This window comes from Macaca thibetana, chromosome 16 (assembly GCF_024542745.1).
Source record: "Macaca thibetana thibetana isolate TM-01 chromosome 16, ASM2454274v1, whole genome shotgun sequence".
NCBI lineage: Eukaryota > Metazoa > Chordata > Mammalia > Primates > Cercopithecidae > Macaca > Macaca thibetana.
In genome coordinates this window covers 37,393,150-37,919,535 of record NC_065593.1, presented here as the reverse complement: position 1 = coordinate 37,919,535, position 526,386 = coordinate 37,393,150, and the positions used below count along the sequence as shown (strand labels likewise).

The 526,386-nt window shown below is 46.6% G+C and overlaps 2 protein-coding genes and 1 non-coding gene across 12 annotated transcripts; 1 reads left to right on the top strand and 2 right to left on the bottom strand.

Annotated features, from left to right (window-relative positions):
• Positions 1-64,440: 64,440 nt before the first annotated feature.
• On the top strand, positions 64,441-496,677 carry MSI2 (musashi RNA binding protein 2). 10 transcript variants are annotated; one of them, XM_050764740.1, is made up of 15 exons: positions 64,547-64,722; positions 65,017-65,057; positions 65,381-65,462; positions 66,176-66,260; positions 70,363-70,404; positions 211,307-211,399; positions 338,613-338,661; positions 406,779-406,861; positions 426,191-426,305; positions 437,421-437,495; positions 462,621-462,644; positions 464,072-464,134; positions 486,890-487,098; positions 488,965-489,037; positions 491,558-496,677. In XM_050764740.1, exons 1-14 carry the CDS (start codon positions 64,661-64,663, stop codon positions 489,004-489,006), a joined length of 1,065 nt encoding a protein of 354 aa, XP_050620697.1. In that variant the 5' UTR covers positions 64,547-64,660; the 3' UTR covers positions 489,007-489,037; positions 491,558-496,677. The 10 variants fall into 10 exon arrangements, with proteins under 10 accessions (XP_050620706.1, XP_050620697.1, XP_050620703.1 ...); XM_050764746.1 differs by lacking the exon at positions 488,965-489,037 and adding an exon at positions 467,672-467,721 and having other exon boundaries at positions 486,944-487,098; XM_050764745.1 differs by lacking the exon at positions 491,558-496,677 and adding an exon at positions 467,672-467,721 and having other exon boundaries at positions 486,944-487,098.
• LOC126939423 (uncharacterized) lies at positions 410,823-411,967 on the bottom strand. Its single transcript, XM_050764789.1, has one exon. The coding sequence runs from the start codon at positions 411,812-411,814 to the stop codon at positions 411,320-411,322; it is 495 nt and encodes a 164-aa protein (XP_050620746.1). The 5' UTR covers positions 411,815-411,967; the 3' UTR covers positions 410,823-411,319.
• Positions 496,678-497,528: 851 nt separating the features above from the next.
• LOC126940018 (U7 small nuclear RNA) lies at positions 497,529-497,593 on the bottom strand. The gene has a single exon (XR_007720545.1). It is a non-coding gene; the product is annotated as a U7 small nuclear RNA (small nuclear RNA).
• Positions 497,594-526,386: the final 28,793 nt, after the last annotated feature.

Here is a 526,386-nt window from a genome sequence, read left to right as displayed (position 1 = left end):
AGCCCCCAAGCTTCTCATGCATTAAAAAAAATAAAAATAAAAAGGAGCCAGACATGGTGGTGTGTGCCTGTATTCCCAGCTTCTTGGGAGGCTGAGTTGGAAGAATGGCTTGAGCCTGGAAGTTCAAAGCTTCAGTGAGCAGAGATTGCACCACTGCACTCCAGACTGGGTGACTAAAGTGAGTGAGACCCCTGTCTCTAAAAAATAATAATAATGGCCGGGTACCATGGCTCATGCTTGTAATCCCAACACTTTGGGAGGCTTAGGCAGGATTGCTTTAACCTAGGAGTTTGAGACCAGCCTGGGCAACATAGTGAGACAAAAATGTCTCTATAAAAAATGAGGTGGGAGGATCACTTGAACCCAGGAGGTCGAGGCTACAAACAGCTGTGATCTTGCCACTGTACTCCCACCTGGGTAACAGAGACCCTGCTTCAAAATAATAATAAGGGAAGAAAAACATAACTGTCAATGTCCAACTCCCACTGCCAAACTGGACCTAAAAATGAATGTTCAGTGTAAGTATTCCATACCGTCTGAACCCGAGGCCTGAATAATCAGTTTCCTGAATTGGGGGAGGTTATCTTCAGTTTCACTTTTGTGCGGTAATTCTAGGCTTCTGGCGGGATTCAAATCTCAGGGGTGTGTACTTAGCAGAACAGCGTCCCCATTATCTGGGAGTCTGGGATTCGATGCCTCTGCTTCACACTCTGCTCTGAGTTTGGCAGAATGGTCACCTTTCTCAGGAAACTCAGGCAGTCCCCAGCCGTCTCCCTGGGAGGGAGCAAAACTATTCAAGGGCCCCTTTCACGAGGAGAAGAAAAAAAAAAATCATTCAAAAACCTCACACCAGCATAAACCAAAGTATTCAGGGCCTCTTACAGATTTTTAAACAAGGCTTTATGGGGAAAAAGAGGAGTTGGGAAGAAGAAGAGAAAAGAAAGAACTCTTGGAATTAGATTGAACCAATCTGGACATGAACAAGAAAATGGTACACATACCAGTTGATGGTGGGGGTTGGGAGGGCAGTGAAAATCACTGGCAATTCCACAGACTCAACTTTCCATTTTTATCTTGACATTTTTCCCACCTGAGCTTTTATGCAAGTAGGGTTTTGGATCTCCAGGCTATAATTTATGTAATATTTAATGATGAAAAAAATGGATTTGGACCAAAGCACTCCACTTCTCAAAAAGCTGACTGATCACCTCCTGCCCCTCTCAGAAGTTGACTTTGAAGGAGGCCTTGTGTCGCTTTCGGATCAAGCCTCTTCCCAAGCCTTATGCCTGTTCTGAGCTGTACAAGTTAGGGACCACCATCCCTCAACCTGGGAAAAGACCTGGCTCAAAGAACAGAGAGAAATACTTGGTGCATGGAATTGGTAAAATAAGAGTGTGCCGAGGATGGGCTGTGGAAGCCCTAGAGGTGCTGGGTATATTGGAGCCTTTGGTTTGCTGTCTGAACTGTGGACAAGGGAGTATTACCACCATGCCCATGAGAAAGATGGATGCCTTAAGCTGGTGGGGTATCATATCTTAGTTTGGATTTGGAGCAAGTTTTCTCAGATGGCTTGAAAAGTCTGATGCTAAGAGGTATCTAGAGTCTTTTTTTTTTTTTGAGACAGGGTCTTGCTCTGTTGCCGAGGCTGGAGTGCACTGGCATGATCTTGGTTTACTGCAACCTCTGCTTCCTGGGCTCAAGCCATCCTCCCACTTCCGCCTCCCAAGTAGCTGGGACTACAGGCGTGCACCACCACACCTGGCTAATTTTTGTATTTTTTGTAGACACAGGGTTTTGCCATGTTGTCCAGGCTGATCTCAAACTCCTGAGCTCAAACAATCTGCCCACCTCAGCCTCCCAAAGTGCTGGGATTACAGGCATGAGCCACCGTGTCCAGCCTATCCAGAGTCTTGACAACAAGATAGATCACAGAGTTCTAGAGGAGTGAGGTTGTTGCCACCTGGACAGCACACGACCCTGAACTCAAGGATTTATCACTTCATGTTCAACCTTTGATCCTAACAAGGCACCCGTGAACGGATTTAATAGAATGGTGTTCACTGGCAGTGAGAAGTTGATCCAGGTGGGGCCCGGTGGCTCACACCTATAATCCCAGTACTTTGGGAGGCCGAGGTGGGTGGGTCGCTTGAGGTCAGGAGTTCGAGACAAGCCTGGCCAACATGGTGAAACCCTGTCTCTACTAAAATACAAAAAAATTGCTGGGCATGGTGGTGCATGCTGGTGATGCCAGCTACTTGGGAGGCTGAGGCATGAGAATCGCTTGAACCCAGGAGTTGGAGGTTGCAGTGAGCCGAGATTGCACCACTGCACTCCAGCTTGGGTGGCAGAGTGAGACCCTGTCTCAAAAAAAAAAAAAGGTAAGAAGTGATTCAGGTTGGAAGCATGGATTTCCAAAGAACTTGCGGACTTCATAAAGGCATAAGAAATCCCAAGATCATCTGCAGGACTTTTAGGATGACTCGTTACCACATGCTGTCCTGAAATGAAGATGTTGTACTCGGCTCCCTGGTATTGAAGGCACTTTCTCTCAAAGCGAGAATGGATTGAGTAGGGGTCCGAGTCACCTCTGTAACTAAGGATGTATCAGTTAGTTATTACTGTGTAACAACACACCCCCAAACTTCATGGCTTATTAAAGCAAACAAATCTTATTCCTCACAGGTCATTTATGGAACAATTGTGGTTTCTTCTGGGCTAGACTAGGCTGTTTATGACGTGGCTGGCTCATTCCTCTCTTGCCAGCTGGCAGGTTAGCTGGGTACTGGCTGGTCTTGGATGGCTTCACTCATATGTTTGGTGATTGGTTGACTTTTGGCTGCAGCAATGGCAGTGACTGAGTCATGAATCTCTCTGTATCCAGTGGGCTAGCCAAGGCTTGTTCCCTTGGTGGTGGCAGGGTTCCCACAGAATGAGTAGAAGTGTGAAACCTGGCCTCAGAACTGGCTCAGTGTCACTTTTACCTCCATTCCATCAGCCAAAGCAATCCATAAGGTCAGCATGAATTCAAGGACAGGGGAAATAAACTCCATCTCTTGATGGGAGGAGCTGCAAAATCACATCATCAATGGTGTGGGTAAAGGCAGGTTTGAAGCACTGGAGCCATATTTGTAGAGAGCCTACACAAATGGGTTGGCTGTATTTTTGAGATGGCTGACCCGGGCCAGGGGTACAATGTGTGACATGGAACTGAGGCCATCTCTGTATGAAACGAGTGTACCATAGAGGTATCAGACACATAGCCCTAACCTCAATGGGCCTGTGTTCCTAAGCCAGCAACTGTAGGGCCAAAGGGTTTCCCATTTCAAAATATTACCTAGGATTTCTTCTCTCAGTACTCTTGTGAGTGTTTCCTGCATTTTGCAGTAAAGGGAACCACAAAATAAGGGCTTGGGGCTATTTTTTTTTTTAAACAGATATTTCTTTTTGAAACAAGGTTTAAGCCAATCAATCATTCTTCTTTGGAAACAACTGATTACAGTATTTCTACTGTATAGTTTCATTGATTCCTGCTGACTTCCTAAGGTACTACGCACATGGAGGAGGTAGAAGGAGTAAGCCAAGCTTTGTAGTTTAAAGACTATAAATCAAATTTTGTAAATCTAGGGCACAAATGTGACCTACTAAGGACAGTAGTGAACCATGGTGCCCCATCCAGTTATTGAGAGCAAGACTCTCAAGCATTCAACTTGGCTGTATGAGTTGGTCTTGAATCATGTCCTTGAATATCTCTAGAGTCACCTACACAGACCCATGATGCTGCCATCTCTGGGAGAAAAGAAGCAGCATTTGTGAGGTGGCCTGATTCCCTGATCATCCCACCCCACCCCATGGTGATACAATAAAAAAATGAAAAGTTGCTTCTTAGGCTGGGCACGGTGGCTTGCGCCTGTAATCCTAGCATTTTAGGAGGCCGAGGCAGGTGGATCGCTTGAGCTCAGGAGTTCGAGACTAGCCTGGGCAACATGGCGAAACTCCATCTCTACAAAAAATACAAAAATTAGCCAGGTGTGGTGGTGTGCACCTGTACCTCCAGCTACTTGGGGGTCTGAGGCAGGAGGGTAGATTGAACCTGGGAGGTCGAGGTTGCGGTAAGTTATCGTACCACTGCACTCTAGCCTGGATGACAAAGTGAGAACTTGTCTTTAAAAAAAAGTTTCTTACTGAAGAGTTAATGTGGCAAATACTGCTGGTTACTTACCCAATAGCTCTTCCTTACTGCCACCACACACTTTGCTTTCTTCCAGGCTAACAGAATCCTAATTTGGTTTCAGTACAGGTAGCAATGCGTTTTGGCAAGTTAGGACCCTCCATTGCCCCAGAGAATGAACTGTAACTGGTCCAAGGTAACCACTGTACTCCCTTTTTCCTGTGGTAATGATTGGTCTCAGGGTGGACATGTGACGTTATTCTGGCCAATAGTACAAAGAGGGAGTCTTCCAGGGGCTTCTGGGAAAGATTTCTCCTTGATAAAAAAAGAGAGGTGAGCTAAGAGAAGTCTTCATCCCTTCCTTCCTGCTTTCAGACTTTATTTTAGATGAAGAAAAGTGATGTTTGGAGATGTCGCAGCCATCTTGTCACCACAAAGGAAGGGCTAAGAGAATCTCTCAGAAACGGACCCAAGCCCTGACATTGTGTTGCTAGCTACCCTGGAACCAGGGATGGAGTGTAACCAGAAATATGATCCAGCAGCCATGGTTGTTTAAGGCTAGGCTTTGTTCTGACTGGTGAGGCATTGGTTCTTATTTGTCAATGTCTGGACCAGATTGGTTGTTAAGTATTTTGAACACCCCTTGGTTGGAATCAATGCCTCTGGATTTATTGGTATGTAATGAAAATAAACACTTTTTATAAAAACCACTTAATTGGATATTGGATATTCAGTTACTTGCAGCCAAAAGCTTTCTAACTATGTAGTTCGGGTTCACAGAACCCAGTCACATCTGAACTGCATCTGTGGGGACTTCACTTGCACAGCTTTGGGGGACTTCAACCCTGTTAGCATCTGTCTTATTCCTTCCTCACCACCACTCCCACCCCCTACCCATTGTTAGGTAGCAATAATGTCTTTCTGTGTTTATTTTATATATCGGGTGGTGGTGGGAGGGTAAAGGCAAACTATCTAATATCTGTGGCCTGGAAAAGGAAGCTATTGTAGCTCTATCAGTATACTGTATCTGCTCTTCTTGGAAGAGTCGAGATAGAAATTTATCCTCTCTGGCAGAATGTAGGAGATTTAACTAACTTCTACCTAATCTGTCCATTTGCTCTTTTGCTTTACCATTTGATTAGCCATATTGATAATGTCTTTTTTAGGAATGAGGCTTGGGGAGCCATCAGTTACCCAGTCAACCAATCAATCTTGTTGATGCATGCCATCAGTAACAAGAGGAGACTTCAGGGAGAGGGTCTGTGGGCACACTCGCTGCTTTACATTGTAATTTTTTTTTCTGTGTCCATCTTCCCTGTTAGACTATAAGCAACTTAATGGCAAGAACGATATCTTCAATCTCTATATTCCTAGGTTTAGCATAGTATCTGGCCCATACAGTGTGATTAATAGATGATTTGTTGAAAGAAGAAAAATAATGAATCACATATGAAATTATTTTAAAATGCATATTCTACCAAGACAAGATTATTTTTATGGACACAGAAACACCTTCCTATGTGGCCAGCTAAAAAAAGTTCTAATTAGGGATATTGGAATATCTTATCCCATTTTAAAACCAACACATTCAGAAATACAGTCAAAGGGAATCAGCCCATCTTTCCACATGTTTTTTGTGGCACCGTTTGTGCCTAGAAAGCCTTTTTTTAATGGGAAAGATGATGTTTCTTAAAGCAACTCTCCTACTAAATATGGTGATGAGAAATGGAAATATCATTCTCAGGGTTAAAAAAGATTTTTCATGACTTCACTAAGTAGTGTGTTTGAACTAACTTTAAAAGCTGACTTCGAGAAACTAGATAAAATATATTTCTATCTCTGCTAACCATCTTTCAACATGTCAGCTCATCTGAGGCCTCCCCGAGATCCGTGAGAGACAGCATGTAAACTGTTCTTTAGATGGGCATCTAAAAACTCATCAAATAGCAAGGTATGAAAAACAAAATCACCTCCAAAACTTTCAAATTGCATTGATCTGTGGCATAAAACCCTCACCACAGGAAGAGAAATGATGGATTTGAGACCCGCAGGAGGATTCGTTTAAAGTGCTTTGTGTTGTGTGTATGTGTGTGTTTTATTTTAATTTATGTATGGAATTGCCCGGGAGTAGTAAATAGACTTTATTTGCTATATTTCGAGGAAGATAAAATTATCAGGACTGTCTATGTATTTCAAAGCCAAGAAAAACAAAAACAGCTTTGAAGCGTCTCCTGGATTTTTTTGTCCTAATCTTCTAAGAGATGGTCTTGATAATGTTTATTCTTTTCTTCTTTCTAAACCGATTGAAAGTACCATTTTTCTCAGTTAAAATAGCAATCTGATTCTTAACTAGGTCAGGCAAAGCACCCATTGAGCACCACAGATTATTTAAATGATTGCAAAAGGGCAGTAGGCATTTCTGAATAGCATTGCCACACTTCTTTCCAAATCTCTCTCCTCTCCTTCTCTCTAAGCCTGTGTGGCTCCCACCGGGAACACACCCTGGTCTTTGAAGGGTGGGTTTTCCATTTGAATTCATACCCACCATCTGGACAAGTTTTTCTGCTGCGTTTCCCCTATAACCCAAAGAGAGAAGCCATTTTCCATCTGCTTGGAGATAATGTGTAGAGTTTTTGTTTCCACTGGTGGGCACGGGGAAGGAGATACGCATACTGTATTATACGCAGCCAGTGATGATGGAGAGGCAGGGCTTTGTTTTAAATTTTACATACTCAGAAACATCCATTTCTGACAAAATCCCAGCTTGTGAATCCCCCATAGCCTGGAGGAGCAATTGGCAAACTTTTTCTGTAAAGGGCCAGATAGTAAATATCTTAGGCTGTGTAGGACATTTGGTCTCTGTTGAAACTGCTCAACTCTGCACAAAAGTGGCCGTAAACAATATGGATTTGAATAGGCATGACTGTGTTCAGTAAAGCTACGTACAGAACCAGACGGTGGGCCTTGGTCCCTGGCTCAGAGCATCTCTCTGTGCTTCACGTTGGAGGCTCACATCTTGGTTTTCTGCAAGATGGCATTCTACCTGCCCTCGTGAGGGGGTGGTGAGCACAGCAATGGCTCAGATCCACTTAGGCAAGATCATACCGCCATCCTGCCTGTGTCCCAGGACACGCCTTTGTACAATGGAGACCTGGTGAGCATTATAGGGTGTAAACCCTCAAATATATGAGCTTGCCAGCTGCCCTTGTTAAGGCCCTGAGTGTCCCATCTCAGTCATGGTGATCATCTTCTCTCTCATCAAATATTTCATTCTTTGGCCTCTTCTCCATACTCTCAACTAGGGCTAGCTTTCTGAAGTACTGTTTGGTCATGGAGCTCTTGTTTGAACAATGGTTGATGAAGAAAGTCCATCATGTCTAATCACGGCATTCAAGGCTCCTTATAAGCTGGCACCAGGGCTGACTTATCTATTAGGCACAGTAGGTATAGCAGTTGGGGTCCATGATGCTTTTAGGCCCTCAAGCATGTTTTGACTTTAATTTCCTTTAAAGTAGAAGAAAAATGAGTACAATAATAGTAATAATGAGCATATAATAATGAATCCAGGCTGGGTTATATTCTCTCTCTTTTTTTTTTTTTTTTTTTTTTTTGAGTCTGAGTCTCACTCTGTCACCCAGGCTGGAGTGCAGTGGCCCAGTCTCAGCTCACTACAACCTCTGCCACCCAGGTTCAAGTGATTCTCCTGCCTCAGCCTCCCAAGTAGCTGGGATTATAGGCGCCCACCACGGCCAGCTAATTTTTGTATTTTTAGTAAAGGCGGGGTTTCACCATGTTGGCCAGGCTGGTCTTGAACTCGTTACCTCAGGAGATCCGGCTGCCTTAGCCTCCCAAAATGCTGGGATTATAGGCGTAAGCCACCACACCTGGCCTATATTCTTTTTGTAATTAAAAAATTCTTTTTCAGAGACAGAGTCTTGCTCTATCACCCAGGCTGGAGGGCAATGGCATGATCATAACTCATTGCAGCCTTGGATTCCTGGGCTCAAATGATCCTCTTGCTGCAGCCTCCTGAGTAGCTGGGACCACAGGCATGCATCACTATGTCTGGATAATTTTTAAAATGTTTTGTAGAGACAGGATCTTGTGACTGGATGCGGTGGCTCATGCCTGGAATCTCAGCACTTTGGGAGGCCGAGGCGGGCAGATCAATTGAGGTCAAGAATTCGAGACCGGCCTGGCCAACGTGACGAAACCCTATCTTTACTAAAAACACAAAAAATTAGCCGGGCATGGTGGTACAAGCCTGTAATCCCAGCTATTCAGGAGGCTGAGGCAGGAGAATGGGTTGAACCCAGGAGGCGGAGGTTACGGTGAGCTGAGATTGTGCCACTGTACTCCAGCCTGGGTGACAGACTGGGATTCCATCTCAAAAGAAAAAAAAAAGAGAGAGAGAGAGACAGAATCTCACTAGTTCAAGACCTTGCTTAGGCTGGTCTTGAACTCCTGGCTTCAAACAATCCTCTCGCGTTGGCCTCCCAAAGTGCTGACATTACAGGCATGAGCCACCATGCCCAGCCTATATTCATCTTTATACCAATGTAGTTGTAAATATAACTTTTTTTTTTTTTTAAATAGAAGAAGGGGCCCACAAAAGCAAAAGGACTTGAAGTCCTTTCTAAAGATTGCCACACAAAATACGGAAGGCCCAGTTACATTTGCATTTCAGATCAACAGTGAATATCTTTGTATAAATATTTTGCAAATATTGCATGGGGCATATTTGTGCTAAGAAAACAATTGTTGTTTATCTGAAATTCAAATTAACTGGGCATCTTGTATTTTTTATTTGCTAAATCTGGCAGGCCTGCAGGAAAGTCATAATGTGGCCCTGGCTGGCATGAAGTGCAGTTGCAGCCTTCTCTCTTGTGTTCTTGAAGGTAAGTGTTTAGGTCAGGCTCCCTGGAAACAGACCCTAACATGAGGATTTATGTACAAGTAATTTCTTCTAAAGAAGTGCTTTCAAGGGAGACAAGTGGGAGAGTGAGGGAATAGTCAGCGCAGGACAGGCAAGGAGGCCAAGCAAGGGTGAGTCTCAGGCCAGTCCCTATAGAAGGTAGCTTCAGTCTGACCCCATCTGAGTCACTTTAGAAATGTCCTAAAGGATATCTGGGGTCAGGCGCGGTAGCTCACACCTGTAATCCCAGCACTTTGGGAGGTCAAGGCGGGCAGATCGTGAGGTCAAGAGATCGAGACCATCCTGGCCAACATAGTGAAATCCCATCTCTACTGAAAATACAAAAATTAGCTGGGCGTGGTGGCGTGTGCCTGTAGTCCCAGCTACTCAGGAGGCTGAGGCAGGAGAATCGCTTGAATCCAGCAGGTGAGCTTGCAGTGAGCCGAGACTGTGCCATTGCACTCCAGCCTAGCAACAGAGCAAGACTCCATCTCAAAAAAAAAAAAAAAAAGCTATCTGGCCAGAGGATTGACGTTGTCATCTACACTAGACTGGAAACATGGCTGGTCCAAGTTCAAAGCTTAAAGAGAATAATCACCCTGCCCCTGTTGCTAGCTTTCATCTGGTTTTACTTCCTAACCTGTGCATAAGCAGTGCAAAGGAGAATGATGAAATCAAGCATATATAATGGCATGAAAGAAGGCAGCTCCCTCATGCTGGTCTGTACCTCACATTGGGGCGTCAGTACCTCACAGAGGAGGCCTGTACTTACAGGGGAGGCCTGTACTTACAGGGGAGGCTTGTACTTACAGGGGAGGCCTGGGCCTCACAGAGAAGCCTGGACCTCACAGAGGCCGGCCTGAAGTTGGCAGTCCCAGCAGCTTACACAAGGGAAGGGATTTGTTACTTCAGAGGAGCAGCCTCGCTGTATTTTATACCTTTTTGCTGTTGTCCAGGAGAGGCCCATACCTCGCAGAGGCATTATGTCAGAGCCCAAGGATCTGCCTTATCGTGAAAATAATTTCTTACCTCCGCCCCTCAGTGTTTTAACCCTTACTGCACCATCAAGGTTATCCCACAGCTCTGTAGGCTGAACGCAGCCCTGCCGTGTCACCAGCACAGGCAAGAGAGGGCATTGTGATGAGCCATGAGAGATAGGGATTTGACATTCTGCCTGCCCTCTCCACTGGGGAGCTTTCTCCTACCTCCAAGCCCAAGAGGAACACATACCCTTCGGGGTACCTTGGCACACCTCTGTCACTGATGACCCCTGCCATAAACATTCACATGCACATCTGCTCCCTGGGTGCCTGTAACCTCTGCGCTGGCAGGGATTGTGTTTTATTCATGTGGTTTTCCCACAGCACCTAGCCCATAGTAGCCCCTCAAATGTTGGCTATATGAACACACGAATGAATGAATGAAAGAATGAATGAATGAATGAATATAGGAATTTCATCTGCAGCTTTGCACAAGCAAGCACTTGCACCACAACTGGCCGGCGCTGAGTTACTGTAGGTGAGGTGTGTGTATGCAACTAGGGGCACCAAAAAATTAGTAGGAAACTGAAAAAACAGAGTCTTGTATCCAATGGCATCAAGCTTCATCCTGGTAGAGCAAGATGGGTATCAGCAGTCCCATCCACTGGAGGTGTTGTCTTCTGTGTGCCTGGGCCGCAGGCTGAGGCCTTTCCCTAACCTGCACTGGAGCGTCCCGTTTGATTGATGGCTTTATTTTTACCTCCATTTCCAGGAATGGGAGCCTGGTCCTAGTCCACCTCCATTTCCTGTTTAGGGCCTAGCCTTTGCCCAACTCCTCACCAACCCCTTTCTTTTGGAGGCTTCCTGTGTCTTCCCTGCATCCCCAGCTCTAAAACATCCGGACCTGATGGGCAATAGCCTGGTGTGAAGAGCATCAGGAAATCTCATGGCCAGATTGGACCCCCGTGGCCTTAGATGCCAGCCTCAATCAGATCTACATTCAAGGTGTCTCCTGCCTCTCCTTCCCCAAAGCCTACTGGGCAGCCTACTCCCACAGCCAGAGGTGGGTGGGGGAGGCGAGGGCCCCGATGCAGGAGTGGACATTTCCGGGTTTGGATCTTGACTCTGACACTGACCAGCCGAGTGGTCTTGGGGAAGTTATTTCATCTCAGGTTCCTCATCAGTCAACTAATAATACGATCTCATCGGAAAGAGAGAATTAAGTGAGATCACTTAGCAGATACACAAAACCATATCAATTCTTTTCCCTTGTGCTCTTGGGCCCCTACCTCTTCCTAAATTTCTCCTTCTCCACTTATCTTTGAAATGCAGGGTTCAAAGTGCCTTGCAGTCTGAGAAAGAGCCAGAGAGGCACTCTCCTTGAGTCCTACTCTGCAACCACGCCTTTCCGAGCGGCCGCTCTCTTGTATGCTGGGGAAGGGAGGATGACGTTAACCAAAAGGACCGGGCAGCAGACATGAGGAGCAACAAAGCACAAGACAAGCACACAGGGCACAGGTTGCTGAAAAGGGCACAGACGGCACAGCACATTCTGCCCAAGCTGGAGAGACAAACATGATTAGAAAGAGGCAGAATGGAATACACTCCTGACGTCAGTGGGCAAGAGGGGACGAAGCAATAAAGGGAAAATGCTGTAAAGGAAAACTGGAATTTCATTTTCACGGTTGGTTCTCAATTACTCAGACTCGGTGGGAGGTTATACTTGTACCAAATGTAGCACCCAGAGTACATGGCCGCTCCTCTCTTCCTGGAAGCAGAGTAATGGTTGCCATTCACTTTCTGATCCATTCAGTAAGTTCCTGGTGGGATCCTTCAGAAAGAGAGGTGCCCTGTGAAAGGGTGACATCCATTATGCTGCTACAGTCTCCTGCCCTTTCCACTTGCTTCCATTTCTGTCTCCTTCTCTTCCTGCCGTTTACCACAGCCAAGACATAGAATGACTAAGAAATTCAGTGATGGCTGTCCTCAATTTCCAGTTTAATTCAGATTATTTTCTGTGAGAAAAAAAAGTCCTAAGGTTGATCTTTCTTTTCTTTTTTTTTTTTTTTTAGAGACAGAATTTCACTTTGTCACCCAGGCTGGAGTGTGCTGGGGCAATCTCGGCTTGCTGCAACCTTTGCCTCCTGGGTTCAAGTGATTCTCCTGCCTCAGCCTCCCGAGTAGCTGGGATTACAGCTGCCCACCACCACACCTGGCTAATTTTTGTATTTTCGGTAGAGACAGGTTTTCGCCATGTTGGCTAGGCTGGTCTCGAACTCCTGACCTCAAGCGGTCTGCCTATCTTAGCCTCTCAAAGTTCTGGGATTACAGGCGTGAGCCACTGCGTCCGGCCCCAAGGTTGATTCTTTCAAGAAGAATCATTTAGTTACTTTTCGTGTTATTTATTCCCCCAGTATCACCTATAATATGTTCATCACAAGAGGGGATGCAGGAGGAGTTAAGATGAGCTACTCAGTCCACATCGTCCGGTAAGAGAGTCAGGGATGTAGACAAATGATTCTAGGACAAGATATGCTAAAACTGCCACAAAGGGCTGTTCAAAGTGCTATGGGAACACCAAGAAATGAGTGACTGACAGTCTCAAAAGAGAAATTGCTTGAGCTGTCTTAAAGGATGAACCCCTTTGCTCAGATTTACAGATGGTCAGAAAACATTTCAAATGGAGAGAGCAATTCAACGAAGGCTCAGATGGGTGGACTGGCCTAACTTATGGGAGAATTTGGTTTGGCTGGAATACAGGGTATTTGGGGGAAGTAGCAAAAGCTGGAGCTAGATAGCTTAGCTGAAGCCTAATTACTACATTCACAAATATTTACTGAGCGCCTGCTATGCACCAGGAGCCATTCTATGTGCTTGGGACAGAACAGTCCTCGAGAGCATTGTGGGCCCTGCTGTCTCAGGGCACACTCACCATGAGGCCTGCATAGGGAGAGGAGCCATCGGTTGTCAAATCAGGAAGTGCCTTTCTTTTTTTTGTTTGTTTTTTTGAGACGGAGTCTCACTCTTCGCCCAGGCTGGAGTGCAGTGGCGCCATCTCAGCTCACTGCAAGCTCCACCTCCCGGGTTCATGCCATCCTCCTGCCTCAGCCTCCCGAGTAGCTGGGACTACAGGCACCCACCACCACACCTGGCTAATTTTTTGTATTTTTAGTGGAGATGGGGTTTCACCGTGTTAGCCAGGATGGTCTTGATCTCCTGACCTCGTGATCCGCCTGCCTTGGCCTCCCAAAGTGCTGGGATTACAGGCGTGAGCCACCGCACCTGGCCAGGAAGTGCCTTTCAATGCTGTGCAAGGGAATGTGATCTTTCCGCAGTAGGAGCTCAGGGACCATTGAAAGATTTTAAATAAGGGAATGTAATGCTCATTTTGACCCTATAGAGAATTCATGGAAGATGGAGAGAAGATAAGTAAAACTGGGGACAGGGGACCAGTTAGGAGGCTACTGTTATAATCTAAGTGGCATATGACAAAAAACTGAGCTAGTCAGGAGAGGTGTTTCAGGAAGTGACCTGGATAGACAACCATGATATGATAGCAACATGACAGCTGCTCTTAAGCAAAGACCTCTCTTTTTAAATTATTATAGTAAAGCACACATGACATAAAATTTACCATTTAACCACTTTTCAGTGTATAATTCAGTGACATTTGGTACATTCACAGAGTTGTACAACTATCACCACTATCTTGTTCCAGAATATTTTCATCACCCTGAAAGGAAACTCCATACTTTCGAAGCAGTCACTCCCCATTCCCCTCTCCCGCACCTCCTGACAATCATCCATCTGCTTTCTGTCTCTATAGATTTGCCTACCCTGAATATTTCATATAATTAGAATTGTGGCCTTTTGTGTCTAGATTCTTTCACTTAGCATAATGTTTGCAAGATTCATCCATGTCATAGCACAGAGTAATTACTGCATTCCTTTTTATGACTGAATAATATTCCATTGTATGGATATACCATATTTCATTTATCTGTTCTTCAGCTGATGAACATTCAGATTGTTTCTACCTTTTGACTATTGTGAATAGTATGTGCTACTGTGAACCTTCATGTACAAGTTTTTGCCTAAATACCTGTTTCCAATTCTTTGGGGTATATGCCCAGAAGTGAAATTGCTGAGACCCCTCTTTTTAATTTAAACCTTTTAGTTCCCAGGAAAATTCATTTTTTTGAAAACTTACAAAAGCTTTGTTTGCTTGCTGGGGGATTATGAATGATAGGGAAGATATTTCTTTCAGTTTGTGATTTCACTGGGATCAGTTTCAACCCTAAGCTTTTGCTCAGGGCCTGCCTTACTCTGATCTGTAAGAAGTGATCTCCAGCTGGGGCCTGAGTTTGTTGAAGTGGCCACAGAAGCAAATTGTCATGGACTCCTTGATCTAGAGACATATGGTCAAATTTCTTGACCAAAATAGACTCCATATTGTCTGTCCTGATTTCCTGTCTGGGTTGTTCAAGGAAAGCCTGAGGGCACCAGTGTTGATAATTAGAGACTCTTGGCTTCTGACCTCAGCACCTGCTTCAGGATTTAGGATGATTATCATTCCATGGCCATTTGAAGGACAAATGCAACACTGTTTCTTTCATTAGCCATAGTATGGTCTTCTAGAATGACTAAATGAAGTTTAGAGATACCTTAGCCATTTTGGTTTTACATGTGAGTTGGGTGCATGATAAATGCTGTCTGAATTTTTCTAGCTGTACTGATATGGCCTAGTGGAAATAACATCTTCTCTGGTCCTGACCAAGCTCAGTTTGAATTATGTCACTTTGTAACTATATGACCTTGGGCAAGTTATTTAAATCTCTGAGCTTAACATCCCTCATTTGTAAAATAAAAGCAATAATACCATCTGTAGATGGATGCCTTGGTTTTGGCTGAGGACCCAAAATACTGAGAAAAAAAAATAAGTGGCAAGCTTTCCCCTTTTGCAAAAAATAAGATACTAGAACACATTTGCAAGACTACGGAGCCATCCTGGAACCAGTTCTCTGACCCCTAGCTCTGTCCACCTCAAAGGTATGACCCAGGCTGAAATCATAAAGTCCAGAAGTTGAAATTAGATTTCTTGGAAAGAGTTGTCAGAGAGATAGGAGTTTTATTCTTTCCTTTGGAGAGAGCTAAGACATGTTTTTCTTTCACTACAAGCTTAGTGAGAAAGCTCCATAGAAACCCTAATTCCTAAAATCAGAAATAAGATGAGGATGTTTGCTTCACTATTCCTAACATTTTATTGAAGGTTGCAGCCAGTGCAATAAGGCAAGAAAAAAGAAGTAAAAGGCATACGCATTGTAAAAGAAGAAATACAACTATTTCTATTCAAAGATGACATAATTTTCTACACAGAAAATCTCAGAGAATCTGCAAAGAAACTACAAGGGCCAATAAATGAGATTAGTAAGATTACAACATACCAGGTCAAAAACCAAAAATCAATTGTATTTTTATACACTAACAATTAACAACAGGGAATTAATTTTTTAAAGTATTTTTTAACAATAGCATCCAAAGACATGAAATATTTAGTTATAAACCTAAAACAATATGTATAAGATCTAGATGTTAAAAGCTATAAAACACTGATGAAATAAAAAAGAAAAGCTAAGTAAGTAGATGGTTGGACTGGAAGACTCAGAATTGTCAAGATGGCAATTCTTCTCAGACTGATCTGTTGATTCATTGCAATTCCAATTCAGCAGGATTTTTTTTTTTTTGTAGAATAGACAAGTTGATTCTAAAATTTATATGGAAAGGCAAAGGAATACTTTTGAAAAAGGTCAAAATTTGAGGACTCATACTATCTGATTTCAAGGCTTACTCTAGAGCTAGAGTAACCAAGGCAGTATGATATTGTCAAAAGAAAATACACAGATCAAAGAAATCAAATAGAAGTCCAGAAACAGACCCATACATACATATCAATTGATTGTTGACAAAGATACAGACAAGCCAACGGAGAAAGGATAGTTTTACAACAAATGGTGCTAAAACAATTGGACATCTATAGGCAAAAGTGAACCTTGTTCTATTCGTTGCACCATGAAAAAAAATTAACTCAAAATGGGTTATAAACTTTAATGTGAAGTCCAATACTATAAAAGCTCTAGAAGAAAATGTCGGAGAAAATCATTGTGATCTTGGGTTAGGCAAAGATTCTGTAGTTACAAAACTAAAAGCATGATTCCTAAAAGAAAAAAATGCTATATTAGAGTACATCAAAGTTGAAAACTTCTGCTCTTCAAAAGGCACTGTTAAGAGAATGAAAAGACAAACTACAGACTGGGAGAAGATATTTGCAGCACACTTATCTGATCCGTACTATGTAAAAAACTCTAAAAATTTAATTAAAAACATAATTTAAAAGTAGGCAAAGATTTGAACTGGTGCTTCATCAAAAGTAATATATGGATGGCAAATAAATAGATAAAGAGATGCTCAGTGTCATTAGTTATTAAGGAAATGCACATTAAAACTATAAGATACTGCTCTACATTTATTAAATTGGCTAAAATAAAAAATTGGCAATACTAAGTGCTGACAAAGATGTGGGACAGCTGGAACTTTCACATAGTGCTGGTGGATGCAGAATGGTACAGCTACAGCTGTCGTGGAAAACAGTTTGGCAGTTTCTTATAATATTATCCAACAATCCTTTTTTTTTTTTGAGACAGAGCCTCACTCTGTCATCCAGGCTGGAGTGCAGTGGCATGAGCTTGACTCACTGCAACCTCCACCTCCCAGGTTCAAGCGATTCTCAAGCCTCAGCCTCCCAAGTAGCTGGGCCTACAGGCATGCGCCACCATGCCTGGCTAATTTTTGCATTTTTAGTAGAGACGGAGTTTCACCATGCTGGCCAGGCTGGTGTCAAACTCTTAGACTCAAGTGACCTGCCGTCCTCAGCCTCCCAAAGTGCTGGGATTACAGGTGTAAGTCACTGCACCTGGCCATTATTCAGCAATTCTAACATCCCATTCCTAGGTATTTACCCAAGTGAAATGAAAACTTGTGTACACAAAAACCTATAAAATGATTGTTTATAGTGGCTTTATTCATAATTGCCAAAAACTAGAAACAACCCGAAATCCCATCAATTAATGAATGGATAAGTAAACTATGGTACATCCATACAAGGCAGTACACCTCAGCAATAAAAATGAACAAATGACTAATCCTCACAACATGGATGAATTGCAAAAGCGTTACGTTAAGTGAAAGAACTCAATCTCAAAGGCCGCATGTTGAATGAATCCATTTATATGATATTCTGGAAAAGGCTAACCTTTAGGGGCAAATAAGAGGACAGTGGCTGACAGGGCCTGGGGTGAGGGAAGCAGTTGATTATAAAGAGATGCAAGGAAATACCAAACAAGGATGAAACTATTCTGTATCTTGATGGCGGGGGTGGTTATATTACTGTATTTAATTTGTCAAAGCTCATAGAACTCTATACTAATAAGGTGAATTTTACTGTATGTGAAATGTGCATCAATTAAAATAAGCATAGTTGAGTGTAAAAGAAAAAAGGGGTGGGTGTTGGAGGGTCGACAATGAAAAGGCCAAACATTGGGCATTATTATAGATTTATTTGGAGAGAATTGTGGTGTAATGTGAGTCCCATTCTCCTTTTGGGGAAAGGAGGGCATGTTTTTTCCTTACCTCAAGCCTAATGAGAAAAGAACTGAATAGATCACCCACTAAGAGAGTTCAATATGTGCCCTATGTGATGGGGAGAACAGAGGGGTTGGAACCTTAGCTCAGGCTTGGAAGAGAAGGAAAAGTCTTTAGTGGAGGAGAGGGTGGCTGCAGCCCCCTGTGGCAGAAGAAATCACTGTGTTTGAGCCATCACTGCACCACTACAAAGGTCAAAAGTATGCTCTTTCAAATAACTCAGGAAGGGTGGGGTTGTTTTAAAAGAACCCTGCCCACTGAACTTCTTGCATGGAACAAGGAGACTTCAGCAGAAAAATGTGGAGGGCATACTGTTAAGGGGGAGGGAAATCATAGCAGTTAGCCTAGGAGACCTCCTTCCTGGGTCAAAGGATGCAGTCGTAGGGCCCAGGAGGGGAACTTCCAGGATCCCATGCTAGCCCTGAGAGAAGAGTCAGCTCTAGGCATCTGACACAGCCAGTACCATTGCCAGCCCAGACTCTTCCTGCACTGCCCTCACCCCCCATAATCCTGGGGTAGCCAAAGAGGGCCAGGCAGGGAGAGTGGAGGTCCCAGAAGGCACCCTCAAGGGTAAGCCATCAGGCAAAACTTCTATGGATTTCTGGAAGCTCCAGTCCAGGGAATCAGTTTCCAAAACTCACTAAAAGGAAGATGAAATATAATGAAAGTCATTATTTTTTTCCTTTAGATAAACATGAATTATTCACCAAAGATCTAAATTCTGATTTATTATAGCTTCAAATTTATCAAGGAGAAAAAGTGGTTTTTTCCTTCTTTTTTTTTTTCCCCTTTTTGTCTCCGTCTCTGGAGGGGAAGTATGACCTCACCGTGCTTAGCAGTACAAACACTAAGTGTGATGGTCACCTTTAATCGTGGAAGAGGGTGAACCGCCTATGGGCCAGGGTGCTAAACAGTGTGGTTATTTACATAGTTCTGGAGTTGGTCGTGAATGCTAATGCTCTCATGCCTCTGCTGCCTGAATGTGGGAATTGTCCTCTCCAATGGAGAGAAAAATATATGACCTTTTGTGATGATCTTAATGTCAGCTGTTACATTCCTTTCAAAGGGTGTTAGTGGTCTAATTAACTTACCTGCTGATTCTGAAATCTGACCTTCACAAGACAGTGAGGTGGTAAAATTCTCTCTGAACCTGGTTGGGGAGGGGTAAGGATGAGATCGTCCCGTGGCCAAGGAGTTAAACCCAAGGACAGGTTTGATTGAGCACATGGATTGGTTGAGGTCCTGTGTATGTTATTCCTTTTGCTCCAAGAGCTGCATTACCCTCTGATGACAATTGGCTCTTGGAGGTGACTGGGGCACCATGAGCCCAGCCGAAGCAGGTGACTCCAACCCTCAGAGAGAGAGGGCCCTCAAGTGTCTGAGCTCACTCCACTACAAAGACTGCAACAGTGCTTTGTTAACCTGGGGAGTGATGTCAGATTTAATTTTGCTGTCAAAGGCTTCGTGAACCTCAGATGAAATGTATTCCAGAACCTAAATAATTCTTGCTGTTGTTATTGTTGTCCCTGAGATCAGGTCTTTTGTGATCATCTTTCATGACACTTGGTACAGCCATCCAACCCCCCCAGTGAAGGATGACTGGCTTGGTCAGTGTCGGCATGAAGGTAATCCATGACTCTCTCTCTCTCTCAGTGTAAATATATCTTCCCTGAGATTTGGCTTCAGACCTAGGATGAGAAAGGGAAGAAAGTGGAGAACATCTCACTTTACACATATGCTGAGTGCATTTAAGTGCACCCTAAATACCTACATCTATTTTATTATTTTAATTTAACTTAATTTATTATTATTATTTTTAGAAATGAGATCTTGCTCTGTCATGTAGGCTGGAGTACAGTGGTCCTATCCTAGCCCATTGCAGCCTCAAACTCCTGGGCTCAAGTGATCCTCCTGCCTCAGCCTCCTGAGTAACCGGAGCAACAGTTGTGCACCACCATGCCTGGTTGATTTTTTTTTTTTTTTGGTAGAGATGGGGTCTTGCTATGTTGCCCAGGCTGGTCTTGAATTCCTGGGCTTAAGTGATCCTCCTACCTTGGCCTCCCAAAGTGCTGGAATTACAGGTGTGAGCCACTATGCTCAGTCCCTCCACATTTACTTCAGCCCTCATCACTCAACTGGTACAATAATTACCGGGTTAGGGACCTGTATCCCTGTGTTAGCTAGGACTCCTTTTTGCAAGTGTGAGAAGCCATGTTGAGGCTTATGTAACTGAAAAGACCAGACAGTGAGAAAGCTTCAGGTATGGCTAGATCCAAGGGTTCAAATCATGGCATCAGGACTCAGTCTCCAACTTTCCTCATTCTGCTTCTCGTTGGCGTCATTCTCTACAACAGATGACCCTCCCAAATCTCCAGGATTACTTTATCTCTATAGCCAACAGTTCCAGTTTGACTGCGAAGACAGCTCATTTCCCCCAAAAGTAACAAAAAAGAACAACAACAAAAAAACAAAAACAATGAAAAAAAGCAAACCTCCAGACTTAAATCCTATTGGTCTCTTACAGGTCACATGCTCATGTCTGAGCCAATCAGTGCATTCAGGAGCTTGAGTGGCAAGGTCTGGGTCAACCTCTGAGTCCTCTGACCAGGCCTGGGTAGTCGGTTTCAACTGAACTGCGGGGACCAAATGCGAGAAGGGTGGTTCCCTGAAGGAAAATCCAGGTGTTGTCATCCAAAAGGAAGGGAGTGGATGTTGGGCAGAAAACCACAACTGTTAAGAGCAAATCTTGGCACTGCTTTTCTGAGCTCTTTAAGCTTGGGCAAGTTACTAAATGTTGCTGTGCTCAATTTCCTTTATTTTTATTTTTTGAGACAGGGTCTCACTCTGTTGCCAGGGCTGGAGTGCAGTGGCGCAATCACAGCTCACTGCAGCATCAACCTCCTGGGTTCAGGTGATCCTCCCACCTCAGCCTCCTGAGTAGTTGGGATTACGGACGTGTGCTACCACACTGGGCTAATTTTTTGGGTTTTTTTTGTAGAGACATGGTCTCACTACATTGTCCAGGCTCGTCTCGAACTTTTGAGCTTAACTTATCTGCCTGTCTCGGCCTTTCAAAGTGCTGGGATTATGGGTGTGAGCCACCAGGCTTGGCCAATTTCCTCGTTTTTAAAATTAGGGAAATAGTAGTTCATAAGATTGAAAGAGGGCCGGGCGCGGTGGCTCAAGCCTGTAATCCCAGCACTTTGGGAGGCCGAGACGGGCGGATCACGAGGTCAGGAGATCGAGACCATCCTGGCTAACACGGTGAAACCCCGTCTCTACTAAAAAATACAAAAAACTAGCCGGGCGAGGTGGCGGGCGCCTGTAGTCCCAGCTACTCGGGAGGCTGAGGCAGGAGAATGGTCTAAACCCGGGAGGCGGAGCTTGCAGTGAGCTGAGATCCGGCCACTGCACCCCAGCCTGGGCGACAGAGCAAGACTCTGTCTCAAAAAAAAAAAAAAAAAAAAAGATTGAAAGAGGTGATCGATGTAAAGTGCTTAATGCAAACAGTAAACACTCAGTTAAATGTCATATGTTACAATAATAATAATATTAGCTATTATGTTTATTATGAAAGCTCCCTGATATATAATACATTAATCTAATATATTAAAGAAATCTCTGTGTTTCTGGTGTCTAGTTTAATGCCCAACACATAGGAAATATGCAACGAATGGCTGTGGAGTGGATGAATAAGGACACTCAAAACCTTGAAATCATCATGTTATCCCTGACTATGAAGAAACAGTATAGAGAATTTAGGTTAATTTTATTTAATTATTTTGAAATATGTCAGACATACAGATGAATGAATAAAACATGTAACTACATCCTAAAGAATAATGAGGTGACACCCGAGTAACTACCAACCAGAGATTTGCAGAGGGGTCTTCACAAATCATTGAAAAATTAACCAATAGAAACAGATGTGTAAATAACAAATGATTGAATTAGCAGACGAGGACATTAAACAGTGATTATACCTAGACCCCCTTATCCATAGGGGATAAGTTCCAAGACCCCCAGTGGATGCCTGAAACCACAGATAGTACCGAGCAAAGGCAGACAATTTTTTATTTTATTTTTGAGAGCGTGTGTGTTCTTTGCTGTGTATACTACACCTGGCTATATCATATGCCCTGCAGTATTGTCACATGGCAACAGAGCTAATCTGTCCTTCCATGTTTTATGCCCTGTGCTTCCTTTGCACTTTTATGAATGTAGGTTCTATTGCCCATCTTCTCCCAGAAAAGCCAGGTTTCATTGCAATTAAAGACTTGCTTTGGAGGGTATCCTTTCTCCTTAATTAACTTCTTCAACTTTGCCAGAAATGTGGCAGCAACTTCTTCATCGGCAGATGCAGCCTCTCTCGTAGTATTTTTATTTTTTAGTCCAAAACTATTCCTGGATCTATTTAACCATCCCTCATTTGCAGTAAATGACTTGGTGTCACTCATTTCAGGGGATCCCTTGCTGCAGTCTTTGTATGAACGCAATACTTTCTGCTGCAACATGTTGCCATCAATCAGGACACGTTTCTGTTCATGTCTTCCACCCACAAATTTAATTCCTTTTTCATCTTAACTAAGCATTTACCAGGCACTGTGGCCTTAACTTTTGTAGTTTGAGGTGCAACAGCAAAACTAGCATGAATCTCTTTTTCCTTCTTCACAATTTCACAGATAGAAGATTCATTCTTACCATAGGTCTTAGCAACCTCAGCATAAAATTTTTTTCTTTCCTTATTAAGTCAAGAACTTTCGCGTTTTTCCCTCAAAGGAAGCACTTTATGCTTCTCTTTGGCATATTTGAATTGCTAGCAGCACTACTCTTGCACTTTGGGGCCATTACAAAGTAAAATAAAAGTTCCTTGAACACAAGAACTGCCGTACCTATACCTGACAGTCGATCTGATAACCGAGCAGGCTACTAAGTGACTAGCAGGGTGGGTAGTCTAGATGGCATGGATACACTGGACAAAGCAATGATTCATGTTCTGGCCGGGACAGAGCAGGGTGGCGTGAGATTTTATCACACTACTCAGAACAGCATGTACCTTAAAACTTATGAATTGTTTATTTCTGGGATTTTCCATTTAATATTTTCAGACTGCAAGTGATCACGGGTAACTGAAGCCATGGAAAGTGAAACTGTGGATGAGGGAGGACTACTGTAGAAATTTGTTCCAGACATTAAAAAACGTGGAGGAGAACATGAGCATAATGGGGAGAGAATGGAAGGCATAAAAGAAAAACAACAAAAAACTACAGCTTGGGTGACAGAGCAAGACCCTATCTCTAAAAAAGTACAAATAAATAAAAATAAATTTAAAGCAACCAAATGGAACTTTAAAAAATATAAATTAAAATGCCTGAAATGAAAAAGATATTGAATGGCTGGTCTGGCATGCAAGGAGCTTAGAAGTCAGCACTCCATCCTAGACAGCAAGTAAAAGCTTTATAAATTGAAAAATCAAGTCTTCTAAATCTGTAAAATAAGTGAGGTCCTAAGGCAAACTGCTATCCCCAAAATTAGAGAGACAGACAAACAGATACAGGGAATCACAACCCTGGTACCAGAGCAGAAAGCACTAGGGTAGGAAAAACTAAATTGTAATTGACAAATTCCTGGAGGGTCAGTATGGACAGGTCTGAAAGTGAAAAACTGCAGGGGACCCGGTGATAGAGGAACCCTCATGCTTTTCTAGTTTTACTTGCAGGAGCACTACCCGGACCTCAAAGTCAATGTCGGACAAAAACTGCCTCAAGCTTCTGGCAGAAGGAGGAGAAAGAACCCATTTTAAAATGTGCCAGAGCGTTGTGTGTGTGTGTGTGGTTCCTTTCAGATCCAGAACTACAGAACGTTCTGTTTTTCCTAACAAGGACTACCCTCAGAAGTAACTATTTTACCAGATCCTAACCTGCTGGGGTGTATCAGAGCCGAACCTACCCAGAGAAAGGAAAATACCCAACTCCAGTTCCCTTTAGCCTTCCACATGGCAGAAGGGAAATACCCAGTTCCAGCCACATCTAGCCATCCTGTCTTACATGAGGAGTGGGAGTTGGAGACATCTGAGAAACAATGATGAAATTCACAGTCCAGGGGCAAAGGCTCACCAAAAGACAAAGACCTAACTGTAACATTATAGAAGTCTTCCCCTCCCTCTGCCATACCTTACTTCTATATTACTTTTAAAATATTTTATTTTTTTATTTTAGATGGGGTCTTGCTCTGTCACCCAGGCTGAAGTACAGTGATGTAATCATAGCTCACTGTAATCTTGAACTCCTGGGCTCAAAGAATCCTCCTGCCTCAGTCCCAAGTAGCAGGACTACAGGTGCATGCCACCATGCATGGCTAATTTTAATTTTTTTTTTTTGTAGAAACAGAGTTTTGCTATGTTGTCCAGCCAAGTCTCCAACTCCTGGCCTCAAGCAATCCTCCCACCTCAGCCTCCCAAAGCACTGAGATTAAAAGATGTGAGCCATCATGCTTGGCTCACCTCTATATTACTAAAGGTCTATTTAGTGCAGTTCCTTTTACCCAGTACATCATGTCCACCTTCCAACAGAAAATTAGGAGGCACACTATACTGGGCACAGTGGTTCATGCCTGTAATGCCAGCACTTTGGGAGGCCCAGGTGGGTGGATCACTTGATGTGAGGAGTTCGAGGCCAGCCTGGCCAACATAGTGGAACCCTGTCTCTATTAAAAATACAAAAATTAGCTGGGTGTGGTGGTGCACACCTGTAGTCCCAGCTACTTGGGAGGCTGAGGTGAAAAGATCGCTTGAACCTAGGAGTCAGAGGTTGCAGTGAGCCAAGATTGTGCCACTGCACTCCAGCCTGGGTGACAGAGTGAAAACTGCCTCAAAAAAAAAAAAAAAAAAAAAAAAATACAAGGCATACTAAAAGACACACACACAAACAAACAAAAATCCCCATCATTTGAAGAGACTACACAAGCATCAGAACCAGGATCAGATATGGCAGGAACATTGAAATTATCACACAAGTAATTTTTTAAAATGATGATGAACATGCTGAGGGCTTTAATGGAAAAATAGACAATATTAAAGAACAAATGGATAATGTAAGCAGAGAGATGAACAGTCTAAGAATTAAGAAAAGGTGCTAGAGATCAAAAACACTGTAACAGAAATGAAGGACGGTTTTGATGGACTCATTACGGCTAAAGACATGGCTAAAGAATGATTCTCTGAGCTTGAGGATATGACAATAGAAACTTCCAAAAGTGAAAAAAGAGAAAAAAAGACAAAACCGCAACAGCATATCCGTGATGAGCTGTGGGACCACTAAAAAAAGGAATAACAGATATAATGGGAATTTTTGTCTTCCACACCTTCCCTGCCTTTTGTGGTATTGAGCATCTTATATGATTCTAATTTTACTTTTTTTTTATTAACTTTTCTTCAGTAGTTGCTCTAGAGTTTGCAATATATATTTACAACTAAGCCAATTTATTTATTTATTTATTTGCAGACAGAGTCTCCCTCTGTCATCCAGGTTGAGGTGCAGTGGCGTGATCTCGGCTCACTGCAACCTCCACCTCCCAGGTTCAAGTGATTCTCCTGCCTCAGCCTCCTGAGTAGTTGGTACTACAGGCATGCATGACCACAAATTTTTGTATTTTTAATAGAGATGGAGTTTCAGCATGTTGGCCAGGGTGGTCTTGAACTCCTGACCTGAAGTGATCTGCCCATCTTGGCCTCCCAAAGTGCTGGGATTACAGGCAAGCCACTGTGCCTGGCCTCAAATCTCTTTTATTACCATTATACTGCTTCATGAGTAGTATATATATATCTTATAACAGGAAAATATTCCTAATTCCTCCCTATAATCCTTTGTGTCCTTGCTGTCATTCATTTCACTTATACGTAAGTGTATATATACAAAGCAATACATTGTGGCTATTATTATTTTGAACAAACTATTATCTGTTAGATCAATTAATAATAGGAAAAATAAAACTTTTCATTGTTCTCCTCATTTATTCCTTCTTTGATACTCTTCACTTATATAGATTCAAGTTTCTGACCTACATCATTTTTCTTTTCTGTAAGAACCTCTTTTAACATTTCTTTAAGGCAAGTCTACTGCCAACAGATTTCCTCAACTTTTGTTTGCCTGAGAACATCCATATTCCTGGATTCTGTGCCCATGGATTCAACCAACTGTGAGTCGAAAATACTTGAAAAAAAAAATGGATGGTTGTGTCTGTAGTGAACATGTACAAACTTTTTTCTTGCTACTATTTTCTAAACAATACAGTATAACAACTATTCACTTAGTATTTACATTGTATTAGGTATTATAAGTAATCTAGAGGTAATTTAAAGTATAGTGGAGGATATGTGTAGGTTTACACAAATATACAGTAGAGGATATTGTGTAGGTTGTACAAATACTATACGCTATTATATAAGGGGCTTGGGCATCCTTGGACATTGGTATCTCTGGGGGTCCTGGACCAAATCCTCCATGGATACTGAGGGGCAACTGAACTTGGGTATAAATTCAACAAAATATGTGTAACATTATTAAAACTACAAAACTCTAGGCTGGTCCGATGGTAGTGGGTTATCCGAACTTATTAACACTAGTGTCACTAAAGTTGGTATTTTCCATGTTTATGAATAGGAAACTTCACTATTATCAAGATGTTAATTCTTCCCAACTTGATCTATAGATTCAATGCAATCCCAGTGAAAATTCCAGCATGTTATTTGTGGATATAAACCAATTGACTCTCAAGTTTATAGAGAGAGGCAAAGGATCTAGAACAGTCAACTCAATATTGAAAAAGAACAGTTGGAAGACTAACACTACCCAGCTTCAAGATTTACTATGTACTGTATTGTTTGCTTACCATGGAGCTACAGTGATCAAGACAGTGTGGTATTGGTGAAAAAGTAAACAAGTGGGTCAATGGAACAGAATAGACACCCCAGAAATAGACACAGTCAACTTATCTTTGTTAAAGTAGCAAAGGCAATGCAATGGAACAAGGATTGTCTTTTCTGCAAATGGTGCTGGAACAACTGGACATCTACATGCAAAAAATGAATCTGGATTGACTTTATATTCTCCATAAAAGTTAACTCAAAATGGATCATAGACCTAAATGTAAAATGCAAAACTGTAAAATTCCTAGAATATAGCATAGGAGAAAACATAGATGACCTTGGGTATGTCAATGATTTTTTAGGTACAACACAAATGGTGCAATTCGTAAAAGGCATAATTGATAAGCTGGATATAATTAAAATGAAAAACTTCTGCTCTCCCAAAGACAATGTCAAGAGAATAAGAAGCCTGGCACAGTGGCTCATGCCTGTGATCCCAGCACTTTGGGAGGTCACAGCAGGAATACTGCTCGAGCTCAGGAGTTTGAGACCAGCTTGGACAATATAGTAAGACCCTGTCTCTACAAACATTTTTTTTAAAAAATTAGGGGTGGTGGCACATCCCTGTAGTCCCAGGTACTTGGAAAGCTGAGATGGGAGGATCACTTGAGCCAGGAGTTCGAGACACAGTGACCTATGATCATGCCACTACACTCCTGCCTGAGTGACACAGTGAGACCATGTCTCTAAAACGAAAAAGAAAATGAACAACCCCAAATTAAAAATGGGCAAAAGACCATAACAGACATTTCACTGAAAAATATATAAAGATGGCAAGTAGGCATATGAAAAGAAGTTTAACATCATATGTCATTAGGGAATTGAAAGTTGCAACAACAGTGAGGTACTACTACACACCCATTAGAATGGCTCACATCCAAAAGCTGACAACACCAAATGCTGACTGAGGAGGATATAGATCAATAGGAACTCTCATTCATTGTCGGTAGGAATGCAAAATGATACAGTCACTTTACATGATGGTTTGACAGTTTTTTACAAAACTAAATAAACTCTTACCATGTGATCCAGCAATCATACTCCTTGGTGTTTACTCAAATGAGTTGAAAACTTATTTTCATACAGAAGCCTGTATGTGGATGTTTATAGCAGCTTTATTCATAATTGCCAAAATTTGGAAGCAACTAAGATGTCCTTCAGTAGATGGATACATAAATATACATAAATAAACTGTGGCACATTTAGACAATGGAATATTATTATTATTTGAGACAGGGTCTCATTCTGTTGCCCAGGCTGGAGTGCGGTGGCCCAATCACAGCTCACTGCAGCCTCAACCTCCCGGCCTCAGGTGATCCTCTCACTTCAGCCTCTCGAGTAGCTGGGACTACAGTTATGTACCACAATGCCCAGCTAATTTTTAAAAATTTTTGTAGAGATGGGGTTTCACTATGTTGTCCAAGCTGACCTCAAACTCCTTGGCTCAAGCAATCTGCCCACCTCGGCCTCCCCAAGTGCTGGGATTACAGGCATGAGCCACCATGGCTGACCAACAATGGATTATTTAGCAACAAAAAGAAATAAACTATTAAGGTATGAAAACACATAGAAGAAGTTAAATGCATATTGCTAAGTAAAAGAAGCCCATCTGAGAAGTATACATACTACTGATTTCATCTATGTGTCATTCTGGAAAAGGCAAAATTATAAACACGATAAAAAGATCAGTGGTTGCCAGTTGGAGGAGAGAGGGAGGGAGGGATGAACAGGCAGAGCACAGAGGATTTTTAGGGCAGTGAAACTATTCTATATGATACAGGTTGAGCATTCAAGTCCAAAAATATAAAGTCTGAAATGCTCCCAAATCCAAAACTTTTAAACATCATGTTGGGATGCTCAACTGGTACATCTATAATGCAAATATTCCAAAATCAGAAAAAAATATGAAATCCAAAACACTTCTGTTCCCAAGCATTTTGGATAAGGAATATTTAACCTGTACTACAATGGTGGATGCATGTCATCATACATTTGTCAAAACCCATAGAATGTGCAATGCTAAGAGTAAACTTTAATGTAATCTGTGGACTTTGGGTGATAATGATGTGTCAATATAGGTTTATTGACATAAGCACAAATGCACCTCTGTGGCATGGGATGCTGATAGTGGGGGGAGGGGGTTGTTCATGTGTGAAGACAGGAGAACATGGGAACTCTCTGTGCTTTCCCCTCAGTTTTGGTGTGATCCTTTAGGTTTGTGAACTTTTCTACAAAATAAAGTTTATTAATTAAAAAATATATTGAATGGAATTTGTAACAGATTCAGCACTGCAGCAAAAAAGGTCTGTAAACTTGAAAACACAGCAATGGAAAGTATTCCAAATGAAATGTGCAGAGAAAAACGTGGAAAAATTTAAACAAGTTATTAGAGACCTATGGAACAATATCAAGAAGTCTAATGTACATGCAATTGGAGTTCCTGAAGGAGAAGACAGATGGGAAAAGTATCTGAATAAATGATTAATGAATTTCTTTCCTAGTTTGAGGAAAACTATAAATCTATGGATCTAATAAGCTCAACAAACTCCAAACTGAATAAACAACCAAATTATGGCATACCGTACCGTAATTATGGAAAGCAGTGATAAAGAGAAAAATCTTAAAAGCAGCTGGTGGAGTGAGAGAAGATGCTTTACGTGCAGAGGAACAAAGATAAGAATGACAGAAGTCTTCTCTTCTAAAAGTATGCGTGCCAAAAGTAAATAGAACAACATCTTTAAATTACTGATAGAAACAAAACAAAACAAAACTGTTAACCCTAAATTCTATAGCCAGCAAAAATGTATTTCAAAAATAGAGAACAAATAAAGACTTTCTCTGGAGATAACAAAGCTAACAGAATTCATCACAAGCAAACCTGCACTATAAGAAATATTAAAAGAGGTTCTTAAGGCAGAAGAAAATGATACTAGATGAAAATTAGTATCCGTCAGGTGCAGTGGTTCACACTTGTAATCCCAGCACTTTGGAAGGCCAAGGCAGGAGGATTGCTTGAGCCCAGGAGTTTGAGACCAGCCTGGGCAATATAGTGAGACCCCATCTTTATTTTAAAAATAAATAAATAAGAAAATTAGAATCTATACAAAGGAATAAAAAGTGTCACAAGTGGTAAAGGTATAGGAAAATATAACAGATTTTTTCCTCACTTTTAAATCTCTTGAAAAGATAACCAATAGCTTAAAGCAAAAACAAAAAGTATTGTGGGATTTATAGCATATGTACAGGTCTGACAAAAATAGCACAGATGGGAAAAGAGATATGAAAGTATACTGTTGTAAGGTTCATATGCTAAATGTGAAGTAAATACAGACTGTATTACATTAAAAATGTATAGTAGGAACTTCAGAGCAGCCACTAAAAGTAAACACACAAATAGCTCTGGGTAAGACAATAGTGGAGATTAAAATGGAATCATAAAAAATACTCAAGCAATGCAAAAAGAAGACAGGAAAAGAGGATCAAAAGAACAAAGAAGAGATGGAACAAATAGAAGACAAATGGTAAGATGAGCACAATGTAATTTTATATATTTAATTTTCTTTAATATTTATTGATAATGTTTTACAATTTCTGTGTAGAACCTTTGCACATCTAGTGAAGATTTGTTCCTAGAATTGTTATGCCTTCTGATGCTATTGTAAATGATATTTAAAAAATTTTATTTCAACATGCTGACAGCCAGATTATAAAATTTAATTGGTTTTAGTCATATTTATATTGTGTCTAGAAACTTTGTACATTTACTTATTAATTCTAATAGTGTGTGCATATTCCTTTGGATTTTCTGTGTATCAACTGTGTTGTCTACAAATATTGGTAGTTTCTTCCTTTACAACTTTTATATCATTCATTTCTTTTTCTTACCTCATTGCATTGGTTAGGACCTCTAGTATAGTGCTTTTTGCAGATAACTTTTATCATATAAAGGAAGTTTCCTTCTATTCAAAGTTTTCTTTTCTTAAACCAAGAATGGATGTTGAGTTTTATCAAATGCTTTTCTGCATTTGTAGATAATGATCATATGATTTTTCTCCTTTATTATGTGAAAGTGGAAATTTCTCATTGATTTTAAATGTTAAACTAATCTTGCTTTCTCATGATGTACAATAGTCCCCACTTATCTGTGGGGAATATGTTGCAAGACCCCACCCCAATGGATATCTGAAACTGCAGATAGTATCAAACCCTATGTATACTATGTATTTTCCTATGACTGCATACCCATGAGAAAGTTTAATTTATAAATCAGGCACAGTGACAGATTAACAACAATAACTAATAAAATAGGACAATTATAACAATATACTAGAATAAAAGTTATGTAAATATCTTATTGTATTGTACTCACCCTTCTTGTAATAAGTGAGATGAGACGATGCCTACATAATGAGATGAAGTGACGGAGTAGGGTGGTGCAAGATTTCATCATGCTATTCAGAACAACATGCAATTTAAAACATGAATTGTTGGCTGGGCATAGTGGCTCACGCCTGTAATCCCAGTACTTTGGAAGGCTGAGGCAGGAGGACCACCTGAGGTCAGGAGTTAGAGACCAGGCTGGTCAACATGGTGAAACCTTGTCTCTACTAAAAATATAAAAAATAACCAGGCATGGTGGCACGTGCCTGTAATCCCAGCTACTGGGGAGGCTGAGGCAGGAGAATCGCTTGAACCCTGGAGGCAGAGGTTGCAGTGAGCCCAGATCATGCCATTGCACTCCAGCTTACGCAACAGAGCGAGACTCCGTCTCAAAACAAACAAACAAACAAACAAAAAACATGAATTGTTGGCCGGGCGCGGTGGCTCAAGCCTGTAATCCCAGCACTTTGGGAGGCCGAGACGGGCGGATCACGAGATCAGGAGATCAAGAGATCAAGACCATCTTGGCTCACACGGTGAAACCCCGTCTCTACTAAAAAATACAAAAAACTAGTGGGGCGAGGTGGCGGGCGCCTGTGGTCCCAGCTACTCGGGAGGCTGAGGCAGGAGAATGGCGTGAACCCGGGAGGCGGAGCTTGCAGTGAGCTGAGATCTGGCCACTGCACTCCAGCCTGGGCCACAGAGCGAGACTCCGTCTCAAAAAAAAAAAAAAAAAAAAACCAAACCATGAATTGTTTATTGCTGGAAATAAACAGTTTATTTCCATTTCATATTTTTGGACCACAGTTTACTGCAGGAAGGTCACTAAAACCATGGAAAGTGAAACCACAGATAAGGGAGGAATGCTACAGGAAACATTATCTTTTTCATACATTACTGAATAAGATTGCCAATATTTTGTTTATGGTTTTTGAACCCATGTTCATGGGTGAGGTTTACCTGAAATTTTCCTTTTCTTGTTTTTTGAGACAGGGTCTCACTTTGTTGCCCAGGCTGGGGTGCAGTGGTGCGATCTTGGCTCACTGCAACCTCCGCCTCTTGGGCTCAAGTGATCCTCCTGCTTCAGCCTCCCAAGTAGCTGAGACTATAGGCATGCACCACCATGCCTGGCTCATTTTTGTATTTATTTTTAGAGCGGGGATTTCACCCCGTTGCCCAAGCTGGTCTCAAACTCCTGGGCTCTAGCAATCTACCCACCTCAACCTTCCAAACTGCCTGTAGCATGAGCCACTGTGCCTGGCCGAAATTTTTCTTTTTTGTACTGTCAGATTTGGCACCAAGTTAATGCTAAGTTAATAAAATGAGTTGAGGGAATGAGGCCTTTTTTTTTTTTTTTACATGCTTTGAAATCGCTTGTATACAATTAGAATTATTTATTATTTGAGTGTCTGGAACTTGCTGGTGTTGCCAGCAGGGCCTGGAGTTTAATATGTGGGAAGGTTTTAATTTACACATTCAATTTCTTTCATGATTATAGGATCGTTTGGGGTTTCTCTTTTAGTCAGTTAGATTTTTCTGAGAGGGGGTCTGTTTCTTAGAAGATTTCAAATTTAGTGACACAAAAATGTTCAACAATGTCCTCTTGTTATTTTGTTTCAATATCTGAAGCCTTTATATTTATATCAGTATTTCGTTCTTGATATTGTTTATTTATGCTTTCTTTCTTTATTTCTTGGTCAGTCTTACCAGAGGTTTGTCATTTTTATTAGTGTTTTCAGAGGAACGTTTGGCTTTGCTAATCTTCTCCATTGTGTTTATTTTCCATTTCATTAATTTCTATGCTTCTCTTTATTTCTTTTCCTACCTTTCTTGAGTTCATTTTGCTGATGTGTTTCTAACTTCATAAAATGGATGTTTAGTTCATTAGTATTTAATTTTTTTCTTTTCTTTTTCTTTCTCTCTTTTTTTTTTTTTTTTTTTTTTTTTGAGACAGAGTTTTGCTCTTGTTGCCCACGCAGGAGTGCCGTGGCGGGATCTCAGCTCACCGCAACCTCCGCCCCAGGTTCAAGTGATTCTCCTGCCTCAGCCTCCCGAGTAGCTGGGATTCCAGGCAGGCACCACCATGCCCAGCTAGTTTCATATTTTTAGTAGAGACGGGGTTTCTCCATGTTGGTCAGACTGGTCTTGAACTCCTGACCTCAGGTGATCCGCCTGCCTCAGCCTCCCAAAGTGCTGGGACTACAGCTGTGAGCCACGGCACCAAGGCTTCTTTTCTTTTCTTTCTTTCTTTTTTTTTTTTTTTTAAACATAGCCTTTTGGGCCATCAATTTTCCTCAGAATTGTTTAATCTATCCCAAAAGTTTTGCTATGTATTTTCATTACAGTTCCATACTCAATATATTCTAATTTCTGCTGTTTTCTTCTTTGAGCCCCTGGTTATTTAAACATGGGTTTCTTGATTTATAAGTATATGTGGATTTTCTATTAACTATCTGTTACTGATTTCTCCCTTAACTTCATTGTTGTCAGACAATGTATTCTGTATGATTTCAATACTTAAAAAATATAATGAGATTTGCCTTATGACCTGGTATATCGGCAACTTTTGTAAATATTCCATGTGTGCTTGAAAAGCATGTTTCTGCAGTTGTTGGGTATGGTGTTCTAAATATGTCTGTGATGGCAACGAAAACGCACCACTCAGCTCTTCTGCTAAATATGCGTAGAGTGGTCATGAACGTGTTGCAACTCAGCTCTCCTGCTACGGGGTGCACAGTTGACTGGCAGCCCTAACCACTATTCCTTTGGATCCAACAATGCATTTGTGCTGAGACCACTCTTCCTCTGAGCTGCTTCCGGCTTGTGGAGCTGAGCTTGTCATGGTTACTAGTGCAGGCCCATTCCTGCGGGATTTGAGACTTTTTAAATGGGCAACTTTGGTTCAAAGGCATCCCATCAGCCTGGCCATGCGGTTTATAGAATTGCGCTGTAGTCTGAGACTCTACCTACTCAAGCGTTCTTCCTTTTCCCGCTCCTTTCAGATTGGTATTGCGGGCAGAAGGCTCTCTCTGCCTGCTCCTGCTTCCTTTCCTTTATCCTTCACGGGCAGTTTCCCCAAGACACCTCTAGCATGTCTAATCTCATCTTGGCACCTGTTTCCTGAATTGATATAATGTCCCTTTGGTCAGTTGTACTGCATGTGTTGTTCAAATCTTCTGTATCCTTACTGATGTTTTTTCCTGTTTGTTCTGTTTGTTCTACCAGTTACTGGAAGAGGTGTGTTAAAAATGCCCCACCATGGTTCCTGATTTGTTTATTTCTCTTGGTAATCTCTTGGTAATTACCAATTTTTGATATATATATGTGTGTGTGTGTGTGTGTATATAAGTATATATATAAATATATATGTATATAATTCAGACCTTATCCCCCATGCAGAATTTTTGCCTAATACAATTTCGAAAGTTATTGAGTATGTAAATTTAAAAGTCTTTGCATTGAACTGAATTGTTTAACGTCTTGAAGTGACATCTGTCTCTAGTAATGCTTTTTGCTTTAAGTCTGCTTTGCTCATTAACACAGCTAATCCCAGTACACATTTTCTTAGTAGTCTTTTTCCACCCTTTTGCTTTTAGACTCTCCATATACTCTTGTTTATGTTTCCTATGAATAGCATATAATTTGATTTTGAAAAAATTCTTCTGAGAAGTTTTGTATTTTAGATGAAACATCTAATTCATTTATATTTGTCATTGTTTTTCATATTTGTGGGTCTATAGCTATTATACCTTTTGTTTTACTACTATTTTCCCACAAGTTCCATTGTTTCTCTACTTGCTTACCCTCTTTTAGATGATTTGTTGTTTTTTCCATTTCTACTTTTTCCCTCCACCGATTTGAGAACTGTTTCTATTCTGTAAATGGAATCTCCAGAAATAGCAGCAAATAACTTAGCAAAATCAAAGTTACTTAGCAATTCTACTCTTTCGGAAAAATAGGAAATCTTACAACTTCCACTTATGCCTTCCTGATATATATGCTGTTACTGTTGTGCATTTAATTCTGTCACCTTTTCTTTCAAAACCCCACAAGTCTATTACTATTGCTTTAAATGTTCAATATTTCACCTATTTTTTCACTTTTTTGTGTTTTACTTCCTCTCGTTCTCTACATCTTCCATCTGAACTAATTTTTCTTCTGCCAGAATTGAAGGTTTGTTAGTACCAACGTGTCTCAGTTTTTGTTTGCTTGAAAATGACTTTTCCTCCTTAATTGTGAATATAGAGTTGAAAATGAACAATCATCTTCTCTCAGCACATTGAAGATATCATACATTGTCTTTTGATTTCAATTGCTGCTAATGAGTAGTAAATTGTCTGCAACTCTTTTAAAAATAATCTGTCTTTTCTCTTTCACTGTTATTAAGATATTCTCTTTGTCTTTGGTGCTCTGCAACTTCACTATGATAGAGATAAGTGCTAGCTAGCTAAATAGTTAGATATTTATATTTTCCCATGTTATGATTCTTGTAAATCTGTCCCGAGTTCTTTTTTTCTAGAAGTTCTTTAGATTCTTTTTCAAAATCACTTAATCATTTTCTTAGTTTCTTTTTCTTGCATACATTTTCAGGCATGAGTTTTATTTTTATTAAGTGTATCAAACATGGTTATTTAAAAGTATTTGTCTTATTATTTCAAGATCTGAAGTTTTTGCAGGATTGTTCTAGCTACCTGCTGCTTCTTGTACTTAGTTCTTAAATGCCCTATTTTATTGTGTAGTTACTTTCTCTCTCTCTCTCTCTCTCTGTCATTTAACTTTAAACTGATCGTTTTCCTTGACATTTTATGTGTGGGAATACTTTGAAGTCTGGGATAAATTTGGCTTCCTCTATAAAGGATTCACTTTCGCTTCTGCCAGGTTCTGGAGGCATTACTATTTCTGGGATCACTCCAGTTACATTCTCCACTTAGTCTATCCAGACCACCCAGAGTGTGGGTTTTTTGCTATAAACTGTGTCGTGGACAGCTTGTGGTTTGAATGTTTAGTGATGATTCTTGGCACATGTGTCTACATGACACACACATACACATACACACATGTCTTACTCTCTTCAGTGCAAGTGTGAGGCAGATCTCCACTGCAGTCTTCAGGAGAACGTGGGAAATGTTTCTTTTTTGTTTGTTTGTTTGTTTGAGACAGAGTTTTGCTCTTGTTGCCCAGGCTGGAGTGCAATGGCACGATCTCGGCTCACTGCAACCTCCGCCTCCCGGGTTCAAGCGATTCTCCTGCTTCAGCCTCCTGAGTAGCTGGGATTACAGGTGCACACCACCATGCCCGGCTAAGTTTTGAGTTACATGTGTAATTTTGTTACATGCATAGATCACATAGCGGCAAAGTCAGGGTTCTTAGGTATTCATCACTCAAATACATTGTACCAATTAAGTAGTCTGTCATCATTCACTTCCCCCTATCCTCTCACCCTTTCTTTCTTTTTTTCTTTTTTTGAGACCGAGTTTTGCTCTTGTTGTCCAGGCTGGAGTGCAGTGGCGCGATCTTGGCTCATTGCAACCTCCACCTCCCAGGTTCAAGCAATTCTCGTGCTTCAGCTTCCCAAGTAGCTGGGATTACAGGCACCCGCCACCACACCCAGCTAATTTTTGTATTTTTAGTAGAGACGGGGTTTCACCATGTTGGCCAGGCTGGTCTCGAACTCCTGACCTCAGCTGATCCACCCGCCTCGGCCTCCTGAAGTGCTGGGATTACAGGTGTGAGCCACCGTGCCCGGCCTGAATGTAGGAAATGTTTTTAAATTTCCCTTTACACCAAGGGGATAGCCTTTGGAAGCATCCCAGCTTTATGGTGGAAGATCACTTATTAAACTCCTCATCTTGGTCAGATGGTGGGCTTTGTCTCCTTTTTCACAGTCTTGTGAGGCCATGAATACCAAAGCTCGAAGTCAGCAGGCTTAGCAAATGCCTTTGGAACACAGTGCTATACCCACATCCCTCAACTACTCCACTAAATCCCTGGACTAAGAATTGTTCATTTTTCTGCTTATTCACTCATGCTCTTAAATTATTTTTAATCCAGAATTTTTAGTTATTTTCAATAAGTATATTGATTCACTTCCCATGTTTCCAGAAATGGAAATCAGTTTTATGAAAAAAAAAAAAAAAAAAAAACCAGGTGCGGTGGCTCAGGCCTGTAATCCCAGCACTTTGGGAGGCCGAGGCAGGCAGATCACGGGGTCAGGAGATCGAGACCATCCTGGCTAACACGGTGAAACCCCGTATCTACTAAAAATACAAAAAATTAGCCAGGCGTGGTGGCGGGCACCTGTAGTCCCAGCTACTCAGGAGGCTGAGGCAGGAGGATGGCGTGAACCCTGTAGGCGGAGCTTGCAGTGAGCCAAGATCGTGCCACTGCACTCCAGCCCTGGGAACAAAGAGAGACTCTGTCTCAAAAAAAAGACTCATGTTTTATAATTCAACAGTCTTCATTTAAATAATACCAATATACAGTGTCCACTGAAAATCCACTGTGATGTTAACAGATTAATCATACTGCGTGTTTGCAAAGCTCTTTTAACTTTTCAAATTGCTTTCACATGTATCTGTGGTTCTCAAGGGGGGTGGGACTGCCCTTCAGGGGAGTTTTGAAAATTTGAAGGAGTTGTTTAGATTGTCATTATGGATGGGAGCCATTACCAGCATTTAGTGGGGAGCCAAAGACGCTAGACTCCTACAGTGCCTAGGGCAGTCCTGCCCAAAGAATAATTGTGCCAAGTCTCATATGACTTTTCAGTATCCCTCAGTCATTCAGAGACTGAATATTATACCTTGTCCTGTGTCATAGCATAGGGGCTTAGTTTAATTCTTCTTTTTAAATTTTATTTTATGTTTATTTATTTATTTTGAGATGGAGTTTCGCTCTTGTTGCCCAGGCTGGAGTGCAATGGAGCGATCTCGACTCACCGCAACCTCTGCCTCCTTGGTTCAAGCAATTCTCCTACCTCAGCCTCCCGAGTAGCTAGGATTACAGGCATGCGCCACCACACCTGGCTAATTTTTTATATTTTTAGTAGACATGGGGTTTCTCCATGTTGGTCAGGCTGGTCTTGAACTCCTGACCTCAGGTGAGCTGCCTGCCTCGGCCTCCCAAAGTGCTGGGATTACAGGCATAAGCCACTACGCTAGTTATAATGAACTATATAGTTTTATTTTGTGGAGACAGGGTGTCTCTGTGTCACCAAGACAGAGTGCAGCGGCGTGATCACAGCTCACTGCAGCCTCAAACTCCTCGACTCATGAGATCCTCTCACCTCAGCCTCCAAGTAGCTAGGACTATAGGCCTGTGCCACCAGGACCAGCTAATTAAAATATATACACACATATATATATATATATATATATATAGTAGAGATGGGGGTCTTGCTATGTTGCCCAGACTGGTCTTGAACTCCTGGGCTCAAGTGATTCTCCTACCTCAGCTCCCCAAAGTGCTGGGATTACAAGTGTGAGCCACTGCACCTGGTCATGCTTCTCTTCTTCATAAAGACCAGTTTGTTTGTGAGATCTTCTTCTTCCTCAATTTTTCCACTTTGATAATTTTTAATTTGTCTTGGCATGTTATTCTTACTTCAATTAAGATTATATATCTCTTGTTTCTTATCATATGCAAAAAAGCCTGGTTTGTTTTCATTTATCCTAACAGGGTCATTGTGGTGAACACCTGTACCTCTGCTCCTTGATTTCCTTAAGTTCTAAATCCAAGATGATATGTTCATTATAACTAGTTGCTATCATTTCATTCCTTCAGTGTGTCTTCTAATGGAATCATGCCAAGGCAGTTACGGGTTGAAACACAAATTTGTATGTATCTATCTACCCTTCATACTATACCTTGGACATCATTTTTGGAGGAATTATGTTTGTAGGTATATTGTCTCTGAATTTAATTTCAGGATAGTGAAAGAGGCATTTACAAAGTATTTGTTTAGAAATTAGGTCTGGCTGGGTGCCGTGGCTCATGCCTGTAATCCTACCACTTTGGGAGGCCAAGGCGAGTGGATCACTTGAGGTCAGGAGTTTGAGACCAGCCTGGCTAACATGGTGAAACCTTGTTTCTACTAAAAATACAAAAATTAGCCAGGTGTCGTGGCAGGCACGTGTAATCCCATCTACTTGGGAGGCTGAGGTGGGAGGCTGAGGTGGGAGGCTCACTTGAGCCTGGGAGATAGATGTTGCAGTGAGCTGAGATGATGCCACTGCAGTCCAGCCTGGACAACAGAGCAAGACTCCATCTAAAAAAAAAAATTAGGTCTGATAGGATCTAATAGGGTTAAGAACACAGACATATATGTTTCCTTTCATTCTTCTAAAAACTCTGTTGGGTAGATACTTTTATTTATTTTTTGATAGGAGAGGAGACTTAGGCTTAGAAAGGCAAAATAACTTGTCCAAGGGCTCTGAGATCTTTAATTAGGCTTGATTACAAAGTGGCTGACACCCTGTATCCCACCACTGATGTCTCGCAAAATGTCCATTTATTCTGTCAATGAGTATGCACGGTGCAGCTGTGAGCAGTGACAGTGCTGGGTGCTGTGTAGAAGGTAGAAATATGTAAATCACAGTCCCCACCCTCCAGGAGAGGAGAGAAGATTTGCTAGAAGACCAGAGGCCAAGTACAAGCCAGCAGCATCATTGTCATCAGAGTAGCACAAAAGCAGGAGGCTTTGATAATTTTTCTGAAGCAGCTCTTCTGCTGAAGAGACCTAGAAAGGAAGAGTACATGGAAGAAGTACATTGGCTAGAGGCTTTGGGATGGGTGGAAATTGGACAGGGTGAGGAGAGGCAGGGTGGGCTGAGGAGGAGGGAACTGGGCATAACTCATTTTGCTTAAGCAAAGGCAGACCAGTTTGCCTGGAGCACCCAGGCTAGACTGTGACATAATCAAATTCCTGAGAACAGAATGACTGTAAGACAAGCATCCAAGTTGATATCACAGGTCACCAGATATACATCAAAGAGAGGATGGGGAAGCAGGCAGGTTAGCACAGTGACATCCTAGATGGCAAATAATTTTGTACTTTTATGAAAAACTAAGACTTAAGGATGTTCTTTGCCACATTGTTTATGCTAGGGAAGCATTAGAATCCACAGAAATATCCAGAAATAAGAAAACGAGTGCACAGTTTTGCTACATTCAGCTATTTAGCATACTATTTATTGAGCCTGGTTTCATTAACAAGTCAAGGTTATACACAAAGAAAGTGAGGAGTGGGAGAGGTTGGGTAGGGGCTGGAACAAGATACTGTTGCAACCTCAAAGGGACATCAGAGACACAGCCCATTGCAAAGCATGGTTCTTGATTGGATCTTGGTTTGAATAAACCATCTATAAAAAAAATTGTGGAAAACAAGTGAAAATTTCTATATGGAGCAAGTATTAGACGATATTAAGAAATTATTGTGGGCTAGGTGTGGTGGCTCACGCCTGTAATCCCAGCACCTTGGGAAGCTGAGGTGGGCAGATCACTTGAGGTCAGTTCAAGACCAGCCTGGACAACATGGCAAAACCCTGTCTCTATTAAAAATACAAAAATTAGCATGCGTGGTGGCACGTGCTTGTAGTCCCAGCTACTTGGGAGGCTGAGACACAAGAATCGCTTGAACCTGGGAGATGGAGTTTGCAGTGAGCCAAGGTCGAGCCACTGCATTCCAGCCAGGATGACAGAGCGAGACTCCATCTCAGAAAAAAAAAGAAGAAGAAGAAGAAGAAAGGAAATTTGAAGTTATGTAGGAAAACATCCCTTTTTGGGATGTATATGGATGCGTTTAGAACTGAAATGTCATGATGTCTGCAATTTACTTAAAAATACTTCAGCAACAAAGTAGATGAAGTCAACACATCAAATGTTAACAGCTGTTATCTAGGAGATGGGTATGGAGGTGTTCATTACCCTACTTTTTCTACTTTTCTATCTATGGTTAAAAATTTCCATAATAAAAAGTACAAAGCAAAAGAGAAAAAGAAGAAAATAATGTTTATAAATAATTTTAGTGATATAGAAAAATACTATGATATAATGTTAGGTAAAAGAAAAGTAAGCATCAAAATTTATATATATAAAATTTTGGTTCTTATATAAAATGTTGTATATACAGTATATATATATTTTGTATATACAGTAGTATATAATATAGTCTTAACATTGCTTTAAAAATGAATACGTGCAAGTTATGAAACACTCATCAAGGGCCAGGTCCTGGGGATGATGTTGGTATTAGACTGTTCTCTCACTGCTATATAAAACTACTTGAGATTGGGTAACTTATAAAGAAAAGAGGTGTAATTGGCTCATAGTTCCACAGGCTGTACAGGATGCATGGCAGGGGAGGCCTCAGGAAACTTACAATCATGGCGGAAGGTGAAGAGGAAGGAGGCACATCTTACATGGCTGGAGCAGAAGGGAGAGTGGAGGGGGACGTTCTACACACTTTCAAACAATCAGATTTTGTGAGAACTCACTTACTATAATGCAAACAGCAAGGGGGAGATTCCGTCCCCATGATCCAATCACCTCCCACTAGGTCCCTCCTCCAACACTGGGGATTACAATTCCACATGAGGTTTGGGTAGGGACACACAGCCAAACCATATCAGTGTTTAATCCACATTGTAAATAATTTCCCCTGACCCCATCAGCTGGTCAACAATCGAGCCAAGACTTGAACCCAGACTCAGCCCATTCCAAAACCCGTGCTTTTTCCCTATACCAGGAGTTGGCAGGCTCTCTTGGTAAGGGGCCAGATAGTAAATATTTTTTGGCTTTGAGGACCATATGGTCTCTATTACAACTACTCAATGATCCTATTGTAGCAGGAGAACAACCATAGATAATGCATAGCTGAATGTGTGTGGCTGACTTCCAATAAAACTTTATTTACAAAAACAGGTGATGGGCCAGATTTAGCCTGGGGCTATAATTTGCCCACTCCTGCCCTATGAACATGATGCCGCCTTTCAAAGCATTCAGTACACACATACATACAGACACAACCAGAGACCAGGAAAAAAAAATCATGCTTACTCATAATTCTTTCGGTCATACTTTTCTGTATTTCCCAAATTTTCTAACGTGTTCTGTTACTTGTATGTATTACTCTTATATATGTGTATTTATTTTTACAACTTCTTTGATTTATTTTCTGGGAGGAGAAATTTTCTATAACGCATTTACATAGTCCCAAATTGAAAGGACACAAAGGCTGATTTGTGAAAAGTCTCCTTCCCACCTATGTACTAAGCCACCACTGTCCCTTCCCCACAGGCAACCAATGCTTTTCCACCTTTGTATTCTTCCAGAGGTATGTTACCCACATGCAGCCAAGTTAGCAAGGCCACAACTGTGTTGCACAACTCCAAGAGACATGGTTTATATTGACCTCCTGGAATGCCACTGACATGGAATACAATGAAATTGTGCCCCCTGGAGTTGTGTAATACAGCAGTCTCACCAAAGATGTGTGTGTGTGTGTGTGTGTGTGTGTGTGTATCTATACACTTATAAATATATGTAGAGATATATATATGCATTTTTTCTACTGCCCCCTTTTTTTCAACCAAAATTAGCCTATTATATACCATGCTCTGCATCTGATGTTTTTTCACTTAGTAATATATTTTCATCCTCATTTGATACAAGTTTATAAACTGTCCTCATTTTTTTTGATGATGATGATGATGATAACGGTCTTGGTGTGGGCATCACAAAGGAATAGTAAGTGACCATTGCCACTTGCATTCCAGGGATTGTTCTAAGCATTTGCATGTAGGGCATTCATTCCTCCAGCACTCACAGCGACCCCATGAGATAGGCACAGAGAGATGAATGTACTGACCCACAGTCACAGCTGGTATGTGCTCACCTCTGAGATTAAAAAAGAACTCTTCCCTGGTTCCTTCTAGTACTTGGATGGGTTGTGCCATATATTTAAATCTTTTCTCCATTTGGAATTCTTCCTGCAGTTAACTATGACTGCAGCCTTGTTTTTCCTTGATGGCTCCTGTTATTCCCAGCACCATTTCCCCACTGTATCCAGATGCCACCTTTCCCACACGTGAAAGTCTTGAAGGATTTGGGCCTATTGCTAGACTTTCTTTCTGTTTCATTGTTTTGTCCGTGTCATGAAGTGCCAGTGCCATACTCTTAATTCCTGAGGTTTTAGAATCTGTGTTAGTATCTGGTAGAGTTTTATCTCTTCATTACTTCCCTTTTCCAGAAATATCCTGGATAGTCTTGGCTTGTTTATTTTTCCACATTGTTTTTATTGTGTCAAAATATACATTCCATAAAATTTACCATTTTAACCACGTTAAAGTGTACAATTTGGTGATATTAACTACATTCACACTGTTGCATTACCATCACCGCTATGCATTTCCAGGGCATTTAAATCTATTTTCAGGCTGGGCATAGTGGTTCATGCCTGTAATCCCAGCACTTTGGGAGGCCAAGGCAGAGGGATCACTTGAGGTCAGGAGTTCGAGACTAGCCTGACCAACTTGGTGAAACCCCATCTCTACTAAAAATACAAAAATTAGCCGAGTGTGGTGGTGGGTGCCTGTAATCCCAGCTACCTGGGAGGCTGAAGTAGGAGAATCACTTGAACCTGGGAGGCAGAGGTTGCAGTGAGCTGAGATCGCACCATTGCACTCCAGCCTGGGCGACAGAGCAAGACTCCATCTCAAAAAATAAAATAAAATAAATCTATTTCCAGAACTTTTTAAAAATCATCACTTCTCAGGCTTTTGGCTAAGATCTAGTGCAGAACTTTATCATTCCAAACTGAAATTCTATACCCATTAAACACTAACTCCCATTCTCCCCTTCCCCAAGTCCCTGGCAGACACCGTTCTGTCTGTAGGAATTTGACTACTCTGGGTGTAGCTCATATAAGTGGAATCGTATAATATTTATCTTCTGGTATCTGGCTTATTTCACTTAGCATAGTGTCTTCAAGGCCCATCCACATCATAGCATGCATGTATCACTCCTTTATTCCTTTTTATGGCTTAATATGCCATTTATATATGTACCACTTATATATATTTGTTTTGTTTATCAGTTCATCTGTTGATGGACACTTGGATCTTGTGTTGTTTCCACCATTTGGCTATTGTGAATAATGCTGCTGTGAACACTGGTGTACTCCAGATTAATTTCAGAGTCAGTTCGTCCAGGACCAAGCAAAACATTCTTCTATTACTTTTATAATTACTCTCTCTCTTCCCCAGTTTCCCTTCATGCCTCCCAATGGTCATTCATTATCTTGTTCAATCCCGACATGCCCCAGATACCTTTCTGGACGTATCGTCCATCACTGCGGTGCCGCCTGTGGTTCTGCCTGCCCTTGCCTGCCTTCCCCTTCCTGGCAAAGCTGTGCAGCTGCTCTCCAGGCATTTACTTGGAAAACCACTTTCCTTTGCTAGCCAGCTTCATTGGTCCTGAGGGACTTTACCGGAACTTCTGGTAATAAATTGCTCTCCTTGCACCTACCTGCAGACTGTACCTGCCTCCAGCCTAATAGGGCTCTCCAGGCTCCGAAACATGCCCTGGCTTGCCTGTCCCGGAAGGCCCTCCTTGCCAGCCACCTCCAGCACTGGTCCCTCTGGGGAGTCTTTGTGCCTCTCTTGTCATAACTTCAGGCTTCTGGCCCCCTTTCCCCTGCCACTTTGCCCCTCCATCCTGTTTCAGAGACACCTTTGCTCTTTCCTGATCTGTCTGTGGCTATCCTCAGCCTGGGCACAGGTGGCACACCTCTCACTTCTCCACCACCCTCTGCACCTAGCACACTGTTTTCCATATAATGGGTGCTGGTTTGAATTGGGTTAAATCAAGATCATCTCCCTCTGCAGGCTTAGGAGCAAGTAAAGCAAGCAAAGCCCTCCTAGGCACAGGACAATCTTGCTGCCACTCCCACCATCCTGGTAGCTCATGGTGGACCTCAGGGAATTGTAACTAACACCATCCTGCTGGTGACCTGAGACATCCAGGCACAGCCTGCTTCCCTGAAGGTCCAGCTTTATATTCTGATCCTGGTTACCTGCAAGGTCGCCTGTGTTTTCCTGGTTCCCTGTGCCAGAGACGCCACTTCCCAGTCCAACTCTGTGATGAGTTCTGACGGCAGGTGGGGAGTGGGTTACAAATGGGATCTAATTCATGCCTGGCTCACTGTGTGGTCAGCTCTTCACCCTTCAGTTGCAGCTCTCTTGCCAAAAAGGTCTCTGCGGCCTGATTTTTTGTGAACATGTGCACATTTGTGTGTTTCGTTGCATTTCATGTTCATCTTAATTGTTTTTTTCTCTTTATTTCTAGGCGTTTAAAATTCACTTATTCAACAAATGTTTTCTGGGCACTTGCTTTGTGCTAGGCTTGTGCCGCAAATAAGATGACAGGCAAAGTCTCTTCTCTCTTGGCTAGGGGGCGAGAAGCAGGCAATTAGCAAGGAAACAGAAATTAGCACAATAATTTCAGAATGAGAAGTGCTAGGAAGAAGAAAAAATAGAATAATATGACAGAAAATGATTTGGGAATAGGTGGAAAATATTTTAGATTTTGGTATTAAACTTCTCTTCTCCCTAGACTTTACGGACAGTTGTTAAAGAGAGAGGGAAACTTTCCTACATCAATGAGTCCACCTTGTAATTTAAATAATTGCATCTTTAATAGGTCTCTTTACTTAGTTGGTATTTGAATGTTGAGCTTTTTAAAAATAAGCCATTTTTTGGAAGAGAATTATAGAAATGTAAAGTTTATTCATTCAACGAATACTTGTTGATCTCCTACCACGTGTTGGCATTGTTCTAGGTGCTGGAGGTACGGTAAAGGGTGAAACAGATGAGGCCTTGTTCCATGGAGTTTCCAGACAATTCTCTAGAAAGAAATAAGCAAAATAACTTCACATGGTGTTGGATCCTATGCAGGAAATAAAGAAAACAATGGGTAGGGAGGCGGCCGGGCGCGGTGGCTCAAGCCTGTAATCCCAGCACTTTGGGAGGCCGAGACGGGCGGATCACGAGGTCAGGAGATCGAGACCATCCTTGCTAACACGGTGAAACCCCGTCTCTACTAAAAAATACAAAAAACTAGCCGGGCGAGGTGGCGGGCGCCTGTAGTCCCAGCTACTCGGGAGGCTGAGGCAGGAGAATGGCGTAAACCCGGGAGGCGGAGCTTGCAGTGAGCCGAGATCGCGCCACTGCACTCCAGCCTGGGTGACAGAGCCAGACTCCGTCTCAAAAAAAAAAAAAAAAAAAAAAAAAAAAAAAGAAAACAATGGGTAGGGAGGCAACTTTGGAGAGACTGGTCAGAGAAAGCCTTGTGAGGAGGTGGTATTTGAACTAAGAGTTGAAGGAGGATAAAGATACGGAGAAAAGGGAACTCATACATTGTTGGTGGGAATGTAACTTAGTACAGCCTCTATAGAAAACGGTATGGAGATTTCTCAAAGAACTAAAAATAGAACTACCGTTTGATCCAGCAATCCCACTACTGGTAACCTTTAACAGTATATACCCAAAGGAAAATAAATTGGTATATCAAAAAGATACCTGTACTTGTATGTTTACCATAGCACTATCTACAATAGCAAAGATATGGAATCAACCTAAGTGTCCATCAACAGAGAATTGGATAAAGAAAATGTGGTGGCTGGGCGCGGTGGCTCACGCTTGTAATCCCAGCACTTTGGGAGGCTGAGACGGGTGGATCACGAGGTCAGGAGATCGAGACCATCCTGACTAACACGGTGAAACCCTGTCTCCACTAAAAATACAAAAAAAAAATTAGCCGGGTGTGGTGGCGGGCACCTGTAGTCCCAGATACTTGGGAGGCTGAGGCAAGGAGAATGGCGTGAACTCGGGAGGCGGAGCTTGCAGTGAGCTGAGATCCGGCCACTGCACTCTAGCCTGGGTGACAGAGCGAGACTCCATCTCAAAAAAAAAAAAAAAAAAAAAAAAAAGAAAATGTGGTACATGTGCACAATAAAGTACTACTCAGTCATTAAAAAAATCAAACAGCAGCAACATGGATGGAATTGCTGGAAGACATTATCCCAGGTGAAACAAGCTGGAGACAGAAAGACAAACACTGCATGTTTTCACTTATAAGTGGGAGCTAAATCATGTGTACACATGGATGTAGGATGTGGAATAACAGACAATGGAGACTTGAAAGAGTGAGGGGGCCGGGCGCAGTGGCTCACGCCTGTAATCCCAGCACTTTGGGAGGCCGAGGTGGGTGGATCACCTGAAGTCAGGAGTTTGAGACCAGCCTGGCCAACATGGTGAAACCCCATCTCTACTAAAAATACAAAAATTAGCCAGGCATGGTGATGTGCACCTATAATCCCAGCTACTCAGGAGGCTGAAGCAGGAGAATTGCTTGAACCCGGGAGGTGGAGGTTGGAGTGAGCCAAGATCGCGCCACTGCACTCCAGCCTGGGCAACAAGAGCAAAACTCGGTCTCAAAAAAAGAAAAAAGAAAAAAGGGTGAGAGGATGCGGGAAGTGAATGATGAGAGACTACTTAAATGGTACAATGGAGGCCGGGCGTGGTGGCTCAAGCCTGTAATCCCAGCACTTTGGGAGGCCGAGACGGGCGGATCACAAGGTCAGGAGATCGAGACCATCCTGGCTAACATGGTGAAACCCCGTCTCTACTAAAAATACAAAAAACTAGCCGGGCGAGGTGGCGGGCGCCTGTAGTCCCAGCTACTCGGGAGGCTGAGGCAGGAGAATGGTGTAAACCCGGGAGGCGGAGCTTGCAGTGAGCTGAGATCCGGCCACTGCACTCCAGCCTGGGCGACAGAGCGAGACTCCGTCTCAAAAAAAAAAAAAAAAAAAAAAAAAAAAAAAAAAAATGGTACAATGTATTTGAGTGATAAATACCCTAAAAACCCTGACTTTGCCACCATGTGATCTATGCATGTAACAAAATTACACACGTAACTCATAAATTTATATAAATAAACTAAAAAAATTTTTTAAGTTAGCAAACAACTTTTTTAAAAGAAGAATAAGCAGATACCCCACATAGTGAGTGGAGAAAGAACATCCCAGGCAAAAGCGACAAAGAGCATATGCAAAGGGCTTGAAGAAGGAAACAGCTTGTTTTGTTTAAGAAATGATAGAGGGCTAGGCGTGGTGGCTCACACCTATAATCCTAGCACTTTGGGAGGCCGAGGCAGGTGGATCGCTTGAGCCTAAGAGTTTGGGACCAGCCCGAGCAACATGGCGAAACCACCAAAATTAGCCAGGTTTGGTGGCATGCACCTGTAGTCCCAGCTACTTAGGAGGCTGAGGTGGGAGGATCACCTGAGCCCAGGAGGTCAAGGCTGTGGTGTGCCGTGATCATGCTACTGCACTCCAGCCTGGATGACAGAGTGAGAACCTGCCTCAAAATAAATAAATAAATAAATAAATAAACAAACAAACAGATAAATAAAAATATAAATATAAATGAAAGAGATGATAGAGGATGGTGGTGTAACGTGAGGTTGGAAAAGCAGACCTAGAACATACTACGGAAGGTCTTTTAGGTGACAGCAAGGGGGTTCGATGTAGTGGGAAGCTGTTGGAGGGATCTGACCTGCATCTCATAAAGACCTCTTTGGCTACTGTGAGGGAAACAGACATTTTGGGGAGGTTCCAGAAGTCAAGGCAGAGGAAGAGCTAGTCTATAAGGTGGACCCCCTTTGTGAAAAATCACCTATGAAAGAAGCCAACATACAAAACATCCACTGGAAGTGATCAAGACTTCTGGGAGCAGCCGGGAGGTGGGATCTCAAGTCCAGATGTTGAATGAGTTGGGAGATTATATGGGACAGATCCAGAAGCTGATGAGGGGCCCAGGATGCAGATGAGGGAGACGGGATGAGCAGGCAAATGCCATTTCTTTTCATTCTGCCTATTTTGCTTGAGTCACCAGTTTGGTAAGGGGAGAGTTTCAACCATCTGCAAGTAATCCAAATGCTTTTACTAACCTGCCTACCCGTCCACACCCCCACCAAAAAAAATAAAAAAATTAAAAAAAAAATAAGAAGCCAACCCCAGAGCTTGTACGCCTGCATTCTCCACAATCATTTCTCTGTGTTACAGCTCTTGTCATCTTACATTATACATGAATAACTAATCAACCAAACACAAACCCACTGATGAAAAAAAAACGCATGTTGGATCTAGAATGTGAGCAGGGTAAAGAGTAATATTAATTTCACTGGCAAATAACAAAATGGGAGCAAACATGAAGGATGTTAAGACAAGACATGTTTTTGAATGCTTCTGGGAATGGAAACTCTCCAAGAATCAAGGGAAAGGGGAAGAAGGTTGGTCATATTTGGAGTGCACTAATACCAATTCTCTTTTCTTCTGGTATGCACATGTGACTACCTGCAACATCATCCTGGGCCAGGCCAACCAGTCATTTAAACCACCATGCTGTCTGCCTCACCTAGTCGAACCGTTCGTATAATAATCTTCCACTATTCCTCAATGGACATACAGGTGTTAGTCTTAATGCACCAATATTGTGGTAGGCTGGAACAAAACCTTTTGCTCTTTGAATGTCCACAGTGAGTAACACCATGCTAGGTATGTAGTAGGTGCTCAATAAATATATCTTTCATACACTTCCTAAATGAAGTCTATCTCTTCCTTCATCATTTTCCTGAAAGATCTTTCTTGACCACTAAGGATGAACTCCTCATCTCCATATCCAGTGAGTGGTTTAGAAAGGTTTTAGTCTTCCTCCTCCTTGACTTCATAATGGCATCTGACACTGTTGTGACACTTCAGTTGTCTTCTGTGGCTCTGAACTTTTCTGGTTCTAATCTTTTCTCCCTGATGGCCTCTCTACCCTGACCTCCAATGATTTCTTTTCCTGTTTCTGCACTTGAAAGTCCATACTCCACAAGGACTCTGCTTTTCTGTCTTGTCACTCTTTCTTTATGAGAAATTAATTATATCTCATTTCAAATCAATGCATGTATCATCCTCTGTCACATTACATGCAAAGTATCTGCTTATGGACCTGTCTGTCCAACTAAACTTCAAGCTCCTCAAAAACAGATCCCTCACTGTGTTCGTGTCTGTGCCTCCAGTACCTGGCACAGAGCTGGGCACTCAGTGAATGCTCCGTACACACGGACCCAACTGATCCATTCTTAAATTATGCTTGGAGTTGGCAGATTGGGCAGAAATTATTACCCCTATTATATATAGAGAGGACCCCAGTGCTCAAGGAGGTTAAGTAAACATTAGAAACATGATTCCTGCGAGTGGCTACGGAGACTCCGTGTAATAATCATTCTGGTATTGCCAATTGCAAAAGGACTGTAAAGCTAATAGAGATGCTGTCTAAATACCGACATCCAATCCTTTCATGCTCTTCTGAGCAGGCTTGAATTTTCCAGTGCCTCTCTTAAAATACAGCCCGCAGGACTGAGCATAAAACTGCATGTGGCCTAACCTGCCAGCACGCGCTGGGAGTATTGCTTCCCTCCTTCCACACTCTGCTGTGCTATTAATAGAGCCTCAGATTGCATTAGGGTTCTCAACAGCCTCCTCGCACTGTAGGTTCACATCAAGCCGGTGATCAGCTAACCCCCCGGGTCTTTCTCATGCAATGCCTTCTGTCAGGCCAGGCCTCCCCAGCAGCCACTTGGGCAATGAATGTTTTTGAATGCTCATGATTATTTGTGACTTAGACTAGAAGGGACAACACCACATCATGCCCTCCTTTCTCATGTGGCATTTTGCTGAGTGGGTGATGGGGTCTTGGGGGTCCTGTTCAGAACCCAGAGGTGTGGCCAGCCACTGGGGGCCACCAGCATCATCAAACCCACAAAAGTAAGAGGATGATGGCAAAATTAATTTTCTGGCTCACTTCAAATTATTCTTAGGTTCATCCCTACTCCTCTTGGATTAGGGTCCTTTCTTGGTCTTGTTCTAATGCTGGGTGTTTGTATGCACAGCCTCTTTTCCCTCCCACCCATGGACATGGCCACATTTTGATTTCTCATGTCCTTTCCAAATAGTAGTAGTATTTTTAGCATGAATATCTTGCTCAGAAATTGACTGTACAGTCTATCCCCTATTGTCTTCACATCTAATACTTTTCTTTTTTCCCTCTGCCTCTCTATGCATCAATACCACCTTTGGCTAAATAGATTTGATTTTGAACTATTTGAATTCTCCCTTCATAGATGACAGCCCTTTTTCCCTCTCCTTCCTTCCCTTCAATTAGTTTTTTCAGCTACTTGGAATTAGCTGATGGGTAATTGTAGAAATTGCAACGTGGGCTACTGTGGTGGGTCTCAGTGTCAACTCCAGGGCACTTCTGAATCTGGAGGGCTCTGGTTTCAGAATCTGATAGCCCGGCCCTGAACTCTGGCATGTGGGGCTGTGACATGAGACACAGCTTCTCTTTGCTCGGCCAGTAGAGGGAACTGAAATGTGGGGCGCAAGGCGGCGTTTCCTCCGTTCGCCAGACGAGGGCGCTCATACCCATAGTCCTCCAAAGTTGGCATTTCTCACCCCAAAACAGATCTTGTCGGGTTGGCCTCCTTGTAACCCAAACATATGATGGGATGACATTACAGCTGTGCTACTGATTGCTGCTTTGACCGCCTCCTATGCTGCGTAAATGGCCAAAAGCAAAGAATTATTAAAAAGCAGGTCCAATGTTGCCCAAGCTCATGTGTGGTTTGTGGGTCTATGTGTTTGCTGCTGGCAAATTCGCGAGCAGATGGGACTCCGAGGCAAGGCGTGGAAGTGATGATGGAAATGTTGGAAATTCACAGACATAACTTGTAGAGTGTGTGAAGCCTGGTGCACGGACCCTGCGTATCTGCAGCTGCGATACTCAGATTTCGGTTTGGCAAGGCAGGTCACGGTGGAGATGGGGCAAACTGCAAGGGTGGTGGAAAGGAGGCAGGGAAGGTGACGGTGGCCCTCTGTCAACTGTTTCCAGGTGGAGTTGAAAGGTGTAATCATTTTCTTCTGGGGGCCTCCGCACCTTTCATCAAGGCGAAGTTGGTGACTGGTTTAAAAAGAAGATTAAAAAAATTAACCTCGAGAGGCCAAAGGAGAAAATGGTTTCCAGGTGGAAAGGGATTGACAGAATGGTGCTCTTGTGCTGTGACTCTGAACTCCGAACTCCGTGGAGCATTCCAGTGGGACACTGTATTCCCACCCCTCCAGGCAGCACTGGGAGGCAGACAAGTCTAGGAGGCAGAGGGCTCCCTAACTGCCAAGCAGTGAAGATGTTTAATAAAATATTTACCTACACGTTTAAGAATAATGATGACAGCATGACAAACAGTGGTGAAACAGCTTTAGGGGACATGGAAGCGCAGCCCTGGGATATTTTTAATGAGAATGGTGACTTCCTATTTAATTCCCGAGGCTTGTCTCTTGTGCCTACCATACCCACGCTGACATCACAAGATACCGCCCATGACTGGGGAGGGGGTTCATCAGACTGGCCTAGGGTGTCCCCTGCAGGAAGCTGCCACATGGAGAGGCTACAGCCAGCCTCACTCCCAACCCCAAGCAACTGCCCACCTCTTGCAACTCCTGAAGATTACAGCTTTCTGATCCCTGCCCCCACCACACCCAGAAGGGTCCTCTGTTGTGGTCATTCAATAAATGATATTTCTTAATTAGGAATCTAGCTCTTTCTTATTCAACTAGACTAACAGGCACCCTATGCCCTGCTTGGGTGTGATAATTTTGAGTTGGAGACAAGGAAAAAGGAGTGGATGAAAGGGAGTAAAAGTCTTCAACCATAATACTAGATTTCAGCTATGCCCAATGTGAAAATGGAAAGGGAAAATGGAAAAATAAAATTGGCTAAACATGCTTTAGGTTTGCCTTTCCCTCCATTTGGGAGCTTTTTGCATTTTGCTCTCCGATTTGGGGAAAAAAATGAAAGAAAACAAATTTCTCTATCATTTAAATAGATCTTTATGTCTCTAAATATAATACATCAAACAATGTTAGGAGTAAATAAATTATACATAAAGATACTTGTTTGTTAGATCATTAAAGGCTGTTTGAAACATAGAATTTCTGCTGATGAGGTGCCTCACACCTGTAACTCCAGCACTTTGGGAGGCCGAGGCAGGTGGATTACCTGAGGTCAGGAGTTTGAGACCCGCCCGACCAATATGACGAAACCCTATCTCAACTAAAAATACAAAAAATTAGGTGGGCTGTGGTGGCAGATGCCTGTAATCCCAGCTACTCAGGAGGCTGAGGCAGGAAAATTGCTTGAACCTGGCATGTGTAGGTTGCAGGGAGCTGAGATTGAGCCACTGCACTGCAGCCTGGGCGACAGAGGGAGACCCTGTCTCAAAAACAACAACAAAAAAGAAAAATATAATTTCACTTTCTGTCAGCCTCACATCCTCTATGTTTTTTTGGGTTTATTTTTCCAGATATTTTATACCTCCAGTTATGACTCTGTTAGAAAGATACCGTCTTGGGGCCAGGCATGATGGCTCACTGCTGTAATCTCAGCACTTTAGAAGGCTGAGGCAGGTAGATCACCTGAGGTCAGGAGTTCAAGACCAGCCTGGCCAACATGATGAAACCCTGTCTTTACTAAAAATACAAAAATTAGCCGGGCATGGTGGCAGGTGCCTGTAATCTCAGTTACTTGAGAGGCTGAGGCAGGAAAATTGCTTGAACCCAGGAGGCAGAGGTTGCAGTGAGCCGAGATCGTACTGTTGCACTCCAGCTGGGAGACAGACTCTGTCTCAAAAAAATAAATAAAGATACCATCTCGGCTTTCCCGTATTATACAGATCCAGAAGAAAGACCAACTTAGGATCTCAATGCACATGATTATTTCATATTTTTTGGAAGAAAATAAACTAGTGTTGAATTTAAGAACATGCTCAGAAGTCATGATTTTTGAGGAAGGAGGCTATTTATTTAAATCGATATAAAGGACCATTAGTTTTAGACCTATAATTTATACTTGGTGAAATTTTCATGAAAAAAAAAAAAAAACACTCATTTCCCTAAATATTTTCTAGTAAAAACATGACTTGCTTTTTCGGTGCAAAGTCTGCCACACTGTTTTTAAAAGTGAGGCTTATGAGACCGTGGGAGAGAGATAAGTGAACAGCCTCTTTAATAAGAGAGGCGTCCAGCATGGTGGTGAAATGCAATACCAAAAAGTAAACAAAGAGCCTCATGTGAAAAAGACCAAGTTGAAATGAATCTTGCTTTTCCTATTTGAAAAACATGCTCATGGTTGTTAGTAACTGAGTCAAGACATTTAAATCATATATATACTTTTATATTTTGACAGTGACCTTTTATAAGTATACAGTGGGGATAAGAAGATGAGCAAAGCCTTGCTGCAGAAAAAGCATTTCAGTTAATTGAACATGAAATGTGTTACCATCTGATAACATTAATAATATGTGATCGCTACTTTGTATCTAATATGCAGTTCATTTGGTTGGAATCGAAAGCATTCTATAAATGTTAGCATATGAATCCTGTTGCAAACCTATAAACTAAGCAGCTCTATTTTGGTGCATTTTGAAGTATCTCTGTGTTAGTTATCTATGCTGTGTAACAAATTATCCCCAAACTTAGCAGCTTCAAACAACAAATATTTATTATTGCAACATCAATCAGGAATGGCTTAGCTGGGAGATTCTAGTTCAAAGGCTCTCATTAAGTTGTAGTCAAGGCATTGGCCAGATTAACAATCATTTGAAGACTTGATGAGGGCTGGCAGATCCACTCGTAAGGTGTCTAATTCACAATCCCAGCAAGTTAGTTTGAGATATTGACAGTAAACCTCAATTCTTTTCTACACTGGCCTCTCCACAGGGCTGCCTGAGCATCCTCATGACATGGCAGCTGGCTTCCCCCAGAGCCAATGATCCATGAGACAAAGCAAGATGGAAGCTACAATATCTTTGTATGATCTAGCCTTAAAATTCACCCACCATCACTTCCTTCACATTCTGTTCCTTAGAAGCCGGTTACTAAGTACAGCCCACACTCGAGGGGAGGGCAATTCGACTCCATCTCTTGGAGGAGTCTTAAATAATTTGTGAACGTATTTTAAAGGCACCATGATCCTCTATTTACATAAAGACAGTTGAAAATGACTGTGGTTTACCTGCTAAAGGTCAACGAACTCCTGGTGAGACCCCACCTGGAAGGCAGCAGGCTTTTTTAATTTATTGTAAAGCAAAACAGAAAACCCACATTCTTGAAATAACTGCACACGAATCCCAAATCTGCCTCTTTAAAAGGTCCAAGACCTTCTAAACATGGCAGGACACTTTCTGTTTAGAAATGGATGAGATGGACACTAGACTGGAAGGGTCAGCCTTTGATTAAGAGTCAGCTTTCCTCTTAATCAGCTCTGGGACCCGGAGAACAAAGACACTTTTCTGAGGGATGGTTTCCTCCTTTGTAAAATAAGATGGGCTAGCCGAATGGTTTCCAAAGTTGGTGGCCTTTAAGGTCCTCTGGGGAATTAAAGGCTCACTGATCTTGTGTTAAATTCACAATGTCCAGGAATCTGTACCACTTAAAAGCACTTGGGGACTCTGGTGGCCTGTTTTGCAGACAGTAGGAACAGCTGGGCTACATGATTTCTCATGCTTCCACTCTTAACATTATTTTATTTATTTTTGAGACGGAGTCTCTCTTTGTCACCCAGGCTGGAGTGCAGTGGCATGATTTTGGCAACCTCCGCCTCCTGAGTTCAAGCGATTCTCCTGCTTCAGCCTCCTAAGTAGCTGGGATTACAGGCTTCTGCCACCATGACTGGCTAATTTTTTTTTGTATTTTAGTAGAGACGGGGTTTTACCATGTTGGCCAGGTTGATCTCGAGCTCCTGACCTCATGTGATCTGCTTACCTCAGCCTCCCAAAGTGTTGGGATTACAGGCGTAAGCCACCATGCCCGGCCAACATTATTTTAACTCTCCCCATCAGACTGGGTATGCTCATGTACATTGTTGGTTCTCCATCTTCGCTACAATCATAAGCAGAATTTTAAAAAATTATGATGCCTAGGGCCCTCGCTAGCAAAACAAGTCATTCTGGGGTGGAACTCAGGTACCATCATGAGTTGTTGGCTTGTTTTCATCAGGACATTTAAAACTAATCATGTTCAGCCTTGTTAGCACATTAGAATCACTTGGGGAGCTTTAAAAAAGCCTACTGCCCAGCCTGTCCCTCAGGCCAATTAAATCACAATCTCATGGGTAAAACCAAGAATCAGTATTTTTTAAAGTTCTCCAGGTGATTACAACATACAGCCAAACTGACCTATGTTTGCCACGTTTGAGATAATTCTAATGCTAATTCACCTGTAAGGGATTATTCCAAAAAAAACCCAACATTTACATGCCACAGTGCTCTCAGAAAAAAAAATGCATTTAAAGTGGAAGATATTACAATTTTGAAATGAAATATATTAAAAATTAAATGGAACTAAGTTCGATTTCTGGCAATATGGCAGACTAAGTAACTTGAAAATCCTCCCATCATAAACCACCTATAAATACTGGTCAGGATGTAATAAACACCCATTTAAATGAGCTCTTGGGACAGTAAGCAAAGGCTCTCAGAGTCAGGAAGAAGAGGGAGATTATAGCATGGTATGCAAGTAAGCTGAGGTTGAGCTGGTCTCAGGCAGGTTTGCTGGTGTTGGGAGCCTGAGGTTTGAGCATCAAAATGGAAGGAGATTATGCTTAAGGTCCATTAAAAGTGGGAAAATGGAACTCAGAATCCCCATAAAGTTGGAACCCCATAAAGCTAGAACCTCCCGAATCACTAGAGAAATAATCAGTGGAAAAATAATCTCCCCAATGTCACAAGGAGACAAGAAAATGTGCCTGTCTTGGCATGGGTTGAGGGTGGGGAAAAAAGGGCTTTACTGAGAATTTGGGATTATAATGTGGTATGGTCCAGGAACCCCAAAGCTGAGAATGAATACAGAAATACAGACCCAATGCCAAACTATACAATGTATGTGGATATAATCCTCCACAAGCAAGATGTAGCAGACACAAAGGTCCCAAGAACCTCAGGTAACAAAACTATCAGGCAGACTATAAACTAAGTAAGTTTAAAATTATTAAAGACACAAAGGAACCTTTGACACCATGAGAAAGTAACATAACACTCTAAAAAAGGTAGATTTAAAAATATAACTAAACAGGATTTCTAGAAATGACAAATGTAGTAACCAAAATGAAAAGCTCAGTGATGAGTTAAACAGCAGATTAGACAGAGTTGAAGAAAGAACAGCAGATGGATCTGAGAAAACTGCCCAGGAAGCAGCAAAGACAAAGTGAAGAAAGGTCTGACAGATTCAGAGTATGCTGGATAGAAGGAGAAGATGCATTATACATTTCATATAAGTACCAAAAGACAAGGAGAGGGATATTTCATTGACAGAATCCCAAAATTATGCATATACAATGAGTATTGAATCAGATAAAGAACAAGAAATTCATACTTGAATATGGCAGAGTAAAAATGCAGGAAGCCAAAGACAAGGAAAAAGTCTTAAAACCAGAGAGAAAAGACACATTACCTACAAAGGAATGACAATTAGACTCATAGCAAATGTTTCAGAAATTAGGAAGACATTAAGAATAGGAAGATATTTAAAAAAAGTGCTGGGGTAAAATAACTGCCAATCTTGAATATTACACCCAGAGAAATCATCATTCGAGAGTGAGAGTGAAATATGGTATGTTTGTGTTAGTGGAGAGAGCATATCACTCACACAATCCCCTGAAAAAAAACTAAAGGTTATGTTTCAGGAGAAAGGGTCTATATCGAGAAGGAAATTGGTAAATACGGGCAAATCTAAGCGATGAATTGACTGTATATAAAATTATAATAGAGGTTAAAATTAGGGGTATAAAAACTAGGTGGATCTAAAATAACAAGCAACAATAAAACATAATGAGAGGATGTAACTGAAGTTGAATCATTCTTAGCTTATTGAATAGTTCTAGGGTACTTGATTTACTTTAGATCACATGTACAGGTTAAAATTATAATCACTGAAAGAGTAGAAATAGAATTTACAACTTCCGGCCAGATGCAGTGGCTCACGCCTGTAATCCCAGAACTTTGGGAGGCCAAGGCAGGCAGATCAATTGAGGTCAGGAGTTCGAGACCAGCTGGCCAACATGGTGAAACCCCGTCTCTACTAAAAATACAAAAATTAGCTGTGGTGGTGGGTGCCTGTAATACCAGCTACTCGGAGGCTGAGGCAGGAGGATCGCTTGAATCCAAGAGGCAGCGGTTGTAGTGAGCTGATTGTATCACTGCACTCCAGCATGGCTGATGGAGCGAGACTCCATCTCAAAAAAAAAAAAAAAAAAAAGGCCTCAGCCTCCCAAAGTGCTGGGATTACAGGTATGAGCCACCATGCCTGGCCAATAGGATCTCTTATACATTGCTAGTAGGAGTACAAATTGGAACACCACTTTGGAAAGCAGCTTAGTATTACCTTGTAAAATTTTACATTCACATATGTTACAACCCAGCCATTACTCCAAAGAGAAATTTCTGATCTATGTGCATCAGAAGGTAAGAATGTTCATAATAACACTGTTTATAATAGCAAAAAAAAAAAAAAAAAAAAAATCCTGAAAACAACCCAAAGTCTTGTTTGTGAGAGAATGGAGAAACTAAACTATGGCACAGTCACATAATGGAATATTATACAACTGGGAGAAAGAATGAACTACAACCAGTTACAAAAATCTAACTGAGTTCCCCCTGCCCCCCAGGGACCTGGCTAGAGGATCTAATTGATTCTCAATAATTTCATATTGAGTAAATTATCAAGCCTCAGAAATTTTTCATAAAGTTTCAAAACAAAAAGTAAAACAAAACAGAATATTAGCCATTGATATGCATAAAACTTTTTAAAAAGCAAAATCATAACAAATACAAGATTCCGATTGATGGTTACTTTAGAGGAACAAAATAGGGAGGAGCATATAAGGAGATGTTACATAAGTCATTGTTTCTGTTTTAGTTCTCTGGTTGAATAGCAGGTTTATAGGTATTCATGATATCAGTGGATAAAATAAAATAGGACCAGGAGTATACACAATGATGCTAGTGTGCTATACTAGAGATTGTGATTAATATATTTTTGTGCCCCTAAATTGTGATATTTCGTGATTTTTAAAAATATCAGCAATCACAATTAATGTAAATGGACTAAACTTACTAATTGGCACAATAAATAATGAACCAGAGCTAGCTATACGCTATTTACAGGAGACCAAACAAAAAATTTGGGACATGGAAAGGTTGAAAGTAAAAGGTAAGAGGGAAAGCGAAAGATCTATTAGTCAAGGGCTAATCAAAAGAGTAGTTACATTTATTACAGACAAAATAGACTTTAAAGCAAAAGGCATTAGGGATAAGTATCTTCTGTGCCAATATTAAAGGAATAATTCACTAGGAAAATAGCAAATCTAAGCTTGTGTGCACCTCATAACAAGGCCTTAAAATACACAAAGCAAAAAGTATGAGAAGTAGAAAATGCATAGTTATAGTGGGAAATTTCAACAGTTCTTTTTGATGTACCTGACAACGTACTTTTAAAATACAGCAAAAGTTGAGAGAATTACAGGAGAAACTGGCAAATCTAGTCATATAGAAATTTTAATGTACTTCTATAAAAAGCAATAGGTCAAGCAGACAAAATATTAGTAAGGCTACAGGAAATCTAGATAATATAATTAATAAGTCTGATCTAATAGACCCATATAAAATGCTATACTTAAAAATATACATTCTTTTCAAAACTACATGAAATATAAAAATTGACTGCACCAAACAAGTTTCAATAAATAACAAAGAATCTGCTTCATATAGATCCTGTTCTTTGACCTTAATTCAGTTAATTTAGATGTTAGTAACTAAAGAATAACCTCAAATATCCCTCAAATACAGCTGTATTAATTCACTGGTCAAAGAAGACATCGTATCTGAAATCTAATTTTTTTTTTTTTTAAACAGGATCTCGCTCTGTCACCCAGGCTGGAGTAGTGACGTGATCATGGCTCACTACAGTCTCAACTTCCCAGGCTCAAGTGATCCTCCCACCTCAGCCTCCTGAGTAGCTGGGCCTATAGGTGCATGTTAGCACACCTGCCTAGTTTCTAGAAAAGTTTTCTTTTGCAGAGATGGGGCCTCACTATGTTGCCCAGGCTGGTCTCAAACTCCTGGGCTCAAGGGATCCTCCCACCTTAGCCTCCCAAAGTGCTGGGATTACAGGCGTGAGTCATTGTGTCCAGCCTAAAATCTAAACTTTTTTTTTTACCTCAATGATAATAAAAAGTCTGTATATCTTGTGGAGTATAGCTTGAGTGGTACTTAAGTGAAATCTGTAGTCTTAAATGTTAAAATCAGAAAACAGATGGCTAAAAATTAATTACCCAAGGCACCAATTCAAAAAGAAAAAAAAGAGCAACAGAGTAAATCCAAAAAGAGCAGAAGCAGAAGGGAATACTATGTGATATATATTAATATTACATTATATATTATATTCTACTATATAATAGTATATCTTTTCTATTGTGCCATATATAAGAATATAATGTCTAATAATGTATACGGACAAAACTTACTGGAACAGAAAAAGAAACAATATTTAAACTAAAGTCTGGTTCTCTGAAAACACTAATAGAAAGTAGAAAGAAAACACTAGTAAAAAACAACAACAACAAAATCTCTGGCACAGCTGATCCAGATAAGAAAAAATACATATAAAATGATATTTGGAATGAAAAAAAATAAACATTATGGATAGATACAGCAGAGATTAAAATACATTAAGAGATAACTATGAACAGCATTTTGTCAACACATTTGAAAACCTAGATGGTATGGATAATTTCTTTGAAAAATATAGTGTATAAAAATAGATTCAAGAAGAAAACAGAAAACCTGAAGAGATCTACAAGCGTTCAAGAAATGGAATCAGTAGTTAAAAATCAACCCACGAAATGTCTATCCCAGACCCAGACAATTTACCCGCAAGTTCTACCAAACATTCAAGGAACACATAACTCCAATCTTACACACACTGTTCCAGTAAATGAAAAAAGAAGGAACATTTACCAGTTCATTTTATGAGACCAGTATAACCAGACAAAAGCAGTATGAAAAGGGAAAACTGCAACCAATTTGACTTATGAACATGAATACAAAAAGAATCCTAGAATGAAATTAAATGTTGACCATCATTCATTCATCCATCCACTCACTCATTCAGTCAATCATTATTTATTGAGCATTAACCGTGCGCCAGCAGGCACTGTGCTGGTACATGGAGAGCAGAAAGGGACAGGAGCTTCTGGCTTAGAGGAGATGGGCAATAAAGCAAATGATCATACAGGGTAAGGTACACAGAGGACGCTCTGGTAAGGTAATTGCATATCTAAGGGCATTGGACCCTGTCAGAGAGGTCTGGGAAAGATTTCCAGGCACATAAGTGGAGTAAGGGTGGATGTGGGAAGACTGTTTTGTGAGCTGTTGCAGGGCCTCGGGTGGGAGATCTGGGATGCAGTAGCAAGAAAGATGGATTTGAACTTGGGCTTGCTTCAGAAAGGCTAAGTGGAGATGTTGAATACAAAACTGACCAGAGCCTGGAGCTCTTCAGGAAGGGTGAGGCTGGAAATTTCAATTTGAGTGGCATCAACATGTGTTTAAACCCATCCTGGAAGATTGAGTTTGAAGAAGGAAGTGTCCAACATTGTCTTGGGCTGTTGAGACTTTCAGAGGGTTGAGGACTGATATTATGCTGCTTGTATTCTCCTGAGGCAGGGGCTACATTGAGTGAGCTGGAGAAAAAAATGCATAAAATAATAATAATAATAATAAGCTATTACAAATAATGTAGTGCATAGGGGCAGCCAAGAGGGAATTTTTTTGGACAATGCAACTGTTCTGCATCTTGATTATGGTGGTGGTTACATGACTCTATGCATAAGTCAACACTCATAGAATTACAGACCAAAAAGAGTAAAGGTTACCATATATAAATTAAAAATAAATGAGTAAAAATGTAGTAATGGAAACTTAAAATCCAGTTCTTTCTAAGCCACCGACTTTGTGACTGCAGCTCTAGACCCTCTCTGGATTTTAAATCAGTTCTGTAAGTGTCAGCTTGTGGAAGTCTATACCACAGAAGAAGGGCCCCCAACTCTCGCCTTGTGAGGGACGGAATAAACATGCAGGCAGCAGAGGCCACACCGCATTGGACTGATGATCAGAGGGTGGGGGTGGGGTGTAGGCTGGTGAGTTTGGCACCTCTGAGACCCTGATGTATAATGAGGGTATTAGACTAGGAAAGTCCTTTCTACCTAGGATGGCCTGTGGTTCTACTGTAAAAATCCCAACACAATACAATGAGCTCTGTTGTCTGCATACTGTTGAGAATAATCAATCATAATAAACAATCATCATAACAACTGGCCGTTCAACACATGAGACCCCAGATGATTTGGGAAGGAGCTTGGAGTGACAGGAAATGTTCGGGTTTGTGGTTTAAAGCCTTAGAGCACCTTCTCAATATGATTATATTGAGTAGTGATTGATAATAAACACGAATCAGGTTTACAGTGAAAAAGGAACTTTTACAACATTGGTTCACTTCAGCCTCTCACCTTCACCCCATCAATCCTGTCAAGGAGGAATTACTGCAATTCAGGGAACGGGGAGATTGAGGGTCTGGTCACTCAAGGATATGGCTGGTGTTGAGATTTTCCAAATATTCCATTTTTCCAAAACCCACAGTGGATTTGGTACAGTTTTGGTGTTGAGTGTCTTCCTTTGTCTCTTAATCCTATGAAAATTAATGGAAAAGTGTTAATTGGGTATCAATTCATACTTAACATTAATCTCAGTATTTGATGAACCACAACTTTATGTTGCCCCTCACACCATATTAACTCAGTTTACTGCAATAATTTAAAACAATACAGATTTAAAACAATATGGATAATTGTATCCGTATTGTTTCCAATGCCCCATAAATTGAAACCAGCCCGAATTTGGCCAGCCTAGAATCTGCCGGAGAAACGTGCGATGCCTTTGGAAGGCTACAGACACCGTCTTTTTGGAGTTTTCAGTGCATGAAGGTATGAAACCAGCATTTATTAAGCACCCACTGTATGCCAGAACCCGTGCTGTACAATACTGCTGCTCCTAAGGTGGGAGTGATTCTGAAGCCTTCTGCCACCAGCTACCTCTGCAGGTCGTGAGGGGTCTTGGGCTATTTCAGTCTCATGCACTTTATTATCCTGGCATACAAAGGCTGGGTAATTTGAGAAATAAAATATATAACGAACGGATTAAACAGGGGTTTCCTGAAATAACCACCCTTCCCAGCCATCCCAGAGGCACTCCAAAAGCACTTCTCGTTATATACAAACATTTGCTTTGAACCTCAATCATGTGACCTTGACTCCTATAACCTATCTTATTATATTTTTAAAACACTGTATGATTAACGCGGAAACCCTTTTTTTCGGCACTTTCTCGCCACTGGAATCGCGTCAGTTTCTCAAAGTTCCAAAATAACCTTTCCCGGGCACGGATTGGTACCTCTACTGGGGAAGGGCGGGGAACCGCGCAAGACGTGCCGGTGTGGAGCGAGAGCCAGAGAGAACTTCCAGCGCAAAAGGAAAATAAAACTTGTGGCTGGTGTTTGTGCAGGAGGGTCTCCGTTATCCTGAAGCCCCCCGATCCTGGGGGGTCTCGGGGGCCGCCAGAGAAGCGCCGGGGTGTGGGTTTGCTCCCGACGTCCTTGACCTAAATTTCTGAGCCGTGGCTGGAAACAGGGCACAGCGCAGGGCGGGCGGCTGGTGCCATCTCCGGATCTCGGCGGCAGGGGCCGGCAAACTTGAATGGAGAGGGCGAACTAGAGAGGGTGGGGGGCGGCGTCTTCTCCCCGGTCCGGGTGAGGAGCCGCAGCAAGCTCCCCGCGCCTCCCCTCCCCCGATCCACCCGCCCCCCGCAGCCCATGTGATCCAGGGAAGTCGGGGTGCGCTCCCCCTCGCCCTGCGCCCTGCCGGCCCGGAGGCGGGGTCCCCTCGGCCCGCGGGGTTCGCGCGCCACCCGTGTGGGTCCGGCCGTGGGGGGCCGAGTGTGCGCGCGCGGGCAGGCGGGGGCCGCACGGGGGTGCGTGACGTCACCGGCATTGGTTACACGACGTTCTAGAACTCCGCCCCACGTGCGCCGGGGAGGAGGGGGAGGAGGAGGAGATGGGGGTGGGGAGGAGGAGGGGGAGAGGTGGTGATGGGCCGGGGGGGCGGGGACGGGGGGTGTGCGAGGCAGCGGGGCTGAGCTAAGCCGAGCCCACGTGTGACGGCTCTCGCCGCTGCCCCGGCTCCGCCGCTCGCAGAGAGATTCGGAGGAGCCCGGGCGGGGGGGAGGAGGAGGGGGAGGAGGGAGCGGAGATCTCGGGGCTCGGAGCCGGCCGCCGCTCCGCTCCGATCGCTGTGGGGCTCGGTTTTTTGGGGGTGGGGGGGCGGGGGGGCTCAGATATGGAGGCAAATGGGAGCCAAGGCACCTCGGGCAGCGCCAACGACTCCCAGCACGACCCCGGGTAAGTTTCCAGCCGCTGCCCACCGCGCCGCCTCGGGCTCGCTCTCCTTGCAGCGGCGGGGACGGCGGTGCGCGGAGCCGGGCATCTCCCGCGCCCCCCCCGCCCCTCCCGCGCGCCCCCCCCGTGGAAGTTACACACCTTTGGATTGCATTTCGCCGTCACCTTCTCCCCCACCCCACCTCCCGGCTCTCGCTCGCTCGCTCCCCCCCGCTTTCCTTTTAGCTTTTGTAAGTTACACGTCAAAATGGCCGATCTGACATCGGTGCTCACTTCTGTTATGTTTTCTCCCTCTAGTAAAATGTTTATCGGTGGACTGAGCTGGCAGACCTCACCAGGTAAGGGAGGGAGGGGGGGACGCCTGGGTCCCCCCCTTCTTGGCTTCTTTATTGCTCTTTGTTATCCCGGTGTAGGAGCCCCCCCCCCGCCATTGGCTCCCCACTTCTCCTGTGCAAGGTTATTTTTTTAAATAGCAAATCCTTTCTGAGCCCTCTATGCGACCTCTGTTGCCGAATTTCCCCCGCGTGTGCAAAAAATGCAAAAACAAAACAGAATAACAACAGAAAACTACTTTTGGATTTTGTCCTTGATGAAAATTTGCATTGCTTTTTTTTTTCCACACCTTCTCTCCCCCCCCATCTCTCCCTTTCTCTCTCTACAGATAGCCTTAGAGACTATTTTAGCAAATTTGGAGAAATTAGAGAATGTATGGTCATGAGAGATCCCACTACGAAACGCTCCAGGTAAACCATTCCCTTCTGGATTTTGTCTTTATTTTAGAACAAAGTTGAAGTTTTATTTTTGGAGGTGTCTTCGGAAGTAGCTAAGCGGATTAGAATGGGGCTGAGGCGCGTGGCTGATCTCGAACGGGGCTCTATACCACCCCCACCGCCCCCCAGTAACCCCAGAGGTTATTGTTAATTGGAGCTGAACTCTGGATACAGAGATACCCATCTCTCTGCTTTAAGTCATTTTCCCGTCGCTTCTTTTTCTCTGTTTAAAATGACATTCAGCTTCATTTACTTTCGCATAGTTTTTTTTTGGTCTTAATGTATGTTTCCCCCACACTCCCAGCTCCCCAAACTCTTAAGATCCCTCTTAGAAAGATGGTGGTGAATCTCTTCTAAGTGCCGGGCTTTCTTCGGAATAAAACAAAGCGTTAAGAAAGGGAAGGGGAGGAGGAGAGGAAACTGAGGTGGCCAAAGAGTGGAGGCACCAGCATTTTCCAAGTTACCTCCACCCTCCCTGCCCCCGTTCCACTTCCCCCATTAACCTTGATGTTTTTTCTGGCGAGGTGGAGGGCTGTAGGCAGGTGGGGAATTGGAGGAGGGGAGTGGGAGTGGGGGTGCGTGGAGGGCAACTTTTGCTCCTCATTCAGCCTTAGGTCTCACTCCTTGTTGCTTTCAATGGTGTCACATTTTCTTGTTTGTTTTTCTCCCTCTTTGTCTCCTTTCAGAGGCTTCGGTTTCGTCACGTTCGCAGACCCAGCAAGTGTAGATAAAGTATTAGGTCAGCCCCACCATGAGTTAGATTCCAAGACGGTAGGTTGCTTTTTGTTGTTGTTGTTCGCCCCTTTTCAGGAACGGTCTGGGCATTGACAGCCTCATTTAAAGGGACAGCGCCTTCTTTTGCTTCTGTACTAGAGCTGGGTAGTTTAAACTGAGCTAGCGAGTTGATTCAAAAGTTTGCTGCCGTGGCTGACTTTGGGGTTTTCTTTTTAGAGCCTGTCCCATTGCAGCTTCAGATGCTGCCAAGGTTAGGCCTGGGGAGGAGAGGGTTCGGCTCCGGCAGAGTCTGCCTGCCCGGCCTGGGGACTGTGCAGAGAAACTCCACCAGAGAGCAAATGCAACTTTTCTTTGTCAGCCAAGCACAGCACGCGTTCCCAACTGTGGCTCTGGGGATCAGCTTTGAGAAGGCACAGCCTGCTTTGTGGCCAGGGGGGACAGCAGTGGGAAGGAAGGGAGAGGGCGCTAAATACAGGTCCAGGCAACAGGTTCCTCCTGGGGCACTTGGGATTTGGAATGTGGTTTGGGAAGGGAAGGGGAGGCCGGCAGAGCTGAGCTGGGCATCCACTGGGGTGACTCCAGATGGCGTGAGATCTAAGGCTGATAAGGCCTGGGGGTTTCAAAGTGATTTTTTTTTTCCTTCCTTTTCTTTCTCAGATCCTTTCATTTGAGTGTGGGTACTTTTATACATTACAAGTTTTAAAAATCCAGAGTAGAAGGGGGAAAAGTCTCCAGGCAGAGGTCAGAAGGGGAAGGGAAGAGTGTCTGCATATAACAATACATTTAACGGGAGGGGGAGTGTGCAGTGTTTTATTTAGCCCCTGTATGGGCTTCCTGCCTCTCCTCCCTTCCCTTTATGCCTACAAGAGTTTCCCCACGGTTTTTATTAATATATATCTGCCCCAAACGGAGGCCTTAAGATGACACTGGGCTGTAGTGCTGGGTTGCATGGAACTTCACTCCTCTGTGATGGGGTAGTGGGACAAGGCCAGCGATGGGGCTCTACTTCCATCCGCCTCTTACGAAAGTGAGCAAATCATTCCCTACCTCTGGGTCTCAATTTCCTCTTCTGTAAAATAAGTGGACCGAGGTGATCTTTTCAAGTCCCTTTTGGCTTTAACATTGAATGGAAGAGAAGGAAAGAAAATAAAGAAACCTGGCAACCTTCGGTGCACTTGAATTGATTTTGCAAATTCACCCTCTTTCTCTGATCAAAGAGATCAGGTGTGCGTGCCTTCTCCTAAGAAAGAAACCCACCTACACTCTTAGTTGCTTTATTAATTGTCCTGGACTTGTCATAGCTTGCATGCAGCCCAGCCTTTTGTACTTTTAGATAATTTAATTTCAGAAATCATTTATAGGACGATAACGGATGTCTGAAGAATTTTTCTCTCCTTGATTTCTTGGTTAGCCATTTCAAAAAGCTAGTGAAATTAAAGAGGAAAATCTTTTCAAGGCAAATTTGGGAATTTATCATCCACCCCCTCTTGCTACCTGGGTGGGAGAAACAGTATTTAGTTTCTGTGGTGGCTGGCGGGTCATATTCCTCTGTATCAGGTGCAAAGCCTGCAGTTTCCCTCTCTGATTGTTTGTAGACTTGTTTTGGTCACTATTATTTAGTGTAACCTAGCTTTTGACTTTGTTTCAACGTTCAGTGCAGGAGGCAGAAGCGGTTGGTTTATTGACATGGAAACGAGGATCTTGTTTACTGTTACCTTAAAAGCTTTGTTTAGGTAACGGCCATTCACATCCAAAATAGTACCCTAGTCTTTTCCTAGAGGACTTGTAGCTACAGTAAGTAGAGCTGTACCTAACTAACTAATGTTTTCATTTTTGGTAGTTTTCTTTTTTGTTTGTTTTTTACAAAATAGTTGACAGGGATGTGCAAAAGGTTGGGATTTGCCATGCCTAACTTGACCCTTCCTCTCCTTCAGAGATCTCAGCGTGTAAACTTTGCACACTGAGGAACTTCGATCATGATACAATGCTCTGATACCGCCACACACCATCCAGGAGTTCTGAATTGGCTGTTTAGTTTTGCGATTTAATTTTTTTTTAGTACTTCACTTTCTTCATTGCACCTTACGTCTTCCAGCTCCTGGCACCTCCCTCAACATACCCCACACCTGTTACCTCATAAACAAGGTGATTTCTGATTGCAATTGTGTGCCGGTCAACTAAAAAAACACTTTCTGGGGAGTATTTATAAAAAGACACCTCTGTCTTACGTTCGGTCAACAGAATGGAAAATCCACACCTGTTGTATTTCTCTTGTAGACAAGCGCTAGTCAGTGCTGGACACACCTGTAGATGCAGTAATGTTAATCCTTATGAAAGGGTAGTTTTCTAGATCAGAGATTTTTGTCTATTTTAGTTTTTGAAAAGTAATCTCTCATTTCTCAGGTGATGTTTAAAGGTAGGGAACCCAATGCAGACTTTTATTAGGTCGTTAAGCCACTGTAATAACAGCAGGAAATCCTCATATGTCTTTCTGGCTGGGACGCTAGGGGATGTAAGTCAGGGAACAAATGAACTATCCTCGGTGCTTCCCACTCCTCACCCCCACCTCCCTACTTTCCTCCAAAGCATTACTCTTTCCCCCTGCCCCCATGGCAGAAGTAAAAACAAAGCTCAGATTTACTTTTAAAAGGAAAACATTTTAAAATGAAAGCCAAAGCCTAGAAATAAATAACCGGTATCAGTGTTTATTCTATCTGTGTTAAATTTTTACCCAAAGATTTGTGCCATTTGGAAATTGAATGAAAACCGACAACGGCAATATTTTCACATTTCTTACCTCCTCTTTTTATCTGTGCAGTCACTTTTTTCCTCCCTCACATCAGCCTGTTAGATTCACATGCTTCTGGGAGAACTGTTCTGAGTTCAGAACAGCTAGGCCCTGATTGAGCATCATGCGTTTTGCAAGTGTCCGATTTGGACTGGAGGCTGTTTTTCCATTTGGATTGAGGTTGGGGTAGGGGAATCCCCTACTTGTTGCGCTAGATTCTGACTACTTCTTTTATTCAGTAACTTTTTTTTTCGTGCTCTCCCTATGATGAGATTTCTTTTCTAATTTGGGTTTAGGTTGCTGATAGATTTTTACTCCCTGTTGTTTTTAAAATCCAGGTGGCTTTAGCTCACATGCTTCACTTTCTTTCCTTAAAAAAATATTATTTTTTATCTTTTGAGGTATAACTACAGAACAGATGATCTTTTTGATTAATCCTGGGTAACTTTACTTTTGCTAAAATGAATTAATTAACTCAAGCAGAGCATTGTGTTGGATGTCTATGGGGAGTTTTTGGATGTTGTTGATTTTAAAAAATTTTGGAATCTCCTTCCCCTCCTGTGTTGTTTAGTTATCATCAGGGACAAGAAATACCATCCAATTACCTACTGCTAGAGAATACTTAGATTTCATTTTCAGGTTATGATTTTTTTCCCAATGATAATGATGCTCCCATCTTTTCTCCCAGCCACGCATAGCAAATTAGATGCAGATACCATTTAATATTCAGTGTCTGGAAGAAGAAGCCCTTGCCTAAATAAGAATACATGAGATCTAGTTTATTAAGAGTATCACACACTGAAATGCATGGTGGGTCATTTCAGAAAGGCTAGCTAGCTATGTTAGTTATGTGATCTATTGGAGGGATGGTTAAGTTGAGATCAAAGTTTAGGAAACTTTTTTTTTTTTTTTTTTTTTTGAGACGGAGTCTCGCTCTGTCGCCCAGGCTGGAGTGTAGTGGCCGGATCTCAGCTCACTGCAAGCTCTGCCTCCCGGGTTCATGCCATTCTCCTGCCTCAGCCTCCTGAGTAGCTGGGACTACAGGCGCCCGCCACCTCGCCCGGCTAGTTTTTTTGTATTTTTAGTAGAGACGGGGTTTCACCGTGTTAGCCAGGATGGTCGCGATCTCCTGACCTTGTGATCCACCCGTCTCGGCCTCCCAAAGTGCTGGGATTACAGGCCTGAGCCACCGCGCCCGGCCTAGGAAACTTTTGAGATGCCTGAGAAGTTACTAAAAGCTGAATTATAAGCCTGAGAAATGAGTGATGAATAATTAGGTGATTAATCATATATTTTTTCCTTTTCTTAAAGTACTTTATTGACTCCTGCTTTTCTATTTTTTTTTCCCAGATTGACCCCAAAGTTGCATTTCCTCGTCGAGCGCAACCGAAGGTAAGTAGGAGAATCAACAGTAGGATTTTAGCACTCAGAGATGTTTGCCAAGAATTTCAAGTTTCAAACAGCATTGGCAATGAACTGTTGAAGCCTGGTATTCACTGTTCCTTCGGGGTATCAGGACAGGCTGGGCAAGTAGTCCTGTGGAGATAACCATGCGTCTCTAAGTTAGCCATCCCAGGGTGTCTTCGAAACATCCACCTGGGGGCAGGGACAAGTCTGATGCTTAGTGGGAGGACGTGGTTCCATCCACTGCAGTATTTTTTGCAAGTATTCTATTTACTTTCTAAGCATTTCCAAGATCATATCAGGAAAAGTCAAACATTTCCTTGTGACTCTTTTGGAGGGTACAACTCGGAGTTTATGGAGAGGAGTAGAGTTTAACTAAATAGCTGATCCTTTCTTGGATAAAACAACTTCTTAGGCCCATAAAGCCTTAAATCTGAGAGAGGAAGCAGTGGATATCTTGGTTTGTAGGTTGGTTGGATAAGTCAGGGCATACTTGAAACCAACAGTGCTTCTTATTTGTGCAAGTGCTGGTGCCTGGGTGGAGAAGTCCTAAAAATGTTGTAACCTTGTAGGAGTGGCACTACAAGACTTGCTTAAAGAATCGAGATAGGGCTTCACTTTTTTAGAAGTGTGTCGTTAACATAGTTTTCTCTGAGCTTGCCAGGTGTGGCTATGAGAACACAGCTGCATGAAGCCTACGATTAAATTGGAAGGGCTTATGGCTTACATGTTACGTTTACACTTTTTAGTTACTTTTTTTCTTCCCTATGTAGCACTGGAAGAAATGTTTTTATGTATCTTCTGGATTTGTCATTCTTTTAGGGAAAGGGGAAAAGTTGAAGCTTCAGATTGTAAGTCGGAAAGGGTTGTGACTTTAGCAAATTCAGTTTATTTCTGTACGCATGGTCTCCCAGAAGTGGAACCTTTTAATTGTGTAAAGAGAGGAATGGTTTTGCACATTAATACAGGAAAAGTTGGTGATTGTGATGGTACTTTCAGGTCTGGAGCCTACCACTTGATTGATTGATTCCTTCCTTTCTTCCCTCCTTCCTTCCCTCTCTCCCTCCTTGTTCTCTTTCTTCTCCCTTTTTTAAAGATGGGAACACAACTTTTTAAGTAAATGCAATGAAATGTTTTCTTAAGGCGTTTATTTCTAATGCTTAAGGAAATGATAGGAGTTAATGAACTAAAGAGATTAGGTTATTTCTGTACTTAGCACAAACTTTGGAATTGTCCTTATTGTTTTAGTTACTTCCCAAACTGTCTGTGATCCTTCACATTTCAGAGAGCTTCCCAGAGTTAGCAGTATTTCCTGGGTTTGGAAGAATTGCTGTTTCTTCCATAAGTGTGAATCTTCAAATTTCCAGGTTAGTCATTTGATCACTCAGAGCTTGGATCAGATTACCCAAGAGGGAAGCTGGAAAAATCCCTTACTTGGTAAAACCATGGGTTTGACCTGTTTTTCTCTCCCCCTTGTTGTCCCCCTTCCTTAACTTTGTTTTTAAACGAGAAAAGCAATATTTCACTTTAATACACTCTGCAGTGATGCATTCAACTTGAAAACGAGACAGAATACTTCTCAAACTTGTCAAAGTGTGCATTCCTTTCCCAGCCCTCAGCTCCACATCTGGAATGTTTGTAGGTGAATTGACACGAAACCGTTTGGGGAGAACATCTTTCCATGAATTCTAGGGATTTAATAATAACACCTTACTGTGTATGACATACTTCACTTTACAGAGGACTTTGCTGTTCATTATCTCCATCTCCATTCCATCTCCTGGGGCATTCGGCTGTTGTCCCTGACCTTCTCTCAGTCTCAGTGTGCTCATCTGTAAAATAGGAGTGATGACAGTAGCTCTCCCAGAAGGCTTTTGTGTAGAGTAAAAGAGCGTGGTCTGCGACAAAGGTCTTTGTCATTGTCATTATTTTTCTTGTCGGTTTTCTCATCATTGTTCTGGTGGTTGTTTGCAAGCGGGACAGCCCGGGTTCAGATGCTGATGGTGCCACTCTTTAGCTGTGTGAATTTGAACGATCGTTTAACTTCCTTGAACCTTTGTTTTTCCATCTCATAGAGTTTTTCTGCAGATTACATAAATTAATAAAGGTAAAGGGACTGGAAAAAAAAAAAGATGTGTTGCATGGTAATGCCATAGAAGCGTTAACCTGCTATTTTATGTATGTATGTATGTATGTATGTATGTATGTATGTATTTATTTATTTTGAGATGGGATCTCACTGTGTTGCCCAGGCTAGTCTTGAACTCCTGGGCCAAGCTATCCTCCCACCTCTGCCTCCCAGAGTGCTGGGATTATAGGCGGGAGCCACCGTGCCTGGCCAACCTGCTACTTTTTACTGCTGTTTTTATTAAGTTCTCACATCAATCCTGTGAGAGGTTGAGTAATCATAATGATACTAATTGAATTTATATGCCAGGCACTATTGCAGAGATTTTGTTAACCCATTTAATCCTCACGCAGCCCTATGAGGAGAGTACCAGTATGAGCTCATTTTATAAATGAGGAAACTGAGGCATGGATGGATGTCCAGGAGCCATACCCAGGCAACCTGGCTGTAGAACTGGGCCCTTCACCAATGTGCCATGCTATGGGGGTACCTCAGGGGATGGCCCCTCTGTTATGTGACGGGAGATGGGCTCCGAGAGGTCAGCAGGCTGTGCTGAGGGAACCATTGCCAGAGGCCCAGGACTTTGAAGTTTTGCGTTCCTGGGCCTAGGTGATTTGCCTTGTCCCATCATGTTATACCAGTGTGTGACACTGTCTTATATCTTTCCATCCGACCCCTCAGGCCATCTTTTCAGATGGTTCTGGAGTTACTCAACCCCAGTGAGGCAACAGAGTAAATGCCAAGGTTGTACGGTGGTTGAGAATTGGGACAGGGTGGGGAGAAGGTGTCTTCCCTGTCTACATTTATTTTCCAATAGAATTTGAGCCTGGTCTCTGGGATTTCAGACTGGAGTTAGTGTTGGGGGCCAAAACCCGGCTGGCAGGAGCGTAGAACTTTAAGTTGAGCCTGATTTATTTATCGTTTATCTCCCTTCAATAAAACTTCTGTGTTTTTGTGTTCAGGTCACAGTGGCAGAGGGAACCCTGCCCCTCCTCGTGGGCTGGGCGAGGAGCTTGTAAATGATATGTCAGTGTGTGTTTCAGTTAAAATGAGTTTCTCTGCTTTCTGGCTGTCCCTCCTTGCTAACGCGCGCCAGAGAAATATTCCGTGGAGGTGTTAAAACAAGACTAGTGGAAAGAAACGGTAACTTAAAATGAAAGAAAATCCATGGCAGTGAAGAACAGATTTCATCTTAGTACTGTCATAATATTCTGTAATGTATCATATAAATAAAAATCTGTTTAGACCATAGTTTTCATGAGTCACCAAAGGAAGGTTTTGAATCCTGCAGTTTATGTGTCCCCCTTTGCGGTGTAAATGTTCACATCTCAAGTGAAGTAGGGTGGGGAGACTCTTTGGAGACTAGAGGCTGTTAATTAATGAAGTATATTTTGATCAGGGCAAGAAGACTGGTTCATTCTATATCTTCCTATTTCTCCGGATGATTATTTCATTTTGTAAAATATGTAAGAGTTCCCCCCCTTATCTTTTTAAAAATTAAAATGGTCGTGCTCCTCTAAAAAGATGACTCAATTTGAAGCCTTCGGATGGTGAGGATGATGAGGATCCATCATTCCCTGTTCTTTCTTTGCTCCCTTTGGACCGGAGTGTTGGCTGTCTGGAAGAGTTTTGCTTGAGCTCGTGGGTTCTTTTCTTGTGTGTGGAGGAACCAAGAGACTCCTTAGCGTCTTTCAGCAAGAGCGAGGTCTGGGTGTACTCACCATCTGTCTTAATTATCCTTGTGTATAAGAAAACATTCCCACCTTTTCCCAATTGCCATTTCCTTCCTTAACTTTTAGAGACCAGAACCTCATCTGTTGATGCAGGGAGATCTCACTTCTTTAACTTATTTCTAGTTGCCTTCAGTCACAGCGGGGTGGCCAGGGGCGAGTCATTTAAGCATCCCCAAGGCTCAGTTTCCTCCTCTGTAAAAGAGGGAGAATTATAGTACTCATTGCATGCTGTTGTTTGGAGGATAAATGCAAAATTCTTCACTGGGAGTCTGGCATAAAATAGCATCCCGCAAATGCCTGTTGATCTTATTATTATAGGATTATTATTTTTTTATTATTATTTTTAAGATAGAGTCTCACTTGGTCACCCAGGCTGGAGTGCAGTGGTGAGATCTTGGCTCACTGCAACCTCCACCTCCTGGGTTCAAGCAATTCTCCTGCCTCAGCCTCCCAAGTAGCTGGGATTATAGGTACCTGCCATCATGCTTGGCTAATTTTTGTATTTTTGTAGAAATGGGGTTTCATGATGTTGACCAGGCTGGTCTTGAACTCCTGACCTCAGGTAATCCACCCGCCTCTGCCTCCCAAAGTGCTGGGATTACAGGCGTGAGCCACTGCGTCCGGCCGGAGAATTATTTTAATAGAATAAAAAAAAGTACAATGGTGAAATGACTGAAGGAAAATCTTAATTGGAATGTAAGCTCTCTGAGGGCAGGGAACTGTTTAGTAACTAAATGAATGAACTGAATCCAGCCTGCCTTTTTCCCTGTGGAGGCAGCTGCTGCCCAGTAAAGGTACGTTGGTTGCTTCAGGTCCACAGTTAGATTGTAGCAGGGCTGAGCTAGCAGCTGGGTTTTCCTGTTCCCCTCTTCTCCTCTGACGTGGCTTCAGGGCCCTGGAAGGTTCTCTGCTAAGCACGCATCCAGATGGGTGCAATGGCAGCCCAAACGTGTACACGCACACCTCCTGTTCTGGGGGAGTGGTTTCTTGGCAGCTTCTCAAGGGCGAAGGGTGAGTTTTCGGCATCTGGCCTTCCCTTGCTGCTGTGGGTCGGGTCATTCTAGCATCTTGCCATCTTGGATGTTCTGCAGCTGTCATCTCGGCAGCCACCGTGAACCGGCCTGCCAGTGAGTTTTCTCGTTCCCAGCGAGGATGTGGTGGTGTGTCTGCAGCCCTTTTCCACAACAGCGAGGACCTGGGAGGATTAGTGGCTTAGCTTCTTTCTTGTCGGTGAGCACTGCTCCTTCCTGTGTTCCAAGTCAGTAGCAGGTGTCAGCCCAAGGAGGAGGGGCACCTTGTCCTACAAATGTCCTTTCCCTGGATTTTGCTGTTCCTCACATGCTTTCATTTCATTGTTAAGGTCAGTCTCCTAAGACTACGAAGCTTCTGTGTTCTGTGTCAGATGATTTTTGGCAGACAGGTGAGCCTCCTCTGCTGCCTGGGAAGGGAGGAGAAGGCAGTCTCGGAGGAACCAGCTGACCATCTCAGGTGCCCCTTGGGACGGCGTCCATTCTTCGTGTCCTATTTTGTATTTTTAAACCCGAACAATCTTCGGCCGAAAGCCCCGAGAAGACACAGGGGAGATGTAGTTCATCATCTCTGTCTTCCCGTTTGATCTAATGTGTTCATTTAACAAGAGCTGGGTTAATCCTTGTTAATTGCCAACTCTGTGCGTGCACCCACTTTTGGAGGGATTCAGGATATACTCAGTGCTTCCCGATGCGCACGGAACACAGTCTCAACGTCTTAGCTTGGTACTTAAGGTCCTTCAAAATCTGTACTGGGGTCTTTTCCACCTTCTCTCTCAATTCTTCTAGTTTTTGCTGCCTTGAAACTGAATGCTCACCCTTCTCTGAGAAACCCGTCCTTTTGCAGATTTCCCTCTCTGCACTGCCCTTCCCTTCTCTGTACACAGCAGACCCCTCTTTGAAAGCCCAACTTCATCATTATCTTTTCCGTGAAGCTGTCCCTGCCCCTTTGTGGAAACAGTCGTATTTCTTTGGATTTCCACAGCACTTACCTTTTCTTTGGTTAAGCCCCTTCCAACAATAATAAATTAGCAAAAACTTATGGAGCACATACATCTGTTGCATGTTGTGCTAGGCATTCACTCATTCACTCATTCATTTATTCACCAAACAAGCACCGACTGTATGCCAGATACTGTGCAAAGTTCTGGGGATAGTGTGGAGAATACGACAAAGTTCCTGCCTTCACCAAACTTTTGCTCTAGTGGGGCAAATAGGCAGTGAGCAAACAGATAAGTACATAATGTGCTGTCAGGTGTGATGACCAAAGCCAGGAAAGAGTGATGGCGGGAGTGGGGTGGGCCATTTATTTCGTACAGTCAGTTGCCACTTTCAGTAGTTCAGAAATTATTTACCAAGTTTCTGCTCAGCATCAGGGACTGTGTTACGCACTTTGTTCTGAGTTTTACGGTATTTAGGTTCATGCCTTATCTCCTCCATTGGACACAAGCATATTTTACTACTACTACTACTACTACTAAAAAAAAAAAGAAAAAACCCCAGCCAGGTGCAGTGGCTCACGCCTGTAATCCCAACACTTTGGGAGGCTGAGATGGGTGGATCATGAGGTCAGGAGTTCAAGACCAGCCTGGCCAAGATGGTGAAACCCCGTCTCTACTAAAAATACAAAAATTAGCCAGGCATGGTGGCAGGCACCTGTAATCCCAGCAATCTCGGGAGGCTAAGGCAGAGAATTGCTTGAATCTGGGAGGCGGAGGTTGCAGTGAGCCAAGATCGCGGCACTGTACTCCAGCTTGGGTGACAGAACGAGACTCCGTCTCAAACAAACAAACAAACAAAATACCCCGTCCTTAGCCCTTGCTTTGTGCTTTTGTACATCATGGATTTCCATTTAGGTAAAGGGAATGAAAAATGACAGAAGAAACACAGTTCTCATCTTTAAGGACATTAGCTCCAGGTTGGGAAGCGGGGGTGACCTGTGATACTGGAAAGGATGGGATAAGCCCAATAGAATAGATAGGAACAGCATTTTGAGGAAGGGCGATCTAAGCTTCTAGGAAGAGGTGGTCTTTGCCCCAGATCTTGAAGATCAGGTAGGAAGGAATAATGGCAGGAACACTGTTCTTCCTTCCTGCTAGGAACTGGGAAGACCAGGGTATGCAGCGGTGTGGCAAAGGGTGTGTACTGCAGAGTGATCTGGCATGAGGCTTGCAAAGTAGGTTGGAGCCAGTTTGTAGAAGGCCTCAAGGACCCGACAAAGCAAATGGAGAGGTGCTGGGGAACCTGTTGTGTGTCTCTGCGGGTGTAGGGGGGTGCTCCATGGGATGTTCTGAGCTCATTCGGACCCGTATAGAAGCTGGGGTCACTGATAGGACCATGGCTGATGCAGTTGCCTGGAGAACTTCTACCCTGGGCTTGTGGCTTAAGTTTAATTCAGACTGTGTTCTCTCTGGTCAGAGTCTTCTTCTTCAGGAGTAACGCTCTTGGCAGATGCCATCTCTACCTTTGGGGGTGTGTGGCTGCTTACAAAGAGCTCTCTCATTCTCTTGTTTCTACCTTCTATCCTCTCTTCTTTTCCTCATTAACAAGGGACCATGATATAGATACAATTCCAAAGTTCTGTACTTTGTCCTTGTTTAAGCTGTGACCATGACCTCACCATGTGTAGACAGTGAGATACCATTTCTCGATGTGAACATCACAGATTGCCTGTATAACACCAGTGTGTGTGTCCTGTGGCTCAGAGCAGTCTGACCTGTGACTTCATAGATGGTATCTGCTTGGGGTCGCCTTTGGCTGAGTGGCTGGTTGGTGAAGAATATGCATCTTTGAAATCATGATCTCTGCTTTCCGTGTGGTATGAGGTGCTCAGGTGTGGTCTTGGGGCTGAGCACCCTGTGGTGCGTTGTAGCAGCAACCTCACTTGGTCGGTACAGCTGGGACAGATGTCCCCCTGGGTCCAGAGTAGAATAAGATATCCTCAATTCTCCCTTCTTTTGAAGATAAAGCACCAGGCTTCCAACAATCTGGAATGTTAGCCTTAGGGTGGATGCCTGGCTGCTATCCTGCTTTATCTTAGCTGTGAGATTTTGAATAGTTAAAAAGAAAAATCCTAATTCAGAATAATGACTGTCATTTGTTGTGAGTTCATATATTATAGACATAGTACTGAGACTATATACTTAATCTTCTTTAATCCTTACAACAATCCTTTGAAATAGTTGGTATTATCTCCGTTTGACAGGTGGGTAAACTGGGGCCTGAGAGGGCAAACAGCTTTCTAGAACCACAGAACTAGCGAGGGTCAGGGTTGGCCTTTGGACCAAAGTCTCTCTGAATCCCAAGGCTTTGTTCTCCTCTCTGCTAAGCCTTGCTGCATCTAACATGAGTGGGCAGAGTTGAGGTTGCCACTTTGCCTGATGGCTGTAAAATGCTCAGGCTGAGGAATAGAATTTGTGATATTCTAGCCGGAAAGCTTCAGGTTAATTTTTGTTACCTGTTTTCTGAGAGCCTGTTTAGCATAGGTAAGTGCCACTTACCAGCGATGGCATTTTACACAAGTCACTTAGTGGTTTTGCACCTCCACTTTCACCTGTTAAATGGGATCGCAACCGTCCCTCCATTGTAGAATTGCTAAGGGTAAGATGAACTGAGCTAATGCATATGCATGGCCTAGGGTGATAGCTGCACTTTGCGGGTGTAGTATAAGCATTCATCATCTGTTACTGTCCCCGAAAGACAGCCTTGCCTCCATCATCAGAGGACCTTATAACTGAGCAGCTTGTGGGTTGAAGGGCACTGTTGCTCCTTTCTAGGGTGAGGGATAGAACAGTACACTGAGATTGGAAAATTCTGTGTCAGTGGGAAAATTCTGTGTCAGTGGCTTGGCCTGCTCGTGGGGTCCTGGTTCTTGAGGCGAGATAGCATGCAGCCTTTATCTTGGGGATGCTTGATGGGCATTAGAAATTCATTTCCTTTTCCGTATCTGATGCCTGTGTTTTTGCTGCCTCTGAGAGTAAAGTCCCGGAGAGCAGCTAGGGAACAGCTGAGACACTGCTGTGTGAGAGGTCTGCCCATGAGTCTTCACTCTCCCTGTACTGGTCTTTATCTGCCCGGGGGTAGCTCTACCAATGACTGATCTGAAAGCATCACATTCATTTATTTGTCACTGGCTGTGACAGGCAAGTTAATGCTAATGGATTCTTTTTTTAGCCTGTTGTCTGGGATGAGTTTCTCTCAAACGTCCTGAAATCTAAGGCGTTAGGAGAATGTGTAACTTTTATGGCAGGGGAGGATTTATAAGATAAATAGGGTTTTGTGTGCAAGGACCTTAAATTTAGGTTAGGGGTATGAGCAGCCAAGGAGCGGGGGTGTTGGGCAAGCACAGTCTTCTTTTTGAGAAATCCATTCAAGAGCTCTAAATTGCTGTTTCTGTTTCAATTATGTGACAATTTCAAGGGTTTAGAAAAATCTAATAAAATGGTCTTGATGATGCATTCTGGGGAGAGAGTGCTTCAGAAGATCTAGGAGAATAAATTCCTTGGGGGTCAAGAGATTCTCGTTCCTGCCACCTTGGGCCTTCCTTCGTCTGGGTTTTTACATTTTTATTGTTTTGAAGGGCAGAAAACGGTGTAGGAATGTATTCAGGGCTTCATCCATACCCTCCACCGAAATGAATTATTCTCTTTGGGCAATTGCAAAATAGACGGGCCACTGCAATTTTTTTTTTTTTTTAAGCTGACATATTGTAAACGACTTTCAGAGCATGATTTGTGTGTGTAGTGATGTTGAATAAAGCACCAAAGAAAAGAAACTGGAGGAGGGGAAAGAGTGAGGAGGGAGGCCCTATAAAAGTTTTTTCTTTTCTGCCATCAAAGCTTTTGATAGTTTCCTAAAGCACAGAAGTTTACAATGGAAGCGGGCTTTTGGGCCGCCTAGGGGAACAGAGTGCAGAAAGACCTAGTGTAGCAAAATGTGATGCTGAGTGACATTAATGAGGTGACCGCTCTGGTGGGAGGGAGGCGAGGAACCAGCCAAGTAGCAGTTCCCATGACTTGCTCTCAGCTGAGTGTTCCCTCTGCATGCTTGCGTGGGTGCCTGTGTGTGTGTGTGCATGCACAAGTTGTGTCTCCTAAGTCTTCAGATGGAATTTTTAACACCAAAATTTGGTGTTAACTATGTTACTGTGTTTGGTTTACTGTGCTGTTCTCCACCCTAAGGAGGCCCTGAATGTTGAGTTTTGTCCTTTATTCCCACCTGCTGAAAAGTAAAGTTTTCAACTTAGAGGCATTTTGTTTTTACTTTCTGGATACCTGCTGGAGCCCGACTGGGCGGCGTGTCAGGCCAACATCACAGAGCTGGGCACTGTTGGAACACCAAACCAAGAGTGTGAAAAGTCAATATTCTCATTTCTGAAATGAATTCCAGGGAGAGGGGAAAAGAAAACCTGTTGGTGTATAGATCCCGCCCCTCCAAAGGCCCTAGATCGATAACAGTTCATATTGGTGGCATAGATGAAACATGGCAACAACTGCTTCTTAAATATTTTAGTGTCTTGGAAAGTAATCCGTATTTCCATGTTGCTCTTGTGCAAGAATTTCCAGTTACTCAAGAAAAGCTGCAACATTGCGGGTAGAAGAAGGTGAAAAACCTGAGTCTTGCTGATTTCCTGGATAGGAGTTTGAGAGTACCTGATTCAGTTGTGAACTGGTTTCGGAGAGGAAGCTAGTATTTTCATCCCATTCCTCGCCATGGCATTAGAGTGACCATTCTAAACAGTACTGGTCAAGTGTTTTGAAAAACTGCTGCGACATCTTAAGAAAAATAACCAGATGGGGCCTGGGGTATAGTGGAGTGGGTGGAAACACAGTGTGTATTTACTGATACACTCTATTTTTTAAATCCCTTTCAACTCAGTTCCCTCTGGGACATCTCTCAAATGTGTCCTTTTTGTAGCTAGAGGCAAACAAACAAGCAAAAAATGTTTCAACTTTCAGATATACTACTTAATAAAAACTAACTAGTGGATTCACCCTGTCTTCTACCTGGGGAAAAAGGATCCAATTAGGATGCTCGCACCTAGGAGAGAACTGGCCTGTGAATCTCCACGAGATTGCTACATGTATATGTTTCCTCTTCTGTTTTCCAAAGCAGATAATTGGTTTTAGTAAGAACTTCTGACTTGATTAGGGGGCCCTTAGGAAATTAAAGTGTGTTTGAATTTCACAAGTATAATTTTAATTATACAAATTTTGCATTTTTCACTAGGGAGCCAGGTTCAGAACTTGTTTTCCTGTACTAATAGGGGTAGTAAAGCTGATTATGGCAGAATGCCTTACTTAAATTGCTTTGAAAATAAAAATCCTTGGATTTGATCATTGTTTTTCCCTGCAGTACACGATGTTCAGGTTAATGTCCACACGCGTCCCATATTCTTGTTAAAAATGAATTTTTTTTTTCCACTGGATTCACACAACTGCAGAACAGACTGACATAGTGGGGGTGTGAGTGGGGGGGACCTCATTATGAATTTTCCTGCTGCACTTGCTGAAAGAATTCAATTAAAGTTCTTTTGAGCACAAGTCCTGCCTGGGCAGCGTGCGTTTGGCAGGCCGTCGCCTTAGCATGTTGTGATTGCCTTTATCGCCACATCATCCTGTTTGCTCAAAGCCTGTGCATTCGCGGCATGAGCCCTCCAAGCGGCCCCTCTGCAGCATGACCCCAGTGGATTAGAGTAGAAGGTGCCGTGGAAACAGTCACCTGGGTCCTTCTCCAAGGTAAAGAGATGGTGGAGGGGGGATGATCAGACCCCCTGGGCATCTCAAGAGAGGGACTGATTGTGTTCATGGGAAATGACTGTTTTTTTTTCAGGGCTATCCAGACAAAACTCCCAGGTGTCGCGGGGGAAGTGCTCTGAGAGTTTGAACTCAAGCATCCTCAAACGTCTACCCCTGTGTGGGGCTCTAAAAAGCTTTCCAGAGACCTGCTCCTGGGGCCTTCGGGGCCTTATCTCCGATATTGACAGGAGAGATTCAATAGAAGAATTTGTTCACAATAGAGAAATCATGAAACTAGCTTGTGAATGATTTGATGCCACAAAGGCTGGGGCCTCAGAATACGGGAAAACAAAGCTGCAAATAGAGGCTGGATCCCACCCACCCCCATCACCCTTTGTGTAACATTTACACATTGAGGTAAAATGTTTTTTTTTTTTTTTTTTTTTTTTTGGCGGAGTCTTCACTCTGTCGCCCAGGCTGGAGTGCAGTGGCACCATCTTGGCTCACTGCAAGCTCCGCCTCCCAGGTTCGCACCATTCTCCTGCCTCAGCCTCCCGAGTAGCTGGGACTACAGGCGCCCGCCACCGCGTCCGGCTAATTTTTTGTATTTTAGTAGAGACGGGGTTTCACCGTGTTAGCCAGGATGGTCTCGATCTCCTGACCTCGTGATCCGCCCGCCTCGGCCTCCCAAAGTGCAGGGATTACAGGCGTGAGCCACCGCGCCCGGCCAGTAAAATGTTATTTTTACCGTCGTCATTTTTATTACTTTCTCTCCAGGTGTTCTAGCTGAGCATTTAAGAGCATGGAATCTGGAACCAGACTTTGAATCCTTGCTCTGCCACTGCAGCTGTGTGACCTTGAGCAAGCTATCTAAATATTCTGTGCCTTTGTTTTGTCATCTGTACAATGGAGATGATGATGGTATCACCTTCATGGGGTTGTCATAAGGATTATGGGACTTAACATAATAAAGGGCTTAGAATGGTGTCTGCAACAAAGGAAGTGTATGGGTGTGTGAGTTGTAGGGTTGTTAGAAAGGATCAAATCCTGTGGCAGGATTGGGTAAGTGCTCCGTGCCAGCCTTACGTAGTAGTTGAACTCTAAGTACTGCTGTCTTCTGCCTTACATATTTTTCCTTAAGTAGTGTTTGAGAAATACAAAAGAAGACACACACACGTGGTTGTGTGTTTAAGCATATGAATATATATGACTCGGGTAGAACTGCAGTGTAATTTGGATTCAGACAAATTCATGTGCCGTAACAAAGTGTGTGGTTTGTTGGCAGCACAGGCTTTGGACTCAGAGGGACTCAGTTTGAAACTTGATAACTGCCACTAACTCTGTGACTTTACGAAGGTGTCCCAGCCTTTCTGGGCTTCAATTCTGCACTTAAATAAAGGGGAATAATAGAGTTGTGGGGATTAAATGAGCCAGTGTAAATAAGGCACCTGGCGTATGGTGGTACTGAGAAAATGGGAATTCTTTTCTCTATAACCAGCAAAAGAAAAATTTTAAAGCCATCTCGAACATGGGAAAGATACAAAGTGTTCTGTTCTTGCTGGTGATGAGAGTATCTGAAGTTAGTTGATAAGTCCTTAGAGGTCTGAGTAGAGAAAAGCAGGCCATAAAAGAGGGTGTTGTTATCCTTAATCCACACGCCAAAGGGCTGTTTTAGCAGCTTCATTTCACAAAACCTGCATTTTCAAGGGCAGGGAAATCATTTCAGTTAGGAACCTCAGATGGTGTCCCCAGCCTTTGAAGATGCCTTTGTTCCTTTGACACTTGGTGGGAACTGGGAGCACAGGGCTGGATGGTCTAAGAGAGGGAGTAACTTCAGAGACATGAAAGAGCCCAAGCTGGGAGGGAGTGAGGGAGAACCTTGGGATTGGGGGCAAGGGTTACTTTTTCATAGAACCTTTTGCTTGGGGATACGGAATAGTAGATTTTGATCTACAAACCCATGAGTGCTGTCCTGTGAGTGGGAAGAAGATTGGTAGCGCTCAGGAAATGAACACAGTTCCCAGTCATTGGCCTGGGAGATGCTGACACTCAGACCTATTGTCGGGGCTGGGAAAGCCCCCACATGCCTTGGGGCATCCCCTGTGTGTGGGTCCCCTTCGCTTCATGTCCACTGGGTGGAGTTTACCAAGTATTGCTGGGAACGGGGAACAAGATCATGATTATAAGTGGATCCTGGGCAGGCGATGGGGTGCGTGTGAACGTTGGTGTGTAGAGGGTGGAAAGGGAAGGAGAGAAGGGGTGGCCGGGAGGAGGGAAATAGCAGTAGATTACATTGACTAATTATAGGGAAAAAGCCATATTTGCTGCTCCATTAAGTGATCACTAGGCTATGAAGCAGTTTATTGTAATTAATGCAGAAACAGCAAGTAAGTGTTGAGTTTGGAGTGGAGGGTCTCCAGGAGCCCCTCCCTCCTTCAGTTCTCTGTGCTCACTGTCTCCCTCCCCTCCCTCAAGTTCGTTATCCTTGGAGAGAAAGAGTCTTGGGGGAGCATCTTTTTGGGAAAGGCTGTATAGCACAGTCTTGGACCAGTTTTCTACTGGTTTATTTTGACAAAGAAAGATCTTTTACCTGACCTCCTTCAGAAGATTCTGTAGGGGTTTTTACGTTTTCTAAGGCTGAAGGAGGAGGGACAAACCCATGTCATCATTGCTATTCTTGCCACAATCATTTTAATTTCGGCACATGAAAGTGGCAGGTTATACATCCAAGTCCATCGAGTTATGGGCCGTGCGGAGTTGTGATTGCTTTCCTTGATGATTTCTTGTTCAAATCAGCAGTGCTCTTAATTTTCCAGATGAAGTAAAAAGAAAATTGGAGACTCCCCTCCCGCCTGGCGTCTCTTCATCCAAGGTTTTCTGAGCATGACTCTGATTTGGAGGGTTAATATTAATTAGGAGCCAGTTTAGACCTCAGTTGCTTGATGAGGTAGCTTCAACTGTTGTCACGAATGTGACTCCTTTTTACATGCGCCTGCTTTTGGTGAAAGTTTCTGGGTTTAAAAGCCAAAGGAAGAAATATGCAGAGAAAGATAGAGGAAGGGCCAATTACTAAAGAAGTGCAAAGCATTCTCCTAGAACTTGAGGGAGGAACAAGACCAGAGAGACTGGGTGGGTGTGGGTTCTGAGCTGCTACCTTTCCCAGTGTGCTGCCTCTGCTGTTGCCTCAGTTTCCTTTTTTGTAAGTGAAGGTCATCTCTAGCTTCCTAAAAGGGCCATGACTCATTTCCTTGGTTTCCAAATTGGGTGACGCTGGAATTTCTCTGAGGCAAGTCCCTGGTGAGTGCCAGGTAACGGAGGCGCCTCATTTTTGTGCTGAGGTTCAAGGTTTCCTGGCTCCCAAGTTTTCCCAGAGCTGACTCGGTCTCCTGGGGGACAGTGGCAGAAAGGATGAGACCAGAGAGAGTGAGTGAGCCCCACTGCACAGTCAGGGGAAAGGAGACCTGGAGAGGAAGGGACCTGCTCTCCTTGGGTTATATCGTGTTAGGGACCTTTCTTCCATGGACTGGGGGTTTGGGTTGGTTTTCTTTTCTTTTCTCTTTTTTTTTGAGATGAAATTCTACTCTGTTGCCCAGGCTGGAGTGCAGTAGTGCGATCTGGACTCACTGCAGCCTCCGCCTCCCGGGTTCAAGTGATTCTCTTGCCTCAGCCTCCCAAATAGCTGGGATTACAGGCACCCGCCACCATGCCCAGCTAATTTTTTTTTGTATTTTTAATAGAGGCGGAGTTTCGCCACCTTTGGCCAGGCTGGTCTCGAACTTCTGACCTCAAGTGATCCACCTGCCTCAGCCTCCCAAAGTGCTGGGATTACAGGCATGAGCGACCACGCCAGGGCTGGTTTTCTTTTTGACAGGGTGGTTTGGGTCATGAGGGAGTACGGCAGACTATGGGTGTGAATGTTCCAGTCCTAGTGGGAGAGACTTGACTTCTGTCTCTTGGTGTCTTAGCCCAATGCTGATGTGCTGAACATGACCTCAGGCACTTTGCCTTGCAGCTTCGTGTTTCGATTTCCCCATCTGTAGACGGGAAGAATGAAGGCATGTGGTGGGAAGCAGGGCTGATTAGGGCTTAAGAGAAGAGGCTTAGGAGGCAGACAGTCGTACGGTTACTTTCTGGCCTAATAGTTTCCTAGCTGCTTGACCTTGGGGAGTTCACTCAACTTTGTTAGTCCTTAATTTCCTGATATGTAAAATGGGATAATACAATACGAGCATCTACCTGACAGGATTGTTGTAATGTTTACAGGAGACAGTGTTCATAAAGTACAGTGCCTGGGAGGTGGCTAGCACCTTATTCCTGGGGGCTACTTTTACTGTTAACAGCTCCATAGTGATTTGACCAAAGGTTTCTGGGAGTTGAGCCAAGACGCAGACTAGAAGGGACCACATTGAGAAAACATTTGAGGCTGGGTGCAGTGGCTCACGCCTGCACTCTGGGAGGTGGAGGTGGGAGGACTGATTGAGGCCAGGAGTTGGAGACCAGCCTGGGCAACACAGTGAGACCCCTTCCTACAAAAATACGAAAATTAGCCAGGTGAGGTGGTACATGCCTGTAGTCCCAGCTACTCAGGAGGTTGAAGTGGGAGGATTTCTCCAGCCCAGGAGGTTGAGGCTGCAGTGAGCTATGATCACGCCACTGTACTCCAGCCTGGGCAACAGAGCAAGACCCTGTCTCTTAAAAAGAGAGACAAGGAAAGAAAACATTTGAACTCCACAGATTGACATTCTGATTTGAACAGTTTCCCATAGAGGGAGAATTGCAGCGAAAGAGGCAAGGCCTGCCCAAAATGCATGGTCTGGAACTTAGGTGATGAAGTACCCTGCACCACCCAGCTTCGAGGAGATGGGGACTGGGGTTTCCCCTTGCTTGACATCTTAACCACTTCACTGCGGGAGAAGGGGAGGAGGGACAAGAGGAGGACCAATCCCCAAGGGACACGGAGACCCACATTAGGTTTTGGAACCCATGCCTGGTACTATCTGAATTTGAAAGCTTTGCTCGACTGAGGCAGAGCTGATCAAAGGCCATTTGCTGTTTTAGAGTGTTCCTACATGCATCTGGCAGACAGAGTTCCGTCTTTTTATTGCTTCCATTCCCACTAAGACCTCCATCCTCCCACTGCCCCCCGCCCCTTGGTGAGCTTGGTGCGATGGTTTTTTTTTTTTCATTTTAAGTTCCGGGATACATATGCAGGATGTGCACGTTTGTTACAAGGTAAATATGTGCCATGGCAGTTTGCTGCACCTATCAACCCATCACCGAGGTATTAAGCCCTACATGCATTAGCTGTTTATCATGATGCTCTCCCTCCCGATGAGATGGTTTTAAGTCGGCACCAGCACCTGTTTCTCATGCCTTGTGTATGCAGCAGGAACTGTGAACTGGGGGCAGGTCCACGCCCGTTGGCCCCTGCAGACGTCGAGCTGTGGACACCAGTGCTTGCGTGGAGAGCCGGTGTCTGTTGGCTGTATCTCAGCTTTCTTTTCAGGGTGGACCTGATACAGGTGTTCTAGGTGGGAAAAGCCATAGCACTTGTTGTGAACTATTATTGTTAGTCTCTGGAAGGGAAGGTGGAAAGGGGAATCTACACCAGTGAGCACAACACAGGCCGCGTACGGACAAACATGAGGTTGCTCGGCTTGCTCTTAGACCCGGAGGAGACAGAATCAGATACTAACCTATCCTCTGACTGCTCGCAGGCTAGCAGGGAGGCGGGTGTATAAACCAGGATGTGAGCTAGAGGGGACTATGGCCGTGAACAGGAGGGGCACAGAGAACAAAGCAAGCAGGGCAGGCTTCATGGAGGAGGCCTCATGAGCTGAACCTTGAGAGAGAGGAGATCCTCCAAGTTGAGGGAACTGTGGGAGCAGTTAGACAGCTTGGCTTTTCGGGGGTGTAGCACATTGTTCCTTATGGGCTGGGGTATCATGTGCAGAGGAGGGCAGAGCGAAGATTGATTTGCTCATTATGCAACGAACGTCTGGAGCTCCAGTCCTGAACCAGGCTCAAAGCTGGGGAATAGCAACTCAGTCTCTGCCCTTGTGGAGTTTGTGACTGGCAGGGACATGTTCATTAAACAACTTATTGCATGATTCACTACTTTTCTTTTTCTTTCTTTTTTTTTTTTTTTGAGACAAGATCTTGCTCTGTCTCCCAGGCTGGAGTGCAGTGGCACAATCAAAGCTGACTGCAGCCTTGAATTCCTGGGCTCAAGCAGTGCTCCTGCCTCAGCCTCCCAAGTAGCTAGGACCGCAGGCACACATCACTGTGCCTGGCTAGTTTTTAAAATTTTTTGTAGAGGTAGGTCTCTCACTTTGTTGCTCAGGCTGGTTGAACTCCCCTGAGCTCAAGTGATCCTCTTGCCTTGGCCTCCCAAAGTATTGGAACTACAGGCATGAGCCACAGTGCCTGGCCTGATTCATGATTGAAGTACCATTACCATAAATGCTATACATCCATGCATTGGATGTTAAAAGGATCATAACAGAAAAACGAGGTGTCCTTTGGGTTTTGGGAAGGCTTCCTGGAGAAATAACATTGAGGCTGAGCTTGACGTAGGGAGGGAATTACCAGGGTGCATTTCATGTGCTGAGGGAAGAGAGGGTGGCTGGAATGCAGAGAGTGAGGAGGACGGGGGAGAGGCGAGGCCACACTTGTGTTGGTGGGGATAAAAATTCTTATCCTAGGAGGGGTGGGGAACCCATCCATTTAAGAGTTTAAGGGATGGGATGGGAAATGGTCAGGTTTGCATTTTGAAAATATCTCTCTGACAGTCTACACGAAAAGTGGCTTGTGGGTACCCCAGGGGGCTATGGGTAAGTAAGTTGTTGCAGTGATCAGTAAGTATGTATCAGTAAGTAAGTAAGTAAGTAAGTAAGTAAGTAAGTAAGTAAGTAAGTAAGTTGTTGCAGTGATCAGTAAGTAAGTTGTTGCAGTGATCCACTTGAGGAAGGATGGCTGCTCAGCTGAGTTCTTGGAGGTAGTGATGGAGACCAGCAGATGGATTTGAGATGCATCTGAGAATCGGAGCAGCAGCTTGGTGGTTTGGTTAGCTGAGGAGTAGGAAGTGTTAAAAGTGACAGGCAAATTTGACTTCTCATTGATGTGGGCAGAGCCCCCAACCCCCACCTCCTTGCGATTGAGAGTGTTGGCCCATGCAGGAGACAGGCAGGGCAGGTGTGCCTGGCTCAGGGGGTTGAGTGTAACCCCTTGGCTGGTGATCGACATACTCTTAATGACAGATCCCTATTGGTAAACTTGTTTTTGAGCTTGCATTGTATACATATTTATTTATAAATGACATACATATACTTCTGTACTAAAATAGCATGCTCCTAATAAGGCAAATAATTAAAAATAAAATAGGATGAGAAAAAAAGGTAAGCACACATAAAAATTTTAATCTTTTTCTTCCAAACTCTACTTTGGGGACCACTACTTTTGGCCGTGGGGAGCCCTTAATGAGTTTTAGGGTAGAGGTGGCCAGGTCACATGGTGTTGAGGAAAGAGCACTCTGCAATCCAGGGGCTCTCCCGTGAGCTCTGCCCAGGCCAGGGGCCCAGGGAAGGAGGTGCTCTTGCAGTCTTGTCATGTGTGGCCTGGCGAGTCGGACATGAAATTGTGGCATAATTGCTGTCCCCCCAGAAGTGATGTTGGTAATGTCATGCCAGGTGTGTGAGGGCTTATTGGTGTTTGATGTTTGCTAGTCTGTGTGTGCTCAACCTATGGGAATATGGCAAGGCCCGCTCCCCTGTGGTCCAGCAGGTTCCTGTCTAGAAGGCTGAAGGCCGTACTTAGCCAGGGAGAGCTTGATCTTCTAAAGAGAGCATCACGTGAGGGATATAGTGTCAGTTCTCGCAGCTCTACTACCTGCAGCGCCATCAACAGCCAGTTCTGAGCTCATGTGGGCCACTCTTCCCCTTTTTTCTGGTGGATTGATAATAATACTTCCCTACTGAACTCCAAAGACTGAAAATGATGCAAAGTGAATTGTTTCTATCTTTGCAATCCAAACGTTCCTCTTCGTTTACTTTCCAAATCCCTTCCAGCAAATTGGTATTGCCACTCTCCCTCCGTCCCTAGGTTCTCAGAGGCTAATTCCGTTCCAGCTCGCTCCATTTAGCTCTTTCTTCGAGCTGAACCCAAGCTAGGATCTTGCCTTCCAGAGAATGCTTTAAAAAGCCTTGTTTCCCAATATACTGTGTTTCAGTTTTCCACGAGTGCATCCGTGCTCGGGAGAGGTGTACGAGCTGCCTTTACATGTGAGAGGTGAACAAATCAAAGGTGAGCCCGTTCTGCCTCAGTGAGGCCTTTTGTGTAAAAAGGGCCTTCTGGAGTAAAGCAATCAGGTTGACTGACAACTGCCGAGGCTACCAGTGACAGTCCTGCTCCGTGGGATAACTTGGAGAAAAATCAGGGCCAAAAGCAGACAAAAGGATGTCCAGAAACTGGAGGTGGGGAAGCCTGAGTGAGATCAAACAATCTGAAAATGTGTCTTCCATCCATTTAGGGCTTTACGTGCAGCGAGGTTGGAGTGGCCGGCTGAGGATGTCAACATTTTAAATTTGTCCCTGCTTTGACTTCCCTAGCTTTATCTCCCTTCAGATCAAAGCGGGGAGACTAGGAGTTGTCACTACTGGATTTGGTTTCAGACTATGTTGGTGTATCCTTGCTTTATGACCTTGGGGTTTCCCGTCTTTGCTTGGGGTGACGGGTTCATTTCAAACAAGAAGTGAGATGTGTGTTGCGGTCTTTTATTCAGAGTGAGGAGCTCTTAGAAGCACCCACAGAGGCTTTGAAAGGACTGGGAAGCAGCTTGGAGGGTCAGTTGTGTATTTTCCAAGGATTCCTGAATATCAGGAATCCAGAAGTTTCTATTTGTTAGCCTTGCTGCTCCTCCAAGGAGCCATCCTGAAGGCAGTTTAGTCCTGCACCAGGAGACAAGGCACAGGCCTGAAGAATTCCTGCCCCCTGCTGTATAATAAATCTGATACTAAAATTAGTGCTGGCCTCCTGAGCCATATTTCTTGCTGAGATGATAAAGAAGTGTGTGTGTGGCAGGCTCGTCTTTCAGGATTGGAGGATGTTGCTTTATGTCAGATAAGTGTCCAGGTCTTGAGATCATTTTTTTTATGGCAGCCTCTCCCCCATTTCCCTGCTTCCTCTCCCTCTTCTTCTGTTTTGTTAGGGGTAGGAGTAGGTAGGGGTGAATAGGGGAGAAATATTTTAGCTTGTCTTCTGGTTTTGTGTAAGTCTCTGTCACCGTAGGTAGATGTTCCTTGAGAATCTTTTTGAAGGTTTTGTAATTGAGTCTTTTACCTCTGTGGCAAGATATATTCACTTTCTCTAAAGTGTTTACTTTATGCTTGGGCGGGGGGTGGGTGGGTGGGGGGCAGACTTTTTTTTTTTTTTTTTCAGGGAACTCAGTCTCTAGAAGAGACTTGCCGCCAGGGCAGTTGAATGGCCAGCTTACGACTTTAATAGTTGAGGCGGCATCTGGGCCCCTTGCTGAATGGCAGTCCTCTGGCAGGGCGATTTTGCTTTTAAAACAACCATGTTCACCTTTAACTGCAAACGGCTGTGACGAGAGTTGTATTTAATTTTAAATTGCCCATGTCCAGTAACCCTCTGTACCTCTTTAAATAATAAAATGTTTTTAATCTTCCTGCAGCTGTGTTCTCTGTGTGGGGGCTTGCTGTTTTTGGAAGAGGAGGGGGCTTCTGTGCCTCCTCTCCACTCCCTTTCTTTTCCCTTTCAAACTCACCGGGACTTCTAGAAAATGCCATTTCGCTAAGAGTGGAATCCGGCCTGTAAAGTCTCCGGAGTGAGTGCTGGGAAGTTTATAAGCAGAGGCCGCGCGGGGTCAGTCAGGAATGTCAGCCCCTGGGGCTGAAGTGCTTCCTTTGTGGGCCGAACCCAGAAGTCCCTTTGTATTGCTGACCCATTAAAGAGTCCATAACTTTTTCTCCCCATTCCCCGCCTCCAACTTCAGGGGGGCTTGATTTGTCTGTTATAATCGGAAACAGATTTTGGGCTCCTGATCCATTATAGACGTGTTTGAGATGGATGCCAAACCTGAACCTGAAGCCACTTAAAGAGCATGTGAACATGTGTTTAGATGTAAAGGAAAGAAAGGAAGAGAGAGGATGAGGAAAGAAATAGCCTCTTCCAAATCCCCCAAGCTAGAAACAATCCTGAAATGATAACACACAAGAAAAACAAAACAAAACAAACAAACAAACAAACAAAAAACTCCATTTAGACCGTAAGAAAGCATGGGAGGAGAAAATTTGGCTCCAGAGTCAGCCAAGTTGGTGCTTAGTCTGGGATGAACAGCCCGGTGAAGGTTAAAGGAGGCAGGAGACCACACATGCCTGCGCACTCCGGGAAGCATGGTTCAGGTGGGGCCTCCCGAGTCCAGGGGAATGTGTGTCCCAGGCTTGGAGCAGAGGGTGGCAGGTGGGTGGGGCCACATGGGAAGCACTCATGTTGTGCCCAGCAGGTCCATGTTTCTATCCCGGAGACCCTTGGGTTAGGAAATATTGATTGCTCTGTATTTATAAACAATCTTTAAGGGGATCTAGTACCAACACAAATAGTCAACCTCAGGCTAATCAAGTGGCCTCCTCTCAACAGGGGAGAGAAGCCCATTGCTCTGATTTTCTGGATCAACACGGCTCCAGATTTATTTTCCTTTTTAATTCTCAAAAGGGGCCTGCTGAGTTGAGCATTGCCCAAGTATTGGTTTCTTTTCATCCCTGTGGAATTTTTTTCCCTTCTTTAATGAAAGAGTCAGGTGAATTGGCTGTGCTGGGCCCTCCACCCGGTCGTGGTTGTCCTGGTGACGCCTGGCTGCAGGGTTTCGAAAGTGGCCCCTCATTTCAGCTGTCCTTGAGGCTCAGTCCTGTGTTCCCCCTGCTGCCGCCACCCACCCAGCACCCGCCACCCGGAAACGTTTGTAGTGCAGCTGCTGGTCCAGAACTCGAACTGATGTGTCTCTCACTCCAAACAAAAAATAAACCTGTGTGCTTTATGGATGTGTTTTAGAGGTGCGCCTGTGTGTTTTTTTCTTGACAAGCTCATTCCCTACAGCTGTGCAGTCACAGCCCACTTTGAAATCTGCAGCATGTGTATATTTTTAAGTGAATAAGTACGAAGAGATGGGAAGATGTGGTTTGACTGTAATCCCACGTAAAACACTCTGACCCCAATTTTTAAAAAATTATTTCATTAAAATATTGTAGGAGACTTACTGAGAAGAAGAAAGTTTCTAAGTTGGTGGGATTCTTGTGTCTCTTAGTGTAGGGTTGACTTTTTTTTTTGTCACCATGGAGATGAGAAGCATGGGGCTTCATGGCGTCATCTGCCCCCACTGGGGGAGGGCTTGTTGGCACAGGTCACCTCTAGATCAACGTCAGTCTCATCTGCTGGAGATGGGAGAAGTTCAGGTTGGCCAGGGATTTACCCTGTGCCCTCCTCAACTAGAGTTAAAATGACCTTTTTGTACCTTGGGAAGACAACCTTGGTAACAATTTATGGAGCTTAGCAGTGATCAGTGTTTGGATTTTCTCTTTCTTCAACCCCTCCCCTTTCTGGAAGACTTGTAGGAGGAAAGGGGAGGTTTTTCTGTGTATAGATTGGTGTCGGTTTCTTAGAAGTTTCTTCTTTTCACGTTAAAAAAAATTGTTTGCATCCCTCCTCTTAGATAAGGATCCATCAACATCCTTGTTAGAGCCCAGTGCCGAGGGGACCCTGGGGCACGTACTGTTTTCAAGGTTAGAGAGCAACAAACTTTCAGAGTAGCCAGAGTTGCAGGGGAGGAGGGTTCTTTGGGTTCAAGGTTACCCGTTTTTCCTCTGCTAGGAAGAAAGCCTTTTTGTTTTCTTTTGCCGACTTCTTCCAATAGCTTAGAGCAAATAGATTAGCAACCCAGCAGAAACCAAACCAAGGAACAAATAAAGGGGAAGTTCGCAGAGGGCCCTTGGCTGGGGGCTGGGGGCTGGCTGCTGCCGAGGAGGCCAACTTGCGGTTTTCCATTTTCACGTTGAACCGCGTTGTCTCAGCATTCGCTGGTATTCACAAAATCAGAAAGAAAGGAAGGTGGTGGTGGGAGGGGACACTTTTCAGGAGCGGTCGGGGTGTGGGGAAAGTATGCCCAGCTGCGTGTTATTAGCAGCCTTCAAATAAAGTTTGTGGAAGGTTCTGGCCCCCACAGCCATGCCTGGGAAGCTTCTGTGTTCTTAGTAGGTGTTTTGAATTCTGTGAGATGGAACCGAACATTTAAAAACAGTTACAGGAACATCTCCCCAAGTAGGTCTTCCTGAGAATTTCTGTGTACATGGAACTCTGTTTTCCTAGCAAGCATCATTGTATTTTTAGAAATGTTTTCTTTTCTCCTTGCCCGTCAGTTAGCCAAGCCTCCTACCACTCACTTTCTGTTGTGTAGTTGTGATTTTATGAACAGGTGTTTGGATGATGAGGGGTTATATTAAAAAAATACTAAAGAATACGTCTTATCACGTGAATCAGTATCTTTTTATTCAACGTGGATGGAGTGGGAGTGGAGACCAATCTGTTTTGTATTCCTACAATCTGACGAGGGTAAGAAAAAGTTCATGTTGTTCATATTAGCTAGCCAGCCTCTTTCTCTCTTTCCCTCCCTCCCTTCTTTCTTCTTTATTTTTTCTTTCTTTCCTTTCTTTTGCCTAATACCTAATTCCTTATCTCATTTCTGGGATTTTGAGAGAATAATTTTCACGTGGGGCGACAGAACTAGTGGTTGTAGTTTCGCTTGTTTTTTTTGACATTAAGGAAGCAACTTAACAAATAGTCTTTTTTTTTTCCTCAGACTGAGCACACATTTTAAGTGTTTTAGGGGGAAGCTCTGAAGGTGGTTTGTGGTGATATTTTTTAAAAATGTTTTGAAAGCTTTAGTCTCTCTTGGAAGCTGTGTGTCCCTGCATTTTCCTCGACGGTCGCTAATAAGAACTGCTGGTCGAAATCAGTGTCTCTGAGAGTCATTGATTCACTAATTGCTCATCATGGAGTCCTGGCTTCCCCCTCCTGCTGAGAGCACTTTTGTTTTCTGCTATTCTGCAAGGAATTGGACAGATTTCTGGAGTGTTTAAGAGGTAACCAATAAAAGAGTTTGGCGTGCCCCTGTTGGTAATTGTGCTTCTCGGAGGTGACCATGTCATTGGTATCCGGGCTCCGTAAACAAGGGGCTGCCTTACCAGTGACCTTTCCCGCCTAAAACCGAAGGCCCCAAGGTCGCTTGTCTGATGGAGAATGTATTTCCCGGTTCACTGTGAGCCTCCACTTAATTTGTTCCTTTCCTAAGGCAAAATGACCTTCCGGTAAACCTACACCCCCTTACCCCCCCCCCTTATTATTATTTATTTATTTTTCTGGTGAACAAACGGAATTAGGAAAGGTGTGTTCTTTCAGGAGAGAGCGGGCAGCGTGGGAGGAGACGGCAGTCTGGCTCGTTAAAATGCCGAGGTAGGTTTAAGCTGTTTGCCAAGTGTGGGTCCTGCAGGTCAGCGTGTGATGGCCAGAAACAAAGCAAGGCCTAGAGAGAGGCTGGCCTGGAGGCAACTGGCTCGCACCGCAGAGAGTTTTGAAGCCACATTTCTTCATTGGAAATTTAAAAAGAAAGAAAAAAAGCAACCCCTTTTGCTCCGTATTCATCATCTCTATAGTACCCCACAAATAAGTGGTCTCAAAAGCTTTTTTTTTTTTTTTTTAATTTGCTGAACCTTTCTAATAGGACCCTTTCTGAGGGCCCCATGAGCCCAAGAATGCCTCCTTGCAATGTTAGTGTGGGAAATTAGTGCAGGCCCAAGGAAAGGAAGTGTGAAACTGCTTCCCTCAGTGAACACGCAGCCTGGCGAGGCTGCCCTGTGTGTCTTGGAAGCCCCGCTGGGCCTGAGTTTGGGTGCCATATGATTTGCTGGCCCAGCACCCCTTCCATGGGTCCCTTTCGGCCAGCGTCGAGGAAGGGGTACAGTGGGGGACAGAATAGTGTGTGTTAGGGGCCATCTGCGGACGCAGGACTGCCGCGTCTTACCATCCTAACTTGTTGCTCAGTCCTGGAGTCTTGAATGTTGACTCTCCTGGGCTTGGTTGGCCGCTGCTGCTTTCCTGTGGTTGTTGGTTTGTGTTAGGTGTTTGGTCCTCTGGTTTGCTTTGGGTGTTGGGACTTTAGCTCAGATAAGAGGCCTGTGGTGCTTCTCTGCCTTTCGGCTCCTACGTGGGGCATTGGAAAGCCCTTTCCCTGCCTGGTTGAAACCTTCGCAACTGCACACCTGGCCCACCTGGCAGTCAAATGGATTCCATTGCAGCCCCCGCCTAGAGGGGAGCAGGATGTCTGTTTCGGCCAGTTATGAATGAAATCAGAATTCCTGTGCTGGCAATGCCATTGTGCATAAGGAGTGCAAGGAACGCACTGGGCCATCTTCCCGGAGAGACCCTATGGATGAAACAGGTGTGGTCAGATGATCCCCTGGAGACAGCAGTAGTGGAGAGTGTGGGAGAGCAGGCCGGGGCAGCACCAGGAGGAGCAGGAGGAGCTCCAGGAGGATTCTTGGCCTCCTCCTCCTTTATTCCTCCATCCCTCTGTCTGGGGTGGGATGTTTGGGAGAAGAGAGGTAATGTGGTAGATAGGCTTGTTCTTTGGAGACAGTTCTGGGATTGAATCCTGGCTATGTGACCTGGCCAAGTGACATAACCTCTCTGAGCCTCATGTGTGTCACCTATAAAATGAGGATAATAAAACTTGTGTGGCAGCTCTGAGAACAGATAGAACTTTCTGTAGAGCACGTAGCACAATTCCTGGCATCTATTAGGTGCTTAGTCAGTGTTGATTATGCAGCCAGCCCGGACCCAGCTGTTGTCGCTGGGACAGGGAGGAGGTAGTGCAGTTACCAAACCCTACACCATTGATTTTGCTGCTTTGGACTGAGAGGCCCCAGTGTGCTGTTTAGCCTTCTAGGCCTGAAAGGTTAGTTGTACCCTCCTGACTTTCTCTGCAGAATCTTCCCCCTAACCTCCCTGGTGTTTGCTGAACTGAGAGTTAGCCTCACAGAGTCCCCGCTTCTCCTGGGTCGGCTTCCTTTTCTCTGGCCTCTACCAGAGCAGCGTGCACCGGTGACTGAGGGAGGTTGGCTGTAATCAGCACAGACCCTTGGCTCTCAGCTGAGGGTGGATCCCGGTGTCTAGATGATAGATGGTGCGGTTTGGTTTCTAATTCCTGCTTGATTTAGAGAGGTGCTGGGAGTGGGTGGTGATAGAGGGAACGGAGGCCGTGGGAAGGCTGCGAGTGTGAGCGTTTGATTACCTTCAGTGCTCTAGGCCAGGGGTTCACAACCTTGGCACTGCTGACATTTTGGGCCAGATTATTCTTTGTTGCAGGGGTGGAGTTTGGGGAAGAGGGGGTGCATTGGAGTGCACTGTATCTGTGGTAGGATGTTTAGCAGCATCCCTGGCCTCTACCCACTAGATGCCAGTAGCAATCCCTCCCTGGTTGTGACAGCTAGCAGTTGCCATATGTCTCCTGGGGACACAGTCACCCTGAGATGAGAATCATTGGTCTAGCACTCTAGGTCCCTTCTCTATAAGAAGGGGGAATATTTGTATGTGTTCTGAGGTTCTGTTCTGCATGGATTGGAACGTGGACAATGAAATAGTCATGAAACTCAAGAGCAGGAAAGTGCCTGGAGAGATTACCTGGTCCAGGCCCCAGCCTCCCACAGGTGGCTAGCCACATGCCCTCGGTTTGATTTCCACGGCCCCTGCTGGTCTTCCCTTTTGGTTATGTGAAAGGGCAGGGAGAAGGGACGTTTCCACCCAGGCCAGCGTCTCTATGAAGCTTTTCAGAGTGGGAACTTCTTTTAGCAGAATGACTCTGCACTCCTGGGTTCTTGGCAGTCCTGCGTTTGGGCCTCTAGGAGTTTGGTTGCAAGCTCATGAGTTTGATCTGCTTTCTCATCCCTGGCACACACAAATTTGTCATTCAGAGGAACTGGCTTTTCTGCATGCACTGAATGGACTTTTATTTGAAATGAATTCATTTTAAAAAAAAAGAAAAAAAAGTTTTGCTTGCCAGGACTCTGCCATCCTCTCTTTTCCCTTTTATTTCTCTCTGTCGTCTGTAAGATGAGCCTGGAAGGAGCCGTCTGGTGGGATTGGTTGGCCAGGAATTTTTCTAGGCCCTGATTAAAGGTAAATTATCAGATGAAAGTTGGAGGTTGCTGCTGTGCTTGTAAAAAAGTCAGTTGTGTGCCATAAAATCCATCACAGCTCCCTTGGTGAGAAGGAGGAGGCCGTGAAACACTCAGTGATGCTCGTTCGGCTCCCAGGGATTTGGCTCCCCTCTGCTGCAGGAGTGCTGCCCGGCAGCCCGGTGCGCCCTGCTTTTGTGAGAAGCTCGCTGAATCGGATCGGTGGGAAGCTCAGAGACAGAACTGTGTGTTGCCGGCAAGTTGCCACGAAGTAGTTTTAGATGATGGACTTAGTAGAACCAGATAGCTTTATAGAGTAGAAGTGGAGCCTCTGACGTCTTGGTGACTTTTGCTTCTCTTTTGCTTAGAACCAAAGAAGGTGGTTGTCCAGCTGGAGAGGGTGTGGGTGTCGGGAGTCTGGCCTTGGAGAGGCGGTATAGCCCGTGATTGACAGCATGGATGCAGGGACCAGACTGCCCAGCCAGTTACAGAGATGGGACTGTGGGCTAGTTATTTAATCTCTCTGTGCCTCAGTTTTCTCACCTGTAACTTGGGGATGAGAGTAATAGTACCTACTCTGGGATCATCTTGAGGAATTTGTGCAAGAAAAGGGCTGAGCCTAGAGCCTGGCCAGGGATAAGGAAGTCATTCTTAATTATATTATCATTGGTTATACTACACTTTTTAATTTAGTTTTTCTTTTTAGAGGCAGAGTCTCCCTCTGTCACCCAGGCTGGAGTGCAGTGGTGTGATTATAACTCACTGTACCCTCCAACTCCTGGGCTCAAGCAGTCCTCCCACCTCATCCTCCCAAGTAGTGGCACTGCAGGCACACACCACCATGCCCATCTAATTGGTAAAATTTTTTGTAGAGATGGAGTCTTGCTATGTTGCCCAGGCGGGGGTCTCCAACTCCTAGCCCCAAGTGATCCTCCTGCCTTGGCCGCTCCAAATGTTGGGATTAAAAGTGTGAACTACTGTCCCTGGCCTGGTTATATTATTCTATAATGGATGGTTAGCCTGGCTCCAGAGGCTTTAGGAAAGTGCTTCTTAGACTTTACTATGCAGAAAAATCAGGTGGATCCATTCCTGGGCTTGTTGAAATCGGAGTCTCAGTCGTGGGGCCCAGGACTCAGTGTTTAATATCTCAGGTGGTGATATTGCAGGGAGCCCGCATATAACCTGGTGATTCCTTCAATGGCAGTGTTGGTCAGACTCTTAAAGAATGAAGAGCCCCCGTGTCATCACAAGCAGAAATGTCTTCCACCTTGGATTATCTGGGAAACAGTTCTGCCCACGCTGGGGGGGCCTGATTTGGGCCCCGCATCAGTGTCCTGGGTGTAAACCTCTGCGAGATGCCCCTGGGTGTCAGGTCCTGGCTGCACCCCATCGTTAGGACTGGGGGCAGCAGCAGATGAGGGAAGAATTGTCTCCTCTGGCTCATGGAGTGTTCCCGTTTTTCAGCTCAGCCAGCATCCCATACTCAATTCTGCCGGCGAGAGCTGTGGCCTGTTTTGCAGGTTGTGTCGTTTCAGTGGGTAACTGGTATGTGTGTGCATGCGTACAAAAGAAAACATCAAAATGTTTGGGGAGTGTTTTAGGAAAATAGCAAGGAGCAGATTGCCAAGATTCGCTTATATGTTTCTTTTTCTTTCCTTTTCGCTGTGTACATGTGTGATCAGCATCCCGGAGCGTTCTGAAATACAGCTTTGGCTTTTCTTACCCCAACTGTTCTTCCTTACAGCAGAGAGGATACAATTCACTACCAATAATACCGAGCAATAAATAACCCAGAGAAGATGAATAGCCTTGTGTGGTGGTAAATTAAAGTTGATTTATTGCACATAATATATACAGGTGCTCCTAATGTAATTAAGCAGCGAGGCTTTTAATGTTGCAGAATCTGAAAGAAGACCCGAGAAAATTGGGTCTTAATAAGGCTTATTGAAATAACAGCTAAACATGCTGCTTAGTACCATTAGGGGATGCTGAAAGATGGATCGACTCTGCTGCTTTTTCTTACGTGTGGAGATGACACACCTGACCTGTTGTCAGCAGGTTCCGCACTTGAATTGTTTTCTCTACAGTAGGACTGGATTGTGTTGAGCTGTCAATATATACCCTGGCCTTGTCCTGCTTGTGACCAGAAGTTTAAGTGGCTGGCTATTGAATAGGTTTTTTTTTTTTAGTGAAGGATGGGGGAGCCGGAACTGAAGACCCCACTGTCTATGGCCATACCACCCTCAATGTACCTGATCTTGTGTGAGGACCCCACCCTCATCCTCCCCGGGTCATTCTAACTAACCAGCCCGGGCAGGAGAGGATTTGTTCATGGAGTGAACTCACTGATTGAGCCTTTACCATGGGCAGAGTGCTGTGCTGGAGATGGGGAGTCAGGGATGGAAACAAAAGCTAGACAGTCCCCCTCCTCAGGAGGGCAAGATCTGCGTGAAAATGCAGGATCGTAGAGGAGGGGACGCATTCACCGAGAAGGTCCAGTGGATTGGGGGCTAGGGAGACCCTCAGACAGCTGCCTGGGGGAAGGGGTCTAGAGGATGGAAGGGGAGGCTGGACAGGTGGTTTAGGGGCAAGAGCAGGAAAAGTTTTGCATTCCGCTCAAGAGATAAAGACTGCCTGAAGGCAGTCTGAAATCCTGGCGGCTTAGGAGCCAGGGCAGAATCACATTTATATTTTAGGGAGAAAACTCTTGGCAGTGTTGTAGGTCATGGACTGGGGGAGACCAGGTAGCAAACAGAACAGGGCCTGGACCAGAGCAGGGGCAGAGTGAGTGTGAAAGGAGGAGGGGTGAGAGGCAAACTCTCCCATGTGCCTTAGACCTGGTGGTTCCAGTGGGGTTGCGGTGGTGGTGGAGTACCTGGAGGAAGGGGAGATTTGTGAGCAGCCAGTACTTCCATCAGAACCCCTCGGGGGTGCTTGTTAGAAATGGAGGTTGGTGGGGGGTCCCTCACCTGTGGATCTCCAGTTGCTAGGGTGCCTGGACATCTGTGACTGAGACCAGTCCCCAGAGGATGCTGAGGCCTGGGAACTTTGGTCTCACCTGGAGAGGCGGCTCCAAGGTGCCCTTGGAGTCATTTCACAAAGTGTTAGGAGGGAAAGGAGCCTATCTGGGGCCAGGACAGATAGAAGAGTTCGACAGCCTTTCTGTGAGTTGCTTTAGGGGCCTAAGACTTTGGTTGCTGAAGGAGGTACAAACGTACAGCGGCCCTCCGACAACCTCCCTCTCACAGGTATGCCCCACTTTAAGGAAAGCCGCTAGATGAAAGCCCTGACTCCTGCAGTAAGATATGTCAGGGAGACAGAGCTCCTCCCGGTATCAAAGGTTTCAGAAAAAGACCCCGTGTAAGTAGTAAGCTGACCTTCTGAACCAATCAGTAAGATAGTGGTTTCTTTCTTTCATAGAGGTCATCTGTTGTAAATCTGAGAACTTTTGAAGAATTTACTGCATTGGCTCATTAAGGTTAAAAAAAAAAAAAAAAAAGTCAATCGACTTGGTCAGCATTACCCAGTACCCATGGTTTTCAGAGCCACTCCTGGGTGAACTGAGAATGGTGTTTACTCCAGAGCCTGGGGCCACAGGGGAGGCTGGGGAGAGACTCAGGGCCCCTACTGTTGGAACAGCCTTCACATGACTTGTCCTGCTTCCGGCTTGGAGTATGAAACCACCAAGAGGTATGTGCAGCTTGCATTCCAGCATGGGGGGCGGGGAAGCTCCTGCACCCATGGGGCTGTCAGGTTGAGGCATGCCCTGAACTCCTGGGCACTGCGATCCTGATGTGGAGAACTTCCTACCACCTCCGCATCCTCCTCACACTGCAACAGCACTTGGCTGTACCTTGCCATTACTTGATTATTTACAGAATTAGAAAAGGCTCAAGTATCTGATCATAATTTTTTCCTGGATATATAGCACATCCTCTGAATATATAATCAGTGCTTTTTTAAAAAATTTTTTTATTTTTTATTTTTTTTAATTTTGAGATGGAGTTTCACTCTTTTTGCCCGGGCTGGAGTGCAATGGCACAATCTCGGCTCACCACAATCTCCGCCTCCCGGGTTCAAGCGATTCTTCTGCCTCAGCTTCCCGAGTAGCTGGGATTACAGGCGTGCGCCACCACACCCAGCTAATTTTGTATTTATAGTAGAGATGGGGTTTCTCCATGTTGGTCAGGCTGGTCTCGAACTCCTGACCTCAGGTGATCTGCCCGCCTCAACCTCCCAAAATGCTGGAATTACAGGCATGAGCCACTGTGCCCAGCCTGTATTTTTTTTTTTTTTTTTTTTAAGGAATATGGGATGTTAGATGTTGTAGACAGGCAATACATGTTTACTTTTTCTGAGGCTTCTTCAGGGAAACTGAAAAAAGTTCCTGTGTCACCACCGAGTATGTGTGCGCGTCTCTGTGGTGCTGTCTCTCCAGGGTAGTGTGGGATTTAGAGGAGAGGAGCTGGAGGGGACCCTGCAGATGTCCCTGTGTTCCAGAGACCGACTTGTTTATTTCTGACAGAATGAATCTTGGACACGGGAGGATCTGGCTCTGACCAGCCACAAAATGGATATTTGTTTGACCTTCTTATTCCAGTGAGTGGGAAGAGATCCGGTGCCTCCTTTATCATAAATCTTGCCTTGTTGTTTGCTCCGGTATAGCACTTCATCTGGGTGCTGTTTGAGCATCTGGCTTTCATTTTTAAGTGCTGGCAGGTGCAGGGACAGGCATATCTCAGGGGGCCGTGGCAGATGAACGAGATGTGGCAAAAGCTGGCGTGGCACTGATGGGGGTGAGTTTCATGGGAGAAGAAGGAGTTGAGCTTGTTCTTAGGCAACTCTTTGCCCTCCTGCTAATGTTTCCAAGTATACCATGGAAGGATCAACTCCAAGGGGCTAACTGAAGCTGGGGAAGGTGAAGAAGTGAGTCTTAGTTGTCTAGAACTTGATTGGTAACATCTCAGGGTACTGCCAGCTGCTGGACCGATGTGGTTCTCCTCCTTTCCTGCCTCTCACCCCTTCAAGACGAGTTGTCTTGTCTCTGAGCCATCCTACAACAGCCACAAGTCAGTCGATCCTGTCTTTGTGCTCCCAAAGGACTTGGCGACTTGGCTAACAAGGAGACATTTGTTAGTTCATTTCCTCATCCATTATTCATGCAGCGAGAGGTAATTAGCATTTAGTAATGTGGTTTCTAGGGTAGTTGAGTTGGGTTCATTCATTGAGCAAACATTTGTTGATCCCCTGCTCTGGGTTGGGTGCAGGCCAGGGGGCTAGGGTTACGGAGATGAGGAAAGGGCCTCGTTTGCCTTTGAGTGTGCGTCTGTTTGGGGAGGCAGGTGATCAGCAGGCGAAGGATGCTAAAGGTGTTACAGGACCACCAAGCAGGGAGTCGTTTCTAGGGAGAGCCAGGGAAGGCTTCGTAGAGGAAGTGGCATTTGGCTTGGGCTTTGAAGAGTGAACAGGAAAGAACTGGAATGGGGAGAATGTGCCCACCCTCCAGGGCAAACTGGGTCCTGGCGTTTGGCTTCCGACGATGGATGGTCATGTGTCTTTCTGCGCGGCGCTCCCCACTTCTTTCCCCAAGCCTCTATCACGCAGGAGAATTAATACGCCTCCTGCCCAGCATCTGGTGGCCCTGCTGCCCTGCTTGCTTGGGGAGACGGCTGACAGTTGGCAAGGAGGGGAGCTAGAAGGGTGCTGGTGAGTCATCAGGCTCCCCATGGCTAAAAAGAGAGCATGCTTCAAAGCCCAGAGCATATCAAAGATGGGTTGTGTCACACCCACTGAGCGTTTTACACAAATAAGAACCCAGTTTCTGACTCTGCAGCAAAAAGTTGGTCAGTTTTGGGGGGATTGTTATTATAATTTTTTATACAAGTGGGGTAGGTTGAGAAATATTATTCATGGAAATAGGCTAAGTTGAAATAGGCTCTATCTGTTAAGGAATAGACTTAATACTAATAGGCATTACGGTGGTGGGTGTGCCGTGTATCTCTCTTCTTTAAACTCCGTTTTTCTTTGTTCTAGCCAATGTTTTATTGCTGATATGAATCACTGAGGGGCTTGGAGGGAGAAAGGAAAGGGTTTCTGTATAAACAGCTGTCTTGCTGATTCAATCTACAAAGTGGATTTTATAGCTAAAGTATTTGTTCTTGCTTTAAAATGCCAAAACAGCACCGTCATTTCCTCAGCGAAAAGAAGGGTCTTTGAGAATATGGTGCTTTCTGCTCCCATCACAAATCTTTGCTTGGGGGAGAGGAGGAAGGAATTCCATAGAACTTTTCTTTGAACCGGTCTTTCTAAAAGAATCTCATGCTCAGAGGAGAAGAATTTTCTTTACAAAGTTTGAGTTACCAGTTCATGCAGCCTTCCTTTTTTTTTTTTGCCTTACTACATGTGCTGGTTTAAAAAATAATAATCCTCTCTGGTCATCACAGCTGACTACCTGCTTAATGTTTGCATGTAGGTATTTCATTTTCTTTTTTTATGCAAGATTTTATCGTTGCATGATCTGAGATAGTTGGTTGCCCTGAGATTATTAATAAATTGAGATAGTTAATGGTGTGTGACTCAGAACATACATTTAAAAACAAGTTGAAATAGAAATAGGTCTTTTACAAAATTAATTTTTTGTTAGGCTCCTCTCTTGAGCCTTTTTGTTTGAAGCCGGCTGGCTTTGTAGTGTTCATATATGGCCGATTGCAATTAACATAAATTACTTTTAAATACCAGTTAGTTGCTGTGGAGAGAGGCCAGGGTGGTGGCTGCTTATGGAGGGTTAAGAGGCTTGGTCATTGTCTGGGTTTTTATCTCACTGTAGATCAGATTCTGTTCCCTTGGGAGGCCAGAAGATCATGTCAAATATTGCTTTCTTTGATGATAGGGAGAAGGATTAAGTCTTTGCCCGTAGTACCAGTACTTACCAAGGAAGAATAAATAATCATAAAATGTTTGCATATTTAAAAACAAATGATATTAAAATGCAATATATATCTTGGATTGGATCCTGGAACAGAAAAAAGACATCAGTAAAAAAATTGATGAAATCCAAATAAAACGTGTAGTTTAGTTAATAGTATTGAATATTGAATCAGTGTTAATTTCTTAGTTTGATCAATGCATCATGGTTATGTAAGAGATGAACATTAGGGAAAGCTGAATGAAGGGTATGGGGGACTCTAAGCTATTTTTGCATTTCTTCTGTCATTCAAAAATTATTTTGAAATATTAAGGGTTTTTTGTTGTTGTTGTTTTTTGAGACGGAGTCTCACTTTGTCGCCCAGGCGCAATCTCAGCTCACTGTAAGCTCCACCTCCTGAGTTCACGCCATTCTTCTGCCTCAGCTGGGACTACAGGCACGTGCCACCACGCCTGGATAATTTTTGTATTTTTAGTAGAGATGGCGTTCGTTTCACCATCTTGACCAGACTGGTCTTGAACTCCTGACCTCGTGATCCACCTGCCGTGGCCTCCCAGAGTGCTGGGATTACAGGCATGAGCCACCACACCAGGCCCAGTTTTTTTTTTTTTTTTTTTTTTTTTTAAAGTATATTTGTAATATTGTTTTTGGCTTGGTTGAGATTATACAGGCACACCTTGGAGATATTGCAGGTTCAGTTCCAGACCATTGCAATAAAGTGAATATTGCAATAAAGCTAGTTAGATGATTTTTTGTGTCTTAGTGCATATAAATATTATGTTTACACTATACTGTAGTCAATATTAAGTGTGCAATACATTATGCCTAAAAAACAATGTGCATGCCTCAATTAAAAAATAGATTTGCTAAAACAAAATGCTGACGAAAATCTGAGCCTTTTGCAAGTCATAATCTTTTTGCTGGTGGAGGGTCTTGCCTCGATTTTGATGGCTGCTGACTGATGAGTGTGGTGGTTGCAGAAGGTTGGGGTGGTTGTGGCAATTTCTTTAAAATAAGACAACGATGAAGTTTGCTACATCAATTGACTCTTCCTTTCACAAAATATTACTCTGTAGCATGCGATGCTGTTTGATAGCATTTTACCCACGGTAGAACTTCTTTCAAGATTGAAGTCAGTCCTCTCAAACCCTGCAGCTGCTTTTTCACCTAATTTTAGGTAATATTCTTAATCCTTTGTTATCTTCCCAACAACATGCACATCTTCACCAGGAGTAGATTCTGTCTCAAGAAATGACTTTCTTTGCTCATCCATAAGAAGCAACTCTTCATCATTCAAGTTTTATTATGAGATTGCCGCAATTCAGTCACATCTTAGGCTTTACTTCTAGTTCCCTTGCTCTTTCCACCACATCTGCAGTTATTTCCTGCACTGAAATCTTGAACCCTTCAAAATCATGCATGAGGATTGGAATCAACTTCTTGTAAACTTCTGTTAATGCTGATTTTTTTTTCTTTTTTTTTTTTTTTTCTTTTACTTTTCTCCATAAGTCACAATTTTTTTAATGGCATCTAGAGTGGTGAATCCTTTCCAGAAGGGCTTCCATTTAGTTTGTCCAGATTTATCAGAGGAATCACTCACTATCTGTGACAGGTATAGCCTTAAAAAATGTGTTTCTTAAATTAATTGAAATTACTGCTGATCCATTGTTGCAGAATGGTTGATGGTTAGAAGGCATGAAAACATTAATCTTGTGTATCTACGTCAGAGCTGTTGGGTGACCAGGTATGTTGTCAGCGAGCTGTAATGTTTGAAAGGAATCTTTTTTTCTCAGCAGTAGGTCTAAACAGTGGGCTTAAAATATTCAGTAAACCGTGCTATAAAGAGATGTGCTATCTGCCTGGGGTGGTGGCTTGCACCTGTAATCCCAGCACTTTGGGAGGCCAAGGTGGGAGTTTGAGACCAGCCTGGCCAACATGGTGAAACCACTGGTATGGTGGCACATACCTGTAATCCCAGCTACTCGGGAATCTGAGGCAGGAGAATTGCCTGAGCCTGGGAGGTGGAGGCTGCAGTGAGCTGAGATGCACCACTGCATTCTGGCCTGGGTGACAGAGCAAGACTCTGTCTCAAAAAAAAAAAAAAGAAAAAGAAAAAGAAAAAAGGGATGTGCTATCATCCAGGCTTCATTGTTCAAATTTATAGAGCACAGGCAGAGTAGACTTAGCATAATTCTTAAGGACCCTAGGAATTTCAGAGTGGTAAATGAGGATGGACTTCAACTTAAAGTCATCAGCTGCATTAGCCCCTGACAAGACAGTCAGCGTGTCCTTTAAAGCTTTGAAGCCAGCCACTGGCTTCTCTTCTCTAGCTATCAAAGTCCTAGATGCCATTTTCTTCCAATAAAAGACTTTTGTGTACATGAGAATTGAATGTAGCCACCGTCATCAGTGATCTCGGCTAGATCTTCTGGATAACTTGCTGTGTAGCTTCTACATCAGCACTTGCTGTATTACTTTGCACTTTTATGTCAAACAAATGGCTTCTTTCCTTAAATCTCATGAACCAACTTCTGCTGCTTCCAGTTTTTCTTCTGCACCTCTCAGCCTTCATAGAATTGAAGAGAGCTCGGCTAGGGTCTTGCTCTGGGTTAGGCTTTGGCTTAAGGGAATGTTGTGGTTGGTTTGATCTTCTATCCAGATGACTAAAACTTTCTCCATATCAGCAATAAGGCTGTCTTGGTTTTTTATCGTTCATGTGTTCACTGGAGTAGCACTTTTAATTTCCTTCAAGAACTTTTCCTTTGCATTAACATCTTGGCTGTATGGTGTAAGAGGCCTGGCTTTTAGCCCGTCTCAGCTTTTGAAATGCCTTCCTCACTAAGCTTAAGCCTTCCCAGCTTTTGATTTAAAGTGAGAGACACGTAACTCCTCCTTTCACTTGAACACATAGAGGCCATTGTAGGGTTATTAATTGGGCTAATTTCAATATTGTGTCTACAGGCCTGAGGGGAGGGGAAGAGGTGAGGGGGAAGGGCCGGTCAGTGGAGCAGTCAGAACACACACAACATTTATTGATTAAGTTTGCCATCTTATATGGGTACAGTTTGTGGGACCCCAAAACAGTTACGTCAGAGATCATAGATCACCATTACAGATATAATAATAATGATGAAAAAGTTTGAAATACTTGGAAATGTGACACAGAAACATGAAGTTAGCACACGTGGTTGGAAAAATGATGCTGATAGATTTACTCAACTCTACAATTAGTAAAGAACACAATATTAGCACAGCACAGTAAAGCAAGGCACAATGAAATGAGTGTGCCTGCCTTTGGTTTGTTTATGGGCATTCATAGTGGTGTACCTCTAGGGAGGGCAGATTATTTCATTGATACCTTGGGGACTGGGAAACTAAGGCCTGTGGGGATGCAGGGAGACTCTGGTTCCTGGCTTGTCGCTTCCTTCACTCTGTTCATCCCTGCCCTTCTCCACACAGCACCATGGCCCCACGCACAGCTTTCCCACCCATATACCCTTCTGAAACCGGTATCCAGCTGATCTCTCCTAACTCCATTGGCACTCCTTGTCTGAGATGGGCAGATGACCTTTGGTGACGTGCTGTCATTCTTCTCTAAGGACCAGGCAGTGGGATTTTTTTAATGCTGTCTTGTTCACTCTCATTCAGGTGTCTTAACTTTTACCTTAGCAGCCAGATTGGAAGCTTCCTGAGGGTCAGAATTTTCATCTTGCTTGCTTGCTTTTAAAATCCATTTTAAAAATGTTCCCAATTACATAAATGACGCATGTGTTTAATAAATAAATATTAGAGAATTTATAGCATCAAAAGTAAAGGTTTCCCTAGGACTGCCTCCTTGCTACCACCATTAATGAATTAGAGTATATTTCTCTATATTTTTTCTGTTTATACTACAAACATGATTTACAAATGTGAGATCCTATTAAACATACCATTTTGTACTTTCCACTGGGAATGCCTCATTGTCAAAGGAAATGCTGAGTGCCACCTTTAAGATGATGTATTTGTGGGTGTATTAGTCCGTTTTCACGCTGCTGATAAAGACATACTTGAGACTGGGTGAGTTATAAAGAAAAAGAGGTTTAATGGACTCAGTTCCACGTGGCTGGGGGAGCCTCACAATCATGGTGGAAGGCAAAAGGCACGTCTTACATGGTGGCAGACAAGAGAGAATGCAAGTCAAGCAAAAGGGGTTTCCCCTTATAAAACCATCAGATCTCGTGAGACTTACTCACTACCACAAGAACAGTACGGGGGAAACTGCCCCTGCGATTCAATTATTTTCCACTGGGTCCCTCCCACAACATGTGGGAATTATGAGAGCTACAATTCAAGATGAGATTTGGGTGGGGACACAGCCAAACCATATCAGTGAGGCAGGGGACAGAGCGTATCTCTCACTTGTTGGGTTCTAGGAAGTCTCTGTAAGCTCCTGTTTCTTCTCTGGGAGAGGCGAGGCTGTGAGGCGTTCTCAGTCACGGAGACCTTCCTTATGTAATGAAACATCCTGGAAGCCTTATCGGTGTTGTTACAACCCCAATTAGTGATGTGGTGTGGATACAGAGATTTTTCTAGAATAAATCTTGCTTTGTGGTATGGATGGATTCATTTCCCTTTGATTTTGTGTCTCCTTGATAGAAGTTTGACTTGACTCGAGGGAAAAAGGTGGTAATAAGTACTGAGAGCCCTTAACAAGTAGATTTCTTTAGAGAGGATGCGAGGTCCCAGAAGGACAGTGATGGTGCTGAGAGGAGAGGAGTATAACCTGAGTTTTGCTGAGTTTTCCTTCCTCACATATAAAGTATTGCATACATACAGAAACACGTGAGATCTCTGTGTAAATAGGAGTACTCACATAGTCACCATCTGGCTTAGAAGGAGAATATTACCAATACCTTTGATACCCCTGGGTGTTTCTTCCCAGTTTTACCTGCCTGCCTTCTTACCACGTTTGGGTTTGCCTGCTTTTCACCCTTGTATTAGAATACTTTTTTCCATTCATGTGATGTTTGTGGCATTCATTCATGTTGATGCAGGCAACTGCAGCTCATTTGTTTTCATTGCTGTAGTATGTTCATTGAATGAATGGGCCATCCCTTGTCTTTTCTCCTTTTAAGGGACATTTGAATTGCTGAGTTTAATTTTTGGCTAGCTCACACAGTGCTGCAGCGAGTATTCTTTTTTTTTTTTTTTTCACTGTGAATATTCTTGTATATATCTTCTGGTGTTTATACATGAGTTTACCAGAATATGTATCTAGGAGTGGAATTGTTGAGTCGCAGGGTATCTACAACTTCAGGTTGACTAGAAGGTGCGTTGCGAAGATCCCCTTCTTTCTGCACTTGCACCTTTTGTGATATGTTGTAGTTTCCATTGCTCTGCATCTTCATAGACAGTTGGTATTATCAGACTTAAAACATTTTTGCCAATCTTGTGGAATCTCGTTGTGGTTTTAACTAGCATTTCCCTAATCACTAATGAGGTTGAACTTCATGCTTATTATTGATGGACTGCTGATTGATGCATGATAGTTTTACATACTTTTGGGGTACATATGATATTTTGATATATGTGTACAGTCTGTAATGATCAAATCAGGGTCATCGAGACATCTGTCACCTCAAACATTTTTCTTTGTGTTGAGGACATTTCAATTCTTCTAGCTATTTTGAAATACCTTTATTTATTTGTTTTTGAGATGGGGTCTTGCTTTGTTGCCCGGGCTGGACTCGAATTCGTGGACTCAGTAGGGCCTCCCACTTTAGCCTTCCGAGTAGCTGGGATAACAGGTGTGTGCCACAGGTGTGCCCGGCCTAGCTATTTTGAAATGTACAATAAATTAGTATTAACTGTAGTCACTTGACTATCCTATCGAACACTAAGACCTATTCCTTCTTCCCAAGTGTATTTTTGTTCTTGCTAATTTTTTAGGGAAAGGAATCCAGGCACACTTAAACACATTTATTAAGTGACACAAATGGCTGCTTTGGTAGGACATGTTCTCCCCAGTGCTGTTTTCTTGTCTAGGGATGGAATCAGACAAATCTTTTCACTTGTTGTGAGAATTTTGGGAGTGTCTATTAGCTTGCAGCACTTTTCTTGGATTCTGTGTATGACATTTTGAGAACCCAGCTGATGCCTGGTTCTGTTGAAACCCCTGAATGACAGCAAGTGGGCCACATCCTCTTTTGAGGGGAGCATTTTGTTACTTTTCATGTAAATAGGCAAATAAATGGGACTTCCGGCAGGATTACTGGGTGTTTGGTGGCAGCAGATCCTGGGCAAGGGAGTGGCTTTGGGGAGGAGTTGGGGAACAGCCCCAGGCAAACATCAACACCCAAGGTAGGAACCCCAAGGTAGAAACTGGCCAAGTGAGGAGGAGAGAGGGAAATAGCAAGACACTTTTCGTTGGGAGGGATGAGGGAAAAGGGACCACCAGACTCCAGCTGGTGATCAGAGGCCAGAGCGGGGTTGGGCAGGACTGCTGGAGCACAGGAGTCCCTGTCGGGTGTTCACAGGGAAGTCCCCAAATCTCAATGAGGGACCCATTGGCCAGGGAGGGCTCTGCTGTGGCTGTAGCTTTGGTGGGGGCGGTCTGTTTTACTACATGTTCAGCTGAGTGCTTTCATGTGAAAATAGACCTTTGATGTTCTGGAAAATCTGCTTTAACACTTGGGGGAGAGAAGCTGCCTATGGAAGGGAAAAAAAAAGTTCTGTTAAGAAAGAATGGAATTGCACAGCTCGACATATGCTGGGTCGGTTGTTCTAGTAACCCCACAAGAAGAATCGCAGGACCAAACACAGGCTTTCATTCCCAAGTGAGAAAGCATGTTTAGAAATGCAGTGTGAAGGGGGAAAAATATCAGAGGCTAACATTGTGTTTCTGTTGTGAATACGACTATATAAATACTACCTGTGCTTCTGGACAAGGTCCAGGAGGGGACAGGGAAAAATAATAGTTTATTTCATTTGTGTGGTGGGATAGTGGGTGTTTTTAAAAATTCTTGTATTATTATTATTGTACGAGAAAAAATCTACTCAAATAAGCCTGGCCTCAGCGGTCTGTTATTTTGTTACATCACTCGGAATACCTGTCAACACATTTATTTATTGAGTTCCTAATATGGTGGGCCCTTTGAGGAAGAAGACACTAGTCCCTGCCTCCAAGAAACTTACAAACTGTTATGGGATGCTAGACAGTAAATACCCAGGTTGTAAATAATAATTCAGTAGAGTAATGGGCCGTCATACAAGGTGTCATGCGGTTAATTGTCAAAGGAAGTAGATAACAGTACAGGCTTTTCTTGGGGTCTTTCAGGAGGACTTCTCAGAAGAGGTGGTCCTGAGAGAGTCCCTCAAGCATGGGAGGACCTGAATTACTAGAGCTGGGAGGGAAGAGAGTCTTGGAAGGAAGGAGCAGGGAGGGAGAGCTTTATCCAAAGGGGAAGGCCCAGAAAAATAGCTGGGAGCCATATTAAGAGCACATTGACGGCTGTGCACGGTGGTTTACGCCTGTAATCCCAGCACTTCGGGAGACCGAGGCGGGTGGATCATGAAGTCAGGAGATTGAGCCTATCTTGGCCAACATAGTAAAATCCCATCTTTACTAAAAATACAAAAAATTAGCTGGGTGTGGTGGCACGTGCCTGTAGTCCCAGTTACTTGGGAGGTTGAGGCAGGAGAATCGAACCCAGGAGGCGGAGGTTGCAGTGAGCCGAGATTGCGCCACTGCTTTCCAGCCTGGGTGACAAAGTGAGACTCTGTCCCTGCCCCGCCCCCAAAAAAAGAAACCCATTGACTATCAGGATAACGAGTAATTTTTTATTTTTTATTTTTTATTTTTCCCAGGCTGTCTCCCAGGCTGGAGTGCAGTCGTGTGAGCTTGGCTCACTGCAACCTCCACCTCCTGGGTTCAAGCGATTTTCCTGCCTCAGCCTCCTGAGTAGCTGGGATTATAGGCACCCACCAGCATGCCCAGCTAATTTTTGTATTTTGAGTAGAGACAGGGTTTCACTATGTTGGGCCAGGCTGGTCTCGAACTCCTGACCTCAGGTGATCCTCCTGCCTCGGCCTCCCAAAGTGCTGGGATTACAGGTGTGAGCCACTACACCCAGCCAGGAGAAGCTATTAAGAGTTCACCCAGGATTCCTGCCTGAGATTCACTATTTGTCAGTAATCTTAAGCTGTTTTTGGGTAGGTCCTCTTTCAGCATAGGGTGAAACCTGTGGACCCTCTCCTACGAAAAATCCCCTTAGAACCACAAGAGGGGTTTTTCATAAGGAAGACTCCCCACAGCCCATCCTTGGGGTCCTAATTCGGTGCAGCAAATATGTATCCAGCATCTACTGAGTGCCAGGTGTTTTGTGGGTTACGGGGATGCAGTAAAAATAAGACAAACCAGGTCTTCACCCTCAGAGAGCTTATAGTCTAAATGGAAGGCCAGACGCTGAAGAGGCGATTACAGGCAGGGGAGTGTTATTAGGAGGTAGACCAGATGCTTGGAAAGAGTGATAGGCGGCCCTAGCCTTTGGGAAAGGCCCCCTCAGTTGGGATTCAGAGCGAGGACATTTAGGGGTACAGAATCCCACAGTGTGAGCTGCAGAAGGGCCCAAGCATCTGTCTGGCAGCACCTTCTCATTGCCCAGAGGAGGACCCTTACTGACGGGCATGGGTGAACCGTTCAGCTGGGGTCTTGGGGAAAGCCAGGCATCTCTGGAGCCTCCGATGTTGAGGATAGGGTAAGAGCAGCATTGTTCTCCGGGGCCCTTTTTCCTTAGTAACACACACTCACCTGGACCCAGTTGTGCATTCTTGCAAACAAACAGCTTTCAAGAAGAGTTAATAAGTTAATCTTCTGGGAAAAAGAATCTGCCGCGCGCCAGCAAGGCCTCTAGCAGCTGGGGCCAGAAACTTGGGCAATGTAGTCAAAACACACGCTGATCACTGTGCGTTACTGCTGAGGAGGTCTTAGGCAGCCAGTTTCGCACGTTTGGTATCGGGCGGTTCAGGCAGGGTGAAGGAAGGTAAAGTGTGTTAAATTGAGCTCTCACAACAACCCTGGAGGGCGTAGTCCCATTTTACAGGTGAGGAGCCTGACACACAGAATAAAACCCACTTGATTCAGGTCAGCTACGAGTCCCTGGAGGCTAGGGTTGCTTATTCTGTTCCTTCTCTACCATTGGTTTGGCTTTCCCTTCATCCTTTTCTTCCACTTCATAAGAATAGGTAGCGTGATCCACAAGGTAGTGTGAAAAGCTCTATGTAAACATCACTTCTTACTAGAAAAGCATTTCCAACCATCTGCTCGATCTATATTTAAAGAGGGTGCAATGCCCATACTTATTAAGGTCTAACTGTATTAAGGTCTGGATATACTGATTCATTCAACACATATTTATTGAATGTCTGTTATGTGCCCCAGGACATGTCAGTGAATAAACCTGACAAGGATCCCGGACCTGGTGGGGCTTCCGTCTGCTCGCCCATACAGAGTAGAGAGAAGCCGGGCCTTTGCTTGCTCCGGGCGTTGGGGAAGCAACCAGGAGCCTCTGGGGATGCTGGATCAGGTCCCACTGGCTCCTCTGGCTGATGAGGAAGAGCTTCTTTGGCTGCCTCTTGTGTTTCCTTCTTCTTGTGCCTTACCACCTGCAGGCCTTCTGGGGCTTGGAGTTCACTGCCGCCTATAGAGAAGAACCCTTCCTTCCTACTAATGAGAGAGAGAGAAAGAGCTTCCCACTGAGATCTGCTTGTTAAAAAGTTAGACTCATCTGCAATTTCACCAAACAGATGACCTTACAGTGATTAAGTAACAAAACGAAGTCCTGTCCTCCTCTTTATGTTGGCATCCTTTGTAGACACCTCCCCCCGACATTGTCCTTCTTCTCCCCAGTGTAGATTCTGGAGTTCCCATCAAGGTTCTGCAGCTTGCTCAAATTGAGGATGAGGCTGGAAGATTCAACGGTGTGACCCTGATATTTGTCCTAAATGGAGGGGCAGGAAAGAGATTCTGTTACCCCTCCTGTTCCCAGGAACTGGGGGGTGTACCTGGTGACAGTTCGATGTGTATACATGTCATCGCTGTTCACATGCTCTGCTGCCAATTTTATTTTATTTTATCTATTTATCTATCTATCTATTATTTATTTTTGAGGTGGAGTTTCGCTCTTGTCACCCAGGCTGGAGTGCAATGGCATGATCTGGGCTCACTGCAACCTGCTGCCAATTTTAATAGTCCTTAGTGTATACAATGTGTCTTCCCTCATGAAAATGTGGTGTGAGGATACCCATATCATATTCAAAAGCAAAGTAATTATTTGGTTTTCAGAAAGATTCACTGGAGCTCCTTTAACTAGGAGGCCCCCAGTATGTTTACATGAGGACTTGGTGTTTGATACATTTGCGCAGTTTTTTGAGGAACATTTTGAACTTCCAATGCCTGCTTATTCCTTGGGCCGTCCAACATTTCCTAAATCCTTAGGAGTTTTTCCTCTGTTTCCTAACACTCTATACAACCCCTTGTGATTAATGTTATATGTCCACTTGGCTAGGCCTATGGTGCCCAATTGTTTGGTGAAACCTTAGTCTACGTATTGCTGTGAAAGTATTTGTGGATGTGATTAACATTGCTAATCAGTTGACTTTAAGTAAAGCAGATTACTCGCCATGATGTGGGCAGGACTCGCCCAATCTGTTGAAGGCCTTAAGAACAAAGACGGAGGTTTTCTCAGGAAGAAGCCATTCTGCCTCTGGACTGCAACATGGAAACCCTCCCTGAATTTCCAGCCTGTTGGCCTGCCCTAGGATTTTTTTTTTTTTTTTTTTTTTTTGAGATGGAGTCTCTCTCTGTCGCCCAGGGTGGAGTGCAGGGGTGCGATCTCAGCTTTCTGCAACCTCTGCCTCCCGGGTTCAAGCGATTCTCTTGCCTCAGTCTCCTAAGTAGCCGGGATTATAGGCACACACCACCACATCCGGCTCATTTTGTACTTTTTAGTAGAGACAGGGTTGCACCACATTGGCCAGGCTGGTCTTGAACTCCTGACCTCAGGTGATCTACTTGCCTTGGCCTCCCATTCACTGGCCTTGGCCTCCTTGGGATTACAAGCATGAGCCACTGCGCTTGGCCTGCCCTAGAATTTTCAGGCTTGCCAACCCTCCACAATCACAAGCCGGTTTCTTAAGATAAATGTCTGTCCCTCTTTCCCTCTTTCCTGTTGATTTGACGTCTCCGGAGAGCCCTGACTAATACATTCCCTATCATAGCAGTAGCTTGTTTATGTTTTTTTTCTCTGCCTTGGACCATAACCTCTAGGAGAATTGGAACAGTGTCTTGTTCTCTGCTCCATTCCAAGTGCCTTCCATAGAGCCTGACACACAGACCATGTCCAGTCAATGCATGAAGAATGAATGAAGGCATCTGTATTCACTGAGAGGCGGTGGATTTTTGACCCTTTGTGGTCAGACAGACCTGAGTTGGAGTCCTGGCCCCACCATTGATTACCTGTTGGATCACAAGTTCCTCATTTGTCACAGAGGAAGAATAATATCTGCCTCCCAATTGGTTGTAAGGATTAAATGAGACGATGTGTCTGGCATGTAGTAAGTCATGCGAGGTAAATCAAACAATGTTACCTACTCCTGCTACCACCACCGCCACCGTTTTCCAAGGTTGTTTTGAGGATTAAAGGAGATAATGGATAGAACATTCCTAGCACATAATAGGGGATCATAAATGCTAGTTCTCTTCTAAGTACCAAGCTTTCTCATGTGTATGTTTTTGTTAAGTGTATAATGTCTATTTAAATCCCATGAAGCAGTTTTAATTGCCCCATGTTAATGCTGAGAAACGAAAACGTAGAACTTAAGTGGCTTACCCAATATTCAATAAGCAGAATATTTTATTGTGTGCCTACTTAATGGTTGGGATTTCCTCTTTGGCATGTGATGTTTGACCCTGCTATTCCCCTGACCTTATCATTTCATTACCATCAGCTTTTGCTTGATGTGGATAGGCATATACTTCCCTACCACAGGTGACCCCTCGGTTCCTTAGCAGGCTCCCCTTTGCCTCCTTGGTGTGGTCCCAGGGACCCAGCCTGCTCTCTCTTCCTCTGGCACTGCCACTCCATCCCTGGGAGTCTTGTCTGAGACTGGCTCCTGAGAAAGTCCAATCCTCCTAGTTTCCACTTCCACGTTGTTCTTGAGGAGAAGCTGTTTTTCCTGGTGAGTTTTATTGTTCATCATCGGAGGCAGAAATTTCAGTGATGCCACAGGCTAGGGTACAGTTGGGCTATTTCGTTTGTCCGTGGTACCATCGAGGAAACTGAGTTCACTTACTTGTGCCAGGCCACAGAGCTGTCACCTGGCAGGCTTCCTGGGTTGAGGGCAGCCTGTATTTTCATCAGCTTGAGAGGATATCACCTCCTCAGCTATTAGCCCGTGTGATCCTACAGGCTACAACTGAGTCTTCTTTGTAGTATCAACCCACGTTTTCTGTGGACTGGAGAAACCCTTTGGAAAGAAATGTTAATACTCTTTAATAAGTGAAAATGCACTGTAGAAGAATCTTTGAACATAAGCAGTTCTATAGATCATCTATTCTACTGGGCTTAATCATCATCATAGGGGATTTTTGCCTCCAGTTTGGGGCTAAGGAACTTGTAAGCATTTCTGTCTTACCCATGAACTGGAAACTGTTCAGAGCAAGCTTCTCTTATACTTGGATCATGCCCCTGGTGCCAGCTTTATTCTGAAATTGCTTTGGGCTTTCTGACAGCTCATATTCCCCCTCTGCCACCAGTCAGCTTCCAGGACGGGCTTGCAGAGTAAGTGGCTTTAATCCTCTGTTGGCCACTTGTTATCTATCCCTACCATGGGGAAACGCGTGTAATAAAACATGAATATATGGGGGGGGAATTTGTATGTGTTAAACATATTGTGTAGGTGTATAATGGTGAAAGAAAGGTGCATGCAATAAATATTAGGAAATGTTTGCACAAATGAGCAAGGATTTAGTCTTTGTGACTTGATCGTCCTTGAGGGGAATTCCTTCTCAGCAAAGCAGGTGTTGGCGCCAGATGGTCACGTGTCAGTTTCCTGAGATCGTGCTGGGGAAGGAGCCGCTGGGGAAGAGGAGGCAGAGAGGGCCCTACTTGGGGAGTCTCAATGGATGACACAGCCAGAGGGGAGGAGAGAGGGAGGCACGACTTGGTGGCAGAAGGGTTCTTGAGGCCCGAGTGGAGTGCTATTAGTAATCAATAGATTCAGAAGCAGCCTGGGCCTGCCACAAGAAGCTGGCAGTGTTGGTCTCTGTCTGCTGGGCCTCAGCTTCTCTCCTGGCAGACGGTGATGACGGGGGTGCAGGGGCTGGGGAGTATGAAGGGTTTGAGCTTTGATGAGTCAAGTGAACTTAGCATTTGTGTGTCAGTTCAGACCCGGCTAGCCTGGAAGTCTAGGTGGGAGAGGGCAAGTCAGGCCCTTCCTGGTACCATATTCTCCCTCTTTCTGGCCCCGCAGGCCTGCCTGGACCTGCATTCTGCTTCTGCCTCCTGGACTGGAAATCACTGTGCTGCCTCCTGAGGAGCTGCTGCTGGGTTGGACCTTGGGGCAGCTAGCACATTGCCTGTCTTCCCGAAGGCATCAGTGCACAGGGCACCTGGGAATGACAGTGGGCCTGAAAGCAGAGCTCAGTGGAGAAGCTGGACCTCTGAAGAATGTGTCATTTTTTTTTTTTCCCGAGTCGAAGTCTCGCTTTGTCGCCCAGGCTGGAGTGTAAGGGCGCAAACTCGGCTCACTGCAACCTCCGCCTCTCGGGTTCAAGTGATTCTCCTGCCTCAGCCTGCCGAGTAGCTGGGACTACAGGCGTGCACCACTATGCCTAGCCTAATTTTTGTATTTTTAATAGAGATGGGGTTTCACCATGTTGGCCAGGCTGGTCTTGAACTCCTGACTTCAAGTGATCCACCCGCCTCGGCCTCGCAAAGTTCTGGGCATCAGCCACTGTGCTTGGCCGACTGTGTCATTTTGTACTTGCAGCACAGGAAGGAACTTGTCTTTTCCTCGCGAAGGTTTAGAGGCACTTTGGTTCTTCTTTGGGCCTCAGTTTACCTGCCAGTCCACGGGGATATTAATGAGTGCCTCACTTGACTCTTTCTCCCACATGGTGCTGTGCAGATAGAGGTTGGTCCCAGACAGGCCTGAGAGCCTTCACAGATGGTGTGGCAGCACCGCAGAGAGACTTGGCATCAGACAGACCCACCTTCAAATCCTTTTCTGCCCCTTACTATCTGGGGACCCTTGGCATATTGCCTGTTCTTTCTTGACCTCAGTTTTCTTCTCAATTTAAAAGGAAGAACACCATTTTTTGAATGGAATGGTTATACTCATTTGACAGCGTTGTTTTGAGGATCTGATGGCTTTCTCTGCAACATGTGTCAAATTCCTGTAGTGCCCAGGACACAGTAAATGCTTAACATGTGGTGGCTCTTACTACTATTATTAGTGTTGTTTGTAGAAAGTTGGGCTTTCAGGTCCATCCCACTGGTGGTTTGTGCCTGGGAGTTTTTGGCACTCAGTGAAACTGCAGGAGACCTTTAGCTGTTGAGACCAGTCGTGGGTGTGTGTGACACATAGGGTCTATGGTGACTTCTCAGCAGATGACAAAGGGGTGCTGGGTCTTTCTTGGACAGCTCAAGGATGGAGGTGCTTCTTTGCCAGAAGCAGGGTTCCCTGGATTTTGAAATCTCATTTTGCAAAGGATTAAAGATAAAAGAGAGAAACCACAGCAGTTCTACATGCGGTAAAAGACTTCTCACTGTTCAAGGAAGTTCCTGGAGAGGTGCCCGAAAGAAACCCTGTATGCTGGGAGTTGGTGCTGTAACCCCTTTGGCTCAGGGGAAGTGGGAAGGCTGAAAGGACAGAATGAAAGCCATAGTATTGGCTATATGTATATGTTTTTAAACAGGCCCTGGTGCTGTTGCCCAGGCTGGAGTACAGTGTATGCACATTGCTCATCGCAGCCTCCTATTCTTAGGCTTAAGTGATCCTTCCCACCTTAGCTGCTGAAGACGCTGAGACTACAGGCATGGGCTACTATGCCCGGTAGTTTAAAAAATTTTTTTGTAGAGATGGGGTCTTGTTGTATTGCCCAGGCTGGTCTCAAACTCAGGGCCTCAGGAGATACTCCCACCTTAGCCTCCCAAGTAGCTGGGACTAACGTGACCATACTTGACGAATTTTGTTGGTTTTGTAGAGATTGTGGGGATGGGGGGTGGTTCTCATTATTTTGCCCAGGCTAGTCTGGAACTCCTGGGATCAAGTGATCTTCTCACCTTGGACTCCCAAAGCGCTGGAATTACGGGTGTGAGCTACGGCATCCAACCAGGTATTGCCTTTTGATAACCTGCTTTCTCAGGAGGCAAGCCCTCAAGCCTGGAAGGGTGATTGTTGTGTTCAGGTCGGAGACAGAGTGCAGTCCCAGCAGCTGCTGCAGTATTGGGCATGCAGGGAGAGGCCCTTGGCCTTGCTGTCAGAGAGTTATGGAGAGTGTGATGTTGAGAGAACTACATTATTGTATAGTTTCTTTTTGAGAGAACTACATTATTGTATAGTTTCTTGATGCCTGAAGGCAACTTTGCAGGAAGGAAAGGCCTTAAATCTTAAGACTGTGTTGGGTTGTGTAGCAATTCCTGTCTACCTTCTATACTTCCTTCCCAATTTTTCTTTTTCACAACTGCCAAGTGGAGGAAAGCTGGTGTGGTGGTGTTTGAGAGGCTCCTGGTGGCTGCTGACCTCTGGCTTCAAGGCTGCAGGCTCCCTGGGGCCCAGGTTGGGATGCCTCCCCTGGGGAGGGGCCTGATGAGAGAGAAAACGCCGTGCTGCAGTTTCAAGGCTGACCAGCCTCGTAACCTTCAAAAGAGCAAACCCTGCAGTATTCCGGAGTATACATTGACCCCGAAGAGAAAGTGACCCTTTCATATTTCAGATCCTGTGTGAAAAGGAAAAGAAAATTCTATGAAGATGCCTGGGCTGTTTTTTTTTTTTGTTTTTTTTTTTTTTTTAATAGGCTTGGAAACCACCATAACTTTTAACTTGACTCCCTCCTGTCTGCTCTTTGCATGTGAAGGATTTCAGGATTTTGTATGTGTATGAATTAATGGGTCTGTTTTGGATCTTTCTTCCTTAGAACATAGATGTCCAGGGCACCATTATAGTTCCAAGGGGGGTTAAGATTTCCCCTTTGCAAAGGTTGACATTGGATTTTTTTTTTTTTTTTTTTTTTTTTTTTGGAGACAGAGTCTTGCTCTGTCCCCAGGCTGGAGTGCAGTGGTGCTATCACGGCTCACTGCAACCTCAGCCTTCTATGTTCAAGCGATTCTTCTGCCTCAGCCTCCCAAGTAGCTGGGACTATAGGCGTGTGCCACCACGCCTGGCTAATTTTTGTATTTTTAGTAGAGACGAAACATGGTTTTACCATGTTGGCCAGGCTGGTCTCGATCTCTTGACCTCGTGATCCACCCACCTCAGCCTCCCAAAGTTGCTGGGATTACAGGCATGAGCCACTGCACCCAGCCGGCATTCGTTTTCTGATGTCTCATACAGACTGTCTCTGCTCGCCTTAGGACTGCAGCGAAGTTTAAACCCAGTGTGTTTGTGCAAATGCCTGTCCCTGTAGTATGCATTCAGAATGTGTTGGTCTGACTCTGTTTAGTCTCCTTTTCTAGCATAAAACACGTCCGCACCCGGAAGATGGTAAAGCAACGGTCCAAATCTGCTTTCACTCCCTGCCCAGCGTTTAGTCACCGCTGCCTTTTGACAAAAGAATTACTTTCTCTTCCTGGTTTTGAATTGAAGACCTTTTGTGTATTTACTGCAAATATGATAAATGCTAGTCTGTAGAAACCAGCTGCCTCTGAGGGCTGGGGGCAGCATTTCTAACACCTGGCAGTTTGCATTTCAATATGGTGGCTTAAAGAAAACTCACACACACCAGAAAAACAAAACCCAGCTCAAAACAATGATTATTCTTGGCTGCCTAATGGGAAACAAGAGTAGGGGAGGCTCAGTGGGCCCTGGCGCAGGCAGGGGAACTTGCTGAGAAGTTACTGCTTGCAAGGTGAGGTCCGCTTTCAGTTCAGTCCGGTTCATGTTTATCAGTGCCTTCTGTGTGCGCCATGTAGGGTGCTAGGCACAGAGACACAGGTGAGACACAAGCAGTTGGTTGTCAGATAAGCAGGTCAGGGAACCTGGAGGTTCCCTGGAGGCTCCAAGGATGACCAAAGAGGCGGGCCTGCTCGGTGGGTCCGGGCAGCGTCCCAGAGGAGGCTGTACCTAGGATTGGGTCTTGCAAAATGATGTATTTGTTTGCTAGGGCCACTGTAACAAAGTACCAGGGACTAGGCAGCTTCTACAGCAGAATTTGTTTGCTTCACGGTTCTGGAGGCTGGGAAATTCAAGATGGAGGTTTTGATAGGGTTGGCTCGTTCTGAGGGCTGGGAGGGAAGGATCATTGCAGGTCTCCCTCTGTGGCTTCTAGATGGCTGTTTTCTCCCAGTGCCTCATATGCCATCCCTTTGTATGTGTGCACATGTACAAATTGTGCACATGTCCAGATTTCCTCAAGGACACTGGTCCTATTGGATTAGGGCCCACCCTAATGATCCTATTTTAATTTAATTACCTCTGTCAAGACTGTATCTCTAAATATAGTCACATTTTGAAGTACCAGGGCTTAGGACTTCGACATGATTTTTTGCAGGGGACACAGTTTGGCCCATAATAGATGGTAGGAGTTTTTCAAGGAGATGGAGTAATTGTGGGAAGGGGTTTCCCACCAAAAGGAAAGGTAGGGGTACAGCCTCCGGGCAAAGTAGAGTATCATGTATTGGGGAGCTGCATGTACTGTGGGGTGTATGAGTGGGCAGTGGCAAGAGATGGAAAAGGGAAAATATAGGGTGAGATCATATGTGACCACCTGCTCAGTCAGGCACCTGCTTTTTTTTTTTTTTTTTTTTTTTTTCTTTTTGAGATGGAACCTTGCTCTGTTGCCAGGCTGGAGTGCAGTGGCGCAATCTGGGCTCACTGCAACCTCCCACTCCCTGGTTCAAGCGATTCTCCTGCCTCAGCCTCCCGAGTAGCTGGGATTACAGGCACACGCCACCACACCCAGCTAATTTTTGTATTTTTAGTAGAGACAGGGTTCTACTATGTTGGCTAGGATGGTCTCGAACTCCTGACTTTGTGATCTGCCCGCCTCGGCCTCTGAAAGTGCTGGGATTACAGGCGTGAGCTCCTGCGCCCAGCTGCGCCTGCATTTTTAGAAGATGCCCCACGTAGATCATGTGCATGGTGAAGTTTGAGATAATGAGTCCAGAGCTGTGGTTCTCAGGCTTGGCTTCAGGTTAGAATCATCAAGGGGAGGGATGCTGATATCTCTGAAACTCTGATGTACTTGGTTGGGGGTGTGGATTGGGCTTTAGGAGCTTTTAAAAGCTCACCGGGTGATTTTTCTGTGCAGCCAGGATTCAGAACTGCTGTTTGGGCAGTGGGGAGCCAGGAAGAGTTTAAAGCAGGGGTGCGCTGTGGGGTGGAAAGTATAGAAGCTGTTTTCTGCCCTCTCTTGACCAAGAGCAGGAGCTCATGGTCTTTGGGATCAAAGACAGCCCTGCCGGATACCAATGGCTTGTCCTTGTGTCCTTTGCCTGGGGTAGGTCAGGGGAGTAAAGGACAAACCCAGGCCCAGCTAACCTGCCTGTCATTGGGGGTGAGGGGCTCTGATTTCAGTGTGTCTCTGTCGACTCAAGGACCACGGATGTGGGGCATTTGACTCCATTGCTGGCAGCGTTTCTTGGGGGCTTGGGGATTGGTGGAGGGGAGGCTGTGTTTGGGGAGGCACGGCAGATATGCGGGAGGAAGAGAGGCGTTCCCAGCCAGGTTTTCTGGAAATGGTACATTCTTATTTCCCATAGCACCAAAGGTTCTTGAAGGCTGGGCCCACTCCTCAGAAAGGATGCTTTTTGTGGCTGTTGCATGCACCAGATAAGCTCTCTAAAGCCCACTGGTGATAAAGGTGATCTAGAGAAAACAAACATCAGTGAAAAAGCAAACAAACCTGAACACCCAAACAGCGTTTATCCCAGTTTAGCGGCGAGACTTGGATTAGGCAGGTCACATGGCCCACAACTTTCCTTCAATCCTTGGGAGACTTCTTCCGTGGAAATCTTTTTCGGCAGCTTTGCAATTTTGATTTTCAGTTAATTAGATTTGTGCTGTTTGGGAGACTTGGTTAATGCATTTCACCCCACAGAGCTAATTTGCCTCTGTCTAAATTAGGTCTTTGCTGTGGCGGAGGGTGTACACGGGCTGCGTGAATATAGACTCACGCGGGGTTTTGAGAGACCGTTACACAGTAAACAGGAGAGGGCTTTGAAATCACGTTTGTCATCATCATCATTATTATGGAATATCTGAGGTCCCACCGAGAGAACAGAGGTGTTCTTCAGAGAAAGGGCATCATGTGAGTATACCTGGTCTTGTTATATGTCTCTTGAAATACAACCAAGTGCCCTCCTGTACTGTTAGCCCAGGGCCATAGCATGAAGGAGAAGGGAAGTCTATTTGGAGGGTACAAAGTAGTAGACACTGCTAAGTAATACATTTACAATCTCTGAGATTTTTAGGGCTGAGAGGGACCTTAGGAGCTATCTTAGCCAGTCCCTCACTTTACAAGCCCGGGAATCTGAGGCCTAGGGTTATTGCTACTGTTTTTTTTTTTTTTTTTTTTTTTTTTGGAGGCAAGGTCATCTGTAGTCTCTGTCATCCAGGCTGGAGTATAGTGGTATGATCATGGCTCACTGTACCCTTGACCTCTCGGGCTGAAGCAATCCTCCTGCCTCAGCCTCCGAAGTAGCTGGGACCACAGGTGCATGCCTCCACACCTGGGTAATTTTTTAATATTTCTGTGTAGACAGGGTCTTACTATGTTGTCCAGGCTGGTCTCAGACTCCTGGCCTCAAGTGATCTTCCTGCCTTGTCCTCCCAAAGTGCTGGGATTGTAGGCATGAGCTGCCGCTCCCAGTCCATTCCTACTTTTGAGTTTGGAAAATCCTGTACTTTTCTTTCCTTTCCCATGTGTACTTGCCCCCTTCCCCATGGTCTTTGGATGCACGTGAGGACTGGAGGGAGGTTAATCTAATTGCATGGATATATTTGAGAGGTGACTATGGGAACTGAGTGAAGGCTTGAGGTCTGGTTTTGTGGATTCATCAGAAATGCTGTCCTTTGTTCCCCTTCTCCTGTGTCAGAAATTATAGACTCTGTTGGTGATGGGACACCAGGAATTATAATTGAATAATTTACATCCTGATGATCTTCTCAAACGACTTTGAGGCAGGAAAAAAAAAAAGGCAGGGGGCACCTAGGGAGATAGAATCAGGCTCTTTGTCTCCATTGCCCACAGGAGTGCTCAAAAGCCATTTGTGGAGGTGGGCTGTGTTTTCAGAGGCCCTGTCAATAGTTAGGATCTGTGCATGTCAGAGACTATGCATGCCACCTGGACTAGGGGGCCTTTCACCTCTTTGCCATCTCTGATAGGTTGAAAGAAGCTTGACTGCTGGAGTACTGATGAGTGGGTGGGCATGTGCACTCGATTAGCCGCGCCTGCCATGGCCAGTGCATGGGGGTGGCAGCATACTTGCTGTCTATTGCCATCTCTTCAGCCTATACCACCAACTGAGATGATGATGATGCTTGGAGAATCTTATTTCAGGCATCTTGAAAAAAGGAGACATAACTTCTGTCCTTGGGAAAATTATAGCCCCATCAGAAAGGCAGAATATATGCACAAGGAGGCCTTAATGCCTAAAGAATCTCAACAATCTCAATTAGCATTAGCATTATTAGCATAATTTAGTAATAACCACCCATTATACTCTATCCCATGTTATAGTTTTGCTTTTTTTTTTTTTTTTTGAGACAGGGTCTCACTTTGTCTCCCAGGCTGGAATGCAGTAGCATGATCTTGGCTCACTGTAGCCTACACCTCCTGGGCTCAAGTGATCCTCCTGCCTCAGACCCCCATATAGCTGGGACTCCGTGTTATAGTTTTGACACATGGAATACATAGGACAGAAATGAATATGTAAGGCAGAGAAATAAGTCAGGACACTGAGATAGGGACTTATTTCCTGAGGTCATACAGCCAGCAAACACAGTGCCCAGGATAATGTGCATTTGGGGTAGTGGTGCCCCAGCCTCAGAATGTACCTCTTGGGAAGGGTGCTCCAGGGAATAGTTGAAAGCAGAAAGTGGGCCAGGTGCAGTGACTCACGCCTATAATCCCAGCACTTTTGGAGGCCGGGGAGGGAGGATCATTTGAGGCCAGGATTTCAAGACCAGCCTGGCCAACATGGTGAAACCCCATCTCTACTAAAAATACAAAAATTAGCTGGGCGTGGTAGCGTGCACTTGTGATGCCAGCTACTTGGGAGGCTGAGGCAGGAGAATCACTTGAACCCAGGAAGCGGAGGTTGCAGTGAGCTGAGATTGCACCACTGTACTCTAGCCTGGGTGACAAAGGGAGACTCTGTCTCAAAAATAAAATAAAATGGAAGGTAGAAGGTGAGAAGGTAGGAAGGTGGGAAGGTGGGAAGGTGGGCAGGGGTGAGCATGTCCTGGAAGAGGAGGACCGTAGAGGTGAGGTGGGAGGCCGGGCGAGGTTTTTCGCTGTTGATGGGCAGCGCTCTGCTCTGAGTGTTCTATTCTGGATTCTTCACTGGTTGTCTGTGCCTTCCTCATGGGACCGTGTCCTGAATGTCACTCTGAAGACTCTCCGCTTACTTCTGAGGTTACCCCTGGGCTCTGGCTTTGGGGGAGTGCTCCAGTTTTCATTTTCTTCACCTGTTTAGAGAGTGTGGCCACGATATCACAGAGGACTAGGAATGGGCCAGAGAAATGGTGGGCTGTGTCAGGGTTGGGGCGTTGGTGCTGCTCATAAGAAGCTTGAAGGCAGAGGGTGCTGGGACCTTCTGTATGAAACCTTGGTCTAAAAAGGTGCCTGTTGTGGGGGGTTGGGGTAGCGGGTCCTGGGGAGAAAAGGTAGCTGACATAGAAGCACGTATAACACGTTCCTCAATCCAGGCCTTGGGAGTGTCTGTGTGGCAAGTTTCCCCTTTTTAATTTTCTTGTTTCTCCTGTTAAGTGCAAAGAAGATGCCTCTCTGCAGGAACATCTGTGCTCCTTAGGATTCCGTGGCTGATTTGTTACATGTAAATTTCCTAATGTAGGTTATGGAGCTGTTGAGGGAGAGAAGCAGAGAAGCAGGCTAGGGAAACATCCTTCTCCACTCAACTTAATATTGGTGCCTGTGGCTCCAGGGCCAGCCCAGGCCCCCTGCCTTTAGGTGTGTGGGCCCTGAAAAGACCGCTTTTGTGCCCACTGGAAAATGTGTGGGGGGAGCTGTGGCCGTAGTCTTGCTCTCTTCTGAGCTGGGGATGGGGAGTGGTCGGTGATTATGCAGAGCAGAGCCTTCTGACTCTGGGCGGGCTGAGACAATTGCTTAGATGGTTGTGAAGAAGGTATTCAGAAATAGTGCGACAGGGGCGAAGCCTGTGCTGTCACTGGTGATGGGGGATACTTGTTAGCATTTTCTAGGGCTGAATTGGTTATCATTTCCATCTCTTCATGCCAAGGAAGCTGAGACTCAGAGAAGCGAGGTGACCTTCTCAAGATCACACATGTGGTTCAGTGGCATGGCCAGGACGGGAACACGAATGTCCAGATTCCCACAGGAAACACCATATTTCCTTAATTCAGAATGCATTTTTGTTCACATTTGCACTTGAAAATCCAGTGCATCTTACAAATGGATGGCATCATGTCAGAATGGTGAATTAGATTCAATCAAATATGGTAGAGACTTTTTTTTAAAATTTTTTTTTGAGACAGAGTCTCGCTCTGTCGCCCAGGCTGGAGTGCAGTGGCGCGATCTCGGCTCACTGCAAGCTCTGCCTTCTGGGTTCACGCCATTCTCCTGCCTCAGCCTCCCGAGTAGCTGGGACTAGAGGCGCCCACCACCACGCCCGGCTAATTTTTTGTATTTTTAGTAGAGACGGGGTTTCAGCGTGTTAGCCAGGATGGTCTTGATCTCCTGACCTCGTGATCCGCCCGCCTCGGCCTCCCAAAGTGCTGGGATTACAGGCGTGAGCCACCGCGCCCGGCCGGTAGAGACTTTTGATCGAGAGCTGCTTTATGGCTGGTATTGGGCTTTGAACACATTTTCTCAATTTAATCCTGAACAAAACAAAACCCTCTTGAGTAGAGGTTTATTTCTGACAGGGTCTCACTCTGTTGCCCGAGCTGGAGCACAGAGAAACGATCATGGCTCGCCGTAGCCTCAACTTCTGGGGCTTGAGTGATCTTCTCATCTCAGCCTCCTGAGTAGCTGGGACCACAGGCATGTGCCACCACGCCTGGCTAATTTTTGTATTTTTTTTTTTTGTAGGGATAGGGTCTTCCCATGTCGTCCAGGCTGGTCTCGAACTCCTAGGCTCAAGCATCTGCCCACCCACCACAGCTTCCCAAAGTGCTGGGGTTACAGGCATGAGCTACTGTGCCCGGCCAAGGAGGGGTTTTTTGCTGGTCGGTGGTAAAGTGGAGCGAGAGGGGCGGCTGGAGCTCTCAGATCCTTTATTGTTCCTCAGTGCCAGCCTCAAATGAGTGACGCTGTGAGTCCCCCACCCCTCCCACCTGGCCCTTCCCTTTGCATCGTCTCACTCTCAGCTTCTCTGGAATGGCCGAGCTTTCTTCCTTTGAGTGGTCACCAGGCTGCCGCCTTGAGTTTTCTGGACACTCGCTGCTGAACTGTGTTCCGATCGAAAGAAACACAATTACTCTCTGAGATTCGAGGGCGATTGTGAGCACTTGCAGTCGCCTTCTTGTTCAATACTCGCTTGGAGTGTCTGTCTGGAGAGGGCTGGAAAGGCATCTTTGGGTGGAGATGATCTCTATGAGGACTGGCTCTATGACAGGGACAGGGATGATCTGCTTTTTGCCTCTCTTGGGGAGGGAGGAGAGTTATTTTTATGTAGGCGTGAATGCGGGGACTTGAATCCAGGGCAGAGGTGATGTCTCACTTCTTTCAGGTGCAAGCCAGTTTGCAGGAAGATAATAGGGAGGATTGTTAGGTATGCTGGGGCTGTTTTGGAGAATCCTCAAGGGAGAAGCCGCGAAGGGGAGGCACTGTCAGATGTTCCTCGCTAGCTTGCAGAGTGCTTGGAGGTAATATTTTAAGACAGTTGGGAAGGGTCAGAGGTTTCTGCCCTTAGAGTCTCATCAAAGCGCTGAGTGATGCCCAAAGGGGATGAATAATTCTTCCAGAATTCGGAGTCCTAAGCTTTCCTCTTGCTTTCTTCTTGTTGGAATAGGCAGGTTGGTTGAGGGATGCCCCAGCCCCATCCTGAGGTACATATAGAAAGAAATACTAAGCGGACTCTTGCTGTCTTTGCGACCAAGCTAAGGGGTTCTGCAGAGGGGGGACCAGGAAGGGAGAAGGAAGAGACATGGGTACAAAGGGCTCTGACAGCTGTCTCAGTCATATATGTGGTCATTTCCTAGAGATGAGAATGGACGTCTTGGCCTCCTGCAGCCTGCTCCCTGCCATGCTGCCTTCCCGCCATCTGGGCCTCTTTACCCCTCCTTGTTCCTTCCTACCTTTCATGCAGCCCTCCAGATTCTGTACCGCCCACCTGGAGCTAGGTGAGAAGGATTTAAGGGTATACCACTGGCTCTCTTACTCTGGGCTGTAACTGGCGCTGGGAGGATGGATTTGGGGGCCTGGGATGGTCTAGCTGCTTCCCATGGACTCTGAGTACCCCTAAACCCTCCAAACGTGGCTCAGTCAGACAGGCTGGGAAAAGTGACCAAGGAGTCTCTTATTCCAGCTTCTGAGACTGCTGTGTTCTTGTTGAGTCTCCCGCCCGTGGCTTCCAGGCCCAATCTCTCAGTTATTACTGTACACCACCAAGCAGATAGGGACGGTAATTATAAATGCTTTGAGAGCCGCCATTTGCTTTACATGGCAAGGTGACTCAGAACATTAGATCAGAATTAGAGAAGGAGAAAAAAGTTATCAAAGAAAGCCCCCCTCCCACGCCAGCCTCCTGTGATATCCCAGCACTCTAGCCTTCCATCCCAAATAATAGTTATGGAAATGCCTCAGCTTCTCTGGAGACAGGAGGACAAGGGAGCTCTGTTGCACCAGAATCTATGCTGGGCTTTCTCTTGGACTAGGCCAGAAGAGCTCCCTGCAGCCGATTTGTCTTCTAGCTTGTGCCTGCTCACCTGAGGAGCCATTGAATTTGGGCTAAAGAGGTGCCTGGGGACAAGGGTGAGCTGGAAAGGGAGATTTGGTCAAATTAGGAAGGACCCTGCTGTTGGATGTTCTTATTTTTTTCAGTCTTGGGAAACAGCCCCCAAAGAAATCCTTTTGTGTTGGTCTGGGCAGCTTTGCTTTGGATTTAATTTTTCTTTTCTTTTTTTTGAGACTGAGTCTCATTCTGTCGCTCAGGTTGGAGTGCCGTGGCGTGATCTTGGCTCACCGCAACCTCTGCCTCTCGGATTCAAGTGATTCCCGTGCCCCAGGCTCCCGAGTAGCTGGGATTACAGGTGCCTGCCACCATGCCTGGTTAATTTTTGTATTTTCAGCAGAGATGAGGTTTTGCCATGTTGACCAGGCTAGTCTCGAACTCCTGACCTCAGGTGATCCACCCGCCTTGGCCTCCCACAGTGCTGGGATTACAGGTGTGAGCCACCGCGCCCAGCCCTTGGGTTTAAATTTTTAAGCTCCATGAGGGTAGGGGCAGGGTGTGTCATGTTCACAGCTGTCCCCACAGTACTGAGACCAGAGCTCAGGAGAATATGGGAGCTGAATCAGGGAATGGACCCAGTATGTGGTAGCCACGAAGCAGAGAGCTGTGGCCAACTTCACTGGTCCTGAGCGCAGGAGGCAGACATAACTTGTCTTGTCTGTTTGGGTGTCCTCCGCACTTTGTGGTCAGGGTTTGGTCCTCAGAGTCTGATTAGGAGAACTTGAATGGAAAAATTTATTCCTGTTTCAGGAAAGGGCAGTAAAAATATTTATTTCCATAATCAAAATGGAAATTTAAGTCAATGACAATGGAAACTATTTCTGGCCATTTGCAGACTAGGGAGGGGAGTGAGAGGGCTGACTCAAACAGGGCAGAAGAATTCAGTCATTGTAAATTTTAGGGGTGAAATAACAGCATAGAAATAAAAACTCCCCAAGGAAGCATAAATCAACCCTTAATCGAACATAAACAACAGACCACATGCCACTCACTCAAACCGGGAGCTGCATCCCCGGCCATTAGATTTGTACTTGTCTGTCGGAGTGACGTGCCGCCCACAAGGTCTTGACTACTAAGGGACAAGTATTGGGTTTTCTCTCTTCTCCCGAAAGGCTCTTGTTGACAGCAGACAGCTTCTCAGAGCCCCTGGTCACCGACCTGTGCTTCCTTTCCTTTCCTTTCTCCTGTGCTGTTTTCAAGCCAGAAAGCCCAGCTGTGGCAACTACAGGTCTTTGGATTCGTTTGACACCTGGGGGGTTCCCAGGTGAAAATGAGGGCTGCAGGGCAGGGAGCAAAGCCCACTTGGGAGTTATGTGTTGTGTTGATGAGAAACAAGTTGAGAAAGAAGCAGCTGCTGAGAATAATCTAGTGTATGCGGGGCAGGGAGCATATTGGTGCGGGGAGAGGGGCCGTGTTGGTCATGGGTGACCCCGAGTGATGGGCACCGGGGTTCATTCTCTCAATCTCATGACTTTTGTGAAAGTTTGCAAAGGTCAGAAGCCAGAAAGAAAGATCGAAAGCTAGAAAGAAAAGGAGCAGCTGACCCCAAGATTCCCGCCCCCCTCCCCCAACCCCCCCAGCCCTCCACCCCACCACACCCCACCCCCACCCCACCACACCCCACCCCTACCCCACCACACCCCACCCTCAGGCATTACCCCTTTGAATCAGGTGTAGGTCTGTTTCCTCATCTGTTCCACACAGATTGAGTCTACAAAGACGCGGGTCCTAAATCCTGCAGGAAAGTGGAGAATAAAAAATATGAGACTGATTTTTTTTTCAGAGTTTTGACTAAGAGAGTCCGTTTTCCCATGGACTTCTGGACATCCATGCCTGAGAAGCACCTTGGGTTTTCCCTGCTCCCAAGTTTCGCTGAGCTCAGGGAATCTCTAGGGAAATGTGGGGGTCCGCTGGGCACTTGGGCCCTCCCAAAGATCCAGGTTCCCCATTCCAATGGAAGCCTTTGCTCTCCTGTCCCTGCAGCCTCCTTGTTTGGTGCCGCCTCCCTGGGACAGGCGCGCCCGCGTCCCTGGCAGGGCCAGGATTGGGCTCCAGAGGGGCTGCATCGGCCTGTGCTGTGCTGCCAAGCTCCATGGAGGGGCAGTTGCCCAGGTTAGTGTCCTGTGGCCTCACCAGGGGAGACTTGTCTTAGTTGCCAGGATGGGTAGAGAAGGAGGGGATGACCGGATGCCATCCCCTCTTTGTGGGTGCCTGCCGCTGTGGGTGTCAAGAGAGGCATTTTAGGTGGATCACAGGGTAGCTGTGTGTGGCATAGACACCCACTGATGTGAACGGACATCGAGGTCTTAATTTCTTGTGTGAACTCATTATTTCCCCATCACCCTCATTTGTTCCTGCTGTATGAGGAGCATTCTTCCCACAGGTTCTGAGATGGTTTTCTTTTTGGTGATGGCTAGATTTCCCAGGTTATGCAGCTGTATGTTAGGTGACAGTAAAAGGAGGACTAGGTTGTCCCTGTCCTAAAGGATCACACACACAAAAATAAGGCCAGGTGTGGTGGCTCATGCCTGTAATCCCAACACCATGGAAACAGAGATTGGAGGGTCGCTTGAGGCCAGGAGTTTAAGACCAGCCTGGATAACATAGCAAGGCCATGTCTGTACAAGAAATTAAAACAATTTTTTTTTTCGTCTTTTTGTGGGTGGAGTCTGAGGCCTAGAAGGAGGGGTAGCCGGTAGAGTCTCTGAGCAGCACAACATGGGCCGAGGCAGCCCTCTGGAGCCCACACCCTGGTCCTGCCAGGGATGCAGGAGTGCCTGACCCAAGGAGGGGTACCGCATGAGGTGGCTGCGCAGACAGGAGGCAGCTTTTCCTCATCTGACCCGCTGGCTCCCCTGGTCATATACTCCCCGGTCAGTCACAGACACCTCTGACCTCTGATGGGACATTCAGTGACATTTCCCTTATAGCCCTTGGCTTTCCAGTTCCTGAAGGAGCCAGCAGGTAAGATGGGGAAAAGCTGCCTCTGTTGTCTTCCAAGTGGCTGTGCGTGTTGGCCCATGGATACTTACATCTATCTCACCAGCTGACACCTCTCTTCTTCTGCCTGGCTCGGAAGGTGTTTTGTTTTAGTTTGGTTTGTCTTTAATAAAGGAGCAGTGACCATTTCAGAGACGAGCGGCTACAGATCCTCCTCCTGAGCCAGCAGAGGCCAAGTCCATTCCATCCTGGAACTTTCCCTCCTCCTCCACTTTCTTCCAGCCTCCCCTCTTGACCTATAGCTCAGAAGGGCATGTGACATTTGATCTTCGTACTAACGCTCAGTTGATCTTCATACTAACCCTATGAAAAGTGACTCGTCTTACCCCGGTTTGATAGATGGGAAAACCCCACCTCGCTGACCCACTCATTGCTCTTAACCAGCTTTGCTTCTTTGAGCCACTGGGGCAGGGACCAGGCCACATGCACCTGACTGCTGTACTTTGCCAGCCTGCTTGTGAGCTGGAGGACAGCAAGGCAGGCATGCAGAAGAGGAGGGTTGAGTTGCCACAGCTCAGAGCCCAGTGCTGCCAAAATCATCACTTGTCATTTGGTACATCAGAAAGTAGTATCTACCTATGTTTATCACAGCACTGTTCCCAGTGGCAAAGATATGGAGGCAGCCTAAGTGCCCATCAACTGACGAGTGGATAAAGAAAATGTGGTATATATACACTGTGGAATACTACCCAGCCATAAAAAAGAACACAATAATGTCTTTTGCAGCAACTTAGATAGAGCTGGAGGCCATTATTCTAAGTGAAGTAACTCAGGTAATGGAAAACCAAGTGTCACATGTTCTCATTTATAAGTGGGAGCTAAGCTATGGGTATGCAAAGACATACAGAGTGGTTTAATGGACATTAGATGCTCAAAAGGAAGGAAAGTGGGAGAGGGTGAAGGATAAAAAACTACGTATTGGATGCAGTGTATGCTACTCAACTAACAGGTGCACTGAAATCTCAGACTTCGCTATGCAATTCATCCATGTAACTGAAAACCACGTATACCCCAAAAGCTATTGAAATACAAAAATTATTAAAAACAAAAAAAGAAAGTGGAGTCTAAAAAAGGGGCCTGTTTGAGTCCCGAACACAGGGCGAGTAGGTCTGAGCTGTCTTCTTGCACCGATTGCCCCCTCGGCCCTGTTACGAGGCCGAGCCCGTGCACCACCGGGTGTGCAGTGGCTGTTCCTCTTTTTTACCCCCTTTGCTGACTGAGTTGGTGGTGTCATCATCTCTTCCCTGACCATTTGACCCATCTCCAACTGACCACCTCCTTCCTCTGTTCCTCTCTCTGTCCATTTACCAGGCACCTACCCAGGGGGATTTTAGGAAAATGTGGATCTGATCAAATTCTTAAAGGGCTCCCGTACCAATGCCTGCTGCACCACGTGTGACGCTTCAGCGTGGCTTCTGCACCGTTCAGGATCTAACCTGGCCTCGTTTTCCAGCCTCTCCTCTTGCTACTCCTGCACACACATCTGAGACTGCACTCCATGACGTGTTGTGTTTCCTGAACATTCTTCACTGATTGCTACCTCCTGCCTTTGCATCTGCCGGTCCCTCTGCCGGGAGTGCCTACCTGCCTAGTTCAGTGAGGCTCCCTTTTCTCCTTCAAGCTGCAGCTTAAACTGTGCCTTTTTGGCAGAGCGTTTCCCGTCACCCCCGTTAGGTTGTTAGCTGCTGCTGCTTTTGTAGCCTTGTTGCTGTATGGTGCAGGTTACAGACCCTTAGCTACAATTCTCATATCCCCCAGATTTTGAAAGCCAAATTTTTTTTTTTTGGTAACTCATTTGGCTACAAAATCTGAACTGTCTCGAGACACTTGGTAGTATTTCTTGATCCCACTTATTGTGGCTATTTGTGGGTTTTGCTTAAGAAATCCCAGCGGGTTTGACCACAGGTGCTGTTCCAAGTCCTGGGGGAGAGGAGGTGGGTGCTGTAGGATATGTGATACATGACTTATTACCTGTCTGCAAGCAGAAACACCTACATCCAAACCTATTTGGCCCCAGGGCTTGGGATGAGAGGATGTGGGTGCTGTAGGATATGTGATACATGACTTATTACCTGTCTGCAAGCAGAAACACCTACATCCAAACCTATTTGGCCCCAGGGCTTGGGATACGAGATCATAGGTCTGTATTTCTTGGTTCAAGTTGGCCTCCTCCTACTAAACTGTAGGGCCTTGGACTATGTCCTAGTCAATATCTTTGTGTTTCCTTAGAGGCCTCATGATTAACTGGCACTGTGAGAGTAAATACCCAGTGAGACTGTCTTGGTGAATGGATAATAGTAGCTAACATTTATGAAGCTCTTACTGTGTGTCAAGCTGTGTTCTAAATGCTTCTTTCCGCTCATTTGATCTTCACACTAGCCCTATGAGAAGTTACTCGTCTTACCCCTGTTTGATAGATGGGAAAACCAAGGCAGCGGCTGCTGAAGTAGCTTGCCTGGGGTCACGTGGCTTGGAAGTGGAGCGGGAGATTTGAATTCAGGAAGCCTGATTTTTAACCACAGACTGGTAGCGATTGGAAGGACTGTACCTTGTCCCACTGCAGTGTCTGTGCCTTCTGGCTGTCACAGTTGGAATAGAGCTGCTCATCTGAGAGTGTTTTTGATAGGGTGATAAAATGACTGGACATGAGAGTTAAGAAGGGAAACACTTCCAGTGGTTATTGAGTGTTTTACTGAGTGCCAAATGGAGCTCGGTACTTATAGAAACAGACCATCCACTAGAAGTAATAGCTGTCTTCATGATCATCTTGTCCAACATCTAAAAAGATGACAATCCACGGGGCTGGGCACGGTGGCTCACGTGGGTAATCCAAGCAACTTGGGAAGCCGTGGCAGGAGGATCACTTGAACCTAGGAGTTTGAGGTTACAGCAACCTATGATTGTGCCACTGCACTCCAGCCTGGGTGACAGAGGGACACCCCATCTCTAAAAAATGAGAAAAAGAAAAAGTGACAAATCTGAGGCCCAGAGAGTTAACATGACCCATCTGAGGTCACACAGCCAGTGTACATTGCCGGGACTCAGATCCGATACAGTGGGTGCCTTTTCTCTTGCTTTAGCAAGGTACCTGGAATGAGTGCTGAGTCTTGTGGTTTTCGGCCCAGAATTGTGGAAACTGTACCCTTGGTTGGCTAGCTTCTTCCAGCTGACCGTGTGATTTGTGAATTGGTGTCAGACAAACTTTTAGAACACAAAAAGTGTTCTATTCAACACATCCCTTCTTTGTGGCATCAAGGGGTAATGTGGTGTGTGGGGGCCCCAATCCTTTGCTCCTACTCTCTGAGCTTCAGGTAGACAAAACAGAATTGATTGTGTCTCTTTCACCAGTTAGTGTGATGTCTGCTTTTACAATCTTGTCGCAAAAACCAAGCCACTGTGAGATGCCTCCAAGGTCATTGGTTGATGGCGTTATGCTAGGGGGGCCCTAGTTTGTGAGTAAAGCTGGGATATGAGGGACTTGTAGTTCAGGCGGGACTTGTAGTTCAGGCTCGTCTTTCTGTTCAGGATGAGACATTTGTCCTTAACTGCTTGTGTATGTGGGAGCCCATTGTCAGGCAGGCCCGTAAATCTGGTCTGAGTTTGATACTTCTTTCCCCCTCCGTCTGGACAGGTGAGTTGCATTTCCCAGGAATGGCTCAGATGTTTTTGGCTTCATCCCCTAGAATTTAGTATGCAAAGGCGCTACTGTTGTGGGGAGTGGGAGGAGACACACATTTCTCTCTTTTATTAATTTCTTTAACTATCTGTTTATCTCAGCAAGGTTCATGTTCTAATAGCAAAATAACCAGACTCAAAGGTAACTACTTCTTTATGGAAAAATATCCCAAAATATGCCAGTATTGGCTCCTGTCCATCTGTCTCTTTGTCCTTCTGTCCATCCATCCATCCATCCATCCATGCATCTACCCATTCATCCATCCATCTATCCATCCTTCATGCAGCCATCCATCCATGCATCCATTTATCCATCCATCTGTCCACCTACCCACACATCCATCCATTTATCCATCCTCCATCCATCCATCCATATATTCATCTATCCATCCATCCATCCATCTGCCCATCCTTCATGCAGCCATCCATTCATGCATCCATTTATCCATCCATCTATCCACCTACCCATGCATCCATCCATTTATCCATCCTCCATCCATCCATCCATCCATATATTCATCTATCCATCCATCCATCCATCTACCCATCCTTCATGCAGCCATCCATCCATGCATCCATTTATCCATCCATCTATCCACCTGCCCATGCATCTATCCATTTATCCATCCTCCATCCATCCATCCATCCATGCATCTACCCATTCATCCATCCATCTATCCATCCTTCATGCAGCCATCCATCCATGCATCCATTTATCCATCCATCTATCCACCTACCCATGCATCCATCCATTTATCCATCCATCCATCCATCCATCCATTTATCCATCCATCCATCCATCCAGCCATCCATCCATCCATCCATCCATCCATATATTCATCTATCCATCCATCCATCCATCCATCCATCTGCCCATCCTTCATGCAGCCATCCATTCATGCATCCATTTATCCATCCATCTATCCACCTACCCATGCATCCATCCATTTATCCATCCTCCATCCATCCATCCATATATTCATCTATCCATCCATCCATCCATCCATCTGCCCATCCTTCATGCAGCCATCCATTCATGCATCCATTTATCCATCCATCTATCCACCTGCCCATGCATCCATCCATTTATCCATCCTCCATCCATCCATCCATCCATATATTCATCTATCCATCCATCCATCCATCTGCCCATCCTTCATGCAGCCATCCATCCATGCATCCATTTATCCATCCATCTATCCACCTGCCCATGCATCTATCCATTTATCCATCCATCCATCCATCCATCCATCCATCCATCCATCCATCCATATATTCATCTATCCATCCATCCATCCATCCATCTGCCCATCCTTCATGCAGCCATCCATTCATGCATCCATTTATCCATCCATCTATCCACCCACCCATGTATCCATCCATTCATTCATCCTTCATCCATCCATCCATCCATCCTTCATCCATCCATCTATCCATCCATCTTGTCCCCCATCTGGTACATTCTTTCTTTCCTTGTAGGCTTTCTGATATAAATGCAGACATAACTTTGTATATATTTCTCCTTTTAAAAAATTAGATCACATTATACATTTAGATCACGTTATAAAATTAGACCCCACTACAGAAAACATGTTGTTTTGTAAGTTGCTCCCAGTGCAGTTTTCGCCAGTGTACACACATCAACAGCAACATTTTCAACGGCAGCAGAATGCTCCATTGTATAGATATAACATAATTTAACTAATCCTCTGTGGTTGGACAGCTGGGTGGCTCAGCTTTGCCTGTATAAACAGACAATGAACATCCTTGAATGGCCTTTTTTTTTTTTTTTTTTTTTTTTTTTTTTAAACCCACTCGTTTGATTACTGCCTGAGGAGACATTCCTCTCTATGGAATAGGTGGGTTAAAGTTTGTGTGCTTGGTTTGGGTTGGGTTTGGCAGAGGGAGACTTTGAATATGTTTTGGTGGTTTATGTGGCTGAATTTTAGTTGTCTTGCTGATTCCTCAGTCATTCGGTTTTGGGGCCCCCTGATAGGAATGTAAATTCATTTTAACATTTGTGAATGATGAAGAAAGTAGATCTCTTGGGAGGCTGAGGCAGGAGAATCGCTTAAACCTGGGAGGCGGAGGTTGCAGTGAGCCGAGATTGCACTCCAGCCTGGACGAGGGGAGTGGAGACCCTAGTTGGTGTGTGCTGAGATGGTATTTGGGCAGTAGTACCCAGTGATGACAGAAGATGCTGGGATTGTGTGTTGCTTCACCTTGCAAGAATGCATTCCAGAGGTTTATTTGAATTTCTCCCTGCAAAACAGCTCTACATTTTGTAGAAATAGGATTATTAGAGGAGGTTTTCAGCACCTTCAATTACATTTGGAAAACACTGTATTTCTTTTGGCTTGGTTATAAAAGACAAGTAAATAATTTTTTTTAAAAAGAGGTAAACGGTAATATTTTGCATTCCCAAGAGCATATTCTGTCCTTTAAAGTTGCAGTGTTCAACAGTAAATTATTTGATTCCTTCTAACAATACCCCTGTGTGGGAGGCATGTATAAACTTCCATTAAGGGCAAACAACATGGTAAACCCAAGCTCAGAAATGTGTAATTTCTTACCCATCTGGGTGGGCCAGAAACTCATAGTGGGGTTTTACTAGGATGTAAGTGTGTGTGTGTGTGTGTGTGTGTGTGGGGAGGGTTAGGGGGTGTGTGTCACTGAGGGTATATAGAGGTTTTCTCAAAGACTTATTTACATGAGTTAGTGAAAAAGGATTTGTCCTTCTTCTCTCCCTCCTTCCCCGGTGTTTGAGTCCCTTGCGAGGAGCTGATGTGCACAATGAATTCGTCTCAGCCAGCAGGCTGTTTAAAGCGTAATCAAATCAGAACCCTCGTTTTCCGAGTTACGTAATTTTGCAGAACGGACACAGAGGCTCCTGGGAAAAACGCCTGTCCTCCTGTTAATTTTAAGGTCCATTTATAAAATTAGAAGCTATGTTGAACAGATGAATCTGAAATGGAACTTGCCTATTAAAGTTTTTTTTTTTTTTTTTTTTTTTTGGTCAGATAGCCTTATTTAACCTTTCTGTGTCTCAGGGGTTGGTGGCCTTTGCCTATGGTGCCTTCATGGAAAAAGTTCTAAATATAGCTCCTGTTTGTTGTTGAATAATGACTTGCGAGGGCGGATGGTAGAGTTTCCAACTTCTTTCAGTCAGCAAACTGGACAAGAGGGCATCTAGTCCGAAGGAAAGCCATGTGCTTGAGCGTTTGGCGCTGCTGCTGTTTTTACTGCGGTCCTGGGTTTAGTGGATGTGCAGTACACTGTGCCTATCTCTCTTGATTGTCCTTCTCCTCCGTTTTTACCTCCAAAAGCCTCTAACTTTTCTCTTTTTTTTTTTTTGAGACACAAATTCTCACTCTGTTGCCCAGGCTGGAGTGCAGTGGTGTGATCTCTGCTCACTGCAACCTCTGCCTCCTGGGCTCAAGCGATTCTCCTGCCTCAGCCTCCCTAGTAGCTGGGACTACAGGTGCATGCCACCATGCCCGGCTAATTTTTGTATTTTTAGTAGAGATGTGGTTTCACCATGTTGTCCAGGCTAGTCTTGAACTCCTGACCTCAGGTGATCTGTCTGCTCGGCCTCCCAAAGTGCTGGGATTATAGGCGTGAGCCACTGTGTCTGGCCTGCTTTAATTAATTCCTAACATGTAAAGGGTACCTGCATGATTCAGATCCTACGAAGACTTTTGTCTCTCAGGCGTTCTGCATTCATAGGCCCTTGGCCATTATCCTAACAGAGTGTTGAAGTGGGTGGATGGTTTAAAAAAAAAACACTTGGGTTTCATTCTGTCTGTTTCAAGGAAGCATCGTGCAGTGGTAGAATGAGCACCGCAGCTGGGGTGGCACCCTGGGGTTCAAGTTTCTAGTGCATGTGACCTTGAATAAGACTTCAGTTTCTGTTCTGGGTAAAATGGGGGATTAGATTATATTCTTGGCTTTGCTCAAATAACTTTTATTCTTTTTTTTTCTTTTTTTTTTTTGAGGCAGAGTCTCGCTCTGTCACCCAGGCTGGAGTCCAGTGGCGTCATCTTGGTTTACTGCAACCTCCGCTTCCCGGGTCGCAGTTCAAGCAATTCTCTTGCCTCAGCCTCCCTAGTAGCTGGGATTACAGGCATGCACCACCATGTCCAGCTAATTTTTGTATTTTTAGTAGAGATGGGGTTTCACCATGTTGGCCAGGCTGGTCTCGAACTCCTGACCTCAGGTGATCCACCCGCCTCAGCCTCCCAAAGTGCTGGAATTACAAGCGTGAGCCACCACACCCGGCCATATTCTTTTATGTCTCAAAACAGTTTAAATTAAATAATGAAACTTCTGGAAGAACTGGCCCAGGCCACACTGTCCAGTCCTCTGTGTTTCCACGTGGTTCCTCGATGAACTTGGAACCCAGTGCAGACCTCTTTTTTGAGGCCTCTGAGCTGGGGAAGGGACAGGGTGGGAGTGGGAGCTTGGGTTTTCAGTAGCTTCTCTGGAAACTAAGTGGAGGGGAGCAGAGATGTCAAGAAAGGGAATATGTGAGATGAGTCTCACTGTCGCCCTGGTGAGGACCATGGGTGAGCCATGTGAGGGCTGATCATCTGAAGAGCTGCCGTTTTCCTTCTGCCCCTCCTGAGCGAGACCTGAAAGCTTTGAAGACTAGGACACATCTATGCAGTATAGAGGTGCATGGAAGCCCCGGCGGATTCCTGAAGCTGCATTTCACGTGACTGGCATGCGACTGGAGGTGCTTGGCATGTAACCCTCCTTTGTATTCACCTTTGTCAGTGTTCCACATTTCCACGGTCTGTCTTAGAACGGTGAAGGTCTATCGGCCACCCCAAGGATCTGCCTATTTACAGAGAATTTTTATTTTTACAATAATCCTCTCTGTTTTGTAACTTTACACCAGTAAAACTGAAAGGTACACACAATATGACCCTAGCTCTTTATAGAGTTGCCACTCTCGAATTGTTTTTAATGTTACAACCTCGATCTTTAAAATCGTACTTAAAAGTATCCGTGAGGACATCATTCGCCACCTCATTGTAGTCTCTTCTTACACTAAATGAGAAAATGGTATGGAAATTTAACAATAGAAAATTTGATCCTCTCCCAGGCACTGATGAACTTTTCTCCTTTTGATGAAGAAAAGTTTGTAATTGATCATGTTGCTTTTTTTTTTTTTCCTTGAGTTGGAGTCTCACTCTGTCACCCAGGCTGGAGTGCAGTGGCATGATCTCGGCTCACTGCAACCTTCATCTGCCGGGTTCAGGCAATTCTGCCTTAGCGCCCTGAGTAGTTGGGATTACAGGCGTTTGCCACCACGCTAATTTTTGTATTTTTAGTAGAGATGGGGTTTCTCCATGTTGGCCAGGCTGGTCTCGAACTCCTGACCTCAAGTGATCCACCCGCCTCAGCCTCCCAAAGGGCTGGGGTTACAGGCATGAGCCACTGTGCTCGGCCTATGTTGCCATTTTTATTTGGGCTGCCAGGAAGCTTAGAGCCCGGTGTGAGAGTCATAATCTGTTTGTCCAGTTATTCTTGTATTTATAATACTCCTTTTCCATGGATATGATTTTCTGTAATTGTAATTTTACTGTTGGTTTTATGCTTCTTGTTGTTAGTCACCTCAGAGCCTTTTTGCAAAGAACTGGGTTAAGAATACTTTAAAAACAAACACACAATGAAAGAGAAAGAGCAAGGATTTCATGCTGTTAGCAAAGCTTTAGAATGTAAGAACTTGCTTCTTTTGAGAGAGAGAAAGAGAGCAAGACTGATTAGCATGGTGCTTAAGAGTATGGATGCAGGCCGGGTGTGGTGGCTCATGCCTGTAATCCCAGCAGTTTGGGAGGCTGAGGCGGGTGGATCGCAAGGTCAAGAGATCAAGACCATTCTAGCCAACATGGTGAAACCTCATCTCTACTAAAAAGTACAAAAATTAGCTGGGCGTGATGGCACATGCCTGTAGTCCCAGCTACTCGGGAGGCTGAGGCAGGAGAATCACTTGAACCTGGGAGGTGGAGGTTGCAGTGAGCCGAGATCGCGCCACTACACTCCAGCCTGGGTGACAGAGCAAGACTCCATCTCAAAAAAAAAAAAAAAGTACGGATGCAGGAGTCAGACTGCCAAGGCTCAAACCGTGGCTGTCTCACTTTAGTGACTGTGTGACCTGGAAACGTTATTAAACCTCTTTGTTCCTCAGTTTCCACATCTGTAAATGGAGATGATATCCCCTCCCTCCTCACAGGGTTGCTATGAGAATTAGATGGGTTAGTTAATACCAAAGACTATAGGAAACGTGTCTAGAACATATAAACAGCCTGTAGGCTTTATCTATTACTAGCAAATGACTACTTTTTGGAATTATTTTTTCCGCCCCGGAAAGTTCCCAGTAGCATTTGAGCTCTTCCTCTTGTCTCCCATTCTCCCAGCTCTGACTTTTTTACAGATTATACCAAGCCAATTTTTCCCTGCTATGATTTGTACCTTTTCTTTTTTTTTTTTTTTTTGAGACAGAGTCTCACTCCATCACTTAGGCTGGAGTGCAGTGGCATGATCTCCGCTCACTGCAACCTCTGCCTCCTGGATTCAAGCGATTCTCCTGCGTCAGCCTCCCGAGTAGCTGGGATTACAGGTGTGTGCCACCACACCTAGGTAATTTTTTTTTTTTGTATTTTTAGTAGAGACAGGGTTTTGCCATGTTGGCCAGCCTGGTCTCAAACTCTTGACCTCAGGTGATCTGCTCGCCTCCGCCTCCCAAAGTGCTGGGATTTATAGGCATAAGCCACTGTGCCTGTTCTGGTTTGTACATTTTTAAAGTTTTTTTTTTTTTTTTTTTTTTTTTTTTAATAAGAAAGGAAAAACACAAAAATATTTGCCCTCTAGGATCTGTATACTTTATTTTTGAAGATCAAGAAAAAGATGAAGTACTTTCTTCTGTCTCAGTCTACAATGTGGCATGCCTGGCCCAATCCATCTGTGTGGTTTGGCGATGAGGGCTTTACCCCAGTTTGTCATCTTGGAAGATGACTTTGCTTCTCCATGCCTTAGTTTCCCTACAGTACCTTGGTGATCTGTTCCACTCCATTGTTGTCTCCAGGAAAGCAGGGTTTCTATCTCCTCCTGTCCTTCCCCAATCCCCAACCAGGGGCCACTCAGTAGACATGTGCTGAACACACAGATGAGTGGAGATTGAAGCCTCTGCTTTGCTGCCTTGTGCATTTCTTTGGAGTTTGAAATAAGATAACCAAAGTGAGAGTAGGTTTCGAAACAGTCTCCTCGAATGGAAAGGTTTTTAATTCCTGTCTTTTCCCTACTCTTTGATGCTGGCAAAATGCTGATAAAATCTGAGGGTTGGATGAAATGAAACAGCCCATCAGGGTCCTCTGCCATCTGGGTAGTTGGCGATTAAAAATGGCAAGCCTCACAGCTTCCCTTGGAGAGCTGTCTGAGGTGCTGCTGGAGGTGGATGCACAAAGGGGCTTGGCGTTAGGGGTTGGCTGAGGACTGGCAGGGCAGCTGGGGAACGCCTTTGCAAGCAACACTCCCCAAGATCTCATTAAAATGCTTCCTCTGGCCAGGTGTGGTGGCTCACGCCTGTAATCCCAGCCCTTTGGGAGGCCGAGGTGTGAGGATTGCCTGAGGTCAGGAGTTTGAGACCAGCCTGGCCAACATGGTAACACCCTGTCTCTACTAAAAATACAAAAATTAGCCGGGCATGGTGGTGGGCGCCTGTGATCCCAGGTACTCAGGAGGTCGAGGCAGGAGAATCACTTGAACCCACGAGGCAGAGGTTGCAGTGAGCCAAGATCGCGCCATTGCACTCCAGCCTAGGTGACAACGCGAGACTCCATCTCAAAAATAAAATAAAATAAAATAAAATAAAAACTTCCTCCAGTGGACTGAGATGATGGAGGAAAAGGTTTTGGGAGGAGAGACAGGCTAAGACTGGTAGGAGACACTGAACTATGAATTTAGCGTCAATTAAAGCAAAAAGACTTGAGCAAGTGACTTTTTTTTTTTTTTTTTTTTAAACAGTGCCCTGTAGTTATCATTTGTTCATGGTAGTTAATTTAAAATAAGCATAATCTTTGTCTACTAGCTGGCTGCCTTGCCAGAAATGCATATATTTATTTTCATGACTATTTTTTTGCATTGACCAGGAATCCATCAGTGCCAGGATATTTCTCTCTGGACATATTTTGCTTTGATTGGTGTCCCAAACCCCAGCCCCCACCACCCCTGTCTGCCATTTCTTTGAGAAGCCACCAAATATGAATTGTTAGCTTTTCCTCTGAAGTGGATAATATAGTAACTGGCGGATGTTCTTCTGGCAGCCGTGGGGTGTGCTAGAATCTTAGACCATACCTGCCTTGCATTCCTCAAGACTGTGACAGAAGTGAGCTGACCCCCACCTGCCTTTACACCAGCCAGCTCTTAAACGGGCAGGCCAAATCTGGCCCACCACCCTTTTCACAAATAAAGTTTTATTGGAACCTGGTTACACACATTTGTTTATGTCTGGCCTATGGCAGATTTTTTTTGTTACAACAGCAGAGTCAAAGTAGTTGTGACAGAGGTTATAAGGGATGCAAAGCCGAGTGTTGATTACCTGGCCATTTATAGCAAAGGATGCCGACTCCTGACATACATAATGAGCCTACTGTGTGCCAGGCGCTGTTGTAGGCACCAGGGACGGAGCAGTGAACTTAACAAAGTGCTGAGATGTGTGTATAGTAGTCAATTAGCGATAAGTGCTGTGACTGAATAAAACAGTAAAAGCATGGAGACTGAAATGGGGCGAAAGGGGGAGTGTTATTTTAGGTAGGGTTGTCAGACAAGGCCCTTGTGAGTGCTCTCCAGGCACAGTGCTCCAGGTTGGGAGCACAGTGATGGCAAAGGCCTAGAGGCAGAAGCTTGCATGTGTGAGGACTAGCAGGGAGGTCCAGGTAGACTATTCGGGGCTAGCGAAAGGAGCTGAGGCTGGACAGGCAGGAAGACCAGATCCTGTAAGACTCCCTTAAGGACTTGGGTATTTATTCTATATGCAAGGGGAGGCCCCAGTGGGGTTCTGAGCAGAGAGGACTTCAGAGCAGAGTTTGACAACAGAGGACTTCTATGTAAGAGGCGCACCAGTTTCTGCATGGCATAGAGACAGCAGAGGGCACGGGTGATGGTGAAGAGGGCAGGTGGGAGCCGCTGCACTTATCCAAGGGCCAGAGTGGTGGTGACGATGGTGGTGAGAAGTGTTTAGATTCCAGCTGTGTCTTGAAGGTTGAGCTATGGGATCTGCTGAAGATGGTGATGTAGGAAGTTCTGGGAAAGGACGATTAAGAGTAAGGCCAAGGCTTCTGGCCTGAGCAAATAAAAGCCTTTTCCTGTGATGGGAGAAGACTGTGAGGAATAGCTTTGGAAGTGAAAGTCCCAGTTTTCTTCTTCTCTTACTCATTTTCTTTGGGAAAGAGTTGGAGGAATTACTCCATCCTACTTTACTGCTTCTTTCTTCGGGGTAATACAGGACTGGAATAGTAGTTAAATCACCTGTGTTACAAATAGTCTTTAAACCAAACCTGCATTACTCAGTCAGGAGATATATGCAGGTAACCTGCCTTTCCTTCATTCTGAGACATATTTCTAGTTCATAATGTTTGTAAAATCTGCATGCATGTAAATAATGTACACATTTAATATGATGGCATTTCATTCTTGAAAAAGGTGTTATTAATTGATGTTGCATCTTATGGTTGTTATAACATACAGGAATTAAAGAAATATTGTAGGCATTATATATTGAGCTCTTGCATGCCAGGAACTAAAACATGTGTTATTTATCTACTGCCGTGTAACAAATTACCCCAGAATTTAGCAACTTAAAATAGCAAACGTTTATCACCTCACAGTGTTGGAGGGTTAGGAATCTGGAGTGGGCTTATTAGCTGGATGGTTCTGCTCAGGGTCTCTCATGTGGTTGAAGTTAAGCAGCTGTTCTGGGCTGTAGTCATCCGAAGGCTTGGCCAAGCAGGAGCATCTCCTTCCAGCATCCCTTGCAGGGTTGTTTGCTGGAGGTCTCGGCCCCTCTCCACGTGGCGCCCTCCAGAGGCTACCTGTGTCTGCATGGCGTTGTAACTGTTGCCTCCAGAGCTTGACCACCACCATTTCTTTCAGCTCTTAAAATTCTCCTCTAGGCTTGGGATTTTAACCCAGGTTTCCAGATGAGGAAACTGAAGCTCAAGGAAGTTGGTTAGCTTCTCCCCAACTTACAGAAGCCAGTATTAGACTAGGGCCCTGTCGCTGATCAGCCTGACAAGAAAACCCTTGTTTTCTTTTCCACCGCCTCACAGAGTAGCCCATGTTTCTCAAATGCTGCAATCTAGGATTGACCCCAGGAACCCCTTTGGGATCATTACATTTTACGTCCACTGTCTGATGGCATTGGTGTGGTCCACGCGAATACCCACAGCTTTGAAACCCTCTGATTGTCTCTGAGACTCATTTTCTCTCCACTTTCTCAGCCTCTAGCCTCTCTCGGCGGGGTGTCTCAGAGGCTGGGCTCCTCTGGGAAGGCTGTTGTCTCCGTGTCGCCGGCTAGCCTGGGGCTCGGGGCAGTGAGAATCCCTGGCGGCTGTCCCTGTCGTGTTTACCACCTTGGCAACAAGCGCTGCTGTTGGCACCACTGCCGAGTCCTTCGCTGGACGGTGACTCGGGCTGGGGGCTCCTACTTCACATCATGAATTGGGCTTTTGCCAATCCAAAACAGTGGCTGCTTTCTTTTCAGAAGGAAAGGTTGTTCGTATTGATTTTTTAATTAGAAAATGAATGCGTGCTCCTTACAGAAGATTCAAAACATATAGAAAAGTGCAAATAAATGAATGTTTTGGTGTATTATCATTTTTGTGTGCATATATATTTAAAAACAGAATTGGAAAATAACCCAGAATTAGAACCACGCTGTGGTGCATGCATGTGTATGTGCTTTTGCATTTACTAGTACTTAGTAATAATTTTCACGTGTTACTAGATGGTTGTAAAAACATGATTTTTAATTGGTGTGTAACAGTCTCTCATCTCAATGTAAAATATAGATACATTTTAACTACACCTTACTGCCAAGGACAAGATTTGTATGGGTTTTATTTTGTTTTTTATTTATTTTTGAGACAGAGTCTCGCTCTGTCGCCCAGGCTGGAATGCAGTGGCATGATGTCGGCTCACTACAACCTCCACCTCCTGGGTTTAGGAAACTCTCCTGCCTCAGCCTCCCGAGTAGCTGGGATTACAGGCGTGCGCCACCACGCCCAGCTAATTTTCTGTAATTTTAGTAGAGATGGGATTTCACCATGTTGGCCAGGCTGGTCCCGAACTCCTGACCTCAAGTGACCCACCCACCTCGGCCCCCCAAAGTGCTGGGATTACAGGCATGAGCCACTGCACCTGACCTATTTGATTTTATTTTTTGAGACAGTCTTGCTCTGTTGCCCAAGGCTGGGGTGCAATGGCGCAATCTAGGCTCACTGCAATCTCTGCCTGAGACCATAATCTCTGTAATCTCTGTCCGTGAGACCATCAATAAAGAATAAGGAGCTTGACATGCCCCACGCAGACTTGTTGCATCCCAGTTGCTTGGGGACCCTGAAGGCCGCATAACTCACAGCCGGGCCTCTGCCTGGAGGAGCGGGGCTGGTGTTAGTTCACTGACCCGGGAAGCTGTGCCTGCCTGTCAGCCTCTCCATCTTGTTGGTGCTGAAAACCTCTTCCTCATTTTGGCCCCTGCTACGGCTTTTTATTCAAGGCTGTGGTTTGAGTTCTACCACAAAGCAGATAATGTGGCATGAGCCGTTCACGCAGGGACTGCCCTGCCTCCCCGCCTTCACCTATAGGAGCTGCCGAGATGGGGAAGGGCCCCACCCCTGAGTTCCCCTTTGTCTTCCTTGTCTCCTTTGCAAGGAGAGTCCTTTATTTGTTCTTTTAATGCAACTGGCCTCTGAAGAGGCTTTCCAGATCAATTTGGCTTGTCAGGGGTGCCTGGCTTAAGTTTTCAGGCGTCTAAAGAAGTGCTGGGGGAGAGGGGATCAGACTTTTCTTTCTCTTTGTGGCTTTCAAAAGAAAATCACGCACGTTAAAATAAATGATGCAAATATCTGTATTTTTTGTATCAAAGAGACAAATGGCATAAATGCAGATTATAGGGTATTCCTTGGAACTGTCCATCACACAGGAGCTCCTGGGAAATGCAAGCGGCCCGCGTGCGAGGCACCAGCGGGTTTCACTGAGCGGAGGCTGAGTGGTGGCTTCGCGTTTGGGCAGCCTCCAGGGGGTCGGCATATTTAGATCATTGTCTCACAGACTGATTCAGGATTGTCTTAAAAGCCAACTCGGTTTCCAAGTGTTTCATTCTTGCATGCACACTTAAGAAAGTCAAAGTTATTTCCATTTTCTTCTGTTTGGTCTGCACTGACCAGCCCCTGCCTCCACGTGTGTGATGCTTTCTCTTCCGGTTGAAGAACCGGCAGTGTTAGTGTGGGCTGCTCCTCCCTCCCTCGGGCCCCTTCCTGTGGCGTGGACTTGCCCTGCTGTCATGGATGACGGTCTTTGCACAGGGGGTTGAGTCTGGTTTGCGCCTGCTCCTGGTGTTTCTAACTTTTCAGCCTTTCGCTTTTCCCCCCCACCATGATGCCAGTACGTCCATTTTTTGCTCTTTGGGACATTTTCCCTTCAAGGAAAGGTGCTCATGCACGTGTGCAAGGGTTGAACTGTTGCCTTCCCATGCCTGGTCATCCCTAGGGCTGCTTCTGTGTCTCCACCCATGAGTTTCCATCACTGGTTGAGGACCTTTGGGTCTCCTGACTCCCAGAAACTTTTCCAGCTTCCCATGGTCTGTGCTCAGGGTGTATTCTGGGCCATGGCCTCCTGGAAAGCCGTTTTCCCAGCTGAGATGGATTTCCCAAGGTCCCTGGCCTCCAGTGTGGTGGTCCTCCAGAAGTTTGTCAGTGACCAGGAATGGAATCGGCTGCTATAAAGTCGTGAGCCTGCCCAAGTATTGGAACTCAGCCCACCTGGGCTCAAGTGTGGGTTCCAGCCCTTCCTAGCTTGTTGACCTTGAGTGATAACGACTAACATTTCTTGACCATTTGCCCTAGGCTGGCTTACCTTAACTCCATGATGTCTCATTTAGTCCTCACAGTAGCCTTCTGAGAAAGATATTATTCTTACCTTAGGCTTCAAAGAGGGTCAGATTCATGGAGCTAGTAAGTGATGGGCCATTGTGCAAACCCATGGAGTCGGCCTCCAGACGCACCTCCTCCCAGCCACTACACTGCACTGCCTTAACCCTTGTGCTGTAACTTTTCCAATACAGCCAAAGGTTCATTTCCCAGAGCCTCCACTTCCCCATCTGCAGAATGGAGGTGCAGTGTCAACACTGCACGGCTCTTTGGAGGCTAAAATGAGAGGAAAAGTAATGGATCAAGCCCTGGCACTAATAAGTGTTAGTTCCTTTCTTTTGTTGCCCTGGAACAAAGGGTGGGGCATGATAAATAGAGGGACATTGATGTCCTGCCTGACAACCTTGATTGTAAAGCGGGCACGACCAGGAAGGGAAAATGTAGAGGATTCCCATCATTGTGGCTGAGTCATTTTACTCATTTTACTGCAGAAGTCTCCCCAGCAATGGCCTGTGGTTCTGGGGGATGGGAGGGTGGTGTGACACTGAGAAGTGTTGTCAGGTAGACACTTGAGTCTTGATTGGGGTGGAGATTGGGTACTTGACCTTCTACTCTGGGATAGACATGGGATTGGGCCATGGGGACCGAGCAGGTACACTCTCTGCTGATTTTCAGCGTGCCAGACATTCTTACCAGCGCATCTGAGCCCAGCAGCAGGGAAGCCCAGTCCGTGGTCACTGTTTCCATCTTGGCTGCTCCTCCTTGGCTTGAAGCCCTGGCAGTTGCACCTGGAGGGAGCCTCAGCAGGAATACACGTTCGCCTCCGACCTGGGATCTGCATTGCTCCCCCAGTATCCATTCTGTCCTGGGGTGTGCTCAAGTGTGGGTCCATGTGGAGAAATTCAGGTGCTGCCCCAGGGCTGGTGTGAGAGAGCTGCTGCACCTTTTCCTAGCCCTCTTCTTTTAGAACATGGATGATATGAGAGTAGAGAGGAGCTCCCCAGTCAGAACCAGGGCTGGGGTGGGTCAGGGAAGGAGGTCAAGTCAGGACAGAGCTGGGAAGGATGCCGGCGGCTCAGTGTGGCCCCAGCATCACCTAGGAACGTGTTGGAAATAATCTGCATCTTATCCAGCTCGCAGTGGGGTGTGTGCAGAAGGAGGTCTGAGAAGAACTGGGGTGTGCCCTTCTACCTACCCGCCTGCATTTAAAAGAAAGGCAATCATGTATTTAGAAGATTGAAGTGAGTTAAGCGTAACTAAAGTGGGGAAAAACCAAACGATGCCTGAGTGAGAAGTGGTGTTGGGTACATCCTGGGTTAGTCCTCACACCGCCACCTGGCTGGGGACCCTGTGCCACCTGGCTGGGGACCCTGTACCATCTCAGGCCAGGATGTCCTGTGTACGACCAGGTTCCTGTTGTCAGTCTGTCAGCCCCTCTGCCAAGGTGAGCCCTTCTCTTTCACTCCCTAGTACATTATGCTGAGAACATTACTTTCTGGGAGAGTGTTTGTAGCAAGTGGTAGCACTAGGTAAATAGCTTTGTTGGCTACTTTTGCTATTCTGCTTATATTGTACGCCTGAGTGTGTTTTTTCTTTTCTTGCTTTATTTTTTTGGATAATGGCAAAATCACCACTTGTGGGCACCGCCACAGATAATACAAAAAAGCCATTTGAAAAGAGCTTTATGTCAGCACACAGTACTTGGCATTGAAGACCTCCAGGGATTTGCCTTTAGTGCTCACCTTTTCTCTCTCCTCTCCCTCTTTTTCTTTCCCCTTTCTTTTCTTCCTCTCTTTCTTCCTCCCTGGTCTCTTTCTCTTTTCTTCCTTCTAACTTGCCGTGGAACCAGAGTGAGCTACATATTGCCCTATTTTCGGCTGATTTGCATGTTAGAGCCGAGTAATTGGTGTTTAACCAGAACAAAAGAGGATCTGTTTTCTAAAAGAAAAAGAATTTTTGAAGTAGACCCTATTGCATCTACTGCCTTTGTCTCTCCTCTCATTAGGAATTGAATAGGATGGCCCTGTAATGAGAATGTGGGAGATACTGCTTTGGTTGTGATGCTTTTTGAGCTAATTGGTTTGAAAATTATATTTGATGCGGATCTGAGGGATGTTGGCAAAACACCTCTTTGGTACATGGACATCCTGTCCCTCCGTCAGCAGGAGGATGGGTAATGAGAGGCAGGGTTGGAACGCTGTTTACCTTCCTAGTTGAATGCTCTGAGAGGCCACCCCTGAGATTTTGGTCTTTCTCCAAATCTTCATGTTGATCTGTGCCTGGGTGAAGAAAGCTGGGGAGCACTGGAGGACAAAGTTTAGTAGAAAAGTTTGTAGCTCATGATTTGACTTCTAGTCTATTTTAGCGAAGACATGAAGTTGAAGAATGACTTTTCCTCTTGGTCAGAGGAAGGTCTAAATCTGGACTAGAAAATTGAGAGGGTATTAGTTGAAAACTTCCAGACTGTCCATTCTTCATTTTATATGCAGAAATCACTTTGTCAACTCACAGTTACAGTCTCCTTCTTCTGGAGTTAATTGGCATCTGATGGTGTCATGTCTTTTTGTGAAAATTAAGTGAATTTTTGAAGACTTTCAGTAATGTTTCAGTGACCACAAAACCATCTTAAAAAATTAGAAACTAAAATACTACTACATGAACTTTGTATGATAGAAGGGGAAAATGAGTTATAATCACATCACTCTAAATAACAACTGTTTTAAATTTTAGTGTATTACTATTACTCCGTCTTTTGCCATTATAATTCTTACTTACATACACACATATTTTGAAATGGTCATTGATTACTTTGGGGATTGTGTTTAAGCAACTATTTATTTAATAATACCAGTTAAAGAGTTCTGTGATCTTTATTCCTTTTCTGAAGTCACCCAACTTTGCAAAAGTTCAATATTATCTTGGAAAATCTGATACCAGATTTTAAAAAAAGAAATACGGGACAAGAAATACTGTCTGTACGTTTGTTTGTTACTTTATCTTTCTGCACAACCTGTGAGGTAGGGAAGGGTTAAGCCCTCTTGACTGACTTTGCAGATGAGGAAATGGAGCTAAGCTTAGAAGGAGGACTTGAACTGAGATGAGCAGAGTTCTAAGCCAGGAGGTGCAGTCCCCAGCTTTATCTACCAAGTCACTGTCTCTCCTTCTCGCCCTTTCGCTTTTTTTAATTTGGAGGTAATTTGAAACTTATAGGAACTTAAGTTCAAAGAACATCCATGTGTGCTCCACTCACATATATCCTTTATCAGCATTTTACCCTCTTTGCTCAATCAGTTGCTCTCTTTTTCACTAATGGGGTTTTTTCCTTGAGTCATTAGGGCATAATTGTACGTATCGTGACCCTCCACTCCTAAATACATCAGTGTTCCTAATGGGGATATTCCCTTACCAACTTCAGTCCAGTCATGAACCTCAGAAATTTAGCATTGATACAGTACTTTTATGTAATCTACCATCTGTATTTCAGTTCTGTCAATTGCCCCAGTCTGTCCTTTATAGAATTCTTTTTCCCTCAAGTACAGGATATAATGGAGGATCAGGTATAACACTTAGGTTTTTTTGATGACTCTTTCGTCTGCTTTAACCTGGAATATTTCCATAGCTTTTATTTGCCTTTTATGACATTGCCATTTATAAAGAATAAAATCCTCCCCCACCTTTTCCCAATAGAACATTCTTGTCTAGTATTTCCTCATGACTAGATTTAAGTTATGCTTTCCTGGCCAGAACACGATGTAAGTGTTTTTTGTGTCCTTCTCAGGGTATTGCATCTGGAGCACTTGATGTCCATCTGCCTCTCTTTGATCACCTGGTCAAGGTGTTGTTAGATTTCTCCACTGTATACTTATTATGTTTTCTCCTGCAACAAAGAAGCAGTCTGTGAGGAGACTTTTAAGATATTTCTCATGGAAGTTTCCTCTGAAAGCTAGCATTCACTGATGATTCTCGCCTGATCTAGTCCTTACAATAATGGTTACAAAATAATTTTCCAACTGCTACATCCCCTCTTTGTTTACCATTTGGTCTGTGATAAGCAAGAGCCCCTCCTTCTTACCCACTAATTTTAAAATATATTTCTTATAGATATGGATTCATGGAGTCCTAGTATTTCAGTGGCTTATAATCATTACTGTACATAACAATTTTGGTGCCCAACTTGGCCCAAACTTGGCCAGTGGGAGGCCCTTCATTTTGATTCCCTACGACATGATCCTGCCCTGGAGTTTTTTTTTTTTAAAGCACTTCTTTACTTTCTGGCATAACGAGGTGTTCCAAGCTCATCTTGTCTCCTCTGCTCCGGACCTGGATTTACTCACTTCTCCAAGGAGCTGGTTTCTTGTAGTGGGGATTGGATTTAGAGACCAAGATATGAGGGTTACTAAAGCATCTTTGCTCATACTTCTAGGCCGTTTTGGTGGAGAGATCTAGGAAACATGAGTGCACACATATACACACAGATATGTGGGCATGCCCATACATCATATACATACATATTTTGGAAATCATGAGTTCACACCACACCTCCAGTGGCAGCTCATCTGCACAGGGTTCTTTCTTGCTGCCCGGTTCCCTATCTGTACAGCCCTTCCAGAATCCTGGCTCTCAACATCAGCACAGTTACTAGTTTGCTTAATCCTTACTACAACTAAAATAGAACCAGAGCCCATTCCACTACAAAAGACTGGTGTACCCGAGGTGGGCGGATCACGAGGTCAGGAGTTTGAGACCAGCCTGACCAACATGATGAAACCCCGTCCCTACTAAAAATTCAAAAATTAGCCGGGTGTGGTGGCACGCACCTGTAATCCCAGCTACTCAGGAGGCTGAGGCAGGAGAATCACTTGAACCCGGGAGGCACAGCTTACAGTGAGCCAAGATTGTGCCACTGCACTCCGGGCGACAGGGTGAGATTCCGTCTCAAAAAAAAAAAGAAAAAAAAAGGCCTACTAAAAAGGATTCAAGGCTTGTTTGCATTTCTCTTGCATCTGCCCACTGCCCCCTCCCAGCTAAAGACCGAGGGTACATAGTTCAACCGTGTGTTCCTCAGTCATTTGGATTCCCTCTTCCCTCCCTCCCACCTGCACTGTGATTATGGTTTGCTGTCAGTTTTAGGGTTTTCTTCCTCTTTCCTTCCCATCCTTGTTAATTTAATTTTATTGAATATGTGGGACATTAATGTGTGTTTAAAAGTCTGCTGAGAGAAGCCCTACTACCATATCTAGATCTCTCCTTCCCCGTTTCCCAACCCCTGAGAGGTGACCAACTTCACTCTTTTCTGGTTTGTCATGTGTTTCTTTTTGTAAAGATAAACAGATATTTGTATATTTTCTTATTTCCCCTTCTTATATAAAAAATGTAGCATATACTGTTTAAAGCATCTTATTATTTAAAAATATTAACCAAAGCCCAGCCGGATGTGGTGGCTCTCGCCTGTATTGGGAGGCTGAGGCGAGTGGGTCACCTGAGGTCAGAAGTTTGAGACCATCCTGGCCAACATGGTGAAACCCCGCCTCTACTACAAATACAAAAATTACCTGGGCATTGCGGTGCATGCCTGTAATCCCAGCTACTCAGGAGGCTAAGGCAGGAGAATCGCTTCAACCCAGGTGGTGGAGGTTGCAGTGAGCCGAGATCACACCACCGCACTCCAGCCTGGGTGACAGAGTGGGACTCCGTCTCAAAAAAAAAAAAAAAAAAATTAACTAAAGCCTGACTTTATTCCACTTCCCCTAGTTTTTCCTTACTGTCCTTTGTTCCAGGACACCATTTACATTTAATAGTCCTGTCTCCGTAGGCTCCTCTTGCCTGTGACAGTCACATCTTATTTTTTGAAATGTATCAATAGGTAGGTAGCAGTTGGAGGAGAAGGAGAAAGAGGAAGGTGAAAGGTGAGAGATGAAAAATGTTAGGTCCCTATCCTGCAAATGTTGTTATTGATCACTTCTGTGATTTTCTCTATATCCTCATGCTACATGTATTATTAATTACGTAATAGTTTTCTTTTTGTTGATTTATGACCTTAAGAACATTTGTAAGAAAACTTTACATCATTACTATAATGAGAAACCACTTGCTCACTTGTATTTCTTGAGAATTGCGTAGAAATTGCAGCTTTTGAAATTTAAAAAGTTTAACAGCGAAGTAACCCTTTCTCGTCCTTATTTTTAACAGGACTTGAGACGTGTAAATAACACATTTTGGGGGGTTTGATTTTTTTCTTAATGAAGATGTAAACCCTTTGAATTCATTGATCTACCCCTTTGATCTGATAATGTGCAGTAAACTGAGGCAGGGCCTTCCAGGGGTTTGAGAAAGAGCTGAGTCTTATGAGGAAATAAAATAAAAATGTGAATAACTGTAGTCCAAGCTGGGTGAGTTAAATACTTTGGAGAACAATAAATAATCTTTCTTTTTTGTTGTTTAAATCATTAACAAAACATTTTGCAAAGTGTATTTTTTTTTGGACAGGGTCTTGCTCTGTCATCCAGGTGGAATGCAGTGGCACAATCATGGCTCATTGTCGCCTCAACCTCCTGGGCTCTAGCGATCCTTCCACCTCAGCCTCTCGTGTAGCTGGAACTACAGGCACATGCCACCACGCTTGGCTAATTTTTCTATTTTTTGTAGCGATGGGGTTTTGCCATGTTGTCCAGGCTGCTCTCAAACTCCTGAGCTCAAGCAATCCGCCTGTCCCAGCTACCCAAAGTGCTGGGATTACAAGTGTGAGCCACTGTGCCCAGCCAAAGTGTCTTATTTTTACAAAACCTAAACAGAATATGTAATGGAACAGAGTAGGGCTAAACGTTCATATGTTTGTGTGTGTGCACAGTTTAAATTTACTCTGGTTATCTTTAAGATAATGCCTTAAAGATTCAGGGCTGCATCTTAGGCAGATCAAACACATACCAGTTATGCTTATGTCTTCTCATGGAATTCCAAATAGAAAATTTCCCAGCTCTCTACTTTAGTGACTTTTTAATTAAGCAGCTATTAGTTAATACCCCTCCTCACCATTGTTCCTGAAAATGAGTTCTGAAAGCCCTGGCCCTTAGGTTGCCATAGATTATAAGGATGCAGTGTGTTTCAGACTAGCATTGTAGAAAGAAGTGGGAATTATTAGAGCACCCCACAGTGTACCATCTTATCAAGGTTTGACTTATGAGACCTGAATTCCAAAATAGCTCTTTTAAAATGGTCTTAGCCGTTATTTTAAAATAATGAGCGTGGCATTATAGCACCACTTTTCAAATTTTAAGTGAAGAAAAGAAACACATCTACGCATCATCCTGCCTGTGGTTCTCATTGCTTTCTAGCCCTGTCCCCGTGTGTTAAACCCCTTCATGTACGCATTATCGGAGTACAGATGTACGCGCTTCTGTCTTGTGTTTCTCTCTCAGCATCGTGTATATTGAAACCCATGGCACTTGTATCAGAGTTGTTCTGTCTTCACGATTGTACATATGATGTTCAGCGAGGTCACCCCCTGGAAGCAAAGAAGTGGAAATTTTGTCCTGGTTTCTCTCTTGATAGAGTAGGTTTGTCTCTAGGTTCTCCACAATACCTGCTTCCGTGGTACTGGGGGGAGTCGATGATGTTAGCAATTCCATCTCAAGTCATCTCAGCAATCCTTCAGTCTTCTTCAGGACATTGGGTTTCCACATATCTGACCGTTTCTTCTTTCTTCTGTTCACTGAACCAACACGCAGAGGCTGTGCCGTTTGCCAGGCCCTGGGCTGACTATGGCAATCAAGCGGTGAGCAAGATGAGTGCATTTGGTCTCTGCCTCTGGGAGCTCACAGGTCATTTGCACAGTTGTGTGCACAGTGCCCTTGTGCTGCGCTGCACATCCAGTCTTTCTCCTCTGCTCATGGATGCACACATTGCAGTAGAAGGGGAGAGAAGGTGACGTGACTGTAGGAAGACTCTAGAATCTGCTCTTCTCTCTTAAATGCTAAGTTCTTTGCGTGCTTTGGCACCTTCCTAGTGGTACGAATTGCTTGTGATACATCTCACTTGGACATGCCTATGGTTGTCCGAGGATTATAAGGGTGGTTAGATTAGGGGTTGGGTTGGGAGTCATAGGACGCAGGCAGGGAGTGATGGATGCCTGGGTTGTCCTTTGGGACAAGAGGCCACTGCTCAGTTTCAGGAGTTCCAGTGTTCAGCTCACTTCTGTACCCAGGGAAGACGACTGATGTGGTTCGGGTATGTATCTTCTCCAGATCTCACGTTGAAATGTGATTTGCAATGTTGGAGGTAGGGCCTAGTGGGAGGTGTTGGATCAAGGGGGCGGATCCCTCTGGAATGACTTAGTGTCATCCCCTTAGTCATGAGTGAGTTCTCACTTTATGAGTTCTCATGAGAGCTGGTTGCTGAAAAAGCCTGGCACCTCTTCCCTCTCTTTCTTGCCCCCTTTCTTGCCATGTGAGACATTGGCTCCCCTTCCCCCTCCGTCATGATGAGAAGCTTCCCGAAGCCTTCGCTGGAAGCTGAGCAGATGCGGGCACCATGCTTGTACAGCCTGCAGAACCGTGAGCCAAAAATCTTCCTTTCTTTATAAATTACCCAGCCTCAGGTACTTTATAGCAATGCAAAAATGGACTAACCCAATGACCTATAGGGGGAATGGTGACATTCTTAGGTTGGTGTCCCTCTCCTTCCTAACTCACATCTGCTCTCAGGGTGTTCTGACTTCTTAGCTTTCTGTTACTCTCTGAATTAGGAAAGATCTGATATTATTTACACTCGTTCCTGTTAACTCTCCCAGGTGCTACCCAAGCCTTTTATCTCAAATTGTGGACTGAAAAATTTTATCTCTGGTTCAAAGGCTTCAAGTCCTGGCCAGTAGACTAAGGAGATATTTAGGAGCACAGAGAAGCCTTCTTAAAGTTCCTGAAATAAGAGCATTCTTGGGCTGCCCTCCTTCATGGTTCCTGGCTGACTACTCTTCTTCTGCCTCGGGGTTGGAAGCCTGGGATGAGGACTCCAGGCTCTCGTCTCGGAGCCCTTCCTTCTCCTATTACTGGGATTCTCCTCTGCTCACCGCCTTCTCCCTTTTGGTGGTCACTGCTACCCGACTCTTGACCCAGCAGCCTGGGGATTTTCAGTGTGTGTCTGTGTGTTTGTGTGTGTGTGTGCGCGCGCGGGTGTGTGTTTCCACCCCTGAGCTCACTAGAGGGGGCACAGGGGAGCATGAACACTCATGGAGAATGAACACTCATGAGAAGCGTGTGCTAAACTCAAAGTTTCTCCATTTGGCACAGTTGAGGAGTAACATTTAAATCTTCTTCTTAATTAACATTTATGAGTGATCCTGACAGTGATTAAAGAAATACAGGAAAGCTCTCAACATATGTGTATGTCAATTATATGTACTGGGGGAAGAAGAAAGATGAGGAAAAATGAAATACTTGAAATGATCTGCTTTAGAATTGTGTACATTTGTGTCTAAGTACCAGGCCATGAGTAATAGTGCTATGAGTACTTAAGGAGATGAACAGATCACCTTTTATCAGTTTTATGACAGGAGTCAAGTTGGTGCACTGCACATGTGTGCTTAGGTCCAGCCTGTCTGCTCACAACCAGGAACCACACAAAGAGAAAAAGAGTTAACATTGGTCATGGTGAGCTTAGTAAGCAGATAAACTTCAAATTTTTTTCTCCTTGAAGCTTTTTAAGCCAATTTCAGGAACATATATACTGAAAAACTCAAAGGAGAGGTGAGGGTTGGGAAGCCGAGAAATAATTTTTTACTCTAAGAATATTCTAGAACCTAGTAGTACCTGAAAAATTTCTCAAATACATCCTCCTTTGCTGCCCTTTTGGGAAGATTAAAGCGTATCTGGTGACTCCAGTATATGTCATCTGATGGGTTCTTGCTGCCTGGCGCTATGTGAATTATAAATGAACCATATGGAACCACTTTATATTAAGTAACTTACGTGTTCCAGTGATAGTTATTTAGGTTGTAGTCTTCTCAAAGTCTGTTGTTAATGACTGGTGTGTTTTCACCTGAGGTTGTTAATGCTCCAAAGGCTATTGTTAATAGTGCCAGAGGTAGGGGAGTGTGTGTGTGTGTGTGTGTGTGTGTGTGTGTGTTCATAGAAGGATGTTACTATGGACCATATTTCATGGGCTGATAGCTTTTATTTTTTTGCCTTAGAGTCCAGACACGGTGCTCTGGAATAGCCGTTTTAGGGATTATGTTTATTTATCCTACACGAATGCCAATTTTCGGTTTGTCCAAGGAAGGGATGTGTCTGGAAACACTTGGAGTGCTGGACGGCCTCTCCATGTGATTGGCCTTTAAAGACTGCCCATTGCCTCAAGATAAAGTCCAAGTGCTGTTGCACGGCCTGGAGGGCGGCTGTTGTGTGTTCCTCCCTCCTCCCCAGCACGGTCATTTCTCCCTCTCACACCCCACCACACTGAGCCACTGGCAGTGCCCTGATCACACTGGCTGTTCATGCTTCCCTGCCTTTGCACAGGGGATCCCTGGTCCGGAAAGCACTCACCTCCATCTTATCAATTTGGCATCAGTATCTCCTGGTCTCTGAGCACCTCCTGATCCCCTCTCCCTCTTCCTCCTGTGCCTGCTAGGCTGCGCTCCTCTCTGTCAATACCATGATACGTTTTAAGACTTTTTGTTCACCTACTGTCATTGTATCAGCTAGGGTCTCTGTAGGAGACAGATGCCTCATGGGAGGGGGTACTTGAAAAGATTGAACGAGGGGATTATTTACAGAGGTGTAGGCAAGGTTAAAGGTTCAGCAAGGAAGGATGAAGCTCCTCAGGGTTATCAGCAATGCTAAGCAGGCTGACCACGCCTAGGCCTGAGGGGCAAGAGGAGGAAGCAGGTACTGGAATTCAGCTGTTGTTGAGGTTCCCAACTGGACCTGTGGCCAAGGAAGAGTGAGGCCAGCAAGCAGGGGCATCACTGCCTCAACTTCTCTCTTCCCGCCTTCTCTTGATAGTGTCTTCCATTGGCCAAGCCCAACTGGAGACCAGGAGACCATTCTAGAGAGGTCAGTCTTGCAAGGCACAAGCAGGGAGGAAAAGAGCAGATGATGGTTCTGGAGGGTCAAGCAGAGAATAACTAGCACACCCACATTCTCCTGTGGGAGTGTAGGCTCAGTAAGGGCACTAGCCATGTCATTCCAGTATTTCCCAGGGCCCATCATAGTGGGGTGCTGGGACTAGGGCTTAGTTCCCTTCCCCAGTCCGCATCAATACCTCCCAGTCACCACAAATAAATACACCATCTAAACCAAAACTGAGTGCTTGTATTTTTGAAACAAATCCTCAGCCCCCTGCCCCTTCCCACTTAGAAGGGTGCTGCTCCCAAGCCCCTCTTTTATATAAATTCTGGAGCCCCCACCTATCTAGGTCAATGCCTGATTCAAAGTTTGTGTGTATGGCTGGGTACAGTGGCTCACGCCTATAATCCCAGCACTTTGGGAGGCCTAGGTGGGTGGATCTTCTGAGGTCAGGAGTTTGAAACCAGCCTGGCCAACATGGTGAAACCTCATCTCTCATAAAAATATAAAAATTAGCTGGGCGTGGTGGCATATGCCTGTAATCCCAGCTAGTCGGGAGGCTGAGGAAGGAGAAGCGCTTGAACCCAGGAGGCAGAGGTTGCAATGAGCCGAGATCACACCACTGCACTCCAGCCTTGACAACAGAATGAGACTGTGTCACACGTGCACACACAAAACAAACAAACACCAACAAAAAAACCCCCAAAAACCACACACACACAAAGTTTGTGTTCAGTGTATACTTGATGGAATGAATGGTTGGATAGATGAGTGAGACAGTGAATGAATGAGAACATACACTGTGTGAAGAAACACTGAGAGGAAGGTATGAGGCAGGTCAGCTTCTCATTCTTTGGTTCCTTTTCATATTCATAAGGTACTGGAGGTACTGGATATAAGTCCCAGGAAAGTCGGCCTTTCCTATCTCTTTGGTTTGCTGTTGACTTCAGCACAGTGTCTGCACGTAGTAGGCACTCAACAAGTATATGTCACGTAAATGAATCTGGATGTTAAGTCGTGAACCTGGATGGTTTCTTCTTTAATGGTCTACTCTGAAGTTCACCAGTGTGAAGTCTTGGGTTACCATCTCTGTTTTGGGACCTAGGACCATTTTGGTATTTTTCCCAAGTAGAGAAATCTGTGGCCGCCCTTCCTATTTATTCTTTTGATTTCTGGAACTTAGATGTCTGAATAGAGGACTCTGTGTTTGTTCCTTTTATTTTAGAAAGGAAGTAGGGGAGGAAATAGGACTCTAAGACCTTGGTGGAAAAGAGAAGGGAAGCAGATGAAGAGGAGCTCCCAGGTGAAAGAGGGTGGAACCCTGTTTCCTAAATGGGAACAGGTTTGTTGGGACTCACACACTGAGCCGCTCTGTGTTTCTTCTTGCTCTTCCTTGCTCACAAAGGTCTGTGATTTTAGGAGGAGGTATTGAGGGACCCTGGAAGAAAGATAAAGGGTAGGGTCAGGGGAATAAATGTCAGCCAATTCCTGAATAATTGTCACTTTAAAAGGCTGTGCCTAGACAGGGTTTGCGGTCTTGAAGGAGCCAGTTTCTTGTGTTCAAGCTTCTTGGTCTCTTCTTGGTCCATGCGGATTTAACTTGGATGGAATGCCTCTGGCTTTGAGTTTGCCTTGGCCAGAAGGGCTCCTCCTAGCCTCCTCCTCTGCTGTTTCAGCCCTGCTGGGCACTAGCAATTTCACAGGGCGGCGGTGTTAAGGATCAGGGTGTGGAGAGCAGGAAATTAGTAATGACTGGACTGGGTGAGGGTGACTCTTGTAATTTTAAAGAAATGTTTAAAAATTAATTGGTTCTTCGCTCTGCAGCTTTAAAAAAGTCAAGATGGAGAATTTCCCACTGTGACGCCTTTTATTTCTGGAAAGTTGAGTCATTTAATGATGATCTGAATATCAACAGTTCACTGGCCCATCTTTTCCCAGATAGCTCCCGAAAATGTGCTCTCCTCCGGAGAAGGACACTTTTCATTCCTTTAGTATTCTAGCAACTCAAGTAGAGCCTGGCCTCCTGTGTATCCCCAGACCATTATTGGAGTTGTACTGACCAAATGGGAGTGGGTTTTCACTTGGGTCCATTGCTCCTGTTTAAGTCTTCCTTGGACCAACTGTGGTTAGGTGTAGAGCAGCCGTGGCTGTGACTTCCACATTGGATGGAGGCTTGATTGATTCGATGTGACTCCTTGGGTTTTCTTGGTGTTGTACTAAGGACTTGTGTGCCAGGGAGGACACACGGCTAAAGGCGGACTTGGTGCACTGATACATGGTTCATTTAGGAACAGATAGTGGAGGAGCTCCTAAGACATTTACCTAAGATATTCTAAGGGAAATCATAGACTCTTATTTCCTTTGTTATTTAGGGAGTAGTTGATGGAGATGTAGGTGGTACCAGTGATGCCATTTCTCCTATAGGAGCATTTGCTGAGTCAAAGTGTCTATTTCCTCTGGAGGGTCATTGAATTTAAGAACTTCCAGTAGATTGAAGATTTAGTCTGATTATTATTTTTTCCTTGGGTCTCAGAACATTAAGAGTAATTGAAAATTTTGGTCCTGGATGGTGCAGGAGTTGGACTGACCTATTAAGTCTCCTTTTTCCTCATGCATGAGCAGTAAGTCTGTCATGGGGATCAGCAAACTCTTTTTTTTTTTTTATGTGTGTAAAGGGTCCAGATAGTAAATATTTTAGGCTTTCGGGGGTCAGGATGCAATATTGAGGATTTTGTGTAGGTATTTAACATAACAAGAGAGAAAACAAATTTACGGAGGATTTTTACTGATGAAATTCAAAATATAATGACAATTACTGAGTACAGTTTTTTAAAATACACATTTGCAATGAGAAGAATGGATATTGTTTTGCGGGAGCATAACATTTTACTGAATTGGAGTTCAAAGTTATTGTTTTCTATTATCAAGTCAGTTATAGATGTTTGCAGGTAAGAGAAAAACAGATGGCAGACCTGATGTGGATTGCATGCCATAGTTTGCCAACCCCTGGTCAATAGCATAACTCTGGTGATGTTAGTTTTGGTGTGGAAAGCGTAAGGACGTGGTATGGCCCAGGCCCCCATGTTGCTCTTTGAATGGCTGGGAAGGTATTTGAATGCCACAGCACTGGAATTTTGTGTATTTAATAAATAGTGGTAGAGAGGCCAGGCAGTAGAGATACAGAAGTGAGCAGGATGGTCAAGGTCAGTGCCCTGGGAGAGCTTACATTCTAAGAGGGATGATAAGTAAATATAAAATTTGATTCCAGGTGGGGGAGGGGTGTTTCAGGGATGTCTCTCTGGGAGGTGATATTTGCATAGAGATCCGAACTAAGGGAGGGAATGGTCGCCGGAACTTTAGGTGAGGCAGCAGCAGAGGCGACGTCTTGAGACAGGAGCAAGCCTGATGATTGTGAACCTCCAGTAAGTGCAGGTGAGAGCATAGAGGGTGCGATGAGGAAGGCGAGTGGGAGAGGAGTTTGAGGAGGGAGGCAGGGGCCAGATACAAGGAGTCTGGGAGCTTGTATTAATACAAAGGAGCTTGCGATGGGATATTGTTGGAAGGATTCGAGCAGCCCGAGAATGAGGCAGTATGATTAACTGTTGGAGAAGATCTCTCTAGCTGCTGGGCAGAGTATAGACTCTAGAAGGCAAGAGTGGAAGTGGTTTTATGGGGCCGCAAAACCGAGTGTTGAAAATAAAGATAGTCTGACAAATGTGGAGTCCGTGACCAGCATATTTTTAAGTTTGTCTTCTGTGTCATAAGTCAGGATCCTTTTGGTTTCAAATGACCCAACTCAAAGGAGCCCAAGGAGAAAGAAGACTACCTTGGCCCACATAACTGTAAAGTCCAGGAGTTTTCCTAGTTTTGTCACAGCTGGTTGCAGGGCTCCAGTGATGTCACCATGGCTCTCTCTGTCCCTCATCTCTCCTCTCTCCTTTTCTCTGTGGGTTGGCCTCATTCACTCCTTTTACACATAAATGTTTTCCATGAGTTGGAGAAGTAGCCGTCAGGATCCTGGATGCACATAGGAGCTTGGCAGCTCCCATGGAAACAGTACTGCTTTCTTTCAGCATCTGCATATCACTGTCAGGGAAGTTCCCTGATTGACCTTGCTCAGGTCACAGGTTCAGCCCTTAGACCAGTCTGTGATGGATAGTCCCTTGGAAGTGGGTAGGTTCCCTGAAGACAGGGGTGCTGAACAGACAGAACAGTGTATGTCCAGCTTTGGTCTGTCCTCTTTGGTCTTCCTTATTTTTCTCTTCCTTTTCTGCCTCAGGCCTTTCTGTTAGGGATGCATGCCAAAACTCAAGTGGAACCGGTGTCTTTACCCTCAAAACACAGGCTCCTGAAGAATTACAATCACATGCTGATTTTCGTGGTTACCATTGATCGTGACCACATGATTCTTTTGCTCTGAGGGCTGGGCCAGACCCCTCCCTTGTTCTGGCAATGCTATTTTGAGAGGCCATGGGGCAGGCAGGGCCTGGCGGGTTCCAGACTCTGACTCGCCTTTTAATAACTTGCTCTGTGACCCTGGATGTGTCACTTAACCTTTCTGGGACTTAGTTTCCTTATTTTTATGTCATTGAGTTGCTGGGTGCATCAACTAAGATATCCGCCAAGTACTTTGGAAGATGTAAAGTGGCATTTAGATGACAGCCATTAATTGGTCTCTTTTTTTTTTTTTTTGACACAGAGTCTGACTCTGTTGCCCAGGCTGGAGTGCAATGGCACAATTTCAGCTCCCTGCAACCTCTGCCTCTTGGGTTCAAGCAATTCTCCCTGCCTCAGCCTCCCAAGTAGCTGAGATTACAGGCGCCCACCCCCATGCCCAGCTAATTTTTTCTATTTTTAGTGGAGATGGGTTTTCGTCATGTTGGCCAGGCTGGTCTCGAACTTCTGATCTCAGGCGATCTGCCTGCCTCGGCCTCCCAAAGTGCTGGGATTACAGGCTTGAGCCACCACGCTCGGCCAGTCTTTTTTAATCTTTTGCTTAGGAAAGAGAGTGACAGGGAAAGAAAGGTGTTCTATTTAATTCTGGACCTTTCTACCCACACATACCAGATCTCCCCTCTTTGCATAACTTCTTTTTTGGCGGGCATGTTTCTTCATTTTTATCTTCTTGATAACTTTGATGCCCTGGTTGGACTCTTAAGCAGATTATCCTTGGGTGGGGACGTCAGCAGGGAGAACCATCCCAGATTAAGACAAGTTGTGTTTTGTCTGTCAGCCAAAAGCACTCTTAGCAATTCGACATAGACATCATTATAGATTTACAGAGAAGAAAGGACAACACTGTATTGATAAGATTTCAGCAAGATCCCCCCTCCCCCAAAGAAGAAAACACACAAAACTTAATGTATTGCTCTGAAATGCCTTGGTTCCTAGTTTCCTAATTAGGCCTGTGGTGTAGCAGAGTGCACCATCTCAATACACAGATGGTTTCTATGTAAAAAAAATTTTTTTCAAATGTTAATTTCCAGTGACTGATGTTTTAGGCCTAAATCATTTTCCATTGTTTATATTTGATAAGAACTGTATTTGAACTGCTCCTTTATAAGTTGGAGTCTTTTGTAATGGGATTTAACTTACTGGTTTTACAGGTGTATGAAAATGTTAAGCTGTGTATTGTACTTGAGAGTTTAAAAATTCTTAGTTGCAGCTAATTTAAGAAAAAAAAAATTAAAACAGGTGATTAGCAGCTGCTTTCGGTTTTGAATGTCCTCGCTTTGGGGTTTTGTGTTTGCTTATTCGTGTGCAAATTGGCGTGGTTATTTTGGACCAGTTAGCATTGCACCTCCCCGGCCAGCTGCCCAGGGCCCATTCAGTAGACCCTTCCCCGGTTCTCGGGGCTGATTTGTTCTCCTCTTGTGTGCTCGAGAGCTTGCTCTCTCCCTAATGATTCAGGCCTTCCTGAGAAAACAAAGCAGCTGTGGCCCCGTTTCTCCTTGAGGACAGCCTTGTTCACTGCCACAAAGACCCTGCTTTCTCCCCAAGCAGAGGAACTGCCTCTCGGGGCAGCCAAGAACCGCAGACCCAGGTGGCTGCAACTCCTACTTCTGAACTTCTGGTCTTCCGAGTGACAGCTTCTGCAAGGTCTTATGCTCCAGGACCCCCGAGGCCACCCAGAGTCAGGGTCTACCGCCGTTGGGAAAAAACAACATTAGGAAGTGGGTGGTGTGGTGTAGAAGGGGCTGCTTAGAGCTTCTGGCCTTCAGAGCTGGATCCAGCCACTTGAGCTTCCTTCGGCAGCACACAGACACCTCCCCTCCCTCCTGCTCTGCCCCAGACCTTGTGCTTTCTTGGCACTGCTGGGTCATGCCTGCTCAGCCCTGGTCAGTGTGCTTGCCAGGGCGAGGAGAGCTTTGCACAGGCCGCTGCTGCTTACTTATTAACGATGACGCCGGTGGGAGCTGCGCCACCGGCTCCCTATCCAGGCCTTTGTGGCTGCATCCTGTTCATATAAAGGTGAAATCATGACCTGCCTGACTTGATTTTTCAGTTGAGGGGCTTTTGTGTATGTGTCTTTCTTGATCCAGTAAGAGGATTGTGCTTTCATTCACAAAGATTTGATCAGTAAATAGGAAGAGAAAATACTCAAGGGAGAAATGCTTACTGTTCCGATTAATACATTAATTTTTTTTTTTTTTTTTTGATGAGCTGAAGGTGCTCTGTTTTTTCTCTTGACTGAGTCTTTGTTTGCCCTTACCTTTGACCTTAGTGACTTGATCATCCAGCCAGGATCTCTGTACAGCCCCATCTCCTTTCTGAGGTCTTGTGGTCACCCACATGCTTTCCTGCTTCTGTCTTGAATGATACTCAGTGAACCCCACAGCTTTGGGGGCTGCTATTTGAAGTACCACACTTGGCAGGCTTGGCTCCCACGGGGAGTTGCAAAGCTTGCAGTTATAGACCTTGGCAACTATTTGCCCCTAAAGAAAAGCATCAGTGAAAAATTGAGGGCAGAGGGAAGAAGAGAAAGATCTTTGTGGGTTGTGTGTGTGTGTGTGTGTGTGTGTGTGTGTTTATGGACAGCATTTGTACCTGTAAAACCAGAATGACTCCTTCAGGCATTTTTTCTCCTGGGTGGTTGCAGTCATGGGCTGAAGTTGACTCTTCTGAAGATTGCAATGATGTTTAAGGTTAAGGACTTGCCAGGTAACACCTGGAATGACTCAAGGCTCTGAGGCCAGGCTGTGTCCATTTGAAGGAAGGAAGCATCTTTTTCTGATTCACGCAAAGGCATTTTATGGACTAATGGTCGTCCTAGAAAGTCATCACTAGTACCAGGATCTTTTGGAAAAGTGAGATTGGAGAGGGTTGAGTATGAAAGTGATATATTGGAAAGGTGAATATGGGATGTGGGATCCTAATCATTAGCGTTTGGAGGGGGCTTTGGAGATTTGTTAGATCAAAGCTTTCATTGTGCAAATGACATGGCCCAGTGAGGTTAAAAGGTGGAAGGTCACACAAATTCCATGAAAACCGTAAGTACATGGTTTGAGGAAAATAATTCTAGGACAAATAAAAGAAGTGCTGATTTTCATTGCACTTCTAACAGTTTTATAGAAGAATCTGTACCTAAAGTGTTGTACATGTTGAAATGTAAATATGGTCAAGAAGATTGTAGGTGAAATCGAAGATGATACGTTGCTAGGGCCCTTTTGAGGGCCCTTTTGAGGCCCTAGCAACGTATCATCTTTTGAGGGGTGTTCCTCATACTTTGAGATTGGTTTTATAGAGGGCAACTCTGTTCACCCACAAAAGTCTCTTGATGCCATTGTTGGTCAGAACCTGGGTGGGAGAATGGGAACTGTTCAGCAGAGCAGGTGAACAGGTGGTCCTGCCATCCCAGTGGCAGCTGCCTCTTCCTTTCTCCAGCCATTCCTGGAGGAATGACCCTGCATCTTATCCACATGCTCCGATTCCCTAAATCCCTTAGGCCCCACTGCCTGGGGTGGAGGAGTGGGGCACATCTCTGCTGAGAGCCAGCCCATCAAGCTGTCTGGGTCTCATGGTGGCGTATCTTTGTTCCAACTCAATGTGGGCATTTAAATCTTATTATTGAATTTGGCTACAAGGGAGATAGAATAGGGTGATTGATGCTTAAGAGCATGGGTCTTAAAGTCAGAAAGACAAAGGCTCCAAGTCCAGTTACCAATTTCTGTAAATCTGGGGGGCAGACTTACCTACCTGAGCCTCAGTTTCTTCATCCGTAAAATGGATGTCCCAGTACTGCCTCCCTGCCAAGGCTGTGTGAGTGAGTCCTCAATAAAAGCTGGTAGTGGCATTATTAGTGCTTGATGGCAAAGTTTGTGCCCAGTCATGGGTAGGGGAATTGCATCTGCCATCCAGTGGCTGAGGTCAAGTGATGACACCCCAAGCTGTAGGGTCCTGGCAGCTACAGCAGGCATTTCTGCTTCCCTTTGGGAAATCCCAATTGTTGAGGCCCTGGCTGAACCCCAGTTGAGCCCTTGGTGACCCCGCTACCATTTCCTTTATGGGGGTCAGCTTACTCTGCTTTCTTTTGCAATGAATATAGTTTTAAATTTCTTTATGAGTATTCTCCTATTTGCTGCCTTAGCCTGTCACCCACTATACTGAGCTCCCCACTCCTCGTGATGTCACTCAGCATCTTTATTTGTGACGTGGGGTACTCTGGGAAACTCTTCATAGGCAACTCAGGGAGCCTGGCCCTCCATGTCATCTCTTAGGAAATCCTCAGGTATCCCAGGGTTTGGCACCAGAGAAGTGCCGTAGACCCTATCTTCCAGAAAGCTCTGTGCCTTCACGCGTGGTGAGGGAGTGGCTGCCCAGAGCAGGCGAGGAGGCACTGGGGGTTGCACCCATGTTTTGTTATGATGGGAGCTTCAGAAGTCAGATGTCTGCAGCCACTTGGAGCAAGCCTGGGTCTTCCTTAGACTGCAGTTTTAGGATTTAAGGAAGGAGCTGGGCTGCTGCCACATGCTCGTGTTTGTGTGTTTAATTTGTATATTGGTGGATTTTATACCCTGCCTCACTTCACAAAGGGCTTGAGGCCCAAGGGTATAATAGATGAAACTTTTCCTCTTGAACAGTTTTGCCTTTTCCTAACTTCTCCGAACCTCTGATCTCTAGGAGAGGCTACTCAGCCGTTGGTTTAGGGGCTCTCCCCTGCTGAGTAGGGTTTTGGCTTCGTTGGGGCTGTCCAAGGGCTCCAAGTTCTACTTTTAGCTGTACAGCTGACTTGTCTCTTGTCCCCAGATGCTCTCCTGGCCCGTGAGGACCACAGCATCTCAACTCGTTTAATCTGGTAGCACTGAGGTGGGCGCTGTTTCTGACTGTTCGTGTGAACCCATGAAGAGAAGATGTTAGAACTAGGCTTTATGCCCATGGAGTGATTCTGCTACAGTTTCTGAGTTCTATTAAATTTTAAAAATATCTTATTGCTTCCACAGAAGAGAAATTTTTAGAATATGGGAAGAGTGAATATAACATTTTGTTCAATATTAAAAGTTAATTTAAGACAGAACCAGAGGCCAAGACAAGTGTCTTCTCTTTTCTTCATTTGGTGATATAATTGACCCTTTGTACCTCTGTACAACTTAATATTCATTCAGCAGAGGCTAATTATGGGATGCGTAGGTGCCACACGGTTAAGGTGAAGATGCAGATTTCTATGTGAACTGCTTAATTCTAACGGTTATAACTTGTCCATAAAATTTGCTATGGATTGTAACAAGTGGAATATTAACTCAGAATATGGGGAGGTCAGGAGTATCTCCCATCTGCTTCCTTTCTGAAGGGATCCTAGCTGAACTGAAAGGGGTGTGTGTTGTGCACAGTTAATACATAGTTGACCCTTGAACAACTCAAGGGTTAGGGCCCCCCTGCGCAGTTGAAAATCTGAGTATAACTTTTGACTACCCCAAAATGTAACTACTTAGCCTATCATCAGCTAGCGCCTACTGATAACATCAACAGTTGATTAACACATGCTTTATATATGTATTATGTACTGCATTTTTATGAAAAGTAAGCTAGAGAAAAGAAAATGTTATTAAGAAAATCATGACTGCACGCAGTCGCTCATGCTTGTAAACCCAGTACTTTGGGAGGCCAAGGCGGGCAGATGGACTGAGCTCAGAAGTTCGAGACCAGCCTGGATAACATGGTAAAACCCTGTCTCTAAAAATAATAATAATAATTTAAAAATTAGCTGGGCATGGTGGCTCATGCCTGTAGTCCCAGCTACTCAGGAGACTGAGGTGGGAGGATGACTTGAACCCAGGATGCAGAGGTTACATTGAGTCAAGATCATGCCACTGCACTCTAGCCTGGGTGACAGAGCAAGACCCTATCTCAAAAAAAAAAAGAGGAAAATGATAAAGAAGAGAAAATATATTTACTATTCTTTAAGTGGAAGTGGATCATCATAAAGGACTTTGAACTTGTTTTCTTCACATTGAGTAGGCTGATGAGGAAGAGGGATGGTTTTGATGTCTCAGGCGTGCAGAGGTGGAAGAAAATCCACATATAAGTGGACCCACATTGTTTACACTTGTGTTGTTCAAGGATCGACTGTACTTTCCGAACCCAAAATTGGAGCACATGCCCTAACATAAGAGCCCTGTCCTGGATCATTTTATATATGTGTATGGTCAGGCTTACAAAGATAGAACAATGGAATTCCATTTTCTTACACATTTCTACAAATTATCTTGGTCAAAATCTAGAAAATATATAAAACTGAGATCTCCTGGAAAAGCCAGAATTTATCTCTGGGATTGGGATAATTGGCTATTAGGAAGAGGTCTACCTTGTTGGCCTGTGATCTTGACGTTTCCTTCTGGAACTGAGAAGTGTGTGAATGGCTCGTGGAACTGCATGGAACCCAGTAAACAAAACGAGGTTGGCTTTCAATGGCCAGAGAATGAATGTGGAACACCAAATTGCAGTTTGTAGAAACAGAGCTGGGCTCAGACATTTAAATTAAGCGTATATTTCTATTTGCACTTCCATTTTGTTCAGTAATAGTGTTGGATATGGGAAATCTTGTCTTTGCTTATATTTGAGGGAACTGCAGTCTTCTTTCCCTAAACGGAGGGTCCTGTGGCTCTCCTGCAATGGAAGCTCACCAGCTGATCAGAAAAGGGAGAGATGGTGAAGTAACTTGTCTCTGGTTACCCTCCCATTGTGGAAATTAATTATCTGACCCAATTCTGTTTGCCCAGTGAGTTTATGGCTTGCTAAGTGGCTGTTGTAATGATCCATTGACTGTTGCAACAGCATTTTCTAACAATTTTATTTTATAGTTCTGAAGTTTTAGTCCATAAATCTTTTGAACTTGAGGCTTTGAGTTGGAAGAGCCATGTGGTTCTGGGGGGAAAAAAAGTGCCGGATTTATTCTTTATGTCTGTGAGCTGTGCCATCCCCCCATTCTTTTCTTTCTTTACATGCCACCCCTCTGATATTTTCTACTTGAAAAAAAAAATCCATACTAAAGTGCTTGTCTTCATATAATGCCACTCATAGAATATTTGTATGAAAAAAGAGTCAGGAGATGCGATGTTCAACCCAAGTGCATGAATTATGATGATAAAGTTTCCATTTAAAAATGAAGGCTCTTGGAACCCTTATGTGTTGCTGATGGGAATGTGAAATGGTGTAGCCACTGTGCAAAGCACTGTGGCAGTTCCTTAAAAAATTAAACATAGATTTACTGTACGGTCAGCAGTTCTACTTCTGGTTATATACGTGAGAGATTTGAAGGCAGGGACTTGAACAGACATGTGTATACCCACATACATTGCAGCATTACTCACAACAGCCAAAAGGTGGAAACAACCCAAATGTCCATTGACACATGAATGGATAAACAAAATGCGATAGACATATAATTAAATAGTATCAGCCTTAAAAAGGCAGGCAGTTCTGATAGATGCTACAGCGTGATGGACCTTGAAGACATGCTAAGTGAAATCAGCCTGTTACAAAAGGAGATTATGGGTCCTCCTATATGAGGTTCCTAGAGCAGTCACATCCATACAGCTCCCCACCCCTCATGACATCACTCAGCACCTTTATTTATTAGTGAGGTCACAAGGGGGTGGGGAGCTCTATGACAAAAAATAAAGAGCTCTGTGAGTGGCGATTTTATGTTATGGCTATTTTACCACTGTAAAAACATGATGGGCTGGGCATGGTGGCTCATGTCTGTAATCCCAGCCCTTTGGGAGGCTGAGGTGGGCAGATCACTTGAGGTCAGGAGTCAGCGTGGCCAACATGGAGAAACCTTGTCTCTACTAAAAAGTACAGGAATTAGCTGGGTGTGGTGGCGCACACCTGTGATCCCAGCTACTCAGGAGGCTGAGGATGAAAATCGCTTGAGCCTGGGAGACAGAGGTTGTAGTGAGCCTAATTGGCACCACTGCACTCCAGCCCGGGCGGCAGAGTGAGATTCTGTCTCAAACAACAGCAGCAGCAACATCAACAAAAAACACAATAAATGAAGGCTGATGGGAAGTCTTATGTGGGTGGGGTTAATGTCTCTCATAAGCCAGACAGGTGAGAACTGCCCTCTAGATGTCCTTCGAAAATATAGTACTGCCCAGGCTGGTCTGTCAATATTAGCCAGCTAATGTGGTCCTCAGGTCCCAGGCCACTTCCCGGTGATGGGGCTCCATCCCCGTGCTGACCCGCGTTTTCCTTCTAGGTGGGGATTTCAGGCCTAGAAGCAGCTTCCACCTGAAACCTGTGTTCTTGGTTGCTTTATGTGATAATTGTTGTGTTCTATTTTAAGCCACTCCTCTGCGTTTGGTAACCGTCTGGGATTCTGTTTTGTTAGCCCTCTCTGGGAGACACAATACAAGAACAGAAAGACCTCATGTAGATGGCGAGGGCTGGAAGGCTCGGCTGGCTGGGTTTGGAGACACGGTCCCTCCTGTGCAGCAGAAGTTTTCATTCCCTGTGGGTGAAGGCTGAGAAAAGACAAGGCTTCGAATAAAATAAAATACATATTTTTCCCCCTGCTCTGGAAATGTGCTTGGCTCCAACACAGCAGGTGGCCGAGGAACTCAATCTGTGGAAGGCATCAGTGCTTTCAGTGCAATCAAAGTTAAGTGCAGAAATTTAATTAAACGGCATCAAGGATGGCAGAAACTTTGTAAAGCTGCAATGCATTGTCAAATTCAACAATTATTTCAAGGAACACAATCCACAGATGGTGTCTAATTGATAAATTAAGGCTCTGCTTCTCTAATGGGCTTGTGTTTAAGCCCGTTTCCCACCCGTACAATAACCGTCACCTCCAGGACGCCCCCTTTCCCCTCTCCAGCTCGGGCATCGCTGCAAGAAGAAAGCAACGCAACTCCCCTAGATTACATTCTGGAAGCCTAGGGTTGGGCCCTGAATGTTTGGTGGAAAAGACCTCCGGCTCCTTTTCCTGTGATCCCAAGCTCCCTTTTGGGATTGAGTCTTGTCCTAAAAACAGAAACAATAGGATTTATTTGGGCCTGTGTGTCCTTTTCTGCTCTGCTAACCCGGATGTGTTGCTCAGAGATGGCTGGGTTATTTATTTATTCGTTTTTTTTTTTTTTTTTTTTTTGTCTTTTTCCTTTTTAGCATTGCTGGCTTTCTTCCTCCATGGCACAGGAATTTTGCCCAAAACAAAAGTCTCAATTTATTTATTCTTTAAAAAAATAAAAACCACACTGAACAAAAACCTCTGTTTTTCAGACCTTGCTTCCTGTCTGTTAGTAGTAGATACCCAGCTAACTTACTTTTATTTCGTAAGAAAATGTTTGCTATCTCCAAACATCCAGTCATGTGCAGAGATGTATCCTGTGTTGAGATTTCATTTGAAAGAAAACCTGAAGATCTTGAGTGTTTACCAGAACTTCATTTTGCAGATGACAAAACTGAGGCACAGTGGTTTTTTATATGCCTTGCTTTGGGACTAGTTCTGTGAAACATTGATGTTTCTAAAGCCGGAGGAGAGGCCGTTGAGCACATCTGGGCTACCTACTTTAAATGGTTATTTCATTCATTCGTTTGTTCCACCAACGAGTATGCATTAGGCACCTTAGCTTTTCTAAATGCTAAGGGGAAGTTCAGTGGTGAAGGAAGACGCTATTCCTGCCTGCGTGGAGCTCACAGGAAAGTGTGGGGAACAGATACTGCACTGATCCTATGAGTAGCTGTATCAGTACAGCTTGGGATGCGTGTTCTGGAGACAGGGTAGAGGGTGACCTGGAAGTGTCTACTGGGAGACATTAGGAGGGTTTCTCTGAGAAATGACTTAGCATCAGGAGGGATGGGAGGAGCCTTCTTGGTAGAGGGGATAGTGAGCTTACGGCTCAGTGTACCAGAAGACCCAATAGAAGGCCGTGTGGAGGAGGAGATAGTGTGAGAAAGGCTGGCAATGAGCAAACAGAGGATGTTGTCCTGGGAGATGAGCTTCCACGTGTTGTGCACTTACTGGACAGTATTCCTGGTGCTGGGTTCAGAGCCTTATACAGCCCATCTTGTCTAACCCTTAATTTTATTCCTAGATGTATCTCCGTATCTTCTACAGATTGTGGCACACAGTAGAGTCTCAGTAAATGAATCTTCCCAATGTTGACTATTTTTTTTGAGACAGAGTCTCACTCTGTCACCCAGGCTGGATGCAGTGGGTGTGATATCGACTCACTGCAACCTCTGCCTCCCTGGGATCAAGGGATCCTCCCACCTCAACCTCCCAAATAGCTGGGACCACTGGTGTGTACCAAGCCAGGCTATTTTCTTGTATTTTTAGTAGAGACAGGGTCTTGCCATGTTGCCCAGGCTAGTCTTGAGCTCCTGAGCTCAAGCAGTCCCACCCGTTTAGGCCTCCCAAAGTGCTGGGATTGCAAGCATGAGCCACCATGCCCAGCATTCGCTATTATTATCCCAACTTTTCAGCTGGGGAAGTTGAGGTGGACTGAAGGTAAATCTGCTGGCCCCAGGTCGGAGACCACTGGTTGGGTGGGTTTCTGTGCTGGCGATTATCTGTCTCCCCCAGCCTGGGCCCTTCTCACGCCTCTTCCCTCCCCTGAAGGGATCACATGTTTGAATGACTTGGAGACTTGGAGTCACATTCTGTAATTCATAACTCTGACCTCATGCTGCTCTTAAATTTCCACCCCGTGAAGGAAAGAAGAAATGAGAGACAACCCCTAACTTTTTATTTTTACACATATAGTAGTTAGAGGCGGAGAGGGCCAACTTTACAACAGAACCTTTGCAAAAGCAGCAGCCAGGGCGCAGGACCTCACTGGGCACCCTTGGCCTTGTCTTTGCTGCCTACGGGTTGTCCTGGAACAGGAAAGCAAAGGGGAGGAGCAAGGAGGTGGGGACAGCCAAGGGACAGATCATATTTACTTATTTGTTTGTTTATTTCTAACGAGTAACTGTGGGGAATGCCGCCGCAGAACCCTTTCTAATTGCCTTTTATTTAATTAATTTATTTATTTTTGCGATAGCGTGGGTGGCTTTTGAAATTGCACGTAATTTACGGAGGCGAGGATCCTGTGCCTGGGATACCAGATGATGTGGCTGAATGGCTGTTGGCTGTTTATTTGCTAGTCTGTCGTTACCAACACAGTATTCTTGAGTTCAGAGGCACAACAGTGTTTGATCCCCCTCCTCTCTCCTATCTAAATATATCCAACTAGTCAATCAGACTTGGCAGCCGTCAGGGCTGTGGCTGTCAGATTGAGTTTGCCTTGGCTCCTCTGAACTATTGGCTTGTTTTTCAAGCTCGAAAGTGTATTCAAATAGTGATATCTAAATTAGACTTGCAAACACACACCCAGGTAGGGGCCCTGAAGGGGAAGAATGAGGCAGCATTTTGGTCTGAAAATGACATTTCCTTCTCCTCCACTATCTGTTGGAGAGCACAGACGAAGCTACGCTGAGGGGAATGGCTTCACGCTTGGTGAACAAGATGCGTGGGTGTGTTTTTCTGAATTGTGATTAAATTTTTTTTTTCTTCAAATTTTAAGTTGTATCAGGAGATACAAGTGGAATATTAACTCAGTGGATGGGGGAGGTCTGGAGTGTCTCCCATCGCTTCCCTTCTGAAGGGATCTCAGCTGAACTGAATGAGGTATATGTTGTGAGCAGTTAATATACAGTTGGTCCTTGTGATATTGTTGTCTTGGCTGAGGACTCAGGAAGAGTCTTGGGCCTTGGAGAGGCCTTTGCTTCCATGGCCTGCCCCATTGGGCCGGAACAGTCCCTTTCCTCAAAGCTGCCTCAGGCTTTTCCTGTAGCTTAGGAACAGCAGACCGAGCCCGAGCTCCTGGGCCCCTCCCTGGAGGCTTGTTAAGGGGGATGTGGAAAGAAAATTAGAGCATCTTAAATCCCTACCTGCAAGGTACACTTAATGCTCCAGGGAGAAGCATTTTATAAATAAATGTCATGAGTGCTCATCCCCCGAGTTGAAGCTTATCTGCAGGGATGCTTCACTCCAGCAGAGAGGGTTGGAGCTGCCATTGTGTAGACCCGTGTGTAGTGGTACCATGCCTCCACCAGGTCATCCCTCTTACGGCTGTGTAAGAGGCCTGGGTAGGAGACGGAGGGGGCCGCAAGTTCTCCTCCAGTGATGGGGAGCCACAGGTGGTTTTGTAGGGTGTCTGGGTCTTAGGTGGTTATCAAAAGCAGTTCACAGACATATGTAAGATAAAGACCCTGTCCTCAAGCAGCTAAATGAATGAACTAGAACAGTGGTACCCAAATTGGGGTTTGGGACCCATGGGCATTCCTGATAACCTTTCAAAGAGTCTGTGATGAAGTTTCTTGAATAATAATTTTAAGACTTTGTGTTTTTCATTCTCATCCTTTTATGAATATACAGTGGAATTTTTCATAGGCTACATGACCTCTGTTAACATCATAGTTCTGATGGCTAATGGAATATGTGTATTTCTGTGTTTAAAAATGTCTCAATTTTGGCCAGGCGCAGTGGCTCATGCCTGTAATCCCAGCACTTTGGGAGGCTGAGGTGGGCGGATTGCTTGAGGTCAGGAGTTTGAGAGCAGCCTGGCCAAAATGGCAAAACCCCGTCTCTACTAAAAATACAAAAATTAGCTGGTCATGGTGGTGGGCACCTGTAATCCCAGCTACTCGAGAGACTGAGGGAGGAGAACCTTTGAACCCAGGAGGCAGAGGTTGTAGTGAGCAGAGATCTCACCACTATACTCCAGCCTGGGCGACACAGCGAGACTGTGACTCCAAAAAGAAAAAAACACACCAAAGCCTCAATCTTAATTTCTAATATGTTGACAGATATAACACACATAAATCTCTTTGGTGGTCCTCACTTTTTAAGAGGGTAAAGGTGTCATGACACCAAAAATTTTCAGAACTGCAGAATTAGAATATAGGCAGATGAGTGGCAAGTTGAAGTTATGTGCTAGGTACTAAGTTAGGCAGAGCGCTAGGGGTAGATAACAGGTGCTTGTGAGTGTTGTGAGTGAGCTGGAGAGATTGTCAGGGAAGGCTTTCAAGACAAGTGGCTTTCTTACCTGGGTTTTGAAGGATGAATAGAAGTTTACCAGAGAGCCAAGGAAGGAAAAAGTTTTCTAGAAGGAAGGAAGAACATGCATAAAATATCAGTGTGTCAGCTTTTCCTCCCCTGTCTGTGGGCGGCGGGGGCAGAAATAGGGTCATCCTGGCCGCACCATGGAATTTTTTTCTACCGGGAATTTCCAAAATAGGCTGCGTCTCAGAGTCATTTGGTGAGGTTTATGGAAATACTGGTGAAGCTAGTTCCCAGTGTGCTTTGCTCCACTGATGGTTGGTAGCACTGTTTACCTCTGGTGGTGGGAATGACAGGGTGCTCTTTGTACCATTTTTGGTTCTTTTGTTGAGAGTGACATCACAGTTGTCCTGCAGCAAGCCAGGGTGATGCCGCCCTGTCAGCTATGTCAGAACGGCAGCAGGTGTCACTGGACACATGCCATTCCTTCTTTACACCATCAATCAACCTACAGTGGGGAAAGGGGCGAGAACACAGCATAACGAGAGGGGCAGCCAGTTGTAGTTCGGGGGACCTTGGATTCTAAACAACATGACATTGGGAAAGGTCTTGAGTCTCTGAGCCCATTTGTCCTCCTAGGAATAAAGCAGGTTGGGCAGACCTTATTTAATAGGAATGCCTAAATCTGCCAGGGAAAGGGACCCTCCTGTTGATGAATAATTCATTCTGGTTTTGTTCCTAGAAAGTGTTCTGTGGGGCACACACTTTCTCAGCTGCTCTTGGTTTTGCAAAGGAAGATACTGACATGTTCAGATTAAGAATTCATAAAGCTTCTGAACCACTAAGGAAGGGAAAAGAGGGGCCCAGGGCCCACATGTGTGCCAGGTGCTGATCTGAGGGTTTTTGTGAGTCATCTCATTTAATGGTCACGCTGTTCCTGAGTAAAAGCTGTCATCCCATTTTACAGATGAAGAAACAGAGGCACAGAGAGGTTACCTTAATTTGCCCAAGGTCACACAGAATCCTGGTGTTCAGGCCTCATGCCTTCTGTTCTTAACTCCATATCCTGTGTCCCTGGGAAAGGAAGGGGGCCATAGTTTGGAGTGGTTTCCAGGAGCAAAGAGCCAGAGTAACCTCCGCTCTTCATTTCTTAGCAAGAATAGAAGACAGAATAAAGGGCACAGGAATAAAGGATTGTTAACCAGACTGGCAAATCAATAGACTAATTAAAAATCAAACACCTTAAAACACTGTCAGCTGGGTTAATTGTAAACCAACATTGAAACATTAAAACTTGCCTAGCCCATGAGTTTGAATGATTAACTGAGTGAGTTAATTTCAAGCCATTGGTTTGGGTAGCCGTGAAAGCTGAGGTTAGTGAAGGGGAATCTGTGTGTTCTTTCCTGCCCAGGCCTGCCTTGGTGCCTAAGGTCTTGTGATTGTTGCTGCTGTTGCGTTTTTAATCAAAGTATCTTAAACATTTAGGCAGAACCTCACAAATGCAGCTAGATTGTGGAAAAGGACAGTGTGAATCAGCAAAGAGTAGAATTACATGTATCTTTCCAAATAGAAGAAATGCCATTCTGTTTTGCAATATCACAGAGTCCCGGTAGCAAGAAAGGGTCCTTTGGAAAGGCCTTTTGCCTTCCAGTGTTTGACCCGAGGCTGCTGTCCCATCTGCGGCCTCTGTTACTCTCTCATGTTCTTTTCTGCCCGGAGACCAGGTCCGGGGGTGTTATCAGGAGTTAGTCCCAAGACTGGAATGAGAATCCTAGGATATTCAGTGATGGCCAGTTGACCACAAGATGTTTCTGTGAGGTTTTACGTTGAGATCCTGCTACATCTGCTTTGATGACTAGATAACATTCCTCAGCACCAGGTGATGGATTTAACCTCTGTGAGCTGTGTTTCTAACCTGACTGGGCCTAGGGATCATGCTGGAAAAGTTACAGACCCTTTACCCAGAGAGTTGCACTACAACACAGCCACACGCAGCTTTGTACTGAGTGTCAGGATGCACAGATCCCTGGTGCTCAGACATGAATGGCCTCATTAGAATGAAGAAACCCTGTGTTGAAGTCACCAAACAGCTGGACTTTAAATGATAATGTTAATATTTCACTGTGACTTATATAGCATTTTATTTTTTCCAGAGTTCCTTACAAGACAATCTGATTTGATCCGCAGGAGAATCCTGTAAGGTCAATTATATAGTCGCTATTTTATATATGACGCATGCAGTAGGCTCAGTATCTTTCCTGAGTGTTGCTGTTTTCTTGTTAATTTGCTAAATGGGCTTTTAAAAAGGAGATAAATGTAAATTTCAGCCCCGTAAAATAGACACATCTCAGATGCTCGTGACTCAAATTAATTAATTAAAAAACAACATAAAACACCACTCCAGCCACAAAACATGGCACGGATGTAATATTTATTCCATTCAGCCAGTTGATGGGGTAAAATTACAAGATTGGTCTGTGATAAAAGCGTTTTTAACTCCAACTTGGACATTTACAGAAAGGAGAGACTTGGGCAGTTTGTTTATTTAGAACATTGATTACTGCTTCTGCCATGCTCCTCCAATCACAAACACTTGGGAAAATTTTGGAAAACTGCAAGAACTAAGTAAAAATCCCCTCAACCCCACTATTTACCATTCAGAGATAACTGCTATGAACATTTCGGTACCTTTTTTTCTATCCTTTTTCATGGCAAAAAAAAAAAAAAGGCAAAAAATTATATAGAGACACAGGTACACACACAAATCATTGGCTAACCTGCCTTTATAAATTTATCATATTTTCCTCATTCACTGTTTTTATGGCGTGGTTTTTATTGTCTATGTGGTGTTGTGACTTATGATTATACTGTATTTGACCAAAGCCTGTTATTGAATAGTTAGCTAGTTAATGATTTATTATTATTATTTTAAGTAACATTGTGGAATATCCTTGTACATAACCCCTTAGCAACACCTCTGATCACTTCCTTAGTATGCATACCTAGAAGTGGAATTTTGGGGTTAAAGGCTATGGATATTTTGAAGGAGATTTTACATATAAATATATATTTAAAAATATATAAAAGAGTATATATATGAGATATAATCTCCTTTACAATATCAAAAAAATTATAATATGTATACTTATATATAATCTCTTAAAAATTTTTTTTTATCTTACATTGGCACCCCCCCATAAGGAGAATGGTACTATTTTCTAACCTCACCAAAAGTTCGAGAGATTAACTTAATTTTTTAAAAATTACTGTTTTTGTAAAAATGATGTGTTTATGATAAATATTTTTATTTGTGCTGAAGGGGAAGGCTTAATTATGAAAAGATTGGGGTTTCTTGGATCAACTTGGACTAAATTTCTTATTTTAAATAGCCCTCTTCAGTGTAGTTTGGCAAAGCTCTCTCTTTCGGGTTTATTTGTTTACTTACCTACTTATCTTCAACACACTGACCTACCCACCTGTGTATCTTATTTGGTTAACATTTATCCAAGTTTGAAGATGGAAATAGTTTTCCTCTGAATCAGAACTTTCAGTGTAACTGTTCCAAGAAACCACCACCACAGATGTGGGAAGAGGGGAGAGAATGAGGAAGATTCCTGCTGTCTTTTTACTGCTTGGGTTTACAAATGTGGCAAATTTGGAAAATGTCAAAAAGTAGGAAAAATAAAATGAAACCTGAGATCCCACCACACAGAAATATTCATGGTTAACATACTGATATATTTTCTTTTTTTGGAGGAAAAAAGTTACAGATGAACAGAAATTTGAAAATAAGCTGTGCCTATTTTCTGTTTCTTTTATTATACAATATTACCAATGAATACTTTCTGCTGTAAAAAATATAAATGATACAGAAACCAACAGTAGTGTTCCCCTTTCTAGAAGAAACTGTAAAAGGGTATACTGTTCATTGCCCCTATTCACACACTCCTACCACTGCGAACCTGTTTCTTCAAAGGAGACGTCCAGCTCCAGTTGAAAACGAACTTTTCTCACCTGGCAATCTGGTGTTTCTGAATGTGATTTGAAATCCACCACCCCAGTGAGAATGAGGACAGGTTTTTTTTTTTCCCCCTACTGAGAGGCATCAATTGTATTGATTAATTGATTGTAAAAATAAATTCAGAATTCTGAAAGTAAAGGGCATCTGGATTTAAAATTACCAAATATGGCCGGGTGCAGTGGCTCACGCCTGTAATCCCAGCACTTTGCGAAACCAAGGTGAGCGGATCACCTTAGGTCAGGAGTTCAAGAGCAGCCTGGCCAACATAGTGGTAGAGACATATCTATCTCTACCAAAAAATACAAAAATTAGCTGGGCATGGTGGTGTGTGTCTGTAGTCCCAGTCACTTGGGAGGCTGACGCACGCTTGAACCCAGGAGATGGAGGTTGCAGTGAGCTGAGATTGTGTCACTGCCTCCAGCCTGGGTGACACGAAACTCTGTCTAAAAAAAAAAAAAATCACCAAATATTAGGTGTGTTAAAATCCTGGGAGATAAAATTTCACCCTCTCGTTTTACAGATAAGAAAACTGAGGCCCAACAAACATTAGTAATTGCCTCACCCCAGGTCAATCAGCCAGTTAGGAAGAAAATATTTCAGGTTCTAGTTTGTGCCCTTTTTTGTTTTTAAATGAAGATATTGATCTATTTTTAAAAACAAGAACAAAGGCCATGTGTTAGTCTAGTTTCAGTTGCGGAGAGCTGAATCCACTCCCATCTGGTTTAAGCAGAAAGGAATTTGTTTTGAGGGCATTAAAATGCTTCCAGAAATCATCAGGAAATATACAGAAAGCTCTAGGTTGTGCTTTTGGGAACAGCCCTCAGAGCCATGCAGCAGATCTGGGTCTTCAAATAGCTGCTGTCTCTTCTGTCATCTGGAAGTCCCCACCAAATTGGGAGGATGAAGCTACAGCTGCCAGGTTCAGAACCACGGCCACCCTGTCCCCATCTGAAGGCCTCCATGGCTGCCACTGTCCTGCTGTGATCTCTAGCAAAATAGGTTCTCCATGACTAGTCAGTAGAGACACAGGATATTGCTGCAGAATAACTAAACACCACCCTGGCCATGTTGCCAGGGGACATAGTTAAAGTGCAGAATATACTACTTTTCCCTTCATACCTAGCTGCAAGGGAACCTAGAATATTAATCCTTAATTTTCCAGATCCTGCATAACAGAAAGGTTTATGGGGAAGAGGTTGGACTGGATGATGGGGACCAATTTACCATGTCTACTCAGTAAACAGATCAAATGATAAGAAATAGACTTGAGTTCTGTGTTATGGCCATGTAAGGTAGACTGGCAGAGAAGCACAAACAAAAACAAAAAAGCAGCCAGACAACTAGAGAATTGTCCAGAATTTAAGACAGACAAAGGCAGAAGCTATATGCAGAAACATAGTGTCAACAGGGTGGCAGCACTACATTGTGTTTTTTTAGGATATATCATTTGAAGTCATGTTGCATTTTTGCAACCCTAGGCATAAGTGGTATGTGGTAGTTTATACTTAATGTGACTGAAATTCAATTCAAATCCAGTTCCAACTTGAGTATTGAAGTTTCCCTATCTAGCCCTTGAACTTGTATCCTGAAATTTGTCCCTAAAACTTTAACTTCTTCAATATTTTTTTTCCTGTCCTTTTCCTGGTTTTATTTACCTCATACTATTGAGGAACCTACAATTTCCCTCAAAATCCAAAATTTAAAAAGATGCTTGGCAGGAACAGTGGCTGACACCTGTAATCCCAGCACTTTGGGAGGCTGAAGCAGGTGGATCACCTGAGGTCAGGAGTTCGAGACCAGCCTGGCCAACATACTGAAATTCTGTCTCTACTAATGATACAAAAAATTAGCCGGGCATGGGGGTGAGCACCTGTAATCCCAGCTATTTGGGAGGCTGAGGCAGGCGAATCGCTTGAACCCAGGAGGCGGAGGTTGCAGTAAGCTGAGAGTATGCCACTGCACTCCAGCCTGGGCGGCACAGTGAGACTTCATCTCAAAAATAAATAAATAAATAAATAAATAAATAAATACTTATCTTTGATCTAGCCAGGAAACCACTTAGCATTTATTCCATGTACAATTGACATTTGGGATGTGCTTTAGGCAAGATGGCAGCCAGAGCACTAGTCTTGCCTGCTATGGGAATAATCATCTTGGTTTCCATCTCTTCAGCATCTCTCGTGAGACTTCAGGACACCCCTGAACATTCCCCATACAGATCGAACATCATGATTTGCTCTTCCTGGTCATTGCCAGCTTGTTGGTGTGGCAGCTGAGTGCCTAGTGTTCACACAGCTCTGAGTTTAGATTTGCCTGGGTTAATGCAGCATCTTTACTAAATGGTGAGGCTTATCCACAAACATCCAGCATGACTAAATTGAAAATCAGACTTATGGGAGAAGAAGAAAGAGAGCACTAGAGGGTCAGAAATGGAGCAGAGATGGCACAAAGTGTAGTGATCAGCAAATTTAAGCCTCTGACAAGCGGTGGTCAGCAACTTCCCAGGCCTCTAGCTAGTCAAGTAGGTCAGCCGCACTTCCCATGTGGCTGTTTGTAAAACATTCTGCTTTGTGGTGTAGAGCCAGGAGCCGAGGAGAGGAAACTCAAGAGGCAAAGATGCAGTTCTACCTTCAGAGGCATTTACTTTCCTATTCAGGTGGGTGAAGCCTTGCCCGGAAACAATTTCTGAGCAAGTAGAAGTGGCGATGGAATACGGAGGATTGTATGCTGGGTAGCATGGAAGCCATGGGCTCACGGGGTGGGGAGTGGGACTGTGAAGCCAGCCAGAGCTTCTTGGAATAGTTGAGGAGGAGGAAGAGAAGATGACGATGTAACATTATCACAGTCTCCTACTTAAGAATTCAATAATGACTTCAGGCAGTGGATTTAAGACCTGCTCAGCAAGAATGGAGGCACAGAGGCCACTCTGAGTGAACGTATTTGGAAGACTCTGACATACAACCGCTTCGGGGAATGGGGAGTGGTGTTGAGTGTGAATAGGAGATAAATTTAGAGATGAAGGATGACGAGACTCCCTCGCCCCCATCCTTCTCCTTTCATGCATCTGGCCCTTACAGCTAGATGCCTGTTCCTGTAGCCAAGGCACCCCAGGCTGCATTAGCTGATGCTCACTCTGACCGCCCAGGAACAGCAGGCTGAGTCAGCCTGTCCCGCCTTTGAACTTGTGTGCAGCTGCTTGCTTTAATTAGATGATATGTGGGTTCCCTTATCTTCCTGAGAGAAGATTTCTTGCTTTAGGTGATCGGCTATTGACGCCAACGTGAGATTAGAGTTCCTTCTCTCCAGTTTCCCCTCAGACCCTGTTACAGGATGTCTGAGATAGGAAAATCACATGTTTGAACAAGCGATGGGTGAGTTGCTTGGCAGGTCATCAAGACTGATACCTCCAGTGCCCTTTCAGGTTGACAAAGCACGTTCACATAGAATCTGATTTGATCCCTAGAGAAAAGGAATACAATCCTTTGGAAATATTGTCCCATTTCATAGATGAGGAAACTAAGGCTCAAAGGCATGAAATCTTTCTCAGGGCCAAGTAGCCAGCAGGCAGCGGGTCTGGGAACCCCATCCAAGTCTGGATCCAATTTATTGCCCTCTCCTTCAGTGCGTCCACTTGGACTTGGTTTTCGTTGCTCAAATCCCTTCTCTCCTAGGCAGGGAGTCCCTGAAAGGCACACAGTCAAATGGGCCAAGCACGGCAGGAAACTTCTCCTGACCCCATGTTCTGGAGTTGGAGAAACTTCTGCTAGATTGACTGGAGATCTGGGTTTTCGGTTGTGATTTTTCCGTTCTCCTAAAGTTAGACAGCAGAAATAAAATTCTGAGGCCCACCATTGTCTTCCTCACCCCTTTGAAGAGCTCTCTGCTTATGAGCAGCTGATTGGCTCAACCTTAGCCTTTCAGAAATAGCATCTTCCTCTTCTGGGAAAATGTGGCATCTCAGCTGCTTTCTGGAATCGAAAATTTCTGCCCTTTGCCTTTGGGCAACGTTTGCTGCCAAGACCTGCATGTCAGTAAGGTCCCACCTTCCCCTGGGTTCCTCCCACCCCCGACCCAGGAAAGGAGAAGAACATGGTCATTCTGGGTTGACCATGTTCACGTTGACCCACAAGTACCTTTTTTTTTTTCCCCTGAGATGGAGTCTCGCTCTGTCACCCAGGCTGGAGTGCAGTAGCACGATCTCGGCTCACTGCAAGCTCCGCCTCCCGGGTTCACGCCATTCTCCTGCCTCTGCCTCCCAAGTAGCTGGGACTACAGGTGCCTGTCACCACGCCCAGCTAATTTTTTGTATTTTTAGTAGAGATGGAGTTTCACCGTGTTAGCCAGGATGGTCTCGATCTCCTGACCTCATGATCCACCCACCTCAGCCTCCCAAAGTGCTGGGACCACAGGCATGAGCCACCATACCCGACTCTCAAGTGCCTTTTTTAAGGTACTTGGGGTCGTCAGTTCAGAAGGAAGGAATGAGCCAAGCCTGACTTCCCTCAGGTACGAGTCTGCTAATCTTTAACTCCGACTTTAATCAGGGCATCCCCTTCTTTCCTTAGATAACCTTCTGCCCTGTGACATCACCTCATATGTTGTGTCATTGTGGCTGGCTCCACAGTTGGAATTATGTGTCGGAGAAAGGACAGGGAATCTGGGGCCGTGCCCGGGTGAGCAGGGATTCTCCACAGTTCAGTCCAGCAAGTGTTTTTGGAAGGGAGGCCTCCTGTGCTCAGAGCTTCATGCCCCTTCACCTTGGCAGTGACCTGCCCTATGGAAGTCATCATCTTTATGACAAGGACTTCAAATATATTTGACTGTAAATATATTTCCCAGGATTCTGCAAATGGCAGAATTTGGAAAGACATGCATTCATTTGTTCCCCCTTGCTCTTCATTACTTTAAAAAAAAAAAAAAAAAAAAAAGCTAATTTGTTTTGATGAGTAGTAGACAAGAAGGAGGATAGAACTAGATAGAACCTCTCATCTGCTCACTCCATCCCTCTTCAGAAGTGAAGGCATTATGGGCATTCTTTTTTTTTTTTTTGAGACGGAGTTTTGCTCTGTCACGTCCCAGGCTGGAGTGCAATGGCACATGCAATCTTGGCTCACTGTAGCCTCCGCCTCCCGGATTCAAGCAATTCTCCTGCCTCAGCCTCCTGAGCAGCTGGGATTATAGGCATGTACCTCCATGCCTGGCTAAATTTTGTATTTTTAGTAGAGGCCAGGCTGGTCTCGAACTTCTGATCTTGTGATCTGCCTGCCTTGGCCTCCCAAAGTGCTGGGATTACAGATGTTAGCCACTGTGCCCAGCCAATTTTTGTATTTTTAGTAGAGACAGGGTTTCTCCGTATTAGCCAGGCTGGTCTCGAACTCCTGGCCTCAAGTGATCCGCCTGCCTCAGCCTCCTAAAGTGCTAGGATTACAGGAATGAGCCACCATGCCTAGCCCATTTCTTGTTTCTTTTCTTAATTTCTTAGTTTGCCCACGTTTAGGGGTGTTGGCATACCAGGCTTTGAGTGTGGTCCACGAAGGTTCCAGCGTGAATCAGCCACCCATGAGGAAGGCCTTGCCCCAAACTGAATACCCCTCTGTGACTCTGCACCAGATGTGGAATGACAGGGACAGTAAATGAGTGGAAGCTGCATTCTTCTCACAGCGACATGGGCCCAAAATGCTACCTGTGCTAGGTGGCTGAGTTTATGTCATATGTGAGCCGTCAGCCTGCGCCTGGGGTCTACAGTCCTCTGATGGGGTTCAGTCGCCTACCTGGGTCCATTCCTTTTTGCTCTTTTGCGTGTGTTTTGCAGACCCATTGGAAGTTGTTGTTTCACTGTCCATCCCCTCATCAAACTCACCCACCCCCGGACCCTTCAGGAACAAAACCCTGACATCCTCCCTCATGCATTTGTTTTGATTTTGTGTGGCCCTGTTCTCAGCTCACCCCACTTCTCTTGGCTGCCAAATCTCCGTGTTTTGAGAAAAACCTAAAAAAAAAAAAAAAAAAAAAAAAAAAAGCACCACCTGTCTCTACTACTCGATCTGCTTTCCCCAAACCCTTCTCTGAGTCAGGGTTGAGTTTTCCCTCCCACCCACCCTGGGCTGGGGGAAATGTGGTCTCTCACTGGTACTTTATGGAAGGGTGTCTTTATTCAATTTGACTGTTGCTATTATGTGGCGAAGCCTTCGATAAAAGTCGTGATTTATGAGATGTGTGTGGCCGCGGTTGTTTTTTCGTTTTCTTCTTCTTCTTCTTCTTCTTTTTTTTTTTTTTTTTTTTTTTTTGCTTTGTCATCTATCAGGGAGAGAAAAGCCAGGCCTGATACTTTCTTGGCATATCCTGTGTTCAGTTACGAATGTCAGCTGTCGGCCATCAGGAAGTTACTTCTCGGATTGGCTTCTCCTCCCTTTTACCTCTCACCACGGTCCCCTCTTGAAACAGGCAGAGGCCCCCACTGTCCTGCAGGCTGGCGATAAGAGGCCTGCTGGACGCTGTGGGGAGAGAAGTGGGGCCCCTGGAGTGGCCCCTCGCCCTCTTAACCCTCCTCAGTGGCTACGCGTTCAGCACCCGGTCAGCTCTTGATTGTTTAATAGGAAGAGGCAGGCAGGGCTCTTCCAGGGGTTTCCAGAGTTTTCTTTGTTCTCGAATACGGTGACTCCCCACCCCTCCCAACTTCTCTTTGTTTTTTGGTCTGGCCACTTTAGAAATCCTTTCTTTTCTTTCTTTCTTTTTTTTTTTTTCTTTTCCTTTTTCTTTTCTGCCAAGTATGTGCATGTTAGATAAAGGCTCTTGAATAGAAAGCCTAGCATATTGGGTATCGGCTGCTGAAAATAGGCTAATTGGAGATAGAAGCAAGTTGTCACAGAGGTGCCCGTGCTAGGGGGTGGGAGGAGGATGAACCCCAGCCAATGCCAGGATGACTTTCTCCACCTCTCCCCTCTTCCCGCTCTTATTATTAGCTGTTTTGCTGAAACGCACCCTCGTCTTTGTGGAGCCACCTACGATAGCATTAACCACGTTGTGCCCTGCATCTTAAGCACCTGGTTAAGGCCCCGTTCCACGTCTGGAATCGGTCCATGCTGAGCCCCCAGAGTGTGCATAAATCAAGTCTTTAACCCTCAGCGGGCGGCCTGGGCGGGACTGTGGAAGGCAGGCCTGCTGAACTTGAACAGAGCGTGTGCCCCTGGGTTTCTAAGCGGCGGCTTCTGAGGCAGAGCCGCCCAGACTTTCATTTTGGTTAGGAGCGGTGCTTGTCAGCAAGTTAGAAACTTGGAAGGCCCCCATCGTTCTGGCTTCCTAACAGGAAGAGTGAAGCGGGGACAAGCTGGGGGGCCTATAAGCGCCCACTGGGATTTATTCAAAGTGAGGTCTTGAGACATTCCTTGGTGAAATGTGCTGGCCTAAAGGGTTAGTCCTTCAGACCCCACCCCCAACCAACCAAGTGGATGTGGGTTTGCCTTCTAGATACTAACAGTCTAGGAGGGCAGGGGGATTCTGTTTTTGTGAGCACCTGGGTGCTTTGAATTTGGACATCTGTTACTCCTCCAGCACCAAGGCCAAAGTAGTTGGCTCGTCCTATACCTGACACCACCAGGTGGTCCCTTCTCTCGCTTCTGTGTGTGCTGATGTCCCTGTTACCCATGGAGATCTCGGCATCGAGTTATCCTTCTGGCTTTTTCTCTGGTGGTCGTCTGTGCTCCCCCATCCAGTTTCTCAGGGGGTCCACAGCAGTCCTGGCCTGGAATTCTGGCTCCCCCCGACCCCCATCTTACACATACCCCCCAGCTCCCACACCAGTGGCTCTTCCTTGACCTGACCTCCCTTTCTTTTGCCTAGAAAACCCCACCCATTTACTTTTCAATTTTTATTTTGAGATTGGGTCTCACTCTGTTGCCCAGGCTGGAGGGCAGTGGCATTATCATGGCTCACTGCAGCCTCAACCTCCTGAACTCAAACGATCCTCCCACCTCAGCCTCCCAAGTAGCTGGGACTACAGGTGTACCACCACACCTGGCTGATTTTTGAATTTTTTTTAGAGATGGGGTTTCACCATGTTGCCCAGGCTGGTCTTGAACTCCTGGATTCAAGTGATCTGCCTGTCTCGGCCTCACAGAGTGCTGGGATTACAGGCATGAGCCTCCGTGCCTGACCAAACCCACCCATTTTTAAATGGGCCGTCTCAAATATCTCCCCTTCCTTGAAGCCTCTTCTGCTTTCTTCCCTCCCCAAGGCAGTGACCCTTCCTCCTCCCAGCCCTATGGCCTCTGCTGGTTGTTTTAGGATCTGTTACCTTATTGTTCCCCCGGTCCTTCTTGTTCCTGTCCTGTATGCCCCAGTAGCAAGTTACATATTGAGGGCAAGACTGTCGGTGTCACTGCTGTCCTATAGAACTTTCTGTGATAGAGGAAATGCTCATCCTAATGCACGTGGGCATGGAGCACTTGAAATGTGGCTAGGGTGACCATGAACTGAATTGCTAATGGCACTTCATTTTAATTAATTTACAATTTAACTTCAGTAGCCTTGTGTGGCTGGTGCTATTCCGTGTGCATCTTGCTTATCTTTGTATTTTCAGAGGCCCTGGCACTGTGCTCTGCTCACAAGAAAAGACTTGAGAAATCACTTAGGTATAGAGTCATGTGAGCTTGTGCATTCTTTGCCTATTTTCCACGCAATTTGATTTTTAAGTTAAATTCAATAGACTATATACTTGAGCACCACCAGTGCTTTGGGGGGATGCAAAGATGAAAAGACATGGTCTCTGCCTTCAAGGAACTTAAACCTAATGGGTAAATACTTAGTGATAATAGGAAGCAGAATGAAATGAAATGCCACTATTCAGGAATAGTTTACATCCTGTGCAGGTGTAGAGAAAAGAATAGTGTATGTGACTGAGGGGTGTTGGGGAGATGCTTTAGGATGGTCATTCATTCATCCAGCAAATATTTATTGCATGTCACTGAATGGCCCAGGTACTGGGAATACATCTGTGGACAAAACAGACAAAATTCCTGACCAGAAAGCTTCCTTTCTGGTAGGAGGGGGACAGATGAGAAATAAAACAAGCAAATTATAGAATGTGCTAGAAGATGAGAGGCCGGAAGAAGGTCTAGGGAGTGCTGAGGTGTGGGTGGAATTGAAGTTTTCAATAGGGTAGTCAAGGAAAGCCTAGTAGAGACGATGACATTTGAGCACAGACATTTGGACCAAGACTTGAGGGTCTGAGAATCATGATAGGAGGTAAAGACAGGTGGGAGGATATTCCTGGGTGGGGGAACCGTTTGAATGAAGGTCTGGGGTGTGGAAGTGTGAGCGATGGTCAGAGACATGTCGCTGGAGCATAGAGGGTAGACAGAACAGGAAGATGAAGCTTCAATGTTAGTTGGGAATCTGGTAACAAAGGGCTAGAAAAGCCTGCTGGCAGTTTTTGATGTCTGTGCAGATATCCTGCCTCCCTGATGAAAACACTACCCCCTCCACCATGAGGCCAGTGGTCCCAGTTATTACTTCTGTTCTTCCCATAGGGATTCATTCCAAGTAGCTGCTCAGAAATTGTTTTTATTAAAGGACAGTTAAAACTAAGCCACATTTCTTACGATGAGATTTTGAGAAAGCAAAAGTCTAGTAAGATCAGGTCTCTCCTTTGGGTAATTGTACCATTGGATCTTATTCTATTTCTAGGCATCTCTTTGTGTAAACTGAGTACTCTGCTATGTCCCAGGTGGCTCAGTCCCTGTGTTTGAACATGTTCATTTGCCCTGGATTCACTTTGGGACACAGAGAAGGTTTGGGGAAGAAAGGGCCTGTGAACAGCAGGAACAGGGTGGAGGACCAAGCAGGTTTATAAAACAGGATCTGTGGCCAGAGAGAGGAATGCTTCATTTCCCAGCAAGGACAGAGACCCAGAGACTTAATGGCTGGACAGGAAATGAGTTGTCCTGAGCCACAGATGCCACTTGGAGAACAACTATACAACATTATCATAGTTTTAGATGTGTCCTGAGTTTTAAGAATTCAGATTTTGCCTAGGAAGAGGAAGAGGGCCTTTGGCAAGGGCAAGAAAGGCCTCTTAAAAATACATAGCCCATCAGCCTGCTTTAAGGTGGCTGTTTGGAACTACTGACATTTACAATGATAATAGATATAAAAACCATTTCTAGGCTGGGTGCAGTGGCTCATGCCTCTAATCCCAGCATTTTCGGAGGCCAAGGTGGGCGGATCACCTGAGGTCAGGAGTTCGAGACCAGCCTGGCCAATGTGGTGAAACCCTGTCTCTACTAAAAATATAAAAAAGAATCAGCGAGGCGTGGCAGTGCGTGCCTGTCATCCCAGCTACTTGGGAGGCTGAGGCAGGAGAATCGCTTGAACCCAGGAGGCGGAGGTTGCAGTGAGCCAAGATTGCATCACTGCACTCCAACTTGGGCAACAGAGCAAGAGTCCGTCTAAAAAAATAAAATAATAAAATAGAAATCCTTTCTACCCAGAAAAAACTGACATTTTAGACTCCTACCTTTCTAAAGGCAGAGTTGACCATGACAAGCATATGGTGGTGTGCTTTGGAGGTGGTTATCATATTTATGGATAAATCTTTCAATGCCAGTTGCCATCAGCAGTGAGGTTTACCCCCAATGAATACTTACAACTAACCAGGGACTGCCAAGTCAGTCCACGGCTTGGTGCACCCGTGGGCCTGTCTGGGAGAGTTGCTCACATGGCAGCTCAGAGTTTGCTGATAGCTGCACATAGACTGCTGGCCCAGCAAGCACCCAGATCCATCATGGGAAGTATGTGGCTGAGATCTGGATCCAGTGAAACTGAAAACTGACTCTTCATCCTACTAAACATCTTTGTGATATTGAACACCGTTGACCCTTCCTTTCTATTTGAAATGGTCTAACTTCTGTGTTATAGTTATTGTTGCTGTGGAACAAATTACCTTCAAATTTAGCAGCTTCAGGTAACCATTTTATTATGCTCTTGGAGTCTCAGGTCAGAAATTTGGATAGGACATAGCAGGGACAGCTGGTTTCTTTTTCACCCTGTGTAGGACCTCAGGTGGGAAGACTTGAAATCAAGGGGAGACATGATAGCAACGGGCTGGAATTATCTGAAGGCTTGTTCACTCATATGTTTGGCTCCTGAACTGGGATGATTCAAAGAATGGAGCTCCTACATGTGGTCTGTCTATGTGGTTGGGCTTCCTTACAATAGGGCGGCTTCAGAGGAGTGCGACTTCTTGCTTGGTGGCTCAGGGTTCTGAGTGTAAGTGTTCAGTGAACAAGCTGGAAGCTGCAGCATCTTTTTATGACTCAGCATTGAAGTTCATGTTCATCCCTTCTGCTGTCTTCTGTTGGTTGAAGGAGTCAGAAGCTCCCTCAGACTCAAGGGGAGGGACAGAGACCAAGGAACGATGTGCCACAATTGGCAAAGCGGTTTTTCTTGCTCCTCCCGTAGTTCAGTGGGGTGGTGCTTTGGGTTTCCAAAAGATGCTGGCTTACTCCTGAAACTGTTCTTGTCCTTGCTTTTATTCTACCCCATCATCGCATCCACTCCCATGATTTCAGTGGCCACTAGACATTGGTGAATTTAGTCTGATCTTTCTCTTGAGTTCCAGAGCAGATACACAGATTGTCCTATAGACACTGAAAATTTAACATACTCCAAGGGAACACATTTATCTTTCCTCTGCAAGCCTGCTGCTTCTGCATCGCCTATCTCAATTGGTGACACCGCCATCAGCCACCCAGTAAACTCAAGACCCCTCCCTCTCCCTCCTTTCTGCCTTTGGCCATTTACCCAATCCTGATAATTTTGTCTCCTACACTCTTTTAAATCTTTTCCCTCTTTGTTATGCAAATGATTCTTGCTTTAGTTCGGGGTCCCTTCATCTTGAACTATTATGATAAGCTCCTAACTGTCCTTATAGGCTCTATTTTCAACCTCTCAGATCCATCCTCTACAGAATAACCTATCTAAAACCCAAAGCTGGTTATGTTATTCCGCAGCTTAAAATGGTTACCCTTTGTCTACAGGATGAAGTCCAATCTTCTTTGTTGTGGTCTGCAAGACTCCTTGTGATATAACCCTTTTTCATGTCTCCATCCTCATCTCCCCTCAGACCCTCATTTTCACTTGATGTCTAGCAATCCAAAAGTTTAGTGCCTGAAACAAGCAATGATATTCTATGCTGCTGTGATTCTGTCTGCCCTTCTCTCTTGTCTTCCTGAAAAGCTCCTGCTCATTCGAGACCAGCCTGGCCAACGTGGTGAAACCCCATCTCTACTAAAAATACAAAAAATCAGTCAGGCCTGGTGGCACACGCCTGTAATCCCAGCTACTCGGGAGGCTGAGGCAGGACAATCACTTGAACCCAGGAGTTGGAGGTTGCAGTGAGCTGAGATAGTGTCATTGCACCCCACCCTGGGCAACAAGAGCAGAACTCTGTCTCAAAAAACAAAAACAAACAAACAAAAACTCCTGCTGCTCATCATTTCAAACCCTAGCCAAGCATCTCCTCTTTCAAACCTGCCCTGACTCTGCTGACAGAGTTCATCATATTTCCCTGACTGGCCTGACTTCTGTGTTATAGTTATTGTTGCTGTGTTGTGTTCCTCAAATTTAGCAGCTTCGGGTAACCATTTTATTATGCCTGTCTCTTTTGCACACCCATGCCATGGTGTGTGTTAGGCCTCTGGGAGATCTTCAAGGCACAGAACGAAATCATGCAGTTTGGGATCCCACTGCCTGTTAGGTGCTCATTAATGGTTGATGTCGATTGGAATCCATCAGGGGTAGGTAGTACAGGCAATGGAAATTGTCTTAGAATCTATGAATGCTGGTGGTTTCTGGCCCTTCCCTATTTTACTTGCCCCTTTGACTGATTTCTTGTTAAGACTCACCAATGGTCTTTTTTTATATATAAAGATGCCCCTACTGAATCACCAGCTGTACGTGTCCAAGTAGCCTGGAAGGGTTTGTCTGACTTCATCTAACTTCATCTTCTGATGTTCTAACTTCATCTTCTAACATCATCTTCTGATTGTGGCACTTTCTGCTTGGGTCCTCAGTGGCTGCTGAACAGAACTTTGGCCAGCTGTTCTTTGTAGGAACAAAGGTTTTTATCTTCTTAGTGCTTGTGCCCAGCTTAGCAGCAAGGAGTGTTTGGGATTACCTGAGGGGAAAGAGAGAAAACAAGTAGGGTGTCCAAGAACCTAGAATATCCACAGAGTAATTCAGAGCAGGGAACATTCATCCTGCATTTGTCCAACCCATATTTATTGAATGCGTACCATGTGCTAGGCATTCTTTTAGGCACTAGGAATACAGGGGTGCACCAAACAGATGCAAGTCCTTAACTTCCATTCTAGAGGGTGTATTGACCACGACTCTTCTGAAGCTTCCATTCTGGAGGGTGCATTGACCATGGCCCTCCCTTCTGAAGCTTCCATGCTGGAGGGTGCATTGACCATGGCCCTCCCTTCTGAAGCTTCCATGCTGGAGGGGATATTGACCACAGCCCTCCCTTCTGAAACTACTGTTCTGGAGGGGACATTGACCACGACCCTCCCTTCTGAAGCTTCCATTCTGGAGGGGACATTGACCACGACCCTCCCTTCTGAAGCTTCCATTCTGGAGGGGACATTGACCATGGCCCTCCCTTCTGAAGCTTCCATTCTGGAGGGGATACTGACCACGGCCCTCTCTTCTGAAGCTTCCATGCTAGAGGGGACATTGACCATGGCCCTCCCTTCTGAAGCTTCCATTCTGGAGGGGACATTGACCGTGGCCCTCCCTTCTGAAGCTTCCATGCTGGAGGGTGCATTGACCACGGCCCTCCCTTCTGAGGCTTCCATGCTGGAGGGTGCATTGACCACAGCCCTCCCTTATGAAGCACACTTTCTGAGGGGCATCCTGATGGCAGCTGATTTGACTATGAGTCCCTAGCCCAGTACCTTGTATGTGGCAGACACTCAACAAATGTTTGTGGAGGGAATGATTAAGTGTTGTTGGACAAATGAGGTTTAACAGTACAGATTTTTCTTCCTAGAGGGAAGGGAACCAGATTTTGTTAAGTGCTTGCCAGGTGCAGGGCAATTTCCCCTTAGAAGACCCTGGGCTTCCAGGCAGAAGTGCCCTTCAGAGACAGCCACATGGCATTTGCTGGGCCATGTGTCTGATTTGACAGCCCTCCAGGGTGAACTACAAAATGAGCCCTCCATGTTCTGGCCGACAGCTACAGGTCCCCAGTTGCCTCTTTGCCTCAATAAACAGCCAGCCCAGACCAGTTAGCTGGGTTGGGTGCATTGGGGAATATATCTTTTCCTTTTTTCTTTTTCATTGTTTGGTTGGCCTAGTGCAAGCGTTTTAAATAGAACAGACATCATGGCTATGAAACATCTGTAACACTACACATTTAGTAAAGTTCCTGGCGGACTGAGTTCTGTTTGATTGGTGATATTTTTGCTGCGACTGTTGTTTCCTTTTCTCTTCTGTTTATCCCTCTGGAAAATAAGTTTTCTTTTATGTGAGGATTTATAGAAATATGTTCCTGGCATGTGGAGAGCATGGATGGATTAGGATATTGGTGCAGCAGAGAAATATTACCTCCGAGGCATGGCTAGCTTTATCTCATAGAGAGTGATCTTCCTAATGTGCAACAGTCTGTTACTCTTTACAGGAGCTACCTAGGTTAAGGCAGATAGAGACACTGCCTTGTGCTGAGATAGCATATCATTTTTGCTGGAGCATCTCTAACCATTGGAAGTTGATGGGCTGGAGATGGATTGATTCAGGGTGGTGTCTGAGAAATCAAGGGTAGTAGAATTCATAATAATTAGTATTTAATTTACAGAGTGTGTGTCATGACTTTTCCAAGTGCTTTTCCTTCTGTTGTTTAGCCTATAAAGCAGGCAGGGAAGGTTTGATCCCCATTCACAGATGAACAGACAGAGGTGAAGTCACTAGTGGGGAAGGGAAGGTGGTGGGGAGGGGGAAGAGGGACTTAATTGTGTACCTGTCATTCCAGTCCATTCCAAATAAGCATGTTTCGTGTGTTATCTCTTTTACTCCCATTTTGTAGAAGCAGCGACAAGTTTAGAGAAGCTTAGTCACTTGTAGTGATCACCTAGTAAAATGCATGACAGGATCGGGTTGCCTGAGTTTGTCCTCTTTCCACTCTATCTTTCAGCCTGCTCAGGGCACTGGGATTGGAACCTGGCCTTCCCATTCCAAAATCTTCAAATCTGGTGCTCTTTTCAGCCTCTATGGCCCTCCTGGGTTTAGAAAAATCATCTTCCATCTTTAGAGGGTGAGATATTCAATAAAAGGCAGAGAGACTTGCTCATGATGATTTTGGCCTCTCTCTTTTACTACAAGCCCTTCTTTGGGTTTCCCCCTTTTCCCTCAAAGGAAGTTACTTGTGGAGGATGGAAGGGGCCAGATCAGCATATCTGTGCTGGGGGGAATTTGACTTTTTTTCTTGATAGGTATAATTTATGACTTAACAGATGGCTGAGTGTGTTTCCAAAGACCACTGTGCCCAGGGTGCAATGTGCTTATCGCTTCCCCACCTGCCCCCACTTGCTCTCCTGCTCCTGGGGTGTTTCTGGAACAGTAGAATAGCTGGGCAAGAAGGGACCTGCTGGTGGGGGAGCTAATCCCAGCCCGCATGTGGGTTGCTTAGGACTGCTGTCCAGGTGTCTTGCTCCTGGTTCATGCCTTTTTCTCCACTTCCTTGTCAACATCTAAGTGTTAAGATCACCCAGCCTCCTCACCCGGTGGCCCTGCTCTTCTTTTTTCTTTTTTGGAGATGTCTCCCTTTGTCACCCAGGCTGGAGTGCAATGGCGCCAGCTTGGCTCACTGCAACCTCTGCCTCCTGGGTTCAAGCGATTCTCATGCCTCAGCCTCCCGAGTAGCTGGGATTACAAATGTGCACCACCATGCCTGGCTAATTTTTGTATTTTTAGTAGAGATGGGGTTTCACCGTGTTGGCCAGGCTGGTCTCAAACTCCTGATCTCAAGTGATCCACCTGCCTCAGTCTCCCAGAGTGCTGAGATTACAGGTGTGAGCTACGGTGCCTGGCCCCTGCTCTTCTTCTTTTTTTTTTGATACGGAGTCTCACTCTGTCACCCAGGCTGGAGTGCAGTGGTGCGATCTCAGCTCACTGCAACCTCCGCCTCCCAGATTCAAGCAATTCTTCTGCCTCAGCCTCCCAAGTAGCTGGGACCATAGGCATGCGCTACCACACCCAGCTGATTTTTGTATTTTTAGTAGAGACAGGGTTTCACCGTATTGGCCAGGCTGGTCTCGAACTCTTGACCTTATGATCCACCCACCTCAGCCTCCCAAAGTGCTGGGATTACAGGTGTGAGGCACTGCACCCGGCCCCCCTGCTCTTCTTTTCAATAGCTGGATTGAAAAGTCACTCTCCTGTTTAAACCCCACAGAGATTCAGCCTTCCCGTTGGGCCTGGCCTATCCTCCTTGCATCCCACAATGTCTTGTGCTGCAGTCTTTTGGGACCACTAACAGTCCTTCTGCCAGACAGGCTCCATAGGCCCTTCTCCCTTTTCTTCCTGGCTCTCCCCTGCTAACCTTTAAGCTGCAGGTCATGCCCAGCCCTGTGCTCTTACAGCTCTACTGTGCTAGAAATAACACAGGCTCTTACTTGAATGTAAGCATCTTTGGAGCAGAGATGAGGTCTCATGCAGTGCTTGGCACATAGTGGGTCCTCACAACAGGTTTGATGAGAGAGTGGATTAATGAACATGGCTTGCCACTGGAGACACTCCACTGCTGTTTCTTTTCTTACCCTCTTGGTCTTTCTCAGGACTCGGGAAACCTTTTTTCAACACCTACTGTGTGCCAGGCACAGTAAAATAATTTGATGCTTACAGCAGCTCTGTGACATATAGGTATTGCCCCCACTTGACGCATAGTTTGCCTAAAATTACCCAGCTAGGACTCAAGCCCAGCAGTTTCTCGTTCGAATCCCAGCTCCTTCTCCTCTTCTGTGGCTCTTCACCCCTCATGCTCAGGGAGGGTTTTAATGAAAAAGAATCTGAAGGCCGGGCATGGTGGTTTAATCCTGTAATCCCAGCCCTTTGGGAGGCTGAGGCAGGAGGATCACTTGAAGCCAGGAGCTGGAGACCAGCCTGGGTAACATAGCCAGACCCTGTCTTTACGAAAAAAAAAAAAAAAAAAAAAAAAAAAAAAAAAAAAAGCCAGATGTGGTGGTGTGTGCTTGTAGTCTCTTCTGCTCAGGAGGCTGAGATGGGAGGATTACTGGAGCTCAGGAGTTAAGGCTGCAGCGAGCTATAATCATGCCACTGGCCTCTGGCCTGGGCGACAGAGTGAGACCCTGTCTCAAAAAACTTGGCTTTTGTTGAGGCCTCCATCCTTGCCATTTTTCCCGTTAGATGGCAGAAGCAGCTTCTTACAGAGCTCTGGCTGCATATTAGAATGTTCTGCGGAGTGTTTAAAAATACTGATGCCCAGGCCTCGCCTTGAACTAATGAGATCCCTGAGGGTGGGGCCCAGGTATCAGTAAGTTTTAACGACCCCCACCCCTGCACCAAGGCCATGCGAATGTGCAGCCAGAATTGAAAACCTCTGCACTACAGGAGTGTCAGTGTGTGGATTAGGTAAAACTTGCTCATCAGAAACTGATTGCCATGTACATCTGAAATATGGTAATGAAGGTAATCAAGGCTAAGGGTTGAGGCCGCCATTTGTTCTTTTCATGAAATCAACTGGAGGGTTTGGGGGATGGGGTTAACGTGGCTTTAGAACCTGCCTACCAGCAAAGTTTTTATACATTCTCTCCTAAGAAGAGCAGGTCAGATTGTTGCTGATGAGAACAGGCCTTGTACTGGCAGGTGACTCCCAGTTTACTGGAGGGATGGGCTCTGGAAATCCTCTCTTGGTCTGGCTTCCCTCTGAAGCTTGGTTTTCCTTAAGTTGTCGTGTATCCGAGGGTCTGTAGTCTTGGCCCTTCCTACTAACATGGTTTCTCAGCCTGTCTGTGATATTTCCCAAATGTCATGGTGAAGGACTCAGAGGTTCCCCAAGATGATAGATCAGCGGGTGGCTGTTTACTTCTGTTTACAGGGAACTTTGAGATGCTCAACTTTTGTGTAGAAACCATTTTCCCTGGTAGTTGCTATCGAGATAAACAGAAATGTTTTGGGAAAAGAGCAATTTGGGAGCTCTGAGCTTATCACCAAGGTTGTGTGTTCCTAAATCCTGCAGCCTGGACGTGGTATGGCTTCTTTTACCCTGAGCACAGCCGGTGTGAAGAGCCTCAGGCATTTCTCGCCTGGAAATAGGCACTGAGGAGATTCCAGCCAGGAGGAGAAGCTGGGAGAAAGGTTTGCGCTGGAGGAGACAGAACCCTTGTGTGGATGGTGTTCTCAGGGTTACAATTTCACATTTGTTGTTTCAGCTTGTGTTATTTCAGCCAGGGTCCTAGGCCTGTTTTACAGAACGGAGAAAGTGAGGCTCAGAACTGTTAAGAGACTTGACCCAACCTCATCTGAGAAACCAGGGTCAGTTATTTAGCATGTCTCAGTAGACATAGATGTGCTTGAAAATGCAAACTTCCTATTATTGTTGTATTTGTATCATTTCTGTAGGCAGAATGACCTTGGGCCTGTGCTTTAGTCATGGGGCCCTGAGACCATCATGCCATCATTTCTAGGGCCCTGCCCCTCACCGTGAGTCATCTATGCATCTTCAGAAGAATTCCACCCTGGGTGGGCGACTCGGGCTCCCGCTGCTGGAGTGACAGGCACAGATGGAAAAGACTGAGTTCATACCAGCCCCGCCATCCCGTCTGGCTCTTTCTTTCCCCCCTCTTTCTGAGGTTTATTAAGAATCTGCTTTGACTGCCTTTCCCATGCTGGGGCTTTAGAGGGGCCTCTTTTGTTATGCAGAAATGCATGACTTCCTCGCAGATTCAACGACAGTGAAGGTTTCTTAATTTTGCTTAATACCACTGTTGTAAAAGATTATGGGTTTTAATTGCATCAGTGTATTGGTAATCATTCAAACACTTGAGAAAGTCTTTGGGGTCTTCCCTATAGTGGGTCTGAATCGCCCTGTGGTGAGCACTGGGGGGCACGGGTTCCCAGAGGGATGGAGTGATGGAGAAACCGCCTGGGACGCAGAGCAGCCTGGATGCCTGGGATCCCAATGACAGCTCGCCAGCCACCTCGCTCCACAGCGGTTGATGCAGGGATCATGATCCTTAATTTCCTGTGCTTTCCAAGGCAGCCCTCATCTCTCTACCTTTGTCTGTTACCTCCCCCAGTCCCCAATAGGGCTCAGTGCTACTGTTTAGGATATTACTCTCTGATACTAATCTGTGGACAGGTCACCCCTGTGGCTGTGGCTTTTTCCCTAGGATAAGAGGAAGTAGTATTTTTTAAATTAGCCTGGGAGGGAGCCAGGTAGAGAGCTCTGAGATGAGGGTGGGGAACCTCAGCCCCCAGCTGAAGCATCCTGATCATTTCATTACAAGATCACATTCTCCTGTAGGTGAGTTTCTGTTGTTTTAATCAGAGGTAACGTTGTGCCCTATGTTGTATAATTGTGTGGAAATTATATTCCAGCTCCATATAGACAAGGGCTATTTTTTTCCTTCCAATTTTAAGGCTATTTAGAGGGAATGCCAAATTGTAGCTTGAACCCTGGTGCTCTCTGGCTAATAGCTATATACAGCGAGGGAGAGCTTGGAGAAACATTTGGGGTTATATTTGTAATTAGTTTCCTCTGAAGTTAAATTAATTTTAGCAATCAGCAACGTCAAATATTGTTATACCTTTTTCCGGTGGTCAACTGTGGGTGACCTGAGGCCTGTGGAATTAGATGAGGGATGAAGCGGTGGGAATGGTAGGCAGGCACACTTTCTTGGACACGTGGGTTTATTTTAAGTCATTTTTGCATTCAGACTCTTGGCTTAGGGATCTCTCTGGCCTGTCATTTTTTTGACAGCTTTATTTAGATATAATTCAAATCCTATATAATTCATTCATTTAAAATGGTGCCATTCAATAGATTTTAGTATATTTACAGATATGTGCACCCATCACCACAGTCAATTTTAGAGCGTTTTTATTACCTCAAAAAGAAACCACATACCCTTTAGCCATCACTCCCTTCCTGTCCCCCAGCTCTGTGCAACCACTAATTTACCTGTCTCTACAGATTTCCCTATTATGGACTTTCATAAGGATGGAATCAAATACAGGTTGAAGATCCCTAATCTGAAAATCCAAAATCCAGAATGCTTAAAAATCTGAAACGTTTTGAGTGCTGTCATGGTGCTCAAGGGAAATGCTCATTGGAGCATTTCAGATTTTGGATTTTTGAATTAGAGATGCTGAACTATTGAGTATAATGCAAATATTCCAAAATCCAAAAACATTTGAAATCTGGAACACTTCTGGTTCCAAGCATTTCAGATAAGGGATACCCAGCCTGTGATATGTGGTGTTCTGTGTCTTGCTGCTTTCACTTGGCATAACGCTTTCGAGGTTCATCCATGCTGCAGCATGTGTCAGTACCTCATTCCTTTTTACAGTTGAATAATATTCTATTTATGGATGTACCACATTTTGTTTATCCATTTGTCTGTTGATGGATATTTGGGTTGTTCCATTTTTTGGCTATTGCTGCCATGAACACTTGTATAAAAGTTTTTGGGTGGACATAGGTTTTAATTTATCTTGGGCATATACTAAGGAGCAGAATTGCTGGATCATATGGTAATGCTATATTCATTTATTTATTTATTTTTTATTTTTGAGATGTAGTTTCACTCTTGTCACCCAGGCTGGAGTGCAATGGTGCGATCTTGGCTCGCTGTAACCTCCGCCTCCCGGGTTCAAGTGATTCTCCTGCCTCAGCCTCCTGAGTAGCTGGGATTACAGACATGCACCACCATGCCCAGCTAACGTTTGTAGTTTTAGTAGAGATGGGGTTTTGCCATGTTGGCCGGGCTGTTCTCAAACTCCTGACCTCAGGTGATCCACCTGCCTTGGCCTCCCAAAGTGCTGGGATTACAGGTGGGAGCCACCATGCCCAGCCTGGTAACGCTATGTTTAATCATTTGTGGAGCTGCCAGACTGTTCTCAAAGTAGCTGCACCATTTAAAATTTTCACCAGGAAGATCTGGCTTGTCATTTTTGCATCTTTGCTGCAAAATTAGAAAAGGTGAAGACATACCTGCTCCTCATGGTGCCCTCAGTCCTCCCCTTTTTCCAATTGTGTTTTTCTTATGGAAAGAAAGAAGATGACACAGTAGCAAATGAAGGTGTTAGAGCAGTGGATGGGAAGGGCAAGATTTGGATTCTCTATTTGTCACTCCATAGTGCTGTTTGATTTTGGATGCTTAACATTTCTGAGCCTTGGTTTCCTTATCTGTGGAAGAGTGGCTGGGACCTGTCGTAAGATTGACATAAGGACTAAATCAGGCACCTCATGGGAAAGGCATAGCTCAGGCCTGGCCCACAGATGATCTATAGTGAGGGCAGAGAATTCTAGGCATGGAAGCAGACACCAGGAAAAGGGCTTTTCCATAGGGGAAAAGCATATCTCAATAGCTCAGATTTTATTAGGCAGGAGCCTGCCCTTGTATTAACCCTGGCCTTACTTTCATCATGTGTTTTATCAGAGGAACTTGAATCCTCGTGTCACTTTTGGGTTGCTTCTCCTTACAGGTGGCCTTGTCCTTCCCATTCCTCACCTCAAGACAGGTGTCATTTGACCATTTAAGGCAGAGATGTACTCCCCGTGGCCTCTGCCGGTGACTTGCCTTGTTTGGGTGGGTGTGATGCCTTCCTCCTCCATAATTGATAGAGTTTGCATGTGGACTCTGGCTCTGCTGTCACCAAAAAAAGGTGAGGTCAAGGCACTGGTGTCCTTGGGCTTATCCCAGATAGATCTCTGTATTAGTTTTGTGGGACAGCTGTAACAAATTACCACACACTGATTGGTTTAAGAACTAGAAGTAGGCCAGGTGGAGTGGCTTATGCCTGTAATCCCAGCACTTTGGGAGGTCGAGGTGGGAGGATCACGAGGTCAGGAGATCAAGACCATCCTGGCTAACACGCTGAAACCCCGTCTCTACTAAAAATACAAAAAATTAGGCGGGCGTGGTGGCGGACGCCTGTAGTCCCAGCTACTTGGGAGGCTGAGGCAGGAGAATGGCATGAACCCGGGAGGCAGAGCTTGCAGTGAGCCGAGATCGCGCTACTGCACTCCAGCCTGGGCCTGGGCGACAGAGGAAGAGTCCGTCTCAAAAAGAAAAAAAAAAAAAAAAAAAAAAAAAAAGGAAGAAGAAATAGAAATATAGTCTATTATAGGTCAGGAGTCCAGAAGTCTGAAATCAAGGTGTCAGCAGGACTGGTTCCCTGTGGGGGCTCTGTGGGAAAAACTGTCCCATACCTGTCTCCTGGCTTCCACTGGTGGCCAGCAATTCTTGGTTTGCAGACCCGTCACTCGAGGCTCTGCCTTCATCTGCACATGGCCACCTTCTTTCTGTGTCTGCTTGTCCTCTTCTTGGAAGGACACCCATTATTGGATTTAGGGCTTACCCTATGTCCAGGATGACTTCGTCTCAAAATTCTTAACTACTTACATCTGTAAAGACCCTGTTTCCACATAAGGTCACTTTCTGAAATTCTGGGTGGACATGAATTTTGGAGGGACTCTATTTGATCCACCCCAGTCTCTTTTCCACATGTGATCCTTGAAACACTTGGAGAAGATGCCCCAGTACCTGAACTGTGTTCTGATTTTGCAAGCTAAGTCAGTTTGCCACTGGATTCAGATGTGATGGTGATAGTAGTTATGGTAGTGATGAAGTTGGCAGGAGGGTGGCCCCGAGGATGATGGTGGTGGAGTTGGTGGTGGCAAGAATGGTAGTATTGGCGGTTGTGAGGGTGAGGGAGGATGGGAAAAACATGGGGAGAAGTAGGGATTTTAGAGGGCAGGTCCCTTAAATGAAACACCTTGGGGAATGGAGCCTTGGAGTTTAGGAGTTCTGTGATCTCAGGCAGCCCTGCTTGAGGGTCTGCCATGCAAAGATTGGACTTAGTTCTCAAATGCAGACTGATGGGAGAAGACTGCCATATTGGCAGATACATAGGATTTCATCCTGGATTCTGAATGTTGTGAGCACTTTCGTTCTTCAATGTCACTGGACAGGATGGGGTAACAGACAGAGCACTTGTCTGAGCCTGGGAAAGCTGTCCTCCTAACTAGCTGCCTTGCCTTTAACTAGCACACGAGTCATCTCACTGGGACTTGACTTTTCCATCTGCACAGTGGGGAGGATGAACTAGAAGGTTTGCAGCATCCTACCCACTGCTAGCATTTTAACACCTTTCCTGGGCTTTCTCCACCTTGGGGTTCCCACAGATGAGGCATCATCTGTAGACAAGCTTGTGTTCTTGGGGAGTGAAGATGGCTTACATTTTTTCATCATGGGAAATTTGAACTCTTTTAAGGAACATGATAATAGCCAGAGCTGATTTAATTTCTGTGGGCCTCTCTCATACTCATTTAAGGCTCTCCAGAGCCATTTCCTGCCTTTTCATGTATTTGTTCGGATTAAGAAATATTTGTGTTTTTTTGGTGTTTGTTTTGTTTTTGTTTTCCTTGTGTGATAACGAGTATCTTTAGGCCAGTGCTGTTGGAATTAAGTTTTCCCTTTAATCTCATTTTTAAAAGTAGTTTCTCTTTTCTAACCTCCCCTTACCCCACTCTGCCTTCAACACACACACAAAACACACACAGCACACACAACACACACACACACATACACACACACGCACCCCATTTGCTTTATCCTATTTTATAAAAATACAAACAGTGGCCCCGTTCCTAGTGACCATTTCTGATGGAAACACATTTTTTTAAAGGGAATTTTTTAAACTTAAAAAGCCAGCTCTCTGTTTAGAGGCAGGAAGGTGGAGTGCTCTTTGCAGCTCTGGTTAGTACTGGCTTTGGCCAGTTCTTACGTGTAAACAGCAATTTTCCGAACTGGAATGGGTGCTGGGGTTTTCTTTATGGAGCCAAGGGGTATGTGGAGAGCAGCGGTGTTTAGTTAAATTACAGGTCTAGATGCGGAACTTTCCAGCAATGATTTGTGAGAGCCTGAACACTCCCCACTGCCCTTTGTGCACACGGGCAAGAGCGCGCACACGCACACGTGCACACCTCCTGCTTCCCAGAGTGACACCTTAAACCATAAAAGGAGGGGTGCCTGCTGGGAGAGGGGGCTGTCCCCACATGGTGCAAGGCTGTCGGGTAGGTATCTGGTGTCTCTAATGGTGGGAAGCACTCACATACCCAAATGTTATCTGCAACCTCTCCACTAGAAACTCTAAGCAAAGGAAATTTAAGATCAGTTTCCTAATGGATTTTGGACTGAGCTCCCTGAAACAGATGGGTGGCTCTCCATCTCGGTTCACTGTGGAGCTGAGTGGGGCCATCTGAGCATTTTGGGATGCAGTGGCTGCTTCCTTGTACCCTGTATGGGTACTCTACTGGTGTTAAGGCTGCAGGCTAGGAAACAGCTACCTGAAGGGCTGATCATAGGAGGAAAACAGGTGGCTCTGTCTTCAGTGGGTAAAGAGGATTTTTTTTTTTTTTTAATAACCCAAAAGGAATATAGAGCCCGGGGTCCTAGGAACTTTGTCCAGCTCACTGTATCCAGGGTTAAAGTTATGGGGATACTGAATGATTCCTTAGGCAGATAGAGGCCAAGACTCAAGGAGTGGGACTGGAGTTGATCCAAACACACACCCATGCGTGTGCATATACATGTGCGTGCACCCTCATGTGTCCATAGAAACCTTGCATAGTATTGATGGGAATTCGAGGACCTCCATTTAGTCCCACAGAGAGTCAGGACACAACATCCCGGCCTCATCCCCTTCCTGCCCTCCTCAGTAGCCATGGAGATGGCAAGGAAACCGAGAGAAGAATGTGTGACTCTGGGGTCCTCTGCCTCCCATGTCCCTCACCAGAATGCAAATTGTGGAGCAGGCCACAGTGCATTTGGCAGTCATGCTGGCAGGATTCTCAAAGTAAATCACTTCCATTTCCCCCAGCACGCCCCTGGCGGGAGAGGTCACTGCGCACAGCCCTGTTGCCCCTGCAGCTGTGCTCCCTTCTCCTAAAGCCGAGACACTGGTGAGCAGCTAACCAAGGGTTGCCCATGTTTCCACTGGCCTTTTCACGTTTGGAAGGTTTTGATTAAAACAGTTTCTTTCAGTGTTTGCTGAGGAGGAGGATGTTTTAGTAACTTGGACATTTTGGTGCATTGTCTGGGACCTGGAATTTCTCATCCTTCTTTTTTTAAAAAAGGCATTTTAAAGGCTTTTTGGGGACTGTGTAGATTTATAGCTGGATGGCTGCCTCCATGTTTAGGGCTCTGCCTAGGCAGGTTTATGGCTATAAGGCAACGGTGGAGGGTGTACGAAGAGATATTTTCGTTTCACCAGTTACTGGGGAATGAACAATCTGTTCTGTTATTTGGAATGAAGACATGTTGTTTGTTGAATTCTCTGGGTCCACATGAACGTTTGGAATATAGACAGGACTGCTGTATACCCGCCCGACTCTCAACAGTGTATAAATGAGACCGTGGGGTTCAGGTTATAGTATGGCTCTCTAGAGTTTCTTCAAGTTGAGAACTCTAGTACATGTTGGTAGATCACATGAGTGTTTCTTTACAGATATTTAATTACTTGGCTGGGGTAAGGGAAAAAAAGGAATGAAAAATCTACAATTAAACTGTTGGGAATCTTTGCCCATCTAAAAGCACGTAGAGATGCAGGAAGGTGTTTTTGAAATTAGAGTGGAAGACTTTAGGGCAGTAAGAGATGCCCTTTCAAAGGCACATTTTTGTGTAATGTGTCTTTTCGCTGCGTGTTTAGTTCTGAGCTTGACAGATGAATCTAGTAACTGACTTTGGATTCAGTTACAGTGGCCATTTATTTAGTGACTACACAGTGCCCTGCTAGACACTTGGGCGTATGTTACTTAATTTACTCCTAACAGGAACCTTGTATGGTAGGCTAATCATTATATCTTCGTTTTATAGTGGATTACATTCCACATTCTATTAGAATGTAAGCTCCAGCACCTTGCACTTAATGTATCTGTTGAATGAATACATTAGGAAAGTTAGCTTAGTAAAATTTGGTGATTCATGAGTGTAGGGAGAAATTTAAATCTGGAAAGGGCTTGATGGAATTTTGCCATTCAAGTGACCTTGATTTACCAGGGAGACTTAAGGAATGGGTGAGAAGGGAGATGGACAATAATGGGTGAGCATAAGAGGCCTACCAGGTCATGAGAAGTACTTGGAGCTCAGTGCTGTGCACAGTGGTGGGATCTTCATAGAGTTTTTCACATGCACTATCTCATCTAATCCCTCATTCATCTGAAAAGAGGTGAAAAAACAGTCAATCCCAGCTTTAAACACATGAGCAAGCCACTGCTTCATTCTAATAGGTAGGAGGAAGTAGGGAGTAGGTGGTATACTGAGTTGTTAGAACAACGTCCTCTATGGAAGGTCCATGACAAGGATATTTAAGTTTGGAGTCAACCAGCAGGCTGTGGTGGCCTGTGTCTTCTGTGGGAGCTACTAAGCTAAAGCAAGAGCTCCCTGAAGTCTGCCAGCCTCTCTCCATCATGGCTGTGATGTTCATGGATTCATTGGAATTGGGCATTAGGTGGGACCTTGGAGCCCTGGCCCAGCATCTCATGCAGGGTCACACCCAGAGTTAGACCCAGGAGCTGAATTTCCAATACCCTACAGCACAGTCTGCCAGTAACCACTGTGCCCCCTGGTGTCACTCACCTCAGGCTCCTGTTGAGGTGGGTTGGTTCACTCATTCACTCAGCGGATGTGCCAGGAGCCTCCGTGATGACTGACCCAGGCAGCCATGGCTCCTGTGCTTCAGCATCCTACATCACATCGAGTTGCAGTAGACACAGATGACATTGTGTGTTGATTATATGCCAACAAACTGGTCAGACCCTCACCCATCAAATTCTACAATTTTGTATTGTGACCATAAAACTAAAATGGCACATAGCCTACACTCAGTCTTTAGAACGAAATTTATTTTCTTGATTTGGGTTCCTGCGTGTAAGATTTTGTCTTCCCACTCTGAACAGTTAATGTCATTCTCCTTTTTTTTTTTTTTTATTGTGACAGTAAAAATAAAATGGCACATAGCCTAAACTCAATCTTTAGAAAGAAAGAAATTTATTTTCTTGATTTTTGGCTCCTATATGTAAGATTTTGGTTCCCACTCTGAGCAGTTCATGTCATTGAGCTTCCTACTCCTTTGGCTTTGAAGCCGGTGGTATTCGGAAATGTGGCCACATTTTTTTCACACGTGCATCCACACAACACTCAGTGTTGGCTTCTATGTGCCTGATGCTGTGCCTGGCCTGGTGGAGGATTTGTAGAGGAGTCAAGAGCTTATTGTCTGGAGGAGGAAGTAACTTCACACAAGGTGGAGAGCAGTGAGTGCTAAGACAGGGATATAGAGGCACTGTTAGGAGGTTTCAGAAAAGGGTGGACTAGCTCCTGGCTGGAATGATAAATAACTATTTTGAGTTTTGGAGAAATGTGCTGGATCCTGGAGGAAGGTTACAATTTGCCGTAGTTAGGTTTAGGAGTGGAGAGGCACCCCAAGGAGAAGGACCTGCAGGAACAAAGGTGTAGGGATCTGGGGATTAGCTGGGCTTGACTGGGTGCAGGGTGAATCAGGGTGAATCACAGGAAATCAAGAGGAGGAATCCTGGACAGAGCTTGCAGGGTGGTCCTCAGGCTGCGAGGTCAGCGTCTGTGTTGGTTGCAGACGTATACCAGCACCTAACTCAAACAGCTCAGCGTAGACAGTCTGCGCGTAGTTTTGAATCATGTGCATTTCTTATTGACAGGTTTTGTGGATAGTTTCTGGGCAGCAGTTTTTATGCATTTAGGTCTGTTTTATTCACGTCTCTTAGCTTTAAAATAGCTTGACATGTGATTTTTCTCTTTTTGCTAGTCCATCAGAATGAAGTTGTGTGTTGTGGCCAATGAGGTTCTGAAGTCTCTGTGTCTGTATGAAACTCAAACTTTTAGGTTGCCATCTGAATGCCTGAGATATGCAGAGTGACTGTCTCTAGCATCCTTAGACATCTAAACGCCCGCGTCGTGCAGCTTGAATATATCTAAAATTGCCTTCCTAGAGAAATGTGGAAAGTGGTTTCTTTCAGCAGCCTCTTGAGCACTGCTTTAGATAACCTGGTTAACCCATGCCTTTCTCTTGTCATTTCTTGCAGATGGTCACAAGAACAAAGAAAATATTTGTAGGCGGGTTATCTGCGAACACAGTAGTGGAAGATGTAAAGCAATATTTCGAGCAGTTTGGCAAGGTAAGCGCTGGATGGGGTTGGATGGCACATGCCAGAAGTAGTCTCATCAGTCCTAAGAAGAGGCTGCCGTGGCCCCCGCCCCTGCTACAGCTGTGTCCTCAAGAACCTTGTCCTTGAACCTGGCCATCATCATTTAAGTGAAATTCAGCAGAAGCTGAGGTGGAAGGGTCTGGCTTGCATTTGGTGTGATGTCCCACGTGCTGGCAGGAGCAGACAGAGTGGCCTTTTAGAGCAGTTTTGTTGGCGTTTGCTGCCACGTGGGGCCTGGGCTGGGAGCTGGTGGTAACAATGGCTGGGGAGGGATGTGGGGCTGTGACTTTCAGGGCAGGAGCTCCCACAGAAGCTGCTAGAGGCCGGCAGGTTGGTGCTGGGCTTCTCCCTTCTGTGCCTGTTTGGAAAATGCATTGAGAGCTGAGACTCCCTGGGGCCCTTTGCAGCTGAACCCTCCCCTGTCAAATGCCCAAGGAGACTTGGAAAAGATGCGAGGCCTGTACCTGTCAGCATTCTCTGACTTGAATGTCTGTGGAGACAGCAGTAAAATTATCCCCTGGGTTCTGCTTCTGGAACAGACTGGGACCAACCCAAGAGCCCCCAGCAGCCAGGAAACGGAGTGTGAGAAGGTGTGTGTATGATAGAGAGAGTCAGACAGACAGATAGGACATGTCACCATGGGTGATGTGTTTAATTTGGCCTCTTTCTAGTGGGTGAAGGGAGATGGTGCCTTGAGAATGGGTTCTTGCTGGGGATGACACATTCCTTAGACGGCCCTGTTGCCTTAGTGGGGCTGACCCTTGTTGGCTTTTGTGTATACCACCCTCCTCTGGCTCCTGTGGAAACGGCAGGTTCAAGGAGGCTGCGTCCTGCATCTTTGAGTAATTGTGGACATTGCATGGGAGCCCAGGTCTGGAACAGTCCCCTCCTGCACAGGTCTGGATCTTCCCTGCTGAAGGGCTGACGTGGGAGAGAGCTGCTGAGGCGTCCTGAGAAGACACGGTGCCCTTGCTAAGCTCCGTCACTTGTTCCTCCCACTATGGCTGACGTGTTTGCCGTGGGTACAAAGGCACAGCCGCCTACTGGCCAGGCTGAAGGTTCTGTGCTGTTGGTTTGCCCAGGGTGATGGGCAGCTATGACCCTGTCCCCAGGTGTGACCTTTGTGAACTACTCTCTGGGATGAGGGCCATGACCTTTATTCAGCCTCAACATGGAGATGTTCTTGTCTCTGGTATTAATTTCTGCCTGGATAAGAGATCGTGCAACAAAGAGAAAGCCAGCTTCCTCCAGCCCAGCCTTGCATTCTGAGTGACTCTGAGCTGCCCTTCCAGGTTGGTTTTGAAAAGGCCTCCCCCATGGCCCTTTCTGGTATTGTCCGCTGGGGATGGATTCCTTCTGGCTGGGTCTAAAGAATAGCCAAGTGTGTTGATGACTGTGTACGTTACAGCACTTCTCTCTTCCAGACTGATTTAAAGCAGTAAGGGGGATTTGTCCATCACCCAGCCCCACCCTGCCTAGGGAGAGGGATTGGAAATAATTAAACGAGACAGGTCCGGCTTGCATAATGGAAAGCTCTGGAGGATGAGCCCTGTTTGGTATCTTTCTGCTTTTAAAACAAGTCCAGGGGTAGTGTTTGCAAACTTGAAGTGGGATTTCTTTTTCGAGCCATAACCTGCCTTGGAATCTCGTGGGCCTATTTGTGTCAGGAAAGTCGGTGCTGCCCAGATGGGCTTTTAGAGTATTCCAAACAGGCTTCTACTTGCCAACACATAGCACATCTCTGCACGTCCCCAACCCTTGGTTTCTTTCTCTCTCTCTCTTTCTTCCTTTCTCTATTTCTGTTTCTCTCTCTGTTGTTTTTCATTAACACTTGTCATTGTGACCCAGTATGCCTGCAGTAAGATATACTGCAAGCTTTGGCCATGCCCACAGTGGCCACCATTGCTGCCCTTAGAACAGTTGTCCTTTTGTCTGAGAAGCAGTCACAAACCATCTTCCCTGGCATGGCACTCGCCGGGTCTGAAGCTGCCCAGTTAATTTTGCAGTAATGTTTGTGGACTGTGGCGGGATGTGCAGACTTATCAAGTGTTTTATTAAAAGACTAAGGAGGCTTTTGAATGTGTCAAAGTCATAATGCTCTTCAATGCTCATATTTTAGTAGCTTTTTTTCTCATACATAGGCTCTGTGCATTATTTGTGTCTGTCTTCAGAATAGCTTATTTCTCATTTGGCTGGTGGCTAGTGTTACTGTATGTGTCCCCTTCGGCAGGACTCACCACCTCTCAGGATTCTGGCGTAACTTATTTGAATCCAGAATGATCAAAGTCAGGGAGACTCTGCTGCTGGGCCTTGGGAGCAGTACAGTGAGTAAATCCAGTGGTTGTGAAAGGAGGTAACAAGTAAATTGACAGACTGCGTCTCCCCTTCGGTACTTTATATTCTCGTTGCAGGAAACAGAATGAATGTGTGCGCGCGTGCACGCGCGCGCACACACACACACACTTGCTTGAAGTATCTTCACACACATGTGCACACCCCTGTGGACACACATTTCTAACTGTGTGAAATTGTTTCGGACTATCTTTAACTGACTGCAATTTAATGAGATGTAATTTTATTATTTATAGTGAGTGCAAAGTGTGGGATACTAGGCCAGGCCATTTATTCACATTATCTCATTTAATTTTTCTCTGGGGGGCTGATAGTGGTATTCCCCATGTTGCAGACTGTTAAGTGGGGTCTTGGTGGGATTGTCTCTTGGACTCAGGGTCACAGCCCTCCAGGAGGTAGAGCTGGGTGTGGACTCCCCCTCCAGGCTTGTCTGATAACAGCATCTGAACTCTCCGCCCTGTTCCCACTGCTGATCAGTCCCCAAGATGGACTGAGGGTGGGCAGGAGGCAAAGGACAGGAAGAGTTGTGCCCTTCAGTGTGCCCCGGAGTGCTGGGGACCTGGACATTCATCACCTCTTTTTACCTGTGCAACAGATACTGGTATCATCCAGTCCATATGGTGAAGGTAGACAGTCAGGGCCAGGGAGGCTGAGTGTCAGCAGAGGTCACCCAGGTAAGACAGTGTAAGAGCCAGAATTTACACCCTACTTCCTTTTCCTCCAAGTCTAGAACTTTCCTTTCACAGCCTCCATGCAAGGTGTACCACTCTCTTTTTAGGTCTCCTTGCCGTCATTCCTCTCTCCTCTCCCCATCCCACCGTGCCCGAGGTGGCAGCTGCTCCAACTGTTTATTTCAGGTGGCAATCAAGATGGGTAAGACTGTTATCACGGGGCTGAGCTAAGGGAGTTTAAATATGTCATTACTGTAAGTGGAGTGGGTACAGAATGACACACCGGGAGCTTTAAATAACTTAAATTGGAGGCTTGTAAACTCTTTTGTGTTTTTCTTCCACCTTCCTCCCAGAAAATTCACCCCCCTTCCCCCAGGTTAGAGACATCGTTACTTGTTTATATTTAAGATGAGGTCACGAAGCTTGGCCACTGGCGTAAGGACTCTGCCAACTGAGGTTAACAGCTAACACGTTGGCAGAATCCACACGTCACCATGAGCTACCCAGGGGTGAGGATGGCCACTCCCACCCCTGGGTAGATGTTCCGGTGTTGTCTGTCCTTGCAGAAGGGTAAGGCAGCAGATACTCCAGGGCTTCATGCTGGGCCTGACAGTGGACTGACTTCCCTGGGACAGCTTGACAGGTTGTTCCTTTGCTGGCCTCAGTTTCTCTTCTCAGGAAAGGGGTTGGAAAACATAAAAAGGGCCAGATAGTAAATATTTGCAGCTTTGCAATCTATGTAGTCCTTGTTGCAGCTACTCACTTCTGCTCTTGTAGGATGAAAGCAGCCATCGCCAGCAGGTAAACAGATGCATGTAGCTGTGTGCCAATAAAACTTTATTTACAAAAACAGGTGATGAACCAGATTTGGTCTGTGGACCATAGTTTGCTGACCCCTGGACTGAATGATTCCTAAGGTTAGTTTTAAGCTTGAAAAGTCAGTAATGTAGTAAAGTATTCAAACATTAATAGGATGGATAGATTATAATCTAAGGTATCTATAGGCTATAACCAAAATAATTCATTGTCAGTAGTAATAAGGATGGTATATAATCAGCAGTCTAAACCATGTTAGAGTTTATTTTGGGACTTCATGACGCAGGGACTGTGAAGGGATTCTTTATTTGGAAAAAGCCACTATTTATAAACTGGAACTTCATCCTATGAGTAAGAGCCAGAAAAACTGTTATAGTATTTCCATCTCCGTATTTCACCGGCTAGATGTAATTAATGAAACTCGGAATTTTTGAGGTCCAGGTTTTACTATGAAGATCCTTTTACTGTGTGCTGTTTCTGAATTGGAGTTACTGGTGCTAAGCTTTCTAATGCATTTTACAATGTGCTTCTCAAGGATGTCAAGTGAGATGGTTGGCAAATCTATTATGTAGGTGATGAGGCTGATGTTGAGAAAGGTGAGGAAGTTCTCCAAGATCACACAGCCCATGCTGAGGAAAGCCTGGATAGTCACTTGTTTGTGTACAACCTACCCCTCACCCCTTTTTACTGTTTATAAGCCCCACCTCCCACTTTACCACCAAGCCGCCTCTTTCTCAGAAGGAGCCGGTTTTGTTCATTTGTCAAAAACGGCGATATACAGTAATTTGTTTTACTGCCCTGGGTTTCTTAGTGGACGTTATCTGTGTTCCTGATTTCATACACACAGGAATGATGTATATAGGCCATTCCAAAAAATGGCAGGTAAATGATGCTCCAGATATGCCCGTGCAGACCCTGACGACGAGGCGGCCTGTTCTGCACTGTTCTCCCGGCAGAGCCACCCGGAAGAGCCCAGCCTGGTAATTAAAATGCACTGGATCAAAGACACTCCACATACACGGGCTTCCTCTTTCTCCCCTTCAGGCCCCTCCTTCAAGTACCGGTTTCTTAAATTCTCACTTATAGGATTTCGGAGATCAAAAAGAGGCCTTTAAACTTAATGAATTCTCGGCTTCGTCCCGGATGGAGCGGTTCCGCACCTTTCAGCTGTTCCCGGCAATGATAGAGCAGCTCAGTGCCGAGCTCGCTAGGTAATTCTCACTTTCTAGAACTCCTGTGAAAGCAAAGCAGCCCGCATTTGGAGGCTTCCAATTATACTTCACATGGTGAACTGTGTAATTAGTTTGGAAGACTTATGCTTAGTCATTGGTTTATCCTAATCGGCTTTGGCTTTCCCCAACAACAAAGTGAGCTTATTTTGCTAAGCTGAAACGACTCTGCACCCTTTGTTCCTGCCTTTTATTGTGCCATTCCTTTCATTCTGTGTTACTGCCAAAGTTCTGTTTCATTAGGCCTACAAGTCATTTCCAATTCAGTGGGCTGCTACAATCCGGCCTTTATCACGGGCTGCTCTGGTTCCCATGTCCCTTCTGGGCCAGTGCCCGAGTTTGTGGTTTGACATGAGGGCTTTAACCCCTTCCTGTGCCAGCCCCTTACTGTGGTGGCCGGGAGGAAAAGGCCTTGCAGGAACCAGCGTAGAAAGTTAACAGCTCTTGAGCTCTTGTCAAAGTGGGAGATCCCTGTGGACACCAGGTTAAAGGATCCTTGGAGCCCTTTGCGTCGGATTGGGGCCGTGTGGGGGCCCATAAAAGTTAACTTGAGCTCTGGAGAGTGGTGCGTGAAAGCTTTTTGGGGGAAGAAAAAAGAAAACAGGAGTGAATTGGTGTTTAATGTAATGAGACCTTCCCGTTTATCCGGCCAGTGTGGGCGATCGTCGGAGAGTGCGGACCGAGAAGTGCTGAGTGCCTGTGACCTCCCAGCTCCAGGGTTTTCTGTGCAGGTGCGAAGCTGCATTCATGGCCCCCGCGCAGATGCCCCTTTTGATACTGTATGTGTGAGGAGAGTCATACCTGGAATAAAAATCTCATAAAGCCCTTTGAAATTTAAAAGGCATGAGATCTGTGAGAAGATAAATATGCCTGAGAGTGGACTGTGATCCTCAGGTAGTGTTTTCTTGCTTTAAATGTGTGTCGTAGATAAACAGAGCTCTGTGCCGTGTGGTTCTCTCAGAGGAGGCCTGGAAAACAAAAGTCTTATGTGTCCTTTGTGGACATCTGAGCTCCCGTGAGGCTTCGTCCTCTGAAGTGGTTTGTGCAGGTGGGTTGCCCGGGGAGGGGTCAGCCTCCCGGGCCTCACCCCGTCCTCTGGAGCCTGGGTGTTGCTCTTCAGACCTTCTTCAACGACAGTTGTAGGCTGGACCAGGAAGGACCATGTGCTCTCTCTTCCCGGGCTGAAGGCTACTTTTGTGTTTAAATGTTCTTCCTCTAATGGCCCAGAACAAAGCCAACACTGTCCCCATGTTTTATTAATTTTCTGCCTGGTTTGTGTCAGCTTCTCCCTCTAGAAGTGTGTCATAAGGGGAGGGGACTTTATTTGCCCCTTGACCCCTGGCCAGGCTGCTCAGTGGGTAGACAGGAGAATCCTGCTTCATCTGCGTCCTCCACCTTCTAGGCCAGGTGGCAGAGGCAAACAAGCCTTACCCATGAGTAATATGATCCCGGGGGTTTGCAGGTAAACCCTTCTGCTAAACAGCTTTATGTTTTCCTGGTAAACTTTTCCTCCGTAGACTGATTTCGGCTGAAGCCAGTGGAGGTTATCGAGTTCTAAAGATTGAGCACCCTAACGTCACTTCTCTTAAATTTTCGTATTTTTGCTTCAAAAAGGAGATCCTGAAATAGATAGTGGGTTTCCAGGAAAACTTCCCATTTCCCTCTTAGTATATAAAATATAGCCAGCTGTTGTTAGGCAAAGGTATCAGACATTATTATTATTGCTCTGTTAACAGTGTTTTAATATATACAAGTAGAAAAATAGGATGCCTTCTGGGTAGCAAGCTGGGAAAACTTTGAGATTATGCTAATCAAATGCCACGTGCATTTGCATAGTAGGTAGAGGAACAAGGCTCAATAGAAGAACCAGGCTCAGACTTCAGCTTTGCTGTTTGACCACATTTCCTGGTATGATTTAGCTGTGTTTACTTTTTCTGCTGGGGCAAGGAGAGGAGAGTCAGCGGTCGGGGAGCCCTTGGGCACAAAGGAGTTAATGAGCCCTGGGTGGGTAGGGGCGGGGGCGGGTATGAAGTCCTTCCACCAGCTCACCTTCCCAGAGTCCTCCTGGGCCCTCTGAAGACGTCACTTACAATGGAGTTGTTAGCATGAGAAAATAAAGCCTTTTTCTCCCTAGATGTAGTTCAGTGGGAACTGAAAGTGTACCAGAAATCATGGTTCAAGCTTGTGCCAGTGGGTGCAAGGGGTGGTTCTTATGGAAGAGAAAGCGCAGTTCATTTAGACTTGGCATTGAAATCGAACTCTGTTGTTCGGTGGAGTGAACATTGATATGGAGATTCCCGCCCGCCCCCCACCATCAGTAGGATACCCCCTTACACAGGTCCTGTATGCTTTTCTTTTTCTTCCATTTTCCTTCTTTATTTTCTTCTTTTGTCCTCTTAGAAATAGTCTCTCCGTAGACCGGCCGGATTTGTCGAGTTACCACCCTCTAAATTTTTACAGCTCCGTATATTCAGACTTGATATTTGTGAATTAGCTAAAAGTGGGCTGCCAATCTGTACTTTATTTACATTCGAAGCCATATTAGTGAGAGCCCCAGAAAAAAATGTTAATATGCAGGAAGAGGCGGAAGGGTTGAGTTTCTGACTGTTGCTAACCTCACCACTGCCTTTAAAACCAATCATGAGGCACACGGATGATATTTAATAGCTTTTAGCTGATTATTTTTCTTCTCCTCCTCTTTCTTTTCTATCCAAGTTGACCTGGGTGTACTTGAGCGGAAATGAAGTCATCCAAATGCTGAATTAGAATAATCACAGGCCTCTAAGAATGAAATGGAAGCAGAGATTAAATGGCGGAGGAAAAGCTGGCATTAATAAGGACCAGGAAAACTTTGCATAAAATAAATAGGAGATGGAATAGATTGAATTTGTGTATGCTGCTTCCATTTCTTCCTCCACTTTGTGTTGTCTTCCTAAGTTGAGTTACTGGCAAAGTGGGATTTGATTTGCTGCAAGGCCACATACCTTCTGCAGCCTAGGTGATGGGCCTTTCTTCTTTGTGGGACGTTTGTGTGACCATTGATGTTTCCAGGAAGGAAGAATCTGATGGAGGGGCTATTACCATGAAAGGTTGATGATTACTTGGTGCAAGTAGTGAGTGGGAGACAGATGAAAGAGAGTCAGGGACGGGCGCGGTGGCTCATGCCTGTAATCCCAGCACTTTGGGAGGCCGAGGCGGGCAAATCATGAGGTCAGGAGTTTGACACCAGCCTGGCCAACAGGCTGAAACCCCGTCTCTACTAAAAATACAAAAAATTAGCTGAGCATGGTAGTGGGCATCTGTCATCCCAGCTACTCGGGAGGCTGAGGCAAAAGAACTCTCAAACCGAGGAGGCAGACATTGCAGTGAGCCAAGATCGTGCCACTGCACTCCAGCCCGGGTGACAGTGTGAGACTCTGTCTCAAAAAAAAAAAAAAAAAAAAAGAAAGGAAAAAGAACGGGGAGGATGGGAGCCAGAGCACAAGCCAACTCAGTATTATGATGATTCCTCCTTGTAAAGAGAAGACCTGGGCAGGATGCAGGTAGGGTGACTGGTTGTCTGGGTTTGCCTGTGACTAAGGGGGTTTCCAGGAACTTGGGCCTTGCAAACTAGAATGAAGTGGTGGTCACCTTCAAGCAGAGTTTGGAGAAGTGAAGACACTTGGCCTGACACTCTAAAAGGATCAACACCTTCCTTGCCCACCTCCAAGGAGATTTAAATACTCTTTCCTGTGTGCTCCAGAACACTAACTTCATACCTGTTTACATTTGGCCTTCTTGATTTAATCCAGCTACTGGGACAACAGCCAGCATCGGGCCTTGTGTGAGCACAGGCCGGCCAGTGTTAGATGAGCAAGTGGCCGCTGAAGGCAGGTCAGACAGACCCACAGTCTGTCTGTCGGTGTACCCCTCTGGGCTTCTATTTGGGGATTATTTCTGTGTCTCTTGAAAAAAAAAATTCTGCCCCAATGTAGTGAAAAGTGAGCTTCTTGTAGTAAAAGAGCAAAATAAGGATTTAATTAAATAGAAAAAAAAAAAGAAAGAAACCCCAACAGAGTGGTTTGTTTACAGGAAGTCGTTTTTAGGTGGTCTGTTATAGAAGATGTAATTTGTGAAAGTAGATTAGTTGTAAATTAGAGATTTTGGGTTGTCGAGGTCGCTAACCGTCTTTTATAATTGGCAGCAGAGGTACATATTTTCAGATTTGCTTATGGAGTGTTAGTATTGAAAAAACAATTTTAGGTGTTTTTCACTTAAGCAACAGTAAGTGAGAGTATGGAACGATCAGAGACGGGCTTCCTGATCTTATTCTCAGCTTTCTTATGGAATGACAAGGGTATGGAAAGCAACAGGGAGATGAAATGCTGGAGTAGTTTGCAGGGGAGCTTGCAGATTCTCTGATAGGGAAACGGTGTTTTGTTTTGTTTTGTTTTGTTTTTTTAATTTTACTTATTTATTTAGAGACAGGGTCTACTATGGTTGCCCAGCCTGGAGTGCAGCAGCGCGATTTCGGCTCACTGTAGCCTCAGCCTCTGGGGCTCGGGTGATTCCCCAACCTCAGCCTCCCAAGTAGCTAGGACTACAGGCACGCACCACCATGCGTGGCTAGTTTTTTTGTATTTTTAGTAGAGACAGGGTTTCACCATGTTGCCGAGGCTGGTCTCGAACTCCTGGACTCAAGTGATCCTCCTGCCTCAGCCTCACAGGCGTGAGCCACCACACTCGGCTGATTTTTATTCTTTAATAAGAGCACCCCATTTCTTTTATCAACAGACTTGTTTTCTTAGCAAAAAGGGAGGACGTATTGATGTCAGTGCTTTCCATTCCAGCTTAGTTGGCATTTGTGTTCAGATTTAGGGGCTCCTGTTTGCCTGAACTGTTCATATATCTTTGACCTTGTAATTGTCCCAACAGCCCTGTGAGGTAGGATAATTATCCTTTTTTAAAGTTAGGTAAGGAAGACTAGGAGAGCATAAATTACATGTAAGACCCCTCAGTCAGACAGCAGTGGGGCCCAGGGTTCAAATCTAGACTTTCTGGGTGAGTATTCTGGGTTTGTTGTTAAGCTGTTTATCCTGAGGTGATCTCCTTTGGGGTGGCCCTGACCAGTTGTTTGTAGTGCTGTAGAATTACTATGGTATGGCCGGGCGCGATGGCTCACACCTGTAATCCTAGCACTTTGGGAGGCTGAGGTGGGTGGATCGTGAGGTTAGGAGTTCGAGACCAGCCTGGCCAACATGGTGAAACCCTGTCTCTAACTAAAAATACAAAAATTAGCAGGGCGTGTTGGCGGGCGCCTGTAATCCCAGTTACTCAGAAGGCTGAGGCAGGAGAATTGCTTGAACCTGGGAGGCGGAGGTTGCAGTGGGCCAAGATTGCACCACTGCACACCAGCCTGGGCGACAGAGCAAGACTCCGTCTGGTGGTGGGACAGCGGGGGGAAGAATTACTAGTACATCTTTGAGGCAGGTCACTCTGACTTTATGGTTGGTTGGTTGGTTTTTTTTTTTTTTTTTTTATTGGAGTCTTTCTCTGTCACCCAGGCTAGAGTACAGTGGCGCGACCTCGGCTCGCTGCAACCTCCGCTTCCCAGGTTCAAGCAATTCTCCTGCCTCAGCCTCCCATGTAGCTGGGAATACAGGCGTGCACCACCATGCCCGAATAATTTTTGTATTTTTAGTAGAGACGGGGTTTTGCCATGTTAGCCAGGCTGGTCTCAAACTCCTGGCCTCACGTGATCTGCTCACCTCAGCCTCCCAAAGTGCTGGGATTACAGGCGTGAGCCACTGCGCCTGGCCAGTTTGTCTCAAAGATTTTATATTAGAACAAATATTATGGTACAGAATGCAATATTTGCATAATTCTTTTTTGAAACACTGTGATACTTCCAGACACTTCAGGATAGCTTCGGGCTGCATTAGTTCCTGTTCATTCTGGGCTGTCTCTTAATGTACTTGGCCTTTAGGAGGAGTACATGGGTGGAAAGTTGAGAATCTCTTTGTTTACTGCTTAGCATAGGGGCTGGCAAACTTTTTCTGCAAAAGGCCAGATAATAACTATTTTTAGTTTTGTGGCCCAGATGGTCTCCTAGAACCATTCAGTTCTGCCATGCTATCACAATGACAGCCAAAGACAATATGAAAATGAATGGTCGTGGCTATATTCCAGTAAAACTTTATTTACAAAAATCAGGAGGCTGCCGGTTTTGGCCCTCAGGCTGTATGGTTTTCATACCCCTCTGGCTGAGCATATTGCCTGCTAATAAGAGCGTAGGTTGTTTACACTCAGTCTGTCTGGTATTAGACCCAGCTTATCTGTTTACTAGTTTGGTAACCTTAGGCAGGTCATTTAACTTCTTCCCACCTTACTTTCTTTATCTGTAAAATGGGGATAATGATGGTCCTTAACCCACAGGGTTGTCATGAGGATTAAATGAGCTGTTGTTAGCATCCTGCTAAGAAACAAAGTGAGCACTTAACCTTAGAAACATGAGCTGGTGTTGTTATTTTAGACGTTGAAGACTCAGGTCCTCTGAGACTCTGGAGTTTCCACTCTAGTCCTGTCTAGCCGTAGGCTTGCTAGTGCAACAGCCTTTATACACACACACATTCTCTCTCTCTCGTCATCTTTTCCATCTGTTCTGTGGGGGAGCTTACCGCTCAATTCTTCTACCCACCCTGGCGATGATGCAAACTGAAAAGCCTTTCCTGCATCTTCTCAGCATAAAGACGACGATTCAGTTTTGTGTAATTTTTGATGGGATGTACCTCGAGTTCCATCCAGCTACCCCGCTGCTTCCAGTTTGTGGAACTGACTTGCCGGTTGCCCTGGCTTTGATAAAAGAGTTGAACCGATGTGGGCCCAAAGAGAGTTCTTCTGGGTGGATCCTCTGATGAACTCTTTACATTTCTTTCTCGAATAATTAAACTTTTTTTGATAATGGATACTGCCTGGAAATTGTCCCAGTATCATTTGGCTGATGTTTGTTAAAATATATTTATATATATTGATCCACTAATCTGTTTATTGCATTTATTTTGCCTCCTAGGAGAGCTTTTCAGATCCTCATTTAAGTTTTTCTTTCCTTTTCCTTTACATATGATTCTAATAAGCTTGGTTTTCTGGCTTCTTTTAAATTTATAGCAAATATTAAGGGGCGGAAAGATGTTAATAAACTCAGTGTAAAGCAAGAGGGAGAAAACCTATAAAAACAAAGAGGTTTCGATCTTGAAAAGCTCTGCATTGTAGGCCTGTTTAGTGCAGGGAAACAGTCATCCTTCCTCATTAGGCCCAGAAGGCGTTACATCTACAGCCTCACGCATCATTCATTTGTTCATTGATTCATTCAGCAGACCTTGATTACCTTGAATACCAGGCACTGAGCTAGGAGTCGGGAGCACCTTGGTGAGTGGAACAGACAAGATCCTTGCTTACTTGTAGCTTAACAAGCATGGGGTGTGGGTGGCGGAGAACCAGCCAAAAGCAAGCAAGGAAATAATAAAAATAATTACAGATTGTGTCATCAAGGAAAGAAACCAGGAGCTGAGAGAATCCATAATGGGAATACGGAAGAGGGAATCTTGGCTTATCAAGAAGTCAGATATGTGTAGCCTCTTTGCCTTGACCTGACTGTAAATTCCACCAAGTGGGGCTGGGTCTGTTTACTCACCCTGTAGCACCAGGACTGGCCTATGGCCTGAGCAGTAGTTGGTGCTCAGTAAACAGTGGTGGAATGAATGGATCCTCTGTATCGGAGGGCAGGGAAGTTCCAGTCATTGGAGAAGGAGTTTCAAGGGGTAAAATTAGGATTTTTTTTTTTTTTTTTTTTTGAGACAGAGTTTCACTCTTGTTGCCCAAGCTGGAGTGCAGTGGCGCAGTCTTGGCTCACTGCAGCCTCTGCCTCCCAGGTTCAAGCAACTCTCCTGCCTCATCCTCCCAAGTAGCTGGGATTACAGGCACCTGCCACCATGCTTGGCTAATTTTTTGTATTTTTAGTAGAGATGATGTTTTGCCACGTTGGCCAGGCCGGTCTCAAACTCCTGGCTTTAAAAGGAGGCGAGGATCTGCCCACCTTGGCCTCCCAAAATGCTAGGATTACAGGCGGGAGCCACCATGCTCAGCAAGGATCTTTTCTTTTTAAAATGGGGCATTAAGAGAGTATATTCCATTATTTGGAGTATTTCCTTATGTGAAACCCATTATTTCCCTGCATCCCAGGATCCCTTAGCTATTTCCAACCCACAGCAAAAGCTTAATAGAACTAAGGGAATATCTGGGCAGGGTGAGCTGGTCAGTAGTGCCCTTTTCAGAGTCGGTAGATTCTCAGGCAGGTTTTGGCATAGAGGGTAGACACAGAGGAGGGAAGGATGTCAGGAGGGTAAAAATTGGGATATGCATCTCTGTTTCATCTTCTCTCCTTCTCTTCTTTTTGTCTTTGGTCTAAGAAAAGCAGTAGACCTGCTGATTGGGAGGTACCAGGGGAGGTCAGTAACTTTGAAAAGCTGGTGAGAGCATTGACTCATCTAGGCTTATAGGTGTTATGGATCCTCTGGGCACCAGGGACGAGGGTACTTGGACGGGCATCGGGCAGTGTCTGTCCCAGGCTTGCCGTCTTGTGATCAGCCAGGCTGGGGAATGAAAATGGGTCCAACATCATTAAGGCACAGCACAGTCCTCCCTGATGTTGAGAAATCTGGCTGTGGACGCGGAGAATGTGTTTGTGGGTACATTTTTGACTCTTGAATGAACCGAAGATGCTGTTGGCATTTACTGCCAGACTCTTGGGAGTTATGTGGGGTTATGGGGGGATTATGTGGGGTGAAGTTGAACAGTTCTCAACTTTGGAATTGGGCAGACCTGAGTTTGAATCCAGATCATTTGCTATTAGCATTGTGACCTGGGCTATTGATTCTACTGTCTCCCGAGCCTAGTTTCTCATCTGTTAAGTGGGCATACAATTTCGTTTACAATGGGGCTGTAAGAATGAAAAGATTCACATTTGCCTAGGGTCTGGCACATGGGTATTTAATGATAGTCTCCCCTGCCTGCATTCCCTTTCTGCTCCCCTATTCCCCCAACATCCCGTGTTTCTGAACCCCAAAATTGCTGACTTCCACCAGGTTCACTCCCTCTGATAAACTCCCTCCGTTAATCTGCATAGAGCCCTCTCTGTATGCCAAATGGACGGTTTTGGGGCCAGTTTCCTAGTTGCTCCCAGTCTCTGCCCCCATCCCTCCACAACTATCCCTCTGACAAATCCGGAACCATGGAAGTCCTCATTCTGAGCTCCTCCTAGATTTAACCCAGCTGGAGTTAGTGTTGGGGGAGGCTAAGTGGAGGATTTGGCTTTTTTTCCTCTTATGCTAATGAAGTGAATATGGCAAGGAGTCACAATATTTTCTTTCCAGGCAAAGAAATGTTGTAGTAGGAGAAACAGCATGCAGGGGAAGCAAATGTGATCTCACTGGATTCTCTCAAGGGAGGAATAGGACAAATTGTCAGCTTCTGTTGAGAAGATAATACTCTCACTATGATAAATGCCAAGTTTCTATTGAAAACCACCATCTTAATGGTGGCGTCCCCAAGCACTCAGTGCTTGCCTGGCAGCCGAGACCAGAGGAGAAGCAGAGGAAAGCAGATATTTGTAGGGGGTTGTTTGTTTGCAATGAGAAATCAGTTCAAAGCAAAGGAGACGGTGCATTAAAAATGTTCTTTTAAGGCAGCTTTAAAAAGCTAACTGGAGTGCTCCAGTGTGGCCTGATCTTAAAACACACCTATGGGGAGACTTCCACCCTCAATAAATATTTCTTGCATATGACTTGAATTAAAGGAGGCACATGGGGCTGGAAGCCGCCTGAAATAATTTTCCCTCCCATAGGAAGCAGCCACAGTAATTCACTTGCAAGTTATTGCAAAAGGCCTATTCTGATAGAAATTGCTGCCTTCTCATGGACTGGGATTTTTCTAGTACTGTCTGTAACATCCCTTCTTGACAACGGTGTGTCCGCCCATATTTTACGGTGCACCACTCCCTCAAAGAGCGTCTCAGTTTGTTGTTGTCCTTTTGTGGGTGCTTATGCTGGTTTCTCTTAGACACCTGAGTGTGGCGGATCTGCCTCACAGCCTACACTCAGGGAGACCTTCAGGTTAGTTGGGGGAGTTCCTGGGGTGGTGGGGGGGGCTGGACAATACATTCAGGAGCTCTAAGAATGCTGGTGATCATGGGAACAGCTGGAGGGGGTGGAAGAAGGTCTCTATGAGCTGCTGTTGAAAGGCCCTAAGGTGGTTGTGCTTGTCCAACCATCCTTGCATTCAGGAACCCAATCTAGGTATTAAGCACCATGCTGGGGCCACAGAGATGGGTGAAGTGGGGTACCCATCCATGTGGGGCATGTGTTCAAGGAGCAGAGATAGTGGTAAGCAGAATTGCAGTGTGGTGTAGCAAATGGAGAGCCTGCCAGCATCATTGCGAGGTGGGGACGGTGGTTGCTGCTGTGGAGCTCCTCTCCCAGGCCTCCCATCCTTTCCCTCAGCTGACTCGCCTGTTCCCTGTGGTTGCCCTTGAAGGCAGGTCATGTCTTCATGTGCTTCAATGCCAGCCTGAGCATTGACCTGGAAAGGTGCTTGACAGACATTTATTCTGGGCTCCATAAAGGACCACTGTTGCCATGGTAGGTGGAGGAGAGGAGGAAGCCCAGAGTATGACTTGCCCCACACACTGCTGGATATCACAGTCCTGCCCCTGCCCATTTTGGAAAGAACCAAATGGAGAGGGCTTGAAAATGGTGAGATTGACTTTGTCATCAGCTGCAGAGCAAGGAGGGAGGCAGTTTACATCTGGATGCCTGCAATCACCTTGCCCAGAGATGCTGACTGCTGAGGATGCTCCCCGGGGCTTTACAGATGCTCCCTTTCTTGCCATGTTCGGTCTCCTCCCTGAGATCTTATCCCTCAACCCCCAAGAAGCCACAAGGCAGGTCTGCTTGTTTGACCCATGAGTGGAACAGTAGATGTGATCTTTTCTATGTTAAATAACCTCAGGGAACATTAGTCAGGGTGTCTCAGTTATAATTCAGTCTCATTATTGCTTCCTGGATGTGATTAACCCGGGATCTGCTCATGAAGGGGTTTGGCGACCCAAGGAAATGGACAGAGATGATGGATCAGAATGACAACTGAAGTCAGTGGTTTTCTGCTAAACCCATAACTTAACCACCGGTTGAAAGTCTGTATCAGGTGTCCCAAATCAAATGTATTGATTCTAGATGCCTTTTTGTAAAGAGGCAATAAAAAGAAATACCATTTATTTTCACGATTGTTGCATCCTCCCAGTGTCTAGGAATTACAGAGTCCTTGTTATTATTCCTCCTCTCATTTGTAGCTCCAGGTTCATAGAGAGCAGGGGTTGACAAACTTTGTCTGTAAAGGGTCAGATACCAAATATTTTAGACTCTGTGGGCCATACGGTTTCTGTCCCTGCTACTCAGTTCTGCTGTTGTAGCACAAAAGCAGCCATAGACAATATGTAAATGAATGAGTGTGGCTGTGTTCCAATTCCACTTTTATTTACAAAAACAGGCAGCAGGCCTGTGGGCCGTAAGTTGCTATCCCTTGCTATAGATAGTCCCAGTCCTCAACTTGACGTCTCAAAGAAAGCAGCGATTTCATAGAACTGAAGATATTTTCAGGATCGGTAATAAACTTTAGGGGCATGGCTATGCTCATTTGAAATAGTCATCCTTTTAATGTAGACACGTGTCAGAAAGGTTCATTGTGTTGTCTGATGCCATCCCTCCAAGACATTTGGAAAAATGTTTTAGAATAAATAGCTACAAATAATAAGGACTAAGGGAGAGTTAAGAGCAGGCATAAGCCCCTGCCAGTCACATAAGGTCTGTTACAGTGAATAGGCAAGGAGTGATCATTTTGGGGTCTTGCTTTTTTCTTGGGCTGTGGGGTGCTGTTGCTCAAGGACAGGTGCTCTGTGTGGCCGTGGTAGCCACAAGCTAGAGGATCATAGCCACAAACGTGTGTGAAGGCTTGCTCGTCATGGAACACTTGTTTGGCCACATTCCTGAAAATGGAAGGCCAGAGTGGGAACTTTTACGCAGCTTCATGCAACGGGTCCTTGACTCTGCTCACTCACGTCTATGAGCTGAGAATTTGTTTGTAATCATTTTTCTAAAAGAGGAAGAAATGGATCCACATGGATTAATCCGTACCCTTTAGGTCTGTAAAAATCCAGTGACATTGACATGTCAATGAAAATGGTGGAAATTAACACTTGGAAATTTTTACATAAAACCTTTATTGAAAATTCAGCTAAACATTCACACACTAAAAAGAACTATATATTTATATCTGAAAAACTCAATTTGATGCAAGCTGCTTGTTTCTCCATTGTGGTCACGTGGGCTGAGGTTCTTAGTATGAAATGTAATTTACACAAATTAGTCCAAGGCAGGTAGAGTGTGAAATTAAATTGATGCCTTGATTTCTGTATTCTCTAGTAAGTGTTTCTCTGAAAATTCGTCATTTCTGTCCTAGGAACTTTGAAGTATGGAGTTTTTTTTTTTTTTTTTTTTTTTTAATAGAGCAGAGAAGTTCTTACTGGTTAAGGACATGAAACAACCTTAATTACAGGCTAAAAAGGCATGTTTCATTTTGTTTTGTGGCTAAATATTAGAGTGACTCCAAATTGGTCTTCCAGTAGAGGTAGAAAACTTGGGCTTTAACGCAACTATTACATTTTTCTTTTTTTTTTGAGATGAAGTCTTGCTCTGTCACCCAGGCTGGAGTGCAGTGGCTCAGTCTTGGCTCACTGCAACCTCCGCCTCCCAGGTTCAAGCGATTCTCCTGCCTCAGCCTCCCAAGTAGCTGGGACTACAGGTGCTCGTCAGCACGCCTGGGTAATTTTTTTTTTTTTTTTTTTTTTTTTATTTTTAGTAGAGAAGGGGGTTTCAGCATGTTGGCCAGGCTGATCTCGAACTTCTGACCTCAGGTGATCCACCCGGATTGGCCTCCCAAAGTGCAGGGATTACAGGCGTGAGCCAGTGCGCCAGCCAGCTATATTACATTTCTCTACTAGCTGCACCAAGCCATCTGATTTCTTTGGTTGTGATGAGAACAGTTTAGGGCTGTTAGCTGTGTAGACCTAGAAGGGACTTTGCAGACCCTTTTACAGATGAGAAAACTGTGACTCAAGAATAATGTTCTGACCTTGGTGTCTTTGGTCAGGACACCATGGGCCCTGGCTGGGCCTGCTTCTGCCCCTGAGTCCCCACTGCTGCCTCTCTTTGAGGACAGTTGTCGGTGTTGGTGTCAGACTGTGTCAGTAATCGTAGTAAGAATGAATCAAGTTATGGGGTATCCTGGTTCGAATTTGATAATCTGAGAGGAAGGAGAATCACTACTTGTCCAGAAATAATGGAAGGCCAAGATGATCTGACGACCTTGTCAGGAGATCACCAGTGCTCCGGGACTGAATCCATCTGCTTGGTCCTGGGGTAGCTCTGTTGTCCGCCCTCTGCTGAAAAGGAGTCAGGCTGCACCTCCGGCGTCCAGGACGCAGGTGGTTGCATTTTATCAGCATCTTTCTCATAGGCCCACCCCCCAGCAAGGTAGACGTGGGTCAGCCCTGCCAACATTGGAATGAATCATTTCTGTCAAATAACTAGCGGCTGACGTTCGGGGCGCTCTGAAAAATGAATTATGGGCTCTCATGATTTTTATTTGTCCATGGTGGCATGGGTGGTATTTATCTCTCTTGTCCTTGCTCTCCTCCGCTTTTGGAGCCTTTGTCTCCATCTGAGTCAGCATGACATGGTTTGAAAATTGCCTGTTTGGCTTTTAATGATGATTAATGTCCATAGCCATGTTTCAAATTTAGGATTTCTTGAAGAGTCTCCGAGACCGTTACCAACAGCAACCTGCCGAGGGAGTCGGCGCAGAGCTCCTTACTTCCCCAGCCTGAATTAGATTCCTCCCAAACTTCTCCATCTTTCCACCAGCACCCCATGGGCGCTTCTTGGGTCTTTGGCACCAGGAGCTGAGCTGGCCTGCCCATCTGGCAAGCTCCGCCCACCCTCTTGGGTTAGTGCCGGTCCCATGGGATATCTGGAAGGGTCACTTTTTCTTGCTCCATCCTCTCCACCCCCAAATCAGAGAGGCCAGTGAGGAGCTTCATTTCCTCAACAGCAGGTGCCTGTCATCTATCTGAAGATAGTTGCCAACATCTGGTACAATTGCCTCCGCAAACGCAGTAACAAGGCGGCCTGCAGTTCAGGCGCAGAGCGAGCATCGCCGCTTTAATGATAACAAGCTGTTGGCCTCCCCTCTGAGATGAATCCATCTCACAGATGTTTGTCTAGTTTTGGCAATCGTATTGCACTATAGCTTTGGTGATTATGCTCGACTGGAGACTATTACAATAAAAGAAGTTTGAACTTGTTCCATTTTTATACCCCACCCCCTTCTCCCCTGTTCTGAGGTATAATTTATATCAATGGCTGTAATATTGGTTCCCTTACTGAGGCCTCTTTACTTTTTATGATGTCGGTGGAGCTGCAGCTGATAGCCTGGCTTCCTCCACAGGTTAATGTGTTGTAGCTCCATCAGCGTTTTTAATGTCCACACTTAATGGCCCCGTGGCAGTCCCCTCACCCTCTGTGGAAGCGCATGTTGACACTGAGAGGTCGTGTGATTACTTTGATGGAGTAGCTCCAGCTGCAGATAGTTACAGCTTGTGTGTGTATGTCGGGCGTGAACATGGGGCGTTTGGGAGGCCTGATGCGTACACAGGACGGAAGATCGGAAGGAGAGGTTTCTCCTGAAGGCGGCAACAGTGAGAGACAAAGCCTGGAATGTAGAACCTTCTAGACTACTGGTGGACTTCCTCTCTGCCTCTCTTCCTCCTCCTCCTCCTCCTCCTCAGGCACAGTATACTTTTACTGAGACAAAATAAATAGTCCTGGTGCAGTGGCTCAGGCCTGTAATCCCAGCACTTTGGAAGGCTGAGGTGGGGAGGATCGCTTGAGGCCAGAAGTTTGAGACCAGTGTGGGTAACATAGTGAGAACCCATCTGTACAAAAAATGTGCCTGTAGTCCTAGCTACTTGGGAGGCAAAAGCAGGAGGGTCACTTGAGCCCAGGAGTTCGAGGCTGCAGTGAGTTATGATCGCACCACTGCACTCCAGCCTGGGCAACAGAGTGAGGCTTCATCTCAAAACCACAAAAATAACAACAAAGCAAAACAAATAGAAATCACACCTTGGTGAAAGGGCATTTGGAGGCCAGTCAGGTAGTTTATGCTGCAGTGTTTGACATTTTGGGCTTTAATATTACACAGTGGTTTAATATTTAATACTATCAAATGTTACACAGCTTTACAATTATAGTTCTACATGTGAAAATTGAAAGGAACTGGCAATCCATTCAAATCATATTTAGTGATAGTAAATACCAGATATTTTTAATAATAACTCTCATTAATTGCATCTCCACTGTGTGCTAGGTACTACGCGAGCTGCTTTTATTAACAGATAAATGTGGCCAGGCACGGGGACTCACGCCTGTAATCCCAACACTTTGGGAGACTGGGGTGGGCGGATCACCAGCGAGTTCGAGACTAGCCTGGCCAATATGGTGAGACCCCATCTCTACTAAAAGTACAAAAAGTACCTGGGCGTGGTGGCAGGCGCCTGTAGTCTCAGCTACTTGGGAGGCTGAGGCAGAAGAATTGCTTGAACCCGGGCAGCGGACGTTGCAGTGAGCCAAGATCGCACCACTGCACTCCAGCCTGGGCGACAGAGCAAGACTCAGTCTCAAAAAATAAATAAATAAAATAAAATAAATGGGTAATTCTTACAGTCTCCCTGTGAGGTAGGTATTCTTGTGTCCCTTGTCACAGGTGAGAAAAATGAGGGTCCAGGACGGGAAGGTACATGCCCAGTGACACAAAGCTGCCAAGGGACAGAGAGAGCGCTCAATCCAGGGCTAGCAAACTCCAGACCCATGCTCATTCTCCAGCCATCATTGTCAACGCCAACCCTGCTCATGGCCTGCTTTGATGTCATGGAAAAATCTGCCCATCTGAGATGTGGCGCATTATATAAATCAGTACAACATAAATCACCATCATCACTTGACATTTAAGCCCTTTTTTTTTTTCATTTTAATTTGGATATTACTTTGTCAAAGATTAGGCAACGTAATTTTGGCAAGGTGTTATTTTTGGCAGTGCACTTACGAATGGGTGAGTCAGCCTGGCTGTGGATGCATCATTGGTGGCAGGGCACCATGGGTTTCTTTCTTTGTCCAGAAATAGACACTGGTCTCTGGGCTGGTGACACTTCAGGAGGCCCCAGATGACTGTACTGGGTGCGTGTATAGTAGCCTTCTGTGAGGAACCAAAGGAGCCACCTCATCTTGGCCTCTAGATAGGACTCTGTTGTTTAATGAGTCCATCAGATATGTGGGTTCGAGTCCCATAGGGAGAGAAAAAACTTTTCCCAAAAAGTTAAAATAGAGTGATCTTTTGTGATGCATATCAAAATAAAAACCATGGGATGGCTTATGAAAGTTAATGGTTCCCGGAAATGGCTAAAAATGTGCAGCTTGCAACCTGGCAGTTTATTAAAGACATGAAAACATTATCTTTGCCATTCAGGTTAGATTTAAGTATATGCGTTTCACCTGGGCCACACACAGTACTAGAAGAAGCCCAACAGAAGTGTAAAGACCTGCTAATTTCCTTTGTGATCTTGGGCCTCGTCTTACTTCTCTGGGCCTTGGCTATCTTTTCTGTAAATTTCGGCTTTGTAGACATTGGATGAGATTTCAGATCTCTTCCAGCCCTGTAGTTGCATTCTATTCCGTTGGCCAGCACCTACTCTTGCCTTTCCACAATTGAAGTGTCGCATGGATCACCATCGCTGTCCTCCTTCTGTTCTGAACTAGATCCCAAGTTGCCTAACGTCAGGTTAAGTACAGTGTAATTTACCATTTGGTAAAGTATGCCTGTTGATTTGGCATCTTTCCTTCTTGACTTCCCTCCCTCAGCACAGATCTCTCATGCCAGTAGTCAAATATAACATTTTCCATACCCACCCAGCGTTTTGCGTGGGCTCTTCACTCTCACCTGCCTGCCCCTCCTCACCAAATGAGTTCTTTCTTTGCGAAGCTGGAGCCAAACCACCAAAATGCCACAAAGAGATGTGGCTCAGCTTTCTCCAGTTTTTCTCTTGCAGTAGTTACAATATTATTAAAAATCCATTAAATTTTAATGTACCCTATAAAATATGTGCTCTTGTGAAAGCAAGCACAGATAATTATTTCTGATGAATAAACCAAGAGGACAAGTATGTATGAAGTTCATGCTGCAGCATTCAATTTTTATTATATACATCTCCTGCAGGGGCAATCACTGTGATGTTCCAGCTGGTTGTGTGGATGGCTGGTTCTTCTCGGAGATCCTTTGGGGCAACGTGAACCCTGAACTCTCTGGGTGTTCTCAGAGCTTGTTATTACCTGGAAAGAGAGCCGTGTGTAGGAGCTGTCTTCTGTTAAGCTCTTCAGATGAAAGAACAACGGACTAAATGAGTCAAGAAGAGAAAAATGCAGTCTTTCTCATACTCCAAGGTAGCCTTGTGGGATGAGGAGCAAAAAATCAGACATACATTTGAAGTTCTTCTGCCTAGTAGCTCTGTTCCCTTGAGCCAGTCTCTTAGCTTCTCTGAGTATTTGTTTCCTAAATGGGAGATGAGCGTTCTATCTGCCTTGTGGCTTACAGAGGCACAGAAGAGCCTGTGCCTGGCTCAGAGTGGGAATTCTGACTTGCAGGCTCCCTATTTCAGTCCCTTTCTTCTTCTTCTGGAGATCTTTTGAAAGTTTTCTCATAGCTCCAGAAGTTGGAAGACAGAGCTGTTGCCTGGCTTCCTGGAGTCTGTGTGGTGTGAGGCTTGGGAGCCATTACACATGACTATCTAGTGTCACAGCTGCTGGCTCTGGACGTCTCTTGATGCTTCAAGGATGGCTTCCATATTATTTTCCAGAGGCTGCATGGACCTGCCAGGTGGATGGAAGTGCTTCCCATGGGGGTTGCTGGGCCTCTGTCTGCCTTCTTGGGGTGCCTGTGGCCTCTGCACCTGATGACTCCAGGGCAGGGGTCTGATGACTCCAGGGCAGCCAGTGTCGTCCCTTTGCTTGTAGATGAGGTGGCTTAGAACCAAGAGGGAGGAGCTTGGCCCAGCAGACCCTCCTGGGATTTATTGGAGGCTGTGCTTGGGAGTTGGACACGTGATCTGCTTTGCAATTTTATGAGGTCCAACTTCTGATCCTCAGCGAGGCCTCATTTCCTTCCTGGGGCAGGGTTAGTCATCCAGCTCTGCAGGCTGTGGGGCAGGACTCAGGAAGCACTTGGAATGGCCTGGAAATCATGGGCTATACAAGCCTTTCTTGCCAGGGAGGTGGAGTGCACTACTCTCACATTTAATCCTGCCCGGTATCCTGAAGAGGGGAGGGCCAGGGTTGTAGGCGAGTTGCATGGAGGTATTCTGGAATATTCCACAACTACAGTTGGGACTCAGCTGCTGGGATCAGTGGTGAAGAAAGTCCCACATTTTGCACAGAATTGAGTGATCTGTAAATGAAGGAAGTTTAGTTTTAACAGCATTATGATTTTGTTTAAAAATGAAAAGGCATACTAGAAAAAATTAAAGACATAAGTAAACAGAGAACTAACAAATCCTTTCATCTCATCACTATGAGATAACTCACAGTAACATTTTGGTGCAGCCTTCCAGAGGTCTGTCTGCACATATATAAACATATGGTTGTGTACACTTTTATATAAATGGGATCATATGTGGTGTTTGCCAGACGGCTTTTTCTGTTCAGTATGTCAGAGACATTTTTCCATGTGATTGTATCCTACATGGTCATATTTGTTGCCTTCATTGTTTCTGTGATATCGATGCACTATGATTGACTTACGCAAACCCTTAGTTAGGATCATTTAGGTTGTTTGCAGTATCATTATGATCATTGTTTGGTATTATAGCCAGTTCTGGCAGGACCGCCCTTGTGCATGCATTTCTCTCCTGCTCCTGCAATACTTTTGACCTAGCAATTCCACTTCTAGGAATTTACAATAAGGAGATAATAATACGTTTTACAATTTGCTATTTATTGCCAAACTGCCCCACAGGGAAGTTGTACTAATTTACATTTCTACCAGTTAAGGCAGCATAATAGTGAGCTTGAGCTTTTGGTCGTAGGATTTTTGTGCCCGAGTCTTTCTAAAATTTACATTCCTCTGAAATTTGTCATATGAAACATTTTTTTTTTTTTATATTGAAGAGTGAGGAATCTGTTATACCTTGACTTTTAAATGCTTGTTACACTGCCTCTCTGTTCTCTGATAATCCGTGAAGTCTTGAATGGTTTTGACTGAGTGAGATACATGCAGGAGAGTTTCAGGATAGACTGGGGGTTGTGTTTCTGTTTCAGATTGTCATCTTGAAACAAAAATGGTGGCAAATAAAATGTTTTCAAGTGGATGTGTTTAGTCGTGATCTTTAACGGGTTTTTGATTATTGTTCCTAGCTGCATACCGGTTTTGTCCTAGAAAGGATATAGCTGAAGACAAATAGTGACTTTTTTCCTTCATCTAATACATTTGACAATTACATCTTGCCTTATGAAAGCATTACCATTGTTATTTAAATTTTGTATTGCTCTTTTAAGATAGTGTTCAGCTTGTTACCTGTTTATCTTTTCCCTCCTGCTGCTCTTGTGTGCATCCTCATGGCATGTGGGGCAGTGCCCTACACTCAGTAGTCACCCAGTACCCATTTTGGGATTTTTCTCCAATTATAAAGTTTTAGCATTAGGAGCTCTCTGAGAGTCAACTTTTCCCCATTGTAGACATAGTTTTGATCTTTTATACATTTTAATTTATTTTTTTCATTCAGTAGTAAGTGGTTGTTGAGTGCTTTTGATGTACCAGGTGCTGAGGTAATTGTGCCGTGACAGTGTCCACATCCTCGTGCAGGTGATGAATGGGTGTCCATACAGCCTTGGAAGTGCACGGGCCTGGGACACAGGCCTGTTTCCTCTCCTATTGTTACCTTTTACATCTGCATTTGGTAAAAACCTTCTCCAGAGAAAGGCTTGGAGTTCACAGAACCTTTATTTCAATAGAGGTCTGCACTGTTCAGCTTTAGAGTGAAGGTTTTCATGAAGCATGGCCTGACAGAGAAGTGTTTGAGGAAGAGATTAAATAGAGGCAAACTCTTTCCATCTCTTGGGGAAATGGGAGATGTGGGTGTCCATTGGACCCAGGGCTTCTGAATTTTAAAATCACTTCTTCACTAGGCCGAAGCTGGCGGTCCCCCCACAAAAGGTACTGTTGAATTGCTTTGAAGGTTTCTGATTGAGAGAAGCTTGGGGTTTCTCCTAGTTGGGACTGGCGTGAGTAAAGGCAGAGAGGCCAGGCGTGGCGCAGTGGCTCACGCCTGTAATCCCAGCACTTTGGGAGGCCAAGGTGGGTGGGTCACCTGAGGTCTGGAGTTCAAGACCAACCTGGCCAACATGGTGAAACCCTGTCTCTAATAAAAATACAAAAATTAGCTGGGTGTGGTGATACATGCCTATAATCCCAGCTACTTGGGAGGCTGAGGCAGGAGAATTACATGAACTTGGGAGGCGGAGGTTGCAGTGAGCGGAGATCGCAGCACCACTGCGCTCCAGTCTGGATGACAGAGCAAGACTCTGTCTCAAAAAAAAAAAGAGAGGAAAAAAAAAAAAAAGTAAAGGCAGGAATGTGTACAGGGACCTCACAGGATGTGGGGAAACCAGCCTGGTTGCAGTTGAGGGTATGAGTAGGACCCTACTTCTCTCCCGTTGATGAATGAAATGTATAAAACCACCTTCCTCATTATTTGGTTCTAAGGCTGAAATGAGGGCACATACGTTGTGCCAGACACACTTTACATATGGGGGTTAATAAATGTTGCCATGTCATTAATTATTAATATGTTGAATTACAAATTATTTAATCCAACCTCTCCATCCAATCCATATGGGAATCTCATCTGCAATATTTCTGACAAATTTGATTTGTTAGGAATCTCTTTTAATCTTTCATATTTGATCGACTTTCAATGGTTTAAGAACATTTCAGGAGTAAAAATCTGCTTCCCTGCTTAAAGAGCACATAGTTCCTTATTTTGGCTTTGTGAGCTCTGCAGTGGGACAAGTCCTTCCCTTTCCCACATATTTTGAATAATTCTTTAATATATATTGACATAGATATTACTAAATATTATATGGATTAGCTATATAGAACATATAAAAGATACATATTATATCAGTGCTTTGATATACATGTTAGTGGTTCTCAAATTTGGCTATATATTAGGATGATCTAAAGAGCTTTTTAGAAATATAAATTCATGGAACCATCTTTGGAGGTTAGATGGTAGGACTGTGGTAAAATCTGAACATCTTTCTTTGTTTTTATGAGACAGGGTCTCACTCTGTCACCCAGACTGGTGTGCAGTGGCATGGTCATGGCTCACTGAAGCCCCCATCTCTGGGCCCAAGTGATTCTCCCACCTCAGCCTCCCTAAGTGTTGGGATTACAGGCATGAGCCACCCCACCTGGCCTTTATTTTATTTTATTTTATTTTTTAAAAGAGATGTGGACTTGCTCTGTCGCCCAAGCTGGACTCAGGCTGGAGTGGCCTGATCATGGCTCACTGCAGCCTCAAATACCTGGGCCCAAGTGATCCCCCCACGTCAGCCTCCTAAGAACCCAGGCTTATAGTTGTGCACCACTGTTTCTGGCTGAGCATCTTTTTAAAAAATGTCCTAATATACAGCTACAATTGTGAAACATTCATTACATGTTTTCATATTTAGAATGAAGGTAATCCTTCTAGAGGCACACAAAGTAAGCTGAGTAGCAAAAAGCTGTGTCTCAAACCAAGGTCTTCTAATTTCAAATATCATGTTTTGTCTACTTTACCATGAAGCTGAATTGTGTAAGCACAATTATGAGGTCTCCCTTGCCTCCTGCCCTCACCGTATTGTCTGTTTTCCAAGGTAAACACGCCCAGTTCTTTCAGTTCTTTTTACTCTGTGATTTGGGTGCCCTCTGCTCTCCTGGTAATAATATATTTACCACCCACCATATATTTATGATCAGTATACATTTGTGATGCATTCTATGGGCCAGGTACAGGGCTAGGCATTGGGACTCCAGAGTGTCTGGAGGAAAAGATCCCCGACGCTTAAATATAGTGCATTTGACATAGTCCTTATCCTTAGTGCCCTCAAGACCTTTCCCAACATATCTGGCTCTTCATAACATGGAGAGTGAGTGGTCCTTCCTGGTCTGCATGTCCTCAGTCTAACCCCCTGTAGATCTCCCTTCATGTGGGTAGGTCTTTCTAGATGGCACCTGGGCTATGATGACTTAACCCTGCATTTCATGCTGATCCCACACAGCCACCGAATAGCACCATTGCTCTAAGGTGCCTGGGGGAGAAAAGGTTGGCCCCAGTTTTGGAAACTTTGGGTTTTTGTATGTGTCTAAAAGATTATCTTCAGTAGTTTTGCTCTCCCAGTGAGAAAAGGAGAGGCTGATCGTGTGCTGCCAGACACTGGGCAAAGGGCAATGTTTGTCATGACCATCCGGTGACTCCTGCTGCCTGTGACTCCTGCTGCCGCTGTCCTTCCTGCCTGGATGTTTTTGGAGCTTCCATCTACTCATCCGGCATCCAGGGAGGCTGCGATGAAGTGAGGACCATCTGTTAGGGACCAGATAGCAAGGACGTTTGCAGCACGTTGAAGGTTGTTGGCCTGGATGACCAGCAAGGGCTTTTCCTGCCCTGCGTGCCTGGACTCCCACCTCCCCACCCCTGATTAGGCTTCCTGGTTGGGGGGAGTCATAGCTAGTGGAGCTCTAGTCTGTAACCAACAAACCATAGAAATGACAAACCCTCAGGTCTTTCACATTGATTAGATAATTAAAAAAAAAAAAAACAATTAAAATAGCTAAGCAAAAGGGAGAATTTCTGGTCTCATCCTGGAGAACTAGCATTTTGCTGTGTGTCCTCCAGCGCATTCGCTCTGCAGTGGTCACACTGGTGATGAACGTGGACACTGGGGGCAGGCAGGCCTGGCTGCCATTCTTGCCCCCACCATTTCCCAAGTGTGTGACCTTGGGCAAGTTCATCTGTAAAATGGTGATAAAGTAGAAAGTATTTTATAGAATTGGGAGTCTTAAGGGAGACAGATGCATGGAAGTCCTTAGCAGAGGACCTCACACACAGTGAATGCTCAATCCAACGTTTATTTGAATCATATGTGCCTTATTATTTATAAGGATGGGACTCCCTCCAATGTCTTGAGGTTGTCAGCATATGACCGTGAATGCTACTACACAGTGCCCATTCATTGGAAATTATGGAGCCACCAAAGAAAACTCACCTCAAAGTGAAGTGATGCTCTTTTGATGGTAAACACCATCGTTTTGCTGCACAGTAATTAGGCATGAATGGCAAACAGTTCACATCAGTGACTGTAATTAATTAGTAAAAACATTTTTTTTTCAGCCAAATCTAAGTCCGCCTTCTTGCTCTTCTCATGTGGTTGTCTGGTGTTGGTAATGAGTATCCACACTGCCCCTGGGGCAAGTTCCTTGAGGGCAGGAATGGCAGTTTCTTCTTTGTACCCTCCGCCCCACTCCCGGTCTGGCACATGGGGGCTCAGGAAGTGCTGGTGCTGCAGCCCAGCTGTTCCTTCATTCCCTCAAAAGTCCTCGTTAATACGCATGTCTCTAAAGTAATGGCCTTATTTTCATTGGATTTATTTTTCTTGTTCTTGCTCTTTACCTCTCAATTTTCCCATATAAGAGGCTCCAGGGCTGCACTGAACAGATTCTGTCTGTCTGTCTGCTTTTCAAGGCTGAAGATCTCTGAGCACCCACTTTTCCCTGGCCCATGTGCTGGCGGCCCTGAGTTTCTAGACTTAGCTTGCCCTCTAACCCAAGGATGGCAGCCCAAGTTGGCAGAGGTGGTAGGAGGAGGCAAAGCTGTGGTGGTGGTTGGGTGGAGGAATCAGAGCATAGGGGGTCCTCTAGCCATGAAGATGAAGGAATTTTCACTGTTTATAGAATCTGCATTGGCTGTCCTACCCACTTCTTCCTCCTGAATTTGGCACTGGTTATGATTTTAGGAGCATGGAGAAGACTCCTCCAAGAATTGGAAACAAACAGATTCCATTTGCTATCTCTTTAGCTGTAAAGCCTTTAGTTGAGGACCAGGTGTTTTATTCCACAATTGGGTGAAATGCCCTCAGTTGCTGAAACCCATTCCGTGTCAGATGGTATCTCCTGCCCATTCATTGTGACCCTCCTTGTCTTGAAGAATCGATCCCCCCAGGCCCAGTTTTTCTATAACTGGCACAGACTCACAGGTGGGAGCCCAGGCAGGCTGCACTCCAGGCATCGGCCCTCTCTTCTTCCCTGATGCTCAGAACCAGGCTCCTCCTGAGCACAGAAATCAGGGCCCCATGGTTCAGAATGGCCACCGTGTAGGGTCCCAAGGCCAGCTGTGTTGTAGCATGGTCAGTGCGGCATGTCTTATATATAACCTGCATGTGGGTTACTGGAGGCCAGAGGCACCTGTGGTCTTGGAATGAGGATCTCTCTGACATGAGAAGACAGATGTCAAAACAAGTCCCTGCCACCCCTGGAGCTGTTTGTCCAAGCTCAGCCACTGCATCTTCCTGTCTGGCAGATTGCATTCTTCCTCTTACCTGTTTGCCTTCTGGAAGACTTGATTGTGGTGGCAAGAAGATAGGCCCCACCAGGGTGGGCCTTGTTCCAGCTTTGCAGCAAACAAGCTCTGATTTGTTGGGGAGGCTGGGAGGGACCCCACTTCACTCTCTGCCCCTAGTCACGTCCACCTGCACTTGGGCAAGTCAGTCAGTTGGTTCTGTAGACAGAACAGCCTCTTGCAGCACAGACTCCGCCGGGCACTTGGCAGTGGTGTGGAATATGAAGAGCAGGCTTCCCAGTCTGTAGGTACAACTCGCTCTGTCCCTTTGCAGCATAAATGTGTTCCCACTAATCTGTGCCTCTCTCCCCTCAACACGTTCGGTCTTTAATTGTAACTATTAATCACGCCGAGTTGTGTCGCACTTCATAACCCTTCCATTAAATATTAAGCTTGAAAAAAATTGAGCTTTCTTAATTGAATTATTGAATTACCAGGCACTTAATGTGGCTCTGGTGGATGAGAATCATGGAATTTCGGCTTCGGAAGGGATCTTAGTTGCCTCGTCTGTGACATAGAGGGTGTGCGAGGCCCCGGGGAGCCAGGAGACTTGCTCAGGGTCGGTGGCCCAGAAGAGACTGGAGCTGGCGTCCCTCTTGCCATGCCTTGCCCCACTGCCTCCTTACGGAGGAGGCTGTATTCCTGGGCTCATAGCCATTCTCGGGTTTCTGCAGTGTGTGTTTCTCTAGTGGTTCCCAACATTGGGGTTGGGTTTTTAGGTGGACACAGTCACATGCGGGCATTTGAAGGGCTGCCCTCTCTGGAATCAGGCAGTCTGTCCTTGGGATGAGATGCTCGCTGGCCCTTTGGCTTCTTCCTCAGAGATGTTTATGCTCATGGCCTTGGCCGCTGTCCCTCTTCCTCCTGGTTTCCGCTGGTAGCCCAGCCCTCTCCCTGCCTGACTCCCCCACTCCTTTTCTGCTGGGCATTTCCATTTGAATGTTCCAGGCTCCTCTCACCTTCACCCTCCTCACACTGACCTCACTGACTCCAGTCTGTTCTCGTGCCCTGAGTCCCTGTGTGGGAGAAGAATGGCATTTCTGACGGCTCTTCCTGACTCACTCGTTGAGACTGATGCTTATCTGCTAAGCGGTTCCTGTGTTCACTCCTTCCCTCTTCTGTCTGCTGTCCCCATCGCAAGCGAGACTGAACCGTTTCTGCTTCCTGATGTGATTCCTTGTCACAGTCCCTCCTTCCCCAACCTGTGTTGCCCTTTGCTACCAGATGTGTCTTCCTGAAATCCTGTTTTCAGTGGACGATCCTCCGTTCCCAGCTTGCAGTGGCTCCCTACTTCCCGCCACAGTGAATCTACAGTCCTCTCAACTCCGTTCATGTCCATGGGCCCTTCCAGAGTGACAGGCACCATGATCGGTGCTGCCACCTCCCTTTAGGGAAAGGATTTGAGACCTGTGATAGAACAACTAGGAAAGGGAGGCTCAGACATTGCAGGTGGCTTCTCTAAGGTGACATGCCGAGTTGTTGGGTGTACTGGGTTGAATGGCGTTCTCTCCCGAATTCACGTTCACCTGGAACCTCAGAATGTGACCTTATTTGTAAACGGGGTCTTTGCAGATATAATTAGGTAACACGAGGTCATGCTGTTGGGAGGAGGGTGCTAATGCAGTTACTGGCATCCTTATAAGAAGATCTGAAGTCGAATCCAGGACACACATGGGGAGAAGACCCCATGAACATGGAGACAGGGATCAGAGTGATGTATCCACAAGCCATGGGACACCGAGGATTGCTGGGAGCCCCTAGAAGGCAAGAGCGGGGCATGGATAGACTCTCCCCAGAGCTTCAGAAGGAACCAGCCGTATGACACCTTGATTTCAGACTTCCAGCCTCTAGAACTGTGAGACGTAAATTCCTGGTGTTTAAGCCACCTGGTTGCAGGACTTTGTTACAGCAGCCCTAGGAAACCAAGACAATAGGGAAGCCGTATTTTGAAGCCACAAATTCTGAGTGCAGGGGTGTTCTCACTGTACACAGCTGCCACCCCTGCCTGGCCTCCCAGACTTCCTAACGCGGACCCTCGCTTTGTTAATTGGTGATTGCCCACTGTCTTCGGAGTGGATCAGCCCCGGAGATGCGCCCCTTCCTCAAGCATCGCTTGTGCGGGTTGTGCTTGTACTGTTGCGTGTTCCTGTGGTCCCCTCCTTCTCCGTTCCTAACCAGTGTTTTTTGTATGACACGAATATTTTAAATTTAAATTTAATTTTTGGTGGGGAAGTACAATGTGATGTTTAAATTTTTTTAAATGTTATTTTTAATTGATGAATAGTAATGGTTTATATTTATGGGGTACAATGTGATGTTTGTTTCGATACATGTATACATTGTGGAGTGATTAAAGCCAGTGAATTAATACATCCATCATTTCACATACTTATCATTTCTTTGTAGTAAGAACATTTTAACGATTTATTTTTTTTGGAGACGGAGTCTTGCTCAGTTGCCCGGGCTGGAGTGCAGTGGCATGAGCTTGAACTCCTGAGCTCAGGCAATCCGTCCACCTGGGCCTCCCAAAGTGCTAGGATTATAGGCATGAGCCGCCATTCCAGGCACATTTTAATGATTTTGAAATATACATTACCTTACGATTAACTATAGCCACCATGCTGTTCTATAGATCACTGGAACTTACTCCTCCTGTCTAACTGAAATGTTGTCCGGCATCTCCCTTTGACCAGCAAACGCTTTGACCAACATCTCCCTCCTTCCCCATGCACCCCCATCCTCTGGTAACCCCCATTCTACTAATACTCTGTTTCTATGAGTTAGACTTTTAAAGATTCCACATATAAGTGAGATCATATAATATTTGTCTTTCTGTACCTGCCTTATTTCACTTAGCATAATGTCCTCTAGGTTCATCCATGTTGTTTCAAAGGATATAATTTCACTTTTTAAGGCTGAGTAGTATGTGTGTGTGTGTGTGTGTGTGTGTGTGTGTGTGTGTGTGTGTATATGCGCCAATTTTTTTTATCCATTTACCCATTGATGGGCACTTAAGTTGTTTCCATGTCGTGGTTATTGTGAACAGTGCTGCAGTAAACATAAGGCCAGCCAGTTTTGACTGAGTGTCTTCAACATGTCAGGTGCTATGTTAGGCACTGGGGGATATAAGATGGACAAGACTCTCACTTTCATGAAACATACATTTCAGTGGAGGGTTGAGGGGAAAACACTCAGATGGCAAGCAAATAACAAACATAGCAGAGAGTTCTCTTTACTATGAAGAAAATTTCCACTAATGTAGGAGAGACTGCTTGGGGCTTCTTTCTTTTTTATTATTTTATTGTTATTATTTTTTGTTGATCTTCCCTTGAGTTGCAACTTGGGGCTGCTTTTGATAGGGGTGGTAAGGCAAGCTCTCTCAGAAGCTGGTTTTGAAGCTAAGCCCTGAATGAAGGAAGAGGCCAGCTGTGTGCAGATATAGGAGACAGTCATTCCCACAGAGGGAGCAGGCAGTGCAAAGGCCCTGTGACGGGACAGAATTTGGTAGTTCAAGACTCAGACAGAAGACAGGTGTGATGGCACCTGGTGTGTGGGGGAAGAGGCAGATGGGCCACGCAGAGCCTTGTGAACCAGGGTAAGAAGTCTGAATTGTGTTCCAAGTGCCATGGAAAGCCTTTGGAAGGTTTTAAGCAGACAGGTGACAAGATCAGTGTTTTTAAAGGTCTCTCTGATTGTTCTGTAGAGACCGGATAGTGGGGAGCTAGGAGCACCAAAGGTGATCTGGCTTTAATGCCCAGCTCAGTTCTTCTGCCGTACACCTCTAATCCACTGTCTTCCTCCCCTGAGCTACTCGTGCACTTAAAGTCAATACAGCATGCTCACCACTTAATTAGAAAATCGTTTCTGCACATTAAAGAGACCTCCCCAGCCAGGGAGGGCCTCAGGGCTGTGCCGTCTCACGTAAGTCTCCTTTGGAATGCCCCTCAGTTCGTGGGGATGGATTCATTGCCCTTCCAATGGGACTGAGTGATGGATTCATGTTTTACGTGAAATTGTTGGAGGGGTAGGGGGTAAGTCCATCCCTCCTAGAAAAAGTTTTACTCATCCAGGAACTGCCACACTCTTATGGCTATAGGAGGCTTGGGGGATTCGCTCTACTATGCACGTTGGAAACTGAAGCTCTGAGAGGTTGTGGGGCCTTGAATAAGGGTCAGAGCTCAGGTCTGCTGGACCACGAAACCCACAACTTCCATGCTGGAGGTGGAGGGTGAGCTCTTGGAATGAATGCATGCCTGAAAAATCCATAACTGAGTGATGAAGCAGTTAAAATCAGGAAGCTTCCAAATGGCCTGTGGAAGCGGGTGTCACTATACGGTGTAGTGGTTCAGAGCTTGGGAATGAGATGAACCTGGGGTTGAATCCAGCCATGGCCTTGGGCAAGTGACTTGACCTCACTGAGTCTCTCAATATGCTGCTCTGTAAGATGGGAAGAATAATAAAGTAACTACCTCACATGGGGGCAGTGATGATTAAATGAGAAAATTCACAAAAGGGGCTTAGTAGAGTTTGTGGCACAGAATATGCACCCAGTAAATATCTTCTATTGAAAATAGACTGGAACTGGGAACAGATTATGGAAGGAGGAATGTGTGTTCACAAATGTGTGGAAAAACCAGTTGTACTTGTGTTCTGGCTACTGGGTTCTCCAAAAAGTGTGGACTAAAGAAAACTGATGCTTGGCTGGGTGGATGTGGGGAGAGAGATCCAGCGTGGGCCTTGCTCTGCTAAGATGAGTGTTAGAAGGCATGGGAAATGGAAGTTGAGAGGTCCAAGAACCTGAGGCAGAGGAGCCCCTGGGTCTGGGCAGCCCATGCCCACCGAGAAGGCAGGGGGGTGAGAGCAGGCAGAATTGGAGAGTTGAGTGGAAGTGAAAGATGCCGCTTGCTTTGGGCATTCCAGTGAAACCACTCCCCTGAATATGACAGCGGTTAATCATAATATCATAAAAGTTTTAGAATTGGAGGGACTGAAGAGAGCATCTGGTTCTGCCCAAGGTCAGACAGGGTTATTTTGCAAGCAGAGATGAGTACTGACAGTACTCGGGTTTTAGAGAAAACATTGCTCCCACCCTTCCTGTCCCTTCTCCTGGGTTGACTCCAGCAACTCACCTCTCCCCAGCTGAGAAGCACTTGACATTGGATTCAAGGACATCAGAGACACTTACAGCCCGGAGCCTGGTGTGTGCATTGTTGATGAATCCCCAAGGTTGAGCCGAGGCTTGGATGGTAGGTCAAGTGTCTGTTGAATATCAGCAGAAATATTTTCCATCTTCCTGACGAGGAGGGAATTTCAGAAAGAACATTTTGGCGTCTCATTTCTTGGGATTGCCTTTATCAATCGTGATGCATATTTCTGGGCAGTAACCTTACTTTTGGATTTATTTTATTCCCCATCCTAACTCATTTATTCATCTATTTTTGTTGCGTTGTAGCTATTTTTGTAAGACACCTCCAATCCCTTTGGAACAGAATGAAGTAGAAATAAAGAAATGAAGTCTCTTGGCTTTTGCTCCCAGATCATTGGAAAGATGACTCAATGAGCCAGAGCTCTTTGAGGCCAATAATGAACTTGGGTCAGGTCAGAACTCGAATTCCAATTGCAGGAGGGACTTGACACAGTGGGACTGTCATTCCTGGGGATGATGGTTGGCAATAGAATGATTGGGGGTTGAATTATGGGGCCATGCCTGGAGGGACCGGGGAGAGGAGGGAAAGAATGTTTTCCGTGGGTTGCCAGGTAGAATTCCAGTGTTCGCTGCAGTGAACTTTTCTTCACACGTTTGTCCTTGTCTCTCTTTTCTTCCTTATGGGACAGGGATGCATTTTTGGTGGCTCGTTAACAAGACAAAAATAAGGAGAGGGATGAGAAAAGGTAAACAGAGAACCCTACACGTTCGCGTATTCTATGCCCTGCATTCTGTGTGGACCAAACAATTCCCAAAGAGGTCTAACCCCAAATAAGTTAGTATCCTGCTTCTAGTAACCTGTAATAAAGTACATCTTTTTTCTACTTACTTAGTCAATAAATATTAAGTGCTTAATACTATAGAGAAGAAGGCGACAATGGTCTCATCTTCATGGGACCTAATGTGGTGTGACAGACCAACATTAGAGATGCACGCAGAAAGACATGTACACGCACCCGTGTAATTACTAAGTGCCACAGGTGCTGTGAAAAGAAAGCACAGTGTGTCCTACGAGAGAGAACGGGACCTTATTTGGGTTGGGTGGTTATGGAGGGCCCCTCTGAGCATGTCTGGCCTTCCTGTCTTTGCAGCAGCCTCCACCTCCGTGCTCCTCAGAGACAGTGCACCAGTAGAGGTGGGGTGGGGCAGGTGGTTTAGCCTGAGCTGGGGTGCCTGACTGGGGACGTGCCCAGAGGAGTAGTTTGTGGGGAAGGCAGGATGGGGTCCCCACAGCAAGCTTTCCTCTCCCTGGCTGGGCCACCTGTCGCCAACAGTCAGGCCCCGGGGAATAGCTTCCCCCCAGGGGGAGTTCAGTAACGGGTACCATTTCTCAGAAGGGACTGGCCGCAGAGATAAGACCACAGTGACAAGGGGGCCATAAATTGTTACCTGTGCCCTTCGGTTACCCCTTCTTCCTCCATCCCCTCCTTCCTGAGCCAGTGGGGTTAGATTTAGCAACAGGGCTTCTGTTCGTGAGATGGAGCAGAAAGCAGACTTTCTGGAGGCTGGGCATGATCACTGAGATGCAGAGCGCTGATAGGGAAAATCAATTTAATTTCTGTTGCTCCGTGACAAGCAGGGGTGGCGAGCAGGAAGGTCAGGCCTGTTTTGAAAGCCACAGTTCAGTTAAGAAAATAAAACACTCCTTGTAAGGAATTTTTTTAAAAATATAGTATTTTAGGAGGGGAAAAATGGAAGTGGGTCAAGATGAGGGGTTTAGTCGGAGGAGCAGAGCAGACCCATGGCAATCCCAGTCTGACCGGAGCCTGGGGCCTGAGGGCTGCAGCTCTCCCATAGGAATTTTTTTATTGTTTTTGTTTTTGAGACCGAGTGTGTTTCATTCTTGTTGCCCGGGCTGGAGTGCAATGGTGCAGGTTGCTCACTGCAACCCCCGCCTCCCGGGTTCAAGCGATTGCCCTACCTCAGTCTCCCAAGTAGTTAAGATTACAGGCACCTGCCACCACGCCCGGCTATTTGTTTTGTATTTTTAGTGGAAATGGGGTTTCACCATGTTGGCCAGGCTGGTCTTGAACTCCTGACCTTGGGTGATCCGCACAGGCATAAGCCACCCTGCCTGGCCTAGGAATTTTGTTGTGTGTCTGTTGAGTTGAGTTGCTCGGGACTTGTTGTAGCAGGGGACCACTTTCATTAGGTGTCTGTTTCCCGAGGCATGATTAAGGCACAGTTCTCCTTCCCTCTGGTTGATGCTGGGGAAGCGTTGGCTTCTAGCAGTTTTTGTTTGCTCTGATCAAGCCTCTGTGATTCATGGGATTTACAGGTTGGAGGCTGAGAGGTATTTGTAGGTCTGGATGAGGATTTGCACTCAACCTGGTTGTGGCATGTCCTTGTCAAACTATGGCCTCACTTGATTTAGAGGACAAGGAGGACTCTGCAGAAAGCACTTCCTTGGCTGATGGTAGAGATTAGATATTTGCGGGGAGAGAGTTGGGTTAACCCAAGCCTTCATCAACATCCCACAGGAACCTCCCTTGAGGTGACTTTCATTCATCAGATAGAGGGTGGCATTGCAGGTCCTGTGCCAGGCACTGGGGAGATGTGCTTTGTCTTTTTTTTTTTTTTTTTTTGATGGAGCCTCTCACTCTGTCACTCAGGCTGGAGTGCAGTGGCGCGATCTCGGCTCACTGCAACCTCTGCCTCCCGGTTTCATGTGATTCTCCTGCCTCAGCCTCCCGAGCAGCTGGGATTACAGGCGTGCGCCACCATGTCCAGCTAATTTGTAGAGAAGGAGCTCACAGCATAGGAGAAAGCTCAGACTTTGGACTATTTCCTAAGAATCTGATAAGTGAATACATTTCCAGGATTCTTACCTTCTTAGCGATGGACTGAAGTCTTGGGATAGTGTGTGAGGGCCAGAGGGGGAAATTGAAACAATGAAGAGAAATTGGAGGTAATTAGAACCTCATTGTAAACTTGTGTCTGTGATACTTGGGGTGGGATAAGAGGGGGGATCTGTTCTAGCTAAGATTCAATACCAGTGGTTATCTGTTTGATTATAGCTTAGGGTAAGGGTAAGTGATCTATCTTCACTGTTTGGTCTCCCCAGAGTTAGGTGTTTATTTCAAACCGCCAGTCACTTGTGGTGTTTTGACCTAGAAGCCAGGCAAGGCAGTTTGAACTGTGCTTGAAAGGGTGGGGAGCCAGGGCTCATTCTGAATTGCGAGCTGAAGAGGTAGCGATGGGTGCCCCATGCTCTAATAGAGGTCTGAGAAGTGAACTGGGTGGCCAGCTGGGTCCGACTCCTGAGAGCTTGCTGGGGGACGGGAAGCGTGCCCCTCATTCCCTTTGAAATAGCTTTGTGTTTGTCATTCTTGTGACTTGGATACCCCTTTGGACCCCGTATCTGTGGGCTTAGCATCAGTCAGACGCTGTTTGTCAGACAGTCTAACCTGGGGTTTGTTATCCGAGTGTGTGTGTGTCTGTGTGTCTGTGCACTCCTAAGGTTAGCTAGCATGGCTGGGTCAGACTGGATTCCTTGCTGAGCATCTAGCTGAAAGAGGTTAAGAGGAGGCTCATATACTGCTGAAGGCCAGAGGACTTTGCTGAATCGCTGGTCATCTGAAAAACGAGCTGGGCTATTTATAATTTGGCAGGCTGCCATGGGACTTGAATGAATGGCAGTCTGTGCAGGCTCACACACTCTGTGTACTGGGTCTGAGCGTGGGTTTGTTCATTTATGTGCCCCTGTGCATGGGTGTGGACGTGATTTCCTGGCGTGCAGGGTAAGGACTGAGGAGGTGGGGAAGCGGGCTTTACCTTGGTCCTCTGGTCCCCCAAGAGGCCACAGCTACCCTTATTTATGCCCGGGATGTTGGTGTTTCTGGTGTTTTAAGCTGCAGAAACACAGGTTTCTGAGACCTGGACGATCTCTTTTTACTCCTGAGGAAACAAGGCCAGAGGGGTTCCCGGGGGCTCAGAGGAGGCCTCGGGTCAGGGGCCATCCCAGGTGGGAGCTGTGTCTCTGGCCAGCTTGCTCCTGTCAACACTGCCCCCTGCCGCTCTCCCGGGGTTGCAGGGAGCTGGTCGTGCTGGAGACGGATGTTTTCAGGCAGCGCTTTGTAGGAGTCAGTGACGCTGGTAACCCACTAATGTGAGGATGAAGTCTTTGTATTCTGTTTCCATTGACGGGGACGGGTTTGCAGAACCACCCACACCCTTGCCTGGGCCTGGTGACTCATGAGGACAAGATGGCTGACCAAGGAGAGGGAGGGGTTCCACTCCCTCCAAGGCCCACGGCTGACTCTTTTTCATGCATTTGGTGCTAAATTGCCGCCCTGAGGCTCTTGAGTAGCTTATATGAACTCTGGTCACCCCCCGCCCCTTGCCTCTCCTAAATCCTTTGGGAGGTGTCCCCATGCCCTACACACTGCCTGCTCTGTCACCTCACCACTCTGCAACCAGCTGGGCTGGCTGGTTTTCACTGCTGGGAGGTAGACTTTTTTTCAAGAAGTATGAAAGTATCATTGGCATATAGACAGACCTCTGCACTCAGCTGGAACTGGGTTTTGAATCTCAGCTTCAGGACTCAGTAATATTGTAAATCTCTGAACTTCTTGGAGACTTTGTTTTAGGAAGGGAGGACCCTATACGACAAAGTCCCTCTGTAAAGTCCAGCACAGGGGCCATCTCTCATCAGGGTCGCTTTCTTTTCCCTCTTCTCTCAGCCTGATTCTGTTCTTCCTTCCTTCCTTTTTGTTGTTTAAGCTTATGCATGTAATTTCAGCCTCATAAGGGACATTATGTAGATTAATTGCCATATGGGAAGTACTTGAGCATGTTGCCTGGCACACAGTAGGTGTGTAGCAATAGTAGTCATTGTTTTTATAGTTGTCTGTTTTGGGCAAAGGTGATACCTGCAGGGGTCTCTTTTATTATTATTTCACTATTTATTTCATAATTGTAGCTTCATGGGGAGGACAGAAGAGTGAAAGGATCCCAGGGAGGCATTCCTCCCTTCACCCTGGAGACCTCCCTTGCTAGCTCTACATTTAAACTGGCCTCTGCGTGGGTTCATGGTCCTGTACATCAACACAGCTAATTTTTTTTTTTTTTTTTTTGAGACAGAGTCTTGCTCTGTCTCCAGGCTGGAGTGCAGTGGCGCGATCTCTGCTCACTGGGTCCTCCACCTCCCGAGTTCAAGCGATTCTCCTGCCTCAGCCTCCCAAGTAGCTGGGACTACAGGTGCATGCCACCACGCCCAACTAATTTTTGTATTTTTAGTTGAGACAGGGTTTCACTATGTTGGCCAGGATGGTCTCGATCTCTTGACCTCGTGATCTACCTGCCTCAGCCTCCCGAAGTGCTGGGATTACAGGCGTAAGCCACTGCACCCGGCCAACAGAGCTGATTTTTATAAACCTTCTAGAAACATTTGCCTTCTTGGTTTTCAAGCATAAACAACCTCACTTTCATAAAGGGGAGTTGCTGTAAGATTCGGAACTTGGAGAGGTTTTTGTTTGGGCGTTTAGTTTTCTTAAACAGCATGAGGTTTGTTGGATTCTGTAGGGTTTTGTGCAGCCTGACCAGCAGTTAGCCATCTCCCCTCCCCTTCTCCTGGAAGAAATGGGTGTTTTGTTCTCCACCGGCCTCTCCTCACGTGTTTCTTCTTCTGGGAAAAACCCCACAACCCCAGGTTCTGTTGCCCAAGATGAGACTGGATGAAAATCAAGAGGGGATGCTGACAAGACCCTGGAATGCCCAGAGAACAGAGTGGTGGGAGCGAGGAAGGCGGCGCTGGCCTGGGGCCATCTTACTCTTCCTTTCTTCCTGACAGGTGTGTAGAATGGCATCTCCTGCCGGCTCGCTGGGGGCCTGGGATATCTCTGGCAGACAGTGCTGGAAATTTAATGCTCCTTGAAACAGGAGAGCCTGAGAATGCTTACAGAAATCACCCTTATTAAAGTTTGAAGGGGTGAAGAAAAGCGCTAATGGGGGAGATCCTATACTTACAAACCCACCTTGAAGGGGTTAGGGGTTACTTCCCACCTGCCAGCACCTTCCCTGCTCTGAGGGAACAGGGAAGCTGACGGCTGGGGGCTTCGGGGCTCTGGGGACAGCTGCCTTTTGCGGCCTGTCTGCCTGGCCTACGTCTGTGCCTGTCTACAGCTTAGGGTCCACTTAGGACAGCAAAATCCAGCCAAGCCGGCTGGCTGGGGCTGAGTGGGGCCTTTTGGCTTCAGGTGACTTTGTGGCTTCGGCCTTGGGTAAGAGGAGGGGCCATGTGTCGAGCCCTCTGGAAGGTCTGGACTCCTGCTTTTCCTTGGCTCTTCTCATTCTCCAACCACCCCCAAGGTTTAGCAGAGTCTTGGGCGCGTCTCCTCCGTTTGCACCGCGTGTTTGTGGCAGCAGCTGTTGGTGCTGACTAATAGGACTTCCTGGCAGCTGTGCCGGCCACACGTGGCACCAGCAGGAACTGCCTCTCCTCGGCTGCCCAATCTGTACCCCAACCACTGAAGAAAGGCCTGGAAAAGGGGCTGAGAGAGGCTACTTGAATGGGAAAGCCCTAGAACTTGGTGACTCACAGATCCGTAGAACACAGTTGGAAGGGCCAACTCCATTCTGCAGAGGGGAGCACTCGGTACTTAGGAGGGGTCTCTCAGGTCGAAGAACAAGTTAGGGGCTGAGCCGACACGTAAAATCCCATCTCCTCCGTGCCCCCTGAATGTGGCTACTCTGCTCGTGTGAGGCAGGCTTGTTAGGGGGTCAACCTGGACTGTGTCACTCACTAGCTGTGTCCTTGGGCAAAGCTTTTCACCTCTCTGTACCGCAGTTCCTCCAGAGGCAAAGGGGATCATCATTGTCCCTACCTTAGAGGCTTGTGAGGACAGGGTGAGCACCCAGGGCAACGTGCCTGGGACAGCAAACCTCAGCAGATGCCACTTTGCTTTCTTCCTTACCAAAAACTGGGCGGATGCCTCTCTCCCCATGAGTCCAGTGGTGTCTGTGTCAGATGCCATAACGGGTTCTCAGGAATTGCAGCTGACATGTGATCATCTCTGGTTTGGGGTAGATGGGGAAGAGCCGGGGAAGAAGACAAGAAATGGGAGAAGCTAAGTGCTTGCTGACTTCTGCCCCATTCCCCTCGCCTCAAACCCTTTTTTAGAAAGGACTCGAGAGGCCTTTTAGGGCCAAGATTACCAAGGCCTGAGTGACCCTGCAGAATTCCTGCACATGGCGAGGCATCCTGTGTCTGATCATCACAGCCGCTGCTCACACAGCATCTACAGTGCACCATCAGCAGCCTTAGGAGGCAGATTCTGTCATCTGCTCTAGTTTACAGGCAAGAACACAGCACGGGCCAGGCACAGTAGCTCACGCCTGTAATCCCAGCACTTTGGGAGGCCTAGGCAGGTGGATCACGAGGTCAGGAGTTCGAGAGCAGCCTGACCAACATAGTGAAACTCCCTTCTGTACGAAGAATACAAAAATTAGCTGGGTGTGGTGGCGGGCACCTGTAATCCCAGCTACTCGGGAAACTGAGGCAGGAGAATTGCTTGAACCCGGGAGGCAGAGGTTGCAGTGAGCTGAGAGTGTGCCACTGCACTCCAGTCTGGGCGAGAGAGCAAGACTCCGTCTCAAAAAAAAAACCAAAAAAACAGCACCGAGAAGATGCCCAGAGCCCTTCACTGTGGGCCTATGAGGTGACACAGATCTTTCCACTAGGCCATCCTGTTTTGTTGCTGGGGAGCTTTGTCCCTGGAAGGGCAGAAATGATTATTCTGGTTGCCAGGGCCCAGTGGCCCAGGTAGGAGAAGGGACCTTTCAGGGCACATCCAGAGGAAAGCCCGTGGTTGGCAGGGGGTGGGGGGGTATCCGCTGTGTGACTGTAATTAAGCCTGTCTGCCTGCTCTTCCTTTTCAACCACTGGCTTTTCAGGGGTTTAGATAACATGGCTTTGTGCTGAGGACCCTTTCAGGATGCAAACAGGAGGACCTGTCTCAGCTCCTGGCATTCACGGGGCATAGTTCCCCTTTCCTCCTCACAATGCTGAATTTTTAAAAAATGGAACGTTAGCATAGGAAGAGTAGCTGATTTTCATAGAAATTCCATGATAGATGTTTTCCCCAGGATGCACTGCCAGTGTCCCAAAGAGGGACTTATCAGTTAAACCTGCCTGGCTCCAGAGGAGTCGCCGCAGACTTCCTGGTAAATACCCCCGAGCCAGGAATGCGTTTGTGAAATTTTTAGGAGATGATCCCAGAAAAGCTTCCTTCGGTCACCAAGCCGTGTGTTTGTGTCTGGAGATGAAGTGTGTGAAGGAAGATGTTTGCTCCCGAAATGAGACATTTTGTACAATACACACAAGCCTTTTATGTGACATTGAAGTCGGATGCTGAGCTGTCAGATGCTGGGGTTTGAAGTTGAAAGTTGACTTTACCTCCTGTAGTGACAAAGTTCTGTGTCAGCCTGAATTTCAATTTCCTGGGACTTTTGTCTATCTATAGCTCAACGTGGTATCCTCAGCACCTTTGGGGTTTTTTGTTGTGTCGTTTGTTTTTTTTTGGTGGTTGGGGAGGGATGGGTTAGTGACAGGGCGGTGGGGGGGGTGCATTTAATCATTTATTCTTTTTAGTAGGTTTAATTGTATAAAGATTATAATGCATACAAACATCTGTAATTAGGGGAGTTGGTTCTATTAGACAGTGTTTTAGTGAAGAAAATTATAGTGTTTATAAGCTGTTTAAGGAGGAGGCAGCATATATTAACATGCAACTAGTTTTTGTGAATTCATACCGAGTACTTACCAGTGCTCCCTGGAGGTGTCTCCCCGAATTCCGAAGTGTGCCCCATTCTACGTGCTTCCTGGGCTTCCTTCAGCAGAACCAGGCCATTTTTCAGAATATGAATGCTATTCTAGGGGCTTAGGAGAGCAAACCTTGTTCTATGACGGAATGAGTTTCATTGACTCATGAGACAAATGTTTAGGAGTGCCCCGTCTCTGCCAGGCACTGTTTTGGGTATTGGGGATACGGAGGTGAGTAAGACGGCAAGCTCTTTGCTCTCATGAAGTTTGTAATCTAATGGGGAGTCAGACTGGAAATGAGAAGACAAATACATGAACACACTCCTTACTGATACCAGTCGGTGCAGAGGAAAAGGAAGAAAGTGTTAGGCTGCAGAGGGACTGGGGAGTGGGGTGGGAGTGTGTGTGAGGGTGTTGATTTAGGCATAGCCTTCAGAGGGGCATCTCTGTGGCACGTGACAATCCATGGACAGGGAGAATGCACAGCCCATGCAGTCTCCAAGGCAAGAAGGAGCTTTGTGACTTCAGGGAACAGAAAGAAGGAGGGGAGCTGGCGACAGTGAGCAAGTGAGGGGAGATGAGGTTGGTGACGTGGCAGGACCAGATCATGGGGCTCTGCCAGGGGACGATCAGAAGGAAGAATTCGTAGCACCCTGAGAAGCTCAAAGTGAAGGACCTACTGCAGGGAAAACAGTGGGATGTTCTGTCCCTGCACAGATGGCCCCCTTTGGGGCTCTCCGCCACTTGGTCTCAATGTTGAAGATGCCAGGCACATAGAATAGGGCCTTTCCCTGTTTAGGCACCAGCAGAAGTGCTCGACTGTCGATACCTTGAGGGACACCAGTTGGAGAAAAGGTCAAGCATCCGTTCAACTCCAGGAATGTTCTTACAGTGCCACTAAGCTGTCAAAGAGATGCACTCACATGCTGTAGGAACATCATTGACTCTGAATGGCTCCATCTGGGAATAAAAAGCAGGGGCTCCGAAGGATGAGTGGGAGTTGGATTGAACAGATGAAAATGGGAAGAACTTTGCAGCAGAAGGAACCCACACGGACAAAAGACATAGTGTGTTAGAGGAACACCTAATCATCTGGTGTGGCAAGAAATTAACCTTTTGGGAAGAAGAGCTGGGGTCAGGTTGGGGCACGCCTTGAAGCTTTGGACTTTATTGTATAGCTGCACTCACATATGCTTTGATGCAAGGTTGCTACGTAAAAGTTGGCTCCAAAAATCCATGTGCTGCAAAGAGATTGACTGTCACCCTTGACAACAAAGCTGAAGCATCTCAACTGACACAGTACAAGTTTAGAAAATTGTTTAAAGTATTTATTTACTTATTTAGAGATAGGGTCTCACTGTATCACCCAGGCTGGAATGCAGTGGCACGATCATAGCTCACTGCAGCCTCAACTCCTGGGCTCAAGTGATCCTCCCACCTCAGCCCCCCAAGTAGCTAGGGCTATAGGTGTGTGCTTCCATGCTCTGCTAGGTTTTTTTTGTTTTGTTTTGTCATTTATTTATTTTTTGTAGATATGATATCTCCCTATGTTGCCTGGGCTGGTCTTGAACTCCTGGTCTCAAGAAATCCTCCTGCCTCAGCCTCCCGAGTAACTGGGTTTACAGGAGCAAGCCACTGTGCCCAGCTTAAGTTTTAAATTTTAAATCACCCTTCTCTGGAAGGGCAGCCCCCGGATAGCAGGGACCAGTTGTGGAGGACCTGTTCCATGTTTTATCTGAGTCCTGATCCTCCTGTCACATGAGTACGGCCCAGCTGACACAGCTGTGCAGTCAAGCCCAGGGTTGGATGATAAATATGTGTAGTGGCATCGGCGGGTGGCGGGGGTGGGGTCTCAGGTTTTATACCCAATCTCCCAGAAGCCCCTTTCCCCTCTTCGACAACTGGAAGTCCAGACGATCTGTCCCCTGAGGACTGCATGACCTAGCGCCTGCATTCTGTGCCATTGTCACTCTGGAACCACCTGCTTGACTTCCGGAATGACACATTTGGTTATCACTGTCTTCCTCTTATCTTTCCCCAGCCCCCACGGACACTGACAATTTACTTCTGTCTTTGGGTCTGTCAGCCATGACAGGGGTGGAGAAGGAGTGGGGATAGAGATGAGACCAGGATAATTCTTGGTATCTGTGGAAGCCTCAGATACCAAGAAGCCCTTCATCTGAAATATCACTGACGTGTCTCTCCTAGTTGGTTTGGAGCAAGTTGTGAGCGCTGAGGACTATCAGTTTAGGTTTGAGCCAAAGGAGTGGAAATACATTTACAAGTTACTGAACGGGAGGCAGGCAGGCATCTGTGTGCTGCTTCCACAGTGGGCAGTTGCAGGGCTGTCTGGTGGGCATGCTCCTTCTAGCCTTGCTGAAAGACTATTTGCTCGGGTGAAATAAAGACGTCCCTAATTGTTTGTGGTGTGGGAAAGCAATCCCATAAGCCTTAATTTGCCCAAGCCCAGAGTGTGTGAGAAAGTGCCTGCCTGACATGTTTTTCTTTTCCATTAACACTTCTGTGATAAACAGCTTAGATGCTTGGAGAAAAATTAATGAAACTATTGTAACAATCATGCACATGTAGGTAATTTATTAAGGACAATTAAAAAGCTTTAAAAATCATCCATGAGGCAAAATGAACAGGAAGACGGTGTGTGGCGGGTTTTGGCAGGGAGCCTGCCTGTGGGTGTATGGAACAGGTTTCTCTTCTCACTGCCCTCACCCCCATCAGAGCCACGCAGCAGCGGTGTCCAGACTGTTAGTAACAAATATTCCACACTGGTTCCCTGTTTGGTGGACTCCCAGGTCTGGCTGTTCTGCTCTACTTTCCTTGGGATCCAGGTATGCTGGTTCCTGGGCCTCCCCTCCAGGAGCAGGAGCATGTTGGGTAACAACTGGGTTATTGGACTTTTATTGTTTGTGTTGGCTCTAGGAGCCTCGAAACCAGGTGAGGGGCAGCAAGGAAAGCCTAGAGAGGTTAAGGTGGCACTGTCATGATGTTACCAGCCATTTACTAGCTTGGACCTTTGCCTCTCTATGTAACCAGCCTGAGCCTCAGCTTCCTCCTCTGCAAAATGGGGATAATCGTTAGGAACAAGTGGAGGATTGCAGCGAGGATCACACAAGGTCATGCATGCCGAGGGCCTAGCATGATGCCTGGCAGATATGTCGTAAATGCTCAAATGTTTAATATTCTTCATTATCGTGAAGGGCATCATTATTGTGTTGTTGGCTGAAAGCCAAGCTAGGGTTGACACCCACATATCAAACTCCAAGGCCAGTGCACTTTTCATGACGTACCAGTACCTACCCACTTACCTTTGCATCCTCCCTCCACTGCCATTGTTTTACAGGAATGCCAATACTATGTCCTGTGTCAGCGCTAGGATGCACTCACTCAGCCTGCTTGAGGCTTGGGTGAGGCCCCTCTTTAGAAGGATGGAGCTGCCTAGCTTCCTCCTGGTCTCATCTCTATCTCCACTCCTTCTCCACCCCTGTCATGGTTCATAGCCCCAAAGTGACAGATCTTCCACACTCTGGAATTTTCTTCACATGTGTGGAGGACTGGGATTGCTAGAATTTGTTTCTTTTTATTGGTTGGTGACCCAAGAAATCTTTGACCTTGTGGACCAGTGGTTTCTCAAACGTAGATATATTTAATAAAGTCAGGTTCTGTTAGCGGATGGTATTGGCCACTCTCTGGGCATTTATCTTTATTTTATTGTTTTTCCCCAAGGCTTGATTGTAGACACGTAGGTTATGTGTCCATTATAGACATATGCATCTATTTTCAAGAAGTAAATTTTAGTTCACTTATTGACTAGAAAGGAAAATAAAGCGTTTTAGCATAGACACGTCAGACCCAACAGATATTTTTCCCTTTCCATGCTGTAAATGAGCAATGAAAAATTACTTTTGCTATTAAAAGCTATAGCACTGGCCAGGCATGGTGGCTCAGGCCTGTGAGCACCAGCACTTTGGGAGGCCCAGGTGGGCAGATCACGAAGTCAGGAGATCAAGACCATTCTGGCCAACATGGTGAAACCCCGTCTCTACTAAAAGTACAAAAATTAGCTGGGCGTGATGGCACGTGCCTGTAATCCCAGCTACTAGGGAGGCTGAGGCAGGAGAATCACTTGAACCAGGAAGTCGGAGGTTGCAGTGAGATAGTACCATTACACTCTAGCCTGGCAACAGAGTGAGACTCTGTCTCAAAAAAAAAAAAAAAAAAAAAAAAAAAAAAAAAAAGCTGTAGCACCTGTAAAAAATAGTACATTATAGGACATCATCAAAGTTTATAGGCGCTAGAATTTGACCTTCAGCAAATTCAACACTGGAGGGGAATAGGGTTTTCTTTCCTTTCCTTAAAATGAAAAATGAGAGGGAGAAAAAATATTTATTTCCTTTAGCAACTGGATATGGTATTCCCCAGCAGAAAGAAAGAAAGAGAGAGGGAGAGAGAGAGAGAGAAAGAGAGAAAGAAAGAGAAAAAAACCTTTGTTAAATTACATAAAGTAATATAAGAAGTCACTTTCCTTAGAAAAAAATTTAAACCTCATAGAAAAGGCGAAAGTTGGCTGGGTGTTGTGGCTTATGCCTGCCCAGCACTTTGGGAGGCCACCGCGGGCAGATCACTTGAGGCCAGGAGTTTGAGACTAGCCTGGCTAACATGGCGAAACCCCATAAAAATACGAAAATTAGCCAAGAATGGTGGTGCATGCCTGTTATCCCAGTTACTCTGGAGGCTGAGGCAGGAGAATTCGCTTGAACCCAGGAGGTAGAGGCTTCAGTGAGCCAAGATCACACCACTGCACTTCATCCTGGGTGACAGAGCAAGACTGCATCTCAGGGAAAAAAAAAAAAAAAAAAAAAAAGTGAGTAAAGTCCCTTTGTACAATTCTGCGCCTGCCCCTGCCACCACCCTTGGTCTTATTTGCATATTTATAACAGAGCTTTTTCTGTGCATTTATATACTCTGTACATTTATACTCTTCTGTATACTCAGAGAAAATAATATTGTATTGTTTTCTCAGACTGTCCACCCTCCCAAAACTTTTCACCTTTTCCTCTGTCCTTTCCTGAGACTTAGCTGGAGGAAGAGGGGAGAGAACAGTTGATGGACAAGTTTTTTTTAATGTGGGGTTGGATGGTCCAGCGGGTGGTGGTGGCGTTTGCACCTTCTTCTCTTAGTTCTCCTTGGGCTTTGTGAAGCTTCCTCGATTGCTCATAATCTGGGTTAAGATTGAGAAGATGGAGAGTTGGAGGGTACAGGTAAGTATCCAGAGGAGCTACGGGTTGGGGGTTGATTGAGTACCAGATACTGTGACCGACTTGAGCTTCCTGTGCCTTTAGCTGGACCCCGACACCTCTCTGAACTAGGAATGTAGGGTGAACTCTCTGAGACGTCTGTGCCCATTGTGGGGTTTTGAGCATGTGAATGTGTGAGGATGTGGGTGTGTGCATGCACGTGGGTGCACATTTAAGGAGGATTTCTCGGAGAAGCCACCCCCTCCTTTATCCTGAAATGCACAATAGAGATCCTTCGCTAAATAAGTCAGCAGATGTAAGTGACGGTGTTGAAGGAAGGCACCTTCAAAGAACCGGTTGTTTCGGAAGCAACATGCTGAGATCAGCCCATCGTGGGCTCCCAGCTGTCCTGTGACATTTCTGCAGCTTCAGGTGCCAGCCTGGGTGTGGCATCTCTGGACAGTGAGACTCTCCATCCTTTTTCTGAGAGCAGAAGTCTCGTGGCTGTTGCTGGATCTTCATAGAAAATGGGTCCTTAATCTCATTCTCACCTGCTTCTACTTCTGCTCTGAGGCCAGCTGAGAAAATTGCTCCGGCGCTTTGCTGCTGTCTGAGATTTAAGGTGGGAAGTTGGAGCTGCAGATTTTGAGAAAGCCACACTGCGATTCAGGGATAGCAGCGAGACCAGCAGAGCTGCCCTGACCAGCCTTCCTCCTCACATCCTTGTGAAGCTCTAGTCTTTAAAACTCTTCACAACTGCTGTCCAGTAGAGGCAATTTGGTCCTTTCAGAAAGAGGGAAGGGGCAGGGCAGTCTGTCACCCTCATCAGCTGGCTAGCCAGTTCCATAATGAAGCCTTGGGGAAGAGGAGGATCAGGGCATGAGGAGGTTGTGCAGGCAAGAAGCCCTGACCCCTCCAAGCTTTGCTGACCATTCTCAAGGGGGATGTCCTCTTCTCTTTCTTTAGTGAGGAGTAGCTCTCCCATGTCCTCCAATCCAGCTTTCCCAAGGTGGGCACCTGTGACCACGCCCTCATCCCTCAGGCTCCAGTGAGAAGACATGGCAATGGTTAACCTGTTTGGCCGGCTTCCCTAGACAGGAAATGGAGGTTCACCCAGCTGGTGTCTGGGAGGCGGGTTCTGGCCTTCTTTCCTGTGACTCTCCGGGCAATGCATCTTGCAGCCCTCTTCTCTTCTCCACCAGGACAGCAGGGAGTCTCCTCCAGAGGGGGAGCAGTTGACTGCAATCAGCCAGAAGGATGGAACCCCTGTCCATCCTCACAGAGGGGAAGCAACTTCCCCAGGCCACCTTGTCTGCAAGCATGCCAGTGGCAGAGCCAGGACTAGAAGTCAGGCCTTTTGCCTGCTGGTTGGTGTGTCCCATGCCAGGCCAGAGGCCTGTTAGCGGGTCCTGGACTTGTGAGGGGCAGCCAAATTGTTGCAGCAGTCTTGGCAATCCATCTGCTTGCTTCCACTCTGTACATTAGGATCATTAAATGTGGACTCTGTTTTCTGGACTTACAAATAAAAGTGGGAGGGAAGACCTTGTACTTGAAAAGATCGCTCTCTAAGATGGTTCAGATTTGAAGAGAGAAGGCCTGAATTCTCTCATTTTTGCAGTTATTATAATAATAAATACTTTTCTTTAATACCTAGAACAGGCCAGGAGCTGAGCAAAGTGTGTTTTGTACTTCATCTTACGTGTTCCACTTACCAGCTCATCGGTTCTGTCATCACCCTTGTCTTACAGGTGAGGACCCAGAGAGGTTGAGGTTCTACCTGCAGTGTCACAGCTGAGAGGTGGGGAGCTGGGATTTGGATGCGGGTTCTAAGCTCAGATTGGGGAAGGATTCTGCATGGCAGATAGGGAACAGACCTGCCAGGCCAGTGCTGGCTGAGGGCTTGTTTCTGGTTGAGGGACTTTTTTTTTTTTTTAAGACGGTGTCTTGCTTTGTCGCCCAGATGAGTACAGTTGTACACTCTTGGCTCACTGCAACCTCCACCTCCCGGGTTCAAGCAATTCTGCCTCAGCCTCCCGATTAGCTGAGATTATGGGTGTGCACCACCACACCTGGCTAATTTTTGTATTTTTAGTGGAGATGGGGTTTCATTAGGTTGGTCAGGCTGGTCTTGAACTCCTGACCTCAAGCAGTCTGCCCACCTCAGCCTCCCGAAATGCTAGGACTACAGGCGTGAGCCACCAAGCCTGGCCTGAGGGGCTTCTTGCTTTTGCTTGTGGTCACTTCCCTGCAATGCTGCCGTCTTGATTTTCGGAGCATCTTGTGACAGTGACTGAGGCTTGCTCTCCCTTCTTTTGCTGCCCAGGTGATGAGCACCACAGGCCTTATAAACTGATGATTCAGGGTTGAGCCATATCCCTAGAACTTCCTCTGTGGTGAGAAGTTAACAGTATCATGGGACATTTGGTTTTGTGTCTCATTTTGGCGTAGTAGAGGGACAAAGCAAGAAGTTTAATGCCAACATCAGAATAGCCGCTCAAGCAGACGCAAGCATTTGCCTGTGTACAGCATATACCCTGTGCCGGGCATGCTTTTCTCTTACCTCCTTTAACTCATCTCTGCCTAGTGTTCCATTATCAGAACGCTAAGCTTGTGGGAGTTATTTATATCCCACTGCTCAAGGTCATCACCAAGGTCTGATTTTTCACACAAAAAACTTGCAACCTGTGGCATAAATGGGTTAATTCTCAACACCATCCTCGGGATGGGTACTGTTATCATTCCCACTCTACATGTGAGGGATTGGGCTACAGTAATTTGTTTGAGATCAAAAAGCCGGGAATTGGCAGAGCCAGGATCCAAACTGCCTGATCCCAGAGCTCATGCCTTTATCTTTCTCATCAAAAACCACTGGTTGGATGGGAAGAGAGGGCTGCGTTGACCCTGTGTGCTATTACCCACCCGTTGGCAGCCAAGGCTGATACCTGGCTGGGAGCCCTCATTCACAGGGCAGAAGGCTCAGTGACATAAACAGCCACCCAAGGGCTGAGTGGAGAGGACTGGCTTGCTCCAGGAGCTCTGTGCAGATCTTGAGCACGTTGGCTCAGTATGTTATTGAAATGATGGAGCTCGGGGCAGAGTGATGATTAATTAATATGTGCCTTTGGCAGCCCCCAAAACTACACCAGGAACTGTGGATAGTGAGAGGCCTACCATCCGGTGTCGCCACAATGGTGCTGGTGTCCAATGGCCGTGTGCTTCCATTTACTGTTCTCAAGGGCAGTCGTGAGTGGTTCCAGCCCTCCTCATCTTCCTTGTAGCTGCTGAAGGCATGTGTTTTCTTTCTTTTCCTTTTCCTTTTCCTTTTCCTTTTCCTTTTCCTTTTCCTTTTCCTTTTCCTTTTCCTTTTCCTTTTCCTTTTCCTTTCCTTTCCTTTCCTTTCCTTTCCTTTCCTTTCCTTTCCTTTCCTTTCCTTTCCTTTTTCCTTCCCTTTCTTTCTTTCTTTCTCTCTCTCTCACTCTCTCTCTTTTTCTCTTTTTTTTTTTTTTGAGACAGAGTCTTGCTCTGTTGTCCAGGCTGGAGTGCAGTGGCACGATCTCGGCTCACTGCAACCTCTGACTCCTTGGTTCAAGCGATTCTCCTGCCTCAGCCTCCTGAGTAGCTGGGATTACAGGCACGTGCAACCACACCTGGCAAATTTTTGTGTTTTTAGTAGAGACGGGGTTTCACCATGTTGGCCAGCATGGTCTCAATCTCCTGACCTGGTGATCTGCCGGCCTTGGCCTCCCAAAGTGCTGGAATTATAGGCGTGAGCCACAGCATGTGTTTTCGAGATCTCCTTTGACCTGGGTCTGTGGCTGTGGACCTTTGCCGTGGACTAGAGTTCTTCATAGGCAAGTAGGCCATGTGGTGCTTGAGGTCTTCACTAGATTAAAGCCAGTAGAGGTAACAGTGCAGCCCCTCTGGCTAGGGAAGAGGGGTGCCGCTAGCATCGCTCCATCTGGGGCTTCGACTCACCTCTGCATGCCAGCCCTGTCTGCTGCTGCTCCTGTCGCAGGCGTGGAAGACCTGACTGAAACCTTATTCCTGCCATGACCTTGAGGCTGTTCAGTAACGTCTGAGAGCCTGATTTTCCCACCCACCTTAGGAAGTTCTTACAGCGCGCCTAGCTCTCATTCAGGTGCGTGGGAGATGCTCAGAGACTTCGAGTTCCCTCCTCACGCCTCTTCATGTGGCTCTGGGGCTTGTCTTAGAGCTTCCCTTTCTTTTAGAGTACAGCCAGCTGTCTATTGCAGCTTGTATATGAAACGGTCTCTCTCTGTGGTAACTTTGCACAAAAGATGGTTTTGTGGTCAGCCTCTGAATAATGCAGCGAAGCCCCTGCCCCCCCAACTCACACATAGGGAGCTGTGGTCACAGTCGGACCACTTGGCAGCTATCACAAGACTTGAAATGGGGGGCTTGAAGCCATCGCTTGTGAATTAGTATGTTTTTCTCTCTTTTGCCTTTGTGAAAACCAACTTCCTGTGCAGCCGCTTGTGTTTTAAAACCCTGAGAAAGGGGGGCCAGCTCTCAGCCCTTGTCCACCGCTGGTTCCTAGGACCGTTATGAATTAAAGATTACAGCCGTTAAAAAGAGATCGTCTTTAAACAAGCGCAGTTCTCTCTCCTCGTGCCCCCCGAGTGGAGAAGTTTTTGTGTATAGCGAGTCCAAAACAAACAGAGATGTTCTTGAGAGATGTGGGGAGCAGGGGCCGAGACAGCAGGAGAGCGAGGGCAGCAGAGGGACAGTGGGGGAGAGCTGGGGACTGCAGTTTTGAGTTGTTGACCTCCTGTCTACATGCTCAGAGAAGCAGGGCCGCGTGGAGTGCCCAGCGGAACCAGCTCATGCTGATTTGCTGCGTCACCTTGGGAAAACGTTGGCTTTGCTCCTCTGCGGCGTGCACACAGGCGCAGGCACACACACGTTCCCATCCCAGCTGGTGTCCGCGTGTGGGTGTTAGGCACAAACTCTTTGGACAAAGCTCTGGAGATGAACTGGGAAAGAAGTGTGGTGGAAACATCGCCAGGAAGCTTTCTATTATGGGCCTTATCACTGCGTGTGAAGATGGACCAGATGCCCCACAGAGACAGCCCGCTTGGAACTCTCACCTAAAGGAGATGCTACTGAGGTGAGGGACCTCCGGGCAGCAGAACAAGAACATTGAACAACCACTATGGTTTAACAGGAGCAAGAAACGATCTTTCTGAACTTACCTCTGTGGATGCAAAGATGTTGAAGAGCAGTTCCTGCAGTTGGCAGGGAACTCAGGGTGCAGAGGGGAAGATAGACAAGAAGGGATGAGTCCAGGGCACTTGTATGTCTGTACCTCCTCTTAGCCTAACATCTCTATGAGGGAGCGAAGAACACCACAGCTTTGGCTGGGCATGGTGGCTCACGCCTGTAGTCCCAGCACTTTGGGAGGCCAAGGCGAGTGGATCACGAGGTCAGGAGTTCAAGACCAACCTGGTCAAGATGGTGAAACCCCTTCTCTGCGAAAAATACAAAAATTAGTGGGGTGTGGTGGCAGGCGCCTGTAATCCCAGCTACTCAGGAGGCTGAGGCAGAGAATTGCTTGAACCTGGGAGGCAGAGGTTGCAGTGAGCTGAGATCGCACCACTGCACTCCAGCCTGGGCGACAGAGTGAGACTCTGTCTCCAAAAAAAAAAAAAAGAAAAGGAACACCGCAATTGACTTGCACTGTGTTGGAGATGGCTGTGCAGACTTTGTCAAGGGCTCTACCAAGGGTTGTGCTCAGGGCACAACTGGGGCTAAATTCCAAGGCCTGCTGCCTTTGGGTCCATAAATCTTCATTGCAGATGTTGATGTAGTTTCCAGGACTGCATCATCTTGGAGTTTATTTTAGGCAGATGATTGCGTTCTAGGTCATTCTCAACCATTTAAGTATCCTTGGCAGGAGAACTTATCTGAATGGGCCAAGGCTCTTTGAGTTGGGAGCAAGGCATATTTTCCCACCCAATCTCCGTGCACCCGGGTCCTGTGGTTTCATTGGCACTTCATTTGGAAAGTTGTTGGCTTTTGGGAGGAGAAAGGAAGGAGAAGTTTGGCAGCATCCTGTTCCAAGGCCTAGAGTTTTAATGTGTGGTCAGACTGTTTATTGATTACTTGGTTTTCAAGAGGGGAACGTGTTCTTTCAGGACATAGGGTCTCTAGGATAAAAATAACTTTAAAAGAAGGGGTGGAGATGTTAGAGAATACTCTAATAACTCTTATCACTTCACAACTAGGAAACCTGAACCCCTAAAGGGGGAAGAGATTTTAGAAAGTTTCACCAAATTCACCATTTCTCTGGAGAGAATTGGACTCTAGATGGAGGACTGGACATTTTCCCCTAGAGCCATGTTTCCCCAGGGCATTGAGAGGTGTTGGGAGACACAAGGGCTCGGTGGCCTTACATGTAGCAACTCCTAAATTTAACATTCCCTAAATGCAGGACTTCTCAGAGCATTTACTCTGCTAATAAGTGGTCTGATTTTCTAAGAACTGGTTAAGGTAGGTAATGATTCCTTATTTGGCCAATGAACTTATTTTAAGGAGACTAAATTATCTTTAGTCTTTAAATTATTTTAAAATTATTTTTCTCCTAGAAGACCGTATGTCTTGAAAAATATGTTTCTCACTTAGAAACCAATTAATAAATACTGAGAAGTTAGGCCAGGCACGATCACTCATGACTATAATCCCAGCAGCTGGGGAGGCTGAAGTAGGAGGATCACTTGAGTCCAGGAGTTTGAGACCAGCCTGGGCAACATAGCAAAACCCTGTCTCTACAAATAAAATAAAATAAAGTAACTAGGCATGGTACCGTATGCCGGTAGTCTTAGCTACTCAAGAGGCTGAGGCGGGAGGATCACTTGAGTCCAGGAGTTCAAGAATGCAGTGAGTTTTGATTGCATTCCTGCACTCCAGCCTAGGAGACAAAGTGAGACTTCGTCTTTAAAATAAGAAATAAAATAAAATAAAACTAAGAAGTCAGATGAATTCTGACTTGATAAAATGAAGTCAGAGAGAGATATTTTTATCAACTGGGCATATACATATATAAAAATAGATATCAGATACCATATTGCATATATATACATACATATCTTAATAAACTATATATACATATTTTTTTTTGAACGGAGTCTCGCTGTCGCCTAGGCTGAAGTGCGGTGGCACGATCTCGGCTCACTGCAAGCTCCGCCTTTGGGTTCATGCCATTCTCCTGCCTCAGCCTCCTAAGTAGCTGGGACTGCAGGTGCCCGCCACCATGCCTGGCTAATTTTTTGTATTTTTAGTAAAGACAGGGTTTCACCATGTTAGCCAGGATGGTCTCGGTCTCCTGACCTCGTGATCCGCCCACCTTGGCCTCCCAAAGTACTGGGATTACAGGTGTGAGCCACTGCGCCCGGCCACATGTTTTTAATATATGTGTGTGTGTGTATATATTTTAATTTCTCAATGGCCATCAGAGATTTAAGTCAACCAGTGTTACCATGCTTTAGTCAGAAGGAAAGAACTCTGGGTCACTGTGCAATTTCTGGTTGGCTTTTGGAAGCTGACAGCCTCATTGCTGATATCTTCTTCAGGAGCACAGCGTCTCTGACTGGGAGCTGCTGGCTACATGGATGGAGAGCCCCTCTCCAGCTCTAATGCTCTCTATGTTCCATGCCTCTGGGTTATCAGCAAGAAGCCCAGCTGCTCAGCCCATAACTCAGATCAGTTAGCATATAAACTCCAGAAAATAATTGGCCTCTTAATTGCTACTGATATGGTGTCTTGAACCAGGCTTGGTGTGGGACGGTGCCCTGTGCAGGCCGTGGGAGGATAATTTGAGAATTCCCTTGCCTGTCCCTGCTCTGTGGTTGCCGGGCACCTGGGGAGAGCGTTGGGTTGTTTGCTTTGGGTAACTATGGCAGCTCCTTTTAATTGCCACCAAATAACTTCAGCTCAGCCTCAGCAGTAGTTGTTTTGCTGCGTCGCTCGGAAGAATGCCTACCTCTTTGTAAGAGCTGGATGGATGGGAGCTTAGCAGAGGCAGGCCAATGCTCTTTAATGTTTTTCTTCCCATTTAATGAGTGTTGAGTAAAACTTGAGTTTAGGGTGTTTATGTGGCACAAAAGGTAAACCATTTGTGGTGTTTTGCAACTTGGGCTAAGTGTTTCTCACACGCATCCTCATGACATGGTAATGACTGCCTTCGTGTTAAACTTGGGTCCCCGTCAACTTTCTTCTGAAGTGCTTCCTGCTTTATTTTGGGGGCAGGAGTGGGAAAGGAACGAGGTGAGAGAAGGTGAGGCAGAACATGGGATGCCGCACGGGGGCATTGTCCTCAGTCGAACTTTCTAGAAAAAGGCATCACGCAGCCTGGAGACAGGAAGGGAGAGATTTAAATCATCTGCTATGGCTTTTTCTCTTCTGACATCAGAATGGTAGGAGGCCCTGAACCTTTGACCTCTGGCTCCAGGTCCATAAGTGTCCCAAGGTTCCCAGGAAAGGGATAACTTGTTAGATGGGAACCCTGATGTTTGATTAGAGCAGCTTTTAGTCACCACTGTCATGTTTTTGTTTATTCAGGCACCAGTTGGATCTGACCAGTGGTAGGTCCTGGAGATAGGAGGCACAGCCTTTACTCATGGCCTCATGATAAGGTAGAGTCATGCAGAACAAATAATGAAAGTATGGCTTGGCTGAGTGTGGTGACTCATGCCTCCAATCCTAGCACTTTAGGAGGGTGAGGCAGGAGGATTGTTTGAACCCAGGAATTCAAGACCAGCCTGGGCAACACAGCAAGACTTCATCTCTACAAAAAATTAAAAAATTAACTGGGCACTGTGGCTCATGCCTGTAATCTCAGCACTTTGGGAGGCTGAGGTGGGCAGATCACCTGAGGTCAGGAGTTAGAGACCAGCCTGACCAACGTGGTGGAGCACTGTCTCTACTAAAAATATAAAAATTAGCTGGGTGTGATGGCAGGTGCCTGTAATCTCAGCTACTTGGGATGCTGATGCAGGAGAACTGCCTGAATCCAGGAGGTGGAGGTTGCAGTGAGCCAAGATCACGCCACTGCACTCCATCTTGGGCAACAGAGTGAGACTCTGTCTAAAAAAAAACAAACAAAAAAAAATTAAGAAATCAGTTGGGCATGGTGACACATACCTGTAGTCTCAGCTACTTGGGAAGCGGAGGCAGGAGGATCACTTGAGCCTGGGAGGATGAGGCTGCAGTGAGCTGTGCTTGCATTACTGCACTCCAGCCCAGGTGACAGAGCCAAACCCTGTCTTGGGAAGGAAAGAAGGGAGGAAGGTAGGGAGGGAAAGAGGAAAAGGAAAGGAAAGGAAAAAGAGAGAAAGAGAAGAAAAAAAGATTTGATGTGTGCCAAGATGAAAGCAGGTAGAAGGCAGAGGAATCGTGAAATGCTGGATGGGTTCAGCTGGGAAGAGTACCAATGGGACATGAGGCACCCAGCCTGTGTGTTTGGAGAACTACAGCAGTTTGCAATGCCAGAAGGAACAAAGGGAGGTGAGGAACCATGGCAGTGGAGTGGGTGTGGGCGGGGGCAGGTCTCAGTGGTGCTAGGAAACTTGTACTTTATCCATAGGCAGGGGAGCTGTGGCTTCTATAGGCTTCAAGAGGAGGTCACCATTGAGCTCAGAAAGGAGAGGAGTTTTCTAGGCAGAAAGCATGGTTGACTGAAATGGCAGAGTGTGTTCTGGGGAGGGTGGCAGGCTCTGGGTGGTGCATTTGTCCCGGGCAAAGGAGAGACGTGAGGCGGGAGCTGTATGTCTTCCATACCGCGCTCACTCACCATGGTCAATGCTCAGAATCCCTCCTTACAGAGGCTGCACCCGTCTTTGTGGGTGCTTTGGTGGAAAGTTAAATTTGATTGTCCTACGGGCCTGTGGCAAGGGCCACAGTTTCCCCTTGTCTCAGTGCCCCGTTTCCTCTGAAGAGTGGGCATTGGTGACACACTTCATGACACTCGAGCATGTGCCCATGGGGCCTGCCGGCCGCTCCCTGCCCTTGACCTAGCCGCAGAGTGGACTGCACAGATCACACGGGAGCAGTGTTGTCACCCACTCTTCTCTGGGCTCCACACACAGACAGCATTTGGCCTGCTCCCCGAGGGCCACACGGTCATCCCAGGCAGCTGTTCAGTGGTAATTAGTCAACCCAAGTCTTGCAGGTTCAATGACTCATTGTCTTAAATTTTAATAAGTACAGCAAAACAGAGTGCTGATTTATTAAAAATTAATCCTCCTAAGAGGTAGCCTCAGCAGAGGGTTTGGAATGAAGGAAAACAGAGGGAATGTGCAGGGAAGCAGGAACTTTCTCCTTCTGGGGCCTGGGCTGCTGCCGGGAACAGTGGGGCAGAGCCCCAACTCTTGGAATTTTTTTTTTTTTTTTTTGGACACAAAGTCCCTTGCCCTGTCACCCAGGCTGGAGTGCAGTGGAGCGATCTCAGCTGACAGCAACCTCCGCCTCCCGGGTTCAAGCGATTCTCCTGCCTCAGCCTTCCAAGTAGCTGGGATTACAGGCGTGAGCCACCACACTGGCTAATTTTTGTATTTTTAATAGAGGGCAGGGTTTAACCATGTTGGCCAGACTGGTCTCGAACTCCTGACCTCAAGTGATCTGCTTGCCTCGGCCTCCCAAAGTACTGGGATTACGGACGTGAGCTAGAACCCTTGGGTTTTAAGAAGGACATGGCAGCTCTATACAAACTTTCTCTCTTATGCTTCCTTTTCCATGACCTCGTTTCCTTCCTCTTGTCCTTCTCTCTTTCTGTGTTAGTTTCCTAGGGCTGCCATAACAAAGTACCACAAACTGGGTGCCTCAGCTACAGAAGTGCGTCGTCCCACAGTTTGGGAGGCCAGAAGTCCAAGATAAAGGTGCGGGCAGGGTTGGTTCCTGCTGAGGGCTCTGAGGGACAGTCTGTCCCAGGCCTCTCCCCTTGCCTCTGGTGGCTTAGTCTTTGGCATTACTTGGCTTATAGACGCATCACTCCAATCTCCGCCTTCATCTTTACATGACCTTCTCCGTGTGCGCATGCCTGGGCCTAAATATCCCCTTTTTGTAAGAACACCAGTCGTACTGGATTAGGGTTCTCTCCGACTTTCTCTTGCTCTGTGTCTCTCTGGTGCCACCTCCCCTGCCTGGCCCGTCATGGTTCACCTTACTATGTAGGTCCCATCCATCCATCAGAGATGGACGGATGTCCCCCTGGCTGCCAGACCCTGCCAGGACCCCTTTCTTTGCCTCTCCATAGGTGGGTGTTGTGACCACGTGAGCCCTGACATCTCACCTGGCAGCTTCTAGATTCCCCTGCCCTTCTCTGACAAAACTTTTCTTCTGGAACATTGATGAACTCCCCTGTGTAGGCTGCAGTTCCCAGCAGGGGTATGTGAATGTGGACAAGAAAAAGAGTATCTATGTGAGTCTGCATACTTGGAGAATTTCCTTCTATTGATCAAAATATTCCAGCATAGAGCAGTACATTCTCCTGAATAAGCCTTATCACTTAAAGCATTTCCTCCTCAAAGACAATCTATTTAGGCGACGTGCAGAGACAGCTGAGTTGAAATTCATCAAGAGGGGAATGTTGGCCCCCAAAGCATTATGGGCCATTAAGTCTGTAATGTTGCAGAGGCCTCTGGATAGCCAGAGTTCCTTCCTTCCTTGTGAACTGCAAGGGCTGCTGTGCCGGCACCTTCCTATTACACTCTTTGTCATACACACAAGCGCTCAGACACTCTCCTGGTGTTGCCCTCTTCCTTGGGCACCTGTGTCCATAACAGAGGATGGTGATAGCCGGGAGACTACCGCTTGGATGTCAGTGGAGGCCATGGGAACCCTTCTACCACAGGTCTCAGGATTAAGGAGCAACAGTTTTCATAGCAACGAGTGCCCCTTTCCGTGCTTACAGCTTGGAGGACCCCAGGCCTGGGCTCTGGGAGGGATATAGACAGATACCTGGGTGCCTGTGCCCTCTCCCTTCTGCTGGGACCCTGGCCTGCTCGGTTCGCCAAGGGTGGCGTGTTCTCCGTCTGGAGTGTCAAGCCTGCATGGAGAGGGAAAGCATGGGGCTGGACCCTCCAGCATTGTGTATGTAGGAGCGGGGGTGGTGGGCAGGGTGAGTAGGACCTTGTCTGACTAGGACCAATAGTTTTGAAATGACTTGAAAAAAATTTGATCTTGGGGAATTTCCAGCATGAGTAAAATCTAGAGACTTCTCAGAGTTTTGAGAAAGCCACCCCCTGTCAAGCCAGTCACCGTTTCTGTCTCTACAGCCTCCCTCCCCATGGCCCCACTGAGACTACCTCCTGTCCAAACTCTAGTCACCCACCCCCTAAGGCTTTGCCCCACCCTCCCAGCTGGCTGGATCTCCTCCCCAACAGCCCTGGGCTGCCTCTGCCTCCTCATGAGCACTGCCTTCACATGGGGGTGCCTCGATCGGAATCTCCAGGGTGTTCTCTTACCTTCCCTGTCCCATCCAGTCACAACCTCAGCTTCATCCATTCAGCAGTGTGAACCCACTGCTCCAGCCCCCTGCCCTGCCCCTGGCCCTGGACAGCACACCTGCTGTGCCCAGTCCAGAGCGCTCCCCCTCTCTAACTAGTTTAGACCTGCCCTCCAACACCAGTTCTGTGCATTCATTCTCTATATTATCCAACCAGCATCACCCTCTTCTTTGTCATTTGTTCAACACTTTCTGGATCCTTAGACTGGAACACTTCAGACTGGAGAGTTTACCTGAATTTTGTCACCCCTAAAGTGTCTCTACCTTGTCTACTTTCACATTTAGTTTGGTTCAGTTTAATGAGTGTGTGTGTGTGTGTGTGTGTGTGTGTGTGTTTTTCAAGAATATTTTCTGGACTCACAATGGTTCTGTCTCCTTGGTTGATAGTTTGGGAGATGAGGTGGGGAGTTGAGGAAGGAAGGAAGGAAAGGGTAGAAAAAGAGTTGGCCAGGGTGGTGGCTCACGCTTGTAATTCCAGCACTTTGGGAGGCTGAGGCAGATGGGTCACTTGAGCCCAGGAGTTTGGGACCAGCCTGAGCAACATGGCAAAACCCTCTCTCTACAGAAAAAAAAAACAAAAATTAGTCAGGCGTGGTGGCATGTGCCTATAATCCTAGCTACTGAGGAGGCTGAGGCAGGAGGATCACTTGAGCCTGGGAGGTCAAGGCTGCAGTGAGCCATGATCGTGCCACTGCACTCCAGCCTGGACAACAGAGCAAGACCCCATTTCAAAAAACAAAAAGGAAAAGCAGAGGTGTCTTAGAAGCAGAAGTGGACTAGAGGAACAGGCCACCTTTCTGGAAGGGGTTGGACAGATCTCAAGTAGGAGGTCAGATAGGGGAGAACATGGTTAGATCCATTTCTCTGAGGACGGCTACAAGCAAGAAGACTGCTGCCTCATTTATGGGGTGTGGGTGTGGGCCAGCCTCTTCAGCTGGAAGGAGGAAATGGGGAGAGGCAGGGCATCCTCCCACGCTACTGCCCCGTGGGACACTCTTTGGAGGCCTGGGAGTTCCTGGTAGGCCACTCTGTTCCTGTCCCTTCCTCTTTTCTCTGAGATTGGTCCAGCATACGGCCTGCAGAGCCTCTGGCTTCAGCTTGGCCAGAAGACGTCTGATCTTGCCAAAAAGTCCTTGGTTCTGAGTTGAAAACGGTCCCTCTCCATCGTCAGATATGACAGAGCCCTGTGAGCGGCGCCCACCTGGCATGAGATACTGTCGTGAAAGCCTGCACTAGCCTCCCTATTAAGTGGTGCGGCTTCCTTGCTTCCTGCTAATAGCACTCATCTTATACCTGCCCTGGGAAATGCCCTCGTTTTGGGCCACATGAATGTTTCTCAAAGGCAGAAAAAAAAATTTTTTTTGATGGAACCATCAAGAATAGTTTAAGCATGTGATATTATTATCCTTTTCATTACTGTCATGTTTCTATTTAACATGATTAGATGACTGGTTCTGAAAACCTAAATTACAGCACAGGCCGGGTGCTGGCTCAGGCCTATAATCCCAGTACTTTGGGAAGTCAAGGCAGGTGGATCACTTGAGTCTAGGAGTTCGAGATCAGCCTGGGCAGCATGGCAAAACCCCATCTCTACTTAAAGAAAAAAAAAAAAAAAACACAGAGGAGGCATTTTGTTGAGATGAGAGTCAGCTGACATCACATTGCAGACACCTCTTTCAAAGGCAAAGGTCTTCCTGGGGCCCTTTCCCTAATCAGGGAAAATGAGGTAGATCCCTGCCTGGGATTTTTCAGAAGCTGCTTTGTGGTTTTTTTTGTTTGTTTGTTTTTTCGCCATGAAATAAGTTGCCCTTGGTGTCAGACTGTTGATCTCCGGGGTTCTGGAGTGGAGTGGAGGATGAGAAAGGGGAGAAAGGAGCCCGTTGTATGCCAGGCATTATGCTAATAGTTCTATGTCCTTAATTCGGGCCTTACCAAAAGCCCATGGGAGGGTGGGTATTGGCCTTCCCTTTTCAGAGGCCTGGTCTCTGTGGCTGGTAATGTTCTGTGCGCTTAGCCTGAGTGGCCATGCTCTCCTGAATTCCACCCTTCTCTCCACCCACCTTGGCGGGATTGGAACAGCCCAGAAGCCCAAACTCTACTTAGCAGCACATCAGTTTTTTACAGGCCCGAGAACGCTGAAGAACATGAAGCTTTATTGCCATGCTTTTAGAGAACGTTAGCTCAGCTCTGAGCCCCGTAGAAGGGTTTCCAAAGTCTATTAGGCGGTAAATGCTTTCATGGCTTTGGAATCATAAGGTTGATTTGAAAAATTGGCACCTAATGGCTTACAACTGGAATAAATTTCCTGAAATTGGACCTCAGAGGGAGACTCGGGTGCACACGAGGCGGCCTCTCCCCGGCTTGGTGCACACCACGCTCTGTGAAGGGCGTTTTCACCGCAGCCTTTAGGAACCAGAGTCCCCCGTAATTAGGGGAGAGGCCCTGTCACGCTTCATTTCTCAATTTGGACCCAACATTTAGTGGCAGTGACTGTGGGGAGGCTTCTGACTGGAATTTCTCCCCACTGGCCTTTCAAAGGCCAGGGCCTGAGAATTCCTGAAAAATTAATGGGGTCTCTGTGGGTTCTTTACACTTGCTGGTAACCTGGCCTCTCCCAGGCCCGCTGTGGCTCCCTGGCATAATAGCTGCTCAGCAGCTGGTCTTTTGTATGCAAATATGACCTAAAGCTGTACGGGAGGCGGCAGTCCATTGTTGCCCAAGACTGTGCAATTTCAAACAGACTCGGGCTTTTAAAATATTCCAGACAGATATTGAAAATGTCAGCAGCGGGTTTCTCCCACTTACTTCTTGCCCAGCTCTTTTTTCCTCTCTTCCTCCCCCTGCCACCCACCCCACCATAAAATATAATCAAAAAGCTGGTAAATAATTTAAAGAATTGCCTCAAAGGATTTGCAGACTAGAAAGAGACTCCCTTCTCTGGTTTAAGTTGAGAGAAACTATTTTCATTTTTTTTTCCCCAAGATATTTAAAATATTCAGGAGTGTCCCACAGGGTCTTGAACTCGTAAGTGTCTGCATTTTTCTCACTATACTCTCATCCCCTCTTTTCTTTATTGATTTTTTTTTAAGGTTGCTGTCGGCAACATTTAGGTCCAACTTTCAAATGAAAATCATATTTCAGATACTGGTCTTAAGTCAGACCAACTTAAGGTCTGTTTCATTCATCTGAGTTCTGTGCCCCCTGCTCTTTAGTTTAATGGGAGAGTGGAGGGAATCTTGGCTGCTGTGATTTTTCATCCTATTAACTCTTTTCAAAGGGATCCTTATCTTGTGAGCAGAAGGGAGTGATGTCTTGTATGTGGAGTCACTGTGTTTCTTCTTAGAGAAACTTAATCATCCCTCCCTACTCACCTTGAGAAGGTCTCTGGGTAGCCAGAAGCTTAGACTAAGGTGAGGGTGCACGGATTGGGGAAAATAAACATACCTCTTATTGACCAAGTCTCTGTCCCTGAAGACAGGCATTGCCCCTCCTGGAAGAACTGTCAGGTGGGTATGCATTTCCGCCCCCAGCAGTCCTGAGGCCAGGAATCTGGCTGGCCATGTGGAGATGATTGTACCTGGGATATGGTGCATTCTTGAAAAGCATTGGATGGATGGGAAAAAGGAGGAAGCATGAATGGATGATAAAGGGAAAAGAGGAAGGACAGATGCACGGATAGAAAGATAGATGAAGGCTGGATATGAAGTTAGACGAATGAAAGGAATGGCAGATGGATGGATAGATGGACAGATGATAGATGGATGCGTGGATGGACAGGTAGAAGGGCAGATGAAGGATGGATGGGTAGATGGATGGATGAAAGGAAGGAAGAACTGATGAAAGACGGCTAGATGGGTGGATGGATGGACAGATGGGTAGATGGAAGGAAAGAGGGATGGCAGGCACCTGGTTTCCCCTTTAGTATTCGTATTCGTTCCCTCGTGCTGTACCCAACCAGAGGGCATTCCCTGGGCCTGCCCCTAGAAGGTGGAGAGGGTGATCCAGGACCCCTAGGACACTGGTCCCAGGGAATCCCGACCGTCTTCCGTGAACACTTACAAATGCCTCTATTGACTGACCCTCCAGGAAGGCCATTCTCATAGCACCCTTTCCCTTTAAAAGCATAGTGTTGCACTTATACGGCCCACCCCGCACCCCTTCTGGCATTCCCCCTCTCTCTCTGAGGGACCTGCACACTGACACTCCCTGGACCATTTTTAGGGATCTGGTAGTTCACTGTCAAAGAGCCAGGTGTGTCCTCTCTGGGTCCAGCCAACAAAGGTCACCTCCTTGGCAGTGTGGTCTGTCAACTAAAGTCGTTGCCTCAAACCCGGCAACGTCAAGCGTGGTGGATAAGAGCTCAGGCTCTAGAGGCAGATGGGGCTGCGTTTGAACCCCTGGTGCCACCATTTACTGTCTGTTATGTAACCTCTTAAGGCCTTAGTTTCCGCATCCGTAAAATGGAGGAAAGAGTCTCTACCTAAGGGTGTTGTGAGAATGCAGTGAGACAATGCACACAGAGTCCTTAGAAACAAGCCGTGGCGGCCGGGCGCGGTGGCTCAAGCCTGTAATCCCAGCACTTTGGGAGGCCGAGGCGGACGGATCATGAGGTCAGGAGATCGAGACCATCCTGGCTAACACAGTGAAACCCCGTCTCTACCAAAAATACAAAAAAAAAAAAAAAAAAAAAAAAAAAAATCAGGCGTGGTGGCAGTTGCCTGTAGTCCCAGCTACTCGGGAAGCTGAGGCAGGAGAATGGCGTGAACCCGGGAGGCGGAGGTTGCAGTGAGCCGAGATCATGCCACTGCACTCCAGCCTGGGTGACAGAGTGAGACTCTGAGAAAAAATAAAAAGAAACAAGCAGTGGCTGGAACATTACACCCGAATGCAATACATGTGGAGTTTATTGTTGTTGCTACTGAAAGTAGTGGGACTGACATCTCTTGAGGAAGAGATAGGAAGAATCCTGGCTTCTGAGATGACGTTCAGGCACACAGCACACGTCTTGCTGAGGTCTTGAGCTGTCATCAATGCCGGGGGACGCAGTCGGTGTGGTAGAGTGGCTGCCCAGAACGCGGGTCTCTTGGGCCTCATCCAGGCATCCTGTGTGCCCTGTTGTAAATAGCAGCTGAGGATGGCGAGCACTGGGGAGATGCTGTAAGGGGCCTGAGAGGAATCATTAGCTGACCTCTCTCTCCTTGAGACAGAATCTTTTCCCTTCTCCTTTTGTTCTTGTAACTGACCCTGACAGTTTCTCCTCCCTTGAAAGCAGAGGCCCTGAGTCTCCTCCAGCTGTCAGTATGCATGTTCCCCTGGGCATAAACTCCAACACGGGCTGCCCGAGACCAGCTCTCACCTTCGTTTCTGCCCTGGAGAAAGGCTGCTTTCAAGTTGGTAAAAGCCTCAGGAGACCATGGCTGGCTCTAAGAGCCTCTTTGTGCTCTGAAATCCAGAATAGCCCTGGCCTTGTCGGCTCAGAGGAGCCTTCCAGAAAAACAAAAGCCCTCGACTTCTACCTCATTTCCTAGCTCCTGTTCTTTTCTATTTTAAAGCCCTTAAGAAGGGAGGTGTGAAGTCCATGGTCTGTAAGCATAAAGGATTTTTAAACTAAACAAGAAAACCAATTATTTTTCTAACTGCTTTAGTCCTTCAAATCTTTCACTGTAATGGAGATTTAGAACCCATCACAGTTGGGCTATTATTTCTGTGTAAACAGTGTCATGCCCTATTGCACCAAGCAAACAGTCAATTTTTTCCATTACACTTAGACACAGATGATGAGGGTGCCGAGTCGATGGTCTCCCAAGCAGGTTTTAGTTGATGGGGAGCGCGTGACTGTGGTAGGAGGTGAGGAAAGGGTTAAGGCTTACAGGGGATTTGGGTTCTTACCCAGGGGTCACCTCTTTGGCTTCAAAGCTCTGTTAATCTTCAGGTCCTGGCTTGTGAACCTCCTCTATCCAGAGCAGGGAGACTGGGGGAGAGAGAAGGGTTGGTGGGAGACTAGGACTAAGGTGAGAAGGGCAGGAGCTGAAAGTTTCTTTCAACTGGTGGGAGAGGGCACATCTTCAGTGTCCCCATCTCCAGAGTCTCCCTTCTTCCAGATGGTTCTGCTTTTGGAGCTTCTGAAGTGCACATCTGATTTTGCATTCCACTGCTTGTAGCCCTGGGATAAAATCCAGACAGCTGTATGGCCCATGAGCCCTTGTCCTGTGGTGCCCACCTGGACTTCTTTGCTTTTCCAGCACTAACCCTCTTGTGAACCCCTGATGATGCCATGTTGCATCAAGCTCTTTGCCCAGAATATTCTTCCCATTTCTCTGGCTTAATGCCTTTTCATCCTCCAGGACCCAGCTCAGGTGCTGCCTCCCCCAGGAAGCCCTTCCCTGCCCTAAGGCTGGCTACAGGCCTGTCAGGTGCTGCCCTGCGGTTCCCCTCTTCTAGCACACACTCGTCTGTATTATAACCCCTGATCTATCTTCTCCAGTAAAATATAAGCTCCTTGAGGACAGCCTCTCTATCCTCACCAACTTAGTACTCCCTATGCCTTGCCACAGCTTTGTCTGACATATAGTACCTTCACATTGAAATTTTTGTTTTTTTGAGATGGAGTCTTGCTCTGTCACCCAGACTGGAGTACGATGGTGTGATCTCAGCTCACTGCAACCTCCACCTCCTAGGTTCAAGTGATTCTCCTGCCTCAGCTTCCCAAGTAGCTGGGACTACAGGCGTGCACCACCATGCCTGGATAATTTTTGTATTTTTAGTAGAGATGGGGTTTCACCATGTTGGCCAAGCTTGTCTCGAACTCCTGACCTCAGGTGATCTGCCCTCCTCGGCCTCCCAAAGTGCTGAGATTACAGGCATGAGCCACCTTGCCTGGCCCACACTGAATATAAAATGAATAGATGAGTCCCCCAAAAGCTTCCCCCAGACCTAGCTGGCAGAGTAGGGTAAAAGAATAGTTGACTGTGTGCACTGGGGCAGCATCAGCCTTGCTGTCCACAGCAGGGATGGAGACAGCAGTGCTCCTGGCAGCCAGCAGCTCCTGCGGGTAGAGGGTGGTAAAGCAGTAAAGTGAAGGCGGACCCTGAAGCGAGACTGCCTGAGTTCAAATCCCGGCCCCACCACTGTCACTTGGGTGAGTCACTTAAACTCTCTGTGCCTCAGTTCCCTTATCTGCAAAATGAGGTTAATAACTAGCTACGTCATAGGGCGCGTATGGAGGTTAAGTGACTTGCCAGTAAAGCGAGCAGTGCCTGGTCTGGAGTGACCACCCTAGGAGGGATGGCTATTGGCATTCTCTTTATGATGCTTCTGCTCTCTTAGCTCTGCCCAAGCTTGCTTCTGGCCCATCTGAAGACCTTGCTTAGAGCAGAGGTTGGGGACCCCATGTGGCACGTAACCCTGGGGGTGGTGGCTGCTCACCTCACACCCTATCCCTTATTCTCTTGTTTATGCCCCCTGCTTGGCCTCTGAGGCGCTTGAGTTTGTGCCTTCTGTATTGACCTTTAGCTCTGTGCAAGGCTTCTCGAATCAAGCTGGCTCTGCTAACAGACTCAGCCATCAACCTGTGGCATTTATGGAGCACATTTTTTTTTTTTTGAGCTGGAGTCTTGGTCTGTCGCCCAAGCTGGATTGCACTGGTACAATCTCAGCTCACTGTAACCTCCGCCCTCCAGGTTCAAGCGATTCTCCTGCCTCAGCCTCCTGAGTAGCTGGGATTACAGGCACCTGCCACCGTGCCCGGCTAGTTTTTGTATTTTTAGTAGAGGCAGGGTTGGCCAGGCTGGTCTTGAACTTTATGGAGCACTTTCTGTGTACAAGCATGGTACTCACAGGTGACCTGTTGGTCATAAATGCCTTAAAGAGTACATTTGAGCTGCTCCCTAATCCCGTGAGGTAGGCCAGGCTGGTATTACTCTTGTTTTCTCCAGATGAAGAAGTTGAGCCCCAGAGTAGCTGAAGGCATGCAGCTGCGGGAGACCGTGCAGCTGTAAGCCCCCGCCCCACCCCCGTGCCGCCCCCAGCCTGGGGCCCTGCTGTTGAACATTTTTGTTTTCCTCCTCCAGACAAGTACCCTCTCAGCCCTTGACTCTGCAGTAGACTTCAAGGTCCACTCCTGCCCCAGAGCATCAGCTTTCTGGAAACCATCAGCATCTGGAGGAGAGGAGACGAGAGGGGAGGGGAGAGGAGGGGAGAGGAGGAGAAGAGAGGGGAAATGTCTTCAGCTACAAAATGCCTGGCCCCTTTCTCACTCAGAGGCTTCCTGCCTGAGGAGCTTGTCCTCTAGATTTTGAGGAGGAGCAGAGGGGCTAAGGACCGCAGAGCTGAGATGCAGCTTCTCTTGCTGTGGGTGGGTGTGCCCTGGCTGACACAGGGGGCGTGGGTGAGAGACTCAGCAGGGTGTTGGAGTAGCTGCCAGTTCCTGCCTGTGAGTGGACCTTGCTTTAAGCAAGGTTGAGAGCCAAAATGATGGATGCATCCTATGCAAGACAAATTAGGAGGGGATTATCATCTCACAAAAGAAGTCTTCTAATATAAACTCACGAACACTTAGAGTGAGAGATGGTTCATGGACTGCCTGGCAGGCGCACCTACGCTCAGTCCAGGGACCCACCTCCTTGTGGCAGGGGCAGGACGAGCTTGGGGGCTGTGGCCCCACCTGCTTTCCCTAAGGGCAGTTCTAGGGAAGAGCCCTGCAGGTCAGATCCCGTTAGTGAAGGAGTAGAGATTGAGGGGTTCCAGAAGACAAAAAGCCTAGCCATAGTAGGCAGGGGGAGGGGCAATGCCTTCTGACCCCTAATTGAAGGTGATGGGAAGGGAGGGGGCCAGTGTCCTAGAGATTGGGGACTTCCTTTGGGGCCAGCCCCATCTGGGCTTGAATCCTAGCTCTGCTGCCAACTGGCCTCATGACCTCTAGCAAGCCCCGTAATGTTTCTGAGCTTTATTTTGCTCGTATGTAATATGGGAATGGTACTAGTGGTAATAATAATAACTGTTGTTATTGAGTTGTTGTGAGGTTGACAGGAGGCCATGGGTGTGAAACACTCAGCGTGGATCCTGGCACGTCGTAAACACTATGTGGTGGTGGCTGTTGTTTGTCCCGTCACACGGAACTGCCTTCTACCCTGCAGCAAGTTCTGCTTTCCTGAACCTTTTCCCTACTCACAGGGCACACTATCCATCATTGAATTTTCCCATCAAGCCACTTTTCTTTTCTTTTCTTTTTTTCTTAGACGGAGTCTCGCTCTTGTCGCCCAGGCTGGAGTGCAGTGGTGCCATCTCAGCTCACTGCAACCTCTGCCTCCCGAGTTCAAGCGATTCTCCTGCCTCAGCCTCCCAAGTAGCTGGGATTACAGGCGCATGCCACCACGTCCAGCTAATTTTTGTATTTTTAGTAGAGACAGGGTTTCACCATGTTGGCCAGGCTGGTCTTGAACTTCTGACCTCAGGCGATTCGCCCGCCTCGGCCTCCCAAAGTGGGATTACAGGCGTGAGCCACGGCGCCCGGCCTTCCACTTTTCTTTAAATGTCCTTTGAAGCTAACGGGCGGATCGCCTTCCCTCCCAGAAGCTCAGGGCTGCCTGCTTGGGGATTTTCCCGTGTATTTTGTCTGTAATGCATAATATATATGCGTGTGTGAGTATGTGCACATAGGTCCCTCCACACGGATGTATATATAACTCATTCCCCAAAGGAAGATTTATTTCAAGGCACAAATGCTTCTGGTTAGCTTCTGTGTGGATCTGATCCAGCCCGGAGCCTTTGCCATGAGTAGAATTCATTGACGGCAAAAGGAAATGAAAACAAACATTCCCTGACACGGGGCATTTCCGTTGGGGGGCCTCTGGGAATTCTCCTCTATTAAAATATCTACCAAATTGGACAGAGGAACTTGGCAGCCACAGCCTGAGCTCCTTAATTGTTTCTGTGGGGAGGGTATGGGCAGAAGCTATGTACTAGCCTCTCTTCTGGAACCTTCCTCTCACCACTGAAGTGCAGGAAGAAGGGGCCCTTTGAGAACAGAGGGTGTTCTGGGTGCCCCTGGAATCCAGCTACTACCCACCTTGTCTGGACAGGTGCCCAGTGATGGTGAGGGGAGAATGCCTGCTCCCTGGCCCTCTGCAAGTTGCTCATTGTAAAGTTTGCAGGGGAAGGTGGCCAGTGGCTGGGAACTCACATTCCTGAGATGGTCTGCAACCTTCCGCTTAGCCCCAGCAGACTGAATATGAATGTGCTTTTGATCACAACCAGCTGATGGGAGCTGACCCAGACTTATTATGATTTTGCTGTTTTTTTGGTTTTGTTTTTCCTTCTCCCTCCTCTTCTTTATGGGGAAGATGTTTCTTGAATGAATTTGCTTCAGGGGACAGAGTTCAGGACGGAGGCAGATGAGGGGATATAGGAGCTCTCACGCGAAGTTGGGGGTGTTTGCTGACCTGCAGCATCCAGGGCTTTTTCCTCCCTCTCTCCCCTTAGAAATGGGCCACCAGTACTGTTTCCTGGGGCCTCTAGGTGTGCACTGGTGTTCACAGCAGTTGGGTCTAGACGTGCTCATTTATTCAGCATCTCATTTAATCCTTCTGCAAGGTAGTTATAACAATTTCCATTGTACCCATCTGGAAGCTGAGTCCCTGTGAAGTTGAACATCCCCCACAAAATGACAGAGCTCGTAAGTGGCAGAGCTGTTCAACTCAGGCAGACCGGGCTCCAAGCCAGGGCTCCTCCACCTCAGCACTACTGACGTTGGGGGCCAGATGATTCTTTGTCGTGGGCACCGTCCTGTGCATTGTAGGAAGTTTCACAGCATCTCTGGCCTTTACCCATTACATGCCAGTAGCAGCGCCCCACCCCCAGTCATGGCAATCAAAAATGTCTTCAGACATTGCCAAGGTCCCCTGGGAAGCAAAATTGCCCCTGGTTGAGAATCACTACCTGAAACCTAAGTCCTTTCTTCTGCCCAGTGCCTGCCCCATGCTGTTACTCTATGTGGGAATATGACTTTGTGTAGTTTTTTTTTTTTTTTGGAGACAGTCTCGCTCTGTCTCCCAGGCTGAAGTGCGGTGGCGTGATCTCAGCTCACTGCAACCTCCGCCTCCTGAGTTCAAGCGATTCTCCTGCCCCAGCATCCCGAGTAGCTGGGATTACAGGTGTGCACCACCACACCTGGCTAATTTTATTGTATTTTTAGTAGAGATGGGGTTTCACCATGTTGATCAAGCTGATCTCCAAATGCCTGACCTCAAGTGATCTGCCCGCCTCAGCCTCCCAAAGTGCTGGGATTACAGGCATGAGCCGCCGTGCCTGGCCTCTGTCTACTTTTGAATACTAAGGTGATCAGTGGACATCTGAGGTGCTTGATCCAGTGTTGCCACCACATATTCAACAAATACGCAGTAACTGTGTATTGAGCATCTGTGGTGTGCAAGGCACTGTAAGGTGTGGGGACTAAGAGTGAAACCCCAGGCAGGAGCTTATTGCTGTGCTCAGGAGCTGAAGGATTTACCAAAACTACTAAGGTGGGCTCCCTGTTCTCACAGAGGTCCCAGTTGAGTGGGACACTCACAGTCTTGCTGAGTAACAGATGCTCACTTTTGGTTCTTGGATGGCAGATGGGAACGTGGGTGAGTGTCCGTGTGTGCCCCAAGGACACATGTGTGCACACAAGAGAGGAAAGAATAAAGCCCAAGTGGCATCTGTGGGACTTCTGGTCATTCCTTATCAGGACCTGATAGGTAGTGTACTGTACTGTCACCAAAAATAAACCTCCCCCTTGCTTCATCTGAGGGCCTGCATGCATTTCGCATTTCTGAAAACCTGAAGACTTTTTTTTTTCAAATCTCTTATTGCTTTTGAAAATTTACCTTTAAAACAAATATATGAAGAAAGGTTTCCAGGCCTTTGCTCTTATAGTTTCAATTAATTGGTACCAAAAATATTTGCTAGTGCCACCTATAACCCTATATCTCAGGGTTTCAGAACCCTGGGGAGACTAGGATTCCTTGGGAGTCCCTTCTGAGGAGCCCCAGATAGGAGCTAGTGAGAAAAGAATGTTGTCTGTGTGTGTATGTGTGGATGCATGCTTGTGTACACACACACGCACACACACACATACATACACGAAAAGAACATCAGTTGTTCCTTTTCTCCTTTAAAAACTCCAAGAAGCATTTGAAACTCCTGTCTGCCAATCTCCCATCCTCCCCTAGAAATCCTTGGTTAAGTCTTTAGACTCAACAACAACAACAAAGAACAAAGCCACAGACAATCTCCCCCTCCCGACAATGTCAGCTGTGAACTGAAGATCTGAATAGCCTTTAAAATTGTTTTATTGTTGTCAGCGCTGCAGAATGGTGTGTAATCTTTGTGTTCTGGAGAATCTTTAATTGGCACAAAAGGGCAGTTTAGCCGGCATCTTGTAGGAGGTTTGTCATGCAAACGGTTAGTGCCTGCCACTCACAACATATAGGGCTATCCAAGCTGATTTACATCAGCGGCTCCCTCTAGTTAATAGCCTTGTATATTTCCTGAGGGTCTCTGAGCAGAAGTCAAGGAAAGCTGAGGCTTCCCTCCCCTCCTCTGCATCCACACTGCATTGCAACCCATTAGGAACCTCCAGGCACCTTCCCCTGAGCCTGGGTGGAGGTTGGGGGTGAGCAGAATGGGTCCCTCACATAGGTGGGAGCCTTCAACTATCCAACTGTTTTGTCTAGAGTGGCCTACTGGGGTGCAAATCCCAAACAAGCTGTTCTTGCTACCTGTATTAGTTGGGTAGTGCTAGCTGCTAGTATAACTGAACCCCAAAATTTCAGTGCTTAACACAACAGAAGTCTGTTTCTTGCCCACTTAACAGTTCAGTACAGAGGTTCCTGGTTGCCTTTTCTTCTGTGCAGTGATTCGAGGATACCAGTTGATTGAAGGATCCAGGTTCCTTCCGTCTTACAGCTTTGCCATCCCTTAGGACCTCAGCGTGGCTGAGGGTTGGGCACCAAACCAAGCACTTTGGATATATTACCTCATTTAACCCTTACAACAGCTCTTAGAAGATGACAGTGTTTTCATTTGACAGGTGAGAACATTGAGATTCACAGAGGCTCCATCATTTGTTGAGGATCACATGGGAATGTCATGGGTTTTCCGGAGCCAAGTAAGGAAATATCTGGTTCTCCTCCCAATCCCCATGCCCCAACCCATCTAGACCTGTTTGTTCTCGCTCTCTTCCCCATTTAAAGCTTGCAAAATAAGGTTCTTCTTTTTCCAAGCCCTCCCCACCATGTGACCAGCTGTCTCACACTTAGCAAGTCTTTGAGACAGGGACTTTCTCACAGTGGGGACAGAAAAATTCCACCACACTGAACCTGGCCTTAACTGTGGAAAGGCAAGGTAGGGTCGGAAGATGAATTCTAGACCATTCACTTGTGTTGTGTATGCGTGTGTGTGTGTGTGTGCGCGCGCGCACGTGCGTGTGTGTGTTGGAGGGTGAGGAACCAGGGAGCTGTTTATCTGAACTCTGGAGAGGTAAACACAGCAGGTGGGCCCCACAGAAGGAATCTCTTGACAAGCTGGCACAACTGCCTGTTAATGGATTCAGCATCTGGCAGTTTCACCAAAAGCTGACTGCCAATGAGCCTGGCAGCTCGAAACCCTTGACACTGCTGATCACAAATGGGTTTCCTTTTGACACCCTGCGCTGCTCCGGAAATGGTCTTGATCAAACAACAGAGTTGTAGTTAACCAAAACCCATCTCCTAGAATTCTCCTCCTTCCCCACCTCTCGCAAGCAAAGTGATGTTGATGTCGGCAGGGGAAAATTAGAATGGGCCCTCACCCCCTAGCCCTGCAAAGACTGTACACATTTGTACAAAGCCTACTGAGTGCTCTGAAAGTGACTTTTGCTTATGCATTGATGCAAAATGCACCCATGGGGACTAGACTAAGCCAGGGAGGGCCCCAAGAGAAGGCTGGGTGCTGAGTGCTGGGGGTGGAGAGGTTGGCAAAAGGAACCGCTTCTGAAGGCTCGAGGGCTCTGGGAGAAAGCTTTCTCTTCTTAGATGTTGGGGATTTGACCTCCCTGTCCCTCCTGGGTGATTCCTGGCAGAAAGGTCAGGAACAAGTGGCAGTCATGAGTGGAAGGCATTTGAAGCAAGAGACTATCAAAGCCTTGGTTTAGTCCACGTAACCAGCCCCTTCTGCACCTCCAGGAGTGGGGAGAGAGCCACAGCTATTCTCTCTTCTCCCCCCCTGCTAGGATGCTGGCTGCAGCTCAGAGGGTAGATTAAGCATGTAGAGAGCACGGAGCCTCTGCCCGGCCTGCTCCTGCGAAGACTCGCCCACCCAGAGAAGCTCTCGGGTCATCTCCTCACGTGCTCTGTAGTCTCTCAGCAGACGGTATGCCACACTGGGCACATTGATGGCGGGCCCACTGGCTGCAGGCCAAAAGCCAGTAGACAGTTCATCCAGGGGCCCCCTCTTTAGCTCTGGCAGAGCTTGGCCTCTGCTGATGAGAAGAAGCCATTTGGCAGAATCTGCAAGTCAGAATGGATGGCGCCTAGTGGGCCCCAGATTCAAGAATCCCGGGTGCCCTGCTGGCTCTGATGTACATCTTTAAAGATACTTTTCCAGTGCAGAAGCACTAGAGAAGCCTTTATTTGTTACTTAATTCTTGTGCTTTGTTTCCAATTACAGAACTTGAAGCGTTTAGGATGCACTGCCAGATATTTTAGTTTCTTTTCTCAAGAAAGGAAAGTTCACAGGCCCCTGAAGCACGCATTGTACTACTATCTCCCCGACAAAACCAAATGGGATAGACAGATTACCACTGACGTCTCCCTGTTACATCCAAGGCCAGCACTGATGTCATTCGGTTTCTGAATTCTCATGTTGAGCCAGAGATATGACGAAGGCCACTGTGAGGTCTCAGACTGCCCTGGGAGAAGCACACAGTGGTTCTCAGAGTCGGAAGGAATTCAGGGATCCTGTTCTAGATTTTAGTGCAAAGCAGCCTTGGTTTTGGCCATGGGCAAGAGGCCAAGCCATCCATTCATTGCTTTTGTTCCCCCACCATTGCTGAAATACTGATTTCTTCTCTCTAGGAAACAAACAAGACTGAACTGTTTAACCTTTGAGAGAGTCGCTACTTTGTCTCTTTGCTACTGCATTTGTTCATTCATTCATTCATTCATTTAAATAGTCAGTGAGTGTGTGCTGTGTGCTAATGTCTTCCTGTGCGCTGGGGTGGAAAACAGAACTCCAGCTTTCATGGAGCTTAATTCTGGCAAAGGGCTGCCAGCCAAACAAGTGGAAGACTGTGTGTGCCCCAGGGGGATAACAGATAAGGAACAGGACTAGAGGGAAAGGGTGGGAGTACTTTGGCAGGGTGGCACCTTCCGGCCAATAGAGCCCTACAAAATGATGGAGAGCCTTGAGCTGCGGGGGGGTTGGGAGGACTGACAGCAATCGGGATGAAGGACACTCTGAGACCAGCCCCACTGTTTCAAGCCATTTTTGGGGAACGGGGCTTTGAGTGTTGGGGTTGAGGGAGAGGCAGCCCCTTTTGCCTTGTATATTGGGGCATGGAGGATTTGGAGATGGGAAAGGTTAGCTTGACCTGGAGCATAGGTTCCTCCATATGTCATCATATTCCTGGACAATAAGCCCTGGCCTTTGGGTCTTCACTGTCTTCTCCGGACTCAGTGTTCCCAATTGTATCGTTCTCAGAATGGGTTGTTTTCCCAACCCTGCTCTGGGTAAAACAGCCCAGATACTCCATTTTTATATTTAAGGTTTAATCGTAAACGATAATTATATTGAATTATGAGAAATTCACCATTTCTTTCAATGAAGAGCAGGAAGGACACATCAAAAGAATCAGGATTAGAAATTCTGGTTCTCAAGTCAAGCGAAGCAGCGGTGACAGACTCAGTCACATCTGCACTAATTGGAGCCACTGAACTTTGTATTTTTGTTTGTTCTTCATGGTGGGCTGTCAGCTGGACAGCAAGGTTCTCATGGTCACATCTGAGCTGCCATCCCGAGACCTACCGTGGGCTAGACAGGCACTTTCCCACGTGATCCATCTGATCCTCATTGATAGGTATGAGAAGTGGGAATTTAATTTTTACACATGGGGAGACTGCAGCTTGTGGAGATTGAGTAATATATCCAACGTTCTGCCAGCATTCAGACCCAGGTCAGAATAACTGAAATGCGTTATCCTTCTACTTCACATTACCAACTCACGAAGGTCCTTTTTTTTTTTTTTTTGAGTCTGAGTCTTGCTCTGTCACCCAAGCTGGAGTGCAGTTGCGCAGTCTCAGCTCACTCTACCTCCCCGGGTTCAAACGATTCTCCTGCCTCAGCCTCCTGAGTAGCTAGGATTGCAGGTGCCCACCACCATGCTCGTTTTAATTTTTGTATTAACATTTTTGTAGAGATGGGGTTTCACCACATTGGCCAGGCTGCTCTCGAATTCCTGATCCCAAGTTATCCGCCCTCCTCGGCCTCCCAAAGTGCTGGGGTTACACACGTGAGCCACCACGCCCAGCCACGAAGGCCCTTTTGTCAGGAGAAAAAGCTGTTTTTAAATATCAGCCTAGCAAAGTGAAAATATGAAGAATTAATGTGTGGCATGTTAGATATCAATGTAACCTTTAAAAACAAAAACAAAACCCCCCCAAAAGCTATAACTTTCTTAATATTTCTTAGGCCAATAAACAGGATTTATGTTGACATTAACTGAAGTTCAGGCTCTAACCAGCAGCAGGAGAGTTTTGAAGCTGGAGAAGAGATTTCTTGTCACCTTCATCAGAGTATCTGCCTTACCCTAAGCCCTTGAGTAATACATTCAGAATTTCGAGATTGGATCCTGTGAGCAGGACTTAACAGGCCTACCTCTGCCTGAGCTTGGCTGGGTTTCAGACCTCAGCCGCAGAGACGAGGCACTATAAATAGACGAGGGAAAGAGATTTAGCACAAAAATCCTGTGTTCTCAGAATTGCCACCTTCTACCTTTTGGGCCAAGCTGTGCTAGCGTTGAAGCCATGATGTTTGCCTAGGTAACTTGGCATGAGTTAGTTTTCATGCCAGCCCACACCCCAGTCACAGAACCATGGTTCCTTGATATTAGGTGAGCATTGACAAGAAGGTGACTTTAGCCTTGGCCCCAAATATGAGGAATAGAGTCAGAGAACTTCTTCCTTAGTGGCATACAGTGAAAGGAGTGGGTTTGTATTGCCAGTGACCATTAGGATGTGAAGACTGGAGAGGTAGGATTTCAGTGACTCATAGTACAGGATGGTATACACAAGGCACTGGAGAAAGACCCATTTCCTCTGGGTTCATGGTAATTACGAATGCCTTTAGTAATGTCCCCAGGCTGTTAACCATTCTAGGTGCAAGGAAATCTGGGTTTTCAGTGACAAGGTATTAAAACCTGCATTTCCCTGTTGTTAGTAGTTGCTGCTTCTTAGCTTGATTTCCTTGAAGAGACTGAAGAGTAGCAGCCGGCAAGTAATGTCTTTCAAAAGGATATATCCATTCTGCTGGAAAGCATGGAACCAAAATAATCTGTAACCTATTCCACCCAAATAAATAAGTCAGCAAATACGTCTGCTTTCATTGTATTGTCTTCTCCATAAATATCCTTTAAATTGAGGCTGAGCGACAAGATGTGCTTCTGCCACTAAAATGGTATCACTGATGATATTGAAAGAGCCTTTAAAATACCACAATTGTCATTGAAACTATACTTTGCTTTTTCTCCCCCCTTCTCCTTTGCTAGTAACTAGGTCTCTTTGGGAATTTTTAAAGTGACAATTGGTAGATTGTAGTCGATGATATTTCTTCCACATAATACTTCTGAATGCCACTCAACTCCTCCTTGACTGGCTCCAAATATCCCAAAGAAGAAAAATGTTTCATTTGAAAATGTGAAGCTTATTGGAGGTCATTTGCTCCCTAACTTTTACCCCTTTGCAGAAGGGGCAAGGAAAAGGCAACAGTGGTAAGACTCGGCCTCAAAGGAACGTAACTGCTGTCAGAATCAATCCATAGCTATCGGCTTGAGTACAGGGTGGTATATGCTTATTAGATTCTCAAATGTTATTCAGCTTGATTGCAGCTTTTATACAAAGGAGTTAAGACACGGGTAGGAAAGATAATAGAACTATAAATTGCAAGACGGCTTCTTATGAAATCAGTAAATTATTCATTTAACAGTTCACTCCTTGTTGATTTCATGTTGCTATGGCACCTCAAGATGGAGGCGAGTGGGTCCACTGGCCCAACCAGGGGCCTTACACAGATGCACAAATCCTGGTGGAAGGCAGATAATGCATTACGTACAACCTTCGGCCACATGATAAATTGCCTGTTTATCTGGCAAATTCCAAGGAGATCTGCTGGAAAGAACTGAAAGAGATATCTCACAGTGGCTAACATTTCTTGGAAGAGACCCAACCGTCTCAGGGTTTGAGTCAGAATCTGTTTAAGAAGGCATTAAGAAGGCATTGTCTTGGAGTGGCTTGCCTGTCTCCCAAGATTGTTGGAAACACCGTCGGCTCACAGTTGCTTTGGCGTTCACGCTACAGTAAATGCCTGACTTCATTTATTATTTTGATGGGCAAAGAAAACTGCCTGCCGACAGCCGTGCACCTTCCTAAGCTCTTCCCAGACTTACTTTTGTAGTCCTTCTCTACCCATGTACAATTTGATTTCTTGCTGCTTGTTAAATTATTGTACTTACAAAATATATTGCCATGGCCAAGTCTGTCATTCATGTACATGGTGTGGAAGGGAGTTTGGATGCCAGAGGAGTTAGGAAGCTTGATGCTAGTGTTGGCTGTGACTTCGGTGACAGTGTGACCTTGGACAAGTTCCTTCATCTCTTGGGTCTCAACATCTTCATCCGAAGCATGAGGGGTTTGGGGTGGTCCCTTCATTCTTTAACTTCCAGAGACTCTGTGCCTCTCACATGTATAGATTCCCTGTTTGTAGACAGCAGTGCTGTTATGGGGACCTCTGAAGGCTATCTGAATGTGCCTGCATTTAGCAAGTCAAGGCTAGACCCCCCATAGGCACTAGACTGTGGGGACATTTTGTGTGAGTGAGACTATTAAGAATTTAGCAGTTCATTCTGACAGCTTGATAGATGGAGTGGTTTTGCATGGCATCCATGTAGGAATTGACTAAAAAGGAAGCATTTTCTGAGAGTCCGGCTATGTGTGCATGCTGGGAGATTTTTCTCAAATCCGATTTTAAAACTTTGCTCTGAAAGGCCAATAACAATAACCTAATCCAATATCCTTGTATATTTGATTCTACTGGACATAACATTTCTTAATTTCTGCTTTTGGCTTCTGTAGCCTAATATAGTAATGATAATAAGTATTAGTGTTATATTAGGAGGTAGGTGCTATTACCCCTCTTGCACTGGTTGAAGTCTAGTTAGAGTATAGAAACCATGCTAGTTGAGCTGTTCTGCTTATAGAGTTGCCATTCTTTATTCCTTTACTTTTTAAATAAACTTGCTTTAAAAAAAAGAAAAGAAAGAAAGAAAATATGCTAGTTGTTTGTACACAGTGTTAAACTAAGCAAGTGTTCATGGGGATGTAAAATTAACTAACTGAAAGAATAAAAAGAAAATGAAGGAATTGGTTCTTCAGTATTAGGGTGCATCCGAATCACCTGTGGGGCTTATTCAAACACAAATGACTGCCACCCCCCAAATTCACATTTCTAATACGTTTTTGAGTGGTGCTGACGCAGCTGTTTTGGGGGGCCACACTTTGAGAACCACTGCTGTCAGGTACTACGGAGGTAGCAACTACAGGAAGCCACCACCCTTACCCTACCTAGGGCTGATGAGGGAAAGACTAAAACTTAGATGTTTGGAGGAGGAACCCAAGGCCTTTGAGGAGGGATCTGGGCCCTTGGTGCTTGTGTCTCTGAGGGGCTGGGTGCTGTGTTGCTGGTTACAAGTGTTGGGAGAAACTACAGGCTGGATTCAGCTGCTGGTACGGGAAGGCACCTTTACTGCCGGGATGAAGAAGCATTGCTGGGGTGATGCTCACAGGAACCACAAGCTGATAGGAAGCCCCCAGGCAGCAGATGGGAGGGAGCAAGACCCTCTTCCTCCTCCAGCCTTAGGGTCTCCCTCTAGCACACGCTGTTGGCAGAGCTTACCAGGGAGCTAGGGGCAAATCAAAAATGTATGTGGTTTGCAGGGTCCCAGGTCTAGTGGAGAATAAGTATAAAAGGGTGGGTTTGGAACTGAGAGCTGGTTTTACAAATGGAGAAATGGAGGTACTTTCCCAAGGTCTCTCATACTGGGTGGCAGGGATGGAATCTGAACCTGGGTAGTTTGGCTGCAGAGCCCTTGTTTAACCCCGCCTCAGGCTGTTGGCCAATGGGCTGTTCTCTCTGGCTCTCCTTCCTCCCTGCGACTGTTGCTGGCCTCCGTTAGCAGTTGCTTCTCTTTCCCTGCTTCTCAGGCGGATGCCCTTAGGGCTTCATCCCCTGCATCTTCTCCCTCCACCTCCACCCCTAGCATCACCTTTAGGTGAGTCGGTCCATGTCTGTACCTCCACCCTTGGCTCCTTCTGGGGAAATGCCAAGCTTGGAAGACCAGTGATTTCCTGGACATTTCACCTGGAATGTTCTGTAGATTCCTCAAATATTTCTTCCCCCTCAGAACTCAGTACTATCAGCCTCAATAGCTTCCTTTCTTCTGATTATTTCAGATTCTAAATCTGTTTTTCATTAGACTGGCTTGGTAGTTACCACAGCCTTCTTTGTACACTTCTCCTCTACCCAGTTTATCCAGTAAACTGCGACTAGAGAAGTGTGCCTTAAAAACAACTGTGTTCATGTCATTCCTCTACTTCCCCGTGGCCTCTGAAGAAAGCTGAGGCTTCTCAGAAAGCACGTGTCTTTATTGCTGAGTGCTTGGACCCTCTGTGAAGCATGCCCTGTGTCCTTTCCCTAGATAGTTCCAGCTTCTCCAGCCCTACTGGGCTACTCATGGCCCTGGCTTCTTCCATCCTCTCTCAGACCACCCATGGTTGTTCTTGTCACTCTCATGTCAGCAATGCCACCATTTCCACCCCATCAGAACTCTTACCTGTGCTCGAAGACCTGATTCCAATGCCACTTGCTCCGTGCAGCCTTCCCTGCTTCTCTCCCAGGGAAACATGGTCTCACCTTTCTATAAACTCCTCTGGGTTTTATCTGTGCCACTCCTGCACAGGCAAGTCCCTCTGCCCACTGGAGGCTGAGCGTTTGAGCAGATTCATGTCTTCTCTGTGTCTGAATTTCCCAGGGTGCCTCGCGTAGGGCCCGTCCCTTAGTGCCAGCTCACTGCATAGCTGAGTGTTTCCAGTTCAAACGTGTGTTCCCAGAGTGGATTTTGTTTCCCATTTAAGAACAGCCTTCCTGTCCAGCCTCACACAGGTTGACCTGGACTAGTCTAGTCTTAGGAAGGGTGGTCTAGGTGTGAAGCCACGGGCCACACTGTTGCTTTCAGCACACGTTTCATAGCGAGGGACAGGGACGTTGCCCTCGGTTATCTCTGTTGGGTTACTTTCATGTCTACTACATTGAGAGTATTAAATCCTTTTATTTCTAAAGATCGCCTGGTTAACATTTGAAGCTTTCTTGGGTCTGTGTTGGTCTGTCGTTTAATGTTTCTCATTTGCCTGTGTATCTAGAAAAAACAGATTGATTTGCACAGATAGAAACAAAAGATTGTGCAGATGGGAGCTAAGCATGGAAGGGAAGGAATACTGATCTCTCTAATGCATCTTCCTTGCGAGACATGGAGCTGCTCGGGAAGGAAGGGCCCGTGATTCAGACAGTTGGGGAAACGTGCATTCAACAGGCTCCCTTCCTGCAGACCTTTCACAAAGCCTTTGATACGTAGTGATGAGCTTCCTGAATCTCCATCTGTACGCTGAGTTCCTCAGATGAGGTTAATTTGACCACTGGAGTGTGGTTCCGTGGGACCAGTATTCCTTGGAATGTGCTTCGAGAAAAGTTGCCATAAAGACTGTGAGAGTCAAAGGGATAAAGGAAGCAGGAGTTCAGGCTGAGGATGAGCCAGTGACCCCCTGCTCTGGCCATGGAGGGGAGGGCATTACTAGGTGAAGGACAGGAACAAATCTGCACCTGTGTTCTGAGCCCACTCCACTCTTGCAGGCCAAGACTGCCCACACCACACCAACACAACAGACGCAGCTTCTCTGCCTCTCCAGGGAAAGCCTTTGGGGTGTTGCAGGGAGGGGGTCTGTTTCTCCAACCAGGCTCATTCCCTCAGTCACCTCCCAAGGATGCAGTGTCAGAATAACAGCTTCTGAAATGAGTTTTCTCCACTCATGCAAATTGCTCTCTGACTTTGAACACCCATGTGAGTAGAAGCGGTGTTTTGGCTGCCTGGTTGGTGAAGGAGGAACATCACAGGGTTATTTTTACCCCTAGCAAATGCAGACAATACCCTCCCTGTAATCAACAGGTCCACAAGTGTTTGTCTGAGAACCAGAAATGAATTTACAAGGGGCTCTCTCCTAGCCTTGTGGAATTAGAGCAGAGATATTGCTTTCTTTTCACTTGAGTTAATCCAAATGAGCTGAGTCTCCTTTCTATAGGGAAGGGCAAAACAAAACAAAAACCTAACCCAGCAAAAACAAGGCTTTCTTACTGCTAAACGGGGCCTCCGAAAATAGTTTGGGTCATTGGAATCATGAAAGAAATGGTGTTTATATAACCTCTGTCTTGCAGAGAACTTGCAAGTGATTTCCTTATGTTTTATGCAAATAATATATGGGATTTGTATTACCCACTTTGTCAAACTCATCTTCCTTGTGTGTGTGTTTGGAAAGCTTATTCATCGGTGATCAGGCTTGTTGTTTTTCTTCCGGATAGGTTGCCTTTTAGACAATAAATTCTGAAGTCTGTTGTTAATTCCGAGCTGGGAGGATATAAGTGGTGGTCCATCCTGAGTGTGGGAAGGAGAATCAGTTTGCAAGAGCTCTTTTATCTCCACTTCCTAGACTTTTTAGTGTCGTTTCGGATATTTTAGTGTATTGTCAGACTTACCGAGAACTTAGTTTGTCCAAAGCTCCTCGAGGGCTGCAAAGATGAACCAAGCTGTCCATGTCCTTGCTGGCAGGGATCACAGAGTCTTGTGGGTGAGAGAGTGACAGATACCATAATACAAGGCAAGTAAGTACTGGGTGCATGCAAAGTGCTTTGGGATTGTAAAAGAGAAAGAGAAAAAACCCAGCCAAGTAGGGAGGGGAAGAGCTGCCATTTGAGCTTCACTTGAAGACTAGGCATTTCAGCAGGCAGAGGCAGGCAATACGGCCTGAGCAAGTGAAGTACAGAGGTGGGAAGTGCAGGGGACTTCAGATCACGGGGTGAGGGAGGAGGCTCATTGAGAGAGAAGACCAGTACTATGCTCTGTGGGGCCAGCTCATGAGACCGCAAAGATAATAGCAGCTTTGATGCCAGGCTGGGAATTCTGCCTGCGCTGTTGAGAGCCAGCCATGTGTTCCACACAGGTGAGTGGCCTGGTCAGATCCTGTTCCTGTGTGCTCCATCCTAGTGGTACCTGGGAGTTGTCATCTCCATGCCTCTCTTTTTTCTGTCCCCACATCTCCAGTTATCAATCTTTCTATTCCACCCTAAAAATACCGCTTGCCTCTCTCCCTAGTTATATGTGGCCCCCATTTCCTCATCACTCATCCCTCAAGTGACAAAACTCTTCTCTTAACCTTCAGTCTTGGCCTCCTCTGGTCTACCCTTTCCATGCTGCCAGAGGGATGGTTTTAAGCTGCGCTGGCCATGTTGTTCCCCTGCTCAATACCTGGCAGCAGCCCTGTCGTCTCCCCAGGAAAGCCTGAGCTCCTTGGTGAGGCTGATGAGGCCCTCCCAGGTGCAGGTGCGTTCTCCATGCCTCTGCCTTCTCACGCACTTGGCTTTAGCCATACCAGACTGGATGCCCTTCCTCTCTCTTAGCTCTTTAAAAGGACTGTGTCTTCTGCTTGAAACTCTCCCTTTGTGAACTCCCATAGCCATCCCTCGGCCAACAGACATCTGCGCACATGCCAGCTCCCTCCCTCCCCGACCCAGTCTGTTGGGTTGCGCCTCCCTCCCTCTATTCTCATAGTGCTTGGTGCCCGCTCTGTGCACACAGCCCGGTGCTTTATGGTTACTTTTTGCCTGCCTGTCCATCATGTCACTAGAAGGTGAACTCCTCCCAGTGCCTAGCTCTGTGCCAGGCTCATGATAGGACCCCAGGAAATGTGTGTGGGAGGGATTAGAAGGAGAGAGCTGGAGGGAGGAAAACCCATTTGGAGCCCAGGGCAGCAGCCCAAGCCACCTTCATTTGTCCCGACGATCAAGCTGGTCCCAGAGTTGGCCTCATTCCTCCAGAGGGCGGTACTAAGATTACTGGAAAAAACAACCAGGGGGAAGCTCATTGGTATATAACGACACCAGCTCCCTTCTCCTCGTCCCAGGAGGAAATGATATTTCCATACCTCCTAAACATCCGCCTTCTTTCAGCATCTGCGGAAGCTTGCTTGAATAATGAAAGATAATCAGCAATGGTTGAAATTTCCTATCCTTGGGCAGGTCTTTTTTTCCTACTATATTACGTATTTAAATACATAGACATATTTAACCCCACCTACCTTTTGGGCCAAGTGTTTATGAACTAGGAGACTTGTTCTTCCCCTTAGTTTTGGGGGTACAGTGGTGAGGACCTCTCACTTTTCAGAGCCAGAAACGCAGCTTAAAAATGTGTTCAGATCCTGGCCAGGTGCAGTGGCTCACACCTGTAGTCCCAGCACTTTGGGAGGCCAAGGTGGGCGTATCACCTGCGGTCAGGAGTTCGAGACCAGCCTGGCTAATATGGTGAAACCCCGTTTCTACAAAAAATACAAAAAATTAGCTGGACGTGGTGGCGTGCACCTGTAATCTCAGCTGCTTGGGAGGCTGAGGCAGGAGAATCGCTTGAACCCAGGAGGCAGAGGTTGCAGTGAGCCAAGATTGCGCCATTGCACTCCAGCTTGGGCGACAAGAGCGAAACTCCATATAAAAAAAAAATGTGTTCAGATCCTGCAAAATGACAGCATATTAGAGCTGGTGGTGTGTAGACGCGGTAAGAGGGAAGATCAGATGTGCGGGCAGAGAGCTCCAAAGTACCCTTCCCATGAGTGCCTCTCGGTTGGAGAGGAAACACACTGCCAGGAGCCAGGCAGTGTCCCAAGGCCTTCACTCTCAGCCCATGCCCAGAGATGCAGCCCCCTCATGCTAATTTATGTGTCATCAGAGTCATTAAGGGTCATTAAGAGCCTTGGGTTCTGGTCGCAGCTCTGTTGCCAACTGGCTGAGTAGACTTCCGCAAGCCACATGGTTTCTGGGACCCAGGTAGCCCTCATCTGCCAAAGAAGGGAGTCAGATGAAATCTCCAAGAGTCTATCCTGCTTCCCAGTTCCATGAGTTTATGAAAGATGCAAGGATGTGGTGTTGGTCGTGGGGTCTGATGGAACTTCTCAAGGGAGAACATGCCCCTAAAGAGGCATGTAGCAGCCGGGGAGGGATGGAAGGGGAGTGAGGGCTGGAGACTTTGGGGGTCCAGGAGCAGGTGCTCCCAGCTGCTTGTGGCAAGAGGGGAAGAGAGGGAGACACTGAAGAGAAGAGCAGGTCTGCAAGCAAGGAAGAAGCAGCCAAATGGCCCTGGGGTTCTGACCATGAGCTTTGGAATTCCAGAGTGGCCAGGAGGTTCCTGGCACAGCCAGTCCCTCAGTGGACAGAGCCCGGTGGGGCCAGCTGGTACAGCCCAGCAACTTTCCCAGAACCTCTGTGGGTTGCATGCCTGGGAGGACTCAACCAGCACTGGCTCCTCTTCTTCTGTCCTCAGAAGCATCTCCATCTTAACTCCTCCCTGGCACATGCAGCTCCTTCTCAATTATTTATCAGTAGCAGCATCCATATTAGCCCACTGTGTGCCAGGCACAGTGCCGGACACTGGTGACCCAGACACTGGCGACCCAGCTATCATATGCTATGCATTCTGGCCACCCCCACGACCTGCCGCCCTTCTAATGCGTGTTTACCTTCGGGTTCTTGGAGGAGGGAAGGTCATAACCCAGCTGGAGTGAGGACCCTGAAGGCTTTTACCTCTGCCCTGTGACCCCTCCACTCAGCAGATGATAAAGACTTTGCTAAGAAACAGGACTTGGGGAGAAAGAAGAAAAGCAACAAAGTGGGTTATTTCTAAGTCCAAGTATCTCTAGGTGTTGTACCTCTGTGGACACTGCAAACTAATGTTTTTGTTATTTGAAGGAAGAGGAATTAGGGTGAGCAGGAGGGTGAAGAGAGGGTGGTTGAAAAGTACAGATGTTGGGCTCTATGAACGACTTATGTTTGCTTTAAATTCTCATAGGAGACTCAAAACTAAGAATGTACCTAATGGTAGCAGGCAGTGGACAAAAGATCACAGACCGTGGCTGTCTCCCAGGGCAAGCTCTTTAGTCTCCCTGATCCTGAATTCCCTCATCTATAAAATGGGGATCATCAAGCCTATCTGGAAGGGTTGCACTAGAGATGCAGGTGAAATTGTGGATGTATGATGCCTGCCACCCAGTAGATGCTAATTCTCCTTTCTCTTGCTTATTTAGCAACAGGCTTCCTTTTAGGCCCCATAGAGACCTCTCCTTTGTTCTCTTAAGTCTAATGTGTTTAGATCTATTGTTGACACCTGATGGAATTTGCCAAGTGTCTTGAGGTGGCTACAGTGCCAAAAGACTTGTCCTTGGCAGGTACCATGTTTCAGTTTCTCAAATCTCCTCTGGCAAGACTTCTGCAGACATCCTCTAATCAGAGTTTGGGGGCTACTTAAATGATTAGTCCCACTGAAGGTAGACCTCTGCTTTGAAAGCGGCCCTCTGTTGTCCAGGAAGGGCTTGTGCATGCCTTTACAAGAGGTCATGTAAAGCATGGATGGGACAGCAGTTGGGTTGGGTTCACTTGTGTGTCCTAGCTCCCGAAGTAAAGGGACTATCCTTGCCAAAGGAGAAATATTTGGAATAAAATACCATGGCTCATGTTTCAAGATATCATGGGCCCAGAAGCGACCATGATCTTCGTGAGATGCCCTGATGTTTTGTTTCTGTGGGGGCACATCATAAAAGAACTTGGGTTAAACATTTTGGCCTGCTCCTCATTTCCCAGCTCCAATCTTCCAGATTTTCTGAATAGCTGACATGCCTTCTGGGGGGAAATTTTGCATTCTCCGCTTCCTCTACCTCTCTTTCTTCCTCTCTGTTTTTTTCTTTTTTAGCCAGGGGCAGCAGCTTAGTACTTGGAACCTGCCACTTAGAATGGCTCAGACTCCTTGGAGCCAAGGGGCATGCTGGCAGTTTCTGCCAAGCACCTGGCCAGGGTTCCGGGGTGGGCAGGACGGATGGGAGGTGTCACACTGCCCCTCGTGGGCCATTGCCTCACAGCTTGCAGCTGTCCTGGCACTGGGATAAAAGGGCTTATCCTTGAGACCTCAGGAGTGTTTCTGCAAGCGCTCGCATTGGTCAGTTGATTCGGATTCTCCCGTGGTGGGGAGTTACCTGCTTCTTCCTATGTCTGTTTTCTATTATAAGACCTGGCTAGAGGCCTCTCTGAGAGTGCAGTCAGGCGCAGAGCCCGGCAGAGGCGTTGAAGTAGACAGGTCATGGAGTGAATGAGCGAAGGAACTCTGAGATTCTGGGGTGTTAACTCTTGGAATACCCAGATCCTACAATAGCTGCAATTCAGCAGAACATTGACCCTGGCAGCTAGAATACTTTTCAGACTAGCTGAGGTCCTGGAAAGCAGCCCAGGAGGACACTTGGGGCAGAGGCAGCCAGACTGGAGTTCAGCATTTGTGGCTGATAATAGACCTTGGATAAATAGAATATAGACATGTTACATCTCCGGATGCAGAGTTCCTGCAGCCAGGGGGTCTTGACCTTTGGGGGTCCTCTTTGGGAGGGCCTGGGGTCAGATGGGGGTGAACTTGGGCCCAAGTCCATCAGAGAAAATGTGGAGAGTTGGGGCAGAGACCAATGGCTGCCAATCCTCACTTCCAGTTCCTGCCAATCCTCACTTCCAATTCACGAATCATTGCGCCTTCCTGCAGGAGGATGGCCAATGCCATAATGATGATGATGATGATTTTTTCAAAGCCTTCATGACTGCTCTAATGACAGGCATATGAAGCCACAGTTTACCTCCTTCCTGCTCTTCATTCAACCTTTCTAGCCTGGCAGCTTTGCCTCAGTTTTCCTCCCTGGATGATGAATCCACAAGTCTGGCCAGAAGGAAGATGAACATTACTCTGCAAGTCATCATTTTGTACTTTTAAAACTTATTTTCTTTCTCTGAGTTCTGTATTAGTGTTGTAATTTGCTCCTGATACCACCTAAATCGTTTGTGATTAAAGCTTTTCTACCTTTTTTTTGTTTAAAAAAAAACAAAACAGATTTGCTGCCTGGAGTTCACGTATTAACAAAGATGAAAAAGATAGTGTCTGACTTATAATGTACTGAATTGCTTAAGTCTTTCATTTGTAATTCTCAACAGTATTCCTCTAGTAAAGCGAGGCATCGTTCTGTTGTCGGGGTCTCAGTAATCCCCATGAAAAATGGGGGAAGGATTTGTGAGACATTCTGCGTGAGTACTGAAGGTGATGGACAAGTAAAAATCAGGACAACGTAAATTACTCAGTATCTTTCTTCCCCACAATTATTTTCACTGTGACATTACTATATTGGTAAGTCCTCTGGGTCCCTTTAAGGTCAAGAAATCAGGAGATAAAAACCTTGTAGCATTTGACCTGATCAATACTGAGGGTTCTCAAATAGATATTGAAGTCTTTGGCAGCTGATGCTGGATGGGCAAGGGAAAAACATAGTTTTTGATAGGTATTGCAGAAATTTCAGCAGCCGCTGATTACATGGGGCCTCTTTCCCATGTGTCTGATGTGCGGTGTGCCAGTCTGGGGAGGAGTGAGGGACCTCCATTTGGGTTCTCAGTTTTTGTTGTTGTTGGTGTTTGAGATGGAGTTTTGCTCTTGTTGCCCAGGCTGGAGTGCAATGGCACGATCTCAACCTCCGCCTCCCGGGTTCAAGCGATTCTCCTGCCTCAGCCTCCCGAGTAGCTGGGATTACAGGCACCCGCCACCACACCCAGTTGATTTTTGTATTTTTAGTCGAGACGGTGTTTCACCATGTTGGCCAGGCTGGTCTCAAACTCCTGACCTCAGGTGATCCACCTGACTTTGCCTCCCAAAGTGTTGGGATTATAGGCGTGAGTCACCACATCCAGCCTGGGTTCTCAGTCTTTTGTGGAATATCTTTGTTCTTCCTCCATTTTCCATCGGTTTTCCACTTTGGGGAGATGAGAATTCATTAAAACAGAGTGAGCCAGTGTAGGATGGGGTAGGGAAATGAAGCCCACTGTAAACTCTGTGGGTGCTGAGAAACCTCAGGCTCCTAGGTAAAAGGAGAAAATCCAAGGTGATTTTCCAGACACTGCTCAACTGTGCCACTAGAATTCTGAGTTCTGGCCAGTGGGCTCTAAAGGTCAGGTAGGCACCTTGGAGACCTGAGGAGCAACCATCTTTGCTTCATATTCTACCTGTGGTTGCTTTTCAGCAGTTTTGGGAATGGGAGCTTCAGGGCCTTTTATGTCCTTTGCATTGTCTGAAGAGAGGTAAAAGGAGCGATTGCTGTTACACTAGGGATTTCTGATCTGTCTCATGATAAAATCTGGTTGCATAGTTGATCTTCAGCAAAAGAGGAAGTGATTAATGAAATTGCTGTCCTCATCTGCCACCTCCCCATCCTTTTATTCTTTGGTTTTTAAGTGTGGTGAAAATATCAATAAAGAGGCTGGCCATTCTGGTCCCAGTCAATGAACACTTGCCATGGGATAGTCCTTGTCCGGTGGAGATCCAGCCCACACGGGCACCGTTGCATTGCCTGTGGGTCATAATGTTTTAAGGAAATTCTATTCAGTTGCCCTCTGAGTCCCTCCAACTAGATGAAGGCATTCCAGATCACAGGGGAGGCGGGAAACAGTCTTGAGCTGCGGGTTGATCTTGTCTCCTAGTCACAAGAAAGAATATTAGAGATCGGATCATCTCATCTGCCTGTGGTCATTATTACTAAAACCTTCTTCAGCGGCCCAAACCGCAGTAGGAGGTACGCCCTGCTCTTCCTCCTCTTGGGGCCATTTTCATGTGGGCGTGAAAATGATTGACAGGCTGTGAAGTATCTGTCCCAGCATCACCCAACACTGAGGTAGGCAGAGCAGGTAAAGTTTTAATTCCCATGATACAGATGAAAAAACTGGCCCTGTGCAGAAGTTAAGTGGTTTGCATGAGCCTGGGAGCTGGCACTGCAGGAAAAGTCTACCTGCTACAGACGAAGTGCTCTTGGCCCCTCGGGGTTCTGCCTCTGGTCACTCCCTACATAGCAGAAGCTCCACTGGCTCTTTTGTCTTCACAACCACTGGGTGCGATAAGGCAGTGAGGGTTATGACGATACCCGTTTTCACAGATAAGGAAACAAGGCTCAGAGAGGTTAAACAACAGAGTCCTAATTCCTCTTGTTGGACAATTCATTTTGTTATATTTCATTCCCACCCTCTGCGGTACGGGAGACGCATTAAAATATAGTATCCTGATTTTTAAAGAGAAGGTAACATTAAGGCCAGGAGGTTTGTGATTTGCCCAAGTTCACTGTGGGCTTCTGGACTCCCATGCCCAGCAGCCTCCATGATGCAGAAGTGTCCCACAAGAGCCTAGTGTTTTGATTCTTTTTTGGTGCCAGGAGACAGACTATGGACCTGGAGTGGGTTTGGGGGCTGGAGAAGTAGAGGAGGTGGAGTTTCTAGGAGAGGCGTATATTGTGGTGGTAATAAGACCAATAACTACATAAGGACCTGCGTTTGGTCTTAGCAGTGAAAATTGCATCTTTAGCCTTATAGAGAATGTTGTTTTCGTCCATAAAATAACCTGCTTTGAGCACCTCTGTTGTGCTGGGCACCATTCCAGTTGCTTTTGCATCTGCTCTTTAATTTAATCCTCTCAGCAATGCTAGGAAGTAGGTATCTGCCTCTTTTTTCCTCAGTTGAGGAACTGAGGCTCGGTGAGTTGAAGAAACTTGTCCCGGACCACACACCTGGTCCATGGCCATGCCACGTGGTCATTCAGCAAACGCTGAACACATGCTATGTGCCAGGTACCATGCCGGGCACCAGGGATAAATCAGTGAACAGAACAGAAACAAATCCCGGTCATGACAGAACTCAACTCAAGTGGAGAGACATAGGATAAACAGCAAATATACCAAAAAAGAAAATTACATAGCACAATTAGAAAATGGTAGGAGCCACTTAAATAAAACAACAGTGAAACACAGTGTAAAGGAGATTAGGAAGTACCTGCAGTGGGTTGTAATTTTACATCAGCTGGCCAGGCTGGGCCACAGGGAGAGGGCTTGGAGGAGGTGAGGGAGTGAGCCCTACAAGATGTCTGACCTGACGCTGTCTCCTCAGAAAGAAAGGGAGGCCCAGCAAGTGGGAATGACTTGGCCAAGGTTACCCACTGAGTTAATGTCCAAACTGGGTCAAGAACCGAGGGATCCTCACAGCTGCCTTAGAAAGCTTCACATGGGCCAGGCATGGTGGTTCACGCCCATAATCCCAGCATTTTGGGAGGCCGGGGCAGGTGGATCACCTGAGGTCAGGAGTTCGAGACCAGCCTGACCAACATGGCAAAACCCTGTTTCTACTAAAAATACAAAAATTACCTGGGCGTGGTGGCGCACGCCTGTAATCCCAGCTACTCAGGAGGCTGAGGCAGGAGAATCACTTGAACCCAGCAGGCAGGGGTTGTAGTGAGCCGAGATTGCACCACTGCACTCCAGCCTGGGTGACAGAGCGAGACTCCGTCTCAAAACAAAACAAAACAAAACAAAACAAAGAAAGCTTTACTTGGCTTCTCTCTATCCTCTGAACATCTCTGACCTGGCTCTCTTGATAAGTCAGTCTCTGTGTCCAAGTCTCCATGTCTGCCTTCCAGCCTCTTCCGCAGCCTTCAACCCTTGTGGCATTGATTCCTGGTGCTCCCACCCTAGCCCCTAAACCTTCTCTGTCCTCAAAAGTCCCATATGTCTTCTCTCTTCAGATAAACATACATCTCTTCACCCCAGCATCCCAGCGCCCTGAGTGAGGAATTAATGCTTTTTTATTTGAAGAGATCGGCTGCTGTCATTTTTGATATCTTCTGTTTTTGTATGCGGGAACGCAGAGCACAATTAGAATACAGTTATATATCCTCATAGTTATTAAAGCTTGGATTAACATGACATAAAGTTTTGTCTAGGGAGTCTTTTGCTATGGCTCAGGGAGCATTTTTTGTGACAGTAATAGGCTACAGTTAATATACTTGAATGATACTAGAATCTGTGTTATAAGGCAGAACAAAAGGGGTTTATCTGAAGCTGAATTACAAAGGTGGAATTATCACTGCGAATGATCCACAGAGATCTGGGGCTTAATTATTGTCGCTTGTGTCATTTTGGCATAATACGGGTAGTTACCGGAGCAGAGCAGAAGTGCGGGAGGGCCAGCCTGTCAATCACCCGGTGGATGCCAGGACTCCCACCCCTTATGCTTAGCACCACGCTGGCCGTGTGCCCTATGGAGCCATGGGAATGGATCCCTTTGGTCATCTGTGGCTACGTGGTACTTTCAGGTTTTTTAATGTTTTAATGACTCCCCTGTCCTACCTCCAGCCTAGTCTCCCTCTCCCCATTTAGGTCATTTGCCCTCTTGGCCCCGTCGAACCTTCCAGGAGGCTGATGAATGGTCTCATACACCGATGGCATTTTCTCAGCCCGGTGAGGCCACCACCACCTTTCAGAGCCTAATTGTTTTGACAAGCGGAGGAGGCAAGCTAATGTGCTCTGTCAGCCATTTGGTCACATTTGGTCAAAGCCAGGTGTCTGGTTGCAAATAGGTGCACTCAGGTAAACCACATCCCCCCTGTGCTCCGGGAGGACAGATCGCGCAGGAGGCGGGAGTGCTGCGCGCAGCCCTTCCCCATCCCTGGCTCCAGCGCGCTCATTCTCCTCCCTACTCCCAGTCAAGTCCAAGGGTGAAGGATGGAAACAAGACAGTTCAGCACCTGAACAGGGCAGGGCATCCAAAGGCTTTTAGAAATGCTGTTAGATTTATAGGGACCATCATCCTCTTCTTACTATTTTTATTATCATTTTTCATTATCCACCTGCCAGGTATACAATTACAACTTGTTTTGTTGGTGGCTAAATTCAGCTGTCCTCCTCGCCTTACTGTTAACCAAGAGAAGTATGGCCATTTTAAATGGCCAAAGTGTTTCTATTGGACCCTTTAACTTTTTTTTTTTGAGATGGAGTTTCACTCTTGTTGCCCAGTCTGGAGTGCAATGGTGCAATCTCAGCTCACTGCAACCTCTGCCTCCCGAGTTCAAGCGATTCTCCTGCTTCGCCTCCCGAGTAGCTGGGATTAAAGGTGCCTGCCACCACGCCCAGCTAATTTTTGTATTTTTAGTAGAGTCAGGGTTTCACCACGTTGGCCAGGCTAGTCTCAACCCCTGACCTCAGGGGATCCACCTGCCTCAGCCTCCCAAAGTGCTCGGATTACGGGCATGAGCCACCGCACCCAGCCTATTGGACCCTTTTAAATGTGGCTTTTTCTGCCAAACTTGTTTTCTGAGAGGTCATTGCGCTGGTGCTTTTTGAAAAGCTACTCTGAGTGTAAAGTGAGGAAAGGGAACAGGTCTTTGGCAGGCGGCTGTGTGTGGCGGGAAGTGAACCGGGAAGGTGCTGGGTGTGGTCTCCTCCCACCCTCCAGCAGTGCTAGGGAGCTGCACTTGTTTGGGAACAGAGAGGTTCAGGAACGTCGAGTCTTTGTCAGGTTTATGTGGCTGGAAAATCAAAAAGACAACTACGTCTTTCTACGTCTGAAGGCCATGTTTTTCAGCTAGACCTGTACCTTTTTTTAAAGTATGGTCTTCTAAATACCTCGTCAGAGATGACTTTGGACCCTTATCCAAAATGAAGATTCCTGGGCCCCACCCCAGAACGACTGAAACACGCTTGCTGAAGGGGCAAGCAGCTTGGGCTGGGCATTTAACAAGTCACCAGGTGTGACGGATGCACACACAGGTAGTTGGGGGCCACTGCACTGTCCGGACAAGCTGACGACAGCTCCAGCCCTGGTGTTCCCATGGAGGCCTAGGGATTCGTTTGAACACCACATGTCCCCAAATACTCTTCATACCAAGAGAGCTGGTCCTTGGTACATTATACCCTACTGGGCTGGGGTAACAGAAAGTGGGAGGAATGACCTCAAATTAAATGAGAGCCAAAGGGAACATGTGGGATTTTCTTCATATCTCCCATTTAATAAATGAGAGAACTGAGCCTGCAAGTGAGAGAATTCCGTGCTGAAGGACATACGTTCAACACAGCAGATCTGGGCCTAGTAGCTGTTACCCCAGCTACCCTTAAAAAGTAAATATCCATCACCAATTGCCTTCTTATTGCTGCGATGATTTAAAAGAAGAGTTGGTTTTAATTAGAATAAACGTGGTATTTTTCTTGCTGCAACAAGGCCTTCAAACGGGGAAAAAAATCTCAATACCCCAATTATGCCAAAGCATTCCCAGTCCTATCCAGGAGTAATTAAAAAATACAGCTGACGCTTGTTCTCTTGCTTGTTTTTAAATGAATAGCTAAGTATCTGTCAAGATGATGAGGGCCTAGGCTGCTGACGGCTTTACCATCTCAGTTTGCTCCCAGGAACCACAGAGATGAGAACACGAAAGTTGTTGTTTTGAACTGTGAGGCACCTGGCTACCCCAGGCACGCGCATTTTGTGGTTGGTGGAGATCGTCTCCCCAATCCCAGTACCAAAAGGTGGGATGGAAGGCCAGGCTTCATGTCCACATTCTTATGCTTGGAACACATCGCTTCTTTCCCCATGGGCAGCTGAAGTGGCTTCTTCCGGTGCTGTGCAGGGAACTCAGCTTCTCTGCAGTACCCAGCGTGTTTTGAGGATCGTTGGGTAGAATTAGCTTGGCTTTGTTGGGGGAAATCCCCTAGTTGCAATTCACTTTTTAATTAGTTCATGGAACCTTTATTTCTAAAAGATGCCACCAAGTGAATTGAGAAGTCATTTTACATATTGACACCATCCATTTGGTGACAATTGACTTTTTTCCCTCAAGCTAAGGGCAAAGCCAGACACAGTGGCTAATGCCTGTAATCCCAGCACTTTGGGAGGCCAAGGCGGGTGGATCATCTGAGGTAAGGAGTTCGAGATCAGCCTGGCCAACAAGGCACAACCCCCTCTATACTAAAAATACAAAAATTAGCCAGGTGTGGTGGTGCATGCCTGTGATCCCAGCAACTCGGGAGGCTGAGGCAGGAGAATTGCTTGAACCCGGGAGGTGGCGGTTGCAGTAAGCTGAGATTGTGCCACTGCACTCCAACCTGGGCAACAGAGTGAGACTCTGTCTTAAAAAAATAAAAGAAAGGCAGCTAAGGGCAATTCTGTATGCATTCTTCTCACCCCACCCACAACACACATACTTTTCTAAAGACAAAATCAAGGGCAGACTTGAAAAGGAAATAATCATAAAAGTTACGATAGCATTTGGAGTTCTTAATATTTACCCATCAGTTTACAGCATGTTTTTATATATGTGGTGTTCCAGTTATCTATTGATGCATAACAAATCACCCAAAAACTTGTTGGCTTACAACAACGGCAATCATTATGTTATTTCTCGTGGTTTCTATGGAGCAGGAATTTGGGCGGGACTCAGCTGAGTGGTTCAGGCTGGGAGCATCTCATGAGGTTGCAGTCAGACATGAGGTTGCAGTTCTAGTGGCTGTAACTAGCACAACAGGGGCTGACCAAGCATCTCTCTCCAAGGGATCTCAGGACTTCTCCCCATGGTGTTTCTGCATGAGCTGGTTTGAGCTTCTTTACATCATGGCTGCCTCAGGCAGTCAGACTCCTTATACAGCAGCTTAGGGCTGGAGCACCAATGTTTCCACAGACAAGGCAGAAGCGTGTTCACTTTTTTTTTTCTTTTTACCTAACCTCAAAGGTCAAACAACACAAGTGAGTCTCAAATTCTCAACTAGAATGAAGGGGAGGGGACATAGAGCTCACCTCTGGATTGGAGGCGTATTGAGCTCCTATCATAGATAGCATGTGGCATCGGGGAGATATTATGGAAATACCTTAGGAGAATGCAGTCTGCCACATGTGGTCACTCTCAGACACGCTCAGGAGGGGTAGGCGGTCTTATTATCCCCATTTTACAAACTGGAAACTCAAAGCCAGAGAGGCGAAGTAATTCGCCTGCGGTCACTCAGATCCTAAGTGGATATTAGAACTCATATCCTGAGGGATGTGAGAAAAGGGGAAAGAAGGCAGCACCAATTAGCTTGTCCAGGTGACATTTGGGGGCAGGTGGGACTTGGTGGCTCTATACCTCAGATCTCTCTTTGGCGCTGTATGAAATGAGTTGTGTTTTTTTTTTCTCTCTCTCTCTCTTTCATATAGACTCTTGGGTGCAGGGAGGCAAGAGCCAGGTGGAGTGGACTGGTAAGAGGAGGAGCGAGCTCTGGAGGAAGACGGTGGACAGTTGCCCGCTTGGTCGAGCAGCTGATTTTTTACAACCACTGTCAGGAGAGGAAGGGCCACCCGGGTCTGTAGGTTGTGTGTGTTGACCAGGCTTTACCCAGAGCACTGTCCTGTCTCTTCTGAAGACCAGGGCACTCAATGAAGGACAAGTCCAACTGTGGCCTTTAAATTAGAAGACTAGCCAGGTGCGGTGGCTCACACCTGTTATCACAGCGTTTTGGGAGGCTGAGCCAGGCCAATTGTTTGAGCTCAGGAGTTTGAGGCCACCCTGTCTCTACCAAAAAAAAAAAAAAAAAATTAGCTGGGGCATGGTGGCGTGTACCTGTAGTCCCAGCTACTTGGGAGGCTGAGGTGGGAGGATCATTTGAGTCCAGGAGGTCAAGGCTGCAGTGAGTTATGACTGTGCCACTGCAGTACAGCCTGGGTGACAAAGTGAGACCCTGTCTCAAAAAACAGAAAAAAAAATCACCAATATGATTAATAATAATAATAGCAGCATCAAGAGCCTGTATTTCCTGTGTGTTTCCATGTGTGTAAATGCTCTGTCACACCATCTCATTTCACCTCATTTCATTCCCCCATAAAGAACATTCTGTTAACTGGGGTTCAGAGGGAAACTTGTTCTACCACTCGCCCAAGATCACCGTGTGGTTCCTGAGTGTAAGGTGTGAAGCCGAGTCTCTGTGGCCCTGGGGCCCGAGCCCTCAACTACCCTGGTAGGGTCCAAGCTGAGCACTGCAGGGCCTTAGTCTAGAGGAACGGCTTGACTAAGGACATCTGCAAGAGAGTTTGCTGTGTTGAGCTGAGCCCCTCTGCCAGACGTGTCAAAACAAATGCTTTTGTGTGTTTACTGCCTCACACGCTCAGCCAGAAGCTCCTGTTTTATCATCTGCTTTAGACTGAGGGGAAGAGCCTTCATCAATAAGGACCTGACTCACTCTTTATCCCACAGCCCTGGGCCAGGCCCTGTTAGCTCTTAAGAAGGCAGCTTAGCCCTCAAGAGTGGTCCTGCCTCCAAGCTGCCCCCACCCCAGCCCTGTAGGTCTGTGCACAGAATATTGTTAGATTGATTTTTCCAAGTCATCTCTCTCAGTGCCTAAAACAGATTCTGGCATGCTCAGGGAAGTTCTTTAGAATGACCAAATGAACAGTACATGTGCTGATTCATCTCCCCTCACTACTGTCAGGGTGAAACCAAGTTCAGCCATTGGCAATGAGACAGACCTAGAATAGCCCCCGCTCCTGGAGATTTTATTCACAGACCCTTCAGGAGAGCCTGCCCTTATAGACACAGTCATTACATGTCTTGGGTTTTTCAGGAAGATTTAGATTTTCTGTGTCAGATGATATATTTAAGATAACTCCAGTCACTGTGTAGCCCTGCAGGACAACGATTTATTACAGGTCTATTTCAATTTTTGAAACTTATAGTAGAGACAGTTGCTAAGTTCAAGCCCTCAGAGCTCACCTCCGGGTTGCATAGCCAGTTTCTAGGAGGGTCCTGGCTTTCAAGAGCAGGAGATTCCCCTCATCCTCCACTCCTGGGGTATAGGCAGATACAGAGTACAAGGTTCAGAAGGGCCCACCAGCAATGTGGGGCTCTCCAAGGGTCTTTTAGGAAGGAGACCCTAGGGGAGAGAGAATGAGTTGGGGCAACCAATAGGAAAAGGGCTAAGAATCACGTTAACATTTATGAAATGGTCCACTTGCACCTGGCATTTCACACTTGACACCTGGTTCTTTACCACATTAAAAGATGGGTTTAACTTTTCTCATCTTACAGGTGACGTGGTGCAGAGTTTAAGAGCATGGGCTCTGGGGTCCACTGTTGGGTTTAAATCCAGGTTCTTCTCCTCATAAGCAGGATGAATTTAGCCAAATTGCTCAGCCCTCTGGATTTCAGTTTCCTCACTGATACATGGAGATGATGATAATAGTGCCTCCTTTGAAGGTCTAATGTGTGAATTGAACTAGATAGCTTTGTGAAATGCCCGGCATAGTGTCAGATCTACAGTAATTGAGTATAAGAATTAGCTGCTATTATTATTGTTGTTGTTTGAGGGATACAGACAGGGATGACGAAGGTGACTCTGAGATATATTAAATCACCACTCATCATTCTGCCATGCAGGAAGGTCTGGGTTGTAGATTTAAGCCTTCTAGCATCTAATGCTGGGTCACTACTGTGATCAGAGGTCCTGATGAGGCTGTGTGTGTGTGTGCGTGTAGAGGCGCATGTATTGGGAGCCGGCCACCCTCCCTTCCCCAGCACCATTACATACCCAAGCTCTACTCTCACCTTACAGCCCACCCTCCATGGCCCCAAAGTGGTCTTGGGAGCAGATGCACAGCTGGTAGATTGGGTCTGGGCTCTGGCTTGCTCACCAAGCCCTGAGCTTCTGTTTATGACTAATTGCTTTGTTTGTTCTGTATGAGACAATTTTTTTTTTTCAGTGATTTACTCCTCTTTGTAATTAGGTGTAGTGATTAGAATCTTGTTCCTATTACAATGGAGTTTTCCTTTTAATTCATGCACATTCTCCAGGCCTATCTCCGTCTGTTCCATTGATTGTCCCCAATTGGCTTTTCCCAAGCTATCATATAAATCACAGTTCAGGGGTGACTTAGAGACTGATGTGAGTCCAAGGAATGAAAGAGAGCTGATGGGGAGTTTTGTTATATTCAGCTATGCAATAGTGATACATACTTAAGGATGAAGTCTCAATAAATCAGGGCACAAGGAGTTGGCAAATTAGTAAGTGTTCTTTACTATATCTTCTGCATGTACTTTTTTTTTAATTAAAAGTATCATTACACACACATATACATTTTGCTAGGAAAAGGTCTGAAAAATAAACACTGAAATGTTAACAGTGGGTGATTTGTATTTTCTTCTCTTTGCTCATAGGCAGTTTCTGCCATGTATGTATAATACATGTATTAAAAAATAAGAGGTTTTGCAAGCCCTCCTTTATAACAGAAACAGCACATTTGTCAGCTAGCCCAAGGCCACTGCACACATCAGCAAAAGACTCCAGGTCTTTAAAGTCCCAGAGCAATTGCTCAGTCCCCAGAGCTGCCGTTCGTCCGTCAATCAGTCAAAACGTAGTCACTGAGTCTTGGGTCTGGGGTGAGGGGCAGAGAAGGCATAAGATGCGGTTCGTGTTCACGGGCGCTTATGATTTAGGAAGTGACTTGTTTTTTGTTTTGTTTTTTGTTTTGAGACAGAGTTTTGCTCTTCTTGCCCAGGCTGGAGTGCAATGGCACAATCTTGGCTCACCGCAACCTGTCTCCTGGTTTCAAGCGATTCTCCTGCCTCAGCCTCCCGAGTAGCTGGGATTACAGGCATGCACCATCACAACTGGCTAATTTTGTATCTTTTTAATTAAAAAAAAAATTTTTTTTTTTTTAGTAGAGACAGAGTTTCTCCATGTTAGTCAGGCTGGTCTCGAACTCCCGACCTCAGGTGATCCACCCACCTCGGCCTCCCAGAGTGCTGGGATTACAAGCGTGAGCCACCGCACCAACTTTTTAGTTGTTGTTGTTGAGACAGTCTCACTGTTGTCCAGGCTGGAGTACAGTGGCGCAATCTCGGCTCACGACAACCTCCGCCTCGCAGGTTCAAGCGATTCTTCTGCCTCAACCTCCCGAGTAGCTGGGACTACAGGCGTGCGCCACCACGCCCAGCTAATTTTTGTATTTTTACTAGAGACAGGGTTTCACCATGTTGGTCAGGCTGGTCTTGAACTCCTGACCTCATGATCCACCCCCTCAGCCTCCCAGAGTGCTGGGATTACAGGCGTGAGCCACCGCACCCGGCCAGGAGAGAGGTTTTTGACAGAAACTTTCTCCCTGACCATGGCTCTGACCTCTCGAATTCCCCAGACTTTGGTTTCTCCTCCCCGGATCATCCTCCTTCATGATGCCGTGAAGGTGACCAGTGCCAGGGCGTTGCCCTCTCGGTTCTGCCTCTTCCTGCAGGGCACTCTCCCTTCCCGTGGTCTCCCATCCAGCCTCCTTGTTGCTAGCTCTTGAGGCTGTGTGCCCTCCCATTATGACCTCACAAGACAGCCCCCGGGAATCTCCTCATGCCTTTCCTGCAGTTTTCCCTTCTGTGGAACACGGACAAAGGCATGTTCTTCCTAAGTAAAGGGGCTGGAGAGAATTCAGTGGAATGACTGACCGGTGGACTCGACCGGGGGTGTGCGTCTGAGGGGACCTAGATGTGATGTTGGAAGGCAGGGTAACTTGCCTCCAACCATGAGTGCTTGGATGTTTCCCTGTGGGCAGTCAGAGGCATGAAAGGTTTGCAGTGATCCATCAGGAAAAGTAACCGGGTCACAGTCAGTGATGCCAGGAAGGAGGCCATCTTGTGTTAGGTCACAACTTAAGGTTCTGAAGCAAAGAGAGTTGTAGGAAAAGTGGCCAGGCATGATGGTTCACGCCTGTAATCCCTGAACTTTGGGAGGCCAAGGCGGGTGGATCAGCTGAGGTCAGGAATTCGAGACTAGCCTGGCCAATATGGTGAAACCCTGACTCTACTAAAAATACAAAAAATTAGCCAGGCAGGTGGCGGGTGACTGTAATCCCAACTATTAGGGAGTCTGAGGCAGGAGAATTGCTTGAATCCAGGAGATGGAGGTTGCAGTGAGCCGAGATCACGCCATTGCACTCCAGCCTGAGCAACAAGAGTAAAACTCCGTCTAAAAAAAGAAAAAGTAAGGAAAAGGGAGAATGGGGGTCCCATCAAAGGAAGAAATAATAGAATGGGATGGGGTAGCTTGGAAGAGGGAGGACCGAGCAAGAGCGTAAAGCTTGCAACTGCGGGAGGTTGGGGTCACTGGTGGAAATGGAGTCTAGGGGAAGGTGTGTATGTCACTGTTAAGATGTACTGGGGTTGGAGGTCCCAGAATATCCACATCATGGGAAACCAACAGCAGAGAAGTGAGGCTGGTGCTCTGGGGACAGGCCTGGCAGCAGAGCACAGAGAGGCCATGGCTTTTCTTGCCACCTTCTTGCATAGGGGAGAGAGCTCAGATGGAGAGGATAGGGGCCATGGATCAGGTAGGGTGAATGACACCCTCGAGATTTATGGGGTGGGAGAAGAAAAGGGAGCCAGAGAGAGTTACAGAGAGGTGGATAGAGAACCTGGGGCCTAGAAACCCCCAGAGCAAGAATGGACATAAGGGAAGGTTGGGAGTATATTCTTACTTCCCAAGGAAGGTTGGTATATTCTTACGTTTTCCTTGACGTGTTTTCCTATTTAATAAAAAGGGGTGGGGCCTTCCAGACTTACTGAACAAATTAACAAGGAAAACTCCCATGCCTAACATATTCAGGTATTGCTTTTAAAAAGAATGCCTCGCCAGAGTTGCTTAAGCAGAAATGTGTACAACTTGGTAGGCTATTCACTCTTTTGCCAGGGGAGTAAAAACCTAGAGAGAATGAAATTTCAGGTTAAAGCCATGCCAGTGGTTATTTGGTATGACCGAGTGGCATCTTGGTTTGGGGTGCGGGGGGTTACATATATATTCAAGTTAGTATGTAAGTCGGGGTGGAGTCGGAGGACAAAGTGAAAAGCGTATGGGCAATAAAATCAGTTTCTCTGAAATTCTGTGGCTGTAGATTTCTTTCTCTGGAACCAAAGAGAAACTTTAATGAGTTTTCCTTTGCAGGTAAAGCACAGTTTTATTCTGTAGCTGAGACTTCTCTAAATAAAGCAGCCTTCCTTCTACCTCCACTGCTCAGGCTCTTCTTTCCTGATGGCCCCCTCCAGACTCTCTTTAAAATAGACTTTCATGCATGAGGAAGCATCATAATGTAATACTCGTCTTATCTCCACACTTGCCCAGCAGGCACTTACAAAAGGACAGTGGGCAAACCTTAGAAATCTCCGTGGCAAGCGGAGGTGCGACGTTTTCTTTAGAGACGTCCTCACCTAGGTCTGTCCAGGACGGGACCCTGACTGGCCAATTAGCCATGATCAGAGTTTCCCTGCTGTGGCCCTTTCTCTTTGAAAGGCATGGGCTCATCTTCCTTTACATTTCCAAGGTTCTCCACTTGTCTCCCTCATGATAAACAGTGTAAGGCGGGGCGTCTGAAGGACTCGGGGAAAACCTGTGGGGTTATTATGGCTCATTTGATAGATGAGAGGGATCTGTAATTTTCCGTGGTGTATTTGTATGCACAGAGATGTGATAAAGATGGCTTGTAGCCTCTTTCATTTTCCAGATGTCTCACAAGTGGATAAACATCGCTTCTTTCTCTGGCTGTGGGTCTGCTCTTTCTGGTGTGCTCCTGATGCCATGTTCCCTGGGAACGTTCGCAGTCATCTCTCCGTCCCTGAGAACAGCCATTTTGCCTTGGCAGGTCTTCCCTGGCCTTCCGAAGGAGTGGGGAGAAGGCTCCTGTCGGAGGAGGCCATGGGAGTGCAGGGGCTCTGCCTCGTCTTCCAGAACCATTCGAACATCTGGATGTGTTTAGCCCGTTTGATTCGAGTTGAGCAAATCTGGAGCTTGCTTTTTGTGCCTGTTGAAGGGCAAACGTTCCTGTGTCTTCCTCCACGTACAGATTGTGGGGACAGCGAGGGTTAGACAGGGCACCTTGGGAGGGGAAGGACTTAAATCTCACGAAGACAGATTTCTGACCGTTAAGAATTGCCTGGAGATGGCGTGTATGTTGGGGTCACGGAGGATCTGTAGGGCGATTTTCAAGCCAGTGCAAGCCCAGCCCAGACTCACAAACCTCCCTGCTGCTTGGTAAACATATCTTAAAGATGCTAATTTTGTTGTACATTGACATGGTGAATGTTTTCCTAGCATTGAATCCATAATGTATTTGGTATGAAGCTATAAAAAATCCTTTCTTATTTCCCTCCATTTTATTTTACCTCCAAGATTTTTTAAATGAAGAATTTGTTTTTCTCAATCTATCTCTGTTTCTGTGTGTGTGTGTGTGTGTGTGTGTGTGTGTGTGTGTGTGTGTGTGTGTGTGTAAGGGGGAGGGTGTCAGTCTCTTCCCATTGATTTTTGTCTCCGTGTGTGTGTGTGTGTCTGTGTCTGTGTGTGTGTGTCTCCCTCCCCAACCCCGCCAATGACTAAGAAGCATTGAGAACCGGGCTTTTTCCTACAGATGCAGTGTGTCTTCTTCAAAGTGGGAGTCTGTGTACTTCTCCCAAAGATCCTGCCTTTGCTCTGCGCAGTTTCAAAGTGTTCACTGTGAACTCATATTCAGACTCTAGCATTTTCTTCTGAATATCCTCACTGGTGATAAATCTTTGGCCTTTGAAAGTGGATGTGATTTTTGGAAACCATTGCCAGTCTTGGTTCCAAATGACTTGTGGCCAAGATTGATTATGCTGTTTTTGGACCAAAATGCAGTAGGACTATAAAATAATGACTAGTTGTTTTGCATGAGTTGGGAACTGACTAGAAGGGAATTCCCCACCCCCTGACCCCCCCCCCCCCCACCACAGTTTCAAGGAAATATTTCAAGTCTCAGTGAATAAAGACAGGGCCTTCCATGGTGACTTCTTTGAAGGGGATGATGACCCTATCAAGTCCACTCTGGTGTATTCGTCTATCCAACAACAAAACAGAGGGTGTATTTATTTCTTCTTTTAAATTTGTAGAGATGGGTTTTGCTGTATTGCCCAGACTGGTCTCGATCTCCTGGCCTCAAGCAGTCCTCCCACCTCAGCCTCCCAAAGTCCTGGGATGATAGGTGTGAGCCGCCATGCCCGGCTTGCTGCATTTTCTTTTTAATCCTTGCTGTGCATTAGATGTGGGACCAAGCCAGCTGATGCTAGATAAAGGGCCAGGGTCGTTTATGAGTTAGTGTTTAGTGAAGACTTACTTCAGAGCGCAGCAGAAGTAGGCATTACCCTTTTAAAACTCCTGCTGCAGGTCAGCGGCAGCTGTGTCTGGGAGCTCGGGGCCAGGACAGGGCAAAGCCATCCGGAGTGCTTCGTCACCCATTCCCTTGCCTGTGGCCAGCTATTCTCTGGCAGCTCTGGACAGGCCATTCTGCATTGATCTGAGACCCCCACCTCGATGCCACACACTGCAACCGTACTACTCCTTCCTCTGGTGCCGCCGTCCAGCACGGACTTCCCGGACCTCCAGCCCCCACCGGGCACAGAATTTGAGGCATCTACACTGACAGCCCTTTCTTTCCCTGTCCTGCCCACAGGAAAATTAACCCATTTTCTTCACTAATAAAGTGACGACTCAAATGACAGGAACCTTAAATCTCATTTTAAAGTGATAAATACAAAATGCATTTGAAGGCTGAAGTTTGGGGTGCTCCAAATAGCTTAAAAGGTTTGATGCTGGCTGGGAGGAAGTCTGGAAGTGTTTCTTTCAGGGAGCAAAGAAAAGCCACACCACGGGACATACGCCCCTCTTTGGAAGGCCTCCTCCAAAGCCTGTAGTTTGCCCCCAGAAAGTGATGTTTTGGTTCCGATGCCATCAGATGTGTGGGATTGGCAAGACATGGGAAACAGAGTGCAGCTCCCAGATCTGCGCAGAGTGCAGCTCCCAGATACGTGCGTGAGCCCGGCAGGCCTGGCCAAGGGGAGATGGACCTGGGAGATGTAGGGCACCTGCTGATGGCAGACAGTGGGAGAGGCTTGCACCTGGCTGGACAAAGTGCTGAAGGAACGTGTTCTTGCACATGTTCATGTACCCGTGGTCAGAGGCCACAAGGCTGTTCCAGGATCCATTCATTAGAATAGAGTCCTCAAGTCCTAAAGTACCGTGTCATCTTCAGTGAAAAATGCTTTCTGTGGTCCAAGTGAGAGGATCCCTGAGTCAGATCAGCATCGAGTCATTGCAGAAACCCACAGGGATCCTGGGGCAGCCCTGCCTCCGTCTTCCCAGTCTGAGAGATGGGGCAAAGTGCTGCGTCTCAAGGGTGTTGAGGATTAATGAGCTGACATTTAAAAACTGCTTGGGAGACGAATTGGAAGTGCTAAGTATTACTATTTCATGTGGAAGTCTGAAAATAACTGCGCCGAAGTGTTCTGATAAATAACTAAATTGAGCTAGTGAGGGGGAAATTTCAGCCGTCTAGAGAGCGTTTCTCTTAAATATTTTTCTCTCAAGTGGAAAGGAGTGAGGGGGAGAGTGAGGGAGAATTTATCCAGGGAGAATTTGTGTGCGTTATGCCGCCCACAAATGGAAGAATATTGAGTCCGCCTCACTAGTCTGGGGGCATCTTGGTTGCTTGCTTTTTTTGTTTTGTTTTGTTTTTGAGACAGAGTTTCACTCTTTGTCGCCCAGGCTAGAGTGCAATGGTGTGATCTTGGCTCACTACAACCTCCGCCTCCTGGGTTCAAGTGACTCTCCTGCCTCAGCATCCTGAGTAGCTGGGATTACACGCACCTGCCACCATGCCTGGATAATTTTTGTATTTTTAGTGGTGATGATATTTCACCATGTTGGCCAGGTTGGTCTCAAACTCCTGACCTCAGGTGATCCACCCACCTCGGCCTCCCAAAGTGCTGGGATTACAGGCGTGAGCCACCGCGCACCCGGCCTCCTCTTGGTTTTAAAAGCCATGTAAGTTCTAAAGTCTACTGGAGCTGGCCAAGGCAGGACACTCATCTGGAAACACCTCTTAAAAAATAGGCTTATGGCACATTTTTGTGTTTCTCTGCCTTTCGTCCGTGGCACATAAACTGGGGTTGGGAACAGGCATTTAAATCACCAGGGCTGGTTCTTGTCCTGCCTCTGCCTCTCTGCATCCCACTCTCTGGAGGTGGGAGGGAGCTGTACCTGCCATGCATCCACCAAGCAGATGCTTCTGTCCCTGGAATCCCAGCTTTGTTTGGTGATCAGAAACTCCAGGGGTATCGATCAGCCCTGACCCTTTGGAGGAGGTCACCACCACATCCAGGCTGGAACAGAGCCATTTGTGCTTTTCCAGATTCCTGTTCTAGCACCAGAGGGGGTCAGCCAGCATGGCACACTGAGTCCCCAGAGCGGGGTCCCAGGTGCAGCCTGAAGGATGGAGAAGACACGGGCGCTGCCCTCGGGGAGCCGATGCTCTGGCAGGAACTTACCGTGGTCATGCAGACGTCAGAGTGGAACAAAGGAAGGCGCGTTAATAAACTCCAAATGTGAAGTGAATGGAATAAAAGGTGGAGTGGTGACCCACCCGCTCAAATATATTAAGTAGCCTCTCCCTCCCCTTACCGCCACCCACCCCACACTTACCCAGAGACGGAGAGAAGGTTCATTAAGCTGGAAGAGTCATCTTTCCTGCCTGCATGCCTTGAGACTGGGGCTCCTCGGCGTTCCAGGCCATCCGGGCTCAAGTCCTGCTGGCTCAGAACGCCTCTCATTTGCTCCTGGAGTGGGGTGTTGCCCTGGGGAGGCTGTTTCCTGGGGTTGGGGCTGGTACTAACCCCAGCTCTGCCTCTGGCCTGCTGTGTAACTGTGGACAGCAGAGGATTAAGCCCCTGAGCCCTTGGCCTCAGTTGGCACTGTTAGATGTCCTCCCGGTCTATTTGGCAGTGGAGTATTGGTTTCAGTAAAGACTGAGTGTGGTCTCTCTGACATCATTTTGTCCCCTCCAGTTTCTTTCTCAAAAGCCAGAACCTCACCTTCAGGGTGCAGACCCAGCCGTTCCGTAGCTCACACAGGCCAGGCCCGCACAGACAGCTCTGCTTTCCGCGATTTCCCTACCCTGCTCCCGTGGCTTACATTCCACCCCACACATGCATACCTGCTGCCCCCATGACCAGGTCCCTGGTGCCCCTTTGCCTAGAAACCACCTCCTGCCATTTTGTGATGAACCGTCTCCCCCAGTTAAGTTAGTGTCATTTTTATGCTGAGTGTTCAGAGCCCTTGAGTGCATGAATGAATGACTGAAAACTGGGCCTTGACAGAGTGCCTGTATGTGCGCCGCATGGGCCTGCACAGCTTAGAGCACTTATGTGTCCTGCACTGATGGCACCTCTGTCCGCATGAACCTCAAAGGACAGGAATCAAGTCTTCTTCATTTAAAAAGTCTTTGGGCCTAGGCCGGGCGCGGTGGCTCAAGCCTGTAATCCCAGCACTTTGGGAGGCCGAGGCGGGTGGATCACGAGGTCAGGAGATCGAGACCATCCCTGGCTAACATGGTGAAACCCCGTCTCTACTAAAAATACAAAAAATTAGCCGGGCGTGGTGGCGGGCGCCTGTAGTCCCAGCTACTCGGAGGCTGAGGCAGGAGAATGGCGTGAACCCAGGAGGCGGAGCTTGCAGTGAGCCAAGATCGCGCCACTGCACTCCAGCCTGGGCGACACAGCGAGACTCCGTCTCAAAAAAAAAAAAAAAAAAAAAAAGTCTTTGGGCCTAATATGGTAAATATGAATTGATTTATTTTATTTTATTTTTTTGGTCAGATGAATGAATGGATTTTAAAGGTAGCGCCACTGCCTCTGACAAACTTCTTTTTAAGTTAAGGGCTGCCCATTTGCTGAACAGAAGGAGCTCATTCAGCCCAGTTGTTAGGGCATTAACTGGGCTTAGGGTGATAGCTCTGAGGCTGCTGTCACCTGTTGCCGTTTGACCAGAGCAGCCTTCTCAGGTAAGGGCCGAATCTCTTTTCTATGCAAGATGGCACAGGGGGGTCCTTACTGGAATAGAGGTTGGCCTCAGTGAGTTAATTTCCTCGTTGAACAGAACTTAGAGGCCACAGAGTCTCAGTTAAGACTTGGTTGTAAATCACAGAAACCATCTCATGCCAGCACAAGCCTATCTGTCTCTCTCTGTTGCCTGGTTTTCCACGCGTCTGCAGCCTCCTGGCGGGACACGGCCACCTCCCATGTGGGCAACATGGGCTGGACAGATAGATGTTAGAGAATGTGGCCATTGTGTCTCATCCTTGGCACTGCTTGCTCAGGTAAAGCCAGCGTCGCCACTAATTTTAATTTCCCTTAGCATCAGCATCCTAACTGTAGAAAGAGGGAGGGCCTCAGGCATGAACAATACTAGATCTTCTGACCAGCTCGCTGAGGATGTAATAATAATGGATGGCAGCTGTTTAGTTCTTCATATGTGCCAGAATATTGTACATGAATTAGCTTCTTTTTTTTTTTTCTTCTTCTGAGACAGAGTCTCACTCTGTCACCCAGGCTGGAGTGAAGTGACGTGATCTTAGCTTACTGCAACCTCCACTTCCCGGGTTCAAGTGATTCTCCTGCCTCAGCCTCCTGAGTAGCTGTAATTATAGGTGCTCGCCACCACTCCTGGCTAAGTTTTGTATTTTTAGTAGAGACAGCGTTTCACCATGTTGGCCAGGATGGTCTCAAACTCCTGACCTCAGGTGATCCACCCGCCTCAGCTTCCCAAAGTGCTGGGATTACAGGGATGAGCCACCGAGCTAGACTGAATTAGCTTTTCTTAATGCTCATAACAGCACTATGAGATAGGTACCAACTTGAAGTGCAGTAACAGAGGCACAGAAAGGTTGAGTAATCTGCCCAATATCACACAGCTAATAAATACTAGAGCCAGAATCCAAGCCCAGGGAGTCTAGCTCTAGAGTTTCTGGCCTCTCCCACTAGTCTGTACTGGTCAGCTGGGACCTGGGCCTAGGTGCCCTAGCAAGCACTGTTTGTGGACACGTGGGTCATTGGCAGAAGAACTGCAGTGCTTTTTAGAAATCTAGAATTCGACAGTGTCACCAAGCAGATGGGATTCTGCAAAAGACAGGACTGTATGCCCATGACCACATTTGTCATCATTTGATTTTAAATTGATAGGAGTCGGGGTGGAGTCCCCTTTACTCCCTGAGGAGTCCCTGGGGACTTTACTGCAGTCCCTCAGGGAGCCTCACTCCCCGCTCCCCCGGGCTCTCAGACCCTCTGGCCGGCTCCCTGTGCTTCTCCTGTGGTGATGAAAGGCAGTTTCTTGAGTGCCACACAGTTCCCGAGATCTGCAGAGACACTTTGACCTTGGAAATTCCTAATCTTACAAAATCTCTAGTTCTGGAGCTAAAGTAGGAAAAATTATAGAGCTGAGTAGTTGAGAAGCAGTTTAATTAAAAACAACAAAAAAAGAAATGTAAATGAATTAGGCAAAAATCTTCATGGGGCGTCATTATTGGCAGAGGAGGACCCTAAGAGGAGATTAAGATTTCCTTTTATTTATTTTTAAGTTCCATTGTAATTGAACCCTTAGGCCGGAGAGGATAAGGATGCCTCACACAGTCTGATTTCAACAAGCATTTGTCTTTGTTAATTTATATAGGGAAGTGTAGTAAATCTGCCAGGAACAGGACGGTGGCCCCTGTGCTGTTTCAAGGGGGTCTTGAGAGTAATAGCGCCTGACAATTTTCCAGCAGCTGAAACATTTTTTTCTGCTTCAGAAAGCAAAATATTGTATGAGTTGTGCAAAATGTAGAAATGATTTGAAGAATTAGGGTGCAGCAAATAGAACAGTGTTCAGCAAAGCACTGAAGACTTCATCAAGTTATAAAGTTAGCAAGTGGAGGGAAGGCAGGGGTGGACCAGTGGGATACAGCACAGGTGTGCTGTGGGCCTGTCATTCTTGTTTAATTTCCTTTTTCCCTGGTCCCGATTTGAATTGCCAAAATATGTTAGATTGCAGTGCATTATTTCATTTGCCTGCTTTGTAAATTCCTCTTTACCTCAAACAGATGAAAACATGGCACTAAAGCAAATTGACAGCTCTTGAAATGAGAAAGATCTTTATCCTTCAGAGTGTTGATGTAGAAATAAATGAAAGAAAAACATGCTTGTTGGGTCTTGAAGCAGCTTGAATTGATACTTTTTTTTTTTTAAGGGAAGATGTGGGTTTTTCCCTCTCCCTTCTTTTTTTCCCCCTTAGGGTGTTGTGTGGCTCAGGGATTAAGTAGGAGGGTTGGTTATCCTGTCAATACTCATTTGCAAAGATCTGAGTCGTGATTTGGGTGTAAGGAGTAGACCAGAAATTTCCAACCTCTCAGGGTCGACAGAAGGAACGCCGAGTCCTCAAGTTGACTTCCTTACCTCAAAAAATCTGTCAGGCACCACGGGTACCCCACCCCAAACCACATGTGGGCCAACTAAAATGTCAGGTGTGCTTGCTTTACACAGAGCACCCCAACGCACCCTGTCCCAGTCACTTCATGCTGCCAAAAAGCCCCGGTGATGATCAGGATGAATATTGATAAATGATTTCCCATACTTCAAAAGTAAGTGTAGTTTGTTTGGTATATGAAATATCTCAAAACATTTAAGATCTGTGTTTCAAAAATTAAATGAAAGACAGGCCTAATGGCTTAAAATAGAAAGATTAGAAACCACTGGATTTGATGCTCTTTTTTATCTGAGTTTGTTTTGTTTGTTTTGTTTTGAGACGGAGTGTCCCTCTGTTGCCCAGATTGGAGTGCAATGGTGCGATCTTGGCTCACTGCAACCTCCGCCTCCCGGGTTTAAGCAATTCTCCTGCTTCAACCTCCCGAGTAACTGGGATTACAGGCACCCCTCACCACACCCGGCTAATTTTTGTATCTTTTAGTGGAGATGGGGTTTTGCCATGTTGGTCAGGCTGGTCTTGAACTCCTGACCTCAGGTGATCCATCCGCCTTGGCCTCCCAAAGTGCTGGGGTTACAGGCGTGAGCCACTGCACCTGGTCTTATCTGAGTTTTTTTCTTTATCCTCCAAAATCTTCCTGAAACTCAACAGTACGTACTTATTGGATGCTTATTTTTGTATTAATCCCTCTAGTGGCCATTAGGTAGGGAATGCAGAGCCGTATATGAAATTTCCTGAGGACTAGGGAGAGGGAAGTGATGGGGGAGTGTGGACCACCAATTCACGTATTCATGTGACAAAATAAGATTTCAGAGTTGTGTATGCCAGTGCCAAATACAAGAAACAGATAAGGGATAGATCTTTCTACTGTATGCCTACCTTATTTACACCTACTTTATCCAAATCAACTGAAATGAGGGCATAATTGTTTGTATTACAAACAGATCTGCCATGGGGTTTCTTGAAATAATGAGCCCCCTTGTGGTTTCTTTTTATTATTATTATACATTTTTATTTTAAAATAGTGTAGGACTCACAAGAAGTTATAAAAATAGGACAAAGAGCTCTTGTGAAACCTTCACCCAGCTTCCCACAATGATAGTATCTTCCATAACCACAGTACTTTATTAAAGCCAGGAAACCAGAGTTGGTACCCTATCAGTTTTCATGTGTATTTGTGTGTAATTATTTAAATTTTTACTACCCGGAGATTTGAGTAACCATCACTACAGTCAGGATATATAATAGAAGTCTTCCATCACCACAAAGAAACTCCTTGTGTTTCTCCTTAATAGTCACACCCTGGCCCCACTCCTGACTCCCGGCAACCACTGATCTGTTCCTCATCACAATAATTTTGTCGTCTAGTATGTAATAGAGCCTTGATACTGACTTTTTCACTTGGTATGGCCCCTCTGGTCAGTTGTGCACCAGCTGTGTACCAGCTGTATTCCCTTGTAGGAACGTAATGGAATGGTTTGTTTGTCCATTCCCCCTGTTTCTAAAAGATGGTTTCTTTGCATACGACTCATTGCACCACAGTACATCAAGCCAGGCACACTCACTCATCCATAATGATTTCACGACTTTGTAGTCATCAATACAAAGTCTGTTATCCCATTATGCAGTCCTCATCCAACAGATATTTCTTGAGCATCTGTGTGTGCCGGGGCTGGGGTGCATTCTGGTAATACATAGGGTAGTCATTTGCCACAGGCCAAATGCTTTCCTGCGTGTTGTATCAATAGTTTCTACTTCCCAAGGCTGGGGTGAAGGTTAACAGTGATCATGTGTTCCTTTTACACACAAGGAAGCTGAACTGACTTGGAAAGCCATGCCCAAGATCATGCGTAAGTGGAAGTGGTGGAGTGGGATTTGAACCCAGGACGTGTGATGGCATGCCACGTTTCTTTTATTCTGTCATTGTGGCTTCGGCCGTACCCACTTAATTGCTTATAGCCAGTTTGCTTCTCTAGAAAATGAGTGGACTGGACTCATATCCTTTTTATCCTCTCTGCCTTGAAGAGTTATGAATCCTCTCTGAACAAGAGATAACTTTGCCAAGTGACTGCATCTCTCAGCCTGTTGCTGCACTTGAACTTTGTTCTCAGCAGCATTTTCTTAACCATTATTTGAAGACAGTTTGGGAATTCAAAAGTAACAAATTAGAATTCCTCTAAAAACAGTCTGTATGTAGTTCAGACCTTCCTTCATTTAACTAATTTTCAACAGGGTCTTTGGGTCAGGACTAGGACTGAGAAACCCATGGGACTCTAGGGATGACTTTAGGGACAAGGGGATTGGGGAGACTGGCTGTCAGGCAGCCCATAGGGGAAGGAGGGACTTACTTGGATGTCATCAAAGCCCCATGAAGAACGTCTGGGGCTGAGTGGTGCTGAGTGCGCTGATTCGGGTGCCTGATGCTATACAGTTCGCAGAATTCTGCCTTGTGCCAGAATCGCTGGGGATCAGAGGAGGCTGCTATTTCAGGCATCTAAGTGCTACTGCTGCTGAATTCAGGCCTGAGCAGCTCGTCCGAGAGGGCGGGGCAGAGATGCTCCAAGCTTTTGAAGCTCCACGAAGGGTTCAAAGGAGCCTTGGAGAAGGGATTCCTGTACTGGGTGGGAAGTGGAAAGGTGACCTTTGGGTCACTTCTAACTCCTGAGTCTGTGATTCTGAGGCAAATGGAACTTCCTCTCTCCCTCAGTTACCAGTATTCACTCCAAGATCTGGCTGAGTTCATCGGAATCAAAGGCTTGTGCCTTCAAAGGGCTGGTGGAGAGAAAAGGGCCTCGGGCTTGGGAAATCTGCAGCTACCCTGTGACCTCTGGCTTATCCCCCTGCCCCTCCCCTGTTGTGGCCAAGAAAAGTGATGGGCTCTGGGACCCAACAGACCAGAGTCCACCTCCCATCAGAGTGGCAGAAAGAGATGGTGGGGGATGGGGAGGCACCATGGCACAGGGGTGTCAGAGAGCCCAAAGGTCGTTCTAAACACACATTGTTTCATCTGTGCTCTGCAACCAACTGTGCGTGTTGGTCAGACAAAAGAGCTTTAATAAATATTAGTTTAATGAATAAATGTGTCACCTTGGTAGAGCTCTCCCTCTCCCTCGTTCTTCTTTTTTCATCAGCCAGCCTTAAAGAGAGCAGGGTGGAAGATGTCTGAAGCCCTGTCCTGGAAGCTGATGTACTCAGAAGTCCCTCTCCTGGGGGCCCCGGCCTTTATGAAATGTAGACAAACCCTTCATCCCATTATCAAGCCTTGTTATTTACCCTCCCTGTTTTTCAGACAGAAAGAAGGTGCAGATGGCCCATGGGATTAAAATTGGGATTGGAACCGAGATTCTCCAAGCCTACAAAACTCCTTTCTCCTCTTCCCCTCCCCTCCCCAGGCGTATGGCTGCAGCTACGCTTGTCACCATCCGAGATTGCATTGGCCACAGGAGATGTGGATGATTTTTCCATTTGTCCTGATGTTTATTTCATGCCCGTCAATATCAGCCCGTATTAGGACAGATGAGGTGGTTATTTACAGGCTGTGCATTTTCACACTTGGTAATTATAAACCCTTCCCCTGTTCGGTCAGAGTCGTGGAGATCCATTTTGGCAATTAGCAGTTTAGTATTTGTTTAATGGGAATGTGAGAGAGTGTTCCGGCACATCAGTGCTCCCCTAATGATTTGCCTCTCTCCTCTGGAGCTGGCAGGCTTGGGCCTTTTTCACGGTAGGTGAGGCCTGATGGGGAGAGGTTGGAGAGGGGGAGAAGGGAGTGTCCAGCAGTTCAGCAGCCTGCCTGCCGATCCCCTCCCCCAGCACACTAGCATGCGTGCACGCACGCACTCACAACCAGTGCTGAACATGGGCCTGGATTTCCAGAGCACAGCAGCCGCCACTTGAAGGAGCCTTACACGAGAGGCCGTTAGGCCAGATGCCATTTCCATGTGACAGCTGTCAAGCCTGCCGGATCCAACTGCTGTTCCTCAAACAGCTCTGTCTCTCGGTGTCTCTCTCCCCTTCCCTCATCGACTCCTCTCTACACCCCATCTCAGATATCCCCAGTAAGAGCCTGCTGCCCCACCCTCCAGGGTGGTGCTCGGGCCCACAGCTTTGCAAGCTCAGCCAGAATGAAGCTGCTAACCAGTCCTACCTCTCACCAGGAGACTCTGCCTTCCCTGGCTTAGTGTTGAGATAGGGCCTCCTGGGACTGCTCCCCCAAGGGCACACTGGTTCTGCTAATGGCCTTCCCTTGGCATAGTCCATTCACAATAAGAAAACTCACAGCATTGGGTGTGGCTCCTGACTTAACTGCGTGGAGCATGTACGGGTGTGTGCATGGGGGTGAGGGGTTGCCAGGATGGGGCAGTGAATTGGGCCAGTGTCTGTTATGATGAGCGTTTTCTGTGTGGTAGGCACTCACTGGCTACCACATGAGCCTTCCTAACAACTCCAGGAAGCAAGACACACTGAGTATCCTTAGCATCACTGCACGGGGGGATGCGCATGGCTGAGCCTGGACTGCGTTCCAGAGCCCTCTGGCAGTTCCAGCTCTGCTGGAGGCTTGCTCCACAACTGTGGAGGAGCCCAGTGATCTCAAGCTTTTGGAATTCACTTATCTAAAAGGAAGAGACCCCAATAGCCTCCCCTTTCCTTTACCTTTCCAATCATTCCTCCTCTCCTGAGCCTACTGGGGCAATATACCTCCATTTCCTTGAGGTTACCTAATCACCTCTCTTCACTTTTTGGTAGGATTTTAAAGCAGTGTTTGTTGTTCATCCAGCAGACAGAGGTACTGTGCAAAGCTCTTAGGGATTCAAAAAACAGAACACAGGTAAGGGAGAACAGAAGACTTAGGGACACATCTGATTTTAACTACTGGCTCCACCATTTACCACCTGTGTGATCCTAGGCAAGTCACTTACTGTCAGTGAACCACAATTTCCTCACTTATAAAATGGGTGTATGATGCCACGTGTGCTGGCACATGCCTGTAATCCCAAGCTACTCAGGAGGCTGAGTCGGGAGGATTGCTGGAGCCCAGGAGTTTGAGACCAGCCTGGGAAAACAAATCGAGACCCCATCCCTACAAAAAAAAATAAAAATTTTTAAATTTTAAAAAGAGAAAAAAAATGGGTGCATGAAACGGGTATGATAAGATCTACCTCAAAGCTATTACAGTAATTAAATGAGCTTTGCAAATTGCCTATTACACTCCAGTAAATGGTAGTTATTATAACAATCATTATTTCAGGAGGATAGACATTTTGTAACTTAGAGTCTGATACAGACTTGTGGAATCAAAATCTCTGAGCGGGAGGCTTTGCCTTAGGTAGATAAAATGTCTACATCTCCTGGATTGAATTGTCTGAAGACCCCACATCTTTCAGTTCTCATGGTCAGGTGTCCCTTTGTTGAATTCATAACTGCTATTTGATAAACATTGTGGGTTTTTTCTTGTAAGCTAAATGGGAAAATAGAATGATCCCACAAGAATCAAAGAAGTAAGTGTAGGAAAAAATTAAGGGCTGATAAAGGTCTTGCTAATGAGGACAGAATATTCTGGCCATTGTAAGGTGTAGGAGCCTTCTGTGAAGAGTTCAAGAAATGTTCCTAATGCCACTGAACTGTAGACCCCAAAAATGGTCAAAATGATAAATTTTATTTTATATATTTTTTGCCACAATTAAGAACAGTTTAGGAGATACTTTATTTTATTTTTGAGACAGTCTTGCTCTGTTGCCCAGGCTGGAGTACAGTACCATGATCTCAGCTCACTGCAACCTCCGCCTCCTGGATTCAAGCAATTCTCCTGCCTCTGCCTCCAGAGTAGCTGGGATTGCAGTCATGCACCATGACACCCAACTAATTTTTTTTTTTTTTTTTTTTTTGTATTTTTAGTAGAGATGGATTTCACCATGTTAGCCAGGCTGGTCTCGAACTCGTGACCTCAAGTGATCTGCCCACCTCGGCCTCCCAAAGTGCTGGAATTACAGGCATGAGCCACTGCACCCAGCCCTAGTTGAGGAGAAATGTTGTGGACTTTTTCTCTTGTTAGTAAAGGCCTGGGTTCAAATTAAAATAAACAGGCTTTCAGATGGATGCAAACTAGCATTTTTTGACATTTGGAATGAAGGGAATACGTGCCTGGCAGCAGCAGCTGGGATAGAAACTCCAAGCGTGCCTCCATCCCTGCAGTCTTCCAGGGGTAAACACACAGGGACAGAAAGGCTGGCTGTAGAAAGGGGAGGCCAAGAACCTGAGATGGGCAGGAAGGCAGCAGCTGGCAGGCTGAGGCTTAGACTCAAAAGCCCAGCATCTGAGCCCCAGGCCCGGCCCCGCCAGCTCTAGGACAAACCAGTAGGAAAACTGAGTCTTAGAGAATTTATAATACTCCCGTGGAGTTATTGTGACCACCAAAGTAATAATCATACCTGTGAAAATATTGGTGGTGATGGGAAAAAAAAATGGTTTTGTTAGGTTTTCTTAAAGCCCTCTGTTCAGTTTTTGTCCTTCTGAGCGACTTCTAGTATAGAACTTTGGCTTTCTTGTACCAAGACTGAGTTAAGCTTAAGGACAGCCCTAAGAAAGTAGGATGAGGCAAGGAGTGCCTGCTCCTGACCTCTGGCAGGGGATGAACGTCTCATCTTTAGGCAGCAGAAGACCCATTAATACTCATTTACTTAGAGCCTGTCTACACACACATATGCCATGTTAAGGCTCAACTCAGCTCTGTTTAGCCATTTAGAACGGTGGGTCTCGGCCTTGGCTGCACCCTGGATCACTGGGGAGCTTTTAAAAATCCTCTTTTGGGCTGCCCACTCCAGAGTACTGATTTAATAGGTTGGGGTGTGGCCTTGGTGAGCAGTCATGGCTGAAAAGCACTGATGTTGATTTCAGTATAAACCAATGGGATTTTCCAGTCTGCTCCTTCTTCTCCATCCTTCCTCTTTGGAGAACAGTTAAAGATAGACCAACCCCACCCTTTGCAAGGCCAGAGCATACGGAAAAGTCCTATTTCAATAAACTACACGTTATTCCTGAGCTTTACGGAAGGAACCGATTTGGGTTTTGCCCAAGCTGGCAGGGAGAGAGGTGGAGACAGTGCCTTCCCATGTTCTGCGTAATCCTGGACCCAGGCAGCGACTGTCTCCACCACGGGCCTCAGGCACCTGTGGCCTGGGCAGTCCTGCCACCTCAGCCGAGTCTCACTCTTGTAGCTTTAGCTCCTTGAGTTTACAGAGCATAAATAAGGCCTGTTAAGCCTGACACACTATAGTATCATGGTATTGCATTTGAGGGTGTTTATTTAGACTAACACTTGGAGCGTTTGAGTGGGAGCAGGAAGAGAAATTCAAGGGCATTTGTTCTGGGGGAGTTTGGAGAGCTGGGTTTCTTCTTGCATTTGACCAGATAATTTAAGAATCATTTGAAGTGCCGTTTCCTGCTTTGTTCTTGATATGTGTGGCGTGTGGGTGTGTATATTTATATCCCCAGAGGAGTAGGACATTTCTCAGGGCGTGCATCGGCCACAGCAAAGCTCTGGAGTAGCCTCACAGCACAGAGAGTTTACAGAAGCCCAGTGGCCAAGTCCGTGCTTCCAGAGCATCGTCCCAGCTGCCTTTGGAGTCCATGTTCGCATTCCAGGCAGAGTCTTTATGCATGGATCTTAGGAGCCGTCTCATAGAATTTCCTCCTTTCACAGAAGAAAAGCTGAGGATAGAGGAGGGAGGGGACTGGTCCTCAGTGAGATCCTGGTGGGGCTGGGATTAGAACCCGGACTCCTTCCATGCTTGGTGCGGGCACTCCCCACCACACCCAGCTGTCTCCCAGCATCTGCTGAGTTACATACGAGCAACGCTTTTCTCTTTAGCTGTCTCCTGGGAACAAGTTTTTTGTGTCCTCAGATCAGTTCAGCTTCACTCACCTACTATGTACTTGGGGAGCCAAAACTGTAAAACCTTCGGCAGAAGAGGCAGTGGTCCAGGGGACATACTGTAGGGTCCCACCCGTTAGCCAGCTAACTGGACAATAGCATTTTTGACCTCCCTCTGTGCATCATTGCATTGTGTCTTTGTTTTTTTTGAGATGGAGTCTCACTCTGTCATTTGGGCTGGAGTGCAGTGGCGTGATCCCAGTTCACTGCAACTTCCACCTGCCAGGTTCAAGCAATTCTCCTGCCTCAGCCTCCTGAGTAGCTGGGATTATAGGCGCACATCACCATGCCCAGCTAATTTTTTGTACTTTTAGTAGAGACGGAGTTTCACTATGTTGGCCAGGCTGGTCTCGAACTCCTGACCTCAAGTGACCTGCCTGCCTCGGCCTCCCAAAGTGTTGGGATTACAGGTGTGAGCCACCACGCCCAGCCTGCATTGTGTCTTTAAAGGTTTCCTATTCAGCCAACACGTGAGCTGGGCTGTCTCAAGTCTAACCCCTGGATGTGGTCAACACCATCTGGCTACTTCTAAAATCACCCAGCAAGAATGCCTGGCTCACAATAAATCTTTTGACTCATTAGAAAGAGAGTTCACTCATTCATTAAATGAATTAGGATTAGAGAGGCATCACCCACTGACTTGAGTGGTAATTATTGCTGATTTTCGTGGTGCTCATTTAGTGAGGAACAAGTTGCCAATTTCTCTTGGCGCTTCTAGGATCTCTGTCTCCAACCTTGCTGATGGGGTGAGATTTAGAAGAGGTCCCTCCACACCTTAATACCTGTGTTCCTTGTGGAATGTTCCATGAAGAGCGTGCTCCATGTGGAATGTGGAACCTGATAGTTTAATTCTCTGCCACATTCAGCACTTTCCCTTCTGCCCCTTTTCTTTGCTTTGCTTACTTTCTGGTATTATTTTAGACTGTCTGTCTTCTGATTGTAAGCTTTCTTTGTTGTTTTGGGGGCATTTTTTAGAATGAGGACCATGTATGAGTTAGCTATGGCCACAAGAATGCTGTGTAACTAACCACAAAACTTCAGGGGCAGACAGTAACTGTTTATCTCACGTGTTTGGAGTACACTTGGAGTGGTTCTGCTGATCTTGGCTGGTCTCACTTGCATGCTTTGAGGGTGACTGGCTGTCCACCTATCTAGGCTGGCCTCAGCACAGGGGAGTTGGCCCTGCTCCTTGTGCCACCCATTCTTCATCAGGCTAGCCTGGGCATGCCCTTGTCATGGTGATGGCAGAGGTGCAAGAGAGAACAAGCAGGAACTTGCAAATCCTCTTAAGGCTAGGCCCAAAACAGGCATACTCTTCCCCCCACTGCATTTTATTAGCCCTAACAAATTAAGCCCAGATTCAAGGGATGGAAGTAAACTCCACCTCTTTTGGAAGAAGGACAGCAAACTCACTGAGGATAGGGTGTGAGATCATTCATATCGTCAGTCCACCATAGACCTGTGTGAGTTGTCTTTTATTTGTACTTTGGCTGATGGTTTGCAAATAGTGAATGCCTCATACATGTATGTTGCATAAAAGTAAATAAAGTTACCATCTGCTAAGTTTTCTATTCAAGATTGGATTGGCTGCGCGATCTAGACATGAGTTTATCTGTTAGGTAGATCTCGACATGAGTTTATCTGTGAATAAGAGTTTATCTGTTAGAAGGAAAGTTTGTGTCATCCTAGTAGAATCTGGACTTTTCTTGCATTGGGTGCAGGGCAATTTGGTTGTCCCTCTTCTTATCATCTTTTCCATCGTGGGATCTAACCATCATCATTTTTAGGATTTTAGAATATAAACGTCTGAGAGAAGGGGAACAAAGAGAGGGAGAACTTTCCACACTGAAGTGGATCAATTGCTCCTAGATGGGAAATTTTGTTTCATGTATTGACCACTGAGTGTATGCTAAAGAGGAAGAAGCAACCTCTGCCCGGTGTCTTTAACCTTTGCTCTTGCTTCTTACCCTTAGAGTAGCTCATGGAAAGAGGGGTCTCTGGGCCGGCAGCTGCATCAGCATCACCTGGGAACTTGTTAGAAATGCAAATACTACTGAATCAGTCACTCTGGCTGTGAGACCCCGGGAGATCTGTGGCTTAACAGTCCCTCTGATGATGATTCTGATGTGGATGATGTTTGAGAATCCCTGCCCCAACTCCAGCAGCCATAGAAACTAACAGATTAGGTCCCCTTTGTTGACTCTCACACACTTCTGAGGATATTACAGCATAGTCTGAACCGTGCAGTAGTCAGAAGTGTGTTCAGTACCTTCTGGTGTCAGGACATTCCCCACCAGCTCACCTAAATGTTACTTTACTTTGCTTTCTATTTTTTTGGCAGGGGCCGGGGTGGGGAGTTGTTTTTTGAGACAGGGTCTCACTCTAGCTCGGGCTAGAGTTCAGTCATGGTTCACTACAGCCTCAATCTCCCAGGCTCAAGCGATCTTACCACCTTAGCCATCTGAGTAGCTGGGACCACTGGTGTGCGCCACAATGCCTGGCTAAGTTTTTAGTTTTTTTTTGTAGAGATGAGGTCTTGCTATATTGCCCAGGCTGGTCTCAAACTCCGGGCCTCAAGCAGTTTTCCCACCTCAGCCTCCTAAAGTGCTGGGATTACTAGACATGATCCACCATATCCAGCCTATTTTGTTCTTTCATTCACAAAGATACACCACTAAAGATGCCAGGGCCATTATCTCAAACCTGCCCCAAGTTATTACAAGGCACATCTCAAGGTTGGAATAAGCTCCTTTTCCCAAAACAGACCGGGATTCTGCCAGGACATGGGACAAATCATGCTGAGGATCAGATACCTCTTGTCCTTCTCTCTCCCTCGGGGGAGCCACTAGGCCTGCAGGTGCCCATTTTAGGTACAAAGAACTTTGTAAGGCAGGTGAGCGCATTGTCAATGTGAAGTAAGTACCAGTGTTAATCATAAGGATGAGGGTGGTGTCCCTAGAGGGGGTGTTTCATAAGGGGTTAGAGAAACTCCTGTTCCTGGCTGGGCACGGTGGCTCACGCCTGTAATCCCAGCACTTTGGGAGGCCAGGGTGGGCGGATCACAAGGTCAGGAGTTCGAGACCAGCCTGACCAACATGGTGAAACCTCCTCTTTACTAAAAATACAAAAATTAGCTGGGCATGGTGGCACGTGCCTGTAATCCCAGCTACTTAGGAGGCTGAGGCAGGAGAATCGCTTGAACCCGGGAGGCGGGGGTTGCAGTGAGCCAAAATCACGCCATTGCACTCCAGCCTGGGTGACAGAACGAGACTCTGTCTCAAAAAAAAAAAAAAAAAAAAAAGAAAGAAAAAAGAAAAACTCCTATTCCCAGCTTCCCCTAAGCTTTTGGGCTCTCCTAGCATCTTGAATGAGGCCTGGCCTGTGTGTTCATGTTGATGAGTCTTCATAGCCCCCTGATCTACCTGGGTTGTGTGTGTGTGTGTGTGTGTGTGTGTGTGTGTGTGTGTGTGTGTGTGTGTGTGAGAGAGAGAGAGAGAGAGAGAGAGAGAGAGAGACAGAGACAGAGAGAGAGGGAGACAGAGACAAAGACCGAGACCACGAGAGTTATCAGCTTGCTGGCTCTGGGTTGAATACCAGTTACCTTAACTGTGCCCCTTATTTTCCCTTGACTCACACAAGCCGCTTCTGTTTGATTCACATAGAACCGTGAGAAACAGTCTCGTATGTGAGGCTGTGTTTTTCATTCTATTCAGTCTTTGTATATTCAAATTCTTCTAGTTTCAGCTCTTGCTGTTCTGCCAGATTTCCATCGCATTGATGGCTTCTCTGAATTAATAAGTGTTTTGCAATTGCTGAAAAGTTTTCTACCCCCAAGCACTGGGACTTATCCATATTGATTTTTTTTCCCTTTCTCTTTCCTCTCTAGCTCCTTCTTAGACGTTGTATTTTGTAACGTGTTAATAGAATTTTTCGTTCGCCCTGACACTTTATCTATTCAGGAGGTCTTTGCGAGCCCCATTGTACAGCGGGACTACAGAGGAAAGAGCTCTATTCTTTACGACAATGGTTGCCCTAAAAACATATACAGATCCTCCCCCACGCTCACCAGGGTGGAGCGAATGTTGAGAGGGCAGTATTAGAAAACGTCCAAACTTAGGAAGGAAAAGGGGAGCCAATTATGCACTGTTGAAAGGAGGTTTTGAAAATACATTTAAAAAAAAAAAAAAAAAATCCCAAACATTTATTTCCTAAGGGACTCCGAGTCCCAGTACCAAAACGTGGCCAGCACAGAAGGATGGCTGTTTTCCTTACTGTTAGGCATTTTCAGTTCAAAATAAGGATTTGGCAAACGTCTTGGAAAATATGGAGATGGGTGCAAAACAGATGTCACATTTACCTGCGTGATACCCGGCAGGCCTCACCCCCCACCCACCCACACCCCAGGCGTTCGCATTCCTATCGAGTCCCAGGGTCTGAGTCTGAGATACCATATGCTCGAGTGTGACTGCTCTGTGTACAAACACACCAGTTGATCTTATGGTGATTTTGCGTGTGTGGTGCATGGGAGGCGGAACGGCTGTTGTGTATGTGGCCCCAGCAGGTACCTGTGGGGGGCTCTTGAAGCCCGCCCAAAAGGAGTTTGTCCTGCCTTGGATGGGCATGGGGACAGGGTGGTGAAGGAACACCTGTTTTAAGGGATCTCCAAACTAGCCTTGCCCACTCCCACCATCCTGGTGCCTGGGAGAGAGAGGGCAGCTCCCTGCTGGAGGAGCCACCATGCCAGGCCATTTGCCTCCCAGTAACTGACTTCAGAAATGGGGAGCAGAAGGGGAAGGCCCCGGGAGCCTGTTTGTTCAGGCTTGGTTGCCTAGCAACAAAAGGGGGCCCTGACTTGAGAAGAGATTTTTAAGCCAGGCCATTCCCTTTGAGGTTTATGACCGGCTTGCCTACCCCCATCTTCCATTCTTACCTTGACTTTGCTCTTCCCCCTATTATATTTGATCGCATCTAGAAAAATACATTTGATTTGTCTGCAGGCACCATTTTAAACCTCGGTTTATTGCTTTGCCCAGTGTCTTCCCCTCCATTGGAGATTGTAGTCTGGGAGGAGTGAGGCATGAATAGCCCACGACTGCTTTTCTCAAAGGGATTAGCGCCGGCCCCCAAGCTCATTTGTGAGCCTTTGAGTGCACATCAACGGTGCTCGGTCCTTCTCAGCCACAGGCACACAGTGAAATTGCTCTGAGGACAGGGCCTCCCCGTTAACAGTTTTACCCACCCACAGCCACACGGGTTGGGTTGTGTTTTTACCGTCAACCTTGAGCACAGAGTGAATGAAGAGAGTAGGCTGCACGCTGGTCAGACCAGGTGCCCTCCCCCGGTGAGCAGCTGAAGGGTGAGGACAAACGCCTGTGCTAAAGATGTGTACTCTGTGGGATAAAGGAGTGGGTCATAAATACTCATAAAAGGAGTGTATTCCAGAGCAGAATCTGGTTCATTCAGTGTGAGTTCCTTGAGCTCTCTGTGGGAGTTAAGTGTGGACCCTGAAATCTTATTGCCAGAAATATCCAGAAGGGGTTACAGGATGCGTGGGAGGGGTCTGGAAGGGATTAGCAAGAGAGACAGAGGATGCCTTTGGTATTTTATTATGTTCTTCTCTTTGATGTTTTTAAAAAGGTCCTAGCATCAATATATTTGTTTGCTGGTACTGCCATAATAAAGTAACGCAGATTGGAGGGCTAAAACAACAGAAATGTACTTTTTCACAGTTCTGGAGGCTAGAAGTTCAAGATCAAGGTGTGGCGGGGTTGCTTTCTTCTGAGGCCTCTCTCCTTGGCTCGCAGATGGCCCGTCTTCTCCCTGCGTCAGCACATGGTCCTCCCTGTTTGTGTTTGTGTCCTAATCTCTTCTGATAAGGACATCAGTCATATTGGATCAGGGACCACCCTAATGATCTCATTTTAAATTAATTACTTCTTTGAAGAACCTCTCTCCAAATACAGTCACATTTTGAGGTGATAGGGATTAGAACTTCAACTCTGAATTTTGGGAGACAGTTGAGCCCATAACAATCAGGATGTTCAAGCTTCACTGTGTATCACTAAAAACAATTCATATATCCATTAGAAGGGCAATAATTAAGAAAGCTATGGCTTCTTACGCTGGGAAATATGCATCGGTCAAGATAGTATACATGATATACTAACCTGGGAATTGTTTGCCATGTTGTAATGTCGCGGGTTAACAAAAGGAAAAATTCTATATACTATATGATTTAAACTATATTGAAATAGGTGTAGTTTTTTCTTTCTTAAAAAAAAAAAAAAAACAACTCTAGGCCCAGAGCAGTGGCTCACACCTCTAATCTCAGTGCTTTGAGAGGCTGTGGCAGGAGGATCACTTGAGCCCAGGAGTTCAAGACCAGCCTGAGCAACACGGTGGGACCCTGTCTCTAAAAATAAATAAATAAATAATTACAATAAAAATAATAAAAATAAAAATAGCTGGGCATGTTGTAGTTCCAGCTGCTCAGGAGGCTGAGGCAGGAGGATCACTTGAGCTCAGGTGGTCAAGGCTACAGTGAGCCATGATGGTGCCACTGCACTCTAGCCTGGGTGACAGAGTGAGACCCTGTCTCCAAAAAGAAAAAGCAGACCCTGAAGGGAACTATATAAGATATTAACTGTAATTGTGTGGGGTGGAAAGGCCACTAATTTTTTTTTTCTTTCTACTTTTTTGCATTTTCAGATATTTTTTGATAAGCAACTATTACTTCTATAATGGAAACTACCCCCTCACCCCTCCCCCATGCATATAATGTTTTGTGTACTTTCTTAAAATTCCTAAAGCAACCTTCATTCTATATTTGTTTTGCAGGTGGAAGATGCAATGCTGATGTTTGATAAAACTACTAACAGGCACAGAGGTAAGATTACCCCGGTGTAAGAGGGTTGAGTTCACCCTCTCCCGGCCTCTCTCTCTGTCATCCCCAGTCCCACTGACAAAAGATCCAGTGAGAGTCCGGAGTCAAGCAGGTAGAGGTGACCATCCTTTGAAGATCTTTATTCACAGAGGGTTCCAGTAGCACGAAGAGTTCCAAAACTGGATAGTTGGAAAACCATTTCCTTCTGGCTTGGGAACTCCTGTTTGGTTATGCAGCCATCCCCAGCACACCCATTCAGATATACCTCTCTAATCCCGCCTTTCTTGGTCCCTGGCTAACCTTGGCACTAAGCGATCCAAGGGGAAATTATTCACAGCAGTGACTCAATTGAGTTATCAATTTGCATTGAAGGAGGTTCTTTAGGAGCAGACTGTCAATCTAAAGAGCCAAAAAATCAAAATAAAACTTTGTAGGTTCGTTGGGTATGTAGCGATTACAGCCTTGGGAATGCCCCGTGGGGCCTCTGGAATGTGTAGAGGGCATCTGCACTTAATTGTATTTTTCCCTGGGCTGCTTCTGTCCTGTCCACTTTACAAAAAACGGATCTTGACCTGGAGTCTATGAACCTCTGAAATGACATGCAAAATGTTGTATGTTTATACTTTTCTTGGGTGAAGATCCCTAGGTTTGGACAAATTCTCAAAAGGGTCTCCGGCCCTGCCCTTAGTCTCTTCCTTCCCCAAAAAGAACACATTAAATTTATTGCTTTAAACAGAAAAGTTGGAGGCATCTAGAAAAGTCCTCCCTGGAGGTAGCAGAGTCAAAGGAGGTGATGACTTAGCGTTCTGTTCTCCGGAAGCTCAGGTTTCTGGGGTTCCTATTAACAGGGTGTTAATGAGCAGAGCTTCCTAAGGGGGTGGCAGGAAGTGGTGTGCTGGTGCCCTTGAGGGAGGGAGCCTGCGAGTGAGCAGCATTTCCTTGCCACTTGGATTGCATTTAGATGTTTCCTGTGTTGTTTACATTCCTGCTGTCACCTGTGATTAGAAGCAGTTACCCAGCGCTGACTGTATGTCTTTCCTGTTTGGAGAAGGCAGAGTGAGTGAAAGGCAAGAACGAGTGGAGTGGGAATCGTTGCTGGAGGGGCTGGGAGAAGGAGGGGGATATCCTGAGTGCGCCTGGTAATCTGGCTTCGAATGCATCCCTCTACAGCATCCTCAGAACGGGAGAGTTGAGCGTTGGGTGCATAACAGTGGTGTCAAGTGGTATTTATGGAGGGAAGAGATGGCAGGGGGTGGAGGGTGGGGAGCAGTGGAGAAGCAGGGAGAGAAAGGAGGGGCTTGCAGGTGTGGAATGATCAGCTTTGTCCACCGCATTGCTGGGGAGTGAGAGCCCAGAAAGTGAGATGGAGTTGGTGCCCGTGGTGGGTAATTCAGGGTTATCCTCCATCGTCATCCACTTTCTGTCGATCTAGCTTTATGGTTTCCAAGCCCGACTTGCAGATGCATCTCCTAATGTGACCTTCGCAGCAGCCCCCGGAGGGTTGTTGTGACATTGGGAAAAATCACTTAACTTCTTTATGCCTCAGTTTATTCATCTGTAGGATGGGGGTAATCATAGAACCTCCTCACAGGATTGCTTGGAGAGTGTAATGCCAAGCAGCTAGTCAGTTGTGCATAAATCTTACCTCTTATTATTAGCATTATCATCACCTCCATCTGGTTGGCAAAATAACCAAGGCTCAGAGGAGGCAACTGAGAGACCCAGAGCTGAGCAAGGTCTCAGGACTGTTGATTTCAAATTCTGCTTTCTCTGCTGTGTCCAGATGGTATTGTGTTTGTTAAAAGGAGCACTGCTGGCTGTTTATTTTCTGGTGGGTGATGCCCATTTGAATTTGGCACCTGGTGTTCAGTGTTAGAATTCATAATCCTGGGAGATTCCAGAGTTGCCCCCAGGTGCTACTGTTGTCCTTTTAGTTTGCAAATCAATGAAAGTATTTTTTGATCTGCTGTGTGTCAAGCCCTGTGATGGGGGCTCACACTGGTATCGTCTCATTAACTCTCAGAGCTGGGCAGGGAGAGGACTGGTCATGGTAGAGGTGGGTTTGAAACGCAGGACTTTGGACTTCTGGGTGGAGGCCCAGAGGATGTGCCAGGAAAAGTTCTCTATTTTTAACCAGATCCCTGTTGCTGTGGGTGAAGCCTCTTCCCTTTTTCCAAAAGGGAGAAAAGAAGGTGCTGGGCCGCAGAGATGATGGGGTGGCGGTTCGTCTGGGATGGGCATGGGAAGAGTGTGTTGCCCGTTGTGAGGTGGAGGACGGTCTGTTGGAGGGCCCGCTGCTCAGAGTGGCTTTGGGACGTCATTGTTGGCTCTCCAGGAGTCCTGGTGGGCACTGGCAGGAAGGAGCATGGGCAGGGCCTTGGTGCATGCACACTCCTGCCCCCAACCGAGCCAGGACCTCTGCGAGCACCCTCGGACCTGCCAGAGGTGAAGATGCCTGCAGTGGGGGCAGGACCAACTCTAAAATGTGTGGTGCCCAGAACTAGAGGAAAGGCAGGGCCTCCTATTCAAAGATGATTGAGAAGCTGGCCTGAGGGGCTGCAGCCTGTGGAGGGGGGATACATGCCAGGAAACCTCAGCAGGAGAGAGCCGTCATCCCACTGCCCTCCCTCTCATCCAGCGCCCTCCCACTCCGCGTTGCTGTTTCTGTGTGGTTGGGAGCACCGGCCCATACCCATGTCCCACCCCCTCAAGATACCTGAGGAGGCATTTCTCTTTGAACTGGGTGCTAAAGCTGGTGTAATACTTCACCGCATTTAGAACATTTAAGGGAGTGAAAAGAAAATTGTTTTTTAAAAAGAAGAACATATCATAGCAGAGGCACAGATCATGTATGTGGAGGGAGCCAGCCGCACATCTGTGTCCTGATGGAGTGTGCATTTGGAATCAGGTGATAAGCACAAGGAAATAAAATCCTCATGCAGCCACCTTGCCCCAACCTTACCTTCACCTCCTCGGTTCCTGCTGTCCATGATCTTATCAAGAGGAAAGTGCTGTAGTGGCAGAAGTTGAAGTTGAGGACATCTCCCTGGCTGGTGCCACCTCCTGCTCTCTTCTTAAAGAGACCCAGACAATCGACCCAGAGTTGTTGTCACAGCACATGCTTGGCACTTGTCCTCAGACTCCTAGCCCAGCCCTGTGGGGCGGCCTCGGGCCTCAACTCATCCTCACCCCAGGAATTTTGACAGCTACCTGTGTGTCCTTGGAGCTGTGTGACATGAGCTGTGTGACAGTTGCTGCTCAGGGATAACCACAGGGAACTGGGCTTAACATCTGATGAGCGTCAGGTGGGCCAGGCTCCCAGGCCCCATTCGGTCTCCACTTGCTGTTAGGAGCCACAGGTCAGAGCAGAATTTGCACTCTTTGCTCCCACCGGTCACCTCCTGTCCCTGCTCCCTGTTGGTCTCTGTTGGGGCAGGGATGCCCTCAGTTCCATCTGCACGGCGGCAGCTTGTATCTCCCATCCACAGGAGCACCAGCCTGGGCCTCACTAGCGCCACAGGAGAGAACCCGGGACCTAGGAGAGAATGAGCCTCCTGCAATGTATGTCTTCCACCCTGCAGGCAGGAAGAGGGTCCCGCGTTCAGTCTGTGACTCCCAGTGGGTGGAACCCTGGAGATGTGGGGGCTCTCACCTTTCTCCTTACAGGCAGGGCTTCCTCCAGCTTCTGCTGCTCCCATGACATTTTTCCTGGGGCACGTTCCCTAACTCTCTGAGCATCTCAGGTTCTTCCTCTAAAAAATAAGAGACCTGGGATTGATGAGCCCCAGGACCTGAAGTATGTTTCTGGCCTTTAGCTTTTTAACTGTGAGAATGTTCAAGATGAATTCCTTTGCTATTTGTGTGAGTACGGAGGGAGCGAGCAGTTGTTGCAGCTTGGGTTCCCTGGGAAGCAACTCTAGGAAGGGATTAGCAAGTGGGAGGCTTATCCAGAAGTGCTGTTGATCAGGAGAGGGCAGAGGCAGAAGCTGACTTGAGATGCCCTTCTGCAATGGGGTGGTCCTTCAGGGGTCGCCAGCTGGGGGTGGGAGTGGCATCCTTGATGCCTGCACGCTGGCCTGTCATCGGGTACAGCTCACCCCGTGAAGCTGATGTGACCTGGGCTTTCCCCGGGGAAATCCTGGAGGGGACTTCTAGCTGGGGACTGTCTTCCAGCAGCACTCCCAGCAGCTGGGAAAGAGGTCCTTCATTCCTGAAGGGGATCCAAGCATCCTGACGCAGCACCCACTGTGATGGTGTGGGGAGTTCTGTTGCTTTCTAAGCAGGCCATGTTAGCAATCTTGATAGAAACAGCCAACACTTTCTGAGCACTTACACACCAAGTGCTTAGCACAGTGCTGGCACCTACCATTGAATCTTGATGACAAACAGCCATAGGTGAACCGAGCTACCCAGAGTCACACACTGGTCAAAGCAGAGCTTGGACATAAACCCAGCCTGTCTGACCCGGAGCTCAGGCTCTTACACTCTGCAGCATTGAGCAAGGCAACTGGTTAAAGCAGAGGAGTTGGTCATTTTAAGGGTTTAGTATTTCCCCATTTTGTGTCCTTCTCCACACCAGCCTTCTTGCTGGATGACCATGCTCCTCCATTTCCACTTGGAGAAACTAAGGCACGTAAGTTTGAAATATTGCACAGCAGATTCCTGCAGCCAGATAAGGAGCAGAGCTATAGTTAAAACCTGGATGCCAGCCGGTGCCGTGACTCACATCTGTAATCCCAGCACTTTGGGAGGCCGAGGCGGGTGGATCACCTGAGGTCAGGAATTCGAGACCAGCCTGGCCAACATGGTGAAATCCCGTCTCTACTAAAAATACAAAAATTAGCCGGGTGTGGTAGTGGGTGCCTCCTGAAATCCCAGCTACCTAGGAGGCTGAGGCTGGAGAATCACTTGAATCTAGGAGGCGGAGGTTGCAGTGAGCCAAGATTGCGCCATTGCCCTCCAGCCTGGGCAACAAGAGTGAAACTCTGTCTCACGAAAAATAAAACAAAAACCTGGATGCCTCCCTTGGCCCTGTCCCTCACTTCATTTCCTGGCCTTCCATACAATGATCTGTGCCTGGGGGAGAGGAGAATGGTGGCTTTCCAGTTTTCTCAGTCACTTCATTTGCTCTCTGAAAGTTGTTAGAGGTGGTCTGGAAAACACTGGGCTGATCGTCAATGGATTTAATCATTAGGAGGGGGAAGTTTGTTGCTTTATCCTTGTAAAAGTCAGATAAGATCTTGGACTCAAGGCATTAAGTATTGATCCCAAGGTGGGGCTGGAGGGGAGGGACAGGGAGGGCAGAGGCAACAAGGTGCTGTCCTTCCAGTTTGTTCTGTTGTTGGCAGGAGGCAGTAGACAGCCAGCGGGAGGGAGGGGGGAAGGGTGCAGTGGCCAGCTGTCTCTCCAGTGTCCCCACAACCTCAGCCCTGATGGAGAAAGTGGAATGCGGGCATGTTGCTTGCTGAAATAATCTCACACTCACCTCCTTATGGGGGAAGGGAGCGCTCCCCATTGTGAGGGTCACTGTAGAGGAACCTCAGCTGTCCTTCCCTCCAATTTCAGGACCCTGGGTTCCTGAGCCCTGCACAGCTGGGTTCCTCTAGGGAAGATCGGGATGGTTGAGGCCTAGTTGAAAGCAGGTGAGGAGTCTCTGAAGCTAATCCCATAGCCTGGTGAGAGAGTGGTTTCTGGCAGAGGACATCCCTGTGGCCTTCATTACCCAGCAGGCCTGCTTGCCCTGGGACATTGCCAGAGGCAAAGGAACAGGAGACACTGGGAGAGAAATAAAGCTTCGTGTGATGGATGACTCTTCTCCCAGCAGTTAGCAGTTGCTTATTAAATGCAATGCTAATGTCTTTGGAGAGGAGTAACAGCCCTGAGACCCCCTGGAAGCCGGTGGGATGGTTTTGTGCGCCCCAGCGAGCACCATCAGTGTCAGGCCTCTTGGACTGAGAGGGTCCTTTCCCAGAGTGGCTGCGGTTTATCCCAGTTCCTGGGCTGGAAAGGCGCAGTGGTAGGGGATCCAGCCAGAGGGAGGAGCATCCAGGCAGGTGGCCTGAGAGCTTGGGTTCTTCCAGGCGCTTGCTCAGTCTCTGTCCCAAAAAGCAGTTGGCCGAAGTTTAAGGTCTTTGTAATTTGCGTAATCAGTTTATTTATTTAAATGGTGCCAGTAAGATGTAACTTAAGCTGTGATAGAAGATAATGCTTTCCTAAGGAGGAAAAACAGCCCTTAATGTCTTGAATACCTGCCAGACACTCACTTTTGAAATGACCTCTGAAGTCCAGATTGACTCTTTTATGTACGATATATAAAGATGCTTAAGAATTGCACTGTAATTATTTGTTTATTGGTGTCTATTTCTCAAAAAAAAAAGGGGGGGCATAGAAAAAGAGTTTCACAAAGGTATAGGTTACATTTTAAAATAATTTAAAGCATTGCTTCACTTGTAGGTGTGGCATGTCAGATATAATGTATGCATGTCCTTCCTAATGAGAGTCTAACATTCTGACTTTATTTACCTAGGAAAGAATGTTGGGACTGTATAAGCTGTAGATGTGACTTTGTAGGATGGAGAAAGAAGTGTGTTTGACAAAAACGATCAGATTCTCTGGCCGGAAAGCGCACAGTCTAAGAGAAGGGTTGTTGGAGGGAGTTGAAACTATGATAAGGATGTGTAGAATCACAGCTGGTGATGACACTTTCGCTGATGTGACAGGAGGGCAGCCTGCAAAAGATTGGCTCCCACGCTGCCCTCGGTTGGAATCTGGAGCAGGATTTGCTGCTTGTCTTCCCTACTGGAATTTTACCAGTAGTATTTTCCCCACCTCTCAAATCTGCTGTTATCTTTTTACTAATTGCTGATGGTGGTGCTAAGGACCCATCAAACCCTCCCCCAAGTCTGAGATGTGTTAAGGGGTTTATGGGAAGCCTGTAAACCAACAGTTGGTCAGTATTGGTATTGATCCTATTTCTGCACCAGGATTAGAAGCCACTTGACAAGAAAGCGGACAGTCTGTCATAGACCACCATCAACAGCCAGGGTTCCTGGCTGCCCAGAGCTTTCAGTTTAGTCCGTAGTGTGATGTAACATGCCAGCTGGGTTCTCTTATGTAAGTTCAGGGTCCTAGATGGGGTTAGATGAAATCCAGTTCTCTTTCCAGAGTGGACCATTGTCGGGTGGCGGAGGGTGGGGTAGGGGGGCAACTGTTTAAGAAAGACATTGACCAATAGGAGTCTAGGAGAGAATGGTGAGAATGGGGTAGAAACTCAATATGATTGAGTCTCCTCTGGTCCAGCTTGGGTAAAGAGGCCTTGAGGGGAGCAGAGAGCTGTGATGTGGTCATGCATTGCTGCCTTTGGGTACTTAAAGAGATTCTGCTGGAAAAGAGTTCTGTGTAGCCTCAAAGTTGGGCACACTTGAGTTAGAACAAGGAAGAATCGCCCAGTCCGACAGTGACAATAAGAGGACAGCCATTGCCTCTCTGCCAGATTCTCCGAACCCAAGGTTCTGTGCCTCCAGCTGGGCTCATTCTAAAGCTGGGACTGTGTGAGGGGGTGGGGATGCTGCGTGCCCACCGTGAGGGGCACACCCGCCTCTTCACTCCCTTGCAGGGCTGTATCCCCAGGCCCTGTAACCTTGCAGCAACGGAGGGCAAAGGAAGGGGGTGGGATAGTCAGCCCACCCTTTGCCATCTTTCAGAGACCAGCCCTGGAGCTGTCTGCACATTTTATTTTCTCGTTAAATAAACACCATTAGCCTTCCTGAGAAATTGGTGCAAACATGACCTCGCAAATAACCAATTAAAAGGGTAGGGTTGAAGGGGAATGTGAATTTGAAAACATGTAGAGGAGGCCATTAAAGATTCCTGTAGAATCTGGCAACATCGATCCGAGACCTTAATTTTATTTCTGACAGGAAAGCAAGGAGTGTGCTTTAATTTTTTTTTTTTTCCCCCTGAGCTAACTCAATTCCGGAAGCGCCCATTCCGGCGCTGTCTCTTGAGATATTAATCAACACAGTAGCTTGGTTTCTGTTCACCTGCTTTTCTTTGGAGACACGGAGTAATACAAAGCCCTCAACTTCCTAGCAACAGGGCTGGGGGACAGGGTGCCCAGGGCGAGAGGGAACTTGCAAAGCCAGTGGGAATTTGGTACCGGGATGAGCTGTGCTTTTTTGGCCAAAATATAAATCTTAAACTTCTTTCCTTTGGAATAAAAGCCCTGGCACCAAAAGGGTGGTGACCTAATAGGTCTTCCTGCCTCCCCCTGCTATGGCCCACGGAAGCAGTAAGGGAGTGGGCTCAGGGTCAGCAACTTCATTGACCCAGAAGTGGTTTTTTTGTAGAGAGGGACAATGAATCTTTTGTTTGGTCCTGTTCCCATAGAGGCCCAGGCTTTGACTCTCACAACATGGTTTAAGATCTCGGTGAGGGCAGAGTGTGGAGGTCTGAAGAGAAGGGAGTCTTTAACATGGCAGCTTGATTAAAAGCACCCCCTTTCTTAGCATCACGGCACTGCCAGTGGCTGGAGAGGGCTGGGCCAGGGGTCGTTGCAAGCCCTGGGTGGGCTGGAGAGGGCTGCCTCCCCGTTGGGACTTAAGATTCCTAGAGGGGTCCCGGTTATTATGCACCTCCAGACTTGAGCTTCTGTTTTCAGTTTGTGGATCAGAGGGTACACGCTATCCCGTCTGTATCTGTATATCAGCGTGGTATGCTGCAAAGAGCTTGAGTTTTAGAGTTGGTCATACTCGGTTTCAGATCCCAGCTTTCCCTTGGGCGTGATATCAGGCAAGTTACAGATGTTTTGCTCCCTTGCTAAGGTAACATACCCGCTCTGTAGGAGTTAAATGATTCCACTTGCATAGTGCCCACTGCACATGGAGAGTGCGGGGCAGCCTGGGTTCTTCCCCTTCCCCCTTAAGTGAAATCACCTGCTTAACTTCTTTAGGCAAACTAAAATCTGTGTTTGAGTTTTGGGGATCCCAGTCTTGAAAAATAAAACCCTTTTGTGGTTGTTTTTTTCCTCTGCTTTGCACACACACATATGCTCGCATGTGCATGGAATATCTTTGAAAGGATACCTGCAAAATTGGTAACAAGGAGTTAGAAGTTCATATTGGTTAAGATCACACGCTCTGAAGCAAGACATATCTAAGCTCTGTGACGTAATAGCTGTGTGATCTTGGGCAACTTACTTATCCTCTCTGTGACTCAGATTCCTTATCTATAAAATAGGACATTGGGTTAGCCTGAGGCTTACGCCATTTAATGAGAATAAAGGGTTTGGAACAGTCTCTGGCCAGAGTAAACACTCAAATATGTTTTATGCACTTGTGCATATCATATGCAGATGTACATACATGAAAAAGTGTTTGCTCCTTTTTTATGGGGAAGAGAATTCAGTGACCTGAGATAGAGACATGGAGGGAATCTTTCTATTATATACTCATTTACATTTTGAATTTTTGTACCTTATGTACTTATTACCTATTCATTTACTTCTTTAGTGTGAGCTTTTAAAATTTATTCCAATTTAAACTGTCAATGCAGTAATAGAACAACATGAAAGAGACTTTTTGAAAGAAAAAAAATTTACCAGCCGGGCTCAGTGGCTCACACCTGTAATCCCAGCACTTTGGGAGGCCAAGGTGGGTGGATCACTTGAGGCCAGGAGTTCAAGACGAGCCTAGCCAACATGGTGAAACCCCATCTCTACTGAAAATACAAAAATTAGCCAGGCATGATGGCATGTGCCTGTGATCCCAGCTACTCGGGAGGCTGAGGCAGGAGAATTGCTTGAACCCAGAGGCAGAGGTTGCAGTGAGCTGAGATCATGCCACTGCACTCTAGCCTGGGTGACAGAGTGGGATGCTCAAAAAAAAAAAAAAAAAAAAAAAAAAATTACTCCATCCTAGCACCCTACCACAATAACTATTGTTTGCCTTCTTCCTGGCATGCACATAAAATGTTTTTAAAGTTGGTTGTAACTGTGGGGTTAATATTTGTTGAGCGAGGTGTGGGCGCTGCCTCATCTGAGTTTTCTGTCCCGCCAGGGACACCCAGGAGTTCCAAACCAGCAAGATGTGATTCAATGCAGCTGACCATCCTTCACCTCTGAGTCTCCTCTGTCTTTTTGTTTCCATAAACAGATGATCTGATGGATAGATGAGGATTTTCTTAGTAGTTTCTGCTCTTCCCAGACAACGTGCTATTATTAGAATAGCCAGACTGGCCCTGGTCTGAAAAGGAGCCTGGTTTGCACCAGTTCATCCAAGACCAGAGGGGAGGAGGGCCAGAACAGGGAGGTCCTCCATCCCAGGAGTTCAAAGCGCTTCATAATTCAAGTTTTTAAAAAGTTAAAAGCATTTTTCTACCCCAAGTTATGACTAGTAAACATGTAGGGACCTTACACAGCGTGGCAAATGCAGAATCTTCCTCTGCATTCCCATTGTTTATAGCTTAGGAGTCAAGGCAACACCTGGTTAATGATGCTTGTGAAGTGTCTGGGCCGTGTGGCAAAGGGATAAGAGCTTAGGTCTAGATTCACACTGCAGGACTCACTTTCCAGAGCAACCACTAATCAATTGCTGTGTGACCCTGGACAAGTTACTAAATCTCTCTGAACCTCAGTTTTCTCATCTATTAAATGGTGTTAATGTTATTAACCCATGGACTTGGGAAGTTTAAGTGAGATAGTTTATCTGTGTGAAACATCTGATGCTTGGAAGGCTATCTGTAAATGTTAACTTCATCATTATCATATTAATTACTGTTATTTTACTACTAAGAATACTGTGACTGTCATTACTTTGGGAAGGGAGGCTCAGGCTTGCTGATTGGAGAGAGTGTTAACATCCTAGATGGCTGCTGGCAGGTGCTGTCAAGTTTTCCACCTTGAAGGGTGTTACGGGCTGAATTTTGTCCTCCAAAAACATAAATTGAAGTCCTTATCCCTAAAAGATACCCCAAAAGAAGTCCTAACCCCAAAAAGATAAGTTGAAGTACCTCAGAATGTGACCTTATTTAGAAAGAGGGTCTTTGGAGGTGTAATCAGGTTAAGAGGAGGTCTTAGTGGAGTGAACTGATCTGACCACAGTCCTTATAAGAAGGAACATGTGAAGAGAGAGACAGGGAGATGGCCACATAACCTCAGAGGCAGGGACAGGGGCAGTGTGGCTGCAAGCCAAGGATTGCTGACCAGACCAGAAGCTAAGAGAAGAGCCTGAAACAGATTTTCCCCTGAGCTTTCAAGAGGGCGTGGCCTTGCCAACACCTGAATTTCAGATTTCTCGCTTTCAAAACTGAGAATAAGTTTCTGTTGTTTTAAGCACTCCCGTTTGTGGTAGCTTGTTACAGCAGCCCTAGGAAAATAATAGGGCAAAGCAGAGCTTCCTGCCCAGTATGTCCCCTTGCTCACTACTGGCCTGCAGTCCTGGTGGTCAGACTTATCCTTCTCGCTCTGTGCCTTCCTAGTCACGACCCCCCTTAGCAAAATGATGCGCAAGACAAGTTAGGGAAAAGACCTTTCATTGCAACTGAGAACACAGCCCCCAAAGCCTGACTTGGTTCACACCTTGCCCGAGTCTAATTTACCAAAGACCTTGAAATTGACCTTAGAATGTTAAAGATATATTTTGGTAGACAGAGAGAGAGAGACGCTTGAAGAAGTCTGAAGTTTAAATTTTAATTTAGTGGCCTCCAGGGCTCAGTCATTTCTTTATAAGCCAAGGAATAACCAGTACAGTTATGAGTTGTCAGAATTCCCAGCTCCAGCGACACAAACCATACTCATTAGAACGGTGTTTCTAGCTGGCTCGTTCAACTTGGCAATTCAGGGAAATAATCCAGAAAAAGAAAGGAAGGAAGAAAAAGAAGGAAATCAGGAGAGCTCACGTGTATGACAACATGCACCCTGGCATCCCTATATACCTGACTCCCTTTCTATCCTGAAAAAAAAAAAAAGAAAAAAAAAACAGCAAGACAACACTGAACTTCAAAAGCTGCTAAACAGACTTCTTAATTTCTTTATGTTGTCCCAGAAGCCCTTTCAGGCAGGATCGTTTGCCAAATTCAATCCTGGAGTGAATTTTTAAGCTAAATTAATGCAGTTGGAGGTCAAAATGGCAACACCTACGGGTCTCCAGTTGTAAGGATGCCGGTGGGCACAGCGGTAATTGATCATTATAGCACTCATGTGGATGTGCTTCTCTTAATCCTCTGGTATGGTTGGCAAACCCAGTAGTGTATAAAAATCGCTGCCATGATTTTAAAGTGATCAAAGTTGTACACCTTTGAGCACTCCCTACGCATTTGAAATTTTTCCCTCAACTTGCCACCCATCTTGGTATCAGGAAATAATTGAAAGCGCCTTCTTCCCCTTGAACGTGTCCAGCATTGGTGCCTATGTTCTAGCACCCTAGGCAGTGCCGGCGCCTCTGCACCAAATCTGCAATGTGCGTACGCAATGCTGACATCCAATTTATTATCTTGGAGGGCTGGGCTGGCTCATGGATGATTCATGACTCTGCTTTCCACTGCCGCTGGAGGTGACATCATCTATTCGGGACCCAGAATAGACACAGGAGCAACAGTGGGCCGTGTTTTGTGTCTCTCTCACCAGCCCTGGGCTCCCTCCCACTTGCCACCCCGCTGCTTGGTGTTCACTGAGTGCGAATGGTGGTGACCCAAGGAGCCCGTCGGAAATATCTCCTTAGTAGAAGGTCATAAATGTGTTTCAACACCGTTGCACAATAAAGCAGAGACAGGACCTTCCCCAAAGTTCATCTCTTCCCTTAACGTTCTTCTAGTTGGAATGTAGATTTCACTGACAACCGAAGAGCTGCTTAACTCTGTGGTCAACTTTGATTTTCTCATTTAGAGACAGGGTTGGTTAGGAAAGTCTGGCTGAGATCATTTATCCCACAGTCTAGCATTGGACACTCTGTATGATGACTGATTGATGTCACGTTAGATGTTGGAATTAGATTGATGGTTTCCACCCTGGCTGTACATTAAAATCCCCTGGGGAGTTTTTAAGATGTCCTGATGCCTCAGTCCCACCCCAGACCAATTAAGTGAGACTCAAAGATGGAGCCCTGGCGTTGGTTATTTTTAACATTTTTCCAGCTGATGCTAATGTGTAGTCAGGGCACCCCCAGGTCACATGACCTTCAAGGAGCCTTCCAGCTTTAAAACCCTTTAAAAAGGCAGTGCTGCTGACTTGGACCAGGTCTTTGAGCCTGATCTGTATCTGGGCAGTCTGGCACGTGTCCTGGTGTTAAGCCCTGGGAGGGGGCATGCCTCCTTCATGTGGGGCCCTTCATGGGTGACTAGGCCAGCTCCATCCGTTGCCTGTGCCCATGACTTCTTGTAATTTTCCTTTGTGGCACTTCTGAGTTCTTAATGACTGTTATTTGCTTGATTATTTGATTCTTATCTGTGTCTTCCACTCTCCTCCTATGTCCCCTTTGCCCAGCAAATACCATTAATCTGTGACAAGAAGGTGGGCACTCACCTTGGTCTCTGTCTTCATTTGCCTGAAAACTGAGAATGGTTCCTACTCACACTTCCCATCTCAACTTCCTTTGCTCTCACAAAACAGAGATGCGGAAGCCCTGTCTGGAGGGGCATGTAGGAGCCACACCTGTCTTCTGAAGAGGGCCTCGGAGACCTAAAGAGATGATTTGGGAACACTGTTTTTCCGGCACCCAAGGAAAGAACCCAGCAAACTAATGAGAGTTTTTTCTTGCTGGCTTAAGAGGGGGGAAAAGTGCCTTTAGTGTTGTCATAGCTGTTCTTAACAGCTGATTTAGAAGAAGGACTGAAAGTATTGGTTTGAATCTAAAGCATCAGTCCTCTTGGGACCCATGCTGCCTGGTCGCTGCCCTGGAGGGCTGGAGGGAGGGCATGCTTTAGCCAGGGGTCTGCGGCAGTGTTGAAAGTGTCTACGCACTTCTCCCCCAGAGGCCAGATAGAGAGAGGTGTGCGCTTACAGATCGAGTTCTAAATTTCCTCCCCACTTCCAAAATCGCTAGTTTTGGCATCTTAAGTCTTCTTTTAATTAAGTTGATTCATTTGCTCTGGAAAGAGTTTTCCTGATTCAGCTAGTATATTTATGTATAAACTACTCTGGAAACACCTGGCAATTTTTCTGAGTGACAATGAGGAAACATAGTTTGAAAATTATGGTTTAATTTGCTCCCTCCCCCACGCTGTCTTACTTTTTAAAAAATGGGTAAGATTTACAAAAGAAGCTTTGTATTTTGCCCATATGTTTTACAGCAGAGATATGTGTATCAACAATACCTAATAATTTCCCTTTATGTAATTTTTAGAACTCTAGCTTTTAATGGACAATTGAATCATTCCTTGGCAAAGAGGAAATCATCTAATTACATGTTTTTATTTATTGTGAATTTGCAGGTAGGCCCCAGAGAGACTGGTGAGCATATATAAAAAGTTAGAATAAACAGCATCTTAATGACTATTTTCAGGAGTGAAAAGCTATGTTGTCACTTTGGGGTTGCATCCCAGCTCTGTGTGTGTTGTATGTGCGTGTGAGCATTGCTTGCAGAGTGTGTGTGCCTGTGAGTGTGTTTGTAGGTAGGAGGGCGCAAGGCACATTTGAATTGGACGTGGCCCTTGGTTGGTTTCTTTTTTCTTTTTTTGAGCCAGAGTCTCGCTCTGTCGCCCAGGCTGGAGTGCAGTGGCATGATCTCGGCTCACTGCAAGCTCTACCTCCCGGGTTCACACCATTCTCCTGCCTCAGCCTCCCGAGTAGCTGGGACTACAGGCGCCCGCCACCACGCCAGGCTAATTTTTTGTATTCTTAGTAGAGACAGGGTTTCACCGTGTTAGCCAGGATGGTCTCATCTCCTGACCTCGTGATTCACCCACCTCGGCCTCCCAAAGTGCTGGGATTACAGGCGTGAGCCACTGCGCCCAGCCGGCCCTCGGTTGATTTCAAAAAATAAACTGGAATCAAAAACACTATAAAGGATCAAAATAGGAAAGTAAACACCTGCCCCTGTTTTATTTTGCTTTATTTTAGGTTTATGGCCTCTTTAGTATGGGACTAATTAAAATCCCCTGATAAGGCCTAGTACCCTGGCCTGGTCATTAGCAGCGTTGTTCACTTTTCCTGGGTAGGATAAGTGGCTTCCAGAAACAAAGTGGTTTGAATCAGAAATGGCACCTCCTGGGTTCATCCCCTTTTTTCTTTTCTTTATAAGGTTCTTTAGCAAAATGCAGGGGGTAGGGCGCTGCAGGTAGCCCAGCGAATCTTGCTGCTGCCAGGGCAGTAGCAGCTGGGGTGGGAAGAGGAGAGCAGCTGGGGTTGTGTTATTAGTCATTCCATGAAGAGATTGATTTGATAAATAATAAAGCAGTGATATTAGCAACACATGCTTGCAGGTCAGATGACTTCGATGAAAACCCCCAGTTAAGTGTGTGTAATGGTTTGACAATATATATGCCTTCTAAAAACATCCTATTTTAAAATGGAAATTGGACTGTTCATGCAATTCTTAGCAAATATGCCGAGACCATTACCAAAGGGAGCTTGGAAATCTGAAGGATGATCTTTCTATTTAATTTGGCCTCTACCCTCCCCCTTTCAAAGGATGCTTAAACTCACTTTGTTTTCCTGTCCTTGCCTTTTCATTTTGTTAACTGTTTTGATTTGTAAAATACTATGCCTCATACTACACTCCTTTATGATGATTTACTGTGCTGTTCTTATCTTTCACCTTAAATCCTTGATAAGAGCATTTTAAAAATGAAATTGCTACCTGACACTATTATAAAATCTTGGCTGGCAGCCAGTGGAGAAACAAGCACGTTTGGTGGGGGAGGTTGGGGCAGAGAAGGAGACTGAGTTTAGAGAAAGGAAAGATTTTCAAAGGAACTGTATAGCACATTTTCCCCCCTCTGAATTCTGGAACCTCCCCCCCCTTTTTTTTTTTAAGTAGAGCGTTAATGCAACCTCGTAATGCAACCTCGTAAGTGCCTCTTCACTATTGCCTAGTGGACCGTGGGGTGGGCGGTGAGTGAATTGAACAGACAAAGATTCTTTGGGCAAAGGTTATCTGCACTGAAGATGAAACTCCCACATGTCCTTTGCTATGGATTGCAACTGGATGGATGTATGGACCAGACAGATGGATAGCAGTGAAGCGGCTACCATATTTATAGCTAGGAGCACATGCCCTTCTCAACTCCAGACATCCCCACCCCTATATCCCACCTTGTTCTGTTCCAGACACATCAAAGCAGAACCCCCTTTAATTGCAGCAGCTGTGGCAGTCGACTGACCAAAGATGGAAACTTCCGTGTGTTTGTTTGTCTAGAGATCTCCCTTTATCCACAAAGGGCATCACTGATGGGTGGGGGGGGGATCAGTAAAGAGAGCTGTCTGAAGTAGCAGGTTGTTGAAATTCTAGTATTGTGACTTAATGAACTCTTGTCTTTAATTCCTATGACTTGGAGAAGACAGCCATTCTCTCCCCATAATGGAGCTTGTTAACCCATCTCTGCACTGACTGGTGCTTTTATTATTATTATGACGACTGGAGAACATAAGTCTGAATGTTAGAATAACAGGTTTCCCGAGTGCCTGGCAGAGAAGGGGGTGCATAATGATGATGATCTTTCGTGGGAATAACAGCGGCCACCGGCTTATCTGGCACAGGCGTTATTACATCTGAGTCGCCTGAAGTGCCATTTGTGAAGACCTGGTATTTATTGTCCTAGATTATGGGGGTGGGGGAGGGGGAGGCAGCAGAAGGGACACTTATCATCCCGTCAGGGCTCGACAGCCGAGGGGCAGCTGCTGGGTGCGAAGGCCACAGTCAGCGGGAGGCCGCTGTGTGTAACTGGCGATGCCGGGGCAATTATGCCCAATTTATCACGCACCTCATGAAAATATAATCCACCACCAAAATGACTGCTTTTGGAAACTGTCTTGTCTCTTTTGAGCCGAGACTGGAGACAACCAGACAAGGTTCGGTGGTAACGAATAAAGAAACATTACTTTCTGAACACAATCTTCTGTCACCAGTCACTTTTCAACAGACATTCAATCAAAATGCTAATAGCAGCGGCAACAAGGGACGGCGGTTATTGTAATACTAATTGATTGGTTGGAGGGTGGGTTTTGATAAGTGCAGCTGAAGATTTCTGAAATATGATTCTCTTTAATTACTGTGACGCTAATAAAAAACGAACAAATGATTTAATGATGATTTCCTGGGTAATGGCATAAAGATTTTGTTTGAGTTTAAAATGAGATAGGGTAAAAACTACACCAGAAAAATAGGGCTCTGGTGGGTGGCCTTGCCTTTATCAAACCTAGGCATGGAGATTCAAATCCAAGAATGCCCTTGGAAGGCTGCATGGCATGGTGATAACGGCCTCTCCTGGGTTGCCAGGGCCGGTCAGGCTGTGGGTGGATGCCAGCTTGAAGTGGTTGGCATTTCTGGGAGTGGGTGCTGATCCGTCCATGTGTTCCCTTTGGGTTTCCCAGGGTGGCCAGGCTGCAGCCTCCTGCTGTGGGGCAGAGTGAACCCCTCTTCCTCAGGAGAGGTACATCTGTGCTTGAGGCTCTAGGGCTTCATGCTCTCGCCCCACAGCCACTGTGTCCTGGGCCCTTCCATGTTCCAGGTGCAATGCTAGTTCTGGCAGTACTGCAGGAAACAAGGCAGGCCAAATCCCAGCCCTCCTGAGCTCATGTTCTGCGGGAAGAAGGAACATACATCACACGATTTCAGGTACTGCTGAGGGCTAAGAAGAAGAGAAAATAGGGAGCTGTTGGCGAGGGGGCCTGGGCCTACTCTGTTTAGGTGGGTAGCTGGGAGTGGCCTCCCTGAGGAGTAGGCATTGGAATTGGGAGGCAGAGAACTGTGAGAAAGGCATTCCAAGGAGCAAACAACAGCAAGTGCCCAGGACCTGGCATGGGAAGGAACTGATGTGTTGGTGGGACAGGTGGAGGCCGGGGGTCTCCAAGAGAGACAGTGGTAGAGATGACTGAGAGAGGTAGACAAGGGCTGCATGGTGAATGATTTGTGAGCCAGGCAAGGCAAATAGGAACCCTCAGAAGAAGGTCAGAAGGGCAGAGGCATATGACTGATGCTCTAGAAAGATCCCACTGGCTCCTGAATTAAGGAAGGACAGGAATGCATGTTTGAAAGTAGGGTGGCCGGTCGAAGTTTGTTGCAGAAGTTCAGGGGAGAGCTGATGGCGTCTTGGGTAAGGGTTGTACAGTGGAGGTGGGGAGAGGCAGTGGGATTTAAAATATATATTTGGAGATAAGATATGGTAGATTCTGATGGATTGGAAATGGGTTATGAGGTGAGGGGAGAGAGAAAAATTAGAGTGAACTCTAGGTTCTTGGGTTGAGCTCTTGAGGGATGGTAGTGCTATTCAATAGTATGGGGACTGCTTTGGTGGAAGGAACACATTTTAAGAAGAAAATCAGTTGTTCTGTTTGAAATTCCCATTGGGATCCATTTGGTTTTGGTGATGTTTAGTAGTTGCATAGACAAAAAGTACACACACACACACAAACATGTCTCTGGAGAATTAACATAACCTACCCAATTGTTTTTGCATAAACCTCTCTAAGGAAAGGATTGTTTCAGGGGAACCCTGAGTAGATTTTATTGTCAGTGTGGTAGACAATGCAACTTGGAGAAAGGGTGGTTGTTTGGTCCCTAAACACTCCAGTTTTTCTAGCATTCAGGGTCCCCTGTGCTTTTCTGTTGTGGTTCATCCAGAGTGTTTTGTGAATGATGTTGCATCGAAGAATCAAAGCATCATTGCATCCACCCCAACAGGGAAGAGAGATCCCATAGATATGGACGCTCTTTAGTACCCATCGTGGCATCCTCCTCCCAGTGTGTGTAGAGGGGTTTGGGCTCACTGTGAATGTCCTAGGAAGACCAACTCTGGGGTCCAAAGCCCTGACCACTCCCTTCTTCTTACAGCCCCCTGGGTCTCTCGGATTTCAAGGGCTCAACCTGTACAGAGGGGCTTACCCTTTGTATCCCTGTCCATGCAGATTATAGGTGGGCCTTCCTGGGGTGGGTGCAGCTCTGACATATTAATTGGTTTAAAAAAAAAAAAAAAAAAAAAACAGAAGTCAGATTTGTGTTATTGGGATGGGAGTGGGGGCTTAATTGGGGCGGAGAGGCAGTGATAGCCTTCCTTTCAATTTGTCAAGCTTTCTTTAAAAAGATCTGCCAAAGAAGAAAGGGTAATTAATAGGCTTGAAGTCATTTCCGATGTGTCAGGATTTCTGCCTTGCTTCCAAGTGATAATGTTCGCCGGCTCCGGGCCTCTAGGGAGCCTTCCGTCTTATTAACTTGTCTGGGAGAAACAGGGAGTAGGGACAGCTCGGGCCAGTGGGTGACAGGAAATAAAGATTTGTGGTGTAGTGAGCTGTAAACACTAGGGCTGGATAAGTTTGGTGTGGGGGCTGGGAGCGGGTGGGGGGGCGTGCAGAGGGAGAGGGTTTGCTCTCAAACTCCACTTCATGAAGCAAAGTCCTGGAGTCTCCTGGGTCAGATGGCCACTCGGAGTCAGCCCGGATAACCCCAGGGAAGAAGTGCTTTTAATGAGCGGCGTTTTGACACTCGGCAATTTTTGTGTGTGTTTGCCTCTTCACCCCTTACTTCTCACTGTTTCTTTACCCCTTCCCCACTGAAAAGCTCTTTGGACTTTACAGTAGTTATTCTCTCAAGCCCTGGACATTGCCTGCACACATAGACACCAAACTTTTGACTTTTCCAAAGACAGAATTGTTTTATGTATTTGTTTGTTTGTTTTTTAAAAGGCTCAGTCTCACTATGTTGCCCAGGCTGGTCTTGAACACCTGGGCTTAAGTAATTCTCCCACCTGGGCCTCCCAAAGTGCTAGGATTACAGGTGTGAGCCACCAGGGCCCCGGCCAACAGAGTTGTTAATGAGTCTATATTAAGCATCTAATTGTGCATGGCGCCATCTAAGACTTGGTCAGTTTTGTGGGCTTGGTGCCTGCCCTAGAGGAGTTTATGCTTTGGGAAAACAAGCCCACCTCCCCACTGCCTTTTTTTTTTTTTTTTTTTTTTGCAACAAATGGGTTTAGTTGCAACAAATGGGCTGCTGTCCGGCAACTAAAGTTGTGGTTGAGTGGAGAAGGGATGCTGTTTTTCCCTCCGTTTCTGGTAGTTGCTCACTACTGTGACCCTGTTGTTGTGAGAGCTCTTTGCTGTCCTTTCTACCTCACCTTCACCCTATCCTCAGCTATAATACCATTCAGCTTTGAAAATTAGAACCTGGGTGAATCTAATGTTTTGAGTGAATGGATGAATGATGAGAATAGTCATTGTAGGCACTGCTGAGGCTTTTTCATCCATCCTCACATTTAATGTTTACAATCTAGCCACTCCATTTACCTAATGGGTGATTGATACTCAGAGAGGTTAAGTAACTTGACCAAGGTCACACAAGCAGTAGGAGGTGGAGATTGGGATATAAACCCAGGAATCCTGTTTGACGATAGCTCCTTGACCCCTACGTGGGCTCCTGCGTTTGTACTCAGGGGCAAGGCATCAGCAGTTGGCAGAGATCTTAGCTTGATGCCCAAGGCCTTGCTGAGTAGAGAAAGGAGTTCAAGAGAGGCTTGGAGATGGGCCCTTTTTGGAGCAACCTCTGGCTGCAGGGAGGTCAGTTGAGACCCTGGACTGGCATCCAAGCATTTGGAGGAGGGTTGATGCTGGAGCAGGAGCAGCATCTTCACGGGCTGTGTTCTCTCCTGAACTGGGGGAAGCCAGCCTGCCTGCCTCCTCCCACCACCCCATCCCCGCCTTAGTTGTCAGTGAATGCAGTCTTTTCTGAGCCAATTAGAAATCTCAATAGGATTGAGAATAGCTGCCGAAGACAAACGCTCCTTTTAAGTGCTATCAGTGCACGGGAGTGGGGGCGTGCAGAACTGTTCTTAGAGCTTGGGTTTGGTGGCTCCGGCTGGCAGCAGGAAGCAGTGGTTGGCAAGGCATTATTGCAGCTAGCCTGGGGAGGACAGCATCCCAGGCGACCTTCAGGATCGCTGCAAGCACAGATCTCCTTGACAGGCACCCCTGTTTGGGCCTGGTTCTTCTCCTTTGTTAACAAAAGTGCTTAAGAAGTAAAAGTTGAGTTAGTATAGGAAGCCTGAAGTAAATAACGCCGGCTTCAGCTGTATGCAAGCTGTTCCTCACACACTGTGCTTTTCATTGTTTAAAATAGCAAGGTTGGGATTTGGGAGGTCACAGGGAGGGAACACGATGTCTCTTTTCCTTTTGTTTTTGTTTTGCCTCTTTTTACCTTTTCTTTTCCGAAAGTAATTTTTGGGACAGAATCAAAAGTGAAGCAAAAATCCAAATGAGCTCTCCGTTTTCTTTTTTTTTTTTGAGACGGAGTCTTGCTCTGTCGCCCAGGCTGGAGTGCAGTGGCCAGATCTCAGCTCACTACAAGCTCCGCCTCCCGGGTTCACGCCATTCTCCTGCCTCAGCCTCCGGAGTAGCTGGGACTACAGGCGCCCGCCACCTCGGCCGGCTAGTTTTTTGTATTTTTTTTTAGTAGAGACGGGGTTTCACCATCTTAGCTAGGATGATCTTGATCTTGTGACCTCGTGATCCGCCCGTCTCGGCCTCCCAAATTGCTGGGATTACAAGCTTGAGCCACCGCGCCCGGCGAGCTCTCCGCTTTCTTAATACCCATTTCTCCTTGTCTTTTTCTCTCTGTCAGCTTTGAAGCCGGGCTGGAAAATGTTGGAGATTTTCAGCCTGGGGAAGAGTCGAGGTTCAGGACATTTTTCCTTTTCCTAGGGAAACTCAGAGCAGGGTTAGACAGTTTGCACATCCAAGACCAACACACATAGGCACACACGTAACCCTCTGTCTAGGGCCTGATTCAGTCTGCTTTCGAGAGTGTTCTGAATGAGAGCACTGTGCTGGCGTCTTCCGCCCCAGCCTCAGTTCACAGGAGAATTTTTCAGGAACCATTTTTCTATTAAACTCAAGAGTAGGAATTGATGGGGGGATGGGGTGCTCTTTGAAGATGCAATTTGAATTTATTTATTTTAATGATTAAAGAGAAAGAATGGTTATTATTCACATGAATGACCTTCCCCCGGTGCTTTTTTGAAAGGAATTGTGTTGGTTTATTCAAAGTGGCTTAGAACTCGCATAATGGCCTACTTCTGTGGAGCTTCCTGAATGAAGCCATGAACTGGGAGGGAATCAAAGTCCCCTTATTTCAGTGCCGGGAGGTAAATGGATAGGGGACAAAAGGAGCAATATTATGTCTCGGACTAAATAAGGTTTCCAGATCAGGGGCTGAACCTGCCCCGACTCCGTCCTGAATTCTTCCTGTGCGGGTAGGTCCTCACTGGACTCACCTGGGCTGGAAAATCAGCTTGGCCACAGACTCCTGGCTTGGTGTGAGCCTCAGGGATTGCTGCTGGGAGGGAGGGCAGAGGTCTGTAGGTGGAGAGGTAGGTTCAGGTAGGTGGAGAAGGCACACAGACCGCCGTCTGGGATGAGGTCGCTATTGGATTGGAAATTGCTGTTCAGGCAAAGGTAGAATCAGGTGCCTGACATGTGCCAGTTGCTGCATGACATCTGCCGAGCCCCAGGTGCACCCATGGGGTCATGCATGTACACACACTGGTGTTCTCACACCCCCCTCTTCCTGCCCTGCCATGCCCCACCGCCCTTCCCCCACCTGCTGCTGAAGTCTTAGCTTTCAAATGCAGGTGTTGAGGTTAATAACAAGATGTATCCCAGTTGGCCATTTGCTTATGAGGCTTCTCACTGGGTTCTAAAGGTGGGAAGGAGGGGATTTAAAAAGATCATGGGCGTGAAAGCTGGAAACAGTGGTGTCCTTTGCTTGGGGTAAGGATTGACTAGAGGTGATTTTATATGCTGACCGCTCCTGTAGGAAAAGCAGCTTAGGAAGACGCCATGCCCTGCCTGTGCCCACCCAACCTGTCTCCCCCTGGCTGGACCACTCGCTCCAGACCAATAGCCCAGCTTCCCTGGATCCCTCAGCTCCAAAGGGTTACCTCCTACTCCACTTGCTGTACAGAAGGGTTTTCTGGAACAGAGAATGCCCTGGACCTAGAGCCCCTTGTCCTGAGGCTCAAGGACCCAGCTCATGTGACCTTCAGCAGGTCTCTCCTGCTACTGCCCCAGGACTGACCACACACCTGGGCGCTGTCCCACCACTTCCTCACTAGACCCTCAGACCATCTGGTCGAGGGGTTTTTACTGCTAACGGGACAGGGTAACCCACATAACCCAGGGGGAGTTGCCTCGGTCTAATTAAAGTTCAGAGTGATGTTCACTGGTCTGTAATTCCTGACTCCCTTCCTGAGAGAGTCCTGGGAACTGAGCTTGGCTTTCTGCCTGCTTCTTGTCTCCGAGCATGGAGACCAGCCAGCACTCCCCAACCCAGCCCCCCACCCACTGCCCTGCTGCATCCAGCCCCTGGGTCTTCCACCTCCTGGCACGCTCTAGCCTAGGCCTGAAGTAGCAGGGCCAGACGCTAGGTGTCGCCGTCCCCGCCCTGCCGCCGTCCCCGGAGGTCTTGGCTCATGGGCTTTCTTGATTCCTGAGTGTCTTTTTTAATCCCTATTGCCCAGCAATGGCTTGCTTGGTTAGAGACAGTCTGGCAAGTTTCCTCTGGTTCAAACTTACGTTTGAAGTTTTTCCACAACTGGAAGGTGATTCTCTGGCTTCTGAGCTTCACCCAACCCTCTCTGAGCCCCAGCGTGGGGGACCATTGGGCTCTTCTTTCTGCAACTGGTCGTCTTTTACAGCTTTGATTCATGTTCTTAATGTCCAGTTTTATATGTACTTAAGCTTTATAAGACACCTCAGTATTTTTAGAAAATAAGTGGGGACATAAACATAAACCACCCAGAAATCACTGCCCCTAGAATTCAGAGTGGAAGAACCAAGCTTTGTAGGGCTGATGTGGCGTGGGCTGGGAGACTTCTGAGAGGCTGATACTGGTCTTTGAATGAACTCTTTACCCCAGCAAAAGAAGAAAAAGGGTTCCAGTGACTTCAGAATTTTTTGTTGTTGTTTTGGGAATGTTGGCACCACTGGGAATAATGAGAGATGCCTGGCCTATTCATTGTTTTGTTTTGTTTAAGTTGTTTTGTTTAAGTTGTTTAAGTTGTTTTGTTTTGTTTTGTTTGTCACCCAGGCGGGAGTGCAGCGGCCGGATCTCAGCTCACTGCAAGCTCCGCCTCCTGGGTTCACGCCATTCTCCTGCCTCAGCCTCCCGAGTAGCTGGGACTACAGGCGCCCGCCACCTCGGCCGGCTAGTTTTTTGTATTTCTTAGTAGAGACGGGGTTTCACCGTGTTAGCCAGGATGGTCTCGATCTCCTGATCTCGTGATCCGCCCATCTCGGCCTCCCAAAGTGCTGGGATTACAGGGTTGAGCCACCGCGCCTGGCCTGCCTGGCCTATTCAAAAGTGGGATCAGAAACCGCAGTGTTGGAAATGCAGCCTTTGGTTGTCCATCCCTGCAGCTAGAGCATGAGTCCCCCAAGGCCAGAGTCTTAAGGGCTCAGTGCTTCAGTTGAGTAGTCCTAATTGGACTAGGCTCATGGGCACAGAGCCCTAGACTAGGGACCATGATGGATGCCAAGGCTCGACCAGTGCAAAATCACCCCAAACTGAAAGCTGTTTGAGAAGGCAGAATGAATGTTAGTATCATCTTTCACTCATGCAGTTTTTCAAAATTCAGCCACAGGTCTTCCTGGACCCCTAGCCAGGTTTTGATTTTCTAGGCTGGGATGAAAGATGAAAGACACGTTTATTTGGTGGGAGGGGGATTGGGACATTGAACTGCTTTTAAATGATGTTAAGAATCCCGTTCTTCTCCCTCCTTTCCCACTTCTGCCCTGGTGTTGACTTTGAAAAACCTTCCAAGACAGGCTGAGGCTAAGGAGATGGGGGTGCTTTCTTGAGCAGCTTTCTGAGGTCAGTTTTTTTCTTTTGAAATAGACTGGAAATCTATCTCGGCTCAGAATCATCCTTCGATTCTCATCGCAGAGGGGCAGAGAGGAGGGTGCACGGGCAACCCAGCTCGTGTGCCTTTGTGGCCGTCGCTCCTCCTGGCCAAGAGATAACCGGTTGTTTTTGAAAGTCCTGTGTTTATCGCGAGAGAGCAGTGTGGTCAGAGAGGCGGTGAGGAAAGAGCCGGCAGCCCTTCTGTGATGGATGGGTAGCCGACTTCTCTTGTGAAGCAAAGGCAGCCCACAAGTTTGTCTCTTTCAAGAGGAGAAGAAATTTAAAGCGAAGCTCCAGAGAGATAAGTTTTTTCAGTCTGGTCCTTCATGTAGGCTTAACGATTCTAGGAGGGCCCTGAAAATGGCAGAGACCTCAATTCTCCTCTCCCTCCCTGCCCCTTTATGGGCTCCCTAACTAGAGAGGTTTGCAAAGCTTAAGGGGATTAATGCTCTTTAAACCTCTGCACTGCTTCCTGCTCCTCATGGGATCCGGGTGCTAATAAAGATGTACCAGCTTGGAAAGGCTGGTAAACACTGCTTTGTTGCCACGGCAACAGGCGAAACAAGAACGACACCAAGTATTGCTAACAAGAGTCCTTAGGATCAAGAGTTTGGGGCGGGGGAGGGGGAATGGTTCTTAAAAATGCAGAGAGTCTTGGCAAGGTAATTAGACTTGGTGCTCTCCAAGTGAATTCATAGTTTTATGGAGCATTACTAGAGAGCCTTGTTACTTGCAAAGTCACCCTCCATCAAGTAGAAGGAACAGCTAAGAGCCGCCAGCATCTGCCGCCAGTTGCTCCAGTGAAGCTGGGGTGTTGCGTCCTGAGACACCTTCCCCCGTCTCCTCCTCAGCAAGTAGTCAATGCGTGCACCCGCGCTTGTTTGGGAAGCGTTAAAAAGCTCTATTTCCTGCCTCCTTGGTGTTGAAAGATATGAGGGAATGTTCTACACCTGCCTTCTATCCGGGATGATGTTACTGTTTTTAACAAGGTTGATAAGACGGTAGCTAAGCACTCCCTAAGCCTGTGTACTGGGCTGAGCACTTCCTTTGCTTTATCTCATTTCACCTTCAGGCTGACCCGGCTGTTATTAGGCCCATTTTTTCTGATGAAGAAACAGAAGGGTTAAGGAACCTGTCCATGGGCACACAGCCAGTGACAGAGCTAGGATCTGAACAGGCGTGGCTATAAAGCCTGGGCTTTGACCCGTGGGCCATATCTTTACAGACTTACTCACAACCATCCCTTCCTGCTGCTCGAATTTTCGTTCTTGAGGCATGAGCAGTGCCTGCAGCCCCTGCTGGGATCTTTTGCTCAAACCTGTTGAGACTTCTGAGGGAGCCTGGGACTCTGCTCTCCTACTCCTTTCTTCCCTTGTGTTTGGGCACTAGGCTGAGCTCCTTGGAAAGATTTCTGCTTCCTGTGGGTGAGAAGTAGGGCAGTGTGAGTAGGCGGGGCTGCTAGGCTAAATCCCAGGCCACCCCACTGACCCGTGTCCCTTCCTGGGTAATGGTGCCCGGTTGCTCAAGCCATACCTGGGCCCCATCTCTCACACATCTGGCCAGCCTCTGCCCTGCCAGCTCTGGGTCGCCCTGTCCTCTGCACCTACCGCCATGCTCTGCTTCAGGGACCTGTCCCATCTGTCCCTGGCAGAGCAGCAGCTCTCCGGGGACTCCTGCCTCCAGGCCTGTGCCTCTCTGATCCATTTAGAGGGATCTTTCTGAAATGTGATTCTGGTCATGCCAAGTTTGGTGGCTGCCTGCTCAGGCACCTCAGTGTGACCTCCAGATTGGGCGTGATGGAGCCTACCTCTCCATTCCCTGTCAGCCAGGATTCCCCGCTCAGTGCAGCTGGGACCCCAGCAGCTCCTTAACCAACCAGGTTCCCTGTCAACTTTTGCACATATTAACCCCTACCCACCTTTCCTTTGACAAACTCCTGAGGGTCCCCAGATGGGTGCCCCTTCCTCCCTCCTGAACCCCCTGAGCATGCCTCCATCATTATTTCCCTACACTGACTCCCCCAGTTACTATGAGGATCTTAACTGCAGGAGACCATATTGTGTTCCTCTTGGTGTCCCCAGTACCTGGGACATAATAGGTACTTGATATGTGCTTATTAACCAGAAAAGTGATGGCGTTTATCCTCACCAGGTTGCTATGGCAACAGATGCTGCAGCCCCTCGAGGCCAAGTGACTTGAGACCTTGGAGGTCCAAAGGTCACACAACTACCTTCCTGGAGCCCCACCTAGCATCCTTCTCTCCCTACAGCCAGGACAGACTGCCCAGCCTCAGAACCACCACTTGTTGTGACTATTAAACCCCATGTCCCAATGATGCCTGGAGACCATGCCTCAGGCACTTTACACTGTTAGTGGTAATGGTGACACATTATCTGAGTTTTGTTGCTTGTACATTTCTTTTATGCGATAAGCTTAGAACTGGATTGGAATTGAGTGGGGGACATTGTCCAATGTCTATCAAGAATGTAATGGTGAACATTTAATGTTTTTTTCTCCCTCTTCCCCACAGTATCAGTTTTCTTATTGAATTTGGGAAGCAATGACAATTGATTAAATTGCAGTGAAGCTTGCCCTAAAAGGAAATGATTGATAATCCATTTAGGTCTGGCTTGCTTGCTTCTCCCCTCCTGATTTCCTTGGCCACTTTTTCAATTACCCACTGTATTTAGCTTGGTTTGCTTGTTGTAACTCATTTCCCCTTCCTCCAGGATCTGCAGGGAAGTTGTAATGTAATGTTAGAGTAGTGACATCTAATTATTTCCCTGAGACATCAGTTAGAAATGTAAGAATACTTCTTCCTTGAGGCGGGCACACGAGGGATGGGAGTCTGTGAGGCAGAACGCGTCTGTGCTGCCATCAGTCTTTGGGGTGGGAGGGAGGTCAGGGCATCCAGTGACATCACAGCCTCCTGTCACAGGACTCAGAGCCCATGTGGGCTCCCGAGGCAAGCTCATAGGATTGTTTTCCAAGTGGACTGATTGGCTGGTTGGGCCTTTGCCATTAAGTGAGTTTATGAGGCCCTCGCTACTGGGAGAGAGGCTTTGCAGAGGCATGTGGCACTATGACGAGGTTCACACTTGATGTTCAGAGCTTTTTGTTTCTTTAGCTAATATCTTTAAGGTCAAACCATCTACAAAGTACTTTTACCCACTCAGTGACAGCTTGAGATCCTCCCAACAGTACTAATAAAAGAAAGGAGAAATTGAATTAGCATCTATGTTTACCCTCCCAAATTAATATACATATAACGTCTGGCCTTATTCAGTGTTTGGTGATGTATGCTGTCATGGCTGCCTTCTCAGTGGAAGTCCCGGGTGTGGGATCTCCCTGTTTCACAGATGGATTGACTGAGGCCTAAAATGGAGAAGGGACTTGTCCAGGATGGTTCAGGGGATGGAGTATGGAGCCCACCGTTGGGATCATCAAAATGCCCGATAATAGCATTCCTCATCCCTGCCTGAGGAGTGAACAGGTTGAGGGGTAAGCCAAAGGCATGGCAGATAGTACATGGAAAATCACCTTCTTAAGAAATGTTACGATGAGGGGCAGGCCGCCTGCATGAGAATTCCTCAATCATAGGCAGTCAGGTAGGAGGTGGGCTGACTTACATGGGACAGCCAGGGAAGCATCTTGCTACCTCTTTTTACACAAGATGAGTCCAGGAATGTTCCACACAAAAAAAGCACAGGAGTCACTCAGGACCTGGAGGCTTTTCCCAAGACATCATGATGGAGTCTTCAGGGTCTGCCCCCGGGGCCAACCCCCCTTTCCCGCTCCTTCCTGACTCTCATGAATAATGAGTTTGGAATTAATTTGGTAATGCCATCACCACCCAGCTCACTTCTCAGTTACTTTCTGTTTACTGTGGACTGTGGAAGGTGGGATTACCCAGGGAGAACCCTGCCTTGAAGGGTGCGTGGCCAGAGACAGGTTCTCTGGGCTGTTGGTTGGTCCCCCACAGCCCTGGGCTGGGGTGTTCCCCCATCTGCCCATACCAAGGCAAGCCTTTCTACGTGCAAGTCTGGCAGGTGTACATTCGCTTCCCGGTGGGAATGGGGAGCAGAGGTTTCATTGAGCGTCTCTTGGGAGTGCACAGTCCCTAATTTCTGAAATGCCATTGATGAGAAGCAGTCCCAGTTTGGGTCTGAGTTAATGGATTAAAAGAGCAGAACTGTTTTCTTGGGTGCTGAATATTTCTTCTAGATGTTCAGGTCAATAACCAAGGCAGCTAAGTCAGCGAATTGTCAGCATTCCAGAAAGAAACGCCATCTCCTTGGGTGCCGAGGACCTCCGGGGCTGCAGCTGACTCTGCCCTCGCACACCCTTCTTCTTGGCTTTCATGATTTATTTTGTCAAGAAGAATGAGGGGTCAGGAGTGGCATCTCTCATAACAGCCCCCTCCCATCTTCTGAGAGTGCTCAAGACGGAGCTTGCCTGCTGCTGGCGTGGGGAGCTGACAAAATATTTAAATAAAGGCTCTGGGGGAAAAGGACATGCTTAGATTACAAAGAGAAATTCCACGCGGTTATGGTCTCGGCGTATTAGGGGCCTCTGTAATTGCACCTATTCAGCACTACCATTTCTAGTCACCATGCAGCCATCCGAGGGAAGACGGATGCTCTAAAAATGGCCCCGAGAACAGTCTTTTTAAAAAGGCAGTTAACGATCTGGAGCTATAAATAGTGTCTTTCCAACAAATAACAAAGAGGGTCAGTTCCCCTTTCGGCCTCTGCTGTTGAGGCCCCGCATCCTGGAGTGAGTGAGTGGGGTCAGGAGGGTTTGCACCTCCCCTAGAGTTTGAGGCCTGATGAGACCCAGCCTGTTGCCTGGAGGTGCGGATGAGACCCTGGCTGGCTGAACTGCCACTCACTGTGTGTTTTTGGAGACACATCCCCCCTGGTGGCACAACAACAGAAAGCCATGACTCTAAGTCACTTGCCCCAGTCCTCTGACCTCTCTTAAGCCCAGACCAGCCCTTCTGCCAGTTATAAAGCACCAGCCCTGCCAAGAGCAAAAGACAGCCCTGCTGGATCCTGCTGTCTCTTCGTGGAGTTCCTGAATCACAGAACCTCCCAGTTCATCTGTTTGCCTCCCATGTATCAAGAACTCAGAGGTTCGGCTGGGTGCGATGGCTCACGCCTGTAATTTCAGCACTTTGGGAGGCCAAGACAGGCAGGTCACCTGAGGTCAGGAGTTTGAGACCAGCCTGGCCAACATGGTGGAACCCTGTCTCTACTAAAAATACAAAAAAATTAGCCAGGTGTGGTAGCGGGAGCCTGTAACCACACTACTCGGGTGGCTGAGGCGGGAGAATCACTTGAACCCAGGAGGTGGAGGTTGCAGTGAGCCAAGATGGCACCACTGTACTCCGGCCTGGATTACAAGAGTGAGACTCCATCTAAAAAAAAAAAAGAAAAGAAATCAGAAGTTCTTTGACATCATTTTAATTCATACCTTCTCCAAATCAGAACCACAAAAGCAGCATTACCTACACCCAAAATAGACACAGACATCAACAGAAGCACAAAGTGAGATGGAACCCCGTCTCCCCGCCTGAGAGGGAGACTTTGGGCTGAAACAAGAGGACAGCATTTGGAAAGTTAATGCTAAAGAAATGAGAAGGATGGGAGTAAAAAGAGGATAAGCCCCGATGTCCTTTTTATCAGTTCCCCCCCTCTCTCCTCTCCTGTCTCATCCGCTCCCTGCTTAAGGACAGTGTGGTTTCCCTGGACTCCTTTCCAGACCAGCTGCAGCCCCATTGGCAACACCAGCTTCCCTAGCTGGGGTTGGCTAGACGGTGTGGGTCTTGGCGGAAGATGACACATGGGCGGCAGAGTGACTTTGTCTCCTGCGTCGAGTGCTTATCTCAGCCCAGTCCCTAGCCACATAGAATCCTAGTGGTGAACATGCAACACCCCTGAGAGCCACCGACCAGGCAGGCACTGGGGTGAGGGAAAGTGAGGGGACTGTGTGGGACCAGCTGTGCCGATGACAGCCTGCCACCCAAGGGATGCCTGCCCCTGCACCCTGGCTTTGTTCCTGCACCTGCTCCCCAGGCAGCCAAATCCAGTGCATTTCTCCAGCTTCTGCTCAGAGACAGCCAGTGTCTGCTGAAGGGCCAAGGCCACTGGACTTCTGGAGAGAGTCTGGCCACAATAGCCAAGTGGTGGATGCCTCCACAGGCTGCCCCACAGCCCTGCAGAGGTAGGGCTTCATGAAGCAGGAGCAGGCGGCTCAGACCTGGGCCGGGCCACCTGTGCAGGTAACTCCTTCACTGCTATTGGTTGGTGGAGTTGTAAGATCAGTTCTTCAGCAGGATGCTGCGGGTTTTCTGAGGCCTGTGGCCATCTGGATTTGTGCTCCAAACGTATTATACCATGTTAACAGGTTTTAAAGTAGAAACACATGTGATTCTGGAAGGCTGGAGATGGGGCAATGGAGGAGACTGTTTAAAATTGCTGTTTGGTATCTCTCGTAGTACAGTAGCAAATGTAAAAACCTATTATGGTCCACGGAAGCGGTTCATTGCGTAATGACATCTTCATAACTTGCCCTGCTAGCTGACTTTTCTCACAGTCTCTGAGGGGAGGTTTTGTTCTTTTAAAATATTTCTTGGGTGGTGGAGGGGGAGAGTTTGGGGGCACTAAGCCCCTCGACCAAAACTCCTGGGATGGGGGACTTGCAGTAACCTGTGCCCCTCCAAGGAGCCCTGGAGGGGGTTGGTGGGGACATGTCCACCCAATTCCACAGGGAATTACAAGGTCTGCTTCATGGACATTTTCAAAACTCTTCTCTGTGCTACTTCCTCCCACCACCTCCAGATCACCATGTTTTAGAAGAGTGGCTGGGCAACAAGGACTCAGATATCAGCCTGCCTTTTAGAAATCCCAGATTTTAACCACCTACCAGCTGAGCAACCTTAGGCCAGTTACATAATCCTCAGAGTCTCTGACTCCTTATCTGCAAGATGGGGTAACAGTAACACGTGCCTGCTATTATTTATTACTGATGTTGCTGTTTCTGAGCAGTATAATAATGCTGCTATTATTAACAATTACTGCCGGTATAGAGAGGAGTCATTAGGGCAATGCCTGTATGGTTCCTCAGAGCTCAGTAAAGCTGGTGGTTGCCACCAGCACAAGCATGCCTTGCAGGTTGGTTTTGGTTATTTAATATTTGCCAAGTAATGCATTGTGGGTTTCTGTTCTGTGAGCATCTCAGGAAAGGAGGCAAGCCAGTTTCACCCCAGTGGGACTGGGGCAGGAGCAGAGATGGAAGGGTGGAAAGCCCACCATCCTCCCAACTTCGAAGGAGCTACTCCCTGCTTTGGGGGAATGGTGACGTTCCGGAGCCCACCTAGCTGATGAAGCAAATGGCGGTGAGGTCGGTGCCCTCTGCACAGGCTGACGTGCACATTTAGGGAGTCAAGTATGGAAACCTCTTGTTCTTGTACTGTCTGTTCTTGAGCAATGATGAAGAGACCTCACGACCCAGAAGAAACCAAGCGAAGTGATGAAACCACAGCCCTGAGATGGGGAGATGGTGGTGTGGGTGGGTCTGGGAGCTTTGGACAGAGCTCTGCCTAGGTGGAGGGTGGGAGCATTTGATATTTTTGTCCATCTGCCTGGAACACACTGTATTTGCAGTTGCATCACCCACATCTCAGTCCCTGAGGCCTGTTAGCCCCAGACAGGCCCCAGATATCACAAAAATCCCCGCTCTTGCTCTCCCGTCTTGCTGTTTTCCAACCCCAGCATATCCATTTCTGTGCAGTTTATTCTGAGAAATCCTGTGTGAATTGTGCTTGAACTAGCGGGTCAGAGACTGTCTCCCACCTCCACCCCCACCTGACCTTTCATCCAGACTGCAAACAGGAAGCAATAAGAACTGTTTGCCCAGTTGCTGCTTTGATCTTCTGGGCCCCTTTTGGGGTAGGTGGCTGTGCTAGTGAGGAAACATGGGCCAGAAGTCCACAGGCAGGGGAGCTGTGAGGACGACAGGTAGGAAACCCGCAGCCAGATGCTCCAAGAAGCAGTAGCATGTGCCCAAGAGCAGTCTCTGCTGCCCCTCTTGAAGCAGCACCCCTTTATCCAGAGGGGATCGGCTGCATGTTTAATGAGGAACTTTAGAGACCTTGGAAGGTGCCTACCTAAGCAATGACAGATGGCAGTGGCTCCATTTTAAAGATGAGGGAAATGACACCCAGAGAGGATTGGTTCAGACATTATTCGAATTTGCAGCTTTGGAGCCCAACAGGCCTGGATTCAAATTCTGGTTCTTTCTACTTAGTATGTGGGTAAGCTACTTAACCTCTCTGACCCTCTCTGAGTTTCCTCATCTGTAAAACAGGGATCAGAACACTTCTTCAGATGTGATTGCTATAGATTAAATGAGAGAACATATATAAAGAGCCTGATATATAGGAGTGTCCAATAAATAGCAGCTGTTGTTTTCCATTTTTCCCTCCATCTGCCCGTTCATCCATCCATCCCCATCCATCTGCCCATCCATCCATCCTTATAGCCCTTCACCCATCCGCACATCCCGTTAACAGTGATTGGTAAGCCAAGTGCTGTGGCTTCCCAAGATGTTCAGAAATGGATCCTGGCCAAGAAGCTGATGTGTCTAGAGACATCTCTAAGGCCATACTATCCAGGCCTCTTCTCATGGTGCTTTCATACACAGAGGAAGCATTCTTCTCTTAGCAAAGGCATTGCCTGTGGTCCCAAGCAACTCCTACCCTGGGCAGTCGTGTTGCCTGTGGCCTGAAACCAGGGATCTCGCCCTCCTAGGTAACTGGAAGTTCAGAGCTGCATAACACAGCCCTCCTCAGATCTGTGCTTTCAGCAGGCGACAGTGGGTCCCAGCTCTCCAGCAGAACGCACCCACTGCTGCACATGCTGTTGGCCAGCTTTCTGGAGGGTGGAGGAGAGCCATCTTTTAAAAATACTATGTTGGGAAAAAAAATACTTCTGTTTTTATTTCACCACCGTAATGTAGTCACTGCAAACACTGACAGGCAAACTGGTGGCTAACAAATCAGATCCTCAGGGACTGTACTAATGGAGAGATAAGTCTTCGTGTATGAATTGCACATGGACTATTTTTTTTTTCCTTTTTAAAAAGTGTGTACAGGCCAGGTGCAATGGCTCACGCCTATAATCCCAACACTTTGGAAGGCTGAGGTAGGCGGATCACCTGAGGTCAGGAGTTCGAGACCAGCCTGACCAACATGACGAAACCCTGTCTCTACTAAAAATACAAAAATTAGCCAGGTGTGGTGGCATGTGCCTGTAATCCCAGCTACTTAGGAGGCTGAGACAGGGGAATAACTTGAATCCAGGAGGTGGAGGATGCAGTGAGCAGAGATTATGCCACTGCACTCCAGCCTGGGTGACAGAGCAAAACTCTGTCTCAAAAAAAAAAAAAAAAAAAAAAAAAAAATGTGCACAGATTTGTGGGGTCTATGTGCAGTTTTGCTACATGCATAGACTGCATAGTGGTCTAACAGGGTTTTGTGGATATCCATCACCTCAACAACATACATCATACCCATTAAGTCATTTCTCATCACCTACCCCATCCATCACTACCCCAATAGTCCAATAGTATGGACTATTTTTCATACCCATGGCTGTACACCTTAGAGGCTTGCTCTCTTTAGTGATTTAATTATTTCTCCTGTTGGTTCCTATGGAAAGTTCTATTTCTCTCCAGCCCTACACTTGGGCACCATTTATACTCACTCAGGCTTTCCCACAGTCCTGTGAGATTGTGAGATAGGGACCCTTGTACAGATGGAAAAACTTGAGAGCAGGTAGGCCACTGCCCAAGATCCCAGGCAAGCTAGCACCACGCTGGGAAGTGGGCTCTGGACCCAGCTTCAGAACCCCAAGGCCCATTTCCGTTCTATCCCCAAAATAGTGAATGACGTTGGATAAAGCACAATGCATGTCAGTAATCTCCAGTCCTTCCTAACGTGGACTCTCGCCTCCCAGCATTTAACATACCCATAATGGCCTCATTTTAATGGCTGTCTGTCTGTCTCTCTCTCACACACACACACATACACACACAGAGACCTCTGTACAGATGGACCCTACCTCTAAAATGGAGAGTTTGCATTTTCCTTTCGTCCCTCACCTCTGAGTCCCCAGGCCTGCCGCCCTCCCTAAAGATGCTATGGTGAAGGGGTTCTGGAAGATCCCATTGTTTGGCCTGTTACATGCTCTGCTGAACAGCCCACCTGAGCCAGAATGGGCCTGGGCGCCTCCTCTGAGGCGTGTCATGTTTCCTAAGTGCAGCCTGATGAATAGGACGTCCTTTATGGCCGGCCCCCTGCACGTGTTTCTCTCTGTGCAGCCGATACTGTTGTGCTCAAGACACAAAGGCCCCCGTGTCCCTGGCTCCCCATCCTCTCTGCCTGTGTGAAGGGCGTGCCGTGTGTTTGTGGATTTCTTGCTGGAACAGGGTACAGATGGCTGGGTTTGAGTGCAGCAGTAATTAAGAATTGCCCAGGAGCTAACATATTTATGAGCACTGGCCCAGGACAGCCCAGAAGGTTGCCTTGTAACCAGGCATCGCGTGACTCCGAGGAGCCAGTTGTCAATGGTCTGGCCGTGGCTTGCATCCTCTGCCTTGTGCCCTTAGAGGGTTTTCTTTTAACTGGGGACATTTCTGAATGTATTTGGGTCCTTCCTCTGCTTTGGGGGAAGCTCTGATGTTTCTGGGCCTCAGTGGGTCCACGTGAGGTGGCCTGGAAACCACCAGTAAGCACACGAGGTTGGGGGGATGATGATGATGAGGCCATTCTACCCATCTCATGGCTACTCAAAGTCTGTATTGCAGTCTGAGTCCTGGGCAGGGTTCTGGAGACCGTGCTGCTGTGGGGGGAGCTCCAGCCCTAATAGGAGACTATTTAGGGCATTTATGGAGCTTGCAGCCTGTGTCCAGCATGGTGCGCAGATGTATAAAGTGACCTTCGGAATTGGGAGTCTCATCAAGTATGTGGTTAATGCTAAATTGTATGGTATGTCCTTTGCTCATTCATTCAATAAATGGTGCGAGCACATAGTAGGTACCGAGTAATGCAGTTATGAACCCCTGCTGCACTCTTTTGTCTACTCACTGGCGCTTACATACGGCCTTTTATCCATTGGACGGTACCTCTTGGCGCAGTCGTGATGCCTTGGGTTGTTGGTTACCATTCTGTATGTTTATCTGTTTCACCACCTTCATTAACAACAGCCGTTTATGGGGCACCTAACAGTGCTAGATGCTGTCCTGAGTACCTTACATATGTTGCCTTATTTAATCCTCACAGAGTTCCTCTTTGATAGATGAGGAAACTGAGACTCAGAGACATGGTTACTTGCTGAAGGCACAGAATATGCATCAAAGGTGGTCTGACTTGAGAGCCAGGGTGCCTGGTATTCGGCTGTGCCACCCTGCTCTGCTTCTAAGGATTTTTTTGTACAATCCACAGTGCCTGGCACTGTGCCTGGATAGCACTGATGCTTCCCGAGAAGGAAGAGATCGTGATGGATGTCCCATTTTTCTGTAGGATAAGCACAGCATCTGAATTCGGTTCCAGCCGGCCTTCCCAGCCTCGCGCTGTACCATTCCCTGATCTTGAGTCACCTGATCCTGCCTGTAATTTCTCAGTGCATTCAGTGCTCCCGGAGGCTTCCCTGACTTTGCATCTGCCCTTGTCTCCACCTAGAATGTCTGTCCCTGCCCCTTTGGTGCCTGGAAGCCTCGTCTTCCATGTAGAATAGGTGGATGGCACCTGCCTGGAAGCCTTCCTACGTTCTTGCAGACAGTCCTCCTTCCTTTTGTCCTGCTCCATCACAGCCTTACCAGTTTGGTGTTGGGATTGTTTGCCTGTCCCTCTCCTGCTAATGACAGGGTACTCTCTGAAGACGAAGACATGTTTTATCTTATACCCCCTCGACTAGCACCATACCTGGCACGTCAGCCGGGCTCAGCAGACGGTAACTGAGTGAATGCATTTGTTGGAGCAGCTCTGTGGAGCAGTTGAAACTGTATCCACCTAGGCTTTGAAAGCAGAGGAAGGAAAGGCATTTCAGGCAGATGCCCCCTTCTTGCTATTCTCCTCTTTCTCGGGCTCCCTGGGTTTGGTGAAAATTGGCTGTAGACATGAGACACCCCTGTTGCCTCCTAAATAACATCTGTTTACTTTCCCAGGGAGAGTAGCGATTTACGATGAGCAAATAGAAGCGAAAACCCCTTTTCTTCTTTGGGCCGGCTGTGTATTGCTGGGGCACTTGGGCAGACCCCCAAAGACATCCTCACAGACAAGAGAAATCGGGGGCTGTGTGAAGATGTCACATCTGCAGATAGAGTTCGAGGTAGAGCGGCCTTTTGGGTTTTCTCCTCATTTGGAGAAATCGAGAAGTGGCACGGAGGACCTTCAGACCCAGAGCTTGTGTACGGCACAGTCCTTGAAGGATGTGCTCCCGATCTTAGGGAGCAAGACCCATCTTAAACATGGAAACAAATACGGCAGAGTAATAAATACTTGAGGCTTAATGTAAGTTAATTCCTTTTGGCACAGCTCCAGATATCTTGATTAAATGGTCTGTGAAGTGCTGAGATATCTTGATAATGTACATTTTACATTTGATTATATAATCAATTATGTTTCTCCTAATAAAATTTAAAATGAGCTAAAAAAGCCATAAGAAGACTGTACCACGTATCAAAAGAAGGTCTCCAGATGAGTGTAAGGAAGCCCTGGCCCCCTAGTCACATGTTGGTGTTCCTGTGTTTACCTGTGCAGAAGTCACCATAGCTTACTAGATTTGTGTTGGCAGAGGGCAGGTGCAGAGTGAGGTATCATTTCAAGGCACAGAATACAGCGCAGCGTTGCTTTCTGGGATGAACGTGGTTTTATTCACTCAGTAACTGAGAGATTGAGGATTTGGCTCGTCTCTGGAAGCTCAAGGCAGAACTGAGAAAAGAACTCAACAGAGCTGGGCTTGCCCGAGAGACTGCCACCAATCTGGTTGGGGCCACCAGTCAATTTATGAAACAATGAAAGGAAAAGTGTTCAGAGGCGCACCAAGGGCCTCGTACAGCCAATTAGGAGAGTCGCTGCGTGGCTTTCTCTGCCTGCCTGTGAAGCAGCCGTGCCCGCTGGGGAGGTGGCAGGATTTAATAGAAGGGGCATGTTCAAACCCATTCTTCCAGGGAGTGTAGGAGAAGGACCCGATGAGTCTTCCTATCCATGCCCTGGAGGGTGATGTTTCTCCAAGGATGCTTCCATGTAGCAGGGAGCTTGGGAGGTTTGGGGGACAAATGCTCATTCTTATTAACGGATGGAAGGGTCTATTCCAGACAATCCATTCTGTCCCGCAGACAAGCTGCTGCACCATTTTTGTTTCCATTTAAAACATTGCTATCAACCAGTTGGAATATAGGCCCAGAGTATCGCAGGGAGTAATCTAATTAGTATGAAGTCAATTCAGTCGCTCCTTTTGTATCTCGTGATTAAATAAGTGGGGAAAATGGCCTGAAAATTAGGTGCTAGAACGACCCAATTACATTTCTGTAGCTTTTTGTATTCAATTTCATAAACAATTTTGCTCTTCGCTGGTTAATCAGTGAATGCCTTTTTCCAGTTTGAAAAGCACTTTTGAAATTATAATGCAATTAAATTGTGTGTGGATGTTCTGGCATAGCGAGTGTGAAAGCCGGGGGCTTGGCAGGCCGCCATGTTGTACCTTGACTGTAATGAGTCCCTGGGCTGGCAGCTTGCGAGTGTCATTCATAATATTGTCCATGCTGGGTTACTGTAAAGTGCAGCTGCCTTAACCGGCAGTTAACCGGCGACTGCCAGTCTCTCTCTGGAGAGGGGTGTGCGTGCCTCTGGCAACCGGGCTGTGCCCCAAAGACGGCAGAGTGGCCGGGCTCCTCTCAGTGCTTGCCCAGGCATTGGGAAGTCGGGGTCTTCCTGGTGGATGGGGCCACTGCCTCAGAGATGATCTGATTACCTGTCCCCATGGAAGGGTGGAATGTATTTATCCTTCTTCATTTGCTTGGCCTAGCAGGCTTCTCTGTCTACAGTTATGACAGATTATGGAAAGGGGAAGGGAGGAGGCAGAAGTCTTAAGCACCTTGCTGTGCACCCAGCTTACAATAAATACCTTTACTGAATCCTTACAGTAACCTTTGCTAGAGGAGTATTACTGTCTCCATTTGATAGATGGACATATTAAGGCACAACAGAATTTGATGACATCCCATAAGTGGTGGCTCTGAGATTGGGACCTGAGTTGATCTGACTCCAAGATCTATGTTCTTTCAGCATTTCTGCAACTGGGAAACAAACTGAAATAAAAGCTGGGGGAGCTAGGTGCAGGAGAATGGCGTGAAGTTACTGCTGTCCGAGCGGGGAGGTGAGACCATGAACCTTCCTGTTGCTGGGAGAATGCCTCTCGGTCCACACAAGGATGCCACATAGAAAATGAAAGATGCTTTAGTTTTTCGCCAAATTATATTTAACCATATTTCCACTGCTTTGGACATTTCGGTGTGAGTTGGGATAATCTATAAGGTGGGCACAAAATATAAGACAGTGACTCAAGATTGGGATTATGAGAAGCCCCTAGGGAAAATACTGGCCATGGCATAATCCAGTGGCATAATCCTGTCCCAGTCCCCAGATCTTGCCCCAATCAAGAACAAAGACTCTCTTGACTCTAGCGCCTTAGGATATGAAGCCTACAGAAGGTGGTCAACCCCCAAAGGGCCTCACAGCAGGAGGTGGTGAGATCACTCTTATTCTAGAACTTTCTTGGTGATTAATGTCTCAAGTCCTAACATTTAACACCTAGCCTCCACCTCTAATCCCCTTCTTCCCTGTTGATTCTTTTTCCTGATAGAGGCCTTCACACTAAGCCAGTTTACTGCAAATGAGTGTTATTAAGCTCCTAGAGGGTGCTTTTCAGCACATTCCTTCATGTTAAAATTGCCATAGACTCTCAACCAAGTGGGGAGTACCTGTGGCCTGGTTATCATAATGCCTGCTGAGTGGAAATGACAAGCTTTACACCAAGGTGGGCCTCCGGGGGGCTGGAGCGCTGTGATGGTGTTTACTGGCGAGAGAGGAAAGGTTGGCAGGTAGAAGTGAGCACACCTGGGTCTGGCTGGTACCAGGGGAGAAGCAGGGACAGAGGGAGAAACGTCCTGACCTGTCTTGGACTTGGGGAGATTGTTTCCTATTGCAGCCTCTTTTAAAAATTCTTTTGGCTGTGTGCCTGGGAGACCTTGGGTCAGGTGCAACATCCCTTTTGCAGTAAAGCTCGGCAAGGCTAGGGTGGGGAGGTGAATGGGGTGGGACGGTGGATTAGAGAGAGGAGGGGAGATAGGGCCCCTGGGACTAAGCTTAGATTTAGCTGGGAAGCATGTTAGTAGCTGCCAGCATGTGCTTCTAATCATCTACTTGCCAGATGTTCCCAGAATGGGAAATGGAGGGGCCTTGCCTGATAGTTCCCTGATGGAAACTGGTAGCTTCAAATTGGAAATGGGCTCCAGTTTGCTGCCAGGTGTTTGCTCCTTCCTAGAACATCTGGAAGGAGGATGGTAGAAGAGGCATCTCTGCCCCAGCCTAGAGTTTTGCGGGCAGCTGTCTTGCTGATGGAGCTCTGAAAGCTGGACATTGTGGTCATGAGGAGAGTCATGAGAATCTTCTGAAATGAGCCCTCCATTTGCAGGAGTTCACCTCAGAGTTTAAACTTCCAGGACTGAGCCTGAGGCTCCAAAACAGGGCACCTTGCAAGCCTGGGCTAATAAGGCACCTATTTCTGGAGAGATGCAGATTTTTCAAGATGTTAAAAGGAAGAAGCAAGAGGAAGATGAAGAACCAGCTCCTGATCTAATTTCTGGTCCAAAGTGAAAAGATTAAAAATACTTTTTAAGGTGGTGACTACCCTAAACCAGTGAGCCTTGGGGAATTCCATGAGGATCTCACAGGGAAAACTGGACCCTGAATGAATTAACATGGAACTCACCTAACCACACAAGCCTTTGCTCTAGGTATGTGGAACCAAAATTATCTTCCTGGCTGAAATGACCAGTTTCTCAAGAATTTTAGGGTGCAGTGCGGGATCCTAAGATGGCATACAGGAGGCCACTCCCTGGGCCTGAGTACATCTGCTGTCAGCGGGGAAGGGTGTGAGATCTGCCTTGGGAGTTGCAGGGAGGTTGACAGTGTAGACATGAGCCACGGCCGACACACACTCAGGAGAACACTTACAAAGCAAACTGAAAGGAAATTATGGGACGCTCATATGATGGATGATTACACATCCATTAAAGTGATGTTTACAGAGAGTTTTTAAATGACGTGGAAATGCCGATGACATAATATTGCACAAAAAAAAGCTATAAAATTTATATACACTGTGAATCATATTAGAATTAGAATCACCTGGGGGGCTCTTAGAGAAGACCAACTCCCAGGCCCCACCCCAGACCAAGTAAATCAGAGGCTCTGAGGGTGGGGCCTGGACATCCCTGTCTTTTAAATCCCCCCTGGCAATTATGATGCACAGGCTGGGTTGAGAGTGATTGCAGTAAAGCAGTATTCATGGAAGGAAAGAAATTCTCCACACTTTCACCAGTGATTTTCTCTGGTAGAGGAGTTATGGGGTGGGTTGAAGTCTGTGCCTTAATTATTTGTGAGTTATCCAAGGTTTTGCACGCAGCATAGGAGTTATGATGAGAACGGGGGCCTCTTCCAGCAGGTAAAAAATGGACAGTGCTGGAGACCCAAGTCGAGTGTCTTCTCTGCAACCCTCTTCCCTGCCTTCTTGTCCCCAGTCCTTGGGATTCTGTTAATTTGGGGATTTATTTTCATGCTCTTGGTGATGAGGCCATTACGCCTATTCAGATTGTTTATCAGAAAAGCCAACAACCAAAAACAACCTATATGAGACAAAGGGGGAGGCCCAGCGTGGCGCCCACTGCCATTGCTCATATGGCTGTGACCTGAGTTCATAGGGTCACCAGAGTCCGGCAGCTTGGGATGCACGGTATGCAGAAGCGTGCTGGACCCTCTCTTAATACAGGGGCTCCTGGCAGACTGGTCTGGCAGGCAGGTGTGTGAGTCCTGGCTGGGTTGGCTTTCCTCCCAGGACATGTGGGAGAAAGACCAGCATGGGAAGAAGGCAGTCAGGGCAGCAGTGACAGCCTCTGAGGCTCCTCCCCCTGCAGATCTGAGCAAAGCCTGAGTCACAGGTGGGGCCAGGGTGAAGACCAGGGCGGGAGCATGCACCCAGCCATAATGGGCCGCCTTGTTGATGTATGGGGTCCAGTGAAGATCCTCTGAGCAGAATGACGCTGTGCTGAGTTTCATCTCCGGAGCTGTGGCGGCTCTAACTAGGAATCGAGCTTTTGCCCAGTCCTGACATCATTTGATCATTTAGCTCCAAGGAACCAGAGTCAGGAAGCATGCCACTAACCTTTTACTGCCTGTCACTGTTGAAAGGAGGGGCAGGCCGCCCTGGGAAGGGGAGAATCAGTCCACAACTTGCTTTTGTCACTTGTTAAGTCCTCTCTCCGCAATTCAGGCTGAGGGGCCTGACCTCGCCACCTCAGAGCCATAAGAGGGGAGGATACAGGAAGGGGAGATGCTCTGAGGGAATGTGGCAGCCCCCACCAGGCCCCGAGGAGCCTGCCTCCTCCCAGGAGATGGGTTTCTGGTGGACCTGGTGGTGGTTTACCTTGCCTTTACCTCACATACCTCTGAATTCTGAATATTCTCCTCTGGTTCTTGTCCTCTCTGAATATTCTCCTCTTGGATTCGTGGTGTGGCCAACAACAAGGGTCACCCAGTCTATGCTCCAGTTTCCTCTTGGGTTAAAATGGAGTAATAATCCCTTTTGAGATGCTTCATTGAATGATAGTGAGGATAAAGTGAAATAACCTGCAGGAATGGGTTTGGAAAGACAGTGGGAAAGTAATAATAATGATAATAATGTCACCTTGAGAGCACATCCAGACACTCCTCAGTTTTTTCCTCTCTGTTCCCAGCTGGGCAGGTGAGCAGCTTACACCAAATGGGAAAGCCAATACTTTCTACAGCTGACTGCATGCCTCTACCTCCCCCGCCCACACCAGGAGAGGGTCCCAAACCCTCCCTCTCTGCAAATGCCCACTTCCCTCATGTCCTCTCAATCCCACCTACGCCTACCCTAGTTCTCCAGACCCCTAAGGAAGGATACTTCATCATTAGGGCAACTAATTGTTCATCTGCGCTTCAGTGGGTGTGGTGGGGGAGCTAGAAAGCTGAGCAGCTGTTCCAAAGAGTAAATCAGTGGATCGTAGCCAAGTCAGGACAGGTGACCCTGACAGGTGTGTGCAGCAGAATCAGATCCTCAAGCCAGAGCTTGCTGGGAAGCATGAAGGATTTGGCATCACCAAGGAGGAATGTTGCAGGTTTGGATAAGGATTCAGAGGTTTAATCAGCAAAGCTATTTAGGTCCCAGTGAGTCTAACTGTGAGAATTATTTTGAGCTTCACCCTGTTCCAGAAATGTTGGGTTCGCTAAGCAAGATGGTATTTGGCAGCAGCAACCTGGAAAAGAGTGAGGACTTGCCATAGAAGCCTCTGGGATTAGAGGAATTTGCAGAGCCTCAGAGCCCAAGGCTGGTGCCCAGTAATTTTTGTGGGACATGGTCTCGGAACTCTAGCTTCTGACGATTTGCTTTTAAAAGTCCAATCTGTTTACCTTTCTCCTTAAGGCAATCTGTCCTGAATTCGAGATATTCTGTGTCTGCTTGTCTCTGTCCATTTTGTTACCTTGAGGCATGGCTGTAGCCTCAGGTACCTCCTGGCACATAAGCAGGTGCTAAACCAATATTGATTGCATCAAAGGAGGCTAGCACGTTGGAGGGAATGTGTTGCCTTCAGTGTAAAGAGCCCTCCTTTCGCCAGAGCTGACATCTCTGCTATGGAGGCTGCCACCCACCAGCTCAGGTCAGAGAGCCGAGCTCGGCCGACCTCCATTCGTCAGCATGGCGCCACATTTGGGTAGCACCTGCTCCCCCGCTGCCCTGATTTAGAGGAGCCTGGATTCAGGTTTCTGTTGTAAACTCTATTTTTAACTAAACCGAGCGGAGATCAGGCTGAGATGGCTGTAACTTGTGGGCATGAGGTGACCAACGCAGAGGTAACAGGATGCATTCCCACTGGATGTGGACGTGCAAGTGTGGACGTGGCCGACAACTCTGTCTGAGGATCCCACATGGGCCCAGTGACCTAGGATGGAGCAGGAGCGCCCCCTCATAGAGTCCAGATGCACATGTCCTCTGTGCTGTGGTCCCCCTCTATTCATGGGGACCACCTGTCAGTGTCTGCCCTTATTTGTCAGCATTGGTTACTAGTTATTGTAAAGATACTGCCTTACATTTATATTTCCCAAATGCATTGATCCCTATAATGACCTTGAAAAGCAATAATAGCATTATAATAATATGTAATAATAGTATTAATGACCAGCAACTTCTGCTTATTGATCCCTTAGGATGTGTCATGCTCCATGCAAGTGCCCTCCTATATTACCTCATTAATAAGCCAGATAGGGAGGCCATTACTGGGATTTCCATTTTTCAGGTTCATTCATTCATTTGACAAATTTGTATTGAGAACAAGTTCTAGGCACAGGGAATTCAGCAGTGAACTACCCAGGCTGAAATCTCTGCTCTCAATGAGGAAGCTGAGCCTGTTGAGGTCACCTGAGTTGCTCAGGGTGATAGAGCCCATAGCGTGAGGCTGGGGGTCAACCCCCATCACTCCAGACCCTCTGAGTTCCTGGGCCACCGCATTTATCAGCAAGGATAACCAGCCAGCCATTTGGCCTCTATTATATGGCAGCTTATCCAGGGTTGTGTTAACACTAAGCCTTCCATTTATTTTGGTTGCCCTTCCAGGGGCCGATGGAGAGTGACAGGCTTCAGGGACAGACAGACCCGGGCTTACATCCCAGCTCAGCGACTCTCTAATGGAAGGAGGGCACAGACAGTGACTTTGCTGAGCATCTGATTCCTCATTTGTCTAACTGGGATAACGTTACTTGCCTTGAGCACAGGCTGGAAGGATTAGATATCATGTATATGAAGGGGTTGAGTAGAACTTCTAAGACAAGTAAATGGTGGTGGTTGTGACGATAATGATGACAACCTAATAACAAGGAAAAGCCAGGCGGGGAAAGGAATATGGCTCATCCTAGAGGAGAACAACTCAGGAGGTAGCTCTGCCCTTCCTTCCGTGGGCTAGGATTTGTCAGTCCCAGGTTGGGAAAGGAACTCCAGCCCCTGCACATCTGTGTCTCCCCAGCCTCACCCCTCATATCCTCCATCCCAGCCCCAGCAATGCCGTTGCTCCTCTGGGGAGAGCTAATGGCCAAGGCATTACTTAACTCCTGGCTTTTCTCCAGCCTCTGCTGAGGCCTCCACCACTGCCAGCTTCTTTCTCGTCACTATTTGGTTATGTCCCTTTACAAGCCAATGAAATCAAATAAGAGGGTCCATTATACCTCTGGTTGGCAGAAAACCAGGAGCTAAGAACCAGAGTGCAAGGCCCTCATGAGTCTGTAGCACAGGCCATTGGATGGGGATGTCTTCCTTCAAAAGGATGGTGCATGGGCAGGGCAGGGCAGAGAAGCCAGCCCATGGGCCAGTCCACAGAGCCCAGGTCAAGAATGCGATTCTGGGTCCTGTCTTCCCATGGTTCAGCCTCTGGTGGCCACCCCCAGTCTCTCCTAGAAGGCTTCCAGCCTGGATGTGTCAGGCTGGCATGTGTGCCAGGCTGGATGTGTCATATGGGGCACAGCCTTCAGGCGCAGCAGTAGATGACCCTTTGTAGGGTAAGGGTTTCTCTCTGAGTGTGGGTTCTGTCCTAGCTTTTGACGTCTATCTTCTACCAAGTACCGTGGAGCTTCTGGTTCATCAGTCTTAAGAGATGAGCAGGGCAGATGGCTCTGCCAGCCTTCAAAGACACAAATTCTGCGTTCTCTCTCTTTTTTTTCTTTTTTTATTTTTTTTGAGACGGAGTCTCGCTCTGTCGCCCAGGCTGGAGTGCAGTGGCACGATCTCAGCTCACTGCAAGCTCCGCCTCCCAAGTTCACACCATTCTCCTGCCTCAGCCTTCTGAGTAGCTGGGACTACAGGCACCCGCCACATCACCCGGCTAGTTTTTTGTGTTTTTAGTAGAGATGGGGTTTCACCGTGTTAGCCAGGATGGTCTCAATCTCCTGACCTCGTGATCTGCCCGCCTCGGCCTCCCAAAGTGCTGGGATTACAGGCGTGAGCCACTGTGCCTGGCCACATTCTCTTTTTTAGATACCCCCCACCACCCCCCAGCTGGAGTAGATCCCTGTCCTGGCTGGTCCCATCCCGCCCACAGCAGCCCATGGACACTGAGGCTTATTCCTGGAGAGAAAGTGATTGGGGGATCCAGGGCTTTGCCTGGCTTATAGTTTCTGTGGCACCATTTGCCCTGGATGCTCAAACGTCCTATCTTGTCGGTGGAAGTGGCAAAACCAAATTTGACACTGCTCTCGGTGGCGGTTCAATGGGAGTGGAGTGCTGCGTATCTCCAGTTTGACCTTTCAGTCGCTGCATGGCTCTTCCAGGCTGCCGCTGCCTGGAGAAATGTGAACTTTCACCAAAGCCTTTGCAAATGAGCTTTTCCAGACAAGGAAGATGGCTTTGTCTGGCCAGGCCTGGGGATCCCAGGATTGACTTCCTTTCTGCTCTCTCTTCTCACTGTCCACTTACTCCTCTGCACCTAAAACCTTCAGCTAAGCAGATTCCACTTCCCCTGGCCCAGGCTCTGGGTGGAAATTGGAAAAGGTGGCTCTGGTGGATTGAAGAAGCAGCCCTGGCATATTTTTCTTAAAACTTGGTCTGGAACTGACTGCCTCTGGTCAGAACTGATTTAGTCCTTAGGAATCATTTGTAAGACAGACACTGTGGGAAGGCCATCCTTTAAAGCCATTGATTCCTGTACTAATTATTTGCTGAATGCTGGCTCTGTGCTGGGCACCCATCGGGGGCTGAGGATATGGTGGTGAACAAAACCAGCAGCAGTCCTGGAGCTCACCCTCAACAACTCCATTCCTTGCATGCCTTCTAGCCATGGGGAATGTGGGTTGTGTGCTTCTCACAGCCTTGAAGGCAGGGGCTGGGTCCTACTCTCCACTGTATTCTAAAGGCCCAGCTGAGTTTCTTTCATATAGTAGGTATCTAATGAATGTTTATTGTAGGAATAAATGTTTTCTGTATTTCCTAGGACTCTAAAATAAATGTTACTTTTATAATCAGAAGACTATAATCCATATTGGCCGGGCGCAGTGGCCCACACTTGTAATCCCGGCACTTTGGGAGGCCAAGGCAGGTGGATCACCTGAGGTCAGGAGTTCGAGACCACGCTGGCCAATATGGTAAAACCCTGTCTCTACTAAAAATACAAAAATTAGTTGGGCATGGTGGTGCATACCTGTAATCCCAGCTACTTAGGAGTCTGAGGCACAAGAATCGCTTGAACCTTAGAGGTGGAGGTTACAGTGAGCTGATATTCACCGCTATACTCTAGCCTGGGTGACAAGAGTGAGACTCTGTCTCAGAAAAAAAAAAAGAAAAAGAAAAAAGAAAAAACGAAGTTTGGGCAGGCTGAGATTTTGACATGGTTTATAGGATGCCTGGGGTTTTTTAGTTGACTGTAAGTTTTCTTTGAGGCAACAGGTGATGGAGCTGCTGAGAACACCACCATAAAGGGAAGTCCAGTCCAGTATCTGGTATTTTGTGCTGCTCAGACCCCATGTGGAATATTCCATTCCAGGCATTTATTTTAAGAGGGGCATTGACAAGATAGACCACATCAGAGGTCTGATGGGGACCAGGACAGTATTATGGGAGAAATTCCAGAGGAATCAAGGAGACTTGAATAAGGAGAAATGAGGTGGCCACGCTAGATCTTGAAGGATTACCCCTGGGAAGGGGGGCCAGGCTGCTTCCCCAACCATGGGTGGCCATGTGTGAAGTTACCAAGAGAAAGGCTGATCCTTGGGCAGAAGAATTTAGCAACACCTCAAGATGCCCGGCTCGAACAAGCTGTCTTTATCAAGTACTGAAGGGTGATACCCCTTTCTCCAGAAATATTCAAACAGAGACTAGAATTGATGAAGCAGCAAGTTGGGGCCAGGGACCGCTTTGCAAACCACTGGTGGGTCCTGCATTACGAAAGTCCAGCCTGGTCTAAACCGTCTCATTTCCAGACCCATAGAGACCAATTGGTCATATTTCAGGAGGATTCTTTATAAAATTATATCTTTAAGCCCTGGCCTCTAGTAGATACTGGTTTAATTACCAGTTACTTATTGCCATACTCAATAGATGATAGACAAGCAAGAGAAAAGGATAAAATGAAAAAAAAATTAAAAAGAAAATTCCAAACCCTTTGAGGTAGTAGGAAGAGCCCCCTACTTGCTGAAGATGATTAAGAAATAAAGAGAAAGCTTTTCTTGGAGTCATGATGTAAGCCCAAAGGGAAAGTAGGTTTTTATTTGTGAAAAAAGGTTATAACTTAAGCTGTTCAGAAGCACAGCAATTACTTGGAGTAAGATGCCTCTTAATTCATTTGGCCTCCTTTGTAGGTGGCTGAGTAAGTGTTTCTGCATCCTCGGACTCCAGCCCTTCTTTGGTCGCCACTTGCTTTTGTTCACAGCAGGTCACCGGGTACTCCAGAGGCATTGTTGATAATAACATCTCTTTCCTCCCCCACACCACCCCCAAGCAAAGCTTTGGAAAAACAGCCAAGTGTTCAGCAAAGTGAAGGCCTGGCTTTTCTTCCTCCCCCCTCCTCCCCTTGTTGAGAAATCCCATTATCCGGGAGAATGATTGTGAAACTCCAATCTGTCTGCCACTGAGCTGTGGGCTGTTCTTGCCTCCTCCGCCCCTACCCTGGTCCCCTTGTCTATCTGCAGGGGGAAGACGAATATCTATATATTAAAGCTTTAAGAATCTATAAATCTGAGTTGATTCTCTGCTGGTGACAGCCCAAGCTCTTTCCCACCACGTTTGACATGATCTAATGGGTTTACAGTTGTTTGAGTGCTTCTCTGAAGCAAATGAAAGTGCTTAGTTAGGGGACGTGTGAAATGGCATTGTTTGTTCCGGGCACTACAGCAAAGCTGGGGGATCATCTTTAAATTATCCACCCTTTCTCTTCAGCCACCCCACAGAACAAGGGGCTCTGCCGCCGAAGGAGCTGCAAAGACAGTTCCTACTGGCCTGGCCTTTCTGCTTGAGAGGTGCCAGGATGCTGGGGGAAGGATGCATCCCCAGCTGTGTTCATTTCACCAGGAAGCTTGGGGCTAATTGGGAACAGAAGGATGCCCAGGGGATGAGGGGAAGGGGATGGGAGAAGGATGGTCTCACCAAGGTAGAGGAGTGACAAATATTTGCTTATAGCAAAACAAGAGTAAAAACAAGAGAGACTCCTAATGAGAGCTTTGGGGCAGTTTGTGCTTTCAGTTCTCAGGGGCCAGCAGTGTGGGTTGGTGTGATTAGTTGCCTTGCTAGTTGGCACAAGACCAGTTCCTCTTTTCAATATCAAGTTTCATCAGCGTGGAACAATAACAAATCATTATGAACCCTCTGGGACTGGTGGGTGTGTGGTGATGCGGGGTTGTTGTTCCCCCCCCCCCACCCCTCCTTTTTGATAAGCCCATCTTTTCAGCCCAGGTACATTTTTCCCATTGTAAATAGAAAATGGCATGGGAGGGAGTGTGTCTAGGAAACTTGCTGTATTGTTAATCTGTTATTAGGCAAAAGTCTTAACACCAGGCTGGGTGCTCAGATGCCTCATTGTGAGCTGGGATGGAATTATGCATCATGAATAAAAACCGCTGTCAACATGCATTGGTTTCAAAACATTAGAGCATATGGTATGTGATTATCTGTATTGTCAAGTGCAATAAAGTGAATTTGGATATAATAAAGGATGTAATATTTTAGAAATTTGGTAATAAACTAAGGAAAGGATGACAGCTGAGGTTCCTTAAGGCCCCAGATACAAATAAATTGAAGTTACTGGTCTCTGCAGCCAAGTGGCAGAATGGCCATAACATAACACCGTAACATCTGTGCACGGTGATTTTCAAGTTAGGGAAAGCTCTGCTGTCGCTCGGTTGCCTTCTCTGGAGGATGCAGGGATGGTCTGGCCCCCAGGGTGGGTGGTGGGAGAGGCGGTGGCTCCCGTTGGAGACCCAGGCCTTGCCTCCTTGCCTGGCCTCGAGGTGTGCCCTGTGACTTGCTCTAGGTAGTGGACGCATCTGCCTCCGGTCAAGGGCGGCCTTGTGCCAGCCATCAGGACATCTGAGGACCCCTCTTCCCTAGACAGTCACCCCTCAGCTCATCTCCAGCCCTCTTTGTTCCCATTTGGTCAATGGGAAGCTGTTGCTATAAATGCAAGGACCCTAAGCAGCTGCCCCTCGGAGGCAGCTGTCTTCTGGAACCCTCATCCCACAGGGCCAAATTATTAAGTCATCACAGCACGTCAATATAAGTAAGGAGAATGGTCCTCTAGAGAGGCATGAGTGCGTCAGCATCTGATGGGGGCTAGGAACTGTGCCAGGCTTCCGTGTACTCTCTCCTTAAACCCTCTATAACCCTATAATGCTGCTGTCCCTATTTGAAGGATGAGAAAGCTGAGACACAGCCAATCAGTTGTGGAACGGAGATTATAACCCGTGTCTGAACCCAAAGCCCAGATTCCTTCCACTTACAACCTTTTCTACAAATCCAGAGGCTCTTTCCATTCATAGTCCACAAATAATAACCCACATATTCAAAAGGCCTCACCACAGGAAACTGGAAACCTTTACATTACCAGGTACCTGGGGCCTTGAAAGAATGTTCTAGAAAAAATTTTAAAAAATAGAAACAGGTGACCAACTCTCTCCTCTCTATTCCCACTTGGGCCTGGCAGGGGCTGATCTGCCTTCAAATTCCTGGGGTTTTCCCTTAGCACTGATTTTTGTATCCAGCTCTAGCAAGGTGAACCCATTTATCATCACATCCTAACAGTTTGCCTTGGTTCAGAACTCATCTTCCTCAGGGAAGGGCTCCTGCCCCCGTCAGAAGTTTATGGATGAAGGCTGAGGCAGCATCTGTTTGCATTACCTGACTGACTGCTTTTGTATTTCTGACCCTGGCTTTACCTTGATCCCTGGCATTTGACTTCAGGGCTTGCCTTGGCCCCCAGCTTATGGGAAACCCCAGGTGAGGCCTGCCTCCCACATCCTCCACTTAGGCCTGGCCCCTTCCTTCCACCCCAGCCTTCTGTGGCTCTTCCAGTCCTGGCTTCCAGTGCTGGTCTTGCTAGCTGCCCTGCCAGGCGGACGGCTTCATTATTAAGTGTAAAAAATTGGGAGTGCCACCATCAGGCCAGGCTAAAGCAAATTGGACGGCTGGGAAAAGAGAAGACATTTAGTCCATTTCATGCCTGGATACCTCTGTAATTCCCGGGACAGGCTGGGAAAAGGTTTCAATAAACCCCTTTGGCCTAGGAATCTTGTGACCAGTTTGCACTGGAGATGAACAATAAGGTGAGTTCCAATACACTTCCAGATCGCTCGGCTTTGGTACCTCAGGGTTGACCCCGCTAAAGCTCTTATCACCACAGTCAACATTTATTAATAGCTAAAGTATTTTCAAGTCTCAACTGGTAGCCCATTCATTCCAAGCAATATTGGGTACAAAATCTTTATATAAAAACTACAGACCTGTGCAGGCATAACCAGAACTAGCATTATCTCATTTAATCCCCATGCCAGCCCCATGAGGTCAGCACCTTTTTTTTTTTTGAGATAGAGTCTCACTTTGTCACCCAGGCTGGAGTATACTGGCACGATCTCTGATCTCTGCTCACTGCAACCTCCACCTTCCAGGTTCAAGTGATTCTCCTGCCTCAGCCTCCCAAGTAGCTGGGATTACAGGCACACGCCATCAACTCGGCTAATTTTTGTATTTTTAGTAGAGACGGGGTTTCACCATCTTGGCAAGGCTGGTCTTGAACTCCTGGCCTCAGGTGATCCCCCAGCCTCTGCTTCCCAAAGTGCTAGGATTACAGGTGTGAGCCACCGCGCCCAGCCGAAGTCAGCATCTTTATTCCTACTTTACAGGTGGGGACACAGGATCAGGGAGGTTGATGGCTTGCCCCACATCACACAGCTAGTAAACAACCAGGATTTCTACCATGTCCTCAGATCCGAGATTCAAATCCTCCCAGTCCATGGAATCTCACTGGTCTGTCTTAAAAGAATGTGTTGTTTTCTCCTCCTCCTCACCCAAACCTTTCTATGTAGGTTCTTTTGAGTAGGCTACACTGAGTGACATCTGAGAACAATTTTCTTTAGCAAAAATAGACCTTGAGTCGCTGTCTCCTGGGCTTCTCCCAGACACAGTCTTAGAACATGCAGAGGGGCTGAGGGTGAACCCCGAAGAACACTTGTGTTCTTGCTCCAGATCCCCAGGGCTGCCCACTGACAACTGCCCCCCACCCTGCTGAAGAGCTGGTGAAATTGAACCAAATGCTCCTAATGATCTGTGAATGTATTAATCCTGCTTTCTGTTAATTAACAATATGATAAAACCAGCATTTCGTAAGTCGTCGCTTAACACATGTTTTAGCAATTATGTACTTAGTGGTTTGGATTCAGAATGCTAATAGAATAAAATTTTAATGAAGATACGATGCTATGAAAAATGTATTGAGACGAGTTCAGGTATGGCTGCCGTTAACATGCAGGAGGCAAGAGTCTCAGTTTGAAGGGTGAACCTCCCCAGTGCCTCTCAGCACTGTGTGCTGCTCAGCCAGGAGGACCCAGGAGATCCTGAAATTGACTGGTTCTTGACTCCTGTGAATTTCTCATGCAAAGATCTCATCGTGGGTGTGGGGAGGGGTCCACACCCACTGGCAGTCACTGAAGGTCCCTGTTCCCACCCTACCTCCAGACTTCTAGCAATCTCTGTGAATAAGGGGCAACTTCAGAACCAGAGACCATGAAGTACCATCTCACCTTCTCCTAGAGAGTCTCCAAAATCTTTTAATTGTGCAGAAAAAAAATTAGCATGCAGCCCCCCAATATATCTTACCTAATTTTTAATTTATATGCATGTACCGCTATGTTAATATTCATGTATATTATAAAACCTATACAAATAGGAATATAATAGGATACATTAAGGATTTTATTTATTAATAATTAAATAATATTTTTATTACTTTAGAGAGCAATATCGTTGAATATGCTGGTTTTAAAAAAGAATTCTTGATTTAACACTTCATGATCCAACTCTAAAGGTCGGATTCTAAGTTTGGTTTATTTTGATACTTGGTTTTAATGCCTGGCAAAACTGAAAAATATACCTCACAAGATAAACAGATCCCAGCGGAGGAAGCACGATTCACTGTGCTGGCTAAATCATGATACTAATTTTTCAATCCCATCCTCCAATTATGCAAAGGATTTTGTTGAAATTCAGCTTGTAAATTTCCATCTTCCCTGATGTCAATCAGTTTTTCATGCAAACTAATCAAGTGTTGCATTTTTATATTTTTAACAAATGGGTTCAAAATCCACTGAAATGTTCATTTTTTTTTTTCCAAATGAGTCTTTACAGTTCTGTTTCTGGATTTTAAAAGTCTGCAGATATGAGAGCTTTTGTAGATGACCTAGTTACATCATTTTTAGCAACAAAAACACAAAACAATAGAAATATTTTCCAAACATTTGTTTTCAAAGCACTTTCTCTACGGTACCAGTTTCTGTTGAAAATCAGGTTCTTCCTCACTCACTTGGCTGCAACTTGTTCCATCTGATCAAGACATGTTTTGGGGGTTAGATGTGGCTGGTTGCCTAAGGGTATGGAAAGGGTTGGCTGACCATTTTCTTTTTGGTGGCATATGCTTGTATCATTAGTATTATCTCCAATCCATGTTTTCTTTGCAGTTACCTACTTTGTAAGAGTTGGTTTTCCTTTTTTTTTTTTTTCTTTTTTTGAGACTGGGTCTTGCTCTGTCACCCAGGCTGGAGTACAGAGGCACAATCTCTGCTCACTGCAAGCTCTGCCTCCCAGGTTCACACCATTCTCCTGCCTCAGCCTCCCAAGTAGCTGGGACTACAGGCGCCCACCACCACGCCTGGCTAATTTTTTGTATTTTAAGAAGAGACAGGGTTTCACCATATTAGCCGGGATGGTCTTGATCTCTGACCTCGTGATCCACCCGCCTCAGCCTCCCAAAGTGCTGGGATTACAGTGCCCGCCACCACACCTGGCTAATTTTTTGTATTTTCAGAAGAGACGGGGTTTCACCGTGTTAGCCAGGGTGGTCTCGATCTCTGACCTCGTGATCCGCCCGCCTCAGCCTCACAAAGTGCTGAGCCAGATCACATAATCTATACCTCCATTTACTGGTTACCTGTAAACAGCACAAGGTACCAACTGTGCTCGGGTGAGTAAATGAGGAGCCACTCTAGCCTCACCCTCATGGAAGCATTTCCTCTTTTCCATAAGTGACTTATAAAATAAGGACAAGTGTCTTGCTGACGTAAGGACATGTGAAGGCACTGGGATTATTCAGTCATATGTTAAATGTTAGTGAAGCTGGAATTACTTCTAGGTGACAAAAATTAGGCATTGTACTTTTTTCCTTCTCCCAATTGTTTTTTTTTTTTTTTTTTTTTTTTTTTTTTTTTGAGACAGGGTCTCACTCTTTTGTCCAGGCCACAGTGGCATGATCTTGGCTTACTGCAGCCTTGACCTCCTGAGCTCAAGCAGTCCTCTCCCTCAGCTTCCCAAGTAGCTGAGACCACAGGCACGTGCCGCCACGTCAGGCTAATTTATTTTATTTTATTTTTTGTAGAGATGTGGTTTCACTCTGCTCCCCAGACTGGTCTCAAGCTTCCGAGCTACAGCAGTCTGCCCGCCTTGGTCTCCCAAAGTGCTGGGATCACAGACATGAGCCACCAAACCCAACCTCCCAAAGTTTCTTAACCCTAACTGAATCACTTGGGAGATTTTAAAACATGCAGACGCTGGGGTGCTACCCCAGACCTAACGCAGTTCTGAGGATGGGACCTGGACATCAGCATTTTAAAATTGTTTCCTGAGTGGCTCTGATGGAAGACTCACTATTGAGAAGCAGTGTTCTAGACTGATGCATCTTATATTTTAATTTGCATAAAATCACCTGTTAAAATGCAGATTCAGGTTCAGTGGGTCCAGGATGGGGCCTGAGACTGCATTTCCAACCAGCTCTCTGGTGGTGTGGATGTGCTGATGGGTAGAACACCCTAAATAACGAACTCCAGACTGTGCCGCCCCCTGTCTCCGGTAGCCTCCTCACCTCCTTCCTCCCTCTCGCCATCCCAGGCCTTTGCCGAAGAGTCAGGGAGCAGTCTCTGCTCCCTCCTGGCAGAGCCGCCATGCCAGTCCCGCTGCCTGGGCTGCTGGTCACAGCTTCTCAGAGAAATCTGGCTTCCAGATGTTAAGAACAGTTCCTTAACAGCTGGAAGAATATAATAAAATAGGCCAGACCCCACCCCATAGTGCATAAGTATGTGTGTCTCGTGTGAACCACTCGTCAGAGGCACCCGATGGTCATCTGCCTGCCCACAGACTCCAGGCAGGTTTGCTGGCAGTGCAGCTGGGTGGGGTCATTGGAGATGCTGACAGGAATGACCCCTCTGTGGGGGGTGCGGAGGGAACAGTGGGCACCCAGCCAGGGCTCTGTCAGTGGGACTGTTCTGAAACCATACCTCATAATAAAAGTCATATAATTTGTGGCAGCGCTGAAAACCTGCTTCCAAGTAGTGGTTTCTTGATGGAGCTTTGGAACCTTATCTGCGGTTGGTAACCATTCCCTGAGAACTTGTTGGAGAAAGGCGAGTGGGCATCTTGAGAAGACTGCTGGGGAAGCTGAATGCAACAGGGCGGGGACCAGCATGCCCACACCCTCTGCAGCCAGCACAGGGTGACACTCAAAGATTAATGGATGATTTTTTTTTTTACCTAAATGAATGCACCTTAGGGTCATTTTTTTGAGTTGGAGTCTCGCTCTGTCGCGCAGGCTAGAATGCAGTGGCGTGATCTCGGCTCACGGCAACCTCTGCCTCCCAGGTTTAAGTGATTCTACTCAGCCTCCTGAGTAGCTGGGATTACAGGTGTGTGCCACCACTCCTGGCTAATTTTTGTATTTTTAGGAGAGACGGGGTTTCACCATGTTGACCAGACTGGTCTTGAATTCCTGACCTCAAGTGATCCACCTGCCTTGGCCTCCCAAAGTGCTCGGATTACAGGCATGAGCCACCACCACACCCAGCCCTCTTAGGGTCTTCTAAAAGTAACAAGGTGACCTAGGAATTCACTGTATGACTCATTTTACCTCTCCCTGTCCTGAATCTTATCCCATCATGACAGTTGGTAAAGCACCATGAACGTCTACCTTACAGACATGTCAAGTGGATTTTAACAAGTGAGGCTATACAGAGACAAAAGTAAGCATGTGTGGAGATAGAGATTGGGCTAGAAGAGAAATAACAAGGCTAGTGTGACTGATAGGAGGGGCTAGTTATCGTCTCAGAGGTGCAGGTGTTTTTAAGCAATCCTGGCTGGTGAGGTGGATCATTTGTCTCACAGAGGAGGAAACTGAGGGTCAGAGTGGTTGAATAACCTGCTCAGAGTCATGCAGCCGGTTGTGCTAGAGCCAGAATTTGAGCCCAGATCTACCCAGCTCCAAAGTCTAAGCCCTTTTCCCCCCACCTCAGTGGGGACATTAAGTAGATTGAAACTCCCTCTTAGTGTGTGTGTTGCTCGCTGCATGGATGAGGCTGGAGGATGAATGTGAGAGAAGGCAACAGATTTGAAACCCACTCTTTGGTGGAGTGGCTGGGGATACCAACCCAAATACCCACCTCCAGAGGGAAGAACTTCCAGCTGGTACCCCATCTCCCCTGAGCTCAGAGAGCCCTGAGTTGAGAATCCTTGAAGGCCACACTCCTGCAGTTGGAGCTCGCCAAAGCCGCCTCAGGCTCTGTGGTTTCCAGAGCAGACGTGGAGGCGGCACGTCCTCGTGCCCTTGCTCCAGCTGCGCGCACGACCTCAGCCTCCTCTGCCCCGCTGGGCGCGAGCTGCAGTCCTGGCACCTTCTGCCGGGGTCCTGATCTGAGCCAGTTGTCTAGCGATTTAATTTGGTGAATTTACCACTGCGTCCCAGAGTTTATATTGGCACTTAACAGCAGTAATATGTTTCTCTCTCGCCAAGAACTGACTATTTTCCCGACCAAGATGGAACACCACGCACAAAAAATAGGTTTGTGAACTAATCTGCTGCCCTGACAAGTGTCATTCACAGAATCACTGCTATAGAGCGCACTCGGAATTAAATGAGGTTGGGGTTGTCTGGCCTGGATCACAGGTGCTTTTTCCCACTCAGTTAACAAGAGTCTGGGATGAGACACCCTTTCCCTGCAGCCGCAGGCACTTTCAAATCACACTATCAGTATTCATGAGAGATTGCTCTCTTAGAAAAATGGTTTGAGGATGGTTAGAGGTCTCCCTCTCTCTCTCTTTTCCCTTCTAACCTCCCTTTCTTCCCTCCTGGGTGGTTCTTTTTAGGATGCCCCCACCCCGTCTGTCCTTATAAAATGCAGCTCTGTAAACATTTGTCTAATTTCACAAGCTCAGGGAGGTGCACCCATCAGTTAAAAAAAAATCTCCTAGTGCCTGATGCCTGTTTGAAATTCTAAAGTGGAACTTAATTGCTTTCGCATAAGGATTTGATTCGGGCAACCTGCCCATACCTCTGGGAGTGGAAGCAGGATCTGTCATTTACACTTTAGTGTGAACAGGTTCCTGGACCTGGGAGAAAACAGCTTTGGCTTTCCCTGGTCTGCCTTGGATTTCAGAGGCTTCTTAAAGACAGCGTTATTGAGGGGCACGGTGGCTCATGCCTGTGATCCCAGCCCTCGGGGAGGCCAAAATGGGAGGATCACTTGAGGCCAGGAGTTCGAAAGCAGCCTGGTAACATGGCAAAATCCCATCTCTTAAAAAAAAAAAAAAGTTTCCCACTTCATGTAAGAGGTCCTCAAAATTCTCTTTCCTGTAGAGAGTTCTGGATTCTCTTTTACCATATGGTCTCCACTTAGCTTGTCCTGAATTGGGAAGCATAGGGCAGAGTCAGGCTTGCATCAGCATCAGAATTGCCAGAGACCTGGGTAAAAACGCGGTTCCTGGGCGACACCCACTGAGACCATGTTAGGAGCCGGCAGAGCCCAGGGATCTGCATTTTTGACAAGCCCTTCCCCCATGAGAGATTCTGCTGCAGGACCACACCCAGAAACATTGGTCTAGGAGCACACTTGGCCTTCACCCCCACCTTGATATATTGTCTAGGAGTGTCCATAAATAAATGGTCGCCAGGTTATGGTGGCCAACTGAAAAAACTCTTTGTAACTAAAGCCTAATGAAACACTTGGTGGTTCATGGTTGGCATCTGACTTTTAGAAGGGTTCTCCTCACATTTCAAGGTCAAGGGTTGGCCAGCACATCCCTGAGCTGAAAAGAAAGAAAAGCACCTTTCCAGTTGAGAAATTGGCTCCCCTCTGGCAAAAGCCGCCAATGTAGCTTAATATTAATTTAGGGAATGCAGTCTTGTGCAGTTCCATGGAACTAGACTGGAAATCTGATAGTGCCATTTCTGTTATCTGATTCCTCACACACCTGAGATCACTCCCCGCCCCCCACCCAACTCCTCCCAGCCCCAAAGGTGGCTGCAGAGGCGCAGGTGTGAGCTGGCTCACTAAGTCACTTTCCCCCTCCTGATTAAGCGTGTTGGGGAATAAAGGAGACCGGTGTCGACTCACGCCGATCTCTGCCTTGCCTGTGCTCGAGCCACTTGTAATTCCCCGCAGCCCCAGCCAGCTCTGCAAGGCAGAAAGAAATATGACCAGGCAAGTTGAGAAAATAAATTAAACTAAGTGTCAACTTTTCTTGTTTCTCTCCTCATTATTAAGAGATGGAATGGGGCTCGTTTATCAAGCAGGGGGAGAAATTAATTGACACGGCTTTAATATCATGATGTCTGGCGTGTCTGGTCACATTCCTTCATTTTTGGAAAGGCATTTTATTATAGTTTACAGCAACCAGCTGCCAAACTACTGGTGTAAACGAGGAAGCAGGTGCATGAAGGATGCCACAGTGGAGGGGCTGCGATGCCACCCTGGAGGGGATGGGGACATGGCAGAGAAGGAGGGCCAGTTCAGAAGGGACCCCAAAGGGAGGCTGCTTATTCTGGGGTGAGAGAGGAAGAAGGATATGGGGGAGGAGGGAGGGCTGTGCTAAGAGGGCATGCCCGCAGACCCCTCGAATCCATCATGGGCTTGTTTACTGGCCACCAGGAGGGCAGTCTCAAGTATCTGCCTCTGATGGCCTCCTGACCTGAAGTCTTTGTTCTTAACCATCCCCGAGGCTGGGTGCTGTGTGCAGCTCAGGTCAGCCTGCCTGCCCCTTTTCTTTCTTCTTAATAAGGCTAGGGAAGTGAGCACTTCTCTGTCCATCCCTCCAGGGCAGCTGAGTCATTTGAGAGCCAGTTTGCTGCAAAGAGACCTCTAGCATCGAGTCTGGCATCCCAGTCCTACTTCAGGTACATCTGCGGTTGGGGGTCTGGAAAGGTTCAGAGAAGTCACTCTGCTGTGCTCATCCTAGTTAGACTGGCTTAGGAGATGGTCTAGCTGTTTTTCTGTGTGAAGGTCTTCTTTGCTGTGTATCTCTGAAAATCCCCAGTGCCTCCTTCCCTGCTCTTACGTTTAAGAAATCAGATACTTCAGGGTGCAGGGGAAGCCAACAGAGAGCTGGAGTGGATGACCACATCTTTCCCCACTCTCTCCTTGCCCTCCGTCTGCTGGGTTGTGAGGACCGAGGGCTTTTGCCTATTTCATAGATGTTCTTACAGGGAAACATGGCAGGGACAGGGTTCAGGGGTACAGTTGTTGGACAAGGTAGGAGTTGATGAGTATGGAACAGTCTGCCTTCATATGAAGAAGGTGGGCTGTAGGGGAGAGAACACAAGGTCCCACCGGGGCCTCAGTTCTTCATCTGTAAAGTGGGAACGATCATTTCTATTCATGCTCCCCAGGGTGGGGCTGGGGGTGAAGATTGAGTTACAGAGTGGCTGCTCGGTAAGGGCAGATGAGCTTTCTCTTTTTAACGTTATTATTAGAATGTGGACTGATCCTCAATAACTGCCTTTGGGAAACAGATGTGAGTTGTAATGGAAGGAATCCTAGCCCTTCCCACCTTATAGAGTCCACATTGGCACCTGGGTGTGAAAACACACACAGCCTGATCGTCACCCACCCTTTCCCAATACCTAGTGTCTGAAAATGCCCAGGAACCTCTAATGGCAACCCCAGCTGGCTCTCACTGAAACCAAGCTGTCGTGCAGTGATTTCCCAACATGGCAGCCAGTAATCAGAAACATGCTGCTGCTTTTGAAAAGGTAGCTTGTTTTTCTCCTTGGAACATATTGATCTTCTGAGTTATATTTTTCTTCAAGCAAAGCCAAGCCATGTGATGCCACCTACCCATGCCTGCCGTGCATCTGTGCACACTACTTATCTCTTCCGTGCTTCCAGGTGGGGCCTCAGACCTTCCAAGTTTAGGGTTGCAGGACAGCTGACTTGCCAAACCTGTCACAGGTCGTGGAGGTGACCTAGAAATGTTCCACGTTGGGGCTGGGGACAGCCTGAGGCGTGGGGTTGCCAATGGACACACAGCCAACTGGGACTTGACTTGTGACGATGCAAGCAGACCACCATGCCTCCTTGCCAGGTCGGCCCCTCTCACAGTCTCTGAGCCATATGGCCACCAAATCCAGCCCTGAACACTTACTGATCCAAAGAAGACCCTGACAGTCTGCTCCAGAAAAGTAGCAGGGAGTATGACAGCAACTTGGGGTACCACTCCTGGGTTCAGCTCCTGCTAAACATGGTTTAGTGGCCATGTCACGATGGATGAGTCACTGAACCGTGCAGAGCAACTGAGCACAATGACAGTAGCAGAGCCTGCCCTGCCTCTCGCAGAGTTGCCTTGGGGACCAGGTAGGATGATGGATGAAAAGGATTTTCAAACCAGAAAGTGCTCCCCACGCGCAAACCCAAGGGATTCGTGTGTGCTGGAAGCAAACCATGAATATTGCTTTCCCCAAATACTGGGTTATTAGCAAGAGAGGGAAGTTGCATGAGTTATAAATATTCTTAAGTACACATACCTTTAATTTCTCATGGGATACTCAGAATAAATTTGACAATCTGGGGTTTTTTCTTCCCTCATTTTTTTTCTCCATTAACCAAGTGTGTTAACTCATGACTTGCATTGATTTTCACTGAAGATGCGTTAGATACTACATGATTGCCTATTGGTGTTCATTGACCTATATGATAAGAGAAGAAAATTATTTTTGAGGCTAGGAGGAGGCTGTTCCCATCTTTCTCTCTCTGACCTAAAAAAAATTCTCTTGTAAGTTAACTGTCGATGTTCCTCGGTGACTGCATTTGGAGCAGGTCATTTTAATTTTGAGGTATCTCGTTTTCAGATTTCGATCTTCTTCTTCTGTGTATGTGGTTTTTTTTTTTTTGTAGCCTTGTATTATTCAGATGAATATTTAGTTTTGTTCATTTGGATAAAAGAGGAGGAAAAGGTTTGACTGTTAAATGCTTATCTCTTAAATAGCACGCACTTGTTAGTTTCTAATAATAGCTTCATTCAAGAGAATGCTAGAATTTCATTTTTAAATGCTCCCTGTCAACTGCTACCCTATTAATACCCATTTTTAAACCACTGGTGTTTAAGGTTAACCTTCCCATCACCTTCTTTGTCCCAGCTTTGCTGACTTCTGGAGCTCCTTGGAAGTGTAGGGTGCAGTGTTAAGGTGGGGGCTTTAGGAGAGGGGGGGCAGGTGCCACTTTGCTGATGCCAGTTTGGTGAACTAGTCTCTTGTCCCCCAAGTTCTGGCCCTTTGTTTCCCCCACCTCCCCTGGTTGTCAGTCCCTGGATCTCCTCGCCATTCTGGGTGGGGGCTTGAGTGAGTTTAAATACCCGGGTAGGAGTTCTCTGGTTCTTACGACCAAGGGAGCAGTGGATGTTCACAGGGGTAACCCAGAGGGCCCCGATGCAGTGCCAGCCCTCACAGACTCACCGTGGACTAGAGCCCTCATCCTGCCAGGGGCTGGAGCAGGACCCCTGCTTCTGCCTGCTTCTTTTAGAGGTCCAGAGAGGCAAAGGGACTCTCTGGGGGCACACAGCTTATCTGGCCCCTTGCTGAGTGAAGATAGTTGTGTGTATCTTTTACCCGATTGCTACACCTCAGTTTGATGGGCCTTCATGAGGCTCCATTTCTGACTCTCTGTGGGGCCCTCTTTTAGGACAATGAGAAGGAAATAATCACGACTCCCTGTCCTCCAGCTCTCCCAAATCCCCTGTACATCCAGTAGACTGTTCAAAAGACTATGATGCCTTGAAAATCTATGTCAAAACAAGCCAGGCACAACAGTACAGGACATACAGTGTATGATGCCACTTGTATGGGAAAATTCATAGTCATAACAGGTAAAATATAGGCCAGTGTGGTAGCACATGCCTGTAATCCCAACACTTTGGGAGGCTGAGGCAGGAGGATCACTTGAGCCCAGGAGTTTCGAGACCAGCCTGGGTAACATGGTGAAACCCCATCTCTACAAAAAAAATTGCAAAATATTAGCCAGGCATGGTGGCACACACCTGTAGTCTCAGCTACCTGACGGCCTGAGATAAGAGGATTGCTTAAGCTTGGGAGATTGAGACTGCAATAAGCCAAGATTGTTCTACTTCACTCTAGCCTAAGTGACAGAGGACTGAGACCCTGTCTCAAAAAAAAAAAAAAAAAAAGGTAAAATAGAGGTGACTAAGGCTGGGGGAGGGGGAAATGGGAAGTTATTTAATGGGTACAGAAAAGGTCAGGAGGTGGATACTGGTGATGACTGCACAGCATTTTAAGTGTACTTAATGCCACTGAATTGTGTGATTAAAAATGGCTACAATGGCCGAGCACATTGGCTCACGCCTATAATCCCAGCACTTTGGGAGGCTGAGGCAGGCAATCACCTGAGGTCAGGAGCTCGAGACCAGCCCAGCCAACATGGTGAAATACCGTCTCTACTATAAATACGAAATTAGCTGGGTGTGGTGGCGTGCACCTGTAGTCCCAGCTACTTGGGAGGCTGAGGCAGGAGAATCGCACAAGCCCGGGAGGTGGAGGTTTCAGTGAGCTGAGATTGCACCACTGCACTACAACCTGGGTGACAGAGCAAGACTCTGTCTCAAAAAAAAAAAAAAAAAAAAAAAAAGGCTAAGATGGTAAATTTTATGTTAGGTATATTTTTACCACAGTAAAATACTTATTTCAAAAGGATTTTTCCCACCCATCACTCTATCCCAAATTTCTGACCCCATTGTTTTTGTCCTCCACTGCTCATTTTAATTCATTTTGGGGGTTATTCACCACTAAGTTACTAATTTGTTGTAAATGCTAATGCATCTGTGAAATAAAAATGATTATATGTTAAGGAATAACACTTATTGATAATTAAGTGTTCTGTTGCTTCTTTGCTTTCCCCAAATGGAATAAATAAATATTTTAGACATAATCAAGTTTGTTTTCTGTGCTCGGGCCAAACAGACAGAGATGTTGAAATGATATAGGTCTTTAAAATACGGCAAATGAGTCTTGGCATCGCTGAATTGTTATGCATTCAGGGTACACAGGCTTGAAATCCAGGCTATCTCCTCTAATCAGGAAAATCATTTTTGTGATACTTGAATTTTGAGTCCTGTGGGGTTAGGAAAAGGACCAGCAGGGAGAATATCAGAGTCAGAATTTGAAATGATGCCCTGAGTCTTGCCCCGACCCTTCCCGGTGCAACAGTCTGCATTTTAATTCCTGTCTCCTAGCTCAGTCGCCCTTCTTCCCATCTCAGAGTGGGAAACTGGGGCATCAGAGAGTCCGGAATGGTATGGAGGTGATTTGTGCAGTGGCCCAGGAAGGAGTTGGTTTGCAGCAGGAAAGCAGCTCCCATGGCAGGGAACTCAGCCATGGCCTGCCATGGTGACTTGACTTACTCTGGCCTGTATTCTAGGATCAAGTGTGTTTGCTTAGCTGCAAGGTGGCCTTAAACCAGGCTGTCCTCTGGCTCGTGGAGCGGTGCCCTTCACTGGTGGCACTGACTTCATGCTCTTTCCCCATAGCCAGAACGGGTTTTTCTCATTCAACCACTCTCTCCTGCCTTCAGTCCAGAGCAGCATGATTGGCCAAGTAAGCAGGCCTGGCAGGAGGAGGTCGTGTGCGGCCCCCCTGTGTGGGATATGGGGGTGGCTGAAACCTAGAACCTTGCTGTATTCGTTTTGTGTGGCTGCCATAACAAATTACCACAAACCTGGTGGCTTAAAACAACAGAAACTTCTTGTCTCACAGTTCTGGAAGCCAGCGCTGCACTCCCTCCAAAGGTTCTGGGAGACAGTCGTTCCTTGCCTTCTGGAAGACCAGCTTCTCAAGGCTCCAGGTGTTCCTGGTTTGTGGCGGTACCACTCCATTCTCAGCCTACCTCTGTCTTCACATGGCCTTCTATATCCCCTGTTTGTCTTTTAAGGACACCTGTCATTGGATTTAGGGTCCACCCTAAATCCAGGATAATCTCTTCTCAAGATTCTTAATTAAATTACATTTGCAAAAGCTCTTTTTCCAAATAAGGTCACATTCATAAATTCCAGGGATTAGGACATGGATGTATGTTTGGAGGGCCACTATTCAACCTGCTACACTTGTCCTAATTAGCAGTGAGGTTCCTTGAAAACTGGCCTATCCTGGCTTGTTTTATTTGCAAGGTGCCTGGGCTTGGGGGCTGGAGCAGAGGGGTGACCTTCAAAGACAGATGAGACCCAGAGTGCCCTGTAGGCTGGAAGTGAGGAATGGGAGGGAGAGGCTCTCCCTGCGTGAGATCCTCTGACTCGTGCCTGTTTGTGAATTGTGCAAGCAGAGGGCCATTGCCTTGTTGATCTCGGCGTCCTTCACAATGCCTAGCACAGGTGGCAGCTGGTAAATGCAGAAGGAAGAGCGGAATCAGTCTTGAGGCAAAGCAGTGACTCAAGTGGATCAGCAAGATGCTCAGAACCTGGAGGAGCAGAAAAGGCTCATTCAGTCACTCACTCAGCGCTTAGTGTGTGTTAGGGACCCTGTTCCATCCTGAGGACCCTCAGAGAACAAGACCCCAGCGTCACCCTCTTGCAGGGTGCTCTGGCTTGAAGTCACGCTGGCCAAATTCCGCGGCCTCTGCAGTGCCGCCCCTCCCTCCCTGTGGAATTTCAGGAGGGCGCTGGCTCTTAATCCATTCTCCTGGGGCCGGTTGAGATCTGGGCCCTAGGAGGGTGGGGGTGGGTGAAGGGGATTAACCAAAAAGATTAAGTCCCTGGCTGAGTGCTCCAGGGGTCCTTGACTGGGTGGGAGTTTTAACCTGATGTTTTTAAGGCTCCTCCCAACCCAGAATTCCTGACATGTACCCCGGTAGGGTGAGCTGAACGCCCGCAGGAAACTGAAAGCACTTGAAGCAGCGCTTGGGGAACAAATACGCCAAAGCCCAAAGAGAAGTGGCGTGGGGACGGTGTTGCTGCGGCTCTTCTCCAGCTCTGCAATGATCAGTGGGACCAAAGGCCAAGGAGAAGGAGATGCCCAAAGAGAGGGTATAGGATAGTGTTCCCGGTAGCTTTCTCTCAAAGGACCTGGTTTAGCGGGCAGGGGGTATAAACCTAGTCAAAGGTTTTTTTGTTGGATGGCATTTCAAACAACGTATCATGTCGGATGTCTGCTTCAGGCCTCTGAGGTGACTGAGAACCTAGCTTTTACTGGGTGACACTGGGAGAAACTTGCCATCTTTGAGCCTCTCCAGCAGACACTCATGTCCACTTCATGGTATGTCTGATGCTGCCTTATGTATGCTGGGACTGTGTATGCTGGGAGCATTGGCCCACTATTTGGTGTGTGGTGGTAGCAAATGGCATAATAAAGATCGCGATTGCTGTGTTTCGTGGTCCTAGCCTTCTGTTTTACTGGAAATGGTTTGAGAGCAGAGGGTAGCCTTTTTTATTTTCGTACCGAAGAATCTGCTAGTCCCTGCAGGAGCTATGCTAAAGGAGCTCCACCTATCAGCTCCCCGTTTCCTGGTGTTCCTTAGAAGAAGGTGGTGTTAGAGTTGGATGCAGGAGAGTCAGAAGGGACCCGAGAAATTCCCTCTCTGTCCTGTGTTGCAGAGACCCAAAATAGACAGAGAGCTTGAAAAGGAAGCATCTGTATTTTACTCATTGACTGGAAACACAATTATCATAATATAATTGTGATAGAACAGCCATTCAGTTTTTGTCTTCCTGCTTGTTGTGTCTAGTTTAGTGTTCAGCCAGGTTCGTACCTTTCGGGAGAAGAGTGTCTTAGTTGGGGCGGCTATAAGGAAGTACCAAGGTCTATGAAAAACAGTGTGTTTCTCACAGTTCTGGAAGCTGGCCGTCTAAGAGCAGAGTGCCAGCCCGGTCAGTTCTGGGCGGGGCCCCCTTCCTGTGTACAGACAGCTGCCTTCCTATTGCATCCTCACATGGTAGAGAGAAAAAACAAGCTTTCTAGTGTCTTTCTGTAAGGGCACTAATTCCATTTATGAGGGCCCCATCCTCACAATCTCATCACCTCCCAAAGGCCCGAACTCTTAATACCATCACATTGGGAGTTTGGATTTCAACATGAATCTGGGTGGGGGATGTGGGGGGCAGTGGGGGGTGGCCACAGACATTCAGATGGCAGCAGACAGCCTTGCGAATCCTGATTTGGGTTGTGACAGGAGGTGTGAAACCCAGGGTCCAGTTCTACCACCTTCATTTGCAGATGCAAAAGTTGAGGCTCAGAGAGGGGAAGGGGCTTCCCCAGACTAAACCTAAAGTAGATGCACAGTGAGAACTGGAAGCCAGGTCTCAGTCTCCCCATCAGTGTGTCTGCCCCCACTGCCTGTACTCCCTCGCCATGTTAGTGCTACCACGTGGCAGCTGCATCCCATCCAAGGAGGGTGCAACCCTGCGTGGGGCCACGTGGTAAAGCAGCACTTACTGAGTGGGGTCACAGATGGGGCCACATGCTGGAAACGCTGTCAGAGGCAGGAGGAGAAGAAAGAAAGGGGCAGGAGGGTAGGGAGAGGAACTGAGGATACTGAGCAGCAGTCGCCTGCCAAAATTCTTCAGTGCAGCTTGTCTAGCAAAGCCAGTCTCCAGCCGAGTAAATACAGTGGATAGCTGACGGGCTGACAGCAGGCATCAAACAGTCTTAAACTGCCCCAAATCCACGGCGCTTTTGAAGCAGCAGTAGAAAAAGGATGCCTGCGCGGAACAGAGGCCTGAAACTTTTAATAGTTTCTTCCAGGCCTCAGGATGTCCTGATGAGGTATTAGAGGAAGTAATTCAGGAAGAAAAGGACAAATAACCGCCTCCGTCTGGAGGCCGACCCGAGGGCTGGCCAGGGCTGCTCGCGGAAAGGGCAAGCGTGGCCCCGCAGTGATCCACGAGGCTCTCGTTAGCCCACCCGCCTGCTGCGGTGCACAGAGCCGCGGGGCTCTGACCCTTGTAAATAACAGACAAGTAAATTTCTTGTTTGCTTCGGGGCAAATGTAAACCACACAGTGCCCGCTGCATGTGGGTGAAATCATTAACTTTTCCTCGCTGTCGGAAGGGTGCTCCGTACAAATTAGAAATCATTGCCTCCAACCTCAAGGCCCTCCCAAGGATCCGCCCACCTACCCCCAGACCGGGAGGCTGTCAAGACCTCAGGATGTCAGAGAAAAACGTGGGCCTGCCAGAACTGAACTCACCCCACCTCTCTTTGTTTTTTCTTCTCTCTCTTTTCCTTTAGGGTTTGGCTTTGTCACTTTTGAGAATGAAGATGTTGTGGAGAAAGTCTGTGAGATTCATTTCCATGAAATCAATAATAAAATGGTAAGTGTGTAGGGGTTGTGCTGAAATGGAACGCCCCCTTCCTCTACGTACACACCCCGTCTTGCAGACTGCTCCAGCCCATCATCGGGCTGGGCTGGGCAGGGGTGGGGAGGGGCTAGATGCTCGGGGTCTGGTCCTGTGAACAGTAGCAGTTGTTTCATACTGAGGTGGACAAACTCTATAAAGGGCCAAGTCGTGAAATTTTCATTTTTGCAGGCCATACAGCTGACTGCAACTACCCAGTTCTGCTGAGTAGAGTCCATAGGCAATGCATACATGAAGGAGTGGGGCTGTGTTTCAATACAGCTTTGTTTATGGACACCAAAATTTGAACTTTATATACTTTTCACAGGTCACAAAATAATAATTTTTTAACCACTTAAAATGTAAAAACCAGGCCAAGCATGGTGGCTCACACCTATAGTTTCTGCACTTTAGAAGGCCAAGGCAGGAAAATCACTTGAGGCCAGGAGTTCAAGACCAGCCTGGGAAACATAGCCAGACCTCATCTCTTAAAAAAAAAAAAAAAAAAAAAAAAAAATTAGTGGGCCGCAGTGTGCCTGTAGCCCCACCTACTCGGGAGGCTGAGGTGGGAGGATCACCTGACCCTGGGAGGTTGAGGCTGCAGCGAGCCATGATCACACCACTGCACTCCAACCTGGGCAACAAAGCGAAACCCTGTCTCAAAAAAATAAAAATAAAATAAAAAGTTAAAAACTATTCTTAATTCTTGGACTTTACAAAAACAGGCAGAGGGGCTGGATTTGACCTGTGAGTCGTAACTTGCTGACACCTGGCTTAGGATATTCTTTTGCTGTGCAGCTTTTGAGGGGTATATCCTAGACAGGAAGTTTACTGCACCAAACTGTTTTTCTCTTTGGGTCCTGCTGGAAAATTAACATTCCCTCCCTTGCCATCAATTAATTTCTGCCCTCTTGATCAGCTGCTTCCTTCCCTCTCTTTGGCTCTTTAAAGTTCTTTTTTCTGCCACAGCAGCCTCAAAAGAAAGGAAGGTTGGATTACTGGAAGTTTGGGAAGTCATGTAGGCCTCCCAGATCAGTGGCCACCAGAGGGTGCCATATCATGCATAGCATTTGCGCACTCAAAGTCTCAAACTCCTTTCTTCAGATTGAGTGGGGGGTGAAAATTCCCTTCTTTGTTGGCTCCAGAAAAACAGAAGCTCAGCAGGTGTTTCTGGAACCATCAGCAGGTCCTTCGGAGCAAAAACATTTTGGTTGGCTATGAGAGCCTCCAGCCTCAAGAGAAGAGGGAGGGCAAATTTGTGTTTCAATTGCCGCTGTAACTTTAATATTTTCTTCCTTTTGTCAAAACATTTCTTGCTTCTGAAACATGCATTCAGACATGCATTGTATATTGGTCTGATATGTGTTCACCAACTTTAAATTCAATAATAGAGCTTTTAGTGTGGATAAGATCAAAGCAATCTGCTTAGCATGTGGTGCTACAGGCCTGATTCAATATTTGACTTGCTAATTTTTTCCCAGGGCACTAAAATAATATTGTTCATATTGTTCCTTGCCATCATATGCATCTGAAATGAAAATACTCTTTTTTTGCATACTGTATGTTGGAGGCATCAGCTCAGACATTAAAATGGTAGGAGGGAGATAAGTGTGTAGGAATAACACAGGTCCCCTCATAGGCTTTCTCTGCTCCCCAACTGTCAGCGCAAGTTTACAGTTGGTACTTTTATCTTGGTAGGCTACCACTTGGTATTTTTATTTTTATTTTTATTTTTATTTTTTTAATTGAGACAGAGTCTTGCTCTGTTGTCCTGGCTGGAGTGCAGTGGTGTGATCTCGGCTCACTGCAACCTCTGCCTCCCGGGCTCAAGCAATTCTCCTGCCTCAGCCTCCCAAGTAGCTGGGATTACAGGTGTGCACCACCATACCCAGCTAATTTTTGTATTTCTGGTAGATGGGGTTTCACTGTGTTGGCCAGGCTGACCTCAAACTCCTGACATCAAGTGATCCACCTGCCTCGGCCTCCCAAAGTGCTGGGATTACAGGCATAAGCCACTGCGCCTGACGGGTATTAGCTGTTTTTAAAATGAGAGAGACAGAGGACTTAAATGAAACTTGCATCCAGTCCCAGATACCTTATTTATCCTAGCCAGAGCGCGCCATTGACAGGCTCCACTAAGGCTGCTGGGCAGTGGGCAGTGGGGAATAGAAGAGGCAGCAGATGCCATTCCTGTCCTGCCAAGGCTTAAGGGTTCATCAGGAGAGGCCAGATGTAGACCAGAAAGACGTTGCTCCGTGTGTCACCTTGAATGCGTATGTGTAGCCCTTCACTGTTGACAGGCTTTGAAATGAACCTGAGACACAGATGGGGAAAGGTTTTATCTTGGGAAACTGAGCCTCAGGGGATAGGTCCCAGGCTACCCAGAGAGTGAAGGAGCATAGGTCTTGAGCTTACTGATGCCAAAGGAACTGTATAGACAGTTGTTGGAGCTTGGGGGTGGGAGCGTGAATCCCCAGATGACCTGGGCAGAAATCAGGAAGTAGAGCTTCTGCCCCAGAAAAAGAACCCATGGGGGCTGGCTTGAAGCCAAAGAAGTTTGCAGCCATTTTCCCATTTCATGTTTATCGCCGCCTTTCCCACCCAGGTGGAGGTTGACTATGTCAGGTGCACGTAACCGGGTTTTTAGTGTAAGGGTTTGTGTTTGCCTTTGAATCTGGGGCTAGTACTTGTTCTTCAAGAGAATGAGTAAAGATGGAAGTAGACAAGAGAAAGAAGTGGGGGCAGAGTGATTAGGATCACAGGCTTCGGAGGTGTTGGTCCATGTTCCCAGCACAGCCCAACAGTTGTGAGCTCCAAGGTGGGGAGTTTAGAGGCCCTGGGAGAGGACTTTGGAGGAGAACTCTGGGCCTTGCTGAGCTCCAGAAAGACAGGGCTGGTAATGATATTGCCTCACTGGGTTGTTAGAGACTGGGTGACATACCATGAGCAAAGGGCTTAGCACAGTGTCTGCACAGGGTGCAAGCTTGATCCGTGTTAGCTCTTGCCATCATCCTTGCCATCATCCACGTGCTGTCATTGAGAGGTATTTCTCCAGCCAGTTCCCCTCCTCTGAAGAAGGATGGAATTTAAAGGGTGTTGGAAGAGAAGCCTGAATCCTGAATTGTTTTGGTTTTTGTGATACTGGTTTCTACTTCTGAGGCCCAAAGAAAGGGAAATGAGTTTAAACTGGTCTATGGACAGAATTCAAATGAGATATCCGGAAAAACTGAAAACTCGAAGACTGCCAAGCAGGAACACAGATGATTGTTAGAACGTGTATAGGAGTGTTTCATAAACAGGACTGTGCTGTGAAACCACAGACCCATCTCCTCAAACCCTCGCGATCTTTCTGGGCATTTGGCAGAAAGTGGCAGATAGCTGCCCCCCCGGTACATACTGGAGCCATGAGTTTTTGATATTCGCAGATAGGAAAGGTCTTAGTGCAGATTAGTCACAGACATAGGACTGGAGTCCAGGTCTTCTGATTCAATCTCTGTGCCTGGCACTTAGGAGACCCTATATAAATAATTGTGGACTAAATAAAGAATTCACTGAAGGACCACATGTCTGTGAGGCACTTTATAGTTCCTAAAGCCATCTCCCATCTAATTGGGTTGGGGAGTCGCTTCCTGGGCATTTTTTTAAATGGAGGTCCTTCTCTACCATGCAGAAGGGCCAGGAGCGGGAATGAGTCGTTCTACTCTGCAGGGGACCAGGATAACAGTCTTTGGGAAGTGGGGATCACAGGAACCCTTCCCTTCATTCCCCATGTAGGCCCTGCCTTAAGGAGGTCATCTCCAGAGGCGGCGGCAGGAGGATGCCCAGAAAGACCCCACATGACACCCTTTCGCACATAAAGATCCCACAAGTAGCTGACATTGCGTGGTACAAACTACATACTCTGCTAAACACTTTATGCATCATGCATCTTATTTCATTTGATTTTCACTTACTCTTCAATCATTATACGCATTTACAGATTGGCAAGGCGAGGCAGAGAGAAGTTAAGCAGTTTGCCCAAGGTCACATGGTCAGCAAATGGCAGCCCCAGAATTCAAGCCCAGAAAGCTATACTCCAGAGCTCATGTTTGTACCTATCAGGCTGTGTGCCCTCTTCAGGCCAAAAGGGACTTTCAAGGCTCTCTGGCTGGGCTGCAGGCCCTCCGCCACTGACCGCCCTTTCCCAGTCAGCTCTGTTGTGGCCTATGCGGTTCCACGTTATCCTAGTAGAAGAGCGGAGGAGACAAGCCAGATTCCCAGCTAGGGAGAAGAACCACGCTTGGGTTTTACAGGTCCCAGATCTCCATGCCTCTTCCTCCACTGCCACAAGCACAGATAAGTGACAAGCATGGGCCAGGAGTTGACTGCCATCCAAGCTCAGGGCCAAACCCACAAGCTCTCCAAGCCAGAGTGAAATGCAAATGTGGCTCTTTATCAATAAACACACACAAATGCATGCACAGAGCCGCCTCGTGACCCGCTAGAGAGGGGCTCCTCCCTGGCTACTCTGTGTGCCCCAGTGCGGGTGCAGCTAATGATGCCTCCCGTAGCGTCCCCCTGATTGAAGCAGCCCCTGAGCAGCAGCGACACTTGCTTGATGAGTCGCCAGAGCCCAGCCTTCAAGCGGCCTCCTGACGAGCCGGGCAGCAGCAGGAAGGGAGGTGAGAATTGACAAGAGCCACCTCCAGGCATCCGCAGAGGCCTAGTACAGCCTAGAACTTGAAATGATGTTGGGGAGCCATCACCACCCTCGTTGGGTGAGAGCGTGGGTACAGCCTGAAAGATGCTTGGGACGAGGGCATCTTGAGTAGAGCATTTCCTCACACCTGATTCAACAGGAAGGAATCGGTGCTTATAGGCACTGGGACCGTGCTTTACGTGCGCACTGTCTCCTTTTGTCTTCACAACATCCTGAGCTGGGGTCCTCATCTCATTTTACAGAGGGGTTCACTAGAGCTCAGTAGCAGTGGATCTCCTGTGGTGGGACAGTTCTAAGGGGCAGAGCTGGGATTTGAACCTGTATCATTCTGGCTCCGAACCCTCTGTTCTTCTCATTATACCTTGCTGCCCATTTAGGCAAACCTAATATTTGAAAAATATGGATTTATATGATGGGTGAATATCAAGAAGAGTTTTTATTTGCTTCATACAAATACTACTACAGGATTACTTTCAATCAACTTTGTCCAACCCATGACCCACGGGCCATATGTGGCCCAGGATGGCTTTGAATGTAGCCCAATGCAAATTCATAAACTTTCTTAGAACATTATGATTTTTTTGCAGATTTTTTTTTTTTTAAAGCTCATCAGCGATCTTTAGTGTTAGTGTATTTCATGTGTGACTAAAGACAATTCTTCCACAATGTGGCCCAAGGAAGCCAAAAGATTGGACACCCCTGCTGTTTTTTTTTTTTTTTTTTGGAGACAGGGTCTCGTTCTGTCACCCAGGCTAGAGTGCAGTGACACGATCTTGGCTTACTGCAACCTCTGCCTCCCAGGTTTGAGTGATTCTCATGCCTCAGCCTCCTGAGTAGCTGGGATTATAGGCATGCGCCACCACGCCCAGCTAATTTTTTGTGTGTTTTTAGTAGAGATAGGGTTTCGCCATGTTGGCCAGGTGGTCTAGAACTCCTGGCCTCAAGTGATCCCCTTGCCTCTGCCTCCCAAAGTGCTGGGATTACAGGTGTCAGCCACTGCACCTGGCTACACCCCTGCTTTAAATAGTCCTTTTTCTCACTCCTTTAAGGTGATAGGATTTATAGAAATTTGCTAAGTAATTCATGGATACAGCTACTTTGGTTGTCCCTTGTCTTGGAATGAGAGGTCTGGATGCTGGTAGTCAAGGTGTGGTCCATGTACCAGCAGCCTCGGCAGTCCCTAGGAGCTGGTTAGGAATGCAGAGTCCCAGGTCCCACCCTAGACCTACAGAGTCAGAATCTGCATGCTGACAAATCCCCAGTGATTGGTGTGCACATTAAAGTCTGAGAAGCACCAGGCAAGGGCCACTGCTAATGACAGATAATGTGGGAGTTGTGGGTCATAAATAGACCAGCCATCATCAGAAGGAAGGGACTTAGGAATGAAGGGAGCATGGAGCCAGGCCAAATAGGGCCAAGCTGGGCCTGGCATCTGGGCCCCCAGGCCAGTCTGGTGCTCTTGGCACCACTCCATACTCCCTCTGTGGTCAAACAGAGACCAGATTTCCGAAGATCTCCCGGAGGAAGCTCTCAGTGCTAGGGACTGCTCCCGCCCCTCACCATGCCCTTTCCCTTTGGGTGCAGGCCTTGGAACATTGCTTGCAGAAGACACATGAGGCATGCATCTGTTAGGGTAAAGGGCTCGATTCTCCTGAGTGAGGTGCACTTGCCCTTGTCCCCAAGTCGGGACCTGCTGGGTCACTTAGAGGCACCAAGAGAGCTTTGGAACCTGAGCCTGAATCCCAGGTCCACGGCTGGTGTTTCTGTGACCACAGGCGAGTGCCCTACCTGTCTGCACCAGTTTGCTCCTCGGGGAAATCAGAAGGTTGAGGATGGGCTGCCTTTTGCAGCTTATGTAAAGCCCTGATTTGATACCTGGAGGTCTCAGCCTGTTCTGTTGTAGGGTATGTAATTGGGTAGCCTTGAAGGCATCAGCCCTTGATAACTTCAAGTTTCTCCCATTGGGCCTAAGCCAGGGGCCAGCAAATTTTCTATAAAGGGCCAGAGAGTCTCTGTCACATCTATTCAGCCCTGCCATTGTAGCACACACATAGGCAATATGTAAATGAAGGGGCATGGCTGTGTTCACATAAAGCTTATTTACAAAAACGCATGGCAGCTGGGTTTGGCCTGCTGGCCACAGTTTGTTGACTCCTGGACTAAACTAATCTAGCTCAGAGCAGGTCCACTCAGGGTGCTCCTTGTCTACAGGGGTCCAATGAAAGGCATTTAGCCAAATGGTCAGCCAGTTTCACTATTAAGCACACATTTTTAGGGTTGGAGTAGAAAGGGGGTACCCCAAACAGGCACAGAGTTTGGGTATAGCAGCCTATGGAAAGTGTCAGTGCCTTCATTCTTTGGGGGAGCTCCCGGGTGGGGAGTGACACAATGGTCAGAACAGGGTGCTGTCAACCAGGGAGGCCTTCCTGGTAGAGGGTGCCTCAAGTCCTCAGTGCTGAACCCCCTTCCACTTCCCAGCTTTGTGGCCTTGGACAAGTTACTTACATGTTTTGGCTCTGTGGTTCCCCTTTCTGTAAAACAGGTTGTGGTAGTGCTTACCTCAGAGAGCGCTGTCACTCAAGACTTACAAGGGTTTGGAACAGAGCCAGGCCATAGCACACTCTATCAGAGTGATATCACCACTGTCATCGTCGTCATCATTCTTAGAATTATTTTACCAAGGAAATATGGAGTTAGCAGGTAAGGAGGTCCTCAGCAGATTATAAGTCAGTAAAATGCAAGTGTGCAGGACCTGGGCAGGACTGGGTCCCAAGTCTACGGGGCAGGGATGGAGAGTATGAGGTGGGCACTCTCAGTGCCTCTGGGGACGGTCCTAGGAGAGGAGGTGGTGCACCTCCCAAAGCAGGAGGAGCCCAGAGATGTGATTGTCTAGGCTCCGGAAAAGCTGAGTCCTACTCATCACCTGACTCATTCTTTAGGAAGGTTCCAAAAAAATCCACTTCTAAGGGCAAAGCCTAGTGAGATCTCAGGCCTGCTACCCTTCAGCCCAGGGCATACCTGGAGGATTGACTCGGAACCGGGGATTCTAGGGAAGAAAGGGCAGAAGGATAAGAAGGGAGGAGAGTCCTTAAGTGTCCTCTTGGACTCAGGGCTGCGGTGCTGTGACCAGCCCATCCATGGAGGCCAGCCCCAGGCTAGGGTCGGCTTCTGGGCCCTGCCACCTGGCAGGGTGCCCAGTGATTGGGCTCACCCCCACTCCCTCCAGCTGCTCCTCCTCAGCCCTGAAGACAGCTCCAAAGTGGTGGGTGTATTTGTGTGTGGGGAGGGGGGCGGGTAATGTGGGTGGAATTAACTAGGTTTCTGTATTCACGATCCTATTTGTAGCATCATTCTCACTCGTAAGCTAATTTTAGCCATCCATTCTGCTTCTGTTGCCATTTATAAAATGAGAATGTCAAATGCAATATTAAACAAGCAGGATGAAGGCAAAAAAGGAAATGCCAGAGAGGCATTTAATAAATGAATCTGGTGTTTACGTGGGAGAGGGAGAGATCCTGCCCCCCACGCATCACACAGGCGAGCGCGTGCACATGCTGTTTGTGTACAGGCTGTGTTAACGAGAGCAGAGTGATTAGTGTGTTGGGGGAGGCCGGGTGGTTCGGTGGTAAATGTTTGTTGCTCTTTAGGCAGAAGTAATTTGGCCTGCAGGGAGTGGCCTCCCAGTTGCCTGAGTGGTTCGCTTGCCCTCCATTTGTCCTCTAGTGATGTCAGTGTGGGCAGGGCCAGAAAGGGCAGTGGTCTGTCTCCTCAGTGTCTCAGCACCCAGTGCCTCTGGGCTTTTCTGAACGTGCTGCCACCAGCGTCCCCCTACTTCACCCCCAGGGCGCAGGGTCATGAGAGGGGAGCATGGAGACCACTAGGAGGGGCTGCTCCCCCTTCTCTTCTGCCTCTTCCTTAGGCAGAAGGCAGGGCGTGAACAGTCTGCGCCCGTATGCAGCTGCAGAGACCAAGCCCAGAGTAGCGTGTCTCTTGCCTGGACTCTTGCCAATTTCTCTTCTAGTTTCACTCTAGTTTCCCCAGGGCCTGGGAGTTCTGTCCCTGGTTCTTCCTTTGCCCTCTTCTTTCAGCTGCTCTGCCGAGAAAAGAAGGCTCAAGCCATACCTTTTATTTTCTCCCTTTCTTAAATAAATGAAGTTAGGCCCCGTGCAGGGCCTCTGGCCCAGCCCACCATGCACTGGGGTAAGCACTCCTCCAGCCTTGTGGCGGAACCTGAGCACCTGCTGGAGGCTGAGGTTTCTTTCCACTTTGAAATGCCCTTGCAGGTTCCCAGAAATGAAAAGGAGGACAGCTGCTGCTGCCACCATCAGCTTTTTCCCCAAATAGTGCAGCCTGGGAAGCTCTCTCTACACATCCTGCTGATGAAAGCAGGGAGATGGGACCTACCTGGCTGACAGGTGCGGGGAGGGTTAGGGAGAAGGGCAATGACTGTGTGCTAAGAATCTGCTGTGCTGGGGAGGCTGCTGCTCTCTTTCTTCCTCTTCACTCCCCAGTATGGGATTTCAGTGAACACAGATGTGAACTGACTTCATCACCTTCAAAGGCACTCACCTAGGCTCCATGTGGAGAGGGCAAGGTGTGACTCAACCAACTTTATCCAGTGCAAGCACTTTATAGGATTAGCTCCGAGAGCCCTATGGGGTAGGCACAGCTGTCACTGTTTTAGAGATGAGAACATGGAGGTGCGAAGAAGTTAGGCAGCTGGTTTCAGCTCAGAGAGCCAGCAAGTGGAACAGAGATTTAAAGCCAGGAGCCCTAGCCTTAGGCTAGACTGCTGTATAACAGACTAGGCACCCTCTCTCAGATCTGGGCAGGGCGGGGGCTGCTGTTATTGGAGTGCATCTCAGGTGATACTGGGGACCAGCTCCTCTCTACGCATTGCCTAGATTCTGAGGACCTCTGAGGGAAGAGCCACATCTCAGCCACATTCATTTCTGTGTCCACACCCAGCCCCTGCTCGGTAAATAGTAGATGCTTAATGTTTATTTTTCGTTTATGACCTATTTCACTTTGCCATCACTGATTGTAATTAAAACACTGAGCAGAGGAAACGGTGGATGAAATTAGTTCTGGAAGTGGTGAGGAGATCAGTTGTGGAAGCTAGCATCGGGAAAGGCTTTGTGAACTAGACCCAGATAGGCCTTGAGGGTTGGGTGGAGGGTGTGGGGAAAGGCTGTGTGCGGTGGGGTGGGGTGGGGCTGGCAGCCAGAGACCTAGAGGACCGAGCAGAGGTTTTGAAGCTGGGGGTCTACGATTGAATTCTGGCTATGCTTTGTGACCTTGGGCAAGTCATTCCTCAGAACCTCTGTGTCCTTTTCTGCTGTGACTATGAGGCAGATAAGGCCATCGCACAGAGGAAACGAGGCTCCATGCAGTGAGGGAATTGACAACCGTGGACTTTCTTTGAGGATTTCTGTGTGCCAGGCACTGTACTTTATATCCATTATGTGTATATGTTATGTAATATATGAAAATTACACACACACACAAGGATGTTGTGGCTGTGCCTAGTTACGGATAGCACTCAATAAACAGTGCATGCCTTCCTCCCCAGAGTAACCCTACTGAGTCAAGATTATAAATCTAATAGGTCTCTCAATGCCTTTTGCAAACAGGTCTGGGCCATTTATAACATGCATGTGTCCTGGAAAGTAGACGTTCCTGCTGCCTGCCTTCCCGTGCCGAAGCTGGCAGCTCCATTTCCATTTGCATAGTAACCCTTTCCTCTGTAGACTGCATGGGCGGGTCCCACATCCCTGAGGACCTTTTTGCAGTAGAACAAGAAAAGTTATCATGTACAAGTAGGTCTCCTGGTGCTTGACCACACACTGGTCCCTGTCCACAAGGACAGTGCCTGATGATGATGTCTGGGGAAGGGAGAAGGGAGGGTCTCTTCCGCTCACTTTCCAGTATCCACAGTGACCAGCCGGGAAGCCTCTCTGTGTTAGGCCGTTCTTGCGTTGCTATAAAGAAATACCTGAGACTGGGGAATTTATTTGAGAAAGAAGTTTAGTTGGCTTACAGTTTGGCAGGTTGTACAGGCATGGTGCCAACATCGCTGGGCTTCTGCGGGGGCCTCAGGGAGCTTTGACTCATGGGGGGAGGCAAAGTAGGAGCGGGCACATTGCATGGCGAAAGCAGGAACCTCAGTTCCTTGAGGTTGGGTCTCCCCGAATCTTGAATATAAACCTGCAAGAGCCTTACAAAATGTCCTGCTTTTTGTGGGGTCTCCAAAGAGAGAGAGTGCAGGGAGGTGCCACACTTTTTTTTTTTTTTTTTTTTTTTTTTGAGACGGAGTCTTGCTCTGTCGCCCAGGCTGGAGTGCAGCGGCCGGATCTCTGCTCACTGCAAGCTCCGCCTCCCGGGTTCACGGCATTCTCCTGCCTCAGCCTCCCGAGTAGCTGGGACTACAGGTGCCCGCCACCTCGCCCGGCTAGTTTTTTTGTTTTTTTTTTTTAGTAGAGACGGGGTTTCACCGTGTTAGCCAAGATGGTCTCAATCTCCTGACCTCGTGATCCGCCCGTCTCGGCCTCCCAAAGTGCTGGGATTACAGGCTTGAGCCACCGCGCCCGGCCAGTGCCACACATTTTTAAGCAACTCCGAGTAAGAGCTCACTCATCACCAAGCAGGTGGCCCAAGCCATTCACAAGGGATCCACCCTCATGATCCAGACACTTCCCACCAGGCCCCATCTCCAACACTGGGGAGTACATTTCAACATGAGATTTGGGTGGAGACAAATATCCAAACTATATGACCACCTGATTGTGCAGAGGGCAGAAGGGCTCGTACCAGTGAGGGAAAAGGACTGCAGAGTGGTTAGGGGCCCTTCCCCTGCCAGATTGAAGGACCAGGGCTTCCCAGCACAGCTGTCAGGATTTCCAGGGATGCAATTGCTGCCTCACCAACCCCCCAGCCCCTTAATGGCTTCTTAAGGCCTTGCCCTCACCCGGCCACATACTCACACTAGTCAGGAATCCATCTTGCCTCTGACCCTGGGCAAGAAAGCAACTGGATGGAACTGAAACCCTGGACCAGATGTTAAAACTCAGTAGAGGTGACCTGGCTCTCTGAAGGTCATACAGGGAGTGATGGTGACACGCCCATCTCAAGTGGGAGCTGCACATGGAGGGGGAGCCAAGGTTCCTGCGTTTCCCTCCCTGGGCCACTCCACCTCCCCTAGGTGGGTTCCACCCCCTCTCCTTGTTACATCATAGCCTCTTTCTCCAACTCATTCAAGAGCTCTCTCAGCAGCACCAGCTTCCTGGGTATGAGACCTGAGCCATGGCTTGGCCCTGCCCTCAGAAGGCGCCCACACTGGTCTAATGCTCTGCTCTTTGTTGCCGTCTTGCAAATCCTAGTCATTGTTGGACAAAGGACCCCTCATCGTCTTTTGGCCGTGGGCCCTGTTCGTTCTGCTATGAGGCTGACTCAGGGCGAGGTGCCGTGCAGGTACACAGTAGGAGAGTTGAACCCCGATCAAGGGCTTGTTTTGTGTTTATCTTCCTTGCTTTGCAAGTTCCTTGAGGTTGGGTCTCCCCGAATCTTGATTATAAACCTGCAAGAGCCTTACAAAATGTCCTGCTTTTTGTGGGGTCTCCAGAAAAGGCTTGTGATTGGCAGAGGGGGCAAGAGAGCAGTGACCAGGAAGAAGAAAGGCTGTGGCCACTGGATGGCAAAGGAGGGCTGTGTGGGGAGGTATGTGTGACGTGTGATGTCTGGAGGCCAGGCTCACCCCCTCCTGCCTCAGTAGCAAGATGGGTGTAGCTGTCAGGCTCTAGGCAAGACACTTAACACTTGAGTAGCATCTCCCCTCCTCTTCACCATCTCCCTGGGCAGGGCTCAGGGCCTGATGGCCAGAGGAGAGGGTCAGCTTGGGGCTTCAGAGAAACAATGTTGGCCTTGAACCCACCAGAACCTAGCTGGGGAAGAGGTCAAGCGGATCGGGGGCGAGACCAGGTCAGATCTCTTACATCTATTAGGAAACGCCACGGAAGGACAGGTACCCACCCTAGAAACTGCAGGACATTCTCTCCTCCTGAGCCCTTTCTTCCCTCTGTTCCCCTCCCCTTTCTGTTAGCCAGACAGTCAGACGGTCAAGGTTGATACCTGAGCACTGGGGAATTTTATCCATTGAAATAGGCCTCTCCCCCGGAGGACTAAACAGTCTCAGACACGACCTGTTTGGAGTGAGAAATGAAACTGCAGACACTGGCCTCTTCAGGCCAAACAGGCTTTCCTTGTCCTGGATGGTACATCAAGGCCACAGGTCCAGCGCTTGGATTTCCCTCTGGGCCCCGAGGCCGCGTGCTGACTGGGTTCTTTTGTACAGAGACCAGGGAAAAACAAAAGCCCCTTACTTCCCAAAGCTTGGCGTACTTCTCAGACTGCCAGCCACCATCCCCAAAGACGCCAGGGCAGTGAGCTTACCTTTGCAAGGACTTCGGATCCATTGGGGAGGAGTGGCCACTCATAGTAGCTGCAGGGAAGGCGTTCTTGCAGAAGCTCCAGCACCTCCTCTGAAAGCCAGTGCTAAGCATTCCCCACTAGGGAGACGGTGTAACACAGGGCCACAGCACCCACTCTCCTGGCTTGGGCTGGGGCTATAGGCAGATCGGGATTAACGTCCCAGCCCTGCACACAGGTACTGGGTCTGGACCACAGGTTAGATGTCTGAGTCTGAGCCTCAGTTTCCTGCTCTGTGGGATGGATATATAGCTATAAAGGACATCATCGGGTCCACTGACAAGACAAGCATATGGAAGGTAAAGTATTTTATTAATGTTAAACATACTGAGACTGATAACTGTGCTATGATTATGTAAGAAAATGCCCTCATGTTTAGGAAATGCAAACCAACTTAGACTCAAATGGAAAAAAAAAAAAAAAAAATCCCGGCCGGGTGCGGTGGCTCACGCCTGTAATCCCAGCACTTTGGGAGGCCGAGGCAGGCAGATCACAAGTCAGGAGTTCAAGACCAGCCTGGCCAATATGGTGAAACCCCGTCTATACTAAAAATACAAAAATTAGCAGGGTGTGATGGCACGCACCTGTAGTCCCAGCTACTCGGGAGGCTGAGGCAGGAGAATCGCTTGAACCCAGGAGGCGGAGGTTGCAGTGAGCCGAGGTTGCGCCACTGCACTCCAACCTGAGTGACACAGCAAGACTCTATCTAAAAAAAAAAAAAAAAAAATTCTACATATAGATATAGAGGGCTCAGGAGTGTGTGCAAATGATAAGGCAAAAGTAACAAAATGTTAGCAGTAGGTGATTTCTGGTAAAGGATACCATCCTTGCAACTTTTCTGTAAATTTGAAATGATTCCTGAGTAAGGAGTTGGTGAGGTGCTGTGGATGCTGATGGGAGGAGGCACCCAACCCAGTGGGCAGCAAGGATAAGAGTGTTAGTGACCACAGTGGCCACGCTCCCATCAGGCCTTTGTTTTGTTCTCTAAAGGAACATGCTGCTGCCCTAGGCGTCCAGGGACTAGGTCATTATTCTGAACCCATTACCATGGGGACTATGAGGAAGCCACACCCTGTCTTCCAAGGCCAGTTTGTCGAACAAAGCAGCATATTGGGAAAAGAAAATTTCAAAACCAATCCCATCAATTTTGTTGGGGTGGGGGGTGTTGGCACATCCCTGGTATTGGGAGTGTTTTGTGGCATTGCCAGCTGTGCACCTTGAAAACAGAGACCTGGTCTTTCGGTCATCAGTGGCCTCTGAGGCTTCTTACAAGTGCTCAGTCAGATGGAACATCTCACTGCATTTCTTGCCCCTTGAATAGACTGCTCTGGTCAGTTGCTATTTGAAACAATAGCAGCAGCAGCCACTGTGAGAAGCTGTTGGTGCAGGAGTCTCAAGGACTGAGACTGGGAGGTGGCCCTTCCCCAAGGGGAAGTCTTAGGAGGTGAGGCCAAAACACCTGCAGCAAGAGGCCTGGTCCCCGTGAGCACCACCTTTGTTTTGTTTTAGAGGACCATGGGGAGCCAGGCAGGCCTCTGTGGGGCTGCAGTGGGAAGGGAGCCCCGTGCCCTGCCCTCTGCCCTGTGGTGAGAGCAGCCCTACGTGCCCACTGCTCCAAGGACCCAGCCAGCCAAGAGCCAGAGTGTGGGGAATGCCTCCTGCTGCCTTGTCAGCTCACTGCCCTTCACTGACCTCGTGGTTGTTGGTTTCCAAAGATTATCCCTAGAGCCCCCTCCCACACGGACTCTAGGCTGGCCCAGTGTCACCAGTAGAATGTGTTGGAGGAAGCACTGTGAGTCCCAAGGCTAGGTTAGAAGAAACCTTGCAGCTTCTGCTTGAGTCTCTTGGAATGCTTGTGCTTGGGACACTTCCTCTTGGGACTCAGCCGCCATATTGTGGCAAGACCAGGCGCCGTGGAGGAGCCATGGTGGACGTCTCGTCAGCAGGCCCAGCCGAACCAGCGTGGCTGCCTACCATAGGAGCGAGGAGCCATCTTGGGCCTCCGGCCTCATTGAGGCCTCCTCTGGCTTCAGCCCCAGTCACCACCTGACCACAGTGCCATGAGACCACCAGCAAGAGCCCAGCTGAGCTGGTCACCCCACAGAACCCTGAGGAAGGATGGTTAAATTGTTGCTCAAAGCCATTAAGTTTGGGGGCAGTTTGTTGCTCAGCAGTAGATACCTGGAACAGAGTGTGTGGTCAGATAGCCTAAGTACATGACTAGAACCGAAAAGATAGCCTGCTTTTTATCCTGTTTGGGTTCTGACCGTAACCCGGGTTGTTCATGCCAAGCTCTCTGGCTTATGCAGGGCCTGGGGGAGGACAGCAGGGGAAGGTGACCCGATGTGTGCTAACTCAAGAGGCTCGGGAGGCTGACAAGTGCAGAAGCAGCGAGGGGCAGGTTGATGTGTGAGTACTTGCATTCATCTTAGGAGAACAAGGCAGTCAGAGCCTCTTCTTTTTCAACACAGTGAGAGCTCTCAGAGAGGTAGAGGCTTTCTTTATTTATCTTTGGGTCCCCAAAGCCTAGCACTTGCCTGGCGTGTTGAGTTCCTCTGCATCCACGTCATTGAATTAAGTGGCTGAGTCTCGGGGGTGGAGGGGACTGGACAGGCTTCCTGGTCCTGAGAAGTCTTTCAAGAGGCCTTCAGGGCAGGCAGGCCAGGTTCCCTGCTGGTAACTGTTACCTGCTGCTTCCCCTGTCGTTCAGATGCCCAGGACAGGCGGGGTCCCCCCGAGAGTGCGTGTGCCATGGCCCCTGGCCTTGGGGAACACTCACCGTTGACCCAGCGGGTGGTTGACACTCAAACAGTCATTGCTGCCCAAACCACCAGCAGCAAAGACAGAGCAGAATTAAACCGAGCTGTCAGCCCTGTTCAGTGAGAGGAAGAGTAGGTGGGTTTGTTTAAAACACTCCCATTACAGTCAGTTAACCTTTATGTTCCCTAAATGAAAATTGTATAAACCTGAGATTTCCGTTGATCAGGTTGCCTAGGAACAGGCAGCAGGTTTTCATAAGACAATGCAGTAGATTGTCACCGATAGGGCTATTAGGAACTGAGCTGGTTAGCGATATTATTCCCCTTGCTGGTGTTGGCTTTGGGTAATTATCTGTCTGCCTGTGCAAGACACACCCATCTCCCCAGGCTTGGGGCAGGTTCATGCAAATGAGATTTCTCAGCCTGCTCCTCTGGCGTCCCGAAGTCAGTTTTCAACCCTGGGCTTAGGAGAGCCAATTTGGATGAGTTTGTTGTTTTCAATCACCTTTTCCCCCCTACCTGCAATGACAACATTCTAATAGCCCTATCAGTGACAGTCTGTTGCATTATCTTACAAAAACCTGCTCCCTGTTGCTTAGCAGAAAGCTTGGAAAATAAATAGCAAAATGCCCGATTAAAATTTAAAAACAAAGTAACTCTAAGACAATTTTAGTATGTCTTTTCAGTATTTTTCCCTATATGATATATGCACTTGTTTATTTTTCAAAAAGTCAGTGACATTTGCTTTTTTCCCGCCTGCAGTTAGAGTGACCTGTCATCCTGGTTTGCCTGGGACTGAGGGGTTTCCCAGAACCAGTGCATAATTATTATCAACACACTTTTTCATAGCTTCATAGCATTCAATCAGTGCGGATAAACCAGACTCAGCTAATTCCCTGTTCTTCTGTATTTCAGTTATTTCCTTTTATTAAAAAAAAAAATAATAATCTAATTCCTGTAGGGCAAATTCCTAGAGGTAAGATTACTAGGTGTATGTATAAATTTATGGCTTTTGATATAGTGTCAGGTTGCCCTCCAGAAAAATACGTGCCAATTTCCACCCCACCGCACCATACCCTCAGAAACCCTTACATCAAACAGTGCTTTCATCACTGTCAATCTGTGGGCAAAAAATATGCTTTATCTTGGGGAATGTGTTCTTTATTAGCCGTCTGTGAATTGTCTACTCATGTCTTTTACCCATGGCTCTTTTGGGATGCTCATCTCTTTTAATCTATAGAACTCTTTGTATTAAGCATATTAGTCATGAATGTTGAACCATTTTGTCCATTTTTTAAGGCATTTGTGGTTATTCTTGAAAGAGCAAGAGTAATACCTGTTATCGGGTGTCTTTGAAGAAAGGGGACTTATATCTTAGGTAATTATAGCATCCCCCTAATGTTGAGCACTAAAATATTTTTTGATTGAAGTATTTGAGATGAGACTCTCTCTAAAACAGATAACCCATAGAGGTCCCTTTTTATTTTTATTTTATTTATTTATTTTTTTGAGACAGAGTCTCGCTCTGTCGCCCAGGCTAGAGTGCAGTGGTGCAATCTCGGCTCACTACAACCTCCACCTCACGGGTTCAAGCGATTCTTCTGCCTTAGTCTCCCAAGTAGCTGGGATTACAGGAGCGTGCCACCACGCCCGGCTAATTTTTTTGTATTTTTAGTAGAGACAGGGTTTGCCATGATGGCCAGGCTGGTCTCAAACTCTTGGGCTCAAGCAGTCTGCCTGCCTTAGCCTCCCTAAGTGCTGGGATTACAAGTGTGAGCCACTTTGTCCGGCCTAGAGGTGTCTATTTAAACAATGTATATTGCACACAGTTTAACTTTTTCTTGATATCTCAGGCACACCGTGAACAATAGTAATTTTCTGTGTTACAGTGATACCTCAGCAGCTGTTGAACTATGTAGAGCTTTTGCTCCTATACCATATGGCCCAGACTGCTCTTTAAATAAGATGCCTGATTCTTGTCTTTTCTCCATCACTATCAGGCTGTCATGCTGTTCCTTTTGGCTGTTAAAAGCATCCGTGCTTTACCCTGCAACATCCCATCTTCATCAGCAGTGGGATTGATTACTGGCTAACAATGCTTCTTAAATTTCTCTGTAAACATAAAGCAAATAAGTGCTAATAAGCACAGGCCTAAGGTGCTCTGATAAAACAGTGAAGGAACTTCCAAGGGCCACAGTTTTACTTACTCCCTGAGGTTTGTATTTGGCATAGTTAAGGTTATTAAATAAGTGACCTCTGGGTATACAAGCAGATGAGCATGAAGAAATTTTAGAGTCGGAAGAGAAACAGAAAGGGGAGATTAGCAACCACTTGAAAATGTAGCTGCAAATGAGAAACTAGTAATCCAGATGAACAGAATCAGTATTTAATCTTATTACTTCCCTCAGGAGTGTGGTAGTGGTGTAGGTTTTGTGGAAATGTGGCATTGCTGACCTAGAAATTCTAAAGATCTGGTTTGTAGGCCTGAACCTGTTGGGGAGGGCTTTCAGCATGTTACACAATAATTTTTATTTTTAAGACAGGGTCTCGCCGTGTCACCCAGGCTGGAGTGCAGTGGCATGATCATGGCTCACTGCATCCTTGTCCTCCCAGACCCAGGTGATCCCCCTACCTCAGCCTCCTAGGTAGCTGGGACTACAGGTGTGTGCTACCACACCTGCCTAGTTTTTTGTACTTTTTTTTTTAGTACAGATGGGGTTTCACCATGTTGCCCAGGCTGATCTCAAACTCCTGGGCTCAAGCTGATTCACCTGCCTCCACCTCCCAAAGTGCTGGGATTACAGACATGATCCCCCATACCCGGCCAACACAAAACTTCTGATGCTCTGTTTTCTCATCTGCGAACTGGGGCTAAGGCTAAGTGGTCTGTCTGTTTAATAAGAGTTTGAATCAGATGGCCTGGCATGAAGAATCACTGGCCTGAGGGAATGTCAGGGACATTTGTAAACGTGTAAAGGCTGAAAATCCTGAGGGGTTATTATTATTGCTATTGTTGTTATTATTCACAGACACATCCAACAGCCGTTGTCTGCCTCCTTATCTGTCATGCTTTCTGCACGAGCGTCAACCTGAGCTTCAATCTGTGTGTGTATCTTCGGCTTACGTCCTCGCCACCCCTCCAGAACCCAATTTCATCCTTGTAGGTTTTTCCGAAGTAGGATTTGCACAAGTGGCGTGTTTTCTTAAGTATTTATTTTGCAGGCCATTTACTCGGCACGGCTGTTTTTACAGTGGGTAAGGAGCAAGGCTAAAAATAACTTAGCTCGTAACCAGATCAGTTCTGCATTTGACATTTACGCGGAATTCATTTGCATCTCATTTGTTCGCCTTTCTGTTTAACAGGTAGAATGTAAGAAAGCTCAGCCGAAAGAAGTCATGTTCCCACCTGGGACAAGAGGCCGGGCCCGGGGACTGCCTTACACCATGGACGCGTTCATGCTGGGCATGGGGATGCTGGGTGAGTCTAGACAGGACCGCGGGTCACTGTGGACTGGGAGGGCTATGGAGGCCTCTACTCCCAATTGGGTCACCTACCAGTGGGGCAAACTACTTCACCTTTCTGAGCCTCAGTTTCCTTGTGTATAGATGAGGATGATAATTCCCCATTCCAAGACAGTTGTGATGATTGAGTGTGTGTGTAGGTATGTGTGCGTGCGTGCGTGTGTGTGTGGGTGTGTGTGTGTGTTTGTATTTATAATTTTGCCCCATGCCTGGCTTATAGGATATGTTAGACTATTTTCTCTCTTTTCCATCTCCTTCCTCAAAAGAAGGAAAAGTCCCCCTCTGTCTGCCTCAGCCCTCTCATCTGAGTGGGAGTTCTTAAGATGTAAGGACTCCTGGCTGACTTAACTTGTGTGGGCTGAGGCTACATTTTCTAAAACTTGGGAGAGGAGGGAAGTGGTAAGGGTGGGCGATAATCCTGTCTATTTAAATGATTAACATTTTTCTCTTGGGATATCAAAATTTGCATTTAAATGGATGTTTTAAATAGCCTGTTTTACTCTTTATTTGCCAAAAAAAAAAAAATGATGAAAGACAAAGTGTGTTTGTTCTGACTAAAAATGATTTCTCCTGGCTTTTGGAGAAATTGAGTTGCATATTATGCCCCTTTCCTTAAAGGTATCTCTGTCCGTCCTGCGTAGATAATTGAAAATCTTACCGCTTAAATGGCATGAAAGATGGAGAAAGCAGTGGAGATGCGTAATGGTGTAGGTCGCAACAATAATTAGAAATTTAAAGGCGAGAGAACGGTATTTTAGTGCAAGTTATTGTGTGTCAGGAAAATACTAATTAAATGGGATAAATGGTAGTTAATGGTAAAATTCCATTCAGGCACATGAGCTGTCTAGTGTTAATGGGTTTTCATTTGGTTTGGCTAAGAGTCCCACTTCTATATTGTTTGATAAGCCCTTTCTACATTTTCAGATTTGCTGCTGTTTAAATCACTTCTGGCTTAATTTTAAATTTATAAAACTTTTTGTGGTCTGACAAAGAATTGTATCTACTTGTCTGAGGAAATAACAAGGGCAGGTAAAACTGTTTTGAAGAACTTTATGAAACAGAAAAAGATGCCAGGAGAATATTAAAAATGGCCATGACGTTAATTCTCCTCAAATGAATTTTTTAGGCTTAACAGAGTTTCAAAGATAAATCCTATTGTAATTTTTTAAAATTGGCCAGATTTTTCTAAAACTTACCTCTGGAAGAAGAAACAAGTGAGAATAGATGAGAAAATGTTTTTAAAAAGAGGAATGAGAAAAGACCAACAGTGAGAGCGTAACACAAAGCTACAGTAACTAAAACAGTATGGTACATGGGAATGCACCAGTTGATAGAAAAAGGTAAGAAGTCTAAACTAAATATACCTATATTTAAGAGTGTGTTTTTAAAAATCAGTGATAATTATTTCCTGGTTGACTACAAGATAATTACTTAGCTCCTCCTTTAAAAAAATAATTCTTATTAGGTCTTTATGTTTTATATCAAAAGAAACTCCAAGCTGGTATTTTTAAATGGTGAAATCAAACCTGAAAGAAGGAGAGTTGAGCTGAGTACAGTGGTGCTCGCCTGCAATCGGGAGGCTGAAGCACGAGGATCGCTTGAGGCCAGGAGTTTATGAGCCAGCCTGGGAAACATAGTGAGACAGCCTCTACAAAAAATAATAAACATTAGGCTGGGCACGGTGGCTCACACCTGTAATCCCAGCACTTTGGGAGGCCGAGGCAGGTGGATCACCTGAGGTCAGGAATTCAAGACCAGCGCGGGCAACATGGTGAAACCCCGTCTCTACTAAAAATACAAAAATCAGCTGGGCACTGCAGCACGTGCCCGTAATCCCAGCTACTCGGGAGGCTAAAGCAGGAGAATCGCTTGAACCCAGGAGGCAGAGGTTGCAGTGAGCCAAGATTGCGCCACTGCACTCCAGCCTAGGTGACAGAGTGAGATTCCATCTCAAAATAATAATAATAATAATAAGCATTAGTGGGTTGTGGTGGCGTGCACGTGTGGCCCCAGCTACTCAGGAGGCTGATGCAGGAGGAAAGCTTGAGCCCAGGAACTCTGGGCTGTGCAGATTCGGTGTCCCCACTAAATTTAGCATCAGGATGGTGACCTCCTGGTAGTGGAGGAACATCAGGTTGTCTAAGGAGGAGTGAACAGAACCAGGTTGGAAATGAAGCATCTCAAAACTCTGTGCTGATCAGGGTGGGATCATGCCTGTGAGAACCTACTGCACCACAGCCGAGACAGCACAGAGCATAGAAAGATCTGTTTCTGAAAAAATATAAAATAAGAAAGAGTTGGGGGCCAGGCACCGTGGCTCATGCCCATAATTCTACCACTTTGGGAAGCCGAGGATTGCCTGAGCCCAGGAGTTCGAGACCAGCCTGAGCAACATGGTGAGACCCTGTCTCTCTCTCTCTCTCTCTCTTTTTTTCTTTTGAGATGGAGTCTCTCGCTCTGTCTCCAGGCTAGAGTGCCACAGCTCACTGCAACCTCCACCTCCCAGGTTCAAGCAATTCTCCTGCCTCAGCCTCCTGAGTAGCTGGGATTACAGGTGCGCACCACCACACCCAGTTAATTTTTGTATTTTTAGCCAGAGACGGGGTTTCACCATTTTGGCCAGGATGTTCTCGATCTCTTGACCTTGTGATCCGCCCACCTCGGCCTCCCAAAGTGCTGGGATTACAGGCTTGAGCCACTGTGCCCGGCGACCCTATCTCTTTAAAAAAAAAAAAAAAAAAAAAGCAAAATACAAATTAAATAAGAAAGAGTTGAGCCTATTACCACCTACTAGGTTTTAGAGTCTTGAATTTAAAATGAGCATAAAGGTCCTACGGCATAAAATAGAAGACCTTTAGGATCCAAATCTTCAGGAAATTTCCCACCTTTCTGAGTCTAACTTGGTTAGATGCTGGGAAGAGGGAACTGGTTTTCATCTGGGAGAAGCAGAGGTGTGAAGCGGAGCCAGCTCAGCTCCTGTCAGTTGACAAAGAACAAAGAGTGCTCAGCCTCCCAGACTTCAAGCAAAGGCTCAGGCCCACATCTCCATAATCACCCAAGCTTGGATCCCTGCACAGAAGGGCACCTAATGTTTCATCATGAGAACCCAGGTGAGGAGGCAGGGCAGGAGGCGTGGGTCAAGAGCACCTACTGCATGACCAGCCCTGAGCTAGCCTTGGGACATGGTGCTTCACAAGCAGATGTGGTTCCTGCCCTCAGCGAGCTTGTGGTCTATACAGAGAGCCCAATGTGTAACAGTGCATTGCACAGATGCCTAATGATCATCATAGAGTCTGGGGGTGGTTGAAGAGCACGTCATGAGGAGTGGAAGCCAGTCTTAGGAATCAGGGAAGTGGCATTTCAGCAGAAATGAGAAGGATGAGTAAGCCAGGGGCCTTCCATTTGGAAGAAACAGCCTTGGAACACGAGGACCCTACTGTGGGAGCTTGAGAGCCAACCGGCCTGGCCATGTGTGTGTGGGAAGGGGGGAGAGACAGGCCAAGGGGCTCCAGGGTTGGCTTTGCCTGTAGCTTGTGGGCAGACCCGAGTGGCCCCTTCCTGAGCGCACCTACTGGGGTGGTAGGAGACAGCACTGGTCCCTGTGCTTGTCTGGACAGCATCTGAACGGCGCCTGCTCACTGGGGGACGGATATGTGATGGCTGCCAGGAGCTTGCTCATCTGCCCAGCTCTTCCCTCATCTACTCACAGTTCAAGTTATGACTTCCCCAAGCCACAGTAAAGAAGGAGCTGTTAGGTGAAGATATTGTTGCAGTTCAGAGCCTATTGTTTTTGAGTTACAATCTTCCCAGCCCCACCCTGCTGCTGAAGGCCTTTGCCTTTTGCCTGCTGTAGCTGTGGTTGTGCCTAACCCCAGACCCTATCCAGCCCAACCCCAGGTCACAGAGGCACTAGTCCTCTTCTAACGAAGCAGAGAACCCTTTGGATGAAATGGATGGGGTCAGCCGTAGCCAGAGGAGGGCTCCACCAAGGGAGGCCGTGTGGTCCAGAGGCAAGAGCTTGGAACTTTGGAATCAGCAGACCTGGACTCTTCACTCTATCCGCTGTGTGATTTGGAGCAAGTGGCTTAGCTTCTCTGTTCTTCATTCATCCTACCCATGGGGTGATAATCTCACTTCATGGGGTTGTTGGAGGATAAATGAAACTGTATCTTGCCTGGTAAATACTGTAGTCTAATCTGAGATGCTATAGCTAGTAAGATATATGTTCATTTACTCTTCAGAAAGAAAAAATATGCTATTAATTAAACTACATAATGCTTTCTTATCACATTGGCTGCAAGATAGATCCCACTTTCACAGAAGTTGAAGTGTGGAAAAGATGTGTGTCTTCAAATCAACAAGGTGTCGTAGTATGTACTCAAGCTGGGAGTTGTTATTAACAAGGCACTAGGAAGCCCTACCACTTGGACTTCCTTACCACCCATGGCTGAGCACCTAGCTAGACCCATGGATGTGACCTGTGCTGTGGCAACTGCAGCCTCTTTCTCCTTGTGGACTCCCAGCCCAAGGAGTTTGGATTATTCTTGAGTAACCACCTTCTGACAAAGATCTATGTGCTGGATTCCAGGTCTCATCAGCCCTGGGCCCTCCTGAATTTCCCAGTGACTGTGGTGAGGCCATCCATATGCACTGAGCAGGGCCTCCTAAAAGGTCCCAAAATATGTCCCCCAGCCAGGAACCAGCTCAGCCAGAGGTCCAGGCAGAAGGGATGAATCAGATACAGTGTCAAACTGTATCTGAGGAGATACAGGCCTCCCCAGCCAGCACAGAGCCTCCTCCTGAGCCCTCTGTAATGCACCCACTGGGAACTCCCTGGGCTGCCCTCTGTTTTGCCCATTGGTACAGCTTGGCACTCTGGGTCTACGAACTCTCTGAGTGAGGAGACTGCCGTTTGCCGTGCTGTGATGGAAGCCCTTGACTCTGTGATCAAAGACTGTTTCTCTTTCTTCTTGCTTCTTCCCTCAAAAGTGGTAGCGTGGCACCAGGCAGAGTCGAATCTTTTGGTAGGATGACCTGATGTGACCCCATCACTCACATGGGTCACCATCTCCACCGTGCGCTATGCCTGCGCATTCGTCCTGGAAGCACTACCCATCCTCACCAACAGCAGTTTGGCTGATGAACTTGACTCATGCAGAAAAACATTTTCATTTTCTTAAAGTTAACTAACCAATGCAATTAGATGAGGTTTCCATGATTTAAACCTTTATCATTGAAAGAGTGGAAAAATAAATGGCACTTCTAGGGATTTTTTTAGAAACGAGACTATAAACCGTTAAAACATTAAAATTCATTCATTCAACAAATATTTATTAAATGAGTACCTACTAAGTGCCAGGCACCGTTCTAGATGCTGAAAATGCAGCAGAAAACTAAGTCTCTGATTTCAGGGAGCTGACATTCTAGTGAGGAGTCTGAGACAACCAGCACAGTGGTCTGTAAATGACTTGGACTCTGTGGAACTAATTTTTAAATATCCTTTAAGATTTTCTCCATACTCTGGGTGGTCTCATCAGAGGGAGACTGATAAGCGTATAGTTGCACAGTTATTCTATCTTGATCTCTGTTGATATGGCTACAGACATCCTTGGGGAAAACCTACACCTGTTTTGGTTTTAGCTTTTACAGCATTTGACAGAATCACAGAATAATTGACCTGATGGGAATTCCTTAAAAGGAATGTAGAAGAGAAGAGGAGGCGTTATCCTTAGGTCAGGTCTCCCACCTTTGAGCCGGACAAAAGCAGAGTCACCTAAGATTCTTAGAAAAGGTCTTTTGCAGGCTGGCGCAGTGGCTCATGCCTATAATCCCAGGAGGCCAAGGCACCTGAGTTCAGGAGTTCGAGACCAGCCTGGCCAACATAGTGAAACCTCATCTCTACTAAAAGTACAAAAATTAGCCGGGCGTGGTGGCGCACGCCTGTAGTCCCAGCTACTCGGGAGGCTGAGGCGGAAGAATCGCTTGAACCCGGAGGCAGAGGTTGCAGTGAGCCAAGATCATGCCACTGCACTCCAGCCTGGGTGACAGTGCAAGATTCCATCTCAAAAACAAACAAACAAACAAACAGAAAAGGTCTTTTGCAGCCCCTCAGACTTTGTGGCACAGTCTTGCAGCACCAAGAGGTGCCCACAGTTACCCAGCTCAATGTGATAGAATCTCTTTCATTTTTCTTAATGAAGGTGAACCTAATAAAAGCAAACACATGATGATTGTTGATATATTTGATTTCTCTGAGCCTTCTCTGCCCTCGGCCACATAATCCCACTGCCTTTAACTTTCTTGGCCTCATCGGGCACATGCTGTTTATTTAACAAGCTGATACGAGTGTTAGAGAAATAGCACATTGCTGAGCCCTTAAAGAAAAGCTTCACCCTGTCAGCTCAGAAACAGAGAGATGCTGATGATCAGCTAAAGCACATTAGCCAAAAGCATTCTTAGGTGCAGTCGTACTGAGAAGCGCCCCGTGAAGTCCTGACTCAGTGTTCCCTGACATTAAGCCCCTCTGAAATGCGGGCAAAAAATGAATAAAGTATCGTTGAGAACAGGGACTAGGAAGCTGTGATCTGCTGGCATTCACTAACAGATCAAAAGATTGGAGATTGGCTGCAACTTAAAACCACACATCTAGACTCAATTTCGACTGGGATCTGGCTTTCCCAAAAATATCTGTTGAGGTTATTCTCAAGGAAGTGTTCCTTTGTTTAGCCGCTTCCTGAGGGACAGAGGAAACTCAGAATTCAGCTCTTCATTGTCCTTGTAGAGCCGTGCAGCCCAATAGAACTTCCTGCAAGGGAGGGAGGGTCCTGTCTGCACTGGCCAATATCACTGCCCGCCTGTGCACGGTAGCTGCTGAGCCCTTGAGTTGCGGCTTTTGCGACTGAGGAGTTGAAGCTTTCATTTTAGATAATTTTAATTAAATTTAAATTGGACAGCGCAGGTCTGGAGGAGCCCCTGCAACTCAGAGTGATTCTAGGGGCAAAGCATCTTTGTAGACTTTAGCCTTCACATCCTTGCCTAGGAAGGACTCTTGGCACTTGGTGTTTAGTCTGTTTGCAGACCTCATGGAGCCGATGTGGTGCCCCAGGCAGTGCTCTAAACATCGCAGCAGATCTGTCACACTCTGGCAGTTCCCTGGATAAACAGCCCTGTCTCTTGTCTCTTTCAAGTCTGGGGCCTGGTGGGAGCCGTTTTCCATGACTCTGAGTAGCTGAGTAACAGAGCCCAGGAGAGGATGAGTCATGGACCTGTCTAGAAGGGAAACATCTCTAGGGTTGCAGCAAAGATCTAGAACCAGAACCACAGTTTTGAGAACTTTGTCAGCATCCCCAAAATGGGGACTCAAAATGAGCTCACTGGCAAATCCAAATTCTATTGTTGATTTCTGTATTTTGCTTCTACAATGGAAAGCCGATATGCGAGAGAGGTGGTCACCCCGGCAGAAGCCTTGATTTTTTTTTGACTTTAGTGACAAGAGATAATTACTGTGGGATTGATCAGGCGTCCAGAGTATTGGAGCAAATAAATTGTGCAGTGGCCAGTGCGGGAGGGGCCTGGCTGCTAATGGAAGTGGTGGCTGGGTCATCCCGCTGTAATGTGGCTTGATGGAGCGTCTGCACGGGTCTGCTGTAATGTGCTATTGATATGCAGCCAGCCAATTTCCCCCGTGTGGCTGGGGCTGTGAACCATTCGAGCAGAGCTGGGCTGCACAGCAGTAAATGAAGAGGAAAATTGAAGTAATGTCGTATTATAAATTTATGATTTCATCTGCCTGACCTAGAGGATGTTCGGTGATGGGGGGTGGAGATAAGATCCCCCACTCTGGCAGATGCCGAATTCTCATCTTTGTGGTTTGGAATACTGTAGTATTGATGTGTCCAGGAAGAGTGGGGTGAGACCCAAAGTTGGGGTGAACCTGACCATGCTTTTCTTCTTTCTTGTTGGAGCCTTGTGGGAAAGCCGGGAAGAAAGCAGGTGTCATGGCATTGTATTGGTCGCCTAAGTGCAGGGAGAAACTGGCTGTTCTGCCACTTCCCACCCTCCTGAGGGAAGGTGACACATGGGCCTATGCTTTTGCTGTCAGATTAACACTGAAATATTTAAGACCCCCAGCTCTGAAGTTAGAAGCAAAGGAGCCATTTTTCATCAGAAAAGCCCCTAGGCAGCCATGACTTGGCTGTTTGCATATAATCCGTTTATCAATATTGTTGAAATCATGGTATAAGAAATCTAGTATGAGATCTGATTTGCTAGCAGGTGATTAATTTGGAGGAGAACTGAGCTGCCCAGCCACGAAATAAATACGAAGGAAGGCGCCAGTATGCATGTGTCCATTTAAGGCATCTGAGCCCTGGCCTTTGCCGTTCTTCCTTCCTTCTTTCCCCATCGGGTTCCTGAGCTCAGCATCCCACCGGGCCCCTGCTCGTTAGCTAGCAGTCAGTGCAGAGCTGCTGGGTCCTTCTGCCTCGCTTGGGCAGGCTTCTGCCAGGGAGTCACCAAGCGCTGGGAAATAAGCGCATGGGGAGGAGCAGGCGGCAAGAGCCTGTGGAGGCAGAGACAGTTCTATTGGCCAGTGAGTGAGCTGTGACTGCAAATTTGGGAAGGTTCTGGGGGAAGCAAGAGAAAGGAGCCACAGCTGATCTCACTTGAGAATTTGGGCACATCACTGTTGCAAGACTTTCTACAGGTAACAAGACTTAAGCTCCAAGAGAAAAAGGAAGACTCCTATGTTAAGTCGTGTTGCTGTCACAGATTACCATAGACTGGGTGGCTTATGAACAGCAAACGTTTATTTCTCACAGTTCTGGAGGCTGGGAAGTAACGATCAAGGCGCTGGCTGATTCCATGTACTTCCTCATATATGGCCCCTTCTAACCATGTCCTCACGTGTTGGAAGGGGTGAGGGTCTCTCTGTGGCATCTTTGTTAAGGGCACATTCATGAGGGCTCCACCTCATGGCCTCATCACACCCCAAAGGCCCCACCTCCTAAGGCCTTAACCTTGGGGGTTAAGATTTCAACAAAGAAATTGGGGGAAAACACAAACATCAAATCATAACAACCCCCAAGGGCATGGTTGTGGGCCAGACGCAGGACTAGAACCCAGGTCTCCTGACTTCAGACCCGCGAGTTTCTGCTCTAGGTCTGGTGGCAGATCCACAGATCCTAGGGCAGAGGCTACAACACCAACATCCACCAGGAAGTGAGGGATGGTGGAGCCCATCTCTGAGGCACAAAAGTTCTGAGTAGGCAGCAGGATGACAAGCAGACTGTGACTCCTGTTGCCGAGTGCAGGCAAAGTGGAATTTAGTAAGTGATCCTTTTCCGTTAGCCCTCACTTGCAGGGTCACAAAGTGGTCAGTGTGATGTGTGAGAAGCCACTGAGCAGGTAAGACCCCAGAGCTGTGTGTAGGGATGTTTTTAAAGGGGGTGTGTAGAAGGGCAGAGACAGCCGTGGAAAGTGTCACTGCTGCCCTCAATTGCCGGAGAGCCTGGAGGCTGCCGTAAGTCTAGCCATCAAAGTCATCGTTTGCCAGTGTTTTGATCACAAACAACAGAAACAACCCTGGCTGCTGTAAGCAGCAAGGAGATTATTAGAAGGAGCTTGGGCAGTGCTGGAGAATTGACAGATGGCTGGAGAACAGGACTCAAAACAGGCAGGAACCGGGGGAGCTGGGTGGTCAGAGCCCCAGCCGTAGCCAACGGGACAACTCAGGAATGACCTGGTCAGGGGGCCACTGTTGCCAACACCGGATGCCAGATTCTGCTGCTGACACCAGAATAAATTCAGAGCCAGTCCCTCCTCCTCTGCCCTACCAGCTCCAGAGGCAGATCCCAAGGAGGGCTTCCATCTGTCGAGCCCAGGTTCACGGGCCTGCCTCTCAGCCTCCAACCCCAGGAAGAGTGGGAGGGAGGCCTTCTCAGCTTCTGTGATGGGGGGTGGGCCTCTCTCCAAGACTCACACACAGGGAGAGGCTCAGGGGCTGGGCAGCCAAAAAACGACCACAGGCATTCACCTCCAAGGTCAAAGCGAAAGTCTTGTTCTCAGTGGTTGGGTGGCCGTGGTGGCATCTTAAGAGCATGAATGCGCTGAGGTTACACATATACTGAGTGGAGGGAGGTAGAGTAAGCCTGGCCCATGTGGCCTTCATTTAGCCTGAATCAGGCAGGGACGTGAAGAACGAAGTGGCCTGAGCGGCCACAATGAGCTAAATGACACCTCACATCACTGGGGGTTAGTGACAGATCTGAGATGGTCACACCGGCTCCTGGACTTGCCAGCTGAGTTTCTTGTGTGCCCAGTGGCCAGCCCAGTGGCAGTTTCTGCAAGCGTCTTTCAGTGAACCACTCACCCCCTAGCTTGTCTGCTGAGACAGGGGTCTAGAAATAATACGCTTGCTGTGAAATGCCCATCCAGTCACACCGCACGGGGCTCCTGAGTTTGAGCTACACTTTGTGGTTTGCATCTTAACACACCCAGCCCCTCACCGTTCTCCAAAGATCCTGGCACCTCCGTGGAGTGTCAAAACTGCAATGTGGGCCGTGGCTCATCAGGCCCAGCGTTTTCCAGAGGCCCAGGGTGAGCCCTGAGTTTGGCCGCTAAACTGTGATTCCTGAGTTCCCATGCTCTGTCTGGTGCTGGCTCTGTTGTCCACTGCCTTGGGAGGAGGCATCACAAGGACTTTAATCTCCTACTGTCAATAGCTTTAAGGTAAAGTACATGCAGGGTAAGCTCTCCAAATGTCAGAGCCAGGCGCAGGCCTTGTGTTTGGTGCTGATGCATGGCATTTACTCTGAAGGTTCAGGAAAGTACATGGGCTTTGCAAGGTCTGGCTGCCCAAATACGGGTTAATTAGCAACAGCTGACAGCAGCGCCTCCGGCCGTGGGAGAGAGGTGACCCAGGCCCTTGATAAAAAAAACCCTCATGGGAGACAAATTATTCTGTGAAGGAAAATAACTCAGGCTGTTCCTCATTGCCACCCTCCATGAGATTTTACCCCAGACCTGAGGCGGCTATACTAACAGGACTCTGATCTTTCTCTTTGTGTTCAAGGATACCCCAACTTCGTGGCGACCTATGGCCGCGGCTACCCCGGATTTGCTCCTAGCTATGGCTATCAGTTCCCAGGTGAGTGGCTTGGGCTCCCAGGGCTTTGGAAGCACAAGAGGTGGGCTGCATTTGGGGGGAGGTGAGAGGACCCCTAAAAGAATGCATTTCATACATGCATCCACTTGAAAATGACCTATACGTGATAAATTTCAAACCCATTGAAGTTCAAGGCCAGGATGCAGCTCAGAGTTTCTGATTAACTCAAGTATAACTCACTGGTGCTGGGTATTTGAGGATGGCAGCTTTTAAAGGGAAAGCAGGAGAACTAAGGCAAGAGGCCTCTGTCTGTGCTCACCTCCTTTTTCTGAAGCCTCTTCCAGGTTTTTTCTCACTGGGGACTGAACTCTAGGCCCAGGGCTTTCTTTCACCCTCTACCACCCTTGCCGGCCTCCCTCGCCTGCCCAATGTTTGATGTCTCCCCGCCCTTCCTTCCTTTCCTCCACTTCTCCTCCTCCCGCTCGGTCCCGACTGCTGTGGCTTCGGCGCCCTTCTGGGCTGTGTTGATGTTGAGCTGCTGGGGGTTGGGCTGCCATCCATCTGGGTGGGCTGTTTAGATTCTCCTTTCCCTCTGCGTGGGTATCAAGACTTGAGGCAGAGCCCATGGTGATACCCGCAAAATGCCGGGGCTGCTCCAGCTCCAGCTCCAGGTAGCTGGCAGGCCTGGGAGCTCACCTGGAAGAAGCAGTGAGGAGACACATGGTCTTGTAGGGATGGGGGAGGGACAATGAAGGAAGCCATGTTTTACAGGGTGTGCTTTTCCCCAGCCTTTCTCAAATCTGGAGCACAGATAAGAATATATTGGAGTGTGGCTGGGCACGGTGGCTCATGCCTGTAATCCCAGCACTTTGGGAGGCTGAGGTGGGTGGATCACGAGGTCAGGAAATGGAGACCATCCTGGCTAACATGTTAAAATCCCATCTCTACTAAATATACAAAAAATAAATTGGCTGGGCATGATGGCAGGCGCCTGTAGTCCCAGCTATTTGGGAGGCTAAGGCAGGAGAATGGCATGAACCTGGAAGATGGAGCTTGCAGTGAGCAGAGATCACGCCATTGCACTCCAGCCTGGGTGACAGAGCGAGACTCTGTCTCAAAAAAAAAAAAAAAGAGAGAATATATTGGGGTGTTTGGGGGTGTCCATGTGCAAAGGACAGATTCCAGAGGAGGTGTTAGGGACAGTCTTGTCCCCTGTGGGTTCTCTGCTGAGGGAGGAGGCTCCATGGGGAGCTGAGCTGCAGACGGAGTTTCACCCCTGCCTTGTAGCCATGCCTAGACCTGGAGGTCTGGGAGTGTCAGGGTCTGAGATTAATTAGGAAGCAAAGGGAGTGAAGATGTGTCGCTGGAAGATGGCGCCCTGACACTGATGACAGGAGGGCAGGGTGAGGACTTGGCCTGGTCTTTGCCTCAGAGCAAGCATTGGGGCGGGAAAGGTGCAGGCGGGCAGGTCAGGAGGCATTTGGGAGCACCTAGAGCCGTGCTCTATGGCAGACAGATCCCTCAACCAGCAGTGGAAGCCCCAAGCTCTTGTCCTGGCTCCGACACCACCTGGCCAAGTGGCCGTGGGCAGGTCACTCAGCTTCTCGGGCCTTACTTCTCTCTTTTGGAAAAGGGGGTCTGTGAGGAATGGTCTTTGGGGTCTGTGCCCCGCTCTGATTGTGTGGGTCAGAGGGTGCAGGGAAGGCAGCCACAGAAGCATAAGTTCAAGATGGAGGAGTTTGAGTGCAGGGAGCTCCCCCACCAGTGTCCCCTGGGGCTGGGGCAGTTCCCCCATCTAGAAGGGGCCTCAGCAAGGCTCCTCGGCCTGCACTGAGGAAGCCATCCCCAAAGATGCCCGCCAGCAGCAGGCTGCTTCAGGATGGCCACAGGTTCCCAGACCTGAAGGAAGGAAGGGCACAGGCAAGAAGGACCACCACAAGAGAGGCCAGCACTCAACCAGTCACTGTCATTAGACTTTCCCGTTTCCAGGCAGATGCCCCCACCAGGCACAGGCACAGAGGTAGAAACTCCTTCTGAAGGGGTCACAGTATGCAAGGGGCAGGACCTGCATTTGGACCAGGCAGTCTGGGCCTTAACCGCCACCTTCCGCTATCTCCCTAGCGTCCGTTTGTCTGGTACAATAACACTAGCCACAAGTAGCTACTAAAACTTAGGTTTAAATTAAAGTTGGCAACACCTGTAATCCCAGCACTTTGGGAGGCCGAGGTAGGAGGATCACTTGAGGTCAGGAGTTCGAGACCCACCTGGCCAACATGGCGAAACCCCATCTCTACTAAAAATATAAAAACGAGCCAGGCGTGGTGCCAGGCGTCTATAATCCCAGCTACTCAGGAGGCTGAGGCAAGAGAATCACTTGAACCCAGGAGGTAGAGGTTGCAGTGAGCCAAGATTGTACCACTATCCTCCAACCTAGATGACAGAGTGAGACTCTGTCTCAAAAATAATAATAGAAGAAGAAGAAGTAAAAGGAAAATTTCAGTTCCTTTAAAAACACTGGCCGCATTTCAGTGACTCAGTAGCCCTGTATGGCAAGTGGCTATTGCCAGCACAGAATGTAGAACGGTCACCGCGGAAATTTCTTATGGGCCGGTACTGTTCCAGTGCTTAAAGAAAAAGGGCTGTGATTGGGGGATGCACGGTCCACGCACTTAAACATGCACACCACTCCTCCCTGGAGAGACCCGTGGGGTCAGCACCCCCGTGCTTCATTCTCTGCCTGTCCTGCTCAGCCCAGAAGCTGGTGGCAGGTTCAAGGGGAGCTTTTCCTCTCACTTCCTCCCCTGGCTTCCCCTCCAGGGGATGACAGGCACAAAGGCTCACACATCTCGGGCCTCCAAGTGCAGCACTGATCTGTGCACTCAGCCTGCACAACCTGCTCCCCTCCTTAATCAGGCTACCATTGCCCCGAGTGTGATGCTAGTCCCAGGAGGTTAGAATTGAGGGATCTTAACATGGAATAATTGGGGGAGGGCATCAATGTGGATCCCATGCTAAGGCACCTGTCTCATCAGAGGGCCTGCCCCAGGGCCCCCATGAGTTGGCTCAGAGTACAACTCTGCCTCCATGGCCTGCATCCCTGGGCCTGCCCCAGGCAGACGGATGCAGCAGTGACCAAATTGAGGCTGGGCAGAGTGAAATAGGGTCCCCTGGGTGCCAGCCCTTCACCAAAGCCAAGGCTTTGGGAATTGGGAGGGTTGAGCTGGGGAAAGGAGGATAGAGTGGGGTTGGAGTGTTTATGCTCAGGACCCATCTGTCATGGCCACAGCCCCTGCAGCTTAATACAATCAGCTGGGTTTGAATGGGACAGAAATCAGGCATTACAGTGTACAGACAGCAGCTTCCTGACCTTTGGGAGTTAGCTGCCCTGTTCTCTCTCAACCATCAAACTTTTGTTTTTCCATCCTTCCCACCTTCCCACTCATTATGGAAGCCTCTTGGTTCTTTTAACTAATGGCCAGAAAGGGGCCACCAGTGGCCACAAGAGTAAGGCTGCCTGCTCTCAGAAAGGGTAAGAGTGGAGAGGCCCTGAACTGGGAAGGGTGGCCCCGTGGCTGGGACTGCCCACCCCACTCATCTGAGGAGCCAAGCTGGGGTCGGAGTCTATTCCCCTCCTGACCCCCTCCCAAAGGAGATGCTTCTTATGGAGTGTTGTGTCTGTGCTTATCCCAGATGCCTCCCAAGTAGCCAAGTGTTTCCAGACACAAAGCCTAGGTAGGTCCATGTGTTGTTCCAGTCAAGAGTGCAAGGAGTAGCTGAGCCCCTCTAGAACCAACTTGATGCCTGCTGGAGTCACAGCCTCAGGGCCAGGGCTACAGAGAAGCTTTGGGATGCCCTGACTTCCATCTGTCACCTCATGCCAATAAGGAAGGTTTCTGGTGGATCTGGCCAAGGCGGCTGGGGTACAGAAGGGAGACCCAGAAATGGGGCAGCCCAGCCCTCTGCCCTCTCCTCATCCCCATCAGGTAGATTCTGCGGACCCCTGCCACACCCTGGGGATCCTGTGACTTCGTGACATTGCACAGCAGTCATGTCACCTCCCAACTGTCCTGATGTTTTCTTTGTGGTCTTTCTTTTCAGTGTCCTCACTGTATGCCCACTTTACCCACTTCCCACCTCCGGCCCCCCTCATGCTGTGCGTGGATCCCAAATCTCTCCCAGCCCCTTTCTGAGTCCCCCTAGCAGGGCCATGCAGGACAGCTAGCTGGGAGAAATGAAAGCACGCCCAGGTCCTAGAGAGCTCCGAGACTCTTCATCCTGGCTGTTCTCACTCATAAACCAGGTAGCCTGGGTCCCCTTTCAGGAAGATGCAGTCTGATCCCCTTTATAAACGGTCCTCCTTTCCACCTGGATTTACCCTTTCTATGAACATCCATCTCATCTGGCTGGGGGTGCAGATAGCACTCTTAGTAGAGCCTCATTCTGGCCATGTGACATGGGGCTGCAGGGACCTTCCTGGGCCACACAGCTGGTGGCAAGTGGCACCTGGCTGTGCCCATCTTCAGAATTCTGTGAGAATAAATGTAATGTTCCTAGAGAAGGCTAGACACTGGATAGTTTTTAGAGTGGGGAGTAGTTCTTTTCTAGAAAGGCTGGATGGTGACCAGCCGCTCTGGGAACAGCTCCTGCTTCCCACATCCAGGTGTCCACCCCAGCCCGGAATTCGGATCAGGATCCCGTCTTGAATTATTATGGGTTGTGATCAGGGATCTCCCCTGCTTCCTCTCTTTTCCCTGCTCTGAACTTCTCATTTCAGTTTAATCTGTTAATTTCTGTTCTTATTTCACTTTGCAGACTATTTGCCGATTTCACAAGACATAATTTTTATCAACTAGCTCTTAAGAGAGGCATAGCAAAGGGGTTTGCGACCATTTCTAGAGAGGACACAGTCCTGGCCTGGGCCGCCCCCGCTCCCGTCAGTGCTCACTGAAAGTCTGTCCTAACTGCCTGTTCGAATGAATGTTCTTTTTCTCATTTTTAATTCTTGGAAAAGACTCGTGTCCTCATTTCTTCACTCAATTAAAAAAAGAGAATATTCTCCAGTCCCCTCCCACTTTGCTTCTCGTGTGCATTGTGACCAACCCCACTTCCCCAGAATGTAACGGGGCCAGAGGGAAACTTCTCACAAACTTTGTAGAGCCTCCTCAGGGGAAGCTAGGAAGAAGACATCAAATTTTTTTAAGTCATGACCAAACAGGCTTATTGGGGACATTTCATGGGGTGAGCTTTGAAGTGCTAGTGGTCCAGAGGGGTTGCAAATACATGACTTGGAGCACCTGTGTCTTACGATGGACAGTGATAAAGGTGAACACACAGAGACAGACTATTCTCTTAAGAATGTGAAAAACCTAATCTGGAAGAGGAGCTATAGAAACACTATCTGACTATCTTTGTCTTTTGGGGCAGTGGCTGTTGCCATAATCACAAGCCTGTCTGTCTTCGAGAAGGGACAGTGGAGTCACCCAGGTGCTACCACATGGCAGGCACGGTGGGCACCGATCCACAGTGGGCCCCGCCTTACCCAGCTTGCCTCCCTGCCCATGCTGGCCTGGCCTTGCCTGCTGGCACCATTGGGGTGGGAGAGGGTGAAACACAGGGGGCCCATCCTGATCAGGCCCCATCTCAAGGCTGGCACTCCTGCCCATCACCCTTGGAAGGATCTTTTCCCATGCCTGACTCCCACCATTTCCCTGACTGAAATACACCCACTCTCTTGGATTAATGACATACCACTCAGTTGGACCCTCAAGAGTCACCGTGTTGTTTGTGCTGGTAGTTTGTGAGAAGTGACCTGCGCGCACGCTTCCATTTGATGCATTTGATGTGAGTGAATCCATACCTTTGAATGTCATTGTCCTCGAGACCCTACATGTGCAGTTTGGCTCATCTCATTAAAGATGCTTGATGTAATAATTGGTTAGTTTCCTTTTATTTTCCCACAGGCTTTTCATGAGTATTATTTTTTTTCAAAGAACAAATCTGTATGGCTTTCCCCGTCCCCTCCCATATTTTGTTTTGCTATGAATTGCTTCGCTTTGGTGAACTTGTCCTAGTATGCTTGCCTCACAAACGTTTTAGCCATTGTGAATTTTCTTCATCTCTGTATATAGTTCATCTGTGCTTCTCCCTGATGACGTTTTATTTTTTTCCCCTGTAAGCAACCAAGGTAGAAAAATAAATTGTTTACCATGGACATGCTGTGTGCTGCCGTCTCTTGGCCTGACAGTGTCCTGTTCTCGCTCCGGGGGAGGTGAATGCACGGAATAACCAGCACCGATGACAGCCCTAGTGCAGTTTCTAAAAGCATGCAGACTCCCCCTGGCTGCCGCCTGTTCCCAGCCCTCCCCGCTTCCTGGCGTCCCCTGTACTTGCTTGAGGTGGTCTGTCCTTGAGCAGAGCGGCAGAGCATCTGCATGCACCAGCTGCACGGTATCGCCCCGATGCTCCTTCCTGTGCCATGGCTCCCCTCTCGAGTGAAAATGCCACACGCATCTGGAGCCCCTCACATCTGTCTGTGCACTCGGTATGTGCGCACCCTTGCCCTCGCGCACACGGGCCTGCGTGTGGTTGTGCACGTGGCCTGCTTTCCTGACTCCCCAGAGCACTGCAGGTGGAAGAGGCACCAGTGTACAGTGGGAATGTTCTTAGCTATGAAGCCGGAGGACCTGGTTTCCAGGTCCCACTTGGCCACTTAGTAGCCATGTGGCCTTGAGCAAGTCAGGTACCGCTCCAAGCCCTGGAGATAATGAAAGTGCCTAGTTAGTTGAGTTGTTAGAATTAAGGGATAACATGTGCATGAATGTGCCTTGTAAGTTGGGAAGTGCTATAAAATTGGAAGTTTTAGAAATAGTGGGCGTTGATGTTCTTACTAAGTCAGCTCTCCACGGTGGTTTTCCCATTTTTATCCCCCATGATGGATCTGTCATCAGTGAAAGGAATAATACAGGATTCCTACGTGAAGCTAGAGACTTGCTAGGACTTCCTACCCACCCTCACGCCCCATCCTTTCTCTTCCCTCCTTCCCCATTTTGCTGATCACCAGGTACTGAAATAGGTACCAGGCATCTGGACATGAATAAGCTTGACTCCTTCAGATGCTCTTGGGCTAGCCAAGGGCGAGAGAAGCAGTGATAAGACCAATTGAACATCATAAGACAGGCACTTCACTAGAGAGAAGGAAGGTCTGGCTAGGCATAGTGGCTCATACCTATAATCCCAACACTTTGGGGAGGTCGAGGTGGGTGGATTGCCTGAGATCAGGAGTTCAAGGCCAGCCTAGCTAACAAGGTGAAACCCCATCTCTACTAAAACTACAAAAAATAGCCAGGTGTGGTGGCGGGCACCTGTAGTCCTAGCTACTTGGGAGGCTGAGGCAGGAGAATCGCTTGAGCCTGGGAGGCAGAGATTGCAGTTAGCCGAGATCGCGCTACTGCACTCCAGCCTGGGTGACAGTGAGACTCTGTCTCAAAAAAAGAGAGAGAGAGAGAGAGAAGCTCTCTATGCTGTAAGGGTGCAAGGGTGGGCTGCTTGCCCAGAGTGCCTTCTAGAGAAGGTGACACCAGAACTGGGTCTCAAAAAGCCAAATAGAATTAACCAGGTAAAGAAGGAAAGGAAGAAATGGAGGAAACGGAGAAATGACATGCTTAGACATTGAATCAGATAGTTTTAAGAAAGAAGAGAAACACAAAAGTAATAAAACACAAAATAATAATGGACTAAACAAAATCAGAATTCATTTGTCTCTCATGTAAAAGAAGCCTGGATGTGACTCCATAATACTCATGGTCTGGGTTTCTTCTCTAATCTCATTCTATTCTCTTCAGCATGACTCCACCTCATACTCTAAGAAGGCTGCTCAAACTCCAGCCATCACATATGCATCCCAGAGGAATACATCTCTTCCCTTTAGTAATGCTTCTTAGAAGTCATGCAGGACATTTTGCTTAGATCCCATTGGTCAGAACTTGGTCACATGACCAGTTTCAGCTGCCTGGAAAGCTCAGAAGTGTCTTTTTTTTCCAGGTAGCCATGTGCTCAGCTAAAAATAAAGGATTTTGGTAACTAAGAAAGAAGAGTGGAACGGCTACTAGTAGACACTTAGCAATTTCTGCTACACACCTGAGAGAGGAAGCATTGCAGGTCCCAAGGATTGTGAGTAGTTCAGTGCACAGGGAGCTTGCAGAAGCATCTTGGGTGGGAGGAGAACTACAAGGCTGGAGCCATGGTGGGCCTGCTGAGTCAAGTTTAGGAAGTTAAATTTGATCCCCAAAGAATATGAAATGCTTAGAGATGACTTCACATACAGAAGTGATGTGGTCGAACTTCCATAGTGAGTCAGAGGAGTTTGGAGAAGTGAGGGGCCATGAGGGTGAGTCTGGAGGATTGTCCCTTCTTTCTGCACCCCACCTCCTCTCCGCACCCCACCTCCTCTCCGCACCCCACCTCCTCTCCTCTCCGCACCCCACCTTCTCTCCTCTCCGCACCCCACCTCCTCTCCTCTCCGCACCCCACCTCCTCTCCTCTCCGCACCCCACCTCCTCTCCTCTCCGCACCCCACCTCCTCTCCGCACCCCACCTCCTCTCCTCTCCGTACCCCACCTCCTCTCCTCTCCGCACCCCACCTCCTCTCCTCTCCGCACCCCACCTCCTCTCCTCTCCGCACCCCACCTCCTCTCCTCTCCGCACCCCATCTCCTCTCCTCTCCGCACCCCACCTCCTCTCCTCTCCGCACCCCACCTCCTCTCCTCTCCGCACCCCACCTCCTCTCCGCCTCATCCTCTCTTGGCTCCATATCCCTAGCTCCCTGCCTGGGGCTAGCTCGGGGTTCTTTGAGCCCTGCAGTTCTACTGGGGAGAGCAGAGTTAATATGGCCCTAACTGCCAAAAGGCCTCTGGGCCAATATTTTGACAACCAACAGTCACCTCAGCCACAGAGCACTCGGCGTGGCCAGGAGGCCAAGCTAACATCTCATGGCTTGGTGCTCAAGCCTCCCTCCCGGGATACTGTGTGCAAACTGCAGGGGCAGCGCAGGTGCCCAGGCAGGGAGATCCTTCCCCAGCCTGCTGAACTTGAACTCTGGTTCTCAAAGTGCCAGTTTGTGCTCCTACCTCTTCAGCAACGGAAAACAGGTTTGCTCTCCAGTGCTGATGCTGACTGATGAGTACTGGCTTCCTGGAGCACTGGCTTCAGAATGATAGTGAGGCCAAGTCCTAGCTCAGCAGAAAGGACAGCTGTGATTAGCGATGCGGCCAGTTGCTGCACCAGGAAGAACTCACGGCCTGTCTGCCATATAGCCTGCCTTCTGTATTCCTGTCCATTGATGCTTCTTTGGTGCCAGGTGATTTTCAATCACTCTAAAAGATACGCGGGGGAGTGGGGAGGGTTGGTGTCTGAGGACAGAGATATGCTAGCTCAGGGATATCCTGTTCCTCTGGGGGGAAGCCGCCGTAGTCCATTGTCTGTAGGGCAGCTTGCAAGGTAAGCTTCAGTCAAGTCGTTGGGTCTTTGAGCAAAGGCAGAGGCTTAGTGGTCTGTCTTAGCCTGAGGGGTAGAGCTTGGATATGGAAATCAGAGTGAAGGGAACCCAAGTTCTCAGGAGATGGAGGAGCTGGCATAAGCAAGGTGACCAAGAGAGAAGCCTTGGCCTTAGGCAAGGGGCTGCATCCTGAACCTGCTGTCACCCACCTGCCAGATCTGTCCGGTCATTGACATTTTGTAAAACATTCAAAAATGCTGCCAGCTGCCATGCTCAAGGCCTACGACCCCGGCTGGGAATGGTAACCTGGGCCACGAGGGGAGGCAACTTCAGAGCCCTTCACCCGCTCCTCTAGCCCACCCAAGTGGCAGAGACCTCTGTGGTCAGTCCCCACTCAGGAGAGGCGAGACCCCTGGGTGCGCTCAGGGAGCTGCTTCCTTCCTTGGTGTCTCCTGTGTCCTGCTCTTTCTGGCCTAGTTCAGTGAGAGCACAGAGCCCCCTCCCCAGGCTCTGCAGTCTTATCTGGGGAGGCGATTCCAGGCTTGCCTGGATGGCCCCTCATTTTCCTGTAAGTTGAAACTCCCTGTTTCCTGCTGCTTCCGTTTTTAAGGGGCTCTTTCCTCATCTCCTGCCCCAGAAATGCCCTCACTGGGACCCCTGACAGACCCTCAGGCTCTGCCTGGTGCATGCTTCTGGTTGGCTTCCAGAATGGAGCCCAACCAGTGAGCAATGGCTGGTTTCTTGCTAGTAGGGAAACAGATCTTGAAATATCAAGACAGGCTAGTCGGTTTCCCAGGTAGGCTGCCATAAGCACGGACTTGTGCGTCCAGGGACCCCAGCTAGATGTTGCAGCACTGTAAACAGAAATGCTCCCTGTCAAGGAAAGCCCTCCTGACACAGCGGCCCCCACACATCTGTCTCATCACCAGCCCTCTAATCTGAACATCCCTTCAGCCCTCGAGCCATGTCTCTAGGGATTACCCCTTCCCAGATTAGATCCACAGCCAGATTTCAAATCACAAGCCAGCTCCCTCGTGGCCAGCCCACTCCTGCACCACCTGGCCCTGTGTATACTTGGGGCTTATCCTCTCATTTGAATATTAAAGGCAAGCTTAGTCAGGAAAGCATGTCTGCTGCTTTAAAAGAAGACGGAGAAGTAAAATTCAGTGGCACACCCCAAACCCAGACCGGCCATGGCACGAAGCTCGTCAAGGCTGTGAATATGTTGCCATGTTCTTCCCTCGGCGTGGAAAATCAGGAGTTGACTCTATTCCCAGATGAAAGCAGAGCACAGTGCCTAATAGGCACTTAATAAACGTTTGCAGAAATGAATTGGAGCAATCTGAATTGACGAGAATTGTGGGTTTCACTTTCGATCAGCTTTCTGTGCCTCTTGAAGCTCCTCTGCATAAATAAAGGGAATTGTGACTAAGTGAGCGCTCAGCTCCCCATGGCACAGCCCAGAGCCCCGTGTCCTCAGGCGGGAAGTCAGGAGACTGAGTTCTTGCCCTTAGCTTGCCAGGAAAATAAGGCCATCTCTAGACCTCAGTTTCCCCATCTGTCAGATGGGGCTATTGATCCTTCCTTACATATTGTTGAGAGGGTTCATGGGACTGGGAATGATCTAGTGCTTTAGAAAAGGTTAGTGTCATGACCAAGGAAGGCAGCCTGGCCCAAGGAGCAGAGGGCCCCACCAGCTAGACAGGATGGCAGCAGTTGCAGTGAGGGAGGCTGCAGGTGACCCCACACCTCGTCCTCTGTGGACTGAGGCCTCGTGCCCACCAGATCTCATTTTCCCCCACCCCCCACCTGCTTAGGTCCCTGTACCACCAGCCTTACAAAGTCCCCATTAAGTCTGCTAGCAGGAACTTAATCACCTTTCTTCAAGCCCTTCAGTTTTCATTTCCATCAGCAAAAAGCAAGTGAAAGGCTGCAACTTAGAAAACAAAGCAACAACAAAAAACTATAAATTACTCAGCATGTGAAATTCTAGGCAAAGGGCAGTGCCAGGCCTGAGGTCTGGGCAGCTGGTGCCTTCTGACAGCCAAGGACAAAGCAGAAGGCAAAGGTGTGTCCATCACCCGCTCCTCTCCAGGCTGAAAGGAATCCTGCACAGAGACTTTTTTGCAGAGCCCTGGTCAGCTTGGATCCCCTGCCCCTGAGAGACCCCAGCCAACTGGGTCACTGCCTCTGCTCTCTGTCTCTTCAGTTGGGGCAAAGGCACATTGTCTGCAGAGAGCTGGAGACGGTCATCAGCACCCGACCTGAGACAGGGCCTCCTGGGGCACAAGTATGCTAAGCAAGGGTGCAGGGAATTCAGAGCCTGGAGGAGCATCCCACATGCGGCCAGATGTGTTCCTGAGTGATTGTAGCAGCTGCACAGGATGCAGAGGGAGCCATTGACTCTGCTGCTGAACAGCCTTCAGGAAGGGACAAGAACTTAGTCCATTCTGGTGACTGTAGTAGAGCACCATAGACTGAGTTGCTTATAAACAACATAAATTGGCCAGGCACAATGGTTCACTCCTATGATCCCAACACATTGGGAGGCCAAGGCAGGAGGTTTGCTTGAGGCCAGGAGTTTGAGACCAGCCTGGGCAACATAGTGAGACTCTGTCTCAGCAAAATATTTTAAAAATTAGCCAGGCATGGGGGCACACACCTGTAATCCCAGCTACTTGGGAGGCTGAGGCGAGAGTTCAGGGTTATAGTAAGCTGTGATTGTGCCACTGCATTCCAGCCTGGGTGACAGAATGAGACCCTGTCTCAAAAAAATATATATATATATATAAATTTTATTTCTCACAGTTCTGGAGGCTGAGAAGTCTAAGATCAAGGTACCAGCAGATTGGACATCTGGTGAGGGCCACTTCCTGGTTCGTAGACTGCCATTTTCTTGCTCTGTCCTTACATGGTCTAAGAGGTGGCCAGCTCTCTGGGGTCTCTTTTATAAGGGCGCTAATCCCAGTCATGAGGACTCCACCCTCATGACCTAATCACCTTCCAAAGGCCCCACCTCAATATCATCACTTTGAGGGTGAGGATGTCAACATATAAATTTTGGCAGGGGCATGAGCATTCAGACCATAGCGGGCAACATCCAAGCTGAGTTTTGGAGCACACATAGAAGTTCGCTAGGCAGATGATGAGGAGAGGGTGTTCCACCTCGAGGACCAGCAGGAGGCCCAAACACGGTGTGTCTTCCCTCCCTCGCATTCCTGCCTCCATGGATTTCCCATCAGGGGAGAGGCTGTCCTAGTACTTGGGCTGAAACAGCCGGACCACAGGTTTTGGCATTGGGAAGCCAGTGCCACTCTTCCCAGACCCAGGGAATCCCAGATATACACCTTGTGAGCCTGGAATGCTGACCCCACCTTTGCCATAGGAGGCTGTTCCCCTGCTGGAGGCTTTGTGCATATGGCTGTGCAGCCCCGCTGGGCTCTGGATGCCAGCTGGCCAGGGCTGACTGCCTTTGAGGTGGGAAAGGAAGAGGCAAGTGTAGCCTCCTATTCCTCCCACTGAGGCCCTGCTGCCCCACCCGAGTCTGAGCAGGTGCTTGGCTGCCCCCAGGGCATGCCTGGTTTTGCAGGGAAAGGTCTGAGGCCAGCCCCACAGTTCTCTTAGTGGTACCTGCTTAGGGATTCTACAGGCTCTCTCCTGACCCCCAGGACCAGCTTTGAAGGTGCTGGGATTCAGGTAAGGCCAGGAGCACCCCTCCCCATCCCTCTGTGTCTATCCTGCCTCCTCCACCCATCCATCTCGCCATCCTTCCTTTAGGTGTTTAGCATATAGTCACCAAGCACTGTGTCACAGGCCCTGCCCTGGATGCGGGGCACACAGTGGTGAATGAGACGTGGACCCCCACCTGCTCGTTGGGGACAGAGCAGCAAACAGGATTCCACTCTAGTGGAAGGACCCAGGAAGGCTCCTCTGGTCCAGAGGAGGTGGAGGGAGCTGGGCAAGACCCTGTTTCGAGGGCAGCACATCAGGGCAGGAGGGCACTGGGAACCATCAGTCCAGCTGACCAGCGCAAGCACTGGGGCTCCGGGCTCCACGTTCATGCCTGCGGTGACCACCTCACGGGGCGATGGCCACACCAGCTGCTCCTCCCTGGCCCCCGCAAGCCCTCACCTCCTGCTGTCAGATTAACCCACCAGAGTCAAGCCTGCACTTCAGATAAGACATACCCCATCACTCACAAGCGAATTATCAATGCTATCTATTAAAGCCCTTTGGATGCGAAATGCCATGTAAATTAATAGGGTTTTAGAATAGGAAGGCACCAAAGGGATTTCTCAGCTCCGCTACAGTTATTACCTTGGGCAATAATAATAAAAATAGAAATAAATGTTATTATTCCACTTACCGAGCAGCAGCTAACCGTCCTGAGCGCCCAACGCCATCATCTCACCAAATCACTGATGTTCACTGCAGCCCTAGGAGGAGGTATCGGTAACTGGGTTTACAGAGGAGGAAAAGGAGGCAGAGAGGGAAGTTAAGTAACTTGTCTTTGGTCCGACAACTAGTCAGTGTGGGAAATGGGATTTAACCACCATCGTGTACTGTTTTCTTTAACCTCTCTGGACCTACAATTCTTCATCTATTACATGGGAATAGTAATGTCTTCCTTGTAGTGTTGTAGCAAGGACTGACTGAGATGATGCAGGGATGCTCCGTGGCCATGAAAAGTGCTCAGATGGTCGCTAGTGTCGCGTTATCATTAGTGTAATGACTATTTTCTCATCATCAAAGCCGAGCCCTTCCATTTTACAGGTGAGGAAAGTAAGGAATAGAGAAGACTGTCCTCCTATCCACCTTTTCAACAAGGGCTGGAGGGTAGTGGTATAAACTACTGGCTGTTGACGTTTGTAGATATTTTTACACTAGCTGGTAAATGGCTTCTGCCCTGAGCCAAAGTGCCTCCCCACCATGCTGGGCTTTCCCCTAAGACTCCCTGACTGCTCCACAGTCTACCAGTAAAAGGATTGGTACCCAGCATGGCGGTGTCTGCCCTTCAACATCTGAAACATCGTCACTCAGGAGACAAAAGTGGTGGAACATCTAGGGGAGGGAATTTAAGATCACAGATGTTCATCTACTCATGGAGCTAGTGATGGGACCAAAGTAGGAAACTGCATCCAGGGCAGGGCCTGTGGCATAGTGCTTGGTGACTATATGCTAAACGCCTAAAGGAAGGATGGAGAGATGGATGGGTGGAGGAGGCAGGATAGACACAGAGGGATGGGGAGGGGTGCTCCTGGCCTTACCTGAATCCCAGCACCTTCAAAGCTGGTCCTGGGGGTCAGGAGAAAGCCTGTAGAATCCCTAAGCAGGTACCACTAAGAGAACTGTGGGGCTGGCCTCAGACCTTTCCCTGCAAAAGTCAGAGTGCTCGAGACTTGAGCGTTTGCTGTCCTGGTCGGCAGAGGGTGAGGGCCATTGGATGGGGGTCTAGGATCCTGCTATGGCGGATTCATTGAAAAAGCGCATGTGGCACGAAGCTGGGGAGAAAGCAGGCGTGGAGAAGGAACCCAAAGAGAGCTTAAGATTTCAGGGTCTCAGCAAGACACCCTGTTGAAAGGAAGCAAAACTGTGACTCTCTCTGGCAATTGGGTGTCTGAAGTTTTGGGTACAGGGAGAAGTGTAAAAAGCATCAGAACAGGGAACTCTGGAAGGATCAATGGTCAGAACATTCGCAGTTTGTCCTGACAGCCATTGGTGGTAGATGAGAGAGTGGCTGAAAAGTAGAAATTGCCATTGTTATGAGAAGTTAGGGAAGAGGAAGGTGTGATGGGAAAGAAGAACTCTCCAGATAGTTTGTTGATGCCTCTTTAGAAGCTGGAATCCTTCACCTTGAAGGTCTCGGTCTGGGTCTCAGAAAGACAGGCAGATAGATGTTTGTTCTGTGGGGAAGTGGGTGTCCCTGGCCTATCGAGGAACCACAGGCTGCTGGCACAGGGTAGCAAGGGCTGGCTTTGGAATGAACTCCATGTGGACATTCTCTCCCTTGAAGTCTCGCTGGCCAGAGAGTGATGCTGAACCAAGTGTCCTTGTAGGGCCAGGAGCTGGCGTCAGAGCCCTTGTAATATGTCAGCCATTCCTGATGCTAGCCATCTGGCCAGCATTGCAGCGAAACCCACATCATCCCCAAGGCCCTGGATGGTCAGGCCAATGATGCCTGAGGCTGGAACTCTCCAGGGCCTCTGAAGTCAGGGATCTGTCCCCTGCCCTCATCTCAGTGGGTAGTAACTGGAAAGAATTACCTGTGTCTTGGTCATGTATCCAGGGACCAGCTCAGTAGTTTTTTTAAAACTGAATTGAATCAAAGTGGTGAGACCTTTGGGGGTAGGTCAAGATCATAGCTATGGGAATACCTCCATTTTCTTTCTCTCTTGCCAGTTGATCTTGGAGAAAAGGATTCATTGGAATGGCCACTCCTATACTCTCGTCCCTGAGGACTGAGTCTTCCGAGGGCTCCCTCTGTCTTCAAGTGGCATTTGGTGTAACCACACCCAGGTCCTTGAGCTCAGCTAGAAGACCCTAGAGCAGACACAGCCAATGCCTGGTTCCAAGCTAGAGGGGTCCGAGGCACAGGTCCCCCACCTTCTTCCTGGAAGAGTGAGCCACGGCCTCCTTTAGCCCAGGCCCAGCTTACCATTAGCCAGTTGTCTCTCCTTGGGCAGTTGATCTGTGTGCAGCCTGTCCTGGGACCCCAGTCCCATAAATAGAGCCCCTTTGCTGTCCACTGCTAGCAACTCTAAGCTCCATGAGGGCAGAGACTGTGTGTGTGTTGTTCACTGCTATGATTCCAGTGCTTATAACCGAGCTTGGCCTGTAGTAGGCACTCAGTATTTACTGAGAGGGCACAGGGCTGAGAATGGGTCTTGAGTTATCAGTTCTGCTGTGGCTCACTGCGGAAGTTCTGGGTGAGTGCAGGTACTGAATGCTAGGCCCCAGCCCTCTTTGGGGAGGGATTTAGTGATTCAGGGGTAGAACGGGCCCAGGGAGAAGGATACTGGGCCAAAGTCCCCAGATAGAGCTTTCTGCTTCCTGCCTCCCGAGAGAGTTGCAGGACACAAACTACCTACTGCAGTGTTCTCAGCTCCAGCTGCAAGCTGGAATTCCTAGGAGAGCTTTGGCAGTTTCTGTTGCCCTGGTTGCACCCCAGACAGATTATATCAGAATCTCTGGAGGTAGGGCCCAGGTTGTATTTTTCAGGCTCCGCAGGGGATTTCTATGTGCAGCCCAGGTGGGAAAGGTACCCTACTGGAAGAGGGGAGGCAGGAGGAATTGCTGTGGAATTCAGCTGTGAGCCTGGAGCACCCCCTAGGGGTGGGATGAAAATGCCCCCTCTCAGAGAGACTGGGGACAGGCATGAGCTCTCCCTCCACAGCCCACGACTCCACGTTGTTCTGGAGACAGGTTGAGGTTGAGACCAAAGCCCATTCTCAAGCTGCAGAATCTGTTTGCCAAAAACAAGATCCAACGTGGCAAAAGGCCCCGCTGTGGGCAGCCAGGGAAAGGTCTCTCCCTACTCCTGGTCCTCTGCTGGGTCCGGGGGGTGGGACAGGTGCTCCACTCCGCTTCCTGGGTGCTTCCCAGTCGCAGGGAACCTGTGGACAGACATACACCTTCCGCTCCTGGCTGGGCCCCCGGTTCCACTCTTGCCTTTTCTGAGGATTTCTTTGTTGCTTCCCACGGGTGCTGCCTAACTTCTATTTTATGCTTCCACAAACCCATTCATCCGATCAGAAGTGCCCAGACAGAAACACTTTCTGAAACCTCACGAAGGTTTGACATTGCAGTGCACCTTCCTTTTAGTCCTATCAGTCTGAAGAGTTACATACATATCTTTTTTAAAATTAAGCTAAACAGCAGTTGCATTAAAAATTATCTGGGGCAGTTTTGTGCCATCCCTGTGTTTTAGGAACTAACACCCTTAGGGCTCTTGACTGCGGGACCTCTCTCCTTTAGGCAACAGGACCAACCTGAGCCGCCAACCTCTCACCCTTCCCAGCAGACAGGCCTGGCCTTCACATTTGGCCCCTCTCCAGAGGGACAGATGACAGGTTCCACATGCCTGTCATTTTCCCAGCTATAGCTGAGGGCGAGGCATTTCCAGGCCATACACTCACTCCCCAGCACCCCCTTCCCCAACCAGCAGCCCCAACCTTCTCCTCTGTCCGGGGGTCCCTGCAGGAGTGATGGGTTGGTACCCTTGGGAATGTCAGACTTTCTCCCAAAAATATGTGTTTAAAACAGATTCCTATTTTAAATGCCAAGGACGCCAGGGTAAGTTTTTTTTTTTTTTTTCCAAATGGAAATACATCTTCTTTCAAACCAAAATATGACAATCTGATCATGTAAATGTGTCCCTTTGGTTATCAATTGTTCCTCCTCTTTATACCCTCTGTTCTGATCTGAGTCCCTTGGTCCTCCCATTCCAGACATGTGCCATCCACCTTTTTTCCACTCTCGCCCCTTTGCAGCCTCCAGCCACTGTCTTTCTCTGCGCGGAAGTCAGGGCTATGGATTTCCTTGGAAAGAACCAGCCCTGTCGCATCAGGCTGGTCTGCCTGGGAGGTGGGAGCATCCTGGGCCAGCCAGGATGACAGATGGCGGTGTTTCCAAACTCTCGTAGGACATGTTTCCTACATTCTGGGTGACAGTTTCTTCTTTTGGTTGCTTATTTTTTCGTGTTTGGATTCAGTGAAGCAACATTGGGTTTAGCCAAGAATGTTTGAACCATCTATAGAAATTGCTGCTGGGGAGATGCGGGCGTGCTGGGGAAGGGGGTGGAGAGTGCTTTAAGCAAGCACAACATAGGAAAAATTGTTTCGTAATGGACCATTCAGGGCCGGTGATGCATATTACGAGAGAGTCTTTTATAAAGATTCCCCTTAATCACACCTGTTGGAGCCAGAATTCTCTCATCTCCTCCTTGGAGAGAGGCACAGAGGGGCCACTGACTCATCCAAGATCACAGAAATAAGTAGCAACTGGACCAGAACCATTCCCCAGGCAGTCCACTCCCAGACCAGTGTCTTCTCAGACCAAGAAGGCAATGGGGGGCAAAGAAAAGGGTTCATGACGTAATACTTCCCAGCCCATGGGACAGAGGGCAGTTCCCTTTCAGTGGTAACTAAAAACAAAGACCCCAAAGCTCTCGCTAAATCAAGGATTCTCTGCCTACACTGTGCATCATTATCATCTGGAAGGCCTTTAAAAGAGCAGAGACCCAGGTCCCACCCGATTCTGTGGGCGGGGTTGGGGCCAAGGTTAAAGCTCCTCCAGGCTGGACGGAGACCACTGCACTGAGTGGAGACATCGCATTGGCTCTCACAGGGGACCGGCCACAAGAGTTAGCACCACCCCTGTATTCTCAGGAGCGCCTTTGCTTCTGCAAAGTGGAGAGGCTGGCAGACTGAAGATGTGTGCCACAATTTTACTTTTTTACAACCTTGGGCTGTACACTGGTGTCATCTGGGAAGTTTTTTGTTGGTTTGTTTGTTTTGAGACAGAATCTGGCTCTGTCACCCAGTCTGGAGTCCAGTGGCACAACGTTGGCTCACTGCAACCTCCGCCTTCTGGGTTCAAGTGATTGCCTCAGTCTCCTCAGCAGCTGGGATTGCAGGCACCCGCTACCATGCCTGGCTAGCTTGTTTTTATTTTTAGTAGAGACAGGGTTTCACCAGGTTAGCCAGGCTAGTCTTGAACTCCTGACCTCAGGTAGTCCTCCCATCTCAGTCTCTCAAAGGCATGAGACACCACACCTGGCCCTGGGAAGCTTTTAAAGGTCCAGGTGCCAAGGCTGCTCTGCAGAATCGCAGGGGTGGAACCCAAAACTCAGCATTTGTTAAAGCTTCCCAGGTGGGTCCAGTGAGCAACCAGGGTTGAGAATCAGCACCCATACAGAGCAGGGCGCTCCAATTTGCCATAGTTGTGTCCAATCTGCTGGATGAATCATGCTTCTGGACCCCTCCAGGGGCGTTGAATGTGCCCCCACTGGGGTGGAGGATTGTGGGGCTAGGGAGGCTGCTGCTTGTAGGCAGTGCTGCCTTTCAGCTGCAGTGTACCCAGAACAGTGACTCCCAGCCCATACCCTCATCCACTGCATCAGAGCATCCTGACCATCATCAGCCGATGCTCATTGACAGCCTTCTGTGGGGAAGACTCTGGGCTTAGGTCCTAAGTGGGACATGTGATTGAGTCCCTGCCCTAGAAGAGTTTGTCACCCGGCAAGAGAAATAAGATATGCACACAAAAATAACTGTGCTTAGGTAAGGAAGAAGCTGGTAAATGCCAGAGAAGCAATAAAAAGTGAGTGTGGTATCATATAATCGTCACAAAACCCCCAAAACCCAAAAGCACCGTTGACTTCTCACTTACACTAGATCTTCACAACTCCAAAAAGCCCAGCGAAGTGTCTCACCCACTGTCAGCCGGTGGGTGGCATCTTTCACTTAGATGAGTCACCAACCCCAGAGCTGTGTTAGCACCAACCTCAGAGGACTTGGGTTTATCATCCTTCTCCCTACAGACAGGCTCAAGCAGGGTCTGAGATGAAGGGACTTTAGAGGTCATCTAGAGGTCATCTGTTGCAACCTCTTTGCAACAGAGAAGAGTTACACAGGTCCCAAAGAAGTGAAGTGTGGCGTCCAACTGCACAGAAAAGCAGGGACAGCCAGGGCTAAAAACTGGGCTTTGAGGCCGAGCCAGGTGATTCTTCTGTTATCCCACTTGAAGGGCAGAGGAACTCCATTCTAGTAAGAATAGGTCTTCGAGTCTGACTCCCATTAAACATGACAGTTCTACAAGCTGTGGCGCTTGTTCATGCCTGGAATTCCACCATTAGTGCAATTTCTTTTTTACCCAGGCATCCTCTTCTTGAATATAAGGTTCCCAAACAGGAAGAGCATAATACATTCCTAGTACCTAAGTTCCAAGTGGCCAACCTATAGCTCTCAGGCCCTCTGAGATTTGATCAGCAAAATGATTTTCTCTTTTCTGCTGGATTTACTAACATATGGTAGGTATTAAGCCACCAGGGTCATGCCTGACCCCTTGACCCACTTGTCATTGTTAGAGCTAAACAGAATGTGTATTCTAATTTTGAGCTATGTTAGCTCCACTAAAATGATGCTATGAAGTTGGGACGTTATGAAGGATACCAGACCACTGTTATCGGTAAGAAATTCAGGCCAGGCATGGTGGCTCATACCTGTAATCCTAGCACTTTGGGAGGCCAAGGTGAGCAGATCACCTGAGGTCAGGAGTTCAAGACCAACCTGGCCAACATGGTGAAACCTCGACTCTACTAAAAATACGAAGAAAAAAAAATAGCCGGGAGTGGTGGCACACACCTGTCATCCCAGCTACTTGGGAGGCTGAGACATGAGAATTACTTGAACCCTGGAGGCGGAGGTTGCAGCAAGCCAAGATTGCACCACTGCACTCCAGCCTGAACAACATAGTGAGACTGTCTCAAAAAAAAAAAAAAAAGTAAAGCAAAAAGAAAGAAATTCAGACCCCCTGTGTGCTTACTACCAGCTGACCATGGCTCCTACCATGGAGACAGTGGAACACCCCTGCCTGGAGAAGAGTCCTGTCTTGAAGACAGGGCTGATGGCTGGACAGAGACCTGGTAGGCCTCATCACAATGGCGGCTGTCACCTATTTTTTTTTCTCTTTGAGATGGAGTCTCGCTCTGTTGCCCAGGCTGGAGTGCAGTGGTGCAGTCTTGGCTCACTGTAACCTCTGCCAGGTTCAAGTGATTCTCGTGCCTCTGCCTCCCAAATAGCTGGAATTACAGACATGTGCCACCATGCCCGGCTAATTTTTGTATTTTTAGTAGAGATGGGGTTTCACTATGTAGGCCAGGCTGGTCTTGAACTCCCAGCCTTGGGTGATCTGCCCACCTCAGGCTCCCAAAGTGCTAGGATTACAGGCGTGAGCCACTGCACCTGGCCAAAGAGTGTTTGTTTGTTTGTTTGTTTGTTTGTTTGAGAGAGAGTCTTGCTCTGTCACCCAGGCTGGAGTGCAGTGGCGCGATCTCGGCTCACTGCAACCTCCACCTCCCCGGTTCAAGTGATTCTCATGCCTCAGCCTCCCAAGAAGCTGGAATTATAAGCATGTGCCACCACGTCTGACTAATTTTTGTATTTTATTTTATTTTATTTTTTGTAGTGACAGGGTTTTACCATGTTGGCCAGGCTGGTCTCGAACTCCTGACCTCAAGTTATCCGCCCACCTTGGCCTCCCAAAGTGCTGGGATTACAGGCATGAGCCACCACGCTCTCACCAATTAGGCTTACTCACTGCCAGGCATTCATCTAAGCACTTTGCATATATTAATCCTGCACTAAAACGGTCATCTCCTTTACAGTTGGTGACATCAAGGCAAAGAGAGCATAAGCATCTTGCCCAAAGTCACACAGCTAGTAAGTGACTGAGCCAGACATCGAACCCAGACAGGCTCCAAGTCTGTGTGCTCTGCTGTTTGCTGTGCTGCCCTGCCTCAGGAGGAGGAGTCTGGTGGCCCCTTCACACATTGGCCAGGGAAGCTATGTTGAGGAGGGACGCCCCCCTTCGCTACATTTCCAGCAGTGGAGGGGTGATCATTTCCCACTCTGAGCAGTGGGGTGCTGGGCAGCTGTGGGCACCTGTGGAACAAGGAGCTCTGCCACGTCTTTGCTTGGCCCGAGGCCCTGTGAAGAAGCCTTGAGCCCTGCCAGGACACCTGCCTGGTTCCCTGCAGTCTTCCCACCAGCACCCTCTGCTGAGACAGTCCCCTACTTGATAACCCAGCCCCTGGTTTCCCAAGGAAGTAGCCTGTCCCAGGTGACCCTTGCCTCCTCAGAGCCTGAGGAGAAATGCCGAAGACAGGGCCACGAGGCCACTCTGCCAGGCTTCTCTCCCCTGTACTTCCCAGCCCTCCCAGGTCCAGCCCCAGAGGGTCGTATCCACCAGGGACCGCCCGGTCCTCAGGTGCCTCCTGTGTCCTACGAAGGGCCTGTCCTGGAGACTGCCTGTGCCCTCTGTCACCACAGCCTTAGGCTCAGGCCACCAGGATGCTTCTTTGTTCTCCAGCAGCCCCAGCTGGGGTGGCCCTAGTCCACCCAACACATGCACAACACACGTGTACTCAACACACACATCTACATGCACCCAACACATGTACACAATACATACACTCAACATGCAACACATACACAATACATACATACACTTAACACACATCCACATACACTCAACACACAACACACACACGCAATACGTACATACACTCAACACACACACACAATATGTACATATACTCAACACACATCCACATACACCCAACACATATACACAACACATACACTGAACAAACACAACACACACACAACACATACATACATACACCAACACACATCCACATACACCCAACACATATACACAACACATAGCACACATGTATTCAACACACACATCTACATACACCCAACACATGTACACAATACATATACTCAACACACAACACACACACCCAATACATATATACACTCAACACACATCCACATACACCCAACACATGTACACAATACATATACTCAACACAACACACACAATACATACATACACTCAACACATCCACATACACCCAACATGTATACACAGTACATACACTCAACACACACACACAATACACACCTACACTCGACACATATCCACACACTCCCAACATGTACACAATACATACACTCAACACAACACACACACAATACCTACACTCAACACACATCCACATACACCCAACACATATACACAATGCATACACTCAACACACAACACACACAATACATACATACAGTCAACACACATCCACATACATCCAACACATGTACACAGTACATACACTCAATACACAACACACACACCCAATACACACATACACTCAACACACATCCACACACACCCAACACATGTACGCAATACATACACTCAACACAACACACACACAATACCTACATACACTCAACACACATCCACATATACCCAACACATGTACACAATACATACACTCAACACACAACACACACCCAATACATACATACACTCAACACACATCCACATATGCCCAACACATATACACAATACATTCAACACACAACACACACACTATATACATACACTCAACACACAACACACACACCTAGTACATACATATACTTAACACACATCCACATACACCCAACACATGTACACAATACATACACTCAACAAAACACACACAACACATACATATACTCAACAAACACATCCACATACACCCAACACATGTACACAATACATATACTCAACAAACACAACACACAACACATACATATACTCAACATACATACAGATATACCCAACACACATGCACAACACATAACACACATGTACTCAATGCACACATCCATACACCCAACACATGTACACAACACGTTCAACACACCCAACACATACATCCAATACATACATACACTCAACACACACATCCACATACACCCAACACACATACACCCAACAAACACACATTACACACACACCTGACACACATACACTTAACACATACACACCCAACACACACACCCCTTGTATCTGTGCTTGCCCATCTCCCACAAGCCCAGCCACCAAGAAGAGTCCTGACTGTGGGAACTCAGTATCAGGGGCTGTCTGCCAGGTCATATGGAAAACATATTTGGCAGGTGAGGGTTGACTGGTGAGGCTGGACGGCCTAATAGAACAGGAAGGGGATGATGAGGAGCAGGTGAAGGGGGCCAGGAGGACCGCTGTACAGGATGCTGGTGCAAGCTCCGTCCCCTCCCCACCAGGAGGCTCCCAAGGGGCTAGGCCAGGTGTCGGCATGGCCCTGGTGTTTCAGATGGAGGGCACAGAGGCAGTGGGGGTGGTGACTATGGAGCTGCTGCCCGTGCTGTGTGAGGGACAGACCGGGCAGCCCTGCTTCTTCAGCCCCTCTTCTCACACCCTCCGTCTCCAGGGTGGAGATAAAATTCCAGCCCTCAGCAACGTCTGATGCTCCACCTCCAGCAGGAGCCTTTATCTGAGATTAAGGATAATGGATTTCCTTTCTTGGATAAGTATTTTTTTCTTCCTCTTTCAGACTTTTTGTCCAAAATGCACTCAATTCCAGAAAATGGACCTTTTTTTAACAAGTCTTTTTATTGACTACACTCCCCTCCCCACTTCGTTCCTCCTTCCCCCTCCCCCAAGTCTTTCCGTGCTTCAGAGGAAACCTGCTGTTTTAAGTGCACGGTAAGGAGTGCAAAGGAATGACTCGCCTGCATCCTCTCCCTCCAGCGTCCCCTGGGCCTTGCTCTTACAGCAGCAGAAGCCTCGGTGTCCTGGGGGTTGGGACAGAGAGAAATAACTTGACTTCTTCCTTATTTTTCTTCAGCAATTTCTGCCAGGACCCTCATCTTCAGAAATCTAGATCCTGCCTGGAAGAAATGGGGAGAGGACTTGGTTGGGGGTCCCTTCCTTGGTCTCCCTCTGGGTTCATTGCTGCCTTCTGGGGAAGGGAGGGCCTCCAGTCACCATGCATGGTCTCCATGGGCGCTTGGAGACCTGCAGCCAGGGACAACCGTACATTTATTTCACCTGGATCTTTCTTTTTCCCCCTTCAACAGCCCTATTACCATATTTAAATGCAAGTATGTCTCTTTTCATTGACATTTTAAGTAGCTTAGCCTGACCTTTTTAGAGTAGCATGTTCCCCTTTGAACTTCTTTCCCTTCAGTAGTACCGTGTAGCTAGGACAATAGTCTTAGAGTTTAGTGGGCTTCTAGTTCGCTCTGTTTGGGGGAGCTTTGTCTCTGCTTTCTTCCCTCCTCTGCTCCCTGCCCTTGACGGTGCATGTCTTCCTCTCGTCCTGTAGAAATTCCTTGTTTAAAAGGCTCAGTGGCTAAAGTTGAGCAGCCCTGCTGGGGGCTGTTGATTCAGTTTGCGGCTGGCTTCTGGCACATCATTTAAAACCACAGTCATTGGAAATGGGTCTTGGGGTCAGGCCTCCAAGCATCTGCCTGGATGGCAGAGGATGTTTGTCTTTATATGTATGGGAGTGTATCTGTGTGTGTCCCAGCGCGAGGCTGTGTGTGCACGTGCTGGTGGCTGAGAGAAGCCCGGGAGAGGGGGGACTTGGCATACTCCATCTGGAATCTGCAGCTACAAGAAGTTACCTTGGCCCTTCTGACTATTGTTCCCATTGCTGGGACAGCCTTGCTGCCTGGTGCATTTTTAGATAGCATAAAGCCTTGATCAAGAAGAACTCCAGGGACCCCTGGGAAACCCTCTAGTGCCAGTTTCAGGGTCCATGGGGCTCAGCCCAAAGAGCCACATCTAAATTCCCACAATTGCCTCAGGAGGTTGAAACACTGAGAGATCAAATAAAGCCATAGGGCTCACTCCACATAGACCCCTGCAGCCCTGCGCTCCCTTTCCCGTCTGGCTCCATGTGTATGCAATCACCTGGGACCCCCAAATGCTTCACCCTTGGGCCTGGGATTGTGATGCTGCTGACTTGATGTTTTGACAAAAGTCTGGAGTTAAAAAGGCCACGCTAACCTGCAGAGCCTTCAGAGAACAGCTGGAATTAAGCCAGCTCCTGGCCAAGGTGCCTGCTCTGTCAAGAGGCCGTCCCAAGTGCCTCCTGCCTGTGGCACGGGGCTAACCACTCTGCCACAATCTCTGCAAGGAGCGGTGGGCCAGCCCAGCCATGCTCAGTGCTACTGAAGACAACACCAGGGGAGCCACCGTGTGTCAATGCAGGGTCAACAGGGAGCTCAACCCCGCTTCTCAAGAAAAAAATTCCTCCTACAATTCTTGAATTATTGTTGTAGGCCTTCTAGAACCAGCTTCTGGGGTGACAAATGGGTGAGAATCAAATGCACCTAAAGATGTTGTGCCTTCTAGAAGCCTGACAGCCACTACTCTGTGTCCCTTTCAAAAGATGCCCTGTGAAAATCCCTTCCCACTCCTGTCTTTGTGTGGAGGGCGGGGGTTGTGTGGCCCGTGACCTAGGTCTGTGCCTGGCCCTTTCAAGGATTCCTCCGTGACACAGGCTCCTCTCTCTCCTGGCCAGGCTTCCCAGCAGCGGCTTACGGACCAGTGGCAGCAGCGGCGGTGGCGGCAGCAAGAGGATCAGGTAGGAAGGTGTATGGGACAGGCGACTCCCAGGCATGCCCCCAGTGTGCAGGGGGAGGTCAAGGCCCTGTCAGATCTGTGTGGCTGCATCTGTCCAACACCACTCTCACCACAGCCCCGGGGAGGGGGTGGACAGGGAGGCGCGGGCAAGGCCTGGCCACCCAGGGCACTTGTAGTGGGGTCAGTCACAGTCATGGGACTGCAAACCAAAGGCAGATTATTATTCTCTGTTAGAAAAAAAAAAAAAAACCTGAGTTTCTTTTTGACTTTGACCGTCCCGTCACCTGACAACTAGCTTCAGGTACCTGTGGTCATTTCCCTCCTTGGCTTTTGCTAATTCAATAGGCTCCCTTCCTTGGGTCCCTGAGCCAGCCAGAGAAATGCTAGGCTGTCCCCTGGGTCCCTGCTGCACTGGCAGGTGGGCTTGCTGGATGCTGGCTAAACCCCCAGAGCCCCTGAAAGCAGCCATAGGGCCAGCACTGAGCCTCAGTAAATGAAGCTGCTGTTTCCGGAGCCGCTGTGCCTCCCAGACTCTTCTTAGCCAGACTCCTCGGCTCCAGCTGCCAAGGGAATTGGGCCTTCTGTCCCGTGAGGTTGCTCCAGCCCTTCGGTCTCCAAAGCCAACCTTTTAGATGCCTGGAACCCCTCAAGTGACATGGGAACACTATCCCAGCATTACCATGGGGTCAGGCCAGAACTGGGACATGTCCAGGATGTCCGGGGTCCCTTTTGTCCCTCTCCCCAAAATGCTTTCTGCCTTTCCAGGCGAGCAGGGCTTCCGCTGTGCACTGGGCTCCCTCCGTACCCCTGCTCCCTGAACTGAGTGGTCATGGTTTGCAGCTCTTGCCCCCTACGCCCCACGGACAGGGCTCTGGAGCACCCAGGGAAGCACCTAGTTTGATGTCACAGGGCTCTGAGGAGGGTGGGGCTGGGCAGGGTGGGGGGCTGGTGAAGGTACCAGGAAATAGAGCATTAAAAGCCCAGAGGGCAAATGCCAAGAACCCACACCCTGGGTGATGAAAAGTTGGCACAGTGAGGCCCATTAGAAAACTTCAGTAAAAATCCGTTCCATGCAAACTGGCACTGCCTCGAGCTACAAAGGACCCACTCCCCCGAATCATCCACTGGGGTTTTGTTTGGAGGGGGCTAGGGAGTTCTCAGGGGTTGCCGAGGGGCAGTTTGCCAGAGAGCTGGCAAGTGGGCAGACTGGCAGGCAGGTCCAGAGAGTGGGGCCCCCTGCCTGAGCTTCTGCTCACCACAGCCAGTGTCCAAAGGCCCCACCTGCCCTCTGGCCAGTGTCCCTTGGTCCCCCCAGCCCTGGGCCCTGGGGGCGGGGTGCACAGCTGCCTCGTGTCTCCCTGTGCCGTTTAGTTTTTTAACTTGAGTGCTTTTTGATATCATTATAAACAAGCCTCGGCCCTACCTGTGCCTGGGGTTGGGGAAAAGATAAAAGAAAACTCTTGAGATTTTTTGAGTGTTGTTGGTTGTTGTTTTCTCCGTTCATTTTCTTTCTTTTTATAACTTGGATTATGAAACTAAACTTTAACCTGAAATTAACCCTGCCTCTCTCCCCACCCCACCCCGTTCTCCTTGACTTCATGGCAAGTTTAAAGGGCAGCATGGGGTTCTTTATGAATCTGAGAGCCGTAGTCGTCTCCCACGGTCTGTGCCCGCTTCTGCCACCCCACCCTCTCATGGACCCCCAGAGCCAGGCGGGAGTCCCACCCATCCCTCTAACCCCTAACCCCCAAGGTCATCTCCAGCCACACATTTTTTTTTTTTTCAGGATCAATGGTGTTTGATTTGTAGCCATTTCCATCGGGAGCAAAGTCTCTCCCAGCCCATTCTAGGTCAGCCATGCTCATCGCTGCACTGTTAGTGAACTGTATTCAGGAGTGTGCTCCCAGACCACCTGCCCACATCAGCCTGGGTTAGTGCAAGGAGTAAATCCTCAACTCCGAGGTGCCTGCCCTGCCCCACAGGGTGCAGGGTCAGCCTAGAAGCTACAGGGCAACCCCACAGTGCTGCTGGGCACGGGTGTCAGGGGCTTGGGATGTGCCCAAGGGCAATGACTAGACTGTATCCACCATAGTGAGAGCACTGCCTAGGCAGGAAGACACCTGCCTGTTTGTAGCCAGGTTACCCTAGTTCCTCAGCCCCACTTTGGACCTGAAACAGGGTTACAGGTTTGGGAAAGGAAGCACTCTGCCTTTCTTTCTTTTAACGCATTCTGCCAGTAAGGGTACTGTTACCTCACTCCCTCTAGAAAATGCTCGGGAAGCCAAGCCTAATGGGAGGGCCAATTATTTACCTGTGAGTGGCCTCTCAGTGGCAAAAGCTCGTTGCTCTGAATTTCAAGGGACCACACAGACTCACTTGGGTGTATGCATCAATCTGGGCCACAGAGGGCTTACTGGGTGTTGATGGCCTAGTTTCACCTTCCCCAGCTCCTGAAGCCCTGCCTTACCCACCCCAGTTCCTCCCCAGGGGAAAAGGATGCTCCTGCAGCCTCAACTACTGCAGGTCGGCACGAGCTCAACTGCATTCCCTTATAGGGAAACACAGGGAGACATTCAGGGAGGGTCTGTTGAGTACCTACCCTGAACTTGGTACCATGCTAAACCCGGCAGGCAACTCCAAACAGTAGGAGATGTGGCCTCCGCTCCCCGCGGTTCTCAGGCTTTGTTCAGGGATCAGACATCATCCTATGGAGGGCCCTTTTTTTGTCTTTGATTTTTGTCTAGCTCCAATGTTTGAGTTTTTTTTTTTCTTTTCCTTCTATTATGACTTATAGGGGGAGCTTCCTGAGGTGAGAAGCACTTGCTGAGGGCCGTGGGGTGGAGGCAGCTTCGTTTTTGCTCAGGGTAGCAACTTGGAACCGTCAGGGCTATGGTGTCAGGGTAGGAGGTCCGGGGCGGGGAGCCTTGAGGTCTGTGCCCACCTCAGCCAACTCCTCTGGGCCAGCCTGCCCCCCTTTCCTAATTCCCCCAGGACCTGAGGTGAGCAGGGCTCAGGCGACCCCACCAGGTGAGGTCCCTGCCGACTCCTAGATAACTTCACTATCAGTGGTCACTTTTCTTTTCCCTTCACCTGGTAGTTTGAAATGTCATCTTTTCTTGTGCTCAGTCGAGAGTTTGTTTGTTTATTTTGATCGTATTCATTCAGTTCCAGTGGCCCCATCCTGTCCCACCCAAACCTCAATTCAGTTCGACAGAAGCCTCCCCCGACAGTTGAGGGAAGTGGTTTGGATATTCAGGGTATTTTAGTTTGGGGTGACATTATGGGTGGGTCCGTGTATCAATCTTAGAGCTTCTGAGCCCCTGGTGCCACCCCGTCCCACCTCTCCCCACCCACCCAGCCCCAGCCAGGACCCCTTACTGTACTTTATACTTGCCAGCTTTATTCCAATCTAGTAACATGAGCTCCTGATGGTGGTGGTGAGTGTGAGCAGTCATATTTCTGTTGTCTTTTCTCTTGCTTGGTTGGGGCTGCGGTGAGAGTGTCTCTGAGGCATACTTTCCCGCCTCTCTTACGCTAGGATCTGCACACCTCCTCTCAAACACTCTTCTGAGCACGCTCAGCGGGAAGGTTTGTCCACACCTATTAATCCTCTCTCAGTGTCCAGCTTCCTGTTAGTACCAGCTGGTTTGCATGTTTTTGCTTGTTCAGATGAAACAGTTCAAGAAACAAACTCATATCCAACTCTCAAGAAATGTCTTTTTTTGTACACTTTCGTTTTTGATTTTTTTTTTATTAGTTACAACTCCAAAACACCTGTTGTCCAGTAAAACATTTCACACCTCCCCTGCCTGTTCTTAGATTGTATGTATCTGTGGGACTGAACTAAATGCATGCACTGTAGTAGATGTACTGGTAGCCGTAGCTGTAGTTGTAGTACATGCATTGTTGAGTTGATATTACAGGGTCTTTGACGGCTCGGCACAGCACAGCCGTCTGAAGGATAGTGCGGGGACCAGGAAGAGAAGGGGCTCCATATTTTCAATGTTTCCAAGGGGCTTGGATCCATGTTCTCACCATCAGCCACCACCACCTCCCCTCACACTCCCCGCTCCCCCGGTCCAGAACTGGGTCACCACCCTCAGCTCTAGCCTTCCCCACTGAGATCTCTGTTGATATTGTCCAATTATAGTACAAAAATGGAACCAGGATTGGAAGGAGTCTTAAAGGTCTTCCTTGTTCTTGTCTTTCTCATACTATTCTTGAACAGAGCAGATCTTTTTTCATTTCTTAAGGCCTACCAGCAAGACTCCTTCGAGCCCCTCTACTCCTTGAGTCCTTTGGCAGGTCACAGCCAGCCCTTCAGGGATACAGGTCTATGTGGCAGCCCTGTCTCTATGGATTACTTCTTGGGGTGGAGGGGAAATGAGACACGGTAAGGAAGGGTTTGAGATCTTGAGATCCTTGGTCTGCAGACAGGGCATTGCCATTTGTTTTTAAGGTTGGTGAAGTTTAAGTAGGGTAAGAGTGGTGACATTCTTAGCATGGAGGTGACTGGCACAGTTTCATGGAGACAGGAAGGGAGGTGTGCTTGGAACATCCAAGAGGAACCACCCCCAGTTTCCTCCAACTCCCCAGGAAGGCTCCCTAAAGGGGAAAGGAGCAGTCCTGCAGCCTGTGCCCTTAGAACAGGAGCACATGCAGCCAGTTTGGACACACTATCTTCCCTACATTTGTGGTGACAAGCCATAAGGGAGTGCCAGAGGTCTCTCAGACCTTTTGGAGGTGTCCCCACCCCTTACATGTTGACGCCGAGTGAGTAGTGCCTGCCTCCTGGAACCTGCTCTTTCAGTCAGGGTGTGGTGGCTCTGCCCAATGCTGCAAGAGCATTGATGGAACACAGGTGGGATCTGAACCTTCAGGGTGCAGGTTATCTACTGTGGGAGACAGAAGCCCAGGAAAACGTCAGAATCCATAAAGTCCCCTGAGAGAATGCGTAGAGATAAAGCAAAATGGTAGTGCTGTGGAAAGAATCTACCAAGTTGTGGAAATTGGTGGCAGAATCGGAATGAACAAGGATTGAATGTGAGTTAGGCCAGTCTGCCCCCAAACAGAATGAGGGCACCAAGGCCCAGGAAGATAAATCTGGAAGGAGCTGTTCTTCTAGCTTGGCCTGCATGGGGGTGCGGGTGGGGGAGGTACACAGGGAGATGGCTGGAACTGTCAGGCTTCAGGGCTGCTGAAGCTGCAAATTGACCTGAGGCTGGGGAGTAAGAGAAAAGGGTAGGGACAGAAGGCAGGGAGAGCAGAAAATCCCCTCCCACTGGCCTAAATCCCAGGTCTGGTTCTGCTAGGAAAATGGCTTTGCTGCCCTGTGGCTGGAAATTCTAAGAGCTCCAGTTCCAGTTGGTAAAATGAGCAAAAGTAAAATGCAAGTCAGGGGATGGAATAAATAGTTTAACTTGAACCAGAAAAGAAATTGCTTTAGGGAGGAGAATAGATCTCAAGAAGTAGTCATGCCCATCCCAATCTCCCTTCAAGATGTTTTCTGTGTTCCTGCTGCAAGCCTCTGCCTTATATATGTTAGGGGCTGGGGGACATGAAAGATAGTATCCGACATATACTCTTCCACTTGCTGGAGGGATCCTAGAACTATTTGGGTCAGTTGCACCATAAGCTTTAGGGTTCCCAGGTATTGCTTTCAACATGTATTAAGGATTTGTTTTGTGCCAAGCACCAAGGAATATAAAGGCAGATGGCACTTGTAGCCTTTGGTGGCCTGAGACTCTAGTCCTGTCCTCTGAAAGTCCGTGTTTCCCACAATGCACTGTTTCTGGCCTGAGAATGACCACTGTCAGCTTCATTTAAAAAAGGAAAATGGATCAATGTGTGCCTTCATTTCTGAAGAGGGCTTTCCTGCGCTTCCATGAGCAAGATCCATGGCGGGGCGGAGCGGGGGATGCAGTGCAGACATCTCTGCTTTCTCACCCAGCCTCCCTGTGCTAGCAGCAAGCATCCTCTGGGGGCTGTGAACCCAAGATGGTCCATCTGTGGGTAAGGTCATGGGGACACCCTTGTGCTAAGATAAAGCCACATCTGTGGCCATGGAATAGAGCCAGTAGTGGCCCAGGGGGAGAACAAATCTCTGACCCATTAGGGCCAACCACCACAACCAGCCAGACTTACCAAAGGATCTTACCTGAACACACGTCTCTCAGTCCACTGCTGTGTGTTCTGGTGATGGACACCTCGTTTCCCAGTTTGTCATTAAAATGTTCATTTCTGGGACAGCCAGGACTTTTCACCATAAAGAGTCCAGCATTGGATTTCAGTAACCCCAGTGAATTTATAATAATGCTCAGAGCTGCCCGCTGCTGACCTCAGCTTCATTCATTTTCCAAGGGCTTTCAGACCAACCCTGTTGAGGATAAAATACATCAGCTCTAATCAATAATTTTGTAATAGAAATACTGTGCACTTGATAAATCAACTCTAGTGCAATTAGTGACTAGCCTTGAAGCCCAGACCTAAGTATAAGTTAATCCTAAAGTGAATGGAGTGGGGGAATGTTAATGGTCTTTTAAATCAGTGGAATTATTTTCAGTGGTTGACACATCTCTGCCTGCCCCCTGAGCTGGTTGGTCGTTGCTCTTATGTCGGCTCAGGAGCTCAGGCCCAGCTGTCTGGAGCAGGGGTGGAAAGTGTGGTGGTGTCCTTGGTAGCTCCATAAGGGCATGTAGAGCACAACAGAGAGGGGCCTAGAGACCCGCTCCTTGCACCCTGGGCTGGGTGGGGGTACTGCAGGGTCGAGGAAGCCCCTAAAGCTGGTCAACCTGTGGGTTGGTGAGAGTCATCCAGGGAGCATGTGCCCAGGTGTATCATTCATGGTTGCTTGTGTTTTGCTGAGGTTTTTTTATTTGGATGGTTGGTTGGTTGGTTTGTTGTTGTTTTGAGACAGACTCTCACATGTTGCCCAGGCTGGAGTGAAATACAGTCTTGAACTCCTGAGCTCAAGTGAACCTCTTTCCTCAGCCTCCCAAGTAGTTGCAACTGTAGGTTCATACTACCGTGCCCGGCTTTGGTTTTTTTGTTTGTTTGTTTTTTGGTCTTTTGCTTGTTTGTTTGTTTTTGTTTTTGGTAGAGACAGGGTCTCACTATATTGCTCAAGCTGATCTCAAAACTCCTGGCCTGAAATGATCCTCCCACCTTGACCTCCCAAAGCACTGGAATTACAGGTGTGAGCCACTGTGCCTGGCCTCTGCAGAGTTTTGACGTTCAGATATACACCATGATGTATATTACCATAGCCACCCTGTGAGACAGTCAGGAAGGCAGAAGTTTGTGGCCTGGTTTACAAGCATGTTTTTGTTTTGTTTTTGTGAGAAAGCTGGGCTACAGAATGGCTACGTGACTTATTTTAAATCACACACCTGGTTACCTGGGGAGCAAGGCTTTGGTCAAAGGTGAAGAATCCTGGACTTGAACCCAGGTCTTTGGCCCCCTTAAGTAGCCCTCTGGAGAAGCCATGTTTTTTATGAGGGACACACCTGCCCCCCAGGACACCGGGCACAAGCAGGAATAAAGACCGTGTAGGGATAGCCCAAGTAGCCTCAGCTTCCAGCTCTATATAGGCCAAGCACTCAGGCTCTGGCCTAAAACCTCATAGTCTGATCTTTCAGATGTAGATTTCAGAACTGGACCTAGGGGACATCTGCCATGGAGTTGAATGTGGCAGATATCTATTAAGTGTGTAACAGTAGTAATTATTGTTATATGTGGTAGGTGTGGTAGGTACTGTCCTAAGCCTGATTCAAGGGTGCTTTTCACTGTATCAGAAACCTCCCAATACTGATTAAACACTATAGGTTAATGTTACAGGGAATTAAATATTATGGGGGATTTATTGGCTGACATCCTGGAAGCTCCATAGAAGAGTGGGGTTCATGCCTGGATTGTTCGGGGATCTTTTTTCTGCAATTCTCTTAGCTCTGTCCTCCTTCTCATTTCAATACTGTCTTTATATTGGTTTTCCTCATGGTGGCAAAATGATTGCAACAGTTTCTGGCATCATACCATCCTGTCCAGAAGAGGGGAGTCAGATGGTCCAGAATTCTAGGAAAGTCCAGAGCTTTGTGCTGCTTGGCTAAGGCTTGGGTTACAAAACCAGTCACTGAGGGTGGGATCCATCACCCTCTAAGTGGAATGGCTCTTTACACAGTGCGGTAAGGATGGATTCCAAAGGAAAACCTGCGTGCTGATAAGAGGGGAAATGGAAGAATGATGCTGGAGAGACAACCAGTGGATGCCCACTACAGCCCTGGAAGTTCCTGGATAAATACTAAGAGTCTCTATGCCCTTGAAGATCTCCCAACCTAGTGTGGAAACTAATGGGTAATTACAATAGGACGCTGTAAGCCGGGTAACAGAAGCCTATCCAACATACAGAAGTAGCACAGAGGAGGAAGTGGTTAGCTTTGCCTGGGAAGTCAGGGAACGTTTCACAAGGGAGTGAATGTTTCCACTTTCAAAGGACAAATAGGAGCTCCCCAGGGGGCCAGGGAACATCATGGGCAAAGCCACCAGACCCCAGGACAGTGGAGTGAGGTGGAGGCCCTGCAGATGCTTTATTCCGGCTGGAGAATAAAATGCAACAGGGGAGTAACTGTAGGTAAAGCCAGAGAGCTCGGCAGAATCAGAGCAGGGAACCCTTGGTACTAAGCTAAGAAGACTGGATTTACATGGGCAGGGCCCATGAGACCATGGGAGGCCTGAAACTAGGAACTGACATCAGATTTGTAGGTTTGACAAGCTTTGCAAACATTGTCCAGGATGGATTCAAGACGCAGGACTGAGGTGGGAGGACGAGTTACAGATAATTCATGTGCATTCTAAACACTCCATAGATGTTAATATATAGCTGCTCAAGAAGCAGTAGGCCTTTTGCTCTTATCCATAAGATGATTAACTCTGGATCACGCTAGGGGCTGGGGTGGGATGCAGAATAATTCCATGGCATGGTCCTTGCCTTCAGCCAACTTTCAGGCTTCTGGGGAAGACAAAAGTATACAACCAATGTGAGAGCTAGCCTTTAATAAGGATAGATTCCTACATGGTCAGAGAGTACCAAGCAGGCAGGAAGCTTGGTGGAGGAGGCAAGACATGACACAGGCCTTGGAGAATTTGGAGTGGGAGCTGTCTGCTAGGCAGGAATATGGGCTTGAAGAGATAGAGACAGTCAAGGTTCTGAGAGATCTTGAAAGCCATGTTGATATAGTCACAGGAGAGAGAGGTTCGTATTCTTCGTGGAAGTGAAGCTCAGCAAGGACAGAGCCATCTAAAGAAGATAAGCCTGGCTGTAGCTCCACAAAGAACAGTCTGACCCCTAATCCTGGGGTCTGGGGCTGGGCTTGTGACCTGGAGCAAGGGGTGTGGAATGAGAAGCATTGAGAAAGCAGACACAGGAGGGCATTCCATGGCAAATCTCTGCCTTAGTTCCCCTATTTTCCTTTGCTTCTGCCAACAAGTTGTTATTTATTCCCTGCTTGGGGCTATTGCTTCCCATTCCTTTGCCCTTGAGGTGGCCACTGTCCCCTTTCTTTCTGCCACTCCACTTCCCTCTGTCCTTGTCTTTGCCCTCTCTGTCAAAATTCGGCTCCAAGTGCCAGGAAGCCATACCTGATTCACCCTACCTGGGGCACCTCGTCCTCTGCTCCATGCCCTCAGTCCTCTTCCTCATCGGTGAGCTCTACTGAATGAAAGGTGGGATTATGGGCCCTTGGAAGATATTTTGCATATATCCGTGGGTGGCACCTGCTTTCCCCAACAATGCAAACCATCAGGCCTCCCAGAGGCAAAGTCAACCTAGTCCTCATTCTTCATATGGATGAGTAATTACTATGCAATTAGAAAATACAGAAAATAAAGGGGCCCTTTGTTCCTGATTGCTTATTAATATTAATTTTTTAAAAAAGGTCTCCCTTCCCAGCTTGGGATCCTACAGAACAGGAAGCAGACGAATAATGCTTTTGAACAGCTGTGATGGGCTGTTGAAATTAGATCTGTCAGGGGATGAGAACACCACGATGGCAGCCACTCCATGGTGTAGGCTAAAAGGGTTCCAGGGAAAGGTATCTTGTAAGTGGTCAATAGAATGCTAGAGACACATCCTAGCCAATTTTAATACAATAATGATAATAGATGTTAATAATGCTAGCTCACATGTATTATGAGTGAGCCAAGTATCGTGTCAAGCCCACCAGCCTTACCCTATTTAATTCTCATAACCCTATGAAGTGAGCACTAATCATTCTCATTCCCATTTTAAAGATTTAAACACTGTAGTTTGGAAAGGATAGTAGCTTATCTGAAGTGGCAGAGACAGGATTTGAGCCTAAGCCTGTCGTCATTCTGTGCTCGGATAAGCCACTATCAGCGGACGCTCCATCGCACCAGCCCTGCGATGGCTGAGCCAGGCTCTACAACCTTAAAACAGACACTCAAGAAAAAACCACAGCTGCTCTTAACTCAATTCTCCATTATCCTTGGGGGAGGAGATAACCCCAAATCATTTACAAGTGGCCTCAGGAGGCAGTATAAGTATTTTTTGCACCTGCTCCTGCTGTTGCAGACACTGCCTGGCTTTGGCTGAGATTTCTGATCAGGTTTCTGGTCCCTGAATGCACTCAGACCAATGTCAGACAAAGGAGGCCGCGAGGAGGCGTGGTCGGGTAAGAGGAAGCCAGCCTGAAGAGAATTATTGGAAGGAAACCTTTAGCTGAAACAAGGCTGAGGGAAGTTAGCCAATGCCCAGAAGAAACTAGGCGATGGAGCACGGGCGGGCTTCTCTGGGAAGACAGACGTCCTCTGTAGGGATGAGTCAACATTCTTTCCTGTGGGCTGCGAGGACCGCATCTGGAAGGTCGCTGGGAAGCCCCGCCCGGCCTTACGACTGGGAGGTGATTGGCTGCCCAGTTGCTGGGGCTTTGCTCTGAGCCAGTGGCGGGGGGAGGGGCGGGGCCAAGGCGGGAGCCGCGGGCTTCTTGGCCAACCATCCTGCAGAGAGGCTGGGCACCCGGTACCATGGCAACCGCGAGCAGGGCCTCATTTGTTTTGTAGATGAGTAATTACTACACAATTAGAGAAAGCTAAAAATAAAGGGGCCCTTTGTTCCTGGTTACTTATTAATATTAATAAAATGGTCTGCCCAGGTCTGTGGTAAACATTTGATGCCTGGGTGCCTGTGGCAGAGGCTATATAGCCGGGAAAGGCAGCCCAGCCCCTCTTGCCTCTCTTTCGGAAAGTTATTTCTGACTGTATCCTGGAGAGGGTGGGCTTCTGACCTTGGAGAGAAGAGGAGGGGCTCAGCATGACAGACATGGGATCCAGGATGCCCTGGAGTCGGGGTCAGTCCCTGACTCGGGTGGAAAGGTGGCGGCAGCGTCACCATCCTTCAGAGGAAAGACAGACGCACAGCAGCAAAGCAGACACCATGGACCAGTGTCAGAGAAGACCCCTAGTCCAGTTTTGCTGTGTCCTTCTGTGTTTTCTGGCTTTGATTGATCAGCTCCAGGTGTGTAAAATAGTCTTTAAGTCTTCAATGGAGGTAGCCCCCAAGACTCCAGTGACTCCCCTCCCGTCTGGCTTAAAGGACACATTTGGTTCAGGCTTGGAAATGATCTGCTGGAGGTTTACACTGTTCAGGGTTGTCCCCGTGGCTCCGCATGCCCTGGCCTTCGAAGTTAAAGCAACTGAGAGGCTTGCTTTCTATCCCTTCTGCCTGCTAGGGGGAGAGGTTGCCTTGTTGATTACTCCAGTGAGGATGATTAACAGCTTAAAAAAAAAATAGAGGCAGCATAACAGCATAGAAGGCAGAGTAGGGAATCAGAAGACTTGGTTCCAGGCCTGCTTCCACCTCTACTAAATGAGGATTTCAGATAAAGGGTCCTTGGGGGCCATTTCAGTTCTACAGCTCTGTTTTGCTGCTGTTTCCAAAGCTCGAAATCCCTTTTCCTTGGAGATAGGAACAGTGACAGTGACAGTGCCTTAAGATCTGAGAAAACAGACCAGGCACAGTGACTCACACCTGTAATCCCAGCACTTTGGGAGGCCCAGGCGGCCGATCACTTGAGGTCAGCAGTTTGAGACCAGCCTGGGCAACATGGTGAAACCCCATCTCTCCTAAAAATACAAAAATCAGCCAGGTGTGGTGGTGTGTGCCTGTAGTCTCAGCTACTTGGGAGACAGGCAGGAGAATTACATGAACCCGGGAGGCCTAGGTTGCAGTGAGCCAAGATTGTGCCACTGTACTCCAGCCTGGGTGACATAGCAAGACTCCCTCTCAAAAAGGGGGGGGAAAAAAAAGAAAAAAGATCTGAGAGAAGTGAGTGGAGAGAAAGCCAAGAGGTTCCAGGTGATAGAAAACTTGGTGGGAATTTGAAAACAGTCAGCCATGAATTGTTTAATGTATGAAGGCAATGGGAGGGACAGAAGCGGTTCCAGAACTGTGTATCATTTTACACATCTGTCCTCAGACTTCCATCCTTGGGTGTGGTTGATTAAATCTTAGGGTTTGATTCTGTGTGGATGGTATTCATGAATAATAGTGGACCTGTAAATAGCTGCTGTCAATGAGCAAATCAACCCAGAGACTGAGGCCAATGCTGTGGCTCTTGAACGTTACTCTCTGTTAGGATCACCCAGGGAGTTTTTAAACTGGCAAGGTTTCCTCTGGAAACCTGGCAGTGGCCAGGCTGCATCACAGACCCATCAAACCAGAATCTAGCAGGCTGAGCCTCAGGCAGGTGCAGTGTGTAACACTGGGCCCAAGTATCTCATGTTCTTGCTGGATGTAAAGCTCCATAACATCTCTGTGGCTGTCACTGGTACCCCAGCCTCCTCTAACTGGGAGGTGGGGAGGTGGGGAGGTGGGGCTGGGATCTCTAGCCTGCTGCTGTGGAGCCCATGGCTCTCCTGCCTCCATTGGTCTTCCCAGCAGGGTCAGGAAGGCCACCCTCCAGGGTGGACCAAGGGGTTTTTGTCCTCATAGAGGGACCCTCCTGTCTCTCTCGAGGACAGGCCAGTCCTGGCTGAGATTAAGTACATGTACAAATAAAACTAGCAGCCTGCAGCAACCGTAAACAGAGAAGCAGCCACCCTCCTTGACTGACCAATGGGGGCCTTTTGGTAAGGTCGGAGTTTGTTTGTTATTAAAGACCTAATTAGAAACATGAGAGGGAGCTGAATGGCTCTGTGCTTGGCTAATTAGTGACATGTATGCGCTTGCTTTGAACTTCAAGGACACCGAACTATTAGTGCTTACATCAAAAATGGATTAGACTCCTGTGCCTTTATAATCATTAAAGAGGAGCTACTCAAGTGGAAAGTCTTTTGTGTGGGTCCTCAAGGGGCTGCCCCTGGGATACCTTCCCCACCCCACCCTGCCCCCTGCCTGCTAGAGCCCCAGCAGTGAGTTTTCTATTAGATATGATTGGGCAATAAATACCGTTCAGCCCTAGGGCATGCGAGCTCCCCAAAGGCCTTGGCTCTCAGCAGAATGGAGTGGTCTTTTAGGATTGAGATCAGCTCTCTGGGTGGCCCCCTGGGTCCAGGCACCTTCCTGGGGTTGGGGAGGGGAGTTCTAGCGAGGGCCCAGGGTTGACCAGGGCTTACTTTCGCTCTGGCAGTGCCCTCTCTGCTTCCAGCCTGACCCCACCAGTACTGCAAGTCTGCTTGTTCTTTGGTCTGTGGCATAGGGGAGAGTGACCTAGTCATCAGGAGAGAGGCAGTCCTGTATCTCTTGGGGCAGTCAGATCCTGACCTCAGGGAACCCCCACCCTGATGGAAGAGATGTTTCCACTGCCAGGGAGCTCCCAATTTGGAAAGGGCAACAGGGTCCATCCCTCAGGAGCTTCTACTCCAAGGTTGGAGAATCTGTTCTGTGTCCTTGAATTTGCAATTTCTCTGGGGCAAAGAAAGATCCAAGTAAACAGAGGAAACCTTGTCAAAGTATAATTCCAGAAGGGACACCTGAGCAGCATAATTCAAAAAGCATGTGCCTTCAAGTTAGAGCCAGATTTGGTCCTTTCTGAGACACTGTGTGGCATTGGACACATTTCCTAGCTGCTCAGACCCTTGGTCTCCTTATCTGTAATGGGGGTTACAAAGCTGCTCTTGCAAGATGTTCGGAGCATGAAAAAAGATGGTGTGAAGCACCTACCAACATGCCTAGCAACACGGTAGGGGCTCATAAGTATGGGTTCCCTTTCCAGCCTCACACCTGCAGAAGCCGCAGCTTCTAGAACTTTGTGCTTCTTGCCTCATTGGTTTTCACCTCCAGGCCCTGTTTTGTCCCTGCTAGTATCAGGCCTAACGGGGCAGAGTGACATCTAATTCTTACACAGCTTCTCATCATGATTGAGAGGACCACGTTAGGCTGCCTCATAAGTCTGTGGTCCTAGCCTTGGATTTCATAGTGTTTTCTGTTAGCAGTAGTCTGTCGTGCAGAAACTGGGCCTGCAGTGAGTGGAATCACTTGTAAGACACAAGGAAGGATCTGAGCCTCCTGGCCAGAGGCAGGCAGGAAGGTGGTTTTCAGGTTGGAAATTGGTGCCCGAGCACACCACAGAGCAGCAACATGAGAGGGTGGCTGGAGATGTGGGGAAAAGCCAAACTGGCTTCTTTTTTGAAAAAAGAGATGAATGTGCTTCAAGGACAGAGGCAGTCACTGGATCAAAGCAAAGCAATGCAAGGCACATTTTCAGGACTGAACTAGTAGAAACTTGGAGCCACCAAACTGTAAGAGAGAATAGGGAGTTGTCTCCGGGCAGCAAACTCCCTGTCTATTTCCTTTGGAGTCTCAGACCTGGGAGGGCTGGATGAGGAAGCAAGGGCTCTGGTATCACCCAACAGGGGCCACCTCTCTGCCTTTTCTCTGCTGAGTGGTGATGGTGGCATCTCGCCTCCCCACAGCTACGTGCCCAGCTGCTGGGTGGCTCAGTGCAGCATGGCATGGGTGCTGCAGGTTCCGAGGAGCCTCCTTGTCTGTTAATCCTTGCAAATTCTAACCTGTGTGGGCCTGGAGTCTGAAGCCAATTAATTTAAGGCAGAGGCAGCAGGATGTTAGTGTTAAGACACCGCCTGCTTCAGCCAAACCATAACATGTGTCTCCCGGGTTGGTTTTCCCTCCTCTTCTGAAGCGCTTTAGAGGTTCAGGGTGAGGTGTTGTTGAAGCATCCGTTCACGGTGGAGAGGGATCAGGAACACCATCCTGCATTTGAGACTTGAAGCCTGGTCTGGTGAAGCCTGGCAGATAGTTCACACAAGCAGGACAAGCCCTGTGCCAATGCCAGGCAGGAGTGACATCTGGTCACTGCACAGGGCCCCAGTGACTGCCTCATGGCCTTTCCCTTCCCGGGGCCCTCTGTGCTTGCCTCCTGGAAACCTGCAAACAAACTCAGTCCCTCAGGGCCCTTAGGGGTTGAGAGAAATGGGAACTGACCTCAACTCCAGAAAGTTCTTTCCTTGGCCTCATGACAAAAGCCTAGTTTCTCTGGCCACAAGGCCACAGGCCATTCAAGGCTGCTCCATCCCCAGAATTTGCACCATGAGCAGACAGCAGTCAACCACTAACAACCATCCTCCCTCACCCACCTTCCCAACCCACCAGCCTAGAACCCGCCCGGCCTGGCCCTTTTGGAGCTTGAGATACACTTACAGAATCAAATCAGGGCTGATAATAAAAACGTATCAGGAGGGCCGGGCATGGTGGCTCACGCCTGTAATCCCAGCACTTTGGGAGGCTGAGGCAGGTGGATCACCTGAGGTCAGGAGTTCGAGACCAGCCTGGCCAACATGGTGAAACGCTGTCTCTACAAAAAATACAAAAATTAGCCAGGTTTGGTGGCATACACCTGTAATCCCAGTTACTCAGAAGGCTGAGGCAGGAAAACCACTTGAACCCAGGAGGCAGAGGTTGCAGTGCGTCAAGAGTGCACCACTGCACTGTTGAGATTATATCTCAACAGAAAATGCATGGTCCTAGCCAGAAAGCCTTTCTCAGATGGGTTGGTTCTGGGTGTTTGGAACTTTCTCCCTACACTGATCTGAATGGTAGTGTGCTTCCCCAGCTTTACCACTCACATGTTATAGGAGAGTTTTAGAACTGGCTAATAATGATACTATCTCCTGAGGGTTTTAGGGGAGTGTGACTTGACCAGAAGCCAAGATCTTTCAACAAAATAATTCACAAGTGTTAAGTGCTCATGTCCATCAGTTCGCTACTTGAGACAGGCCAACATTAACCAGTAGACATTATCAGCACCAACCTCAGTGGTCTGAATCAGGTTAAGTTTTGAGAACAAGCAGAAACTACAACTTATCATAAGACTGGCGCCATTGTCACTGACATTTGGAATGTCTGTGTGATGCTGGCTGTCCTATCAGCCCAGTGCGTGCCCAGGCACTCACCATGTGTTCCGTGCAGCATGTAAGAGGAGCCAGGCGACTCCAGATACATCAAGACTAGCATGATGTTGACACCAGGCTGAGTGTGTACCTCTCAGTCATGTATCTGTTTGTATATGCAGACAGTGAAAAAGAAATCCCATCACATCGCTCTGTTAATCCTCCCCCAGTTTTAAAGTGTCTTCCCCCTTCCCTTCTAAAATAGCCTGAATTTCAGCAGAGCTTTTAAAACTATATTGTGTATAAAATTGACTGTCCCTGCATCTGGGTGCCTGAACTGATTTGATTTTAATTTAGCATGTCATACAATTTTCCCAGGTTGGACATCGTTGCTGATCTTCTCTACCAGTCTCTCCTACCTTCAGGCTAAGCTCTAGAAGGAAAGCTTGAGCCAAGGATTGCTGGGACATAGCTGGCCGGGCAGACTCCTGGAGTGTAATCCTACCTTGCTCTGCTCGAGACATGCCAATTCATAACCGAGTATTCTCCTTCCATTATCAGAAATAGATTTTGTCTTTTCATGCTTACCTTTCGCATTTGACCATCTGCAATTATTTACAGTGGGCACTGTTTTCAGAGGACACAGGAAGGAAACTGCAGAATGGGATCCCCAATTCTGTTCCCCAGGAAGGCCTCTGGCTGCCCAGTTGCTGAAATTCAGAGCCCTCCAATAAAGAGTAGCTGGCTGTTCAGAGAGACTCATGCAGGCCCTCACTGTTGACAGCCAACTGGCATTGTGGAGCCAGTGTCCACTAAGGAATGGCAGAAGGTTGCTATTGCTCTTTGGAGAGTATGCTTTCTGATCGGGAACATAGGGCTCCCTGAGAATCCCGAGAGTTCCCCACCTGCCTGGAGGAATTTCTTGCTAATAAGGGAGATAGAGTCCTATGACTGTGGAGTTTTAAATCAAGGCAGATACAAGCATGATATAGACAAGATGAAGGCAGAAGTGAATGTTGGAGGGTGTGATAACTTTATTTAGTTTCTTTAAATTTCTCTAAAACAAAAACTCCTAAAAATTCAGCATGATGAATTAACACAGCCTCTGCCCTCACAGACTATTACACAGGCTTATGACCGCTCCTGTTCTCAGTCCTCCATCCTGTCAGGACTGGGGGTTGGGAATGGAGGCCGTGACACCAGTCAGCCCAAATCCCTTCTGAACTGGCCTTGGCAAGGGTGGGCCCTCCATTGCATTTGCCTTACCCGGGCCACATGCACGAGCTGGGCAGGGGAGGGTCTTTCTCCCGGAAATGTGCCGGGGCCACTGTGGTCTTCGGCCTGAAATGAAACCTGGCAGCAGCAGATAATTCACAAAGCAGATGACCGAAATTGTCTTGAGGGCTGACCCTGGCTTTTGCGGAAACGTGAGACCCACCGAACTAGGAGCTGGGTCTAGGGCTGGAACTTGGTGGGCCCCTGGCTTGTCCCAAATATGTGAACTGAGCTCATCTGGAAAATATTGTAAACAGTTCCTTTCTCTGGATCAGTAATAATCCAATTTTCAGGCCTTAGAGCCAGAGGTGCCCTCTGAGAGGTGCCCCCCTCATTGTCCTGGCTCTAGCTTTTTGCCTCAGGTCCAGTGGCATCACTTAGGGACAACACAAAAATTATTGGACTAGACTTCCATACCTTTTCTAGACCTACAGTGAGGCTGTTCTGACTCCTACCACTTCCCTACCCTCCGTGCCTAATTCCACTCTCAGCCCAGTCCCTTCTCACCACAGTTGGGCAGAGTCACATGCTGGCCAGACAGCAGGCATCTCTCGCATCTCGTTTTAGAACCCTAAGGGAAAGATGCACAGTAGCTTTGGGTCCAACCCTTGCAGGTGAGAGTCTTAAGCCTGCAGCATCCGTCTCTGTTAAGATCTACAGGATAAGATTCTCGGACTTTCCCAGGTCAGCCATCAGAGTATTTTATTGATGGGCAGGAAGTTTCTCCTTTTATCCCATGTGAAATGCCACCAACTTTCATTCAAATGCATCTCCTCTTGCCATCCTCGGTGAGATTCGGTGTTCTCACTTTCTGACCCCCATTCCCAGGAGTTCTTTCTTCAGGCCCAAGATGATTAAATGCACCAAATGGATAAATTGGGATTTTTGTAAGTCACCTCCTGATTCATATGGATAGTGAATTGCATTTTCCTATATCAGATTTTCCTAAATCACAGGTGGTACCTGCCTTATTGGGCTCTGCATACATAACTATTTCAGAAATAGGGTGTATTTGTTTTAAACTTGACAAGTTACAGAACACTTTCTCTTTTTCATTCCTGAAGCAGCCCCGTGAGTCAGATTGAATAAGGAAAGCATCACTCACTTGCTACAGATGAGGACTTGGGCTTGTGAGTGGCTTCTTAGCCCAAGGCACCTGACTATAAGAACACAGCTGGGGTCACAGTCAGGTCTTCTGCCTCCGAGTCCAGTGCTCCCTTTCTCTACGTCATTGCTGCCTCTCTGTGGGTGCCACCTTGACTGGGAAAGCCCAGAGGATATTGGGGAGTGAGGATGAAGGGCAAAGAGAAACCTGCCTGGGATTAAAATGCTGCCATGGATGCTGCTAATGAAATGAACCTGATCACCACAATGAGCCCCCAAACTGCCATCCTAGAGCAGGGCTTATCCCAAGCCACTTAACGCTCAAAGCTGCTGCTGCAAAAATGCCAAGACGTTTGCAAGACATTGTCCTCTTCTGGGACAGGAGTCATAATATCCAATTTATAAATCTCAGCACTGTTTATTTATTCAACAAAGTGTACTCCCTGCCCCTCCCCCCCGACACACACGCACACCCTAGCTGAGCAGTAGACAAGGTGCCCTTGTCCACTAAGAGCCACGTCCCATCTTCTCTTCCCGAGCTGATCCTGGTATATGGGACCGATTCTGGCCCCCCAAAATAAGTCTCCGTGCCTGGGGAAAAGGCACCCTTCACTTAGAAAGATCACTGAGAATCGACTGGAGAATGACTTCCACAGAAAGCACCCTCAGGTCAGAGATTTGGCTTCATGCCTTCCCCCCCACCCCCTGCAACCCCACTCTCTACGTCTCCTCTTAGAGGGAGACAGCGTTCTCAGATGAGCCCCTTTCCTGTGTAGCCAGCCAGTGTTCAGTGTGTGGAGTTACGCTGACTTCGCGAAAGAAGAAAATTGCTTTGTCCCTAATGTCTTCCCACTGTCAGATAGCAGGAACAGCTACTGACACGTTTATGTGCCAAGTGGCAGTCCCCATTCTCTCCTAAGCAGCCAGAGCCGTTGCTTTTTATGAGTCTTCTCAAAGATGCATGAGTTTCCAGATGGCTTGTTGGGGGACTTTAACATGCTTTCTGGAGCCTGGGTCTTCTGCTCGCAGAGACACACACACACAAGTGTTGACTGTGGAAAATAGAGGCTCCTCTCTTCCGTGCGCCCGGCCCTCAAGGGTGCGAGTTCCACTGCCCAGAAGCCTAGCTGGAGACGGGGGACCAGCCCAGAACTGGGCGCTTATTGCCTGCCGGCTGCGCCCTCTAGTGGGGACCCAGCAGCCCTGTCTTTCACCCCTGGCTGGGGGACATCTGCAAGGTGACTTTGAGCTGAGGCTCCGGCATTGTGATGAGCAAGTGCATAATAAAACAGGACTTGGGATTTGAAAGCTGCATTCTAATACAGTGTCTTCTCCACGGTGATTTTTGTGTCATTTGATGGAGGATGACTGAGCAAGGAGGGGTGATATAGACCTAACATGAGCTGCTTATTGTGAAATTCCCTTCAGGCCAACTCAGAAGCCACAGGCCTCCCCGCACACAGGAATGGGAGAGGTTGCCAGGGATGGGCATAACACCAACAGCCCTTCTGTCTTCTAAGCCTGCAGAAGGGGGCATTTCTGGACATCACCCTTCTGTGGGCATGCTACATCCTGTCTCCGAGACTGCTTCTGCTGGCTAGGTTAGTCTCTAGGTGGCTCTTCTGTTGGAAGAAACGGAAATCTAAACCTGCTTCTCCCCACCCACTAGTTAGGTGAGCCTGCCCAACACCTTCCTGGGTTCACATCCGGCCAGACAAGAAAGAAGCCAAAAAAACTTTCTTTCCATCAACCACTGCGCCTCCTCATGCCCACCCCATCCTATTAGCCTAAAATGGAACAGGCTAATTAATTCATTTGTATAGGGAGGGATTTCAGCTGCCTGGACAAAACCAGGAGTCCACTGTCCAAGCTTCTTCTGTTTTCCTGAGCTCAGAAGAAAAAAATGTGTTAGACTAAGATAATACCGCCTTTTGAATATCTCGGCTTGATATTTGCCTCCATGAGTGAGAGGGCCAAGTGTTATCTGCAAGTTGAATCTTCTGTATTCAAAAATCTCTGATCCTTTTGTCTGCCAGCGCATTCCCAGATCAGCCGTTCACTTGCTCTCAGCCTCTGTAATTTATTTTTTTTCTTTTTCTCTTTAACCTGCTCTTTCCATTGGCCAGTTTATTCATTTCTCAGCTACAGCTTCAAAGGGGCTCACCTTCGGGCTTCCCACCCCAAGGGCATCCGGACGCTACAGTTCTGTTTTCTCTGCTGAGTCAGGAGCCAGGCCCAGCTTGATTTGGTCTCTCGTGTATCTTTGTGTCTCTGTCTCAGTCTCCTGCCAGTGTGCCTTGGGTGCCTCATCAATCTCTTCCCATCCCTGTGACAAGTGGGTGAAAATCAATCCACTTCTGGCTCTTCCAGGCCCACCAGAACTGAGGGCCTCAAACCACAGGTCCCTGGGCAAGGGAGGGGCCAAAGCCAGGAGTGACCCCACCTGCATGGATGTTCTTTGCCTCTGCCATTGAAGGCAACTGGTCACAGGGAAGAGGGGGAGAGGCCAAGGGAGGCAGAAGGGAGAAGTGATTGTTGCCAGGAGCAGCCCTTTGGAGCCGAAGATCTGAAAGTGTGACTCTCAGAATGTCTGGTTCTTTAATACAGGTTAGCCGTAGACCAAAGTTGGCCAGCCCAGACTCACCTTGAGGCTTAAAAATCAATAAGAACTTCCTTTTACAATTAAAAAAAATATTGTTTTCCATTTTGGAAAAGAAAATAAAGTTTAAACTACTAAGGGGAAATAAAGGTGAACAAAATTAACCTAGTTAACTGGTTGACAGGCTGCGACCCTCATTAGGGTCAGAATGATGAGGTTGGTGGGGGGCCGAGGCAGTGTCACCTTCCGCTGCCCCCCGATCTGCAACCCCACCACTCTCTGGATTTGTGCGTGTCAAGTCCCCTCTCTGTATACATCCTGAGCTTGCTGTTCTCAGTCTGGAGTTGACATTGCAGGATAACCAAGAGAAAGCAGGCATTTTGATCAGCTATGGTTTAGCTATGAATTGGTTCAGTCGGTATGTTCTGCATTCATACTTCTTTGTCTTTTTTTTTTAAACAAAAGGAAAAAAAAAGTTTAAATCCCCCCTTTCCTTCTCCTGCAGGAGGTGAGTGTGTGGGTGTCCTGTAGAACCATTGGCTTCCACCCCAGCTCTGGCCCCAGCCTCCAGGTTTACCATTCCCCCCCATCCCTCCCTCCATCCCCTTCTCTCCACCCCAAAAGGAAACTCTCTGCCGCCATCATTACTGTTATGTCAAGATGCCCAAACTCTCCATGACATATCCCATCCTCCGACCACGTTCAGTATTGATGACTTTCATTCAGGGTTATGAGTGGGAAGGGTGGGAAGGGAGGGAGTAGCCAGTGGGGAGGGGGGAGTGGTGAGGGTGGGATGGAGAATGGGAATCTTTTTTGTCTTTTTTTAAAAAAACAAAACAAAACCAATTTGTCATTTAATGGATCCAAAAAGAAAAAGTGAAACACACATACAAGAAAAGATCAAAAATCCCCTCCGCAAAGATTTTTTTTTTTCCTGGACACAAATTGCTTTGTTTCCTGTCATGTTTTAATATCAATATTAACACAATGTGTAGTCTAAAACTAGTTCCTTTGTAGTTTGCATGGGATGTGAATGCTGTCTCAACGTGCCCAGATCTAGAAGACTGCATGAGCATCAATTCAGATGTGAAAAAAAAAAAAAACTCTTTCTCTCTCTCTCTCTTTCTTCCATATATATCTCTATTTCTATTGTGATAATTTGGTGGGCAGTGAAGCACCTCCGGTTGGTTGCCGTAGTGTGTTGAATGATTGTTTTTTTATTCTCTATATTTTTGGAGCTCCAAGCTTCTTAGTAGTAGCCTGGGCTGAGTATTCTTGAGTCCCTGCTGATGTTTTCGCATGGCCTTGGTTGAGTGTTAGAAGTTGGGCCTCAGCTGTTTTTCTCAAGTGTTTGGCTTGTAATGACCGGTGCATGCCTGGCTTCTGGCCTCATACCCAGCTCTATTCTCTGCACACCAGTCCTGAATAGCTACAGTGCTCAACCGAATTTTGGCGCGCCCGCTTCCCCGGCAGGCTCCAACCCGGCGCGGCCCGGAGGCTTCCCGGGGGCCAACAGCCCAGGACCTGTCGCCGATCTCTACGGCCCTGCCAGCCAGGACTCCGGAGTGGGGAATTACATAAGTGCAGCCAGCCCACAGCCGGGCTCGGGCTTCGGCCACGGCATAGCTGTAAGTACCTGCCTTCCCTTGCCCTCCTGCCTCCTCCTTCCTGACCAGCTCCTTGTGGCCTGTGGGTGTGCCAGGAAAGCCCAAAATCGGGGGCAGAGGAGAGGACAGAGGGTCCCCATCAACATCACACCAGCTCCTGAGGGCTGAAGCCTCCGTCGCCTTAGACATGTCCTGAGTGCCTCTCGTGTGGCTGTGTGATGGAGCGGAAGGAGCGTGGGCAGGTCCGGTTCAGATCTCACCACTCCATCACCTTCACACAGTGCATCCTTGAGCCACTTTGATGACCCGCCTGAACCTCATTTCCCCGACTGCAAAACCAGCATCTCTGTACTTTACTCAAAGAGTGTGGGAGGATTATTCGAAATAATGTCACACACTGGCACGTAATAGGGCCTCAGTAGTGGCCATCTTCCTTGATCCCCGCTTTCTGGACACTGTCATGTGGGCTGGGACCTGAAAGCCGGGAAATGTCCCAGCTCCCCACCAGAGTAGGAGCCTTAGTCACCAGAGCCCCTGATCTAAGGTCCAGTGGCAGTGCTGGAGCCTGGGAGGTGGTGTGGGGGTCCAAGCCCTCTCCCAGGCAGTTTCCTTTGCTAATGTTTCTTACAGTTTCCAGGTTCCAAGTAAGTTCCCATTTGCGTTCTTTAGCTGCAGCCCCCACCCCTTGAAGGCCAGATGCATTTGATATTTGTAATGCTCTGTGGTTCTATAATCTGACTAATCCAGGCAATGGAGATTTGCTTAACAGATTTGCATGCTGTTTTCAGATTGTATTGTTCTTCTCCCTCCCGGTGTGTGTGAGCATGAATGTGCCTGAGCCCACTTGCTCGCTGTCCCTTCCATTTTGGAAACAGAAAATTGGCCAACCTTTGCCCTAGCCAGCCTCACTATTTTGGAGGCAGCTTGGTTTTGAGCTAAGATGGGTGCGTCTGCAGTCCCAGGCCACGTTCCTGTCAGACTCTGCTTCTGAGCAACAGCTGGCAAGCCCTGCCTTGGGGGCCACGCTGCGGAGAACAAAACACGTGCAGACAGTCTAGGGCACCAAGGTGGCCTCATTCATGCCCCCTGGCATTGGGAGCTCCTCCCTCATACACACACGCGCATGCGCACACATCCATGCACACACACACATGCATGCACGCACACACGGACGCACACACGCACACGCACACATGCACACACACCTGCCAGCCCTATTTGTGCAGGGTGGGTCCTTGTTCAGTTCTGCTCCCAAGCCAGTATCACTTAAGTCAGTAGTTTAATGAATCTAATCCCCTCGGATCAACTGTGGTACCAAATCCAGAATATTATTATTCACCTGAGAGCTGCTCAATTTAGGGGACCATCTATCACTACTTAGAACACAACTCATTTCCATATTCAGCATCCAGAAACACAGGCCCAATTTGTTCTTGAAAACCGGGGTCTTTTGACCTGTGGGCTGTGATGTTTTTCTGAAATAACCAGAAAGCATCCCAGTCTGTCTGCACCGGGATTTCTTCTCCCCAGCTAGAGCCGCTGGGACTGTGGACAGAGACTTATCTTTGCACTCTGGGGTTCAGGGCAGCCGTGCCCATCACTGGGGGCACAAACCCCCGTTTCCCACCACCCACCCACGCCTCTGAATCTGGCTTTTGGTTTTTCCCTGGGTAAGCAGATAGGCTTGGTAGGGGCGGAGGGAGTGGGGACTAGGGGTCTGGAGCTAAGGAGGATGTCATCCTGGCCCCTCATGGCACGGTGTCTCAGAATTACATATTCATGCTGGCAACCACAGAACTAGTCCTAGAGATAATTTCCTTTCCCAGAATGTGACAATCTGTTCCCATGTATAGCACACTGATGACCTTAACAATTGTGCAATTTTAGGGACCTTTGATTGCAACGGCCTTTACAAATGGATACCATTGAGCAGGTGCTTTCGTTGCCATCTCACTCTGAGGTATTACCGTCTCTGCCATGTGTCTCCGCCCTGCTGGTGTGTCCGTACATGTATGTCCACGGGTCATACATATACGTGCGTGCCCTGTCTCATCACATCCACATCTCTCTCTCCTCTTTCTGGACCCCTTTTCAGGAGGGTGGGGGCAAAAACAAATCCAGTCTTTTAATCTGTCATCCCTTCCTCCAGCTTTTAATCATGACCCCCACCTTTTTGACTCTCTCTCTTTTTTTCTTAATTTGGTTCTTTGGATTCTTTTTCTGTATCTTCCCCACCCTTCATCTTTCTCTGTCTTGAAATACAATCAAGAGTGTGGGAAACTGGAAGGAGATCTCGTGCTGCACCCATCCCAGGGGGATAGAGGCAGGGAAGCATTGGGCTTCTGCTAGGCCTGGAAGCAGGGATGGGGGCCAGGGCCACCACTCCTGGAGGTCCTTTGAGCTGGCCCTGTGAGTTGCTGGGCCCCTTTAGCTCCCCAGGCCTTGCTGGGGCTCAGCCAATGGGGTTCATGCAGTCAAACAGTCAGACTCCATCTTTTAGTGAAAAGAAAACATTTTTGCCAGTAACTACTGAGTAATTATCCAGATTACTGCACGAAAAGCAAATTAAATTAACGACATCACCTGTGTAACGTGGATTTGGATCCCTGCCAGTTTCCTAACCTTTTAAACTGAGCTCAAGTTAATTAAACATTTTTTCAATCACTTTGATGGGGATGTGGAGGGGATGGAAGAGAGGAGAGGGAGGTTGGGGCAGTGAGGGAGCCCCTTGCCACACACTCCTGTGGAAGTGAGTATCTGTCCTTCTTGGGAAGAACACCAGCAAGGGAGGGGGTTGTCCTTGTGAAAGCACTAGATGTGTACTGTGTTAGCACATTAAGTGTGTGAGGTTGCAACATGGATCTGTCTCTGGAAAAGAGAGGGTGACAGCTGAGGCCAGGCAATGTATTCCACTAGGAAAATCCCACAGGGGCACCAGAGCCTTTCACTCTTGGAATTGGGAGGTAGGAGAAACAAGGCTGGAGATGAACTGGCCACTTCGGGCTTGCACTTCGTTGGATGCCTCTCTCCTAGTGAGGGATTGCTCCTGGCTCCTGAGTCGGACCAGGTGGAGAACTGGGTTGAGTTGAGCTCCATAAATCTCTTGGATTTCTCTAATGTTGCTGCTAAGGGATCACCTCAACTAACGCAACTGCCTCTGTTAACCAAATAAACCATGTGTGTGAATTCCCCCACCCCTCGCCTCCACTTCCCCTTGACCACTGACCCAGCCATTGCTGGCCAGAGCCAGAGGCCACTAACAGTTTGAAGGAAAGCTACTCGCTACTAATTAAGCTGGGTTTGGGGGCCCAGAGGAAGTAAGGTTTCTCTGGGAGCAGGGACAACTGATATCACCAAGAACTCCGGAGACTGAAGATGGCTCCAGCCCTTTGTGAAGTCACATGAAGAGGGGGTTAAACAACTACGAGGCACAGCAGACCCTTGAAAGGCCAGGCACTGGGGCTGCCTGTGCTCCCTCCTTACCTCCCTTGGAAGAGAAGGAGTGGTGTAGGGCTTCCTGCCCACAGCTCCATGTACCCCCAAGGCCACTAAAGCCTTTCCATAGGGGTGGGGCAGGATAGAATGGGATGGGGGAGGCTGCTACCAGCCCATCCTCCCTCATCTAAGTCTAGGACTCAATTTCCAGAGAAGGACGAAGTAGCCAAGAGTGTGATAGCAACTCACCCCCTTCCAAAATGGATTAGGTGAACTCATAGAGCCACGTGGCTGCACCACAGCAGTTAGGAAGGACTGGTCAGACACACACATTGTCCCCAACAGAGGTGACCCTCTGACATTTAGCGCCATCCACAAAAGAGGAGCCCAGGCCCCGCTCCCCGCCCCCCGCCCCCCACCCCCCACCCGCAGTCAATTCAGGGAGACTCAATTAACACATCTGTGAATCCTGGGCCTGTTTTTGTTTCCTGTAACCAAAGCTGGTTATTTGTTGTATATTTTTAGTGTCATGACCTTTAGTTTTTGGTATGTGGTATGATCTTTTAGCGTAAGTTTGCATTTAAAAGTTATTGATGGGTATCTAATAAAGGCAAAAGTTTGCGGGGTTTTTTTTGTTTGTTTGTTTGTTTTTAACATTTAGCTTTGGAAACAGAAGTTTAAACAGAAAAAAGGTATCTCTGGTCAATGGGCAGTTGGCCCATCTGGTTGCAACCCCTGTGACCACATTTCCCACCATTACCTCAAGTACCCTATGGTACGGTATCAAATCAGCAAGAAGAGTTGTAACCTTGTCCTCTCCCCAGTATCAGGCATGGTTTAGGTGTCAGATTTCCAAAGCTGTGATCTCAGTAGGCTTCTAGCCAGGTGATTTTCATACATATTCAGTAGTGCAATGAAGTCCATCTTTGAAACTCTAGTTAAAACAGTGGAGGAAATCTCATACTTGTCTGACACTTCTTTCTCCTCCCCTCTCCCCTCCATTTTATGTTTTCTTCTGGACATCCTGGCCTTCCCCACCCTGCAGAGCATACCTGGATGTCCAGGCAAGACTGGGCGAAGTTTCTGAGTGGCCCTTTGTTTAGGTGATGTCCTCAGACCTGGACCCCCACCAGCCTCACTCCCCATCCCAACCAGAGATGGCTCACTTCGGATCGAGGGTTGACTACATCTCATCATCTCACGAATCTGCTGTAATATAAGACAACAGCTTTTAAATGTGTATATAACCCATGATTTCAGTTTGTTTTGTTTTGTTTTTCTTGATGGTTTCCCTCTCCCTTCCTCTCTTCCCATTCTCCTTTTAAATCTCCTTGAATCACATTTGGTAGTGATTTTGACTTAGTCCGGTAGTCACGTAGCTTTAATATCTAGTTCAAAGCTAACCATAGTATAATTGTTATATTAAGGAGTTATTTTTTCTTAAAAAATTTTTTTTTGCTTGTTTTGGTTCTGTTCTCACTTTTAAAGGATGCTGAGATGGTAATATTACTCTCCCTATTTTGGTACCAATTCTGAGACTGTATGAATTTTCAGGTGGAACTTGAGCACACACTGAAGCAAAGTTGTGAAGTGCGGGGCGGGAGGTGGGCATGAGCTTTCTATTTTGCGTTGTAGAAGAAGTGAGATGTAGTAAGCTAATTAACAGACTCTCTAGCAGTTCTTTTTGTGATGTCTCTATGTTAATCTGAGTCTATCTATTTTCGGCAATAAGGTAAGGACGACAGTGTTTTGGGTGTCCTCCTTTTCTATAAGTGCTTTTTTTCTGTTGAAAGAGGTGATATTATAAGGTTTTTTGAAATTGTGAATTCTAAAAAAGAAATGTTGTAAATACAATTCCATTAACTACATAGAAACTATTAAGAAAGAGAGAATCAAAAATATTTTTGTGAGGGAGTCGGTCCCAGGCAGTTTGATGCTCTGTGGAAGGAGGCGGGAAGGGAACGTTGGCCAAGTCAGTTACTGAGATGAAGATCGCCCAGCTGCCAGGACCACCCCAGGACAAGTTAGAGCACTGTTTAGCTCCTTTGTCTGTGTGATAGACCTAAGAACTGTATTAGTGTTGTACCAGCCTATTAACCTCTTGTCTGTGCACAGCTTCAAATGTTACCGTCTAGTTAGATTTTTATTTAAAATATGAAAAACTGCTTTTCCCAAGACGTTTTTTAAAAACAAAGCTACAATTTTAATATTTAACATATTTAAAGTTTCAAAGCACACCTGTTTGGCTTGGGTGGGGGTGGGGTGGGGGGGATATTCTTTTTCAGTCTTAATTTTTAAATATTTGATCATTTTCTATTGTCCAATCATTTCAGCACCTCCAAAGGTTCCTAGGACACTTTGCCTCTCTTCTCCCCCTGCTCCCCACCCCGCTCCCAGATCTGGGGGCCCATGGGCCAGGAGTGGATAAGCCTGCATTAATACAACCTTTCTCCATTCACTTTCTATTTACAAATTAGGAAAGCAACCTTTTGGTTTATATATTTTTTTTAATACCTCAGTGCTGCAAGTATCACCAGAGAGGCTATGGAAGAATTTTTTTTTTAATTTATTGTAGATGTAAACAGAATTTTAAAAATAAAAAGTATAAACATCACTGCACTGTGACTGGTGGGAAAAACTGACAGTTTCCTCTTTGCACATGTTTAACATTTGGCTGTTATAATATATGGTCCTCGGTTGGGGAAAGATACTTATGATGAAGGATATTTTTTAATTTAACTTTTTTTTAAATATTGGTAATAGGTCGGCAACAGCAACTATAGAAGTACAACTCAATAGATGGCATTAAAACATATTGTAGTGTGGATATATATTTTTTCTTTTTTAAAATGTGATATTGACGTTTTATTAATATTTTTTAAATTGTTACGTTTATAAATTTGGTACTTAAGGCACAGCCAGTATGAGACACTGAATGCGACATTTATTATAAAGAGCTGCTGCACTCCTATTTTTATAAATTTTACTAACAAAGTAGACTAATGTAGACATTCACAGACATGGTAGGGCAAAAGCATCTTCAAACTAAAGACTCCAAAATGCTAACTCAGAAAGAAAGAAAAAAGCCTTTTTCAATTCTAATGAAACAGCAACAACATTTTTTTTTAATTAAAAAAAAAAATCATGTTCTTTGTTTTTCTAATAAAATGTTAGGTTGTTTGGTGAGGTTTTTTTATTGCTTTTTTCCTTTCTTTGTTTCTTTTCTTTTCCCCCAAACAACCAGATTAAATGCTGAGCGCTTTTAAAATATCAAAACTTGTTCAAGTCATAAAACAACAAAACAGAAGTTTTATTTAAAAAAAAAAAAAAAAGAAAGAAAGAAAAAATAGTAAATTCCCAGAAATTCAATGTTTAGACGAGGGAATTTAATTCCTATTTTGTCCATGTTGGTGATGTACTGTACTTCCCTTCCTTTTCTCTGCATCCCCCATCACCTCATAGAAGACTCTTTGTTGATCATTGTATGTTAATAATGTATAAAATGGCTATCTTGTAAGCGTGCTGTCCTGGTACTAGTGTAGCGACTTTTTTTCTCCTCTTTCTTCTAGTACATATTGATAGGTATAACATAATTAAGGTTTAAAAAAATTAGACATAGTTATTCAGATTTAGGACCAGTAAGGATAGAACTTTCTCTTATTTATGAAAAAAAAAAAAGCTAATAATTTTGGGGCAGTTTTTTCCTTTAATTATTTTTTTCAATTTCAAGTTTAATTTTATTTTAGCTGATCTGATGTGGTTTCAACTAACCCAAGGTCTCACCATGTTAAAATGCCGGCGGACTCTACGGCGTTTTGTAGATTTCCCCCCCCCCCCCCTGTGAAGGGGTGCCATACTACCTTAAATGCTAATGCTAGATATGCAAAACTGGATTTTTTTAATTTATTTTTTAAAAGAGGGAGGCATGGTATATTAAAATGATTTTACTAAGAGAAAAATATTTTTTTAAGAATGCTCAGAAGAAATTGATAATCTGTGTGAATATGTTTTAGATGTTTATATACCTTTTGAAGAGACCCAGTAGCCCATAGCACAAATCTTGTGGAAATCCGATATGTTTTAATGTGGCTACCTAGGTTTAAGGTTCACGTTAGTCCCCCCATCCATCTAGAAGTCCATTTTGAAAGATTTTTGTAAATTCTTTTAGCACTGATGTTCAGCCTTGTCTTTGTTTCAGTTAAGCTCAATGGCGAACATGGGAACCACCTTTCGCCTTCCCTGGGGGAGAAACCCTCTTGGCTGATGGCTTTTCCCCGGAATTATCAAACAGCCACCGGGTGACTTTCTGGCTTCCAGATCCATCTGCCTGAGACCCCCGAACTCCTCTCCTCCCAAGCAGAGGCGAGTGAGTGGCATTAGCTCCCGGACCCATTCCCGGTTCTATCTGGGCATGGGGCTGACGGATATGACCAAGCCTTGGTCTGCTCTCTAGCAGCTTCCACAGACTTGGCTCGTGGCCTTCCTCATATCCATTGGGAAAACCAAACAGCCTCGCGCTCTATCCCAGTCGCCCATTAGCTTGATTCAAACGAAGCCCCAACAGGTCTTTGCGTTTTTATCCTTCATAACCTTCATCTTAATTTGAACTTGTAGCTTGGACTTTAAGGTAGCATGGCTCTATTGCTGTCAATTTACTGTTTCACTGCACAGCAATCACAGCCAGTGAATGTTACACACATCTTGCTAGACTAGTATAAAAATCATTGGGTAATTGTTGGTTCTAATGACCTGAAAGGTGTTCAGTTTTTGTTCTTGGTTTTGTTTTGTTTTTGATTTCTTGGGGGTGGGTTTTGCTTGTTGTTCTTTTTCATTTGGGGATTTTGGGGGAAAAAATTTTATTTTTGGTTCCAAATAGAAAAACAAAACCTATTTTGATCTTTAGTGCAAACGAGGGCTAGGGACTTAGCCTCCTCCACCACCTCCACACTGCTTCATTCTGCCATTCACTCACTGCAGCATATTCAAGAATAAAGCAATATCGTTTACTACATTTTTTATTGAAGGTCAGCCATGCTTTCTGTATTATATTGCATATGAAATTGTTTACAAAAGAAACACTAACTCATACTTCTTTTTATCGGTTGCAAGTGGCACGCAGGGACAGAGGGAGAGTGGGGGGCTGGTGGGGGAAGGGAGATTTTTTTTTTTTTTCTTGAATGTGCTTCACAAGCCAGGCTATCTTCCAAGGGAGGCAGACAGTGGGTAGAGCAGAGGGACTGACTGCAGGCAAGCACATTGAAGAAAGACACTGGCGGGTTTCCCCACCCTCACCCCAAAGCAGACAACTAGCAGACGTCAGCTTAGCCCTGTCCTGGGCACAGACACTACACAAGGAGACGCTGGAAGTTAAGCAATACTTTAATACTGTAATATGTTTGTTTTCTTTTTCTTTTTTTTTTTTCCACCAAAAAAAAGTAAGTAAACTAAAACACAAAAACATATAAATAAAATCCACCCCTCTTGTCGGGGGCTGGGGGGGCAACCTTAATCCAAACACCTGGCTATCAAATAATCAGAATGTATTGTCTCAGACAGGATTTCAGTTCCGGGAGGCAGGGGCATGATGGGGGAGGGGGCTGGAGGCTGAGAGACAAAAGTTCCAGAGCCTCCCTCGAAGGTTCTCTACTACTGTATTCTGTACATAATGTACCATCGCGTGTGGAATCTGTGAGTGTCCTCTTAAGTAGCGTGGGCTAGCCAATCTGCCGTTCATGGTGTATTGTAAACTCCGAATTCCATATGTAATAGGATGCAAGTCTAAGCGTTTCATGTGGACATAAATGTATCTAAATAAAACTTTCCCTAGCACTGTGGCTGACCTCACCCTTACTTTTATACTTTAGTATGAAACTGATGAGAACTTTGGTAGTGAGTATTTTTTTTATATATATACATATATATGTATCTATCTATATATATATCTCAAGCATCTTTCAGGTCTTTGTGTGTGGCTTTCTTAAAGCCCTGTTGTAAAAAATTACTATGTGGATGGCAGTCTCTCACATCACAGATGTGGAAAGTATAATTTTATATTTGTATTTTCAAATAAATAAGTTTGTGAAAGGTTTCCATCCTCTACTGTGGTCCAGAAATCAATGTGTTTGTCTGACAAAAAAAAAATAAAATAAAATAAACTGTTTTGAACAGAGTTGTTTGGTATTCTTTTGCTTGCAGAGGAGGGCTGGGCTCCAGGAGACCTGTTGTTTTGCTTGAGCGGGAGAGGATCTCATCAAATAGCACCTGCCACCCTCACCCCTCAGCGTGAATGTTGGCCACGGGCCTCCAGCAGGGAAGAAGCCCCTGCCTTGTCCCCAGGGAGCTTGTGGCACCATTTTTATGAAGTGGCAAGAGAGCACTAAGATGGAAGGGCAGATGGGAGAGTGGCGTAGATTAACAGCAGAAGGCACACAGAACCCATGGGTGGACAGGGAATAAACCCCAAAGGTCCTGCAGATCAGAGGACCCAGATGGTGGAAGGAGCTAAGGGGCTTTCCCGGGTGCTGTCAGTTATCAACAGCACGTGGGAGAAGGCGCCAAACCACATTCCACAACCCTTGAGTAGGGATCTGAACAGGTACCAGACCTCTGCCCTCAAGGAGGTTAAAGTTTTGCCTACTGGAAATCAGCAGAATCACAAAACTAAAGATGTAGAGATAGATCATCTGCAATACTTTCCACCCCTCTCTCTACCAAACAAATGAGAGGATACAAAAGAATTGACACCCAGTACATTGAGGGCAAGTCCCAAGACCTGATGATGACAGCTACAGCATGCTCTGAATCAGTGGATTCCTCAGCTTCGAAGCCCTGGAGAGAAACACCAGGCAAAGAGGTGTGCAAGGGATGAAGCGTGGATGAAGGACAATGCCTGCCAGTGTCCCTTAGCTGCTTCCTCAAGGCCCCCAGGAAAGCTGTAGTCTCCAGGACATGGCCTTCTTGGGTCCCTCCTCCAACTTCCTGTCTCCTGCATATAACAAATTTATCTTTTTTGTAAAATGGGCTTTCCAGTGAAAACCAGAAAACCAGCTAGACAAGATTCTTTTAAAAAGCTGAAGCACTAACAATTTTAAGGTATTCCCGCTACACTGGGGTCCTAGAGGAGACAGTAGAAGATGCATTCCTTTATCTGGAGCTGGAGGCAGGAGCACTGGGTTCCAGGCCCACCTCCTGTGTGTCCACAGACAGCCCTCCACAGTGTCTCGTTACATTGTTTAAGGGCAGGAGAGAAGAGTATAATCCATGCTGCCCCACAGAAATGAAAGACCAATGGGAGCTGACGTGAGAAATCCCTTTTAGGAATTCTGAGAGAAGTGAGCCAGACACATGAGGCCGGCCATTGTGGCCATCTTCGTCATCCTGATTGCTCAGCTCAAAGAAGGGGGAGGCCCAAACCCAGCCCAGGAGCCTAAGGAGAGACAGAGCAGGGAACAGGAGCACCAACTGTATGCCAAGTGGATCATACATGTGCCCTGGTTAGTCCCACATGTGCCACATGACTATCTACATTGTAACGGTCAAATAAGGTGGATAATTTGCCCATGGTTGTACAACTGCAGAGTGGCAGAATGGAACCCTATCTCCAATACATCCTGCTGCCCCGGGTTCAAGCCTGGTGACAAATATCAGCATCAGTGTTGAGTGTGCCTGGGAGGGTGGGAGTGAGGCTTCTAACCTAAGTGCCTACCTGAGTCAATAAAATGCACCAAAAAAAGGCAGGACAATACCAAGCTAGAGAACAACAAACTTTCCTGTTTTAATGTTTCATGGAGAAAAAAAAAAAAAAAAATAGAAAACAAATCAGCAAAAACTAGAAGGAAAAAGAAGAAACAACAATGTAAAATAAATAATACACAAAGTAGGATAGAAGGAATGAGATCAATTGAATCTACCATTATCTAAATATGAATGGATTGAATTTTCTATCATTACAAAATAGATGTGTTTAGAAAAAACAAAACCCAGTTATGTGCTAGGTATAGAAACACACTTAAAGTAATGAAAATGGCTAACAATAAAGGGGTGACAAAGAGAAAATAGGCAAATACAAAAAACAAGGGCGAGAATTGAAATGTCAATATCAGAGTGGAATTTAAGGTTAAAAATACTCCACAGCATATTATGTAATGACAAAAGACACAATCTATTAAGAAGATATAGTGGCAGTAAACTCTATGTCCCAATTATCAGAGGAACTGAATACTTTAAATCAAAAGCCACTAGAAATGCAGGGAACTTCATAAAAAGTAAAAATACAATTAGAGAAATTAATATACCTCTCTTAGAACTAGATATAATCAATAGACAAAAAATAAAGACATAGAAGAATTGAATAATGCAACTAGCAAACCTGATGTGATGGCTCTATATAACCTGATCTGATGGCTCTTTGAATAGAGGTTGCACATTTTTTTTGGTTAATATTCATGGAACATAAAAATCAAATAAATTTTGGCCAGCAGCACCCCCACCCAAAAAAAATTTTAGAAACGAATAATTAACATGTGACTATAAATATTGTAACTGTGTAAAAATTAAGAAACATTCTGTTGGATCAGAGAGAAAAGTTAAAGAAGATTACAAACTGCCAAAAAGCAACAGAAAACACACATTATACCCAAACTTGATAGCGTATAGCCAAAGCTGTACTCAGAGGAAAAATGTAAACTTGAAATGCCTTCAGATGGAATTTTTTTTTGGGTGAAGGAATATATTACTTATTCTCCTTAATAAGGTAGCAAATAGCAACCAAAAAAAAATACTAGAAAAAGAAATTGATAAATAGAAGTTGAAAGCGATAGAATAGAAAACATAAGTCCAAAAGCTGTATGTTTATAAACAGTAATAAAATAGACAAACTCCTCTGAATAAAGGAGAAATGAGCAAAAATATACAATATGAAGAATATGAAAGGAGATAACAGAGAAAAGCATGAATAGTGGCAACAAACCAAAAAATTCAGGGGAATCAGAAAATTTCCTAGCAAATATAAATTACAAAAACTAGTAAGAAGTGGAAAACCAGGATAAACTTATTATCATAAAAGATACTGAAATGATAAATAAAGATATACTGAAAAATAGACTGGATCCAAATGAGTTTTATCTAACTAATAATTCCAGTACCATTTAAACTATTCCAGATGATAGAGAAGTATGGAAAGAAAGCTCTCCTGTTTTATAAAACACATGGCTTTGATGTCAAAACCCAATACAGTAATAAAACAAAAAATGTATCTACAGACTTAGGAGCTCAGATGTAAAATTTTGAAATACGATTTTAGCTAGTAGAATTCTACAGTATATCAAGAGTATAATTTAATATGGCCAAGCAGGACTTCTTTCAAGAATTCAAGGACACTTCAACATCAGGAAATCTGTCAACATCTGTTTTACTAGCAAACTAAAGGAGGAAAACCATATGACCATAATAATATATGCTGATAAAGTATTTCAAAAATATGGCAGCTTTTTCTAATAACACCATGGAAAGTTGAAACAGAAAACACTGTTTACCAAAAGACTATTAATATTTGCCAAACCAACATTAATTATTCTAAATTGTGAAACACAAAACCTATTTCTGTTAAAATAAGGAACTTGTTGTAGTGGTGCTGCTGTCACTATTATTACCTTAAACCTTCTAAAAAATAAGGTAACAAAAGACATAAACATTGGGAGGAAAAGACAAAGATGATTTTATTTCTAGAAATTTTAAAAGACTGCAGTAAAAGAAAATGAATACAGAAAAATTGCTACTAAAATTCATGAAAACTTTGGCAGGATGGCTGGATGTAAGATAAATATACAAAAACCACTAGGCCTCCTCCTCTCCAGTAATAAGCACTTAGTAATGGAAATAGGAAAAAAATATTTAAGGATAAACTTTATAAGAGAGGTATATGCATTATAATAATGGTTGAATTCCCCATCACTAGGAAAATTATGGACTAACGTATCAATATACATCATATCATAGAAAATTAGGCTGCCATTAGAACAGGTAACCCCAGAGTCTAACAAGTGGCTTGAAGAAATTTATGAACCACAGTTGAATAAGGTAAAATATCTTTGAAAAATACATATATATGTATGTGTATGTATAAATGTACACATACACAAATTAAAACTCCTACATATGTATATATGTGAAGAAACATATGTGTATATACATCACATGTATGATGACATGGGCACAAAGAAAAGGGTACACTCCAGGTTGTTTACATGGGCTCCTGGGATGTGGGGCTGAGAAATAAGACAAGTGGGAGAGGGGAATAGGAAGAGGTGACATGCCGAAAAATACATGTTTAAAGATTTCACTGAAAATTCTGTAAGATAAAATTTTAAAAAATTTTTAAGTGTGACTATATGAAAATAAAATTTTTAAAACAAAAGAAGTATTTTTAAAAGAGCTGGGATCCACATTCCAGTAATAATAATTACATCTTGACTGGTGAAATGGGGAAGAGGTAAGTGGTCAAAGAGAATTCTGGCTTTTCCTGTCCTTTTTAATTTTTCAAAAGAAGTGTGAATTTGTGTATTCAGTTGAGATAAAATTAACTTTAAAATTAGCTGTCTAAAAAAGGGAATACAAGAACGTCTGGGAAGAGAGAATCAATTGTATGCAGTGATATGTGGGTTTTCTCTTATTTTTTTTTATTATACTTTAAGTTCCAGGGTACATGTGCTTGTTAATAGTACGTTCTCTCTCTCTAGATTTTAAAAGAAAAAATATGTATCACTTTTTCATTTACAAAGTATTTCCATTTTTTAAATAATAAAATATGAACTGAGTTAGTAAAAAAAGAAAAGGGTAAGCAATGATTTTGATAGAAGGAGTGAAAGGTAGCTAGGAGCATGCCAAAAGAGTCCTGTGGTCAGGAAGCTGCAGGGGCAGTGATATCCCTCTGGGAGAACCTGGTTTCATGTAAGCACTAAATACAATAGGTTCACGGCCACAATCCTTCCTACCTTCCAAAGACAATAATGCATTTTTTAAATCAGATACATTGAGGTATAAAATTACATATAATGCAGTGCATCCATTTTAAGTGCACAATGCCATGAGTTTTGACAAATGTATACTATACACCTGTTTAACTCCCTGCATAGTCAAAATAGAGAACCTTTCCATCACTTCAAAAATTCTCTTGAGCTCCTTACTGGCATCCCTGATCCCAGACAATAACTGACCTACTTTTAGTCACTATAGCTTAGTTTTGCCTATTCTGGAGTTTCATATAACTTGAATCAAACAGGATGGATTCTTTGTGTCTGGTTTCTTTTGCTCAGCATGCGTTTTCAGATTCATCAATGTTTTGTGTGTCAAGTACTTATTTTTATTGCTGAGTTAGTTTTCCATTATATAGATATACCCAATTTGTTTCCAGTTTTTGGCAATTATATATAAAGCCACTATAAACATTCATGGACAGGTTTTTGGTGAATATAATTTTTCATTTCTCTTGGGTAAATAGGACGAAGACATTGGGTCATATGACGAGCATATATTTAACTTTAGCCAACCTGTTTTCCAAAGTGACTGCAATATTTTGCATTCCCACTAGACATTTTTCAGAGTTCTGGTTACTTTGTATTCTTGTTAGCACTTGGTATTGTTAGGTTTTTGTTTTTCTAGTCATTCTAATGAATTCGTAGTAGTATCTTATTGTGATTTTAATTTGTATTTCTCTAATGAGTTATGATGTTGGGCATCTTTTTGCATGTTATCAACATTTGGTTATCTTCTTTGATGAAGTATTTGCTCAAATCTTTTGCCCAAATTTAAAATTGGGTAGGGTGGGCATGGTGGCTCATGCCTGTAATCTCAGCACTTTCAGAGGCCAAGGCAGGAGGATCACTTGAGGCCAGGAGTTCAAGATCAGCCTGAGAAACATCATGAGACCCTATCTCTATAAACAAAATACAAAAATGAGCTGGTCATTGCAGTGTGCACCTGTAGTCCCAGTTACTCAGGAGGCTGAGGTGGGAGGATAACTTGAACCCAGGAGGCTAAGTCTGCCGTATGCCAAGATTGTACGACTGCACTCCAACCTAGGTGACAGAGCAAGACCCTGTCTCTCTACATTTTTTTGATTGGACTGCTTGTTTACATATTAAGTTTTAAGAGTATATATTCTGAATACAAGTTCTTTATCAAATATGTGCTTGCAAATATTTTTCCTAGTCTTTGGCTTTTCTCTTTATTCTCTTAATGTTTTTCAAATAGCAAAAGTTCTTAATTTTTATGAAATCCAATTTATCAATCTTTTAAAATGGATTGTTCTTTTAGTGTCATATCTAAGAAATCTTTGTCTAACTCAAGACACAACAATTTTATCCTATATTCTCTTCCACAAGTTTTATAGTTTTGCATTTTTCTTTTAGGTCTGTGGTCCATTTTGAGTTAACATTTATGTATGGTGTGAGGTATGGGTTATGGTTTTTCTTTTATTCCACATATTGAACTCCAATTGTTCTAGCACCATTTGTTGAAAAGAATATCCTTTATCTATTAAATTGAGTTTTGTTGTACCTTTGTCAAAAATCAGTTGACTCTTTGCATGGGTCTTTCTAAATTCTCTGTTCTGTACCACTAATCTATTTCTCTCTCTCTCTCTCTCTCTCTCTCTCATCTATTTATCTATCTATCTATCTATCTATCTATCTATCTATCTATCTATCCCTATCTATCTATCTATATTGCCATACCACACTGTCTTGGTTGTATCTTTATACTAAGTATTGCGATCAGGTAGAGTGAACCCACCAACTTTGGTCTTTTTCAGTGTTGTTTTTGGCTACTGTAGTTCATTTGTTTTCCATATACGTTTTGGAATGAGCTTGCTGATTTTTACAAGATAATGTGGCTAGGGTTTTAATTGTAATTGTGTTAAATCTATGGATCAAATTTAAGATAATTGACATTTTAGCAAGGTGGAGTTTTATAATCTATACACAAGGGACATTTTTCTGTTTAACTTTATGTCATCAATGTTTTGTAGTTTTCAGCATATAGACCTTGAACATAATTTGCTGGACATAATTCATGTTTTTCTGTGCAAGTCTAAAGGGTACTTAATTTTTTTTTAATTCCGATTGTTCATTGCTCATGTATAGAAATACAGTTGAACTTTGTATTTTGACCTTCAGCCTTGTTAAACTCCCTTATTAATTCTGGCAACTTTTTTGTAGATTCACTGGGACTTTCTATGTAGATAATCATACTGCCTGAAAATAGTTTCATATTCTGTCTTTTGTTAAGCTGTCTTTTATTTATTTTTCTTGCCTTATTCGCTGGCTAGGAGCTCTAGTACAATATTGAACAAGAATGTCAACAGCAAATATCCCTGACTCATTCCCTATCTTAGAGGTAAGTGGACAGTCTTTTATCATTAAGTATGATGTTAGCTGTAAGTTTTTGTCAATATATTTTATTGAGTTAAGGAGTTCCATCCTATTCCTAGTTTACTAAGAGCATGTATGGATGCTGAGAGCGTGTATGCAGCATAAATGGATGTTTAATTTTGTCAAATGTTCTTTGCATATATTGAAATGGTCATACTGTTTTTATACTTTAATCTGCTGATATTATGATTATATTAACTCAGTTTTAAATGTTGAACCAGCCTTGCATTCCCAATATAAGCCCTCTGGGTCATGATATATTATCCTTTTTACATATTACTAGATTCCATTTGGTAATATTTTCTTAAGGATGTTTGTGTGTATGTTAATTTGTACTGTTATTTTCTTTTAATTTATTTGGTATTAGAGTAGTGATGGCCACATAAAATGAGTTGGGAAATAGTTCTTTCTCTTCTATTTTTAAAAAAGTTTATATAGAATTAGTATTATTTCTTCCTTCGGCCCAATAGTAATTCATATTAGACAATCAATTATGTTTTAGAGGGAATGAAAATAAGGGGAACACCATTTCATACAAACCTTTATTTTAATCATTTTCAGTCATCTTCATTTCTTTGTGTAAATCCAAGTTTTCTTTGGGTATCTTATTTTTTCCACCTGAAGAACCTCCTTTAACACTTTTTGTAACACAAATCTGCTGGTAATGAATTTTTGGTTTTTATTTGTCTGAAAAACTATTCGTTTCTCTTTCACTTTTGGAAGATACTTTTGCTCGGGATAGGATTTTGTCTTGACAGGTTTTGTTTTGTTTTGTTTCCTTTCAGTACTTTAAAGATGTCACTCCATTGTCTTCTGGCTCACATAATTTTGATGCTAAATCTACCGTTATTTTTTTCTTAATTTTACCTCTATCTCTCTTTATCCTATCTTTGCTTTTCAACAGTTTGATTATGATGTGTCTAGATGTATGCATGGGTTTTTTTTTTTCTCTCTCTTTGTTTTGTCTCTTTGTTTAGTTTATTCTGCTTGAGATTCTTTGAACTTCTTTCTGTGGTTTCATGTCTTTCGTTATTTTGGAGACATTCTCATCCATTATTTCTTCAAATATTTCCTCTGTCCCATTCTCTTTCTCTTCTCTTTCTGGGATTTCAATTACACAATGTTGGACCATTTGGTATTCTTCCACACCTCTTGGGTACTCTTTTTTTAACTCTTTTTTTCTCCTTGTATTTAATTTGTTCAATTTCTACTGTCCTATTTTCTTTTTTCTTTTCTTTTTGAGACAGTGTCTTACTGTTGACCAAGCTGGAGTGCAGTGGCGTGATCTTGGCTCACTGCAACCTCCACCTCCTGGGTTCAAGCGATCATCCCACTTCAGCGTGCCAAGTAGCTGGGATTGCAAGCGTGTGCACCACGCCTGGCTAAATTTTGTATTTTTAGTAGAGATGGGATTTCACCATGTTGGCCAGGCTGGTCTCACACTCCTGGCCCACCTGCCTCTGCCTCCCAAAGTCTATTGACCTATTTTCAAGTTCACTGATTCCTTCTTAAATTGTATCAAGTTTACGGATCAGCTAGTTAAAAGTATTTGTCTCTGTCACTTTTTTCTCCTTGCATTTCTGTTTGACTCTTTCTTGTAGTTTCCCTCTCTCTGCTAAAATTCTACATCTATTCATGTATGTTGTTCATCTTTTCCACTCTAGCCTTCAATACAGTAAGCATAGTTACTCTAAGTTTCCTATGTGATGGCTTCAACATCTGGGTCATATTTGAATCTGGTTTTGTTGACTGCTTTGTTTCTTGACGGTGGGTTGTTTGTCTTGTGTTTGGTGTCTCATGACTTTTGATTAAAAGCAAAACATCTTTAGAACAGTAAAGGCTGTATTAAATATGCATGCCTCTTTTTCTGCCAGGCAAGGGATCTGAAAACTATGGTCCTTGGGCCAAATCAGACCTGTGGCCTATTTTTGTATGGCCTATGAGTTAAGAATGGTTTTTATGGCCGGGCGCGGTGGCTCAAGCCTGTAATCCCAGCACTTTGGGAGGCCGAGACGGGTGGATCACGAGGTCAGGAGATCGAGACCATCCTGGCTAACACGGTGAAACCCCATCTCTACTAAAAAATACAAAAAACTAGCCGGGCGAGGTGGCGGGCGCCTGTAGTCCCAGCTACTCAGGAGGCTGAGGCAGGAGAATGGCGTAAACCCGGGAGGTGGAGCTTGCAGTGAGCTGAGATCCGGCCACTGCACCCCAGCCTGGGCGACAGAGCAAGACTCTGTCTCAAAAAAAAAAAAAAAAAAAAAAAAGAATGGTTTTTATATTTTTAAATGTGTCAAATGGATATCAAAAGAAGAATAGTAATTATGCAACATAAGACAATTATATAAAACTCAAATTTCAGTGTCTATAAATAAAGATTTATTGGAACATAACCGTGTTCGTTCATTTACATATTGTCTATGGCTGCTTTCATGCTTCAGCAGCCGAGTTGAGTAGTTGCAACAGAGCCTGCATAGTCCACAGCACCTAAAATATTTGCTGTATACTGGTCCTTTGTAGACAAAGTTTGCCTCTTGATATGGGTGGTTGAGTCGATTTAGTCAGAAGTTGACTTGGATTTGGGTTTTGCTGCTCTAGGTTTGGGTTTATCTTCAGTGCCCCACCAGCTTTAAATTCCTCTAGCATTTTCTTATTCTTAAGGTGGAGGCTGAGTTGCCAGAGGGTTTTTCTCAGTGTTTCTGCTTCACTCTTAGCCTTAGGCATTCCTTGTGTGCCTGTGCCTTAGTCCTGTCCCTGGGTGTTATGATCTGCCCCTCTCCCAGCAGAAGGAGATTCCTCTTAGTTTGGTCCCAGATGGTTTCCTTCCCTCCTCCTGAAAGCTAAGGCTTTTGTTACATGGAGGACAAAACCCAGTGTAAGTTCCATGTTTTTCCAGGCTTTGGGGAAGGGGGTAATTAACAGTTTTGCCACTTTTTGGCAAAATACCTTTTTTTTTTAGAAGGCTAAGCGCAAATGAAATTAAGACATACATTGAAAGTATGTTCATGCTAAACCTATCAAAGATCTATACAACACTCTGTAGGAGTAGGCAGACTAAAGTAGCTCATCAGTACACAACATGGCCTTAGAATCCCTGGCCCCTTTTTGGTTTAAACAGACTTAAGTTCCATGAACTTCCTGGCTTGATAGGTTAACTGCTGTCCCAGACATCTAGTTGCTTAACCCATTCCTGGTCCTAACCAATGTATACATCCTCAGGTTCAGCGAGTACTATGCCAATGTTTCAGAATAATTAATAACTCATGCAATGAGTATGTGAATTTGCACTAAACGTAAGTGCTATAATTATGTCAAATCAAAAGCTGAGCATAGAACATAGAAAATCTTTGGGGAGATAAATTGAACCCTTTGGTTTCATTGAGGAAAAATAATCAAATCACAGCATGTCATAACTGAAAAAACCCCTTGAGAACATCTAGTTTACCCGCTTCACTTAACCAATGAGATAATCAAGGCTCAGAGAAAAGTAACATGAGAAAGATCACACAGCAAGTTAATAATGTGGGAAGGATTACCTTTCAAATTAGAAGTAGGGAGGAGGCAGGGAGCCTGTGGGTCTTTGTGGAAGGGGGTGGCATATTGGGAGGAAGAGTCCCAGGCCTGCTTCTATTTCTAACTAACTGTGTGGCCTAGCTAGTGAGTGTGACTCAGTCTCCCTCTCTGCCATCTATCTGCCCCGCCCCTTTCCTGGGAACTATATTAGCTGAGAGGTGTAATGGCACTTCATTAAGACCTTGGGGGAGCTGTGCTACAGGGATCCTGCAGTCACCCAGGACTTGCTTCCCTCCATTTTCTGAAGATGAGGCTCAGGGCACAGCCCGATGCAGTGAGGCAAAGAAAACAGGTACAGAGTCCAGCTCCTCAGCCTGGAGGTTCCTGCCCTTGACTAGTATAGGCACCATCTCTTCCTGTCTTTCCCATAGCTTCTGGATCAGTCAGGGTCTTATCAGAAAACCAGAAGCAGAGCTCTCTGTGAACAGAGATAAATTAACATAAGGACTTGATTAAAAACCTCTGAGGGACATCACAAGGGTGATTCTAAGGATACCCACTATGTTAGTCTGTTGTGGTTTCCATAACAAAATACCATACCCTGGGTGGCCTAAACAACAGACAGTTATTTTCTCATAGTTCTAGAAAATGGAAGTCCAAGATCAGGGCGCTGACTGATCTGGCTTCTGGTGAGGGCTGTCTTCCTGGCTTGTAGATGAGCATCTTTTCCACTGTTTCCTCACATGACCTCTCCTCACTGTGTGTGTGTGTGTAATGAGAGAGAGAGAGCTCTCTGGTGTCTTATAGGAACACTAATCTTATTGGATCAGGGTCCCACCCTTACGACCTCATTAACCTTAGTTTCTTCCTTGGAGGCTTCACCTCCAAATACAGCCACACTGGGGGTTAGGGTTTCAACACAGGAATTTGGGGAGACATGAACATTCAGTTCCTAACACCCCCCTAAAAAAGCTAGAGACTGGAACCTATTATCGCTACTAGGTGAAGACCCACTGCTGAGGCATGCTGCCTGGAACAGTAAGTAGATAGAAGAAGGATGTCCTTCCTCCGTCCTCCTGCCATGTTGGGAGAGCCTGGCATGGATCCAGCTGGCAAAGTGGCAATGTCATGGCAGAGTGTGGAAGGCTGAGTGTGGAGCTGAGAGGAACCCTCTCCAGCCAAGACAGACCATGGAACCAGAGCAATCAAACATTTATTGAGTACTTATTATGTAAGATAGTAAAAGTCACATTCACTCCCCAGGATTACCTAAAATCTTGAAAGTCATATTAAAGGTTTTAGAATTAGGGATGGGCTCAGTGATTCATGCTAGTAATTCCAATGTTTTGGGAGGCCAAGGCAGGAGGATCGCTTGAGGAGTTCCAGGCTGCCTGGGCAACATAGCAAGACCCCTATCTCTACAAAAAAATTAAAAATTAACCAGGCATGCAGGCAGGTGCCTGTAGTTCCAGCTACTTGGGAGGCTGAGGCAAGAGGATCACTTGAGCCCAGGAGTTCAAGGCTGCGGTGAGCTACAATGGCACCACTGCACTGCAGCCTGGGCCACAGAGCAAGACCTTATCTCTAAAAAACAAACAATTTTAAAAATAAATAAAGAATTCGGTATTTGGTCAGTGGACACTAGGGTAATATGGATTTGAGTAAAGGGGTGATGTGATCAGCTGTCCTTTCTTCCTTCACCCAGTCCTACCCATCCTTCTTCCCCAAACTGTTGGCACACCCCAGACTCTCCTCTTTTACACTGCATACCTTCTCTGCTCATTTGATATACATTAGCAATTTAATACGCAGCATGATGAGCTTAGGAGAATATTCCATGGGACCAGAGCTATCTCTGCAGCTTCACTGTCAGCCAGGGAGGGGTTGTCGGGTTTAGACCATGGAAGGTCCTTAGGGGATGTGGTGAGAGTGAGATGGGAAGTGCCTGGTCAGACCCACCCCATCAACAGCCTGTCTTCATCTTCGCCAGCAGGACACACACACACACACACACACACGCACGCACACACACACTCTCCTCACACATGCACAGTCAAATCCTCTCATTTGCACACTCCCACACTCACACCCACACTCCCTTGTGCCCTCACAGTCTCACACTCACCCTCTGAGACTCACACCCCTCACACACTCTACACACTCACTTGGCCCTATGCACACTCACTTTACTCCCACTCAGCCCTCTCACTCACACCCATGGCCACTCCCACTCCCACGTTCTCACAGCTTCACGCACTCCTGCTCAGTCTTCGCCCACGCTCTCTCCCACTCACTCACAGACACTCACTCTCTCACACTCTTGCTCTCACATTTACCCTGCCATTCCCACATTCCCACTGCTTCCCTCACACTCCCACCCCCTTGAAGTCGTCCTACCCATCACTCAGTCACTCGCTGTATTAGTCCATTTTCACGCTGCTGATAAAGACATACCCAAGACTGGGTAACTTACAAAGAAAAAGTTTTAATGGACTCACAGTTTCACGTAGCTGGGGAGGCCTCACAATCATGGTGGAAGGTGAAAGGCACATCTTACATGGTAGCTGACAAGGGAGAATGAGAGCTAAGCAAAAGGGGTTTCCCTTATAAAAACATCAGATCTCCTGAGACTTATTCACTACCATGAGAAAAGTATGGGGGAAACCGCCCCCATGATTCAATTATCTCCCACTGGGTCCCTCCAACAACACGTGGGAATCATGAAAGCTACAAATTCAAGATGAGATTTGGGTGGGGACACAGCCAAACCATATCACTCACGCACCTGCACCCCTCCCTCATGCCCACTTTGAATCACACCCACCCACATGCCTTCACTCCCTCCCTCACTGCCTCCCACACTCAGGCTGTCACACTTGCTCACTGTTATCACACATTGCCACACTCTCCCACAGACAACCGCTCAGCAGGATTCTGCCCTCCCACATTCCTGTCATCCTGCTCTTCTTCAGGGCTCTCTTCCTCACTCAGCAAATCGACAGACACTGGACCAGCCTCTTAGGCTGAGGACAGACCAGGAACTTGCTGTCTCCACCCACCCTCTGAGCAGGACAGCTCTGCCTGCTCCTGATGGGGTGTGAAAAAAGGACAATGTACAGCAGCAAAGAAGGCAGACACGTCCCATCCACTGTCAAGGACCCTCCTCCCTCCCTTGCTCGCTTTTCCTACCCACATGCTGTGGGTGTTCCAATAGGGAGCACCTTTCCTCAGTGACTCCCTGGCCCATCCCTGCCTCTGCTGCGTGAGGATGAACCTCCCTCTCTTCACTTCTGCCTTCCCTCAGCTCCCAAGACACCTCCAGTGTCATCATGATAACATGACCCCAGTAGCAGGCCTGTTTTCCTTTGATCTCTGTCTTGCTCTGAATCTCCCTACAAAAGCCTTTTGTGTGAAGTGCAGGGTGCGCCTTCCATGACTGCTTGCTGGGCCTTCCGCCATCTTGGGTTTATTCTTATGGGTCTAGGCTGCCCTCTTACATGCTCTCTTGAGTTTGTGGCCCTCTTTCCATCTCCTATCAATACTCCTTATTGCCTTTTTATGTATTCAGTTGAATGGGTAATACAGTCAAGTCATGTGTTTCAAAATTCAAAAGATACAAGGAGTAAAGTTCCCTTCTCTCTCCGTCCCTCAGCAGCATAGTTCCTCTCCTCAGAGGCAATTGTTCTCTTCAGTTTCTTGTAAAAGATTCTAGAACTAGATACAAAGAACTGTGTGTGTGTGTGTGTGTGTGTGTGTGTGTGTGAAGGTGAGAAAGGTCTTACCAATGCACTTCTGATTGGGCCACTCTCAAATGACCCTAATGAGGAAGAGGCAGGGAGAGAGAGAGATTGAGAGGGAGAGAGAGAGAGAGAGAGAGAGAGAGAGAGAGAGTGTGTGTGTGTGTGTGTGTGTGTGTGTGTGTGTATGTAAGCTCATTCAGCCATCACTGGAACCGTGAGGGACACTCTCCGCCTCTTCCTCACTAGGGTCATTTTAGAGTGGCCCAATCAGAAGTGCATTGGTAAGACCTTTCTCACCTTCTCACGCCATCCTCCCTTTCAGAATCTTGTCATGTGAAGGAATAACTATATATTATTTTCTAAATGTCTTGCACTCTGCCTCCCTCAAGTCTAAGAGATACTTCCGTGTGCTAAGCCTCCGTGCAGTGTTATAAAGGGTATAATATTATGCCCTTTCCCTCAAGATTCTTATCACTTCCAGTTGGCCGGTCAGTTCTTTGATGGTCAGAATTGATTTCAGAGTGGCTGATCCACTGGTCATTTTCTCTACCCCCCTGGGAGATTAAATTGTTGGGCAAGTCAAAAGCAATAGTCCAAATGGATGCCTCTGTGAGGGCATCCCTGTGTCTGCTGATGTCCTTTGCCAACCCTCCAAAGGTGGATGAGGGCCAAGGAGCCGCCCTCCCCCCCCCCCCCCGTGGAACAGGGGACGGGGCACATGGCCACATCAGCGAGCCTGGCTTTCCTGCTGCCCTCGCCACCCTCGCCACCCCTCCCGCAGGTCTCTGGTTAATTGCCAGGACACATCAGTGGGCAGTCTCTGAGGAAGGAGCAGGCGGGCCAGCCCACAGCATCCCAGCTCAGCAATCATCGCTGATTAAAAACTAGTTACAAAGCAATGAAGATGGAATCCTGCATTAACCAAATGACCCCGTCCATGGCCAAGCCCAGATAGATGGGAGTGATTATGGAAGCATCACTCACAATGTCGGCAAACGTTAACGGCTGTTCGAATTTCCGGGAGATTTACGGGGTAATGACAGCATTTGGCTGGATGGGACTCTGGCTTTTTGCTTCATTCCCAGATGTGCCTGTGTGTTTATGGGCTCCTGTGGACTCACAGCCTATTCAAAGTGGTCTAGCTCAGCTGTGCTTTTACGTGGATTTAATCTGAATATGCTAGCTTGTGTAAAGTAGAAATGTATTGTATTGCCAATTTTCAGAGAATCTGAATTAGCTCAGCTATTCTGAACATAATTTAATTTTTCTTTAATGATTCAATAGGTGCTTTGAAGTCTCGCACTAATCAGAGTCATGGTTATGAATATCAGAACTTGATATTGAAGAAGCATAAAAGTGCTCATCAAAGAATTAAGTGATGGAAATGGCAGGAAACAGCATAAGTGGATGCTTCCGTGAGAGTGCAGGTATGACCACGTGTGTCAGTGGAAGCCAGGTGTGATAGGAGGTCTAACTGGGATAGTGCTGACCTCACCACAAGCAATGAATGACCCTGTCAAAAAGTCAGCCTGGGCCAGGCGTGGTGGCTCATGCCTGTAATCCCAGCACTTTGGGAGGGCAAGGCAGGCAAATCACCTGAGGCCAGGAGTTCAAGATCAGCCTGGCCAGTGTGGTGAAACTCCGTCTCTACTAAAAATACAAAAATAGCTGGGCGTGGTGGCAGGTGCCTGTAATCCCAGCTGCTTGGGAGACTGAAGCAGGAGAATTGCTTGAACCCGAGAGGTGGAGGTTGCAGTGAGCCGAGATCATAACACTGCACTCCAGCCTGGGCAACGAGAGTGAAACTCTGTCTCAAAAAAAAAAAAAAAAAAAAAAAAAGCCTGCTCCCACACCTCCCAAGGAGAATTTGGTCTTTGCTAACTTGGGCCTCAGTGGAGCAGATTTGAAGTGAAGAGTAGAGGAGAATTGTCCTCCCCAGAAAAGGCCCAAAAGCCCAAGACAGAATCCCCTTTAATAGGTAAAAGAGAAATGAACAGATATGTAAGGTGGTCAGGGGGAGACCAGAGCTGGGTTTAGAAAAAGTAAGTAGAGCCGGGCGCGGTGGCTCAAGCCTTTAATCCCAGCACTTTGGGAGGCCGAGACGGGCGGATCACGAGGTCAGGAGATCGAGACCATCCTGGCTAACATGGTGACACCCCGTCTCTACTAAAAAATACAAAAAGCTAGCCAGGCGACGTGGCGGGCGTCTGTAGTCCCAGCTACTCGGGAGGCTGAGGCAGTAGAATGGCGTAAACCCGGGAGGCGGAGCTTGCAGTGAGCTGAGATCCGGCCACTGCACTCCAGCCTGGGCGGCAGAGCGAGACTCCGTCTCAAAAAATAAAATAAAATAAAATAAAACAAGAAAAAGGAAGTAGAGTGTTAGGAGGCAGCTGCCACAGTTATAAATATACATGTGTACGTGCACATAAAGTGGGAATAATCGCATCTTCCCCATTAGGTTGTTATGAGATCTAAGAAGCCCACATGCTTTGCTGTGGACTGAATGTTTGCATACCCTCCCGAATTCATATGCTGAAGCCTAAACCCCCAATTTGATGGTATTTGAAGGTGGGGACTTTGGGAGGTAATTAGGTCATGAGAGTGGAGCCCTCATGAATGGGAAGAATGTCCTTATAAAAGAAATTCCAACAAGCTGCCTTGCCCCTTTTCTGCCATGTGAGAATACAGTGAGAAAGTGCTGTCTGTGAACCAGGAAGTGGGTGCTCAGCAGACACTGAACCCGCTGGTGCCTTGATCTTGAATTTCCCAGCCTCCATAACTGTGAGAAATAAATGTCTGTTGTTTAAGCCCCCCGGTCTGTGGTATTCTGGTTTAGCAGTCTGAAGAAACAAAGACATGCTTGCTCTTTCCTTCTCTCTCTCTAGCTCTCCGGTGAGAGAAAATTTTGATAGAATCACCAATTGAAATGTTTTGAATCACTTCGGGAAATACTTAATTGCCTTTCAAGGGCTAGGCGCAGTGGCTCATGCCTCTAATCCCAGCAGTTTGGGAGGCCAAGGTGGGTGGATCACCTGAGGTCAGGAGTTCAAGACCAGCCTGGACAACGTGGTGAAACCCTGACTCTATTAAAAATACAAAAAATTAGCCAGGCCATGGTGGTGGGCACCCGTAATTCCAGCTACTCGGGAGGCTGAGGCACAAGAATCGCTGGAATCCGGGAAGTGGAGGTTGCAGTGAGCCAAGATTGCACCACTGTACTCCAGCCTGGGCGACAGCACAAGACTCCATCTCAAAAATAAAAATAACTACATAAATTACCTTTCAATAATATTTGACTGTAGAAATCTCTTTGAATACACCACCATGTGGAAGTGGGGCAGTAAGTCGGGAACAAGAAGGGCTGTCTGTTAGACTAGTACCATTCAGGCCAGAGACTCTCCCTTCTGGGTATGCCCCAGAAGTGGTTCCCAGCAGCCGGATCAAGCAGATGGTGCTGGCCAGCCTAGAAAATCTGCCTGAGAACCACCTGAGGCTAGCACCTCTGCCCTCACTCCCTGCCAACCTAGCCAACTAGAAGAAATGGAGATGCCCAAACATTCGGACATTAGCGGGACCACAGGGCAGCTCCTCCAGCACTGAGACATAAAAAATGAGTTACAGGGGCAGCTGCATAGCCCAGCCTACCTCCACTGCACATCCCCTTTCCCCTCCCCAGGAGACAGAAGGCTGGGAAGGAGGTTGTGCATTGGAACTAGGGATAGAAGGTGGGATGGGGGTAGGGTTGTCCCGAGTCAGCCAGGGCAGAGACCTAGGGAAAGGATCAAAGGCAGGTGGGCATGGTGGCTCACGCCTATAATCCCAGCACTTTGGGAGGCCAAGGCGGGAGGATCACTTGAAGTCAGGAGGTTGAGACCAGCCTGGCCAACATGGTGAAACCCCATCTCTACTAAAAATACAAAAATTAGCCAGGAGTGGCGGCAGGTGCCTGTAATCCCAGCTACTTGGGAGACTAAGGCAGGAGAATCGCTTGAACCTGGGAGGTGGAGATTGCAGTCAGCTGGGATGGTGCCACTCCACTCCAGCCTGGGTGACAGAGCGAGACTCCATCTCAAAAAAGAAAATGAAAAAGAAAGAAAGGGCCAAAGGCTCCATTATCAAAGGACCCAGTGGTCCTGGCTCTGTGGCATTGCAAGCCAAAGTGACTATCTCTGTTTGCCCCTGCCCAAATTCTACCCCTACCCCATCCTTGGCTGCCCCGCATCCCATACTTATCCAGGGCCCATCTGTCTGAGGATCTGAGGAACCCAGAGGCTCTTCCCTGCATTTATGTGGTAGTTACACTCTTGAAAAAGTCACTGTGTACTGAAATTATGCAAAAATACTTTAAAAAATATTTTTAATGTTTATTTTAGAGACAGGGTCTCACATGTTGCCCAGGCTGGTCTCAAGCTCTTGGCCTCAAGTGATCCTCCAGCCTCGGCCAGGATTATAGGCGTGAGCTACCATGCCCAACCACAAAAAAACACTTTGAATTGGCTGTCAAATAAAATTAGGCAAAAGGCCCAGATGATTATAGACTGGTTTCTTCTCTACATGGATATCGTGGGGGACTCTTGAAGGGCTCTGCTGCGGATTGGGGGCCTACTCCTGTGCCCTCCCTCTGCTGAACTCTCAAGTGACACAATAGCCACTAATGTCCTCCCCAGCCCCACTCATCCCTCCACCACTGCCAGAGTGGGCATTCTGCACTACCAGCCCAACCATGACATTGCCCCTCGAGCCCTTTATTAGCTCCCCATACCCACAAAGAGGTTCTCAACACTGGCATTTGGAAGTTTCTGGGGGCATGTTGATGGTCACAATGATGGGAGACCCCTGCCATCATTTAGGGGGCAGGGCCAGAGATGAGGCTGCCCAAAATGTGTGGGCCAATCCCACATGAAGACAACTTGTCCTGGGTCCCTTGTACCCTTCAAGGGACCCACGCAATATCCATGGAGATGAAAAATCAATCTATAATCACCTGGGCCTTTTGCCCAATTTTATTTGACAATCAACTCAAAATATTTTTGCATAATTTCAGTATACAGCGACTTTAGCAGGAGTGTAACGACCACCTAAATTAAAAGCATGCTCTATTTTGTTCAGAATATCACCAACAGTTATTTGCCATTTCAGAAAATCAAGTCATCAACAGCAAATGGCCCTTGGTATCCATCTGCACTTAGAATGCCACATGCACTGTGACTGCACATGTAGGAGCAGGCATCTGACTACTTTATTATGTCCTCTAGCACGGTCATTCCCAAATATTTACATATTAAAATACATATTTTTTATTAGGCCAGGTGCAGTGGCTCATGCTTATAATCCCAGCACTTTGGGAAGTCAAGGCAGGTAGAACACTTGAGCCCAGGAGTCTGAGACCAGCCTGGGCAACACAGTGAAAACCTGTCTCCACAAAGAATACAAAAATGAGCTGGGCATGGTGGAGCACACCTGTGGTCCCAGCTACTCAGGAGGCTGAGGTGGGAGGATCGCTTGAGCCCAGGAGGCAGAGATTGCAGTGAGCCGTGATCATGCCACTGCACTCCAGCCTGGGCAACAGCATGAGACCCTAACTCAAAAAACAAAGCAAAAAACCATATTATTTTATTAAATAATTTACATTTCTCCTTTATATTAAGAATTATTATACAGTTTTTTTGAAAATACATGTATACTTAAGTTATGTTATTTGTGGATTTTCTTTCAAGATAGAAAAGGGGGCATTTCATCCTGTTTTTATATAAAGGGAGTGGTGGGTCTGATAAAGTTGAGAAACATAGGCTCACAGGCTACTGCCAGTCTCCCTAGGAAGGCTTCCAGATCCTTCTGATCCAGCCCTGTCTGCGCTCCAGCCTCATTGCCTGCCACCTCTCCAGCCTGGCATCTTGAACTCCAGCTTCTCCAGCACAAACCGTGCCACGGATACAGCACAGGTCTCACCATCCGTGCGACTGGCTGACCTTCCTGCCTCAAGCCACCTAAAACCCCCATACTCACCCTTTATTACGCCTCACACAAAGCACCCACAAGAGAAGGACAGGTTGGCATCACCCACCTGACCCTGGGACCCAGTCACCTCTGTGAGCTGGAACTCCACAGCTGGGTCTCCCAGGAAGGCATGCAGGAAAACAAGTGAATGACAGTGCTGCTCCTGATATGATACATATGATACATATAATCATGTACAGATATAGTACATATGACACATAGGATAGCTTGTAGTATATGTGTATGATACATATGACAGCATAGAGGTATAGTGCATATATTACACATGATAGGCCAGGCACGGTGGCTCACACCTGTAATCCCAGCACTTTGGGAGGCTGAGGCAGGCGGATCACCTGAGGTTGGCAGTTCAAGACCAGCCTGACCAACATGGTGAAACCCCGTCTCTACTAAAAATACAAAAATTAGCCGGGCGCAGTGGTACACGCCTGTAGTCCCAGCTAGTCGGGAGGCTGAGGCAGGAGAATCACTTGAACCCTGGAGGCGGAGGTTGCAGAGAGCCGAGATTGCACCATTGCACTCCAGCCTGGGCAACAAGAGCAAAACTCCATCTCAAAAAAATAATAAAATAATAATACGCATGATAGTGGATATGTATAAGTGTCATATATGTGATATACGTGATAGTGTATAGGCATGGCATATATGATGTCCATGATAGTGTATGTGTAAAATGGGTATGATACAGTTTGGTACCTGAACTCTTCTTCATAACAAACCACCTTACATTTGGGGACACAACAGAGAGGCACACCATAGGTTAAAAAGCTAGAGTCCAGGTGGCCTCAAGATACAGGTGCTCCTCTTCCTTCAGCTCAAGCAGCCCCCTTTCTGGGCTGCCTTCCCCACCCACCTGCCCACTATGTCCATCCAGGGCCTGTCAACTTCATGTGGCAGCAGGCCACTATACCAAATGACCAGTCATCCAAATGTCCAATCTGCCAAAAGGAACGAGTTCACTAGAATCTTGCTTTTTATGGTCATTTAAAAAGTTTTCAGCTATCTGTGTTGAATGAAACAATTTTAATAGCCTTGAAAGATTTCTGTGGAGTTGTAGTCATGTACTTTTCATTTATTTATTTTGGCTTCCTCACAACAGATGGAGGTTTCTGGGAAGAAATAGGGACTCTCTGCTAAGGAAAGACAGCTTCAGATCAGAACACAGCTCAGCGTGGTAGTGGGACTAAAGGCACATGCGGTGGAAATTGGGGGGTGGATGGGGAGGCTGGAGGCAGAAACTGGGGAGAATGACGGGTGAGAGGAGTCTGAAGGCTCCAGGCTGGAGCCCCAGCTCCCCACAGCCCTGCTGAGCCTGCTCTACCACCCCGTGAGATGATAAAGCAACTTCTCAGATGAGTTGGTTGCAACCACTTGTCAGAGTTGTATCTCAAACTTGCCAATTAAAAGAGCTACTTCCATGAAAGCCAGTTCTGAGATTTCTTCTGTGGTAGAGACATCAGAAGCAGGAGAAGGGTGTCTAAACCACACTGTTAGATCAGGTGTGATGAAGGAATGTGTGGTGAAAAGGCACCGAGGGAACAGTGCTGGAAAAATCTAACCTCCCCCAAGGGCTGTAGATCATGTCATGCAAAACAGTTCTGCGTTCTGTCACAGACAAGGTGTGGGACAATTTTCTCTTGCAAAGAATTGCAGTAAAGACCATAGCTAAAAGAAACAAGTTGTGTGTGTGAGGGGGGTGTTGGGGGGGTTTGTGTGCGCGTGTGCGAGTTCAAATTTGGTAACTTTGGTGGAGTGGGTCGTTTGATGAATTGGTTATTGGGTGTGTTGATAGGAGGGTTAGTTACTGTGAGGCTTTCCTAAAAGTGCTTGCAAATGAAGGGATCAAGATCTCTCTTGAGGAATCAAACTATAAAATGGGAGGTAGGCAGAGAGGAGTGTCATTTAGCCATGAAAGCAAGATCAAAGGAGAGGCTCCAGGCCAGCGTTCATCTCCTGGGGAGAGGAGTCTTAAACAATGAACTTCAGGTGTCACGGCCAGTCGGCTGGGCGTGTGCAACGTGGAGACAGAAGCAGGGCTCGGCTGATGGATTTCTAGTATTCTTGTCCTGTGCTCAGACCTTCCCTATTGGGAGGCAGATGCACCCGCCGACCTTTGTTGATGCAGTTAAACATTTACTCCATCCAGCTCCCCTTGTTCTGATTGAAAACGTGCCAAGCAGCCTTCTGGTTATAATCTGGCCTGCCAGGTAGATCTGGATGATGTCAACGAGCCAGCCCTCTGGAGTTGCCCCTCCATTTTCTGTGCTCAATAAGTGAGCAGAGAAGGATCTACTCTCAGGGTGCTGACAAAATCAAGTGTGACCAAGCCCAGAATGGGGATACATTCTAGAATGCAGTGAGTACCTACCTGAGCTCCCTGCCCGCCTCCCCTGGGGAGCCTTCACTCTCACTTGCCCATTGAATATAGTGCTTGCATCTACTTCTGCAGTTTCTAACACAGGACTGTGGTTTGGGGTTACCTGCCCCTTTTCTTCCCAGCCTCCAGGCAAGTACACACAGTAGCTTATTCAAGTTTATATCTCTGGCACCTGGAACCCTGCAAGGCTGTGGGCTAGCAGAGAACAGTTCCTGGTACATAGCAGGCCCTAAATAAAAATATATGCAATGGATGAATGAATGCACCATCTAGCCATTCTTTAGCCCACTCTTGGTGGTAGAACCCCAGCTTACCCACCATGAAGCATTTCTGGGCACCTTCAGGGTCTGCTGATGGCTTTCAGAATTCCTGTGACCTTTCTCTTGGTTCTCCTCAGTTGGGAGGATCTTCAAATTTCTTCTGTCCTGTATCCTGCACTATGCGGGCTTTGGAATCAGCTGCCCTTGGGGTCTAAAGCCAGGTTATTGACCTTTACCTATCTGTACCAGCTCAGCTGCTGCTTCTGTGAAATGAGCATTATAATGCCAACTATACCAGAGACTGGGTAGGTTTTCTAAGAATCCCTCAGGCTTTGCCATGAGGAAGAAGAGGCATAAGAAGGTAAATATTCTTCAAAATCTTCTGCCAAACAACCCTGAGATACAAACTCCTCCTGCCCCGCTGCAGTCTCCCCGCCACCCCACTCCTGACCCGGGACACCTTGAGCTGTGCTCCTGCAGAGAATCAGAGGGGCTCTATATTTGCCTCCCTTCTTCCCCTCCCCTCCTCCCAGGAGCCTCTGAGGTGAGCCAGCTTGGCCTGACAGCTTCAGAGCCCGTCTTCTGGCTAGGGAGGGAGCTGACACTTCCATCTGGAGCCAGGAGCAGGATGTGAGCTCTGCACAAAGAAGATCCGTCCCTGAAACCCTGCTCCCCGCCTCCTCCACAGCACAGCAGCTGGCTTCCAGGGGAATCAAGTGACAGCCAGACTCCAGGGAACCGAGCTAGCGAGACCAAATTCTGGGGGGTGATCCATAGTGACAGAAGAGGCTTTGGCCTGGATAGCTCAGCGGGGCACCAGGGGCAGGGCCAGTTAACCCACAGAGGAACAGACAGTCTCAGGACTGTGGCCTCTGCTCTGCTCCAATGGGCACCGTCAATTGTCTCATAATTCCCTGCTACTATTAGCATTCAGGAAGCTGAAAATGACCTTCTGTTGCTGTTTTCCTGACCACAGGGTGGATTCTGCCCATCAGGGCCTCCCTTTACCTTGGCACACAATGGCCTCCATCCTGGGGCACCTGCCCACCTGCCCCACCCCTCCAACCTAACCACTTGCCATTTCCCAAATACATCGTGCAGTGCCTGGTGTCTATCCTGTGGTTCATGCTGCTTTCTCTGCCTGCAATATCCTTTCCCTGCAATAGCCTCTTCCACCCAGCAGACACCTCCTCACTCTCTTGGCTCAGCTCTAAGTCATATCCCCTGGGGAAGCTTACCAGGATGCTGCAGTCAGATGGAGTGTCTCCTCCTGGGCCCCCACAGCCCCTGTGCTTCCTTCTGTGACAGCAGCGATCCCACAGCAGTGGAACTGCCTGAGCTCCTGGAGGGCAAAGATGCCATGTGCTTCCTAGTTCTGAATCTCAAGCTCCTAGCACAGAACATGATGGGAAAAAAAAGGTGCTCAACAAATACATACTGAATTTAACTAAATTCGGTAGAAGGTTCATTTTCCCCCCAGATCTCACAGATTAGGATTACACTGGAATATATATATTGCTGAGTCATGTGTATCTAGGTTTTTTTTGGTAGTGGATTTACTGAGATTGAATTTCTATAACCATATAATTCACCCATTTAATTTAAAGTATACAATTCAATGTTGTTTGTATATTCACAGACTTGTGTAATTATAACCACAATCAAGTTTAGAACATATTCATCTCCTCAAAAAGAAACTCATACCCATCAGCATTCATTCTCCATTTACCCCCTTCCCCCATTCCCTGGTAATCACTCATCTATTTTCTTGTCTCCGTAGATATATCTGTTCTGGACATTTCATGTAAATGAAATCATACAATATGTGTTTTTTTGTGACTGGCTTCTTTTACTTGTATATAATGTTTTCAAGGGTCATTCATCTTGTAGCATGGATCAGTACTTCATTCTTTTTATTGCCAAATAATATTCCACATTTTATTTATCCACTCACCTGTTGATGGACTTTTCGGCTGTTTCTACTTTTTGGTCATTATGAACAACTTGCTTTTTTAATGCTAATATATTTTTTATTTTAAAATAATTTCAAATTTACAAACAAATTTTGTAAGAATAGTAACAAAGGACTTTTTTCCTTTAACCATTTGAGAGTGAATGGCTGGCATGATGTCCCATCACCACTGGCAACTCCAGGTACACGCAAACATGCAAATAATACTTGTGTGTACTCTCCTACATAATCATAATACAACCATGAAATTAGGAAATTAACATTGATTCATTCCTTCTGGATAATCCATGGACCCATTCAAGTTTCACCAGTTGTCTCAATGATGTCCTTTAGAGCAAAAGATGCAAGCTAGGATCATGCATTACATCTTATTGTCATGTCTCATTAGTGACCCTCAATCTGGAATAGTTCATCACCCTCACTAACTTTCATGACTTAGCACTTTGGAAGATTATAGGCATATTATTTTTCAAAGTCCCTGATATGGTTTAGCTGTGTCCCCACCCAAGTCTCATCTTCAATTGTAGTTCTCATAATCCCCATGTGTCGGGGAGGGACTAGATGGGAGGTAATTGAATCATTGGGGGTGGTTACCCTCATGCTGTTCTTGTGATAGTGAGTGAGTTCTCACGAGATCTCATGGTTTTATGAGGGGCTTTTCCACTTTTGGTTGGCACTTCTCCTTCCTGCTGCCATGTGAAGAAGGATGTGTTTGTTTCCCCTACCACCATGATTGTAAGTTTCCTGAGGCCTCCCAGCCACGCTGAACTGTGAGTCAATTAAACCTCCTTGGTTTATAAATTACCCAGGCTTGGGTATTTCTTCATAGCAGTATGAAAATGGACTGATACAGTCCCTGAACTTGGGTTTTCTGATGTTTCCTCATGATCGGAATCAGTCCGTGCCTTTTAGCAGGAGTATTACAGAAGAGAGGCTGTGTTCTTCTCATTGGTCTTACTAGGTGATACACAATTTCTATTTGTCCTGTTACTAGTGATTTTCACTTTGATCACTTAATATGCTAGGTTGTATCAGGACAAATTTACTCTTTTTTTCCTTGTGATTAATAAATATATTTTGGGGAGATACTTTGAGACTATGTATACAAATATCCACTCCTCATCAAACTTTCACTGACCAAGTTTAGCATCAATGAATACTCCCTAGCTGAATTATTACTATCATGGTAGCTAAATGGTGATTTTCTAGTTGCATCTTTTCTTCTACACTTATTAGTTGTTATTTTATTCTAAGGGAAATTTATTTTTATATTAGTGTGGATTTGGGAATTATTAAAGAATTATAATTGGTTATTTTCATATTTAAATATTCCCTGATTTAGCCAGTGGGAGCCCCTCAAGGTGGCTTCTGTGTCCCGTCAACACATCCTCATCAGTTCTTGAGTACTTTTCTTCTGGCACAAGATATTCTAAGCTCCTCTTATTCTTTGTCTGCCCGGGGTCCAAAGTCATCCATTTCTCCAAGGAGTTTTGGCTTGCCTTTTTTTTTTTTTTTGGAGATGGAGTCTCGCTCTGTCGCCCAGGCTGGAGTGCAATGGTGCAATCTCAGCTCACTGCAAGCTCCGCCTCCCGAGTTCACGCCATTCTCCTGCCTCAGCCTCCCGAGTAGCTGGGACTACAGGCGCCTGGTTTTGGCTTCTTTTAGTGGAGAATGGCTTTTAGAAATGAAGATATGGGTACTAGATGTGCTCATTGGTATTGGGATATCACTTCTCTTAGGCCCTCTCAATGGACAGAGCTAAAAAATACACACATGCACAACATTCTCTCCCTCTCACACATACACTACCTAGATATGTATTTATACACATTTATACCCACTTTTACATCCATGTATATATAAACATGTATAGAAAATTATAAATTCAACTTAACACCTCTAATTCCAATCCAACACCACAGAATTCATTCCTATGTTCCTTTTTTCCATATTTGTAACTCCTTCTCAGACAGTGAGAGTCCTGGCTCCCATTATCCTCAACATATTTGCTTATAGAATAAACCTAAATGTGTAACCCATCTCCCATCACCCATGTGGGGACCCTCACATGGACACTCTCCTTACCCTGCTTTGACTGTAAAATTCCACATAAGGCCACAGTTGTCACCACCCCTCCCAAGTAGATGCTCCCTTTAGCTCCCTCCGGCTCTAACACATTACGCTCCACTGCATCCCCTCACCAGGATGCTTCTCGCATGTGGACACACTCCTCACATTCCTTGGACTCTAACCCCCTGTGCCACACCATGTAGACGCTTGTAAATCCTCTCTTTACACTGGGCTCTGACAGCCACCCTAGGTTGCTGCCACCTGCCCCCCATAGGGACACCATTCTTCTCTCAGTCTCTGACATCCTAGGCTGGACTGATGCCACCCATGCCACTGCCTCCCCAGCCTACCCCAACATAGACATCTACCTTGCTCATCGAAAAGGTGGGGTTCTTAGTTTTTTAGGCTTTTCACAGCTGGGATTTTGTGGACTGCATCTCCTCAGTGTCCTTAAATGTTTTTCCTTCTCCTTCACAAGAAATTGATAGTTAAACCCAGAGGTTTCATAACATTCAGATTCAGTTTCTTGGCAATAAAACTTCATAGGTAGTGCCGTGTTCTTCCACCAGATAGTACATGATAACCAATTATCCATCATTTCATTAAGAGTTGTAAAATGATGTTACTGTATTTCTCATTCTTCATATGAAGAGATCCTCGTTCTCATCAACCATTCATTTACTTTGTGGTTCATGTAGGAAAAGCAGGTGCTTGATTCTTTCTCCTTATTTTCTAGTTTTCAAAATTATGAATAGGTTCCCTAACATCTCCCAGGAATGACCAATGAGTGATTTTTCTTTTGCCTCTTAAAAAATATTATGAATTCATGGATTGAAACATATTTGATGTGTTTCAGTCCAGTGCATTTATTTTCACTGATGATCAAATTGTCTTATCTTTGGCCAGTAGGAGCCTCTTCAACTTGCTACTCCCTAGTAATCTTTGATGGCTTCTGATATAACAAGATGTTCTAGGCTCATCTTGTATGTGTTGTACCCCCAAACTGGAAACTGTCATTTCTCCAAAAAGCCCAAATCCCCATTTAGGGGGTAACAGTAGTTAGAGGCCATAAGCTGGTGTTCATTGTTACTGGGTTGGCTATTGTTCCGTAGTCTTTTTGATGGAATAAAAAATAATCAGACCATGGACAGAACTAGAAAATAATGACATATCTCTTGAATTCATATTGATACTACCAATTTAGATTCAGGATTACAGAGCTTATCCTTAGCTTCATCAGTCTTACATCTGTATATCCTTTCTTTCACACTGAAAGTCACAATTCCCAATGAAAGCAACATAATTATTCACTTCCTTGATCACACTATATATCCAGTAGTCTCAGATTAACAATACCAGCACTGTCATCACCAATGTGCATATATTGATAAACAGTTCTAGAATTTTTCACAGATATTTTTATTAAGCTATATCAACTTGGGATGATAATCAAATTAATTTGTCTTTAAATCACTTGAAATAGTTATTTCTGTGTAATTATGCTATAGTACCAATTAATACATAGGTTTCTCTTTTTCATTTTGCTTTCATGATTTAGACTTCTTAGAAAAACATTTATGGATTACTTTATAAAAATAATTTTATTTTACAACTGTAAGGATATTTGTTTTTGCATGGTTCCAGTGGCATCTACAAAACAAGATATCTTAAAAGAGACCTTCAAATTCCCTCTATTAGAATTTGAAGAGTTCCTAAACATGCCCAGAGTATTGTAGGCACCGGAATCTTAATGTTCTGCAATATCAACACTCTAGCCAATTCTCAGTTCTTCATATCAATATGAAGATATGATATAATTCAAATACGGGCTTTGTACGGTAACAAAGACCCAAAAATAGCAATAAGATAGAATTCTCACTTAATATTTCAAGTATAAGCTCTCTAGAGCTGATGTGATGGCTCCAAACAGATCTTCTTTCTCCAGTACTCTCAACACATGGCGTTCATCCTGTAATCTACACAGCTGCGCCGGATTCTGCCCTTCCAGCCCCACACCGGCCAGCAAGGAGAAAAGGGGACGGGAAGTCCAACTCTCTGGAAGGGCAGGACCTAGAAGTTGCACACACAACTTCCATTTCTATCCCACTGATAGCCAAATCTATCTCTTATGAATTCTGCCTTGGTTTCTACACTGAAAAAGGCATTTTCCAGTTGAGTTGAGATACATGTTCAGCTTTATTTTCTACAGTTCTTTTCATATCATAGTTTCCTTTTACATGTAAAATTTTTGTTGAGTAGTATCAGGGAACTAAGGCTGTTGTTTTTTCTTCCAAATTGCCAATCAGCAGGGTCAGACTTGGGACAGGTGGCATTGCATCGCACACCCAGATGGTCAAGATTGTCTAGAACGATTTCAAGTTTTTGTCAATGGCGGTTGAGCACTTATACAAACCAGGCTTCCGGCCAGCATTTAAAGAGATGAAGATAAAAAAGACCCACCCAGTTCTTGCTTTCAAGGGGCCATAGAATCAGGGAG

Bases quoted from the DNA above. Each gene is read 5' to 3' on its own strand.
- LOC126939423 (XM_050764789.1), bottom strand. From the start codon at position 411,814: ATGAGGACCCCAGCTCAGGATGTTGTGAAGACAAAAGGAGACAGTGCG.
- MSI2 (XM_050764741.1), top strand. From the start codon at position 64,661: ATGGAGGCAAATGGGAGCCAAGGCACCTCGGGCAGCGCCAACGACTCC. The intron at 65,058-65,380 runs GTAAGGGAGGGA...CTCTCTCTACAG, and splicing joins GAGCTGGCAGACCTCACCAG to ATAGCCTTAGAGACTATTTT. The intron at 426,306-437,420 runs GTGAGTCTAGAC...TTTGTGTTCAAG, and splicing joins GCTGGGCATGGGGATGCTGG to GATACCCCAACTTCGTGGCG.